Raw genomic sequence first — 516216 nt, 5'->3', positions numbered from 1 at the left:
TCAGCCCCAATCCCCTTCTCTCTTTTGTTTTTCCCTCTTCCTTTCTGCTTTCCCCAAGAATAGCAAAGGCCATGGGACAACCAGACTAGAGCTGTCAGGTGGAACCCAGTATGAAAACAGCCCCCAAAGACATGGAATCTATCTTTAAAGTCAGAAGGCCAAAGAGAGGAGTCAGGTGTCCCACCAAAACATAACCAACCTTTCAGCATCGGCATTAAAATAAGAGATCACATCATTTTCAAATGCCAAATCCATCATTTTACTCACCTCCCCTTCCACCACAGATTCTGAAATAGTGGAGATTTGGCATGAAACCCAAAGTCATAGCCCTAATTTAAGATCACCTTCTAAGGTGGCTGACGGCTACATGAGCTGTAACACCAGACCAGCCTAGGTTTGAATCCCAGCTCTTCCTACTGACAAGCTCTGTTACCTTGGGAAAGTTACTTCCCCACTCTGAGTCTCAGAGGTGAAATGAAGGTTCTAAATCACAGGATTATCAGTGCATTATGAGGTAGCAAAAGTACCAGCCTGTGTTCACTGCTACCTGGGTGCAGCTTGCCAGGTGATTCCAGAATTCCAGAATAACTTGGGGAAGAGGGCCAGGGAGGTCAGCCTGGGTCTTCTAAGAAATGGACACGCCTCTTACTGTCACCTTGATAGTCTGGGAAGCTTAGGCCACGAAAAAAAAGTAGGAGAAAGTTATAAATCTGAGGAAAGTGTCTAATGGAAAGCAAATCTTCCCCTTAAAAGAAAGGGGGCTGGAGAGAATATGACATTCCCAAAACCCCAGCTGAGAAACTCAGAAAGCCCAAGTCAAGAGGCCCCGGCCCTGGGCCTGGAACTCCCAGCCACACCCCTGCCCTCTGAACCAGTAGAGGAATTTGCTAAAGCACCAATCTAAACAAACCAAAGATTTCCACTTGAAGTCCGGCTTTCTAACAGCAGGGCGAGCCAGAAGAAGACGTGATTGTTGGCGTGTAACTGTGTGATCTTCACGTCTCATTCAACCCCCAAACTTCAAGGCTATGCTGTCCTCTTTCCTGACACCCATTCTTAGATCCCAACAGCCCACGGATGCAAACATAATAAAAGTAAAAATTGAATCAAGGTGTTTGTGTTTTCTCCCCCAAGCAGAAGCAAGCGCTCTGCAAACACAGACAGCCTTGTTTCGGCGCAGATGTCAGGAATGTCGAGCCTGTAAATCTGCCCAGGCGGTTCTGTTCTTGAATCATTAAGAACAACCGAGTGGGTGGAATGAGAACATGAAATTGCTGTGTGCACTCATGTTTTGTTTATGGAGCAATCGTCTCTAGACGTGTTTTCTTTTTTTATGGAGAATCTTTTCTATGTTAGCCTTTGAATACCCCACGTTCCTTCCTCTCCCCAGCTCTCCCACACCCACTAAAAAGAAACATTGAGAGCATTACAAAAATCTCCGCAAATTTAAAGAATAGGTTAAATAAAGCGTCTCTCTAAACCGATTTCATTTACTCAGTCAAAATAAATGATTTATGAATAACACATGTAACAACTGAATTTGAACATTGCGTATTATTTACCAAGCTCATAACAACTGCTCCCAAATCATAAAAATCACTTTCCCTTCTCCATCATTGTACAAGGAGGATCTTGTTAGCCCAGTGAATTGCAAGTCCTGTGATGCTAATTATCAGCAGGGTTTAATTGGTGATTTATGCACCTACCACAGGATTCTTCACTTAACTTCACTGTGCCTCAGTTTATCTATAAAATGGGCATTATATCTAATTTGTGGAGCTTGCATGCCTAGAACATAGTAAGCACTCGTTATTAAACTATAGCAGTTACTGTTGTTACTGTGCAGACAGGATGGAGTAGGCTTTCGCCAGATCCTAGGAATCTTTTTCACTGAGGCACCCCTCCGCCAACGTTGGCACAGAGCAGACACACAACAAAGGGTGCCTCTCAGACTTAGCATGGTGATAACCCCAGTCAGTGCCCCAGTCTTCCTGGACCCCCAGCAGTTTCTGTCCCTCTCTACACTGTCCTGCCCGGCGGCTCCCCCCTACTCCCCCACCCTCGAAGGGGTGTGTGCGTTTGTTAAACTCTGGTGCTGTGTTTACCGTCAGGATGGGTCTCACTTTATTGTTTCTTCTCTTGTTGTTTTTGGCTTCTCGGCATTGTCCTTCCTGGTGCCCGCCCCCAGCCACGTTCTCAGTGGCACATCGCTATGATGTTCCCTTGTTTTGGGCAGCAGGCTTGCTGCTAGAGGCAGAGAATGATGGCATCAGGTGCTTTAAAGGAGGGAGAGGGGGCTTCCCTGGTGGCGCAGTGGTTAAGAATCCGCCTGCCAATGCAGGGGTACACGGGTTCGAGCCCTGGTCCGGGAAGATCCCACATGCTGCGGAGCAACTAAGCCCGTGTGGCACAACTACTGAGCCTGTGCTCTAGAGCCTGAGCGCCACAACTACTGAGCCCACGTGCCACAACTATTGAAGCCTGCGCGCCTAGAGCCCGTGCTCCACAACAAGAGAAGCCACCACAATGAGAAGCCCGCGCACCGCAACCAAGAGTACCCCTGCTCTGCAACCAAGAGTAGCCCCCGCTCGCCGCAACTAGAGAAAGCCCCCACACAGCAACAAAGACCCAACGCAGCCAAAAATAAAAAATAAATTAAATAAAATAAATTTTAAAAATAAATAAATAAATAAAGGAGGGAGAGATTGCATTACATTTTCCCTTAGGAAAACGATCTTGGGTTTTAAAAAATGTTCCAGGGAACGGATCTGATAACTTAGTTCGGTAATAATTTCTCCTCTGCTGGCTCTAAGTGCAAGGATTCTTTCAGAAACAACAGAGCATTACTGCTTTTTAATAGGCTAATGGCACTGACTTTTCAGAGGGCTTTCATCTAGAGGAGGGCTTTTCAGACTATCCACAACACAAACAGGTACAGGGAAGCCTCGCCAGCCTGGAAATGGATAAAGGCAGGACAGCAAGGCCAGGGCCAGTCCTGGAGAGAACCCAAGGAGCCCTCTGGGGTGCCATGGGCTCTCCAAATCCCTCTCTCCCTGAGGCTCCACAGAGGTACTTTGCCTTATGAGCTGAAAGCCTGTCCAGCCAACGTTCAGTCCCAGGACAACATCTTAGCCACAGGGATGCTAACCGGGCCAGCAGGCCTACTTCCTTCAAGCTCTGGAAATGCTGGAGGCTGTCCGTCCCCAGCCAAACCCACTCCAGAAGCTGATCAAATTAGAGAACTGAGAGCAGCGGCCACAGACTTTTCCAAGAGAGCTGTAATGCTGTCAGTCAACCAGCACTTAATTTCTGGTGGGTTGTAAAAGTGTCATTTATCTTGCTAGCTTCAAGGTGAACAGCCCAGTAGGATTCTAAGTTAAATGATGCAAAAACAGCTACTCTCGGTGATGATTTTGTGCTTCAGAATTAAAAACAAAGCAGAAAACTACGAATGTACTTTTATAGTGATTGCAAATATTGTAGTGAAGAAATCACTTTCTGTTAAATTCCTTTGGTGAAGCCACGTGTAACCTGCGTTGACCGCCACTGGAGGCCCACAGCCACGTAGCAGCACCTCATGGGCACAAGTGGAGTTCTGCCCTTATGGCCTCAGGCCAAGTTTTCACCACTATGACATTGTCCAAACAATTAGGGGATGGGCCCCAGGGAAAATGGGTGGAGCCAGGCTGATTAGGATCTTGGGGGGCTCCGGGGCAGCTGGAGGCGGGACAGCAACAGTGGCCCTGACACAGTGAAGCGGTTGGCTGAGGGATGTCCGGATGCTGGTCTGAGGCCACTGGACATTTATGTCCTTTCCTGGGCTTGCAGACCTAGGATTTAGAAAATCATGGAGAAGTTTTCTTTTCTGAGAAGGGCCAAGCGAAAAAGAATTTCGTGTAGCCATGAAGCCAGAGCACTGGGGTGGTGGGGTCTGCATTTGTGGTGGGGTTTGGGGAGGAGGAGATTTAGGGGACGAAAAGACAAAGTGTTTCATTGACTCGTTATTTAAATTACTTATAGGATACAAAAATGCTATTCAATAAATATTACCCCGGGCTTCCCTGGTGGCACAGTGGTTGAGAGTCCACCCGCCGATGCAGGGAACATGGGTTCGTGCCCCGATCTGGGAAGATCCCACATGCCGTGGAGCGGCTGGGCCCGTGAGCCATGGCCGCTAAGCCTGCGCGTCCGGAGCCTGTGCTCCGCAACGCGAGAGGCCACAACAGTAAGAGGTCCGCGTACCGCAAAAAAAACACAAAAAACCAAAAACAACCTCCCCGTTTGTTCAAGTCCTGAAAGAAGGAAATCCAACTCATTTGCTAATAAATTCAGGCCACAGGAGTAAAAAATAATTTCAACTTGTACTGAAAGTGTGCTTTAATGCCTGTCTAAATGTTGAACCATAATAGCTTCTCTTTTTCACAGTTTCGGTGGGAAAAGTACCATTATATGCTTCTGGAAAATAGAAGTATCGTTCTCAGCATGTGCCCACCATTAATATCTCCGTCTTCCAGCCCCGTAGAGCTTTGTCTCTGCAGGCTTCTAACGTCATGTTATGATTTTTACAGTCAGAAGCACAAACAAGTTCTATTGCTAATGAGAGGTCAGGTTTCCCACCCTGATTTAGACAACCGCTCCATCCAAGAATTCACTGCCTTTCAACATTTCTGCTTGTGAAGTGACAACTTATTCCTCTCAGAAACATTTCACACGTACTGATTGTTGCTCAGCAGCCAGCTCACATCAGCGGCTCTGAGCGCTGCCCCTGGGCCTGGGCAAATCCCGAGAGAGGAAGTGGCCTCTTCCCACAGACAGCGGGCACCAGGGAAGGGGCAGGACACCTGCTGCCTACCCACAGCTCAAGCCCCCACTGGTCCTTACGGTGCCAGCCCTGAGCCCAGGCCTCCCCCTTTTCAAGGGACAAAGGTCAAGCATGAGTGAGGTGGAAAAAAACGGCATCTCAAGCAAGGCACAGGCTGGGAAGCTTGTGGGGGCGGGGAGGGTATTGGTTTGAGGCTCTTTGGGTTAAAAACAAACAACTGAAAGAACCAGTCAGACAGCAGCTTGGAGCCACGTGTCTGAGCCAGACAATAAGCTTTTAAAATTCCATAAAGTGCAAGCACCGCACAAGAACACTCTGATGTCAGAGCTCTGCCCTGGTCTTGTGAAAAGCACCAGGGCCCCTAAGTGGCAGGCGGGCCCCTCAGCGGCGGGGAAGAGTGGGGGATGATCCAGCCAGCTCTCGGGTGGGAAGAGCACAGACACGCCAGCCCAGGAGATGCAGGCCTGGAGAGGCAGCTCGGCCAGGCTTGCTTAATTGATACAGGCTCCTAATGAGCAGGAAAAACACCATTTGGGGCCATTTGCTGTGAAATGGACTGGGATGTATGAGAAATCGGACTTGTAAGGGCAGAAAACACACACGTCGGCAGAAAATAATGTGTTGGAAAAGTTTTAAATTGAAGACATGCCGTTCTGAGTGTGCAGAGGTGTTAATGCTTATGTAATCAATCATTTCATATTTGAAGATTGAGATTTTTTTCCCCTTTTAATTAATTAGCCAGGAGACTCATTATAGTACATTTTTCATGTCAAATAAGCAGTGGGTTCTAAGAGAAGGGGAGGGGGGCACCGCAGGGGAAAAACAGTGGCAGCAGTAGTGATACAGTGTACTGTGAAAAGTTCAGGGAACCACCGTCATCTCCGCCCGAAAATTCTGGGAACCCAGGACTGCTCCAAATGCATGGGATTTATCCAAGTCCCATGAATGCAAGACTCCACTGGTGCTCACTTTTTCATAACCTGCATTTAGTCCCTTACCAAGAGTTATGGCCTATTTGGATGATGGATTTGTCTTTTACTGGAAAGAGGGTGTACCATGAAGGCTAACAATCGGGCTCTGCAGCCAACCACCCAGGGTTCCAGTTCTGACTGTACCTTCTTAGCTGGAGACTTTGCACAAGTCACTTAGACCTCGTGCCTCAGTTTCCTGCTCTGTGCAATGAAGATGATAGTCGTACCTACCTCAGGGTTGTTGAGAGAAGAAAATAAAAGAGTACATATAAACTGCTGACTTAGGTACCTGGCACATACTGACGACTGAAAAGTGGCAGGTTTTATTACTAGAACAGTTGCGCTTCTTTGTGGAACAGACCACCCTTGACTTCCCCTTTACAAAGCTCTGCGTGTGGCAGGGGGGTGGGAGGAGGGGGAGGATAAACTATACACAACATAAATGTTAACGTTTTAACCATTTTTAAGTGTACAGTTATGTAGCATTAAGGACATTCACATTTTTGGACAACATCACCACCATCCATCTCTGGAACTTTTTCATCTTCCCCAGTTGAAACTCTGTACTCATTAAACGATAATTTCCCATTCCCCTTGGCAACCACCTTTCTACTTTCTGCGACCACGAATTTGACTACTCTGGGTACCTCATAGGAGAGGAATTGTACAATATTTGTCCTTTGTGACAGGCTTATTTCACTTAGAACAACGTCTTCAAGGCTCATCCATGTTGTAGCATGTGTCAAAATGTCCTTCCTTTTTAAGGCTGAATAATATTCCATTGTACATACATATCACATTTAGTTTCTCCATTCACCCATCAATGGATACTCCTGTCTTTTACTTATTGTGCATAATGTTGCTGTGAACAAGGTGTACAACTATTTCTTCAAAACCCAGCTTCCTAGGGCTTCCCTGGTGGCGCAGTGGTTAAGAATCCGCAAGCCAGTGCAGGGGACGCGGGTTCGAGCCCTGGTCCGGGAATATCCCACATGCCGCGGAGCAACTAAGCCCATGTGCCACAACTACTGAGCCTGCGCTCTAGAGCCCGCACGTCACAACTACTGAAGCCGCATGCCTAGAGCCCGTGCTCCGCAACAAGAGAAGCCACCGCAATGAGAAGCCTGCGCACCACAAGAAAGAGTAGCCCCTGCTCGCCTCAACTAGAGAAAAGCCTGCACACAGCAACGAAGACCCAATACAGCCAAAAATAAATAAAACAAATAAAAATTTAAAAACAAAAAAACCCGGCTTCCAGTTCTTCTGAGTATATACCCAGAAGTGGAATTGCTGGATCATATGGCAATTCCATTTAATTTCTTGAGGCATTGTCATATTGTTTTCCACAGTGACTGCACCATTTTACAATCCCACCAGCAATGTACAGGGTTGCAATTACTCCACATACTCACCAACACCTGTTTTCTGGGGGTTTTTTTGTTTTTTTTTTAATAGCCATCCTAATGAGTATGAAGTGGTATCCCACTGTGGTTTTGATATGCATTTCCTAATGACTCGTGATATTGAGCACCTTTTCATGTTCCACAGAGCTTTCTGACAGCAAATATAAAGGGGAGAGCATAGCAGAAACTCCTTGGGTTCTGGGCATAAGAACTGCTAAGAGTGAGGGAATACAAGCTTCCTGTCTATCAGGATGATAGGTAGATAGGTAGATAGGTAGATACATAGGTAGATAGATAGATGAATATGGAGAGAGATTCCATTTAGTATAAACATAGAAACAAAAGTCTTGCCTGGTTTGTGTCAAAATCTAACTCACAGGGTTTAGCTCTGGGACAGTGGGAGGATCTTTTCTATTTCTATTTTACTTTATATGTTCCATGAGAAGGGAGGATGGAGGGGGTGTGAAATCACAAGTGTTCTACTTTTGTGTTTTTCTGTATTTTTCAATATTTCTATAATGTGTTGCTTTTGTAACAAGAAAAAATTTTTTTCACATTTTTTTCTTTTGTTTGGCTCTGCCACGTGGAATTCAGGAACCTAGTTCCCCGACCAGGGATCAAACTCCTGCCTCCTGCAGTGGAAGCACAGAGTCCTAACCACTGGACCACCAGGGAAGTCCCCAGATATTCTTTATTAACCTGATGTATTAGTTTCCTATTGCTGCGGTAGAAAATTACCACAACTTTAGTGGCTTAAAACAATACAAGATTGGGCTTCCCTGGTGGCGCAGTGGTTGAGAGTCCACCTGCCGATGCAGGGGACACGGGTTCGTGCCCTGGTCCGGGAAGATCCCACATGCCGCGGAGCAGCTGGGCCCGTGAGCCGTGGCCGCTGAGCCTGCGCGTCCAGAGCCTGTGCTCCGCAGCGGGAGAGGCCACAGCAGTGAGAGGCCCGCACACTGCAAAAAAAAAACCAAACAAACAAATTTACTCTCTTATAATTCTGGAGGACAGAAGTCCAAAATCAGTTTCACTGGACTAAAGACAATGTGTTGGCAGGACTGGTTCCTTTTCCAGATTCTCGAGGATGCCTTCATTCCTGGGTTCATGGCCCCTTCCTTTGTCTTCAAAGCTAGCAGTGAGGCATCTTTAAATCCCTCTCTGACTCTGACATTTCTGTCTCCCTCTTACAAGGACCCTTGTGATTATATGGGACCCACTTGGACAATCCAGGATAAATCTCCCCATCTCAAGAGCTATAATTTAATTGCATCTGCAGTCTCTTTTACCATACGAAGTAACACATCCACAGGTTCTGGGCATTAGGATGTGGACATCTTTGGGGAACCCTTATTCGACCTACTACACCTGCCTGACACCCACCACACATTACATTGTTTCTATTGCAAAAGACATTCTGAGTTCCTAACTCCAACACTTCTTTCTTCACCCATCTGTATGAGAGCACTTGGCATTCGATATCGTGGCTATTTCACAAAGGTCTGTCTCCCTACTCCCCTGCTTTGAGGATAGAGACAAGAGCTATTCATCTCAAGTCTGCCCTGTGCTTGACACAGTAATGATTAACACCCGTGCTTGAGCAAATGCTGATTGAATACATATTGAATTGTAAATTAAGGTGTCCCTCTAACGATGTGTTTATATTATGGAAATAAACAAGGAAAGGTGGGTTAGGTGAGAATGTGACTCGGTGGGAAGAGAAATGGCCTCTGGACCAGAATTCTGAGCAGCAAAAGGAGCAGAGCGGAGAGGCTTGGGTAGGAGAGAAAAGAGTGAGGTGAAAGGGCAGGAGTGCCCCCAACCATGGCCCCTCCCTGAGTCCTGGGTGCAGATAATATTAAGTCTAGGAGGTAGTTGTGAATACGGCGGGGTTCCCCAAGCACACCCTAAGGCAAGGATTTGGGTGCAAGAACATTATTTGGGAGACGATCCCAGGAAGCACAGAGAGGGAATGGAGTAATGAAATTGGATGGCATAAAGCCAAGTAAGAGTGCATTGATGGGCACTGCGGGCACCTGGGTCCCAACCTCCTGGGGACCCCTCAGAATTGTCCCACAGAGATGCGTCTACAGGGACATTCACTGCCCTTGCTTGGACTGTACATATGAGAGATGTGTACAGGTGACCTGAAGGGGGCCCTAAAGGGATATGGCAGGACCAATGCTGTCTGTTCAACATGGTTATTACTATGAGGTGAGATTACATGGATGTACACCTTTGACTTTATTTACTTTTGTAATTTTTTTATTGTTTTTTAAAATATTTTAATTTATCTATTTATGTATGTTGCATCGGGTCTTAGTTGCAGGCGCACGGGATCATCGTCGTCGAGGCATGAGGGATCTCTTCAGTGTGGCTTACGGGCTCTTCGTTGCAGCACTCGGGCTTCTCTCTAGTTGTGGCGCGCCGGCTCCAAGGTGCGTGGTCTCTGTTAGTTGTGGCACACAGCCTCCAGAGCGTGTGGGCTCTGTAGTTTGCAGTATGTGGGCTCTCTAGTTGCACACGAGCTCAGCAGTTGTGGAGCATGGGCTTAGCTGCCCCACGGCATGTGGGATCTTAGTTCCCCGGGCAGGGATCGAACCTGCATCCGCTGCATTAGAAGGAGGATTCTTTACCACTGGACCACCAGGGAAGTCCCTGTAATATTTTTAAATTTTACAAAATTTTATTAAAAAGAGGAATATTGGGACTTCCCTGGTGGTGAAATGGTTGCAGTCCGCCTGCCAATGCAGGGGACACAGGTTTGAGCCCTGGTCCGGGAAGATCCCACATGCTGCGGAGCAACTAAGCCCGTGCACCACAACTACTGAGCCTGTGTGCCTAGAGCCCGTGCTATGAAACAAGACAAGCCACAGCAATGAGAAGCCCGCGCACCGCAACGAAGAGTAGCCCCTGCTCGCCGCAACTAGAGAAAGCCCGCGTGCAGCAATGAAGACCCAACACAGCCAAAAATAAATAAATTAATTATTTTTTTTAAAAAAAGAGGAATATTTCCACACCAGTCAAAATGGCCGTCATTAAAAAGTCTACAAATATCAAATGCTGAAGAGGATGTGGAGAAAAGGGAGCCTCCTACACTGTCGGTGGGAACGTAAGTTGGTGCAGCCACTGTGGAAAACAGTATGGAGGTCCCTCAGAAAACTAAAAATAGAATTACCATATGATCCAGCAATCCCACTCCTGGGCATATATCCAGACAAAACTATAATTCAAAAAGATACCTGTACCCCAAAATAATGCAACATGGATGCAAGAGAGATTATCACAGTAAGTGAAGTAAGTCAGAAAGAGAAAGACAAATACTGTATGATATCGTTTATATGTGGAATCTAAAATATGACACAAATGAACTTATCTACAAAACAGAAACAGAATCACGGACATAGAGAACAGACTGGTGGTTGCCAAGGGGGAGGGGTTGGGGGAGGGTTTGAGTGGGAAGTTGGGGTTAGCAGATGTAAGCTTTTATGTATAGAATGGATAAACAACAAGGTCCTACTGTATAGCACAGAGAACTATATTCAATATCCTATAATAGGGACTTCCCTGGTGGCGCAGTGGTTAAGAATCCATCTGCCAATGCAGGAGGCACGGGTTCGAGCCCTGGTCCAGGAAGATCCCACATGCCGTGGAGCAACTAAGCCCGTGTGCCACAACTACTGAGCCTGTGCTCTACAGCCCGTGAGCCACAGCTACTGAGGCCCGCGGGCCTAGAGCCCATGCTCCGCAACAAGAGAAGCCACCGCAGTGAGAAGCCCATGCACCACAACGAAGAGTAGCTCCCGCTCGCCACCAACTAGAGAAAGCCTGCGCACAGCAATGAAGACCCAATGCAGCCAAATATAAAGAAATAAATTTTTTAAAAAATGTACATATGTATAACTGAATCACTTTGCTGTACAGCAGTAATTAACACATTATAGATCAACTGTACTTCAAAAAAAAACATTAAATATTTTTTTAACAAATTAAATTTAAAAAGAGGAATATTTCCATTTTGTAAAAAATATAGATAATTAAAGGAAATATGTATTCTCCACCCCTCAAGATCCTACTCTACAGTTGGGTCCTTCGAGAAGGATCAGTTTTCAGCTTCTAAAAAGCTGCCACCTTGATTTTCCTAAGAAAGCTGCCACCTTGATTTTCCTAGTCTGATATATATGTACAGAAAACATCCCTCTGGCATTTCTGACTTTAACTAAAATTCTCTCTCACCCCCCTTGTTTGCCACGATCTTTATACAGTTATCATTTTCCCATCACAGTTCCTCAGAGTCCATCTCTCATCATTAATAGGCTCTTCTCAACATAAAATAAATATGGGACTTCCCTGGTGACGCAGTGGTTAAGAATCCGCCTGCCAATGCAGGGGACACGGGTTCGAGCCCTGGTCCGGGAAGATCCCACATGCCGCCTAGCAGCTAAGCCCGTGCACAACTACTGAGCCTGCGCTCTAGAGCCTGCAGCCACAACTACTGAGGCCTGCATGCCTAGAGCCCGTGCTCCGCAACAAAGAGTAGCTCCCACTCGCTGCAACTAGAGAAAGCCCGCCCCCCACCCCCGGCCACGTAGCAACAAAGACCCAAAGCAGCCAAAAATAAATTAAAAAAAAAAAAGAAAAGAAATATCAGTAATTACAAATTCATCTAGTTCATTCTGTTAGGATAAACTTTTTTCTTTTATTTTCTTGCTAAAATGAATTTTGTTTTTATCTGACTGTTTTCAGACAATACCCCACCCTGGGACCTGTCTACATGAATATCTACATTCAACTCCTTGATTCTGGAGTGTTGGGCTATGAAGAAGAAGACCATATAGCTAGCTGTTATAAGTGATAGGACCTTCTGAGTATGAAGAACTCGAGTGAACTGCCAGGCTCTGTGGGTGCCCTTGGGGTTCACGGTGACAACATAGCAGGTCCCTACCAGCAGTCCCTGTGGTCACTCCCAGGTGCAGATCATAATAACAGCTCCCCCAGGGGACACCTGGGTTTGGGTGGATAAGGGTCAAACCGGAAGCATCACAGCCTAAAGGCACTGGAGTCACTTCTCCTGTCTAGTTTCTTTCTTTCTTTTTTTTTTTTCCGGCGGTGCTGCACAGCTTGCAGGATCTTAATTCCCCGACCAGGGATCGAACCCGTGCCCTCTGCAGTGGAAGCGTGGAGTCTTAACCACTGGACCGCCAGGGAAGTCCTCCTGTCTAGTTTCTTGAAGAGAAAGAGAAAGAATACGAAAAACTTTTTTTCACTTATTCACCCCACAAATTCTTTTTTTTTTTTCTTTCTTTTTTTGCGGTACGCTGGCCTCTCACTGTTGTGGCCTCTCCCGTTGCGAAGCACAGGCTCTGGACGCGCAGGCTCAGTGGCCATGGCTCACGGGCCCAGCAGCTCCACGGCATGTGGGGTCCTCCCAGACAGGGGCACGAACCCGTGTCCCCTGCATCGGCAGGCGGACTCTGAACCACTGCGCCACCAGGGAAGCCCCACCCCACAAATTCTTGTAGGGTATCTCCTATGGTCCAGGCACTGTGCTAAGTACTCAGTCAAAGGTTAAATGGGAATTACTTTTCCCAAGAGGAATAAAATGTGTGATGCCTGGGATGCTATCTGGTCAATTCTGAAATGGAACAGATAAGGGTGGAGAGAAAACAGAAAGGGGAGAGGGAGCAAATAATCCCTACCCAAGAGAAGCACTGGAGTCATAGCAAATTGTCCACTGCTGGCAGCTGGTGACTGACCAAGTTTACAAAGACAGGGTATCACATCCTATCTAAAACCTTAAAGAACATAGTGCTTCCATAAATAAGCATCACACACACACACATTCCAGAATGCTCTACTGGCATGTCACATACAGTGGAGAAGGAGGGCTGCATTTTTGTTTACTTTGGCAAATCTAAATTTGGATCTACAGTCTCATCACAAAGCCTGCCTCACAGACCCTGGTCCCTATCAGGCCTGTGTCCCTCATACAGCAGGCCCTGGCAGCCAGGGGACCAGGCCAACCCACTAACACAGGCTAGACCCCGGGCCTGGGGTCGCCTGCCTGCGGTCCCCTGATTGCCCACTGTTCTGCCCATCCACTGTGCAATCTGTCTTGCAAAACAACTGGCATTCAGTTTTCAGGGGATGAGCACCAAGTGCAAAATATTTAGCAACCAGAAGTTAAGCTTCATCACAAAATTTGCTGCCTCCTTAGTGAATTAAATTCAATTAGCTGCCTCCTTATCTTAACTGTGCCCCCCTCTTCCCACATCCATGTAAGGGAGTTCAAGGGAGGGGGTTAGGTGGGCACTTGGTAGGAAATGCCGTAGGCAGGATATTGGTGCAAAGGAATAGTTGGCTTTTCCTCCAAATTTACTTCCACTAAGGGGCTGACTCCCCCTGCCCTCCTGGCATATACACTCCGCACTCTGAGAGTGGCAGGAGACCACCCTGCTCTGACAACTTTCTCTGCCACTGACATTATCTCCTGATTATCTTCTCAGCAGTGATGGTTGGGTACCAGTCCTCAACTTGTGCAAGATGATTATAATACCCGATCTGATTGGGAGGAAAGGAAATTCTGCTGTTCTGTGAGTTTCTTGGGGCTGTTACTATTTTTCCAAAGGAGCCTAAGTAATATACACAATAATCAGATGGGAAAAAACACACACATTAACTTCAAACGACCCTTACTCAGAAAACAATAACACACATTTTTTAGCCAGATGAATATGTTTATATAACAGGGTGACTTGTCCAGAGCAGAGATTCCAAGAGCCAGAGCCATTAAGTTAATGGCCTGAAACAGAGCCCAAGAGACCCGTGTTTGTTCCATGACACACGCCCTGGGTGGTGGGATGCACTGCAGTCTTCAAAAAAGGATTTTTTTTTTTTTTAAGAACAAATGACTTTTTCCAATAGCCTTGAGCTATGCAGCTGCAGTCTGTGGTAAGCTTTGCAAGGGGAAGAGGCCAGTGTGGCCTGAATATCAAGAGATGGCATTTAAAGGTCAACTTCAATGGGTCTGTCATTGCCCTGTATCTGTCCTTAGAGAAGGAAGGCTGGGAATCATACCCCACATCCTTTTCCCAACCTCTAGCCCTGTCTCTGGTCTCTGTTCACCTCTTGGTGACCTAAGACAGTTTCTGTGACCTAAGCTCATTTCTTTTCTCCAGCGTAGAGCCAATTGTTTAGATAAACAAACAGGGCCTGCCACCTGAGCCTGAGCTAACTCCCTGGGTTGCAGAAGCCGGTTAAGCTTGTGGTACAAGGGAAACCAGTAAAGGGCCGGGAATGGACTGTGCTTCCACAGCAATGGAAACACCAGCCAAAGTGTTCACAGGCCTGACACCTTGGGGTGAGGCCCGTACACGGAGTTCCACACAGGTCAATAAGCCACCCTCCTAGGCTTTTCCTCCTCGGGGACTCTGTGGAGAAGAGCGAAGGCCTGAGAATTTGGTACAAGGTACACCGCAGTACTTCTTAGTTCTTAAACATATGGACAACAACTCTGAGACTTCCAGACCAGAGCAGCCATGTGGGTTTACTGAAACTGGGAGTTGGGGTTGGATCTCCAGTTCTGGTTTGACTCTGAACCTACTGTGCAGTTATCCGAACACCACCTAGTTCGTTGGGGCCATTTTCTTTCATTTTGCCTAAATAAAGTTATTAGAGCAACCTCCCAAGCCATCAGCTTACTGGTCATTAAACCCTAGAATTGCTCAGGTGAAAGGGACGGTCTAAATTAAAAACCAGCATTAATGATTCTATTACTGGCTTTATGAGAGGAAATGTTGGAAGAGTATGTCACAGTGCTCAAGCTTCCCTTCCCCTCTCCTGCCCATCTGTCTCCCCCAAGCTCTGCAGGGCACCAGCCTTGCGGGTTTCTTGAGTGCGGTCATTAGCAAGGCTGCCACTGCCGCTCCAGGAAGCTGGGACACGTGGACCATAAGCAGGGCTGCCAGTGTCATTTATAACTTCAGGCCTGGGCTATTTCTTGTAAATAATTGGAGAAACAAATGCCTCTCTCGCGCTAGTCTTTCCTCAGTCCCTCCTCAAATCAATTCAACAAAGATTTGCTGGCCAGTTACTAAGCTTCAAACGGAGGAGGAGAGAAAACTGCAATCCCGCTGAAGAAATATTTATCATTACCGAGGATATTCAAGGCACTGAGGTAGGCCCTGAGGATGTCGAAATGAAAGCCACAAGTGCCACCCACCTTTGAGATGCTGACAGAAGACGCAGTCCTTACCCTTAAGGAACGTATGGCCCCAGAGACAAGTGGTTAGGTGCCTGTCAGCCCGCTGGGACACAAGGCTGAACACCGGGCCGTGGCCAAGGGCTTCGAGGCGGCAGAGGGGCCCTTCCCAAGGCAGGGACGCGGGTAAGCTTCCGGGAGGCTGAGGCATCTGAGCGGGACTGAGAAAGAGGCACAGGATTTCAGCAGGGGAAAGAAGGTGACCCGGGAACGGGATGCAGAAAGTCCCGGTGGCAGCAAAGCGCCGAAGGGCTTCAAGGAAAGCCGCTGGAGCGTGCAGAGGAGCAGGGAGAGATGTGCTGCCGCTGTGGCCACCGGGGGTAGCGCTGGCGGTGGGGGGGATCTTGGAGGCCGCGCTGGAGATTCTGAACCTGACTTGAACATGTTGGGAGCCATGGGGAGTTTCCGAGGGGAGGGCCTCCGTCCCATATTCTTGCTTCCTCTGACTTGAGTCCCCTCACCACCACCACCCCACTCCATTCCCGTTTAGGGCCCTCTCACCTTGCAGGCATGAGCGTAGAGTAGGGAAGGGGCCAGGGCCCAGCCTCCCCCTCTCTCCTCACCTGTGGGACCGTGTAGGGAGGCAGGGGCTGGGATTCAAACACAGGGGTCCGTTCCAACTCTGATCACACTGCCCAGCTGCGTGACATCAGGCCGGTCCCCCTCTGGTATAAATTTCCTCTTCTGGAGTAGAGAGTGTTGAGCAAGATGACTCTGAGGTTTGTCCCACTCTGAGCGCTCCAACCTGATGGCCCATTTGGGAACACGGATGGGTCTGGGCTCCAGCTTAGCCTCTTCTGGTCCCCCAGTGGGAAGGAAGGTCAAGGGGAGAAGACCAGAACTGTTCCTCTCATAACCCCTAACACACCTGTGGGCCAAGACACACCAGTCTGCACATCTATGGTCAGCTTTACCAGCCAGTAGCTGGTAGTGGTAGCAGCAGGAACCAATAAACCCAAAACCACAAGCAGTAACAACCACTGTTTACTGGGCTTCTGCAACGTGTGCTGGGCACGTCACATACATTATGTCTATTTAATTAAACCTTACAGCAATTTTCGTGCTAGGTATATTGCAGATGAGAAAACTCAGGCCAAGAGAGGTGAAGTAAGGCTGCCGAGAGTCACAGACCCCAGACGTGGTGGGCAGACTTCTCCACCCCGTCCCATACACTGGGCCCAGATTCAATCTTCCTAAGCGCGGTTTTGCTTTTGTTCCTGTCTCATTCATGAACTTCTTTCCAGAGCCTACTCACTCTTCAGAAAATAAAATCCAGATTTCTTGGCATGGCACCTCATGACCTAGTATATGTTTCCAGTCTTATTTCTACTCCCCAAACCCTGAACTGTCATTCTGAGACTATGCCCTGTGTGTTCTTGGCCTTTGCTCACCTTGCTCCTCCAAATAAAATATCCCTGTGCCTATCTGTGCCTGTCAGAACCCCACCTGTCTGTAGGTATCACCTCAGTGTCCTCTCCCCAGAAGCTTCAGCCTCTCCACCTAGCCCTGTGCTTGTCCTTTTTCCAGATCCTCACTCAAAGCACCCTGAGCCTTTTGAGCCAGACAACTCTTTGTTATATGGAATTCTTCCCAAGATGTTCAGCATCTCTGGACCTGCCTCCATCATGACTTCTAGTGATTATAATAATTAAAGTAATTACTCTCAGCTGAAACCATAAAACTCCAGAAGAAACATAGGCAATAAGCTCCTTGACATCAGTCTTGGTGATGATTTTTTGGATTTGACCAAAAAAAGCAAAAGTAAATGAGACTACATCAAGCTAAAAAGTTTGTACACAGCAAAGGAAACCATCAACAAATGAAGAGGCAACTTACCTAATGGGAAAAAAATATTTGCAAATCATATAGCTGGTAAGGGGTTAATATCCAAAATACATAAAGAACTCATGCAATTCAATAGCAAAACAAACAATCCAATTTAAAAATGGGGCAGAAGATCTGAATAGACATATATACAGAGAAGACATGCAGATGGCCAACAGATACATGAAAAGGTGCTCAACATCACTAATCAATGGGGAAATGCAAATCAAAACCACAATGAGATATCACCTCACACCTGTTTGAATGGCTATTATCAAAAAGACAGGAAATAACAAGTGTTCACGAGGATGAGGAGAAAAGGGAACCCTCATGCACTGCTGGTGGGAATATAAATTAGTGCAGACACTGTGGAACACAGTATGAAAAAATAAAAAATACAACTACCATATGATCCAACAATCCCACTTCTGGGTATTTATCAGAAGAAAATGAAAACACTAACTCGAAAAGATATATATATATACACCCATGTTCACAGTAGCATTATTTATAATAGCCAAAATATGGAAACAACCTAAGTGTCCATCAATGGATAAATGGATAAAGAAACTGTGAGATATACACAATGGAATAGTATTCAGCCATAAAAAAGAATGAAATCTTGCCATTTGCAACAACATGGATGAACCTTGAGGATATTATGTGAAGTGAAATAAGTCAGAGAAAGACAAATACCATATGATCCCACTTCTATGTGGAATCTAAAAACAAACAAAAAACTCCACAAGCTCGTAGATACAGAGATTGGTGGCTATCAGAGATGGGGGTAGGGGAGGCACGGTGAGTAAGGGGATTGGCAAAATGGATGAAGGGGATCAAAAGGTACAAACAATGAACAGCATGGTGACTATAGTTAATAACACGGTACTGCATACTTTTTTTTTTTTTTTTTGGTACTGCATACTTGAAAGTTGCTATGAGAGTAAAATCTTAAAAGTTCTCATCGCAAAAAAAAAATTTTTGTGACTACATAATGTGACTGATACTATTAACTAGATTTATTATGGTAATCACTTTACAATATATACAAATATCGAATCATTATGTTGTACACCTGAAACAAATATATGTCAATTATACCTCAATTTTTAAAAATGTCATTAAGAAAACAATAGGGCTTCCCTGGTGGCGCAGTGGTTGAGAGTCCGCCTGCCGATGCAGCAGACACGGGTTCGTGCCCCTGTCCGGGAAGATCCCACATGCCGCGGAGCGGCTGGGCCCATGAGCCATGGCCGCTGAGCCTGCGCGTCCGGAGCCTGTGCTACGCAACGGGAGAGGCCACAGCAGTGAGAGGCCCGCGTACCGCCAAAAAAAAAAGTTTAAAAAAATTAAAAAATAAAATGATCCCCCTCACATTTCCAACCACCTTCTGGGATTGAAAACACTACTGCCTTGGATAACAATGATGTGTGTAGATGTCTATCTCCCCAGTGGGCTGCACGTACCTTGAGAGCAGGTATTATTTTTGAGTGCAGCTTTTTTTCCTATAAGCCTAGCCTAGCACAATGCCTTGCACATTTCAAGCACTGATATGTCTGCTGAATGCACATATAGTAAGATGCTCTTTTAATTTTCCTACTTAATAAGTAAACTCATTTTTTAAGTTCCATAGTCAAAGAGAGCAATAGCAATCCCCATGCCAAAATAATCTCTTCCTGGTTCTTCCATTTAGTCATCAAATTTTTTACTTAACTTTAAGAAATCTAGCAGAGTGCCAATGTCTGCAACTGCTCTCACTAATGCAAAAACTGCAAAATCCCTAAGAGGATTTAAAGATGGTTACCCAAGCTCATACTTGCCAGTGCAGAACAAATACATAAATAGATAGATATTGAGCTAGATCCCAACACTGACAGGTCCTGGCTTTTCCTTCTCTAGCAGAGCCATTTTCAGTAAGTGCCGCCTTCCTTCTGGGGCCCAGGGTCCAGGCTTCACCTTGCAGCCAGGTGGATGCACAGGGTAAATCAAGGTTGGCTGTTCGAGACTCTAGCAAAGCCTGCACAGCCTTTGAGGTTCTGGAAAACACACGACCCAGAAATAGCTCGTGGTTGGCATGGAAGTGGGAGAACCTAACATCTTTCTATTTCCAATATGAAATGTATGAGGACCAGAATTTGCCTAGGGATTTGGGGGTTGGGGGGGACTCTGGAGGACTGAGCCAGCTCTCTGAATCCTACTCATGAGATGGCCCAGGGCTGCTGCGAAAGAAAGAGCTAGACGGGCAGTAACTGATAGCAGAGACAGGCAATGGTCTTGGATTCAAGAGGCCCTGCTCCTGGTCCTAGTTCCATTATCACTAGGCAGGTGACCTTGGGCAAGTCATGCAACCTTCCCAAACCTCACTCATGAGAAGCAATATTACCGGCTTTGTTTACTGCTTACTGCTATGGCAGTCAACTAAGTTAATATCTATTGACGTGAATTTTTAAAAATATTTATTTATTTATTTTTGGCTGCGTTGTGTCTTCATTGCTGCGTGCGGGCTTTCTCTAGTTGCGGCGAGCGGGGGCTGCTCTTCATTGTGGTGCACGGGCTTCTCATTGCGGTGGCTTCTCTTGTTGTGGAGCATGGGCTTTAGGCGTGTGGGCTTCAGTACTTGTGGTACATGGGCTCAGTAGTCGTGGCTCGCAGGCTCTAGAGCGCAGGCTCAGTAGTTGTGGTGCACGGGCTTAGTTGCTCCACGGCAATGTGGGATCTTCCCAGACCAGGGCTCGAATCCGTGTCCCCTGCATTGGCAGATGGATTCTTAACCACTGTGCCACCAGGGAAGTCCTACTGATGGACATTTTAAACTATAAGTCACTGTACAGACTGAACTATGAATTACTGGCTATGGCAGGGATGAAGGGCTCCATCCCCTCCCTGAGGACCTGGGGCATAAGGAGCCTGACAACAGGTTGACTCCATGAAGGAAATGATCTCTGCGTGATTTTACTATCCCCTCTCAAGAACTATTCCTGAAGGACACCTAGGGAGTTGTGCTTCTTTCTGTCAATAGTAACGTGAAACCCTAAGCATAAAATTTTCACATTTATTGTTCTTCAAGTAATAAAGCAATTTATATTCACTACAGAAAAGCAAGAGAGCAAAAATAACAAAATTTAGAATACCCACCATCTTAGTCAGCTCAGGCTGCCATAACAAAATACCATAGACTGGGTGGCTTAAACAACAGACATTTATTTTCTCACAGGTCTGGAGGCTGGAAGTCTGAGGTCAGGGTGCCAGCATGGTTGGTTCTGGTGAGAACCCTCTTCTAGGTGTGAGCTCACATGGCCTTTCCTCGATGCATGTGCACGGGGAGAGAGAGATTTCCCTCTTCTTGTAAGACCACCAATCTGACAAAATTAGTACCTCACGCATATGACTTCATTTAACTTTAATTACCTCCTAAAAGCCCATCCCCGAGTACATTCGCTTTAGGAGTTAGGGCTTCAACATATGAATTGAGGGGGACACAATTCAGCCAATAGCACCCACAATCTCACTCACCTAGAAAAAGCCACTCTTTATACTTTGGTATATCTTTTCCCATTCTTCGAAGCACATAGATTTTTAAAAATGAGAACATACCACGCAGATTACTTTTTCCACTCAACAATATATAGTGACAGTCTTTCCACATCATCAAGTTTACTTCTCCAACATTACTTTTAGTAATTGCATAAATTCTTCAGTGTGGCTACATCATTGTTCATAGCGTCCCTAATTTTGGCCTTGGAGTTTGTAGCCAACTTTCCCAATTACAGTGAGTACTGGGGTGAACATCCTTGACTATTAGGACAAATTCCTGGGAGTGAAACTATAGGTCAGTGGGCATGGACACCTCTAAAACCTTTGATGAGTAATGTCAAAACATTTGTACCCATTTATGCTCCCACTAGTAGCACATGAAAATGTGGCTTCACTTTTTTTAAAACTTTTTATTTTGGAATAAATTTGTACCTACAGAAAACTTGCAAGGATAGTCCAGAGTACAGAGAGTGGTCTGTATGCTCTTCACCCAGGTTCTCCTAATGTTCACATATTACTCACCTGTGGTGCATTTGTCAAAACTAGGAAATTAACACTGGTACATTACTATTAACTAAACTGTAGACTTTATTCGCATTTCACTAGTTTTTCAACTAAAGTCCTCTTATGATGCCAAGATTCAATCCAGGGCACCACACTCTGTTTTGTGTGGCATCATTATTTTTTTAATTGTTTCCACATTTTAAAAATATTTATTTATTTATTTTTTGGCTGCATTGGGTCTTCATTGCTGCATGCAGGCTTTCTCTAGTGGTGGCGAGCGGGGGCTACTCTTCGTTTCGGTGCACGGGCTTCTCATGGCAGTGGCTTCTCTTGTTGCAGAGCATGGGCTCTAGGCACGCAGGCTTCAGTAGTTGCAGCATGTGGGCTCGGTAGTTGCACCACGCATGCTCAGTAGTTGTGGCTTGCGGGCTCTAGAGCGCAGGCTCAGTTTGTGGCGCATGGGCTTAGTTGCTCTGTGGCATGTGGGATCTTCCCAGACTAGGGATCAAACCAGTGTCCCCTGCATTGGCAGGTGGATTCTTAACCACTGCGCCACCAGGGAAGTCCCGGCATCGTTTTTTAAATCTTACTCTTTATCAGCCGCAGAAAAGTCCCGTGGTGTTTTGGGGGCATGCTGTCTCTAATGTTAACTAGTGGTTATTGTTCATTGCTTCGTGGTATGACTTGTTCCAGCTTATGCTTGTTCCATCAGCTAAGTTACTATGGTACAAGGCAGTGAGGGTGGATTTCTTCCCCAAACTTTGTAAACAGACAAAGGGGAGGCTCCTTATGTGGGCAAGGACATGTGTGCCTTCCCGAGGGGTCTCTCATGTCAGTGCTGTGCAGGAAACCTAAACAACTGCACCACAATTGGATTTTACTCTATATTTGGAAAATTTGTCCCTTCATTACAAATTTGATGCTAGCTTATTTAGTTCATTCTTTTGTTCATCTCCTGTAATCATTAAATTACAGAGCCATATTTCCAAAGCTCTGGGGTGGGGGGTGGGGGAATGGATTAGGAATAAAATCTTTTAAGCTCCTGTAGAAAAGCTCTGGATTCGATTATGAATGGTGGGTGCAGAGCCCGGGGAATGATCTATTCTGAGCCGTCCTAGGTGAATGATTGGCTTCATTTTCCATGGCTCTACGATATTCTGTCTTTAATGCAAAACAAGGATGGTACCCTTAACATCCTGTCCTTGGATGTATCCCTGATTTCTCCACAACCCTGTCCCCAGGGATTAAAGTGAATGAAGGAAGAAGAAATCATGAAATACATGAATGATCACGAGGGAGAAAAGAAAAGCTGAGAAGAAAAGGCTGCTCCGCTGTTTATCAGGCTTCTCTGAATAAGACCATTTTGATCTGTGAAGCAGCTCTGTGCCTTTCTCAGAACTGTCTATTTGAGAGTCTTTGTTCTCTCCTTAGAAAGGCTGTTTCTCTGAGGTGACTCGGAAACTTAACAAATATCTAGTGAGCTATTACAGCAATCCTCGGCCCAGCATTCATAGCCTGAATTTTCTTCCCAGCTCCAAATATGTCTGAAGCCATGATTGATTCACTCATATTTTCATTTTCTCTCATTTTCTCTGAGAGTCCAATTTGGACTCTTCAGCAAGATTCCTTGGGGACACCCATTTGTTTCTCCAGGCAGGCCAGCTTTGGCTTCTGATTTCCTCCAGGCCATCACCATCCCCCTCCCTCAGAGGGAAAGTGCTGTGGCCCGAGCTCGGGGTTCTTCTGGGGAATCTTCTAGAAGGACTCTTCTGGTGAGAGCTTCTATGACTAGTTTCCTCCCAGGGCAGCTCTGCCAGAATGTGGCTCTGCAGGTCAGATTTGCTTTCCAAATGCAGGGCCCATTTGCCTCGTATTTTGTGTCTTTATTAAGAATGAGGGGGAAAATCAGAGCAGAAGAGCATGTATAAGATCCTTCAGCCTCCTTATGGAGCCCCCCAAGGAGCCTGCCCTCCTCTACTCTCCTCACTTCTGTGACCAGGAGACAAGCCCCTGAGAGCTGCCTGACAACCCAGGGCAAACCGGCACCTGGCTTAGCCCCCTTGCAACTAATTAGCATGAGCTCAAACTCTGCCCCAAGCACCTGCTAGCTTGCAAAGGGTGTCCTTGAAGTTGGCCTATTTACAATCAGCTTCGACTAGAACTTATGCACCTGGGTATTGGAAGTATGAGAGAGAGAAAGCAGCACAGGAACAGCCTAAATTTCTCACTACAGCTTCCTGAGAAAGCTGCCCATTCATCCAAGGAGTGATGTCTACCAAACACTGATCTCTCTCTTTAATGCTTTACATCTCTTGTTTTTGATTAATTCAATCAATAAAGATGGTTTATGGTGTCAAGCTCTTATTAGTATCTTAAAATTTGGCCCCTAATTTTACTTACCAGGGATATAGCAGAATCTGTGGTGGTCACTATATTTATAACAAATAGAACATCTGAAATTGGCTAAAGAAATCTTCCATCAATTCGATTCAAATAAAGTCAAGATGTACCAAAGCCCATGCCTGGGAAGCAGTCCTGAGGAAATGAAGCTAAATGTTGGAAATGCGTTTTAGGCGTGAATACAAGCATCTTTCTCTGCCACCTTCCTCTAATATATTTGGGGAAATCTGTTCTCGGTCCCCCTGCAGCCCACATGCCCCTGCCCTTCCAGGTCACCTGGTTCCTTCCTACAGTCTCTACTTCTCCTTGGGCCTTTGCTTGCACCACTACTGGTCACAAACTAAAACTTCGGGATCTCTTTTCTTCACATTAGTGTCAGGGGACAGGTGACCTGGGGGTACTGGGGGTGGGTGGGCCTTGCGTCTTGTAAATCACTCACCAAAATTCACTGAGAATATATGACTGTGGTGGGTGGCAGATTCTGGGTGGCATTGCACAATTGTATCAATGAGGATTGGGTTTGGCCACAGTTACACAGTATAACATAGTGCTTACAAGCCCAGACTGCCTAGTGTACTAGTCTTTACTAGCTGTGACTATAGGCAAGTCAATCTCTCTGTTCCTCATTGCTCATCTGTAAAACAGAGATAATTATAGTACGTACCTCATAGGGTTGGCAGTGTAAAGATTAGATTAGCATGTAAGCCAAGCATTTAGAACACTACTTGTCATGTGATAAGTGGTTATTACAATAAAACAGGGGGGGGGAAACCCAAAGAACTGTATTTCTCTTTTACATTAAAAAAAAAAAGTCCAGAGGTAAGCAGTCCGGAGCTGGTACTGCTGGCAGCTTCATGGTACTATTAGACCTATACTCCTGTCTTTCTGTTCCCTCCTCAATGTTACACCGTGACACAAGATAACTGCTGGAGCTCCAGCCACTGCATCCAAATCACAGTCTGGAAGAAAGACAAAAGGCAGATGGGCAAAAAGAGATTTATCCAGCTGAATGAGCTCTCCTTTAATCATCCCTCTTGGGATTCCAACCTAACAGTTCAGTTTACATTTATTGGCCTGAACTTAGTCACACTTTATTTATTTATTTATTTATTTTTGGCTGCGTTGGGTCTGTGTTGCTGTGCACGGGCTTCCTCTAGTTGCAGCGAGCAGGGGCTACTCTTCGTTGTGGTGTGTGGGCTTCTCACTGCAGTGGTTTCTCTTGTTGCGGAGCACAGGCTCTAGGTGCATGGGCTTCAGTAGTTGTGGCTCACAGGCTCTAGAGCGCAGGCTCAGTAGTTGTGGCGCACAGGCTTAGTTGCTCCGCAGCATGTGGGATCTTCCCGGACCAGGGCTCAAACCTGTGACCCCTGCATTGGCAGGTGGATTCTTAACCACTGTGCCACCAGGGAAGCCCTCACACTTCTGATTATATCTTATTAGCCAGAACTGTGTCACATGACCATGAGTTGCTGTAAGGGAAACTTGGAAATGTGCTCTTTATTCCAGGTGATAACATGCCCAGCTAAGAACCATGAAAAAGATAGGGAAGAATAAACGTAGAGAGAGAAAACAGTCTCTGCCACAACATCACAGCATAGCACACAACCTAAAATTGGATATTAGGCATGTCTTTCAAAGCTCCTCAGCGAGCCCCCCCCACAGGAGAGTTTTCAGCTACCTTTCTTTCCTTGTGCGCTGGCTTACCTGCATCATTTTAGCTCCTGTCTGTCTCCCTAGACCTCTGTCACATCTGCACCCTTCTCACACCTTCCACTTTCTCCCTAGTCTCAGACACTTCCTTCCCTCCAGAAATTCAAAATTCTCCTCAGTGTGATGCTGGGCAATTTGGCTTCCCCATGGCACTGCCCTCATCTATATCTGAATACCTGGACACATGTCTTTCTCAACCAACATGTTCATCAGACCAATCGAAGCGTTTTTCTAAATGAAAGAGGGGATAAAGCTGGTGGGTAAATACATGTATTTCTCCTGCTCCCTCCTCACACTCCTCTAAAGCATCAGTAAAGGAATTTGTAAAGGATACACCAGGGAAGCCCGAGAATCTATTTTTAAGAAGGCATGTCCGACTGTGCTATATATTAGAAAACCTTGCATTTCTATGGCCCTTTTAGAGTCTACAGTTCACTCATGCATTTCCCGTCATTTAATTCTCACAACTCTAACAGGCAGACACTGTCTTTAAAATCAAGGCGAGAAGGCTTCCCTGGTGGTGCAGTGGTTAAGAATCCACCTGCCAATACAGGGGACACGGGTTCAAGCCCTGGTCCGGGAAGATCTCACATGCCGCAGAGCAACTAAGCCCGTGCGCCACAACTACTGAGCCTGCGCTCTACAGCCTACGAGCCACAACTACTGAAGCCCGTGCACCTAGAGCCCGTGCTCCGCAACGAGAGAAGCCACCGCAATGAGAAGCCCGTGCACCTCAACGAAGTGTAGCCCCCACTCGCCACAACTAGAGAAAGCCCGGCAGCAGCAACGAAGACCCAATGCAGCCAAAAATTAAATAAATGAATAAATAAATTTTAAAAAAATCAAGGCAAGTTAATAACACTTTGGAGTTGGACCCTGAGATCAGTGGTCTTTGCCTTACTGCCTCCAGCATTCACATGGTCTTTGTTGCGCTCAGCCCGAGCCTTCTCCTCTGGCTAGAGGTGAGAAAACAGCCCCCCAGGAAATGCCTGGGGAACAGAGATTTGGCTCCACCACCTGTGACTAACCTAAGTTCTACAATGGGTTTTTGAGACACACATTATGGAAGACTCAGAATGGCTTTGATAACTATCATAACCTTCCAAATTAAATTAAAAATCTTCCAACATAAGCCAATCCTTTAGAGACAAAGAACACAGAAAAGGAATCCGCAAAATGTAGCAGCTGCTTCCAAAGGAAACCCCATTACAATTTAAAGCAGTGGGTATTTTTGACACATGTAATCTAATTATTAATTCTGAAATGGTCATGAAACAATACAATTTGCGACAGTAGGTATATCCCTTCTGCTCTGTAAATGAGGGGAATCACAAGATGACACCAAGCTGTGGACACGTGCACAAAGGTGAGAGATGGAGTGGGGAAAGGTTTCCATGTGCCCTGGGGACAGGAGAGGGGACTTGTTCTAGGGACTCAGGGCCAACAGGACAGACCCCCTGGAGTCCTGCTTACACTAGGACCTGGACTAGATCCACAGCTCCGAGGATAACGCTGGCAAATAATGTATAATCTTGCTAATAAGTGTCTCCCTCTCTCTTATTTTTTCACACATGTTCTAATTGGTTATTTTTCATGCAAAGAAATGTTATTGCTTTCTTTATGTTGACCTTGAAGTCAGCCACCTCGCAAATACCCTTATTAGTTCTGCTACTGGTTTCTTGGTTCTCTGGTAATATTGTGTGACTAGGACCACTAGCACAGTGCTGTATACTGGTAATAAGCACAGGCGTCCTTGTCATGTTCCTGACTTTAGTGGAACTGCTTCTACAGTTTAACCACTGAGAATGACATTTGCTGTGAGCTTTTGGTTTATCAAGCTAAGAAGGCCCTTATGATGCCTTGTTTGCCAAGAAATGTAATGAATGGGTGTTGAATCTTGTTAAATGCCTTTTCTGAATCTACTTAAATCATATGGTGTTTCTCTGTAAGGAAGACATTGAGCATATGGTCCAGGAAGCTTAAAAGTACAAAGCTAAAGATAAGCAATGGGACAAGGTATCTTCCAAGAATTTGCTTGAATCCTGTGTATTCAACGTGAAAGCAACTATTATTGGGACTTCCCTGGCGGTCCAGTGGTTAAGACTCCACGCTTCCACTGCAGGGGGCATGGGTTCAATCCCTGGTCGGAGAACTAAGATGCTGCATACCACGCAGTGCAGCCAAGAAATAAAGAAAATAAATAAACAAAACAAAACAGCAACAACTAAACACATGAAAGCAACTGCTGAAGATGAAAAACTTCAAGGCAAGATCAATGATGAGGATAAACAGAAGTGCCTTGACAAGTGTAATGAAATCATCAACTGGCTTGATAAGAACCAGACTGCTGAGAAGGAAGAATGTGAACATCAGCAGAAAGAGCTGGAGAAAGTCTGCAAACCCCATCATTACTAAGCTGTACGGAGTGCAGGAGGCGTGCCAGGAGGAATGCCTGGGGGCTTCCCTGGTGGTGGAGTTGCTCCATCTGGTGGTGTCTTCCCTGGGTCCATCATAGAAGAGGTTGATGAAGGCAACCTGAGCATAGATTGAGCATTGTTCCACACAAAGCATCGAAGGACCTAAATCTGTAGCAAATTCCACGGTAGCCTTAAAGTTGAGCTGCTATAGTAAATAACTGGGCATTCTTCATTTGTGACAACATGGATGGACCCTGAGGGCATTATACTAAGTGAAATAAGTCAGACAAAGACAAGTACTGGATGATCCAATACTTATGCGTGGAATCTTTTTTTAAAAAAAAACAACTCATAGAAAAAGAGATTAGATTTGTGGTTATCAGACCAGAGGCAGGGGATAGGGGGAGGAGGCATTAGACAAAAGTGGTCAAAAGGTACAAACTTCCAGTTAGATAAATAAGTACTAGGGATGCAATGTACAGCATGATTATGGTTACCACTGCCATAAGCTTTCCTATATAGGAAAGCAATGAAGAGAGTAAATCCCAAGGGCTCTCATTACAAGGAGAAAAATTGTTTTCTTTATTTTCCTCATTTCTTTTCATGGTGTGTATATGAGATAGATATTAACTAAACTTATTGTGATACTCATTACACAATTATATAAATCGAACCTTAATGCTGTACACCTGAAACACATACAGTGGTGCACGTCAATTGTAGCTCAGTAAAACTAGAAAAAAAAGAATAGGGCATTCTTGATATGTGAATATTGAATACGAGCACAGGGAAAGGAAGTAGCATTGCACTTTACGAGCACTGTATTGTAAGTGGAAAATGCAATGTCTTAAATACAACTGTATTTAAAATTGCCACCAAGAAAAAGATCTGTTAATGTAATATAATGAATTAATATATTTTCTAATAAACCCTGTATGGTCATGATGAATTTTTTAATACAATACTGGATTTAATGTGCTAATTTAATTAGAATTTTTGCATTTATGTTCTTGAGATTGGACTTTAGTTTCCTTTTCTTGTCCTTTCCTTATCAAGTGTTGGTACTAAGGTTATATACAATATTCACAAAGTGAATTGAGTAACTTTCCCTATTTTTCTTGTCTCCAAAACAATTTGCATGATATATAAGGGTTATCTTTTCTTGGAAAACCGGCCCATAAAAATGTTGAGGCCTAGGAGCCTTTGTATGAGGTGTGAGGGGAGCCGGCAGTTTTGATTACCTATTCAGTTTTATTGTTATTGTCTATACAGGTTTTCATATTTGTGGGTTCATTTTAGTAATCTGTATTTTCTGGGAAGTTATCCATTCACCTAAGTTTTCACATTTCTTGGCACAGAATCGTTGATAGTATTCTTTCCATCGGTCGTGTCTGAGTGCAGGGAAGGGGAACCACGGATTCAACACAACAAACCAGCTGCTTACGAAATTGCTGAAAGGGCTGGAGGAGTGAGCTCTGGGTGGGGCCCCCAGAAATGACTCCCAGGAGAGTCTAGAACTGACCCTCCAGAGGAACTGCCAACTATGCCGACATCAGGAAGGTGGGGAGCCAGAGGCTGCCATGGCAACAGGTGAATTCAGGTACACACAGCAATGGCTGCAACCCAGAATCAGGAAGCCACGACTGACTCCAGCTTCCGCCAGGGTGGCTACACCTACTGACACCTTCAAAGCTGGATCCCGGACTCCGAGTCTCCACACCCTTGTCTGGCAGCCAAAGAAGTGAGTCAAAGGGATCATGGCCACTGCTTCTCTTCTGCCAACCAAATCTCACACAAGGGCAGCTACTGGCCAAATCTAATTCTCATCTAGAAAGCTCGTTGAAATATTGTTTTCAGCTTTGCAGCCTCTGTAGTCAGGAAGACACACTCGAAGCAGGTGGAAATAACTACCAACTGCCAATCAACTCTATCTAATCCATCTCGTGATTTTTGAAAAGTCTCTACTTTATGTGCAGTTATGTGCACTCTGTTAGCCGAAGGTCGTTTATCCCTGCCTCCTCTCTCTCTCTTTTCTCAGTTGGTTTGCTAGATATCTGCCTATTTTGTCTTTTTAAAAAATCCTGCTTTTGGTTTTATTGATCCTCTTTTGTTTGTTTTGTTCCATCAATTCGTGCTTTCATCTTTATCCTTCTGTCCCTTCTGCATTCATTGGGTTTAGTCTCTAGCCTTTTTGTTCTCTAGCCTTAAGTTGAACCCTAAATAATATGTTTTCAATCTTCCTTTTTTCCTACTAAATGCACTGCTTTATCTGCATCCCTCAGTGTTTGAGATTTTGTGTATTTTATAGGGTTTGTTGTCAGTGTTTTCCCTGAATTTCTCATTTGTCTTTTGACTGATTTGCTTACTATTGGGGCTTCTTTCTTTTCTTCCCCCCACTCCTTTTTTTTCCTACTCAGAACTTTGTGGTCAAAGCTGGAAAGACTTTCTTCATTTCAGTTATGAAGGAATTCTCCTATGTTTCCTTCTACTTTTATGGTTTTATGTTGTACATTTATCTTTAATCGTTAACTATTTAGAATTTTTCTGGTGTACACTTTGTGGGTAGGGATTCAACTTTTTTCTATATGGTAATCTTTTCTCCCATTGATTTGGGATAGTCCTTTAACATATATAAACACTTTCTTACACATTTTAATCCTCTAAAACTTTTTATTCAGTTTCATTGCTTTGTCTTTATTCATTCATCAATACTCTGTTTTCATTTTTGAGAGTTTGTGTGTTTTCAGATCTGGAAGGGCTATTTCCCATTCACTGACCTACTTTTTCAGTTTTCCACACTGTTCTTATTTCCATATGAATCACAGCATCACCATTTCCAGTTGTAAATAAGAGCATTTTTATTGCTCCTGCATCACTTTTATAAATTAAGTGCGATGTTGAGCCTTCTGATCCAAGAACATGGAATGTTTTTCATTCATTCAGGTCTCCTATGGTGTCCTTCAGCGGTATTTTAAAGTTTTCTTCATAAGGATCTTATACATTTCTTATTAGGTGGATTCTTAGGTATTTGTGCTTGATACAGTTAATTGGCACTTGACATTCATTCCCACTTAACTCTCTGTTCCCCTCTCAATTGCTGGGACTGAAAGGCAAAAATAAAAGGAACAGCAAAACAAACACATTTCCCAGACTGTGACAGCTGGAGTTCTGGATATAACTAGCTTTGACAAATCACAGGTGTACATACAAGAGCAGGAAGGTGGAGGCCCTGTGGTGGCTGGATGCGAGGCTGGACTGACACGAGTGTTTCCAGTCCCTGGACTTGATATTTCCGTATCTCATCACCACCTGTAAGGACATGAGTAAATTGTGGTGGCAGAAGCAGCAACAGCTTCCTGACCTCTGAATTACAGCTATGACGATTTGACTTTGAAATCGTTAATCCCTTGACAGCCCTCAACTTCATATATCTTTTCAAATTTTATCTAATAAACACTCATATAGCACATACCATCTGCCAGAAGCTGGTATACGCAAATTTTTAAAATTATATCTGTGATTACTTACACTACTTCCAGCCCTGGCAATGATTTTGGAAGCTCCTAATTCCTTGTATTCCTTTGTGCTTTGAAATATTTGGGAGTGGTTTTGGTTTCCTGAATGGAACCCTGATTCAGTATTTTATCTTTTGTGTGACTATTGAATAATAAGGTCTTCTTCTGGCATTATATCTTCTGTTTGTGTTTGTAAACACAAAGATCTATCAATTCTTTAGATAGCTACATTTATATCTCCCATTATGATTGTAAATTTGGCGAATTCTATTAGGTTTGCTTTAAATATTTTAATGTTCTTTTGTAAGGTGTAAAATATATGGTTCTTATAATTTCTTGGTAGATTGTTTCTTTCAATAGCATAAAATAACCTTTGCGCACTTTAATTCCTTTGGTCTGATATTATTATTATATTTGTTACATATAATATTATATTGTTATATGCCAACTTTCTTTAGCCTACTAATTGAGGGGTTTTGCCTTCTTTTTTTTTTTTTTGAAGAAAGCAAAACATTCATATCGTTCAAAATTTAATAGGTTATCCAGTGATGTCTTCCATCCATGGAAGCTACCAGCTACCCAGTTCTCTCCCTCAGTGGAATCTGGACTGTCTTTTTCCATTCCTTTATTTTTAACCTTTCCATACCAAGTTTTTTAGAAGTATTTCTTATAAACAGTATGTAGCTGGATTTTTCAAAATCCAAAAAAAGAATCTCTGCTTTTAATAGAGGAATTTAACCTTATCATATTAATTATGATTACTGATATATTTGGGTGTATATTTGCCATCTTGTTTTTATTCTATTTACTATACTTTTTGTTTTTCTCTCTCTCTCCTGCTGTCTATTGAACTGATAAAATTTTTATTCCACTTTTCTTCTTCTAGTGATTAAGAAGCTATATTCCATTTCTATTCTTCCAGTGAAGAATTGCTTGCCTTTAAACACACACACACAAACCTGTTGCTATAATAATAATTATTCCATTCAAAGTTCACCAACATGGTTTACCAATTTCTTTTTTTTTCTCCTTTACTTCTGGGATCATGCCCTTTCTTTTTCTGATTCATTTTTATTCCTGCTGAAGCATAGTTTTTAGCTGTCCTTCCAGTGAGGGTCTGTGAATTCTTCTAGTCTTGGTAGTAAGTTCTCTCAGCCTTTTCATGTCTTAAAAGATCTCTATTTTACACACACTATTGATAGGTTAGCTGAGTATAGAATTCTACATCCAAATTATTTTCCCTCAGTACTTTGAAGGTGTTATTTCATTGTCTTTCAGCAACTATTTGTGCTAAGAAGAAGCATACTGTTATTCTGATTGTCATTCCTTTCCAGATAATCTGTTCTTTCCCTCTGGTAGCTTTTAAGATGACTCTTTACTCCTAATATTTTGTAGTTTAACTGCAATGTTCTAAGTGTAGTTTGTTTACTTTTTTTTTCTTTTGTTTTGTTTTTCTTTATATTTTAGTAATCTGTCTCAGCATTCAGTAAGTGTTTTCAATCTGATAACTTGAGTCCTTCTTAAATCTTGAAAAATTCTCACCTGTTTTGTCTTCAAATATTGCCTCTTTGTCATTCTATCTAGTCTCTCCTTCTGGAACTTAAAGAGGTTTTCTCAGTTCCATTTTCCATTTTACTAATTCTCCTTTGAATGTGTCCAGTCTAGTAGTTTTTCATTTTGATGGCTATATTTTTTACATACACCTGTTCTTGTCTCATTGCCTCTAGATCTTATTCCACTGAATTATCCCTCTGTTATATCTAAGCATTTTAAAATATACTTATTTTAAAATCTTTTGAATTGGCCTATTATTTCTATTTCCTGATAGAAATTCTCCCATTTCTTGGAATTGTTGATTCTCTTCCATAGGGTTGGGCCACAAGTGCTTTGTAATTTATGTTTGAGAGCTTATCTTGGGAATTTTATCCTGCTGTGCCCCTTCCTGTCAACTGGTTTCTCTGGTGCTATGATCTAGCCTAAGCAGGTACAGAGATCCGAGCTAGACCTCGCATTAGGGCTCAGGGCTTTTGCCCCATTTGGATAGTGTGATTCCAGACCCTTCACCAGCTCAGTGAGGTCTCACATGTACAGATGCCTTCCGTTCCTCCCATGGCCACAGACAAATGTCATATTTCTAGTTACAAACCTAAGGTAATTGTATTATTGCTCCCAAATATTCACTGCCCCTCCCTATAGGAGGATTATATTTTCTCACCCCAATAATGTCAGGCTGGGTCAAGTGACTAGCTTTGTCAGTAAAAATGTGGATTAAAATGAAGTGTGACTGGGCTTCCCTGGTGACGCAGTGGTTGAGAGTCCGCCTGCCGATGCAGGGGACACAGGTTCGTGCCCCGGTCCGGGAAGATCCCACATGCTGCAGAGTGGCTGGGCCCATGAGCCATGGCCACTGAGCCTGCACGTCTGGAGCCTGTGCTCCTCAACAGGAGAGGCCACAGCAGTGAGAGAGAGGCCCGCGTACCGCAAAAAAAAAAAAATGAAGTGTGACACTTCTGAGTAGACCCTCTAAGGGTCTGAGTGCTTCCACCATCTTCTCTTTGTCCTCTGACTCAAGAATAGCCACATCCCAGGCAGGGACCATGCCTTCATCCTGGATCCTGAAATGAAGAGGTTATGGCATAGAATCGTAGCCAACCTGTGAAAAGCATGCAACATGAGCAAAAAACAAGCCTTTGTAGTGGTAAGAAATTAAGATTTGGGGGGTGTTGGTTATCACTGCATAACTTAGTCCAAGGTGACGGATACAGACTTCAAGTTGTCAAGTATAACCACATTTTAAAAATATGTTGTATCACATTTTAAATAACTTCTAAGTGTTTAGAGTAGATGCAAAAATTACATAGTCACTGTGCTTTTCTTTTTTATCACAGTAAAATACACATAAAATTTACCATTTGAACCATTTTTTAAGTGTACAATTCAGTGGCATTAAGTACATTCAAAATGTTGTACAGTCATCACCACTATTTATTTCCAGAACTTTTTTCATCATTCCAAACAAAAACATATCCATACCCATTAAACAATAATTCCCCATTCTTCCACCCCCAGCTCCTGGTAACCTCTGCTCTATTTTCTGTCTCTATGAATTTGTGTATTCCAGGTACCTCACATAAGTGGAACCATACAATACGTGTCCTTTTGCATCTGGCTTACTTCAATTAGTATAATGTTTTCAAGGTTCATCTATGTTGTAGCATATACCAGAATTTCATTCCTTTTTAAGCCTCAGTAATATTCCATTTGTGTGCGTCTCTCTGTGTGTATATACCCCACATTTTGTTTATCCATTTATCTGCTGATGGACATTTGAGTTGTGTCCATCTTTATGGCTATTGTCACTGTGTTTTTTGATCTAGTAGCAGCCAAAAACATGCTATAATAGAAAAAAGCTTGAAATATTACACCAAAACCACTATCACATGGTGCCTGTTGGGTTCAATATGGAATAGAGAAAACCTTTACTCTTCATTTTTTATATTCCAAAATTATTTAGTTACAATAATTTTTATGCAATTTAAAAAACTAATAAGGGTTTTTAAAAATAAATAGTTCCTTTTGATCAGAAGGGGGATTAACAAGAAACCTAACGAATCACTGCAAATGTGTTTTTAAAAATTATTAGTACAAGCTTAGGGTGGTTCCACTAGTCGGTCAGCCGCAGAACATCCATAAATGAAGAAGAGCATTGATTAAAAATTAAAATCACACTGCTGGAAACCGTATATCACTAAATGAGACTCTTGCACATAATACTATCACTTTTTTCCTCGTTTTCTTCTGGATCAGATTTTATGGCTCACAATGATTATTAGTAATAACAGTCCCTTTCGAACAAAGCTGAAGATTATAGTACCACACTCCCAGAGTCTAAATGTGATTAAGAATATACTCAGTTCCAGCTGCATCATTTGTAGTAAAATGCCACCCGTGTGGAACCGCCCTTTGTGTTTTAACTGAAAATGCTACTGTGGTTTCCGCTGTTCAAACTGTGTTAACATTGCTCCTGACAGGCCCACAGGACATTCTCATGTGCTGTAATTTCCCAGGTGATTAGAATAAAGTTCAAATGGTGCTTCCTGATATCTTGGAAAAGGTTAGGGCTCAGGGAAATGGAAACTTTGAATCAAAGGTTTGCTGAATCAGAGTTGGAAAGCCTGGGCTTAGTGCCCAACTACTTCCATCTTCTACTCCATGCAACTTACACTTTCAGCCCTTTGACTAGCAGGAAGATCTCCCATTTAGTTCACGTGCTGGGCTTGTTGGATGCAGCTGCAATAGAATAAATAACTACTCACAACTAACCAACGATGGCACTGAAAAGACCAGACAGCAATCATGTGCTTCGGGGCTAAATCCCAGAAGTGATTTCAAAGCCAGCTCAACTCCTAAGAGCTCAGGCTGCTGGTCAGTAGTAACTGGAGATCCCCTCACTACCATGGGGCAATCTATATAAAATGAGGATTTAGTCTGAGAAGACCTAGGATTAAATTTCAGCTGAGCCACCTAGAGCTCCGAGTTGCTGAATCCAATGACTGCTTTTCAGTTCTCCACTCACCTGATTGTTGGGAGTCATTTAACATCCCTACCTCCCTGCTGTGCCCCTCAACGTCCTTTCTTCCTCTTGCCCCATCTGTCAGTCTTCAGGAGCAGAATCCAGGTTACTTCCTGTATTCCCATCAAAAGCTACTCACTCTTGCCCTGCGCCTCTCGTCTTTGCTACTGGGTCCTCTCTCATCACCTCCTCCCTGCCTGGATGATAAGCACAATAGTTTCCTAATTGGTCCTACTGTTCCCAGTCTCTCTCCACCCTTGACTTACCTGAAAGAGCGATCCTCCTTTTTTTTCCCCCCCCCACCGCTGCACTTGTGGGATTTTAGTTCCCCTGTCCAGGGACTAAACCCGGGTGCTCAGCAGTGAGAGCTCAGAGTCCTAACCACTGGACCACCAGGGAATTCCCAGCGATCCTCCTTAAGGACAAACCTTGCCATGCCATTCCCCTGACTTACATCCTTCAATGGCTCTGTGCCTGTAGGGTAAAGCTCACCTCCTTGGCTGGCACATAAAGCCTTTCCTAACCTGGCCTCTACCCACCCAACTGCACCCCTCACACACTTCTTTGTGCGCTAGCTGACCGAGTGAAATGGCCAGAACAAGCCACGTTCTCTTGCTTTGGTGCGTTCTAAACCCTCTAAGTGTTGCAAATCCTTAAGGGCCTGTCTTCCTGAACTGAATTTAAGAATCACTCCTCCAGGAAACCTTCCTAGACTCCTGAGCTGAATGAGGTGACCATCCTCCAGGATCCACAGCAGCCATTTCATAACCTTGATCCTATCCCCAGACCTCTTTAATGTTTTATTACTGGTCACTTTCCCCACTGGGAGCTCCTCAAGGCTGGGGCACGTCTTCTACATGTGCGTCTAGAGTACAGCGCAGAGAGAAACGAGGCAAAAAGAAGAAAATAAAGCCAAGAAATGACAATAATTTGTTACACTGATAGGGAACCATGTGCTTATGTCTTCTCTTCCAGTTTCCTATGTGTTCTAGTATGTGGATTATACTATTTTTATACATTTTTAAAAAATCAGGTCATTTTTAAGATGTGTCCAATCTCTCCTACAGAGCTCCAATAAGAGAACTTGCTGCCTAAGTAAAGTTTGTCTTTCCTCAGATCCCTCTGGCTCAAGACCTCAAGCTCCACAAATTCTTCAGAACTGAGCAAAGCAGAAACACTTACTTCAACATTTTCAGCAAACAGAAGGACCACCCACACACACATAAATTCCTTGGCCTTGAAAAGGTTAAATTGCTCTAATAGCAGAGTGCCAAAACCCATTTTTGGCCAAAAATTCATCACACCCTCACTGTATTCACAGCCTAACACAAATGAAGAGGTACATTCACAGACCCTGCCTAAGATGTAAAGAGGATGGAGATGATGGAACTTCTGAGTGATATATCCACCAACTTGTCAACTTGAGACATCAATGAAAGATAGGGAAGAAAAAAAAAAACTCTGAAAATTCTTCTGAAACATTGTCTTCTCAGACAGATATCTAAACTTTCAACCATACACACTGGCTTGTAATTCTTTTAAATTTGTGAGGAATAAGCCAACCATATAATGTTCAGTCTGACATTTGCTATTATTTTCCCTTAGAAGAAAACAAAAACCTGATTAGTTCCAAAAATAAAACATAAAGGCTCAGTTGAGAAGCAAACCCTGTGGCTTAGAAATCATCACTCTGATTAACACCACATAAGTGTTACCTGATGAATGGATTCTTATCTCAGATGCAATTATCAACAAATTTTTCGTGATTCCCCACTGTTTTTATAGTTTATGCCCAGCTCTTGAAGCAATAGCTTTAATAGCAGTAAAGCAAAAGAAACCTCACCTCAGCACTCAGGCTGACTAGACTGTTTCCCCTCTCAGTCAACAGAGACCATGGAATGATGTGTTCAAACCAGGCTCAAGAGCTGTCCAGGAAGGTACCTATTTCTCTACCCTCAGAAGTCCTTGCATCTGGCTCCCGGAGGGGTGAACTTCACAATTAAGCCCATTGCTAGAGCCTGCTGAGAAAATCAGGACAAGCAGGGCCTCCGCCCTCAGGAAGTCCTGGCCTGAGTCTTGGCTGGCCTCCATCCTGGGGATGACTCCACCAAGCTGTTGGCGATACCAGAGCAAAGTGCTTCTGCCAGTGGGGCTAGAGCATCACCCAAGTCAAAGGGGCCACTGGAGTACAAGAAGGTCAAATCTGGACTCCCTTTTCTCCTGGAAGTTGTGGGTGTGGGGTGTGGGCAGGGATCACACAGAGGAGAGAGACATGGGGTAAGAGGGGAGTTGGAGAGGGTCATGTGGCCTTTTCACTAGGAAAACTGAAAGGGTCTGGCAGGCATCTGTATCCCTGGGAACATACTCTAAACAAGTATGGCATTTAGAAGGTTCAATGTCCAAGACTTTTTATTCAACTCAACACATATTACGTGCCTACAGGTACCCATCATCATCGACTGGAAACTTACCTCACATAATTACTTATGTTCTTACCACAGAGAAGAGTAGTTAAAAGGGAGAAAGAGAGAATGTGAAAGCAGGTCAGAAGAAGATCAAATGATTGATTCAAAGCCTCACGACCATGAGAGGCACCATCACAGCCAGGAGACACCTTTTGTGCTTCATCCACTATTGGTCTATTGCAAAGTGAAGTTTAGGTTCAAAACAAAAGGAAATAAGTCTACCAAGAATGAATTACACTAATCGGTGAAGTCAACACACCAGGCAGGAACATGTATTTAGTATCAGCTGTAGGTGGTTCTCAAAGTCAAAATTTATTAACTATTCAAATGGTCAAGCTGTACAGATTTTTTTCAGATGTACATACAACATATGTATATCATAACAAAGTTATTTTTAAATAAAATATTTCCTTAGGGACTAAAGGAACCACTAATTAATTAAATATTTGACGCACGTTTATAGGTACTATTAAAGATTTGACATAAATGTGTAAGTCACATAGCCGAATCAGAAAAGCTATGACCCATATGATTGCATAATTTACTAATCCCATATTAAAGTAGAAAACAAAATTATGCCACATAAATTGAGCTGATTTTAAGAATCTTTTTATTAGAAGATAAAAGTGATGTCCATTTAAGCCATCATTCCTAAAAGAGCTTCCAAACAATAAAATTATTATTACCTTAAATCCCAAACTATGATACAATCTTTACTATCCAAATTACCCTCTCTATTGGCTGATAGTACATCTGATCCCTCTATGATAAAGGCAATGGCCATTAACGATGACAATTAGCAGTAGTCATGTATACACAGCAGAAGTATAGACCATACGGTACAACTGACATACGCATTTTTGAATCACTACTCCTACTGAGAATAGGGTCAATGAAAATAATGATTAAAACCAACGGGCATTTTATCTGTTCAGTCATTTGCTATCTTTAGGAGTAAACGCCACACAACACTCATATTATTTTTTCCATAAAATCTTTACATGTCCAAGATGCTTTTTAATCCAGGTTCAGATTATTAACAATGAAAAGATATCCATCTTCTTTCCTACCTCCATGGACTTAATCAGGCCTGCATTCACCAGGCGCACAGAAATATTAGTAACTGGAAAGATGATTTGACTGTAGACTGTTTGCAAAACAGGAGTGCTCTATTTTAAGGCAAGTATCTTTATCACATACATACATAACAATTTATTCATTGGTGAACTTTATCATATGACAGTACAAAATTCAACAGAAAAACTGAGGTATAACTTTACTTAACATAAATACAATTGTCAGAAAGTGTAAGGACATTCTCAGAGTGCCTAACATATTTCACCAAAAACTAAATAGAGAACTCTTCTCAAAGTTCTTATATGGCCAGAAATACCCAAGATTCTGAATTCTAGAAAAAATACTAGAAATTAAATACTCTAAAATCTTTGCAATAAGGCTCTCCACATAAGGCTACCTTTGATATAAGGCTACTTCAAACTTGGTCTGAAAATAGCAAAAATGTGCACCAAAATTCAAGCTATTCTTAACTAAAGAGAGAGGACTTGGTTTCATGAGGGATAGTGAGGTGATGAGTTTACTGAGCAAAATTAAATTTAGGAAAAAGCAAATTTTTAAAATACATCAAATAAAAAGTTTTCCTATCATTTTTTTAACATAAAGCTAAACTATTATGATATAAAAATGACTGAATGTGGGCTTCCCTGGTGGCGCAGTGGTTGAGAATCTGCCTGCTAATGCAGGGGACACGGGTTCGAGCCCTGGTCTGGGAAGATCCCACATGCCGTGGAGCAACTAGGCCCGTGAGCCACAACTACTGAGCCGGCGCGTATGGAGCCTGTGCTCCACAACAAGAGAGGCTGCGATAGTGAGAGGCCCGCGCACCGCAATGAAGATTGGCCCCCCACTTGCCGCAACTAGAGAAAGCCCTCGCACAGAAACGAAGACCCAGCACAGCCAAAAATAAATAAATAAATAAATAAGCAAGTTAAAAAAAAAAAAAAAAGACTGAATGCGTAAGGTACTTTTTAGGGTAAAACAGACACCCCTTTACATAATAATTTAAATGGAATATAATCCATAACTTGGTATATATAATATATTTTTAAAAATCTACATTCTATGACCTTTACAAAAGTAGATCTATTCTTTACTTTCAAGTTAGAAACAGTGTAACCGTTTATCTTTGGATATTTCCAGTCAATGGCTGTATAAAATGAGAGATAATACAAATCTGTCATAGGCCATTCGGTGCATTAACATGTAAGCCATCAGTTTGGGGCCCTAAAAGAGAAAAAATGATTAATACTACATAAAGTGGAAAAAATATACCCCAGATTTCTGCTCTAGTCCAAAAACTTAGTCTTACAGTCCAAAAACTTAAAGTATTTTTAATTATTGAATAGTTTGATGCAATGACATTCAGTGAAAAATCTGATTACTAACTGTATTCACATTAAAATGTTTTCCTTAAAATGCAAATTGACAGTATTCGTTATGCTTAAATACAAAGGTAAACTAATGACAAGGTAAATTTTTTTTTTAAGTTTGACAATTACAGCATTCATTTCCTCTGTCAAAGTCCCAGTGATATTAACAAGAAAAAATATTCTAATTATTTTCACCAAATACTTTAATCAAATACTCTAGAAAAATATTGTTCTAAAGGAAGTTCAGCAGGAATTGCTTATTACATTTCCAAATTAGATCAACATAAGAAAAACAAAATGGGGTTCAAAAAAATTAGACCATGTAACTGAATAAATAATAACAATAATGACAAATAATATCCCAAATTTGGAAAATTTAAGAGCAAAACATTTTGGTAGCCTCATCCTCGATGGCATATGAACAAAAGGAATTTAAGATTGTGGATGGAAAAATGGAAGTTTCCATCAAAAGAGGAATACACAGAGTAACCAGAAAGATTCACAACCACTAAATTCCACTTCCACAGTGATGTCAGGCATCACCTGGTTGTGGAGCCTCCTGTCAATTCCTACAGGAACAGGCACAAAGCACCCTCAAGTTTTCGATTCTTTGCAAAACTGTCCTGACATTGGTTAACAGCAGAGGGTGGGAGGAAAGGAGTGGTAAGTGTAAATACCAAGTTAAGCGCTCCTTTGTTTGAAGGGATCTAGAAAACTGCTTATTTAGTAATTAACCCAACATACCACTGACTTCAAACACTTGCACCTCTAGAGACAGCCACAAACCAGCCACTGCTTCTTTTTTTTTTTTTCAGTCCCACCCCCAACTCAGCCCACTGCTCCCTGCTCTCCTAACACCTCAACCAGCCACTGCTTCTGTCCACAGGACCATTCACTCCTGTACCTGTGGCTAATCACAACCACACCTGGAGCTCTGGCTGAGCTTTCTCCTTTGAGTACACCAGACAAGACCAATCACTAAGTGCCTGCTACTGCCTGCTCATCACATCCAATCAGCAAAACCATAAACGTGGTGGCCCAGGGTGTGGTTCTGTGCAGCGGCTCTGCGGACCATATCATGGTTCTTCCTATAGCTGCCCTGCCCACAGCAACGTCTCCACCTCAAAAAGACTGCTTTCCCCAAGCTTGGAAGACCACTCTCCAACCTGTGTGATGGTAAGGCTAAGCTAATACTACTCTGGAATTTGAACAGGGAAAAAAGAATAGATTCAACCAGTGGAAATCAACAAGCAGAGAAGATACTGGAAGAGATGCAGAGATGCCACACTGCTGAGAGTGATGCCAACCCTGAGAGGCAGGAGGAGAGACATCAGAACTGCCAGACTTGGTCAGGCAGCTGTTGCTGCATCTTTACGATCAATACCTACTACCTTGGTGCCCTGCAAGCGTGCTTCCCTGTATATACTGCTAGTCATACTTTTTTTTTTCTCTTAGCAAACTTTGTTTCTTGGGATGACCAACTAGGGTCAGAGATTTATTTTCAGAATACTTAATAAAAGTACTAAGCAAAAATAAAAGAATTATGAAATATTAGTACATTATTTCTTAAGAAAAAGTTGTCATAATTTACATTGCTCTATAAATTTTAGGAATTGTGGCTATTATTCAAGCATTCGATGACTAGTAATTGGAAATCCTATTATTTCTAAGAACAGTTGTTAAGAATAGTACTGAATACATTTGTAGGAAAGTACACCTCTTTGAAACCTTTTTTTCCCAAACATCTTTAGGAAACATGTAACATTACAGATGTAGCATGCCCCAAATCTAGGACCATAACCCCACTAGGTTTGATATTTGCATTTCCATTGAAGATTATTAATATTCACCCAGCACATTCTTGAGATTTATTAAAAATGTAGCCATTAACCAAAGGCCCTTGGGGTATATGTACAAAATTAGAGAACTGTAGTATTCAGTCAAATACTACATTAGCAATATTACTCATGAAAAAAAATGCCAGTGGAGCTCTGTCCATTAAAAGATAGTCAGACTTAGGCTTCCCTGGTGGCGCAGTGGTTGAGAGTCCGCCTGCCGATGCAGGGGACACGGGTTCGTGCCCCTGTCCGGGAAGATCCCACATGCCGCGGAGCGGCTGGGCCCATGAGCTATGGCCGCTGAGCCTGCGCGTCCGGAGCCTGTGCTCCACAATGGAAGAGGCCACAATAAGTGAGAGGACCGCGTACAGAAAAAAAAAGAAAAAAAAAATTATTTCCTGACACAGATAGTACAAGAACTCAACTCACAAGAAAATCTGCCCATCTCTTCATTAAAACGCATTTTTAGAATCCAACACCCTTTCATGATAAAAACACTCAACAAACTAGGTATACAAGTTCCTCAACCTGATCGCAGGCATCTACGAAAAACCCACAGCTAACATTATACTTAATAGCGGAAGACTAGAAGTTTTCCCTCTAAGATCAGGAATAAGAAAAGGATGTCCATTCTCACAACTCTTATTTGACATTGTACTAGAAGTTCTAGCCAAGGTAATTAGGCAAGAGACGAAAGAAAAGGAAGTAAGAAGTAAAACTATCTCTCTTTGCAGATGACATTATCTTATATATAGAAAACAATTTTAAAAATCCTCAAAAATCGATTAGAACTAACAAACAAGTTCGGCAAGGTTATAGGATACAAGATCAATATACAAAAATCAGTTGCATTTCTATACACTAGCAATGAACACTCTGAAAAAGAAATTAAGAACACAATTCCACTTATAATAGCATCAAAAAGAATAAACACTTAAGAGTAAATTAAATCAAAGAAGCACAAGACTTGTACACTGAAAGCTATAAAACATTGGAAGAAATTAAAGAAGACTTAAATAAATGGAAAGACATCCTGTGTCCATGGATTGGAAGACTTAGTATTGTCAAGATGGAAAAACTCCTCTAATTGATCTACAGATTCAATGCAATCCCTATCAAAATTCCAACTGCCTTTTTTGCAGAAATGGACAAGCTGATTCTAAAATTCATATGGAAATGCAAGAAACCCAGATAGCCAAAACAGTCTTGTAAAAGAAGAGGAACTCATATTTCCTGATCTCTAAACTTACTCTAAAGCTACAGTCTTCTATGTGGTTTTGGCATAAGAGTACACATGTAGATCAATGGAAAAGAACTGAGAATCCAGATAAACCCACAAATCTATCGTCATCCAGTTTTTGACAAGTATGCCAATACCACTCAATGGTGGAAAGAATGGTCTTTTTCACAAATGATACAGGGACCACTGTATATCCACCTCCAAAAGAATGAAGTTGGACCCCTACCTCACACCATATATAAAAAATTAACTCAAAATGGATCAGAGACCTGAAAGTAAGAGCTAATACAATAAAAATTTTAGAAGGAAACAGAAGAGTAAATCTTCATTACCTTGAGTTCTTTAAGATACAATACTGAAAGCACAAAAGACAAGAGAAAAAATAAATTGGACTACATCAAAAGTTAAAACTTGTATGCTGCAAATGATATCATTAAGAAAATTAAAAGACAACCCCTTCATCTGAGAGAAAATATTTGCAAATCATATATCTGATAAAGTTCAGTATCCAGAATATATAAAGAACTCTTAAAATTCAACAATTAAAAAAATCCATTTTTTAAAAATGGTCAAAGGATTTGAATAGACCTTTCTCCCTAGAGGGTACATAAATAATCAATAAGCACATGAAAAGATGCTCAACATCATTAGTCATTAGGAAAATGCAAATCAAAATCACAGTGAGATATTAACTCACACCGACCAGGATGCTACTATTTAAAAAAAAAAAAAAAGACAAGGAATAATTGTTGGGGAGGATGTGAAGAGATTGGAACCTTTATATATTGCCAGTGGGAATGCTAAATGGTTCACCTGCTTTGAAAAATAGTATGACAGTTCCTCAAAAAGTTAAACATGGTGTTACCATATGACCAGGCATTTCATTCCTAGGTATATATCCAAGAAAATGAAAAACCTATGTTCACACAAAAACTTGTACATGAATGTTCATAACAGCATTGTTCACAAGTCAAAAAGTAAAAATAACACATATGTCCATCAAAAGAGAAATAGATAAACAAAATATGGTACATCCATACAATAGAATATTATTCAGCAATAAAAAGAATGAAGTATTGATCCATGCTACAATACAGATGAATCTTGAAAAATTATGCTAAGTGAAAGAAGATGGACACAAGGGCCACATGTTTCCATTTACACAAAATGTCCAGAATAGGCAAATCCCTAGAGACAGAAAGGAGATTAATGGTTGTCAGGAGATGGGTAAGGGAGGAATGAGGAGTTACTGCAAATGAGTATGGGGTACATGAAAATGTTCTAGAATTAGAACATTTAGTGGTGATGGTTACATAGCCCTTTGAGTATACTAAAACCCACAGATTTATATACTTTAAAATGATACATTTCATGGTATGTGAATTATATCTCAATTTGTAGAAAATACATAAATATACTGTTAAGACCACCTCATATTTATTTAGTTCCACTTTTTAACTCCCCTAACTAGCCTTCCAAAATCACCTAAAGCTTATCAACAAAACCACAATGCTTACAATTGATCCATCAATTTAGTCAAATATCCAGTTACTACTTCTCACTCCCCTCCCTAGCCACTCACTTGAATCTTGGCATGGTGAAGACATGTTTAACCTCACTTGCGTGGTTTTAAACAGAATAAGATGTGAATTACTAAACTGAGAAAGGGAAAGGCAGAAAAGATTTAGAAGAGGCAATAAAAAGAAGGTATCCACCCTTTCATCCCCAGCTACCCCTTAGAAAACTTTTGAGGGGATCAGGAAATCACATCCAAAAGCTAATAAAAATTAGCTGATAACAATTCTCATTAAGTTAAATGTTCTAATTCCTCAAATCTTATTTCACACATAGCAGCTTTTCCATAATTTGATATGAGTCTGATCCCCATGCAAGTATGTTCTTCACAAGAGACCTCATTCTTACATACATGAAAAGTAAAATCTAAAAAACATATAGTTCAGGGGACAATAACACAACAGAAGGATGACTCACAGGTTAAAAGGATTCCCTAACCGAATTCCTATACACATCCATTATTGTGTATATGAAATATGAAATTTACAAAAAATTTTTTCATACTAATGTTTGGAAACCTATTTATTACAAAAAGGGGATGCACCTAATTATTTCTTGCATGCTACAATGCTCCTATCTCTGCCATGCACTGCAGCACAGAAAAGTGCATAAATAAAAACTGTATTTAAGAAAGACACAAACATACATATGCTCGATTACTTTCCGACCTTTTTACACTGAGTGACTGGAAGAGCTAATTAAAGGTGATTTCCCTTATGTAAGCCAAAGCTCTCAAGAAGGGGACGATGACCCATTATTCTAATTTTAAAACTATACTATACTTATATAATTTGTATTATTATTTTTTTAAAAAAACCTTCCAATGGTAAAGATTATCGAATGAATAAAAATACAGGTAAGAAAAAAAGACAAAAAAAAACAGGTAAGAAGTTAGGCAGTTTATCTCAAAACAAAAAAAATCTAAACTTTCCACTTCTGTTCAATGAACAAAAATAAACAGCCTTTCACATGGACCTGAAAGCTAAACCTTATATTGATTTCATAATTTTGCATTTTACTTCCAAATGTTTCACATGAAAGAGTGGCTATGGCTAAAAAAATGAGGAAAAAAAGATATACACAGCTGTGGCCACACACACAATTCTCTTGTATCAGAGTCGAGGATTTAAACTCAAATACTGCTCTCCACTAAGGAAGTAAAATTCTCCTGCCCTCTGCACTGTAGAGAAGGAAAGCATGCAATTCCATTGGAGCTCCAAGATCAAGTTTGTAACATACAGTTAAAAAGCAATATGTTAAGTTGAATAAATCCCTGTATTTTATTTTATTTTTTAAAATATGGAACTCTTCGGGGCTTCCCAGGTGGCGCAGTGGTTGAGAGTCCGCCTGCCGATTCAGGGGACACGGGTTCGTGCCCCGGTCCGGGAAGATCCCACATGCCACGGAGCGGCTGGGCCCGTGAGCCATGGCCGCTGAGCCTGCGCGTTCGGAGCCTGTGCTCCGCAACGGGAGAGGCCACAACAGTGAGAGGCCCGCATACCGCGAAAAAAATAAATAAAATATGGAGCTCTTCATGAATTTGCGTGTCATCCTCGCACAGTGGCCATGCTAATCTCTGTATTGCTCCAATTTTAGTATATGTGCTGCTGAAGCGAGCAAAAATCCCTGTATTTTAATACAGCAAAACACCTGTCATTACTAACACTTCTTTTCTCTAACGGAAAAAAAAAAAACATTTTATAACATTAAACACTACAAGTGGCCTCCACTCTGTCATGGGCAGAATTATATAATTATTTCAAAACAATTAAAGTAATTGAAGTCTAGGAGGGGAAAACCTACCAAGTACAAAGTCATGGTAAATTTTAGTTTTAGTTTCAATACAACATTGCATAAATTAAGTAAAAGCACTACTCCAGACATAAATGATATAGCATTACTTAGTCCTGGTAGGTGAACTCCAAATAATATATACTCCCTCTGGCTTTCATCCACTAAGTGTATATTGGTATAGTGTTGATAGTTTAAAATATAAATCAAAGGATGCTCATCAAAGCTACATAAAATTAATTTGTTCAAATTATAGCATAAATGCAGATTATCCAATTCAATTCCGTAACAAATAATAAACTCACAATTGAGCTACACCAACAGTCAAAAGTTTAAGTGCTTATTGGGAATGTCTGGGAGAATTGGAAAAATCTGAAAGTTTAGGCATAAGTGTGGAATTGCTAAAAGAAAAATAAAAGTTAATGACAGAATGGGACAATATAATCGTGCTTGTGGATGACATTTCACAAGTCTATGGAAAGCTCAACAGCGCGGGGCAGCAAATTATTAGTTTACTTTTCAGGGACAGAACTGATATGCCCAGTCCTCCAAGTACAGATGGGTCTGAAAAGGCAGGAAGCAAAACATCATATGAAAGCATGCTGAACAGAGAAGTGTATGAAACCTTCCCAGACCAAAATGGAATTTTTCCAGAACATTCCATTAAAGCTTCAACCCATGTTACTTCCTCTTCAGTTATGACATTTCTCAGCCTGGCCCTTCTAAATAATGCAATGATAAACTATGAAATAACTGCACTTATTTGCATGTATGTGAATGAGTGACAACTGTGAAGTTTTGCAATTTAAAAACTCTATTGAAGGGCTTCCCTGGTGGCGCAGTGGTTAAGAATCCACCTGCCAATGCAGGGAACACGGGTTCAAGCCCTGGTCCGGGAAGATCCCACATGCTGCAGAGCAACTAAGCCCGTGCGCCACAACTACTGAGCCTGCGTTCTAGGGCCTGTGAGCCACAACTACTGGGTCCATGTGCCACGACTACTGAAGCCCACGTGCCTAGAGCCCGTGCTCCACAACAAGAGAAGCCACTGCAATGAGAAGCCCGCACACCACAACAAAGAGTAGTCCCCGCTCGCCGCAACTAAAGAAAGCCTATGCACAGCAACAAAGACCCAATGCAGCCAAAAATAAAATAAATAAATTTAAAAAAACAACTCTATTGAAAATCTGAGTTCCCTATACACTGGTCCCAAGTCCTCCTTCCTGACATCTAGAGCATCTAAAAGCAACATCTGATTTATTTTATTTTATTTTTTTGCGGTACGCGAGCCTCTCACTGTTGTGGCCTCTCCCGTTGCGGAGCACAGGCTACGGACGCGCAGGCTCAGCATCCATGGCTCACGGACCTAGTCACTCCGCGGCAATGTGGGATCTTCCCAGACCGGGGCACGAACCCGTGTCCCCTGCATCGGCAGGCGGACTCTCAACCACTGCGCCACCAGTGAAGCCCCTGATTTTTATATGACCTATAAAGAGGGGCCCCAAAGTCCCAAAGAAAATATTTTTAAGAGAAATCCTTCGTGCCTTCTGAAGTTACCAAAAAAAAAAAAAAAAAAAGTATGTCCAAAGAGTACTGAATCAAAAGTCTGAAAACCAGGTTTCTGAGGTGTGCTCTGACACTAGGGTGACCAAGTGTCCAGTTCACCTGAGACTAAGCTATGCGTTAAATTTGGCGTTATATATGCTTAATAGCAAAACAGAGCTAGGAGTCTTCAGTTTTTTATTTTTCATTTCTATACTAAAGAGGAAAAATAAGCTGCTTCTAGAAAATATCAAGCCAACAGAGAAAATTCTTCCAATACCAACATCCAACTTAATCCCATCTCTCCTCCTCCCAGATCATTGGAGACCTAGGACATCTGGACAAAAGTTTAAAAACAGGAAATATTATTTTGACTTACTGCCACCATGAAAGAATACATTTCCACATTTTTAAGAAAGTAAGAACTTAGAAACGTGTGCTTACAAGTAACTACAAAACCCAGGAGAAAAGCAAATGCAACTGTAGCAACCAGCAATAACAAAAGAGTCATAAAGAGCCTGTGCTCTGCAACAAGAGAAGCGCACTGCTATGAAGAGTAGTCCCTGCTCACTGCAACTAGAGAAAGCCTGCACGCAGCAACGAAGACCCAATGCAGCCAAAAATAAATAAATTAAATAAATAAATAAAAGATAAAGAAGACCTTGAATTGTTAGAGTATATTTACTTTCAAATATGTTTCCTAATTTTGGACCTTTAATTCTGAAAAATCCCACTTAAAAGGATACAGAACAAGTCATATATTATAAGATCAAGTCACATAAGCTCACGTGCAGTACAATGAGAACAAACATTCGGGATTCCTCTTTCCTCCTTGGGCATTCTAATTTAAGATACCTGACTTACTGAGACTAATATAGGTCCTAATGAAAGCATTTCTGCCATGAAGACTGAGTTATGAGAAATTTCTGAAAGTACAACTATGAAAGAAGTGTTACTCAATTATTATTTTTTAAGGCAGTAACTCAGGGAAAGCTATAAGAAAATGCCTCTGTTCCTAAAAAACTACAACATCCATGATATATATTTTTTTCACTCATGAATGAACTATTCTATCAGGTCTCGTCATCATCCTTACTACACGGGTGGCTGAACTGACATTAGCATTTATCTAACATGCTCCTTTATGAGAACTGGTCTTATGAAAACTTTGGCATCACCAACAAGAGATTTCTTACTAGTTACTTAAGGGCAGCCTCAAAGTCTGCTTGTGTATTTACATGTGTGACTCTACACATACCCATACAGGTATACAGTTCTCCTTGTCTCTTCAAAAAGCAGTTTCTCTTCCCAAATCAGTCAACAGTTTGTGCCCAAGTCTATGTCTATCACATATGCTGTGGGGACATGAAGGTGTGTGTGAGAGAGAGGATCCCAGCCCTCAAGATAGTTATACTTTACCTGCGGAGACAAGACATATATTCTCATGAAGAGTTCTCAGTGCCAGAAAAATTGCTGGCTGTCTTATTCTTGTTAGTAATGTGGGGGTGCTATCACCTGCCTATTATTTGCATAAATCACAAAGCCTTAATCAAAATAGGTTAAGAAAAAATAAATCCATGCTATTTATTTCAAATATATTAAAATTATACAATAAATAACAGAGCTTATTTTGAGTATGTAATAAGTAACATACCAGTGTGCAATAGTAGGCAAGATGGGGCGAGAGTCGTAATGGCCAAAATATCACTTAAATTCAGGAAAGGAAATTAGGGAAAAGGAATGGTTTCGCTATTATTACCTCAGCAGTGACAACAGCAAAGAGTGTGGTTTCTCAAGGCTTTTCTTAAAACCCAGAGGTGTGTTAAGAATAAGCTGCTGGGCTAGGTTCCTAGAGATCTAGGTTTTAGCCCCAACTCCTTCACGATCATATCCTCTCTTGCCCTGGTTTTCTACCCATACTGCTTGAGGCTGCAACTAGATGATGGCTAATATTCCTTTAATGAACATGTCTGGTAACCCTTTCTTTGATAAATATATCCAGGTCCCCTTTCCAACTCCTCTGCTCCCCCTCCCACCCCCACTAAATTACAGTGTGTAACATTAAATTATTCACGAATCTATGACTTTAATTTTTTGTGTTTCTATACTGACGGCTTTACGGCAACTGGTTAACAAAGCAAAATCCTAATTCAGATTGCTAAAATTCAGCAGCAAACAATCATCAATTTTACATTATCTAGTCCTAATAACCTAGCCAGATTAGTATGGCATATTATTCAACATTGTTACAAGAAGTTTTGGCATAGCTATAATTGACAGTGAGGAAGATCAGCTCAAATAATTATGTATTCATTGTTTTTAGCTGACTTAAAATTGGCTTGGCTACACAGCAACCAAGAGCAAGGAAATAATTTCTTTTCTTATGATAATCTAGTGACAACATCTAAGTATGACTTTGGTATAAAACGGCTACATAAATATCCTTTCATCTTAAGTCTTATTAAAGCCATGGTGTTTGGCAAAAAAAAATTAAGAGCAGAAGAAGATAAGTATGGGTTGTAATATCAAACTATTTCCATTATCATTTTAATGTTGGAAATCTTGTTTGGACATCCAAATCTTAGGATAATTATCACCTAGTAACAGCAATGAATTCAAATAAAATGAACTCCAATAAAATGCTAAACAATACAAATACTCTTTTTAGTCATATCAGGACAGAGAAAAAAGAAATCCAAAATGGAAAAGGAAGAACACACTCAATCTTCCATATGAAGCTGTATGATAAGGTGAATAATAGAAGCAAACATAAATCAGATAATTGAGAAATATGCTGGAGAAGTTTTTCAAATACTATTCTTGCTTGTATCTACTAGCTCCACTATACAGTTTAAAATGTGGCCAAATTTTTAAAGTAGTTGTTAAACACTTCCTGCATCTGACATATGTTTCCAGGGTACTTCTGACATTGATATGAGAGATTATAAAACATTTAGAAATGAAAATGTTACTCTCCAACAAAAAACACTATAACTTCCAAGCTTCCTCTGCATTCACAAGACGGAAAAACATTTGGAAAATAGTAGCTTTCGGTTTTAAAATGTTCAAATAATATACTTTACAACAAACACAAAACGTGTAATTGTTCAAGGCAAGGAAGAGACAAGTCTAAATAAAACAGGATCCTAAAATTTACTCTAGGAGTCATTCCTTTTCCTGTGCAGTCTCAATCATATTTACTCCATAATAAGTAAACTGCTTTACCCCTTCAGCTGGGAAGGACAGTTTTAACTCTACCAAGGTGATGACAGTACCACTGCAGTGCTCACCCAACGAGAAATGCATGAATATGAAGTAGCGTCAACTCGATCAAATGAAGTGTATGCAAGATTTGATTTGCAATGCGTTAATTTAGGAACTCAGCGGAGAGGCTCCTACTATATCTAGCTGATCTAAACTTGAGCTCATGATAACACTGCACGAAGCTATGGTAGATAAAAGTGATAGGTAATGCCAATAAAACGATTCCACTGACAACACAAACTCCTCCAAGAATTCTTCCCGGCATTGTGATAGGATACATATCTCCATAGCCAACTGTAGTCATAGAGATAATCACCCACCAGCAGGCAGCAGGGATGCTGGCGAAGTCCTTGTTGGATGTTTCCAGGTCCAACCCATGTTCAAGAAGCTGAGAAAGTGCACTAAAGATTGCCATGGCAACACAAATGAAGACAAGCAACATAACCATCTCTCGGTAACATCGTTTGAGAGTCAAACCAAGTGTCTGAAGACCAATGAAGTGACGGGCAAGCTTAATCACCCAAAAAATCCTCATCATTCTAAGCACCCTCAAGGTGACTCCAGCCCTCTGGAGTTGAGAGTTCTCGCCCGTAAATACTGTCATTAACACGGAGATGTAATACGGCGTGATTGCCAGTAAATCAATGATGTTCAGGGGTCTCTTGACAAACTCACACTTGTTTTTGGAGACGATGAACCTCACAATGCATTCTGCAGTGAACCAACCTATGCAGATAGCTTCAATTATCCTGTCAAGAGAACAAAAGAAGAATTGATCATTTTATTTTTAAGCATTTTAATAGCTCTTAGATTTCTTCAGATAGTACTACACTGACATACACGTTTAGTTACCTTTCCAGAAAACATAAAAGAACAGACGGCATTACCAACATCATCAGACCCACCAGGATGCAACAGAACAACAAATACATCAACAAATGAAAACTGAACTTGATGAAGTTCTTATTTATATATGGCATGTAATAGCACTGAAAAAAACATTTGTTTGCTTGTTGTCACTAATACTTAAAAAAAAAATCTATCTCTTACTTGGTGGCTTGAAATTAACTTATACTCAGCTCGCCACACTATGAAATGTTATTCCATGAGGACAGTGGTTCTCTACTGTGATGTAAGTTATTAGGTAGGTCAGAAGGACTTGGTTCCTACAGACAGTGGACACACCCAAGTTTTCAATGATTTACTTCTTGGTAAATAGGAGTGAACTCAAGATCATCTCCGAAAATGTTACTGTATTTTTTTTCCCTACAGGCTTGTGTGGGAGACACTGAATCTGAGCCTGCCTTTTGGGCTTTGCAGGAATGCCAGTGCCCTCACCAGGAGAGCACCAGGTCATGACCACCCTCATCACAAGCGTTACAGTGGAAAAAAGGCTGAGGAATCCTGCAGTGGAGCCAAACAATCACTAAGACCCAACAAGTTTGTTTGTTTGTTTTCCATAGCTATTTTGATTCAACATGTATCTTTAAAATATAGGGCCATGGACTTCCCTGGTGGCGCAGTGGTTAAGAATCCGCCTGTCAATGCAGGGGACACAGGTTTGAGCCCTGCTCCGGGAAGATCCCACATGCCGTGGAGCAACTAAGCCCGTGAGCCCCAACTACTGAGCCCGCGTGCCACAACTACTGAAGCCCGAGAGCCTAGAGCCCGTGCTCCACAACAAGAGATGCCACCGCAATGTGAAGCCCACACACCGCAGCGAAGAGTAGCCCCCGCTCGCCGCAACTAGAGAAAGCCCGTGCGCAGCAACGAAGACCCAACGCAGCCATAAATAAATAAATAAATAAATAAATAAATAAAATATAGGGCCACATTTAATCTAGAGCAGTATTTACCAACCCTTCCATGTCACTGCACACGTTGAAAAGAATATTACCTACATAGCCTACTGGCGTCAAGGGGTAGCATTCCTGAAGTGGAAGCCACCAGCCTCGCCCCACACTCCCCAAAGCTGAGGAATTAAACCTCAGCACAGTGGTTAGGAAGCCCTGACCCAGAGTGAGAGGTAATGCTAAGGTAATTTTTAATTAAATTACACTTTTTTATGTGTAAATATTTTTATTTCAGTTGTTTCATGCAGTAGCTTTAGAAAAGAAAATGCGCTACAGTACATGTCCGTACAGTACAGTACAAACATGACTAATAAAATGCTTTAAACATGGCATTTAAAAAATTATAATTAAATTACATTTTTAAATTCAAATTTAAAGTTACAGTCCTTATACCATCATTCATTTTTCTCCACATAATTCTGTCTTACTATTGACCTAGACCCAAACATGAGAAGTACGATGGAGAGAGAAGAAAATGTAGCAGGTGGGGTGGTAAGGTCTGTGGGGCAACATTTTGAAAAGAAGTACCCAAAGTGCATGGCACAGAACACAGATTGCACTGGATGCTTCTCAGGGAAATGAATAAATAAAATTAACCATGTTCCCCTACTATGGAGGTTCCTAGGGCCATAGAGATTAATTTGTTTATGTCTTGAATAGGTCGTACATTCACATGGTTTAAATTTCAAAGGTAAAAAAAAAAGAGTACAGAAAGAAAATTCTCACTCTCACCCTATTCCCCAGTCACTTGGTTCCCCAGTATTCACTCCAGTCCCAATTCCTCACTGGTCAGAAGGGCAAGAACCACTGACCAACAAGAAAGTGGTAACTTGAGTATATTAACTCCCTGTGGCTGCTGTAAAAAATTACCACAGGGCTTCCCTGGTGGCGCAGTGGTTGAGAGTCCGCCTGCCGATGCAGGGGACACGGGTTCGTGCCCCCATCCGGGAGGATCCCACATGCCGCGGAGCGGCTGGGCCCGTGAGCCATGGCCGCTGAGCCTGCGCGTCCGGAGCCTGTGCTCCGCAACGGGAGAGGCCACAACAGTGAGAGGCCCGTGTACCGCAAAAACAAACAAACAAAACAACAACAACAACAAAATTACCACAAACTTCGTGGCTTAAGACAACAGAAATTTATTTTTTTCACATACCCAGAGGTCAGAAGTGCAAAATCATTATCACTGGGCCAAAATCAAGTGTTAGTAGGGCCCACTCCCTTCGGAGGCTCTAGGGGAGAATCCATTCCTTGCCTCTTCCAGCTCCTGGTTGGCATTCCTTGGCTTGAGGCCACATCACTCCTATCTCTGCCTCTGTGCTCACCATGTCAAATCTCCCTCTGCTTCCACCTTGTAAGGATACACATGATAGCATGCAGAGCCCCTGCGATAATCCAGGACAATCCCCCATCTCAAGATTCTTAATTTAATCATATCTGCAACATCCCGTTTGATATATAAGGTAATATCCACTGGTTCCCAAGGATTAGGACCTGATATCTTTTGTGGGGAGGGAGGGATTATTCTTCAGCCTACACACAAACTAAGCAAGAAGATACAGCCCACAGTGAAAGTAATCCAACCTACCGCCCAGTGAGGAAGGTCAGCAGATGAGGTCACAGCTGCCCCTATTTCTTTCTCTATTGTATTACCTGCCGTTCTGCACAGAGACCCCATTACTCTGTGGTTGGCAGCAGCTTCTCTATCCCCACCAGGCTATCAGTAAAAGCTGCTGCCATAATGACCTCTATGAACCTGGAGGCTTAGAAAACTGGGAGGGTAATGAAACTTGGTAGATCTAGAAGATAGGAGGCTGCATTTTTTCAATATTCAGTTTTAATAAACATATTAAAGGCATCCCTTCTCCCTGGTAATGCTCATCAAATACTCCATATGTTCCCCCATATTTCTAGCCCCTTGCAGTTAGGCAATGTCACATGACCAGTTCTGATCTATGAGCTGTGGGCAAAATGACTACAGTTCTGGGCAGAGGCATGGAAGAGTAGGTGTGAATTCTCTTCCCTGCCACGGCAACCTGAAAGGCATGTGTCCTAAGTGGCTCCAAGATGGTGGGGTCCCTACCAGCTCAAGTCACTGAGTATATGTTCAAAGAAAGACAGACATTCCCCATCCTGACTCTGATTGGACATGGGACATGGTATGTGAGCAACCAATAAATCCTTGCTTGTTGTGTTAAGCCACCAGAATTTCTAAGTTGGTTGCTATCCTAAGTAATAAACTGGTATATTCAGTAAGTAATAAGATACACACTCAAAAAGGATTGCAAGAGCACAAAGCAGTCACAGCAATAGTGTTCTCTGATCGGCTGTGGTTTTTATCAGTTCTCGAGCTAAAGTACTGTCTCTTCTCAGACATGAGCAAGAGCACTAGACCTGATGCCGGGAGCCCTGCTGCTCTTCTCACTCTGATCTTCTAAGGGCTCTCCCAGCAATAAAGTCCTAAGATCCTATTAAATTAAGAAGAGTAGGGGCTTCCCTGGTGGTGCAGTGATTGAGAATCCGCCTGCCAATGCAGGGGACACGGGTTCGAGCCCTGGTCCGGGAAGATCCCACATGCCGTGGAGCAACAAAGCCCGTGCGCCACAACTACTGAGCCCACGCCACGACTACTGAAGCCCGTGCGCCTAGAGCCTGTGCTCCGCAACAAGAGAAGCCACCACAGTGAGAAGCCCGTGCACCGCAACGAAGAGTAGCCCCCGCTCTCCGCAACTAGAGAAAGCCTGCGCGCAGCAACGAAGGCCCAACACAGCCAAAAGATTTTTTAAATAAATTTATTTATTTATTTCTGGCTGCGCTTCAGTAGTCGTGGGGCGGGCTCAGTAGTTGTGGCTCGCGGGCTCTAGAGCGCAGGCTCAGTAGCTGTGGTGCACGGGCTTAGCTGCTCCGCGGCATGTGGGATCTTCCCGGACCAGAGATCAAACCCGTGTCCCCTGCATTGGCAGGCGGATTCTCAACCACTGAGCCACCAGGGAAGCCCAAGAAGAGTAAAAATTTTAATTGTGCCAAAAACACCAGAACATTTTCAGCTAATTACTTCCACCAGCAGCCAAATTGTTCAGATTAAAAAGGAGGAAATCCAAATGACACTAAATAATCTCTCAGTAAGGGAATTTCAAAGAGGTAAACCCATCTGTAATGAGGCCAACGGGGCTCCTCCTGCCCACCCCCAAAGTCAGACACAATTTATCCAGAATTCCACGCTAAGGAGATGAATAAGTGAGAAACCCCAGGCATCCCTCTTTCACCCAGGATTATGCCAAGGCATTCTCCAACAACAAACACCACTAAGCCTGCCAAAACTCCCCATGTTTCCAAATGGCACTCTTGCCAGTGCCACCTCCAGCAACTGCTGGAAAATTTAAGCGCTGTGTTTTACTGAGCACTACAGCAAATGACTGGGCACTCCGAGGGCTACTTCTATAAAAAACAAACTGAAAAAAAGAACGGAAGAAGATACTGAGGATACCAGAATCCTTTGAAGCCCATTCTGATTTCTTTTGAGGCCCAAACATATAGAAGCTCATGAATTCACAGCTAAATATATATATATACATATATATATATATATATATATATATAGAGAGAGAGAGAGAGAGAGAGAGAGAGAGAGAGAGAGAGGCCTTTCAGTTGAGCACTGTGCTAAGCACTTTGTAGACATCATCTCATTTAACCCTTTTCAAGAACTTTACGGAGTGTGTCCTTCCCCTAATATCCCCATTTTACAGATGACAAAACTGAGGCTGAAAAGTTAAAACATCTCTTCTAAGATCACACAACTAAGAAACTGCAGTGGCATAGCTAATGAAACCCAGATCTATTGGGCTTTGAAGCACTAAGGAACATCTGAAAATGCTAATGATTTTTATGACAATGTTCATTGTTAATATTAAATTATATACGTCAATCTCTTGGTCTCCATGGTTGATGTATTAGAGCAGCATTTTTCACACTGCTGGTTCTTAGCCCATTAATGGATCCAAATTGATGGAGGGTTTTTTTTGGGAATTAAATAGAAATATTAGTGTGCATCAAAGTATAGTTTCATAAAACTTTTGTTTCAGTTACATATAGTTGTGTACTAAGTTACGATGTAAAATGTATTCCCTTCCGTAGGCACTGGAGGAGCTCAAAAATTGCTGGCAATCATCAGTCATTCTAATTCCCCTAACTGATCCGTCAGGACAGAAGGCACTTCTGGCAATGACTCAGAGGTTTACAAACAGGCTCCACAGGAGAACAAATGCTTTTAGTGCTAACCATCCCCTCCTGCCTGCAAAAAAGACTAGGACAGGACATAAAAAGCCATTAACTATGTTGTATGAGGTGAAGATCAGTCTCCCTCTGGGTGCTAACCACTCATCTTTTTCACTCAACATTTTATTGTGAAAAATTTCACACATGGAACAAATTAATTAATATTTTAAATATACTTGCTTATCACCTATTCACCCCTATATCCATCTATTAACCTTTCTTTCTTGGATGCATTTTAAAATAAATCCAGATATCGGTGCACTTCCATCTAAAAAATTCAGAGTGCATATTATTAACCAGAGTTCAATATTTGTTTCATTTTTTTCTTTTGATTTGAACTTTACATGCAATGGAATGCACAAACCTTATGTGCACACTCACTGAGGTTTGACAAATGTGTAACCTCTATAACTGACACTCCTATCAAGATATAAAGCATTCACATCACCTGAGAGTTCCCTGCCTTATTCATCTTTGTATCTCCTGCCCTTACTTCCCATCAGACATACAAGTGCTCAACAGCTTTTTGTCCAGTACAACGTAGTGACTTTGACAGAACTTGAAGGACTGGAATGGCTCTTCTGGGAGCTTTAAGGGATAACTGAAGCCTGTCATCAAAAAATGGTGCTGAGGGGACTTCCTTGGTGGCACAGTGGTTAAGAATCTGCCTGCCAATGCAGGGGACACGGGTTCGATCCCTGGTCCGGGAAGATCCCACATGCCGTGGAGCAACTAAGCCCGTACGCCACAACTACTGAGCCTGCGCTCTAGAGCCCGCGAGCCACAGCTACTGAAGCCCGTGCGCCTAGAGCCCGTGCTCTGCAACAAAAGAAGCCACCCAATGAGAAGCCCGCGCACCACACGAAGAGTAGCCCCCACTCGCTGCAACTACAGAAAGGCCCGTGCGCAGCAACAAAGACCCAACGCAGCCAAAAAAAAAAAAAAATCTGCCCACACGCCGTGGAGCAACTAAGCCCGTGTGCCACAACTACTGAGCCTGCTCTCTAGTGACCGCAAGTCACAACTGCTGAGCCCACGTGCCATGGCCCGTGCTCCGCAACAAGAGAAGCCACCACAATGGGAAGCCTGCGCACCGTGGCGAGGGGTGGTCCCCGGCTCACCACAACTAGAAAAAGCCCAGGCGCAGCAACCAAGGCCCAGTGCAGCCAAAAATAAATAAATAAAAATAAATTTGTTTTTCAAACAATCGTGCTGAATTGAGTTGGACCCTTACCTTACACCAAGTACAAAAGTTAACTCAACATGGATTAACTGCCTAAATGTAAGACCTAAAACAAGTTTTTTAAAAATTCCTAGAAGAAAACATAGGGGAAAAGCTTCATGACATTGGACTTGGCCACGATTTCTTGGCTATGACACCAAAAGAACAAACAACAAAAACAAAAATAGACAAATAGGACTACATCGAACTTAAAAGTTTTTGTGCCTCAAAAGACACAATCAACAGAGTGAAAAGGCAAGCTACAGAATAGGGGAAAATATTTGCAAATCATATATCTGATAAGGGATTAATATCCAGAATACATATCGAACCCCTACAACTCAACAACAAAAAAATCAAATAACCCAATTTTAAAATGAGCAAAGGACTTGCACAGACACTTCTCAAAGATGGTATACAAATGGCCGGCAAGCATTTGAAAAGATGCTCAACATCACTAATCATCTGAGAAATGCAATCAAAACCAATCCGAAGGTATCACCTCACACACATCAGGACACCTACTATTAGAAAAAAAACCAGAAAACAAGTATTGATGAGGACGTGGTGAAATTAAAATCTCTGTGTACTGTTGGTAGGATTGTAAAATAGTGCAGCAGCTGTGGAAAACAGTACGGAGGTTCCTCAAAAAATTAAAAACAGGGCTTCCCTGGTGGCTCAGTGGTTGAGAGTCCGCCTGCCAATGCAGGGGAGGCAGGTTTGTGCCCCGGCCCGGGAAGATGCCACATGCCGCGGAGCGGCTGGGCCCGTGAGCCATGGCCGCTGAGCCTGCGCGTCCGGAGCCTGTGCTCCGCAACGGGAGAGGCTGCAACAGTGAGAGGCCCGCGTATCGCAAAAAAAAAAAAAATTAAAAACAGAGCTTCCATATCATCCAGCAATCCCACTTCTGGTTATATATCCAAAAGAACTAAAAGCAGGGTGTTAAAGAGATATTTACACACCTGTGTTCATAGCAACACTATTCACAACAGCCAACAGGTGGAAGCAACCCAAATGTCCATTAATGAATGACTCCATAAATAGAATGTGTCACAGTCTTACAATGGAATATTATTCAGCTTTACAAAGGAAGAAAATCCTGCCCCATGCTAATAAATGGATGAACCTTCAGGATGTTATACTAAGTGAAAGATACCCAGTCACACACACACACAAAGACAAAGACTGTATGATTCTACCTATAGGAGTTATCTAAAGTAGTCAAAATTCAGAGAAACAGAAAATAGAATGGTGGTTACCAGGGACTGAGGGAAGAGGAAAAAGACAAGTTGTTGTTTAACGGGTATTTCCCCTAATATCTCCATATTACAGATTACAAAACTGAAGTTAAAAAGTCAAACATCTTTTCCAAGATCACACAACTAAGAAATTGCAGTGGCACAGGTAATAAAACACGGATCTACTGGGCTTTGAAGCACTAAGGAACATCTGAAAATGCTAATGATTTTTATGACAATGTTCATTGTTACTATTAAATATGTCAATCTCTTAGTCTCCATGGTTTACGTGTTAGAGTAGCATTTTTCATACTGCTGGTTCTTAACACAGTTTCAGATTTGCAAGATGGTAAATTTTATGTCATGTATTTTTTACCCAAAACAAAAATACGTACATGAAACTGTCCAACGAAGGGGAGAAGATAGGAGGCTCCTGAAGCAAGGAGCCCTTCTCCACTTGTAACTTGCTGTGAAACCATGGATAAGCTATTTAATCTCTCTTCCTGAATCTTCCTCAATGGTTAAATGATGAGAATAACAGTAAGACCTATCTCTCAGATTGTCTTAAGAATTAAATGAATTAATATGAAATAATAGTAAGTGCTCAATAAATCGTGTCTATAATTATCATTATTACAAACCATCTCTGGGCTTGTAGTCTTCCCTTCACACTCAAAAGGAGATCATGTCAGTGTTTTCCTGAGTGCAAAGAGAAGTCAAGAATGAAAGCTCCATCCTTTCATTCTCTCTTCTCCCAAGAATTCTGCCTATATTCTCACACACTGCTGGCTGTAGCATAAACTAGTACAACCACTTAAAAGAGCAATTGGCAGAACCTATCAAGCTTTATACCGCACATGAAACCCAGCCACCTACTCTAGGAATTTATCCTACAAACACACTTGCATATTTACATAAGAATATGTACAATGAGATCCACTGTTTGTAATACCCAAGGATAAAAAAATATATAAACATCTATCCAGAGGAGATTGATTACATAAATGTATTTCCTAAAGTTATTAGGTTGAACCATATGAAATTGACATTGGAAATTTTATGACTCTACCTTATGCCATGTAGCCACGAAAAAGAGTTAAGGTGCATTCCTGAGCTTTGATGTGAAACAGTCTTCAAAATCTACAGGTGCAGACCAGTACATATATTATGCTCTAATTGTGTGTGTGCGTGTGTGTCTGCGTATATCGGAAGGATACTTAAGAAACTGTTAATATCAGTTACTGCCTCTAGGGAGGGAGCCTGACCGCAGGATGGAAACTCACGTTCTATTTTATTACCTTTTGTGCTGTTAAATGATTTACCATGTGCACATATTATTTTTCCAATTAAGAAAAATTTTAAAGAAAAAGTGAAAAGCATGCCCAACTAGAAGATCAATCACCATGATGAAGTTGTCAGTGGCTTGAATCAACCAGCCCAGCCCCAGGAGTAGCACAAAAAGAAAAGTTGCACCCTTCCTACCCCAAGCTTTCAGGCTTGAACGTATGAGGCATTTCTAGCAGGCCTATGCAGTGTGATGATACATGGTGTAATAAAAGTCTCCAACAAACTACATCACTGTCCACCAAATTCTCTACAGTCTCTTTCATGTCCTTATAAAAGCTTTCTCCACAAGTTCAATGGGGGAAAAAGGCAGGAATCAAACAAGCAAAAAAAAAACTTGATTTTTTTCTTATGTATTTTAATTACCTTACAGAAAGAAAAAATCCATACCACTCATATATTTTTATCTTGTACTCTAGATCAGTAATGAAAATAAACAAAAGCATACCTTAGGTACTTACTCAAGTACCAAGCATTTTTCTGTAAATGTATACATATTAATTCATTTAACTCTCACAACTGAATGCATAGTACACAGAGAACAGGGATCCTCACTGGGCTGCCAAGTGAGATGTGCAGTGGAGAGAGGCGTGATTGTAGGATTTATGGCTGGAAGCCTTATGGCAACACTGAAGCCTTATGGCAAAGCTGACAGATTTTCAAAGTCAAGTTATAGCTTTAAAGGCAAAGGGAACCCCTTAAAGATTTGGCAACAGGTGGATTCATTTGTTGAATAAGCATTTCTTAAGAGGTTACCATGTGTTGGGCATATTGCCAGGCCTGTGAGCTGGGAAGAGGCCAAGTGTACTGTGGGAATATACAGCGGGCAGCTGTTTACGGGCTGACTGGAGGGTGCGGACAATCAGGAGGCTGTGACACAGGCAAGAGAAATGGAGGGCCCAAACTGGCAGATGACGGGAATGAAATGAAACAAAATAATGAAATGAAATGAAATGGGGGATAGGTGGCAGAAGACTTCAGCAAGACCCTGCCACGGGCTGGCTGTGAAGGGCAAGAAGAGCTGCAGCTGCAAGGATATGAGCAGACGGCCCAAGACCGAGCAGACCTTCAACACCATCCTGGACCTTGGAGAGATGTGTGGGTCGGAGGGAACCAGGCAGATGCCTCGAGGCAAGCGAAGAAAAGAAAACCACCCAGCAAAATCTTATTACAAGAGATGGCCAGGCTTCCCTGGTGGTGCAGTGGTTGGGAGTCCGCCTGCCGATGCAGGGGACATGGGTTCGTGCCCCGGTCCGGGAGGATCCCACATGCCGCGGAGCGGCTGGGCCCGTGAGCCATGGCCGCTGAGCCTGCGCGTCCGGAGCCTGTGCTCCGCAACGGGAGAGGCCACAACACTGAGGGGCCCGCATACCGCAAAAACAAAAACAAACAAAAACAAACAAACAAAAAAGAGATGGCCGCTCTGAACCAGTCTCTTGATTTTCCTAACAAATGAAAAGACAGAAATCATCTCTCCAGAGCCAAATTATGAAAAGAATTTCATCAACACCATGCTTCAGTGTTTGTGTTCATTACCCTGTAATCGAGAACTTGGCTCTGGGCTGCCTCTGAAGAAACCATCCACATTTCTGTGTGTATCTCTACCAGATGCTCTCAAAGTCGGGGACACCAGGGCAGCTTTTCTTCACCAGATGCTGAGGAATGAGTTTTCAGTAAACCACCATGTTCTAGGTGAACCTACACATAACAAGTGGAGAGACCCAAAAATCTGCGGTTCTGGTTCTCACTACTAAAAAACTTCCCAGAGATGAGAGCAACAGAAACCCAGACCCATCAACACCTGCCCATCCAGGCCACCAGTGTTCTCCACTCCAGGTGGGCGCCCTTCATCCTGCAGGTACAATAATCTCCCCCAGCACCTTCACCTCCACTCCAAAGAGACACTAATCCATCTAAATACTGATGCAAGAAGATCAACTCACTGCAAGAATTGATCTGTTCCCAATCCATATACAACTACCCGATGGGTTCTACTCCTTCTTTTTTAAATTTCATTGGCAATGCATTAGTAAAAGAATTTTTTAAAAAAGAAATGATATCTAGAGACCATCCTCCTCAGACATGATCATCTTATAAAAACTGATACCAATTCTTTTCTTTTTTTTTTTCTACTTTCTCTTTTTTTTTTTTTGCGGTACGCGGGCCTCTCACTGTTGTGGCCTCTCCCGTTGCAGAGCACATGCTCTGGACGCGCAGGCTCAGCGGCCATGTCTCACGGGCCCAGCCACTCCACAGCATGTGGGATTTTCCCGGACCGGGGCACAAACCCATGTCCCCTGCATCGGCAGGCGGACTCTCAACCACTGTGCCACCAGGGAAGCCCTGACATTCCTTTTTTAAATATTTTTTTCCATTATGGTTTATCACAGGATATTGAATATAATTCCCTGTGCTATATAGTAGGACCTTGTTGTTTATCCATCCTATATAAAATAGCTTACATCTGCTAATCCCAAGTCCTTTCCTCCCCCAATTCTTTTCTTTTTTAAAAAAATTATTTATTTATTTATTCATTTATTATTATTTTTGGGGGCTGTGTTGGGTCTTCGTTGTTGCATGCAGGCTTTCTCTAGTTGCAGCAAGCAGGGACTACTCTTCATTGCAGTGCGCGGGCTTCTCATTGCAGTGGCTTCTCTTGTTGCAGAGCACGGGCTCTAGGCACGTGGGCTTCAGTAGTTGTGGCACGTGGGCTCAGTAGTTGTGGCTCACGGGCTCTAGAGCACAGGCTCAGTAGTTGTGGCACACAGGTTTAGTTGCTCCGCAGCATGTGGGATCTTCCCGGACCAGGGCTCGAACCCGTGTCCCCTGCATTGGCAGGTGGATTCTTAACTACTGCACCACCAGGAAAGTCCCTAAAAACGGTTTTAAAAATGCAAAAACAATGCTATGTTTTATGTGTAAATACATATGTATGTACAAGCATATATTAAAAGTGTTTTTGATTCGCCCCTTTGCTTAGACCCGCTAGGCGTCCCTGCCTGGTGAGGAGGCTGAAGCCATGGAAGCCCCCGCATACTACACCTTGGAATAGCTGTCTTGGAGGAGGGCACATCCAGAGCCCCACATGCCACTGGGCCTGAACTGAGAACAAGCCTGGGCCTGGGCTCTGGATAACTTCCCTGCGCTGAGCCGCCCCTCCTGCCAAAGCCCCCAGTTCTGCAGGAACATGCACTACTGTGCATGTGGGCTGCCACGTCACGCCTGCACCGGACATGCAGACGGTCCCCAGGTGGAGAGTGGCCAAAAACACTGGTGAGACCCGCACGTCCAGGAGCCAGTGGCTAATCCAGGATGGGGCGACAGTCAAGAAGAGGCCAAAGACAAACACCGCAGGGCACAATAGGGCCTGAATAGCCAGGAGATGCCAGCAGCAGCGGAGGCCAAAAAACACGTGGCCAGATCACCTCCAAGTGCCCAGGCCGCTTCCCAACCCACACCCCGAAGCTGCGGAAACCCTGTAGAGGCTTGAAGCCCTGTGGAACTCGGCAACGAGAAGAATCGTGGCCTTCTGCCTGGCCTACATCGCCCCTTCAACACATGCCCTGGCCTGGGGCCTGGGTCATCCCAGTGGAGGGCTCGTTATGCCTGTCTGGACTCCTCCCCTGGGCCCCACCTTGCTCTGGGATGAGCCTGGAAGACTGTGGGGCAGAACATTCTGTATGTCCCTCCTTTCCTGGATTACTGACAGGTTTCTCTATTAGAAATCTCTCTTCAGGGAATCCATACTATCTTAAGGAACTTTTTTGTAGCTGTACTCAGAATTGACATGTTTACGTTAATTCCAATTATGAGCAATGATTAAAACGCGCTTCCCGTAAAAAAAAAGTGTGGGCTTCCCTGGTGGTGCAGTGGTTAAGAATCCACCTGTCAATGCAGGGGACACGGGTTCAAGCCCTGGCCCAGGAAGATCCCACATGCCACGGAGCAACTAGCCCTGTGTGCTACAACTACTGAGCCTGCGCTCTATATCCCGCGAGCCACAACTACTGAGCCCGCGTGCCACAACTGCTGAAGCCCGTGCCCCTATAGCCCATGCTCTGCAACAAGGGAAGCCACTGCAATGAGAAGCCCGCACACCGCAATGAAGAGTAGCCCCCGCTCGCTGCAACTAGAGAAAGCTCCCATGCAGCAATGAAGACCCAAAGCAGCCAAAAAATAAATTAATTTTTTAAAAAGTGTGTTTTTGTTTGTTTGTTTGTTTTGGCTGCGCTCTGTGCATGCAGGATCTTAGTTCCCCGATCAGAGATCAAACCCACACCCCTTGCATTGCGGGCACAGAGTCTTAAGCGCTGGACTGCCAGGGAAGTCCCTAAAAGTGTTTTTAAATGCATAAAATAATAACACCAAAGTCAGGAAAGTGGCTATATCTGTGGAAAAGGAAGTGATTTCAATGGGGAAAAGGCACCTAGTAGACTTCAACTGTACTTTTTATGTTTTATTTCTTAAGATGGGTAGTAGGTATACAGGCGCTCGATGTACTATAATCTATACTTTTTTACATGCCTGAAAGACTTTATGATGGTTTTATGCATAACTTCCTCTTCTGCCTTCGTAAGACATGTATTTCCTTTATTTCACAGATTGATTTGTTCTGCTTTTTAAGTTTCTGGTAATTGTATTCAAAGAAAACAAATTTTGATTGGCATAAAGAAATCACATTTTTTAAAAATGCTTAAATTTGGCTTTATTTTCAATAGTCTCGTAAGTTAAAAATGATTCTTTACAGCATTTGCTGTAGAAATGTTAAAGCACCAACATCCACCATTTAAATAAATTATACAGATTAAATGAGAAATAGGGACAATTTGTTTTAAAAGCCCATTGTATAAGGTACTGTTTTTTTTGTTTGTTTATAAATTTATTTATTTATTTTGAGTTGCGTTGGGTCTTCGTTCCTGCGCGCAGGCTTTCTCTAGTTGCAGCGAGCGGGGGCTACTCTTTCGTTGTGGTGCGCAGGCTTCTCATTGCGGTGGCTTCTCTTGTTGAGGATCATGGGGCTCTAGGCATGTGGGCTTCAGTAGTTGTGGCATGCGGGCTTCAGTAGTTATGGCTCACGGGCTTAGTTGCTCCGCAGCATGTGGGATCTTCCCGGACCGGGGATCAAACCCATGTCCCCTGCGATGGCAGGCGGATTCTTAACCACTGCACCACCAGGGAAGTCCCCAGCTATTTTTCCACTTTGGAATTTATCCAACATATGCACTTATACCAATTTGCAAAGAAACATGGAAAAGACTGTGTTCTACACTCCTGTTTGCATTTTTGAAAAACTACAGTCGAGCTAACCATTCCACAGCAGAGTAGAGCAGGGACCTGGGAATCAAATGCCAGGTCACGACTTAACCACTATGTGAGTCTGACATGCTACTTAATCTATCTAAATCTCAGTCATAAAATGGGGATAACAATGGTGCTACCTTGTAGGATTATTATGAGGCTTAGATGATAAAATAATTGTAAAACTTTAACAAGTGACTAGCACATTATAAGTATTCAATAAATACTATTACAGCCATTACTATAATTGATAGGACAGACACTTGTAAATGAACTGTGGCCCATCTATACAATGGAATAATACACAAATTTTAAAAAGAAAGAGGAAGATTTATATTAACTGATGTGGAAAGAGTTCCTAGATGTTAAGTGAAAAAAGCAAATTGCTAAACAAGATTATAGAATGATCCCAGTTATAAATTTAAAAGAGACCTGTAAGGGGGCTTCCCTGGTGGTGCAGTGGTTGAGAGTCTGCCTGCCGATGCAGGGGACATGGGTTTGTGCCCCGGTCTGGGAAGATCCCACATGCAGCGGAGCGGCTGGGCCCGTGAGCCATGGCCGCTGGGCCTGCGCTACGCAACGGGAGAGGCCACGGCAGTGAGAGGCCCGCGTACGGCAAAAAAAAAAAAAAAAAAAGAATCCACCTGTCAATGCAGAAGACATGGGTTCAAGCCCTGGCCCGGGAAGATCCCACATGCCGCAGAGCAACTAAGCCCATGTGACACAACTACTGAGCCTACACTCTAGAGCCCGTGTGCCACAACTACTGAAGCCCATGTGCCTAGAGCCCGTGGTCCACAACAAGAGAAGCCACTACAATGAGAAGCCTGCACACTGCAACAAAGAGTAGCCCCCGCTTGCTGCAACCAAAGAAAGCCCATGCGCAGCAACAAAGACCCAACGCAGCCAAAAAATAAATAAATTTATTAAAAAAATTAAAAGACACCTGTAGTGACTTCCCTGGTGATGCATGGATAAGACTCCATGCTCCCAATGCAGGGGGCCCAGGTTTGATCCCTGGTCAGGGAACTAGATCCCACATGCATGCTGCAACTAAGAGTTTGCATGCCACAACTAAGGAGCCCACCTGCTGCAACAAAGACCCGGTGCAGTTAAATAAATAAATAAATATATAAATAAATAAGAGACATCTGTATAATATGCATATATAATTATGTGGATAGTGGATATACACATATATACACTCATATATATGTAGTGTGTATATTTGTATATATGCAAAGAAAATTTCTGGAAGAATACTCAGAAACTGGGTAATAGGATGCAGAAGAGGCATGTTTACTCTTTACTCTGTAACACTTAGAACCGTACTTTTTTCCAATGAGCAAAGTTTTCATTTGAAAAAAAAAAAAGAATAATGTTTAAAATAACTTGCTTACCAAAAGGGAGAAAAAAAAGCACTTTGATTAAAGAAAAGGTATTAACAAAAGGAAGTTTCCACTGAATTCTAAAATTGGCAGCAGATAGAAAAACCCTGTACACATATTAAAAGAAACAGTCCACTGTGAAAGAAAAGACTTTAACTGAGGTTCTGGGTTATGTTCAATCCTATCAGAGATCTATTAATTACTGGTTTCTGAAAATATCCACCTTATCTGCAAAGTAAAAGCACTGAGACTTTCAGTTTCAAATATTGCTTTTTATTTTTAAAGTACTTTAAAAAACCTATTGAATTTATATAATATTGACCTAAAAGGCAATAGAAATAATACAGTTGAGTTTTAAATTTCTATCACCTGCTGTTTCATTTTTATTTCATTTTTTAAACTTGGGCTTAAAATAACACCTAAAGAAATTTAAATATCTTTACATCTCAAAGTCTCACAACACAAAGCAACTTTTAGAAATAATTTCTAAAGAACAGATTAAAATTACAGCAAGGCTTTGCATGCTAAAGAGATTTAAAACTCAAAAGAGAACACTGCTGGGCTTCCCTGGTGGTGCAGTGGTTAAGAATCTACCTGCCAATGCAGGGGACATGGGTTCAAGTCCTGGTCCGGGAAGATCCTACATGCCGCGGAGCAACTAAGGCCGTGCGCCACAACTACTGAGCCTGCGGTCTAGAGCCTGTGAGCCACAACAATTGAGCCCACCCGCTGCAACTACTGAAGCCCACACACCTAGCCCATGCTCCACAACAAGAGAAGCCCACTGCAGTGAGATGCCCATGCACCACAACGAAGAGTAGCCCCTGCTCGCCGCAACTAGAGAAAGCCCGCGTGCCGCAAGACCCAACACAGCCAAAAATAAAATTAATTAACTAATTAATTTTTAAAAGTTTAAAAAAAAAGAACACTGCTGCTGAGAAAACTGAGGGACCAAAAAGTAAAAGGCACAACTTATTTATATCTGGTCCATGTTTTATTTTTATTTATTTATTTATTTATTATTTTTTTAAACCCAAGCCCCCTGCATTGGGAGCACAGGGGCTTTTTTTTTTTTTTTTTTTTAATTTTTATTTTTGGCTGCATTGGGTCTTCGTTTCTGTGCGCAGGCATTCTCTAGTTGCAGTGAGCAGGGGCTTCTCATGGCAGTGGCTTCTCTTGTTGTGGAGCACGGGCTCTAGGCATGCGGGCTTCAGTAGTTGTGGCACTTGGGCTCAGTAGCTGTGGCTCGCAGGCTCTAGAGTGCAGGCTTAGTAGTTGTGGCACACGTGCTTAGTTGCTCTGCGGCATGTGGGATCTTCCCAGACCAGGGCTCGAACCCGTGTCCCCTGCATTGGCAGGCGGATGCTTAACCACTGTGCCTCGAGGGAAGTCCCTGTAGTTTTCTTTGAATGGGGTCCTAAATTAGAGAAGAAAATATTTGCAACTCATGTCATTAACAAAGAGCTAATTTCTTAATTCTTTCTAAAAATCGCCAACTAAGAAAGTCATCGCCAAAATTTACACAGATCACTGAAAAGTAAAATAAGTGAGTCCTAAATATATGTAAAGATGCACATTTTTACTCAAGGCAAAAATAAATTAAAACTACTAGACACCATTTTTCACCTTCCAGCATGATAAAAAATCAAAAGTATAGGTATGTTATAAGTCATACTTCTAGTTATTACTTTAAAATATGTATCTCAGAAATAACTAAAAAAAAAAAATCAAAAGTGTAATAACGCTTTGTAGAGTATGAAAAAACATGGTCTCTCACACACTGCTGGTGGGAGTATAAATTGATACAACTTTTTGCAGAGCAATTTGGAATTATCTATGAAAATGACAAGTACAAAATATGGAGTAGATAACCAGCAAGGACCTACTGTAGCATTAGGAACTATATTCAATATCTTGTAATAACTATAAAGGAAAAGAATCTAAAAAAGAATACATATATATGTTACTGAATCACTTTGCTGTATACCTGAAACTAACACAACATTGTAAATCAATTATATTTCAATAAAAATTTTAAAAATTATATATATAATTTTTTAAAAGGCAAGTACAAATGTCCTTTGACCCAATGACTTACTTTCAGGCATTTATCCTATGGATATACTTTCATGAAAGCAAAATTATGTACGTGTACAAGGATATTCACTACAGCATTCCCTACAGACAAGAAACAATGTTAAGTGTCCAGAAATTATAGGACGTTCATACAATGGAACGTCATGCAGCTGCATAAAAGAACTGAGCAGTTCTTGGGATTTTCTGTTGTTTTTTGGCTGCGCAGAGTGGTTTACGGGGTCTTAGTTCCCGGATCTTAGCTCCCCACCAGGGATTGAACCCACCCTGGCAGTGAAAGGGTCAGGTCTTAACCACTGGACCGCCAGGGAAGTCCCCAAACCATATATTCTTATCTTTATTCCTTTTGCACAGTAAGTACTTGATAAATAATGACTCCCTGACTTAACAGACTTTTTTCTCATTCTAGCACAGGACCCCATTCTCCTCAACTAAGAGTTCCACCACCTGAATGCCTCAGCCTTAACCCACAGAGCTCTTCAATCTATGCAAGAGAAGATACATTCCTGGAAGGTTATATTTTGAAATGTAAGATAAACAATAGATATTTATTGTGCCTGAATAATAGTTTTTTCTAAAAGATGCTATCATAATAAATAGTACAATGTAAGAGAATTTAGATGCCTTCTAGGGCTTTTCATCTCATATAGTTTGGTGGCTAAGACATGGTTATAAAAAAAAATAACCACCATGCTAGGAAGGATATTACAGCTGCCAAATGAGTCACACAAGTAAGCAGTCTCTCAAGAAACTCAGGAGGAAATATCACATCTACTAGGGTAGTCAGGAAACGCTTCAAAAGGGAAACAGAATCAGAGTTGGGCTTGATGGATGATCTAATTTCAATAGGCAAGGGACTGACTGCACAGTAAGGGACATCCAGGTGGTTCAGGAACAAGTGAACAGGCTGGTCTGGACAAATGGAGCCTGCAGGTGGCAGGGAGTGCTCCTAGCTCCTGGAAATCCACTTACTCAGTCCCTGAGCCTGTATCCTTCCAATGCCCTGGATTTATTTTGATTCTTCCTACTATCTCCCAGAGTTGTCATTTCATCTCCATTCTCACCAACCTCAAAGCAATCCAAGCTCTCATTCCCTCCCTCTGCAAAAATCTCCAAATTAATCCTCCTATTTCCAGTCTCCACTATCTCCAATTTATGGTGTACAACTCATGACATTTGTTACTTTATACTCATGATCCACTCACCCCAAACCTGCCAACAGCTAACCACTGCCTGCAAAATAAAATTATTCTCCCTCTCATTCCAGGCCTTCTAACATTGCCCTGTCTCCATCTCTCACTCCATCACTGGACTCACACTCCCTAAACGTAATATACAAATGTCATGCCTAGGCCCTAGATGTTCCTATTACCCGGAAAATCTCCGTATTTTGTTCCCAGGTGGGGTACACATGGTTGTACAGGTTTCAAACACTGTAGTTTACATAAATGATACCACCTGCCAGTGTTGGGCAGTGCACAACCTCTGCAACCTTCCAAAGACAGCTTGTTTCCATCCTCTCCCACCTTGAGACCTTCCCAGAACAACTCAACCCAATTGTTGATCAACTGTGCCTCTGATTCCTACATCAGTTGCCAGCTTGACACGGTTTCCTCACCCAAAAATGTTACAATATTTGGAATACCGAGAGTACCTTGAACACAGCGGATACTCAAAAGACGCTTGCAAATTACAGTGGGTAAGTCAACAAAGGCAGATTGTGGTTAACGGGCAAAAAGCCTTGGGGAGGGACTTCCCTGGTGGCCCAGTGGTTAAGAATCTGCCTGCCAATGCAGGGGACACGGGTTCGAGCCCTGGTCCACATGCCACGGAGCAACTAAGCCTGGGCGCCACAACTGCTGAGCCTGTGCTCTACAGTCCGCAAGCCACAACTACTGAGCCCACAAGCCACAACTACTGAAGCCTGCATGCCTAGAGCCCGTGCTCCGCAACAACAGAAGCCACCGCAATGAGAAGCCCGCACACCACAAAAAAAGAGTAAACCCCGCTGGCCGCAGCTAGAGAAAGCCTGAGTGCAGCAATGTAGACCCAATGCAGCCAAAAATAAATAAATTAAATAAATAAAAAAATTTTTAAAAGCCTTGGGGAATTCCCTGGCGTCCAGTGGTTAGGACTCCACACTCTCAATGCCAAGGGCCAGTATTCGATCCCTGGTCGGGGAACTAAAAATCCTATAAGCCACGCAGCGCGGCTAAACAAAACAAGACAAAACAAAACAAACCAAAGAGCCTTGAAGGCCAAGAGAGAAGTCCCGACTTCATTTGGGAGATGATCAGAATATGATCAGAAAGATGTTTTAGGAAGACTAATTTCAGCAACCACAAGCAAACAGGGTTTGAGACACTATTCTCAAAGTACCACCTTAGTTGTCTGTTGGAGGGGGCCTGTGGGAGGCTCCCTCTGTAATGTGCAGCCTCCTCAAGTCATTCAGTCATCCCTCAGTTTATCTGTTTGGGATTACAGATAATGGTTTTCATATACCTACACTCAGAGTGAAGCTTAAAACTGGGCCATTAAGCCAAGAAAAACATGTCTCTGCCTGAAATATCTGCGTATCTAGGAAACAGTTCTGACGTGAATAATTATATACATACATAAAATACATATACACAAATTAAACATTTATCTTCTTCCTTCACTTCTTTTGCAGTCTTCCTCTTTTCCATCTGTCTCTTCCCTTTTTGGTTTCTTTCTCTCTTTCCCCCTAAAATTATTATTCATGTCTCTCATTTCTTTCATAAGTACATAAATTAATTTCATTGTACTGATGGAGTACCAAATAAGTAATTCTTATCTGTAAATTGAAAACTCAGAAACTAATACATTAAACAAAATGAGTTTTCTAATTAATTTCCTTTCAAAGCATGTGTCTTAGATTTCATGTCAAGATAGCATATCAGTAATGGACTCCATGGTCCCAGATAGTTTATTTACTTCCTAAATTTAAATAAAAATCTTTACTCTCCAAAGGAAGAATATTATGTGGAAGTAATCCACTCCAGTATCAACGCACATAGCACCAGTGGAACCATGCACATGTCTATCAGGAAAAGATTACCAGGCAAGCAACCAAATTTTTAAAATGCATGGAGAGTGAATCTTAAAAGAGGATCCAAGGTAAAACACATGATACAATTTTGTGTTTGTGCCCAAAGAGGCTGTCTCCCTTGAAAGCCCAACTTTACTGTTTATTCCTCCCACCAAATATGCAAAATAAACTCACTAGTACTAAAAACAGAAGTATGCTATCACTATTGAAAGGTAAGCACTATCAAAAGAAAGATCAAAATATTTTCCTTTCATCCTACTAAAGTGAAAAGAAAAACCATTAAATACTGGATACTGTTTCTGAACTTAGGGGCAGTTTCCCATGGTTTTTTCCCTCCCCAGCCTGAAGATCTTCCGGAAGTTACAGTGTGAATCTTTGGTAACAAACGGTGGACAGGTGCTTTGCTAACTCCATACTTGGTAGGAAAAGAAGAGGAAAAGGGCACGGACAACCATTATTTAGAGTCTATCGCTAAATTAGTCTCCTTTATAAAAATTCCATTACAACTAATGTTATGCAGAGTATATAGAGTGTGTGGGCAGTGTACAGCAGACCACACCATGATAACAAGACTTCATCTTTTCAAACACCATCAGAAATTGGCAAATAATTCAAACTGCTCTTAGCCCAAGGTTAAATTGTTGAATACTAACGATAAAAGTTTAGAGAAATCTAATTAACCGGTTGCTAATTTGCTCAAAAGTAAACTACAAACATGGGAGGCTTGTTCATCTCTATCTGCGTCTCCCCAAGGCTGGCGATTCGCCCTCAGGAGGGGCGTCTAGTGGGCGTACCAGAGCCGGCTAGAGCTGGGGAAAGCGGGGTGGGGTGAGGGGTAGTGAGGACCAACCCACCCCTTGGCTCGCCGCGCCTGTGGCCGCGCTCGGCCCAGAACCCGGCCTGGCTTGGCCTCCCGGAGGCAAACAGGACGGAGACTGGACCGACGGACGGGACGGACAGACTCGACAGGACGGACAGGACGGGCAAAGAAGCAGTGCGTCCTACCCGGAGGGCTCCCTCCCAGGGCCGGCGGAGTACCTGCTCCGGTCATCCAGGCTGCGGTTGTCGGCCGCCGCGGCGCGCCAGTCGGGCAGTGTGCTGGCGCACAGCACCACCATGGACACGATCACGAACACCACCGACACGCTGGCCAGGATCTGCGCGGCCAGGGACGACGTGGGCTCCTCGAAGGTCCGCCGCATGCGCTCCAGCCAGCGCCGGGAGGGGGCCACCTCGGCACCGCCGGGTCGCGCCTCGTCGCGGCCCAGCGCGCCCGGCTCTTCGGCCGTGTAGAAGGTGTAGGTGTCGGACATGCGGTCGTCGAGGCGGCGCTGGCAGCAGTACTCGAGGTGCGCGCCCTCCAGGCCCCAGTAGATCATCTCATTGTAGAAGGAGAGCTCGCACATCCGCGGCGCGAAGCGCAGCTTGCCGTGGCCGCGCACGTATAGCAGAATGAAGCCGAAGGCCTCCGAGTGCCGGTCAAAGAAGTACTCGTTGCGCTCGCGGTCGTAGTCGTCGCACACCTCGAGCACGTCGCGCTCCGAGCGACAGCCGTGCAGCCGGCTCACGCGGCGCAGCGGGAAGTCCTTCAGTAGCTCCCGGGACAGCGAGTACCGGGCGCCGCCCACGTTCAGCACCACCGAGGCCGCCCCGCTGCGCCTGTAGGTCATGGCTGGCAGCCCAGAGGCCCCGAAGCCCGACGGCGCCGCCGCCGCCCCCCCGGCCGCCGCGCGGGGCCTGCCTGCCGTTGGCCGACCGGGGAGCGCGCCGTCGGGCCCCGCAGGCTGTCCCGCCGGCTCTCCCTCCGTGCTCCGCTGCTGCCCTTCCCTGGCCCGGGAGCCCCTCGGCTCTAGCCTCTTTGGCAGTCCGGCGTGGCTGCTAGCGACGCTCCCTCAGCACGGCAGTACCTGTAGGTGGCCGGGGAGTCCCCTCTGGCGCCAGCGCTGCGCCCCACGGGCCGAGAACGAAGCTGCCAGCGCCGCCGCCCCTCGCGTCTGAGGGATGCCCCCTCCGAGGCCGGGGTGCCCTTTCAAGGCGGCGGCGCTTTCCCCCCTGGGGGGCGTGCGTGCCGAGAGGAGGCGCTGGCGCTGGATGTCTCCGGGTCCCTGGCGCTCCCTCCGGCCGCGGCTCCAGCTAGCGCCCCGCCACCGTCCAGAGGCAAGAGGTAAAGTGAGCGGGCTCGGAGGCGGCGAAGAGCCGGCTCCGAGAGGCGGGGGCGGGGCCTCCTCGCGGTTCCCCCTCCTTGCCTCCTGGCTCCGCTCTGCTCACCTCCCTCCACGCGCCGCCCTCCTCTTCCCATCCGCGCCCTCACCTCGCTCGGGCTGGGATTCCCCGGCGCCCCTCCCTGGACCTCGGGCTCCCCGCCTCGTGACGCCGTCCTCCCCCTCCGCTCCCGCCCCCAGTGGCCAGGAGGGGTCTGCGGAGCAGGGATGCGCCGAGCCTGGAGCCCCGGGTGGAAGGGGTAGCAAAGCCCCGCGGCCGGGGTCTCGGCGCCGGCGTCCCGCCCCGGACCATCGGGATGACTTGGGGAGTCTCCAAGGGCCCTTTTAACGGCCCCCAAAGGGAGGCGACAGGAAGGTAAGGAGGAGTGAGGACTGGGGTGCGGGATATGAGGGGCGGGGACAGACGGCGTTGGGAGAGCTTTTTTCAGAAGCTATTCGGAGCCCAGCTCGGTTTCTGAGACCGCCCCAAAGGATTTCTCAGACAAGGCACCCCAGCAATTCTTTTCTTGCCGACTTTGTTCTTCCTCTCCCGGCGCGGAGACTTACGTACCGCGTGCTCCGAAGGCGGCCACACATCCCAGCACCCAGTCTCGGTGCCGCCTTCCCGCCTGCCCTGTCTCGGAGGGGAGCGGCTCCAGCCCCCGCTTTCTGGGGCGCGGGTCCTAAAAGAGCGCCGAAGTGTAGCGCCGCTGGACCCTCTCGTGACGCTTCCTGCGGAGTGGTGTGAAAGTCTGGGGAGAATTGCCTTGCCACTGGCAAGAACAGAATTTCGCATTGCCTTCGTCTGCCTCCTCCTTTTCATAATGTCTTGATTTCCCCCATGCACCTCCAAGTCGGCTGCAGCACCGGCCCTCGGAGCTTGAAGAGCCCTTTAAGGCTCTGCAGAGCGAATTGCCCTGGGCACTGCTCGATGCTCTGGGAGTGGGCTCCATTTGGCAGGGATTATTTTAAATTGCTCCCAGCAATTCACACGGCACCCGATACAGGCAGCCCTGCCCGCGCAGTACCCGCCAGAGGCGAAACAGGTGAGTTGTAAGGCAAGCTATGTTAAATGTAAAACAAGTACTGGAATAAAAAATAAGAGTGGGGTGGGATGGAGTGGATGCGGTCTTCTGACCTCAGAGTAAACCCAGCTGGTTACTTGAGAGAGGTTTTACTTTGCCCTTCACTTTTCATAATTTCGTAGGATTGTCCCCTGCCCACTAGAGGTCACCATCAAGAGTCGCTTTGCTCTGATTCTAATGTGGATTCCTAGCGAAAAAGCATACACCTAAAAATTGAAGTGCTGTCTCCTCACAAAGTAAAATCACTCTGGGTGATTTTTTTGTGTGCTTTTTTCCTTTTAACTGAAGTAAAGTTGATTTACAGTGTTCCAAGTTACAGCAAAGTGATTCAGTTATATATAGATATAGATAGATGATATGTCTATAATTTTTTCAGATTATTTTCCATTAAAGGTTTTTTCAAGATATTGAATATATTTCCTTGTTGGGTGATTTCTTAAAGAATGAAAATCTCTATAAGTTGTTTTTCCCTAGACTTGGATATTATCCCTAGACTTGGATAATTTATCTTAAATGCACTTAATGTGATTAAAAACTCAAAAACGGAAGTTGTTTACTTGCTAAATATCTACTAACTCAGGAAAACATTCTGAATGAAATGTTTCAAGACAGAATCAAAGAAGGTGATGGTCATAAACTGGCAGAGAGAAGGAGGAGAGCCTGCCGAGTAGCAAAATCTCGGGTGTGGAGGACTAAAGTCTGTAAAAAAGCTAATGCATTTGCTTGGCTGAAAGGATGGGGATCTCCACTGTAGAATTTAGATTTCATCCTACAAGCTAATGGGATCCCTGAAGGTTTTAATAATAGAACCAACTTTATCTCAGGAAGAGCCATTTGCCCTCAGGAGAAGGCCACTTCTGCAACCAAGGAATGGGAACCCCACCCCTAAATCTTTGTAGATGAAGAAGGGTTATTCCTGAGAAACACAGAGACCAAGAACTCAGCAGGGCTTGGAAATGGATTTGTTATAGGATATGAGGATGGAGAAAAGTTTGCAGTTGCTAGCAGAGTGAAGAGCCTGGCTTCTAGAAGCGTCACAGGCAGCAGAACACAGAACAACTATTTTGTTAATTATTCATTTCAACGCTACTATATTTATTTCCTATGTTCTCTATCTAAAATCCCTTTAAAATCTGTTGATTGAACCAGCTGAAGAAATATCATATTTTAAATTAAATTTGAGCTTAGAAAACAAACCCTCTTGTACCGTTGGTGGGAATGTAAATTGATACAGCCACTATGGAGGACAGTATGGAGGTTCCTCAAAAAACTAAAGATAGAACTACCATAGACCCAGCCATCCCACTACTGGGCATATACCCTGAGAAAACCATAATTCAAAAAGACTCATGTACCACAATGTTCATTGCGGCTCTATTTACAATAGCCAGGACATGGAAGCAACCTAAATGTCCATCGACAGATGAATGGATAAAGAAGATGTGGCTCATATATACAATGGAATATTACTCAGCCATAAAAAGAAACGAAATTGAGTTATTTGTAGTGAGGTGGATGGACCTAGAGTCTGTCATACAGAGTGAAGTAAGTCAGAAAGAGAAAAACAAATACCGTATGCTAACACATATACATGGAATCTGAGAAAAAAAAAAAGGTTCTGATGAACCTAGGGGCAGGACAGGAATAAAGACTCAGACATAGAGAATGGACTTGAGGACACGGGAAGGGGGAAGGGTAAGCTGGAACGAAGTGAGAGAGTGGCATGGACATATATACACTACCAAATGTAAAATAGATAGCTAGTGGGAAGCAGCCGCATAGCACAGGGAGATCTGCTCGGTGCTTTGTGTCCACCTAGAGGGATGGAATAGGGAGTGTGGGAGGGAGATGCAAGAGGGAGGATATATGGGAATTTATGTATATGTATAGCTGATTCACTTTGTTATACAGAAGAAACTAACACACCATTGTAAAGCAATTATACTCCAATAAAGATGTTAAAAAAAAAAAAGAAAGCAAATTAATTTGATGACAATACAGTTTGTTCTCCTAGGTATATTTTCATAAAATATCTTAGATAGGTTTAAATCATTTCATTTGTTTCAAGAGTAATATTCTTATTTGATTTTAATATCATCAACCACTACTGCAACAATACCCAAGTCTTTTTTTTTTTTAATATATTTATTTATTTATTTTTGGCTGTGTTGAGTCTTCGTTGCTGCGTGCGGGCTCTTTCTAGTTGTGGTGCGCGGGCTTTTTCTAGTTGTGGCGCGCGGGCTTTTTCTAGTTGTGGCGCACGGGCTTTTTCTAGTTGTGGCGCTCAAGCTTCTCATTGTGGTGGCTTCTCCTGTTGTGGAGCACGGGCTCTAGGTGCGCGGGCTTCAGTAGTTGTGGCACGTGGGCTTCAGTAGCTGTGGCTTGCAGGCTCTAGAGGACAGGCTCAGTAGCTGTGGTGCACGGGCTTAGTTGCTCCATGGCAGGTGGGATCTTCCGGGACCAGGGCTCGAACCCGTGTCCCCTGCATTGGTAGGCAGATTCTTAACTACTACGCCACCAGGGAAGTCCCCTCAAGTCATTTTTTTTAAACAAAGAAAAAAATAAGATGCAGAGATGATTGGCTTGTCTCAATATAATCTGGTTTAAAAAGCATTCTTAAAAACAATTTTCTTCCTTTGAACTTTGAAAAAAATATTTATGTTGAGAATTATTACATTTAATTTCTTTTCTGGATTCTGGATGATATTTAGGGTCTTCAAATATAAATCTTTAAACTGCATTATATTTTAAAGACATCAGGCAGAATTTTAGAGTTTGAAAGAGATTTTCTTGTCTCAATTTATAAGCCCATTATTTGGGGAGGACTAACACGGCTTCAGAGATGTGGCTGTAACTTGCCCGAGGTTCCCCAACCAGCAGCATCACTGTAGAGACAAGGCTAGAACCAGATTTTCTAGTTCCAAACCCTAGTCACTCTGTCTCCAGGGCCTGCATTGCTGCCACAACCTCCTATCTGATCTCTGCACTCCAGTTTTTTCCTCTGTGAATCCTGTATTATGCCACTGGACAGCTCTTCCTTTTCTTCAGTTTCATCAAGTCGTTCCCCAGTTCAAGAACCTAAAGTGGCTAAGGATCTACAATTACAAATTGTCCTTACAATAAAGTCCACAATGGTTCTAAGGGCTGTCTCTAGGTTCAAATCCTGGCTGTACAACTTATTTGCTAAGTGACTTGGAACAAACAAGTTCCTTAACCTCTTTGGGCCTCCATTTTCTCATCCCTAGAATAGAGATAACATGTTTCCATCAAAGGGGTGATGTGAGGATTGAATGAGATGATGCAAGGGTGGTAGATGGCTCAATCATGACACTGGAAAAAATCTCACTTCATGTGTGCCTCCACCAGCCCAAGCAGGTCATGCTCATTCTCACTTCTGGGTTGTAAATAAATACAAATCAGACAAGTGAATTGATTTATCTAAAAATGTGACCAATCACAAAAAGTAACCTGAAACATCAAAAATTCAGTGAAAACTTGTGACCCATATACTGCTGAATCTGGATTGAACATGGATTCCTCCATCACTTTGCACTGCACGATTGGATGTGTTCAGGGTCCTTCAGCAACTCTAAACACTTTCTTTGTTTGTTTGTTAATTATTTTTTTATTTTTGGCTGCTTTGGGTCTTCGTTGCTGTGCTTGGGCTTTCTCTAGTTGTGGTGAGCGGGGGCTACTCTTCCTTGCGGTGCACAGGCTTCTCATTGCAGTGGCTTCTCTTGTTGTGGAGCACAGGCTCTAGGTGCGTAGGCTTCAGTAGTCATGGCACGTGGGCTCAGTAGTTGTGGCGCACGGGCTTAGTTGCTCCGCAGCATGTGAGATCTTCCCGGATCAGGGCTCAAACCTGTGTCCCCTGCCTTGGCAGGCGGAGTCTTAACCACTGCGCCACCAGGGAAGCCCCCTAAATCCTTTTATACAAGGTTGAACAAAGAGAGGCAACTGTAGAAAAGTAAAATATATGGGGAGGCTAAAGGAAGATAAGAATTATTTTAACAAAGTCTGTTTATACAGAATTTTCTCAGCTTCACCTTCTGTCCTTGATGATAAGAATGGTACTTTCCTCATGGTACAGGGAAGACATCTTTCAAATTGGGGTTTTATCTCCTGCTTTTAGAAAGAAAAGGGGGAGGTCAGAGCACCCTTTTTGTACCTGATGTTTTTTAAGTGCTCAAAATAATTCTTATGCCAAAGTGACGTATTTTAGGGTGGGATATTCTTCTACCCTTCATCATTAACAGCAAAATACAGTTTTGGTGCCATTGCAGAAAGACCCCTCTCCTTTACCTTCACCCAACTCTCACCCCCATCCTGCTGCTATATTGCATTATGATGTGACCACCCTTCTGCCCACCATCACTCCAGGTCTCGTGCTTCTCACAGTGACCAAGAGCCCTTTCTGTGTGGCACCACATGCTCAGCTTTCCACAAAAAGGCTCTTACCATTACCCTCATTTTCCAGATGGGGAAATGAGGCTTCAGAATGTTAGACTTGCTCAAGAACCCACAGCTCCTAGTAAGTACCAGACCCAGTACTGAAACCCGAAGTCTCTGCAGGCTCTCCTGCTTTGCATGCTGGCTCACCACCAACTCTCCTCTCTACCCAGCATCAAACACCCCTGGGAAGGGAGGAACAAGTCAGGCGATACCAGAGGAAGCAATCTGACAAATCTTGAACGTGGGTCATTCTGCAAGACAACTAATCTTCAATAGGTCGCTTTCATATCCTGAAATATTTAAGGAGGAGATGATATAATGTCTGCTATCTGCTTCAGAATAACCAAGGGAAGGGGCAAGTGGACTGGAAGTATAGATGAAATAGATTGGCCCTGAGTTGATAATTGTTGAGGCTGGGTGATAGGGTTCATTATATTAGTCTCTCCTCTTTTGTATTTATTTGAAATTGTCCATAATAAAAAAGTTTAAAAAATTATTTTAAACCTTGAACTTCATTTGTTTTTAATCTTTTGTTTCTTCATTAGAATGTAACTTCTTTTTTAGAAAAATGTATTTATTTATTTGGTTGGTTGTGCCGGGTCTTGGTTGCAGGCAGGCTCCTTAGTTGTGGCATGCGTGTGGGACCTAGTTCCTTTACCGGCGATCGAACCCGGGCCCCCTGCATTCGGAGCTCGAGTCTTATCCACTGCACCACCAGTGAAGTCCCTAAGCTTATCTTTGAATGTTGACAATTATTCCTTCAGACTGGACCTGAATGCACTATTTCATGGTATCTGTCATGATGACTCCCTTCAATTTCTCCAGAGTGTAAAAAAGCTCAGTACATTTGACCATGTCTATTAAAAATTTTAAATGTGGACTTCCCTGGTGGCGCAGTGGTTAAGAACCCACCTGCCAATGCAGGCGACCCAGGTTCAAGCCCCAGTCCAGGAAGATCCCACATGCAGCGGAACAACTAAGCCCCTGCGCCACAACTACTGAGCCTGCACTCTAGAGCCCAAGAGCCACAACTACTGAGTCCTCGTGCCACAACTACCAAAGCCCGCACGCCTAGAGCCTGTGCTCCGCAGCAAGAGAAGCCACCGCAATGAGAAGCTCGTGCACCGCAACGAAGAGTAGCCCCCGCCTGCCGCAACTAGAGAAAGCCTGCGCACAGCAACAGAGACCCAATGCAGCCAAAAATAAAATAAATAAATTTAAAATAAATAAATGTTCTCTGAGAGCTGAACTGGCAGTATCAGTGGGTGCATATACTGAGGCAGGAATTGACCAACTTGAGAAATCCAGACTCTTTCTGAAAAACCACTTCAATTTTGTTAACTGGTTGGCATCCTGGCAGAGATCTTGGCGCTGCTTTCCCCCTGTACTACAGTGTATGCCAGCTTCCTGTGGAAGCCCTACTCATTTAGCTGACCCCAACCCTGGGTCAGTGGGTGCCCCTATATTCCTTACCCAGCAGGTGCTTTAGTTAGAAAAGTTCTAAGAATCAGCTCCAGTCATGTCTGTGTTCCACCATCCACCCATTCCTGTCCCTGGAGGAAGGAGAGAGTGTGGAAGCAGAGCAGGGGCTGCAAGGAAAGAAGAACTGTCTGCCATTGAATTAAACACTTTAAATGGGCTAATTGTGAATTCTATCTCAATAAAATTGTTTCCAAAAAAACAAACTGCCCAGAAGGGACTGGATGTGGATCTAGCAGTTCTGTGTGTCTTGGCTCACAAACTATAGGAAACAAGGAAAGAAATTGAAAAGGCTGTTGCCCTGGTGGTAGAAGGACATCTCAGAGACGCAACTGCTTGATTGGGTGCTCAAGGTTAACGAAGTGAAGCTTTCCAGCAAAGCAGGTCTTGAGCCCAGATGGGAAGGAAGTGGGAGAGCCAAGTAAGAGAGAGAGGAATTCCCGGACTCTGCCCCTTATCACATCACAGGGCATATTCAAACAGCCTGAGAGAGGGTTCTACTCACAAGAAAAATCAAAGACATTTTCAGAATGAATGGAAAGTTCCCTGCTGTGTTCTATCCATTCTGCAAAGAGGAGAGCTGCCTTTATCAACATTAATGAACCAAAATTAACTGGTTTAGGAGTCAGCTTTGAAAAACACCTGCTGTTTTTATCCTTATGTCCCTGTAACAATCTATTTCCCTGCCCCACAATCCAGCCCTCCTCCCCCTCTATGCTCAGCACTATTATTTCTGCCTCAGAGGAAGGATTGGGGCTGGGGTTGACTGAAGTGAAGCATATGATATTCCTGGAAATGATCTTCTCATTGTAGATGCAACCAAAATAGCATTGGTACCACACTTAATAATCGATCTACTCTTCAACAGCAACTGCATTTTTCTCCAAGGTACACGATTTAAAATACAGACTTTTTCTCCAGTTCTTAACTGGAGATAAAATAATTTAATTCTGGCGTGTGTGATCCCATTACCCTACTATGGCAAAACCCCCAGGCATTTGCCTCAGTTTTCCCTGAGATACATGTTCTCACAGGGTAGCAAAAAAAAAAATATATATATATATATATATATATATATATATATATATATAAGCTCTTAGTGGAAAGCTAAGAGGTATAGCAATCTGGAAGACTTGCAGTTTTAAGAAGGTTTGGAGCCAAAGCAATTAGATTGGTATAAGCCTGTCTCAGGCCTGGGTCAGAGAACAGAGCCTATGGCTCAGCAAAAAATGCTGAAGTAAGTATTGGCTTTAACTCCATGTGCCCGTGTGGATGTGCAACCTCAGATCCTGTCCCCATAGGACCTTCCTCTGCTTGCAAGGAACCTTGCCCTCTGCTTAAGATTTGCTAGTACCTTAGGTCTTCCAGGTAGGATTTTTCCTTTTCATAGGAAAGTAATCACAAATAAAAATCTCTGTATCAAGACACTGAGAAGCTTTTTATATCCTTTCACTAGCTTCTATTGTGATGGATGAAATTACAAGAACAATGGCAGCAGAGCAAATGTCCACGTAAATCTATAAAGAAAGAAGAAAATAGGTTTACCAGGTTTCCTTTGATGATAAGGCATTCTTTTTTTTTTTTTTTTTGTGGTACACGGGCCTCTTACTGTTGTGCCCTCTCCTGTTGCGGAGCACAGGCTCAGCGGCCATGGCTCACGGGCCCAGCCGCTCCGCAGCATGTGGGATCTTCCCGGACCAGGGCACGAACCCGTGTACCCTGCATCGGTAGGCGGACTCTCAACCACTGCGCCACCAGTGAAGCCCGACAAGGCATTCTTTTCTCTAGATACAGTGCACCTTTAACTTTGACAATGTCAATGACTGAACTAGTGGTCTATCTCAATAGTGACAGGTACTATGGAAAGCGAGAAATTGTGAATACAACTTCCACTGAATCAATATTAGTCAAGACTTTCAATTTATAGCTCATTGTGATTTCACCCTAGTAACCAGCTCAAGCGTGATATTTATATTCTATATAGATTAAACATTACTGAGATGAGACATCCCCTTACTTATAGAACCCTTAAGAAAACTAGTTTTAATGGTGCCACGCAAGCAGTCAATTGTCTCAGACGGTGAAAATGTGAGGTATGCAAGTAATCTTGCCTCTTAATTTGATTCCGTCACCATGAGATCTCCCAGAAGAATGTTCACTCTGCCCTCACTTCTCACCTGCTAAGTAATCAACTAGGCACATAGGAGAGGCTAGCGTTTTCAGCTACCCCTTCAGTGGACACTCCATTTTATCTCTGTCTTAGCAAGCACCTTGTTAGATGTTTAAAGTATTTTTTTGATGTTAAACTGCAGTGATTTATATTGCAAAAACCAACTGGGATTGGAGGGATTCTAAGGGATAAAATGAGAACTACTTGGAATACCTGGTCCCTATTCACAATTTGACTGAGAAAGGATTTGTAGTCATCGAACTTGAGTAGGTCAATCTTCTTGGTTTAACAAATATCATTAGAACTGAGCATTTCAGAAGCTAAAGAAAGAACCTTCCTGAGAGAGCCACTAGAAGGCATGGGAAGGAAAGAGCAGTGGCAGCACCCCGGAAAAGGGATGGACTCCAAGTTAAGAAGTCAGTGGCCTCCAGAGGCCACCTGAACAGTGGTGACAATACACCTAAAGCTAGCCAGAGGGACTTCCCTGGTGGTCCAGTGGGTGGGTCTCAGCACTCCCAGTGCAGGGGGCCCAGGTTCTATCGCTGGTCAGGGAACTGGATCCTGCATGCATGCTGCAGCTAAGAGTTCGCATGCCACAATTAAGAAGCCTTCATGCTGCAATGAAGATCCTGCATGCCGCAACTAAGACACGGCACAGCCAAAATAAATAAATAAAAATAAAATAAAGGGACTTCCCTGGTGGCGTAATGGTTAAGAATCCACCTGCCAATGCAGGGGACACGGGTTCGATCCCTGGTTAGGGAAGATCCCACGTGCTGTGGAGCAACTAAGCCTGAGGGCCACAAGAGCCACAACTACTGAGCCCGCATGCCACAACTACTGAAGCCCGCACGCCTAGAGCCCATGCTCTGCACCAAGAGAAGCCAACACAATGAGAAGCCCGTGCAATGCAACGAAGAGTAGCCCCCACTCGCCACAACAAGAGCAGAAAGCCTGTGCCCAGCAACAAAGACCAAACACAGCCAAAAAATAAATAAAAAACAAAACAAGGGGCTTCCCTGGTGGCGCAGTGGTTGGGAGTCCGCCTGCCGATGCAGGGGACACGGGTTTGTGCCCCGGTCCGGGAAGATCCCACATGCCGTGGAGCGGCTAGGCCCGTGAGCCATGGCCGCTGAGTCTGCACGTCCGGAGCCTGTGCTCCACAACGGGAGAGGCCACAACAGTGAGAGGCCCGCGTACCGCAAAAAATAATAATAATAAAAAAATAAAATAAAATAAATAATATTTTAAAATAAGTAAATAAATAAAGCTAGCCAGAGACTCAGCAATAAGGAAGAGTATAACCAGGCTTATCAGGACCTTCAGAAGTATTCTTTGGATAGCGACCACAGGATAGAGAAAAGGGTAGAACTTCCAGGGCAGAGAAAGAGGGCCACCAGGAGGGATATTTGGAAAATTAGACCCAGCTGATCTGAAGCCCAGACGATGACTGCTGGATTCAGGGAGCTGGGAATTAAGAGAACCGGAGAGGACCAGGTACCCAGGCTGTTCCGTGGGGCAAATGGGGACCCATGCCCAGGAAGTCCCTGGAAGGATCTCAGACTCCCATCAGACCCAGCAACACTGGTCCCCTTCCTCCACCTCAGGCTGAGAGGCAGAAGTGAGAGCTTGGAGAATCCCAGGTCTGCAATAATGTCAATTGGGCAAATCATGGTTACCTTAGGATAAGAAAATTGTATTCCGCAATTACAAAGAGTGCTGCTAAAATTTCCTTGCACATGTCTCTGAGGAAATTTTTATAGGTTATGTTCCTAGAAGTATTATTGGGTCATAGGACATGAACATATTTAATGGAACATAGTAATTTGGGGAGCATTAGCACCATCATGATACTGGATCAATTGATGGGTGTAATTTAACTATCGATTTATTCATTTTTATGTCCTTTAATAATTTATAATTTTTTAAATAAAAGAGTTGCACATTTCCATTGTGCTTTTAAAAGAATTGTATTCTGTTAGCTCTCTATTTCTATGCTATTTGTAAACAATCTATACTTTTACATTTTCATTTGTGTGTGTGTGTGTGTGTGTGTGTGTGTGTGTGTATTTTGAAAAGCTCTATGTAAAAGCTCAGTCTGTGTAAAACTGAAGGGAGAGGGATTTTTGGCCTTGCTTCGGTTTCAGGGTGGCAGCAGCAAAGATAAATTATTAAAAGCACCATAAATACTGCTCCCCTTTCCTTCATTCCAGGCTTTTTATTAAGCACAGAAAATGGACATATCTTTGTGAAACTCAAGCCTTTTCTAGTTCAGGGTCCCAACCCAACCCAGTGCTCTAGGTGTCCAAATGACTCCCTCCCTCCTTCCCCAACAAAGGTTTTATAGAATTCTAATTTTTACAGGTTTACAAACTCAAGGCAAATGTTAAAGTTTTATTTTACAAAATGGCAATACCTTTACATTCGGAAGGAAGAAAATGGCTTCAGGATCTTATGTCCAGACTTGAAACAGTAAATGTGATTGAAGAATTTAGTGGTGACAACCCACGGATATCAGTCTAGCCAAAGCCCATTTAAGCAGCTTTAAAATGTAGACAGATGGGAATTCCCTGGCGGTCCAGTGGTTAGGACTTGGCGCTTTCACTGCTAGGGCCCAGGTTCGATCCCTGGTCGGGGAACTAAGATCCCGAAAGCCATGCAGCGCAGCCAAAAATTTAAAAATAAATAAAATAAAATAAATGTAGAGAGAAAGCAAATGAGAGAATGGGTAGCAAAGTATACAAAGAAATTAGAAGCCAAAATGGAAACAAAAGTAGGCTTATGCAAACGTGTAGCACACTTTACCTTAAGTCCGGGAATAGTAAAGGATGAAAATACAGTTGAGCCCACCCAGTGCCCAGATCTTAGTTTCTAATACCATTCTCAAATATAAGCAACCGGGAATCCTTGGAGAAATGGCTGATTCTACTACTGGGGCAGGAAATATACACAGTAAACTGCCAGAAAGTATGGAAATACTATTATAAAAAACAAAAGCGAAAACAAACAAAAAGTATCACAATATGGTGGTGTGTCAAAGCAACAGAGAAGTCAACTGAAAGAGCTTCCAATGGCCAGAGCTAGAACAATTTGAGTAAAAAAATAAAGTAGTATGGGATTATAACCCAGAGTATGAAATAAATATCCATAAGGCCATACTAATATAAATAAATGATTGATTAAATAGGGAGAAAAAACAAACCTCCGATGCAGAATAATCCTGAATAACTTGTGTAGATGCTCTACCCTGAAAGGAGGTGGAGGATAACTCCTCATTCCTTAAGTGTAGGTTGCTCATAGTGATGTCTTTCCAAAGAGTAAGGTGGAAAAAAAGAGTAACTTCAGGAGGAAGAAACTGGCAAACAAGTTCAGCTGGTGATCAAGGTCAACATCACCAATGATACAAGGTGATGAGAATAGCACTTCACCTTTGTGGTCTTTCTCTCCAAAACCCACAACCTCAGTCTAATCATGAGAAAAACATCAGACAAATCTCAACAGAGGGACATTCTAAAAATAGTTGACTAGTATTCCTCAAAACTACAAGGTCACCAACAACAAGGAAAGTCTGGGAAACTGTCACAGCCAAAGGAGCTTAAGGAGGCATGACAACTAAATGTAATGTGGTATCCTGGATGGGATCCAGGGCCAGAAAAAAGAACATTAGGTTATAAAACTAAGGAAATCTGAATAAACTATGGACTTATGGTCAATGATAATGTATCGTATTGGTGCATTAATTGTAACAAGTGTACCATCCTAATGTAAGTTGTTAATTATAGGAGAAACTGTGGGATATATGGAAACTTTCTGTGCTACTTTCTCAATTTTTCTGTAAATCTAAAACTGTTCTAAAAATAAAGTTTATTCTTTTAAAAAGTGCAGTGGGGGAAAAAAAAAATGCAGTGGAGGGCTTCCCTGGTGGCGCAGTGGTTAAGAATCCACCTGCCAATACAGGGGACACGGGTTTGAGCCCTGGTCCAGGAAGATTCCACATGCTGTGGACCACAACTACTGATCCTACGATCTAGAGCCTGCAAGCCACAACTACTGAAGCCTGCACGCCTAGAGCTCGTGCTCCGCAACAAGAGAAGCCACCGCAATGAGAAACCCACACACCGCAATGAAGAATAGCCCTTCCCGCTACAACTAGAGAAAGCCCGCGTACAGCAATGAAGACCCAACATAGCCAACGATAAATAAAATAAATTTTTTTTTTTTAAAAATGCAGTGGAATTCAAGAAAAATGTAGACACAAATCAGGGTAGTAGCAGGTTCATGACAGGCCTCAAAGGGGGAAGGTAAGTGTGTTAGAGACACTTTTAGTAGTAGTTACCCAAGGATCTGACTTTTCCTCAGTTTACCTTGCTGGCCACTGCTCTTGCCTCTGCCCCCATATCTAACTGTGTTTCCAACACTACACGTGCAGGCTCTTTCTAGATCTTCCATCCTTTTTCAGTTTCCCAGAGAACATCACCTGGATGTTCCGTAGGCACTACAAAATCAGCTTGTCTCAGAACAAATCAGTGACCCTCATTATTTCCTGGCTTGTGTAACTGTACCACCACCCACCTGCATCTGTTCTGCCCAGACTCATGCCTCAAGATTCTGCCCCATAAGCATAAGAGAACATCTGTGTGTTATGAGCAGGCTTCCCAAAACTGGTTTCTCAGTGCCCCATTGAATCATTTGTACTTTTTCCTATCTCAGGCCACTTCTATTATTGGCTCTCCCTCATTCTTTGGTTCCTTTTTGCCTGGCCTCTCCACCCAGAAATCTCAGCTCCTAGCTTTGACCTCCAGTCCTTGACTTCGATTTATATCTCATTCCTCTGTCCTGGCATCTCCTAGAACTGACAGACCAGTGACAAACCCTTTATTGACATCACATCTCTGGGACTGGCTGTGGTAGGCTTCCTGGAAGATGATTCCCAATGATTTTTTGGGGTAATCCTCTCCCCTTCAGTGTAGACTGGGCATAGCTTCTATGCACTTCTAACAAATAAAATACAGCAAAAATGATGGGATGTCATTCCCAAGATTAGGTTACAAAAAGACTAGGTTACAAAAAGACTGTGGCTTCTATCTTCTGAGGGAAGTCAGCTGTCATGTTCTGAGTTGTTCTACAGAGAAGCCTACATGACAAGAGACTGATGTCTCTAGCCAACAGTCATAGAGGACGCGAGGTCTGTCAACAGCCATGGGAGTGAGCTGGAAGGTAGACCCTACCCCTTGTAGGGCCTTGTAATGACTGCAGCCCCAGTCAACAAATACACTGCAGCCTTGTGAGAGATTCTGGACCATAGGCAGCCAGCTAAGCTATGCCCATATTCCTGACCCCAGAAACTGAGATAACTGGGAATTCCCCAGCAGTCCAGCAGTCAGGACTCGACAAGTCCCTGGTTGGGGTTTATCAGACCCTCAAGGTGCCTCCCAGAGTCTCCTGGGAAAGCTGTAAGGTGTAAAAGTGGCAAGCTGGGGCTCCGCCAAGATCACCACCACCCATTGTGTTTGCCGAACTCATCCACAGTCTCAAAACCACCTCCGAGGCTCAGCTACTTTGAGTGACTTGTCCTACCCTGGCTGCTGCAGCTCCCCTGCTGGGCATCAGCACTTTACAAACTGAAGCTTGTAAGGCTTCCTGAACCAGGATATGGTCAGGCATTTGGATAATAATTCATTTGACAGTTTTCCTTTCTCTGGAAACAGGTTCAATACATGGGTGGCACCCAGGGGTCATTTCTGTGTCTCTCCTCCCTGCTCCAGGCTGGGGCTTGCTGATAGGGTTTGACAGATGGTCCAGCCTAGAGCAGTCACGTTCTCCTGCCTGTAAATCTGGAGCATTCAATGAATCAATATCAAGCCTGAGGGCTTGGGGAGCAGAATCCAGAGTATTGCCCTAGAGAAAGTGTCCATGACCTCTAGCTGCCAAGGTCCCTGTAGCTATGCTAGTTCCTATTCTTTCCGAGACTTGAGTACTTAGCTCCTATATTTCAGTTCTAGAGAAGCTTTGCACTAAACTCCCAATAATATTTTCTTGTAACCAAAAGAACCTTAACACGAACTTCAACAAATATTTATTGGACACCCTTTATGTACAGTTACTGTGCTAGATTCTGGGAATTTGGGGATACCAAGATGAGTTTTTAATTAGTCTTTACCCTAAAGGGGTTCACAGTTCAAGCTATATTCTTTGAACTTGGCCTCAAAATGCTAAATGTAAAAAAAAAAAAAAAAGAAAAAAAAAGAAAGGAAGGAAGAAAGAAAAGGAAGAAAGAAAGAAAAAGGGAATTCCCTGGCAGTCCAGTGGTTAGGACTCTGTGCTTTCACAGCCAAGGGCATGGGTCAATCCCTGGTCAGGGAACCCACAAGCCACTCAGTATGGCCAAAAAAGAAAAAAAAAAATGTGGGCTGATACAGGGTCTTTTCCTCCCTCCCTGCTGCTGGAATCTGGACAAGGCAAAGACCCTGCTTCAACCAGGGAGATAAGGTAAGCCAGAGGAGACGGAGGAGCCACAGGGGAAATAACCTGGCCCCTAAATGACCTCAAGAAGCAGAGTTACCTTAAAAAAAAAAAAAAAAAAGGCAGTTACCTGCTGACCTAAACACTCATCTCTGAGGTTATATAAGAGGGAAATCACCTTCTTTGATCTTTAAGCCACGGAATTGGGGGATTCTCTTTCGAGTTGTCATTTAGAAACCCCCTCTCCCACAGCTAATACAATCACCTCTCCATTAACAGAGACACTGTGTTATCATGGCCTGAGGTGGCCATCCTAAGGTACTTCCTCAGCCAGGGCATGCTGACTAGCAAAGATGATCATGGTTCTAGATTGGAAATACTTGAAGGCATCAAAGATACAGAACGGTTCCTGGGTTTTGCAGACTATACCTCTGGTCTGATTCCTCTTTTTCCGACAACTTCCCTTTGATTGGTCTCCGGAAAAAAAAAAAAAAAAAAAAAAGCTTTCTTTTCACCTGGAATGGTTGCAACCATCATTTTGGGAAGTTTAAGACCCTCTTCACCCTGTTTCTGTCTGCACATACCCTCATCCACGATTTATACTAAAGATGGATGCATCCAGTCTTGAGGTGGTGCTACATTCTCTCAGAATCTGCAAGCACTAAGGCCCTAAAACCTTGTATTTTGGCACTGGTGGAAGAGAAAAAAAAAATTTTTTCTGGTTATTATTAAAAAAAAAAAAAAGAGACACCTTCAGTAAGGCCACCTTCCAGGTCTGAAGGCCAACTTTCAACCTGAAGGCCGCAATAGTCTAGGACATGCAATTGAATTACCAAAACCTGAACCCTCTTGGGTCACTTGAGGGTGAGGGATGGCAGGTGCATGGAGTCCTATTCCTTCTGCATTTCAATTTCAACCTCTCCTTTGCCACAGAGAAAGAGCTGCCATGTCAGTCCATGCTTTCCCAGGTAGCCTGAGTGCCCAGGACTCCAAATGCCACCTGAAGAAGTCCACTGCCAGATAACCCCACCCAGACCTAGAAATCATTGCTCAGAGCCAACACCAATCTGATAACCAGGAGCTCCATCATCCAGACACAGCCCCAAAGAAAAGCAGGTACAGGGGTGGCTGCCAACTCCCATAGCTGGTTGTTTGACTTCTGGGTGAGGCCAGGATCCATGGTTCTGCCTGTGTCCCACTATTCTCTGGAGGCCTCCAGGGTCCTGCCAAGATGACTAATGCATACCTTGGAATGTCTCTTGGCCCTGCCAATACTCAGTGTGCTCTGCCATGTGAATCCAGAGAAATGACAGGCACCCTGAGGACAGCCATATTCACCCTCATCTCTGGTCACCCTGGAAGACGGCCTGTGCTAGAATTTGTTCCCAAACCCCCATTATGCCTGGACGATGATTTGTTCATTTTGTTCGTTCTTCTATTTAACATTTATTCAGAAATTCCTATGTACTAGGCACTGTTCTATTGTCTGAAAATAGAACAAAAAGAAGTCACTGAACAAAAGAACAAAATGAAGTTACTGTAGCTTGGGAGTTTACATTCTGGTGGAGAAAGGAAATGATACATTAAAAAGTAAGTATAGGGGCTTCCCTAGTGGAGCAGTGGTTGAGAGTCCGCCTGCCGATGCAGGGGACGTGGGTTCGTGCCCCGGTCCGGGAGGATCCCACACGCCGCGGAGCGGCTGGGCCCGTGAGCCATGGCCGCTGAGCCTGCGCGTCCAGAGCCTGTGCTCCGCAACGGGAGAGGCCACAGCAGTGAGAGGCCCGCGTACCGCAAAAAAAAAATAAATAAAAGTTAAGTATAGGGAATTACCTGGCGGTCCAGTGGTTAGGACTCCAGCAATTCACTTCCGGGGCCCAGGTTCAGTCACTGGTTGGGGAACTAAGATCCCATAAGCCATGCCGTGCAGCCCAAAAAAAAAAAAAAAGTAAACATACAAAATACCTGCCAGTACTCCTCACAACTGTGAAGTAAAACTTAATAATTTTCTTACCGTAAGCATACATTATGTTAGACGCTGCTGAGTGCTGCGAAGAAAAAGCAGGGGCACAGTGGTAGGTGCTCTTTTGGTTAGGGTGGTCCAGGAAGGCCTCTGCATTCAGCAGAAACCTCAGTGAAGGAAAGGAGTAAGGTGTGAGGATTTCTGGAGAAGAGGGAAGGAGTGCAAAGGCCTTGAGGCAGCAACATGCTTAGTGTGTTGGAGGTATACAGAGACCTGCTTCACTATGTCTCCTGTTGGTCATTCCATCTGTCCCTCCTTTCCTTCCTCCCTCCCTTCCTCTCTTCTCTTTCTCCCTCCCTTTCTTCCTTCCTTACCTTCTTTACTGAAAACGTGTCTTAATGTTCAGAGTGGAAGGAGCGCCGCTTGATGTGGTCCTGAGACCACACTCATGTACAGCTATGAACCCTTTAAGGCATGAGTCCTTTTGACCTCCAAGGTGTTGTAGGTCGACAGAGACAATACAGGCTTGAAGAGCCCAGAGAAGGTACGTTAACTCAAGGTTCAACCTTCTCACGTATTTCAAACAATTTTTCTTTTTTATAAAAAAGTGCTGTTTTTTGGGACTTGCCTGGCATTCCAGTTATTAAGACTCCGTGCTTCCACTGCAGGGGGCACATGTTCGATCCCTGGTCAGGGAACTAAGATTCCACATGCCGCACAGTGCAGCCAAAAAAAAAAAAGTGCCTTTTTTCTTTTAAGGCAAATTTTAAAAATATTTATTTATTTGTTTGTTTATTTATTTATTTTGGCTACACAGGTCTTAGTTGCAGCACGAGGGATCTTCCTTGCGGCCTGGGGACTCTTAGTTGTGGCATGCATGCGGGATCTAGTACCCCAACCAGGGACTGATCCTTGGCCACCTACACTGGGAGCGTGGAGTTTTATCCACTGCACCACCAGGGAAGTCCCAAAGTGCTGTTTCTTGATAAATAAAATGTCAGTATTCTCTTGTGGAGTCCCAAGACTTCCTCTCCTCTGCTTGTTAGGGTCACATTCTCAGCAGGAGTTTGTAATACCCAGCTACTATCACTACATGTTAAAGATCCATCCTTCCATGAGATAGCATGGGCTTTCTCTATGGTCCATGACTCTCTAGACAGCACATATCTTTACAGCCAGCCAAAGAAATTACCTATTTCTCTTGTGAAAAGAGCTTAGTATGAGGAGATAGACCTGGTCATTTGAATCCTGGCTTTCCCTATGATTAGCTGTGTGATATTAGGAAAATCACCTACCCTCTCTGAGCATCAGTTTTTTCATCTATCTTAACCATTTTCTTTTTTAAAAAAATTATTATTTATTTTATTTTTGGCTGCATTTGGTCTTCATTGCTGTGTGCGGGCTTTCTCTGGTTGTGGTGAGCAGGGGCTACTCTTTGTTGCGGCGTGTAGGATTCTCATTGTGGTGGCTTCTCTTGTGGCAGAGCACAGGCTTTAGGTGTGCAGTCTTCAGTAGTTGTGGCACGCAGGCTCAGTAGTTGTGGCTCACGGGCTCTAGAGTGCAGGCTCAGTAGCTGTGGTGCACGGGCATAGTTGCTCTGTGGCATGTGAGATCTTCCCGGACCAGGGCTCAAACCCGTGTCCCCTGCATTGGCAGGTGGATTCTTAACCACCGTGCCACCAGGGAAGCCCTCTCAGCCGTTTTCGATCGTTTTGTTTTGCTTTTTTAAGTAGTGAAGCCATTTAAAAAATGAAGAGTATGTAAAACTTTAATGTTTAAATAGATAATAGAGGCCCCGGTCAGGTTGACGCGAAGCTTGGAGAGCACGGAGTTCTACACACTAGGCATCCCCTTTTCTCCCCCTGTGTCTTTTTCCAGGCAGCCCCCAGAGATCTCTGCAAATGGGAACTTCACAGGGCACTGTTTGAAAATTACTGCTCTTGTGTTTTGTTGTTTGTATTTTTCTTTTTTTGGCCGCGCCACATGGCTTGTGGGATCTTTGTTCCCCGACCAGGGATTAAAACCCCAGGCCTTGGCAGTGAAAGCACAGACCCCTAACCACTGGACCCCAGGTATTCCCTGAAGATTACTGCTCTACCCACAGAAATTACAACTTCATCAGCCCCTGGTCTTGAGCTCTTATGTTCCAGGGCCTCACCTGTCTTTAGGGACCAAGGGCCATATGACAACCACCTGCCCATGGGCAACTGATATGCAAAAGAGAGAAAGCCCTTTTGCCTTCACCTTGCCTGGATCCCAGTTTTCATTTCCAATCTGAGGACTTGTCAGTTTTCCAAGTGATTGACATGAAGAATAAGCTCACTCATCGGATGATTTTTACCTCCCACTCTTTCTGTTTCCTTTTCAAGATCTTAACCCTTGGCATTTATGTAGCAGTAGTGTGAGACTGCCCAATGTGAAGGATCAGCTGAGTATTTGAGAAGCACCTAAGGAACTTCACCCCTCTGAACTTCCCTTTCAAACAACTGGGCTTGTCCAGGCTAGGAGAAGAATGGAGATAGGCTGGTCCATGACTATATGGACTAGGGGGCAAAGAAGATCTAAAAGGTTTAAGGGCACTCCAAACAATACATCAATCCAAAGGAGTCAGGCAGACAGACAATAACCTCACAATGAGATTACAACCAGAGACAAAAAGATGGAACTGGCTGGTTTGGAAGGAGAGAAGAGGCAGAGTCTAGACTTGCTCCGTTCAGTATGGTACTGCCGAGCACTTAAAATGTGGCTAGCCCAAATTGAGATGCACTGTAAGTGTAAAAGATACACTGGATTTCAAAGACTTGGAACAAAAAAGGGAATGTAAAATATCTCATTAATAATCTTTATAGTGATTACATTTGATCCAATACAATTATAATAATTCTGTTTGTATTGATTACATTGCTTATATTGAAAATGGTAATATTTTGTATATACAGGATAAGTAAACTATAGTATTAAAATTAATTTTACCTATCTCTTTTTACTTTTATTAATGTGGCTACTAGAAAATTTTTAAATGCATATGTGGCTCACATTATTGGGTAGTGGTAGTCTAGACTCTGGGTCCTGGAGAGATCTCCTGAGGTGGGGAAACAAAGAAGCAGGAACCTTTTTATAGGAAATCTGAAGTCTTGCCCTCAATAAGGAGACAAATTTTAAGAGAAACACCTGGAGACTTCCCTGGTGATCCAGTGGTTAAGAATCCACCTTCCAGGGGCTTCCCTGGTGGCACAGTGGTTAAGAATCCACCTGCCAACTCAGGGGACATAGGTTCGAGCCCTGCGCCAGGAAAGTCCCACATGCTGCAGAGCAACTAAGCCCGTGTGCCACAACTACTGAGCCCACATGCCACAACTACTGAGCCCGCATGCCACAACTACTGAGCCCACGAACCATAACTACTGAAGCCCACGCGCCTAGAGCCTGTGCTCCGCAACAAGAGAAGCCACCACAATGAGAAGCCCACACACCGCCACGAAGAGTAGGCCCCGCTCGCCACAACTAGAGAAAGCCCACGCACAGCAACAAAGACCCAACGCAGCCAAAAATTAATTAATTAATTAAAAAAAAAAAAAGAGTCTGCCTTCCTAATGCAGGAGACGCGGGCTCAGTCCCTGGTCGGGGAACAGATCCCACATGCTGCGGGGCAACTAAGCCCACGCGCTGCAACGAAAGATCCCGTGTGCCACAACTAAGACCCCACGCAGCCATAAATAAATAAATAAATAAAAATATTTTAGAGAAAGAGCAACATCTCTCTCAGTCTTCTTCCTGTCAGGAGCTCAGATGGAGTCTATCTATTCAGTTTGCTTGATGGAAGATTCTAGGAAATTTGGGAGGATTCTGAAGGTGGGGAGCAGATTCCCATGGGGCAGTACTTCTTTACCCACATCAGCCTAGAACTGGACCCATCACTGACTCCAGTACATTCCAGTGCCCACCCTAGGTTACTTGATGGAGGATTAGGTTCAGTTGCATATAACACACAAAGCTCAAAATAACAGCAGCATAAACAAGACAGAACATTATATCTCTCTCTCTCTTTTTTTTTTTTCTGCTGTGTGGCGAGGCTAATGGGATCTTAGTTCCCCAACCAGGGGCTGAGCCCAGGCCCTTGGCAGTGAAAGTACAGAGTCCCAACCACTGGACCGTCAGGGAATTCCCAGAACTTTATCTCTTAAGGAAAAAAATTTGAGACAAACCTTAATCTTGTTTATGCACTATTTTTTTTTTGACTTTGTCTATTATGTGCAACTGGAAGTGTTGCATGGACTTCTTACAGCCATCTTGGACCATGAGACAATGAGCTAATGAAGGTGAACAGCAAGCTAGAAGGAACCCAGGCCCTGGATGGTAGTGGAGCTATCATTGGTTTATTGTCTCGTGGTTAAAGATGGTATTAGAAATCCACGTTTGAAGCAGGAGAAAGGTGAAAAAGGAGGGAATAAGACATTTTCCTCCCTTTTAAGGAGACTCCCCGGAAGTACCGTACAACACTTGTACTTGCATGTCTTTGGCCAGAACTTGGTCACATGGTACACCTAGCTTCAGGAGAGGATGAGAAATACCTTTTTTTTTTTAATTGGAATATAGTTGATTTACAATGTTGCATTAGTTTCAGGTGTACAGCAAAGTGAATCAGTTATATGTATACATATATCAACTCTTTTTTTAGATTCTTTTCCCACGTAGGCCATTACAGAGTATTGAGTAGAGTTCCCTGTGCTATACAGTAGGTCCTTATTAGTTATCTATTTTATATATAGTGGTGTGAATATGTCAGTCCCAATCTCCCGATTTATCTCTCCTCCTGGAAATACCTTTAGATAGGTGAATTGCTGCCTTGAATAAAATCAGAGTTCTGCAACTAAGAAGGAAGAGAAAATAAATGTTGGCATAAGCAATACATTTGTACCTTTTGGGTACATGTTGATGATCTGCATCCCTCTGAAAGGACCCACAGAGTGGTCCTGCAGCTTTCAGCATGAGCATGTAGACAAAAGATAAACCATAGGAGCATTGACCCTCCAAAGATCTCCCCCTGGGCCTCATACAATAGAGAGGGCATAGAGTAAATCATGTCTGTGCACAGGGGCAGGTTGTAGACCATCTCTATAGCACTTCTGCCTCAGAGGCAATTAGATGATTAGGAATTTATAGTGGTCCCTCATGGCTCAGGCTTGACCAGAGCACAGGTGTCCCAACCAGAGGCTTTATTGGCTCATGTAACCAAACTGTGAGAAGGGCAGGGGCAGCTGGCCTCAGAGACAACTGGAATCAGATACTCAAATGCCACTTTCTCTCTGCATTGTCTGCATCTTTGCTTCCTGCTGAGAAATGGCTTCTTCTCCTCAACTGGAAATTTGTCTGTCATATAAGCCTCAGAGCCTCACATCTACCACTCTCCTCCCTTTCTCTGGCTGGAATTAAAAAAAAAATAGAAAACACCAGGGGAGGGCTCTGGTGTGCATCACGTGCCATATTCAGTCATCAAGGGTTGAGTCTGGTGAAGGAGGAGAAGGGGTCCAACTGTGGATGGACAAAACAATATTACAGCCAATATTAGGTGTTAGCTTTGTAGAAATCTTTGCTAAAATGACAGGTAAAAATGATATAGGTAGAAAAAGTCTTTTCCCTTTGTTGTGAGTTTTTTTCCGCAATTTGATGTTTGCCTTTTAGTTTTAGTCATTTAATAAACACTGCAAAGCACTCATTTTGCACAAGACTCCTGTGTCCTTCGGTACCCTTTCTTTGGTCACAGTAACAGTTGATTAGGTTACAGTTTTCACTAAATCCATTTCAATCCTAAGGATATACTTCAGCCTCTTGATAGGATTTAGGTATTTCCGAAGTCTTCTCAGTAATATCTATTCTAGCCACTTCTCCCACTGAGGCCCCTACCCAGGACCTGTCAATTAATGACGGCTCCTTGCTTGTAAATAACAAAACCCTGTTCAGATCAACTTAGGCAAAAAGGAAGACAGAACTCATAAGTTATAAAAACTGGGCTTAGGAGGGATTGAAATCTGGAAATGGGGGAACTGTGAGGTGCCAAGGCAGCCATTTTTTTCAGTTTTCCTGTGTGTGCTCCCTTTTTTCTTTTTTTTTCTTTCTTTCTCTCTTTCTCGCTCTCTCTTTCTTTCTTTCTTCTTTTCTTCCCTTCTTCCTTTCTACACTGATGACCCCTGCCTTATTCTGCTTTCCCTGCAGATGAACTTTCTCTGTGCTCATGGGGAGAATAGTTGCCCCCACCCCATTATTCCAAAATGTGTATGTACTCCTCGATCAAGTACACCTACTCCCAAGTACCTGTCCCATCCAGAGGTTCTTGAGTAACTGGCCCACTTGAGTCAGTGTTCTTCTCCCTACGTCAGTCATCTATGGTCAGGGGAACAGAGTCCCAAATGATAAACGTGGCCCAGCTCTGTGTGGCGGCTGGGAACGTGAGTGGCTTCTCAGAGAATGCAGGTCTTGGGCTTACATTGTTAGAATCTTCCTGAGAACTTCCTGTTACAGATCCCCAAGTGTGAAGAGAGTAGCACTGAATACCAAGGACCGCTCCCTCCATTTCTTGCCTAACTATCTGGCAACAGCCTGTGTTTGACGACCAACTGATATCTGACGTTGAATGCTTTAAGTCTCACAGAGATTAGAGGCCTCTAGCACTCCAGGTCCCAGTGATGACAGCAACAGAAAACAGCTTGGTCATGAGACCATCAAGATTTTTAGGGCTTCCCTGGTGGCGCAGAGGTTGAGAGTCCGCCTGCCAATGCAAGGGACACGAGTTCGTGTCCCGGTCCGGGAGGATCCCACGTGCCGCGGAGCGGCTTGGCCCGTGAGCCATGGCCGCTGAGCCTGCGCGTCCGGAGCCTGTGCTCCGCAACAGGAGAGGCCACAGCAGTGATGAGGCCCGCGTACCGCAGAAAAAAAAGAAAAAATTGGGAGGGGGGAACTCGTGCATGGGGAGGAGTGTCAAGGAGGAATCTACCTTCCTATATGTAAGATAAGAATACAGTATTATTCCTCACTCATTCGATAAAATATGTCAGGCTTCTAGTGTTGTGGCTGGTGCTTGGCAGATTTTCGAGAGGGTTTAAAGTTGATAAACCGTTTTCCAGAGACTGCATCATACGATCCTCAGAAGTGGTGAATACAAGGGCAGAGGGCTTTCAGATATAAAAATGGAGGCCCAGAGGTTCCAGCTCCCCCAAATCAGTGGTGGGTGGGGTTGAGATCCCAGACCAGGCCTTCTGCCTGAGACCTCTACACCTTTGGAAGTACTTCCAGCTGAAAATTCTGGTTTTTGAAATTCTTTTAAGCAGGGAATCTTGAACTTGCCTTCTCAGAAAGATTCCAAGATATAAAAGAAGGGCTCAGTACAATGCTGATCACCATGATAATAGTACTAGTGATTGACTGTTTTGGAAATTCATTCTGTAGCTAACCTGGTTGGGGGAAGGGAGGGAGAGAAGGAGGGTCTTAGAGTCTTAATAAAAAACCCTTTAACTTCAGCTAATAGCAATGATAATAGAGGCACCTGGTGACTGCTCTGGGCACTTAAATGTAAATGAAATGGGAGGGCAACTTGGTGGTCTCCATTGTTATATGCTAACGAAGTGGCTTCACTCAAAGGCCACAGGGAGGTTAGTGGAGGGTGTGGCCTGGTCCCACTTTGGGTCAGAAGTCTGTGGCGGTCCTGGGCCCAGAATTAGAATGTGTTCCTCTGTCCTACTCAGCTCTGTGACTCGGAACAAGAGCCTGCACTTTCCTGGACCTCTGTGGGGGTTTTTTTGTTGTTGTTGTTTTTTTAAGTAAAATGTATATAATCAACTCTAGGGGTGGCTGACGCCTACAGTCCAGCCTGGCAACCAGATTGTTGATCATGTTTTTTTCCTAGTCAAACCAGAAAGACTTGAAAACAATTATTTGTAGTTTCTTACATGGGCTGTACTGTACTTAGAAGTTTTTCCTGCTTTCATTCCTTATGCGTATTGCAAGTCTTCCCCAAGCATCCATGTGCATGGACTCTGTGGTACCTGATGGTACCCTGCTGTCAAAGGCTCACGTTTGGATGGGAGGTAGGCTGTGTGGAAAGACAGGAGGCAGAATGTAATCAGGGTGGGACATGGTAGACAAAGAAATATACAATACGGCAGAATGGGGCACGTGTCACATGGATCCCACAGCAAGAGTTGTACAAAAGTGGGAGCAAAGTGCTATGGGAGCCAGTGGGGTTGGTCTGGGAGGCTTCACAGTGTTGTGTTCTGTCAACTGAGAGGCTGTGTCCTGGGCTTCAGGCCTCAGTTTTGTCTGCCAAATAAAACATAATTTTCAACTTTTGGGTTGTGCATTTTTTTCAGTCAACAGTTTTATGAGCTGTAGAGACGCCCCCAACACCCCCCCCGCAACACTTCTCAGTGATGACTACAGTCAATGGAGGACTTTTTAAAAAAATACAGATTCTTGGGACTTCCCTGGTGGCACAGTGGTTAAGACTTCATGCTCCCAATGCAGGGGGCCTGGGTTCGATCCCTGGCTGGGGAACTAGATCCCACATGCCTGCCGCAACTAAGATCTGGTGCAACCAAATAAATAAATTAATTAAAAAAAAAATACAGATTCTCTGGCTCCTCCCCCAGAGAATCAGAATTTTTAGTTCTAGGGTGGGCTCTGCAAGTCTACGGAAAAACAACAACACAACACCACCCTCACACAGGTCAGAATGGTCATCATTAAAAAAAATCTACAGGGGGACTTCCCTGGTGGCACAGTGGTTAAGAATCCGCCTGCCAATGCAGGAGACACAGGTTCGAGCCCTGGTCCGGGAAGATCCCACATTGCCACAGAGCAACTAAGCCCGTGCACCACAACTACTGAGCCTGCGCTCTAAAGCCCTGGAGCCACAACTACTGAAGCCCGCGCGCCTAGAGCCTGTGCTCCGCAACAAGAGAAGCTGCCGCAACAGGAAGCCCGCGCACCTGCAACAAAGAGTAGCCCCCGCTCGCCACAACTAGAGAAAGCCCGAGCACAGTAACGAAGACCCAACACAACCAAAATTAATTTAAAAAAAAAAAAATCTACAGGAAATTCCCTGGTGGTCCAGTGGTTAAGACTCCATGCTCCCAATGCAGGGAGCATGGGTTTGATCCCTGGTCAGGGAACTAAGATCCTGCGTGCCACTTGGCACAGCTAAAAAAAAAAAAAAAAAAAATTACAGATAACAAATACTGGAGAGGGTGTCAAGAAAAGGGAATCCTCCTACATTGTTGGTGAGAATGTAAATTGGCGCGGCCACTATGGAAAACAGTATGGAGGTTCCTCAAAAAACTAAAAAGTGAGTTGCCGTATGATCCAGCAATCCTACTCCTGGGACATGTATCCAGACAAAACGCTACTTCAAAAAGATACACGCACCCCTATGTTCATAGCAGCACTATTCACCATAGCCAAGACATGGAAACAACCTGAATGTTCATCAACAGTTGAATGGACAATAGAATACTACTCAGCCATAAAAAAGAATGAAAGAATGCCATTTAAAGCAACATGGATGGACCTAGAGATCATCATACTAAGTGAAGTAAGTCAGACAGAGAAATTGATATGAGATCACTTATATGTGGAATCTAAAATATGAAACAAATGAACTTATCTACGAAATGGAAACAAACTCACAGACATAGAGAACAGACTTGTGGTTGCCAAGAGGGAGGAAGGTCGGGGAGGGATGGTTTAGGAATTTGGGATTAGCAGATGCAAGCTATTATATACGGAATAAATAAACAACAAGGTCCTACTGTAGAGCACAGGGAACTATGTTAAATATCCTGTGATAAACCATAATGGAAAAGAATATGAAAAAGAATGTATATATATATATTTATATATATATAACTGACTTTGCTCTACAGCAGAAATTAACACAACATTATAAATCAATTATACTTCAATAAAATAAATTTAAAAACAACAACAACAAGAAAACAAACTGCCTTGTGCTTCTGATGATCAGCCATTGGAGCCCATTGGTACAGTGGGGGGACAGGCCCAAATAACCATGGGGGGGTTATAATGGAGGGGTCCTATGGGGGTGTTAGTGCTCTAGGGAGAAGCTTACATTTAAGCTAAGAGGTTCGCCCAGCAGAGCAGAAGGAAGGAAGGCCGGGTCATGGAAACACAGGTGCAGAAGTTGAAGCCAAGGCAAGCCTCTGCCCTGCTCAAGCAGCTGAGGGTGGCTCCAAGGTGGTGGAGTACACGGGAAGAAGGGTGGGACGCAAGACTGAGAAAGGGGAGTTGGGACCAGATTGTAAAGGGGTAGCCTTGAATATTGTGCTAAGGAGTCTGGGCTTGATCGTAGAGAGACTGGAGAACCAGAGAAGGTTACTTTTATGCACACCCAGACCTTGATAGAATGGTGCAAGTTCTTATAGCTGTTGTAGGGATTCAGTTATTCTTTCCTTCTCTCTCATGGGTAAATCAATGAATAATTCAGAATGCAAGTGAATCTAAGTCAATCAGCAAGTTTAGAGCAGACTATGAAGAAGCCTGTCTTAAAACCACCTCTCACTTGGACTACTGAAAAAGCTTTTTGTAACTGGCCTCCTTGCTTCAGTCTGGCTCTTCTCAGATTGGTCCTCTTTAATGCTTCTGCGAGGTAATTTTAAAATGCTTGTCACATCCTTGCTTAAAACCCTTCGGTAGTTCCCTGTGGTCTCTACATAATAATAAAGTTTCACCTTAGCCTGGTGTACACAGGCACTCATGATCTGGCATCTTCTTAGTTATAGTAGTTTCTTTTTGTTTGTTTGTTTTTGGTTTATGTAAACTAAGTTAATTTAAGAAAAAAAAGGAAAATTGATTTGGTGCAAGGAATAGGGGTGCAGGCTGGACACCCAAGAGAACTGACTAATCAACTTGGCTTCAGGAAGTTCTACTGTATAATTTTCTATGTCTTTAGTTTTTAAAATTTTTTTGTTAAATAAAAAAAATGTATTTCAGGACTTCCCTGGCCGTCCAGTGGTTAAGAACCTGTGCTTGCAATGCAGGGAGCACGGGTTCAATCCCGCATGCCCCGCAGCCAATAAATACATAAATAAATAAATAAATAAATAAAATTTTAAATGTATTTGATGAAAATGTAATGCATTCTCATCGTAAAAAACTTTGAACAGTATGGAAGTACACAGAAGAAAATCGAGTTATTTTCACACGCCTCCCACAACCTGTCCCCAGAGGTAACTACTGTTGGTTGCAGATCTTTCTAGCCAATCTTCTATACATTTATTTGCCTATGTATTTACACTACAAATATATAAATTTTGTTTTTTCCTAAATGCAATTGTACCATATGTATTTCAATCCAGCTTGCTTTTTTTCACTTAATATTATATATTTCTTACTATTTTTTTTGGTGGGGGGAGTGGGTATTTTCCTAAATTTCTTAGACATTTAAATTATCTTGGAAATGTCCAACCTTGTCTCTGTGAACAAATAAATTTTAAAATCTGTGTTTCTATACTTGATTCAGGAAAGGGGATCAGGGCCCCTCTACCTGAAGGTGCAAACTCATCCATCTTTAGTGCCCAGAGAGAGATGGAAGAGGGAACACAGGGCCATATCCTTGGGACTAGTGTAAATGTCCGTCACTCCTCAGCCAGCATTTCTTCTCAAGTTACTTAATATTTACATTTTTAAAAATTGTTATAATTTGCCTTCTGTTATCTCTTCAGTTAATTTTCCAAAGGCCTGGGCAAACTCTGTCCACATACTTCTCAAATTTGAATGATTCCTGGTTCCTAAACATCTCCACGTTCCTATCGTCGGAAGTCTCACCAGGCCTGAATAACCACCTCTCTCCAGTTCTTAAACCTAAATAATCACTTCTCATAGGAGCCCCAAAACCTTCATTTGTTTCTCCCTCGCAAAAATTCTCCAGGGCATAGGTGACCTCATCCTCCAGGACTCCTGAGACCTCAGACAGCTGGGATTTTTTGAAGTGGGAGCCAACACATAGGAAGGGTTTTCAGGCAATAATACCATTTCTCCTCATATATGGGTCATTTTCACCTTTCCAAATTTTCTTAGATAGTTTGTGCTGCTATAACTGAATACCATAGACTGGAATCTTATAAACAACTGAAATTTGTTCCTCACAGTTCTGGAGACTGGAAGTCTGAGATCATGGTGCCAGTAGGAACCGGTTCTGGTGAGGGCCCTCTTCTGGGTTGCAGACTTGTAGCCTCACATAGCAGGAAGAGGGCTAGAGAGCTCTCTGGGGTCTCTCTCTTTCATAATCCCATTCATGAAGGCTCCACTCTGTGACCTAATTATCTCCCAAAGAGCCCCACCTCCTAACACCTTTACATTGTGGGTTAGGATTTCAACATATGAATTTTGCGGGGACAAAAATATTCAGTCCATAATACCAAGATAAAAGAAAATGGAACTCACACGATGAGCTCTAATTTACCCCTTGTCTTTTCAAATACTTCTCTGTTGAATTTAAAGATAAGTCTTACAGGGAGCATGGCTGCCTGTGCTCTATTGTCAGCTCTGCAGGCCCAGAAATTTTATGTATTTATACTAACCTAACTCACATGTTAGTTACAAAAACTCAAATGCCAGTTTAATGGGAATTCCCTGGCTGTCCAGTGGTTAGGACTCTGTATGTCCACTGCAGGGGGCATGGGTTCGATCCCTGGTCGGGGAGCTAAGATCCCACAAGCCCCAAAATGTGGCCAAAAAATAAATAAATAAAAATAAAATGCCAATTTATTAAATTTTAGCCACTGCTATCCTTCTTACTTAATACAAATATAACAGTGTTAGCTCCCCATGGCCTCTAGGCCCTACAGCATTAGGTCAAACTCCTTAGCCTGGCATTTAAGGCCTTTACAATCTGGCTTTGAACCAAGTTTCTAGTTGGTTCTCATATGTCATGCATGTACTTCCTATATGCTCTTCCCTCTGTCTGGAATGTCCTTTTTGACTCTTTACCATGCAAAGTTTTTATTTTAATTGATGGTCCAGATCAAATAACACCTTCTCTCAAAGACTTCTCTGACCAGCCCTGCCCCTGCAGCAGGCCATATTAATTGCTACCAATTCTGAGCAATTATTTCTTTTACTTTATTAGATTGTAACTCATCATATACGAATTGCCTGCCTCTTCCATCAGACAGTGAACTCCTTGAGGATCAGAAATCTATTTTCATCTATCAAGGTAACCCAGAGTATAGCACATCGACTAAACACACAATCTCAATAAATTTTGAACTTCTGCATTTGTACTTCCTGCAATTACTTCCTTTTCTTGCCTAAGTTCTTATAAAAGTTAATTTTGAAAATGTCAGCCGTCTCAGCTATCTTTAGAGGAAAGGAGGGTAAGGGTGTTTGTTCATGCAGGGACTGAGAAAAAGCACGTCCCTGGGAACCAGGAATGGTGACTGCTGTAGAAATACAAGTGAGGGAAACCACCGGGAGGAAAAAGCACAGCGGGAGAAGCCAGGCCAAATGACAACTGTTTCTTTCCACCAGGAAATCACCTTTTGAGATCTTTCTTTCCTCATATCTGGAGATTTCTGGATATTGTAAATAGAGGGCCCTGTTCCCCCTGTGTCTTCTCTGTGTAGGGTTTCCTCTGTGTTTGTGTGCAGCGGGTGGAGGACGGCTTCCTAATTGGGACCTGTCTCAGGTGGAATAAGAAGAATCAAGACAAGAGGGTTGGTCCATGTTTGCCCAACTTCCCATCATCCTCCTTCCAGCTAATCAAAAGGTAAGCGCGATCCTGTGGGCAGATGCTGTAGCACAGATCTCTCCAGACCAGACCGGGAAGAACAGATATCGCAAGACAGGAATGGCGCAAAAGGGTCCAGAGGCATGAATCCAGCCAGAGTTTGTTCTGGTGTCTCCTAATTTCATTCCCACATTGGCTCTGGAACAATTCCTCTGGTCCTCCAACTCCCCTTTCCCTCTCGACTCCGAAGTCCCCTGCAAACCCTTTAGATCTGCCCTGGAGAGGGAACTGGGATCTGACAGCGGAGGAAAGCCATAAACCAGGGGCGCCCAACCTTCCCCTATGATCTGCATGGTGTTTATCAAGTCCTCACCCTTGAAGTCATTTGTGGTGCTCTCTGCTTTACTGAAGAAAAATGGATTTTGCCTCAATTCCTGATTCCTGTTTAAATATTTAGTTTAATCAGCACAGGCCCAAGTGCCTTTTCCATTTCCCCTGGTGCCTGGGAGCCACGCTGACACCAGCATCATAAAAAATGCATCAGATCCCAGCAACATGCCACTGGCTGGGAGTCGCTCCATCCCTCAAGTCTCAGGGCCTGGCCTCTGCTGCAGCTGCTTCAGGAGAAGCTGGGCTACCATGCAGAAGTCAGTGGAGCTTTGAAAGCTTCACCTCAAATCTTCTCCTGGAGGCAGTGATTGTGACAGGCAAGCAGCCCCCACTCCAGCCCAGATGTGAGGGGCCTTGTGGAGGCGCGAGGGGGTGTGTGTTGGTGGGGAGAGTGGAAGAGGTGGGAACACCAAGGCCACAGAGTCTTCAGACTCTGCCTTTGAAGTTGCTCTGACCTGGGTCCAACATAGGTTCTGTGTGAGTGTGGAGCAGAGAACGGGGACACCTGATGTGAGGAAGCAGCCAGGTTCAAGGGCACAGGAAGGAGACTCTGTGAAATGCTGGAGCCTTCTCTCTTCCCTCGGCTTCCAGAATTCTGGCTCCTAACGTGGGCTCCACCCTCTATTCCATGAACACAGTCTAAATTTCACCCACTAAACCAGAAGCCTGTCGGGGATGGAGGGGAGTCAGGACTTCCAGAGGATGGACACTTGGTCTCCTCTTACAGAAAACAACCAATGATAGGATTTGGCTGGATGGGTCCTGGGCATCCTTTGCCAAAACCTCAAAAAGCTTATACTGCCTGTAGGTGCCCTTTCTTTGGAGCCAGGTCCTCAGCGCTCTGATCTGGGCAATTGAACGGGAAACATCGCATCAGTTGCCACTAATAATATGGTCCTGTCCTGGCTTTGTAAAAGAAGCTCCTTGGGGCAACTCTGTACTACTCATGTTTTTTCCTCCAAAACTTCACAGAGATAAATGGAAACATAAATAACGATTTATTCATCCGGGAGTTCAAAGTTTTGCTTTGAGCCCTCCAACATTTTCTATCCTTTTTGAAATTAAGATGCAGATAACTTCCCTCAGTCTCTTTTATTTTATTTTTTTAATTAATTAATTTATTTATTTTATTTATGTTTGGCTGTGTTAGGTCTTTGTTGCTGTGTGTGGGCTTTCTGTAGTTGTGGCAAGTGGGGGCTACTCTTCGTTGCAGTGCACAGGCTTCTCATTGCGATGGCTTCTCTTGTTGGGGAGCACGGGCTCTAGGTGCACGGGCTTCCGTAGTTGTGGCACACGGGCTCAGTAGTTGTGGCACACGGGCTCAGTAGTTGTGGCACACGGGCTTAGCTGCTCCGCAGCATGTGGGATCTTCCCAGAGCAGGGATTGAACCCGTGTCCCCTGCATTGGCAGGTGGACTCTTAACCACTGCGCCACCAGGGAAGTCCCTCAGTCTCTTTTAGAAAGGGCAACAGCTACAAACCTATGGATAAAGATAAAAGGAGCTGATGAAAGGAGCAAATTCTAGTCTCCATCCCTCAGTCAGGGGGGTTCATGAGCCCCCCTCTGTGCTTTTGGAGTCATCTACACCGTAGGACGTCTAAGGCCAGAACCCTACCAATTTTTTTCTAGCTGCCTAGGATTTCGACAGTCAGAAACCACCAAAAGAAAAGATGGCAGGGGAGTCGGTCTCTGAAGACCACCATCTTGCCAAATCCAGTGGTTGATTGGTTGCTCTGGTTTATCACAGTTGGGCTCCTCCCTTTGTCACATGGCCCCTGGAACCTGTACTCGTCAGGCTTTTTTCCTAGTTCCTTAATTGCTCCCTCAGTCCCCCTTTGCGGCTCTCCTCTCCTGATCACTACTTGAATAGTTCTCAATCTTGGCTGCCCATTAAAATCACCTGAGGAGGGACTTCCCTGGTGGTGCAGTGGTTAAGAATCAGCCTGCCAATGCAGGGAACACGGGTTCGAGCCCTGGGCCGGGAAGATCCCACATGCCACAGAGCAACTAAGCCCATGCACCACAACTACTGAAGCCCGGCGCCTAGAGCCCGTGCTCCGCAACAGGAGAAGCCCACGCACCGCAATGAAGAGTAGCCCCTGCTTGCTGCAACTAGAGAAAGCCTGTGTGCAGCAATGAAGACCCAACGCAGCCAAAACTAAAAAATTAATTTTAAAAAATTAATTTATTTAAAAAAATCACCTGAGGATTTTTTTCTCTTAACTGAAGATCATGGTCAACTCCAAGCTAATTAAATCAGGATCTCTGGGGGTGGGGCCTGGGTATTATAATAGCAGTTTCCTTGGTGCAGCCAAGGTGCAGAACTGACCTCTGCCCTCAATGCTGGCTTGCCCCAGGGTTCAGGCTTCTATGCTCTTTGCCATCTATACTCTCTCCCACGTGATCTGACCAGTCGCCAGCTTCACAGAGTTTCTACATAGTGGTGACTCCCAGACTGCATTTTTAGCCTGGGCCTCTCTGCTGAGCTCCAGAGCCCAGACCCAGTTGTCTATTCGAAACAGATATCTACAAGCACTTGAAAGTACTAATGTTCATGGATTTTGCCCTCTCGTCTCCTACATCCAACCCTTCAGCCAGGGCTATTGGCTCTATCTTAAAAATATATCTTTATTAGCCATGACGGCTATCATTCTATTCCAAGCCTTTGTCACCTCTCTCTCAAAGTATGTTAGCCTCCTAACAAGCCTCTGTGTTTCCATTCCCCTCAGTCCATCCTCTGTACAGCAGCCCAAGTGACGTTTGGTGTCTTTGGGGTTTATTTTTTTGTGTGAACTTTTCAGGAGGCTTTATTTCAGGTCATGATATTATATGCAGCATCACTTATAACCAAGGCACTTTATTTAACATGAAAAAATGCAGTAAGTGGCTCATATTCATGGAATTCACTGGTCTTACCATGTTCCCCATGACCAAGATGTAGTTCTTGGTCTGAACTTTGTTCAGAACTTGGTTCTTGGGCTTCCCTGGTGGCGCAGTGGTTGAGGGTCCGCCTGCCGACGCAGGGGACACGGGTTCGTGCCCCAGTCCGGGAAGATCCCACGTGCTGCGGAGCGGCTGGACCCGTGAGCCATGGCCCATGAGCCTGCGCGTCCTGAGCCTGTGCTCCGCGGCTGGAGAGGCCACAACAGTGAGAGGCCCGCATACTGCAAAAAAAAAAAAAAAAGAACTTGGTTCTTGTAGCTGAAAGAAAGGTGAATGGCCTAGGAAAAACTCAGTGACAATATTGGGTGTAAGGGGAACTAACTATGGCCTACATGACAAGATGTTGTCCAGTATGATTTGGTATAGGATTTTAAAATGTAGCCAGTGTATGTTGCCATTACGTACAGGTCTCAGTACCACAGTTTGAGCTGGAAGGGGTCTCTCTCACTATTATGCCAAATGAAACACAGGAGGAGTTTTGGTTTTCCATCACATAAACTTTGGATTGGTAAGTTTTGAATTCCTAGTGCCCAGGGAGGTTTGATGCCTCCAGAGAACACAGTCATGCTTTTTTGTTATTTTGGCCAAGGGAGCTTAGTTCCCTGACCAGGGATCAACCCAAGCCCCCTGCAGTGGAAGCGCAGAGTCTTAACCGCTGGACTATCATGGAAGTCCCCAGTCATGCTTTTTTTGGTTTTTTTGCGGTACGCGGGCCTCTCACTGTTGTGGCCTCTCCCGTTGCGGAGCACAGGCTCCGGATGCGCAGGCTCAGCAGCCATGGCTCACGGGCCTAGTCTCTTTGCAGCATGTGGGATCTTCCCGGACCGGGGCACGAACCCGTGTCCCCTGCATCAGCATGCAGGCTCTGAGCCACTGCGCCACCAGGGAAGCCCTCCAGTCATGCTTTATTGAATTGGAAGTCAAGACTAGCCCCTTTCTACTTTGTGTTCTTCATATTCCAGTTGATCTTTTTAAAACATAAATCAGATCCCTGTTACTCCTGTGTTAAAAACCTTTCCATTATACTTAGAACAAAATTCAAACACTTTACTGTGGCCTCCTAGGCCCTACATGATTGGACCCTGCTCACTTCCCTGATCTCATCTCCTACCTCCACTGGCCTTCCTAGGTCACGATCAGGTCAGGCTGAGTCTTGATTTGGGGAATTGGCACTTGCTGTTCCTTTGTCCTGGCATGTTGCTCCCCACATGTCCCAGTAGTTCACTTCATCCCATCATTAGGTCTCTTTTGAGTTCTTATGTCCAAGAGGCCTTCCCTGACCACCATCATAACTTTTTGTTTCTTTATCCAGATTTACTTTCTGTAGGACATTTATCATTGTACACTAGCATATCTATGGATTGGTTTCTCTGTCTTCTCCACTAGAATATAAGCTCCAGGGAGACAGGTGCTTTGTCTATTTTTTTTTTTTTTTTTTTGCTTTGTCTATCTTGTTCACAATGCCTTTAACAGTACTCATTATCTACTTGTTGAATGAAAAGGGCACTTTTGTAGACGAGACTTATATTCTTGGTAGCCTCCACCCTACTCCCCACCATAGAAGCATTGATTGGGATCTGAGGAGCCGGAGTGCTTCCTGACAAAGAAACACAATTAAGGGGTTAAAAGGTGCATTACCTTATTGGTAATCTGCTGTTGCTCATGGGAATGTGTGATAGCTCACAGGTGTGCTGGGGAAGAAAAAAATTGGGGGATGCTTACACTGGCACTTAGCTGAGGGGCATCACATCTGGGTGTTCCTTTCTCTTAGCACTACTAAGCCAACCATGTCAGCCAGAAGGAGAGACAAACCAAGATGAGATAAATTGAGCTCTGTCTAAAGGATCTGAGCAGGACTTAAGTGGAGTGGTGCTGGGCCCTCTTCTCTCTATGTATCTCTCTTTTATTCAGCTTAGTCTCTGTATGTCCCTTAGTCTCTGTATATAGTGCTCAGTGTCTTCTGGCTGAATCTATGTTTACTTAAAATCAAGGGGTGGTTACCGTCTGTATGAGTTTCCTAGGGCTGCCGCAACAAATTACCACAACTTGGGTGGCTTCAAACAACAGATATTTACTCCCTCATGGTTCTGAAGGCCAGAAGCCAGAAACGAAGGTGTCAGAAAACTTAGTTCTTTCTGGGGGCTTTGACGGAGAATCTGTTCCACGCCTCTTCTCCAATATCTGTTGGTTGCTGGCAGTCTTTGGCATTGCCTTGGCTTATAGTTCAGAACACCAGTCTTTGCCTCTACCTTCACATGCCTTCTCCTCTTCACTCTGTGTCCTCTCTTCTTCTGTTTCACACAGGGACACTTGTCGTTGGATATAGGGACAACCCTAATTCAGGATGATCTTACCTCCAGATCATTAATTTCATCTGCAAATACCTTTTTTCTAAATAAGGTCACATTTGCAGATTCCAGGTGGACATATATTTTGGGGGACCACCATTCAACCCACTATACCATCTTAGAGGCAAGAGGGTTAAGTTAGGAAATAGGCAGATTTGCTTTATTAGGCTGTGTCCCTTCCCTTCTCTTCCTGTTCTTTTCATCCCCCACTCCCACCCTCCTACCCCAGCTGCCTTCTTCATCCTGGGAGCAGAACTCTCTCCAGCTGAGAATTTTGCCTGTGGGAGGTCAGCCCTGGGCATTCCCCCTTGTCTTCACCATCTGTCTTGGTCAGTGACTTGCGTGGCTCTTTGCCCGTGCCCTGCCTGTTTGCACATTTGGACCTGGACTCTGATCTCCTGGACCTAGACCGGCTAAACCTGTTTTCTCCGAAGCTGAAGGACTCAGGGAACCTGCTTCTTCCCCTGGGGGCAGGGTTTGGTTTATTCCTCAGACAAGACAGACCTGGTTCTCAGCTGGTGGTGACACAGAAGAGGGTATTTCTGGCCCAGATCTCTCAAACTCCAGGTCTGTTCATCCACCTCATTCTTTTTTTTTTTTTTTTTTTTTGCAGTACGCGGGCCTCTCACTGTTGTGGTCTCTCCCGTTGCGGAGCACAGGCTCCAGATGCGCAGGCTCAGCGGCCATGGCTCACGGGCCCAGCCGCGGCATGTGGGATCCTCCCGGACCAGGGCACGAACCCGCGTCCCCTGCATCGGCAGGCGGACTCTCAACCACTGCGCCACCAGGGAAGCCCGGCACCTCTTTTTTGTTGGCTGTGCCGCACGGCATGTGGGTTCTTAGTTCCCGGACCAGGGATCAAACCCGTGCCCCCTGCATTGGAAGCACATTGGAAGTGTGGAGTCTTAACCACTGAACCGCCAGGGAAGTCGCTCAAAGTGCACCTTGCGCACAGCTTGTCTAAAACTGAACCTGTCAACCATCCCTCTTCCCCACAACTTGCCTCCCCTACTGTACTTTCTACTCACTGAATCACATCTCTCTCCACCCACTTGCTGATAACCACATGTTACCCTTTTACTCCAAACCTCCCCAAAGGCACCAGATTCTGTAGCTCCCACCCCCTAAGTCTCTCTCAAACCCATCTACATCTCGCATATCCCACTGCCTCTACTCTAGGTTATCATCCCTTTGCACCAACCTGCCGACTGATCTCACAGCCTCGACTCGACTCTCCAGCCTCTCCAATCCACTTTCTTTGCTGCTATCTGAGTCATTCCTACAAACACTCCCTGTTGTATCCCTTCAACACTTCCCATTGCCTTTTAGGATTCTATTTCCTGACCCCACACCCTGTGCTGTCATCATCGCCAATTCAAATCCACAGCACTCCAGCACTTTATAGATTAAGAAAAATAAGAGCACTTAGGTCAATTAGGTTACCCTTCCAGGGGCTCATCCCTGTCTACGTTGTGATTTCCAGTCCCTTTTCCAGTATCTGGAGGCAATGTTGTCACTAGAGAAGGAACCTCCTTGTGGATGCAACCAAATGGCTGAGCTAACTCCTCTTTGAGGGCATGAGAGAACCATGGAATCCTAAAACACACACTTCCAAAAATTAAGATCTGGGACTGGTCTTGGGTTTCATGTTTTTAGCACAGGGGATCAATGGAAGGAGAAGCTCCATGGCTAAAGAAGCTAGGAAACTCCAACTCTGGTTTCCTTTCCCTTAGGGGCTCCATTGCTTTGATTCTTGCTTTCTTCTGGAATACAGTCATCTGCTTGTAAAACCCAGGACCACCTTGGAATAGCTGAGAGAGACTGGCCTTTTTCCAAAAGAATTTTTACTAAATAACACATAAGTTAATGAAAGAAAAGGGAAAGAGAGAGAGAGAGAAATCAAAGAAAACACAAAGGACAAGATATGGTACTTATCTAAAGACTGGCATCTGGTTTCAGATTAATTACATTCTAGACCCCCAGGCTGCTTTCTTGAGTTCAATATCAGAAAGTTCCCAGACTCTGGCCAGCCCTTATTTTTTTTGCATGTATAAAAATTCCATCCTGATGTTGAGACAAAAACCAACCCTCTGTCTTATCTATAGCTTTCTTGCAGCATCCACTTTTTTTCAGCTAAGCTGTGGGATGCTGGGGACTGCACAGGGAAGATTCTGGGCCTTTTGGCAATCCCTTATCGTGGTTCTTTAATCACAACGGCCATGCCAGGAAATTTTACCCTTGCGGAGGCTGGATTTTCCCTGGGGTTTCTGGCATGATCTGAGAGACCCCTCTTTCTTAGTAATGAGGATGGCTGGAATAGAGAGAAGTGACATGTAAGTATGAAGCTTAACATGTGCCCAACACATTGTATATTTCACTTTTTAGCACAAGCATTCGCCATAGGTGTCAATCACTAGTCATGATTTGTAGAACTTGAGGACCTGAGGGGTTAAGCAACTTGCTCAAGGTGTTAAAGCTGAACAGTCAAACTAGGAGTGAAGTTTGGGTTGATTGATGACAAGTTTGTGATCTGAGCCATGCAGCCTGAGGAGGTAGAAGTGCCTTTGCTTTCTTTGAAGGCACAGGCTTTTCCACCCTTCTTTGTATGTTTTTTTTTTCCAATCTAGAGACATTTGCTGAACTCTCTTATGTGCATACCTCTTTGATATTAGGAGGTATAAAAGTTTCCTAGACAAAGTCCCTGCATTCAACTCTGCACCTGGCTCTCTATGTTGAGCCCATCATTCACGGGCACTTATTCTTTCAGATATTGAGCACCTATTATGTAGAAGACACTGGCCCAGGATCTGGAGATGAAAGAGGTTAAACACACAGAATCTGGGCTTCCCTGGTTGCACAGTGGTTAAGAACCCACCTGCCAGTGCAGGGGACCCAGGTTCGAGCCCTGGTCTGGGAAGGTCCCACATGCCGTGGAGCAACTAAGCCCATGTGCCACAACTACTGAGCCTGTGCTCTAGAGCCCGTGAGCCACAACTACTGAGCCTGCATGCCACAACTACTGAAGCCCACACGCCTAGATCCCGTGCTCTGCAACGAGAGAAGCCACCAAAACAAGAAGCCCGTGCGCCATAACGAAGAGTAGCCCCTGCTCGCCTCCACTAGAGAAAGACCACGCACAGCAATGAAGACCCAATGCAGCTAAAAATAAATAAATAAACAAATTTATTAAAAAAAATAAAAGAATCCGCCTGCCAATGCAAGGGACACGGGTTTGAGCCCTGGTCTGGGAAGATCTCACATACCGCAGAGCAACTAAGCCCATGCGCCACAACTACTGAACCTGCGCTCTAGAGCCTGTGAGTCACAACTACTGAGCCTGTGCTATAGAGCCCGTGGTCTGCAACAGGAGAAGCCACCGCAATGAGAGTCCTGCGCACCACAACGAAGAGGAGCCCCTGCTCGCCGCAACTAGAGAAAGCCCACACACAACAACAAAGACCCAACGCAGCCCAAAATAAATAAATTAAAAAAAAAAAAAAAAAAAACTACACAGAATCTAGAGGAAGGAAGAGCCTGGGTTCTGCCACCATCATTACCTCCTACTACTCACCCCCTTCCCCCCAAACTCTGAGCCCTTTCATGGAGGGCGTGGGGTTGGGGCTCCTGGATAAGGCTGTTCCTAAGGGGAGGAGGTAGGTACGGATGGAGGGAGTTTTCTTGGCACTTTTTGCCCATTTATCGTGGTTAGTACCTGGTAAGGTGCACAAAATTGTGGAAATGAGACAAGGAACTAACAGAAACAGAAATATTTTGAAGGGGAGAAATTGCTCATTTATTCAAAAATAATGGGAAAACCCCTTAGTAGAGCTTGTGATCTATTATTCCTTTGCAGTTTATGGTTTCCAGGTGGCCTTTTCACTTGGAGAAATTCTTCCTGGTTAAGAGATTTCTAGGCCAAAGGAAAGGGCTGAATTATCCCAATACTGCTGCCAGTTTATGGTTTGACTCCAGCTAAATTATTCAACCTATTTAGGTGTCAGCTCAGAAACGGAGAGGGTGATGTCAGATACGTCACAATATGTTTTCCGTGGGATCTCCAGTAAAAGGGTTATGAGAAATAACAGTTATGCAGTGTGCATAACAAAACACTTCTGCTTTTTTCTCTAGGTCAAAAGAGCTGATGCAGGATCACAATTTGACTCATGGCATAAAACCTTTGGGAATCTGAAACTTTCTTGAGTTAAAAAAAAGCAACAGACACCTGTACTTGCACAGTGCTCTGTGCTGAATGGTTTACAAAGCATTTTAAGATATCACAACTGATCCTTACCCCATCTGTGAAGTGGAATTAGTGTGCCCCCATTTTATACTTAAAGAAACTTGGGTCACACAATCAAGGTAATTCAGGCAAAGGTACTTTATTTTTTATTTTATTTTTTACTTTCCCTCAGCTATCTAGAAAATTATTTTTTTCACCTCAGTAATTTGTGATAATGGACCGTCACAAATGCCATCACCAGACAAACAAAACACAATCTTCTTTTCTGGGGACACTTCCCATCCCTGCACAGACCCCAAAGCCAGAGTCAACAACACACAGCTGTAAAGCACCAGAAACTCCAAACAACCTAGGACAGTAAGGGATCATCTTCATGTGTATTTTACAACAACGTCTGGGAGTAGCTTGGAATGGATTGGCTTCTCTAAAGAAAGTTGTTTGTGCTCATTTTGGGGGAGAGCCAGCTCAGATTCAACTCTACTTGGTTCTTTGTTTCTGTGAGGGTATGAAGGCTGAGAAAACAGGGGTTGTCTAGAGAATTCGCATGGGAAAATAATAACTTTAAAAGCTTTAGGTACATAACCAGTTAACAGTCCATCAACAGTAAGCTGATTGGCACGATCTCTTTTTTGAGGGGCTGTGGTGATGATGAACTGTAGGGCCCTGTTCCCGGAAGGGCAAAGGAAGCCCCCCTCCTCTAATGGTCTCTTCTCCCAGCCGGGCTGCACTGCAAGCCTGTCTAGAGGCAAGGCCTCCAGGTGTGGGGAAATAGGTTTTATTCAGCCCGGTTTTGGGGTGAACGCGGATAGACCTGACAACGTAGTTACGGTAGACTTGGAAGGGAAGGGGCCTGTTTTTCTAGCCTTGTCCCCAGATAAGTCTCTGCCCGGAGAAGCTGCAGGCACCTGGGGTCCTCCTGGCTCCAGGGCCTGCCATCTCCAGGCCTGCCGCATTAACATCACCACGAGGAAGGCGCCCTGCTGCGAGCACTTATTTGCATCCAAGTGTTTGCACCGAGTCAGGGGCTCACGTGCTCGAGGTCACACAGACTGGGTCTCTCCAGGGACAGAAGCGGGGAGGAAGCCCTGTCTCGGGGTGGGCAGGTGCCGGGGTACGCTGGTACGCCCTCCACTTCCAGTTAGGTCCCCCACGCCGCCCCCCCTCCCCAATTCCCTGCTGGCCCCAAGCGCTCCGGCCTCCCGGGGGGCCGGGAACTCGGCCTCGCTAGCCCGGCGCTGGGGGCGGGCACCTGCTCCCACCCCTCGGCGTCCCCTCCCCTTCACTTCCCCCTCCCCTTCACTTCCCCCTCCCCTTCACTTCCCTCCCCTTCACTTCCCCCTCCCCTTCACTTCCCCCTCCCCTTGTTCCCTCACTCCCCTCCCCCCCGCGGCTAGGCGCGGCGGCGGCGGCGGCGGCGGCGGCGGCGGCCGGGGCTGAGGCGGCGGCGGCGGCAGTGGCGGCGGCAGTGGCGGCGGCAGCGGGCGGGGCTCGGCTCGGGCTCCGCGGGCGGGCGGGCGGACATGGCGGCCAACATGTACCGGGTCGGAGGTAGGAAGGCTCGGCCCGACCCGGCCCGTCTGGGAGCGGGCTCCGGGAGTGGGGGGTAGGGGCGAGTTCACCCTAACCGCTGGGAGCCACGGGCGCCCGGGCTGAGGGCGCATGGGGCTGGGGGCCTGCGGAGGGGGCCGGGGCTGCCCCCCCTCCCCCACCGTGGCCCACAAGGGGCCGGGGCCCATCCACACCCCCACATCCCAACCAGGGTTTTAGACCAGGCCTGTACTTGGGGGTATGAATTATCAGACGCCACCCCACCTCAACCCGTGAAACCCCCATGGGGGTCAGGGGCCGTCGAGCCCCCTACGAGGGTGGTCTTTCCTCGCGTGGCTTCTAGGCGTTGGGGGTTTGGAGAGAGTGGAGGGACATCTCTCCTCTACTGCTCCCCTTCATTGGGGGTGTGGGTGGGGGCGATGGGGGTCTAGCCAGGGGCACAGCTGGATAGGCCTGTTTGCGGGGACAGGGCCCTGCACCTCTCCTTCGTCCCTCTCCCTTACGTTTCTTGTCCAGCGCCCCCCAGGAATGGGGCTTAGAGGGGCCGGGGCATCGCAGCCTGGGGTGGGGAGTGGAGCTCTGCCTGGACGTTTGCTCTGCTGTCTGCCTCCTTCCCAGCCTTCTGCAGAAGAGAGAAATAAGGTCAAACAAACTTTCTCCCTACTCAAGACGCCCTCCTCCCTCTTTTCCTGGTAAAATAATAATTCAGATAAGTGACGTGTTTGTGTGTAAGACTGGCTCTTCTCTGCTCATTAGCCGAGCTCCTTTGATGGATGGTGGTGGGAATGGCCTGGCTAAATGAGGCCACTTTGCAGAAGGGAGACGGGAAAGAGCCACTAAGATAGACAATAACACTGCAGCCCAGCCTCTCAAATAAACACACAGTGGGAAGTTTCCAGTGAGCCTATTAGATGAGAGGAAAAACCACACTTGAAAATTTATATCCTTTTTGTTGAAAGGCTGCAGCAATTGCTTTATAACGAGACCCAAAATGGATCTGGATTAAATATGGTATTAAAAAGGCTGGTTATCACCTCCACAGAGCTCTGCCTCTCAAAAAGTGACCCCTCTCCTTTTTCGCCCCCTCATCTTCCTAGATAGAGCTGTGAAAAAGTTTGTCAATGTGCTTCTGCTCTGCTCACCTGATTTTTTTTTAAGTTGGTGATTGAAATGTACTTTGGGCTGCTAAGCCTTTCAAGATGCTCTGAATTTGTCTTAGGTCAATAGTTTTATGTGAGAAGTCTACTCCAGGGCAAATTGGATTGGAGTGAAAAGATGTGGAAGCAGTTATCGTATGAAAGACACATGTTTAGTCAGCTCTGACTACTCAATGATAAGAGGTGTCTTTTTGTTTATTATTAAAGAAATGACACATGTGGGACAGAAGTCTAGGAGAACTTGAATAAAACATTAATTGAAATGAAAATGCCAGGAAAATAAGGGTCTGTGAATGGTAAGCACATAAGAAAGAGAATATATTGAGGCTGCATTACTCAGTTTGCTTTTACCAGGAAATGAATCACGGGCATGCTTCATTTTGAATGTGAATTACCTAATATAAAAAAAGTCATAAATTGACAAATGTGAACTTTATGTTGAAAAGATTAAGCTCTTTACTTCCTTTAATTACAGATTATGTCTACTTTGAGAATTCCTCTAGCAATCCGTACCTCATCAGAAGGATAGAAGAACTCAACAAGGTATACACTGAGTGTTCTTGATTCTAATATTAAGAAATATTTGTTGCCCATTGATGGGTAATTGGGTAAAGGGCATAAGAGGTGATTTTACTTAAAGTTCCAGACTCTTTGAAAGTAGAGATTTCAGATTAGAGAATTATGCAGGATTCTGAATATTCTTTTGCTTTTTATAATTACCTCTGATACTAAATGTTGATATTGAATATGTAACATCTGTAAGATTTCTTCAAATTGCTTTGAGCTTCTCAGAGCAGGTCACTCCTGTAACTCAGTCCCTGTTTATATTTGAAGTCATAATTTGTGTTTCTCCCTTTTTAGTTATTTTTTAATTAAATTAAAATTTTAATTTAATTTTTAAAAATTAATTTTAAATTAATTTTTTCCTCTTTCAGCTTGAGAAGCAGGAAGTTAGGGAATATGATATTTAAGGGAATTTGTAAAATTCTAGACTAGGCTAACTAATAAGAATACAGTTTTGGCATAATTATAAAGTGACTTTTTGTACCTTAGGCCCAAGTAAATAAAACTTTTACATCAAGGTTTGTCCCTAATCGCAGGTGTCCAGGACATCAGAAGCATTATGAGTGTTGGCAGTAGCTGAGCTTTTACAGTGGAGGCACTCAAACAATCATAAATGACATGGACCATAGATTTCTGATGGTTGAGGGTTAATTGTGTAGCTGGTGAGAATTCACATTGTTAAAATTTTGGGGGCTGTCTAGCTAATACCTTTCCTCCAAAATACCATCTGGAGACTCTGGTCCCGTTTTGAGTCCCAGGAAACCAGATTGGCCAAGGGCATGCCTGGCTTATGAGCGTTGAGGTCTTGGTTCACTTTTGGGGATACCCTGGGGACCTTGCATTTAAAAAATTTCCATAGTATTTGAGACCACCACCAAATGAAGAAAATGGCCTCAGGATTAGGTCAGTCTGTTGAGATGTCTTCCTGGTGTGCTTCTCTTTTATATTATTGATGTAAGGTATAAGAATTTAGGCAATTCCAGGGAATTCCCTGGTGGTCCAGTGGTTAGGACTCGGTGCTTTCACTGCTGGGGCCCAGGTTCCATCCCTAGTTGGGGAAGTAAGATCCTGCAAGCCACGCTCGGCATGGCCAAATAAATAAATAAATAAATAAAAGGCTTAAAAAAAGAATTTAGGCATTCCACACTGTTCACTGCATCAGCTTACTTGGAAACTTAACTAGGATTCGAGGAGAAATATTGCCCTATGAGACCTGTATTCTCTGGCTGCTCCCTGCTTTGTTCATTCGGCTCTAAGTGCAGTAAGCTCTTTCTTGCCTGTTTCTCTCTCTCACTTTTTTTTTTGGCTGCGCCACCTGTCTTGCAGGATCTTAGTTCCCTGACCAGGGATTGAACCCAGGGCCACGGCAGTGAAGCACCAAGTCCTAACCACTGGACCCTCTTGGCTGTTTCTCATATGCACCCACCTTAGGACTGTCTGGTTGTTCCCAGCCCCCCATACCTTGCTGTTTTCCCCCACATCATTTATCACCTTCAGATATACTTAATGAATGTGTTTACAGGCATACCTCAGATATTGTGGGTTCAGTTCAGACCACTGCAATGAAGCAGCTATTGCAGTAAAACGAGTCACATGAATTTTTTAGTTTCCCAGTGCATATAAAAGTTGTGTTTATACCATACTGTAGTCTATTAAGTGTACATTATGTCTAAAAAAAGATGTACATGCCTAATTTAAAAATACTTCACTGCTAAAAATTGCTAGCTATCATCTGAGCCTTCAGTGAGCCTTCATAAAATAATATTAAAGATCACTGATCATAGGTTGCCATAACAAATATCATAATAATGAAAAAGTTTGAAATACCGCAAGATTTACCAAAATGTGACAGACACGAAGTAAGCAAATGCTATTGGAAAAATGGCGTAGACTTGCTCCACCGAGTGTTGCCATAAACCATTGATTTGTAAAAAAAAACACAATATCTGAGAAGTGCAGTGAACCGAAGCGCAATAAAATGAGTTGTGCCTATATTTTCATTGCCTGTTTTCCCAAACTAGAATGTAAGCTCTATGTGTGTAGTGATCTTTTCTGTTCACTAATGCATCCGAAGTGCCTTAGAGTAGTGGCTGGCACATAGTTAAGTAAACATTTTTTGAATTAATGAATTTCTCAGATGTCTGATGTTAATACTTGTACATGGCTTTACTGTTTACAAAGTACTTTGATTCATTCATTTTACAAATATTTCTGGGGACCTACTGCTTTTAGATACGCACTTTTAGGAACTGAAAGATGAACAAGATAGGTCTAGTAGTGGAGATGGACATCAGCTAAATAATTCCACAGGCAGAAGGAAAATTGCATCTGTGCTAAATTTACAAACATCAGAGCATGGTGCTCTGGAAGCATATAATCTGGAGATTCACGTTTGTCACCTCTTTTGAGCCTCCCAGTACCTTAAACCTTTAAGGTAGATGGATCATGGATTGTTGTGAAGCACACTGTGGTTAAGTAACTTAAATGCCTGGGTTACACATCTAGCTGGAACCTGGATCATTTCACACTTCTTTATCATTATATTACTCTTCACTTCAAAGGTCCCTCCCCTCCCCCACATTCTCACCTTCTCCCTGCGCCTCTGCTTTCTCAAAGAGTGGTTAATATACGAGCAGTCCTTAGGGGACTGAGGGTGACTGAACTGTGAGAGATCAGAGTCTCTGTAATTTCAGAGTGGCAGTCTGGATGGAGTATTGATAAAAAGGAACTGCAATAGGCTAATTAATTACTAAATATTTACACAGGACCTTTATTTCTGAAGGGATGTGAGAGATCTCATTTTAAGTAAGTAATTAAATATTTCTCGAGCACTTGTTATGTAGCAGGCACTATGCTAGGCTCAGCTACAACAGTGACCAATATGGACATGGTCTCTGCCCACACAGGGTCTCCGTTCTCATGAGGGAGACACATGAAAAGATGAGTTAACAGGTGTAAAGAAAATAGCGATAAATGGTGTTAACTTCTAGAAAGGAAATAAGCAAGAGCCTTGACCCTTGACATAGAGAATAACAGAGGTTGCTTCCTTTGGATAGGGAGTGAAGGACTTTAAGGACATTGAAGTTGAGGCCTAAAGGATGAGAAGGAGGTAGCCTCAGGAAGAGGGGCCACAGGAGTTCCAGAAAGGCCTTGAGCGGGTCAGAGGTCAAGTTGGCTAAGTGGGGAAATTTTTTTTTTTTTTTTTGTGGTACGCGGGCCTCTCACTGTTGTGGCCTCTCCCGTTGCGGAGCACAGGCTCCGGACGCGCAGGCCCAGCGGCCATGGCTCACAGGCCCAGCCGCTCCGCGGCCTGTGGGATCTTTCCGGACCGGGGCACAAACCCGTGTCCCCTGCATCGGCAGGCAGACTCTCAACCACTGCGCCACCAGGGAAGCCCGGGAAATTTAACATGATTAGAAAATCCAAATAATGAATTTAAGAACACTTGATATATTATTATTTTTTAAAATTAATTAATTTATTTTTGGCTGCATTGGGTCTTTGCTGCTGCACGCAGGCTTACTCTAGTGGTGAACGAGGGGCTACCCTTTGCTGCGGTGCGTGGGCTTCTCATTGCGGTGGCCTCTCCTGTGTGGAGCATGGGCTCTAGGCACGCGGGCTTCAGTAGTTGGGGCACATGGGCTCAGTAGTTGCGGCTCGCCGGTTCTAGAGCGTAGGCTCAGTAGTTGTGGCACATGGGCTTAGCTGCTCCACAGCATGTGGGATCTTTTAGTGCAGCGAGTGGGCTCTGGTGCGCATGGGTTCAGTAGTTGCAGTGAGCGGGCTCTCTAGTTGTGCTGCACAGGCTTAGTAATGCGGCACGCAGGCTCTAGAGTGTGCAGGGTTAGTTGCCCTGTGGCATGTGGGATCTTAGTTCCCTGACTGGGGATCGAACCCACATCCCCTGCATTGGAAGGCAGATTCTTAACCATTGGACCACTAGGGAAGTCCTGAAATAGACTTTTGTCTCAATTTTTCTTCCCCAGACTTTTAGGTGCAAAACTGAATATATTGGTTGATAAACACAGTTCGACATTGTTTTATCTCTTTTTTTTTTTTTTTTTTTGAGGGACTGGTTCTTTATTTCAAAAAGACATTTATCAATGTTCAGTATCAAAACAGTTACACTATTGTTTTTTCTTTCCCCAATTGGCCCCCAAGGAGACCACACCAAAGGGGAGTACATTTTAAGCCAATTAAGCTGTAGGATGCACACCTAACTGACCTCACTGAACCCTCACCAAAAAGGGGAGATTGGGTAGGGAAAGAAACTTTGAAAGATCAGCACACTGCCAGCCTAGACTGTAGAGGGCTGTCACAGCCAGGTGGGGTGACCAGTGTGCCCCAGCCCCAAAGAAGCGAAGTTTCAAAATAATATAAAATTTAAAAACAATTTTGTGTATAAGCTATTCAAGATTTCTCCAGGACTAACTGCTACAACACACAATGAGATGGCAGTTTTAGAGACAGCAGCTTCAGACCCAGAAAAGGGTGATGAGATGAGTTTCATATGGCTAAATCAGTGGTAGAACATAATTTTCTTTCCTTTCTTTCAAGGAGGCGGGAGAGCAAATAAGTGGTCACCTCAAAATAAGGGGCACATGATCCATTCTGTGAGTGATTGGGAATGGGGTAGAGCTGGGACAAGGATTTGGTCTCAGAGGCCTCACCATCTTAATCTCATCTGGTCACTTCTGATGGAAAAAAAAAAGTTGCCCAAAGATACCGTAAAGCTGAAAACCTGAACAGCGCTTTTTTTTTTTTTTTGGCTAACTCCTTCTGGAATCACCTTTCTGGTTTGGCAGGTACTTTTTACAGAGCAATAAGGCTTCCCAAAATGGAGTCCTTCTCTGGGCTGTTTAGCTCTCAGGAAGGCAGGCCCATACCTTTTCCCCTCCTCTACGAAGAGGGCAGTATGCATTAAGCTGAAAAGTTACCTTCCAAAAGTGAGAAAGGGATTAGACTGCTGCTTCAGAACTATGGAATTATCTGGAATGTTTTACAAATGGCTGCTACAGCAACAAAAAAGGTAATTACAAAATGTGTACATCACAGCATGCTTTTAAAGACACTTAACATTGTGCTCACATTCCCTTAAACGTTGTTCCCAAAGATGCTCAGCCTCTAGCCCAGATGGAATCTCTGGAGAGAGGCAGAGACAGTTTGGCGAAAAGGACACAGGGGTGGGGGTGGGAGACATGGCGAAAGGAGAAAGCAGCCTTCCAGTTAAAGGTCAGCCGTCAGCTTAAAGGTCAGCTTCTGGCCTCAGCGGAGTCGGGGTCAGAGGGAGGGGCAGCGCAGGGCGGGACTGGGGCGCTCTGCATCTCATCCAGGTCAAGCAGAGTCTGGTCCAGCATCCTTTGTGTACAGAGGTGCTCCTCTTTGGTGCATTTCAGTTCATCTTCCAAATCATCAGTTGTCTTTTCCAGCTTGGCTGCCCATCTCTCAGCAAACTCAGCACGGGTCTCTGCCTCCTTGAGTTTATCAGTAAGAATCTTTCTCTCTTCCTCATACCTGTCTTCTTTTTGAGAGTACTTTTCTTCAGCAGCACTCAGACACTTCAGCTTCTGGTCCATCAGTCTGACCTGCTCATCCATCTCTCGGCAGCGGGACTCTGCCAGCTCAGCTCGCTCCTCTGCCTTCCAAGTCTCCCTCAATAATCACCAACCTAAGAGCCACCTCTTCGTACTTCCCACCTGCCTCTTCTGCAGTGTGCTTAGCTTCTTCGAGTTGGATTTCCTGGAGCTCCATTTTTTCTTCCTCTTTTAAGGATTGGTTTTCAGTAACCTTCAGACCTCTCTCGCTGTCATCAGCAGCTCTCTCAGCTTCCTCTGGCTTTTGCAGGGCAGTGGCCAGGTGCTCTTGGGCACTGTCCAGCTGCTTTTCAATCAGCTGGATCCTGCGGTTCAAGGAGGCTGTGTCAGCTTGAGCCTGTTCCCGGGCCGCCTTTCTCCCTCCATTTCCGCGGGAGGTGCTCGGCCCTCTCCTCCGCGTCACTGGCCTGCAGCTGCGGAACCTGGGTCTCAGCGCTTCACCGCCTCCGTGGTGGTGACCCCGGCCGTGGTGCCTACCCGGCCCCTGCTCGCCTTCGGGTTCCTGCCCCCTGTGCCCGGAGCTGCAGCCGCTTCTCACCGACATTGTTTATCTTACACACCCTCTTTTCCTCTCCTCTAAACTGTACTCAGATACAGTGATGATGATCTTTTGGAGGAAGAATATAAAGTTAAAATAGAAAACAACTTCACGGTAAATTTTATTTAGTCACTATCTAGCTTGGGTGTTGCTCTTCTAAAGATTTAGTCTGCACACATGTTGGAAGAAGGCTTTGTGCACATAATAATGAGGATACAGTCTCAGGAAGTTTTGGGAGTTATGCTTATGGATAAATTGAATGTTATTTGCTATTGATTGTTTTTTTGGTGTGTTATGTTGTATAATTTATATGTTTCTTCATATTCTGTATGTTTTATTAGCCATCCAATTTGCTCTGAGATTCATTTTAATGTTTTGGGTCTTTTTTTGGTTGGGAGAAGGGAGCCACTAACTTCTTTGAGCATCTAGTCTTGTCCCCCACCCCAATCTATATTTGCACATACAAGATTTTGCATATAATTTCAGGAGATCCCTTCAAAGCCCTTTTATAGAACCCAAGTTAAGACCCCTCCTGACGTTTAGGATCTGTTGGGAAGAAGGACAGAAATTGGGAAAAGGAAGTTCTTTTCCATCTGTTCTTTAGTTCGAGCAGACCACAGACTTTCCAAAATGGAAAGCGTTTGGTTTTTTGTTTTTTAATAATGTACTTTCTAAGTCTGGGATAGAAATGGGCGTGAGTATGAGGTTGACTAAAAGCCCCTTATTGCTGAAGGATGTTTTACTAAACGTGTTTGACAGAATAGAGATTTAAGAGGCTGCAACCTAAATGGAGAAAAGAACACAGGAAAGAAATTGCTGTTCGTTGTAGGTTCTTCTTTATACCTGTCTCCACTTTTCCCACCTGTGGGTTTTGTTCAGGTCCTTCTTTTTTCTTAAGACTACTCAGCCCTCCAGGCTTCACCTGTTGGACTCCTTTCCTTCTTTCCTAGCTAGTTAGGGACCTTCTGCCCCCTTTCCTCCTCCTTGAAGCTTTTTCTGTTCTTCCCTCAACAGGTGGTACTTCCTGCCTCCATGAGTGAGAAGTGAAGTCTGGAGGGGAAAAGAAAGGAGTAAAGACAATAGTGCTGGGAATTTTTCAGGAATGTTTTACTCTTATGCTTCAGTTGTGGGGAACCGGTGAAGGTTTCTGGGTGAGGGACATGATTACAGCTGGGCTTTGGAAGGTTGGAGACGAGATGACATGTGGACAGGCATCTTTGCTGGAGCAGAGGCTCGGTGAGGGCAGACACCATGCATCCGTGGTGCTTAGCTTGTGCAGGGGCACATAGGAAGCGCACACAAGAAATTTGGTGACTTTATATATACAAAATATTTAACTTAGGTCTTCAGAGCTATACTTCTTAAATTATTTGTGGTGGAGGATTTTTAAGAATTTTCAGTATCTTAGACTGCTTTTGTAAAATTTATAAATGAGTAGAAAAATGAAATTTAAAGTAGGCTTATAAAAATGCAAGCCCCATTTTTCATTATTAGATTCAATAGATATAAAATTAACTCTCAAATACTGTAATTCATTTAATTTCTGTACTCATTTCATTACATAGTAACAGCTGTGGACTGGGCCTTGGACCACAATTTTAGTAGCTCAACTTTAGAGGAATGTTCGAAGGGAGGGTGTGTGTGTGTGTACAGTAGAGAAGAAGAGGAATACTGTACACTGCCTAATAGCCAAGTGTGTGCGTGGTTCAGAAGAGAATATTTATTTTGAACTATGCCCCTCCACCCCAAGCAGGTTCAAATAAGAATTTAATTAGCTTTACAGAGTATCCCTATTGGAGGAACTCACCAGTAAGGTAGGAAAAAAACACGTATGCCTTAAAACTCTTGCTTTGGGTTTTTAACATGCTTTTATTTATTTTTTTTAAATGTTTATTTATTTATTTTCTTATTAGTCGTCCATTAACATGCTTTTGTCTCAAGAAGACAAAAATGATAAAGCACTGATAATTGAAGTCATTGATAGATTTTATTTACATATGAATATTGGACTGTTCATTTAGCAGATTGCTGGATCATTACTTCTGGAGGATGTATTTGATCACAATATTGTGAAATATAGAAGCACTTTGGTTAGGATGTAATATGATTTCAGTTTTAAGGGGCAATATTTCTACAAGACTATTTCTCACTTTAAAATACTGCCGTTGAACTTCATAAAACTGACAACTTTACTGCAGCACATATACTTATTTCTTTTTCTCTGAGTGTATCTGTAAGCCCAGAGGAATTTTGAAAATATGTTCTCAAATTTGTTTGAAATTGGAAATGACAATAGCATTTTATTGTAATCTGTGTGTTTTTACAATGAACTCTGTAGTGAACAATTGACCTTGAAATCTCTCAGAATTCATAAAGAATAGGAGGGTAGGAGCCTGGGCCCCAGCTGCAGTAAATTACAGCCTAACTGAATATTGATTGTATTCTAGACTGTAGTCAAAAAGAAATAAGAGCTTCAGTGTTCATAACTCAAGGTTTTTAATACTTTCATATGTGAAGGTAAAGTAAGTACTACTAAGAATGTTGACCGTTACGGATTCATGGACTCCCTTGGGCTGAGAATGCATTTCCAAGTTATCTGGTCCACCTCACATGTTGACTGCCCTGCACCTGCAGAGCTTCACCATCAGTCGAACGTGAGGGTGTTTAGGATGGGGCTGGGTGATTTTGCACTTAGCCTGTGCCTCAGGAAGAGGGTTTGGAGGACTATGTTTAACTGTCTTTTAAGTTATGTTGTGGCTTTTTAAATTTTGGGGATTAGTTTCTTAAGGTTAATCAGAGTTAAGTATGGTTTTAGTCATTAAAGCTCTCTGATCACTTTAGTTTAATTTTTAATTGATGCCAATGAGTTATTTTATGTTTGACATTTGTTTCACTTGGAACTTTTACAAATGTTACTCGTCCTGATTTGAATTTTTAAGCTCTCTGATTATCCTGCAGTTGTGGTTGGCACAGTAAATGACAGTGATCTTACAATTATGCTGTCTCTAGTTTTGTTTTATAAACTACTTGAATCTAATATTCAGTATAGATGACTTTTATTTTTCTTATTTCTTAGACTGCAACTGGCAACGTGGAAGCAAAAGTAGTGTGCTTTTATAGACGACGAGATATTTCCAACACGCTTATAATGCTTGCAGACAAGCATGCTAGTAAGTTAATTGTCTTTTTCTTGGAAAATTAAAATGTGTTTTGAGTCTTTTGTTTTCCATGATATGAGGAAAAGTACTTTATGTTACCTGTAGCTTTTTGGTTTCCCATTTGTCTTCCTCTTAGTTTAGATGGGAGTAGGTTTTTGGGTGGTTCTTGGTTTTAGTGTATATTTTTTAGGATGCAACATATGTTTATTAGTTAGTCGAAATGTTGAAATAGAAGTCTTTGCACATAGGCTTTAGTGGACAATTGGAGCAGTGTTTTGCCATCTCCAATTTTCCATGGCGGTTTGAAGGTTTGAATATGAGGAAATTTATACTTCACTGGTATTTTGGAGGACTTCTTTTTCCCTCCTCTCTAAAACAACTGGGTTGTATTTACAGTTTTTAAAATTCTGAGTATTTATTATATATTTATAGTATTAGGTATGTGTGGAAAAAAAAGTTTGCTAAAGAAAGAAGTGCAATGTGATAGATATGGGAAAAAATTCCTGCAGATAGCAACTCTGAGCATTTCTTTGTAGTTTAATCTTCATTGTGTGCTCCCTCCGCAGTCAACAGCTTTGACATATTTTAGCCCCTTTGATTTTTTTTTAAACAATCAATAAAAAAGTGATCTAAATTTTAAGAAAGAAGTATAAGTACTTTATTTTGAAAGCCATTTTTGTCCTACAAAATATGTAATGAGACTAGGACCATATGTAAATGTATTTTTCAGTTTAATACCGTAGTGTCTCAAACTCTGGTCTTGGGGTTCCTGAAGCTTTTGAAATGTTTTGGTAATGGGGGAAGGGAGGCTGTTGGCGCACAGGTTTGTTCTGTGTCTGCCTGAGAATGATTTCCCTACTGGATGTCTGTCTCATAAGTTAAATTCCTACTACATTTTCTGCTGTAGTTCATAGAGTTTTTCAGTTTCTTTCCATGTTTGTAGAGAAAGTGTTAATTATGATATGGGTTATTCTGTAGTATTTACAAATTATATATTCACAGATTCAGGGTAATCATATTTGCTCCTCATGTATGAGACCAAAGTATTGCTTTTTAAAATGACATACTAATCAGTTATTTTAGCTATACCTGAAATCTAGAAATTCAGTGTGTTATTAAAGTATCTGTGCAAAATTATTTGGATTTTATTCACCATTGACAACATAAACTTAAAGATAAAATGTCTCATTTATATTCATGTACTTTTGGATTTAATTTAGCTTCTAACGTAGCTTCTAAAGTTGTTGCAAAGGTAGTGAGGTGTAAAGATGGTTGGGCATCTGTTGACTGTTCATGGAGGGTCTCAGCATGGCTGCCTTTTTTGGTGCTGTCTGTTTTAGGCTTGTAAATGTAGAAAATCAGGCTTTTTAGAATTGATGAGGCTCTTAGTATTGACTCAGAGAAATGAAATTTTAAGAAACTTAAGAACCAATGAAATTATATAATGGCAGTCATGCAGTTTAAAGAAAGACCTGGGTTCAGATTCTGGTTGGTGACTTGTTGCTTGCCTTAGGAAAATGTCTTAACTTCTCACTCATCTGCATTTTCCTCATTTGTAAAATGAGGTTGAAAAAAATCACCTCTTTTTTAAAGTAAATATTTATTATTTATTCATTTATTCATATTGGCTGCACTGGGTCTTAGTTGTGGCACGTGGGATCTTCGTTGCGGCATGCGGTATCTTTTTTAGTTGCGACATGCAGGATGTGTGGACTTCTTAGTTGCAGCATGCGGGCTTCTTAGTTGCAGCATGCATGCAGGATCTAGTTTCCCGACCAGGGATCAAACCCGGGCTCCCTGCATTGGGAGCGTGGAGTCTTACCCCTGGACCACCAGGGAAGTCCCCATTTTGAATCATATGTATTTTACCACAGTTAAAAAAAATTAAGGGTGGGAATTCCCTGGTGGTCCAGTGGTTAGGACTCTGTGCGTTCACTACCAAGGACACAGGTTCGATCCCTGGTCAGGGAACTAAGAACCCACAGGCCACGAAGCGTGGCCAAAAATTTTTTTTTAAAAAAAAATCTAAAATTGTATACTTTAAGGAAAAAAATTAAAAACAAAATTAAGGGAAAAATTATGCCAGCATTGATGTGAAGCTTAAATGACCTAAGGAATGGCTTATAATGGGTGCTTAACAAATGTCAGTTGGTTTTTCTCTCTCTGTGATTTGTAGATCACCTCTTTGGGTGGATTACTTCTATCTGCATTTACCTGTTTTCTTCCATTATTTATTGATTTTACTCTCAAAGGTAACTATATGTCCATATACAGTAGAGTTAGAGGTATCAACTGTATTTCTGTTTTTGTGTTGACTAAAACTTCACATGAGGCAAATAAAATTGCCTGAATGGTTCATGCTTTATAAAGAGGTTTTAAGGGGGATTAATGGAGTGTCATATATTAGAAACATTTCAAAACTAGAGTCCTGGATATGGGTGCCTCTTTTTTTTTTTTAATAAATTAATTTTATCTTTTTATTTTTGGCTGCGTTGAGTCTTCGTTGCTGTGTGTGGGCTTTCTCTAGTTGCAGTGAGCGGGGGCTACTCTTCGTTGCGGAGCGTGGGCTTCTCATTGAGGTGGCTTCTCTTGTTGAGAAGCATGGGCTCTATGTGTGTGGGCTTCAGTAGTTGTGGCACACAGCCTCAGTAGTTGTGGCTCACGGGCTCAGTATTTGTGTCTCTTGGGCTCTAGAGCACAGGCTCAGTAGTTGTGGCGCATGGGCTTAGTTGCTCCGCGGCATGTGGGGTATTTCGGACCAGGGCTCGAACCCGTGTCCCCTGCATTGGCAGGCGGATTCTCAACCACTGTGCCACCAGGGATGTCCCTCATTGTGGACTTCTTTAAAACTTTTTATTGCAGAAAATTTCAAACAGAAAAGTACAGAGAATAGTATAATACACCTGATGTTTCCATTATTCTACTTCAACAGTTATTACTACATGACCAATTATTTCATCTAGACCCCTACTTGTCCCATTATTTTGAAGCTCATCAGAGAAATCTTACTTTTTCATTTGTAAATATTTCAGAATGTATTTCTGAAAGATATGGCCTCATTCAAACTTACAGGAAATGCCAAGAATATACAAGGAACTCCGGTATGCCCTTTACCCAGATTCAACAATTAACATTTTGTCATTTTTTATATATATAATATATATATTCTTTATTATATATATATTTTTCCTGAACCATTGGAGAGTAACTTGGAGACTTTAGAGTGTTTTTCCTAAATGTACGAAAATTCTCTTACATAACCACAGTGTAGTAAACATCTCAGGAACCCTAATATTTACACAAAGCTATTGTCTCATTCGCAATCCTTATTCAAATTTTGTGTCTCAGCAGTGTTCTGCATAGCTATGTATTTTTTCCTTAGTCTAGGATAAAATCCAGAATCACACGTTGTATTTTACTTTAATTAATTAATTAATTTATTTTTGGCTGCGTTGGGTCTTCATTGCTGCACGTGGGCGTTCTCTATTTGTGGCCAGCAGAGGCTCCTCTTTGTTGCAGTGCGCGGGCTTCTCGTTGTGGTGGCTTCTTTTGTCACGGAGCATGGGCTCTAGGCATGCAGGTTTTAGTAGTCGCAGCACGTGGGCTCAGTAGTTGTGGCTCGCGAGCTCTAGAGCTCGGGCTCAGTAGTTGTGGTGCATGGGCTTAGCTGCTCATGGCACGTGGGATCTTCCCGGTCCAGGGCTCGAACCCATGTCCCCTGTATTGGCAGGTGGATTCTTAACCACTACGCCACAAGGAAAGTCCCCACACATTGTATTTTATTGTCATGTATCCTTGATATGGAACCAGCTCAGTCTTTGTGTTTGTTTTTTTTTTTTGGTCACGCCATGCGGCATGTGGGATTAGTTCCCCGACCAGGGATCAAACCCGTGCCCCCTGCAGTGGAAGAGTGGAGTCTTAACCACTGGACTGCCAGGAAAGTCCCTTTGTGGTTTTTTTTTGTTTTTCTTTTTCACCCCCTCGGCCTCTGCTGTGGCCTCTCCCGCTGTGGAGCACAGGCTCTGGATGCACAGGCCCAGCGGCCATGGCTCACGGGCCCAGCCGCTCCGGCATGTGGGATCTTCCCGGACTGGGGCACGAACCCACATCGCCTGCATTGGCAGGTGGACTCTCAACCACTGTGCTACCAGGGAAGCCCCCCTTTGTGTTTTTTGACCTTAACGTTTTTGAAGAAAACAGGCCATTTATTTTGTTGAATGTGGCTCAGTTTGTGTTTGTGTAATGTTTCCTCATAATTAGATTCAGGTTATGTATTTTTTGTAGGGCTGCCATAGAGGTGATGGTGTGTCCTTCAAAATCCGTTAGGACAAACCCATGTAATTGGGTTTGTCTTAATAATGGTGATGTTAGGTTTGATGACTTGGTAAAGGTGGTGTTCCTTTGTATCCAGTAAGTTATTTTGGGGGAGGTACCTGGCAACTATGCAAACATCTTGTTTTTGGTCAAACATTAATGCATTTGTTTTAGCATCCATTGATCATTTAGGATTCTGTGTAAACATTACTGTCCTTGAATATCTAGTTAGTTTTCACATTTTTTCTTTTAGAATATTTTTTCTTTCTTTTTTTTTTTTTTTGTGGTACGCGGGCCTCTCACTGTTGTGGCCTCTCCCATTGCGGAGCACAGGCTCCGGACGCGCAGGCTCAGCGGCCATGGTTCACGGGCCCAGCCGCTCCGTGGCATGTGGGATCTTCCCGGACCGGGACACGAACCCGTGTCCCCTGCATCGGCAGGCAGACTCTCAACCACTGTGCCACCAGGGAAACCCTATTTTTTCTTTTTTTATAGTTTGTTTAAATTGGGATCCAAATAAGTTGAGTATGATTGGTTGGTAAGACTCTTAAGTCTTTTTTTCTTGTCCATTTAAATAATTGATATGTAATTCACATAGCATAAAAATCCATGCTTTTAAATTGCACAATTTAGTGGTTTTCAGGATACTCACAAAGTTGTAAAACCGTCACCACTACTAATTTCAGATTATTTTCATCACCCCAAAAAGAGGCCAGTTACTCCCTATTCTCCCCTATTGCTATCAGGCAACCACTGATCTACTTTCTTTCTCTGTAGAGTTGCCTTTTCTGGACATTTCATATAAATGGAATCATACAGTATGTGTTTTTTGTGTCTGGCTTTTTTTTTTTTTTTTTTTTTGCGGTACACAGATCTCTCACCGCTGCGGCCCCTCCTGCTGCGGAGCACAGGCTCCGGACGCGCAGGCTCAGCAGCCATGGCTCACGGGCCCAGCCGCTCCACGGCATGTGGGATCTTTCGGGACCTGGGCGCGAACCCGTGTCCCCTGCACTGGCAGGCGGACTCTCAGCCACTGCGCCACCAGGGAAGCCCTATGTCTGGCTGCTTTTTACTTAGCCTAATGTTTTCAAGTTTATTCCATGTCATGGCATGAATTCTTTCATTCCTTTTTTTTTAATAGCTCTTTATTGGAGTATAATTGCTTCACAATACTGTGTTAGTTTCTGTTGCACAACAAAGCAAATCAGCCATATGCATACACATGTCCCCATATCCCCTCTCTCTTGCGTCTCCCTCCCACCCTCCCTATCCCACCCCCTCTAGGTGGACACAAAGCACTGAGCTGATCTCCCTGTGCTATGTGGCTGCTTCCCACTAGCTATCTATTTTACATTTGGTAGTGTCCTCATGCCACTCTCACTTCATCCCAGCTTCTCCTTCCCCCTCCCCGTGTCCTCAAGTCCATTCTCTACATCTGCGTCTTTTTGTTTTTTTTTTTCATCTGCGTCTTTATTTGTGTCCTGCCCCTAGGTTCTTCAGAACCACTTTTTTTAGATTCCATATATATGTGTTAGGATATGGTATTTGTTTTTCTTTTTCTGACTTACTTCACTCTTTATGACAGACTGTAGGTCCATCCACCTCACTACAAATAACTCAATTTTGTTTCTTTTTATGGCTGAGTAATATTCCATTGTATGTATGTGCCACATCTTCTTTATCCATTCATCTTTTGATGGACATTTAGGTTGGTTCCATGTCCTGGCTATTGTAAATACTGCTGCAGTGAACATTGTGGTACATATCTCTTTTTGAATTATGGTTTTCTCAGGGTATATGCCCAGTAGTGAAATTGCTGGATCATATGGTAGTTCTATTTTTAGTTTTTAAAGGAACCTCCATGCTGTTTTCCATAGTGGTGGTATCAATTTACATTCCCACCAACAGTGCAGGAGGGTTCCCTTTTCACCACACCCTGTCCAGCATTTATTGTTTCTGGCTTTTTTGATAATGGCCATTTTGATCGGCATGAGGTGATAACCTCATTTTAGTTTTGATTTGCATTTCTCTAATAATTAGTGAGGTTGAGCATCTTTTAAACAAGACCCATATATATGCCATCTACAAAAGATCCACTTCAGACCTAGGAACACATACAGACTGAAAGTGAAGGGATGCAAAAAGATATTCCATGCAAATGGAAATCAAAAGAAAGCTGGAGTAGTAATACTCGTATCAGATAAAGTAGACTTTAAAATAGTGTTACAAGAGATAAGGAGGGACACTACATAATGATCAAAGGATCAGTCTGAGAAGATATAACAATTATAAATGTTTATGCACCCAACATAGGAGCACCTCAGTACATAAGGCAGATGCTAACTAACAGCCATGAAAGGAGAAATGGACAATAACACAATAATAGTGGGGGACTTTAACACCCCACTTACACCAATGGACAGATCATTCAAACAGAAAATAAATAAGGAAACACAAGCTGTAAATGACACAATAGACCAGATAAATCTAATTGATATTTATAGAACATTGCAACCCAAAGTGGTAGACTACACTTTCTTCTCAAGTGCATGTGGAATATTCTCCAGGATAGATCACATGTTGGGTCACAAATCAAGTCTCAGAAAATTTAAGAAAATTGAAATCGAATCAAGCATGTTTTCTGACCACAACGCTATGAGATTGGAAATCAGTTACAGAAAGAAAACTGTCAAAAACACAAATACGTGGAGGCTAAACAGTGCGTTACTTAATAACCAAGAGATCACTTCATTCCTTTTTATAGCTAAATACCACATTGGGTGGATGTACTACATTTGTTTATCTTTTCATCAGTTGATGGACATTTGGATTGTTTCCACTTTCTGGTTATTATGAATAATGGTGTTATGAACATTCCTGTACAAGTTTTTGTGTGGACATCCTTCAGTCTTTTAATCTTTTTTTTTTTTTTTTTTTGCGGTACGCGGGCCTCTTACTGCCGCGGCCTCCCCCGTTGCGGAGCACAAGGTTCCGGACGTGCAGGCTCAGCGGCCATGGCTCACGGGCCCAGCCGCTCCGCAGCATGTGGGATCTTCCCGGACCGGGGCACGAACCCGTGTCCCCTGCATCGGCAGGCGGACTCTCAGCCACTACGCCACCAGGAAAGCCCAGTCTTTTAATCTTTGGATACATATTATTTCATATTCTCTCTCTCAGTATTTTGTTGAAGATAGCAGGTGGTTAATCCTGTTGAGTTTCTTTTGGCTTGGAGTTTGTTCATTGCATCTCTCTTGTGTCCTTTACCATGCTTCTCTGTAGATGGATAGTTAGATACAGATTCTAGAGGATCGAATCTAGGTTTATTTTTCTGGGGTGTGGGTACAAGATCACTTCATGGGTAGCATTGTGTACTTCTGTCATGAGGTCTGTAATGTATCATTGCCTGTTTTCTCTGTATTTATTTATATTATTATTAAAAAATTTTTTTTAAATTTAGTTTGTTTATTTTTGGCTGCGTTGGGTCTTTGTTGCTGCGCGTGGGCTTTCTCTAATTGCGGCGAGCGGGGGCTACTCTTTGTTGCGGTGCGCAGGCTTCTCATTGTGGTGGCTTCTCTTGTTGCCGTGCATGGTCTCTAGGCACGCGGGCTCAGTAGTTGTGGCTCAGAGGCTCTAGTGTACAGGCTCGGTAGTTCTGGCACATGGGGTTAGTTGCTCCGTAGCACGTGGGATCTTCCTGGACCAGGGCTTGAATCCGTGTCCCCTGCACTGGCAGGTGGATTCTTAGCCACTGCACCACCAGGGAAGCCCAGTGTTAAGTTCTTTAACGATGGTTTTGATCATCTTTACAGCTTTCGTGTATCTTGTTCATTATATATATAGAGTTGCTCCACAAGTGTTTGTAGCTTTAAATTTACCAAGGGAACAAATTTGAAGAACAGCCAGGCTACCAGTTGTTTTGTTTTAGCATCTTGGTTGGCTGAAAAGAGTCTGTGGTGTTTATCTATCTATCTGTCTGTCTGTCTGTCTGTCTGTCTGTCTGTCTATCTGTGGTGTTTTAAAACATGGTCCTCAACTCCTTTGACATTCCTTCCATTGATAGATGAAGTCCATGTCTTCTCCCCTTGGATCTGGGTGGGGTTGTGACCAGAACAGTATTGTGGAAGTAATGCTGTCTGACTCTTCAAGGCTAGGTCAGAAAAGGCCATGAAGCTTCTACCTGGTTTTCTTGGAATGTTTGCTCTCAGGATAGTTCTCCTTGGAACTTAGCCACTATACTGTGAGAAAACCAGGCTACATGGTGAGGCCCTTTGTAGGTGCTAAGGTTGATGGTCTGTCCTATCTGAGCCCAGGTGCCAGACATATGCCTGAAGGAGCCACCAGCTGATCCAGGCTCAGCCATTTGAGTTCCTCTTGAGGCCCCAGTTATTGTGAAGCAAAGACAAGAGTTCTGTGCTGTGCCCTGTCTGAATTCCTCACCCACTGAATCAGCAAAGTAGAATGTTTGTTTTGTGCCAGTAAGTTTTGGGATGATTTGTAACTCAACAGTAGACGATATAACTGGAATAGGATCATAATAGGTTTTTCTGTAATGGGATATTTTCAGTGACAGTTTAAAATCAATATTTAAGCTTATGACTGCCGACTAAAAGTATTTAATGAACTATTAGTTTTCTTTAAGTAAACTTCATTTTCTTTTGACAGACTGATTAAATGAAGAGATTTTTGCCCCAATGCCTTACTCCTTATAAATGTTTTTTGGTCACTTTGAGCACAAGTCAGGAAAAATGCCCTCTTCATTATTCTGAAGTGAAATTTATTGATAGTATAACTTATACGTATAATGTAAAAACAAAATTAAAACTCAGTATTATGTTCTGACTGCAATATAAAAGAAAAAATTTATAATATATATAATAGGATCATATATACTGTATTTCAATATGTATAAATGCTGAGGTATGACAATAGTGGAAGCTGTAACGAAATTGTGGAATGTTTGCATATATGCATAGAATCACTGGCAATGCAGCGGTTATAAATTAGACTGATAGTTTGTACTAGGAACTGTAATATTTCCTGAGATTTTTTTCAAAATGGTACTATTGGTAAGTCTTGAGCAAAACAAAATACAGTCTTTTCTCTTTTTATATGATGGCTACATTGCTGGAAAAGTCAGTTATATTAAAACCATACCCCAAATGTTTTGTGCTCTCATACATAGAATGGAATTAGTTCTAGTCTCAGGTAACAGAATCATGTTTTTCACTTACATAAATGTCCAGAGGGACATTTCAAAGTCATATGAATCACGGGCTGTCCTCTGCTGTCTACCTATATATCTATGGGATATCTAACATCCTTGTCTTCCATCTATGAAATGTTAATACTGCTCCCATTGTGGTAGTACTGCCACCACCTCACCCTTCCCAAAGGAGTCCTTGGGGTGTAGACTAGTACCCATTTAAGAACCAGGGCACTAAATGCAGTATAATAAAACAAAAACTATGTCTGTATTGTTGACTAACACATTTGCTCACATTCACTGTAACTTTGGGAACATGGAAGTTACTCGGTATGTACAAATTAAACAAAAAAAAAGCTCTTAATAGTTTACCTAATTCCTCCAAATTAGAGATTAAAGTTGCAAGTAATAAAAAAGTTAAAAGTTAAAGTTACTTATATTCAGCTAGGATTGATACGGGCTTTTTAAAAAAATTAATTAATTAATTTAGTCTGTTTTTGGCTGCGTTGGGTTTTCGTTGCTGCATGCAGGCTTTCTCTAGTTGTGGCAAGCGGGTACCACTCCTCATTGCAGTGCGTGGGCTTCTCATTGCAGTGGCTTCTCTTGTGGAGCACCGGCTCTAGGTGCACGGGCTTCAGTAGTTGTGGCGCATGGGCTTCAGTAGTTGTGGCGCACAGGCTTAGTTGCTCCGCGGCATGTGGGATCTGCCTGCCAATGCAGGGGACACGGGCTCAGTAGTTGTGTCTCGTGGGCTCTAGAGCGCAGGCTTAGTAGCTGTGGCGCACGGGCCTAGTTGCTCCGCGGCATATGGGATCTTCCCGGACCAGGGATCCAACCGATGTCACCTGCATTGTCAGGCGGATTGTTAACCACTGCGCCACCAGGGAAGTCCCTCCCTTATACATTTGAAAGTTGACATCTAAAATTTTTCATCAAAAATTTAAATAGTTGTGGGCTTCCCTGTAGAGAACAAATGTATGGACACCAAGGGGGAAAATGGCAGGGGGTGGGGATGGTGGTGTGATGAATTGGGCGATTGGGATTGACGTGTATACACTGATGTGTTTAAAATTGATGACTAATAAGAACCTACTGTATAAAAAAGTAAATAAAATAAAATTCAAAAATTAAAAATAAATAAATGGCTATGGAATTCCTTGGCCATCCAGTGGTTAGGACTCCGCGTTTCCACTACTGGGGGCCGGGGTTCATCCCTGGTCAGGGAACTAAGATCCAGAAAGCTGCTTGGTGCAGTACAGCCAGAAAAAAAAAAAGAAATACTGTAACAATTTGCCCACCATCACAGGTTAAAAAAAAAAAAAAAAGCATGAACAAGCTCCTGTTGAACAGTTTGAAATTTTACGTGATCCTTTTCTCTCCTTGAGCGCTTTTCCATTTTGCTTTCTCTGCAGTATTCTAGCCTAAATGTATTTTATGCTTGAAAAGTTTTGTTTATCATCATATTACTCTGCAACAAAAAGTAAACATAAATTAAAATTTTAAAACACTTTGTATTTCTTGACTTTATAAGGCTCAGTCTTAATTTCTTTTGGATTTATTATAATTATAGTACAATTACTGTAAAAAGTTTGATAATTACTAAACATAACAATACATTTTTACTGGAAATCATCTCTTAACGAGATGGGTGGGGATTCTTCTCACCTTATTTAGTTAACAAATTCTTGCATTAATGTAACTCTTTGCTAGAATGAGAGGGTTTGGTATTGATTCTGCTCCTGATGTTTGTGTTTATAGGTGTAGTTTCTGACAAAATTTTTTCATGTAAGTAGATGAGAATGGTGACGTTTTCCTCATTTATTCGTTTATCAAATATATTTTGAGCTCCTCCTGTGTTATGGAGACTCCTCTAAGTTCTGGTGATAAGCACTGAACAAGCAGAAGTCCCTGCCCTCAGAGTTTACAAGTGTCTCTTTGTTCTTCTGAGTTGTATGTGAAAAATCATATAGCAGTTTTTCATCAAAAGTGATTTTTAATGATTTAGCAGCTGACAATTCAATTATGTCCTACTTCAGTCTTGTTGAAAACAGAGAATTTGAAACCACCAGAGTTGGAAGAGGTTTGTTACCCAGTCATTAGTCATTCATGATCTCATTTTTTGAGAAGCAGAATAAAAAGGCTTTACCAAGACCTAACAAATGACTGTTAATTTTACTTCCTACTCTTTGACCTACGTAGATTGTAGCACTTAGGGGTCTACCAGATGAACGAATAGTTGGAGATTTTGTGTATATATAAATACATAATATCCTATACACGTATGTAATCTCCAACTGGTTTGTATAAATATATAAAGAGATTTATTTATTGCAAAACGAATAAATTATTGTGGGTCTGGCCAGGTGGGATTTCTTCTTCCTCAGGGAAATCTCAGGTTTTTTTTGTTTTTTTTTTTGCGATACGCTGGGCCTCTCACTGTTGTGGCCTCTCCCGCTGCGGAGCACAGGCTCCGGACGCGCAGGCTCAGCGGCCACGGCTCACGGGCCCAGCCGCTCCGCGGGATGTGGGATCTTCCCGGACCGGGGCACGAACCCGTGTCCCCTGCATCGGCAGGCGGACTCTCAACCACTGCGCCACCAGGGAACCCCAAGGAAATCTCAGTTTTGCTCCCGAGATCTTTCATTTGATTGTATGAGACCCACCCAGATTATTGAGGATAATCTCCTTTATTCAGAGTCAGCTGATGGTAATCCCATCTACAAAATACTTTCACAGCAGCACCTAGTTAATATTTGAATAACTAGGGACTATAGCCTAGCCAGTTTGACACATAAAACTAACCATCATAGGGACCTTATTTAAACCAGTATACTCAGAAAGGTTTGGGAAAGTTGAAATAATGTTCATTTAAATATACCTTTGCGGAACTTCCCTGGTGGCGCAGTGGGTAAGAATCCGCTTGCCAATGGAGGGGACAGGGGTTCGAGCCCTGGTCTGGGAAGATCCCACATGCCGCGGAGCAGCTAAACCTGTGCACCACAACTACTGAGCCTGTGCTCTAGAGCCCGCGAGCCACAGCTACTGAAGCCCACACACCTAGAGCCCATGCTCTGCAACAGGAGAAGCCACCACAACGAGAACCCCGCACACCACAGCGAAGACCCAACACAGCCAAAAATATAAAAATAAACCTTTGCATTTTAAATTTAAGTCTGATAAAATGTTTGGATTTTATACCATTTGTGTACTTATATATTTAAATATATATGACATGTAAATTGATATATAAAGTATAATATGAACTGTATTTAAATATATGTACATCAGATTGTTGGAACTGTGGATTTCATTTATTCAATGGAAAATGACTAACAGTAAAACTTTAATGACAAAGCCAGTCCTCATTGACAAAAACCAGGCAGCTAAATCATACTTTCTGTCAGTCTTTTTCCAATTTTAATAAATGAGTACTGTGCATCCCCAAGGCAACCATCTCCTTCTGAATTCTAAGATAGATTCCTGGATAATGCTCAGAGCCTTGCTGTGATGAACTAAGGCCATCAGCATTTTTTGCAGACTCTGTTTTTTTTTATCTTGGGACTGTTCAGGAGTGTTTTTTTTTTTTAATAAATTTATTTTATTTTTGACTGCGTTGGGTCTTCGTTGCTGCACGTGGGCTTTCTCTAGTTGTGGTGAGCAGGGGCTACTCTTCACTGCAGTGCACGGGCTTCTCATTGCAGTGGCTTCTCATTGCGGAGCATGGGCTCTAGGCGCACGAGCTTCAGTAGTTGTGGCTCACAGGCTCAGTAGTTGTGGCGCACGGGCTTAATTGCTCCGCAGCATGTGGGATATTCCCGGACCAGGGCTTGAACCCGTGTTCCCTGCATTGGCAGGCGGATTCTTAACCACTGCGCCACCAGGGAAGCCCAGGAGTGGTGTATTTTTTTATTACCATCCAGGGGTTGTAAAAAGTGAAGTCTTTAAGTATAAATTGTTCATATATCTGTCAGTTGATCAACAGGTAGATATGTGATGCCATAGTCTCAAATATTTCTGAATTCATAACATGCTAACATTGGCCAAAATACCCCAATTCTATTACCACACTTTGCTGTGACTAAAGTATGTGTAAGACACAAAACCGTATTCTGCGAATTTCTGATATCTTTATCGTGTCCCTGTTTTGTCACCAGTGGTCTCCTTGTTTGGTGCTCTGCTGGTTTTTACTCCCTTGGGCTGTGCTGTACTTTAAGATTTAGAGTGGTGGAGAGGTAAGAGAAGAGCGGTGGAGATGAGAAAAGAAGGATCCTGTGCTAGTTCTCAGGCTAGTACATGTGGAATTTGATCTAAAAGTTGATTTCCTTAAACCTGTGTTTCTGTGTATCCCTTACAATGTCTTGTGTACCCTTAGAAGTGTTCAGGCTCACCTTTTGAAGACTTCTGTTAACACTATACCACTTTTCCTGGGCCTTGCTTTTTTCTTATCTCGGAGATCCTTCCATATCTGTATGTACTTTAATGGCTGCATTGTATTCCACAGTTTGATGTTTTTACTATAATTTAACCAGTCTGTACTGGTGGAGGATTGCGTTTTTTATCTTTTGCTGTCAAATAGTTCTGCAGAGTACATTATCATTTAGCACATGTTATGAGCACAGCATCTATATTTAGGATAGATTCCTAGAATTGCAGTTGTGGGATCAAAAGATTATGCATTGTAATCTTTTTTTTATTATTTTATTATTATTATTATTATTATCTTTCGGTACGCGGGCCTCTCACTGTTGTGGCCTCTCGCATTGCGGAGCACTGGCTCCGGATGCGCAGCCTCAGCAGCCATGGCTCGCTGGCTCAGCCACTCCGCGGCATGTGGGATCTTCCCGGACCGGGGCACGAACCTGTGTCCCCTGCATCGGCAGGCGGACTGTCAACCACTGCGCTACCAGGGAAGCCCTGTAATCTTGATAGATATTGCCAAATTGCCTGCCTCAGCCAGGGTGTCAGTTTAGACCTGTCAGCAACAAATAAGTGTCTATTCCCTCCCACCCGTACCAATATAGTTTACTATCAGGCCTTTGATCTTTACTTAACCTAATAGGTAAAAAATGATACCTTGGTATAGTTTTATTTTACATTTCTTATGAAAATGTGGCTTTCTTATAAAAGCCACTTTTGTTTCCTTTTCTGTGAACTGTTTATATCATTTGCCTTTTTTATATTGAGTAACTTCTGCTAAATTAATGTGTAGTGGAAAAAATCTTCAGTTAACTCAATAAATACGGTTTTGTTTGTTTGTTTTTTTGGAATCCAAGCTCTCTTTATTTTTGAACTACATTTATGTTTTGCTTTGCCCTTATCTAAATTTTTTTCACAAAGTGTCTGTGGGTGGTGAGCTTTCTAAATCTTACCGTCATACTTAATGCTAGTTTGTCTCTTTATAGAATTCTAGGTTCAAAATAGTTTCCTCTCAGAACTTTGAAACAATTAACTCCATTGTCTTCTGGAATCCAGTGTTGTTGATAACAACTCTGATGTCAATATAATTCTTATTCTTGATGTCAGTATAATTCTTATTCTTGTAATTCTTCTTATTCTTAACATGTTTTTCCCTCTGGAAAAACACAGCTTTAGAATTGGCCTTCTGAAATCTTGCCAGAATATGCCAGAATATTGTCTGCATGTTGCACTTACTTCAGTAAACCATTCTGTGTGTTTTTGGTGAATGTGTTGGAGTGAGGGAGGACCTGTAATTTGTTTTCAGCTCAGGGATGTTTTCTTCTAGGATTTCTATTTCTTCGTTGTCCTTCTATTGTCTCTCTTTCTGGAATTCCTAGTAACAAAAGTTGTGACTTCTGTTAACTGATCTCATTCTTTTCATTTCTTAGGCCTTTGTAGCTTACTGGAAGAATTCTTTTTTTTTTTTCTTTTTTGGAAGAATTCTTTGATTTAGTACTCCAGCTCACTTATTTGATCAACAGCTGTATCTATTCTGAATTTATTCAGCTCAGTTGTTGAAACTGTAATACTTCTAAGAGTAATACTAAAGAGAGAAGGGGAAACACAAACAACAACAGAAAGTTACCCTGGTATTTGAAGAACCTTTTTTTGTGCTTTGACCACAAATTTTATTAGCAGGGATAAGGCTAAACATCTTTGATTTCTAGATATCTGTTGTGTATTCTTCTGAACTTTGACATTATGAGAACATAGCCCATAGATCTGTTGTATCTTAGTCTATAAAGTATTTAGGTGCCTAGACCTCAGCCTTTCTCTCTCTCTCTATTTTATTTTTAACATTTTATTTATTTTATTTTCTGGCTGCACTGCACAGCATGTGGGATCTTAGTTCACCATCCAGGGAGCAAACCCACGCCCTTTGCAGTAGAAGCGTGGAGTTTTAACCACTAGACTGCCAGGGAAGTCCCAACACTTTCCTTTTTTTGAATCCAGGTCCAAATGTGGCTAATCTGAGACACTGAGCCCTAACTCTGCCCCTGGAGAAACTTCTCAGTCTTTTCCAGGCAGCTACTACCAGTTGATTGGAGTTGGCACGAAGATCTATTTTCTGTCACTGCATTAAACGTAATAAACATTGGGCTTCCCTGGTGGTGAAGTGGTTGGGAGTCCACCTGCCGATGCAGGGAACACGGGTTCGTGCCCCAGTCCAGGAAGATCCCACATGCCGTGGTGCGGCTGGGCCCGTGAGCCATGGCCGCTGAGCCTGCGCGTCCGGAGCCTGTGCTCCGCAACGGGAGAGGCCACAACAGTGAGAGGCCTGCGTACCGCAAAAAAAAAAAAAAAAAAAAGTAATAAACATTCATTTATAAGGACATTTTTCTCTTGCTATTTTATAATGTTTTTATTTTTGTGAATGACATTTTACAGTTAGTAGTTATGGCAAGTTTATGTCTCATTAACCTGATTATTATCAACTGTAAATATTACAGAGGTTTATTATTTGGCAAGTTAATTATGTTTTATGATACACATTTTCTTATTGATCTGTTACTTTGAATGTTAATGATTGCTATTATCTTTTTAAACAAAGCAAGTACTATATTACTACTTTAAAATTGATGTCACATTGCTTTTTGATTATTAAATGAGGCATTCCAATAATTAGATATTCTTAAGCTTCTCTAAAGGCTTTGTGTTAGCTTTACTTAATTTGTGGGATGGAACGATATAGACTTCATGTTTTATATTTTCATATGACTGGTTGAATGAATATCATTTTTGTAGTCAGAGTAGCTTATCTAAAATTTTCCACAGGTTATCATTAAAAAAATCTTTCCACTGAAGTATAGTATAGATATTGAATTCTGTAGCTTCCTACTACTACCTCTGTTTCTGCTAGTGCTTTTACCTTTACATATTGTCTTTATTTAGAACAGCCCAAAGTATGTTTTCATTAGCATTTCAGACTCTAGAATTTTAAATCTGGAAGGACCCTATACATAATCTGTTTAAACTCTCTGTTTTATAGCTGAGTTCTTTTTTTTTTTTTTGCTGTACGCGGACCTCTCACTGTTGTGGCCTCTCCCGTTGGGGAGCACAGCCTCTGGACACGCAGGCTCAGTGGCCATGGCTCACGGGCCCAGCCACTCTGTGGCATGTGGGATCTTCCCGGACCGGGGCACAAACCCGTGTCCCCTGCATCGGCAGGGGGACTCTCAACCACTGCGCCACCAGGGAAGCCCTATAGCTGAGTTCTTGACCCAAGGTTACCTAGCTGGACTAATGATCTATCCTCTGATTCCTGTTTTTCTACACTTTCTTTTATTTATCTCTAAAATTTATTTTGGAGGAGATAAATATGACTGTACTTCATTTTATGTTTGTCCAATTTGGCCTTGTGAAAAAAGGAGTTTTGGAGTCGGACCTGGATATTAATGCTGGTTCTATCATTTAGTAGCCTTGGGCACATTAGTTAACCTTGCTGAGCCTTAGTTTCTTCATCTTTACAAGGGGCTTAATAATACTTTCTACCTATTACCCTCCCTGTCTTGAGAGTTGTTGTAGGAATTAAATGAATAAAGTGTCTGGCAGATCATGAGGTGTACAGAAAATGGTAGCTTTTTGAATCAGTGTCACTGAAAGAAACAGAAACCAATCTGGATTTGGTCTATTACTGGGAATTAAGTGCTTCCCAAATGGTGGAATGGTTGAAGGAACATATCCTAGGCTGGGCCTCTGGAAGACTCCCATAACAGTATAAAGACCTGACCCACGTGGGAAGGTGGTCCCTCTGGAGCCAAGCTAGCAAGCACCATGCTTTTTTGGTTGCCCCTCACAGCCAGGAAGTTGGAAAATAGTCAGCTGAAGCCTCAGTCCAGGTTTTTAGAGGTCATATCAAGAAGCTGCTGATGCCTGCCGCATTCTTGACACCTAGGAACTTGGAGAATGGACATTGCTGCATAAAAGCCTCCCTTTCAACTTTGCTAATGGCTAATAGTCTCAGGAAGATGGCCCCTGTCTCATAGCCTCCCAGTCCATTGCATGCCAGTTCCCATGCACAACTCGGGGTGCTTGGGAATCTGGGAGCTAATTTTAAGCTTTCTGATCTCTGCAAAGGGAAGGAAGGAGGTTGAGAAAATCCAAATATTTACTGTAGTGGTATTAAGCTGGATAGTAGTGATGGTGGTGGATAAGGATTATTATTGCTGTGTTCAGTATACCTCATTCAGAATTATATATCAAGTGGGTGATATTCTAGAACTAGAACTGGAAATTCCAAATCCGTTATTTTCAGTGGGCTATACTCCCTCTAATATCTTATTCTTTATTCGTTAAGTAAATAATTTACTGAGCATCTCAGTATGAGCAGATGGCTGTTCTGGATGCTCTGAATGTTTACAATGACCAGACACTGTCCCTGCTCTCAGAAAGGCTTAGTCCTGTAGGTTACAGATGTAGGCTGTTTTACTGAAGCATAGCAAATGCTGTGGTAGAGGTGACATAGCCAGGAAGGACTCCTGACCCCTAGCAGGGGGGGCTTCTAAAGTGACACCAGATCTTTTTAGGAAGTGATCATTCGCAAATTAAAGTACCCCAATTGCCTATACATTTTATAAAAGAGTAAAGAGAACTGTTTTCATAACAAGTTTTGGTAAGAACAGGACAGTATAGATGGGAGATTCTTCTTGTAAAGAGATGGAGAGGATACTTAAGAGGAGAACATCTTCTTGGATCTGGCCAGTTTTGTTGTGGAGCTGAGGTAGGAGGCATCTTTGATGGCCCCCTCCATCACCTGTTTATCATCTTCACCTGGAGGGCTTCCAGGGGCCATATTCCTTCCCTGGAGATTCAAGCAGGCACCCATAGCATAACTCACACTCTAGGCCTACACTCCAGATGTTCAGATGTTCTCTAACCCTTTCCCCTATTATCTTCAGTTTCTTTGTCCAAGATGTGAGAAGGGGCTCCTTACATTTATTCTATGTGTTTACTGCACGTATAGGATAAAAAGTAATAAACAAAAATTTAAGGCACTGAAAAGGGCCTTATTTGTTCATTTTCCATTTTTCTTAGCATTAATAAATGTACATTTTTTTACAATGTTTTGTTTGATTTTAATTTTGTGCAGTCTTTTAAATTTTTTTAAAATTTATTTTGCTGAAGTATAGTTGATTTACAGTGTTGTGTTAGTTTCTGGTGTACAGCAAAATGATTGTTATACATATATATGTTATATTCTTTTTCACATTCTTTTCCATTATGGTTTATTACAGGATGTTGAATGTAGTTCTAATTTTGTGCAGTCTTTAAGCTTAATTAAGATATCTTTGCTCTGTTGGTTGTAAATCAGTATTATTTTATCTGGCCTTTTGTTCACAGACTTTGCTTTTCAGTAAATGTGATAATAACCTATATTGTATACCAAAAGAGATTTTAACACTTTCAACCCATCAATACTTTATCTTTGAGAAGGAAGGAAAACTAACATTTTTCTTAAAAATTGTTTATTTATTTATTTATTTACTTATTTATGGCTGCGTTGGGTCTTGGTTGCTGTGCACGGGCTTTCTCTGGTTGCGGTGAGCGGGGGCCACTCTTCGCTTCAGTGCGTGGGCCTCTCACTGCGGTGGCTTCTCCTGTTGTGGAGCACAGGCTCTAGGTGCATGGGCTTCACTAGTTGTGGCACGTGGGCTCAGTAGTTGTGGTGCACAGGCTTAGTTGCTCCATGGCATGTGGGACCTTCCTGAACCAGGGATCGAACCCGTGTCCTCTGCATTGGCAGGTGGATTCTCAACCACTGCGCCACCAGGGAAGCCCCCAATTTTTTAATACATTTTTAAAAATTAATTAATTAATTAATTTGGCTGTGTTGGGCCTTAGTTGCTGCTCGTGGTATATTCGTTGCAACATGGGATCTTTCGTTACAGTGCATGGGCTCTTCATTGTGGCACGCAGGTTTCTCTAGTTGCAGCGTGCGGGCTTCTCTGTAGTGTGGCACGTGGGCTCCAGAGCACACGGGCTCAGTAGTTGCAGTGCGCAGGCTCTCTAGGTGTGGCATGCGGGCTCAGCAGTTGTGACATGTGGGCTCTCTAGTTATGGCAGGCAGGCTTGGTTGCTCCATGGCACGTGGGATCTTAGTTCCCTGACCAGGGATCGAACCCACATCCCCTGCACTGGACCACAAGGGAAGTCCTGAAAACTAACAATTTTGAACTCTGTGTTTCAGATGGTACACTAGACACATATTCATTTTGTTCTTTTAATCGTCACTACTAGAATTTGTTAATTTAGGTTGTTATTAGCTCTATTTCTACAGTGGCCCAAAGAGAAGTCAGTAACTTACCAAAAGTCATAGCAACATTTAGTGGAATTAGAATATGAGCTCTTCCACTGCCGGTGACGGCCTGCGCTATGCTGAGTACTCGCCGTCCCCGACCAAGTGGTTGGACGCTGACATTGACCAGGGACTGGCAAGGAGTTCTATAGCTGTGGGGCTGGGTATTGCAGCTCTTGGATTTGTAGGTTGCTACACTTTTCAAATCTGGGAACCTCTAGGAGAAGTAATCACAGAAACTGCAAAGAAGATTTCAACTCCTATAATTAAACTCAGGGTCAAAAGAACTGCAAGTGGACACCTTCAAGATGGCAGCGGAGTAAGACGTGGAGATCACCTTCCTCCTCACAAATACATCAAAAATACATCTACATGTGGAACAACTCCTACAGAATACCTACTGAAGGCAGAAGACCTCAGACTTCCCAAAAGGGAAGAAACTCTCCACATACCTGGCCATGTGGCTCACAGGATCTTGGTGCTCTGGCTGGGTGTCAGGCCTGAGCCTCTGAGGTGGGAGAGCCGAGTTCAGGACAGTGGTCCACCAGAGACCTCCCAGCTCCACGTAATACCAGTCAGCGAGAGGTCTCCCAGAGATCTCTGTCTCAATGCTAAGACCCAGCTCCACTCAATGACCAGCAAGCTCCAGTGCCGGACACCCCGTGCCAAACAACTAGCAAGATAGGAACACAACCCCACCCGTTAGCAGAGAGGCTGCCTAAAATCATAATAAGTTCACAGACACCCCAAAACACACCACCGGACGCGGTCCTGCCCACTAGAAAGACAAGATCCAGCCTCATCCACCAGAACACAGGCACCAGTCTCCTCCACCAGGAAGCCTACACAACCCACTGTACCAACCTTACCCACTGGGGGCAGACACCAAAAACAATGGGATCTATGAACCTGCAGCCTGCGAAAAGGAAGACCCCAAACACAGTAAATTAAGCAAAATCAGAAGACAGAGAAATACACAGCAGATGAAGGAGCAAGGTAAAAATCCACCAGACCAAACAAATGCAGAGGAAATAGGTAGTCTACCCGAAAAGGAATTCAGAATAATGATAGTAAAGGTGATCCAAAATCTTGGAAATAGAATGGAGAAAATACAAGAAACGTCTAACAAGGACCTAGAAGAACTAAAGAGCAAACAATGATGAACAACACAATAAATGAAATAAAAATTCTGTAGAAGGAACCAATAGCAGAATAGCTGAGGCAGAAGAACGGATAAGTGACCTGGAAGATAAAATAGTGGAAATAAGTACCGCAGAGCAGAAAAAAGAAAAAAGAATGAACAGAATTGAGGACAGTCTCAGAGACTTCTGGGACAATATTAAACGCACCAGCATTTGAATTATGTGGGTCCCAGAAGAAGAAGAGGAAAAGAAAGGGACTGAGAAAATATTTGAAGAGATTATAGTTGAAAACTTCCCTAATATGGGAAAGGAAATAGTTAATCAAGTCCAGGAAGCACAGTGTCCCAGGCAGGATAAATCCAAGGAGAAACGTGCCAAGACACATATTAATCAAACTATCAAAAATTAAATACAAAGAAAAAATATTAAAAGCAGCAAGGGAAGAGCAACAAATAACATACAAGGGAACCCCCATAAGGTTAGGGAATCCCCATAAGGTTAACAGCTGATCTTTCAGTAGAAACTCTGCAAGCTAGAAGGGAGTGGCAGGACATATTAAGGTGATGAAAGGGAAAAACCTACAACCAAGATTACTCTACCCAGCAAGGATCTCATTCAGATTTGACAGAGAAATTAAAACCTTTACAGACTCAGCTCAATAACAAAAAAACAAACAACCCAATCCAAAAATGGGCAGAAGATCTAAATAGACATTTCTCCAAAGAAGATATACAGACTGCCAACAAACACATGAAAGAATGCTCAACATCATTAATCATTAGGGAAATGCAAATCAAAACTACAATGAGATATCATCTCACACCAGTCAGAATGGTCATCATCAAAAAATCTAGAAACAATAAATGCTGGAGAGGGTGTGGAGAAAAGGGCAGACTGTTGCACTGCTGGTGGGAATGTGAATTGGTACAGCCACTATGGAGAACAGTATGGAGGTTCCTTAAAAAACTACAAATAGAACTACCATATGACCCAGCAATCCCACTACTGGGCATATACCCTGAGAAAACCATAATTCAAAAAGAATCATGTACCAAAATATTCACTGCAGCTCTATTTACAATAGCCTGGAGATGGAAACAACCTAAGTGCCCATCACCGGATGAACGGATAAAGAAGATGTGGCACATATATACAATGGAATATTACTCAGCCATAAAAAGAAATGAAATTGAGCTATTTGTAATGAGGTGGATAGACCTAGAGTCTGTCATACAGAGCGAAGTAAGTCAGAAAGAGAGAGACAAATACCGTATGCTAACACATATATATGGAATTTAAGAAGAAATAAATGTCATAAAGAACCTAGGGGTAAGACAGTAATAAAGACACAGACCTGCTGGAGAATGGACTTGAGGATATGGGGAGGGGAAAGGGTGAGCTGTGACAAAGCGAGAGAGAGGCATGGACATATATACACTACAAAACGTAAGGTAGATAGCTAGTGAGAAGCAGCCGCATAGCACAGGGATATCAGCTCGGTGCTTTGTGACCGCCTGGAGGGGTGGGATAGGGAGGGTGGGAGGGAGGAAGATGCAAGAGGGAAGAGATTTGGGAACATATGTATATGTATAACTGATTCACTTTGTTATAAAGCAGAAACTAACACACCATTATAAAGCATTATACCCCAATAAAGATGTTAAAAAAAATAAAATGAAAACAAACAAAAAAAACCTTTACAGACAAGCAAAAGCTAAGAGAATTCAGCACCACCAAACCAGCTGTACAACAAATGCTAAAGGAACTTCTCTAGGCAGGAAACACAGAGAAGAAAAAGACCTACAATAACAAACCCAAAACAATTAAGAAATGGGAATAGAAACATACATATTGATAATTACCTTAAATGTAAATGGATTAAATGCTCCAACCAAAAGACATAGACTGGTTGAATGGATACAAAAACAAGACCCATCTATGTGCTGTCTACAGGAGACCCACTTCAGACCTACGGATGCATACAGACTGGAAGTGAGGGGATGGAAAAAGATATTCCGTGTAAATGGAAATCAAAAGAAAGCTGGAGTAGCAATTCTCATATCAGACAAAATAGACTTTAAAATAAAGACTATTAGAAGAGACACAGAAGGACACTACATAATGATCAAGGGATCAATCCAAGAAGAAGATATAACAATTGTAAATATTTATGCACCCAACATAGGAGCACCCCAATACATAAGGCAAATACTAACAGCCATAAAAGGGGAAATTGACAGTAACACCATCATAATAGGGGACTTTATAAGTTTATTTATTTTTTATTTTTATTTTTGGCTGTGTTGGGTCTTTGTAGCTGTGCCTGGGCTTTCTCTGGTTGCGGCGAGCGGGGGCTACTCTTTGTTGCGGTGCGCAGGCTTCTCATTGCAGTGGCTTCTCTTGTTGAGGAGCATGGACTCTAGGCACGCAGGCTTCAGTAGTTGTGGCATGCGGGCTTAGTAGTTGTGGCACATGAGCTCTAGAGTGCAGGCTCAGTAGTTGTGGCGCATGGGCTTAGTTGTTCCGCGGTATGTGGGATCTTCCTGTACCAGGGCTTGAACCCGTGTCCCCTGCTTTGGCAGGCAGATTCTTAACCACTGTGTCACCAGGGAAGTCCCAAATTCATCTTTCTTAACATAGTTTTTTTCCCCATGATCTCTTGCTTTGTCTTGTGTTTTTTTTCCCCTCATGGACCCAGTGTATAATACTTACAGTAGTCTTTATTTTAAATTTATTTATTTTAAAAATTTATTTATTTATTTATATTATTTTTAGCTGCATTGGGTCTTCGTTGCTGCATGCAGGCTTTCTCTAGTTGCGGCGAGCGGAGGCTACTCCTCGTTGCGGTGTGCGGGCTTCTCTTGCGGTGGCTTCTCTTGTCGCAGAGCACGGGCTCTAGGCGTGCGGGCTTCAGTAGTTGTGCCTCACGGGCTCCAGAGCGCCGGCTCAGTAGTTGTGGCGCACGGGCGCAGTTGCTCCGTGGCATGTGGGATCTTCCCGGACCAGGGCTTGAACCTGTGTCCACGGCATTGGTTGGCGGCTTCTTAATCACTGCGCCACCAGGGAAGTCCCGGCAGATGGATTCTTAACCGCTGGGCCACCAGGGAAGTCCTACAATAGTCTTTAAAGCTGCATGAATATTTTCACATTGTGGAGATTTGTGAGTCTTTGTGTGGCAAGGCTGTAAAAATAGCTGGTTAGCCCAACTTGCTTTATATTTAAGAGTATCGGTTAATTCATGAGGGTGAAACTGCAACTCCTGAGAGGAATTAATTTCAACCTGGTAGAAAATTATTGAAGGTTATGTGTTAGAAAGACATCTCTTGTGATAATAAATAAAAGATTTTATTTCCTGTTTTTTTTAATAATTGTTTTTGCCTTTAAGGTGTAATATGGTTGACTCCTTTGTTGCGTTTTCATAGTTCAAGGAGCAAATCCATTTTTTCTTTTGTTGAGGTTGTTTTCAGATTACTCAGTCCTCTACAGTTAAAGAAACAGTTTCCATATTCTTCCCTATTTGAAAAGACTTTTTAAAAACTTGCTCAGTGCTGTATATCTTTTTTTTTTGTATATCTTTTCATATAAATTACTATAAACAGGACAGCAAAGGATGACAGAATTAAATGAAATTGTTAGAAATTATGAAGCTCATTAGTGTAAGGCTCTCAGGAGTGAAGATACTGCAGAAAATGTGTGTAAGAAATGTTGTTGTAATCCTGTATTCTGTGATTCATTCTTATTTCTGTTTTGTCTATGCTAGACTATAAATTTTCTGACCCTTGGTTTCCTGAGTGTTCCAAGCTTTGAAAAATATGATATCCTGTAGTATGAGGTGGCCCATGTTTCTTATATTGGTAATTCATATATCACATAATTCACAACTTTAAATCGCATGTACCATTGTAGAATTATTTTAGATTATTTAGTAGTTTACAGGAAAAAATTAGAAAAATGCTTCAGTTACTGTGTAGCAAATACATTTTCATGAATTTATCTGTCTTTTCTTAGTGGAATGATTAGATCAGAGTGCATGTACAGTTTTTAAGATTTTTAATAAGTGTTCCTAAAGAGTCTTCCAGAAAGTATGAATCATTTTACTTTCATACTTTGCTGTCATTTAGTCTTCTATATTTTCTTGTAGAAGTTTTTTTTTTTTTTTTGTGGTACGCGCGCCTCTCACTGCTGTGGCCTCTCCCATTGCGGAGCACAGGCTCCGGACACGCAGGCCCAGCAGCCATGGCTCACGGGCCCAGCCACTCCGCGGCATGTGGGATTCTCCCACACTGGGGCACGAACCTGTGTCCCCTGCATCAGCAGGCGGACTCTCAACCACTGTGCCACCAGGGAAGCCTTTAGTTACTTTTTGTGTTATGGTACAAGGTGTCCATGCTAAGTTCCTTTGGGGGGTGCATGCATATTCAGTTGCTCCAGCACTGTTTGTTGAAAAGACTATCCTTTCTCCATTGCATTGCTTTTGTGCCTTTGTCAAATCAATTGGTCATATATGTGTGGCTCTGTTCTGGCCTTTCTGTTCTGTTCCATTGATCCACCTGTTACTCTTTTCACCATCAACACACTTTGGATTATTTTAGCTTTCTAATACTTCTTGAAATCAAGTAATGTTAGCCCTCCAACTTTGATTTCTCTTTGTTAGAGTTGTTTTGGCTATTCTAGATCTTACGCATTTTTATATAAATTTTAGAATCAGCTTGTCAGTTTTTACAAAAAGTCTGCTTGGATTTTGATTGGGATCGCATTAAATCCATTGATCAATTTGGGGCAGAATTGACATCTTCACAATACTGAGTCTTCTAATCCTTGAACACATAGATCACTGGTTTCTTCCTTTTTATTGTTGAGTAGTATCCCTTTGTGTGGATGTATCACAATTTGTCTACTCATCTGTTGATGGATATTTCAGTTGTTTGCAGTTTTGGGCTATTACAGACAAAGTTGCTTTGAACAGTTGGTGCAGGTCTTTGTACAGACATACATTTCTTCTTGGTTTGTACTGGCGTGGCCTTATCATATGGTCTGGATATTTTTAGCCTTTTAGGAAACTGCAACTGTTTGCAAAAGTGATTGTACCATTTTACATTCTAATCTGCAGTGTAGGGGAGTTCTGGTTTCCTCACATCATTGCCAGCACTTCATAAGGTAAGTCTTTTTAATTTTAGGCCTCCTAATAGGTATGTAGCCGTCATTGTAAATTTTACCTTCTTGTGTCCTGGGTATTTTTATGCTCCTGTAAATCTTCTTGACCCTTGTTCTGTGATGCACTTAAGTTACTTGGAAACAGTTCGGTCCTTTTGGTTGTTGCGTTTATGAATTAATGTACATTGGTTAAGTGGATACAGAGCAGTCAGTGCTCAGTCTAGGGCTTTAATTGTTCCCAATTACTTAGGCAAGGCCTTTCTGTGTACTCTACCCAATACACCGTGAATTATCAGTGTTACCAGTGTGGCTGTTTGCAAACAAACACTGTTCGTGGCCCCGTGTGAGCACTGTGCACTGTTCTCGCTGATTCTTTCCCTGTTTTATGGCAGTTTCCTCACATGCATTCACTGATGGGTGCTGTGCTCGAGGATCACCGTCTGTGATCTCCAGGTTTTCTCACTCTGGTACTCTGGTACTCTATCTTTTGAACTCTAGTTGCCTTGGTCTCCCTGGTCTCTCACCTTCGTCTCCTCACCTCTGGGAGTCTGCCAGGCTCTGCCTCAGTTTCCCCTCCTTCACTGTTGCCTGGAAACTCTGCCACGGCAATAAGTAAGGGCCAGTGTTAGGGCTCGCCTTGTTTGTTTTCTGTCTCTCAGGGGTCACTGTTCTTCATTGCCTGATGTGCCCGTGGCCTGATGCTTCATGTATTTTTTTCTGCTTTTAAACTTATTTATTAAGTTTTGATTTTGGGGGGTAAATTTGTAAAAACCAAAATTTGTAAATTTTGGTGGTTTCATACGGGTGGGTAGATCTGATCCCTATTACATTGTCTAGAAGGAGAAATCATAATCCTTTTAAAAAATATCTAAAAATCAAGGTATAAAATACAGTGTAATAGGTAAAGTGTGCAGGTCAAGAGATTTTCACAGACGTATACATTTCTATTACTACCACTCAGATTAAGATAGAAAAACTTTCTAATACCTCAGCAGATTCCTTTGTGCCCATTAGTACCCTCTTCCTTCCCCCTTCCCCAGATAACCACTGCTCTGATGTCTACTACCACCCCGTTAGTTTTGCCTGGTTTCTGACTTCATCGCAGTGGAGTACCTATAGTATTTACCCTTTTGCCTGACTTTTTTCACTCAGCACCGTGTCTGTGGGATTCATCTATGTTATTGCTTGTCAGCACCGTGTCTGTGGGATCCGTCTATGTTATTGCTTGTATCACTTGTTCTTTTTTCTGGCCCAGCAGTATTTATTCTCCTGTTGATGGACATTCAAATGGTTTCCAGTTTGGGCTCCTGTGAATAAAATTGCTGAGAACATTCTTTTGGTATACTTAAGCTCTCATTCCTCTTGGATAAATACCAAGGATTGGGAATTGTTGGTTTATGGGGTGGATATAAATATACTTTAGTAGAATATTGCAAACAGGTTTCCACAGTGGTTGACCAATTTTCACTTCCTCTGTCAATTTATGTGAATTCTAGTCGGGCTGTATTCTTTTTTTTTTAAAAAATATTTATTTTATTTGTTTATTCGGCTGCATTGGGTCCTAGTTGCAGCACGCAGGATCTTTTGTTGTGGCGCATGGGCTTAGTTGCCCTGCGGCATGTGGGATCCTAGTTTCCCGGCCAGGGCTCGAACCCAGTTCCCCTGCGTTGGAAGGTGGATTCTCAACAACTGGACCACCAGGGAAGTCCCGGGCTATATTCTTTTCTTTAAAATAAATTTATTTGTTTACTTTGGCGGCTTTGGGTCTTCGTTGCTGTGCGTGGGCTTTCTCTAGTTGTGGCGAGCGGGGGCCGCTCTTCTTTTTTGCCCTGGGAATGGGGTGTAGTTGTGGGGGAAGTAGGTAAAACATGGCAGGTCAGATCATTAGAAGATTTATAAACCATGAGACTCTTTATTAATCAAAGCAAGAGAAATGAGTTGCATTGTGGGAAGATGCTGGCTGCTGTGTCTGAAATGAATGGGAGAAGGGTGGTGGTCTTGTGGTGCCGGAAAATTTGGTTGCTTGTAAATCGTTTTGTTTCTTAAGTTTTGAAATTGACAGCAAACGGAAAAATGCATGGTGGCATGTTAAGGCTGCATAAAATTCCAGATGGACTTTGAATATATTATAAGATTGGGCAGCCTTTGCCAGATGCAGTGTTCTTTGAATAAATAAATGTAAAGCAGAAATAGCTTAAATTTCTGATGGGATCCTAACTTGCTATATAACAACTTATGAGTCATTGTATCTCACAATGTGAAGATAAAATTTCTGTGACAGGTTTCTTAAACCCAATAGAGTAAAAAAAACCTTGCTTTAGCCAGTTCTTGTTTTTCTTTTCAAATTAGACTTCGAGTTAATATTTCTTTTGCATAAGTCAGTTTTTCCTGAATATCTTTCAGGGTGTCTGTGGTGAAAATTTTCTTGATAATACTAAGCTGTTATTTAATTGTCTTTCTGATTCTCTCAGGAGTGTATAGCAGAGTTTTTCCAGGCTTTATGACATGTGATGACTTCATCACTCATGATAATGCATTGTGTGCTTGTGATTTCCAGTATTTTCAAAATTTATTTGTTTTAATTTCTAACACAATATTGGTAGATGTGTTACCAACCAAAACAAAACTTCTTTGAAACCCCTGATAGAATTGAAGAATATAAGGGGTCCTGAGACTAAAAAGCTTGAGAATCGCTGGCATAGGTGTTCTGCCAGAAAAATGTTTTAAAATTAGTGCTTTATAATAATGATTCTTAACTGAGGCTTAACTGGTGTGACTGTACCCTAGAAGTTTTAAATCAGGATTTCCAGGGGTCGGGTCTGGATATCTGTTTTTGGTTGTTTACAAAAAGTGAAAGCAATTTTTAATTTGCTTTAATTTTAACATGATTTGCTTTCTTAATTAGGAACCATTGTCTTAGGAGATAAGAATTGTTTTCCAAATGTCAAAGAAAATTATATGAATTCATTAAAAAATTGTAATAGCAAATTTTAAAATTCAGCACTGTGTTAGGCACTGTGCTAAGCAAATTATGTGCATTATCTTAATTCTCACAATAACCTTATAAGGGAGAAATTATGTCCACGTTTTACAGATGATGAAACTGAGGATTCCAGAGAGTAAATAATTTTGCCCCCAACTAGGAACGGATGGAACTAGACTTTGATTTCAAGTGTGACTCTAAAGCCTGGTATCCCATCCACCTTGTGTTAGATCTGGGAAGAATTGTGGAAAGCACTGGGATGAGATGGGACAGAGCCCTTGAGCAGTAGCCTTTTGATGGTTGCTCTTTGCGGTGTTTCGTGTCATAACTCTGTGAGTCTGTCCTCGCAGCAGCTGATCTGAGTGTTACTGATAATTTTTACCTGGTCTGCTGTGAACATTTCTTGAGGTTCCGTCTCTTCTACCCCATGAGAAAATCAGCATTGATATAAAGATAAATGACCCATCTTTGTTCTCAAGGGACTCTGTGAATCAGATGACTGTTGCACAAAGCATACGGTGACAAGTAAGTACCTTAAGCTTATGTGGGTGCTGCTTTATAGCAAAGAGGAGGGGACTCCTCCACCTGGAGGTTGGTGAAAGTCTCATGGGTTAGGTACCAGAACCTCAGAGACTCCTTTCAACTTTACATGTGATCTTCTTACTTCTATTAACTTTTCATCCACTCCAGTATTCTCCCTGTTTATCTCATGCATTTCTTTATAGAAGCAGTCAGCTCTTGGCGCTTACCTGTTTTTGATCTCCCAGGATGGGCCACTTTACTATTTTGTTCCCTTCCTTTTTTAATCTTCAAACCCAAAATTTAGTTGTATAGTTATAATTATGTATATTTATTTGTATATATTTAGGAAATTAACGTTATACAGAATGCCAGTTGAAATTAATATTTTGGCAAGATGATACAAAGATATGGAGAGAAGGAAGACATAGGTAAATAAATGATTATCGGGACTTCCCTGGTGGTGCAGTGGTTAAGAATCCGCCTGCCAATGCAGGGGACAGGGGTTTGAGCCCTGGTCCGGGAAGATCCCACATGCCGCAGAGCAACTGAGCCCACGTGCCACAACTACTGAGCCTGCGCTGTAGAGCCTGTGAGCCACAACTACTGAGCCCACGTGCCACAACTACTGAAGCCTGTGCGCCTAGAGCCCGTGCTCCACAACAAGGGAAGCCACTGCAATGAGAAGCCCGTGCACTGCAATGAAAGAGTAGCACCTGCTAGCCGCAACTAGAGAAAGCCCACGCACAGCAATGAAGTCCCAACGCAGCCAAAAAATAAATAAATAAATAAAAATTAAAACATAAAAATGATCAACTGTGGTGGTTGTCTCATTAAGGAAAAAAACAGTTTAACATGGATTAAAGTTTCGTTACAGTTTTCCTTCTCTTGAGTCCTATTCACTTTTTATTTGAGGTATTTTTAGGAAGCAGAAAAGAGAGAATAATGTGCTAATTATGAACGAACCAGCCAACTTTGTCCTCCCTTATTGTGACATACATATTTGCTTCAGATTCTTTTAGTGCTGTGTGCATCCCTTCCCAACTCCATTGCTTTCCTGGTTTCCCCATAGGTGAATTGCTATCTCAACTTCAGTGTGTGGTTTTTTTTTTTTTCCATTCGTGTATTTATAGTTTTGTTACATATGTATGTATTTAGAGCATTGTTTTTGCATCTTAAAAAATGGTGTTTTACATACGTGTCCTTCTACAGATTGCTTTCTCGCTCAATATCAAGCTTTTGCGATCTGTCCATATTGATATGTGGTTTCACTCATTAGCTTTTAGCTATTGAGTAGAATCCCATTCCATGACTATGCTGAAATTTATCCATTGTTCTTTTGACTTTTCGCATTTCATTTGCCCCCCCCCCGCCCTTTTTAAGGTTTAGCTTGTTCTCTTTTTGATATAATTTACATGCCATATATAACTTACCACTTTAAAAGGTGTACAATTCAGTGGTTTTTAGTATATTCATAAATTTATGCAACTATAACTATTATTTGATTCCAGGACATTTTTATCACTCCAAAAAGAAACCCCGTACCCATTAGCCGTCCCTGTATTTCCCTCCACTAATCCTCTGGCAACCACCAAGCTACTTCCTGTCTCTGTGGATTTGTCTATTCTGTATTTTTCATATAAATGGCATCCTATAATATGTGACCTTTTGTGTCTTTCACTTTTGTAATATTTCATTTATTATGGGGTTGGCCAGAAAGTTCCTTTGTTCGAACTAATACAGCCTAATACAATGTCTCAAGGTTCATCCACGTTGTAGCATGAATCCGCACTTCATTCCTCTTTATGGCTAAATGATAAATATCCCATTGTATGGATATACTACATTTATTTATCCATTTATCAAACATTTGGGTTGCTTCCACTTTTTGGCAGTTATGAATAATGCTGTATAAACATTCATGTACAGGTTTTGTATTGACACGTTTTCTGTTCTCCTGGGTATACACCTAGGAATGGAATTGCTTGGTTGCATGGCAACTCTGTTCAGCAATTTGAGGAACTGTTGAACTGTTTTACAATGCAGCTGCACCGTCTGACACTTCTATTGATAATGTACAAAGATTACAATTTCTCCACATTTTTGCTTGTTATCTTTTTGATTATAGTCATTCTGGTCAATGTGAAATATCTCATAGTAGTTTTTAAATAATTTTAAAATTTTAAGAAAAATTTATTTCATTTTTATTTTTGGCTGCATTGGGTCTTTACTGCTGCGCGTGGGCTTTCTCTAGTTGCAGTGAGCAGGGGCTACTCTTCGTTGCAGCGCGCGGGCTTCTCATTGCGGTGGCTTCTCTTCTCGCGGAGAATGGGTTCTAGGCACGTGGGCTTCAGTAGTTGGGGCACATGGGCTCTAGAGCACAGGCTCAGTAGTCGTGGCTCACGGGCTGTGGTGCACGGGACTTGTTACTCCGCAGCATGTGGGATCTTCCCTCACCAGGGCTCAAACCACTGCACCACCAGGGAAGTCCTCTCATGGTAATTTTGATTTGCATTTCCCTAGTAACTAATGATGTTGAACATCTTTTCATGTACTAATTGGCTCTTTGTATACCTTTTGGAGAAATGTATTCAGATCCTTTGCCAATTATTTAATTGGGTTGTCTTGGGTTGTCTTCTTTTTTTTTTGTGAATGTTTTTTTAAAAATTTATTTATTTTAATTTATTTTGTTTCTGGCTGCGTTGGGTCTTTGTTGCTGTGTGCGGGCTTTCTCTAGTTTTGGCGAGCAGGGGCTACTCTTCCTTGTGGTGCACGGGCTTCTCACTGTGGTGGCTTCTCTTGTTGCGGAGCACAGGCTCTAGGTGCACAGGCTTCAGTAGTTGCACCACGTGGGCTCAGTAGTTGTGGCTCACGGGCTCTAGAGCGCAGGCTCAGTAGTTGTGGCGCATGGGCTTAGTTGTTCCACGGCATGTGGGATCTTCCCAGACCAGGGCTCGAACCCATGTCCCCTGCATTGGCAGGTGAATTCTTAACCACTGCGCCACCAGGGAAGCCCTGGGTTGTCTTTTTATTGTTATAAGAGTTCTTTATATATTCTGGATACTAGAACCTTACGAGTTACATGATTTGCAAACATTTTCTCCCATTCTATGGGTTGTCTCTTTGCTTTCTTGAGAGTACTTTTTAAGCACAAAAATTTTAATACTAATTCTAATTTACCTGTTTTTTCTTTGGTTGCTTGTGATTTATTTAGGGTGCCATAGTGAAGAAACTATTGCCTAGTCTAAGGTCATGAAGATTTACACTTGTGTTTTATTCTAAGTGTTTTATAAAAGTTTTAGGTCTTACATTTAGGTCTTTGATCCATTTTGAATTAATTTTTGTATGTGGTGTGAGGGCCCAGCTTTATTCATTGTATGTGGATGTCCAGTTGTTCTCAGCACCATTTGTAGAAAAGACTGTTCATTCCCCCAGTGAATTGTCTTGGCATCCTTATCCAAAATCATTTAACATAAATGTATGGGCTTATTTCTGGACTCCAGTTATATTCTAATTAATCTATGCCTATTCTTATGCCGGTACCGCCGTCTTAATTGTTGTAGCTTTGAAGAATGCTTTGAAATCTGGAAGTGTGAGTACTCTTTTTTTTTTTTTCTTTTTAGTGTGAGTACTCTTAAATTTGTTCTTTTTCAAATTATTTTGGCTATTCTGGGTTGCTTACATGTCCATATGAATTTTAGGATAGTTTGCTAATTTTTGTGAAAAAGACAGTTGGAATTTTGGTAGGGGTTGCATTGAATCTGTTAATCAACTTAGGCAGTACTGCCATCTTAACAATGTTAAATCTTCCAATCTGTGAACATAGTTTTCCCATTTACTTAAGTCTTCTTTAATTTCTTTTTTTAAAATTTTATTTTATTTTATTTATTTATTTAATTAATAGTAATCTTTTATTTATTTAATTATTTATATATTTATTTTTGGCTGTGTTGGGTCTTCGTTTCTGTGCGAGGGCTTTCTCTAGTTGCGGCAAGCAACTCTTCATCGCGGTGCGCGGGCCTCTTCACTATCGTGGCCTCTCTTGCGGAGCACAGGCTCCAGATGCGCAGGCTCAGTAGTTGTGGCTCACAGGCCTAGTTGCTCCGCAGCATGTGGGATCTTCCCAGAACAGGGCTCGAACCCGTGTCCTCTGCATTAGCAGGCAGATTCTCAACCACTGTGCCACCAGGGAAGCCCTTTTAATTTTATTTTATTAAAAAAATTATTTTTATTTTTATTTTTGGTGGTGTTGGGTCTTCGTTGCTGCACGTGGGCTGTCTCTTGTTGCGGCGAGGGGGCTACTCATTGTGGTGGCTTCTCTTGTTGCGGAGCACAGGCTCTAGGTGTGCGGGCTTCAGTAGTTGTGGCACGCTGGCTCAGTAGTTGTGGCGTGCGGGCTCTAGAGCGCAGGCTCAGTAGTTGTGGCGCACGGGCTTAGCTGCTCTGCGGCATGTAGGATCTTCCCCGACCAGGGCTTGAACCTCTGTCCCCTACATTGGCAGGCAGATTCTTAACCACTGTGCCACCAGGGAAGCCCCGTTATTTTTGATGATAGTTCTATTCTTTTAAATTTTTCATTGTCTAAATGCCAATTCTTGCCATTGCGGTTGTTTAATGTTTTTAGGATGTTAATGGCATGGGAATCATTTCTTGTTCAGAAGCCCGTAGAAATTTATACAAATATGTAAATGAAATTAACTTGTACATTTGAAAAACTGAGTTTCAGATGCTGTTGTGGTGATTTCTGTGTTTGGTTAGATTGAACTTGAGAGATTTTATTCCTTTTCACCCAGTATCAAGAGATTGTACAAGAAAATAAGATTTGCTGTTGTTACCATTATTTTTAGAGCTTGTTGCTGTTTTAGCTCTATAGGGTACACGTTAGAATTCAGTTAGCTGTGTTTTATGGAACAACAATTTATCAAATCCTAATTAGGTAAAGAGTATAATTTTGTATGTGATATTTGCTGGTGCTAATAGTGCCAATGCAGCAGTAACTTCATTGATTTCCACTGGTGAGATGTTATTAGACTTGCAAGTAAATGGCTCTTTTATTGCTTCATTTCTCTTTGAGTAGTTCATTATAAAGAACAATCAAAGAATTTTAAATCACATTATTCTGTTTTGGAGCTAGATGCATGTTTTTCTAAAATCAGTTTCTAATTTTTACAGGTCCATTTTCAATTCAGAGTTTTAAAAGTTTGAAGGTAGAAAAGATTTGATACTTAGCCTATTAATTGCCCTCATACAACTCAGAAGAACTACAACTAGGGGGTCACATATGACAAAATCTCTCGTGGTCCTGGGTCCGTACGTAAGAAATTTATAAGAGAGAATTGTGAGGAACAGAAATGTGTTGCTGTGTGCGTGTGTGTGTGTGTTTTGTCACTGTCCAGAAATGAAGGCTCTGAGGCCTAACCTTGGGCTTTACTTCTTGTGTGAGAATCCAGTCACCCCCTCCCTGACTCTGAGTTCTCAGTACTCCTGCTATTCCCATAGCTACACAGTCTCTTCTGGTCCGGTCCAGGTAAGGCTGCAGAGGATCTGTGAGCCTCTACAGGTATTATATTTTTTAAAATTTTATATCTAAAATTATTTGGAATTATATCTGTAAATGACATCTAGTAATTTTTTTCTTTAAAAAGAATATTAAATACAGCATTAAAAAAAAAATCTCAGGCAAAGCTTTGTCTTGCCTTTCCATCCTTTTCTTCCAACTCTGTTTCCCAGAGCCAAACACTTTGAATAATTTCTTCATAGTAGCAACTTTTTTGCTCACTGATTGCCTCCAGCACCTTGATTAGTGCCTGTTTTTGGTGCCTAATACAGTTGACCCTTGAGTAATGCAGGAGTTAGGGACACCAACCCCCTGCACAGTTGAAAATCTTCATAAAACTTTTGACTCCCCCAAACTTAACTGATAGCCTACTGTTGACTGGAAGCCTTCTACGTAACATAAACAGTTGATTAACACATATTTTGTATGTCATACAGAATATATACTGTATTCTTAAAGTAAGCCAGAGAAAAGAAAATGTTAGGAAAATCACAAGGAAGAGAAAATATACTTACAGTACTATGCTGTATTTATTGATACCATAAATCTAACTATAAGATGAATCGTCTGTCAGTACCTACATCAGTATTGTCTTACACAATACAAAACACTGTAGATGTTACGTGTGTTACTAACACTAGACATTAAAAAGGAAAAAAAAATGTGAAAAGAAGTTCATATTTATTTACAGGTATAGTGATCCATGCTATAGTGATCTTCATTGATAATGAAGAATCAGCAGTATGATTCTTTTTTTTTTTTAAATAAATAAATAAATTTATTTATTTATTTTTGGCTCTGTTGGGTCTTTGTTGTTGCACGTGGGCGTTCTCTAGTTTCGGCGAGTGGGGGCTATCTCTGTTGTGGTGCGCCGGCTTCTCATTGGAGTGGCTTCTCTTGTTGTGGAGCATGGGCTCTGGCGCGCAGGCTTCAGTAGTTGTGGCACGTGGGCTCGGTAGTTGTGGCTCTCAGGCTCTAGAGCGCAGGCTCAGTAGTTGTGGCGCACGGGCTTAGTTGCTCCGCAGCATGTGGGATCTTCCCAGACCAGGGCTCGAACCTGTGTCCTCTCCATTGGCAGGCGGATTCTTAACCACTGCGCCACCAAGGAAGCCCAGCAATATGATTCTTTATGGTAGCCTAGTGTAATTGATATGATTGCTTCACAGTAGCCTAGCCTATACGATAATGAATGAACCATTTAAAAAGTTTTATGGCATAGAGTATTACAGTTATATTCATAATACACTATTGGAAACATTGATACAATTTTTTTTAAAAACCCACCTACCTGTGATAAGATGCTGATAAGCAGTTTTTCCAGTTACTAGAGAGAGAGGCAATTTAATATAATGAATGGTAATGTAATTCTTTGAAAGGAAAATTATAAAACAGTAAGAAAACTAACACAGTAGTTTTTATTAAATATCATTCACCTTATGCCTATATAAGGATAGACTACTATCCACATGTTTTATGAATTCATGACATACCTTTTTTTTAAATAAACATTTAAGTGAAAAATCGCTTTTTAAAAAATTTATTTTATTTATTTATTTTTGGCTGCGTTGGGTCTTCGTTGCTGTGCGTGGGCTTTCTCTAGTTGTGGCAAGCAGGGGCTACGCTTCCTTGCGGTGTGCGGGCTTCTCATTGTGGAGGCTTCTCTTGTTGCGGAGCATGGGTTCTAGGCGTGTGGGCTTCAGCAGTTGTGGCTCGTGGGCTCTAGAGCACAGGCTCAGTAGTTGTGGTGCACAGGCTTAGTTGCTCCGCGGCATGTGGGATCTTCCCGGACCAGAGATTGAACCCATGTCCCCTGCATTGGCAGGCAGATTCTTAACCACTGTGCCACCAGGGAAGTCCCAACATACCTTTTTCTTAATTTTTTTGATATTTCTAAGCTACGTGGTTCATCTGTGAATTCTTTTCCTTTCTTTTTTTTTTTTTGCGGCAGGGGGCCGTGTAGCACGTGGGATCTCAGTTCCCTGACCAGAGTTCGAACTTGCGCCCCCTCCATTGGAAGCACGGAGTCTTAACTACTGGACTGGCAGGGAAGTCCTCATCTGTGAAGTTTTTCAAATTGTTGAAAACCTCTAAAAAAATTTCCAATGTACTGTATTTATTGAAAAAATTCACATATAAGTGGACCCGTGCAGTTCAAACTCACATTGTTCAAGGGCGAACTGTAAATCTTGGTTGAATGAATGCAAAAAGTTTGTCCTTATTCTCTTTTAAGACTTGATAGTTTACTATGCAATTCTAGGTTGAATGTCATTTTTCCTCTTGGATGGCATTGTTGTGCTGTCTTAGCACAGAGTGTTGCTGTTCATCTGTGATTCCACTCAGATTCTGGTTTCTTTGCTTGTGCCTACACTTCTTTCCTGTAAATGGTTGCAGTCTTCTCATGCTGTCACTTAAAAAAAAAAGTTAAGTATGACACGAATTCAATCAGGACACTCAGTCTCACTGGACACTTAGTAAGGGGAGATTTTCTTGAATCATCTCTTTGATAGGTCTTCCCTCATCCCCCCCCCACCAAAACAAACAAACAAAGAGGTAAAAGAATCTGTTTTCTCTGTTGTTTCTTTATGGAACTTTTGTTAGCGGGATGTTGGACCTCATGCATTCTTCTTTACTATTTTAATCTTTTGGTTTTCAGTTATCTCTTTGTTTTAATTTCTAGGAGATTTCATTAACATTATCCTCTAATCCTTCTATTAGTTTTTTATTTGTGTTATCAAATTTGAAATGTGTTATACTATTTGTTTCTGATTGTACTCTTTTTAACTGGAGTATTCTGGGATTAAGTAATTGTATTATAGATAGACTTTCAACCCGTTTCTCCTGCTTTTTTGCTCTCACCCTACTTTCTTTCTCATAATACTTGGTAGCTTCAAGGGATAAGTCAGTACTCGCCCTGTGCCCACCTTCTCCGTGGCATCCCTCTCTACGCACATAGATTTTCACTTCCTTCTCTTGACTAAGTGTGTACCTTTCCTTTTTTTTAAATCTATTTTCCATCTTTTTTTGTTGTTGTTGAAAATCTTTCTTCCATTGTTGCTTTTTTTTTTTTTTTTTTTTTTTTGCGGTACACGGGCCTCTCACTGTTGTGGCCTCTCCCGTTGTGGAGCACAGGCTCCGGACACGCAGACTCAGCAGCCATGGCTGACGGGCCCAGCCGCTCTGCGGCATGTGGGATCCTCCCAGACTGGGGCACGAACCCGTGTCCCCTGCATCGGCAGGTGGACTTTCAACCACTGCGCCACCAGGGAAGCCCTGTTGCTTCATTTTTTATTGTCATTGAAATGGTAATACATTTTCATTGATATTTTGGTGTAGTTTCATGGGGGAAGAGGAGATAGATGCATATGTTCCATCTGCCATCTTAAAATTGGAGTTCTTCCTTTGAGGCCTGGGTAACTTAATTTTATGGTTGTAATTCAAATGACAAGTGAAATGTGTAAATTTAAAATCAGTTCGTTTGAAAAAAATATTGAATGAAAGAAAGGCTGATTAAGTCTATCTTAATAACCAAATAGGTAATGTACGTTGTAATAATGCATTTTTTGAATTTTATTTGTGTAGAAGAAATTGAGGAAGAATCTGAAACAACAGTTGAGGCTGACTTGACGGATAAACAGAAACATCAGTTGAAACATAGGGAGCTCTTTTTGTCTCGCCAATACGAATCTCTGCCTGCAACACATATCAGGTAAGAACTTTTTAGAAGTTGATCTGAAGTACTCAGTAATATTGTGACAATTGGGAAAAACAAACAAACAAACTAAAACAACCTTTTTGAAGCATTTTCCAAACTCTCCCCAACAATCTTGCTCAAATTAGTTCACTAAAGGCTTCATTATGTAATCTTATCTTGGAAATTTATAGTGTATATTAGCATTTTAAAGCCCTGCAAATGTTCTGTAGTAAAGTAACCATGTTAGCTTTGTTTTAGTCCAGACTTTTCCAGTTTATTTAAGTATGTATTAGCATCTTGCAGAACAGTGTCCAGCAGATACCATTTTGGGAAATGCTGGTCTTCTCCAGATTCCCAGAAAAGAATATAGTCATTGGAGTCCAAGAACTAGAACCTGGTTCTAGATCTGGTTCCCGGCACTTGTCTCTTGACCTTGTAGGATACAAGGCTTTTGATTTATTTATTTATTTTTGAGGTCCTCTGGGATGAAAACTTTATATTCTTTATTACTTACTCACTCACTTGTATCTGATCTGTGTAATGATGGGATGTAAAAGTGAAATCCAGTCCCTGGTTTGTAGTTTTGGGAGAATGTTGGTGGTCTTTTTGATCCGGTAGCGGTAAGATTTAAGCATAGATACAATTGAGCTCTTTCTGAGTGCTGTCTGTAATAGGTGCATTTTGGAGGTATAACAAAATGTTTGAACTCAAAAACTTCAGATGGAGTTGGCATTTACTCAGCCTTCGAGAGATTGGGGGGCATGTTTCAGGTAAAGGGAACAGGTAAGCATGGGTGTGTGCAGGGAACAGCCTGTGTCCAGGATGCAGTGTTTTTGTCCCCTAACGTTAAAGGAATTCCTTCAACTGTTGTTCACAATCTTTACTTCTTTTATTCAACTCCTCACTAGTTATTATTGTCTTAAAAACTGTTTATATATGGAAATAAAATGTATTAACTGTTTATTTAAAAAAAAATTGGCCCCTCTTCTTTAGCCGTGAATGTTGGTATTGTATCTAAGTCTGTCTTTTTTGGGCTCAGACATGTTTGGAGACTTCCTGAAGCTCCAGTTTGGTCTTTGTAACACAAACACACATGCCCCAACTCCCCGGACCTTTGTGTATTCTTATACTTCTCTTTTCAGAAATGGACACAGAGATCTTCTGAGACAGGAAGTGTATCACAAAGATACCAGAATCACCTTTCTCCAAATCTTTTCAGAGATAACTTGATCCTCCTCAGTAGTTAACATCATATCATTGCTTTATTTAGGTTTTTTTGGGGACACTGTGTTTATTTTTGTTTCAGAATTGCCTTTAGTAGTATAAAATTGAAAGTAAATGTCCATTAGTAGGGAATTGGTTAAATGAATTATGATACAGCAACTACAACAGAATATTAGATTTCTGTTGTTATAGAAGAATTCTATTGTATGTTGATAACTAGAAAATAATCAAATTCAAGAAAGTATGTAAAAATGGGGACACTGTGTTTAGATTGGCTAGAGTTAGTATGTTCTGTGTGACTTACGTCCTGTGTTAGAAAAGATAATCAGGCCAGATAATGTGGGAATAGTATTTAACCTAAAAATAAGGGTATTTCAAGAAATAAGAAAATTGTTTTAAAGATATAGGTAACTAATAAATGCTGAAGAGCCATATGCATTTATCATTTAATTGGAAGAAGCTAGAATATAAAGATTCATTTTAAGCTCAAGAAGTTATGTGGCCAGTCATAAGACTCTTGCCAGAACAAGAATCTGACAAATGGTTTTAAAAATGTATCCAAAACACGCAAGTATATTTTTAATTTACCCTCCTGATAGCTTGGAATCTGTTTATAAGTAATGTTGGTTTCCTTTAACAGATTGCTTGGAATGGAAAAACTAGTGAAGTATTTTTCATGTTTCATAAGGACTGAGAGAGTATATTGAAATGTAATTATCAAGACACCCCTTTGTTGAACATAGAAATTACATAGAATATACGATCATTCAGTCATGTTGCACACATTTCCTGAGTATATTCTCAATTAGGGAGCTTGCTAACTGCTTGATAAATAAGACAAGGTTCCCCAGCTTGTAAACTTCAGGAGTTTACCTGGTGGCAATTATTTTGAATTATGAGGAAGAGATATAGACATTTGAAGCATTTGTTTTTTTTAATTTTTTTGTTCTCCAAGCTGAGAGGGAGTAGTGTGGAGGCATATTTTCTCATTTATGGCTCTCATTTTCAAACAGCTGAATGGATTTAGGGGCAGTCTCCAGCCAAAGCACAAAGCTGTGCTAACCAGCCCTCATGCTGATGTAGAACAAGTGCACATTAGGGTGATCTTGACATTTTGCTAACGTTGAAGTCATGCCCTATTTATCTGTGCTTTAACAGGAGAAAATTACTGAAGTCCCATTGTTCTTTGGCAGCAAAGAGGGGTAATTTGATGAATACTGGCTTTTTGTTCTTAGGGGCATTATTAAGTGCCCAGAATTTCCTTGGTGCTGTATGGAACAGAGGAGAAAACCTGACTGAGGCATTCCTGAGGTCCTTTGTAGTTTGTGAGCTATAATACTAACTGGGTGCTACAAGCTTCCCAAAGTGGCAGGGAGGCAACTCTTCCTTCCTTCTGATTTCATTGGAAGAGAATGAATAGGACCAGGACTTTTCTGGGTAGAGTTAGTGATTCAGCTCTTGTTGAGGATTTGTTTGTATCTATCTTGTTAGGATAGATAGGATTTGAACATGAGAATTCCTTTGGAACACTTTGTGGGGTGAAGGGGAGAGACAGCATGCTTCTTGCACAGTGCCTTAGGTCATTAATAATAGATTATATGCTGCGTGGGCTATAAAGCACTATAAAATTTATTGTTATGCCAGGTGCTAGACCTGTCACTTTGTGTGTGTGTGTGTTTGTGTGTGTAGAATACTGTGTTCAGTTATATAGAGCCCATGTTTATTGAACTTGGCTTTTAAAAATTCTAACATTTATTGAACCTTCGTGATAGGTGTTATTTCAGTTGCTTTACATGTATTTTATTTGATCTTCCCAATGACTTTATAATGTAGGTCCTCTTATCCTCATTTTACAGATGAGGAAACTGAAACAAAAAGGTTAAGTTTTCAGTCTCACGGCTTTTAAATGACAGATTCAGATCTTGAACTCAGATCACGTGGCGGCAAATATACAAATATTATGATATATCAAGCTTTCACATGGAGGGCTAAGCAGAGTCAACATCAAGCTTTCACATGGAGGGCTAAGCAGAGGATAGGAAATCTTTTGTGTACATATTTTTTGTCACCAAACGAAATGAATTTATAAAGCATATATAGCAACCATGAGAAAGGGAGAAACGGAAAAGTTTCTAGCCAACAAGAGGTATTTGGGGGATGGAATACTGAAGTTCTTGTCTTAACACTCAGTGTTGATGAGGGTGGGGAAATAGATAACTCTTCTATATTTGAATGTTAATATAATCAGAGAAATCAAACTTTAATGTGTGAATATCCTTTGACCCAGCAATTCCACTTTTTTGATTTTATCTAACAGAGGTTCTCATGCAAGTGTGTAGAAATATATATACTGATATGTTTATTGCAGAATTGTTTTGTTTTATTTTTTTAGTTAAAGATTTTTTGCAAATAAATGAGGTCATTTTCATTCATAGATAGGAGTCAGCATCACAAATGTAAGTAGGAACTTGGTATTTGATAGATTTCAGGATTGCACTACTCTCAGAAAATGCAAGCAACTTTCATATTTATTCTTTTCTATATTTCTACTTTTCTCTGAAATGAAAGCACATTAGATATATAATGGAAAAAGTATTATTTAAAAGTTTGTCTTAGAGGAAAACATAGGCAGGACACTCTATGACATAAATTACAGGAAGATCCTTTTTGACCCACCTCCTAGAGAAATGGAAATAAAAACAAAAATAAACAAATGGGACCTAATGACACTGCAAAGCTTTTGCACAGCAAAGGAAACCATAAACAAGACCAAAAGACAACCCTCAGAATGGGAGAAAATATTTGCAAATGAAGCAACTGACAAAGGATTAATCTCCAAAATTTATAAGCAGCTCATGCAGCTTAATAACAAAAAAACAAACAAACCAATCCAAAAATGGGCAGAAGGCCTAAATAGACATTTCTCTAAAGAAGATATACGGACTGCCAACAAACACATGAAAAAATGCTCAACATCACTAATCATTAGAGAAATGCAAGTCAAAACTACAATGAGATATCATCTCACACCAGTCAGAATGGCCATCATCAAAAAATCTAGAAACAATAAATGCTGGAGAGGGTGTGGAGAAAAGGGAACCCTCTTACACTGTTGGTGGGAATGTAAATTGATACAGCCACTGTGGAGAACAGTATGGAGGGTCCTTAAAAAACTACAAATCAAACTACCATATGACCCAGCAATCCCACTACTGGGCATATACCCTGAGAAAACCATAATTCAAGAAGAGTCATGTACCACAATGTTCACTGCAGCTCTATTTACAATAGCCCGGAGGTGGAAACAACCTAAGTGTCCATCATCGGATGAATGGATAAAGAAGATGTGGCACATACATACAATGGAATATTACTCAGCCATAAAAAGAAATGAAATTGAACTATTTGTCATGAGGTGGATAGACCTAGAGTCTGTCATACAGAGTGAAGTAAGTCAGAAAGAGGGAGCCAAATACCGTATGCCAACACATATATATGGAATTTAAGAAAAAAAAATGTCATGAAGAGCCTAGGGGTAAGACAGGAATAAAGACACAGACCTGCTAGAGAATGGACTTGAGGATATGGGGAGGGGGAAGGGTAAGCTGTGACAAAGTGAGAGAGTGGCATGGATATATATACACTACCAAATGTAAAATAGATAGCTAGTGGGAAGCAGCCACATAGCACAGGGAGATCAGCTCGGTGCTTTGTGACCACCTAGAGGGGTGGGATAGGGAGGGTGGGAGGGAGGGAGACTCAAGAGGGAAGAGATATGGGAACATATGTATATATATAACATTCATTTTGTTGTAAGCAGAAACTAGCACACCATTGTGGAGCAATTATACTCCAATAGAGATGTTAGAGAAAAAAAAAAAGTTTGTACATTTGGACATTAGAGAGGGGAAATGCCGTTTTGCATCCATTTTAATCCCCTGCCTTTCATGACAACCTGGCTGCTTTTGATGAAGACAGAATAGATGGGAATCTACTAAAAACTAAACTCATCTTTATTCTCCCTTCCCCAGTAGTAGTAAAGTACAATAGAAACATTAGCTACTGTTATCGTTTGATAGCAGACCTGTTTCTAATTTAGGGGTACCTTTTCCAAATGTTTTTGTTGCAAAATGCTGTTTCCTTCAAGAATTATTCTGTCGGTTTATATTCCCACCACAGTATATTATGAATATGCCCATTTTGCTGTTTCCTCAACATCACTGCATATTAAAATTTAAAAGTAAACTTTTATTGTTTATTTTATGATAATGGAAGAATTATAATTTATTGTTGAAATGGGAAAAACACACAAAAAAGACACACACACCCCTGTAATCCCTCCACCCAGCAGCACTGACATTTTGGTGTATCTTCAGTGCATTTTCATTCCTAATCTTATGTGTATTCTTTGGATTTGGGCCGCACATTGTTGGAGTTTACTCAATGGCAGAGGAGCTACATTCCTTGTGTGCAGCTTCCTGTCGTTAACCAGTGCTTATTCTTCAGTGCTGCTATTGTCATCTTTGCTCTTTCTAGGTTGGTTGGTTGGTTTGTTTTTAAATATGTGAGAAATTCGGTAGGAAAATGAATGATGGAACAGCAGGAGGAGGGGAGGAGGACAGTTAAATAAAGGCTGGAAAAATTCCATTCTTGAGACATTAATAGACATGCCTGATAGGTTTGATATATATGAAGGAGCAGAATGAATCTAGAGTAAGAATACTTTGGGGAACTCCCTGGCAGTCCAGTGGTTAGGACTCGATGCTTTCACTGTAGGGGGATGGGGGGGATGGGGGGGAGGGGGATGGGACAGGACTTAAGATCCCGTAAGCTGCGAAAAACAAACAAACAAAAAACCAAAAAAATAATATTTTGTTACTCAGAAAGAGTGCTCATTCAAAAACCAATCCAAGTGTCACGATCTTATAATGGGCAGAGATTTCTTAATTAAGATCATGAAGATATTCTTCTATGTTTTCTTGAAGTTTTACTGTTCCACCTTTTATATTTAGGTCTGTTTTATGCATATGGTGTGAAGAGAGGTCAGTTAGAAAATTAAGTTTAAAAAGATACTATTTATAGTATCATCAAACAATATCAAACACCTAGGAATAAATCTAAAGAAAGACGTCTAGGGCTTCACTGGTGGCACAGTGGTTAAGAATCCGCCTGCCAACGCAGGGGACACGGGTTCCAGCCTTGGTCCGGGAAGATCTCATATGCCGCGGAGCAACTAAGCCTGTGTGCCACAACTACTGAGCCTGCGTCCCACAACGACTGAAGCCCACATGCCTAGAGCCCGTGCTCCGCAACAAGGAAGCCACCTCAGTGAGAAGCTTGCATGCTGCAACGAAGCCCCAACGCAGCCAAAAATAAGATAAAAATAAATTAAAAAAAATAAAAGATGTCTAAAAAAAGGGAAAGATGTGTAAAAACTCCACACAGAAATTACAGAGTATTGCTAAAGGAATTAAAGATTAAGTAAATAAATGACAGTAAGTCTGTTTTTCCCAAATTGATCCAAAGATTCAATGTAATTCCAAAGAAAAGCTTAGCAGGGTTGTGTGTGTATGTGTGTGTGTGTCTGTGTCTGTGTATGTGTGTATAAATTGAGAAGCTGAGTCCAAAATCTCTGGGAATCGAAAGGACCAAGAACATTTCAAATCATGGTTCGTGTACTTCTGGATGTCCCCGTAGGCCCATTCAAGAGGGCCTTTTTGAGATCAAAACTATTCTCATAACAACAGTAAGATGTTATTTGCCTTTTCTCCATGTTGATTTTGCAAAAGCAAAATCATGTGCAAAAGCAATGGTGGGTAAACTGCTGGCACCAAGTCAGCAGGAATCACGTCAGTGTCACCAAACTGTGCTATATTCGTCACTGTACCGTATGCATTTGCAATTAAGAAAAGAAAAAAAAAAGATAAGTTCCACTTAAGAATGTTCTTGGCAAAACAGTACCATTTATTAATTTTAATAAGTCTCAAATGCCTTTTTTTAAAAATTGAAAAATTCACACAACATGTTAACCACTGTACAGTATACAGGGTACAATTCAGTATAAAAGATTCAGTACACTGACAACGTTGTGCAACCATCACCTCTCCCTTATTTCAAGAGATTATACATCTTCATTTTCCAATGTATGTAGGTCAGATCATTATGCTGTACCCCTTAAACTTACATGGTGCTGTATGTCAATTATACCTCAATAAAACGGGAAGAAAAAAAGAGATTCCACATCTTTTTAATGTTGCATGTGCTGAAATGGGAAGTATGCATAAATCGTTTCTGCTGCATATGGAAGTGGGATGATCATTTTGAGAAAAAACTCATGGGCTTGTTTGAAATATGAGCTAAACTAGCTACCTTTTTCATGGAACACCATTTTTGCCTGAAATAACCACTGAGACATGAACTGTGGTTATTTTTTTTTAATTTATTAATTAATTAATTTATTTTTTTGCGGTACGCGGGCCTCTCACTGTTGTGGCCTCTCCCATTGCGAAGCACGGGTTCCGGACGTGCAGGCTCAGCGACCACGGCCCACGGGCCCAGCCACTCCGCGTCATGTGGGATCTTCCCGGACCAGGGCACGAACCCGCGTCCCCTGCATCGGCAGGCGGACTCTCAACCACTGCGCCACCAGGGAAGCCCGAACTGTGGTTATTGAGACATGAGTATTTGACGGATGTTCTTTGAAAATGAAGTAAACTAGTTACTTATGTGAAAACCTAGTTGTTTGTTAAGCCAGACATTGAAGAGATTTGCAAAAATGTAAAATAACGCCACTGTTCTCATTAATTTGGGGGGGGGAATATAGTAATTATTAATAACAAATATTTGCTAATATGTTTATTTTTATTTTAAATTAATGCCAAATTTTTAGTTTTAATTTCTATCATGGTAAATATTGATAGATGTAACCCATAAAGGCAAAAGTTCATTGAGGTTCTCAATAATTTTTAGGAACTTAAAAGAGATCTTGAGGGGGCTTCCCTGGTGGTGCAGTGGCTACGAGTCCACCTGGCAGTGCAGGGGACACGGGTTCGAGCCCTAGTCCGGGAGGATTCCACGTGCCACGGAGTAGCTAAACCTGTGCTCCACAGCTGCTGAGCCTGCACTCTGGAGCCCGTGAGCCACAGCCGCTGAGCCCGCATGCCACCACTAGTGAAGCCCGAGCACCCTAGAGCCTGTACTGTGCAACAAGGGAGGCCACTGCAGTGAGAGGCCCGCGCACCACAATGAAGGGTAGCCCCCGCTCACTGCAACTAGAGAAAGCCCGTGCCCAGCAGCAAAGACCCAACGCAGCCTAAATAAATAAAAAAAAGATTAAAAAAAAAGAGATCTTGAGACCAAAAAGTTTGAGAACCATTGATAAAGTCAGTCTTGAAGAACAAAAATGTTAGAGGTTTATATCATTCGATATTAAGACACTTGTATAGCTACAGTAATTAATGTAGGGTAGTACAGGTAAGTGGATTGTGAAATAAACCAGTGGAACAGAATAGAAAAGCCAGAACAGACCCGCATATATAGTACAACTTGATATTTGATGAAGGCGCCTTTGCAGTGTTGTGGAGAAAGGGTGGTCTTTTCAGTATATGGTGCCAAATCAGTTGGGGCCCTAGGGGAAAATAAATGAAGGCTTCCCTTTGTCTCTCCCTATCTCTCTCTCCCCTCCTCCCCGCCGCTATTTTTTTGTTGATGAATTGAGGATTTTGTTTCTCACCGTTTGGATTTTGCTGATTGTATCCCCCTGTGTTCAACCACGTTCCCTTCTCCCTCATATTTCTCGTGAATTGGTAATAGAGGACGTGGTTTCCTTCATTCCTCCTGCCCTGCCTTGGGGAAGAGTGAAGTACAAGAGACAAAAACTTCTTCGTAGGTGGTGTTGTACATTAGGAGGTATGTAATCTCTCATTTCTGGATGTTACTGGCATTTATTTGATGCTTATTGCCTGGAGTTCCATTAATCACAGTTGTTATAGAGTGGTGATATTCTAATTATACTGTTCTTCATATACTAGTTGGAAGGCTTCTGTGTTTTTTGGTTATGACTCTTAATTTTAGTTTTATGTTTTAGTGTATAACAACTTACAGCAGAGGCTATCAACTTTATCAGACTCAACCTCTCTTTTACATATTTTTTAATACTTCCTATGCTATTCTGGAATGAAATTCATAGATAATTTATTACTACACATGTGATACATAGTTTGGCTTGGAATTTAATTTTGGGTTGAAGATGACTAACCCCATTGTCCTCAAACATCTATTGTCATTGAAAGTAGTTTTATATCACATAGATTCTCCATACTCTGCATATTACCTGTTTTTTCCCAGCTTTTAAATCTTAGAATTCTCTTATCCATTGTATCCTGAAATTTCAGGGATGCCTCAATGGTGAGGATATTTGGTAGATCATTTTATTCTATTTTATTTATTTATTTTTAAAGCTTAAAGGTTAAAAAAAAATTTATTCCTCCCTCCCTTCTTTCCTCCCTCCCTCCCCCCTCCCTTCTCCCCTCCCTTCCTGAAGGCTTCTTAGTTGTGGCATGCTTGCAGGATCTAGTTCCCAGACTGGGGATCAAACTGGGGGGGGGGGGGGCGGGCCTGCATTGGGAGCACGGAGTCTTACCCACTAGACCACCAGGGAAGTCTGTGTTGAGGCCTTTTAAAAATCTTCAGAGAAAACCAATTTTTACAGATTTATGTTTATTGATAAATAAGTAGTAATGCTAAGTTTTAAGTATACAAGTAATAAAATAGAACTCCACTGTGGATTAGCAGTCTCTCTCCAGTTTGGCTACTAACGTTAAAGAAACTTACTTGGAATATTTAAAACAAAATTCAAACAAAGGCAGTTTTCTTCCTGTACATTTCATTGTGTCAGTATTTTTATTTTAAGATGTTAGATTTTTGCAATTTTCTTGGTATCTGTAAACAAAATTTAAGTTAGCCAGAAGAGTGCTATTGAGACTATAAGTAGTGCTACTTAAGAGATGAATGTAACATAAGATAGTTATTTTCTTAGTATGCTTAGGCTCTTAGGATTGCTAAGGAAGAGGAGGACTAGAGGAAGAACATAGAAACAGGAAAAATCATATCACAATTTAACATTTTAAAGTCTACATGTTTAGCACACCTTTTCTTGAATGTTGTGTTTATACTATATAATCTTTCCTTTGAAGTGATCAACCCTGTGGGTTGAAGTGTTTTCTTCTCCAACTAAAGTCATAATGCAGAAATGCATTGGGCTGGGGCTTCCCTGGTGGCGCAGTGGTTGAGAATCTGTCTGTCAGTGCAGCGGACACGGGTTCGAGCCCTGGTCTGGGAGGATCCCACATGCCGCGGAGCAGCTGGGCCCCGCGAGCCACAACTACTGAGCCTGCGCGTCTGGAGCCTGTGCTCCGCAACAAGAGAGGCCGCGATAGTGAGAGGCCCGCGCACCGCGATGAAGAGTGGCCCCCGCTTGCCACAACTAGAGAAGGCCCTCGCACAGAAACGAAGATCCAACACAGACATAAATAAATAAATAAATTTAAAGACTAAAAAAAAAAAGAAAGAAATGCATTGGGCTGTATCACAGGATAGCCTACATATTGTCCCGAGTACTGGTGTTCCACATGGTTGTAGAAAGAAATGCTTCTGAGATTTTCCTAGTAATCAAAACAATTTGTCATCCTGTCTTGGAGAAGAGGAGCTTCCTAATCCTAGCACCTTCTTTTGAACATTCTGCTTTCTCCTAGTTATAAAAGGGAAAAGTGGCACCAAGAGAGGATTTTTTTTCCCCCTTGAATTCCTCTTTGATAGTTTCTTTCATGTTTGTTACCAGATCTCCAGGATCATGGGTTAATAACTTGTTGCTTTGCTTTCTTCCACATGCCACAGACGGAAGGGGATTTCCAAAGCACTGCTTCTCATGCTTCTTCACAAAATCCATTGAGCTATCACATTAAGCTCAAACTTCTCTTCTTGGCTTTTCATTCCTGTCTTACCTACTCACGCAACTTCTCTGACATTGACCTTGGCATTTATACTACTCTGATACTGCTACTGTTCATTTCTAAAAATTTTAGAAATCTCTCTTCACTTTCTCTTGTCCATTCCCTTTCCTTTGTATTTCCAGTATATCACAATTTTATTTAACTTAATAATCTGTATTTTATGAACGCATAAATATTCCTCACATAATTCATTGTTGTACAATCTCATGTTTTCCTTGGAGTTAATAATTGTTTTGCCTTTTCCTTTTGATTAGTCTTCTAAAATGTAAAAAATTTTAGTCCTTGCTTACTGAAAATGTTTTTCACACTTGACTGATGTTTGTTTAGGCATATATTTCTGGTTTGGAAATAATTTCCCTCAGAATTTTGAATCTTTTCATTTCACCTATCTTACATTGCTGCTGTTGAGAAATGTAATCTTATGAAAGCATTTTGGATCTTTGAACTTCATTAATTTTAAAAAAATTTGTTCATTGTATTCCGTGGATTAAATGCTGTATAAAACTGTTTGCTGAATTTCCAGTCACAGAACCAGGCATGGTTCTTTATGTGAAAAAATGCTCAGAATTCAGTTTGTGGCTAATATAAGACTCATAAGACCAATAACACAAATGCCCCTGTTTTTGCGGGGGGGGTCTTAAAAAAATAAGCATTTTATTTTGGGATACTTTTAGATTTACAAACAAAGCTGCAAGGATGGTACAGAGAGTTCCCGTGTACTCTTCACTCAGTTTCCCCTAATGTTGATGATTTATAGAATCATTACATCTTTATCAAAGCCAAGAAATTGACATAGATGTATTACTATTGACTAAGCTCCAGACTTTATTCAGATAGTACCATTCTTTTTCTGATGTCCTTTTTTTGTTTCACGATTTACTCTGACATTTCATTTAGGTATCATGTCTCCATAGTTTCCTCTGGTGTGTATCCCAGTCTTTCCTTGTTTTTCATGACCTTGAAAGTTTTGAAGAATAATATATATATATTATATATATTTTTAATAATAATTTTATTGAGATATTGTGATGGTTAATTTCATGTGTCAACTTGACTGGGGCTATGTGAGGCCCAGATATCTGGTTAAGCATTCTGGGTGTGTCCGTGAGGGTGTTTCCGGAAGAGATTATTAGAATCAGTAGACTGAGTAAAGCAGATTCCCCCCCGTGTGGGGGACCCTCTTCTAATCTGTTGAAGATCTGAAAAGAGCAAAAAGGTAGAGGAAGGGAGACTTCTCTCTCTGTGTGACTGACTAAGCTGGGACCTCGGTCTCCTGCCCTCGGACTGGGATTTACAGCATCAGCACTCCTGGTTCTCAGGCCTTTGGACTTGGACCAGAACTGCACATTTTGTTTACCCATTCATCAGCTGATGGAAATTTGGGTTGTTTCCACTTCTTGGCTGTTATGAATAATGCTGCTGTGAACATCCGTGCACAGGTTTTTCTGTGGATGTATGTTTTCTTTTCTGGCATGACGCTTAGGAGTGGAATTGCCGGGTCAGAGGGCAACTCTGTTTAACATTTTGAGGAACGGCCAAACTGATTTCAGAAGTGACTGCACAGTTTTATATCCTCACCAGCAAAGTATTAGGGTTCCAGTTTCTCCACATCCACGTCAACACTGGTTGTTGTCTGTGTTTTTCACTGTAGGCATCCTTGTGGTTTTCTGTGAAGTGTATCTCACTGTGGTTTTGAGTTTGCGTTTTCCTAATGGCTGAGAATGTTGAGCGTCTTCCCCCCGCCACACTGGCAAATAGTTTGTTTTTGCATATGTTAAAAACTGAAATACGGTTGACATACAACATTATGTTAGTTTCAGGTGTACTGAATAGCTATTTGACATTTGCATACATTATGAGATGATCCCAGCAAGTCTAGCAATCACCTGTCCCCATACAAAGTCACAGTTAGGGTCGTTGATTGAGGTTCAGGGTAAAACAATTGGCTTATCTATATTCAGAAGTTGATAATAGCTCCTTTAGTTTGCTGTTAGCTTAAAATTTATCATGCTTTTTCCTGGGAGCCAAGATTTGTTCAGCATAAAGGAAGCCAACACTTTAAATCTCTTTTTAAACTACTTTTATCAACAACTCTTGGCGTGGTGGTACATGTGTTAATTACATATTCATATTTACTTCATAAAATAATTCTGACTGAACCTCTTACTTTGTTAGCTGTTAATATATGTACATGAAAATTTAAGTGTCACATTTTCATTTTTAATGGGGGAAAAGGTACAATACTACATTAAAGAAAAATTAAGAACTAAAATTACCTATTATCCTTTCCTCTTTGCATAAAATCTGCATCTCCAAAAATAACTTATATTTTAGATTGGTTGGGATATCTATCCTTCTATTGGTTTTGTAATCACGTTGTGCCTCTAAAACAGTATAATCAGTGTTTCCTTATCTCCTGATATAAATATGAAAATAATGGTTTAGTTACTAAATTCTTTTGTCATTTCAGACAGTATGGAGGCAACTTTATGCTATATTTTTTTGTTTGTGTGTTTTTTGGTTTTTTTTTTGTGGTACGCGGGCCTCTCACTGTTGTGGCCTCTCCCGTTGTGGAGCACAGGCTCCAGACGTGCAGGCTCAGTGGCCATGACTCGTGGGCCCAGCCGCTCCGCGGCATGTGGGATCTTCCCAGACCTGGGGCACAAACCTGTGTCCCCTGCATCGGCAGGCGGACTCTCAACCACTGCGCCACCAAGGAAGCCCTATGCTATATTCTTTTAATGAATTTTCAGTGTCTGTTATCCTATAAAATTCAAGTGATATCTATTAGAATAACATTTACAGCATCTGCTCCTCTCCATTAAAAAAAAAAACAAACCTGACTTTAGAGAACTTAAAAAAATATTTTTTCTAGGTGATTAAGTATTAAATGTTAGAAATACTGCTTTGTCAGCAGTTATTGAGGCAAGAGAAGCAAATGAAACTATTTTTGGAAATCCCGTTTGTTGCTTAAGCACTCTTGCATGTATGAGCATGTATTCACAGGTCATAAGAGGTTCTTCTATGGCAGCTGTAGATGCGGTAACAGCAACAGAGCCATTTCCCTGCTTGTAATTCTGTCCTTTGTAAGAGCTTGTCATGTAATTGTTGACTTTACATATGCATTGAAGTAATAATGTTAATTTTTCTGCTTCAGTAATATGCATGAATAAAATATATTAGAAAAGCAGAAAACCTTTATAGCTCCTGGTAAACAAATTAGAGATTTGACAGGATAATATGGAAATACCACATGCTCACAGAGAAATCTTATTTTTTTAAAAAATAAATTTATTTATTTATTTTTGGCTGCATTGGGTCTTCTTTGCTGCAAGCGGGCTTTCTCTAGTTGCGGTGAGCGGGGGCTACTCTTCGTTGTGGTGCAGGATCTTCTCATTGTGGTGGCTTCTCTTGTTGCGGAACGCGGACTCTAGGCGCGCGGGCTCAGTAGTTGTGGCTCGCAGGCTCTAGAGCGCAGGCTCAGTAGTTGTGGTGCACGGGCTTAGCTGCTCTGCAGCCTGTGGGATCTTCCTGGACCAAGGCTCGAACCCATGTCCCCTGCATTGGCAGGTGGATTCTTAACCACGGCGCCACCAGGGAAGTCCCTGAGAGAAATCTTTTGAAGCGATAACAACCTAAGATGATTAACAGAGAAAGGTGTTTTGATGAGAGGAAATCTTTTTTTAGATTTAAGGAATATACAGTTGCAAAATGTTTAGTAAACTATAATTTTTTTTTTTTAGTAAACTATAATTTTTTACTTATGTGTTAATATTTTACTTTTGCAAAAGTTTTGCTTTTGGAAATTTTTTCCTTTGAATTGTATTTCACTCTGATAATCTAACAACAAGCTTCCTATTTAATGTATATTTGATGCATTTGGTTTTGCAGGCTATTTCATGGGGAGCAAGTAGTGACTTTTGTTTAGAAAATCAAGTGATATTATGACATTTAAAAAATATTTTGTGAGCCCTGACCAATATCTGTAACTTGAATAGTCTATCAAAATTCTCCTGTCAAATTTGTAGCTATATTGAAGTTTTCAAGCTGGGAGGATAATTTTAAAAGTGGTAATAAATACAACTACCTGAATAACCCTGATTTTTCTCAGGTCTAGATAAGCCTTTTTTACCTCTTTTTAAAAAAATTTATTCATTTATTCATACATACATACATACATCTTTATTGGAGTATACTTGCTTTACAGTGTTGTGTTAGTTTCTGCTTTATAACAAAGTGAATCAGTTATACATATACATATATCCCCATAGCTCCTCCCTCTTGTGTGTCCCTCCCACCCTCCCTATCCCACCCCTCTAGGTGGTCACAAAGCACCGAGCTGATCTCCCTGTGCTATGCGGCTGCTTCCCACTCGCTATCTACCTTACGTTTGGTAGCGTATATATGTCCATGCCTCTCTCTCGCTTTGTCACAGCTCACCCTTCCCCCTCCCTATATCCTCAAGTCCGTTCTCCAGTAGGTCTGTGTCTTTATTCCTGTCTTACCCTAGGTTCTTCATGACATTTTTTTTTCTTAAATTCCATATATATGTGTTAGCATACGGTATTTGTCTTTCTCTTTCTGACTTACTTCACTCTGTATGACTCTCTAGGTCCATCCACCTCATTACAAATAGCTCAATTTCGTTTCTTTTTATGGCTGATAATATTCCATTGTATATAGGTGCCACATCTTTATCCATTCATCTGTCGATGGACACTTAGGTTGCTTCCATGTCCTGTAAGCCTTTTTTAAAATAGACATTTCTTTTCCAAGCACACACCCAGCTATTATCAAAGGTAAATGCCATGAGACTTCAAGGTCCATGAATCTTATTTGCCCCTTGCTCTACAGGAGTTTCTTGTATTTAAATTTTAACTAGTCTTTAGAACAGTTTCAATAAAGGTAAGTTACTTAATCCTGATGTGAATGTATATTATTTTAGGTTCTCATATGCAGTGGCTACTTTAAAAATTTGAAGGTTATTTCAGGCACTGGTTTGCATGGTGTTGTCTTTGAAAATCCCTTGTATAAAATTACCTCATATTAACTCTTTACAGATTCAGAAACTAGCTCTTAGTCTGAATATTGCATTGTACTCTTCTTTTTTTTCTTGAAAAATTAGGAAATACCTATAAAGTGTTTTATGTTACAAGGATTTACTGCCTAACATTGTTCCTTCCCCAGATTAGCCTCTCAGTAAATGCCTACAAACACAGCCTTATTTTTTAGGTTACACAAAACCAAGATGGTAGAGAGTCCAAGTATATATAGATTTTCCTAAAAGCCATCTAGTTTCTTAATACCACCTTTACATTTTGAATATTCCTAACTTTGTATATATCATCACTGTGAGGGTGAGGTGGCCTTTATTTATTCACTTTTCTCCTCTTTCAACAGGGGGAAATGCAGTGTTGCCCTTCTGAATGAGACAGAGTCTGTATTGTCATATCTTGATAAAGAGGTAATTCACAATTATACTTGTTTTTGGTTTTCCCTCTATTTCATAAGAAGCCCATACTTTTGTATTATTTCTTCTTCTAACAAATTATTGCACAGTGATAGCAGTATTATGGTAAAAGTATAATGACTGGACTGCATTCAGTTAATTTTATTTTTCTGGTTAACTGAGATAAAAGTTGGCAAAAACTCCCATGTCTGTCTGTCTCTTTTGCTTGGTAATGAAAAGCTTGTAAAGTATAGCACGTGATTTAGTTGGTAGTGGAAGAACTGTTTTTGGCTTTATGAAATAAATGACTTCAGTATACTTGGTCCTCCTCCCTTTTTTTCTTTTTAAATAAATAGCATTTCTTTTAGACTGTTTGCAGATGAGATTTTACCATTGGTGGTCTGCTTTCTTCCCTGGAATCCTAATAAACTTTGTCAACTAAAAATATTTTTTTTCTGTAAACTTCAAGAAACATTTTAAACATTTTTAACAGGTTGAATTAGAGCAAGCACTTCATTGAAGGGAGGAAATTCTAGTAAGCAAGGCTATTCCATATTTTGTAGTTTTATGTGACTTTTATCATTTGTGTTGTGGGGAAAATATTTTACTATTGATAATATTTCAGTATTTAAGCTTTATAATTACATAGTGTTTGTTTTCCCAAAATCTTTATTACACATAGGTTTTTGTTTTTACAGAATTAAAGGGACATTTTTTCTTTTTTTTTGTTTGTTTGCGGTATGCGGGCCTCTCACTGTTGTGGCCTCTCCCATTGCGGAGCACAGGCTCCAGATGCGCAGGCTCAGCGGCCATGGCTCACGGACCCAGCCGCTCCGCGGCACGTGGGATCTTCCCAGACCGGGGCACGAACCCGTGTCCCCTGCATCGGCAGGTGGACTCTCAACCACTGCACCACCAGGGAAGCCCTACTCTGTAGTTTTATGGTTTCATTATTGTGACATTGGATTTATTGCTTTATAAAAAGTAGAAGGAATTATGTTTACCTAGGTATTTTCTGTCTTTTTTTTTTTTCCAGGATACTTTTTTCTACTCATTGGTCTATGATCCCTCAGTGAAAACACTGTTAGCTGACAAAGGTGAAATCAGAGTGGGACCTAGATATCAAGCAGACATTCCAGAAATGCTCTTAGAAGGTATGTTTTCCTTTGGGTTGCAAATCCTATGAAAACAAATGTACCTTGAAACTCAAATATGTTCCTCATATGGAAGAAACAACTTTCAGGCTAAAGTTTAAAAGTAACGGGCTCTTCCAACTTCAGAAATACAACAAACGGCAATGAAAAATAATTTAATCGATCAGTTATTCATTTTTTATTTCACACTTTCATGAGTTTTCTGCCTGTGTTTTTCTTTTAAATACAACTTTAAGAATGTTAGTGTTGTTGAACTTGTGCTTCAGTGTGACACGCTCACGCCTTGAGATCCTGAGTGCCTTAATGTCATCTATCTATGGTAGCCTTGCAATCTAGTGAACATTTACATTTTGGTGGGGATTTTGGCTGGTCTGCGTAGTTTCTATACCAGAGAGATTCAGAGCTTTGCATTTTAAACACAGATCTTCCTAGCAAGACTTTTCTTTCTTCTGCCATAATTATATACTTAAAACCTTTATTTTCTGATTTCAAAAGTAAAACATTCTTACCATTAAAAAATAAAACACAAAGAAACGTGTAATATAGAAAATGAACACCACCCCCTTTCCTTCTTTCCAAACCCATATTTAATTACTAATATTGCTCAGGGTATTTTTTTTTTTGGTACAGGCTCTGGCTCGTAACCCATTCAGGTGTGGTCTTTGTGGGATGGCAAGTTGCATGTTGCTCTGCAGTTGCTTCTTTCAGTTAATAGTGTATCTTTAGCATCTTTCCTGATGAGCAGAGTGGCTTTATTCTTTTCAGTGACTGTAGAGTTCTTAAGTCTGCATGGATGTGCCACAATTTATTTCCCTTATCAGTACCCTATTGACAGACTTTTAGGTGTTTACATTTTTTGATATTACAAATGATGCTTCTAGAAAAGCTTTACATATACTTATGCTGTGTAAATATTTTTCAAGCATAGCTCCCTGGAAGATATTGAAAATGGTTCTTTGCCCTTCAAAAAGGCTGTTAATTTTCATATGAGTGAACCACATGCTTCCACCAATAGATTATTAAAGAAACCCCCTTGCCCATTTTGTGATGTTATTGTCTTGGCTTTTCATTTTTTTTTGTTGTTACTGTTTTTTTTTTTTCCTTTAATTTTTAAAAGTTACTTATGCTTTCCGTTACTGCTCTTCTGTAAATTTCTTGTGTATTTTCTATTTGGTTATTTATATGTATTGGCAAGAGTATTTTGCATATTAAAGGTAAACAAATATAAAAGTATTTGCCCTTTGCCTGCCTCCTCACTTAAAAAATGTTAATGACTTTAAATTTGTTTTATTTATTTTTGTTATACAGAAATTGAGAATTTTTGTCATACAGAAGTTTAGAATTTATCCCTTAAGGTTTATATAATTAGCATTCTTTACCTTGCCTTACCTATAGGAAGTATATGCAGAAAAGTTAAATCAACGCAGGATAGAGTTGTGTTGTCATTGTCAGTGGTGGGTAGGTGAGGTGGCTGTGAATAATAACAGGTTGCAGACTTCTGCATTTTCATGAATTCAGTACAAGGAAAGGTCAGTCAGTAATGACTAAGCTTTGAGAACAGAATGCCACGTCTGCACTCATCTGTGTTTAGAAGTTTTTTTTGAAGAAATTGTAAGTAGTGACTCGGTTTATTGTAGGCTGAGAGATTGCGTTTATTAGCATTCTGTTCTGTACAAACCATCTTTTCTTCCAGAAATAATTTTGGCTGTTTTATAGTCCTTAATGTTTGATCTTAGACTTTTATCACTACGTGTAAGTGTTCACTAAATATTTATTGTTTTATTTTTAAAAACACTTGATTTTTAAGTTTTACAAATAGTGCTGCATTGTATCCTTTATATAATGCATAATTTTGTACTCTGTATATAACTGGAAAATATGTTCCCAGAAATGAAATTGCTAAGTCATAAGGCATGTGTTTCTGAAATTTTATGCAAAATGGTAATTGTCTTCCAAGTAATTATTTACAGGTATTTTTTTTCCTTGTTTTAATTAAGGTATAATTTATATGTAGTACATTTCACCCTCTTTTGTGACAGTTCTTTGAGTTTGGGGCAAATGTATACACTCTTGGTGAGATAGTTCAGCAAGTCCATCTATGCACAGGCCAAAAGCCAGGAGTGACCCTGGTGCTCATGTGTGCTTGTCGCCTGACCTGAGTTCTACATCCCCTAAGCAGCCCTTTGTTACTCCTCCCTGAACTTTGATCTCTCCCCTTGTCAAACTGTGCAGACTGTGTCGTTCATGTAATCTTGTGTGCTATTTTTATTATTTGACTTTTAAAATTTTGGACTGCCTGAGCTGTTGATGGTGTGGTCCTCTCTTTTTCATAAGAAAAAAATTTATATATATTTTTTATTGAAGTATAGTTGATTTACAATGTTGTGCTTTTTAATTTATATATATATTTTATTGAAGTATTTTAATTTATTTTTTAATTTATTTATTTTTATTTTGGGTGCGCCGTGGCTTGCACGATCTCAGTTCCCTGACCAGGGATTGAACCTGGGCCATGGCAGTGAAAGCTCCAAATCCTAACCACTAGACCCCCGGAGAACTCCCTAATTTTTTTTTTTTTATGTTTGGTTCTTTCTTGAGCACTGACATAAGCCTAGGTGTATAGAAAGCCTAGAAAATTTTGTATATTGCTCATGTAAAGATAAATGCTGAACCAAGTAATAAAGTTGGGATATTTCAAGTAACGGGGGGCATAAAAATCAGATCATGGAACCTCATGAGTTCCCACTTATCTGCAAAACTTTTACGTATGATATTGCCCCTGAAAAGCATAAAGCTGGTTAGAGTTAGTAATTTGGAAAGCATATCTACCTAGCTTAGAATTTAAAAAATTATTTTAGGAAACGAAATCATATATAAAATGCAATAATTTATTCTACAGTACTTCTCAATAAGGATTTGAATTCTTGAGGGTAAGAACCTTGAGGTTCTTCTTCCAGGTAAAAGGAAAGATTCTTAACAGCTTGTGGCATTTGGGCAGTTACACCAGTTGTGACTAAATATTCATTAATATAATAGATCTTATAATTCATTAACAAGTACTAATTGCCTTTAACATTGTGTTTCTCTTAGTAGTCTTCCGGGTGGGTGGTTTACAAACTTTATTTAGGCAATAGAACCCTTTCTTATTACGCAGTATGACCTTAAATAAGAAAGTCAGGTTGTTGTGGGTGAAGTGGAAGAGAAGGCCCTGTTGAGTCTCTTGAGGTACCTTACTGAACCTTAGGATTCAGAGAATCAACTTGAAGGCCACTGTGCCGATTAGAATCCTGTCTCTTTGTTGCACAGTCAAAACCCCCAGTCCTTGCAGTTAGAAGCGCTTATGATGAAGTCCCTTTGTAACATAGTACAACGAAGGGACTCTACTGTTTTCCCTTTGCCTTTTCCCATTTTTTAAATCTTAAAATTTATTTTATTGCAAACAGTATGAATTGTGGTAGAAAATGTAATTATATTGGAAACAAAAAGTAGTAGTCCCTCAGATCATCCCTTCGAACCCACTATTAACCACTGTTATTAATTTAACATGTTCTCCCAGACTGTTTGTTATATAAATATGTATAGAGATCCATGAAATTATGTTCTGTAGTACTCCATTGTGTGATAGGTCCAAGTTTATTTTATCTATTTATGTGTTTAATGGTGGGGCAAGTTTCCCCTCAGTTGTTCTTTAAAATTTCTTGGTTGTGGCAGGGTTCTCATGTCGATGAGTTTTTTTTTTCTTACAGTCAAAGTTTATCATCAATTTGCCAATGTCTTCCTTTCCAGATTTCGTTAGGATTCTGATTGAAATTGTATTAATATTAAGATTACTTTGGGAGGTGATTGATTATTTTATAATATTAGGTCTGCTTCTGAGGTTTCTGTTCTATTCCCCTGGTCTGTCTGTCTGTTCATGCTCTAGTAACCCATGTTTTAATTATAGAGGCTTTGTAGTATGTGTTAATATCTGGTGAGCCTAGTTCCCCTCTTATTTTTCCAAGCTTGACTAACACCAGAAAAAAAAAATCTTCCTTCCTGTTTTTATTGGGGATGCAGTTAATTTTTAAGTTAATTTAGACAGACATATTGATGATTTTGAAACATCCTATCCAGACACAAGGGATTCTTTCTCTTTGTTCAAGGCTACTTTTGGGTCTTGTGGAAGTTTTTTGTTTGTTTGTTTTGTTTTAATACAGATTTTATATATTTCTTGTTAAGTTTATTTTATTTAATTATTTTTTTTCTGGCTGCTTTGGGTCTTAGTTGCTGTGTGCAGGCTTTCTTTAGTTTCGATGAGCAAGGACTACTCTTTGTTGTGCGTGGGCTTCTCATTGTGGTGGCTTCCCGTTGCAGAGCACAGGCTCTAGGTGCACGGGCTTCAGTAGTTGCAGCACGTGGGCTCAGTAGTTGTGGCACGCGGGCTCTAGAACGCAGGCTCAGTAGTTGTGCTACATGGGCTTAGTTGCTCCGCGGCATATGGGATCCTCCCAGGATCGTACCCGTGTCCCCTGCACTGGCGGGCGGATTCTTAACCACTGCACCACCAGGGAAGTCCCAAGTTTATAACTTGTTAGCTTTATTTATACGTGTTCATCTTTAGCAATGCAAAACATTGTATTTTTCAACATAAAGTCACTTTGGGCTCTTATTTCAACTTAAAGCATTTAGCGTATCCAAAACGTTTTTTTCACTTGTAATCAGGAAACCAACTAGATGCAAGATTTAAAGAACCCCCTTCTTCTAATTAGTATATTTTCTGGGAAGAAGGAGTAGGGTGGCAGATAGGTACTCCAGCAGTTAAACCACACTTGAAAAACACAGACACTGCCATCATAGAAACTTTCATACACAGCCAGTACCTGTTTGCAGGGGAATTAAATCATGGAAAACATCATATTCAAGAACAGACATTTAGGACTTGATGCAGTCTGTGCTTACTAACCCTTTTGATACTCTTGAGTGGGTACGTTTAGACCAGTACCCACTCCAATTTGCATTGGCATGGGATGTAGAACTTGAATTAATATCCTGAGTAGGTGGAAGCATCAGCTCCATGCCAGAATATATTACAGGCTTGCTTTCTTTGTGAATGTGTCCTGATGAATTTAAGACATTGTTGTGGCATTTGTCTTGCTGGTGAATATTTCTTTTTTGTGGCTTTAGAATTTTAAAATTCATTTATGGCTACCCACCATCTAGCAAACTCTTGAGGTCTGGAAAGATCAGTATGTAGCTTGCAAGTGAAGGTGAAGGTTTGTTTTTTAGATTTTAAATCTTTATTGAGTTTGAATAACTACCTAGAGAATTTTCCATAGAAAAAAGATGTCATATGTAGTAAGTTTTGAATTATTATTTAGCTGTATTGTAAAATTGGAATTTTAAGAAATTATTTACATATTAAACTTTGTAACTGTTAAAAGTATTATAACATTAAATTATTAAACAAGGGGGCTTCCCTGGTGGCGCAGTGGTTGAGAGTCCGCCTGCTGATGCAGGGGACACGGGTTCGTGCCCCGGTCCGGGAGGATCCCACGTGCCGTGGAGCGGCTGGGCCCGTGAGCCATGGCTGTTGGGCCTGCGCGTCCGGAGCCTGTGCTCCACAACGGGAGAGGCCACAGCAGTGAGAGGCCCGCGTACCACACACACACACAAAAAAAATTATTAAACAAAAATGACTTTGGATTCACAGTTTTGAGTAAAATCTGGCTGTACTGTGTTTTAGCTGAGTTACCTTGGGAAAATTATTTAACCTCTCCAAGTTCCCATTTCTTCCTCTTTAAAAAGTGAGTCATAATGTATGTGCATACATCATAGTGTTGTGATGATCAAAAGAAGTAATTCTTGTAAAGCATTTTTTATTTTTTAAAATTTATTTTATTTTTATTTATTTTTGGCTATGTTGGATCTTCGTTGCTACACGCGGGCTTTCTCTAGTTGTGGCGAGCGGGGCCTGCTCTTCATTGCAGTGCGCATGCTTCTCATTGCAGTGGCTTCTCTTGTTGTGGAGCACAGGCTCTAGGCACGCGGCAGGCTTCAGTAGTTATGGCACGCAGGCTCAGTAGTTGTGGCTCGCGGGCTCTAGAGTGGAGGCTCAGTAGTTGTGGCTCGCGGGCTCTAGAGTGGAGGCTCAGTAGTTGTGGCGCACGGGCTTAGTTGCTTCGTGCCATGTGGGATCTTCCCAGACCAGGGATCAAACCTGTGTCCCCTGCATTGGTAGGGGGATTCTTAACCACTGTGCCACCAGGGAAGTCCTTGTAAAGCATTTAGCACAGCACCTGCTGCTCAGTGTTCGCTATTACAGTTGCTTCTCCCGGGCCACCAACTGTCTACTGCTCCTAATTAAATAACTCCTGTCTGTATTTGGGAATTTAGGGTGTGTCTCTCTTTGAAAGTTAAAGAATTAAATTAGAATAGTCTCTTATGCTAAAATACATGCCTTTTAAACTTGAATTTGCTCATATACAGTCAATAGAAAAATGTCAGTATAGTGTGGAAATTGTCAGTTCATCTGAGGCTTTTCTAAGCAGTTATTCTCACAGATGAAGAGCGTTTAAGAAAAAAAAAACAGTATATGGCGCATCTTAGAGTTACAGATAAAGGAATGAAAAATATCTTCCCCAGTGTTTATAAAAACCTATACCCTAGATTTTATTTTTTATTTTGTTGAAACTGTACACAATGACCTACATCTCGGTGGAGGAAGCATAAGTCCAGGGTTTAAGAAGATAAAGGATTGACTGACCTTTGTGCTTGGTGCAAATGTCAGTGGAGATTTAACTGTTGGTATTTTTGTTATGATTGTTACTTTTTTTTTTTTAAGTGCTCTGGTTCTTAGGTTTTAAAATTTTTGTCCTGTTTTTCCGTAGACACTATTATTTTCAAGTGTGTAATTTTGCAGAATGTGTTTTCCGCAATGTGGTAGATGTTAATTAACTTAAAAACACCAGACCATAACAAGTAAGTGTAAGCAGATATCGGCTGCAACCATGTGAGCGCAGTAGTTCGTAACCCAGGGCAGTTTTGTCTTCCATGGGACATTAGACAATGTCTGTAGACATTTTTGGTTGCCACACCTGGGGGGAGGGGGAGATGCTACTGGCTTCTAGTGGGTGGAGATCAGGACTGCTGCTGAGCATAGTACAATGCACAGGACAGCCCCCATGACAAGGAGTTGTTGGCCCAAAGTGTCAACAGTGCACACTGTGTACAGAGGAACCCTACTGTAAAGGGTTTTGGGGACATAGTAAGCACTGAATAAATGTTAGTTAATATTTACATAGTTATAGTAATATTTAAATTTTCAAATATGAATTATATTACCTGGTCTATTTCTGTGGTTTTGATTCTGTTTATTTTTGTGCCAGTACCACATTGTTTGACTACTGTTGCTATATATTATAATCCCACCCAGTTTGGAGGATCCTCTTATATTACTCTTTTAATAATGGTAATATTCTTTGATTTGTAGAGATTAATATTTGAGTTATTTTGTGGGCTTTCAGAACTAAATTTTGTTAAATTTAACTTCAAGTACTTGTACAAAAATGACAGCCTTAAGATTTTAAAATCTTCTTTATTTAAGTCATGTTATGTTCTCTGAAAGTTTTGTAATTTCTTTATATAAACATACTTCCAATTTTGTTTCTTAGTATTTTATATTTTTGTTGCCATAATATATGTGATTTTTTTTTTTACATTTTTGTTTTCATTCTCTTTGGAATGCCATTGGGTTTTATATATTCATTTTTTATTGTGCCTTTCTTGTAATTTATTTTTAAAATCTATTTTTATTGAGATATAATTGCCATATAACACTGTGTATGTTTAATTTGTTGATTTGATTACATTTAGGTATTGCAGGTTGGTTACCACCATAGCATTAGCTATCTATCGTGTCATAATTATCACTTCTTTATTGTGGTGGAAACAAAGATCTGGTCTCTTATCAACTTTGAAGTTTATAATAACAGTATTGTCTGTAATCACTGTGCTGTGCATTAGATCTCCAGAACTTACTTACCTAGCGGTTGGAACAACCCTTAAACAACCTCTCCCCATCCCCCTCCACCCTACCCCCTTTCCAGCCCCTGGTAACCACCATTCTGCTCTGTTTTAATGAGTTTGGCTTTTTAAGATTCCACATAAAGTGATATCATACAGTATTTGTTTCTAGTAACCTATTATCCTTTGATGCATCACTTAAAACATTGCCCAGAACTTTCAGAACATTAATAAAAATGGTGATAAATGGCAGCCTTCTGTGTTTCTGAATTAAATATAATATACTCTGATGGTTGTTACAGAGAAAATGAATTATATTTAGAACAAAGAATATTTCTAGTTGTCCAGCAAAGGGTCTATAGGATGACAGATCCATCCAGCCCTAGTTCTTCAGTCTTTGAACAATGGTCTGTGCTCTTTGAGGGTATACAGAAGAAGTACTTTGCCATTATTTTCTAGAAATCTTAAAATATAGCTGAAGGATTAGGGCTAACACATATAAAATCATTGTTGAATCTACATTTCTTCAAAATTATGAAGAGGAACGTATGAAGCAAAAAATTGGATGCTATATATAATCGTGTAAGTAGTTGGTAAATACATTTGGTAGGAATTCACAGAGAGAGCGAGCTTCATGGGCTGGTGTGGGACTAGAGCAGATTGTAATTGCCTAGATTATCATAAATGGAGGAGGAAAGTGAGATTATTGCAGTGACTGGAATGAACATGACCAGAGCCTAGAATTCTTCTTGGTTCAGTCTCTGGCTCATACATTTCCCAAGACCATTCTACAGAGTGCTGACAGCTTAGTTGAGGCTTTCATTATACAGATTCCAAAGCTTCTTAAAAGTTTTTCCCTTGTGAAAAAGTGATTAAATTGATATAAATGTAATTATATGATATGATGAATCCAAAATGGGGAATTCCCTAGAGTGACTGCTTGAATAGAACATTCTATATTCTTTTTATGTTCTTGTTATTTTTGTTCTCATCCCATGGTATTGTATGTTTTAGTTGTTAGTAGAAATGCATTCAGGAGTGTTTTATTATTGTTTATAGCAAATTTATTTAGCATTCTTACACTGAATTATCTTTCCTCTGTATGCTGCAGAATGTATGGATAGGATTGAAGTTTATCAATTTAACTGACTTAAATTTGAAAAGTAAATATCCGTTTTACCCTTACATTCTAGAATATATAATAGAAGGGGCTTAATACTGAATAGCATCATCATTTCATCTTGTATTATTTAAAAATGCAGATAATTATTATTATATTTCTTTTCTATTTTACTATTTATCCTACTTAACATGTATTTCTTGGAGATACTGGGGAGTATAATTGTGTCATTTTCCTTTCAAAAGTTTCATGCAGTTTACAAACGTTTGGGTTTGTAAATGGTTTTTAAAAATGAACCAAATGAATCTTTTTTTTTTAACATCTTTATTGGAATATAATTGCTTTACAATAGTGTGTTAGTTTCTGCTGTATAACAAAGTGAATCAGCTATACATATACATATATCCCCATATCTCCTCCCTCTTGCGTCTCCCTCCCACCCTCCCTATCCCACCCCTCTAGGTGGTCACATGCATTGTAAGCAAAAGCAATGAAAAACGAAATCCTTTTAAACACTTGATATGTCTTTGGACTAGCACTCACTCTGGTCTGCTTGTGCTTCTTTATGTTGGGGATGGCAATTGACTTTTTCGTTACCTACCTGTCTTTGAACAAGGAGCAGGATGGGCAGGCCCCCTACCTGACAGCAGTGGCTGACTTAGGAGACTGCAGTTGGGCTGGCTGATTCTGCCCTCCTGCTTTCTCCTTTTGAGCCTCAATACCTGCTTGCTCCCATTCTAGGAGGGAACACATTAATAAGCTTATAGCCTGGATTCATCAGTCACCAAGGGATGTTCAGCCTCCTAGTATGTCAATCAGTGCAAGACTCTCTGCCTGATATTATAGATGCAGTGATCAAAACCAAAACATAGCCCAAACCAATTCCTAGCCTGATAGGAAATTCATAGCTGTAGATTGGAATCCAATCAACTCCCAAGTCTGTTTTCCATTACCATCTTTTATCCTAACATTGAGTCTTGCCTGATGGTTATATCTCCTCTTGAGACGTTCCTAAAACAAAACATCCTGTATTATCCTCAGTCTTTTCCTCAACCTCTTGATTGTTTCCTTCTTTCTGTTAATGCCAACACTATCTATGTAGTTCTCAAGACTGGAAACCTACCCATTATACCAGTCTGTCACTGTCATTTCTAAATATTCTCTCTTAGCTCTTTATTGTCACTGTCAATACCATATCTCCCTGTCTATATCACGTATCTCTGTAGAGAAAATTATTCCATTGCTAAGTGTTGGATGTGAAATTTGTTTCTGGTTTTGTCACTCTACTACTAAAAAGGCAAGGGCTTATTACCTCCAAATAAAAATCTATTCAGAAAATCTGTGCAGAATCTTCAGTAATATTTTCATAACCCACTTCTTTTAGCTATCTATTCTCATTCCCCTTGATGTACTCCTGACAAAATTAGCTACTTTTCTACCACATCTTAAAGCCCCATGACTTTGTTCACATTCTCATTTCTTTTTTTTAAAATTTTAATCAATTCTTTTATTATTTACAACAGTCTTTTGATAATTTCTGCCAAATTTGTTGTGATATATTCTTTTTTTTAACATCTTTATTGGAGTATAATTGCTTTACAATGGTGTGTTAGTTTCTGCTTTATAACAAAGTGAATCAGTTATACATATAAATATGTCCCCATATATCTTCCCTCTTGCGTCTCCCTCCCTCCCACCCTCCTTATCCCACCCCTCTAGGTGGTCACAAAAAAATATGGAACGCTTCACGAGTTTGCGTGTTGTCATCCTTGCGCAGGGGCCATGCTAATCCTCTCTGTATCATTCCAATTTTAGTATATGTGCTGCCAAAGCGAGCACCATTCTCATTTCTTTAAGCTCTCTCCCCCTGCCAGTGCATTCATACCCTTCAGTTCTTAGCAGGAGTGCATGACATCCTTCCCTAACTAGCCTGAAATGATTTCTCTAATCTTCAGGATCTTATGGTCATATCTATACGTCTCTGTGACATCTGTTTCTTTTCATGTGTATCATAGTTATTTATGAGTAAGTTTTATCATAACTTGAGCATCTTTCTTTTCTGTCTCTATATCCCTTAGTGAGGCTTGGGGCCTCACGCATACAAATACCCAGGAAAGACATGTTAATGACTAAGTGAAGACATCATATGGTCGGTTTGGCTGTGTTATCATCAGCGTTCACTTTACAGAGTGTTCTACATCTGCTGTCTGCTGTCTGATAGAATGTATGCAAACCATGTACATTTACCTTATACTTTTAATGCTTTGGTGACCTCAGTCATCAATCATATGTGACAATGTATGTGCCTTGTGAGTAACTGGACTCCATTTTCTTTGTTCTTGGACAGGAGAATCAGATGAGAGGGAACAGTCAAAATTGGAAGTGAAAGTTTGGGACCCAAATAGCCCACTTACAGATCGACAGATTGACCAATTTTTAGTTGTAGCACGGTGAGTATGGCACTGTGGAGTCAAGAGATGTCTTTTCTTTTTATAAAAGAATTTATAGAAATTTTATGAATTTTCCTTTTTTTGTGTTCTATTTTTCATTGGTTGTATTTTTCTTTTTCTAACTGTGTAAGAAAGTCGAATATATATCACACCTCTTCCTAAATAATATGGTTTATTATCATTAGTTTCTGTTTTAAAAATGAAAATAGATTTATTTTTACTGATTAAGAAAATAAATGCTCCTTGTAAAAATGTAAGCACTACAGAAAAGTATAAAGTAGAAACTCAACACCTGAAATCCCATATCTTTAATTAAAGCAGTGATCTCCTTTAAGCTAGTCAGGGATTATTCAGGTGTCAGTAATAATGTGCTCCTCTAATTGCACCCACGTGTGAGTAATGTCTGTTGGCTAGGTGTAAGTCTGTCCTTTGAGAGTTCTAAGCCTGGCTCCCTAGCTGCCTTGCCCACCCCCTCACCCCCCCCAACCCCTTTTCTTGAGAAAATGAGTGGACAGAAGTTTATTTTTATTTTTTGAATTCTAAAAGTAAATGATGTTCATGGGGGAATTGCTGCAAAGCAGAAAGCAAGTGAGATTATCATAGCATTGTAATAGCAGAAAAATTGGAAAAAACCTAAAAGTACATCAGCAAGCAGTTGATGAATGAATTGAGGTATATTTAGTAATGGAGTATTACTTTACAATGAAAATGAATGAATTAGGGCTATATGTAGCAAAGAGATAAACCTCAAAAACAGTGTTGAGTAAGAATACATACAGTATGGTCACTGATAAAAAAATTTTACAATGTGCAAACAATTGTCTTATTTCATTAATGGGCATATGTATGCATATGCATATTATACATATATGTATGAGTTCTGGGAATGTGTATTGATAAAATTTATTTCCTTAAAAAAATGAACCAAGAGACTTCCTGGGTCCAGTGGTAAAGAATGCGCCTTCCCATGCAAGGGACGTGGGTTTGATCCTGCTCGGGGAACTGAGATCCCACATGCCACGGGGCAGCTAAGCCCGAACGCCCCACAACTAATGAGCCCACGCGCCTCAACTAGAGAGCCTGCGTGCCGCAAACTACAGAGCCTGTGTGCCCTGGAGCCATGTGCCACAGCTAGAGAGAAGTCCGTGCACCGCAACAAATAGCCTGTGAGCCGCAACAAAACATCCCTTGTGCCGCAACTAAGATCTGATGCAGCCAAAAAAAAAAAGAAAAAAACAAATGTGGCAAAATGTGATTCAATATTTTTATAGATTATACTCCATTTAAAGTTATTACAAAATAATGGCTATATTGCCCTGTGCTGTACAATATATACTTGTTGCTTCAAACATGGCAAAATATTAGAATGAGGTAGATTTGGACATGATTACAAGCATCTTCATTATATTCTCTAATTTTTTGTCGAATGTTTTTTATAATACAAAGGACAAAAGGGTCTTGGCCCATCCTTAGCACTGTTCATAGTGCCAGTCACCATGGAAGTCATACATCGTATCGGTGGGTAGGCATTTAGACTACAGAGCCCACACGCCTAGCCACTAACTGATTAGATGAAGAGACTTGATATATATACATTGTTGGGGAGGAGCCAGTCAGTGGAATAGAGGAGACTGAAGATTTGGGAGTGGAAATGAATCATTGGTGGAACTGCTGCCCTAGAGACTCCAGACAGGTTATCTGGATTTTGTATTATTTAGTAGATTTTGCAGTTTCAGATTTGATTTTCATTGTTTTTTTTCCTTTTCCTGATTACGACGGGCCATGTTTTCTTTTTTCTTGAAGCCAGCATGAGAGGCACCAAGGAGAAGCACCTAGTATCTTTTTCAATTTTTGTTTTTTTAAAAAAAATCTAAATACAAATTAAACCCAGTTAAGCACCACTGCACATCCCACCAGAATGGTTAAAATTTAAAAGACTGGGCTTCCCTGGTGGCACAGTGGTTACGAATCCGCCTGCCAGTGCAGGGGACACAGGTTCGAGCCCTGGTCCGGGAAGATCCCACATGCCTCTGAGCAACTAAGCCCCATGTGCCACAGCTGCTGAGCCTGTGCTCTAGAGCCTGTGAGCCACAGCTACTGAGCCCGCATGCCACAACTACTGAAGCCCACGCGCCTAGATCCCATGCTCTGCAACAAGAGAAGCGACCGCGGTGAGAAGCCCACGTGCAGCCACGAAGACCCAACGCAGCCAAAAATAAAATAAATAATAAAAATAAATACATTAAAAAAAAATTTTAAAGGCTGACAGTGCCAAGCACTGGTGAAGATGTGGGACAACCAGCACTCTCATATTCTGCTGGTTGTAGTGCAAGTTGGTACAGCTGCTTTAGAAAACTGTTTGCTGTCATCTAACACACATATCCCTTAAGTTTCACTCCTAAATATATACGCAGCAGAAATGCATACACCTGTGTGCCAAGAAGATACATATACAGATGGCAGTAATGGCACTATCCATAGTTGCCCCAGCTCGGAAACACATGTCCATCAACAATAGGGTGGGGGTGGGGCATCGTGCAAAGTAATGCTCACAGCAAGGAGATGAACGAACTCAGCTTATTCACAGCAGGCAGCACGGGTGAATCCACAGACATAGTTTTGAATAAAAGAAACTGGATATGAAAAGTGTGCATAGCATGCGATTCTGTTTTAAGTTTTCAATTGAGCAAAACTAATCTTTGATGTTAGAATCTGGGATGCTGGTTCCTTTCCACTAGGAAGTAGTGATTGGGAAGGAACCCGAGGAGTCTTCTGGGTGCTGTCATGATCTGTGTCTTGACCTGGATGCTGGTGGCATGGATGCATTGACTTTGTGGTAACTGAATAGCTGTACAATGTGTGCTTTTTGCATGTGTTTTTATATTTTAATTAAAACCTTAAAAAAAAATCTCTTCCTCAGCTAACATGTTTAAAACCCAGACAACAAGCGGGAAGCCTTACCTTCATTTCACGCTTTATTTCTTTTTTTTTTAATTAATTAATTAATTTTATTTTATTTTTGGCTGCGTTGGGTCTTCGTTGCTGCACACGGACTTGCTCTAGTTGCGGCGAGTGGGGGCTACTGTTCGTTGCGGTGCGCGGGCTTCTCATCACGATGGCTCCTCTTGTTGCGGAGCACAGGCTCTAGGCACGCGGGCTTCAGTAGTTGTGGCACGTGGGCTCAGTAGCTGTGGCTCACGGGCTCTAGAGTGCAGGCTTGGTAGTTGTGGCTCATGGACTTAGTTGCTCCACGGCATGTGGGATCTTCCCAGACCAGGGCTCGAACCCGTGTCCCCTGCATCGGCAGGTGGATTCTTAACCACTGCGCCACCAGCGGAGGCCACACTTTATTTCTTGAAGTTAGGGTTCTCTGTGTATGGAAAGGCCTTCTAAATCATTAAATGAAAATCAGTGTTGTGGTAATTGTTTTTTGGGTTTTTTTTTTTTGGAAATCTGTTATATATTGAGTCCTTGAAAGAAGAGGTTGCTGCAGTTGATGATATCTCATTTCAAGGAAAAAATGTTACTGGGATTTCACCGTTTGGGCTAAAAAAGTGGTCAGAACTTGCTTTGCAATAATAGTGAAATTCTGCATCAAATTTATTTCTCATTTTTTAAGCACATTTGGAAACCAACTTCTTTATTCCATGGCATTTCGTTATAGATCTTTCCCTTCTTTATGCCACACAAGCCTCTTTTTCTTAACTGTTTTTAAAAATATATTTTGGCTGCAGTGGTGTTAGTTGTGGCATGTGGACTTCTTAGTTGCGGCATGTGAACTCTTAGTTGCGGCATGTATGCAGGATCTAGTTCCCCGACCAGGGATCGAACCCAGGCCCCCTGCATTGGGAGCATGGAGTCTTACCCACTGGACTGCCAGGGAAGTCCCTCTTTTTCTTAATTTAACTGTAATGACACATATGTGTAGTGAATTGGCTTGTCAATTCTTAAATCGTAAAGAAAGTACTTTTTGTCTGATATTTGATTCTTAAACATCAAAGAACTTGCTTGACTTTTACAACTGTTCATTTGCTACCCAAATGTGTTTTTTGTAAAGATAAAAAAACAACAGTGCCTTAATCTTTCCTCTTTGTTTGTGTGGTTTATCCAGTGCTGTCGGGACATTCGCTCGAGCCCTTGATTGCAGCAGTTCTGTAAGGCAGCCTAGTTTGCATATGAGTGCAGCTGCAGCTTCTCGAGACATCACCCTGGTAAGATGCTTTTTGAAATTTGGGGGTTATTATTTCTTCTGCTACTTGTTTAATTTAAAAGCCAATATAGCAATGTTGTAGACGTGAGAACTTCCTGGCTCTAAGCTCTGCTGACTGTTAGGTTGATTTGGCTTGGCTGGTTGATTAACTGCAGTGTCTCATTCCTAAGTCACCCCTTGTGTTTGTGAGCTGGGACAAGTAAAAATGACTATCACAGAGTAGGTACAAAATGATAAAAAAATATTTTGGGGAAAACAATTCAATATTCTGATTCATCTGTTTTCACTTTGGTGCTTTTTTGGTATATTCCATCTACACCAAACTACATAAATAGTTGTAGCTCACACATAGTGCTCTACAATTTTTTTAAGTGAAAGTAGCCATCTCTTGAAACCATTGCTATAGGAGTTATTCTGTTGTCATGCCATTAGTCAGTATTAAATATTTAAAGTTTTTTTTTTTTGTCTGTTCATTAGAAAGAGGTTCTGTTTTCTTAAATTATTTCATTATATTATGCTTGCTATCTTTAAGGCTATTTCCTTTCTTCCCTTGGTGATCAAATGAGGCTTCCCACGTTCAACTTAATTATACCACTGATGCCTGCTGTGGCTGGGCATCGGGCTTGGCACTTGCTTCCTTCTCTGTGCCCTCCAGCAAAGCAGACATGCATGTTTTTGCCTGTTGAAGTTCCTTAACTGTATTGATTGCCACTCCCTCTGAGATAGGCATGGTAGGATGCTCATTTTACAAATGAGGAAACTGATGTATGGCAAGGTTAAGTTGTTTGATATTCATAAAACGTAATAAAAGTTAGCATTTTGTTTTCTGATGGAATGGAATACAGTGATAGGTTTCATTACTTTCTCATTATATTCCAATTTGAAATGTTTTCCACAAAATATTTATCATGACAGTGTAAAAACTTGTACTAGAATGCACAACAAATTTGTTTCTTATAATTCTTTCTTGTATTTTTGTACAGTTATAGATGATGATGAAAGCATTAATAGTCTATAGCCTTTAAGGAACCCTTTTCTCTATCCTTTCTCAAAGACTAGAATGTTGTTTATAGAAACAAGTTGTGTTCTCTCCGTTGGTACATTAATATTTTATGAAAGTTTAGGGGTTTCAAAATAGGTTTGTATTTTGGTTGTTTAGCACTTTTAGAGTGTTTTTTTTTGAAGATGCAAGAGTACACGTGTCACTTTGTAACAACCTTAAATCCTGTCAACAGATACTTATGTGAACCAGAACTACATGGAATCTAATCACTACCTGTTTAAAAATTTTTTTCCCAATTCTAAAATTAGTGTATTCTTATTATGAAAAATTTAAAAAGTAAAATACAGCAGCAGCCTAAAAAAAAAGGTTTGTCCTCATTACCCAGAGTAGAATATTCTTACCATTTTATGTTTCCTTTCAGCCACTTTTTGTGCATTGCAAACAATATACTAGCAGATTACAGAATAGTACGGAAGATAATATAATGTAATAGTATGCAGTGCCACCTAAAGCAGATGTTAACATTTTAGTTCTTTGGATTAAACAGATTTCCAACCACTATATATCAGCGGCCACGGCTCACGGGCCCAGCTGCTCCGTGGCATGTGGGATATTCCCGGACCGGGGCACAAACCCATGTCCCCTGCATCGGCAGGCGGACTCTCAACCACTGCGCCACCAGGGAAGCCCCCAACCACTATATTAATGATGAAATCCCTAATATTCTCTCCCTAATCCTATTCCCCATCCTCCATCTGTACCCCTGGCCCTGATCATCCCTGCCTCCTGACAAGAAGCAGCCACTATATCAAATCTGCTGTGTATCTCGTCTGTGTTTTTCTAGTTTTACTATGTATTGATATTTCCAAAAACAACATGAACATTGTTTCACATGTGTTTAAATCTACTTTGTAACATTTTGCTATTTGCTTATTAGTGAGACGTAGCCATGTTAATAAATATGTACCTCTTTCACTCATTTTTAACTCCTTGGTAGTATTTGTAGTATTCTTTCACAAAATACGACACCACATTATTCTCTTACCAATGAACATCTGGAGTGCTTTAAAAACATTTTCCTTTGCTATTACCCATAATGCTGGAGTGGAAATTCTAACACATGTCCTTTCTGAGCATGTGTGCGAGCTTTCTAGGCTGTAACTAGAATTGGAATAATTATTCGTAGCGATTCGTAGGGTGGTGTTCATTTTCAGTTTGACCACGTGTTGCCAAATTATTCTGTTATATACCATACTAGAAATTTATAATCCCACAAGCAGTTAATGACTTTTTCTTTCTGCATCTGTTTTCTTACATTGTCTTCAACACTTGGACACTTGGTATGTTCAGACTAAAATTTTTCACTAACCTGATGCCGCCTCATTTTAATTTGTATTTCCCTGATTACTTAATGAGGCTAAGCATATTTTCATATTGGCTCTTTAGATTTTTTCATCTTTGTATTTTAGATTCTTGTATCCTTTGTCCATTCTTCACTTACATTATTATTCTATTTTTGTCTAATAGTTTTAAAGTTGTATTCATATTTCAGACTGTAAATATATCTGGACTTTATTTTTAAGAATGGAGTGAGGTAGGGGTCTAATTTTGTTTTTCTCCATATGGAGAATTAATTACTCCAGCCCCTTTTATTGAATTTGTTGTTTCCTCATGCTTTTGTGATGCGCCTTCTGTCTTATTTCATGGTCCTAGATATGCTTAGGATTCTTAATCTATTCTCTTCTGTTTCATTGATCTGTTTGTCCCTGTGAAAGCACCACAGTATAATAAATTCCGATAGCTGGTAAGACAAGTTCCACGTCACTTTATTTTTAATATATAGTTGAAGTTATTTAAAATAGAGTTTTATATTTTGTCTCCCCTCTACCCCATGTTTTTCCTAACAGTATAACATAAACACTCTTTCATACAAGAATCTGCAAAGTTTTTTTCTAATGTTGCATGATCTTCCCTTGTATATACTGTTACTTATGTAGCCAGTGTCTTGTGACTTAACACTGTTCTTAAGAGATAATGCTTCCCAGATTATAAAGGGGAGTGCTATCTCTGTTGTAGTCCAGCAAATTCCCTCTACACTGAGGAGGTAGAGTGCAAAGCCTGTTCCTGAGATGGGATAGAGCTCTTGTGACAATTGGGGCTGGGATTTGCCTGAAGATGGGTCTGACAGGTGAAGAGCAGGTGTGTTTGCTCTAGTTCACAGCTGCAGCGACTCTCTGCTTCCCACTGCTGGTGACTGCTGGGACGGCGGATGAATTTCTTTTGGAAGAGGGCAGAGTCTTCAAGAAGCAGTGTTTGTTTTTGTTAGTGAAGGCCATTATAAAAGAAACTTTTTTTTTTTTTTTTTCCCGGTATGCGGGTCTCTCACTGTTGTGGCCTGCCCCGTTGCGGAGCACAGGCTCCGGACACGCAGGCTCAGTGGCCATGGCTCACGGGCCCAGCCGCTCCCTGACATGTGGGATCTTCCCGGACTGGGGCACGAACCCGTGTCCCCTGCATCGAAAGGCGGACTCTCAACCACTGCGCCACCAGGGAAGCCCTGAAAGAAACATTTTAAAGGGCATACAACCTTTATACCTTGATTGGTTTAAATATCATTTTGTGTGTGTTGTTTGTAATACTTGCCTATTATGCTCCTTCTAGTACTTTCACACCCTCCAGTGTTTCTGTCTCTTCTGTTTTAGTTCCTTTAATACTTAGCAATTTGGAGTCATTTTTTAATTACATTATCTTAAATTATTTACTATATTATAAATTTTTTAAAGCAAAAATATACTCAGGTTTAGGAAATATTGTTTTGTCTTGTTTGTACACCTGGTTTCAGAGATAGGATTTGGATCTTAACTCCTGCTGAGGAGTTCTCGCCACTAGATTACCTCTTCTGTTTTATTCTTGTTAAAATGGCTTGGGTTTAAATATCATTGTTGTCTGTCTTGGATCAGGCAGCACTGAAAATTTGTTTTTTTAATTTATTTTTGTTTTTTTAATATTTATTTACTTTGGTTGTGCCGGGTCTTAGTTGAGGCATGCGGGATCTTTAGTTGTGGCATGCAGACTTCTTAGTTGCAGCATGTCACATGAGAACTCTTAGTTGCGGCATACATGTGGGATCTAGTTCCCCAACCAGGGATTGAACCCGGTCCCCCTGCATTGGGAGCACAGAGTCTTACCCACCAGACCACCAGGGAAGTCCCTTATTCTTTTTTTTAATTTAATTTAATTTATTTTTTTATACAGCAGGTTCTTTTTAGTCAGCCATTTTATACACATCAGTGTATACATGTCAATCCCAATCGCCCAATTCATCACACTGCCACCCCCACCCACCCGCCGCTTTCCCCCCTTGGTGTCCACACGTTTGTTCTCTACATTTGTGTCTCTATTTCTGCCTTGCAAACCACTTCATCTGCACCATTTTTCTAGATTCCACATATATGTGTTAATATACGGTATTTGTTTTTCTCTTTCTGACGTACTTCACTCTGTATGACAGTCTCTAGATCCATCCACGTCTCTACAAATGACCCAGTTTCGTCCCTTTTTATGGCTGAGTAATATTCCATTGTATATATGTAGCACATCTTCTTTATCCATTTGTCTGTCAATGGGCCTTTAGGTTGCTTCCATGACCCGGCTATTCTAAATAGTGCTGGAATGAACATTGGGGTGCAGGTGTCTTTTTGAATTATGGTTTTCTCTGGGTATATGCCCAGTAGTGGGATTGCTGGATCATATGGTAATTCCATTTTTAGTTTTTTAAGGAACCTCCATACTGTTCTCCATAGCGGCTGTATCAATTTACATTCCCACCAACAGTGCAAGAGGGTTCCCTTTTCTCCACACCCTCTCCAGCATTTGTTGTTTGTAGATTTTCTGATGATGCCCATTCTAACTGGTGTGAGGTGATACCTCATTGTAGTTTTGATTTGCATTTCTCTAATAATTAGTGATGTTGAGCAGCTTTTCATGTGCTTCTTGGCCATCCGTATGTCTTCTTTGGAGAAATGTCTATTTAGGTCTTCTGCCCATTTATGGATTGGGTTGTTTGTTTTCTTAATATTGAGCTGCATGAGCTGTTTATATATTTTGGAGATTAATCCTTTGTCCGTTGATTTGTTGGCAGATATTTTCTCCTGTTCTGAGGGTTGTCTTTTCATCTTGTTTATGGTTTCCTTTGCTGTGCAGAAGCTTTGAAGTTTCATTAGGTCCCATTTGTTTATTTTTGTTTTTATTTCCATTACTCTAGGAGGTGGATCAAATAAGATCTTGCTGTGATCTGTGTCAAAGAGTGTTCTTCCTATGTTTTCCTCTAAGAGTTTTATAGTGTCTGGTCTTACATTTAGGTCCCTAATCCATTTAGAGTTTATTTTTGTGTATGGTGTTAGGGAGTGTTCTAATTTCGTTTATATGTAACTGTCCAGTTTTCCCAGCACCACTTATTGAAGAGACTGTCTTTCCTCCATTGTATATCCTTGCCTCCTTTGTTATAGATTAGTTGACCATAGGTGCGTGTGTTTATCTCTGGGCTTTGTATCTTGTTCCATTGATCTATGTTTCTGTTTTTGTGCCACTACCATATTGTCTTAATTACTGTAGCTTTGTAGTATAGTCTGAAGTCAGGGAGTCTGATTCCTCCAGCTCTGTTTTTTTCCCTCAAAATTGCTTTGGCTATTCGGGGTCTTTTGTGTCTCCATACAAATTTTAAGATTTTTTTGTTCTAGTTCTGTAAAAAATGCCATTGGAAATTTGATAGGGATTGCATTGAATCTGTAGATTGCTTTGGGTAGTATAGTCATTTTCACAATATTGATTCTTCCAATCCAAGAATGTGGTATATCTCTCCATCTATTGGTATCATCTTTACTTTCTTTCACCAGTGTCTTATAGTTTTCTGCATTACAGGTCTTTTGTCTCCCTAGGTAGGTTTATTCCTAGGTATTTTATTCTTTTTGTTGCAGTGGTAAATGGGAGTGTTGCCTTAATTTCTCTTTCAGATTTTTCATCATTAGTGTATAGGAATGCAAGAGATGTCTGTGCATTAATTTTGTATCCTGCTACTTTACCAAATTCATTGATAGGCTCTAGTAGTGTTTTGGTGGCATCTTTAGGATTCTCTATGTATAGTATCATGTCATCTGCAAACAGTGACAGTTTTACTTCTTCTTTTCCAACTTGTATTCCTTTTATTTCTTTTTCTTCTGTGACTGCCATGGCTAGGACTCCCAAAACTATGTTGAATGATAGTGGTGAGAGTGGACATCCTTGTCTTGTTCCTGATCTTAGAGGAAATGCTTTCAGTTTTTCACCATTGAGAATGATGCTTGCTGTGGGTTTGTTGTATATGGCCTTTATTATGTTGAGGTTGGTTCCCTCTATGCCCACTCTCTGGAGAGTTTTTATCATAAATGGGTGTTAAATTTTGTCATAAGCTTTTTCTGCATCTATTAAGATGATCATATGGTTTTTATTCTCCAGTTTGTTATTATGGTTTATCGCATTGATTGATTTGTGTATATTGAAGAATCCTTGCGTCCCTGGGATAAATCCCACTTGATCATGGTGTATGATCCTTTTAATGTGTTGTTGGATTCTGTTTGCTAATATTTTGTTGAGGATTTTTGCATCTATATTCATCAGTGATATTGGTCTGTAATTTTCTTTTTTTGTAGTATCTTTGTGTGGTTTTGGTATCAGGATGATGGTGGCCTCATAGAATGAGTTCCTTCCTCCGCAATTTTTTGGAAGTGTTTGAGAAGGATGGGTGTTAGCTCTTCTCTCAATGTTTGATAGAATTCACCTGTGAAGCCATCTGGTCCTGGACTTTTGTTTGTTGGAAGATTTTTAATCACAGTTTCAATTTCATTACTTGTGATTGGTCTGGTCATATTTTCTATTTCTTCCTGGTTCAGTCTTGGAAGGTTATACCTTTCTAGGAATTTGTCCATTTCTTCCAGGTTGTCCATTTTATTGGCATAGAGTTGCTTGTAGTAGCCTCTTAGGATTTCTGTGGTGTCTGTTGTACCTTCTCCTTTTTCATTCCTAATTTTATTGATTTGAGTCCTCTCCCTCTTTTTCTTGACGAGTCTGGCTAATGGTTTTTCAATTTTGTTTATCTTCTCAAAGAACCAGCTTTTAGTTTTATTGATCTTTGCTATTGTTTTCTTTGTTTCTATTTCATTTATTTCTGCTCTGATCTTTATGATTTCTTTCCTTCTACTAACTTTGGGTTTTGTTTGTTCTTCTTTCTCTAGTTCCTTTAGGTGTAAGGTTAGATTGTTTATTTGAGATTTTTCTTGTTTCTTGAGGTAGGCTTGTATAGCTATAAACTTCCTTCTTAGAACTGCTTTTGCTGCATCCCATAGGTTTTGGATCATCATGGTTTCCTTGTCATTTGTCTCCAGGTAGTTTTTGATTTCCTCAGTGATCTCTTGGTTATTTAATAACGTATTGTTTAGCCCTCACGTGTTTGTGTTTTTTACGTTTTTTTCCCTGTAATTCATTTCTAATCTCATAGTGTTGTGGTCAGAAAAGATGCTTGATATGATTTCAATTTTCTTAAATTTACTGTGGCTTGATTTGTGACCCAAGATGTGATCTATCCTGAAGGATGTTCCATGTGCACTTGAGAAGAAAGTGTAATCTGCTGTTTTTGGATGGAATGTCCTATAAATATCAATTAAATCTATCTGGTCTGTTGTGTCATTTAAAGCTTGTGTTTCCTTATTAATTTTCTGTTTGGATGATGTGTCTATTGGTGTAAGTGAGGTGTTAAAGTCCCCAACTATTATTGTGTTACTGTCGATTTCCTCTTTTATAGCTGTTAGCAGTTGCCTTATTTATTGAGGTGCTCCTATGTTGGGTGCATGTATAGTTATAAATGTTATATCTTCTTCTTGGATTGATCCATTGATCATTATGTAGTGTCCTTCCTTGTCTCTTGTAACATTCTTTATTTTAAAGTCTATTTTATCTGATATGAGTATTGCTACTCCTGCTTTCTTTTGATTTCCATTTGCATGGAATATCTTTTTCCATCCCCTCACTTTCAGTCTGTATGTGTCCCTAGGTCTGAAGTGGGTCTCTTGTAGGCAGCATATAGATGGGTCTTGTTTTTGTATCCATTTAGCAAGCCTGTGTCTTTTGGTCGGAGTATTTAATCCATTCATGTTTAAGGTAATTCTTGATATGTATGTTCCTATGACCATTTTCTTAATTGTTTTGGGTTTGTTTTTGTAGGTCCCTTTCTTCTCTGCGTTTCCCACTTAGAGAAGTTCCTTTTGCATTTGTTGTAGGGCTGGTTTGGTGGTGCTGAATTCTCTTAGCTTTTGCTTGTCTTTAAAGCTTTTGATTTCTTCATCGAATCTGAATGAGATCCTTGCCGGGTAGAGTAATCCTGGTTGTAGGTTCTTCCCTTTCATCACTTTAAGTATATCATGCCACTCCCTTCTGGCTTGTAGAGTTTCTGCTGAGAAATCAGTTGTTAACCTTATGGGAGTTCCCTTGTATGTTATTTGTCATTTTTCCCTTGCTGCTTTCAATAATTTGTCTTTGTCTTTGTCTTTAATTTTTGCAAGTTTGATTACTATGTGTCTCAGCATGTTTCTCCTTGGGTTTATCCTGTATGGGACTCTCTGCACTTCCTGGACCTGGGTGGCTATTTCCTTTCCCACGTTAGGGAAGTTTTCAACTATAATCTCTTTAAATATTTTCTCTGGTCCTCTCTCTCTCTTCTCCTTCTGGGACCCCTATAATGCGAATGTTGTTGCGTTTAATGTTGTCCCAGAGGTCTCTTAGGCTGTCTTCATTTCTTTTCATTCTTTTTTCTTTAACCCGTTCCACAGCAATGAATTCCACCATTCTGTCTTCCATGTCACTTACCCGCCTTCTGCCTCAGTTATTCTGCTATTGATTCCTTCTAGTGTAGTTTTCATTTCAGTTATTGTATTTGTCTCTGTTTGTTTGTTCTTTAATTCTTCTAGGTCTTTGTTAAACATTTCTTGCATCTTCTCGATCTTTGCCTCCATTCTTTTTCCGAGGTCCTGGATCATCTTGACTATCATTATTCTGAATTCTTTTTCTGGGAGGTTGCCTATCTCCACTTCATTTAGTTGTTCTTCTGAGGTTTTATCTTTTTCCTTCATCTGGTACATAGCCCTCTGCCTTTTCATCTTGTCTATCTTTCTGTGAATGTGGTTTTTGTTCCAAAGGCTGCAGGATTGTAGTTCTTCTTGCTTCTGCTGTCTGTCCTCTGGTGGATGAGGCTATCTAAGAGGCTTGTGCAAGTTTCCTGATGGGAGGGACTGGTGGTGGGTAGAGCTGACTGTTGCTTTGGTGGGCAGAGCTCAGTAGTACTTTAATCCACTTCTCTGCTGATGGGTGGGGCTGCGTTCCCTCCCTGTTGCTTGTTTGGCCTGAGGCAACCCAACACTGAGCCTACCTGGGCTCTTTTATGGGGCTAATGGCGGACTCTGGGAGGGCTCACACTAAGGAGTACTTCCCAGAACTTCTGCAGCCAGTGTCCTTGTCCCCACGGTGAGCCACAGCCACCCCCTGCCTCTGCAGGTGACCCTCCAGCACTAGCAGGTAAGTCTGGTTCAGTCTCCTATGGGGCCACTGCTCCTTCACCTGGCTCCCGATGCACACACTACTTTGTGTGTGCCCTCCAAGTGTGGAGTCTCTGTTTCCCCCAGTCCCGTCAGAGTCCTGCAGTTGAATCCCATTAGGCTTCAAAGTCTGATTCTCTAGGAATTCCTCCTCCCGTTGCCAGACCCCCAGGTTGGGAAGCCTGACGTGGGGCTCAGAACCTTCACTCCAGTGGGTGGACTTCTGTGGTATAAGTGTTCTCCAGTCTGTGAGTCACCCACCCAGCGGTTATGGGATTTTATTTTACTGTGTTGCGCCCCTCCTACCATCTCACTGTGGCTTCTCCTTTGTCTGTGGATGTGGGGTATCTTTTTTGTTGAGTTCCAGTATCTTCCTGTTGATGATTGTCCAGCAGCTAGTTGTGATTCTGGTGTTCTCACAAGAGGGAGTTAGAGCTCATCCTTCTACTCTGCTATCTTGGTTCCTAATCTCCTTATTGTTTTTTAAAAATTCATTTTATTTTATTTTATTTTGACCACGCCGCACGGCATGCAGGATCTTAGTTCCCTGACCAGGGATTGAACCCACACCCCCTGCAGTGGAAGTGTGGATTTTTAACCACTGGACTGCCGGGGAAGTCCACAAGATTTCTTCTTTTGTCTGCAAAATTCATGTGTCTTTTTAAAAATATTATTTATTTGTTTGCACCAGCTCTTAGTTGTGGCAGATGGGCTCCTCAGTTGTGGTATGTGAACTCTTAGTTGCAGCATGCATGTGGGATCTAGTTCCCTTACCAGGGATTGAATCCAGGCCCCCTGCATTGGGAGTGTGGAATCTTATCCACTGTGCCACCAGGGGAGTCACCATTTATGGGTCTTGGTTTCCTGCTCTAACTATTCTAGGTTCAACTTCACTTGGACTCTTTCTGTATGTTATTGTGTTGAGATTATATTATTTTCAGTTGCATAAAATTGACATCTTTTAGAAGTCAAAAGCAGGAAGAAGTCATTGTCTCTTGTTATTTCAGATGCCATGACCTACACCTTTAATCCTGTTTGCCTGGTGATATCATGCCTTCTACTTTGATGTTAAAATATAAGATATTGAGGCATTTCTGTAAAAATGAATGGGAGTGGTTAAAAATTAGTAATATGTTGATGCGTTTTGCAGATTGTTTTCCAAGAACATATGAAAGGCTGCTAAGTTGTTTTGTGCCATTAAATGAAAATGGATTCATTGTTTAGTTGAATTTGAAGAATTGGGCTCTTATTTTTCTCTCAGTGTTCACATGCCTGCACAGGTCAGGTTAGTACCTTTCTCTATCAGGTGACCAGACCATGGATCTGGAGACCATGGAGAGGGCAGGGTTGTGGAACTGCTGGGTCCTGGGTAGCTTGTACAGGTGATTTTCCCTGTGTCTTGTCCTGTGAGGACTGCAGTCGACTTTCAGCATTCCTATCTGACATATCTGTTTATCCAAGACAATATATGCTACTTATCAAATCACCAGTAATACTTTGGGAGCAGGTAATTAAGCTGCCTGCAGGATTGTTGGATATAACTTCCTCATTTTCAGGTAGCTGGGCTGTGAATTTCAAACACGGCTAGTCTAAGACATATAATGAGATTTATAATTGTTAAAACATTAAAGCCACAGAGGCTTCATAGATTTCACCTTTGTTTCAGTAAAATGGGAAGTATACTTAGTGCAATTTGCAAAGAAAAAGAAATTAGTGTTCAGTAATCCTTACATTCACTCCCCTGTCCCCCTGCATTATGGATACAAAATTACTTAGGACAGAGTAAACCCTGAAGTAGTTACTTAAGTAGTAGTTCTTGGACTTTCTAGCCTGTTACTTCCTGTTCATGGCTGGAAGGACCAAGTATCATGTGCACTGTTAGGGAGCTATTGCTGGAACAAAGCCTCTCTCTCAGAGAATAGGTAATTGCAGAGATACTGGATTTCTCTTTTGTCTGGACTCTGAGGACTAAAGCAGGTTGGAGGGTACGATTCTAGATAAAAGCTTTTTGAGTTTTTGGGGGCCTTAGAAATCTTCTGGGATAGACTATATTAGAGATAATTGTTAAGTAACTTATATAAGACTAGAAACTTAGGTTTCCTCATGCTAAATTCTGGTTCTAAGAAAGGTCAGGCTATGTTGATTTAGTAGGGAGGAAATTGCATGCTGGAACATTTCTAATTCTATATTATATCTGGTCTTTTAAAAATGCAATTCTGATTTTGCTGTCCCCTACCTTATATCCTCTTAGTGGCTTTCAGTTGCACTTAGGGCAAAAACCCAGATCCTTAAAACAGTCCCCAGGCCTTGGCAGTCACCATTCTACTTTACATCTCTCTGAATTTGACTACTCTAGGTACCTCATAGAAGTGGAACCATAAAATATTTGCCCCTTTGTGGCTTGCTTATTTCACTCAGCACAACATCTTCAAAGGCCGTCCATGTTGTAGCATATGTCGGCATTTCCTTTCTTTTTAAGGCTGAATAATAATCCATTGTATGTGTATATTACATTTTGTTTATCCATTCGTCTGTCAGTAGAAACTTGGGTTGCTTCTACCTTTTGGCTATTGTGAATAATGCTGCTATGGACCTTGGTGTACCAATGGATTTACTTTTATGATTCTGTTTTTCCCCTTAGAGCTATGGCTTTTGATCCATATAGCCTTATGCAAGTTACTTAACCTTCCTGTGTCTGAGTTTCCCCATCTGCAGTGGAAATAAAATCTATTTGCCCTGAGGTTATGGACTGACAAGAAGAGGGTATGCAGACATACCCCTATAAGTTGCTGATACATGTATCCAAGCATATAGAACTTGATGGAACTGCATTGGCTCCCCAGAGCATGCCTTGGGCCTGGGCCCCTGCGTTCTCTGGAGCAGCGTAGAGCTCCCTGTGCCATTGGCTGTCCAGGTTGGGTGGCAGACAACTGATTTATTGCTATGTCACAAGTCTTTTTGAGCTTCCATCAATATTCTAGAAGAAATTACATTCAGCAGTTTATGCACCTTCATTGAAGGCAATGTTTACAAACACTGGGCTCTTCTGGCTCTTGAGGCCCTGTCCTCACTAGGAGAGAAAGTAGGTGGTGCCTCAGTGTCCTCCTCCAGCCTCTGGAAAAGTCTGTCTCTGGCTTACCTTTTGATGTCAACTTGAGGATTAAACAAGATAATACTTGTAGATCATTTGGAACAGTATCTGGCACAATGTAAGAGCTCAATAAATATTAGTTGTTATTGTTGAGCCGATAACAATGATGCATTCCCCTCCCCCCCATCTTTGTTGAGTCTCATTTACTTTCTTCTGATTTTATAGCATTATCGATTGCCTGAAAGTGGTTTTTTCATGCCATATTTATTATCATTGTAGTAGGTTATCAAGTTTGAATATGGTCATTAGGCTATAATTAACCATACATATTAATATAATTGTTACAAGGAAATCACTATACAGTTTAAAATCTTCTGCTTAAAACAAGCTATACTTTTTACAATAAAAATTTTCCCATCAAGAAGAACTTAGAAAAGATAATTAACTTATTTTTCTGATAAGAGAAAGTTGATTTAACCAACAATAGTTTTATTCTTCAGATACTCTTTGTAAAAATGCCAGCTGTTGACCACGCACTTCACAATCTCTTTGTGATTCCTGTTCAAATCACACACTTCATTTAGGGCTTTGAGGAATTTAGAACAGTTTGGAAATCATAGTTATTACATCGTTTATATAAATTGTACTTAGCAGAATATATGAATCTTTTGATTAACATTTTAGGCATCAACTTATATTAAAAAATCTAGTCTTCAAAATGAATGTAAAATTGATTAAATGAGAATTCACATAATTTTTAAAACTCAGTTTGCTGGGCTTCCCTGGTGGCGCAGTGGTTGAGAGTCCGCCTGCCGATGCAGGGAGCACAGGTTTGTGCCCCGATCCGGGAAGATCCCACATGCTGCGGAGCAGCTGGGCCCGTGAGCCATGGCCACTGAGCCTGCGCGTCCGGAGCCTGTGCTCCGCAACGGGAGAGGCCACAGCAGTGAGAGACCCGCGTACTGCAAAACAAACAAACAAACAAACAAAAACCACAGTTTGCTAAAACTTATGAGTACTATCCATGTTTCCAAGACTGTAAAATTAGAATTTAAACTAATGGACTACCACTGCAGTAAAAAATATGAAACGTGAAATTTTCCTTCCTTCTAAATACATCATTAAGGCAATAATATTCTACATTAGGCACATTTCCTTTTTGTCTGATGATGTATTGCAGATAAGAATTTTAAAATGATATTAAATGGGCTTAGAGACACTGCAGACTGTCTTAGGGGGAATTGTTTGCTTGTGTTAAGGTCTGTTTATCCATCTCTTCCTTTTAAATTTAAGCTTAAATTTGTTTTTGTTTTATTTTTTGTTTTGGGTGTATGTTGCCTTTTACTTTACTTTTCTCCCATGCATTTGACAACTAATATAAGAAACATTAGAAAGTCACCATAGAATTGAACTATGGACAAATACAATGAAAATTGTTTTAACTTCTTTGTCTAGGGTGAAGAGATTTGGATTTTACAAGTGTGAGTTAATGAAGGCTTATTGTTATAATTTCTTAAAACTTGTTATTTTTGTATTTTGAGATAATACAAAAATAGTACTAAGACTTCCTGTATTCCCTTCACCCAGATTCCCCAAATGTTTACATCTACCACGTTTCCTTTATCATTCTTTCTCTGTATACATATTATTATTATTTCTGAACAGTTTGAGAGTAAGTTACAGAATGGATGTCCCTTTATTGCCAAGTATTATTTGAGGAGGTATTTCCTAAAAGAACAAGGATATTTTCTCACTGAACCACAATACAATTTGCAGATTCAGGAAATGAACATTGTTATAGTACTATAACAATAGGACTATAACGATTTAATATCACTAACAATTTATAGCACTGTAAATCTGGCTTTAGTCAGATTCGTAGTTGTCTCAGTAACATCCTTTAGAATAAGAGAAAAAAATTTTTTTTTCTCATCCAGGATCTACTTGAGAATCACTTACTGCATTTACTTGTCATATCTCTTTAATTTCCTTCAATCCTGAACGGTTCTTCATTCTTTCTCTCTTTTGTGGCCATTCTTTCTCTCTTTTGTGGCATTTTGAAGAGCACAGGCCATTTATTTTGTACCATGTCCCTCCATTTGGGTTGTGGTTATAATTTGATTAATAATTAGAGTAAGTTTTTATTCTATTAAAGTCCCTTTTGGTCAGTTACATCAGGAGATTTTCCATTTTTCCTTAGGTTTTCCAATTTTTCATAGGTGTTTTTTTTTTTTTGGCCACATGGTGCAGCTTGTGGGATCTTAGTTCCCTGACCAGGGATTGAACCTGGGCTCCAGCAGTGAAAGCGCAGAGTCCTGACCACTGGACCACCAGGGAATTCCCCGATAGTATTTCTTAATTAGGAAATTTTTTGATGCCTGTAGTTATAAATAGCTTTTTATTCCTGTTACTGTTTATGTGTCATTTCCCATTTTTTTCCTTGATAGTTTTGCCAGAAATTTCTCTTTTATTGTCTAAAAGAATGAAATTTTAGTTTAGTTGATCTTCTTTATTGTATGTCTGTTTTCTGTTTAATTTATTTTTGCTCTTTATTATTTTCTTCCTTCTACTTTTCTTTGGCTTTACCCTGATATTAACTATACCAGCTTTACAAGACCAATTTTTAGCCCATTAATTTCATTTATCTACTTTTCTGTTATTAGTAATTAAGATTATAAATGTCCCTCTGTATCTCATATTTTTATATGTAGTGTTTTCTTTATCACTTGGTTCTAAGTATTTCCTAATTTACTTTATAATTTTGCATTTGATTGAGAGTTAATTTCCAAGGAAATGTGGTTCTGTCTAAATAAATAAATCTATCTTAATTGCTTTGGGGGTTGTGATCAGAGAGCACGTATGATACCAATTATTTTAACATATCGTGATTTCCTTTAGGGCCTGGAATATAATCCTCCTGAGGACTGTGCTCCCTAGGTCTTGCCCACTTTCACCTCAGCCTAGTCACAGCTAACTTTCTGTTTGGTCTGTTCTCTCTTGTAGCAGTTTAGAAAATACCTCAAAGTTAAAGCTCGGGTCCATGTGGAAGCTCATCTCTCATACTTCCTCTTCCTGAACTATCTTAGCCTCTCCTTCTTGCCTGCATTGCTTGTTCTCCAGTGTCTCCACATAGCTGTATTTCATATTTGCCTGGTTTGTGTCTGGAATCAGAGCTGGGGGGGAAGAACCCACAGTTATGCCCAGGGTAGGTTTGGAAGTGACATTAGGGCCATGGGGCTACTATGGCCTGCTGCCCCTGGAGCTTTCTCGTGATAATAATCAAAAGGTATGAGTACACATAAGAACATAGCTCTTGGGTGTCTTATAGATTGATTTTAGTGAATGACAACCAAGTCTTAAGAAATCTGATTATGAGTGAGGGATTTTGCTTTGAGTACTGTGCATTGAAGCAAAAATTGACTGGATGGCATACTTCTCATATATAAAAATTTTTGCCTTGATCGTGGTTTGAGATTTACTCATGAGAGTTTATATTTCTACTTGGAAAAAACCATATGCTCATTAATTTTAAAATAGATTTGATGGTCTGAATGCTATAATTTGTGCTGGAGTTATACATGTAAAATTTTTGTAAAACTCTTAACTGAGCAAATCAATAGTATTGAATATATATGGGTATCAGTTAGACATTGCCAAAATAATGTCACATGTTACAGATTGGGTTCCTGGGGAACAGATTCTGAGATGAGATTTGCATGCTGGAAGTTTATTAGGGAGTACTGTTGGGATCAACACCTGTGGAAGAGAAGGGACGGAGGCAGGATTGAACAGAGGGAGAAGGTAGGCTCTGATACAGTGTGAATGAAGGCCTCACCCTTTACACTCCTGCATCATTGGATGCTGGCTGCCCCAGGAAGAGGGCATGACCTTGGGCAATGAACCTTTCTTAATTTGAGTTCATTCCAAAGAGGAGCAGCGCTGTAGGCTGTTTGCTCACAGCACTTCTAAGCATTGGGTGAATAAGCTCTTAATTCTCAAAAGGGAAAATGCAGTCTCTATTACAATGCCCAGAATTTCATTGGCTTATAAACAACAAACATTAGTTTCTCATGCACCCCTGTACAGATCGTCTAGGATTCTGCTGAACTGAACTGTGCTGATTCGGGTGAGAAGCTGCCGGTTAGTTCCACATCTGGTGCATGTATCTCTCATCCTCTGTTGACAAAAGTCAGTAGCACAAGTCCAAATGCAGAGGCTCATGTCAAGGCTCTGTTATGTCACACATCTTAAGAGCCAGTTGGCCACACAAGTCACATGGCCAGGCCCAACCTCAGCAGAGTGGAAGAATATGCTCCCTTGGAGGTCCAGGAGAGGGAGTGAATTTTTGCCAAACAATAGTCCAGTTTACCAAAGTGTGATTCTGCTTAATGAACAAAAGATAAGAATTCCACTGCCAAGATTTCATTGTCACTCTTTCTCCTAAAATACTTCTGTTTGTCATCTCCATCTGTTTTGAATGAGATGAAATGTGACAACACCTTCACCACTATTTGGCAGAGAGAACAGCTTGTGCTGAGTTCTTATGATTTTCAAAATTTAGATTTGAATGGATTTATGTGTATCTATATCTCTATTGAAAAGATGATATCTTTGCAAAGTATTTATCTGGAGGGAGGATTTTCAGTTTCAAGTTCTTTATCTTATTTTAAATTGAGGTATACATATAATAAAGTGTATTAAGTACACTTAGGTGCACAGCTTATAAATTTTTACATATGTCTACATCCATATAACCACCACCCAGATGTAGATGATGAACAGGGTTCCCTCATGCTTCTTCCCAGTCAATGATCCCCTCTTCTGAGGTAATCATTATTCTGACTTCTCTCATCATAAATTAATTGTTATTTTTCTCAAAATTCATAAAAATGGAATCAGCCAGTATGTTCTCTTATATGTCTAGCTCTTTGAGTTTTTATCTTAACTGATAAACTGTAAGTTGTTGGTTACATTGTCAAACTCCTACGTCTTTTCTTAGCTTATTTCTGTGAGTCTTCACTGGATGTTGTCTCTTTTGTTTTAGAAACTATATTTTGTGTTTTACTTATTAGCTTTTTGTGGTTGGATTAGACTGTACAAAAGTTCGTTCAGAAGAAGCTTCTGTGTATGTCAGAAAGACAGAGTTAATATGGACTGCTAGCAAATAACGTGATCCTCTGGTTTCCTTTGTAAACCTGGCCATTGATTTTTAACAGGATTATTCCTTAGGCATTCCACAGTACCTGTGTCTCATGGGATGTTTATTTTCTACACATACTGATCATTCCTGCACTTTCCCCTGGGCTGTGGTCTAAATGTGTGGGCTATGGAGGTTTCATAGCTGTGGTCAGCCTTAGTCCGACTCACTCTTTCCATTTGATCTGTGACACAATGCAGGAGCTAGTTTTCAAAAGCAAATGCTTACTTCAGTGTTGAGTAACACAAACACACTCTGTAAAGAACAGAACCTTTAAAAACAACCTGATCACTTGGGATTTTGGTTACAGTCACTTACAGAGGCTAGGATATTACTTTGGTACTTATTAGATAATAAGTACCAAAGCCTTATCAGATAGTAGCCCATCGTCATTTTAAAAAGTGCCTATAAGGAAGGCATTTGCATTCATCTAACATGAACAAAAGACTGAAAATCCATTCATGCTTTGAGTGGTTGGTATAATAACAGCTGAGAAAGCTCATTTAATTCTGTGACTTTTGGTTTCAGAGCACCTGTTCAATATAAAAATTACTTGTATCTCCTGAGGAATCTCAGCAGCAGTTAATTTGTATAATTATTGATTTTGAATACTTTTGTTTTTTTAGTTATCCACTGTAAATTTAGGAGTTTTAAAAATAGTTGTTTATGGAAATATATTATTATTTGAAGGGACCCCTCAATGCTGTTGATCTGTTCATTTTTATAGATCAGTTATCTAGAAACAATTGTTTTTTAGTTTCAGGGATGGTGTTAAGAGTGTATAACTGTAACATACAGTTAAAACTGCTGAATCTGTCAAGTGAGAGGTTAGCTCCAGAAGTGGAATTTAGTTGATTCTGAAGTTTGCAGAGCATAAGGGAAGAATCAAGATCAATTCTAATATTTTTGTAACCCCTGCTGCAGAAGGGTGAGAAGAAATTCACTTGAAAGTTGAAGTTATTATTCCATGACTGTGACACATATAGCAAAAGACTACACATGGTCAGTATGGTCTTAGCTGTGATTATAACCAGGAAATTGATAATGAAATCCTTACTTGCTTTTGTTTTGTGGAATCCAATGATTTATTTTAGGGGAGATGTCAGCCCTTGTTAAAGCAGTTAGTTACTGTTCCTAATCATGTCCTAAATTCTGCCTTTAGCTCTGTCAACAAATTCATATTCAGCATCTTTATGTATCACAGTATAAATACATACTTTTAATGTGTATTTTAGCTAATGATTTTTTTCTCTTTAATAGATGTTAGTTGATATTGGAGCTTATTTTATGCTTTTGTACCAGTGGGGAACTGTCCACTGTCCCCTACCAGATATTTTGGGATCACTTATAAGCTAAATTTTTAAGAAACATAGATGTGACTCTATCCTCATTTATGAAATTTTTAATAATTATCAGAAGATACTTTGTGTAAAAGGTGTAAAACTTGGCTTTCACACGTTAGAAAGTTTAAACAGAACTAGTTCTCACTTGGCAAGGATTTGATCACCAACCAAATCTGTACCACACCTATATGCTTATCCAGACACAACTGACTGTCCTGTCCATCAGTCTTCCTGCTACACATACAGATACGCATGCATATTATGAATAGATCTTTTTAAAATAAGCTAGACCCAAGGTACTTCTGAAAAAAGCCACTTATATTATTCTAATCTATCTTTCCTCCTTTCAAATCACTCACCCTTGAAATATATATGAAATCCACACTGGCCCAGGTAGCTGTTCCAAGCAAGCCTGGTCATCTATTCTTGGTCTTACAGAGTTTCAACCAAGTTACTGTTTTTACATGGATATATAATCTTGTTTGTTTTGTTTTGTTTAACATGGATGTGTAATTTTGTCTTCACCATTCTCAGTTTCATTGTTTTTTCTCCATCTCTTGTTCTTAGTATATCATTCTCTTGCTCCAACCTGAGAATATTTTTTCTCACTCTGATACATCCTCTTTCTACATACTTTTCCCTTGTCAAGGAAGGCTGTGCCAACCTTATACAATAGCTGAAGTGACTCTGGCACTTTTAACCAAAAGGATGATGGAACTTTCTGGGTTCGCATTTTAATTGCTGGAGGTCCTAGATCTTCATAGTTAGGTTGCTGTAACAAACAAATGCATTTAAAAAAAAATACAGGGCTTCCCTGGTGGCGCAGTGGTTGAGAATCTGCCTGCTAATGCAGGGGACACGGGTTCGAGTCCTGGTCACATGCCGCAGAGCAACTAGGCCCGTGAACCACAACTACTGAGCCTGCGCGTCTGGAGCCTGTGCTCCGCGACAAGAGAGGCCGTGATAGTGAGAGGCTCGCGCACCGCGATGAAGAGTGGCCCCCGCTTGCCACAACTAGAGAAAGCCCTCGCACAGAAACGAAGACCCAACACAGCAAAAATAAATTAATTAATTAATAAACTCCTACCCCCAACATCTTCTAAAAAAAAAAGAAAAACCTTAAAAGGTACAAATCAACATGTTCTTAAAAGCAATACGTGGTGTTTTAAATAACTGCATAAATCCATTGTTTAAATTTTTTTCTTAATTGTGTTACTAAAAAAGTAAATACTAAGTATATTGTTGCTAATTAAGTGCATCATGCATTTTAATATTTCTGTTCTTAAATAATCTAGCAAGTTTGCATTTCTGGCTGATCTTTTCTCTCCATTTTCTTTGTTTATTTTTTAGTTTCATGCTATGGATACGTTGTATAGGCACAGCTATGATTTGAGCAGTGCAATTAGTGTCTTAGTACCACTTGGGGGACCTGTTTTATGCAGAGATGAAATGGAAGAATGGTCGGCCTCTGAAGCTAGTTTATTTGAAGAGGCACTGGAAAAATATGGCAAAGACTTCAACGACATACGTCAAGACTTTGTAAGTAGAAAATTGTGAATTAAATAAAAGTTGGGGTGAGAATATTTTATCTGTTTTAAAAATTTGGCAAATCTTAAACTATTCATCTAGCAAGCCTCTGACGTAGTAATTTTCATCTGCTCAATGTAGAATGCAGGCCAGTGTTGTGGAGGGAGAAATTGACATTTGTCTTGAGAAGTAATTGTAAGACCCAGGGTCAGGAATCCCTGAGTTCTTGCTATAAACCTTGGCAATATGAATTAATCTTCTTCACCTCTCTCTGAGTTCCAAGTTAAAAATATGCACAGCTTTTCTAACCATTTGCACTAAATATTTCTGATCTCTGCTTTTTAAGCTTGTTGCTGTCTTTTAGAACTTCGGTATTTTTCTAGTTATCTTACCAATCATTGAGCTGGAATTTGATACAGACCTCTATTATAGAAACGACCTGTATCAAGCAGAGCAGAAGAATTTGCTCTATGGGTTTTTGATCTTTACTCTTCTTGATGATATGCAGGATCTTACTTGCATTTTAAATACTAGGTAATCTTGTCTACTGTTATGTACTTCCTTTGTCTTTATGGAATTGCTGTATTTAATTAACCTTTGAAATGGGGAAATTTCTATTTGAGAAGTTCATAAATAGCTTTCTATAACAGCCATTCTTTTTTTTCAAAAATATTTATTTATTCATTTATTTATTTGGCTGCCTCAGGTCTTAATTGTGGTGCATAGGATCTTAGTTGCGGCGTGTGAGATCTTAGTTGCGCCACGCAGGCTCTCTCTTGCGGTGCACAGGCTTCTCTCTAGTGGCGCACGGGCTTAATAGTTGCAGTGCATGGGCTCTAGAGCATGCGGGCTCAGTGGTTCTGGCACATGGGCTCTCTAGTTGTGGCAAGCGGGCTCTAGAGCACATGGCTTAGTTGTCCCATGGCATGCAGGATCTTAGTTCCGCGACCTGGGATCAAACCAGCATCCCCTGCATTGCAAGGCCGATTCTTAACCACTGGACTACCAGGGAAGTCCCAGCAGCCATTCTTTTTTAAAAATTATGAAAATAGACTCATTATAGCCTATGAAGTATTTAATGTGAGCAAGGATCCTGCCTTTTATGTTGTTGCATCTTTTTAAAATTATTTCTGAAGGAAAATTTTACTTATCTATATGAGTTGATATACTAAATCCTAAACATGATAATTAAAGCTGTTAGTGTCACTGGCATTTGTTTTGGCAAAACTTTACTGACACCCAGATTGTTATATGTCATGGTTTCAATTTACAGGGTGTGCAGCTGGGAATTTAAAATGCATTGGTGGCATTTAGCTTCAGGTGGTCAGAATAACACAGCAGTGCAATGCTACTAATATAATATAGCTACACCACTAAATAGAAACCGCAAAAACAAAGCCCCCTAAAGAACAAAGGCTGCAGGCCTGATAAAAGAGTAGAAGATGAGAAATACTAAAGTGAAACTAGTTTTCCTTGCACTGAGTGTGACATGCTCATTTTATGTCCTGATCATCATTCTGAACTCAGTTCAATTCAACAAATGTTTATTAAGCACCTGCAACATACCAGGCCCTTAAGTGTGCACTAGACATGCATCAGAAATGTAATGTGGTCCGTCCTTTAGGGAATGATTCATAGTGAAAATCAAGAGATTGAAAGATAAGCCCTCAAATAAAATATAATGTAATTACTTCTGTCAGTAAGAACGAGTGTTATGGAAGTAGTGGGAAGGGAACTATTAGTTGTGCCAGTCAACTCAGGAGTGTCTTCACGGAGTTAACTGGCATTTCATCTGGACCTCTGATGGTAACGGGAGAGAACAGCAGATTGACGGGTATACACTGAGCTGTGAAACTTTTAGACAGCCTTCCTGGGCACTTAATACAGGACTAGGAAATAACTCTGAACAGTAGCTTGGTGCAATATACTTGGACATAGAGAGGCTGGCATTCATAGAAGGTAAAATAACGGTGTGAAAACGAGTATAACAGCAATAATGCTGTTAAATGGCTTTTTGTTACCTTCATGATCTAACAAAATTCTTGTAAATTTGTGACATGATAAAGTTTTTCTGAAGGTGGTTAGAACGCTTGTTGATGAGCCAGTCCACATTAGGCTTGTTGTATTTTGGAGCTTGGTGTTGGCCGCCAGTGTCAAAAAGCTTAGATAGACCATCAGGAGGCTGACACTTCAGAGGGTTTGTGTTTTGTGTAGTTTTGGGTGTTTGTTAGTTTTTTTAGATCCTTAGGCTTTGTTTTGTTTGTTTGTTTATTTTTATTGAAATATAGTTGATTTACAGTGTTAATTTCTGCTGTACAACGAAGTGATTCAGTCATACATACATATATACATATATATATATACATACATTTTTAAAAATATTATTTTCCATTATGGTTTATCACAGAATATTGAATATGGTTCCCTGTACTATACAGTAGGACCTTGTTTATCCATTCTATATATAATAGTTTGCATTTGTTAACCCCATTTTGGTGTTTTTAACTTATTATCTCTCCCTTCCACCACCCTATACTTGTAAAGTAATGTATAAACCTGAAGGCCATATTTGACAAGCCTACAGCTAACATCATCCTCATCGGTGAAAAGCAGGTACATGAAAAGGTGTTCAAGGGACTTCCCTGGTGGTCCAGTGTTAAGACTCCTTGCTTCCAGTGCAGGGGGTGTGGGTTTGATCCCTGGTCAGGGAACTAAGGTCCTGTATGCTGTGTGATGTGGTCAAAACAAACAAACAAGAAAGGTGTTCAACATCACTAATCATCAGGGAAAACCACCATGAGATATTGCCTCATACCTCTTAGGATGGCTATTATTTTTTTAAAAATGAGAGATAATAGACGTTGGTGAGGATGCGGAGAAGCATTGTCATTAATTCTTCTTTAAATGTTTGGTGAAGTCATCTTGTCCTGGGCTTTTCTTTGTTGGAAGGTTTTTGATTACTGATTCAGTCTTCTGTTCACATTTTCTATTTCTTCATGATTCAGTCTGGATAGGTTTTATATTTCTAGGAATTTATCCATTTTTTCTAGATTATCCAGTTTGTTGGCATGTAATTGTTCATAGCAGTCTCTTAGGATCCTTTTATATTTCTGCGATACCATTTGTAATGTCTCTTCTTTCACTTCTGATTTTATTTATTTCAGTCTTCTCTCTTTTTTCTTAGTATAGCCAGTGGTTTGTCAATTTTGTTTATCTTTTCAAAAAACCGGCTCTTAGTCTATAGATCTTTTCTGTTGTTTTCCTTGTTTCTACTTCATTTATTTCTGCTGTGATCTTCTTTTTCTGCCAATTGGAATCACTCTCTTTTCAGTCTTTGTTTATCCTTTCCTCCTCTGACTGGATAATGTCTAATGACCTGTCTTTGAGTTCACAGATTTTTCTGCTTGATCAAGTCTGCTGTTGATGATCTGCATTGTATTTTTCATTTAATTCATTGTATTCTTCAGCTTTAGAATTTGTTCGGGTTTTCTAAAATGATTTCTCTCTGTTGAACTTCTTGTTTTGTTTGTATATTGTTTTCCTAATTTCATTGAGTTTTCTATCTGCATTTTCTTGTAGCTCACTCAACTTTGTTAAAACAATTATTCTGAATTCTTTGTCTGGGAAATCCTAGATCTCTATTTCTGTGGTACCAGTTCCTGGAAAATTACTGTGTTCCTTTGCGGGTGTCATGTTTCTTTAATTTTTCATGTTTCTCATAACCTCATGTTAATCTCTGTGCATTTGACTGAGCAGACATTACAGACTGGTCTTAGTGGGGAAAGACCTTCACCTGCAGGTGGGTGCAAGGGTACCAGGCAAGTGGGGCGCATTGGTTCTAGCTCCTGGGAAGGCCCATTGGCATAGTGCGTATTCAGCTCTATCAGCTGAGGTCAGTGTCAGTAAAGATTGCAACGGCCAAGGGTGCAGGTGTCTGCTGCAACAGAGAGGGCTGCTGGGGTCTTCAATGGCAAAGGCTGCTGGGGACCTCCTGATCTCTTTCTCCCACAGCATATGTCATCGGCGAGGGGATGTCTCTTGGCTCTGGGTCTGGCTTGGAGTGCCCTCATGGTGGCAGTGGTGCCTGAGGTGTGGGCATGCTTGGGTCAGCCCCTGAGCCGGGAGTGGAGTGTGTGTGCTCACAGAGTGACTGAAGCATATGATCTGGTGCCTGTGAAGTGAGTGCATGTCGAGCAGCCAGGGCTCTGGGGTCTGGGGTGTGCACATCTTCTGGAAGGAGCACAGCAGCGTCTCCTTCTCTAGGAGGCCAGCAGCAGCAGTGGCTCTTGATTACCTCGGCGGCAGGAGCTGCTGGTTTCTTCTGCACAGGGGCCTGCTGGGGTCCACTCCAACAAGCATTACAGAGTCCTCTACTGTACGAGCTGTAGGGATTCCTCAGCAGCTGTCTTGGGTGCTGCTGAGGTCCTCATTGACCAGGGCTGCCAGGCTTCTCTGCAGAGCAGGCCACTGGTGACTGCAGTGGTATCCAGTGTGTGGCTTATACTGATAGCCTCCACCCTTCGTTGTTCTTAGCAGTTTCCAGATGTCTCAGCTAAAGTCCATCTCCTCAGTGATCCTCTCTGTGCACTCTCTGTGCAGTTTTTCTCCATTCTTTGCTGCACTGTGTTGCTGTAGGTTCTTCTTTGACTCTTGCATCTTCCCGGGGCAATTTTCATTTGTTGATAGCTATCTAATTATCATTTTTTGTGGGGTTACAAAGGCTGGTATGTCCTCCTCTTGCTGGCGTATCTCTTCCTGTCCATTTTGTCTTGTTTGTTGTCATAAAGTTGTTCATAATCTCATTATACTTTTAAGTTCTGTGGGATGGATTTGTAGTGATATCCCCTCAGATATTCCTGATACTGGTAATTTAGCTTTTCTTTTTTCCTCATTAGTCTGCCTAAGGGTTTATCAATTTTATTGACCTTTGCAAAGAACCAGTTTTTTAAAAAATAACTAATTAATTAATTTTTGGCTGCATTGGGTCTTCGTTGCTACGCGTGGGCTTTCTCTAGTTGTGGTGAGCGGGGGCTTCTCTTGTTGCGGAGCGCAGGCTCTAGGCGCGTGGGCTTCAGTAGTTGTTGCACACATGCTCAGTAGTTGTGGCACACAGGCCTAGTTGCTCCACGGCATGTGGGATCTTCCCGGACCAGGGATCAAACCCGTGTCCCCTGCGTTGGCAAGCGGATTCTTAACCACTGCGCCACCAGGGAAATCCCAAGACAGTTTTTGGTTTGATTGATTTTTCTGTTTTCTGTTCCATTGATTTCTGCTTGTATATTTATTATTTCTTTCCTTCAGCTTTCTCTGAGCTTCTGTGCTTTTATCTTTTCCTAGTATTTTTTTAAGATTGGAGCTTAGATCATTAATTTGAAACTTTGCTTCTCATGTAACCATTTATTGTTAATACTCTTTTGGCTGACAATGAATTCAGCTTTTGACTGAGAATGACTTCTGCCTTGTCCGAAAAACTTTACTGTCCCCTTTGAAGAGAGATTTCATTTTTATAGAATTCATTAAAAATTTTTTTCCTCTTTGAGTATTCTAAAGATGTCTCTCTATCTGGCTTACGTAGTTTCTGATACGAAGTTTCTATGTATGTAAATGTTTCTTTTTCTTTGTGCTCAAGATTTTCTCTTTACTTTTGTTTTACTACTACAGTATGAACCTGTAGTAGTAAACCAAAAGCCCTGGCAGGCTTTTCTTTATAATTATTCTACTTGTAGTTCACTGAGTTTCCTAGAGCTGAGATTTGTTGTTTATGTGTTAGTTTGTATAATTGGTATTGATCTGTCTTCTAGTGCACTAACTCTTTTCTTGGTTATGTCCAGTATACCGATAAACTTGTTAAAGAAATTCTTCAAATATGATATATTTTCCTAACAGTCATATTTTATTTTTATGCTTTTTATCTCTATATAAATTTCCCATCTATTCATGTGCATTGTCTGCCTTTTCAACTAGATCCTTTAGTATATTAATATAGTCTCTGGTTGGCCAGGTTTGGATCTCATTGTTGTTCTGGTTACCTTCAGTGTACCACTGTACTGGAAGGCTTAATATTTCATGTACGACCTTTATATCTTTGAGCCTGACAGGGCCCCCAAAGCTTAACTGAATCTCCCCATTTTTGCCGGAGATGCAAAATCCTTTCCTGCCTGGCTAATTCACCTACACCCCACCCAGCCTTGAACCTGATGGGTTTTCCTTCCCTTGCCAGCAGGCAGAATTATTCTCACAAGCCAATCACATCCTCCTGTGGGAACCTTCTTCCGGAACCAGGGCATACCGCACCCTCTTGTTACGCAAAGCCACACTTGCACAGCCCCTACTGGGCTCACTATTCCCAAGTGCAACCCCTGTGTGGCCCTACATGGTGTGTAGTGTCCTCTTCCCCCAGACCGTGAGTATAAGTGACTAATAAACTGCTGTCAGTCTCATCTAGTTTGTCTCCAGTGTCATGTGTCGTATGTCCGAGCACCTTCCACTGTCTTGAGGGGCGGGTCCCTCCCTCGCTGGTGGGATGAATAGGAGGTGAACTGAACATCCACAGACTTCATCATCTTACCTATGCTTAATGTAGGGCCTGAAAAGCAGAAGGGTCTTTTTCTTGTGTTCCTGTCCCATCCTTAGCAGGCCTTGCACTGCAGAGCCTGTCTCCACATTTTGCCCTTCCCCCTGTGGTAGTATGGTGTTGCAAGTCCACGGTGAGGGCGCAGGGAGTTTCTTCGTTGTCCTGTTCCTGCCCAGACTTTGGTAGGCTTTGTGTGCCTGAGTCTCAGCGGTGGAGCTCCCACAGCAATTCTGTTCTTCCCCCAGCTCCCTTGTGGCAACCGGTCTCTGCTTTGTGTAGCCTTTTATTAGCAGGGCTTTTTGGATGTGAGCAAATTTCCTGTCCCCCTCCACTGGCCACCGCACTTTGCCTGAGACTTGGGGGTGGGATGGTTTCTAGTCCGTCTCCAGTGGCAGACACTTTCGCTTTGTAAGAGAGAAGGATCTAAGAGAAGGATCTGGGAAGCGGTTTTCTGGCCTGGTCCCCAGTGGCAGCAGATCACCATTGTGCACACCCACACCACCACCAATGGGCAGGTTTCTTGCCCTGTCCCAATTCTTTCTGCTGAACATCTGATGGAGGAAAGGGGGTGTGTCGATTCCCTCTGTGCACTGCTTTATTTAGCTTCATCTTCTTACCAAGGTTGATAAGTTGTGTGTTCATTTTCATTCCTTGATTTTTCCTTATGGTTTCCTTTTTGATCCTTGGATTATTTAGAAGTAAGTTCCACATATTTGTAGGGTTTTTTCCCCATATATTTTTTGGTTATGAATTCTGGTTTAATTCTGTTGTGTTCAGAAAACATACTTTATTAAATACACACACACATAAATTTTACATTTTGAAGACTTGATTGATTCTACTGTAGTATATGGTTTGGTTTGGTGAATGCACCATGTGCTCTTGAAAAGAACAGATATTTTGCTGTTAGGTATAATATTCTATAAATGCTACTTGGGTCAAGTTTATTGATAATGTTGTTCAAGTCTTCTGGAGCCTTACTGATTTTCTGCCCACTTGTTGTGTTACTTGTTGAGAGAGCAGTATTAAAAGTCTCTAGCTTATAATTGTAGGTTTTTCTATTTTTCTTTTCAATTGTATTACGTTTTTGCTTTAAATATATTGAACCTCTGTTGGTGGACACATACATATTTAGGATTGTTATATTCTTGTGACGATTCGACCTTTTTATCTTCACATCATGCTTCTTTATCCATGGGTAATATTCCTTGTGACAAAGTCTAATTTTTCTCCTATTAATATAACCACTCCAGATTTATTGTTTACGTGATATATTTTGTTTCCGTCATTTTACTTTTATTTATTTCCAAAGTGGGCTTTTTGTAAACAGAATACAGTTGAGTGTTTTTCCACCCCCAGCCAATCTAACAATCTCTGCCTTTTACTTAGAGTGTTTAGACCACTTGCCTTTAATATAATTAGTAATAATATAATTATCAGTTTAAATCCATCATTTTACCCTGAGTTTTCCATTTGTCCCATTGTCCTTTATTCCTCCCCCCCCCCCACACTTTATTTTTTAATTTATTTATTTTATTTTTCTGGCTGCGTTGGGTCTTCGTTGCTGCACAGGGGCTACTCTTCGTTGCGGTGCACGGGCTTCTCATTGCGGTGGCTTCTCTTGTTGCGGAGCACGGGCTCTAGGTGCACGGGCTTCAGTAGTTGTGGCACACGGGCTCAGTAGTTGTGGCTTGCAGGCTCTAGAGCGCAGGCTCAGTCGTTGTGGCACACGGGCTTAGTTGCTCCGCGGCATGTGGGATCTTCCTGGACCAGGGCTCAAACTTGTGTCCCCTGCCTTGGCAGGTGGATTCTTAACCACTGCGTCGCCAGGGAAGCCCTTCTTCCCCCTTTCTTTTTTTTTTTTTTATTTATTTTTTTTATTTGTGGTACGCGGGCCTCTCACTGCTGTGGCCTCTCCCGCCGCGGAGCACAGGCTCCGGACGCGCAGGCTCAGCAGCCATGGCTCACGGGCCCAGCCGCTCCGCAGCATGTGGGATCTTCCCGGACCGGGGCATGAACCCGTGTCACCTGCATCGGCAGGCGGACTCTCAACCACTGCGCCACCAGGGAAGCCCTTCCCCCCCTTTCTTAATTTTTTATGATGCCCATTTCATCTCTCCTGGTGGCTTACTAACTAAACTTTTGTTTAGTGGTTTACAATATATATCTTTAATGTACCACAGTTTACCTTCAATCAAATTCTGCTTAGATCACATAGATGATAAGAACCATGAGACAGTACACTTCTAGTTCTTCCTTCCCATTCTGTGCTTTTGTCGTCATACATTTTATTTCTGTACATGTTCTAAGTCCCGCAGTGCATTATTACTGTTTCTTGCTTTAGGCAATCAGTGATCTTTTAAAAAGATTAATCCCCCCCCATGTTTATTTACTTATTTATTGTTACTTATTTTTTTAAAATTTACCATTTCTGCCCCTCTTCATTTCTTCGTGTACATTCAAATTTCTACCACCACCTATGGATTTCTCAGGTCTCCTCCACTGGCTCAGTTCTTTCTGATGAACACCTGATAGAGATCTCTGGCAAATGTGTTTGGATTCCCCTTGTGTCTAGAGCTTCCACAGATGCTAAACAGTTGTCCTAGCCCACTGTTGACCTTTAATAATCTGGTAATTTTTTTGTTGTTCATCACCTGTTTCTTTTATGCTCTGCCAAAGTAAAAATATTTAGAGTCCTGTCTCTCCTTGGAGTGACTTGGGAGTTTAGTTCAGCTGATTGTCTTGTAATCTTAGCTCTCTGATGGACTAAAGAGTTGGTGTGGTTTTATAAATTATCTGTTTCTTTCCTCATCTTTAGAGTGGGGATGACATTCTCTTGTGGATTTCTACGTCCTAAACAGGACCTGAAATATGCAGAGGAACCTGAAAAATTCAAAGTGCAAAATAGCAAAGTCCTTCCCTCTTCATACAGTGGAGCGAGTCCTTTGCCATAGAAACTCCTTTAGCAAAGGGTATTTCCTGGCTGTTGTATCATTTAGACTTCAGTTGCAGATGACAAAATATTGGAGCTGTTTTACACAGACTGGGATTTAACTTTAGAAATTAGATGCTTAAAATCATTGATAGGGTTGGAGAAGTAGGCTCAAGCTGGACCTCAGAATAGTCCCACAGAAATGGTTCCACAAGTGAGCTCTTAACCTCTGCCCCATATGGAAATTGAGAAGCTGCTGGGTCAACTTCTGGGCCAGGATCACACTACTTTAGCCGTGATCTTGAGATCAGGAAACCTCTAGCAGCGTCATTGGCTCTAGAACAATTTTGTGCCTCCTAATTCTGCTGCAGCAAAATGGATCCCTTGTGCACCATCCACTCTATGCCTGCTTAATTCACTTCTGAATTTGTCTTACACACATACATCTGACTGGCAGAGATAAATCCAAGGGGGTCTTGGAAGTATAACGTTTGGATTTCTAGCCTTTGTAGCATAAGCAAGTGAACTAGAGGGAAGTTGGAAAGGATACTGAGCAAGTCATAATTAGAGACGACAGAATCCATTTGAGTGAGCTATTATGAGGAGACAGAAATTTATTAAAGGCTGTCAGAAGGCTAACAGACGTTAGCCAGGGATCCACGTTTCGATGCTTCACAGACAGGACTTGTGAAGCCAAGAGCAGTATCTAACCCCACAGTGGCAGTGCTCTAGCAGGAGCCCCACTACAACATCTGCTACCTCTACTCAGCAATCTTGCATGATTCTGTTCTACCTTGACTCTGTCAGTAAGTGCCACGTATCTAGGGTCTATTCTTAGAGCACTTCACTTTCTACCAATTTTTGTATTAGAGTACTTTTGATTATAAGTGAGAGAAACTCAACCTCATCTAGTTTAGAATAAAGGATAGATACTTTGGTTATATTAGTCCAGGTTCTTAGTTGGTAAGTACAGATTTCACTATAATTTAAACTGAAAGGCATATAGGATATTAGGTTCTCATAAAATCTCTGGGAAGACTAGAGAACCAGGTTTGGATGCTGCACTTCCAGAAACAGTGGAAAGACCCATGCCCTCTGCTGCTTGGAATCCATGATGTCAAACATGGATGGCAGAAAAGTCCACACACATGCCCCAGAAGAACGTGGTATCCCAGCCATTGTTCTTGCCGAACTATCCAGTCTCCCTGCATGCAGCCTTATTCTGACGTTGCTAACTCCTATATCTAAATGTCATTCACATTTGTCAGCTTGGCTAAACCTGGCCTGTATGTCTGCATCCTTGTTCAAGAGTATCTGGGGAAAATGTATTTAGAGCTTCAAGGAAGGTAAGCTGGAAGTAGGTTGGAAATGGGTGTACAGTTTCTGCCACCACCCACTTCTTTGACTACTTAACATCCATCGTTGCCGTCTCTACATGCTTCCTTTCCAGACATCAACTTTAAAACAATAGTAATTATCCCTGAATCATTAGAAAATATGGTACTATTTCCTTAAATGGGGAGGCTTAAATTTAACGTCACAGCATCCATCTCTGGTTGCTGTTTATTCCTCTTCTGGTTTTAGCCACAACCCTGTCTTTATAGCTTGTAACTTCTGCATTAAATTATAAAGGTAAAAACACCACCACCAACAGACCTTATATAAAAAATAGAAAGGGAATTGGGTGCAGAAGGAAAATAATTACACTGAGCAAGGAAGAAAACACAGATAGCTTCGTTAGTCTTCCGCTCTCCCTTTGTGAAGCTCTTCCTGATGCCTTCATTGTCATTCAGGATAGAGCAGCACCCACCCACCCACCCACCCACACACACACACACACACACACTGTTCTCCCCTCCGTATCTTAGATGACCAGAGTTCTTAGTCTGGTGGGGTGACCCAAACCTTCATTCTTGCAGGTTGTGGGCCCTGGGTTACAAAAAGTGTTTTGTGGGAGTAAGTCATTCATAAGTCTGTGTGTGCTATTGCTAGTCAATAGCACAGAAAAGGCAAATCATATCTAGAATAATTGTCCATTCAATGAAAACAGGTAACTACTATTCCAGGATGCTGAGAGTCTAATCTAACTGACATGTTACCAGGACTGGTGCCATGTTGGAGGCCCAGTGTACTCTGTTCCTTGCAGATTAGACACTTGGAGTAATCAGATCAGAATGGGTGAGAGGACATCCCTGTGGTGGCATCCACAGGTGTGTCCGTTTTGTTTACGTGTCCTTTGAGCAGTCATTGGGTGGCTAGGGAAGGAGGCTGGCTTATAGCCATAGGGATCATCTTATACAGCAGACGAGTGAAAAGCCTCCTTTGCAGAGGAGCCTTTGTGAACACGGGGGCTCAGATACCCTCACAGCCAGGCCCACCCTCAGACGTCCGACCCACAAACCTCTTTTATAAGCATCATTGTTACCAGTCCTCTAATCTCATTCCTTTCAAGTCCCTGATCATTGTGACAAGCAAATAACCATTGTCCACGGATGGGTACGGATTAGTACCTCTGGCCCTCTCTCTTGCAACTCAACGTAGAAAACCAGACGTCCACTCTAATGTTCTGCCCTCCAAAAGGATCTCCCTTCGTCACTGGGCGCCACAGTCACTCCTGCCTGGGGCTGAAATGCTGCAGCAGTATAATTCCAGTCGGTGCCCATACATCATGCGGAGCCATCTGCCACATTCGGATTTTTTCCTCTTCAGTTGACGTGCTGGAACTCCCATGCAAGCTGAGTGAGGGTTGAGGGAGAAATGATACTACGTCAGGAGCAGACACGCTGAGATGTGACCTGCACTCCTCCTTGATGAGAGTGTGCTGGCGCTGAGCACAGCTGTTCAGGACTCTGTGGCTTAGATAAAATCTGGCTCGTGAGGAAGCTCAGGTTACAGGGTCACTTGGTTTTCTTTTCTCAGGCTTCCAGGTAAATTGCATGCCCGGGCCTACTTCCCAGAAGAAGAATAATTAAGGGGATAAGAGGTTTTGGCTTGCTTAAAACCCTGGGAGACTATACCTCAGCTGTCCTGTGAGGTGTTGCCGTAGTTGGCTCCTTAACACCATCCCTCAGACACTTTCAGCTCCATTAGATTGCTTGTTAAATGGGAGAAAATTATGTTTGCTTTAACTGCAATCCAAATGCCAGCTGTGCCGATCTGTTCCTGTAAGGAGACCACATTTGTTGAAGTTGCCACCCAGTTAAGTTTTAAAATAACGTCCTTTTTCTAAACTCCATTTATTTTTCTCTTCAGACCAAACAGGTGAGTTAAATGTGAAGATGACAGGAATTGCATGGTTGTTGTACATGTGGGTCATAAACAGACCCCTAGCTGCACTGGGGTCTGGGAAGAACTATTTTAACTCTAAACCCAGTGGTGCATTAGGGCAAGCTGGGAGTCAGAGGGTGCTGAGTCACCTATCAGTAAAATCTGCCACAACAGCTAAAACTCGAATGTTATCAGTCATTTTGTTTGATCTGCCCTGATTTGCATCTTGGAAGACTAACAGATCTCCCTTTACAGAGGGACATATTAAATATATTCTTCCATTGTGGGTCTCATAAGTAAAGGCTCATTTGGCCATTTTGAATAATTATGGAACATAGCAGACAAGCTTCCTATTTTTCTAATATGTACCACACTTGGCAATGTTCTTTTTCAGAGATTTAGGTTTTCATTTTATTTACAACAAAATAGATCAGAATAGAGCAGTTTTGGAAAGGATGAGAAATATTATACCAGAGACCAATGACCCCCCAGTTGTAGGTGGCATCTTTGGAAGTTGGAGAACTCAGTCCAGATTCGTTAAAATATCATTTCTAAAAATTGTACTTCCACCCCACCTATAGCCCGAGAAAAACTGAGTAAGTCATGAAATATTTTCAGTCGTAAGGTTTATAATTTTTAACAGAATGGGAGTTGAGAAATGGAATGTGCATCTCTAGCTGAATAGAACTTGTTTGGGGACCCTTTTGCTCAGAATTAATTTCAGTTTTTCAAACATTTCTTCTAGAATGCATCTTCCATGTGGATTATTACCTCCTTATTTTTAAGAAGTGCTTTTAAAGGAAAAGAGTTTCTACGGTAGCTTGTTTTCATTATCATGTTAAATTTTTTTTCAGCTCCCTTGGAAATCATTGACTAGCATCATTGAATATTATTACATGTGGAAAACTACTGACAGATATGTGCAGCAGGTAATTTTTTTCATATTGCTACCAATACAATTGCATTAAAATGAACTTTCTATTTATACATTAGTATTTCTTAGCAATATGCTTAGTGTTAAATTTGTTTTGTTTGCTTTATCTTTTCTAGACCATTTTAAAGTACATGATTTCATATCTTTAACATATTATTTTAAGATTTTAGTCTCGATATTTTCTTTACTTCAGATTCCATTATGATAAATACTTTGGACAGACAGCAGGGAAAGATACCAATAGAGAGGTATTGTTTTCCTTGTAGGTGCCTGGTGCTTCATCTCTTTGTGAGTATAGTTGACAGGAATGACTTAAAATGTGTGAAAGATCTTCTGAACCCTCCTAGACATTTTTGTGGTTATACCCCCTAAGTCTTTGACCTTAACTGTAGTAGTTAGTCTTTACTAGTTTGATACTTCGTACATAAGCACACAACTTTTGTTCCCAAAATTACCTCTAAAAGCAGGGAATCACTTATTTTGTAAATTCTCCCCAAATGTCCCAAATTGAGGTAATTCTCTCAGTTACCTGTTTTGAGTAATACTACTTTTGGGGGAAAGGTACATTTTCCTCAAGTGACCTCAGTCAGTATATTATATTCTTCTAGTTAACATGTCAGAACTGGTAAAGGGGCAAGTATATTTAACACAGACATTATTTTTCATAAGTATATGATCACCCAGTGGCAAGTGTTAGATGCTATAAAAATACAATTTAAAGATCACTTTAAAAATTACCATAGTGAGTTGTTGAGGTTGTGAATAGTGAATAAATACCCATGGCTTGTTGAAAAATTCCCAGCATCACATCATATATAATTCAGAAAGTGCTCATTTCAAACTAGCCTCCAAATCCAGGCAAGATGGTTCTTTTAGGACATTAGTCTGCCATCTTCTCACCTGTTGGCTTTCCTAATAAAGTTGTTCCCCCACCCCCACCCCCCCACCCCCCCAAATACTTACTTCAAACAACTTAGATAGCATGAAGACCATGTGCTCTGGAAAACCTGTTACTCAAAGTGAAAAGAGTCCCTAAAGATAGATGGTGGCGATGATGGCATCAAGGATGGTTGAAAGTATTTGGATAAAAATTATTTCCAAAAATTTGGACTCCTTCTTTAAAAGTTTTAAGTTGTCTCCTTAAATGTTTTTGTTTCCTTCTCATTGAGCAAATGGAGGGTTGTCTTATATTCTGATTTGTCTTCATTTTGAGTATCTACCATACATTATTTTCCTTCCCTATTTGCACTTATTATTGTGTTGATCACTCTCTGGATGTGATTTTATAATCTTTTCCCCATTCCTTTCCCTGCATTTGGCTCCTAATTGGTTCCTAAAAATCTGACATGAGTTCAGCCAAGCTTTAAAGTTTACTGCATGTCTCCCAACATTTGAGGGTACATGCTTATTTAATTGGACTTAGATTAGTTACTGTCTCCTTCTCTTTCATGGACTTTGGAAACTAATCATCTCTGAATAATTTTCTAAAAGCAAAGGTTATGTATTTTTTTTTCCCTCTGAGAAAGGCAAGAAAGAAATAAATAGAAACTGTGAAAAGTAAAAATGGTTACTTATAAGTCCTGTTTATCTACTCATGGAGGAATAGGAAACAGTTGTTCATTGCTTTATTTTTAAAATTTGTGTCTAAAATGTTTTTAATACTTGTAGTTCTGTACCTCAGAATCTAGTGATTTTTTTCTTACAAACCATTGCAGTTTACGTGCATGACAGAAAAGCTCATCTTAAAAAGGCAATTTTTGAAGTATACTTTAATGTTTTATTTTCTTGTGAATTTTTTAAGGCAGATGAAGTGGTAATAATTATTCGACATCGTGTGTAAAATATTTTATCTATCTTTTGAATTAGAAACGTCTAAAAGCAGCAGAAGCTGAGAGTAAGCTGAAACAAGTGTATATCCCAACTTAGTAAGTAATGGAAATCTATTAAAATATTTGCCATGGTATTAATTCTCTTCAAAACAAAATATGTACATTTTGGTCAGTTTCTGCCAAATTTGAATTTCTTTATGTATCTTATTTTCTTCCACTACAAAGCACTGTTTGCTTTCCATTTTAGTGCCACTTAAATGACCTTTTTTAGAAAGAAAAATGGCTGGTGGGGGAAACCCCAAGTCAGCTAACAAAAGGACCAGAGGAAACATGCCATGGAAGCTTCAGGGAGGATTTCCCTGGTGGTCCAGTGGTTAACACTCCACGCTTCCACTGCTCGGGGGTGCATGTTCGATCCCTAGTCAGGAATTAAGATCCCACATGCTACACAGCGTGGCAAAAAAAAAAAAAAAAATTTAAATTAATAAAAAGCTTCAGGGAAAGCGTTAGAAAACTAACCTATGAAAATATTATTTGAAGCAAATGTGTTTCAGAAAGCTAGCAACTTTTGAAACTTCTGTATTGTTTAATGTATTTTGTTTGGGTAATGTGTGTTGCCCTTTTGAGGTATGTCGTTTATTTGGTTGAGAATTTTACATTGTTTGCTTGGGGAAAGGGTTAGGGGATGTAATTAGAACCAAACTTTGTAAATTATTGGATAAATAATGAATAGGTTTCAGTTGTTTCAGATGCCTAGCATTCTATCATTATTGTCCTGTTGGTTTAGAAATCATTGTCATATCAAAATGAATGCCAATTTTCTTTTCATTTGCTACATTTTAAATGAATTATCTTTTTTTGAGATCATGAGTTTGACAGTTCATTTGTTCAGGAAAATTTATTGAGCACCATGTATACAGTGCTATCCTACGTTCTTTGGGGATTAAAATGAAATTTACTGCAGCGTTCTGTGTACTGATTCAAGCTTTTTCACTCTTTGAGCTCAGTACAGTTGTTTTATACCTCGCCTTTTGTTTACTGAATTTTGATATATTTTTATGTACAGGAGGCCTCATAGACACTGAATTGTTATATTTCTTATTAATCTTTTATCTCAAGATAGATAACATGTAATTTACAGGGTCCATAATTTTTATTCAGAGCTGTAATGTCCTTCCTGCAGAGTGGTTTCTAATATTTTAGAAAATTATATGTTTTATTTGACTAAGCTATAAAAGAACAACTCCCCAAAGAAAACACTGCTGTGATTCATGTGTCTTAGATTTTCAAAAACAAGCATACCAGCTTTCTTATACTTTGCAGTGCTGTCACATCAAAGGAAAAGTACATTAAGCCAGTTTTCAGCAAATAACCCAGATAATTGTTGCTCTTCTGTTTTGCATTGACTTTGGAGCCTTGATCTAAGCCTTGATCTAAGTCAAAGACTAAGTCAAAGACCAGTATGTGGGCCAAATCTGACCTGCCACCGGTTTCTGTAAATAAAGTGTTATGGAATACAGCCATGTTCATTCATTTATGTATTGTCTCTGTCTGCTTTTGTGCTACAATGGCAGCGCTCAATGGTTGCGACAGAAATTATAATACCCACAAAGCTTAAAACATTTACTCTGCCAATCCCTGATCCAAGTGAATGACTTTTGAAGATCAAGATAGAGTTTCTAATCATACTTTTAAAAAATGTTATATAAATCATGTATATAAATAGAATATATGAATTCTATTTATTATGAATTTATTATTCATAATAAATTCTGTTATGAATCTGTACTGTTGAGTTGGATAAGAATCTGAGTTCTTTGAAGAATTTCCCAATTAACTCTGAAATATTATTTTAAAACAAATAATAGATTAAGTTCTTGGGGGGAGGGGATGCCATGCTACATGGCTTGTGGGATCTTAGTTCCCTGACCAGGGATCAAATCCAGGTCCATGGCAGTGAAAGCACAAAGTCCTAACCACTGGACCACCAGCGGGAATCCCCAAGAATTATTTTATACTGTCATTCTTTTGAGACTGGCAGTCTCCTATATATATGCAAAGCACTCTGTTCACTGCTAGAGGTAGATCAGTTAAGAAGACACGTTGTCTTCTGGAGCCTACATTCTATTGTGGGGGAGACAGATGCCAAACAGCTAGTCACCCAGTGTGTTGAGTACTCTGATGATGGAGAAGAGCTGGTGTGACAGTTTGTTCTGGGGACCACACTCAGTTGATGCTGTCAGGAAAGATTCCTTGTGGAGGTGAGTTTGAGCGAACTGTAGAGGAGGGATCATTCAGGTGATGGAGGCTTTCCAGGCCAATGGGATTGTGAGATGGGAAGGGGCAGAACAGAGTTACGGAGGTGAGAGAAAGGCAGTGTGGCTGGTGTGAAGAGAGTGGTGAGCCATGGGAGGCCAATACGGTAGGCAAGGGCCAGGAGTTAGCCATCTGATAAACAGTGGAGTTGGGTTGTAAACAAGTAGGTATCATGGTTAAATTTCTACGTACTTTAAGATTACTGGCTACATTTTGGAAAGTGGTATGGGGAAACAGGGGAGTGGATGTAAGAACGCCAATTATGAAAGTTCTTGGAGAAGAAAGATGATAGTAGCTTGACCTAGAGCTGTGGCCTGGAAATGGTATGCTACTTAGAGGTGATTGACTTGTATGGAGAGAGAGAGGGGAGATGTCAAGCTGAGTCCCAGGTTTCTGGCTAGCTCAATTAACTAGGTGGATTGCTGTGCTGTTCACCATGATGAGAAACTGCGGCAGAGAACCAGGTTGGGTCATTTTGAGTTTGTTTTCTCCAAAAAGAGGTGTTGAATATGCTGTCAGATATATTGGTCTTAAACTCAGGAGAAAGTTCTGGGCTAGAGGTCCATAGTTGAGCTTCATCAGCATACAATATTGTGCTTGAAACGATGGATGAGATTTCTTAGAGTAAATAAGAAAAAAGAGCCTTGGACCAAACTTGAGGAAATCTGTTCAATATATCAGATAGAGTATGATAGCTGAAAAAGGATAGCCAGGTGAGTGCATTATCACACAACCTGAGAGAGGAGTGTCTTTCAAGGAGGGAAAGAGGTTAACGGTGTCAAATGCTAATGAAAAATAGCCAGGGAATTTAGCAACATGGAGGTCGATGGTAATGTTTAATAGAGTGCTAAGGGCTGCAGACAGTGAAGATTAGCAGCTCTCAGGAAAACTGGCTGGAAAAGGCAGTCGAGAGAGCTCTTGGCATTGAGGGGTGAGTGTGGATAGAGTAATGGGGGAGTTTTTTAAATATGGAGAAATGGAGAAATCTGTTTCCATGGTAATGAGGAGGGTCCAGGAAAGAGAATCAAGTGTACAAAGTTCTCAAGAGGGCAGGAGGGCTGCAATCTGGAGCATAGATGAGGGGAGGAAAGGTTTGGGCATTAGATAAAGGAAGGGCAGTTTCATATAATGCAGCTTTAAAAACTTAAAAAAAAAATGTTTGTCTTTATTCAAATGGTCAACATTGACATTAACCATTTGTCCCCTGAGAAGGAACCTGTAGGTACTTGGTTTTGCAAAACATGTTTTAATTGGTTCACCTGTCTATATTCCATCTTTGCACACTCATTTTCCTTTTGTGATTATTAGAATTAAGGTCAGTGGTTTATTCCGTCAAATAACATTCTAGATTCAGTTGAACAACTAAAGTTGTGTTTACTCTCATTCTTTTCTCAGGCCGCTCAACTGTAAATTTGTATTAGGTCTCTTAACACATATATTTTGCCCTGTGTAAAATGTCAGAAATGTTCCTATTTAGAGAAAGCCTTCTGACATTATCAGCCATTTGACTTCAAGGGGCTACCACTTCTTTCTATGTATAGTAGATTTTAAAAATCAGAAATATTTTTACATACCCTTGGAAATCTTAGTCATTCTGAATCACCACTTTTAACTTTGTACTTTTCCAACTGAAAACTCTAAGAGGAGAAATACGTTCTGTCTGGTTTAAAATGTGTCTTTGAAACCAATTTGTCTTCAAAATACATGGCTGGAACAGATTTGAGGTGTAAATAATAGCCCTGTTTATAGAATAGGGCCCTCAGTGCACACAGAGGTTAAATGATTTCTTCTGGGGTGGTGATGGGGCGTCAGCTAAGAATTATAGTAACAGTGCCAGAAAGAAATCTTATTTTTTTAAAAAATTTATTTATTTTTATCATTTTTGGCTGCGTTGGGTCTTTGTTGCTACACGCGGGCTTTCTGTAGTTGCGGCGAGTGGGGGCTAATCTTCGTTGTGGTGCATGGGCTTCTCATTGCGTTGGCTTCTCTTGTTGCGAAGCACGGGCTCTAGGCGTGCGGGCTTCAGTAGTTGTGGCACACGGGCTCAGTAGTTGTGGCACGCGGGCTCAATAGTTGTGGCTCGCGAGCTCTAGAGCGCAGGCTCGGTAGTTGTGGCTCACGGGCTTAGCTGCTCCGCGGCATGTGGAATCTTCCCGGACCAGGGATCAAACCCGTGTCCCCTGCATTGGCAGGTGGATTCTTAACCACTGCACCACCAGGGAAGCCCAGAAAGAAATCTTAATTTGTCATCAGGCCAAGTTTACATATTAGGCTTTCACTGGTAAATGTAAGTGTGGGAATGAGAAACAGCAAAAAGGAAACTCACGAGCCTACTCCGTGCTGAAACTCCAGGTGTCTTAATAGTTGTGAACTCTCATTACTTCACAAGCCACAGGAAGATAGAGTATGGTCTGCATTTAGTCATTCAGCATTCATTACTAACAAATAATTTGCTAATTTACTTTGCTTATTTTTTGCCCAGCAAATAGACATGAAAGCTCCTCTGGAATGCAAGCTCCTTGATGTTGGCACTTTTTTTTTACTGGGCACTGAATAAATATATGTTAAATGAATTATGAGTGTATTGAGGACATACTATGTACACCTGTACAGTATTCTTAGGCATGGCTGATAAGCAGGGGAGTTAGGCTACCCCAGATGGGAAAAAGTGAGCCATGTTTGCTCAGTAAATACCAAGACAATCTGAGTTACATGTTTGTGAGGAATTACGGCCTCTGGAAATCTGATAGATATAACTTTTTCCTCTTAAAAAGAAATGCCTCAAATACATTTATTGGTTTTTCTAATTTCAGGTGCTACTTAATCTTCGTCATAAATATTCAAACATGATAGAAATCACGGGTGGTCACAATCTCCTGAAATGCTAACTTTTACCTCTCAAGATATGCCTTGCTGATATCCACAGTGTCTCTGTTGGGCATGTGGCTTTCGTGTAGTTCCCTTGAGAGCCGATGCGTGGAGTCAGCAGCTGTCACACCAGCAGCAGGAATGGGACAGTGGTTTTCTCTAAACACAGCACACTACCCTTGGCTCAATTATTTAATCCAAAAATTATATTCTCAGGAGAATTTATGATAGGTGATAAAGTTTAATAAGTTGTATCTTTCAAATTTATCAGAGGGTGTCCTAAGGAAATTGTGTTTGGGCGGAGAACAGATACGGTGTATTTATTTTGTGAGTGTCAGGCTTAAGAGATTTTTTTTTTTTTTCGGTACGCGGGCCTCTCACTGCTGTGGCCTCTCCCGTTGCGGAGCACAGGCTCCAGACGCGCAGGCTCAGCGGCCATGGCTCACGGGCCCAGCCGCTCCGCGGCATGTGGGATCTTCCCGAAACCCGGTCACGAACCCGTGTCCCCTGCATCGGCAGGCGGACTCTCAAACACTGCGCCACCAGGGAAGCCCAAGAGATTGGTTTTTACATGACGTTGGTTTGTAAAGATAAGTGGTTTGGGTTCATTTTAACACCTTACTTTTACCAGTTTATTTCTTCTTCACCAAACATTCAAATGTTTATTTATGTGTAGTTAAGGTAAATCAATAATGAAATGTAGAGCCTTTTACCTTGTTATGCAAGTCATTTTTATCACTTCACTTTATATTTCATTGAAAGCAGCAAACCAAATCCCAACCAAATATCCACCAGTAATGGCAAACCTGGTGCTGTGAATGGAGCCGTGGGATCCGCATTCCAGCCGCAGAACCCTCTCCTAGGGCGAGCCTGTGAGAGCTGCTATGGTAAGTTTTCTCCAGTAGGGCTTCCCCAGCTCCTCTGATGCCTGTTGTGGGTGAAGGGCAGGAAATTGTGCTGGCACTGCCGGGCAGGAGGTGCGAGAGGTCAGCACTGCGCAGAGGGCAGAATAATGTAGCCTCAGAGTGGACAGGTGCCCATCCTTACCTTCCACCTGGACACTGAGTTTAGGTATTGGGTTTCCTTTGATTTGCTTCTGTGGTGTCCTGGGTTTGTTGAGCAGTGTGTGCTAAGCTGTGTGCTAAGCTCAGTAGTTGTGGCGCATGGGGCTTAGTTGCTCTGCGGCATGTGGGATCTTCCCGGACCAGGGCTCGAATCTGTGTCCCCTGCATTGGCAGGTGGATTCTTAACCACTGTGCCGCCAGGGAAGCCTGAAAATTAGATTCTTTTGGTCAAAATTTTGCATGGATTGCATAACTGTTTTTGAGTTGGCAGTTAGATTTTGAACTTCATTTATATTTAAATGAAAAGAAGAAGAATCCTGCAGACAGGTGTTAGTGGCTTAATGTGTCTTATTTTTGCCTTACAAACCCCTTTCATGTTATATGCAGTCTCACATATCCCTTTAAATAATTATTTCACCATTTTTATGTGTGCATGACAAATAAGCAATTTTAATTTTAGGTCCATGTATTAAATAATCTATTGTAAAGTGTATCTTAGTATAATATACATAGAAGTTTTATCTTTATAGAAAGATAGAATTTGGTGTTTTCTGTTTGTCACTTTCATTGAATTTGAGTTAATTATATAAAGAGAAAGGCATTTGTTGACATACTAAAATGACATGTCATGATTAATTTGGGTGAAAATAAATATTTAAATATGAGTGAAATTTTATGTTCAGAATCCTAAATAGGCCCATGCCTAATGTTTAGGATTCTTAAAATTTGTGTTTTAAAAAAAAATCAACTTATTTTACTATTTGTTTTTAAATTACAAGAGGAAAGGTTTTTAGGCTGCTATTTGCAAGGAGTCCTCCCAAAATAATACATGATGGGTTCACAGTATCATTTTCAACAAACTAAGAGAGAGTTTGACTGTAATGATCGCTGTATCTTCTCTTTTTGACATTGGTTTATGAAGTGTTAGTTGACACCCTGATGTGCTGTTTGAACGTTTTGACCTGATAAAGGTAACTTACAGATCAAGGGAAGGATATTCCTAGGCAAACTTACAGAATCATAATTTTATGTACCTTATTAACTTAGCGTTCATCATCAGTGTTTTCTTTCTTAAACTTCAGATCCATTGTGGGAATACTTTAAATGTTATATGGCAGTACTTTAAACTTCAGAGCAAAACAACACAGGTGTGTAGTGTTTAGCTCAGGAATGAATCAATCGAGCTCTCAGGTCTTAAGCATGCCGTGATCTTGGCTATGCATGCTCAGTTGACAGGGACTTACAGTCTGGAAAAGGATTTGTTTTTAAAGAGAGAAAGAGTAAAATAATTATTTTATCTATTGATTAAAATAAAGGAATGGAAAACAGATACCTGTTTCTGTCAGACTTCTACCTTTATCTGAGGGGTCCCTCTAAGCACTTTAAACCCTGAGGTAGTTTCTGAACCACAGGTTTGAAAACCTGGATTTAGTTTAATAATACCTTTCTGATAACTTATTTCCAGAAATTTACACAATATTTTTAATATTTAATATTGTACAAAATGTTTTTAATGAACCAACAAAAACTCCTTCAGCAGCACAATGTATAGTATAGGGCACTTCACCTAATGGCCCCTCTTAGTAAGGGCCACAGGCACTTGATAACTATAGAAATAAATGGTTTAATGAATTCTCACTTGAAAAATACATACATGTATTAGACTTTCCTGTTTGTCGGGTAAACTGGAAGAAGAAAAATAACATTGTAAACTAAAGATGGCTTTGGAATATTTTTGAAATATTTGACCATGTGTGTATTGATATTACAAGTTATGTCACATTCTTTGTTTTTTCTTGTTTTTCCTCCGTCTTTAGCTACACAGTCTCATCAGTGGTATTCTTGGGGCCCACCTAATATGCAGTGTAGGTTATGTGCAACCTGTTGGCTCTATTGGAAAAAATACGGAGGCCTAAAAATGCCCACCCAGTCGGAAGAGGAGAAGTTACCTCCCAGCCCAGCTACAGAGGTACACAAGCAATAGTCTTCTTAGTGTTGAGAAATGTAGTGTTTTTCAGCGCCTGGATCATTCCTTGGAAACAGAAGTACAGTATAGGATAAGTTAAAAACAAACAAAGCTATTATAGCTAAATGTAGTACTGAAACGTTGAGGGGTGGGTATGGAGATAGGGGCAGGGACAAATCCAGTTTTTTCAGGTATTCAAAGTATCCGGCCTTGAGAGATTACTCAGAAGAAGAACAATGTGTGTGGGAGGTGTTAGCATGAGTAGAGAGCTTACAAATTAACTACTGGTTTTAATGGCTTTTTGGCAAACAGTTTGCAACCTTTCGGTACTGTTGAAAATGTGTTTTATTGCATAAAGTAATAAATACAAACTGAGCATTCTTTCTGTCCCTGGGCTATCGTAGGAGGGACAAGAAGGCATGGGCTCAATCTTGAGGTGAACAACAGTTAAAATTTGATTTTGGTAAAATTCTCATAGATGGCAGATATCAGGCACCTATGTCTACCAGAGGGAGGTTGTTCTTTTTGAGAGCTAGCAAGATTTAAGGACCCCCTTCGATATTTTTTTTTTTTAAAATAGTCTCTCCTCTGGCAATTTTTTACTGTTGTGAATGTGATTTTGGATTGTTAAGGTCAATTTAGGAGAAAAAATATATAGGATCACAGACACCCTTACTTCCACCCAGTTTCCTTCTCTACTCCCCACCTCCTACTCCAAAGTACATACTTTTAAATTCTCTCCCCCGTAATAAGTTATAGATTCTTCAGTGAAAGACTTAAAAACTGCGCTTTTCTTTGAACAGGATGCAAGGAGTTTTTTTTTTATGCTTCCCTAAAAATATATTCTTTTTTTTTTGTTTTACATCTTTATTGGAGTATAATTGCCTTGCAATCATGTGTTAGTTTCTGCTTTATAACAAAGTGAATCAGTTATACATATGTTCCCATATCTCTTCCCTCTTGCGTCTCCCTCCCTCCCACCCTCCCTATCCCACCCCTCTAGGTGGTCACAAAGCACCGAGCTGATCTCCCTGTGCTATGCGGCTGCTTCCCACTAGCTATCTACCTTACGTGTGGTAGTGTGTATATGTCCATGCCTCTCTCTCGCTTTGTCACAGCTTACCCTTCCCCCTCCCCATATCCTCAAGTCCATTCTCTAGTAGGTCTGTGTCTTTATTCTTGTCTTACCCCTAGGTTCTTCATGACATTTTTTTCCCTTAAATTCCATATATATGTGTTAGCATACGGTATTTGTCTTTCTCTTTCTGACTTACTTCACTCTGTATGACAGACTCTAGGTCTATCCACCTCATCACAAATAGCTCAATTTCGTTTCTTTTTATGGCTGAGTAATATTCCATTGTATATATGTGCCACATCTTCTTTATCCATTCATCCGATGATGGACACTTAGGTTGTTTCCATCTCCGGGAGGAGTATTATATTTTGACAAGTTCCGTTCTTTACATGTTTGTTGGTGTCTGATTTTATAGGACCCTCGAGTTCGAAGTCACATGTCTCGCCAGGCCATGCAGGGGATGCCGGTCCGAAACACTGGGAGCCCAAAGTCTGCAGTGAAGACCCGTCAAGCTTTCTTCCTTCACACTACATATTTCACAAAATTTGCTCGTCAGGTCTGCAAAAATACCCTCCGGCTGCGGCAGGCAGCAAGACGGCCGTTTGTTCCTATTAATTATGCTGCCATTAGGGCAGAATGTAAGATGCTTTTAAATTCTTAACCTTACATGTTGTGCTTCTGACCATTTCCTCTCTTTCCCTCTCTCTCTCTTTTTGTTTTTGTTTTTGTTTGCAATAAACATAAGTTCTTGTGTACAGCCTTTTATTTGGTTTATTTTTTTTTAACATTGTTTTGTCTGCTGCCATTTGTATAATGCCAACCTGAAAACATTGAAACTTCTGCAGTCTTTATGAGAAAGCAGTGCTCAGCAAAAGATTGGTGGGAGGTGATCCTATCCAGTGGGGTTTTGTGATGGAATTACCTGAAAGCCCTTATCGAAGAGGGATTTTTACCTATAAGGTAGAATAAAATTTGCCAATTTACACTAATGAGAAATTGTATGTCTTTGTAAACTTCTCAATTTCCCACAAACCTTTTACAATTATCATACAATATTCTGGAAATTCACAGTGTTTCATAACAAATTAGAAGATTTAGCAAATTATAAATGAATTTTAAAGTTTTTTGGGTGAATTTTCTGGAAAACACATTTAATTTTTACAAGCTAGTGTCTGAATTTGTGGTTGAGCATTCTTTCTATTTGTCCAGTTTGGTTTCCATTTCATAATCATATACCATATACATTGCTACATAACATTTACATGACTTTATTACTCATTATCAACACATTCAGTCTTGCTTATGTTTTTTTGTTGTTGTTAGAACAAAGGTCATATGTACCGATGAATTGCAGGTTGTTCTGTTATTACCATGTACCCCTAAATGTGTCCATAATTTGTGTGTGAACTCTGATTCTAAGTCTTGCTACTTTTAGTTACATTCCTGTTTAGCATGTTAGAGCCATGAAACTTTTTTTCCCTATGGGATGAGAAAACTTGCTGTCTGGCTTAACAGGTAGGAAATCTTAAAGACATTCGGTAGATAACTCTATCTGTGAGATAAGAAATTTCTTATTATGAGATGTTCCATTTTGATTTAAAGAGGGTATCTGTAAAAGGAGTGATGATTGAAAAGTGTTTTTTGTTCCTAAAGATAATTTTCAACAGAACAGTTGAAAAGCTTTAAAACTTACAGGTAAAAGCTTTATAAGAAGAAGAAAAGTGCTTTGTAAAGTGAGTAGAAATTGGAAGTAATCTCTGCGTCCCATGGAGGGGAAACTTAGCTACATGAAACTCATGTATATGTGAGAACTTAGGCATGTATATTGAGGTTTTGTGCTAGCATTTCTGAGTTCATGGATTTATGTTATCACTTTCTTACCATTTTAAGGAACTAGAAAATATTTATATCCATGAATATACGGCTTAGCTGATTTAAAACATATACGTTTATATATAATTTATTAAATATAAAAAATAAAAAACACATGAGAAAGAAAGTGAATGAAATTCTTCCATTAAAATTGGCCAGGCTCCAGGATCATCTTTGTTGCTATGAGCGGAAAAGAAACTATCACCAACTAAATTGGCTTCTGAGGAAGCTTCTGTTTCTCATTAAGCTTCTGTTAATTTCTCAGTTAATTTGCACATTGTCTTTATTTTGGTGATTCTTCAATGAAGTATGTTTTTGTGTCACCTTATTTTAATTTTTCTCAGTTAAAAGGCCATGCTACTATAAAAGGGTCGAGATTAAATTACCTGTATTTTATTTCTACAAACATATCTATAATAATAATGGTAATAAAAGAACAGACTCCTTTGTTGTGATGAGAGTCAAGGAGCGTATTTTATTTTGTATTTAGCTTCATTGGTCAAGTTACACATAGAATCAGATTCTCAGAATAATTTTACCTCGAAATTTAAAACTATAAAGTTTCAGCAGCCACCTACTCAGTCCCAGTCCCCCCACCCAGCAAGCAGCTAATGAACTCTTTTCCTAGCATCTAATTGCTTCTTGCATTATCTTCTCCCTTCTTATATTTGTACCTTGTCACAACCTCTTTAGCAGATTCCTTGATCTTGGCTTGTTAGCAAGATTAGGTGTTAATAACCCGATGTCTGTATGCAACCATGTTTATGGTCCAGGGGGAGGTTAAAGCTGTATTTGTTTTTTGGTTTTTTTGGTAAGCTTTCCTTGGTTTCTCAAAGGCAGTGGTGACCCTGTCCCTCCCCCAAAAAGTTAACAATCTCCGTGATGGTGAATGACTTTCAGATCAGGTGAAAGTTTGTAATTCTAAAGATATTGATGGATCAAGAGCTCCAATTAATGCATTTAGAATAATTCTTTATAATATTGGAAAAGGAAACTAGTTTTGCCTGTGAACTTGAGAATCTTCCTCTTATAAGAAGTATAGAAGTTGACCCCTTCCATAGCTCCTGGCCTTGGCAGCAACACCACAGCCAGTATCACAGCCAGAGTTGATGGGGTATCAGACTACGGAAGAGTGAAGAAGTGGGGAGCTGAGGAGATAAATTCTCAGTTACATGGGGGAGAGCATAATCATAACTTTCAGATCTCAACTTACAAGTTAATCCTTGTTTAGAGGAAGTTTTTTTTTTTTTTTTAATTTGTTACAGCAGTGCTCTCTGTCCTTTATTTTCACTAAGAAACCGGTGTTAAGGAATACAGTATAGTGAGCAGGGGAGTCTTTGTTTGCATATCCATAAAGCATCGCAGGAAAATGTAAGAAGTAATATCTTTGGGAAGGGAAACTGGGAGGCTGAGGGAAAAGGGTGGGAAGGAGACGTACCACTATTCATCCTTCTAAACTTTTCGATTTTGAGTCATAGGAATATATTTCCTATTAAAAATTTTTTTAAAACTTGAAATAACTATACACTATGACCAACATGTGTTTTATAGATATAGATATAGATGTAAAAAATGACTGTTAAAACCAAATCCCAAATACCTATTTATTTGAATGATATACCTTTGTATGTAAATATGTAAGTCCATGCTAAAAATTGCTAACATCAGTACAGTGCCTGGGCCAGTTCTACCATGTAGGTAGTGCTTAATAAAAATGGATTGCTAGACCAAAACCCAAAATGTTGCATAAAGAAAAGTACGATGTCCTTGACAAGATTTGCAGACCAACTGCATGGTTGTAACAGCATCAAGTTTCAGACAGCCTGCCCCTGCTTCCCCTTGACACCCCTCCCCTCATTAAAAAAAGCCATAATATAATGATGATGGTTTTCCTCCTTTGTTACTATCATGAGACTTTACCACTGAGTTACTGGATGACTGATTTGTCAAAGATCTGTAAAATCACCCAACACCTGATGAGCACAGGGCTTCTATTTGAGACTCAAGATCCAGAGACTAAGGTTAAGTAGAAGTAGTATATTAGCAGCATTTCAGAGATGAAGCAAAAGTCCCCAGAGAAATGGATCCAAATGACTTACCTGCCCCCCTCTGTAGCTTGCATGGATAATTAAGTATTTTCTGGTTTGATAACACACGAGACTTGAATGACAGCACCATTCCCCAGTATGAATGTTTTCAAGGGATACGTGGAGCCCTTTTTTTCTGTTTGAAGATGCTAAATCAACTTCAGAAGTATTATCCCAAGGGCCCATATTCAGAAGAAGAAACTTGTTATATATTTTATGAGATTTCTAGAGGTTTCTCAGTGAAAGTTACTGTTAATAATTGTATAAAGTTTTGTGAAATTTTAAGTTCTAACATTAGGAGAACGGTTTTGGCTTGTTTATTTTGGTAGTTTATTATTTTAATAAAAATTTGTCTTTGGATACTTAAAATTTTTTTAAAGTACGAAAGTAGTTACAAATCTTAACGCCATTCCCATTCCTACCTCTTTTAGAGGTAACCATTGTCATCAGTGTCTGAAGTATCCAGAGACATCCTGTGTATCTCTAAGAAACTAAGTAGTTGTATTTTTTGTTTTTGTACAGACGTTAATGTCTGCATTGTTCTGCACCTTGCCTTTTTTACTTAACGTATCTTGGAGGCCATACCAGTACATTGAGAACTACATCCTCTTTTTTGTGTGTGGGGGGGTGATTTTCTTTCTTTTTTCTTTAAAGTGTACTTATTTATTTTTGGCCACGTGGCATGCAGGATCTTAGTTCCCCAAACAGGGACTGAACCTGTGCTCCCTGCATTGGAAGTGCAGTCTTAACGACTGGACTGCCAGGGAAGTCCCACCTCCTTTTTTTATCAGCTGCATAATAGTCTGTCTTGTACTTGAGCCAGTACTTCTCCTATTTAAAAAAAAATTAGGTTGTTTCCAATCCCTTTCTATTACAAGTAGTGTTGCAACAAATACACAGATATCATTTAAGACTGATGTATGGGGCTTCCCTGGTGGCGCAGTGGTTGAGAGTCCGCCTGCCGACGCAGGGGACAACGGTTCGTGCCCCGGTCCGGGAAGATATCACATGCCGCGGAGCGGCTGGGCCCGTGAGCCATGGCCGCTGAGCCTGCGTGTCCGGAGCCTGTGCTCTGCAACAGGAGAGGCCACAACAGTGAGAGGCCCGCGTACCGCCAAAAAAAAAAAATGATGTGTGAAATGAGCATGTAGCTGCTTACAGGTTAAATCCCTAAGAGTAAAACATCTGTGTCAAGCAACTTCCATTCTGAATTTTGATAGTTACTGCCCAGTTGCCCTCAGAAAAACTATGATTTACACCCCCACCACAGTGTCTAGAGAGTGCCTGTTTCTCTAGAACCTTGCCAGCAGTGTTATCCATCTCTGAAACCCTTAACTAGTTGACAGGTGACATGTAAGTTATATTAGCTTGCATTTCTCATTTTGAATGAGGTAGAAAATTTTGCATATATTTGACAACCATTTGTATTTCCTTTTTTGTCAACTGTTTTTGCCCCTGGCCTGTTTTCTATTAAAAGTCTTATTGACTCATGGGAACTTTTTATGTTTTAAGGAAGTTAGCTCTTGATCTGTAATGCAAATATTTCCCCCATTTTGTCTTTGATTTTGTTGAGGTATTTGCCAAGCAGATTTTTCTAAGTAGCTGAATTTATCTTTTTTTAAAAAAATTTTTAATGGCACATGCGTTTTATGTCTTGTTTAGAAATGCCTTTATAATTCCTATAAGAAAATTCTATGGATGGTTTTACTTTGATAGCAGTTTTGAAGACCCATGTGAGATATTTTTGTGAATTTTAATTCGGTATATACTTTCTGCAAATTTTCTGTTTTAGTTTCCCCTCTAATATTTCCAAAACATTTTAGAAAGATAGCCATGAGTTGCAAAAAAAAGGTAACTTTTTCCAGGTTTACCTCAGAGAGGTATAGCTCATCCTCTAGGAGGCCAGGGAAATATGCCTTGTGCTCAGTCAAGCCATTTGAGTGAGGTGAAAATGCTCTCCCTCTGGCCAGATTTTAATTCCTTCTGGTTTCTTCGGGCATTTCTCAGGTTGCTTTCTTTACCTGTGTGCTTTTAATGGGTACTAATTAATTATCTCTTTAAATATAGTTAGGTGAATAATTTGAGAGCAAGGTACCACTGGCCTGGTCTTGAGTACAGACCAGGATTCTTTTTAACCAACTCAAATGTGGACCTGATCATCTATGTTTATGATCATTTCCTCCGGACAGAAACTATTTTTTTCTATTTATATTCGGCATAATCACTGAATGGATGCAATTTTTATGTTAAACAGTCATGCGGTAGTCTTAGCACCCACCTTTCATCCTAATTTATTCACAGTTGAGACTGATAGTTCTTGCCACCAAGTACTTCCTATAAAATATAATGAAGATTGATGAAATATGGATCCTTCTAAAAAGCTTTGATCTCCCACTCAGGTGCTCTGTAGATTCTCACTTGGAACATTACATAATTAATCCTACTCATTTAGTGAGAAATTAAAAGCAGATTAATAGAAAGTGAAATGTCTATGGGTATTGTGTTGGTGACTCCTTTGATGGGTACGTTGATTATTGTCAAGGTGACAGTCATGTGGGAGTTCATCACTTGAAGTCACATTGGCAGTTTTCCTTTGGGCCTTATAGACTGGAATAAAGAGCAAAGTTAATCTTACTACTAGTAATACAGTAATGGTTTTTGTCCAAAACATTGAGCAAATACTAAGATGATTCATTCAAGCTTTATTTTATTAATAGAAAATAAATTTCTTCTCTTGTCCTCTTCCTAAGCAGAACTTGAATTTTTGGTGAATTAGTAATATTAGGAAGGAATTATTACTGTTAGCACACAGTGATTTGACAGGTGTTTGATCCTTGCAGGGTTTGGGCTGCTTTTTAATGTTTGTTTAGATTACTCCTCCAAAATATGCTTATTATATTTCTGACTGTATCTTCACTATTATTCAATAACAGGTGAAAAGCTTCATAGCTTAGTAATTTTTTTTTGCTCAAAGGAAATCAGCTGAGTTGGAGGAAAAGAAACTGGACCATTTATAGTTGTCAAGTGGTTGCATAGTAATTAGCCAGTGCTTGGGATATATATTCAGATTCCAGGCTGTCTGTAGTTTGTGCTTTGTCTATTTCAATATTTTTAAATGCTGCTTTCCCACCTTTTCCTGTTTAATAGTTACTGGAAAAGAGTTTCCTTGTTGAGAGGGCTAGAGCTAATGAAAAAGTTAATTTTTAATTTTAAATCATTTGAAGTTCCAGATTGAATTATACATTTTAATGCTAATAGTGCAGAGAATCCCTGTGGATGTCAAAGAAAATTTCCTGTATGTAGGCCTAGAAATGTGGTCTCAGCCACAGAAAATCTATAGGACATTTTTGTCAAAAATGTGAAGGTGGGAAAAGGCATAAACATAGCAGAATCATATCTGCTAAAGCTACTCTGTTAAGCTTTATGACAGTATCTGCAAATTTAAAAAACATTTCAATACACATTGTTTTTGTTGCTTCAGACTCCACTGCTTAACTCTTTGGTATGAGAGGCAGCCATGTTTCACATCTACTCTTCCATCTAATGAGAGCTTAAAAATTAAAACACAGAGAGTGTTTGTGTTGTGTGCTTTATTTTTCTCTGAACTGTTTTATGGTAGGGTATGAGGAATGTGATGTGACCTCTATGAACTAACATCCATCACAGTACTTTACTATTCTGACTATTGGATGAAATACCTGTCTGCATACAGGTAACCTTTTAAATCTCAGCACTAATGACATCACAGTAGGATATGAAGGATAGAAAACTAGTGATAAAACCAAATGACCCATTTTTACTTTTGGGAAGCTCTAATCTAATGGAATTGAATTTAATCGCGATAGATGAAGACTCCTCCATAGAGACCCACTCCATCTAGGTCAGGGATGGTCAAGTGTGTTGCCTTTGTCATTTTTGTCTTCCATGCCAGATTTATCCTCCATTAGGACTGATAACACCTCATACTTTATGGAAGCTTTTCTACTATAATGTAGAAATGCCATGGCTATTTTACAGATGAGCATGCACAGAAAGAAAGCATGTGCATGTAAGATGTGTGTTAGCTACATTCATAAGGGACTTTAAAGTGAGTATTCTCCAGGTAAAATCCCATTCAGCAATTTGAACCAGAACTGAAAACGGTTTTCTTAAGCCCCAAAGGAAATTATGGAGGAATCTGGCAGATTTTTTGCACTGTTTTCCACTTGCACATTTTATTTCTGCGGTGTATGTAGCATAGGCAGAGAAATCAGCCTCATTGGTTGTCTCCGTGTTTCTCTTTCTCCCCAGATGCAGACAGACATGCGGACCTATCTGGAAGTCCACTGAAAAGCAAAAGCACTAGGAAACCTTTGGCATGTATCATTGGGTATTTAGGTGGGTATTTCCTAACGGAAGAAAAACTCAACGATTTCTGTATCTTATAATCGGCTATTCAAAATTGACATACCTAAATTAAATGCAAGCCTTTCAAGTAGCTGCAATTGGATACCTTCATATGTATAGTCAATTTATTTTATTTCAGAAACTTTTATTTTTATTACCAAAACACAAAACATACAGAGTTATAGATAGGTTTACTTTTTCCGAAAATATCATTGAATAAAAATGTATATTTATGGATATAAATACAGATTAAGCAAAAAGAGGAAAATAATCACTAAATTATTAGAGGATGAATTTTTTTTTTAACTGAAGTATAATTGACTTACAATGTTATATTAGTTTCAGGATCACCACATAGTGATCTGCCATTTATACACATTACAGGATGATCACCGTGATAATTCTAATTACCATCTGTCACCATTCTAGGTTATTATAAAATTAACGATGAATATTCTTAATATTTTTATTTAGATCCTTCCACTATTTCAAACCCAGCTCACCCCTCCCCTTAAATAGAGAAAGATTGGTTTATTTACTTTTTAAAAAAAAAAAACAGATAAAACTGGCCTTTAACCCACCTTTAAACAATATTTATAGTTTTAATGTGCCAATTAAGGTTACTTGAAAGGAAAGCATTAGTATTGCTTTCTGGTTTTTATCATGTTATTTAACTTGGAAGTCGCCAAAGATGATGGTTCCATTTACATTTTGAAATATAATTAGGAATAGTATAAAATTACTAGGCAATAACCTTTTTTTTTGGAAAGTTTTAAGATAAATAATTTACAAAATAATGACTGCTAAAATGGTTCCTACTATACCTAGAAGCTATAATGGCATGTTTTTATGCTTCTAATATTCTTGCTTTTTCATCTTCTCAGTAAAAGTGAAGTATGTTCTCAGAGTTGCATTGAACCTTATTACTTATATTTGTGAAAGATTTATATTTGTGAAGTGTTCAGACTTAAGACATCCAGTCTTTTAAAAATCAAAGTGTAGCCTTAAAGTTGGTATATTATCTGGTCCTCATCAGAGCATCCTAGGATTCGGAAGTGCATAGCTCCTTCTTTGATGTTATTTTGCCACCTTTTTTCCTGTTTTATTCCTCAGGGCCTAAAGAGTTGCTTTGATAGCCCCCCAAAATATCACATGGTTATCACAGGCACGACCTAGCTCATGGTGATCAAATCCTTGAAGTTTGCTACCTGTGTTCCCTTGCAGGGCCTAATCCTAGAAGCCCCTCCCACCTTGCAAGGGAAAGTTTATGATCATAAAAAATAGAATATAATTGCATATTAGTCAGCATTTCCATAGGTAATTATGTGTTCCTGCTATGGGCAAATTGGTTTCTGTCTCTACCAGATAAGCCCAAAGCAGTGCTGTCCTTACTAACTGAACCACTTCCCTATATAACATATTTCTGAGTATTTACTATGTACAAGACACTTCACTAAGTGATTTGGGGAACACCAAGATGAATACAACCTTGCCCTCAAAAATCTTCAACTAGCAGGGAAGGCACACAGGTAAGAACAATTGAGCAAAGGATTAGATCCTATAAAAGAATTACAGGTAATAAGCATTGGGCACTTGGAGGAAGGGATAGTTATTTCTGATGGGAGTTAGGGCAACTTATGTGAAGAAAGTAATAGTTGATCTCAAGCTTGAAAAATAGGTAGTATTTGAATAGATAGAATGTTTTTCCCCTTATGAGGGCCAAGAGAACTAGATGAACAAAGGCGCTTGAAAATCGGATCAAGGAAGGCAGGTTTTCTGGTCCTGATGGAGCATAGCGTATGGAGGTTGTGATGAAATATGAGGTTGGCAAACCTTCAATACCATGTCGAAAAAAAAATCAGCACTGTATTTTGGTTAGTACCTGATCCATTCCTAAATTTCAGCAAGTGTAGGATTCTGACCAGACCAATACTCCTAACAGCCCTTCCTAAATTTCAGTAAATAAGGCTGATATCCTGGCCCTCACCTGGGAAGACAGGGTGGCTTGTGCATGATTGGCATGTTGGGTAGTGACTCAGAATCAGTGAGCAGGCTTAGCTTTAGAGAAGAGGTTGCCTGGTAGACTGAGGTCCTTAAATCCAATTGCTACAGTGTTGCAGTTTCTGTCCATCTACTGACAACTACATACTTCACATAAACACATGTACCACATGCACATTACAGTTTTGTCATATATCCTCTGTCAAAGTTTTCTTCTGCTGCTTTTTTTTTGTGTGTTTTTTTTGGCCATGCCACGCGGGACCTTAGTTCCCTGACCAGGGATCAAACCCACAGCCCAGCAGTGGAAGTGCAGAGTCTGAAATCACTGGACCACCAGCGAAGTCCCATCGTCTGCTACTTCTTAACTCTAGTATTTGGAGTTTGGTGTCAGATTTCATCTATATCAAATTGTTTTTCGCTGGGAGTGATTGACCCTGGTCCTGTGTCCTAGTTGCAGAGCCAGAGGAGGAATCCTGTTTTTTCAGAAAGCTCTCACACACCAGATGTGCTACATGCTATCTATGTTCCTGGTTTGATGGAGCACAAGGGTAGTTTTCTTTAAGGCTACCTCTCCAGATAGCCTTTGAATTTCTAATTCCTTGAAGAGTCAGATGCCTTATTCCCCTCATAAATCTCATGTTTAAGTGACCTTCTGAAGTGGCTTTTTTCTTTTTTTTTTTTTCTTGTACTCACAACATGAAGCTCAGAGCTTCAGCTAGCAGGGGCAGAACCAGCTCCCTTTTGATAAATAAAGCCATGGTAACAGCACTTGAAGTTGATTCATTATGCAAGTACTTGGGAAAATAAGCTGGTTCATAAGGAACTGGCTCTTAGCTCATTAAGAAATAAGAATAAGATGTGTGCCTATTAGCCGATGTAAGTGCACACAGATTTTTAATACCATGTTCTGAGTTGAGAAACCTCTCTTCCCCCTGTCAGAGATCCATCCTTCGAAGAAACCTAATGTAATTCGATCTACACCAAGCCTACAAACCCCAGCTACCAAGCGGATGCTAACCACCCCGAATCACACGTCTCTGAGCATTTTGGGGAAAAGAAACTACAGTCATCACAATGGCCTGGATGGTATGTAAGCCCAGGAATTCTGGGGGCTGATCCCGTAGGCCGGGCTTCTCTGCCCTTGCCTGCTCCCGAGTGTTGTCTGCCACATCCAGGAATGTGTAACAAACAGGTTCTTCTACGCCCTGATTGAACTGTGTGGGAAGGGGGATATGAGGGAAGGCTGCCATGGGCCACAGGGAAGACATGTTGCCAAGTGACATTTCTCCATCTCCTCAGAAGGGACCTTTTGGTTCACATTTCCTGTTAGGAGGCTTGTTTGAAAATGAAGTCTGTATTTAGCAGTTGCCTCTTCTGGGCGATAATGCTCTTGCTGTGATGCATACTCACTGCTCATTTATGTTTTCTTGAGCAGAAGGGATTATTTCGCCTTATGTCTCAGACAGCAGTGCTGTCTGGGGGTTCTTCAGTGTTCTGTGGATCATTTTAAATTTGGCATTTGTCCCTGACTTCTTTCACCTTATAAATGTTCTTAATTGCTCAAGAGTACTACAAGTCATGAAAAGAATTGCATGGTTGATGTCTTAAATGCAGAGATGATAATTTGTTTGAAATGGAAAAACTGAGAGATATCACCTCTTATGCAAAGTGCTTCTCTTGGGCTTGGCCATATAATGGCTCTTGAGGTGGAACTGAATTATCTTCCTATTCAGACTATAAACACAAGTGTAACAAATCATCCAGGCAGTATATATTGTTGATTTCAATATTCAATATTGAATTTCAATATTCAATATTGATTTCAACTCCTGGAGTTTGAAGATGTCTTGATTGTTTAAATGTTGGCATTTATTTATGAATAAAACTGTCTCCAGGCTTTTCATGCCTTGTGGGACTCTGAATTCCTTCATTGACAGTAAATTATTTATAACGAGGCCCTAGAGCAAGGATGTGGAATAGACCTTCTAGTAATAATTTCCCATGGTTATTTTCCTTCAGTATGACTTTTGATAGTTATGGTGATGTCAAAATGAATAAAAAATTGAGGGTGAAGAGTTTAGTTTGCATTTATAGGATATCAATGTGTTGTAGATTTAATTCTCCTCTCTAGGTCTTATTTTTCTTAATCACTTTCATTTATTCAACCAACGTTTATTGAGCACCCACCAAGTTCCAGGCACTGTGCTTTCAAGAATTTAGCTACACAGTAGTTTTGCAGAAATACTTCCTTGCTAATGAGAACATCGGCCATCCTTGCCTCAATATGCCTGATGTCTAGTCAGAAGAAGTCCAAGGAAGGATTGTGTCAAACTGTGGAGATTGGATTTCTTTCCAGCTTTTCCTTGCCCACAGCGTGGGACCTTTAGGTTCAGACTTAAATGGAATAAAGAATCTTTCTTTTCCATCTTATCACCTCCCTGGACTGTCTAGGTATATAGTCCTACTGCAGAAAGTAAGTTCTGGTTTATTTGATATTTATATATTCTTTATGGTAAAAAGACTCTCGCTGTGACTGATGCTGGAACAGCAGCTTTCTACTATCTTTCTCCACTCACACCCCATGGTCATGGTCATTCTGGGCCCCAGTCCTACTCCTGCATTGCAGCTCCTTTTGTTCTTTCCTTGTATCACAGGAACCTGTCTCTTTGGAATTTCTAAAAAATGCCATTATGTAGTGTTTCCTCTCTAGGGCTGTTTGTCCCATTTCCTTCTGAATGAATACTTTTGCGAGGTCATTGCTTCTCTGCTCTGAACAGGAGGAATGGACAGGGCACACAACGAATCCCTGGTGTTATGTTGACTGAATCCTTCAGCCTTGTTGAGGAACAGACACTTGTCTCATTTTCTGAAGAGACCTAGATGTTACACTTTTTTCAAAACCCATTTGTCCTTGCTCCCCTGTCATGGTACAGAGAGGAAGGCTGATGACATGTGCCTTACCTGCATTATCTCATCTGATTCCGTTGACAGAAGGTTTCAGGTCAGGGGACTTAACTGTTTTGCATAACATGGTATCTCTACTGCCTGGCACAGTGCCTGGAACTTGGGGGGTGCTCAGTAAATGTTAGTTGAATAAATGAAAGTGATTAAGAAAAATGAGACCCAGAGAGGTGAATTAACTCTTCCAGAGTTACCAAGTACTCCATAAATGGGTTGGGGTTCCCATCCAGGTGTGACTGATTTCAGAGTCTGCTCTTTTTTTTTTTTTTTTTTAATTTATTCATTTTTGACTGTGTTGGGTCTTCATTTCTGTGCAAGGGCTTTCTCTAGTTGCAGCGAGCAGGGGCCACTCTTCATCGCGGTGCGCGGGCCTCTCACTGTCGCGGCCTCTCTTGTTGCGGAGCACAAGCTCCAGACACGCAGGCTCAGTACTTGTGGCTCACAGGCCTAGTTGCTCCGTGGCATGTGGGATCTTCCCAGACCAGGGCTCGAACCCGTGCCCCCTGCATTGGCAGGCAGATTCTCAACCACTGCGCCACCAGGGAAGCCCCAGAGTCTGCTCTTTTAACCACTGTTGTAAATGAAGTTGAGGCTCTCAAACGTGCTGTATCAGTCAGCAAGGTAGAAACTACGTAAGTTATTTTAACAGCTCTTGTAATATCAGAAATCAGTATGACAGATATTGAAGGACAGAATAGGTAAATGGGGAGCATGGGCTGGGGGACAGGAAACAGCCACCATCACTAGAGCTGCGAGAGCAAAAGGGACAAGTTGGGGTTATCACAGCTAGAAGCCCAAGGAGCTGGAACTCAGACCCTTGAGGAAAGGGCGCTGCTCTGTCGGTGCTGGCATCACTCAGAAAGTGTGATGCGGCTGCTTCTGGGGGTGTGAAGACAAGCTGGGGACCGACACACACTGCTGCTGCTCCTCGGGGTGATGCTGGCAGGAGCAGGAAGGAGCAAGCCTCTTGCCTTGTAGGTGCCCTCGGGCACCCCCTGCTGGTGCAACAGGGATCTGGCTGGCAGACCTGAAATGGATTTACGGAGTCCCAACCCCACCCAGAATTGCAAAGCTGAGTTTAAGTGGATGGACGTGGAGCTGAGAGGCAAAAGTGGAACAGAAACACATATTTTAGAAAATGTCCCCATTTGTGTATTCCCTGTGGACCTTTTCCTTGGGATAATTCATCTGTTTCTTGTTTCCTCAGGATATAAGATCCTGACTAACGTGAGTTTCCAAGGTGAACTCAAAGTACTAGAAAAAAATGTTAGGCTAATAGTGAGTTTTCATGGGAGAGTTAATACCATTATACACTGGAATTGATAGGTACAAACTCATGGAAGAGCTTTGCCCTGTGTGATCCAATAATAAAACCGGTAGCACTGCTGTCATTATCAGCATGTCAGACAGGTGAGCACACCAAACAGGATGTTGGTGGGCAGAGCTCATCTAACTGGAAGCAAAGCCTGATTGTACTGGAATATCCAGGTCTCTCAGCTTTAGGGCTTCCTGTCCCCTTAGCAGCTTGCCCCCTTTGCTCAGCCTCCACCCTCAGTTGGAGGTTCTTCATAATGGGAAGAGAGTCTCTGGATTTCTGCTGGTAGAAAGGATTTTACCTGACATTTAAAAAAAAAAAAAAAAAAAAAAGATGGACAGCTCCTTCTTATCTTCTGAAAGTCACTGTCTTTCACCTGGCCCTGGCCCTGGTCCTTTAAAGGCCCTGGTATGACTGGGGGCTGGAAGTCAGCACTCTGTGTCCTCTTAACCTGTGGCACCCAGCCACACACAGGCCTCTGTGAATGGAGCTTAAATTCCAAGGGTAAAAAACAAAACGTGCATACATAAGAAGCCTCATTTTTTGGAGTCAATGTAGACTTACCCAGATCCGTATCAGTCCCCCTACTTTCAGCCTTTCCTGTCAGGCTGTAGGTCCAGTGGTGTGCCACATGCTTTCCAAATCCTGTCTCCTTTTCTGACTTACAGATGCTTTGATGACATTCCTAATGCCAGCCAGCCAAGTATCTACCACATTTGGCTGACTTTGGCTAACACCAGGTGGCTGTGAAGAGAGAAGGCCCTGAGATCAGTGGGGATAGAAGAGGCATTACTTTCCATGTCTGAGAGTCCAAAAGGGAGGGCAGCAGGGGAGATGGAATTTGTCTGTGCCATGGAAAAAAGCACATCTGACTGTTCAGAGTCAGAAGGGATTAATTGCTGGCTTCTCTGATTATTTCCTATGTGGCTTTGGGTAAATCACTTGGTTTCCTTAACCTTTTTTTTTTTTCCCCTCTTCTGTAAAGTACAGATTTCATTTGCCTTAACGGTGTTGTTATAATGATTAAAAATTTTCACCTACTTTACACCACTTGATCTTCCAAACACTTTGTGAGGTAGGTGTTATAACCTGCATTTTAATAATGAAAAAATCTGAAGCTCAAAGAGATGAAGGGATTTGCCCAAAGTCACACTGCTAGCAAGTAGCAGAGATGAGATATAAACTCCAAGTCTAAGGTTGTTTCCACTGGGTAAATAAGCATCCCTGATCTGTGTGTTGAGTACAGCATGTACCTGGGAGGTGTTTCTGTGTATCGGAGATGGGTTTGTGTCTGCAAATATGGAGAGGAGTGTAGAGCAATTTTTCTTTGCTCAGACTGGGAAGTGTAAGCCTTTATTGTCTAATCAGAGACGTCACCTCCATCTCCTGCCTCTGTGAAGCTCCTCTGACCATATCGTACCCCCTCCTTTTTCTGGAACTTAGGGGATAGGAGCTATATTAGTGTCAGAGAGAGGGGAGAAAAAAGAAATAGAGAAAAGCCACAATCACTTAAAGGTGAGATGTGTTTCAATTAAATTATATGATATTCCCAGCATTGACTCTGACACATAGTAGGTGTTCATTAAGTGTTAAGATTCCATCCCCTCCTTTAAAGAAGAACTATTGTTAATGTTCTATTTTGAAAATTGTTACAATATCAACCAAAGTTTTTTTAGTCATATGTGAATTGTATATAAATAAAATGTCAATACTTTCCTTATAATTACATTGATTTCTTGCCTAAAGGTATGATTCTCAAAAAAATGACTCTTGGATTTGCTTGAAGGTAAATCGGTATGTTCCAATGTATATTTGCACATAAAAGCGGACAGTATCTATAAAGAAAAATTGCCCTTAAGTTATTTAGAAGAATATTAAAGACAAAATTAGGTTTATAAAGAGGGCTCATTCAGCTTCCTGTAGGTTCCTGTGATTAGAGACCCTATGGCAAAGGGGATGGAACACCATCCACCTGAGGCAGCGAAATCTTTTTCAGAGTGAAGCCTGGGTCAGAAAAGACTCCAGAGATGAGAGGGGCAGAGGGGCTGTACAGGCATCTCTCACCCTGTCCTGACCCCCTAAGGAGATGCCTGGGATCCCCTCCCCACCCGCTGTCAAGATGCTTGAGTTTTGGTCAATCAGCAGATCTTCCATTGCACTGCACAGGGACGAGGGGACTTCCTGCTATGTCTCCATCTTTATCAAATGGGGACCCTTGAGAATAGCTTCTGCTGTGTAGTGATAACAGACCAAGGGAGCATCAGCTGGGGGTGCTCTTAACCTTTCTCTGAGATGGCATGGCTTTCGTTCCAAGGGTACTGCTGAAGCAGGACTCAGTGTGTCAGGAAAACCAAAGGAACAGGCTCAGAAGAGAGGTGAGTTTTCAGTGGGACAGAGTCAGGTCATCTGAGCGAGGAAGTTGATGAATTGTACAATAAACTTCTTTTTAATCTGCTCTCCTCTGGCTTATTTCCCCTGCGGTATGTGAGTGTACTGCAGGTCGTTATTTTTCTTATTCGTTTTCTGCATTGAGTAACATCATTTCTCAATGTCTTTATACCATGAAGAGGGTATCTAATGTGGATGCCTCTAAGTATAATATTATGATCTGGTGTGTGAAGACTGTCCTTTTGATGACTTGTTTCTGAAATCAGTGATTCAGCAGCTCCAATTGTTTGTTTCCCACCCTGGGAAATGGGTGGTGGTGAGGGCCATTGTACCAGTGAGAGAGCTCTGGGAATGCATCTGCTGTCTTCACAAATCCCAATAAAAATAGACTGCCAGGAGCGGCTGACGGTGCTTCTCGGCATGCTTCGGCCCAGGCTGCCTTCTGTCAAAATTTTTATGTCATTTCAGAAGACTAAACCATTTTTTATGGAAGAACATTGAGTGCCCCTGGACTCACCACTGGTCTCCTGTCCCAAGGTATAATGTTATAACCTGATTAAATATATCAAAGTACCTTGGAGTTTTGTTTTTTTTAATAAATTTATTTATTGATTTTTTTTTTTTTTTTTTTTGGCTGTGTTGGGTCTTTGTTGCTGCACGCGGGCTTTCTCTAGTTGCGGTGAGCGGGGGCTCCTCTTCGTTGCGGTGCGTGGGCTTCTTATTGCGGTGGCTTCTCTTGTTGTGGAGCACGGGCTCTAGGCACGCGGGCTTCAGTAGTTGTGGCACACAGGCTTAGTTGCTCCGCGGCATGTGGGAGCTTCCCGGACCAGGGCTCGAACCTGTGTCCCCTGCATTGGCAGGCAGATGCTTAACCACTGCGCCACCAGGGAAAGCCCCTTTCAAGTTTTTTTCAGTTTTTATAATGGATCATTATGGCCCAGAGTTTGTTGAATGTGAAGCAATTATAGAAGCTTATCTAATGTATCTGGAGAGTTTAAGGACTGCTGAAGCGTCTTCTGAGGGCAGCGGATGTTCTCTCACACTATGAAGCCATAGGAGCGGGGGTTGTGGAGGAAGACAGGCCCAAGTACCTTAGGTGTGAATAATCAACACCTTGGTGTTTTGACACATTCTGGAAGGATGCCAGATTGGCCACCCCTGGGACCATTGCTGGGTTTACTAATAAATATCACAGTTTCTTCCAGAGAATAGTCTTGTCCTGACCCCTGAGGAAAATGCTAGTGTGTGAGCCTGTAAGAGGTCTAGGTTTGAGACCCTCTCAGCAATAGGGAGGTCTTAGAAGAGTGACTGAAGTCCGTGGTAGTTATGCAAGGGCCGTCAACTGTGAGAGCCAGCCCTGGCCTCCTCAATAAGTGTCTCTGTTTACCTGCAAGGGTCATTACAGGAAACCTTTTTAACCAACCTATCCCTGTGTATTCCCATTCTCAGTGACGTAGAAGGTGAACCTCTGAGAAAGAAAGTGAACCTCTGACTTGATAGCTGGGTCCCAATTTTGGCAGGAAGGGTAGATGCTTGGGGAAGGAAAGGGAAGACAGCAGAGGGAGGGAATTGGGTCCCTGAGAAACAGTTCTTCCTCAGCAGAGGTTTGACTCATTCATCCAAAGAGCAGGCACAAATGTCTGAGAAAGCTATTGGGACATCAGTATTAGATCTTGGTGCCCCAGGGAAATAAAGACCAACTCCAGAAACCAATTGATTTAGGCATCTCCCTACACAGTCTCTTTATTTTTTATTTATTTTATTTTTAAAATACATTTATTTATTTATTTTCAGCTGCGTTGTGTCTTTGTTGCTGCGCATGGGCTTTCTCTAGTTGTGGTGAGCGGGGGCTACTCTTCCGTGCGGTGAGGGGGCTTCTCATTGTGGTGGCTTCTCTCATTGCAGAGCATAGGCTGTAGGCACGCGGGCTTCAGTAGTTGTGGTTCGCAGTCTCTAGAGCGCAGACTCAGTAGTTGTGGCACACGGGCTTATTAGTTGCTCTGTGGCATGTGGGATCTTCCCCAGCCAGGGCTTGAACCTGTGTCCCCTGCATTGGCAGGCGGATTCTTTTTTTTTTTTTGGCTGCGTTGGGTCTTCGTTGCTGCGCTCAGACTTTTCTAGTCACAGCGAGCAGGGGCTAGTACTCTTCTTTGCGGTGTGCAGGCTTCTCATCGCGGTGGCTTCTCTTGTTGCAGAGCATGGGCTCTCGGGCGCACGGGCTCAGTAGTTGTGGCTCGCGGGCTCCAGAGCACAGACTCAGTAGTTCTGGCGCACAGGCTTAGTTGCTCTGCAGCATGTGGGACCTTCCCGGACCAGGGCTTGAACCCGTGTTCCCTGCATTGGCTGACAGATTCTTAACCACTGCGCCAGCAGGGAAGTCCCTGCAGGTGGATTCTTAATCATTGCGCCACCAGGGAAGTCCCAAAACCTGGACATTTTATGATTCTGCATCACTGAAGGTAATCTGAGGTATTGGATGACAGCAGTGACTTAAATCTGCTGGGGACTTTTTCTTCCAGTGCTCTTCAGATCATCTGGGATGAAGACTTTGCGAGCTTTCTTAATCACGGGCTGTGGCTTCAGTTCGTCCTCAGAGAACTTGGGTTTGCGAGGGTCAAACATTTCCTGCCCGGGGATGCTGGAGAGGGCAAGGTCGGCCGGGTCTGGCTCATAGCCCACCGGGACCTGGATAGTGTCAGGGTCAATGGGGCTCGGAGTATTGCGGTTGGCTGGCAACAGCTGGTCTGGTCTGACGGGGCTTTGCATGCAGTTTGGGGATGGGATGCCAGAGTGAATGGGTGAAGAGGTCCGACTGCTGAGGTCCATGACGGAGGGGGCAGCTGAGGAAGCCGGCTGCGGCCCGGGAGGGTGAGGGCTGTGGTCATGCTGAGACGGGCTGGGGGGAATGCCATTTTCCGACAAAAACTCCTCCAGGTCCATGTATTCCACCCGGAAAGTATCTCCGTCATAGGGGAGGGTTTTGTCCCATAAGGTGGGTCCCAAGAATGCTGACTGGGGGACCGTCGGGCTCTTACTCTCATCATCCAGCTTCTTTTCCTTTATCTTTACTAAATGCGTCTTCGTGATGAAGGGGGAGCTTCAGCGGGTTCTCCAGCAAGGACCCGAGCACGCCGTAGGGAGGTGGGATAAAGGTGGGATTCAGTGGGAGTGGTCGGGACATTTTCTCCATCGCTATGCACTCAATTTTTTTTTTTCTTAAAAAAAACCCCACCCCAGCCTCCCCCCAGAATGTTGCTGAGCTTCTTCCTCCGTCCTTTGCCAAAAGTTCTCGCTTTCAAGGCGGTGGAGACAAGGGAGGAAAAAAAAATTACCTATGTCTTTATAAATACATCTGCATAAAAATATAAATATATCTGCATAAAAAAAAACTTTCAGGTTCCCAGTGCAGTCCCCAGGGAGCGCGCCAAGTGCCCGTGGGCTCCTCCACGACGTGCAGGATGCTCTAACTTGCCTCGAACCCCTCGTCTTGTAAAATGTTCAAAATTGCGGAAAGAAAAAAGACGCAGACGGCTGCAGAGGGCGGAAGGCACCGCACCAACCAGCCGCATCGGGCCCTCCCCCCTCCCCCTCCCCCTCCCCTCCCCTCCCCCTCCCCTCCCCCTCCCCCTCCCCTCCCCCTCCCCCTCCCCTCCCCCTCCCCTCCCCCTCCCTTCCCCTCCCCCTCCCCCTCCCCCTCCCCTCCCCTCCCCCTCCCCCTCCCCCACCCCTCTCCCTCCCACCCCACCTCCTCTCTGCGCCGGGGGCGCTGCTCCCCCGGCCCCGCCGCCCCCAGTCTCTTTAGATCCCAGTAAAGAAGTGAGAAGTCTTCCGAATCTGCAGAGCCCCAGGGGCAATGAAAATGGAAGGATTTGTCACAGCCTAGTTGATCTGGAGACTCCCACTGGGTTTATTTTAAGCTTCCCAACCTTGCTCATTATTTTCCTTCAGTGTTTCCTGTTTTCCCTTCCAGATGACTGAGCACTCTTTAAGCTCAGAAAACATGAGTTATAATTTATGCGTGTTCCTCCCTCAACCAAATATTTATTTTTATCAGCGACTATTTACATATCCATGAATATGAAAAGTAATTAATGTAAAACTGAAGAGCAAGCTTGAAGGCAGCTTTGTTATTAGGTGGAGCTTCCTAAGAAGATATCTGAGAAGACCCTTTCCGTGATGGTCTGATTGCAGCGGCACTGAGCGCCTACAGGAGCCCCTCTGGGGCAGTCAGTGAGCTAGGCCAAGAGCCAGTCCTGCGGAAATAGGGCTGATTACGTTTAAGGCATCTGGGACCAGACAGCAGAAAAAAGGAGCAAAATGTTGGGCCTCCTGCATTGCTCTTCTGTTTTTGTTCTTGTTTCTCTCCAGTTTTCTTTCCCTGCAGCTTTTTTCTCTACTTTCTGGAGAGTATTACTTTACTCAACTTTATATTCAAACCAGATTTGTCTAATTTCTCCCTTTAAGTCTGCCAATTTTTACTTCATGTAATTTTGAAATTCTGTTATTTAGTATGTAGTTAGAATTTTTCTGTCTTTTTGACCTTTTTATCACTATGAAATGATCCTTTTTATTTCTGTTAAATTCATCTATTTTGTCTGATATTAATATGAACACACCAGTTTTCTTTTTCTCCTGTTTCTAGTCTTTTTTTTTAAAGGTTTAAAAATAGCCTTTTATTTTTCACATACACAGACACACACAGACATACACACACGTACATGTATGTATGCATGCATTTTTTTTATGGAGAGAAAAGTTTACATTTTATTTTAGAACTGAGTCTGAAAATACATAATTACTAGAATTCCCTTTTTATGCTGCTTCTCATATATAATTTGGAAAACAATAAGATTTTTTTTAAAGTTTTATTGGATTATAGTTGATTTACAGTATTGTGTTAGTTTCAGGTGTACAGCAAAGTAAATCTGTTATACATATATATATATATATCCATTCTTTTTAGATTCTTTTCCCATATAGGCCATTACAGAGTATTGAGTAAAGTTCCCTGTGCTATACGGCAGGTTCTTACAAGTTATCTGTTTTATATATAGTATTGTGTATATGTCAGTCCCAATCTGTTTTTAGTTTTTGTTTTTTGTTTTTTTTTTTCGGTACACGGGCCTCTCACTGTTGTGGCCTCTCCCACTGCGGAGCACAGGCTCTGGACGCGCAGGCTCAGCAGCCATGGCTCACGGGCCCAGCCGCTCCATGGCATGTGGGATCTTCCCGGACCGGAGCACGAACCCATGGGACTCTCAACCACTGCGCCACCAGGGAAGCCCTGTCTTTAGTTTTATAAATGAATTTTTCTATTTTTATTAAACTCAAAATAAAATGATTCTTATCACATCTCTAAAGCCAGCACATGTTGTTCCAGCACAGATTTTTAAAACCCTATAAAGCTATTTTTTAATAGTATACTGTTTGTGTTTTGTGGAGACTGTATCTTTCCTTACTTCTTTGAGGATATTAATGATAGTGATTTTCATTTCTTGAGTTTTCTTCTCCATGAATAATCTATGTCTTCCAATTTGTGTTCTTTTTGTTTGTTTTGGTCTCTAATATTTGTGTTAGAGGTTTCTTCCTGATGACCTTTGGTTGTGTAATAATGTTTAAGAGTAGGAGACTAAAATAAGATGAAAGCTCTGTGCTTGAGCCTATAGTGCACTTCACAGTATGGTGATCAGGCCGAGCTGTTTGTTGGGTGGCCCAAATGCCAATATCTTCAGGTCTTTTTCTACAGACTGGTCAAGTTTCCCAGAGAAGATTCTTCCCATCTATCTGAGTCCATTCAGGCTGCTGTAACAAAATACTACAGTTGGGTGGCTTATAAACAACAGGAATTTGTCACAGTTCTAGAGGCAGGGAAGTCTAAGATCAGGGTGCCAGCATGGTTGGGTTCTGGCGAAGGCCCTGTTCCAGGTTGCAGACTGCCATCTTCTTGCTGTGTCATCACATGATGAAAGGAGCTAGGGAACATGTGGGGTCTCTTTTATAAGAGCATTAATCCCATTCATGAGGGTTATACCCTCATGACCTAAGCACTTCCCAAAGGCTCTGCCTTCTCATACCATCATATTGGGCATTAGGGTTTCAACATAGGCATTTTGTGGGACACAGACATTCAGACCACAGCGCAGTCTCTTTTCCAGAGAATAAAGTTTTGGCTGTCTGCTTTCTGGGAACTCAAGGGGAAGAAGGCTGGCAGCCTCACCATTCAGTAGGCATATGTTCACTTGATCTCTCAGTTTGGGGATTGGTAGCTCTGCCCTCAGCTGCGCTTGGTGCCTTGTGTCCCTTAGGCCTGAGACCCTCTGTTTGGTCCTCTTTAGAGAATAAACATCCAGACTTATGGGAGGTGGGCAGTTGCCTAGGGGTATGGAGTCAGGAGAGCTTCTCAAACAGCCTTCAACTAACCCTTACTGCAGTCTCCCTCCCCCCACTTCCAGAGGTATCTGGTGTCAGTTCCTTTGTATAAACTGGGTTCTCAGGTTTTCACACTGCCAGCTTCAGCCTTGGAATTCTTGAGTACATAGTCTGTTGTCACTTGTTTATCTGCTTTCTGGGCTCCAAAATCCTGATAATGGTTTCTCCTCTGGGTTTTAGAAGGAAGGGAAATTAACTCAGACGCCAGTAGCTGGAAACCTTAAAAAAGGTTGTTGCCATTGCATCCGTTAGTTAGAGTGCAGAATCTCCAAGTCCATGGACTTTATGTACTTCTGAATAGTCAAACCAAAAGGGAGAATTTTGTAAAAAAAAAAAAAAAAAGTGCTTATGAATCAGGGTTCGTATAGACCAAAGTAGCATATGTAGATTGATACATTTGAGAATTTATAAGCATAAAGGGAAATGATTTGGGCTACATCATCTGGGAAGGAGACCTGAGAATGGGTATAGATCTTTTCCTGGGGCCCTCTGCCATGCTGGGGGCCTATGTATCTGGGACCCTGCACGTGGCTCTGGTTCCTTGCTTCAAGGAAGCACAGTGGGGCTGAGGAAGCTTTGAGCAGGGAGACGTGAAGCGGTACAAAGGCAGGTGGTAAGCACTGGGGTTCTTCAGCCCAGAATGCAAAGAGGTGACATATTTCAACTTAAAACCATGGCCAGTGTGGAGAAGGCAGGTGTGATGCCAGATCCTGAGCTGCTGGGAGGAGAGGGTTGCTTTTGAACCTGGAGCAGGTAGGTTTAGCACAGATAGAAGAAAGCATAATTTACCATGGCAGGTCAGAAACTTGGAAAGCTATTTACAAGCGACTCTTCTGGCAGATGGCTTAATTCCATAGGGGGTGGACAAAAAGAGAGAGGCTTCTGAGAGATACTGGAGATACTGACACACACATAACCCTTAATTTAGACACTGAAGAGGGCAGTATGCTCTTACTGGGTTGGATGGAGAATGGGGCGGCTTGGAGTAGTAGGAAAAACTTTACCTGAATTAAGAAGATCTGCGTTCAAATCCTGACTCCTCAACTTACTTGCCCTGTGACCTCGAGCAATTTCCTAACCTTTCTGACTCTCACAAGGTTCTGGTGAAAGTTAAATAAGGCAGTTCCGTAACCTATCAATAAAGCAAGTTAGCCCAGTCCTGAACTGAATTGTCTGGGTTTTAATTTAACACGTATGTGCTGAGCCCTATCAAATACCAGGCTGTGTGCATATATCTCCCCTATTCTAGAAAGGCTCATGAAGTGAAGGCGCAGCTCTGCTCTATCCTGCAGACCTTCCTCAGGATGGCGGGAGGCTGTGAAGGTGAGCGTCCCTGTGTCCTAACCCTGTGTCCTCTCCTGGTTGCAGAGCGTGTGATGAGAGAGAGTATCTGAGCCCTGCCTTGGCCCGAGCAGCTGATCCCATCTCAGCAGACACCCCCCACTTCCCTCCTAGCCACTTTCCTGATAACCGAGCAGAAGTTTTCACAACATACTGTGTAACACCTGATGGTGACGTAGTTTGCCAGCACTTCTCCTTTTCATTTACTTGTTTCTCTTGAGAGTGTCTGGATGCCCAGCTCTGGGACAGGAGAGTTGAAGGTTTGGGGGCAAGTGGAGGGGGTGGGAACGACAGACACTGTGACACTGTGGGTGTTTGAGTTCACTCCCCTTCTGCAGAAAAATATGTCCCTAGCCTCCGAGTGCCCACATCATATGATTAGTTGTGGTTACCTCAGATCAGGGTGTGCCTCCTGCAGGCCAGGTGTGTTCCCCATCTCTCAGCGTCCAGTCAGAGAGGTTCCGTGATGTTGCTCTGATACACATGTCAGCACTTGCCTGGTGTGTTGCAGCGCCTTGCCACTAACCACTACGCCTGCCCATCCAAATCCCAGCTTTAAAGGTACTTCAGTGTCATTCACATATCTTCTTGGCCTCAATTAAACTTTCCTTATGTCCACCCCTAAACGACATTGCGAGCTTTCATTTGAGTCAATGCTCGACCTCCTTTCCTTGAAGGTTGTGATGGTGGTGGTGGGAGGCCTGATCCGCCCTTCCTCTCACCTTGCCTCCGCCGTCGGAACCTGTTTAACTTCGACCCTGTTTCTTTCCTTTTCCAGAATTCACATGCTGCGTGTCAGACTGAGCTATCCCTGTGTAATCCTATAATCCAAGACTTGCTACTCTGTTCTGCTGACGTTTACGGCCGTGCCACGAGGCAGCCCCCTCCCCAGAGCATTTCAGTGGGAGACCTCCACGCGCCCCATGGAGACTCGATGGGGCAGGGGAAGAGACTGCAGGAGTGTACGTCCCCAAGGCTGTGTCTCCTCGTGTGAATCAGTGTCACCTTGCTTTCCTCTCAGAGACCTCGCTGCCCCAGGGGGACCTGCCTGGGGAATCGAGGGGCTCGGGGAGCCACTCCACGTCCCCGCTTCTCCGGCGCTCCGCACCCTAGGCACTGCGGCTCCTGGGGCAGTGGGGCTGCTGCGGGCTCAGAGCCGCTGCTGCCCTGCATGTGCCAGCTCAGCTCTGTCATCAGCTGTGTGGATGTGTACACGAGGGACACGGCATCTTTCTGAATGGATTTTTCTTAAGAAATGTGCCAGTGTTTATGCAGTTCATGATATTTCCCCACATCCTTGCTGTCACTGTCACTCAGCTTTGACCTCAATAGGCTTCATTCCCCATTTTTTTAATGGGGAAATTTTGTCCTTCACCCCATGCGTCCTGTATTTGACCCCCTCCCCCCCACCACCAAGGTACAGAATTACCTACGGTTCTGACAAAACATAAGAAAGTCGTTTTTGGGAAGCCTGTGCACTCTTTATGTCCTCTGTACTTTGTCTTTGGAGAGCGGTTAGCATTCTGTTCGGTTCCATGCAGCTCCAGCAAGAGCAGGTGTTAACCTGAGCTGAGTGTGGGTATCACTGTGACCAACCATCGTGTCCTGCCCTGTTCCTTCACAGCCAAAGCAGCTGACGAGCAGCTGCAGCCAGGTCGGCCCTTCTGTGAGTCTCATTCACCCAGGTTGATTTTAAGCAGGTGGAGTCTGTGTGGCCTAGAAGGGTGAGGTGAGAGAAATGTGTCTGTGGGTGAGTCTGCGTGTATGACACCATGAGCCCCCCCGAGCCTTCCCACCCAAACATATCTGTGAGCCCCTGTGCCTAGGCCCCGGGAGACCCGCCTGTGACCTGGTTTCTACTGTCTGCGCTCGGCACTGGCCCTGCTGGCATCGCAGGCAGAGTGCTCTGCGGCTCTGTGTACACAGCCACGGGGACAGGAATAACTTAGTGCCCCATTGGCTCCCTGAGCAGGTGTGAGTCTGGCCACTCCCCTGCCTCTGTTTGCAGGTTCCGGCTGCAGGGCACAGAGTCCCAGCAGCGTGAAAGACAGCTGGAGTTTGACCTCTCAGGCATCCCTGGAGTCCTCAGCTGGGAGACAGCTGGGTGGCTGGTAGTAGGTGCCCCACACGGCCAGGTGGTTGCAGGACAGAGTGGCTCCAATTGCGTTGGACACCCCACCGCCACCCAAGCAGAGTGCGGTATCTCTAAAATGACGATGACCCTCTAGATGCCTAGATCCTCAGAGCGTGGGTTCAGCTCAGCAGAGAGGATGTGATGTGTGATGGCTGAGGGCGACTCTCAGAGCTTGAGCTGCCTTTTCCTTTTCCAGCCTTGCAGTCATCATGGCTCCTCTTTCCAGGAGGGGTCGGTTCTCATCTTAGGCTTTGGCGGGGTGACCCTGGGGACATTCTCACCACTGCCAACTCCTGGAGCTGTTCCGGCTCTTGGCTTGGGGCCCCATGGGTGGGCCTGTGTCAGAAGTGCTCAGTGAGCCGGGCAGGGTGGCAGGCATTGCCCTCGGGGTCCCACAGAGAAGCTCTTTCTGAAAAGACCCAGGGACAGAAGGCAACCAGCTCTCGCATCACCTGTCATGTGCCACGTTCTCCTCTAAAGAAAGAGACACGACAAAGCTGTGTCCCTGTGCCCTGCCCTGGATTTGTTGTGCACATGGACAATAGAAGGTGGAATGGCTCCCTCACCCTTCCCCTTTCCTCTCCTGACCCACATGAAATGGTGACTCGTGGTTAAAGGAGCAATTAGCCGCCCGTGACTCTGCTGTCAGCTTGTTGAGGGGAGGCCCTCCTTCCCCAGGCCAGGAGATTTGGAGACCGGGGCCAGGCCGGGTCTGAAGGAAGAAGAGGGAGGCCTAGCCCGGTTCCAGTTCATGTTTAGCTGTGGGACAAGTGCAGCTCATTTTGAGCCACATGAAGTTCTTCCTTCACCGTGTAGTAAAAGCCCCTGGTTCTGCAGCCCCGCCCTCCTTCAGGGAGGATGCTGAAGGTCTCACACTCTCACTGCACCTCTGAAAAGTCCCCCAGCATTGAGCCTCCAGGGAATGGGCGAGGGACACCAAGGAGCCTCTAGTATCTGCCTTTGCCACCTGAGCAGTTGGCATGGAGAGGGTTTCCCAGCCACCCCCTTTCTTGGGGCCACAGTGTCACCATTGTAGGCGTCGGTGGCATGTCACCACTGTGAGCAGTGAGCTTGTGGGGTGACATGCAGAACCTGTCTGCACAGCTCCCAGCAGACGTGCACAGTGGTGCTGTGCTGAGCCTGGTCTGTGCTCCCTAGGACAGGGATGCAGAAGCCCGCAAGCCATCTTCCCTCTCCCCCCCGTCATCGCCCGCCCCCCTGCATCCCCAAGGTGGTGCAAGGGAGGGGGACATAGCGGTTTTTAGCTTTGCCTCTCACAACTGTGCCTAGTTCCCAGCCTGGTTTCTATCAGCCTCCAGCCAGGAAAACAGAATCATCTATGTATTTAAAACAGGGGTTTGGGGACTTCCCTGGTGGCACAGTGGTTAAGAATCCGCCCGCCAGTGCAGGGGACACGGGTTGGAGCCCTGGTCCGGGAAGATCCCACGTGCCGCGGAGCAACCAAGCCGGTGGGCCACAACTACTGAAGCCCGCGTGCCTAGAGCCTGTGCTCCGCAACAAGAGAAGCCACCGCAATGAGAAGCCCGCGCACCACAACGAAGAGTAGCCCCCACTCACCGCAACTAGAGAAAGCCGGCAGGCAGCAGTAAAGACCCAACACAGCCAAAAATAAATAAAATAAATTAAAAAAAAGAAAAAACCAGAGGGGTTTTAATCCAGGGAATCATTTAATACAGAAACAAGAAGAGCTGAGATGCCAGACAGGGGAGTGAGGGGCAACGCGGAGATGGGGAACCACAGCTGGTAGGACAGAGGGGAGAGGCCATGTTACTGGATCTCGGGAGTCACAGCCACTGGTGGGGGCCTGGGACCACAGAGGGCCAATGTGGTGGGAGCTGGAGCCATGAAGAGGCATGGTCCGTGCCAGAAACAGGTCCCTGCCTGGTCCCCCCAGGCAGAGAGGGAGCAGAAATAGCCTGGCTTCTCACTTCCTCGTGCTCTCCAGATTTCTGCAGCTGCCTCTTGTTAGCTAAACCCAGCTGGAAGCCAGCTGACCTGGGAGCTGGGGACAGGCAACCTGTGGTCAGCCCCCCACCACTCAGAGCAGAGCAGGGGAGGGTGGGGGCACAGGTCAGCCGGCAAACAGGCCCAGGACGTGCATGGCCTTGGTCCTCTCTGTGTCATGTCCAAGCCTGGTGTTTATGTCCCATGCTGTCCTAAGACCCTGGTGAGGGTAGATGTGTCTTGTAGCTTCTCTTCCGCTCTTGCCTAGGCAGGAAAGTGCTTTGGGAAGGCAGGGGGGACTTTATTCTTAACACTTGTCCCAGTTTTCCATTGGGGAGGTTTAGCCATTTAGCAGCCCCACCTCACCATTCCCCTCAGGAAAGCTGCATCCCAGTTTTCTGCCTACCCCTCCCCATTCCTCTTCCCCTAATCTCTGATTTTCCCTGCCAGAGAACACCAGCCCAGACCATGCAGCAGTGGTCATGAGTATTTACCCAGGATAATTCACTCAGAGCGTGATATTAACAGTGTGGACCGTCTGTCTGTAAGTAGATGCCATCTACTAATCCATTTGTATCCTGTTTCCAATAAATTTCTGGAAATTCTATCTGGTTTTATGCTGCCCTTTGCTGGGACAGTGGCTCAGCTCTAAGGCTGGGTGCGGGGGCAGGCCCCCAGCCCTCAACATCAGTTGCCCACCCCCGCCCCCGTGTGGCTCTGAGGCCAGGCAGGTTAATCTGATGTCCCCGCAGCCGCTCAGAGGCCTTTCCCCAGGGTCCGCACTTTATTCTGCTGTCTCATAAAGCACATCCTGAGGACATGGAGGTTTCATGTGGTCAGGCTGCCCCAGCAGGTGGCTTTTGACCGTGTCCCCAAGGCCTGGAGGTATGAGAAGCAACAGGCAGACCTCGCCCCGTCTCTCACTCTTGAGCTGCTGTGCCTAGAGCCAAGTGGAGGACGTGTGCCAGGCCGCTCCTGTGGTGAGCTGAGGGAGCGTGCTGTGCTCCCACCTGGGGCTTTGACAGTAAGGCTCCCATGCCAGTGAGGTGGACGCAGGAGCTGCATGTCACACAGATGAAGCCCAGCGCCCTCTTCTGCGTCTCACCCTCCTCAGCTCTGAAAGTCAGAAACGAACGTGTCTGAGTTGACTTAAAAGGTATCAGGAGGCTGATCTAAATGCCCAGCGTTCTTCACTGTTTCCCAGGCCCTGAAACTCGCTTGGTAGAAATTATTCTCTGTTGAGTATTTTGTTGTTTCCAGCCTTTTTGACTGCAGTGTGGACTGTGTCTCAGTCGCTGTGCTAGGGCCATCATAGGCGCCCTTGGGACCCCTCCAGCCTTTGTTTGTGAGGTATGCCTGTTTGCAACCCTTGTTTGCTGGGATTTGTGAGAGGTGTTTTTAAAAAGATACACCAAGTTTCTTTCAAGAGCTTTACTAGAGAAGCAAGACATACACACACGAGTTTACTGGACAATACAAAAGGTTGTAGGTAAGGCAAGGCTGTGCTGGTACTTGTAGGAGTCCCAGGACAGAGGGCTCAGCAAGGCTGGACTAGTGGTCAGGGAAGGTTTTGTGGACGCAGAGGGACCCTCAAGGCAGAACACAGCAGCTCCCTCCGTGAAATCCCTAACGTCGTGGTTCTTGGTGTCTTTTTATTAAGACTTTTGGGTCTTCCCTGGTGGTCCAGTAGTAAAGAATCCACCTTACAATGCAGGGGACGCAGATTCAATCCCTGGTCAGGGAACTAAGATCCCACATGCCACGGGGCGACTAAGCCCGCGTGCCACAACTACGGAGCTCGCGTGCCGCAAACTACAGAGCCCACGTGCCCTGGAGCCTGCACGCCACAACTAGAGAGAAGCCCGTGTGCTGCAATGAAAGATCATGCATGCCTCAACGAATATCCCACGTGCTGCAACGCAGACCCGACTCAGGCAAAAATAAAATAAATAAATAAATAAATATATATATAAATCTTAAAAAAAAAAAAAAAAGACTTTTTATCCTGACCCAAATATCTCCCTCTTTCTGGAAGCTCACCTATAGAGTGTCACATGCACTATCTCTCAAGGTGTACCAGCCTTAAGATCCATCTTCAGGACTGGGTTTTTATGGTCAAACTTTTTTTAAAAAATATTTTCTTTATTATTTTGGCTGCTTGGGTCTTCGTTGTGGCATGCGGGTTTCTCTCTAGTTGTGGCACGTGGGCTCTCTCGTTGGGGCAGCTGAGCTCAGTAGTTGTGGTGCACAGGCTTCGTTGCCCTGCGGCATGTGGGATCTTAGTTCCCTGACCAGGGATCGAACCCACGTCCCCTGCACTGGAAGGCAGATTCTTTACCACTGGACAGCCAGGGAAGTCCTTGGTCCAACTTCTTAAGAGGTTTCTTCCTGATAAGTTTTATCTTCCATTTGTTCTGATCTTGCGCCTGGACTACAGGGAGTTGCTGGAGGAAACCATCCAACCTGCAGGCACTGTTGCTACCGTAGAGCTGTGAGCACCCACCTCACCAGGCCTCTTGGGCTGCTCACTGAGCAGCTCACTTACATGTTCTTCAGGAGCTTGTTTTCTTATTTCCAGAACCAGCTGTTCCAATCCTTTGTTACTCCTGAAGCTCTCACCTCCTGAGAGCCAAGCCTTCCAAGGATCCCTTCACCTTTCTTCCCCTTGTGCCCCTCGGCCTCTAGAGGACCCTCCTGGTACCCACATGTTGGATCCGTTCCTCTCCCCACCCTCCTTAGGAGCTTGCAGTAGAGTGTCCTGACTCAGGCCAGACTGCCACTTACTACTGGATGACCTTGGGCAAGATATTCAACCTCTCTGTGCCTCAGTTTTTTTCATTTGTAAGATGGGAATCATAGTATCTACCTTACAGGACTAAATAAGTTAATGTGTGTAAAGCGCTTAGCATGGGGCCTGGGACAGAGTGTTTATGATTGCTCTGTCATCATTCTCTCCCCTCTCTCCTCATCTTCACCCTCTCTCCCTTCTCCTCATACTGTTACACTTCTCCGTCCAGTCAACATCACAGAACCGTCAAACCACCACCACATCTGTCTTCTACTCAGCTTCATCTGAAGCTAGCCTTATCTCCCTTTACTAGCAAATCGGTTGAAAGAGGGAAGAGTTGTCCCCATTCCTTCAAATCTCATTAATTCCTCCACCCATTATAGTGGGTTATATGGCTTCCCTTCTGCCCCCACCCCAGCCTCTCACTGAGATTGCCATCACAAGGTCACCAGAGACCTCCTAAATGCCAAATCCAGCACGACTTTTGGTCATCCTCTTTGAGCTTTCTTGAGCGCTTGACACAGTCGTCCCCATGTTACTTTTCTTTGTACTCTTCATTACATTGACCCCTTTATTCTCTACCTAGAGCAATGCTAAGTAAAATTCAGATATTACAGCCATTTTCCCAGATTTTTTACAGGGATAAATTTCAGATACAGTAGTAGTCACCTGCATACCCCCTTTCCGTGTCCCTCCATTTCAGAAGTAAGCACTTTCCTTTTGGTGTTTCTCATCCCAATGCATGATTTTATACAATTAATACAAATGTATGAATCCACAACCAATACAGAACATGTTTTGCATATAATTAAATTTTATACAAACAATCTATTACTTCTTGAAAAGCTGGGGTTTTTTTTAATTTTTAAAATTTATTTATTTATTTTTGGCTGCGTTGGGTCTTTGTTGCTGTGCGCGGGTTTTCACAGGTTGCGTCCAGCGGGGGCTACTCTTTGCTGCGGTGCGCGGGCTTCTCATTGTGGTGGCTTCTCTTGTTGCGGAACACGGGCTCCAGGCACGCGGGCTTCAGTAGTTGCAGCACGTGGGCTCAGTAGTTGTGGCTCGCAGGCTCTAGAGCGCAGGCTCAGTCGTTGTGGCACACGGGCTTAGTTGCTCCGTGGCATGTGGGATCTTCCCGGACCAGGGCTCGAACCCATGTCTCCTGCATTGGCAGGCAGATTCTTAACCACTTCGCCACCAGGGAAGTCCCCGAAAAGCTGTTTTTAATAGCACAGACCATGCAGTGTTAACCCAGGGTGTCGGTCCAGGATGCTTGACCAGTGTCAGACACATACTTTGGTTCTCACATCAGCTGTCTTCAGCATGCAATTAGGACTTTTGAGAATGCTTTATTCTTGCATGGGGCACTTTGCAGTCTGTCTAGGTGGTTTTTTTTTTTTTTTTTTTTTTTGCAGTACACGGGCCTCTCACTGTTGTGGCCTCTCCCGTTGCGGAGCACAGGCTCCAGACGCGCAGGCTCAGCGGCCATGGCTCACGGGCCCAGCCGCCCCGCGGCGTGTGGGATCTTCCCAGACCGGGGCACGAACCCGTGTCCCCTGCATCGGCAGGCAGACTCTCAACCACTGCGCCGCCAGGGAGGCCCCTGTCTGGGTGTTTTATGTTCGGCTTTCACCCTCATAAAAGACGGGTCTTTTTAATTTTCTTTTTTTTTTTTTACTTCCATGCTCTTTTTTATTATTGCATTCCTGGTTTTCTTCCTACTTAAAGGTTTCTTCTGGGCACTTCACTGGGTCTTCTTTTGTGTGTCCCTTACTTGTGGGGATTTTTTAAAGGATGGTTCTTGGTCCTCTTCATTCTCCCGCAGGTGACCCCATCCATCCCCATAAGGTCAGCTCTCATCAGTAAGAGGGAGATTCTGAAATCCAGTCTCCAGCCCTAAGTGTGGTGCTGCACGTGTTTACCTGCACGTCCTCCAAGCCCCTCCAACTTGTCTTAACTCTGTATCTTTTCCTATGAACCTGCTCTACCACCTGTTTCTTTAATGCGTCAGTGTCCACCCATCATCCACAAAGTTGCCTCTCTCCTTGACGTGGGCTGTGCCTCTCTTTCTGTACCTTTGCAGACTGCCACTGCCCTTGCTTGGAATACAGACCGTTTCCTACTCAGGTCCTACTCAGGTCACCTCCCACACCCCTCACCATTCTGTCCACACTGTTCCCAGAGTAACTGATCACAGTGCAAGACAGATCATCCTCGGCTTCTTAAAAACCTCACACACACTCCCTTTCCTGCCTTATTGGGTTGTCTGCAGGACCCTCCCAGGCTCCTGAGATTGCAGGGCCCAGCCTGTCTTTCCTGCCTGTCTCCTACCTCTGTCCCTAGGCCTCCTCCTCCCTTGCCTCCGTGATCTCCTCACCCTTCCCTGCACACCGAGTCTTCTCACAGCTCTGTGCCCTTGTTCATGCCCTTCCCTATGCCAGGGATGCCGTTCCCTTTGCTACATTCCTCATCCTCCAAGACTCGGCTCACATGCATTGCCCCCTGTCACCCCCCCTCCAACCCCTGTGCTCTTGTGCTGTCATCGGTGCGTTACTACCTCGCAATCCCACTGGCTTGGGTTGCATTTGATCCGTTTGCAGGTCTGTCTCTCCCAGGCTTGGCCTGACGGGGCTCAAGGTCAGAGACCTATCGTCTGACTTTGTGGCTTAGGGTCTGGGTCGTGGTGTGTGCCCAGCAAATGCTGGATGATTGGTGGCTTCAGGCCTGTCAGCCCAGCCATGCCTGCCTAGCCCCTGCACACGAGTCCCTGGGTTAAAGTCATGGAAGCCGTTTTTTCACCCCTCAAGGGGACAGCGGGTCACATTAGGAAGGGGAGAGAGGTGCTGCCCAACACGTTCACCGAACAGTGCAGCCCGTCCCAGGGACCAAAATGCTATGCAGAAGCCAAATGCAGGGAATAGGGTCTCTGCTCAGCCTTGAACCGCTTCCCACTCACCTTGTACCACCACAGCCAGTACCCTCCCACCAGTAGAAAACGCTGCACTTCAACAGTTTGCCCTCTCCCCTCCCCTCCCCCCATCCTCTCTCACCCCTTGTCCCCTCCCCCCTCCCCGTAATAACTACCTTCGTCCCTCAGTGCTCTGGCATATCAGTTATTTCCATCTCTAACCCCTGGAGTTGAGCAAGGGCCAGGGTTACTGTTCCCATTTCACACATGGAGAACAAGTCCTGGGAGGGGTACAGTGGGTTGGGACCAAGGTTAGGACCAGGGGGTCCTTCCATGCAAGGAGAGTGTGGAGGCAGCCTGAAGCCCCACTTCTCTCCCATGAGGGGACACCCAGACCCCCTTTAGAGAGTGCCTTGTCAGTGGGGAGAGCTGAGGGGCAAGAAGGATCCCGGGGAGGTTTAGGAGTGTGGGCCCAAAGCCTGTGACCAGCCTCTACCTGGGACTTCTCGAGGGGGAGAGACAGCAGTGCACATAGGCCACGGGGACCATCTGGTCATTTCCCTGACATCAGGTCAGGAGAGTGAGCCCGGCTCCTGAGAGGGCAGGGGGTGGCGGTGTTGAGGGGAAGGGCCCAGGGAAGGGAGGACCAAGGAAATGGCACGTGGAGCCCCATTTGCCCCTAGAGCTGCTCGGAAGCCAGGCAGGTACAAACGTGGGGAGAGATGGTATCAGAGGGAAGGTGCCTGGTGTTCATTCAGCACACACGTTTAGTGCCCCTTGAAGGGGGTGCTCCACGAGAAAGGGCTCAACCCCCCGCCTCCAGGATCGCTTGGACCTCTCATAAGAATGTCTGACTTAGAAGTGACAAATCTCAGGTCGGGCTGGCGCAGGCTTGGCCCGTTCCCCTCTGTGGCAGCAGGGGGTGGCGAGGCGGGGAGGTCCTAGGAGTGGCTCTACCAGCAAGAAAAAGGCGGCAGCAGAGTGGAGGGCTGGAGCAGGGGGCCATGTGGGGCAGAGACACCCGGGGAGCCCCCTTGGAGGAGCCTGGGCGGCACACCCATTTCCATCACTTGGTTTGGGTTCTCAGTACTTCTGTGGGTTTCTGACAGCGGTTGGTGAGTTTTCAGAAAAGGGAAGATGGCTGGAGACACACCAGGTTTTAATACCCATCCATCCTGTCCCCCAGGCCACCTCCCTCTGCCTGACACGTTCTGTCTCCCACCTCAGCATCCACACGGCATCCACCTGCTTCCCTCCCGGGATGTGGGTGACCCTCCTGGGCCTTGGCCACCACTCCTGAGGACTTTTAACAGAGGGAGGGCATCCCTGTCCACAATGTCAGAGGGTTGGACTAAGAGGATTAAAACAGTTGGGGGGAGGGGCTTTGGCCCCCATCGTCAGACCCTGTATCTGAGGCCTAGAGGCCTGTGGCTGGGGTGATGAGTAGGGAACCAGTCCCAGGCCCTTCTGTACCCCGCAGCAGGGAGGACGTATGTCTACTGGGGGCAGATGTTCATTCTCCTGAGGTGGCTAGGGCTGGGGACACGTGGCGTTCAGGAGGTGCATATTTGGGGCTTTAGTGGCTTCTGTGTTGCCCTTCGGAAGCCTTGAAGGCCACACACCCCCAATGACTTCGGCTGTGCACAACAGGGCCAACCACTCTCCCTGCCAAAGAAACCCCTGATTCATGCCCAGTGCACGCCTTGTGCCTGGGGACCCCAGGTCAACAGATGTATTAGCCCAGGTGGTCTCAGACACTGACACAGGCGTATTGAACAGAACAGAAGGGGGAGAGATGGGCAAGATGGCTTTGGGCCTGGGGGAGGGCGGTGAGCTTGCTCTGGTGACCTGGAGACCCCTGACCCCATCCAGCATCCTGTCCTGGTTGGGTAGCAGCCACCACAGGTTCCAGGGCCAGAGAAGGGTACTTGGGGCTGAGGAAAGCCAGGGGAGGGGGTCCAAGCCGAGCCAGGAGCCTGAACTGGATGGAGGTGGTAACTTCCCAGGCTGAAGATCCTCACGTGGTCCCGCAGGAGAGTAAGTCAGGGGCCTCCCAGGGATCCAGGTGGGCAGCCCATCCCGTGAGCCTGAGGACCTCTCCCAGGGAAGCGTTCTGACTTCAAGGGCACACCAGGGCTCCAGGATCAATGTGGAAGCTTCTGTTCTTGCTTCTGTCCCCAGAGTGTCCCTTCATCTTGGGGAACTCGCTTTGAACCCTCCTGATGCCAGAGCCAGATGGACCCAAAGGTAACTTACTGGTTTTCCTTAGAACAGCTGAGGCAGCCTTGCATTTTCAAAAGGAAGTTTGTTAGTATTGAAAAAGACAAACTGGAGATGACAGAAAATGCAGCTGTCTAATTTCTAAAGCAAGACTTCTGCTCTCACAGTCCTCCAGCTCTAGCCCGGGCCAGGGCAGCTGTGTGGCCCTCTGCCTGAGCTGGAGTCCCGGAGCCCCTGCCTGTCTCCACCTGCCATCATGCTCTGTGCTTTGGGGACATCATCTGGGACACACGACTCCAAGCCAAGACCCTTTTCTCCCCCTGCCACCCACCTGGCTCCTGCAGATGTCCCTTGTCCGGTTGGTTGAGGGACCCTGTGCTGGCAACAGTCCAGGGAGTGACCCTGTCCCTCCAGCCCAGAGGCTGGCAGTCTTCCCTCCTGTGGTACCGCAGCAGGGCCCCCGTCCTGGGAGGGCCTTCCTGGTCAGCCCTCCTCCGAGATCTCCTGCGACACCTCTGCCTACAGCCTCTCTGCGGCCACCACCTTCCCAGAGGGCACCCGGCGCCAGGCAGAGGGCTGGTAGGTGCTCTCGTCTCTGGCGGAGGCCTGCCAGCCCTGGGTGAGGCCCAGCAGGGCCCGGCCCTGGCAGAGGAAGTTGGGGTTGGAAAAGCAGTAGAGCATGGGGTCCAGGGCACTGTTGAGGTAGGTGAAGGCCAGGGAGCCATGGAAGAGCTGCGAGCAGATGTCCAGGGTGCAGCAGGCGTGCAGGCGGAAGGCCACGATGGAAGCTTTGCCGAAGATGACACTGCGCAAGAAGCAGACCGCGTAGATGGCCACAACCGCGGCCAGCATGCGCACGGCCCTCCGCGGGCCCGCCTGCACGTCTGGGCCTCGGCGCTGGCTGGTGAGCATGATGTTCATGATGGCAAAGAGGATGAGCGCCAGCGGCAGGAAGAATTCCAGCGCGAACAGGGCCTGGTGCCGGGGGAGTGAGGCCGAGGGGCTCGTGCCCAGCTGGTAACTGAGGCAGGAGTGGCTGGAATCGGTGGTCGGGATCAGGTGCCCGTTGAGGAGCAGGATTCCCCCCAGAGTCACCCGGCCCCCCGGGCAGCTGCCCACACGGAGGCCCTGCTCAGCACGTGCTGAGGCCGCACCACCTTCAGGTAGCGGTCGAGTGAGACGGCCGCGAGGGAGACCGTGCTCGCTGAGCGGTTGGTGGCGATCATGAAGAGGTTGACTTTGCAGGCAGTGGCCCCGAAGCGCCAGGTCTCGTGGAGGAAGTAGTAGTCCACGCGAAGAGGCCAGTTGATGATCAGGAGAAAGTCGGCCACCACCAGGCTGACCAGGAACACAGTGTTGGATGTCCAGGGCCGCGTGTGGAAGCAGCAGAGGAAGAAGGCCAGGCTGTTCCCCACCAGGCCCAGGACAAATTCCACGCTCAGGACTGGCGCCAGGAAGGCAGGGAGCCGGGGCCTCTCCAGGTGACCCCAAGGCAGTGGTGAAGGCAGAGGGCGAGGAGGAGGGAGGGAGTGAGGAGGGAGAGAGGGAAGGAAGGGGAGAGGGAGAGCTCAGGTTATGAAATTCCATGGGCTGCTTGCGCTGTGGGTCTGAGAGATGTTTCTACGGTCATCCTACCCCCGCACGAGAGTGTTCAAGGATTAGTGCTTGCTATCAGCCGGCCACCGCGATGACTCAGTATCCTGGGGTTTTCCTCAGCATCCTCGCAGCCACTGAGAAACACTGTGTTCCTATTTGCAGGCAAAGGGGAACCCTGCAGCCTGCCCTCCCTCCCTCCCCGCCTCCCCTGGATACCTCCCCGGGTACCGGGTGGCCTGCGCGTGAGGTCTCTAAGTTCCGCCTCCGTTGGAATCTGCATTGCCCCTGGCGGAGGAGGCTGCAGGGCTCATCAGGGTGAGTGGAGGCCCAGAGAAACCCTGAAGTGGGAGGAAGGCCCAGCTGGGGTGAGGTTGGGGAGAGTGTTCACAGCCCTGAGTGGTCAGACATTGGCCTGCCTGAAGGCAGGAGCTTGTCCTGGCAACTCAGAGCCCTCCGGTTCATGCAGACCACCCTGGACCCCTCCCACCCCATCACAGACGCAGACTGGGTGGCTGCCTCCCTGCCCACACCAGCTCTGGCAGCAGGGACTGTGGAGCCAACAAGACATCGTCCTGGGAGAGGGAGGCGGGAGTCCAGTCAACACCCTGACCGTCGTGCTCACAGCCTGGTGAGAACAGCCTGCTGTACGTCCGCCAGCCTGCTGTCGTTATTCCCAGATTCCTGAAGCTTCCAAAGTCTGTGATGGTCCCAAGTCCACATCCGTGATGAAGTACATCCCACAGGCAGAGGGCTCCCCTGCCAAGTTTCTGCTGCCATGGCCTGGGGACATGGGGGCCTCTCCCACAAACAGAACAATCTTGAGAGTCCTCGAGGTTCCCTGACACTGTCCACCCCACTTAGCCGGCCATCACCCAGTACTCCCTGCGGAGAGGGGAGTGGGAAGCTGTGGCTGGCTTCAGATAAGGTACGAGTCCTGCTCCCCTCTGCGTGGTATTCTCATGAGCCCATGGCACCAGGCCTGCGGGCAGAGATGAGGGCCCGGGGCTCCTGGTAACCTGGGACAGCACCAAGAGAGGCTGTGGTTCCAGGCTCCAGGATCTGACACGCCCCACCCCCTTGCCTCCATGCCAAACGGCTGTGGTCAGCAGGGCGCTGCGTGCTGCCAACTCTGAGTCTCTGGGTTTCAGACGCAGTGGCCGTTGGCCCCTCTCCCACAGATCCTCCAGGCCTTTCTGCTGCCCTGGGCTCCCACTGGCCAAGGCTGAGGGCAGATAGGCCATAACCACGGGGTGCAGGGTGGTGGGACCACCAGACTGAGCTTTGAATACAGACAAGCCTGGGCTGGAAACAGAGCTGCCTGCTTTCCAAATCTCTCTGAGCCTCATCTGTAAAATGGGGTGCTACCACCTTCTTGGAGAGCTGTAAGGATTAAATGAGGTCATGTATGTGAAAACGTCTAGCAAATTCCCTGGCACAGAGTCGGTGTTCAGAAAAACGGGAGATCTAATTTTCGTGATTTTCTGTCTTGGATTAGGCCCACCCTTGGCACTAGGGGGCCCTTCTCGTGGCCACGTGCACCCTGCCCAGGGGGCCTCCCTGGGACATTCGTGTGTTCTGTCCTCAGCTCCTGTACAGAGAAACACATCACTGCAGCCCGAGCACACGCCCAGCCTCTGCCCTCACTGCCCTGAACCGGTGGAAGCTTAGGGGGAGGCTGGTGGTGTTTCTTCATTGCTTGTAGGAGAGGAAATCCTCTACAGCAGTAGGTGGGTGAAGGTCCCGACATCCCTCAGGGCTGGAAGTCCTTTCAGCAAAGTCAGGGTCTCCTTTGCCGTTGTCAGTGGAGGGGATTGAAGCAATGAGCCGGCAGGCTGGGGCGGGGGAGGCAGGGTTCAGACCCAGGTTTTCTGGAGGAAGCGCTGACTCTACCCAGGGACCTGTTTCATCCAGATCCAGCTTCAGTTCCCCCCACGTGCGACCCCTCACCAACTTCTCATTGAAGCCCCATGAAACCGAGCCCGGATCTCCCTCTGCAGGTTGCATGATTCGTCTCTACCCACTGCTGCGTCCGGGGCTCCCAGCACTCCTGGACCCCACGGGGGCCTGTACATAGCAGGGGGGAGAAGGGGGAGGAGGCCAGACAGCCCTCCCCCCTGCTGCCAAGCTCCTGAACAGCTTTACGCCCCTCTGAAGGCTCATCACAATGTTTGTGTATTAACTGTGGTTAACTCCAGCTGGGGGGATTTTGTGTTTTTAGTATTTCTACGTTTTCTACAATGAGCACAAGTCACTTCAGTTACTGGGGAGAGAAACCTCAACAGATGCTATATTTTAAAGTTACGTAAAAAGAGTAAGTGAGAAAGAGAAAGAGGCAGAGGGACGTCAGCTGTGCCGCAGGACAGGCATAGGAGCTCGCATGGAGGGGCCACACACACAGCATGAGGGCTTCTTTACAAGCAGGGGGACCCGATCACAGACCCTCCACAAGGTCCACGGTCACCCAGTGCTCCAGATCTCCCTCCCCCCTGCACACGCACACAGTCATGGGAGCACCAGGTGTCTGGCAAAGATCACAGGCTGTGTGTGTGCAGACCCGTAGGTGCCCGTCTGTCAGGAAGCCTTTACTAAGGACCTTCTTGGCAGCAGGCAAGTGCTGCGCTGAGCCTGTGGACAGAGGGATGGAGAGGACCCTGGCCTCGGAGCAGTCCGCCCGCCAGAGCCCTGCAGGGCAGTGGGCTGAAGGCTGTTAGGGGTGAAGGGGAGCTACGGCCCCCAGGAACCTGGCAATCCTGGAGAGGACAGGAGGAGGATGGATGACAGTGATGTCCAGGACCCGGCCCAGGAGACACTGAGTCACTCGGCAGCAGTGCACGTAGAAGCGGTGGGGCTGAGAGAGTTACTTGGCAGGGGTGGCGCTCGGGGGCACCCTGTGGCAGCTCTGGGCCCGCAGCATGAGGATCAGTCACCCCAGGGGCTTCTTGCGGGCAGGGTCCTGAGTCACAGACAGGGCCGTGGAGCCTTGCCCTCGTTCCCAGCTATACCTGTGGCGACGCAGGTGGGCGGGGCTCAGACAAGGCTGGGATCCCAGGGAAAGATGGGCAGTCCCACAGTTGGGGGTAAATCCTCCCTGGGTACTCACGCGGTCCCAGCTGGCACCAGGAGGCTGTCATCGGGGGTCAGGCTCAGGCGCCGTCCTTCCATCGTCACCACCGAGGAGCCCTCCTAGGAAAGAGGAATAGGAGAAACAAATGGAGGCTGTCAAGCCGCGGCACCTGTCCGAGCATCCCTGAGTCAGCCTTGGCAAGGAGGCCCGGGAGCCGGTCCGGGCTGTGGGCACCCCAGGAGCAGCCTGGTCCTCACAGGCAGGCAGGAGGCTGTGCCCCCCCCGCCCCCCCCCCCCCGGGCCCACTTGCCAACTGCCACAGCCACACGTCCACGTCCTGTCTCGGGCCTTCGCTGCTGCCTTGTCCACAGACCATCACCTGCGGGGAAGTGACACGGAGCTTTCCGGCACATCCTGCCCCACGTGGGAGATGGCCTTGAACCTGGCCCCGAGACACCAGGCCTGCGTGGGGCAGGGATGGGGCCCGCAACACAGCCTCATTTCCAGGTGCGGAGCAGAGAGCTGGCCTTGGAGAGGAAGGCTGCCCAGGCCACAGGGCCCCCTGGCCACCTGCTGTTGGGGATCACACGTGCCTGCCCTCCACATGCACCTACATTTCTGGCCCCTCGGATGCACGACACAACTACTGCTGACCCATGTGGAGGCACGCCTACCAGGGGCACACGAGGCATGTGTGTGTGCATGGCACAGTGCAGATGCACGTAGCACACATGCATGAACTCCCCAGAGGATGCCCACCTCCCTTCCTCGTGAGAGGTTAGGAGTCTGGCCTAAGGAGGAGGAGGAGGGAGGCGGGAGGGGATGAATGAGAGCGAGAGGGAGGCCGAGCAGCTCTGACCTGCATCAGCCGGAACCCACAGCTGCTGTGCAGGCCACGCTCCCAGCGGCCCAGAGTGGGACTCAGTAGATGTTGGCTGGAGTGAACTGAAGCAGGGAGAAGGAGGGGTGTGAAAGAATGGGGTGGGGGGGCGCGTGGTAGGGCGCGCCAGCTCTCACAGCCCTGTGTAAGCTCAGGGCCCGGCTGGCTGGGCCTTTTAGGGCAGGTTTGCATCCAGTGATCATCCCCTCCACGGGGGTATCTAATTCAAACTCCAAGGGATGTACCAGTGGCAAACGGTAAAGCACAAGTGAACGTGAGCCTCCTGGCAGGTCTCCTCGTTGCCACACTTGCCCTCCTGATCCAGTCCTCACTCAGGCTACAGTGATCTTTCTGAAACACCACTGTAGCCTGGTCAACCCCCTGCTCCCCGCTTCAGCACTTGGGTGAAGCTCTCTTGTTTCCAGGATTCGTCCTTGCACCTTGCCCAGCCCAGGAGAGCTGCTAGCATGTGGGCACTGCCTGCTACTTTGGCCATCTACCAATTGTATCTGCTGCCCCCACTCCCCTGTCCTGGTTCCCCAACATCAGCTGTTTGCAATGTCAGCCTGTTTCAAGCCTCCATGCCTTTGCTCAGGCTTCTCCTTCACCTGGAATGGGCTCTCCATCTCCCTTTCTTCCTTTTGCAAACTCCTACAATAGCTTTAAAACTCAGCCTATATATCACTTCCTCCAGGAAGTCGTCCCTGACTTCCCTCACAGCTTGGTTCTTCCTTTATCCTCCTATGGCTTCCTGTAGCTTCTCTACCAAAGAATGTATCACATGATCGTGGCAATTGTTGATTAACTTCTCCATTTACTAGACCATACACTCTCTGAGACAGTGACTCTATCTTATTTTCCTACTAAAGCCTGAAACATAATAGGCACTCAATAAATGTTGAATGGAAGGAGGCAAGCCTTGTTTGGGTCTCTCTCTGTGCAACTCTCCACCCAACCCTCACCCCCAAATATCTCTTTCCCTTCTGGCTGCCAAGGCTATGATTGGCCAAAGGCCCAGGAAATCCTGGCAGGGAGATGACCCCAGACCTCCAGGAATCTCTCAGTGGATGCGGCAACCCCCTACTCCGAAGGCAAAGAAAGATTGCTGGGGACCACATAACCTCCATGGGCTTCCACTCACAGCAAAGCCATCATTCTCAGAGTCAGGGAGGAAACAAGAAGACCTATGCTTGTGTCCACAACCTCCAAGACTGGCATGTGTGTGTGTGTGTGTGTGTGTGTGTGTGTGTGTGTCCATGTGTAATTAGTTCCCATCTCCCGGGGCTGCTGGGCAGATGCCCTGTGTGGCCCAGGGCTGTGTTACCTGGGTCTCATAGGTGTCTCCAAACAGGCTGAGGGGTATGCCAGCATGCAGCTCCTTGCGGTGGCCAGCCAGCCAGACCTCCAGCGACATGGGCTCCATGACGGACCGTGTGCTCAGGGGGAATGGCGGTTCCTTGAGCAGCTGGTCTGCACCCACAGCACAGCTGTGGTCAGCGTCCTCTGGCCCCGCCGGCCCCGCCCCAGAGGGCCCAGTTCCCAGGGGTCCCAGCTCCCAATCGCTGGAATGGGCTCTGGCTCCAGCTCAAGGACCAAGCAGCCATGGGGGGGTACTATTTGGTGCCATCTTCTTGTGCCTTGGGTACAGGGCAGAGTACTCAAAAGGAGACTCCCTGGTTACCCAGAGCCAAGACCCACCCTCCTCCGGAAAAGGAGGGAGGGAGGGAGGGGGAAGGGGAGAAAGATGGTTCCTAGTCGCCTTACCAGGGTTGGGTTTTCCTGTTCCGTGCTGCTCAGAGCTAAGGAACCTGCAGGCACAAAGGGGGAAGAGTAGTGGCTAGTGAGACACGCACACGCGCGCGCTCACACACCACACACACACTCATACACTCCGGGGTGCAGGAGCCCACACACACTCATGGTGCCCTCACACAATTTGTTGTATATCCACCATCCTTTCCCTCCCCTCCCCAGGGGGCTTTCCACCCTGGGGAGGGGCAGACTTTCTCCCTAAATCCTGGACTTGATGGCTCCAGGCTGGCAGGTACTGCCGAGGAGCACTGCTGGGCTGGGTCTGCTCTCCCCAGCCAGAGCATGGGGCCTCAGAAGAGCGAGGGGCAGGGGCTGGGCTGGGGGGCTCACTCCTGGATGATGGGGGCCAACTGTGTGCCGAGATCCTCGCAGTAGAACCACTTCTCAAACAGGACGTCAGTGGTGTCGCCTACGTAGTACCTGCCAGAACAAAAAGTGGGCACCCAGCTCCCCACCTGGACGTCCTCAGGGCAGCCTCCCTCGGGCCTGGCTCTGCTTGTGATTGGCCGGGCCCAGGCCGGCCCTACAGAGCTGACGGCCTGCTTCATCCTGTTAGCGCAACCTAGTGGCCGATGCACGCTCACCCACACTCGGCTCTCCCAGGAGCCCCCGTGTGGCCCCAACGTGGGTGGGCTATTACCGACCCCGTTCCCATAGCTCTTACTGGTTCCCCAAACTTGACCATTTACAAAGTAGATAGAACTCCGAGGTTCGGGGAGAAGCTGGGTAACTTGGCAGGGATTACACAGCCTCTAAGTGGCAGAAGCAGGGCAGACTGGAGACAGTCTTAGCAACACAGCATCAGTGACAAATGCTTTTCCAAGGGGGAGCTAAGGCTGAGCCTGATCCGGGCCCTAGCGTGCTGGCAACTCTAGGTCAGAGCACACGGAACCCTAAGGAACCAACGTGCTGAAGACGTCCCCCAGATGAGGGGTCCTTCTTCCGGGGCCATGGATGGCTCTGAGAACTGGAGCGAAGCGCTGGGCCTCTTCTCTGGAGGAAGGTCCCTACGCCTGTACACATAGCCTCTAGTAGACTCCCTGAGGCCCACCCAGGCCCGCAGCCCGGCCTGGCGTGCAGCTCCACTGGCCTGAGGAGCGCGGGGCAGACCAGGGCTGGGCCTCAGGGCCCTGTGTATGCAGCACATCTACTGACTGAATGCCTAATCCCCGAGCTTAGCTCCCAGTGCCGGGCCAGCTCTGCTCTTCAGCTCCTCCTGAAAAAGAGAAGTGGTCCTGCTTATGGGCGATGGTTTGTAGACACACAGTGCATCCACCCTGCCTGACACCCTACGTTCTATCCTGGGATGGAGCTGGCCACTGGAAAGCCTCATAACTGGACCTCGATGCCCTCCAGGAACTGCCTTCAGAGTGGCATTTTAATGTTGAGCCCCTGGCTTTTATTAAAGGTCAAAAGCAGCCAGATGAAATCTGTTATTGAATTTGCTGTAAAAGTGTTACTGAAGACGCCGTCCTCTCCATCACTGAAGACTCCCCATATAAAGCCCCATGTCAACAATCTATTTGCGAATTTAAGGCCAGGCAGCTATTTCTACAACAGGCTATTCTGCAGTAGATTAGCAGTAGATTAGATTAGCAGTCATTAACATGGTGTTTTTGCAAAGCATTTAATAGCATGAGAGATATGTAAAAAAAAAAACAAAACTCAAACCCGTGCTTGCAATAAGACTGCAATGTTGTAAGGTGTAGATATGCATAGAAAAAAGATGAGATGGACGTCTAAGTGCTTTGTTAGCTTTGATTGGCGGGATGACTTTTTTCTGCTTGTTTTCTCTTTATTTTGTTTTATTGAGATATCATTCACATGCTATCAAATTTACCTTTTACCTGACAAGTCATTTTAATTTTGTTCATTTTGCTTTCTTGTACTTTTCCAGATTTCAAGATTGATCATGTATGACTTTGGTAATTAGAAAAAAAGGGAAGAATTTTTAAAATGTCCATTATAACACAAGATGTGGACATTTTTTAAATGTCCATTATAACAAAGTTTTCTGATTTCAGTTACTTGCTGGGAAATTATAATTTTCTTAGTTAAAAAATAGCTTAGCTTTTGGAAAAATCTGGGTCCCCCTGAACCACAGGCTGAGTCCTCCTTTCAGAGGATAATAATCGGGTGACTGAATGGAACAAGATGGGAACTCTGTTCTAGAAATCTGCTATAGAAACAGAGCACCCATCTCTGCACCCATATTCGTCCCCTCCTTGGTGTTTACTCACACCCCCATCTAGGCTGTCCCGGCCCTAACTTCATATTTCTCTATAATGCCAGCTCGGCCACTTTCTAGCAAACTCAACTTCCCTGGGCCCAGTTTCTTCATCTGTAAAGTACATAACGGTACCCACCGGATAGGACCATTGTGAGGGTTAAAGGAATAAATACACATAAAAAGGTGGCCAGCACATAGTAAGTGTTATTCAAATGTCAGTGCTGGGTGTGGAATGAGCTGGGGTAGAGAAACAAGAAGAGGGGCGCACTGGCAGAGACTCAGCTCTGGGGTGGGAGGCTGGGAGAAGCAGCACTGTTCCAGGCTGCCCTGGGCCAGGTGGGTTTGACTTTGGCATCCATCCCCCTGCCCTTCCCCAGCAGACCTCAGTGCAGAAAGCACAGGTTCTGGGTCTTCCCTGGCGGTCCAGTGGTTAAGACTCCACGCTTCCACTGCAGGGAGCGTGGGTTCAATCCCTGGTCGGGGAACTAAGATCCCACATGTTCTGGGCCCAGCCAGAAGGTGTCAGGCTGATGGGCTCCCAGGCGGTCCAGAGAACACCCCGTCTCCCCAGCATCACCAGACCCACCCTACCACCTACCCCAATCCCTCCCCATCAGCCAGCAAATGCAGGATCTCCATTGCCACCAACCCTCTCGGTGGCTGAGTGGCTTTCTTGGGTCTATCTAGGATCCTGCTGCTTCCCTCCCATCTCTGCGCCAGACACCCAGACCAGGCCCATTTACCTGAGTGCATCTAGCTCCGTTTTCAGCCTCCTCCGCTCAATCACCAGCCCCACAGTGTTGGCAAACCTCTGTGGAGAGTGGGGGACCCCAGCGGGCAGGAGGAAGATCTGCAGGGGTGGGGACAAGGTGCCAGCCCCCCACGGAGGCCTCAGTGCTGCAGCGTCCCAGGCCTCCCCAGCTGACCACAGTCCAGCCCAGCCCCCTCTCTTCCAAGCCTCCACCCGGGAACTAGAGGAGATGTCAGGCTGTGCTGAGATGGACAGCCTTGAGGAGGAAGTGCCTGAGGACGGGGCCGAGGCAGGCTGGGCAGGTAGGAGGGCAGGAAGAGGCTGGGAGCACAAGACCACCACAAAAGCCAGGAGAGTGGACATGCTGGGGTCCTGTTCTGGGGCCCAGCCTTACCTCTCCCTGCCGAATGACCACATCCCGGTGTCTCCCTTGCTCCAGGACTTGGAGAAGCATGTCGCCTTCCAGCTGGTAAAACACCTGTGGCAAAGGACAGCTGACAGGCTTGGACCCTCCCCAGTCCCTCTTCCAGGTCTTTGGCCTGAGTTCTGACCACGAAACCTGAGGAACTTCCTGAAGGCCTCAGGGTTCATGAGCACCTTAGTCGCTCTCGCGTGAGGCCCCAGCCTCCCCTGACACAGGCCACAGATAAAAGGGCTGGGGACACATGAGGATCATACCTTGACATTAAAGTGATGACCAAAGTACCCAGGACGTAACAGTTGGTGTCTGGCTTGAGGGCAGGAGGCTGGCTGAGATGCTTAGCAGACAATTCAGGGACCCATCAGCCAGGTAAGGAGAACTACCCATTTGCTGCATCCTAGGGGCTGGGCAAGCACTTTCCTAATCGGACAGGCTGTGTTTTATTGAGCTGCGCTTTATTGCGCTTCCCAGATACTGCGTTTTTTTTTTTAATTGAAGGTTTGTGGCAACCCTGCATTGAGCAAATCTATTGGTGCCATTTTCCCAACAGTACTATTTCTAAGTTAAGGTATGTATACTGTTTTTTTAGACATAATGCTATTGCACACTTAATAGACTACAGTACAGTGTAAACATAACTTTTACATGTAGTGGGAAACCAAAAAATTCATGTGACTCACTTTATTGCAATATTTGCTCTCTTTCAGTGGTCTGGAACCGAACCTGCCATATCTCTTAGGTATGCCTGTACATTATCAGAAATCTTTGTGACAACCTCCAAAAATATTATTAGCCCCATTCTGCAGAAAAGAAAAAAGGGAAACTGAGGCTCAGAGAGTGAAGCAACTTGCCTAAGGTCACACAGTTAGTCCTGGAGCAGCAGTTTGGACCTGAGTCTGAGTGTAGCTCTGGAGCCAGTGCTAGCTCCTCTGGCCACAGTGATGCCCTGGAATGGGGCTATGCTGGTCCAAATCCCTCTGGAGGTCGACTGGACACATAAATGGCCATGTAAATGGTGGACTTGATGCTGGAAGCTGGGATGAGTTGGGGGCTCTGGGGATGGAAGCACTCGCCCCCTGCTGTCTCCCTGGGGCGGGGAGCGGGTGCCACAGGGCTCCTACCGCATTTTCTTATTCCATCCTAAGTCCCTAATTAATGTGTTTACTGAGATTACCCATGGCACTGGGAGGAGGAGGAGGAAGACACATTTTCTCTTTACCAGTCACACATTGCACGGGTGTTAAGAGCCCCAGCCAATAGCTGAAGGGGTGTTATTAATAATAATTATTACTATCGTGTAAGGAGTTAGAGGAGGTAGAGGTTCTTGTCCCAGAGTCTACTAAAAGAAATCAAGTGAGCTCAGGGAAACTAGAGAAATGTGGCTTTACAGTCTGACATGAGGACAAGCTGACACAACCCCTCTGAAGGGCAATGTGGCAAAGGGCAGGAAGAGCCTTCACAGCTCACACCCCTGTAAGGGTTTCTAGGGATGCAGGACCTTCCACGCTGAAACCGTCAAAGTCCAGGGAAAACCAGGACAGTTGGCCACCTTACAGCTTGTCCTAGTCATTCCATCTCTAGGAAAGTGGCTGCAGTGAATCAGAAATGCACCTGGCTCGGAACTTCCCTGGCGGTCCAGTGGTTAAGACTTTGCCTTCCAATGCAGGGAGTGCGGGGGTTCGATCCCTGGTCAGGGAGCTAAGATCCCACATGCCTTGCGGCCAAAAAACCAAAACATAAAAACAGAAGCAATATTGTAACAAATTCAATAAAGACTTTAAAAAAAATGGTCCACATAAAAAAAAAATCTTAAGAAATGCACGTGCCTCATGGCCGACGTACATGGCTGTTTTATCACAGCACATGGTAATTAAAGGCATAGCATCCAGTGTCACCTGGCCCTCAGCTCGGCCAGGTCACCGTGTACTTTTGGCCAATTCAGTTAGCCTTTCTGTGCCTCGTTTCCTCATTTATAAAATGACAGTATCTACTCAGAATGTTGCTGTGAAGTGTGCCCAGGATGCTGTACACAAAGGTACCCAGCACATAGTTATTAATATTAGCTATTACTAGCTATTAATATTAGTGATGGAAGGGATAGCAAAAATAATGCTAATAATAGCAGTAGGGGAAATGGCACTATTTTATGATAGAGACAAAATAGAGAACATTATGCAGCCATTAAAAGCGATGTCTCTGAATAACTGTTAATAAAATGGGAAAATACTAAAGTTATCATATGAAAGCAAGATTCAGAGCTACACCCAGCAGGTTTCTAATTATGTAGCCATACATGTATAATCCAGGCAGTGTTCACCATGGCATCCCTGAGTGGTGGGATTATGAATGAGGTATACATTTACGTTTGTCTTTCCTATATTCTGCACGTTTTCTACAATAAACAGTATTTACTTTTATTATTAAAAATAATTCATGCAAGTTATTTAAAACAAATAAGAAAAAACTTATCAGGCTCTTCTAGGGAGCAATTCTGCAAACTCCCCCCAAACCCTCCTCAGCTGGGAGGAAGCCCCTATGTGTTTGTAGATGTGGGAGGTGTCCTTCCATGGTTATGGGGAGAGGAGGAAAGGCCTACAGAATTCTAGGGAGGGGGCCATACCCCTTAGGCCCCACAAATATCAGGGAAAGCTGGAGTGGGCGGCAGGGCTGGAGCGATGGTCTGGGCCAAAGTCAAGCCCTTTCTGGGCAGGCTACAAGGTGTTAGTGGCCATTAAACAACTTAGAAAGAAATCTTAGAAAGTGGAATTTTAGAGGCCTGTCCTGTGATGAGGGACAGGCCTAGCCTGGAGCAGAGGTGCAGATCCTGAACAGCAGAAAATCCTGAACAGCCACGGGCAATCCAAAAGGAATGATGCTCTGTTTGGAAGTAAAGGATGTTTGGGGCCTGTGGCTAACTAGAAGATGAACTGTACTGGCTGTTGAATCGAATCTGGCCTCCGCAGCCTGGAAAGGCCTTACAGGCAGGCGAGGGCAGAGAGGGGCTGAGGGTGCAGAGAACCCATGTGTATTAAGCACCTAAACCCTGTGCCAGGCTCTGTGCACATACCCTACCCACACTGCAGCCTTCCACCAGCCAGGGGCCGGTGTGCCCCGTGAGCTGCGAGGAAACAGTCTCAGAGAGGTGATGTGATGGGCCCTGCCAAATCACATGGTCGGTAAGAGGCAGACTCCAGTTCCAGCTGACTCCCAGCCCAGGCTCCCTCGCACCTGTGCGCCCCAAGGGAAGGAGTCAGGTAACTGGAGTGTGTGTGGTGGGTAGAGCCCGGGCACCTGAAAGGCTGTTGCAGAGGCCTCAGTTCAGCCAGGAGGAGAATTTGGCTCAGTGACTCCCTTCCCTCACCAGGGAGGAGCCTGGCCCCTGGACTCTCCTCAGATTCAAGGACAGGCAGGGACAGAGAGGATGTTGACCCTCAGCCCTGTGGCTGCCAGGGCCTCCCCCACCGCAGGTAGGACCAAGCCATCACAGATTGAGGGGAATTCCCAAATTCCTCCCAACCACCTGAGGGTCCCTCCAGAGTGGGGACACCTGCTCAAGCCAGCCCTCCTCACCCGCCAGCGACCCAGCTGAGTCAGGGTTTGGTGTGGGCCCCTAAGTGGATACCCATCCACTTGGGGAGACCTTGAGGTGGGGCTGGGACAGAGGTGGTAGGGGGCAAGAAGGGGAGGAAGGAGGGGGGGAGACGGGAGAGGCGGGCACTGAGACCTGGGCTCACAGGGTGGAAGCCTCTGGAAGACAAGATGGGGGTCCTGAGGCTGACTGAGGCAGGCAGGAAAGACCCTGTGACCGGCCTCATCTCCCCCACTGGGGCCACTCCCAATCCAATCCCATCTTCTCTCTGTAGTTTTGATTTTCCTGCTGACGTTTTCCAGAGGAAAACGGCCTCCAGTGAGGTGTGTTGTGAGAAGTGGGTGGCGGGAGAGGGGCGGGGCCTAGGACGGGAAGAGGCGAGGGGTTGGCTGGCCCAGGGTCCTCCCCGCTCTGCCCTCACCCACGCCTTAGGTGCTCGGCAAATGCTTGTTAAGCGAGTGATTCTCCTATGTCCCCTCCAGTCCCCGGCTGCGGCTGAGACACCAGTGGTGGGGGGTGGAGGCTGGTGACCAAGCTGAATCCCGGACCTTGAACCCCAGCATCAGGCCCCCCATACTGAACCTTTGCCACCAGAGATTCTGATAGCTGGGAACCCATCTGTGTCTCTCAAGGGGGCCCATCTTTTTTCTTTGAGTTTACTTTTGTTTGTTTACTTAGGGGTTGATAGCACAGAAATACAGTTCAAAATTCAAGGTACAGAAGGGTATTTAGTACAAATTCCCCCTCCCACCTGCCCACCCCTCCATCAAATCGCTCTTAGCACCTGATGTGTCTTGTGCCCTCTAGATAAGGAGGGGGCCTCACTTTGGAGGCCAATCTTGCATTATTCAGGTTTGGGGGCGAGGGGGCCAGGGCATCCTCCCCCGGAGCATGGACGGCCTCTGTGTCTGGGGGCTGATGCCCAACAGCTGGAGCCTCTCACACCCGCAGAGGCTGGACTCTTTCCCGGGAGTTGTCAAGGGTGTCACTGGATGCCCACAACTTCGAGGCAGCAGTTTTACCCTGTGGTTTCAGTTGTGCCCCCTTCACCCATCAGTCATCTGACCACCCGCCTCTCTCATCCACAGGCTCTGGCCCTGGCAGGGGAAGTGTCCCCTCCCCCCGGGCTGGGTCGGTGCGGGGTTGGGGGGGAGGGGGGCAGTCTGCGGCCTACCTCCTCACCCTCCTCGATGTGGTAGTCCTTCCTGGTGTTGGGACCCCCGACGAACATGATTTTGAGCTGCTTCTGGTGCCTGCAGTGGATGAGAGGGGAGAGGTCCTGAACCAGCTCGTGGTTGTACAACCAGAAACTAACACAACCTTGTAAAGCGATTATACTCCAATAAAGATATGAAAAAAAAATCCCACCTCATGGGGCTACTGGAGAATTAAATGAGAGGATGTGAAAACACTTGGCAGTCTCGGGCTTGTCAAGGTGTTAGTGATTGGAGCTGTGTGGTTTGAGGAGCCGCCCTGCTGGAGATGTTAAGCGAACCCAGCAAACTCAGGACTGTGAACCCGGAGCTGGGGCGCACACGAGGCAGGGCCACCCAGGCGAATGAGGGGGAAGGAGGTGAAGGGTCCACAGGGGAGGGCCTCAGAGGTCTGCCGGAGGAAGACGGTCAGCCCTGTTGGGTGCTGGGGCAGAGGTGGCCAGGGAGGGCCTGGTGGGGGTCTGTGAGCGCCCAGCTGCAAAGTGGGGCCTGGGAAGAGCACCAAGTGGAGATCCTCCCGCAGAAGTTGACCCTCTGACTTCGCCCTCTGCCTGCAGCTTCCTGAACGGAGTGTGCGTGTACGACTGGGCTGTCCCCAGGCCTCCGTTCTACAATTGATTCTGGGGTATCCTCCCCACCCCCCAATTTCAGTGGGGTTTGGAGCGCTGTTTCTCAGCCCTGGGGGACAGGGCTGCCGTCTGGCATCGGCATCTCTTTAGTCTCCGTCACCCAGCCATCCTCAGACGTCAAGGCAGCACGCAGTCACCAGAAAGAGGAACAGACGAAGGTGGTGAAACCCGGAATAGCCCGTCCTCACCCTTCCCTCAACATCACGAGAATGGCATCCCCCTTTCTGCAAGCTTCTGGGTTGACGAACTCCGAGCTGGAGGTTGAGGGGTGCAGATGGAGGAGAAGGGGGTGAGGACAGAGGGCAGGAGGGTGGGGGCGTGCGTGGGACTCACAGGAGCTGGTTGCAGACCGGGGGCAGGAAGGAGGCGCGGTTCTCCTGCACCCAAGCCTTCACTCTCACGGGGCTCTCCATGGTCCCCCAGGAGCCGCGCTCCAGAGCCGTGTGTTCCGCGCCGTCGGAGGGGCGCGCCTCTGCCCGACCGCCTATTGGCCGCCTGGTTAATCAGCATCCCGAGGGTCAAAGGGCGGGGCAACCATCCGTGACGCGCTGTGGCCCCTCTCGGACTTTGGTCTGGAGCCCCCGCGCGCTCCGCGCCGCCTGGCCCAGCCTCGCAGCGCAGTCTGGGCGCCCCGCCCACCCGCGCCGGAGTAGGGCGCCCGATCCGGGCGTAAGTCACAGGATCGAGAAACTTCCTGATCCCTTGTCCCCAGACTTTCCGCCTGGGCCCCAGAGAAACCCCAAAGAAATCCTATAAGGGGGAGAAGGCGGGTTTGTAAACCAGAGCGCCTGAATACAGGCGTGCTGGCACTGGGTTGGGGCCTCAGTTTCCTCATCTGAAAACTGGGAATGTCTACACAGCCATCTCGGGGTTGCATAGCGGCCACCATAGGCCCCGATTGATGTTAGTCCCCTATCCTTTCACGAGGACAGAGGTCGGGCCAGGGTCCGCAGATTTCTTGGGGGCTGCTTTCTCGGCTCTACCTGTGCCTGGGTCGGGAGAGGACAGGAGGAGCAGCGGGGGGCGCAATGCTGGGAGCCCCGGACGCAAGACAGGTACTCGCTGCGCCGGGCTGGGGGGCGCCGTCCACTCACCTACGTTCGCAGGTGGCGGGCAGAGCACCGACAAGGTGCCTGGCACTGTTCTCAGCTCCTTTCGTGTCTTGGGGGCATATTCAAGTCACACCACAATTTATGAGGAGTTTTACAGATGAAGAACCGGGCACTCGGACCTCAGGAATCTGGGATCCGGGGTGCGGAGGGCGGACAAACCTAATGGGCTAACGATTCCAGCCTGGGGTGAGAGGCGCTAACCCGGGACCCTCGGGGCGCAGGGAGACCCGATGCTTGCCTGTGTGGGTGCGGAGGAGGGGGAAGGACGATTGGACACCTGCTTTCTTCCCGACTCAGAATTCTTAGGAAGATTGCGCCTGTGTGTTAGAGGAGGGAGGTGAGGGTGGGGGAGAAGGAACATAGCTCAGACACCAGCATCCAGACTGTAGAGCTTAAGAAACTCGAAACTCCTCCGACTCCTGTCCCCCATCCCATCTTGGCCACTCCCTGCTGTCTGGGGTGGGCGGGTTTTCTCAGCACCCTCAGACACAGGGGCTCCTTGTGCAAATCAAAACCCAGTCAGACGAATTACTTTTATTAAGTAAAAACTGTATTTGAAGATAATACTTGCAGTTTGAATTAAAGATATTTTTTCATAGAAAAAAATCTGGAAGTGCCAAAATTTTGGCAAGTCATCTTTGAGTTATGATTTCTTCATATTTCTGCTTATCTGTATTTTCTAAATTTTCTGTAATAAATATATATTTTTCTGAAAAAATAAATTTTTTAGCTTGGAAAACAAAAACAAAAACAAAAAAACCCCAGTCTGATAGCAAACAAGACTCCTGCCCTCCCCTGCTGGGATCCTCCTGTTTCCTCTCCACGTACCCCTCCCCTCCCCCCTCTTCTCCCTCCTTTTTCTTTTTAGTTATTTATTTAGTTTTTTTTTTTTTTTTTCTGAGCATTTCTTTCTAGAATCTTGTTTGGCACCAAAATAACTCAAACCATATTCTTTGTCTTTCTCATCTACAAGTAATCAGAGGAGATGATTGGATGTTTGTTAAATGGATGGATGGGTGGGTGGGTGGATAAAGGCATGAATGAATTCCCACTACAAGGAAAAAAAAAACCTCCATGATTTCAGCCCAATAGATGTTCTGATATGTAGTTCAAAGAAAAGAATGACAGTTACCCTGCATTTTACTTTTTATTTTTTTAAACTTTTTATTTTATATTGGAGTATAGTTGATTAACAATGTTGTGTTAGTTTCAGGTGTACAGCAAAGCGATTCAGCTACACATATACATGTATCTCTTCTTTTTTAAATTCTTTTCCCGTTTAGGTTGTTGCATAATATTGAGCAGAGTTCCCTGTGCTATACAGTAGGTCCTTGTTGGTTATCCATTTTATTTTCATTTTTTTAAATTAATTTTTATTGGAGTATAGTTGCTTTACAATGTTGTGTTAGTTTCTGCTGTATAGCAAAGTGAATCAGTTATACATATACATATACCCACTCTTTTTTAGATTTCCTTCCCATTTAGGTCACCACAGATCATTGAGTAGGGTTCCCTGTGCTAAACAATAGGTTCTCATTAGTTATCTGTTTTATACGTAATAGTGTGTATATGTCAATCCCAATCTCCCAATTTGTCCCACCCCTCCACCTTCCCCCCTTGATAACCATAAGTTTGTTCTCTACATCTGTGACTCTATTTCTCCTTTGCCAATAAGTTCATCTGTACCACTTTTCTAGATTCCACAAATGCAATATTATACGATCTTTGTTTTTCTCTTTCTGACTTATTTCACTCTGTATGACAATCTCTAGGTCCATCCACGTCTCTGCAAATGGCACTACTTTGTTCCTTTTTATGGCTAATATTCCATTGTATACATCTACCACATTTTCTTTATCCGTTCCTCTGTCGATGGACATTTAGGTTGCTTCCATGACCTGGCTATTGTAAATAGTGCTGCAATGAACATCAGGTGCATGCATCTTTTCGAATTATGGTTTTCTCCAGATATTTGCCTAGGTGTGGGATTACTGGGGCATATGGTAGCTCTATTTTTAGTTTTTTAAGGAACCTCCCTACTGTTCTCCACAGTGGCTGTACCAATTTACATTCCCACCAACAGTGTAGGAAGGTTCCCTTTTCTCCACACCCTCTCCAGTGTTTATAGATTTTTTTTTTTTTTGCGGTACGCGGGCCTCTCCCGTTGCGGAGCACAGGCTCCGGACGCACAGGCTCAGCGGCCATGGCTCACGGGCCCAGCCGCTCCGCGGCATGTGGGATCCTCCTGGACCGGGGCACGAACCCGTGTCCCCCGCATTGGCAGGCGGACTCTCAACCACTGCGCCACCAGGGAAGCCCAGCCCTGTAGATTTTTTGATGATGGCCATTCTGACCAGTGTGAGGTGGTACCTCATTGCAGTTTTGATTTGTATTTCTCTAATAATTAGAGATGTTGAGCATCTTTTCATGTGTTTGTTGGCCATCTGTATGTCTTCTTTGGAGAAATGTCTATTTAGATCTTCCCCCCACTTTTTGATTGGGTTATTTGGTTATCCATTTTAAATATAGCAGTGTGTACATGTCAATCCCAAACTCCCTAACTATCCCTGCCCCCCACCCTTCCACCCTGCTAACCGTCTCCAAAATTTACAAACAGCTCATGCAGCTTAAGATCATCAAAACAAACAACCCAATCCAAAAATGGGCAGAAGACCTAAATAGACATTTCTCCAAAGAAGACATACAGATGGCCAAGAGACATATGAAAAGATGCTGGGCACCATCTGACTCCAGTGTTCAGAAAGTCAACAATTCGAATTCTCTCTGGGTGTGCTGGCATTGTTTACTCACAGCCACCCGGACTCCTTCCAGTTATTGACCCATGGGTTCCTTCTAGTTTCTGGCTCTTACCAGCTCACAGCAGCCAGCTCTCCTCTCTGCACACAGGAGCTCATGTGCAACGTGGGGCAAGAAGCAGTCGCTGCCCGAGGACCAAAGCTCATCAGAGCCTGTCCTGGTCGCTGGTGCCTGGCTCTGCTCTCCCCTGGATGGTGGTTGCCTGCCCAGGTCACTAAAGCCACTAGATACTTCCAGGCTTCGCTGAGTCTGGCTGCTAACAGTCTGATCTCTTCAATCTGTCAACGGACAGAACTAGTTTCTCCAGCCGATCCCTATCCCAGCTCACCTTGGTCTGTCTCTGTCTGTCTCTCTGTCCCGCTTTCCCTCCCTTTCATATAATTAAGCAAATGTTTAAGAACAAACATGAACAAAACGGCTAGGTCATGAACCGTACTGGTTATTTGGAAATCTGGGTTCTGGCCCTGCTATCTCTTTATCTTGTATTATTGACAAGTCTGTTTTAAATTTTCTAGACATATGGTTGGTTTGAGGGGGTTTTTTTGTTTTGATTTTTGTTCAGCTGTCATTTTGTTTTGTTTATTGTTTCTAATTTTATTGCATTGTGGTGAGTGAAGATGGTCTGTGTATTATTTTTGGGTGGGGATGTGTTAAGATTTCCTTTGCAGCTTAGTCTATGGTCAATTTTTGTGAATGTGTATTCTCTGCTTAGAATGTAGTTCTAAAGGTTTCTGTTAGCCTAACCTGCTGTGTTACATAAATCATCTCTTTTCTAGTTTATCAAGTTGCTCATGGGTGCAAATGACAGAGGCCCCAGTTAAACAATGGCTTAACCAAGAGAAAGTTAAAGACTTATATAACTGGATATGCAGAGGAAGAATGAGCTTGTGAACTACTGGTGTCATAATAGACCCTGGTTCTTTCTGTTCCTCAGATCTGCTAACTGCAGCATCAGCTTCATCCCAAGGCTGATTCCCTGAGGGGTCAAGAGATGGAAACTATCCATAGTTTTTCTTTTAGATGAGGGGTTCTCAACCTTGGCACCACTGACATTTTGGGTGGATAATTTTTGTAGGGGGCTGTCCTTTGCATTGTAGGATGTTTAGCACATTCATGGCTTCTCCCCACTAGATGCCAGTATCTCTCCCCGAGTTGGGACAACCAAAAATGTCTCCAGACATTGCCAAATGTCCCTGGGGGGGCAAAATTGCCCCCAAGTGAGAACCAGGTGTGTTTACTGGCAATACAAGTTTCACATGCCCCAACCTGAACCAATTACTGGAGTGAAGGGAGAGATATTCTGATTGATTTATTCAAATTAAGATTTGTGCTTGAAACTGGAGGCAGAGTTGGCTTCCCCCAAAGCCTGTGGCCATGCGAGTGGGGTGGGATATTCACATAAAACTCTGGCTCATGACTGGGAGGTGGGAAATGATGCTTGGAAGGTAGTGAAGCATGTCTACTACACCTGACTTTTGACTAAGTTTTCTTTGACCCATTCCCCCCTCTACCTTCTAGTCCTATGTGTCTAGTGGTTATTATTTATTTATTTATTTATTTTGCGGTACGCGGGCCTCTCACTGTTGTGGCCTCTCCTGTTGCAGAGCACAGGCTCCGGACGCGCAGGCTCAGCGGCCATGGCTCACGGGCCCAGCTGCTCCGCGGCATGTGGGATCTTCCCGGACCGGGGCACGAACCCGTGTTCCCTGCATTGGCAGGCGGACTCTCAACCACTGCGCCACCAGGGAAGCCATATATATATATATATATATATATATATATATATATTAAAATTTATTTTTAATTTTATTTATTTTTGCCTGTGCTGGGTCTTCGTTGCTGTGCATGGGCTTTCTCTAGCTGTGGTGAGCAAGGGCTACTCTTCATTGCGATGCGCGGGCTTCTCATTGTGGTGGCTTCTCTTGTTGTGGAGCATGGGCTGTAGGTGCACAGGCTTCAGTAGTTGCAGCACACGGGCTCAGTAGTTGCGGCACAAGGGCCCCAGAGCGCGCGGGCTCAATAGTTGCTGTTCGCAGGCTCTAGAGAGCAGGCTCAGTAGTTGTGGTGCACGGGCTTAGTTGCTCTGCGGCATGTGGGATCTCCCCTGACCAGGGATTGAACCCATGTCCCCTGCATTGGCAGGTGCATTCTTAACCACTGCACCACCAGGAAAGTCCTAGTGGTTATTTTTTAAGTACATGCATGTCTGTAAACTTGTAATTTCTAATGTGTACTGTTAATAAGCATCTGTATCGACCCCTAGAACAAGTCAAGGACAAAAGAATCTGGGCAAGATTTAACTTCCTGCTGGAACTCCCTACTGGCAACTTCTATGTTGATATTGTTTAGATTATTATTTAAAAGTTTTATACAGGCAAGAGTTAGATGTTTTTATATGTTTTTCTAATGTATTAACCAATTATTAAGCTACTGTCTCTCAGCTCCAAACTCACTTTCTATACTCTGCATCATAATGCAGGGGTTGGGATTCTGCAAACTCCATTTATGCTTTGCCAGCTGGTTCTGTTACCCCTGCAAAGTGGAGGTAATAGAGGGAGACTGCAGGGATGGAGGAAGGAGAGGGGACTTGCTCTTTCCTGATTGCTTCCTGTCTCCTGGCTGCCTGTGGCTCCTGGGCTCATCACCTTGGCTTCTTCCCTTGGCAGTTTCTAAATCCAATTTGCAATTTTTCCAGTTCTCGCAGAATCAGCTTTAAAGTGACCCCATCAGAGTTACCAGTTCCAGAAGCTGGCATGCCCTGTCAGAGGTCTGAGTTTCAATTCTGCAGAAGTCGTCCTCCACTTTCCAAGGTTTAGTAATTCACCTTCTTCTTTGGTTCCCTCAGCCCTAGCGGGTATAACTGCTTCTTGCAGTTGCTACTTCTGTGCTACTGCAGATTTTTTTTTGACTTTTCAGTTACTAGTTAACAACTTTAAACCTAGTTAACAGTTCTCTGTATTACATTCTCTTTGTTAAACAACTGGCATGATTTCTGTCTCCTGACTAATATACTTTTATAAGCTTAATTCTCTGTATTAAAAGATTTCTTTATGGTTGTGATTTGCAACTCAGGGAAGGTTAGGTTCTAAAATCGGGGCATCAAATAATAAAACGGATTGACCCTCCAATATACTACTTCTCTAATGTGATCACAGTTGTCTGTTGGCCCTGGGATGGAGCCAGTAACTGCAGCTAAGACCCCACTGGACAGGGCAGGGCAGGGCCGCTGAGGAGAATGCCCTGCAACTGCATGCTGGTCACTGTCAGCTTTTCAGGGCTCTCTGCAAATAGAGCGGGAAGTTTATGTCTCCCTGTCACCTCACAGGTGGAAAGTCCTCAGGGAGACATTCACAGGCCAGCTCTGCTATGAGCTTTCAGTTTGGCTTATATGTCTGCTACATTTCCATTTTTTTCTGGCTCCAGGGCCAGTGAGCTCTTCCCCCTCCCTTCCCTCCCTCCTTCCTCCCGTGGAGATAATATTCTTTAGCTTGCTGGTCTTCTTTTCCCTCTTTGCCAGGGGCCATGAACGCTACTTCCCTTCCAATCACTCTTGTTAGACACTTCCACTGCCCTCTTACCGCACCCCCCAACATCCTGTGGCATCCCCCTCATTCTTCCTAGCATGGATCTCACATGCCGTGGACAGGAGTGGACATATGTGGGCTCTTATGAGTCCAGGGCTGTGTGGACGGTGGCTAAGCTTGGCATTTCTTGTAGCCCAGGTGTCATGGCGGAATTCATACCTGCTACCTACAGATGAGGAAACTGAGAAATATCAGCCACTCCTACAACTTAATTTAAAAAATGATCAAAACCCAAAAAACAAAAAAGACAAAAACAAAACAACAAAATGATGGGTGAAAGATCTGAACAAACATTTCACAAAGATTCACAAATAGCCAACAAGCACGTCAAAAAATGCTCAACACCGTTAGTCATCAGGGATATATAAATTAAACCTACAATGAGATACTATTATACACCCAGTAGAATGCCTAAAATTAAAAAGACTGCGAACACCAAGTGTTGACAAGGATGCAGAGCATTTGGAATGATCAGCATTGCTGGTGGGAGTATAAAATGGCAAAACTACTTTGGAAATAAGGGTCTGGCACTTTCTTACAAAACTAAACATAGAACTTCATCAAAATTAAAAACTTTTGTGCATCAAAGGACACTGTCAAGAGACTGAAAAGGCAACCCACGAAATGGGTCAAATATTTGTAAATAATATATCTAGTAAGGGATTAGTATTCAGAATATACAAAGAACTCATAAAATTCAACAACATAAAAACAAGCAACTTAATTAAAATTGGGCAAAAGATTTTGAATAGACATTTACCCAAAGAGGATACACGAACGGTCAATAAGCACATGAAAAGATGCTCAACATCACTAATTATTAAGAAAATGAAGATAAAAACCACAATGAGATAGTACTTCACACCTGTTAGGATGACTATTACTAAAAAGAACCCCAAACAAACAGAAAATAAGTGTTGGTAAAGATGTGGACAAATTGGAATCCTTGTGCATTACTGGTGGGAGTGTAAAACAGTGCAGCTGTTGTGAAACGCAGTATGATGGTTCCTCAAAAAATTAAACAGAATCACCATATGATGTGGCAATCCACTTTTGGGTATATATCCAAGAGAAGTGAAAGCAGGACCTTGAACAGATATTTGTGCACCCATCTTCATAGCAGCATAATTCACAATGGCCAAAAGACGGAAGCAACCTAAGTGTCTATTGACTGATGAATGGATAAAAAAATGTGGTGTATACATACAATAGAAGAGGAATGAAATTTTGACACATGCTGCAACATGGATAAACCTTGAAAACATTATGCTACCTGAAATAAGCCAGACACAAAAGGATAAATGCTGGGTGATTCCACTTATATGAGGTACCTAGAATAGTCAAACTTGTAGAGACAGAAAGTAGAATGAAGGTTACCAGGGGCTGAGGGAAGGGGGATGGAGAGTTTATTGGTTAATTGGTACTGATTTTCGGTTTGGGATGATGAAAAAGTTCTGGAGATGGATAGTGGTAACAGTTGCACAGCAATATAAATGTACTTAATGCCACTGAATTGTACACTGTTTCTTTGGCTGCACTACCCAGCAGTCCCACTCCTGTATTTACCGAAAAGAAATGAAAACAAAAGGACTTGTACAAGAGTGCTCCTAGCAGCTTTGTTTATAATAGCTCCAAACAGGAAATAACCCAAGATGTCCATTAATAGGAGAACGGCTAAGCAACTGCGGTGCATACATGTAAAGAAAAATTATTGAAGCCACTCAGTCAGTTGTTGGCTAAACAGAGATAGGAACAAAGGTTGTTTTACTCCAGTTCCTTATCTTTCTTCAACCGCACAGGGTGAGTTTTCCTACTCACTCCAAAATTTTGACCTAAGGACAGCCCTGAATGTTACTGCAACTCCAGAGTTCCATAGGTGCCTCTGCTAAGACTCTTCCTTCCTCCTCTCAAAGGGAGGACCCCATCATTATCTGTGCTTAGTCTCTAAGACCTGTCATCCTGTACCCCATCTTCTCAGCTGGAGGGCTTTGGGCATTTATTTGGGTGCCCCAGCATACCTGGATCCCAGTTTTCATCTCTCTAGGGGTCGTAGTTCTATCTGGTCTTTCCCATATTTCAAGTTAGAACACTTTGGCCACCATCATGTGGGGTCTCTGTGAGCCCTGATTAGTGCCTCTCTTGAGGGTGACCCCTCATGGGTCTCTTTCTCCAAGGCAAACTGAGTACTGTACTCTGGAGAGTGTTGAGGGCATGGACTCCTGAGTCTTACAATCTGTATTTGAAAACTGGCCCTACCACTTACTTAGGTAACCCCCCTGTGCCTCAGTTTCCTCATCTGTAAAAGAAAATACTACTACTACTTACTTCATAGGGTTGGCATGAGGATTAAATTAGTTAATAAGGTGTAAAGTTCTTAGAACAGTGCCGGGCACATGGTAAGCGCTGTGTAAGTGAGTTATTTTTTACCCACCTACCCCCATGTTCTCCATATTCTTTGAAAGATTTTGTTCTCATATGACAAGTGAAAGAAATAATTAGGATCCAGCCAGGATCCAGTCAGGAGGCGGAAACCACACCAGTACTTTGAACAGGGAAAAATCAACATGAAGAACTGTTAACAACCAGTTAACGGGGACTACCTACTAAGAGGGGTCAACGGGACTCTAAGGGACACAGGAATAACGGATAAAGGGAGCAGCCACTACCTCCAGAGATGACACAGAAAACCCACGGAAGGATAAGCTTGGAAAGGGCCCTCGCTCCCTGCCACAGCTGAGGCTCAGAACTCACGGGTGGGGGCGTGGTGGGAGAAGTTTGCTGAGGAGCTGCAGGCTGGGGCTGGCGAGCAGGAAACGGTGATGGCCGAGTCTGACCGGAAGCCGCCCGCCGGCAGCTGTGCAGTAGAAGCCGGAAGAAAAGCCCTGGCAAGAGGGAGAGAAGGCCCTTCAGTGTTCTGCGGACGCCTACCCCTGACGCGGCGCGAGCGTGGTGCTGGCTGGCACGATCGCAGGGCAGGGCAGAGACGGTGTAGTTGGAGCTGAAGAAGCACCAAGTTCACAACAGGCGCACACCCCCTCAACGTCCTCATAATTAAACGACGTTTAACTGGGAGTGGTTCCTGTTTATGTTTCAGGTACTGATAGCGGTACGAAGGGGGCTGTGGTTAGGGCAGTCCCGTGCTCCCGGCGGTCCGCTGTAGTCACTAGTCATGCCCGTTGAGCCCGTATTATTACAGCCACCCACCCCTACGCCCCTCGCTCTCAGAAATGTCCCTGTTGGGAGGATGAAGTGTGTGGTCACGTGGACGATAGTATTCCCACGGATAGTGGCCAGAGACACAATAAATACACACAAACAAACCTGCCTGAAGACAGCCCAGGTGTGGAGAGGCCACAAGATTCAGGGAGAAGACAAGGGCACTGAGGTGAGCGCGGCAGCCTGATTCCCCCTTGAAGCGCTGGCCGGTTTGGAGGTGGCAGAAACTAAGAGGCTGAAAAGCCGAACCAAAAGCAATAGTTCTCAAGGGTAATATGTGATTTTAAAAATGTACATCTGAGTCTGTCTAAAAGAGCTCTTTTAATAAGCATAAAGTAAGTCTGACATGCAAGCACAGTGTCATTGTTAAAATGGCAGCATCTTTCTTATCGCTACGTAAAGTAATGGCACATTTTACAGGTTATGGCAACTTAGGTTTGATGAAAGACAGTCTATTTGTTCCTACGGTATACTTGTTCCCACGTACAGTGTCTCTATAGGAGAGATTCCTAGAAGTGGAACTGCTGGGTCAAAGGTCATATATTTGATAGATTCTACTAAACTGACTTAAAAACAAACAAACAAACAAAAACCCTGAACAGTGTCCATTTCCTCACACTCTCCTCAACACTGAACGTTACCAATCTTTAAGACTTTTTCTCCTCTGACAGGCTCTCACCATGTCCTCATTTCAGCTTCAGTCCAGAGTGAAGGGAATCTGTGATTCCCAAAGTATCATCATGTTCCACTCCTATGTGTAATTGGTTCAAATCTGCATCATACTTTCCTAGAGTTTGGGCCTTAAGACCTACGCATCTGTCTCCTCCTAAGGGAAAATAAAGGGTCATTTCTCCACGTGGTGCTGGTGAGGATCATGGACTATTAGGATAGGAAGGGATCTTAGACACTGCCAAATCCTAGGAGTTCTGAAAGACATTCAAGACGGTCTTCACTGTTACAGGTGGCAGAGTATCTTTTCAATTTCTACTTAGAAAAGTAATAATTAAAATAATTATTCAGACAACCTCTTGCCCCATCAACATGCAATCACTTGGGGAGCGTCTCAGTGCCTGTTGACAAGCACCTGCAGTGGTCCCTGCATACAAAAAGTGTGCATATGACTCAGCTGAAGAGGTGGGTTGTAGGTGACTTGTGACTCCTCTACAGCAACTTTTAAAAGTCATATACTGCTTCATATATAACCATAATGGAACGCTGGCTAAACACATAAAAAGTTTGCTGAAATAAAGTAAAAGAAGACCATATACTGAAAATTCTACAAATTTGGTTCAAGATGATATTCATTTACTAAATGTGCAAATTGCATTCTGCTAATAAAAATATCTTGTATGTCAGAAACAAAAGCCCAAAAGAGAAAATATACTGATCATTATATCCAATTTGGTCTTTCGTTATTAGGGATGAAGACCAACCATACCCGCTTCATGTTATTTGCAGAATGGTGCTTACATATAGCAGCCAGAACCCTTCTGTTTTAGCTCATCATTTAGACACAAAACCATGAAAGGAATAAAAATAAACCAGTTTTTAAAGTGCAAAAAGCACAAATTCTAAACATTCGCTTAGGAAAGCAGTTTGTGTCTATTTTTGATGCTACAATGAGTCATTAAATTTCATACATTTTAATATACATTTGTCCTAAGACCAATATGATATATGTTCTTTTAAAAGTTATTGTTAACAAAGCGTGCTTTTCCCTTACATAATTAAAGTAAATTAAACATTTTGCATTACATGGTAAATGGAAGAAGGTGGAGACTAGTCTTATTACAGTATGGGTATTACTCAAGATTATTTTAACATTATACATATATCTAAAATAGGTTTTATTTTAAAAATCACTTCTTTATTACACATCACACAAATTATTAAATGCTTAAATAATTGCAAGTTGTTATCAAGAGTATACATGGTAAAAGGCATTCTCCAGTTAAGCTAGGAAGCTCTTATCTGGTCTAGATCCCTCAGTTTATAAATGGGGAAACCGAGGCCCAGAAAGGGTAAGAGATTTACTTAAGGTCACAGAGCCAGGGAGGGCCTCAGACTCGCTCTTAGTTCTTTGCTCTTCAGGGTGAGTGTGTATGAGGTTAAGTGATTTGAAGGTCTCAGTATACTTGTTCTTGCTGAAAAATCTCTCTGGTGGCAGAGATTCTGACACTGCCCCCTCTAGGTTCAACATTGCCCTCACTCCTCCCTTAGAGCTCCAATTTCCTTGGGGACTAAGCTATTTTAGTTCCCAAAGGCTGTATCAGGTGCTGCCTTCCCTTCCCATGCAACCAGGGTCAGTCAGTATCTGCTGAACCAATACTGTTAAGGAGTAAGTCCATGAAAGCGGAGAGTGGGAAGGGAAGCTGGACCACCAGGGGCCTTTTTTTTTTTTTTTTTTTTTTCAGGGGCCATTTTTGCTGCTTATAGTTCACCAGGCAGATTCTACCTGAGGGATTCAGGAGGGAGAAAGAGCAGACTCGGCAGATGCTACTGGATTTGAGAAGACGCTGTGTATGAGTCTCCAACTTACTTTCTTGTCTTTCAGGAAATTAACCCCTTTCAATTTAGGGGGAAAAATTATTCCCACCTGGGGGCAAATCATGCATTTACTTTTAGAACTTGTTCCATCTTTTGGGAGGGACTTATTTCAAAGGCTCTGCTGCCCTTGATTTACCAAGGACTTGCCAAAGCATGCTCCGAGGAGCCCTAATCCTGGCGTGTTGTAAACAGCTCTGCATCCCACCATCTGCCTAGTACCTGATGGGATCTTGCAAGGGTGTTGACCATCCCCCTTCTGAGCTCTTGCTCTGGATGTGTGTCTCTCACAGTTTACAAACCACCAAGAGAGGCTCGCCTATCTCCTTTCTCTGGGTGCACAACCCAGTCTGTACAAAGCAATGAGCTTCCTGGAAACACCACCTTCAGGAGGCCTCTGCCTTAAACAGAACCTGTGCTTGTCTCATCATCTCCCTGATCTCTCGAATCTCTTCTGCTCCAGTTTCAAGGCTCTTCTACAATCGTACTCTCGACCTCATCACCCGAACACAACCTGTTAATGTGGGTTAGTCACCATCAAGGTGACTATGCATGATCTTTATTCTGCCCCCGTCACTTGCTCATGCTGGTTCCGAAATCTATCGACATGGTGCTCTGTTGTTTGCTCTTCTGGCTCTCCCAGGAAAGCAGAGGTCACCGGAACAGGGTGACCAACATGCCAACAGAGGCCCAGGAGACAATCGACTGATGCAACGCCAGAGGAAGAGGGGGAGGGGGGAGGGGGGCATTTTGTGGAGGAGGCTGCAGCTACCCTCCCAGAGGGATGCAGGTTCCTAGCAGTTATCAGTCAAGGGCGGTAGGCACAGTGCCTAGAGCCCCCCAAATGTTTACATTTTAATTTTTTTTTGAAATCAGAAATAAAGATAATAATGAATGTAACAATAAATCCAGCCTGGATTATATTTGTGGTTTGTAGTAGCAAAATATAATTTAAAAAAATTTTTGTTGTTTTGATGGACAAAGGGGCCACGAAGACAAAAGTGTGTAAGGCACAGGACAGTCAGAATTCGGCCCTGGGTACGGTTTACACTTTCTGGTTTTAAAAAAAGGAAATGGATATCCAGATATTTGTAGGGGACCTCTTGTTTTTAAATATTGGGAACTCGCTTTAAAATTAAACAAAACATACACGTCGTGACCCAACAAAGCACGTGGAGCTTAGCTTGCACCCTCTTGAAGGCCTGGGCTATCACCGTGTCCCCAGAATGCCCGTGGTTGGACACGATCCGAGCACCCCGCTCAGGATGTAAGAAGGGGCAGCAGAAAGCCTTCGGGGCAGGACAAGGGTCTGACGGTTAAATCTCTGCCCGGTCCGGTCTTGGAAGCTCGGTCGCCACTCCGGCCCAGGCGCTCCCTGGCTGCCCCACCGGCAGGCGCGGGCTTTGCTCATTCACGGGTTTTCCCGCTCCTGCCGACTTCCAGGGCGGCGCGAGGGGTAGCGGGGTGGGCTCCTCCAGCTCACCGGTGACGCGGGGGCGCGGGTCAGAGGCGACAGTCCAGGGCATCTCCCCGCTCGGCCCCACCCCTCGCAACAAGGCCCGCCCGCCGACCGCAGCCCGGTTCCCGGACTAGGCCTGCTTCTCGCGGGGCCTGCTCCTGGGAGGCGAAACTCCACACTGAGGGCGCGGAGGCGGTTTCAGACCGCAGCGCCCGGGCTCCTCCTCCCGCGCTACCCAGGGAGGCGGGCTGTGCTCTTTTCAAGGTCCCGCCAAAGGGCCCCGCCCTCCCGGAGGGAGACCTAGCAGCCTTCCCTCCTACACTAGGCCGGGGACCGCCGGACCGGAAGCTGCGGGGTCTCGGGGCCCCGGTTCGTTCTCGCCTAGCCGCAAGCCGCGGGTGCGCATGCTCCGCGAAGGCCCGCACAGGGCCCGGGTGAACCCTGATAGAGCCATCGCGAGGCGGGGGTAAGCGTAGCTCCAGTGGCGCAATCGGTTAGCGCGCGGTACTTATACAGCAGTACATGCAGAGCAATGCCGAGGTTGTGAGTTCGAGCCTCACCTGGAGCATGACCCTTTTGGATACCCGTCCCCCACTTTTACCACCTTGCTCAGGGGAACGAGTCAGTCTCTCTTTAGTCTCCTCAGTTCCTGTCTCTCACTGCTCTGCTTGCACGTCCTGCTTCGCTGCAGGCAGGAAGCCGCTCTCCTTGGCGCCTCACTCGCTTTCCAAGCTACTTGTTGCCCCCGCGCAGTGCACCGTCCAGCCGCCCGAACCCGTACGTTTACCTGCTGCTCCCTCTTCCTAGGCATTTCCTTTAACGGCACAGTCCCGGGTCCCGGTACAGGGGATGAGGACGGGAAGTCCCGGGGCGCTGCACCGGTGATGGGACCCTACCTGGGCCTCGTCATCGAAAATTCCAGGCGCCCTCTCTACGGGGCGTGCCCGAGTTCCCGGGCCAGTTCCCTGCTGCTGCCCCTCACCCAGGGCCGGGAGCGGCGTGGTGAGCGCTGGCTGTCGGGGCCCGAGCGGGGCGACCGCTCCCGCGAGCTGGGGCCCGAGGCCCAGCGCGGGGCCTCAAGTGAAGCCAGTCGCTCTCCTCCTTTTTAACTATGGGTTGGCCAAAAAGTTCGTTCGGGTTCTTCCGTAACATCGTTACCGAAACCCCGAACGAACTTTTTGGCCAACTCAATGCTGATAATTGGTCGTTGCCGCCTTCCCCCGATCTGCAGAACCCCTAGACCGCGGGCCCTTCTCCCTTACCCAGGCCTCCAGGCCTCCCTGGGCGGATTTGCAGTTTGGGAAAAGTGCCTGGGCGTTTCCCTCCCCCTATCTGTGCCCCTGCTCCCCGGTGTCAGTCAGGAGTGGTGGAATTCGCTGGCAGACGTTTTCTAGGGATATCCTTTCCTGCCTGCTGCACATCCCAGGTTCAGAAGCCCCCCCGGGGAGCAGGAAATATGCCAGCTGGGTTTTGAAATCTTCCAGCACTCGAACATTCTGAGGCAGGGGGGCCGCTTTGTCAGGGGGTGGACGGATGCCCCACATCCTCAGGAGGTGGGGCGAAGTAGGGAGCAAGCTTAGTTGGGATGAGAGGCCTCCCGGACGTGTTCTCCCGAAAGAGTGGTTTCAGCTGTTTTTATGGGCGTGCTAGGAGTTAACTCCTGGGATGGAAATACTACCAGGAGCGGTGAGAAGCAAGACCTAGAAAGCTCGGAGGTAGTGGGTGGAAGGTGAGCTCTTGTCTGTCTCCTCGGCTGCTAATCCCAGCCCCAGAGTCCGAAAGGGGAGCCCCATGCCTCCTGAAATGTGAGAAAATCCTTCCACCTCACCCAACCTGGCTGCCAGTTCCTCGCTGAACCGGATCTTTTCGCTCAGCAGATGGTTGAGTGCTCCCCTTTAGAAATCTAGCCAGCCTGGAAGCAAACATCTATCCCCAGCCCCCACCAAAAAAAAGTTTGCTTAATTTTTTTTAAAAAACAGGTTTATCGAGATATAATTCATATACCCTACAATTCACCCATTTAAAATGTACAATTCAACGAATTTTAGTACATTCACAGATATGTGCAACCATCACCACAGTCAATTTTAGAACATTTTCATCAACTCAATAGAAAATCCTGTATCCTTCAGCTATCACCTCACCCTACCCCTAAATAACCACTAATCTACTTTCTGTATCTACATTTACCTATTCTGGGCTTTCATATGAATGGAATCATGTAATATGTGGTCTTTTGTGACTGGCTTCTTTCAGTTATCCTAATGTTTTCAAGATTCATCCACATCCTACCTTGTATTGGTGCTTCATTTCTTTTTTATGGCTGAATTATATTCCATTATATGGATTCTTCCCAATTTTGAACAATGGAGAAAAGGTTGGCATTTTAAAAACATTTGCTGAAAACTGCTTTTTAAAAGGGAATTAATTTTAAAATGTACAAAGCATAAAAACAGTCACCCTTGCCAAGTGTATGTTTTTAACCTTGAGAGGTTATCACTGCAAGAACTGGTAAGATATTTCCAAGAGCTCAGCCAAGAGCTGAGCACGGAGCAGTTTCCTCACGTGGACAGAAATGCATGAATGAAAGATCATTCTGCCCAGCTCCCTATCCATGTTGGAGTCCCTTCTGCAAAACCCTAGCTCCTATTTGAAAAGTTCTAGCATCAAAATGTCATTTCTTCACAAGATGATGCATTCCACTTTCTGTCAACTCTCATGGTTAGAACATTCTTCCTCTTAAATATTGTTTCTGTCCCTATAGGTTATTGCTGGAATGGTGGTGGTTTGGGGAACTCTTTTTTGGTGAGACGGTCAAGTGGGAAGGTAAGAAGCTAAATTATCAATAGTTGTCCTTGCTCTATTTAATCTGGAAATCACCAGATAGATTATTAGTGGATTATAAGCAAACAAATAGACCACTGGCAGATTTGTAGATCAATGTCTTAATGTGAGGTTGATAGGATTTTTAAAGGTTGTGATGGGTGATAAAGATCAAATCAGAAAATTATGGGAACATGCTATAAAAACCATAAAGTACTCCATATACAGGTGTAAGGAGGTGGCATTCCTGTCACCACAAAACTAGTGGATTAGGCCTATATGCAATGTATGGTGGCTTTAAGGAGGAAGACGGGTAAATATGAGGTGGATGAACCCAGAAGGTAGGTTGAAGTTATAGCTGAACAGCTGTAGACGTCTAGCAGGAGACAAGCCTGACCTACCTACCCGTTGAAATCCATTGAACTCTATTGAACTATGCACACAGGTTGACATTAGCTTTGTAGATGGCTTTGGATGGGCTTATTAAAACTGTGTGTGATACAAAGCTGGAAGGGAGTGCAAATTCAGTAGAATTTCGAGGAAGAGTGGAGCCAATCCAGGGACAAATGTTTCTGACAAATGACAAGATGCAATTTGATGGGGATAACTGTAAGCCTGTGTTCAGTTCTGAGTTCAGTGTGGGGCGTGCCTGGCTTGACAGCTGTTTGCATATAAAGGATCTGGGCATTTCGGATATGCACAACCTCAGTTGTCCTGGCCGTGTGACTCAACTGTTAAGAATGTCAGCCAATTATTAATGCATTACTATATAATGCATTACATGGTGTGGTGTCAGAGATCACAAAACAACAGTCTGTGGAACAAATCTAGCCTCCAGACAGGTTTTGTTTGGCTTTCTAGCACTGACTTGCAAGTGTTTAAATTTTTAAAAATCATTTGCCTGCATATTGGGAGGTTTTACTGAAATGCCTAGATTTCAAGTTTCTAATGAAAAATTAGAAGACTTGGCCATCTCGGGCCCTTATTCCCACATGGCAACATTGGCTGCCCCCTTTGGATGGGCAGGTGATCTTTCGTTTGCCGTGGTCCTACCACTCTCCATTAATCCTCGCAGAGGTGGGTACCAGCTGCTTGCTTTGCTGTTTTCTTAACCCCTGACTCATTTCTCTCATTTGTGACCTACGTTGACTGTGTGGATCAAGGTAGGGAATACTCATGTTGAAGTCAGCCTGAGGGCTGTGATCTGGGTGAACACAGCCCATTTAAAATTCAACAAAACAAAACTCCAGTTCTTTGTTATGGAAAATTTCAAACATACCCAAAATAGAGAAAATAGTATATTTAACCACCCTGTATCCATCCATTACTACTTTCAAGAATTGTCAACGTTATTTCATCTATCTCGTTCCCACAACATTCTCCCCTACCCTAGCACTGTCACCAGAATATTTTAAAGGAAACCCCAGCTATGGTTTAATTTAACTTGTAAATACCTCAGTATGTATACCCAACAGGTAACCACTTTTAAAAAGAGCATAACCATAGTACCATTAGCACACCTAACAAGAGTAATAATAGAAACTCTTCATCATCTAACACCTCGTCTGTGTTCAAATGTCCACGCTTACCTCTGAAAGATATTTTTATGGTTGGTTGGTTTGAATTGAGATCCAAACAAGGTCCATGCATTACATTCGATCAATATATCTTTCAAATTTCTTACCAATTACCCACTCCCTTTTTTGATATTTATTGATCTATAGAATCTCCCACAGAATTTGGCTAATTCCATCCTCAAGGAATCCTTTCACAAGCTCTTCAGTCCCCCCTGACAATTAGATCTAGAAGCTTGGTAATATTAAGATGCAATTTTTTCTTTTTGCAAAAATAGATTGTAGGTGGTACTATATACTATTGTATCACAAGAGAGAAAGTACATAATGTCTGGTTGTTCCACTTTTACTGATGTTAATTTTCCTGGTGATTTCAGATGTGGTCAGCCTGGTCCATCCATTACAAAATGCCACATCAGCCTCTAACCTAATGGTTTTAGCATCTGTTGATGCTCCTTGTCTAGATTTATTATTGTATTAAGGATTACTCAACAAGGGTTTTCTAATTCAATTATTCCTTCTGTATTTATAACTGTCATTCTTAAAAACCCCCTTTTTCCATCGACTGTTTGGTTTTCCTAAAGCACAATTCACATAGAAAAGACCAGGTAATATTCCTGGACTCTTTTCCTTTTTCTGCTAGTCTTTAGAATAATGAATTGATGCTCTAACAACTCCCAAAGGTGACCAATTAGTTTTTTTTAATTTTACAGCTTTTTTTTTTAAAGTATTTGACATACAATGAACTGCCTGAATGATGCTGAGTAGCTTTTCTAGTGCTTATTAGATATTCAGATATCTTCTTTGGTGAATTGTCCATTCAAATCTTTTGTCTGTCTTTTATGGGGTTGTTTGTCTTTTCATTATTGAGTTATAAGAGTTTTTGTCTATTCTAGATATAATTCCTATGTTGGAGATATGTTTTGTAAATAATTTCTCCCAGTTTGTGGTTTGAATTTTCATTTTCTTAATGGTGTCTGTTGAAAAGCAAACTTTTAAATTTGATAAAGTTCAATTTATACAATTTTTTTCCATTATGGATGATACTTTTGGTGTTATATCTAAGAAATTTTTGCCTAACCCAATGTCACCAAGATTTTATTCTGTGTTTTAGCTCTTACATTTAGGAGTTAACTTTTGTATATGATGTGAGTTAGAGGTCTAAATTTTTCTTTTTTTGTATATGGGTATCCAATTCTGGCACCATCTTTTGAAAAGCCTATCCTTTCCCGATTGAATTGCCGTGACACATTGTCAAAAATGAATTGACCTTAGCTGTGTGGGTCTTTTGCTGGACTCTCATTCTATTCTGTTGAGCTATATGTCAGTGTGGTGTTATGTGTGGATTACTATAATCATATAATTTGTAAGGATCATGATTCAATTATCTGATTATAGTAATCCACACATAACGCTATATATATATAAATAAACTTTAGGGTCAGTTTGCCAATTTCTATGAAAATATCCTGGGATTTTTACAAGAATTCTGTTGAAGGTATTGATCCATTTGAGGAGAATTGCCTCTTTAACGATATTGACTCTTCTGATTCTATAAGCAAGTTATACATGTCTCCACTTATTTAGGGCTTTAATTTCTTTAAGCAATGTTTTGTTGTTTTCAGTATTGAAATGTATTATTTCTTCCTTAAATATTTGGCAGGATTCACTGGTGAAGCACTGTGGACCTGCAGTTTTTTTTGTAGGAAGTTTTCTCTTTAAAACCCTACAAATTGAATTTTTTAAATAGATTTGGGGACTATGCAAGTTACCTATTTATTCTTGAGTGAGCTTTGGTAGTTTGTGTCTTTCAAGAAATTTGTGTATTTCATTAAAGTTATTGAATTTATTAGCATAAAGTTATTCATAATATTCCCTTCTTGTCTTTAGGATCTGTAGTGCTTTCCCCTCTAATTTCTGATATTGGTAATTTATGGTTCCCTCCCCACCCCGATCAGTCTCAGAAGATGTTTTCCACTTTTATATATCTTTTCAAATATCTAGTTTTGGGTTTCATTGGTTTTTCTTTATTGTCTTCCTGCTTTTCATCTGATTCTGATGCACTGGAAGAGAATGTATACTGTGCTGTTGCTGGACAGTGTGCTCTGTCAATGTCAATTATATCAAGTTGGTTTATAGGGCTCTTCAAGCCTTCTATACCGTTGATTTTTCTGCCTGCTTGTTCTGTCTGTCACTGAGAGAAGGGCATGAAAATAACCGATTGCAATGATAGGTTTTTCTATCTTTTAGTTCTATCTTTTCCTCCTTCATGTTGCTGGAAGCTCTGTTATTGGCTGTATACATGTTTAGGACTGTTATGTTCTCTTTTTTTTTAAAAAAATTATTTTTATTGGGCTTCCCTGGTGGCGAAGTGGTTGAGAGTCCGCCTGCCGATGCAGGGGACACAGGTTCGTGTCCCGGTCCGGGAAGATCCCACATGCCGCAGAGCGGCTGGGCCTGTGAGCCATGGCCACTGAGCCTGCGCATCTGGAGCCTGTGCTCCGCAACGGGAGAGGCCACAACAGTGAGAGGCCCGCATACTGAAAAAAAAAAATTTTATTTATTTATTTATTTATTTTTGGCTGTGTTGGGTCTTCGTTGCTGCGGGTGGGCTTTCTCTAGTTGCGGTGAGCAGGGGCCACTCTTTGTCACGGTGCATGGGCTTCTCACTGCAGTAGCTTCTCTTGTTGCAGAGCACGGGCTCTAGGCATGCGGGCTTCGGTAGTTGTGGCACGTGGGCTCATTAGTTGTGGCTGGTGGCTTCTAGAGAGCAGGCTCAGTAGTTGTGGCACATGGGCTTAGTTGCTCCGCGGCATGTGGGATCTTCCCAGTCCAGGGCTTGAACCCGTGTCCCCTGCATTGGCACACAGATTCTTAACCACTGCGCCACCAGGGAAGCCCCTTAACTGTTACATTCTTTTAAATACTCTGGTTAATGAGTTGATTCCTTCTCTTTAAAACTTTCATTACACCCTTCCCTCCATACCTAGTCTTTTCATTCATTTGCTCTTAGCCTTCTTTCCCTTTTTTCTTCTAAATTTATTTTTATCTTCTCCTACCTATTTTTTTCTTCTTTTTAACATAAACTGTAAAACTGAATTCTCTTTAAGTGTTTCTATGCTCCTTGCTGTCTGGTGGGCCCCTTGGGAGCAGAGGCAGGCAGCTGGGGTGGAGTTCATGCTGGGGGCGAGCCTGGTGGGGTGAGGATCGTTCCCCTCTTCTGTTGGTTTCCTGCCTTTCCCCACAGAGTCCTTGACAACCCCTGACCTTAATGATCCAGATGCCCCTCTTACTTCCCATAACACTAAGCCATCCATGATGACTACAGTTGAAACTCCAAGGAATATGGATCCCAGAGAAGAGCGGGCTGAAGACGGTTATATGACTTGCTTTCAGATATTCATGAAAGGAGTAGATATATTCAGTCTTGACCTAGAGGGAAGAACATGAACTTAGAATTACAGCCCACGGCGACTTCCCTGGTGGTCCAGTGGTTAAGACTCCATGCTCCCTATGCAGGGGGCCTGGGTTCCATCCCTGGTCAGGGAACTAGATCCTGCATGCCGCAACGAAGACCTGGGGCAGCCAAATTAATAAATAAGTAAATATTAAAAAACAAACCAAAAAACCCCCCAAAAAACTATAGCCCATGGGCGATGATGACAAGGAAGCAAATTTACTTTTAAAATGATTAGCAATGTTGAGAAATGGGATGGGTTGCCTGGTGAAGGAGCGTGTTTCCCAACTTTAAAAGTGATTAAACTGAAGCTGTAATGTAGTAGAAGAGAATCTTGCATTGGTTGAGGGGTTGGTGAGGCTTCTAAGATCTCTTTTAATGCTACGATTCTTAGTTCTGTTTTCAGAAAAGAGACATTGTACCGTAGGTTTTGTTATTATCTTCCCAGCTCCTATTTCCCCTTTCAGAGACGGGCATGTGACTCAAAACCTACCAGAGTCCTTCCATGGGATGTTTCTATCTTGAGCTATCTGGGAGGAGACTTTTTTTCTTTCTGTTTAGAAACATAAAGAATATAAATCCAGAGCTTCCTGCAGCTCCCAGATATCTTTCTAGTTGAGCTATTTGGCCTGGGAGAACAAAGGCTACATTTAATGCGAAGCAGGGAGATAAAGAGGTCGGCAAGTGTTTGAGTCTGATTCTAAACGACTAGCTTCATCAGTTCTCTTTCTGTGGTTTGAATGTTCAAGCTAAAAAAGTGCCCCTTTGGGGCTTCCCTGGTGGCGCAGTGGTTAAGAATCCGCCTGCCAATGCAGGGGACGCGGGTTCAAGCCAGGTTCAAGCCCTGGTACAGGAAGATCCCACACGCTGTGCAGCAACTAAGCTCGTTCGCCACAACTACTGAGCCTGTGCTCTAGAGCCCACGAGCCACAACTACTGAAGCCTGTGTGCCTAGAGACTGTGCTCCGCAACAAGAGAAACCACTGCAATGAGAAGCCGGTGCACTGCAACAAAGAGTAGCCCCTGCTTGCTGCAACTCCTGCGCACAGCAACGAAGACCCAATGCAGCCAAAAATAAAATAAATAAATTTATATATTAAAAAAAGTGCCCCTTTGCATTTGGCCAGTTAAGGGTTTCTCACTTGTAACCAAAAGGGGTCTCGACTTGTGCAACTGTTATTGTACAAAATATCATTTTACATCGATGACTGATTTTTCAAATTTCTTAATAAGTATTCCTTTAAGAAGGAAAAGGCAGTATCCAATCATTTAAACAGGTCTGGGGATAAAGTTAATAGATACTTCTCCATGCCTTTGTACAAAGCCCAGCCCTCTCCATCAGTACACTTGCCATCTCCACTTGAGTGACTCATCCAAAGCACAACACTTGATTTTTTTCCCCCTCCCAAACCTGCTTCTCCCCTTGTCTTTCCCATCCCACAAATGGTCCTTTCGTCCATTCACCTGGATTCTAAGTGAAAAGCTTAGGTGGCAGCTTTTATGGTCCCCTTTTGCTCCCCCCTAGATCTAATCCATCAAGTCCCGAGTCTCCCTCCAGTATGTATCCTGGACCCTGTCCTTCTTTCCATCCACAGTTTCTGTCATCTCCTGCTTGGACTCTGCAGGAGCCTCTGAACTGACTCCCTGTCTCCACTTCTCATCCCTCTCTTGTCTCTTCTTCACACAGAAGCCCAAATGGGCCTTTAATAACACAAATCAGATCCTGTCATTTCCTTGCGTAAAACCACTGACAGCTTTCCATTGCATACAGAATAAAATGCACAGGCCTGCAGTGGTGTCTGCACCAGCCCCTGCCCGCCTCTCCAACCTCAGCTCCTGTCACTCTACCCCTGCTTACTATGCTCCAGCCGCCCTAGTCTTTCTATTCCTTGTTTCTGCCTCAGGCCCTTTGTAACAGCCATTCCTTCTCCTGGAACATCTTTGCCCAAATCTTAGGGGGCTGGCTCCTTAATTTTCAGGGCTCAGTCAGATATCACCTCCTCAGGGGTGCCTTTGGCTATAGTATAGTAGTATTTAGTACTATCAAAAATTACTGGTTAGATAGCCTCATCCACCAGAGGGCAGACAGCAGAAGCAAGAAGAACTACAATCCTGCAGCCTGTGGAACAAAAACCACATTCACAGAAAGATAGACAAGATGAAAAGGCAGAAGGCTATGTACCAGATGAAGGAAAAAGATAAAACCCCAGAAGAACAACTAAATGAAGTGGATATAGGCAACCTTCCAGAAAAAGAATTCAGAATAATGATAGTCAAGATGATCCAGGACCTCGGAAAAAGAATGGAGGCAAAGATCGAGAAGATGCAAGAAATGTTTAACAAAGGCCTAGAAGAATTAAAGAACAAACAAACAGAGATGAACAATACAATAACTGAAATGAAAAATACACTAGAAGGAATCAATAGCACAATAACTGGGGCAGAAGAACGGATAAGTGACCTGGAAGACAGAATGGTGGAATTCACTGCCGCAGAACAGAATAAAGAAGAAAATATGAAAAGAAATGAAGACAGCCTAAGAGACCTCTGGGACAACATTAAATGCAGCAACATTCGCATTATAGGGGTCCCAGAAGGAGAAGAGAGAGAGAAAGGACCCGAGAAAATATTTCAAGAGATTATAGTCGAAAACTTCCCTAACATGGGAAAGAAAATAGCCACTCAAGTCCAGGAAGCACAGAGAGTCCCATACAGGATAAACCCAAGGAGAAACACACTGAGACACATAGTAATCAAACTTGCAAAAATTAAAGACAAAGAAAAATTATTGAAAGCAGCAAGAGAAAAACGACAAAGAACATACAAGGGAACTCCCATAAGGTTAACAGCTGATTTCTCAGCAGAAACTCTACAAGCCAGAAGGGAGTGGCATGATATACTTAAAGTGATGAAAGGGAAGAACCTACAACCAAGGTTTACTCTACCCGGCAAGGATCTCATTTAGGTTCGATGGAGAAATCAAAAGCTTTACAGACAAGCAAAAGCTAAGAGAATTCAGCACCACCAAACTGGCTCTACAACAAATGCAAAAGGAACTTCTCTAAGTGGGAAACACAAGAGAAGAAAAGGACTAACAAAAACAAACCCAAAACAATTAAGAAAATGGTCATAGGAATATACATATTGATAATTACCTTAAAGGTGAATGGATTAAATGCTCCAACCAAAAGACACAGGCTTGCTGAACGGATACAAAAACAAGACCCGTCTATGTGCTGTCTACAAGAGACCCAATTCAGACCTAGGGACACATACAGATTGAAAGTGAGGGAATGGAAAAAGATATTTCATGCAAATGGAAATCAAAAGAAAGTGGGAGTAGCAATACTCGTATCAGTTAAAATAGACTTTAAAATAAAGAATGTTAGGGCTTCCCTGGTGGTGCAGGGGTTGAGAGTACACCTGCCGATGCAGGGGACACGGGTTCGTGCCCCGGTCTGGGAAGATCCCACATGCCACGGAGCGGCTGGGCTCGTGAGCCATGTCCGCTGAGCCTGCGCATCCAGAGCCTGTGCTCCACAATGGGAGAGGCCACAACAGTGAGAGGCCCACGTACTGCAAAAAAAATAAAAATAAAAAATGTTACAAGAGACAAGGAAGGACACTACATAATGATCAAGGGATCAATCCAAGAAGAATATACAACAATTATAAATATATATGGACCCGACATAGGAGCACCTCAATACATAAGGCAACTGCTAACAGCATAAAAGAGGACATTGACAGTAACACAATAATAGCGGGGGACTTTAACACCTCACTTACACCAATGGACAGATCATCCAAAATGAAAATAAATAAGGACACAGAAGCTTTAAATGACACAATAGACCAGATAGACTTAATTGATATTTATAGGACATTCCATCCAAAAACAGCAGATTACACTTTCTTCTCAAGTGCACACGGAACATCCTCCAGGATAGATCACATCTTGGGTCACAAATCAAGCCACAGTAAATTTAAGAAAATTGAAATCATATCAAGCATCTTTTCTGACCACAACACTCTGAGATTAGAAATCAATTACATGGAAAAAAAAACGTAAAAAACACAAACACATGGAGGCTAAACAATACGTTACTAAATAACCAGAGATCACTGAAGAAATCAAAGAGGAAATCAAAAAATACCTAGAGATAAATGACAGTGAAAACACGACGATCCAAAACCTATGGGATGCAGCAAAAGCAGTTCTAAGAGGGAAGTTTATAGCTATACAAGCCTACCTCAAGAAACAAGGAAAATCTCAAACAAACAATCTAACCTTACACCTAAAGGACTAGAGAAAGAAGGACAAACAAAACCCGAAGTTGGCAGAAGGAAAGAAATCATAAAGATCAGAGCAGAAATAAATGAAATAGAAACAAAGAAAACAATAGCAAAGATCAATGAAACTAAAAGCTGGTTCTTTGAGAAGATAAACAAAATTGAAAAACCATTAGCCAGACTCGTCAAGAAAAAGAGGGAGAGGACTCAAATCAATAAAATTAGAAATGAAAAAGGAGAAGTTACAACAGACACTGCAGAAATACAAAGCATCCTAAGAGACTACTGCAAGCAACTCTATGCCAATAAAATGGACAACCTGGAAGAAATGGACAAATTCCTAGAAAGGTATAACCTTCTAAGACTGAACCAGGAAGAAATAGAAAATATGAACAGACCAATCACAAGTAATGAAATTGAAGTTGTGATTAAAAATCTTCCAACAAACAAAAGTCCAGGATCAGATGGCTTCACAGGTGAATTCTATCAAAAATTTAGAGAAGAGATAACACCCATCCTTCTCAAACTCTTCCAAAAAATTGCGGAGGAAGGAACACTCCCAAACTCATTCTATGAGGCCACCATCACCCTGATACCAAAACCACACAAAGATACTACAAAAAGAGAAAATTACAGACCAATATCACTGATGAATATAGATGCAAAAATCCTCAACAAAATACTAGCAAACAGAATCCAACAGCACATTAAAAGGATCATACACCATGATCAAGTGGGATTTATTGCAGGGATGCAAGAATTCTTCAATATATGTAAATCAATCAATGTGATAAACCATATTAACAAATTGAAGAATAAAAACCATATAATCATCTCAATAGATGCAGAAAAAGTTTATGACAAAATTTAATACCCATTTATGATAAAAACCCTCCAGAAGGTGGGCATAGAGGGAACCCACCTCAACATAATAAAGGCCATATACGACAAGCCCACAGCAAACTTCATTCTCAATGGTGAAAAACTGAAACCATTTCCTCTAAGATCAGGAACAAGACAAGGATGTCCACTCTCACCACTATTATTCGATATAGTTTTGGAAGTTCTAGGCACGGCAATCAGAGAAGAAAAAGAAATAAAAGTAATACAAATTGGAAAAGAAGAAGTAAAACTGTCACTGTTTGCAGATGACATGATACTCTACATAGAGAATCTTAAAGATGCCACCAGAAAACTACTAGAGCTAATCAATGAGTTTGGTAAAGTTGCAGGATACAAAATTAATGCACAGAAATCTCTTGCAATCCTATACACTAATGATGAAAAATCTGAAAGAGAAATTAAGGAAACACTCCCATTTACCATTGCAACAAGAAGAATAAAATACCTAGGAATAAACCTACCTAGGGAGACAAAAGACCTGTATGCAGAAAACTATAAGACACTGATGAAAGAAATTAAAGATGATACCAACAGATGGAGAAATATACCATGTTCTTGGATTGGAAGAATCAATATTGTGAAAATGACTATACTACCCAAAGCAATCTACAGATTCAATGCAATCTCTATCAGATTACCAGTGGCATTTTTTATGGAACTAGAACAAAAAATCTTAAAATTTGTATGGAGACACAAAAGACCCCGAATAGCCACAGCAGTCTTGAGGGAAAAAAACAGAGCTGGAGGAATCAGACTCCCTGACTTCAGACACTTACTACAAAGCTACAGTAATCAAGACAATATGGTAGTGGCACAAAACCAGAAACATAGATCAATGGAACAAGATAGAAAGCCCAGAGATAAACCCACGCACCTATGGTCAACTAATCTATGACAAAGGAGGCAAGGATATACAATGGAGAAAAGACAGTCTCTTCAATACGTGGTGCTGGGAAAACTGAACAGCTACATGTAAAAGAATGAAATTAGAACACTCCCTAAAACCATACACAAAAATAAACTCAAAATGGATTAGAGACCTAAATGTAAGACCAGACACTATAAAACTCTTAGAGGAAAACATAGGAAGAACACTCTTTGACATAAATCACAGCAAGATTTTTTTTTTTTTTAGCAAGATCTTTTTTGATCCACCTCCTAGAGTAATGGAAATAAAAACAAAAATAAACAAATGGGACCTAATGAAACTTCAAAGCTTTTGCACAGCAAAGGAAACCATCAACAAGATGAAAAGACAACCCACAGAATGGGAGAAAATATTTGCAAATGAATCAACGGACAAAGGATTAATCTCCAAAATATATAAACAGCTTATGCAGCTCAATATTAAAAAACAAATAACCCAATCCAAAGATGGGCAGAAGACCTAAATAGACATTTCTCCAAAGAAGACATACAGATGGCCGAGAAGCACATGAAAAGCTGCTCAACATCACTAATTATTAGAGAAATGCAAATCAACACTACAATGAGGTATCACCTCACACCAGTTAGGATGGGCATCATCAGAAAATCTACAAACAACAAACCCTGGAGAGGCTGTGGAGAAAGGGGAACCCTCTTGCACTGTTGGTGGGCATGGAAATTGATACAGCCACTATGGAGAGCAGTATGGAGGTTCCTTAAAAAACTAAAAATAGAATTACCATATGATCCAGCAATCCCACTACTGGGCATATACCCAGAGAAAACTATAATTCAAAAAGACACATGCACCCCAATGTTCATTGCACTATTTACAATAGCCAGGACATGGAAACAACCTAAATGTCCATCGACAGATGAATGGATAAAGAAGATGTGGTACATATATACAATGGAATATTACTCAGCCATAAAAAGGAACGAAACTGGGTCATTTGTAGAGACCTGGATGGATCTAGAGACTGTCATACAGAGTGAAGTAAGTCAGAAAGAGAAAAACAAATATCGTATATTAACGCATATACGTGGAACCTAGAAAAATGGTACAGATGAACCGGTTTGCAGGGCAGAAATTGAGACACAGATGTAGAGAACAAACATATGGACACCAAGCGGGGAAAGCGGCAGGGGGTGGGGATGGTGGTGGGATGAACTGGGCGATTGGGATTGACATGTATACACTGATGTGTATAAAACTGATGACTAATAAGGACCTGCTGTATAAAAAAATAAATTAAATTAAATTAAAAAATTTTTTTAAATTACTGTGTTATGTAAGTGGCAGTTGCTTATCTCCCACCATTAGAATATTAGTTCCTCCTGTGCTGAGCTAATAGGCACTCAACAAATAATGAATGAATGAGTGCAAGATAATAGAGGAGCAACACATGGGTGCAAACGCTAAAGCTGAATGGAGAACGTGGGCCTCGTTGCTGCTGGTTTACTTCGCAGATTCAGGTCTGGAGCCTGGTTTTTACAAAGTTCTCTGCAGTCTTTCCAAGGTGTGTGCCGTGCCTCAGGTGGCTTCCCATCTAGTTGAAGAGTAGTGTTCCCCCCAGAAGCTGAAGAGAAAGCACAGAGAGTAGGGACAGTGACTTGGTGTTTATAAGAATAACCTGGGGAATGTTACAACGCAGATTCCTGGGCTACAGCCTGCAATTCTGTGAAGCCCTAGAACCAGACTGTGTGGAAAGATAAGGACTAGGTGACCAATGCATCCAAGCTGGCCTGGGACACCCCAGTTTTAGCACCAAAGGTCTCTTACTTCCTGAAAATCCCTCATTCCCTGGCAAATGAGGTGGGTTGGTCACCCTCAACTGAAGGTGTTCAGAGAGGCAAATAGCAGTTGGTGGAGTAGCTTGGAATGGCTTTTTGGAGGAGCTGAGATAGAAACATTTCCCATCCTAGACTTTGGATGTTGGCTATCCCTTCGGCCCTGCCTTTGGGTAAGTCTAGGTTTCCCAGGCACCGAGCCCAGACAGAAGGGAAAGGAAACCATTATTTCTTGAACACTTGCAATGAGCCAGTGGCTGCTGTAGGACCTTTATTACCTAATCTATTCCTCAGCAGCCTTTTTATTGCTCCCATTTTAGAGGCAGGGCACTGAGGCTCATGAGGTTATGTAATTGCCTGAGCTCAGACATACACCAACCAGAGGAGATGGGAGTGATCCACTCCACCTGACACAGAAGCCCAGGCCCTTTCTGTGTGTTTTGCCATGTGTATGGGGCTGTGTGTGTCAGAGATGTGGCTGGGACCTCAGCTTGACGGTCATCCATCAGCCCTCAGGATGGGGCTCTCCTGGGATCTAGGGAAGACCCCCAGTGACTAGACAGTGAAATAGTTAAGGAAGAGGCATCCAGGAGGTGTCGTCTGCCTTTGGGCAGGCTCCGGCCTAGCTGCACAGATGGCCCTGTACACCAGGTGGCGCTGTGGCTCTGCCGTAGGGGGCTCCCCCTAGGAGTGGAGCCCAAGCAGGGCAGCCGCAAGACCAGCCACAGGACCAGCCGCAGGTCCAGCCACTGAGCCTTGTTTTATCTGCAGCCTGCAGGACAACCTAGGGCCTGTCCAGAGCTTTCTGCCTTTCCCAGACTCTAGCAGGCCAAGAAGAGAGAGGGGAGAGAGGGACAGGAGGCCTGGAGAGGAGGAGGCTTGGGCCAATGCAGAGTCTTGGCAGTGAGGGTGACGGTTGAGTGCCGCTGTCAGGAGGAGGGGCAGGGACTTCTGTCCCGGGACTAATGGGACTCTGGCACAAATCATCTCCCAGTGTGCAGGAAACACATAGGGAAAAGTGGACTTGCTCCCTCATGGTGGGTGCAGGTTTGGGGCTTGGACAGAGAAGAGGTGCTTTTCCTATCCTACAGACTGTTTTGTCCAGTGAAGGTCTGGGCTTGTGGGGAGGGATGGCCCCCAGTCATCTGCCTGTCAACCCCGTGCTGTAGCCAGGGCACAGAAAAGGTCCCCATTCGCTCCCTGGCTGTGCCTGCCATTTGGGAAAATGACTCCTAGGATGCTGGCCCTTGGGAGCCGGATCTCTTATCACCTGTTTCCTATATAAGGACTCATCCAGGGCTCTACCCCAGGGCTCAGGCCTTTTCGAGATTGTCATCAAAAAACAACATCACCGCGACAAACTTTTAACTCTTTTTTTAATATATATATAAATTTATTTATTTATTGGCCGAGTTGGGTCTTTGTTGCTGCACGCGGGGTTTCTCCAGTTGTGGCGAGCGGGGGCTACTCTTTGTTGCGGTGTGCGGGCTTCTCATTTTAGTGGCTTCTCTTGTTGCGGAGCACGGGCTCTAGGCTTGTAGGCTTCAGTAGTTGTGGCTTGTGGGCTCTAGAGCGCAGGCTCAGTAGTCGTGGCGCATGGGCTTAGTTGCTCCGCGGCATGTGGGATCTTCCCGGACCAGGGCTTGAACCCATGTCCCCTGCATTGGCAGGCGGATTCTCAACCACTGCACCACCAGGGAAGCACCCAATTTTTAAAAATAAATTTATTTATTTTAGGCTGCGTTGGGTCCTCATTGCTGCATGCAGGCTCTCTAGTTGTGGCGAGTGGGAGCTACTCTTCGTTGCAGTGCGTGGGCTTCTTATTGGAGTGGCTTCTCTTGCTGCGGAGCTCAGGTTCTAGGCTTGTAGGCTTCAGTAGTTGTGGCTCGCGGGCTCTAGAGCACAGGCTCAGTATCTGTGACTCGCGGGCTCTAGAGCTCAGGCTCAGTAGTTGTGGCGCACGGGCTTAGTTGCTCCGTGGCATGTGGGATCTTCCCGGACCAGGGATCGAACCCATGTTCCCTGCACTGGCAGGCCGATTCTTAGCCACTGCGCCACCAGGGAAGCCCCTTAACTCTTCCTTAACGCCCACACCAGTGCCAGAAAGCCGTGATCTGCTATGTATCAGCTGCTTAGCAGTGGGCTTGGCCTGCAGGGTTGATTTCAGAACCTAAAATAATGTCCGAGCTCGATGGCTGCAGCTTTCCTCCTGCTCCTTAATGCTTCCCCGAGTGGGCGGCGGCCTGTCAGGCCCTCCTCAGCCCCTCAGCACACGTGAGTCAAGCAAAGCCCATCTGAGAGCGGGTTGTGAGGGTGGGGAAAGAGAGGGAGGGAGGGTGCAGGGGGGCTTTGGGAAAGAGGGGTGCTTGGAAGCGGGACAGGGGAGCAGAAAGCAGAGGATGGGGCTGCTAGAGACAAACTTAGTCACTTTCACAGTTCTACCTTTTCCTGCTGTCTGGGCTGAGGGCTGGGGCAGAAGTGCCCTTAGGAATTTTTTTTTTTTTGGCCATGCTGCACAGCTTGTGGGATTTTAGTTCCCTGACCAGGGATTGAACCCAGGCCCTGGCAGTGAAAGCAAAGAGTCCTAACCACTGGACCGCCAGGGAATTCCCAGGAATTTTTTTTAATATTAAATTTTCATTCATCAACTGTTCACATAGACTCAAAGTATTTTGTCTGATTTATCTTTAAAATGCCATCTGTTTCTTTTTTAGTCAGTAGGTAATACACTCAAAGTTTCAAAATTCAAAGAGTTCAAAGTAAGTAAACTTTTCCTTTAATATATAAAAGCACAACCTAATGTTCCCAACAAAACCCAGCAAGGACACCAAAAGACGCAGGTGGAAGAAACATGTTAAGGGTATAGAAAACTTCCTCTGAGGCCTTTTATTTTGAGTTGTTTTTGATGTACAGAAGTTCCAACGTTTTAAGCCATGTCTTTCCCTGTACGAGCTCTTCTTTGCCTGGAAAGTCATTGCCTATCCTGAGATCAGTTCAATAGTCTTTTTCTTCAACTGTGTTTTCATGGCTTCATAATTTGCCCCCTAAGCCACCTCAGAGAAGTTTCTATTAGTGCTGTGGTTTTGAGATGGAAGGCTGGTGTGGCTACCTGAGGGTGGTGCCTTTGAAGGCCATTGGGGCTCAGACTCCAGCCCTGGCTCTGAACCGTACACCCTCTCCCCACTTGGCAGTTATTCACAGCAGGACAAGGCTGAGAGGGGCTAGCGTCCTTCTTGCTGGAAAAGAGGGCCTGGGGAAACTGACTCTGCCGTGGGGACCTGGGACGTGTTAGGGCGAACTCTGTTCAACGTCTGGGTGCCTTTGTCAGCTGGTCTGAGGTGCAAGTGTCCCAGGGCCTAGGGAGGCCAAGTGTGGGCGATTCTGGTGGACAGCCTGTGACTTGGGGAGTCCTGCCCACCAGCCACAGGGCAGAGCTGGGATCCAGATCCTAGAGAATGGGGAACCAGGGAGGCCATAAGACTGAGAACTCTGAACAGGACCATGCAGGTGGGATGGGCCCTCTGAGATATGGAGGAGCCCAATTAATCAGAACAGGCGTTGGTCCCAGCAGCCAGCCTGCTCTGTGGCACTTCAGAAGATGGTACCAGAGCAGCTGAAATGATCTGTGTGCTAATGTGTGTATGAATCCTTAGAAAACGTATCACTGTGGACATATATCAGGCCCTGAGCTACTACAGGGTTGTTATTACTGCCTGGTGCCTTAGTCCCAGCAGGAGGATGTAGATGCTCCCCTTCCCTCACACTATCTCTCTGGATGTTGGGGGTGACCCTATCAACCTTGTTCCTAAGGGGGCCCCTCTCGTTTCCCAGGACACCCTAGTCTGACCACTGAGTTGGGGACTCAGTTCTTGGCCAGGAGGCTTGAGATTAAATGTTGCCTTCAAGCCATCCTCAGTCACGTGATGTCAGAGAACATTCTGCTCTTTCTTGAGTATCAGTTTACTCATCCATAAAATGGGATGAATGATATTGCTCCAACCAGCAAACCCGATGACCAAATGGAGGAATAGGTGAGACACTGTTCTGGAAAAAGGAAAACGAATCATTCGAGGGCAGGATTCTGAGGTGGTCCACCCTGGGCCAGTGGAACATGGTTCCCCAGCTGGGCTGTCTCTCCCCAGGACTCCAGTAGGTGGCAGCATCGCCATCTGCGTGGGCTGCTCTCCACCCCCGCCCCTCCTCCCAGACACCTTGGACCTCACTCAATTCACACCCCACATTCCCACCTCCCAGGGGAAGGAGGAGGGATCGGAAAGGCCTCTGAGACAGCGGCCAGGGCTAGGAGCCCAAATGCCTGGAAGGGAAGGGCCTGGAAAGAGAATTAAAACCTTGTTCTTTCCCTCAAAAAAGCACAGATAGGGCAGAGGGAAGGGACCCGTTGTGTGTGAGCCCAAGAAGGTTGATGTGAGCGCTTGGGCGGGAGGGATGCCTCTGCCAGGACCTGTCCCACACCACCTGGAGGAGGCCAGGACTTGTCCTCTGCCAGGATCGTTGTCTTTAGTTGGACAGGCCAGCTGGAACTTCAGTGGGGGCAGGGCAGGGTCGTCTATTTTTGTGTGTGCAGTAGGGTTGAAAATTTCACTCACACTTCATCTGTGCAAAATAAAAAGTAATTTCTTTATTATGTAACTAATCTGGCCTTTCCCCAAAGCCCTATCTGATGAGTAGCGAGGAAAACAATGAAATGTTCAACTTGATTTAAACGCCAGGGGACCCAACAGTTTAGCCTGTCCTGTTAAGTGATGTTTGTTTCTCTTAGAGAAGAGTGTTCAGTTTTCAGATTGCCTTCCTAAGCTCCTCCCACGAAGATGAGGTCGAGGTGTGTGGATGGGCAAGGGCAGTTTATGTGACATCTGGTAGGAGCGAGGTGTTGGGATCCTGTGGTGTGGCGTCCTCTGGTTTCCCGGCAAGGTCCCTTCTGCCTGCTGGCCAGGGATTGTACTTGAAGCTGAGTTTGTAACTCGTGGTCTGGTCCCTCCTGGTCTGGCCAGAGCCCCTGTGGTGCCCCTGTGGTGCCCCCAGCTGCCCAGCCCACTGGATTCTCCTGGCTAAACTCCCACAGGGCCTCCCACTGACCCAGCAGTGCCCCCTCCCTTCCTGCGGCATCTCCTTGTTGTGCAGCCATGACCCTGGCCACACTGCGGGCTCACAGCTTGGTAGCCAGGTGTGTGGGAACTGCAGTTGGCCTGTGAAGCTGAACTCCCGAGGCTCCTCTGCCTTACCCGGAGCCCTGGCGTCAGAGGCAGAGGCCAAGTGGGTTCAGAGCAGCCTGGGAGACTGGGACAGGGGCCTCACCAGGGTTCCCTTTCTGGAGCAAAGCAGATGGGACTTCCTCTTCTTGCCTGGACATCCATTACATAAAATGTCATGATCACACCCAAGGAGAGACATGAAGGCATCCAGAAAATATGCTCTGAAGAGAATAGCCTGGTTTAGAAGACTTTTGACCTACCGCATAATCATATTTTGCATGTCAGATGCCAAACATTACAGCATTTTTCTTTTGTGCTTTCTATGTCAAACCTCCATCCTAGTCTCTCCCCAGGCAGAGATGGATGCCTCGGGCCAAGGAAGATGAAGGTCATGTATTCATAAAGGCAAGAAAGGAAAGCACATTCATAAATTTTCAAATATCCTTTTATGCTTGAAATGTTACCAGCATTGGATAATGGAACCAAAGGAAACATAACAGCTAAAATGTGAAGGCTTTCTCCCCAAGGATAATTCACTATCTTGGTCGTGTTAGACTCTGCCCTTTCGGGCAGGATACACAGTGAGTCAGAAGTAGATGCCACTCAGCATAAAAACGGTACACACTGTGAAAAGATGGCGCAGCCAAGCGGGAATCCTTCCTGAGCTCCCTGGGGCCAAGGCAAGACCAAGGCAGGCGTAGGATGAAAGGAAGGCTGTGATTGGTGGGCTTCTCTCCAGGCTCCTGTTTGCCCTTTCCTATTGGAAGAAAGAAGATGCAGGTGATTCAAGCTAACTCAGAGCCTGGGAAAGGGGGTGGGTGGTGGGTGTAGTTTACTGCCCCCAACTCAGTGCTGTGGGCAGGCAGGCCACGGTACAAGTCTTCATCTCTCACACAGCTCACTCAGGAAGGCGGTCTCATCGGGCAGGGCTGACAGGCCACACTCACAGGTACTCACTGGCATGTGTCTGGAAACGTGCTCAGCCGTTCACATTCACATGTGTTTCCACGTGACTACCTGTAGGACTCTTGGGGGTAGTGCCTGACATAGTGAGCACGAAATAAATGCCAGCCGTTATCGTCACTGATGCACAGAAAGGTCTCAGACACCTAAGCAAATATAGAGAGACACAGATGTGTACATATTCATACTCAAAGACATACAGACACCCTTAAACCTTTATGTAGAAACAGTTGAATCTATATTTGTCGATGTGGATATACCGTCACGCATGGTAATTATAACCTACTGGAGATTTCCTACACAGTAGGCATTGTTCTAACGCTATACAAGAGGATTACAACAACTTCATGAAGTAGGTATTGTTATTTATCCCAATTAACAGATGGGTGGATTGAGTTACATAGAGGTGACAGCTCAAGGTCACAAAGCTAATAATGGGTAAACTTGGGATTCAAGCCCAGTCAGTCTGGCCTCAGAGGCTACATAGGAAGCCACCAGCTATTCTGTTGTTTTTCTCACAGACACCCCAGGCCCATCACAGACTTTCCTACAGATGTGAAGAAACCTCCTACATACAGGTAGACGCACTTCCACAAGACACGTCACGAGGCATGGAATCCCCACCACACGCGTGCTGAACCTTGCAGAACTGTCTAGCTTTCTGACTAACTGGCCTAACGTGATAGTATTTATTCTCCTGAGTGGACTTTCATATGGCTCCAATCTTGCCACCTGCTGTAGTGAATGTTGGGTTCACAACTCCCACTCTTTTGGGGGCTCAGCATGGTTTTGGGGAGGAGGCCAGACTTGCCTTCATCTCCAGGAGCTAAATCAAGTTTTGGCCTTGCCTGAGATTTTAGGACCCCTGGCCTCTTCCCACCCCCTTGTCCTTTGTGAGTGCAGGATACTGCCCCTGGGTGATGGTCTCAATTTCTCTGTGTTTGCCCGAGACTGGCTTTTGTTCCTCATCTCCATCCCCAGGGCCAGGTGTCCCCCAGTTGGACCAGGCTTTGAGGTGGGCCCAACCGGGAAGTCCCTTGGGCATCCTGGGACCTGGGGGAGAGGTCTCTGCACAAAGGGGAGGGCAAGGCTGCTCAACCAAGCCCAAGGGGCCACCTCAGTGGCCTTCCACAGCCCCTGGCTGAGTGGACACTGCTCCCAACGTGGGCTTTGACCCAGGGCTAGGCTTGGGCGGGTAGTGAGGCTCCATGTCCCAGAATGTTAGAGTGAACTGGGGGCTTTGAAATTATCTAGTCCAGCCACTTCATTTTATAAGCTAGAAAACTCGAGTCTCTGAGATGGGAGGGGATGTGCCTGAGGTCACCCCGTGAATCTTCAACCTCAAGTCTTAACTCTGACTCTAATTTCAGCATGTCACAGGATGAGCCTCCGTGGGGGGGAGACTAAAGCTCCCTAAGTGCACAAGTTATGGAAATTCAGGACGAACCAGAGATGCAGGCATCCTTGCTCTGGGTGACTGACTACAATTTTAATCCAGACCCAAGGACCCCTTTCTGAAAAAACTTTGGCAGTTGCGTGGCTGTGACTTGGAAGACACCTCTGCTCCCGGTCAGGGCCCCAGCTCTGAGCCACATGATGACTTCTGGCCTGAAAGATCTGAACACCCCTCCTTAATGAATCTGCATTTAACTGAGAAACAACCCTCATGCAAATCTGCGTTTACCCCATTTTTCTCCTGGACTGTTCTCTCTATTGGCAAATGTTAACATAGGCACTTCCTGTGAGCCAGGCTCTGTTCTTGGCACTTTACCTATTGCTCATTTAATCCTCCCAGCAGCTATCATCGTCTTCATCTTCATCATTATCATCATCCCCATTTTATCCATTAGGAGACTGTGGTACAAAGGGATTTAGCAATTTGCCCGAGGCCCCCAGGTTAGAAAGGGGCAGAGTGAGGGCCCAATCCCAGGCAGTGCCCCTTCCACACCAGAGCCGTGAGCCTGGACCTCCAGTAGAATGGTCAGCCATCACCGCCAGCTGCTCCCCTAGACAGTTCTGAGAGTCTCACTCCCAGTGACCCCCTGGTCCAGCAAGAAGAAAGCTCAGGCAGCCAGAGAGCTGCACACGAGCCCCAGACATTGTGCCATCTTAAGATCCAGATCATCGACCTGCATAGCCTTGCAGAACGGAGACCTACACGTGAGCCTGGTTACGCACACGTCCCAGCTTCCCTGGCCTTCGAGAAGCTGTGGCTGATGAAACTTAAAAGCTTTTGCACAGCAAAGGAAACAATAAACAAGATGAAAAGACAACCCTCAGAATGGGAGAAGATATTTGCAAATGAAGCAACTGACAAAGGATTAATCTCCAAAATATACAAGCAGCTTGTGCAGCTCAATATCAAAAAAACAAACGACCCAATCCAAAAATGGGCAGAAGACCTAAATAGACATTTCTCCAAAGAAGATATACAGATTGCCAGCAAACACATGAAAGGATGCTCAACATCACTAATCATTAGAGAAATGCAAATCAAAACTACAATGAGGTATCACCTCACACTGGTCAGAACGGCCATCATCAAAAAATCTACAGACAATAAATGCTGGAGAGGGTGTGGAGAAAAGGGAACCCTCTTGCACTGTTGGTGGGAATGTAAATCGATACAGCCACTATGGAGAACAGTATGGAGGTTCCTTAAAAAACTAAAAATAGAACCACCATATGACCCAGCAATCCCACTACTGGGCATATACCCTGAGAAAACCATAATTCAAAAAGAGTCATGGGGCTTCCCTGGTGGCACAGTGGTTGAGAGTCCGCCTGCTGATGCAGGGGACGCAGGTTCGTGCCCCGGTCCAGGAGGATCCCACGTGCTGCGGAGTGGCTTGGCCCGTGAGCCATAGCTGCTGAGCCTGCGCGTCCGGAGCCTGTACTCTGCAATGGGAGAGGCCACAACAGTGAGAGGCCCACGGTACAGAGTCATGTACCACAGTGTTCATTGCAGCACTATTTACAATAGCCAGGACACAGAAACAACCTAAGTGTCCATCGACAGATGAATGGTTAAAGAAGATGTGGCACATATATACAATGGAATATTACCCAGCCATAAAAAGAAATGAAATTGATTTATTTATAGTGAGGTGGATGGACCTAGAGTCTGTCATACAGAGTAAAGTAAGTCAGAAAGAGATAAATACCGTATGCTAACACATATATTTGGAATCTAAAAAAAAGAAAAAGAAAAAGTTCTGAAGAACCTAGGGGCAGGACAGGAATAAAGATGCAGACATAGAGAATGGACTTGAGGACATGGGAAGGGGGAAGGGTAAGCTGGGACAAAGTGAGAGAGTGGCATGGACATATATACACTACCAGATGTAAAGTAGATAGCTAGTGGGAAGCAGCCGCATAGCACAGGGAGATCAGCTCGGTGCTTTGTGTCCACCTAGAGGGGTGGGATAGGGAGGGTGGGAGGAAGACGCAAGAAGGAGGAGATATGGGGATATATGTATATGTGTAGCTGATTCACTTTGTTATACAGCAGAAACTAACACACCATTGTAAAGCAATTATACTGCAATAAAGATGTTAAATTAAAAAAAAAAGCCCTCATAAAGATTAAAAAAAAAAAAGGAAAAAAGCTGCGGCTGTTACCATCTCAATCCAAGCTCCCCATCCCCCTTTCTCTTCTCCCCCACTCTACACTTTTGACTAAATAGGGACAAATCCTTTTCACCTAAATTTTGCAAAGAAAAGATTAGGGTTTTTCAGAACTTATACTTGGAAGAAAACTATTAGGGAAAAGAAGCACATTTGAAACTGTAGAAATAGGTCAGTGTGGAAGACATAGATCTCAGTTACTCATCAGTAGGAGACTCTGACTCTGTTTGACTACAGACTCCTCTGAGTGGAACACTAGGCCCTGGGCCCAGACCTGGGGGCCTCAGAAGGATGCCATGCTCTTCAGTGCAAGTCAGGTTTTAGGATGACTCTGGGGATGTTCCCACACCTGGTCCCAGGCCAGGCCATGCCATTTGGGTATGGCCAGTGGAGCAGTGGTGGGGCAAGCGGGCTTCTCAACATCCCAGCCCACCTCAATGCTCCTCTCTGGTCTTTGCTGGTGTGTTGGCTCAGGTGTCCCTTCCAGCCCTGAAAGTGCCCAGCATCTCTTCTGGCCCACACCTTGGTTAGGCACCTATTTCATTGGTTCTAGTGATATCCACTCCTGGGGAAAGGTAAAATGGAGGCCCACAGACCATATGTCTAAATATTTCAAAGTTCTAAGTCCAACTAACAAACTGTTAATTAAAATCTGTTCTATCCTTCAACCTTGGGAAGTTTATCTTCAAAATGATAAAACTGGAAAGACACGTAAAGTTATGATTTTTATACGACTGGAAGTTTGCAAAATATTGAAGACCACTGAATTGAATTATTTTTGAGCACATCAGGGGTTCTGTTGATGGACCAGTGATGTTTGAATGAATAATAAAGACATTTATAACAACATTTATGATTCATAAATTAGTATATATTTATTCTTTAAAATTTATTTTCTGGCCTTAATTTCAGCAAAATTAGTAATCATGCTTCTTTTTTTTTTTTTTTGCGGTACACGGGCCTCTCACTGTTGTGGCCTCTCCCGTTGCGGAGCACAGGCTCCGGACGCGCAGGCTTAGCGGCCATGGCTCACGGGCCCAGCCGCTCTGCGGCATGTGGGATCTTCCCGGACCGGGGCACGAACCCGTATCCCCTGCATCGGCAGGCGGACTCTCAACCACTGCGCCACCAGGGAAGCCCAGTAATCATGCTTTTATAATAGAGAACTCATAATTTGTGTTCTAGTGACAGTAATGACCTAAAGGATTAAATATAAAATGTGCTTGTATTCAGAGTGGTTTCAGTTACCTATTGCTGTGTAACAAAACACTCCAAAGCTTGGTGGTTTAAAACAATCACTATTTTATTATCTTTCATGGTTCTCTGGGTTGCTTGGGCTTAGCTGAACATCTCTTCTGCTGCTTTGCTTGGGAATTCTCACGTGCTTGTGCCTGGGTGGTGGGTGGGGCTAGAGTCATCAAGAGGCTCAACTGGGATGCTGGGATAGCTGGTCCTTTCCTTCTTTCCATATAATCTCTGTGCCTCTCTCTCTCCATGTGGTTTCTCCAGTAGGGTAGCTGGACTTCCCAGATGGCAACTCAGGACTCCCAGAAGGGAGTATTTCAAAAAAGAGGCAGAGGAAACTGTCAGTCCCCTTAAAGTCCACATCCAAAACTTGTGCCATGTATATCCAGTGCATTTCATGTGTTAGCATGAGTCACAGGTCAGGCCAGATTCAGTGAGGGGGGGACCACACAGGGCATACATTTCAGGAGGTCTTGTTCATTGGGGCCTTCTTTGGAGACTTAGGTACCTGAGTGCTGTTAAGTAGTGATGTAACAAAAAGCCTTAAGCCTGTGGTTTACTTTGGGACAGTTGGAGAGCAGAAGCTGAAGAGTGTTTCTAACGGCTCAAAACAGTGGGGAAACTTATTGGAGGCTGGAGAAGAGGGGACCTGAGATAGTCACTCAGGATTATGTGAGAATGGGCAAAATAGAAAGGGTGCCTAATGACCTTGTGATCTGGCTGAGGTGATTTCCAAGCAGAATGTTGAAAGTGCTCATTGGCTTCTTCCAGCTGACTCTGATAAAACAGGAAAAGGTAGAGATGAACTAAAGAAGCTTTGGAGCAGAATATAGGAAATCTAAGGAGCCAGGTCTATTGTCCCAGCCAGCAAAAGGCTGGAAAAGTAAGAAATGGTCTCAGGGCAAAGAGAACATCCAGGGTGCTGCCAGAAAAATGTGATTTCATGCAGAGTCATGAATGTGGCTGTTAAGACCCTTTAGAAATATTTAAGGGTGTGTCTTTAGATCCCTTGGATAGACAAAAGGGCTTCTAAGAAGGCCAAAGGTGTACCTCTTGGGTCTTCTCCGCTGGAGAGCAGGACTAAGAATCCCACAGTAACCTCACAGGTGGCTTAAGGTAGGAAGGGCCTTTTTGGAGATAATTGAGGGTGTGCCTTTTGTCTAAAGGAGTAGGTTATAATTTGATACGTAAGAAACCCACAGATCTTTAAAAGAATTTTTTCAGCTTGGATTGAAAGGGACAGAGACAGTTCCAAATGAAGAGACCTTTTTTATGGGCAGGAAGCAGGCCGAGAAGTGCATTTGGTTGCAGACACTGACCATTTCTTCTGGAAGAGGAAGGATAATTCAGAGTGTGGAGCCGAGAGCCACAGACAACCACCCCCAGAGAGCAGGACCAGACCCTAATAAAGGAACTGGCTTGATTGCAGAATTGCTCTGTGCAACTTTCTCATCCTTTCTGAATGAGAGTGTCCATTGCAGTTGACCTGTGCTGACCTCCTTGTTGTGTGTTGAGTTTGGGGAGGAAGACAACGTGTCTCTTCTGCTCACAGATCCTCAAATCAAGAGGAAGCATCCCTAAGCACCCATACCCGAGGGCCCTCCTCTGCAGCGGACTTGAAGTAGATGTTGAGGCCCTGGGTCTGGAGTCTAAGCCTGATGAGTCTCGTTCATGGATGAGACTTTGGGGGTCTCGGACAGTGAGCGTCTTTTGTAAGTGTGAGGGGTGTGATTCATTAGAGCCCAGAGGGCAGACTGTGGTGGTCTCGAGAGCTAACTCCCAGTGAGCCATATCTCCGGTATGCATGACCTTGTGTAGTCCTCTGTCTTGAATCTGGGCTGTCCCTGTGACTCACTGTTAGCCAGTAGAAAGCAGCGACGGTGGTGCTGCGTGATTTCTGCGGACAGGTCACAGGAAGCCTTTTGGCTTCTCTGCCTGGGTCTCTTAGGATGCTCATTCTGGGATAAGCCAGCCATCTTGTAAGAAGTCTGATTCCTCTGAGACTGCCACACTCTGAGGAGGCCAAGCTCGCCATGTGGACCGGTCACAGTAGAAAGCAGTAGAGTCAGCCAGACTCCACTGGTTCCAGCCACCCCAGCTGAGCACTGGATGTGAGAGTAAAGATGCTACCATCAGTCCAGCTGAACCTGCATTTGACTTTAGACCTTGTCACCAGCTACAACCACACAAGAGATGCCCACCCCGCTCCAAGTGACCACTGAGCCAGCGAATCCACAGAACTGTGAGAGAGAAAAGTAATTTATTTTAAGCTACTAAGTTTTAGGACTTGCTATATAGCAATAGATAACTGAAACTGTAAAAAAAAATTCCTGATATTTTAATTTAAAAATGTAAATTAAATTGTGAGATCAATGGTTCAAATTCCTTTCTGCATAAGTTTTAAACTTTTTTTAATATTCAAATTTATCTATTAACATTAAAAGGCAAATATAACTAATAGTATAGCTATTACATTTTATCTAATACATGCAAAAATTTTAATGAAATATTTAAAGCTGAATTTTAATTTAAGTTTTGAAAATTTAGTTAAATCTTAGTAAATAGTTTTATAAAAATAAAATCATTCACAGTTCTAGGGTTGTTCCCTGTCTGTCTAGTTGCCAACGTGAAGAGTATCGCACTGCATGTTACATCTTGCCCTGCATATGTACAACTGTAGGAGAAATATGAATTATTTATACTGGAAAATGTTCCTCAGCTGCCCGTGCAATTGTAACAACTGCTGTGCTAATTTATGAGTACCTCTGGAACCACAAAGAGAAGCAAGAAAATGCTTGTTTGCCGCTATTGAGACACGCTACTTCTACTGCATTCTAGCTATCTGAGAGGAAGGATTCGATAAATCAGTCTGTCTTTTCTCTTACCTAAGTGCTTCTACCATTCAGTCCTCCCTACACTCCGGAGCAGGGTCCGTCTCTGATGTCAGTAGTAGCACGACCCACACATTGTTATAGCAATTAGACACAGTCTCCTTTTGATTCAAGGACTTAACACGAATGATATGGAGAAGCATTTTCCTGGGTCCCGAACGGTGTTACCCAGGAGAGTGGATGTCCAGGGTTAGAGATCACCTGTGCTAGTGCTGGGTGCTGGATCCCAAGGGCAGAGGCATCCGTGTGTTCTTTAATTGTGTGTGTGCGTACATGTGTGATTGCTGCTTCCGACCATCCGGTACAGGTCCGGCAGAGGTGTGCCTCTCTCCTGAACTTCTGAGGAACCCTGACCCTTGGAAGACTCATTCTCACTCTGGCTTAGTTCCTCCGTTTGAAACATACTTCGTAGTCATTAGCCTGGTGTATCCATTGAGACATTGTTAGCTGTAGGTGACAAAAGACCAATTCAAACAGGCTTAAGCAGGAAGAGAACACATTAGCTCTCACAACTGGGGAGTCCAAGGGCAGAGATACAGTGCTCACACTTTGTTTTTAGGGGTGGGGTTTGGAAAGCCATGTGAGTGACAGACGGCTCACCTCCCAGAGTTAGGGAGCGGGCAAGTGTGCTTAGTTGCCCCCAGGAAGGGAGGCAGCCAGAACCCAGCATGCCCTCCACGCCTGCTTGTAACTGTTTGCCAGATTCAGTTTCTTGGTCTGTTGTGCTGGGCACCTGGACCAGGTTTCTCAAGCAGCCCAGGTAGTAGGCACTACCTTCCTAAAGCTGGTGGCTGCCTGAAGCAGATTCTTCACCCACTCCTGTTTCAAAGCTCTCGATCCCTGGCCAAGCCCCTGGGGCAGGTGTGACAGTCACCAGCAGGTCAGAAATGACTGAGCCCAGTGAAGGCAGAAGGCTTTCTAGGTGTGGGTTACCATTTCCTCTGGCCTGTTTCAACACTCGGGGATCCTCCAAGGATGGCTCCCCCAGAATCATACCACTGTACTTGTGCACAGTAGAATTGTCTGTACGGTAAACAGCGAAGACACCATTTCTGCCAGGCAACTAGGGGGTCATTCCCCTCCCCCAGAGCTCCAACGACAGGCCGTCTGTGGACGGAGACCCTTGTGGACGGCCTCTCGTAACATTTCGCTTCACACGGCTGCTCCTCCACATGGACTCCCCCAGAAGCCTGGCAGGTAGGACCGATTACCCTTCCCAAGGCCCCGCAGGTCCCTCCCCAGTTCTTCCCTCCCTCGATTCACTTTCCACTGACCCTCCCAGCTGAATGTAGCCATTGCTCCTTCCTCCCCTCTCCCCCATCAGCCCAAAGTCCCCAGTGTTTCCTGACACACACTCCCAAGGTTCCTCAGAGCAGGCTGAAAACCCTGGGAGGAAAGAAAGGAGGGGCAGGAATGACACGTCTTCCAGGCTGCCTGCCCAAGCTCCGTTAGGCCCACTGCCCACCGGCAGTGCATCTGTGGATGCGTGGAGGCCACACCTTCGGCCAAGACGTGCCTGACCGCCTGCTCTGGTCTGCGCAATGCTTCCTCCCACCCTTCTTCTCTGACTCCCTCTCCCTTTCTCCTTTTTCCTCCTTAGATCTTGCCATAGCCCCCCCCCCCCTCCTCTCCTGCTCTCTCTTCCTCTTCCCCACCCAAATGAGGTTGGTTAAACAAACCTTAGTACGTCCAGACTACGAACATCGTAAGTCAAATCGTGTTTTTAAGAATGTTCGTTGACATGAACCTACCCGTGAATATCCTGCAGAGGGAAGAGGGGCTCACAAGGCATTACGGGCAGTATGAGCTCAGTTTTCTAAATGCCCCTCCCCACACCCAAAGACAATGCAAATCACACAACACAGTCATATATATAGCACCCTAGTGTTTGCTTCCTTTCTACTCTACCCATTGGGGTCTAGGCACTGTCCCTGGGTCAAGGCCCTTTGAAGACCCCAGGAATGGCAGATCCGGCCAGAGACAGGCGTGCATTTCAAAGGCTGGTCCATACCTCCTCCCCCTTGCCCCACTATGGTGTTTGTCACTTCCTCCCCTTGGGAGCATCTGGAGGCCCTGGCCAAGGGGAGAGATGAAGGCAGAATTGTTGGATCAAAGTCCAAACACATAATAAAGGCATCTCCCTGCCCCACCTAAGGACATGATAATGTGCATTTACCCACACAAAAACACTGAGCAGTGGGCTGGTGCGCCATAAACCTTCTCTTATTACAAAGCTGGAATCTTTTCCATCTGTGTTTAAGCTGCAGCCTAAGAAATAATGTTTATAAAAATAAGATTGGAAGCAAAAATATTGAATGCAATAAATTATGACTACACTGTGTTCTCTCCTGAGGGATGTCCTGGCCAAAGAGCCTTCAATATTTCTATCTGGGTCTGTGCTTTGTCTCTTCTTATAAAGCATTCCATTTGTTGATGGCAAGAAAAGGCCTAGAAGGCCGAGGTTGACTCAGTAGAGCTATGGTCCTTGGCCGTCTGTACCTGCCTGGTGTCTTAATTTCTCTTCCGAAGGAACAACAGCTCTGCTTGTTCTGGAACTGCAAAATGAAAGCCCAAAGGGAGGCTGCCCAGGGGAAGATTTGTTGGCTAGTTCCGTCACCCCTACCGTCTCCCTCCTTCCAGCCCCGCCATCACATCCCCACCACCGTCATGACCATGAATCCAGACACCATCATGATCACCCTTCATGGATGCAACACACCTACCATTTCCCAGGCATTGGCTAGGGTTTGGGAGGGAGGGAAACCTGGGAAATTAATATGACACAGATCTGAGATTTAAAAATCTCCAGGGAGATGGGCCAGATGTACAAATAACTCAGAACAAGAAGGAAAGTCAACAGCAAGGTACCGAAAAGTTCTCCCAGAGTTCAAAGGAGGGAGAGATGAAGCAGCTTTTGAGTTGAGTCTGGAAGGATGGGTTGGATCTAGACCCCCAGAACTGGAAGGAAAAGGCCTTCTTGGAAGAGGGATTGATGTAAGGGAAAGTGCAAAATTGTAATGCGTGGATGAAGAGGAGAGGAATGGATTCAGTTGGGCTGGACCCCAAGGTGTCTGAGGGGCAGTGAGGGAAATCAGGTTGAAGGGTGGAGTGGGAGTAGATCAAGAAATGTGATGGATAAAGGAAAAGTCCACTCAGTCCAAGGATTTGGGCGTTTTATATGGTGGGAAGTGGACGATCAATGGAAAGTTATTGAGCTGTCGGAGGGTGGAGCTGATTTTGAAGCTAATCATTGTGATGTGATCTTGGGGCCAGTGAGCATTCTCTGCTTTCTCTTTCCTGAAAAGATCCCAACTCTTCTCCCCTCTTGGCTGATTCAAAAATTTAACAAAAATGTTGAGTGTTAGCCATTTGCTTTAAATCCTACCACTTCATACTTTATCCCTTAAGCATTTGTGACAGAGAGGAGGGAGAGGGGTAAGAATGAAACACACAGCCATTGACTATTACTCATACCTCTGGGCAAATAAGTATATCAGATGCTTTCTAGAGAGTGGATTTTGCTTGTGGCAGGTATGGCATATGAGGGTACCACAGGAGAAGCAGAGGAGACAGCCTCCTGTCAGCTCACACGGCCTGCTTTGCCTTTCTTATGGGATCAGCTCCATGTGGCTCTGAGGTGTTCGACTCAAGAGTAGAGAACCCCAGGGCCCAAGGCAAGGGCATCCCCAAGAGCCAATGGGAGGAAGCCCTGATGGTTGGACAAGGCTGGTGCCAACTTGTGCAGACTCTGCCCTTGGAGCAAGGGTGGTGCTGCCCTCATTCCACTTTCTCCATGATTCCAACGGGAACCACTGGAGTTGCATCCGGGAGTCATTTCCAAGGCATTTTCTTTTTAAACTCCTTACTTGGCTTTATTTAATAACGCAGTCTCCAGTGCAATAACATCCCCTATTCTGTCCTGTTCTTCTATGTAGATAGAAGAAAGCAGACCTCTTGTCGTATTGTGGCTGGGCCTCGACCCTCATTTTCTGGCAGACGTTTAGGATGGAGCTGGGATCCCTCCCTCCGACTTGGGACTGTTGGAGAAAAGGCGCCTGTGACCCTTCCCCCATCTTCCAGCCTGGTTTTCCTCTGAGGACAGGGGGAGAGGGCTCTTCCAGGCCGAGCTGGCAGCCAGGTCAGCGTTTGTGGTAGGCGGTGTTTATGTGAATGCACAAATGTTTATGCAAGATTGCCAACCGGTTATTTATGAGTCTCAGCTCTTCCCCAATAAAAGCTGTTCCCTCAATGTTCTGACAGGCCCCGCATCTGTAACTAATGTGTCACTCACTCAGCTAATGCAGTTCACTTGTGTTTATTTTTGCACAAAAGCAATTTATCCAGCCGCTCTGGGAAAAAAAAAAAAATAAGGCCGTGTCAGGAGCCTTCTTTGGAACAGAGTGTTTTTCCTCAAAAGATATTCCAAATGGCTCACAGGGCAGGGCAGGCTTCTGGTGTGTGTGCCTGACCGTGTCTGTGGGTCTGTCCTGAGTGTGAGGGAGTGTGTGGGCCCGTGCTTTGTCTCCGAGTATATGGATGTGTGTCTTTGCGCCTCTGTCTGTCTGGGACTGAGTGGCTTTGAGTGTTTACCCCTGAATCTAAGAGTTCTGCCGGGGTGTGTTTGGGTTTAAAAGGTATTGGGTGGGGGTGGGGTTGGATGTAACTTTGCATTCCCTCCGGTAGAGACAAATCAAAGTTGGGAAAGTAAGTTGTTGGCAGTTAAAACGCCTGGAGGAGGAGTTTGGAGGAAGGAGGGGAGGGGGAACCAAGGTTAAAAGGAAGGATGATTGGCTTCAGGGCAAAAGGAACATTAACACTGTCCAGCCAAGGACTATAACTATAAAACTGCAGAGGAAGGCCTAGGCATCCCTTCCCTGTGGTTGCTAATTTTATCATTCCCACTCTGTTTTTCTTCAGTATTGACAGTAAACCTTCAGAGTGAAAAGGATGCTCTGTGGGCTTGTTTGGGGGGCGCTGTAAGAAAGGAGGGAGCCCGCCGCACAAGCAGATTCCTGGGAAAAGGAACCAAACAGTGACGGGAGGCTGTGAGGGGCATGTCCCCACCAGGGTGGGGGTCAGGAGTCAGGCTGAGTGCTTGGGGTCTGCCAGAAGGGAAAAGAGGTGCTGACTTGGACTGGGGAAGGGCCTGGTGGACTCTGTGGTCCTCAATCTCATCCCATAGTTGGTCACTCTGACCCTGGCCAGTCAATGAACCAGTCTGCGTTGGGCAGGAGAGTCCAGAAGTCTCCATGTAGACCCCTCCCACTGCTGGGAAACCATCCATGGATGCCCGTGGCCAACTGGCATGGAGGAGGTGGCCCTGATGGCAGATGTCTTTTATGTCACCCCTAAATGACCCAGCAGGAGTAATGGCATATTAATTAGGACAGTGGTTCCCAAACCACGTGCTCAAGGAACCCTCACACTCATTACTCGAAACAGATGTCTTCTTACAGCTCAGACCAAATCTTGGCTGCTTTGTCCCAATCTGCAGGAAAATATTGGAGTTCTTCCCTCTTGAGTTTTCCGCCAGTAAGATTTCATTAAATCTCTGGTGCCTGTCGAATGATACATCAGTCGATATTTATATAAACACAGAGAAACGTACAATTGTGCTTTGCCTGAAAGCTTGTTTTTATGGACTTGGGCTTTCCAATGGTGATTTTTTCTGGCATCCATAACCTGACTGTGAATTGGGGTGGTCAGGGGAAGCCGTCCATTTGTCTCATGGTTTCTCTGGCCAGGTGACATTCATGGTCATCCCTTTGTCTCCCTGTGACCTGAGCAAATTCGACTTCGGGGCCTGCTCTTCCCCTCGGCAGGGGTGTATTCAAGGCGAGGAGCAGAAGGATGTCCATCAACTCAGTACTCTGGTTTCCAGTAACAATTCAACTTGGACAGACTTGAGGGTAGGACAGTGGAGAGGCATTTGAAAAGTTGGGATTTGCCCTTTTGATCTGAAGGTCTCCGTGGAATGCCCTGTCCTCAGAGTAGGCCTCCCCGCCCCTTCCTCGTGCCCTGGGAGCGTGTGTTTCCTTGGCCCCTACTCTCAGTGTCCCTCCTTTCCTCCTGCTTCTGCTTTCGTCCCTCCTTCCAGTCACTCTGGGATTTTTTTTTTTTTTTTTTGCGGTACGCGGGCCTCTCACTGTTGTGGCCTCTCCCATTGCGGAGCGCAGGCTCCGGACGCGCAGGCTCAGCGGCCATGGCTCGCGGGCCCAGCCGCTCCGCAGCATGTGGGATCTTCCCGGACCGGGGCACGAACCCACGTCCCCTGCATCGGCAGGTGGACTCTCAACCACTGCGCCACCAGGGAAGCCCCGCCCTGGGATTTTAAACTCCTTCTTGCAGTTGAATTCGTTCCTAGGCCGGTGGCCGTACCTCGGTGGTAAGTGAGCCTCCCAGCCACCTCTGTCTTGGGAATCTCTGGAGCAGGCTCAGGCCTTGCATGGGTCTTAAGTCCCAGCCCTTCCTTCCTTCTCCTGTGGGCCTGTGACTAGGGAGAAGTGGGGAGCTTTGAGTCTCGGGGTGGGGGGCAGAAGGAGCGAGGGGTGTACTCTGGAAAGAGGCTTACTTTAGAATCTAAGAAGAAAAGCACCAGCTCACAGCCCTCACCAGGTTCAACCATCCATCACCTTTCTGGCTCTAACCAGCACAGCTGTCTGACAGTCGGGCTCACCAGCCTCTCCTCCCTGCTTGACTGTAGGCTGTGTGGCAAAGCTGTCCTTTCTCGCTGTGGCCTTTGGGGTTGCCCCCGACCCAGGCTCTCTTCCCTAACTGGTGTGCTCACCTCCCACCTTGGCCGCTGCAGGCCAGGGAAAGGGCCATCCCGCTGGACATATGCATCACAAAGCCATATTTTCCCATCAGCAAAATTGTTCTCAGGTCCTAAACTGAGGATCTACAAGCCCCACTGCCCGCAGGGACCCAGGAGGTAATATAAGGAGAGGAGGGGAGGGCCCCAGGGTTGGGGCAGTGGGGAGGGGTGGCCCTGAGGCTCCCTGGAGCACATGCTCTGTCCACAGGGGTGACCCCTTCACAGCAGGAAAGGGTTACAATTTTTGGAATGCCAGCCCAGTGAAGCCAGTTCTTCTATTTTCACATCTGGACTTTTATGTGGACTCTCCTAATGTTACATGTTGGCAACCAAGTCCAGCTTAAAACATGGTGTGGGCCAAGCAAAACACGTCTGCTGGCCAGTCATGGCTCGGCTGCCCCTCTGCTGGTGTGAAATGCCGGGGAGCTTGTGTTGTGGTTGTTTGGGGATGTACATGGCGACGTGCAGGCCTTCGGCCCTCAGCTAACTGGGGAATCCCTCCATCAGGTGCCGTGAGGGCTCACGCTCTTTGCTAAAAGCTGGACACAGCCAGTTACCTGAGAGCTGGATGTTTAGCCTACACTGTCCTGGGGTAGCATAGGTTTGCTTGGTCTCCAGGGAGGGATGCAGACCCCTGTTTTTTTGCTGAGCGTTGTCCCGTGGAAGGCCCCTCTGGGGAGCCTGGGCAGGGAGGGCGGGCAGTGGCCATCCTGGGTCAGGATGCCTTATCCATGCAGGTGACAGACAGATGTCAAGGACGGCTTCCAGGGTTCTGGTTTGTGCAATGGGGGGATGTGGTACCTCCTCCGGAGAGGGGGAATACTGGAGAATCAATGGGTTTGGGGGCAACAGCCGGACATCTCTAGGTTTTGCCCCATTTTCCAGGTTGTAAGGAAGGCGGAGGGCAGCTTTTGGCCTGAGATGGGGCATTGCGATTGTGGCCTCTGCTTCACCCCCTGTGTAGCCTCCAGGGGGAGGGGGAAGCAGGACCCAGAGCCCCAGTCTTGTCCCAAGAAGCTGTTCTTGAGCTCAGCCTGAGTCCCCAGGGACAGCCCGGCAGTCACACCAAACTTGGGAGGGAATCTCATGTTGGTTTCACGGTCACTGAGGCTTCTGGGATCACCTAGTGACAGGGAAAGAGCTTGGGTCCCAGCTCTGCACTTTATTAGCTTGTGACCTGGGCCAGTGATGTCACCTCCTGGGAGTCAGTCCCTTGTCTGTCGATGGGTCTGCCTCGTTGGTCTGTAGCCTCCATCCAGCCTCCAAGTTCTCTGACAATGCTGCCAGCTGCTGCCGTAGCTCCATTTGACGCGTCTTTCAGAGCACGGATGGGACTGTTGCTTCACCCCTGACTCCCGGGTGTCCAGCAAGGCACAAGGCACATCGTAGGTGCTTAGCACGTCTTTGTTGAATAAATTAGCAAAACCAGCTCCCTGGCAGCAGGGAGCAGGCCACAAGCAGAAAATGAGGCAGGCAGGAGAGCCCTGGGGCAAGGGAACACTTTTGCTGCGGCTTCATCCTGGGAGCGAGGGCGCCTGCAGGCTGAGGGCTGCTGGAGCCTGGAGGCTGGAGCCCGTCTCCCAGCCCGGCATCTTCTACAGCCCGGCCCTGCCCCACCCTTCCCCAGAACTGCCCCACAGTGACCACTTTTCCAAGTCCTTTCACTGTCTCTGAATGTTTAAGGTTTTAAGATGCAGCCCTTTGGCGACATCACAGCGAGCAGCTGGGCCCCGGGCTGGGCCAGGCTGGCACGTTGGAGGGAGAGCCTTTAGCTAGGACACACTCAGTCACCAGTTCTCTGCTGCAGGCAGGAAGGAGCAGGCCCACGCCTGGTCTCCGAGCTCTTGGAGGAGCACGACGGAGAGACGGCAGTACCCCGGACCCTCTGGGTAGCTTTGGGCTTTGCGGCTGCAGCTGTGGCCCCGGCCTGGGTTCTGGACCTGAACAGCTACAGGGGCCCCCGCTTTTCCTACGAGGCCTGTGTGGACAGACGGGAAGGCCTAGGGCTGTGAGGGTTGGGCCGTCTGGGAGAATCAGCTTACAGGGCGACATTGGGGCTCTGGGACCTCAGGCAGGCGTCCTGGGGTGCACTTCCTCACGCCGGCCTTGAACACACTGGGGGCCTCAAGGAGCTCACTGTCACCCCCACTGAGTGCCCACACCCCGCTTCGGGGCAGCCAGGGGTCTCTTCTGAGTACCTCACCAGCCCCTCCCGCCCTCATCCCAGAGGAGGAGTGAATCGAGGGACCCAGGCTGAGCTGCGAGGGTGAGTCATCGGGAAAGCTCCTTGGGTCTTTGGATCTGGGGGATAGTGGATGTGAAACTGGACATTTTTCTTTCATCCTCCACCCTCTTCAGGCCTCACTCTCCTGAAAATACCAGAATGAATAGGGATATAATGCACGCTCATGTAGCCACAAACCAGTTTCCGAAATACAATTACAAATCCAGTCGAAGGCCTCCATGAGCACCACCCGAACACGGCTCCCTTCCACTGCATTCCCCTCCTCCCCAAGAAGTAATTACCATCCAGTATTTGGCATCACAAATTTCTTTAACTTTTTACTACATATGCCTGTTTTCTTGAAGTATTTACAGAATTGTTTTGCATGCTTTGAAACTCTGTATAAATAATATCATTCTAATATGTATTCTTGTGCAGTCAGTTTTTGCCTCTCAATATGTTTAGGGATTCCAGCACGCGGACATGTGTGACTCTGGCTCGCTTATTTTCTACGCTATGTAGAGTTCCACTGCATGACTACATCATTTCTCCAAGGAAGCCTCCTCCCAGCCCGCTGAGGGGTGGCTCTGCTCCCTGGGGATGCTGCCTTGTGCAGGGAGCTCCAGCTCTGTGGATGCCCCCCACCTCCATCTCCCCCACCCCACGTTAGGGTGCCAGAGCCCTTCTTCCCCTCCCAGAACTGTTGCTTCACGGAGGAGGAATTTGAGTGGATTTCAGGCAACCTTGTGTTTGCCATAAATCAATGTTTAAAGTGAAACCCTAGCCCAATGGGGCTGCAATTGCAACCAGCTGAGTGCAGCCAGGCAGGCTGTTTCGAACCTGGATGGAAGGAGCTGTGTGCTCCACATGGACAGGGTCTTTGACCGGGACGTGCTGGCAAGCCCTTCTCCAGTGCATGGGGAGACACCGGAGCAGCCACAGCCCCCGGCAGAGCCGCTGTGGTGACCCTGGCTCGAGGCCCACACTCCTCTCTGTGCTGACCACTCTTGCTTTGTCCAGTGGCATCCAGGGTGGGTTTGGCCATGTGGATGTGAGGATGGAGGTTGTTGTATCAGCTTTGGGGGAGGGGGAGTGAGGTTCTGGGATCTGCTCGGGGGCAGCCTGTCCTGATGGACTTACATTTTAGACCCTTGAGAAGGACAGAGGCAGCAAGTCCCCACACTAGTTCAGACCCCGACCCCCAACACCCGCTGCACCCAGAGCTCCCAAAGCCACACGATGACTTCCGTGCTTCTACGTAATTCTGCCTTCGTGGAACCTTTCCTCCATAAAAGAGTATTATAAATTATATTTTATGATTGTCTTGCTGTAAAGACTACGGTAGGCACAATCATAGCTCTCAAAGATGTCTGTGTCCTACTCCCTGGAACCTGTGAATATGTCACCTTACATTGCAGAGGTGCTTAAGTTAAGGATCTTGAGATGGGGGATCATTCCGGACTACCTGGGGGGGCCTAATGTGATTATAGGGTCTTCATAAGTGGAAGAGGGTGCAGGAAATTCAGAGTCACAGTGGGTACATGTGAGGACTCAGCCCACCTTTGCTGGCTTGGAAGATGGAGGAAGAAGCCTTGGAATCAAGCAATGGTGGCAGCCTCTAGAAGCTGGAGGAGGCAATGAAACAGGCTCTCCCGAGACTCTCCAGAAGGAGCACATTCTTGCCAACACCTTGATTTTAGCGCCGTGAAATGCATTTTGGACTTCTGACCTCCAGACCTGTAAAATAATAAATCTATGTGGCTTTAAGTCACTAAGTGTATAGTGACTTGTTACAGGAGAAATAGAAAAAGAGGAGGAGAGAGGCAGCAAGCCTCCATGCTTGTCCAGACCCCAGCACTCAACACCCGCCGCACACAGAACTCCTTTGCTCTTGTGGGGTTCTTCCTCCATAAAAAAATATTTAAAATTATACTTTATTCTAAACAACTAATATTCAGACTGTGCTGGTATAAAGGTGAATACAATCGAGGCTGGATTCATTATTATATATTCATTATTATTATATATTTTTTAAATTCCTGATTTTAAAAGAAATGAAAACATTTCGGGGGGGGCCCCTAAAAGAATCATGGGCCCTGGGCCTGCCAAGGGAGAAGTCTACCCTGATGGCTGCTGTGGAGCCTCCAACACCCTCCCTCTATGGAGACTGCGGCCCTTCTCTTCTCCAGGACACTTTCCCTGCATGGCTGGAGGGGAGGTGGACGTGGCTTCCCTAAGCCCCAACCTCCCCAGGCCTCTTCTCCCATCATGGGGGCTTGGGTGCCACGTGAACAGAGGGCTTTGTGCGTGGCCCGCCTCATGGGGGCAGGGGGCAGCCTGAGTTCTCTACACAGGGCCATGGGGCAGATCCTCCTCAGTGCCTTTGTTTGGTGTTGGGTGGGTGGCATTTCCAGATCACCCTGTACTGGAATTGTTAAAGGACTGTAGCCTATGGTGGGGAATCCACCCTAGGGCTTGTCCAAGGTGAAGGTGGGATCTTCTGTGTACAGGTCAACGGTGTGTTAGTCTGCATTATCAGGGCCATTGGATGGTTCCCCAGCCCAAGGGGTTTATTTTGAGGGAAGCCCTGATTCTATCTTGGGGATGAGGCAGTGGGTTGGTTACAGTAACTAAGGAAGGGGGTGTATTAGCTCAGGTTGCCGTGACAAAATACCACTGACCGGGTGGCTTAAACAACAGAAATGTATTTTTTCATGGCTCTGGAGGCTAGAAGTCCAAGAGCAAGGTGTCAACAGGTTATGTTTCCTTTGAGGCCTCTCTCCTTGTCTCGCAGGTGGCCATCCCTCTTGTGGCCTCTCCCCACGGCCTTTACTCTGTGCAGGCACCCCTGGTGTCCCTCTGTGTGTCCAGATCTCCTCTTATATGACACCAGTCAGATTGGATTAGGGCTCACCCTAAGAACCTCATTTTCACTTAATCACCTCTTTTTTTTTTAATTTAAAAAGTTTTGGCTGCGTTGGGTCTTCGTTGCTGCGTGCGGGCTTTCTCTAGTTGCGGCGAGCGGGGGCTACTCTTCGTTGGGGTGCGCGGGCTTCTCATTGCGGTGGCTTCTCTTGTTGCAGAGCACAGGCTCTAGGCGTGTGGGCTTCAGTAGTTGTGGCACTTGGGCTCAGTAGTTGTGCCTCGCAGGCCCTAGAGCGCAGGCTCAGTAGTTGTGGCACATGGGCTTGGTTGCTCTGTGGCATGTGGGATCTTCCCAGACCAGGGCTCGAACCTGTGTCCCCTGCATTGGCAGGCGGATTCTTAACCACTGCGCCACCGGGGAAGCCCAGTTAGCCATATTGACTGAGTCTGAGCCAGGTCATGTGATTGTCACACTTTCATGGAATAAGTAGAAGGATGGGGGGAGCAGGTCATAAGACTCCAGCAACCTTTTAGACTGGACTGGTCATGTGGCTATGGCTTCTCTTGGTCTTGTAATGACCATATTCCTTCTAACATTGATAGAATCTACTTTCAAAGCCTCTCCAATCTATAGAGGGAAATATGAGGTGTGGTCTTGAATTATCCCTGTTCTGACCATCCAGGAACTTTCTGGGAGCCTGGTGGCCAAAGCTGGCATGACCACATGATCCTCCTCACTGCCCCAGGGGCTTCTGGAGCCCACCCACCTCTGCTAGAAAGCTCTATCTCGTTGCACATCTCATTGCCTTGAGCACAGGGCATCTGGTCCCCGATATCCCCATTCAGGGGCTGGCCTTTGCAGGGGAGGTTGGGAGAAGAGAAGGAAGAGGGAAAGGAGTCAGGGAAGCCTAGAGTCATAGAGGCGCCAGTGGGGGCCAGGGCGGCTGGCTGGGGGCTGAGGGAAGGGGACCTGCAGCCCTCGGGTGAGCTCTGTGAGCTAGGAGCACAACGGCGTCCTCACGGCTTGCCTGTCCTCCTCTCTGCCCGGTTCCCCTGTGAGAGACCCTTGGGGGCTTCTGAGAACTAGGCTTGTGGTGGGGAGAGTAGAGGGGGTGAAGCTTCTCAGACACCTCAGATTCTACCAGAGAAGTGCATGAATCGTTTAGGGTCCATATCTCAGAGACAGAGAGACCACCACTCCCCTGCATTCTCTCCAGGTTGTTTTCAACTCCTAAGTCTTGGCTCCCCAAATGCCAAAGGTCTGACTCAATCAAACTGCGGTTCAAACCAGTGCTTGCGCTGCACTCTCTCCCCTAGCCCACCACGCTCCATCCTACAGCCACCCTGGAAGGTGGATACTATCATCCTCATTTCACAAATGTGCAAACACAGACTGAGGTCAGGTGGGTGCCCCAAGTCCCACGTCCAGTTATCGGCAGAGCGACATTGGGACCCAGGCCCGTGTGACTCCCCAGTTGAGAGTGCAGCTGTTTGCTTGGCTCTGCACCATCAGAGCCTGTACTACACGTGTCACTGCTGCCCTGCAGCTACTTGCCTGGTGCCCTGGCCCCTGGCTGGCCCTGCTGGGCTGTGGGATTGAGGATGAGCACTTCCCCCAACTTCTCCTCTGCTTCTTCCCCCTCCCGCGTTCTCAGTTCCAAGACTGGCAGGCAGACAGCACCCAAGTGCTGAGCAGACCTTTCCGAGGGGACAGCGAGGCCCTTCCCATGTTGCTGTCCAATGGGCAGACTTGGGCCGCTGCAGCCACCGTGTTCCAGAAGCCCAGAGATGTGTGGCATCTGGCCTGTCCACTCCTTCTCCCCCTCCCCGTAGTGTCCCTACACTGGGCCACAGGCGGGGGCAGGATGATTGGAACGCTTTTATTTTGTCTCTGCTAAAAAGTGTGCTATCTCCTGGGGCTGAGGCCGTTTGAAGATGAGCTGTGAAAAATGGTCTGGCCATGCTTCAAATCAGGTCTTGGCCCTTCCTGACCTGCTCTAGGGAGAAGAGGGATGGGCTTTTTGCCAGAGATTCGGCCCCATCAGAGGTAGCTGGACCACCCAGCCCACCAGCAGCAGGGTGTGTGGTGTGCGTGTGTGTGTGTGTATGTGTGTGTGTGCTTGTGTGTGTGTGTGTCTGTGCAGGTCTGCATTTACTTGTGTGTTTGTGTGCGCACGTCTCTCTGTGCTTACACATGTACTCCTGTCTGTGCATATGTGTACATACGTGCATGTTTGTGTGTGGGGGTATATGGTGATATGTATGCCTGTGTCTGAGACCATGTGCTTGCTCACCTGTGTGTTTGTGTGTGCATCTGTGTGTGCCTGCACACGTGTGTGCTCTGGCCACGTGTGACCTGGCCGATGGTCAGGTCACGTGGTAGGTGGGGATGGAGGCTGTGAGAGCAGAGCAGAGTGGAGGCAGTGGGTGCTCGGGGTGACGAAGCCTGGGGATGAGTGGGGTCAAAGGTGGCAGAACTAACTCTACTTCACGTTTTGTGACTCTTGGACGCTCTTCAGGTCTTGTTGCTGTGTTTGGATTCCCCTGACCGGAGAACACTGTCAGCCTGTCCTCCCCAGCTGTCCTTGGGAAGGTCCAGGGGTGATGGGGGCAGGAGTCCACTCTCTTCTGTGGTCTGGCTGAGCAGACACAGGCTTCCCTTCTGGAGACGAAGATGAGTTCAGTCTTCAACAGGCAGAGTCATGAGCTGGTGTGAATTTTTTTCCAAGCTGGGAAAAGTGAACCTCTCTGGCAGGCATGGTGATGGGATCCCTGTGCACGCAGGACCCTGAGGCTCCTATACTCCTGGGCCCTGGCCTACCACGTGGGCTCCTAGGTCAGGGTCCCCTGGACTCATGGCCTGCCCAGCCTCTGGTGCCCACCCCTTCTGTAAAGGGGTCTCTAGAGCCAGGTGTTCTTTCCTGGAGGCGTCCTGGTGGCCCTGGGGGAGATGGAGGTGGCCTGGTGTTTGACAGGAGCACTTAGTGTCTTATTAGGCCCAGCCCAGCCCGAGTTATGCAGGCAGGCCTGAGCAGGCTCAGGTCCTGCGCTGCTTTCTGCTTCGCTCCCTCCCTGTCCCCTTGCTCAGCCTCATGTCTGTCCCTTTACCCCTCTGCCTCTCCCTTCCCAGGAAGCTGGAGTGTGCAGCCCTCGTCTGTAGCTCGCTTTTTCAGGTTCTAGCTGCTTTGGGGGCTCTTTTCCTTCATGGGTGTTGCTGCACAGACCGCTCAAGCCTGTGCAAAACTCATCATCTGGCTGGTTGCAGAGTCTCCTTAAATCTCCTCTGAGCTGCGTGTTCTGTCATCCTCCTGGCACCTTTGAGGAGTACCTTTCTGTTTGCGATGGTCTCATCTCGACATACAGTCAGCGCAGTGCTGGGCTCCCCTGTGTTGGAGCCTGAGGCAAAAGGAAAATTCAGTAATATGGATCCTGTCTTTATTGAAAAATCTGGTATTTCATTCATCCATCGTGGATATTTTGCATTAGTTTTGGTTTTTAAAAGCATTGCATTAAAATATGCTTTGTCTTGCCTACTTGCCTACTGACTTTTTTGGTGTCCCTAGGCTGGAAGTTGACTGGAACTCTTCCTTTCTAGGAGTGGCTTGTAGAGGCCGGAGCATGTGGGTGTGTGTGAGGGGGTGGGGGAAGGAGGGAGAGAAAACGACTGACAGATTTCAGAGCTTCTGCTAATGTTTCCATGGAGCTGAGGGGCAGGGCCTCGGGGAAGGGGCCCAGCCCAGGGTTCCACCAAGCGGGAGGGGGGGTCTTTGCAGTGGAAAGAGAAGCAGGGAGCAGGGTTGGAATGGAGGGGGAAAAAAAAAAAGTCTGTGAAATGAAGTGAAAAGAATTCATTTCTATGGAGGTGGGCTTGAGGGGATGAGACTAGAAAATGTAAAGGCTGGGAGGCCTTTACAGAGCTACAGGGGGTCGTGAAGCCCTCCACCACCCCGACCTTCAGTGGGGTTCGCTCCATATGCACTGGCCTTGTGTGAGTGAGTTTTTGCTGGGGGAGTAAAGGAAAGGGATGGATCCCGGGCTTCAGCCTGTCCGTGTGGAAGTGGGGCTGAGAACGTTGGCAGGGATGCTATCTGCCTGCTGAACTTTTCAGTGGAAGCCAGTGCCGAGAGGCAGAACTGTATTGGGCAGGTATGAGTGACAGGATTTGGGCCGGTTCTCCTGGAATCTCCAAGGGCAGGCATCTTGGCATGTGTGTCTATGTCTTGTCAGTTTGAGGATTGCCAGGCCCCTGGCTTGCTGCCCACTTTGAGACCTTTGAACGTTTTTTTCCTCATTAGCTTCTTCTCCAGAGGGTCGACGGGGGTGAGCAGGGGAGCCCCAGGCTCTGGTGAGGGGCCAGGGCAGCTGGCCTGAGGCCTCGGATGGGCCTCTGTGCTCTGGAGCAGCCTTTCCTGCCTCCTCGGGATCAGGGTGTACTGGACCCAGCCTGCATCCTCAGCTCATAACCCTACTCGGGCAGCGCGCGCGTGCACGCGCACACACACACACACACACACACTCCTAGGGTGCTAGCGCCAGGGTATGTGTGTGTGTGAAGAGCATCAAGGCCACCTGACCCCTGCAGTCAACTCCCCTTGTCTTGCGCTGTCACTCCGTCCTCCATCTTGGAAGGGGTGGAGTCTCTTCTCGGAGAGGGTCTGGGGAATTGGGAGCCGCATGGCTCCCAGCATACCAGCTAAATCGAGGGCGCCTGTACTGATCCTGCAAAGGCTGAAGGTGGGTTAATAATGGAGAATTGTGGGGCCTGACTCCTGTTACCTCCGGCTGGGGTCTGTGGCTACATTTACCTAAGAAAGCAACCCTGCCCCTTACCCTGAAGTCTGTACCCTCTCCCTCCACGTGGGAGCTCCTACCCGGCTCAACAGAGTGGAGGGAGGACCCCCTTTCTCCCTCTACCCTGTAACCACCCTGCTTGTTGGGATTCAGCCCCAAGGGCTTGCCTCCTACAGGATGCAAGTTTAGGCACATGCTCCCTCTCTGGTCCACAAACTTCCCATCTTTTGTTTATTCTGGTGTTTCCCTGGTCATAAAACTCATTTATACTAATTGTTGGAAACATGGAAAATTGAGAAAGCATAAAGTGGAACATCGTAGTGGCTTCAACCCGGCTCTTGGAGAGCCACACCATTGTCCATTCGGAATGCCCACCACGTTTGAGTTCCTGTCGGCTGTGGGTGCCCTATACTTGTCACAGCACCTTCCTGTTCTTGTCACATTCGATCTTCTGGCACAGCCTTATGAAGGGCCATCAGCAGTCCCCGTTTTCTCCTTTTCGTAGCTGGGAAGTTGAAGCAGAAAAGTAAGACTTGTCCCAATGTGTACCCTGCCTCGTCCCACCCAGGCCTCCTGAGCATGCTGTCCCACCAGCTTCTCAAACCTGCTCATAAGCCTGAGCTGGGGGCTGTGAGCCCCTCTGCACAGTGGACACCCTTTCCAGCCCCCTGCCTGCACACAGTCTTCCCTGTGGGGCTGGCTTTGAGCCTCACCCACCTGCCTGCGGGATGATGCATCACAAGCTTAGTGAGGTTCGGGAGGAGGGGGTGGGGAGGCAGAGGGAGGGGGCAGATTTCAACGGCATGCCTCTTGGAAACCGCATCAAATGGTGCAGCTAGGAATTAATAAATAAATTTGGGAGACAAGTCAATTACCCTCCCTCTGTGCCCCTGTCCCTGGGGGCAAACAGCGGTCTGTGGTTCCCAGCCTGAGCACGCCTTTGCAGGGGCAGGCCCAGCCAGCGCTGCAGCTGGCTTCTGTCAGATTAACTGGGCGAGATGTGACAGGCCTCTGTCCTCTGGGGAAATGGCTCCCTTCCTGGGAGGTGGTGAGGACATTCCCAGGTTACTCTGTTCTTGCCCTCTCCCTGCGCCCCTCCCTGTCTCACTGCCTCATGGGTGTCCACCTCCACCCCCCCAAACAGAGTCTCCTGCTCAGTTAGTTACAGGCCCCAAGGTCCACTGTGGTCACTGATCACCATGATGCCTTCAGAAGATGCCTGTGAAATGCATTTACTGAGGGAGGGCCACCTTGTTAGTCTCTTCCAGATACATTAGCATCATGGTTATTATTTTAAAAATCAGACTAACTGCTTGTTGCCATAGAAAACATTTATTTACTTGGCAAATATTTTTAAATGCTGCTTTGTGGCAGAGTTTTTGCTAGTTTTTGCTAGTTGTAGAGATACAGAGAAAAGAGACACGCCCTCACCCTCTAGGAGCTGACAGTTCTGTGGGGAAGTCAAACACAGACAATGACTGTGCAGGAAACTTTGGGAGGAAAAGTGGGGGGCACCTAGCCCAGGGCTTGGGGGGCTTCTCAGTAGGTGATGCCCATCCAGGCTGCATCCTGAGGGGTGAGTTGTCATTGAGACTGGGAGATGTGGAAATGCTGTTCCAGATAGAGGGAACAGCATTTGCAAAGTCTCAGGCAGGGGAGGCCCTTGAGCTGGATCACAGGATGTGAGTGGAGCAGGGGCAGGAGGAGAGGCAGAGGCTGGCTTGTGTGCAGCCTTGAGATATATATATATATATATATATATATATATATATATATATATATATATACAGGGTTGCATGAGGGGGGGTGGTATATAAACATTTTTCCTTAAGTCTTTTTAACGTGATTAGATTATGGATTCTTATCAACTTTCTGTGTGTGTTGGGTGAGTAGGGTGTTTTTTCTGTTTAGAAACAACAACACAACTCCTTAGAACCCAGCAGACTACAAAGGGAAAGCAGTGGTCTTCAAAATATAAGAGCAGCATCATGGAAAAATGAGCTCCCCCTCTGACATTTGTTGCCACTGAATTTTCTATGGTTGCATTAAGTAGGCATGTTCTTTAGATCAATGATTCTCAAATTTCAGTATGCATATGGTGTTTGGGATCTGTCCTGGAGATTCTGAGTTAGTGGGGTCCAGCAATGTGCATTTTTAAGAAACTTCCATGGTAAATCATATTTGGTCAATAGAACATGCTTTGAAAAGCACACTCCTAGGACCTGAATTAACTATTTCGTCATCTTGGGGAATTTGCTTGCAATTCAGGAGGCTGCCACCAGATGGCAGTGGTGCTTTGTGATGGATCTAAGCAGAGAGGTTCTCCACCACCACCCCCCCCCACCCCGCTCCATGTTTGCTGGAGACACAGTTCTTTATTGCAAGAATGTATAGAAAATAATTATAAAGTTATTGGTAATGAAATTTCAGAGCTTAAATTTACCCTTCAAACATTAAAGCTGAACTTTGCAACACGGTGGCCACTGGACATGTGTGGCTTTTGAGCACCTGAAATGTGCTTAGTCTAAACTGAGATGTGCTGAAAGTATAATAAACACACTGAATTTCAAAGATTAAAAAAAAAAACAGGTAAAATATCTAGTTAATAATTTTATCATGATTTCATATTGAAATTATAATATTTGGGATTAAAATTTTATTATTAAAATTAATTCCATCGTTTCTTTTTACTTTTTTTTTTTTTGGCCCTGCCTTGCAGCATGCAGGATCTTAGTTCCCCAACCAGGGATTGAACCCGTGCTCCCTGCAGTGGAAGCATAGAGTCTTAACCACTGGACAACCAGGGAAGTCCCCATTGCTTTTTACTTTAAAAAAAATACTAGAAAGTGTAAAATTACATATGTGGCACACATTCTATTTCTATTGGACAACAGTGTATGAGAAATCACCTAAATTAATTTCTTCATTTTGAAAGGGAGGGAATTAAGGCCAAAAGTTGGAGGAAAGAGCGCCAGACTTGAAGTCAAAAGACCTCCACTTAAGTTCTAGACTAAATACTCACTGCATGCTCTTGGGCAAGTCGTGTACCTTCACTTAGCCTCCGTTCCATCCTCTGTAAAGAAGGCATAATTACAGCAACCCTACTCACTTAAAAGAGTTATGTAAAAGACCTATGAGATAATGAGGCCGAAGTAGCTTGTGTAAACTCTGAAGCATCACAAAGAGATCAAATTACTATTGTTGTGGTTACTGATAACAACTAAAACCCTGGTCCTATAGTCTCACAGTCCTTGAAAGCACTCCTGGCACGAAGGTCAATGGGTTGGGGCACTTCCCGACTCTTAGGAGTTTACAACTGAGTTAAGGAGTTACTACATACACTTAGGAAATGTAAAATGACGAAAGAAGAGTGAGTGATTCAAGTAAGTAATGGGAAATGCCACAAGGTGTATATAGTTAATAGTGAGTCATTTCTTTTTCTTTTCAAAAATTTGCATTTATTGAGCTGGGACAATAGGATTGAAAGGTTGGAGTGGGGGAAGGGACAGTACCAAAAAAGAATAACATTTAGTCTCTGTTTGCAAAGAGGTTTATCATCTAATGGGGCAGAAAGGAGACACAAATGATATGCCAGCCTCAGGAGCTGTCAATGGAACATTGGTATTAGGAATGAGTGACAGGGGCTGCCAGTTCCTGACCAACTCTCCCCTTTCCTCTTCTTCCTTACTATATAGCATCTGGACTCTTTGGGGAGTTGGCAATTAGCCCAGCAAAAATACTACATTTTTCAGCGTCATTTGAAGCTAGGGGTAGCCATGTATGCAGTGCTGAACAATGAGATAGAAGCAGAAGTTGGATTGGGCTTCCATGAAAGCTCCTTTAAAGGTGGGGGACATTCAGTCAGTGTGCACACAAGAGCCCTTGACCCTCCCTCTTGCCTGGAGGGTGGGTGTGATGGTAGTGACTCCAGCAACTATTTTGTAATCATTATTGTAAAAGTCATACCCTACTGTAGCAGAGGAGAAAGCTGGAATGAGCCTGGGACCTGGACAACATCGTGGGGATGCTAGACTGTCCTGAATTTCCAACCTTTGATCTTCTCATTATGTGAGAGAAAAATGAGCCCTATTTTGTTTAAGCCACTGTTATTTGGGTTTTCTGTTCTATGCAGCCAACCCAATTCCTGAATGACACCGAGCATATTAGTGTACATGTCAAGTCTCTTGAGTTCCTTGTGTCTGTGGCAAGGAGACTCTAGGGGATTTTATTGGGGTCTGGGGCCGGAGAGTCACATGAGATGGATAGGGCCACTCTTAAGTGCTAACCCAGCAGGCTGGCTGGTGGTGAAGTGTCTATGCAGTGGACACTTCCTCAGAAGAATGTAGATAGTGATAGCTCTAAGAACCCCAAAGAAGGAGAAAACAGGAATACCACAAGAAGTAACATTTAAGAGAAGCGGATATTTAGGTACTGACCTTACTTCTTATCTCCTCCGCAAGTGGGTCTAGGTGATGTAAGGGGGAAACGTAATTGGCAAAATATATTGAGTTTTTACTGATTTCTTAAAAAAAATTTTTGTTTTTTGGTTAAAACACATAGTACAAAAACTGATTTCTTTTAAGTATCACCCTTTCAGTCATATTTTCTTGCATCTTTCACTTCAGAAGATGAGCCATCAGACATTGCCACAGGGAAGGGGTGGGAGAAACGGTCATCTTGGGGGCTCAAACTGACTTTCTTGACGTCATTATTGAAACAATGGGGTGGAAATCCGGGCTTTGTGGAAATAGAGGGATGGCTAACAGATCCTTCTTTAGCATATTCAGGTCAGGCTTGGTGGGTTAGATAACAGAGTTTACCTCTCCCCAGGTGGGGAAGGCTCAGGTGAGGACAAAGAGGAAGTGGAGGGCCCCTCCTTCCAAGCCCAGGGATTATGGAGGAATCTTTGTAAGAGTGTGGCAGGGGGTGAGAAGTGTGTGCTCTGCTTTCTTCTACCCTGGCCCTATTCAGGTCTGGTTTAGGGGATGCTGAGGGTAGAGGGGCATTACTCTGCCTCATGGGGTGTTAAAGGAGGTCTTCCCGCTGCACCAAGCTGTGGGTGGCCACATCAGAGTAAATGTGGAGGCACAGTGTGGTTAGGCAGAGGTAGGGCTTTCTCCAGCTGCCTTTGTGTCTGTGCTGTGTGCATAGGCTCTGGAAGTGTCCATGCGAGCCCAAAGGAGCCTGGAAATTAGCTGAGAGTGTGACTGGGGAGCTTACCAGAGGGTCTGTGGCAACAAGAGTAAAGTGCCCTATAGCTGAGGGTCACAGGGCAGACCACCTGTGCTGGGCATCAGATGAGAGCCACAGTTGGACCTTAGGGGATCATGGGTGAGGTGAGGACCCTACCCGAGACAAAGAAAGCAGAGTGAGATTCTCTGGCCATGGAATTCAGGCAAGTGGACCAGAGATACTACTTTGGAGGATTTGGAGGAAGACAAGGCTTGTATCAGTCAGCTATGGCTAGGTAAGGCCTCAGTAACAAACAGCCTGCATCTCCACGTCTTAAAACATAGCATTTTATTTTGCATTCATATTACTTGTTAATGGCTGCAGTTGGCTGGGCTCTGCCCCACATGTCTTCTTAGTCTGGGACCCCAATGTGGGACATGCCCTTCTCAGGGCAGGGGAAAAGAGTAAGAGGCTGGTGGAAACCAACACTGGTTTCTTAACACATCTGCTTGGACACGGCACATGTCATCTGCACTCATGTGCCACTGGCCAAGGCAAGTCACACGGTGGCCATATCAGTGGGGTGGGAAAGGATGGTCCTCCCATAGAAGTCACTGCAAGTCCCATGGCCACGAGCAGGGATGTATCACCCTGTTTCAGGAAGGGAGAGAGAGGAGTTGAAGGTAAGAGTAGAATCCACCACAGGACTAGGCTGCTTTTCCATCAACACAAATTCACATCAGTAGTCCCCTCGCCTCGCCCTGAGTCCCCAGACATCTTGAAGAGAGTGGTGTGAGCTGAAAGACTGAGGGTTTCCTGCAGAGGCTGAAAGGACAGCTTGGGTCACTGACCCAGGCTCCGTTTGCAGGGCTGGATGAGCTGTGGGGTGAAGTGCTTGTGAAGACCACATCCCCAGGGGGAAAAGCTGTGTGTTGTAGGTTGACCTTGGTGTAAGCCACTCTGTCTTCCTGCTCCAGCACTGAAGCAGACCCGGGGCCCTGTGTCCCTTTGGCCTCACCATCCCCGGCCCTGTCCCAGTGAGCGCACACAGACACTCATGGATGTCTCTGCAGGAGGTGTTTTCCCCAAGCTGATAGCATCAACCTGTTCTTTACCTCAAACCTGTTTTTAAAAGGTCTTTCCTGTTTTTTTTTTCTTCCCTTAATTACAGAATATTTTTATAACATACTTTGAACAGAATAAACAGAACCTAGCAAAACAGTTATTAAAGAGCTATAAAGTGGTTTCCTCACGCTTGCCTTCTTTCTTTCTTTCTCTTTCAGATGGGTGGGGCTCGGTGGGGTCTCAGTGGATGATCCTGGGTGAAGGAGCTGTGAATTAGTGAGGTGCCATCTGACAAGGTGCCCGCATCCACCCTACATGTAAAGGAGCTGGAGCACCCCCTCCCCCAACCCTTCGGGCACATTCCTGCTCGGCCACGTTTTGTTCATTTATAGGCTGCAGAACACTCCGTTCTGGGGTGCTGGGGCCACCAGGCTGGGCTGATTTTACAACAGGTGCAGGTTGTCACACCCAGTGGACGTGCAGGGAGTGGGAAGGCCTCTTCCCCATCACTTCATCGCACCCCGCTTTCAAGATGCCTGAAATCCCACCATTAGAACCCCACCCCTTTTGGCTGAACATCGATGTCGGGAAGGTCCCACATTAAGCTGAGAAGACCTCGGTATAATGAGTCCCTTGTGATCACTAGAGCCAGGGCTGCAGGAAGGCACTGGGGACTTTGGGAAGCGAGGAGAGGTTCCTGGAGGTGGGACGGGGGCACAGAAAGGGGTGGGGGGAGTGACCCAGGTGGGAGTCCAGCCCTGCCCTCTGCTGCTTCTGTCTCTAGCAGGCCTGGGCCACCCCTACAGTTGCAGCAGAAAACGGTGCAGCCCAGATTGGGCACAGGGATGAGTCCGTCTGGCTTGTGTCCCCGGGCAGGTGGAGGACAGGAATGGGAGCACCTGGGGGAATAAGCTGAGTCTCCTTGCTCCCAGCTGGGCTCCTGTGGAAGGGTGGGTCTGAGGGGTCACACACTGCCCTGCCCCCATAGGGTGTCTCTGTTGGAGGCTGGGTGGTCAGGGAGGAGGGCCCTGGTCCCAGGAACACTTCCTGCCCTGGCTGAGGCCTGGGCATCTCTGCGCAGGGTATGTGAGTGGGGTGGGGATTTGAGGAGGAGGTGAGATCTTTCCTATTCTCAGCCCGCCCCTTTCTCAGAACCCACAGTGTGCAGAACTGAAAAAAAGCCCCCCAGGCCTGGAGACACCATTGTGACCATCTCCCATGTGGTTTTTACCAAGGTAGGCACTGGACACCATCTGCTGTAGCTTTCCCCCGAGCCCTGGATGGCTGATAAACTCAGCTACTCCGCGAAACTCGTGACTGGTAATGGTGAGCAGTGTGTGCCTTCCCAGGCGGATCTGCCCTTTAATAAGAGGAGAGACTCACTGGAAGCTGGATTGCCCATTAAGGGAGGAGAGGGAGATAATTTGAGGCTGGGAGACTTTCTGCTCTTTCCTATCACGAAGGTTATACTCATCAGCCCCATATTGGTAGAATATGCTAGAATTTGCAAAGCCATTTCACATAGGTACGTTATGTAATCCTCCCATCACTTGATAGAGGTGGGCAAGGAGAGGACTGTTAGCACCACTTGCAGATGAAGGAACTGGGACCCAGGGGGCTCAGGGTTGTGTCCAAGGCTGCACAGCCAGATGGCGGCAGGGCTGGAGCAGGGAATTGATTCTTTTCTCTCTAAGTGAGGTCTTTTCCGGGATGCTGGCCTTCAGGGCCTGGGCACAGGGGTGTGGAAGGGACAAAGACCAGAGAGGCACACTCAGGTGGTGGATGAGGCAGGAGCTTTGCAAGCAGAGGACCTGCTTTTGGATTCGAACTTCATCTATTTCTCAGAAGTTAGTTACCACCCCAGAGCCTTGATTTCCTCACTAGTCAAGTGGGGATAACAACTCCTTTCCACTCTCACCTACCAGGGTTACTGCGAGTGCCCCAAAGGAGATAAAGTGATTGAAGCATAGTTGCAAACTGCAACAGGCTGCCCACATGCTTGATTCCAGGAAGCCAGGGCTGGACTCTTTGCACTGTTCCCACCCTTCCTTTGGGGGAGGTAGAAGGCTCAGAAATAGCCTTCACTTCTGTCCTCCCTGCTTCCCCTGGGATCGGGGCTGAGTGTTTTCTTCTTGGAAAAACAAAAAATCAAAGCAGTTGCAGAAAAACCCACGGTTCGTTTCTGCTTCCCCTCGGCTGCCCTTCTGCTCTTTGGGGCCAAGAGGAGAGGATGTTGCCAGAGGCCAGGGTTTGGCTGGGGGCCTTTCAGAGTCCTCACTGCCCTGCAAGGGCCGCCAGGAGAGGTCTGGATGGCATCTGTCATGCGTTTAGAAGTCAACACTGGTAGTACTCTGAGGTGTGGGACCCTGATCTTCCTCGGGACACAGGGCAGGGAGAAGAGTCCAGCTTTTCCAGGCCAGGCTATCATGGCCTGAGAGCACCGGAACTGCCTGGACAAGCCAGAGAAACGTAGCCTCTCCTCTAAACCAGAAATAATTATTCATTTCAACTGACACCTTTCTGGCCATTTGCAAGATGGAGATCAGGATCCTTTGAGTCTCTTTTTTCCCCTTTAATGATCAGCAGAAGAGTTTTCAGGGTGTGTTTATCTTTTTCTGGAAACAAGGCAAGACCAGTTAAAGAGAAGAAACAAAACCTATGGCCCACATGTTGTGTGGCATAGCCCGGGGACCCCAGATGGGAGCGGGCTGGGTCCTGGCCCTCTGCCCTGAGCTGGTGGCTGCTGACATGGCTTCCCACTCCAGACCTAGGGTCTTCATCTGAGATGGTTAGGCAGGCCCACCTGTGTCTCCTAAACCATGTCTGGAGGAAAGGGGGTCTTTACGCACAACTTAGTAACGGCAGCAGAAGGGACTTGTTGAGAAAACCTAACCTATAGTACAGATAAACTATATATGTTTTCCTAAACAGTTAGGCACTGCAATCTCAGACAATACAAGAGTATGTGTCTGATGTTAATTTCCAATTCCTCCCCAATGAGGGATTGAGGAAGGAATGTTCCAGTCCCTGTTCTAGCCCAGGTTTCAGACAGTATCTTTCTTCTGGTCCTCCTCTTGTTCCAAACCATTTTCAGTCTCATGTGGTTCCATACCAGCTGCTCCCTTTCTTCTTAGGGTCTGCAGCCTAGGAACTCTTAGTTTCTCTAATTTCCCAAGGTTAGACTTAGAATACATTGTTTAGTAGGCATGGTTTCATAGCTCTATTTCTTTGCTGTTTGCTAGAGCACAGGCTTGTCTGGAGACTGGAAATAGTGGGTGGGACTCTCAGCCAGTGTACATTCTGCTAAAGAAGCTGGCTGTGCTAAGAGCCTTTTATCTGTCACTGCTGTGGTTGGTGTCGTTCTACTGGCAGCCTTGGGATTTGACACGGCAGGAAAGGCACAGCTTCTGAATATTGTATCAAAGAGTTTTCCTCTCCTTTACAATGAAAACATTCTCTAAACTAATTATTATATGGCTAGTCACTATTAGCTATCTGTATACATACCCACACGTGTTACTGCAACATACTCACCCAAAGGCCAGGCATGAGGTGAAATTAGAGGCTACAGGCTTCTCTCCTAATGTGTGTTATAAGGGCTGGGTAGGGGGTTACCAGGGAGGATCCACGAAGTCTGATCGTGTAGTTAGGGGTTTTTTTTTTTTTTTACATTATTTTTGATACATCTTTTTATTTTATTTTAGTTAAAAAATTGTTTAAGATATTTATTTATTTTTGGATGCATTGGATCTTTGTTGCTGCACACAGACTTTCTGTAGTTGCGGTGAGCAGGGGCTACTCTTGATTGTGGTGTGTGGGCTTCTCATTGCGGTGGCTTCTCTTGTTGCAGAGCACGGGCTCTAGGCTTGCGGGCTTAAGTAGTTGTGGCGCACAGGCTCAGTAGTTGTGGCGCACGGGCTTAGTTGCTCCGGGGCATGTGGGATCTTCCCAGACCAGGGATCAAACCCATGTCCCCTGCATTGGCAGACGGATTCTTAGCCACTGCACCACGAGGGAAGTCCTGGGGGTTTTGTTTGAGGGCTAAAAATCACTGCCCTCATGGGACTGAATTTCTAGTGTTGTGATGTGACTTCATTCATTGTCTGTGGGGTTTAGGTGTCAAGGTCCTCACTCAACACTGTGGTTGGTTTAAAATGGCTCAGGTAGCATCTTCCCTCCCCTACTCTCTCCTTTTTTTCCATCCTCTTCTACACAACCCTGGAGTTATTATCCTGCTCTTCAGTGATCAGACCCAAGACCCTCCTTGGGGAAGACCCAAGTTCTGGGGGCCACCATCCTAGGGCCTCCAGGTATGTGGTGACTATCTCTTAGGGCTTCCCTTGGCCTGTATGAAGGATCTGAGGTCACAGAAGCACCCCTTCCTACCCAACCCCCAGATTTCTTCTCACCCCTTCCAGGGACATTGACTGTATGCTGAAGAGCAAACAACAAAGATACAATCTTAAAAGCAGGCAGAGAGAAAAGACACAGAAGACTGACAATTGACTTCTCAAGTGAAACAATGGAAGCCAAAAGCTATACTGTAATACCTTCAAAGCCCTGAAAGAGAATAACTACCAAGTGGAAGTCTATGGAAGCACAGAGATCCTTCCAAAATATAGAGGAAGTAAATATACTTTTAGAAGAACAACACTTGCTAAATCTCATCACCAGCTGACCCACACCAAAGGAAATACTAAAGGGTGTTCTTTAGGCAGATGGAAAATAAACTCAAATGTAATCTGGGAGATGCAGGAAGGAAGGAAGAACAATAGAAAAGGTAAATACATGTGTGAATGTAAATGAATATTGACTATAGTTACAACAATGATGATATCTTGTGGGGTTTTAAATGTATGGTGAATTAAAATATCTGAAATAACATATGATGATAGCATCTGTTGGAGGATGGTGGTAGAGTTAAAGCACTCTGAGGTCCTTGCATTGTCCAAGAAGTGGTAGGCATACTTATTTGTAGCAGACTTTGATTAGTCAAAGACAGATGTTGCAACCATATCACATTAAAAAAAAAATAGCAAAAATAGCAAAGTGTATTACTCTCAAAAGAGTGAGTCAAATGGCACTATAAAAACATTGAATCAATTCAAAAGGAGGCAAGAAAGGGTCACAACAGGCAGGATGAGTATAAAGCAAATAAGATGGTAGATTAAAGCCCAATATAACAGTAATTAAAATAAACATAGAAGGATTAAATACTCCACTTAAAATGTGTAATTGTCAGAGCAAATGACAAAACAAAACAAAATATATCCTGCTTACAAGAGATAGGTTTTAAATATAAGTATACAGAAAGATTGAAAGAAAAAAATGATAAAATACACTGTACAAAGAGAGTTGGGGTAGCTGTAGTTATATCAAATGAAATAGATTTTAAGACAAAAAATCACTGCTAGAGTTAGTCATACTTCACAATAATACAAGGTTCAATTAACCAGAAAGCTAAAACAATTGTAAAGTTGTATGAATCTAATAATATTACCTCAAAGTAAACAAAGCAAAAATGACAGAACTAAGAGGAGAAATAGAAAATCCACAGTCATATATGTGGGAGACTTTGTATACCTCCTTCAGTGAGAGGTGTATAATCAAGCAGAAAAAGTACCCAGTAAGGATATAGATTTGAACAAGATGATTAACAAACTTGAATTAATTGATATATGTAGAACATAGTTTCCAACAACTTCAAATATACATTTTTTGCAAGTGCAGATGGAATATTTACAAAAATTGACCCTATGTGAGGCCATAAAGCACATCTCAACAAGCTTCAAACGACTGAAATGAATATACTCACTGACTACACTGGAATTAAGCTTAAAAACCAGCAACAGAAAAGACAATTAGAAAATCCTCAAATGTTTGGAAATTAAACAATATTTTTTTTTATATAACTGATGGTTAAAGAAGAAAACACAATAGAAATTAGAAAGAACTTTGAACTGAATGCTGATAAAAAGACTACAATGCAAAACATGAAGGATGTAGTTAAAGCCAGACTTCGAAGATGTATAGCCTCAAATGCTTATAGTAGAAAAGTAAGGCTGAAAATCAATTATTTATTTATTTATTTATTATAAATTTATTTATTATAAATTTATTTTTGGCTGCGTTGGGTCTTTGTTGCTGTGCACGGCTTTCTCTAGTTGCCGCGAGCGAGGACTACTCTTCGTTGGGGTGCATGGGCTTCTCATTGCGGCGGCTTCTCTTGTTGTGGAGCACAGGCTCTAGGCGCGCGGGCTTCAGTGGTTGTGGCGCACGGGCTCTAGAGCGCAGGCTCAGCAGTTGTGGCGCACAGACTTAGTTGCTCTACGGCATGTGGGATCTTCCCGGACCAAGGCTCGAACCCGTGTCTCCTGCCTTGGCAGGCGGATTCTTAACCACTGCACCACCAGGGAAGCCCCTAAAGATCAATGATTTAAATATCCAGCTCAAGAAGTTAGAAAAATAAACTACACCCAAAGCAAACTAAATCCAAAGAAAGTAGGATGATAGAAATAATGAAGATGTGAGCATAAATTAATGAAATTTAAAACAAGCAAACAATAGAAAGAATCCACAAAGTTGATCTTATGAAAAGACCAGTAAAATTAATAAGGCTTTGCTCAAATTAATCAGGGAGAGAGAGAGAGAAACTAATGTCAACAATGAGAAAGGAGACTTTAATACAGATCCTACAGATTCTACAGTAAGAGACTTTGATGGACTTTGGTCATCAGGGGCTCCTGTCCTGATTGGCTGGCTCTGGGTAAATCAGGGGATGGCCACCCAACACTGGCTCCCAGTGCCTCTGCCCTCTGCCCCTTCCCTGACCTGCTTTTAGGGGCAGTGACTGCTCGGCCGTTCACTGCTCTCATAGGACCCCTGGGCTCTCCCCCTGTGAGAGGGAGGGAACCTCAACTTCAGGAAAGGCAGGAAGCAAGCTTAAAAAAGCACATTCCTTGGCAGGTTAAAAAACATTTTTTTTTTTAAGTGTAAAGACTTAACCTTTGCTAGGAAATGTTTGCGGTATTTTCTTTAAATGAAAAGAGACCATTGTGAATCGAACTTTGGAAAATACACAACATCCTGGTGCTGTTCTCCAGGGCGGTCTTAGGCAGCCCTTGTCAGGCGGGCTCTGCCTTTCCTCCAGATGGTCTCTCTATGCACAGTTGAAGGGGCTGGACCAGGGGACCGGTCCCTGGAAAGGTCACAAGAATGCTGAGCCCCTCCCCAGCAGGGGACCCCAGGCAGAAGGGACTTCTTGTTTCCTGCAGCAGCCTCCATTCAGGATCAGCTCCATAATTTGTGGGCCCAGTGCAAAATGAAAATAGCCTGGTTCCAAAACTAATAAGAATTTCGAGATGGCGACAGCAGAGCATTAAACCCAACATGGGGCCCTTCTGGGCACGGGCCCTTGTAAGTGAGGGAACCTGTATGAGCACCCAAGTCCCAGGCCAGGCCACCACTGATTCTGACAGATAATTTCACACTCATTCTGCAGGCTAACTTGAGTTTTTGAAACTTCTCTCTTGGGTGATACCTCCGGGGTTAGACAGAGACCCCAGATGATATGGGGTGGTGGGGGGACTCAGGGCTTCCTTTTGGGGTCCCATCCCCATCCCTGGCTCCCACATACCACAGCTGGCAACAATTTCCCAACCTGGCTTTTCGCTCAGATTTTTTTCCCTTCACATTTCATAGACCATACTCCTTGGTCGTGAAAACATTCTGGGTTTAATCTGCACTTGCTTGTAAGGCGGGGATCTGGGGTAGTCAGGGAACGCAGAACAGCTGCATGGAGTGCTGGACTCCTTGACGCTCCTTGAGTTGTTTACAAGCCTCTTTAGAGGGCCTACTGTAAATAGGACAGTACAAACACATGCCGATTTTGCAGCAAATTAAAACCATCCGAGGGCTTCCCTGGTGGCGCAGTGGTTGAGAGTCCACCTGCCGATGCAGGGGACACGGGTTCGTGTCCCGGTCCAGGAAGATCCCACATGCCGCGGAGCGGCTGGGCCCGTGAGCCATGGCCGCTGAGCCTGCGCGTCCGGAGCCTGTGCTCCACAATGGGAGAGGCCACAACAGTGAGAGGCCCGCGTACCGCAAAAAAAAAAAAAAAAATTCGCTGCTTTCCCTGAATCCTAACACATAGAGGTTTGTGTTTTTGCAGGAGTTACTGCCTTGCGTGCTACTTCCAGACTCGTGTAGCTCTCTGCTAAGCTGGGCCAAAGCATGTGTGCCCTTCAGGGCCTGGGAAGCCCACCATGTCCTAGAGCCTTGTTCCTAGGGTCAGCTTGACCTCCCAAGCCCAGACCCTCTCCAGAGCTGTGCTGTCCGAGACAGCGGCCACCAGCCACTTGCGGCTCTTGACCGCTTGAGATGTAGCTACACTGAGCTGAGATGTGTTCTTCATGGTGAATACAAACTGGACTTTGAAGGCTTAGCACAGAAGAGTGCAAGAGATCTCATTCATAATTTTCCACGTTGATTACATATTGAAATGACAATATTCTATAGTGGATAAAATAATTTATTAAAGTTAATTTCATGTTTATAATGTAGCAATTAGAAAGTTTTAAATGATACACATGGCTTGCACCTGTGGCTTGTGTCTTATTTCTATTGGCTAGCACTGCTCTAAGGCCCTTCTTGTTGTATTTCCATGTCCAAGCCTATGTAGATTTTACACACATACACACACACACACCTTAGCAACTGGCAGAACCTTGGAAGGACAACCAGGCGCAGTGAGCTTGTGTGACTTGACCCCAAACTCCATCTTCTCTAGGAAGACTCCATAGAATGTCCCAGGGCCACCTCACATTACCAACCCAGGGGGCTTAGTTTGGCCTTTGGTGATGTCAGAGTGTGGGCTCCAGAGTCTAGATGACTTGGATTCTAGGCCTGGCTCTACCACGTATGAGCTACGTACCCTAGAATGAGTGACTTACCACTTCATGCCTTGGTTTTCTCATCTGTAAAATGAGAATTGTGACACCCTAGTGCAGAATCAGGATGGTGATCTAGGTGTCTACCTACCTCACAGGGTTGTTGTGAATATTGATTAGGTCGAGGCACAGAAAGCCCTTAGCACAGAGGCATTCGCCGTACTGTGAGCCTGCTGTAGACATCATGGGCCTGATCTGGCCTCTGGACTTTCATAGCAGCCTCTCAGGAAGGAAGGGGCCAGAGTGAGGGCACCAAGTAAGTGTAGGAGCTGTGACCCTGGGGAGGGTCCAAGGTGAGTGGAGAGACCTTGTACTAGCCAGGACACAATGCCAGAGGTTGGAATCCAGAGAGGGTCCAGTCAGGATGCCAAATTGGAGGGCCTGGGATAGGTGGGACTTGAGAGAGGCCGGCTTGATGACGCAGAGCCAGATGAGTGAGAAATGGACAGTACTGCTCTCAGTTTTTGAACTCAAAGCATTCCCCCCAGCTGGAGCCGGACCAACGGGTAAGACTGAGGGGGTGGGCTCAGATCATGTTCTAAGTTCTAAATGGGGTCTAGGGAGGCAGATCTGGGGTGTCAAGCTCATTTTTTTCTTTGCAATCTTGCTCCTCTAAGGCAACTGAATTAGGATAATGTTTGTTGATGAAACGAATAAATCCCAAAATGTCAATAGCTGAGCACAACAGACTTTAATTCTCGATCATAACCATTCAAGGTGGATGTTCCTGGCCAGCAGGGGGCCTTCTGTGTGGTAATCCAGGGATCCAGGCTCCTTGCATCAATGCTCCGCCCTCCCTCAGGGCCTCGGGGTTCTCTGCATCCTGCAGGCAGACAGGGAAGTAATAGAGAAGGCAACTCTCTTAACCACCTTGGCCAGGATGCGATAGCTCACATTCCTGCCATGAGAACCAGTCTTACGGTCTTCCCAGGTGCAAGAGTGGCCGGGAGATGACGACTCTGCACGGCGCAAGGGAGAGCACTGGTTTACGGTGGCCGTCTCTCCCTGCTCCCACTCTCTAGGGAGAGCTGACCCAGCAACCTGGCCTCCTTTCTCCCTACCAGGCCCCGCCCTTCCCCAAGCCACCTGCTGGTCACCATGACCAGCCCAGGTTCTGAGGGGGCTGCTGAAGAGGAACAGAGGAAACACACGTGGACACTCACTAGGGAACAACACAGGCAGATGCACTCCATGCTCACACCGTGGCCTCGCACTTCAGGCAGCCTCCTTCTCAGAGCCCCTCAAACCACACCAGGCTCTGGCCTTTAGAGACACAGAGCGCCGTGAGCCGGGCCTGCAGTGTGGGTCTGAGGAGGGTGTGGGCAGATAGCTTCCTGGGGCTCCTCCTGTCCAGGCCAAAGGCAGCCAGGAGGGATCTCAGAGGGATCCCCTGGGATTTTCTGGGCTGCTCTCCCTGGGTACCCTGGTGACTGTGCTGGTAAAATCCCAAGTCCCCGCTGGTCAAGACTGGATCAAGGGGGAGCGGTGTGGGTGGGATGGAGGGCAGGAATGACTTATCATCTGACCCAGGCCTTGTGCCTCCAACCAGGGCTTCTTACACACCTGCTGGCTCCCGAGGACGACATGAAGGATAACAGGGCTGGCTGGGCTTCAAGCTGCTCATGATCTATGTGTAGGATGACCAGATGTCACTACTTTTGTCTGATGCAGAGTATGTGTCAGGCCCCTCAAAGAGGGGTAAACGGTGAAGGCCAGAGGGGATCACATGAACGAGTCAGTCCTTCCCTTTGGGGCAACCAGGGAAGGCTTCCTGGAGGCTGAGGCCTGGAGGCTGAGACTTGAAGGATAGGTAGGGAGGAAGCCCTCTGGGATTCCCAACAGTATTCCCATGTGTGTGGTGTGGTGGTGCTTTGTCATTTCCAAAGCCAGCTAGGCAGGCAAGGCAGACAGGGAGGCAGGGTCAATCGCTTCCATTTGATAGGGGAAGAAGGTGAGGATCAGAGTAGCCGAGCTCCTGGCCCAAGGCTGCACAGAGGTTTGTGAGTGAGAACGCAGATGGCCTAGCAGCTCTGGGCTCTTTGTGTCGATATAAGCTTGATGAGCATGTTTCTTCCTCAAGGCTGGTCAGGGCTGGGTCCCCAGGTGGGGCTGGGAAACTCTCATCTGGGGGCAGGTCCTCCCTGCAGGCTTCTTGGGGCTGGGTGCTCAGCCTCCCCTACAGAACATGTGTTTCCTGTTTTCCTTCCCCCTCTGGCTCAGGACGAAGAACAGGGTTTTCCTGAGCGGAAGAGCCTCAAAGACCTGGCCCACTCCCAGCTAGTTCTGGCCAGTCTGCCTGCTCATGGCTCTTGTTACTCAGGATGATGAACCCCCTCACCTAACCATCGAAGGATCTTTGTGGCCATTATTTCCCCTCACTTTCCCCAAACTCCTGAAACCTGGAATTCGAACCCATGGCCTTGACTCCCAATTTGGTGTTCTTTGAAGACGCTTTGCTGATCAGCCAAGCTCCTTGGCAAAACCTGGGGCTTTGTGCTGCCCTGAAGCCTAGGAGCCAGGGCTATGGGGCAGGTCTCTGGGCCCCAGGGCCTGCGTGAGGCAAGTCAGGACTTTGGCCAGCCCTTCAGCCCTGGAAGGTTCTGAGCCTGTCACCCCCATGGTTTCCCACTTGTCCTGGGTGGAGGCTGGGGCCAGTGGGTGACATTACCCCCTTCTCCAGCCTGTATCTTGTGAGATTGGCATGATCTTGGGCTCAGTACATAACTCTTCTCTGAACCACGGAGTCAGCATCTTGTCCACTGTCTGGTCCCTGCTCCTTGGATGGAAGAGATACATGGGCTAAAAGAAGAGGAAGGGCAGGAGAGCATACCAGGTCTGCAGAGACTCGGACCCCGGTGCTGGCATGGGCATTAAAGAAGAAAGGCTGGATTTCACAGGAGCAAGAATAGAATGGTGGTTGCCATTCTGTTGGGGGAGGGGAAAATGGGGTGATGAAGGTCAAGAGTACAAACTTTCAGTTGTAAGAAGAGTAAGTTCTGAGGATCTAACGTACAGCCTGGTGACTCTAGTTAATAGTACGGCATTAGAGACTTGAACGTTGCAGAGTAGATCTTAAGCTCTCTCACCACACACACAAAAAGTTAACTATGTTAACTGTGAAATGATGGATGTGTTAATTATCTTGATCTTAATAATCATTCCACAATGTATACGTATATCAAATCATCACACTGTGTACTTCAAATATATACGATCATGTGTCCATTATTCCTCAGTGAAGTTAAAAGAAAAAAAAGGAAGGTGGCAGCCAGTGCCCCCTACACACTGTGACTCCCACCCTGTGAGTGGAGAATAGGAAGGAAGGCCCTTCTGCATTTCCTCGCCTGCCCCATCCCACCCCCCACAAGGAGGCCCTGAGGGGACCCCAGTCCTGGGCTTCCTGACAGCCCAGGAAGCCTGTCTGATGAGGCGCTGGGTATGAAAACATTGTGGGGAGGGGCGGCAAAGGTGTATCTGGGTACAGACGTCTGTGGGGCGCTCCTGTGTGAGCTGGGTGCTGGGCATGTGAGGGCGGGGTTCAGGCCCTGCCTTGGCCTACAGCCCATGGACAGGCCTGGGGCCTGGGGCCTGGGGGGAGACAACTGCTTCTGATGACCCGGCCTTGGGCTTTGAAGTCCTCCTTCCTTCTGGAGGCTCCAGGCACGAGCAGCCCAGGTTTATTAGGTACAGGTTTATCTGGGGCTAATTCAACTTGTTAAGATAATTGTGCCCGCCTCAGTAATTACCCTTCTCCTCACCTCTTTCATCTCCAAGGGCTGCTCCCCCTTTGCAGAGCCTTACTGGGCCCCTCATTTGTTGGGTCCTTCCAAGGCCTCGGGAGGGGCCCTGGCGATGCTTTCACATGGTCTCATATTTTTGTAAAAACTTGCAAAAGTGTGTTATTTCGACCACAGTCATTGAAGGCTGCTGTTTCTTTTCCTCCTGACTTTCCCTCTGTCACATTTTCCTTCCTGTCAGGTGGTGTTGGAATAGCTGTGGGCATTTTTGGGATCCAGCTTAGGGAAACTTGAGTTGGGGATGCGTTTAGTGTGGGCGAATGGGCGGGTGTTTATGTGGGATGCAGTATATGTATATAGTGTTTCATGAATGTGGCTCTTGGTCACTTCTGTGTCTCGTTACAGTTATTGGGGGAGGAATGGTTTCCAGGAATTCAACTACTTCCCGTGGTGTTGACTCACCTGGTGTGATGCAGTGAGAACGTGTCCTATGGCTCTCAGGACAGGAAGCTGTGGGAAGTGGTAGGGAAATAAGATTTGAAATGTACAGAGCCAGAGGCTAGTCTGTGGAAAGTTCTTTTAATCTTACAGCTCATATATGAAACTTGTTAAGGATTTACCCAACTGACAACAGTCCTAAAAATTCACATGACATTGGTTGAGAAGCTGAAATAAACGTTCCTAAATCCTGAATAACAAAGTGCATAGTTCGATCAACTATATTAGGAGGAAAGACCATTCTATACTCTGTATAGAAAGTGCCAAATCATGAAATCACTGCCGTATGATGAGGCAAAGAGAACATATAGCCCAAAATGTGGAGGATGTGTCGCTGAGCGAATTTATTAAAATATTATTTTTCTGTTTTTTGTGTATTTGGCAGCTTTTAAAAAAATGAGTGAGTGATGGGACTCCTAGAAAAGAATGAGAAGCATTTTAAAGAAATAAATTTTCACTTTTACCCTACTTTTGTATTTTGTTTTTGGTTTCTTAAAGACGGCTCTCTAAGTTGTATAAGTTTCAGGCCCCACAAAACTTAGATCCATTTTGGTGCTGCTGACATTTGTCTGTGGGTATGGTGTGAGGGAGAGCCCCTGTCTCCCCCTGGCCCTGAGGATGCCCTGAGTCAGGAAGCAGGGCTGGGGAGGGGCCTAGTGGACTCGGCCACTGTCCACATCTTTCTTGTGGCCCAGGAGGACCTGCTGGAACGGCTGGACTCTTTTGCAAGGCTTCTCAGGCTGTCAGAACTTCCTGAAGGTAGGAGGTGAGTGAGTTGGTACCCTAAAGGCCCTTAGATCTCTCTCCATGTGTGTCTGCAGGCAGTGCAGAGGACCACAGGGAGTGGAAGACATTCTTACACCATTGTTATCAAGTATTTCTGTTGAATGATTATTTGTTTAATGTTCATCTCCCTGAGTAGACTGTAAGCTCCGTGAGGACAGGAACCTTGTTTGTCTCTCTCACCACTGTAATCCCAGAACCTAGCACAGCAGCTGGTATAGAGTGGGGCTTAACAAACTTTTATCAGAAGAATGAGTTGAGGGCTTCCCTGGTGGCGCAGTGGTTGGGAGTCCGCCGGCCGACACAGGGGACAGGGGTTCGTGCCCCGGTCCGGGAGGATCCCACATGGCGCAGAGCGGCTGGGCCCGTGAGCCATGGCCGCTGGGCCTGCGCGTCTGGAGCCTGTGCTCCGCAACGGGAGAGGCCACAACAGTGAGAGGCCCGCGTACCGCAAAAAAAAAAAAAAAAAAAAAAGAATGAGTTGAATAAATAAATAAATGCACAAGGGCAGATGGAGGGAGCCAGGCAGGGCTGCCAAGCCCTTCTCTCATCTCTAAGTCAGGAGCTCCGGGAGGTCCTTTGCAGACTTGTGGATGGTGTGTGTATGTATGTGTGTGTGTGTGTCCATGGATACGCCTTCTTAGGGCCATCTGTGCCATCGAGGAGCTGGAAGGCTGCAGGGGGCGGGGCAAGGAGCAAGGAGTGATTGAGGTGATGACAATGGTAGAGGAAGGAGGAGAGGATCAGGTGATGAGGATGATGAGAGAACTAGCAATTCTCATAAAATCTGCACCCAAACCCTGGAAATCAGGAAGGGCTGTGAGGCCTGGAAGAAGATGGCACCAGCCGTCTGGCTGGAGTGAATGAGACAGGACATGCCTGCTCATCAAGGTTCAGGGATGGAAAGGTTCTAGATAGAGGTCTAAAGACCCCCGAAAATGTTGGGCTACTGTCCACTGGGGCATTTTGGCCATTAACCCCTTCGTCATGCTAATGTGTGTGAGTGTGTGTAGGGGGTGTGAGGGAGGGGGAGTGGCTCTGAGCCCTTGCATCCACTTGGTTCCAGGACACCTGCTTTTGCTGGTTTTCTACATTCAGGTCCCTCAATAAAGGATCCTGACAGTAGAAAAGGTTTGGAAACGATCTATTTGGAACAAGCCATTGCAAAGCCAGGTTTTTGTGTTTTTTAAAAATTTATTTATTTAATTTATTTATTTTTGGCTGCATTGGGTCTTCGTTGCTGTGCACGGGACAAAGCCAGTTTTTATTAGTCTCTCTGTGTGGGTTTTTAATGTATCACACACCAATTGTTTTTTAGTGTAATACTATTAGTTCATATTTTTTAAAAAAATCTAAAATCAGAGTAATTTGTCTTGAAACCACCCAGAGAGTTCTATGCTACATTAAAATTCCAAATAGAACAAAGGGACACTCATTTAGAAAGCATTTTTGTTTTTACATTTCCATAATTCTCAAGAGGAGAAAGAAAACGCTAATCAACACAGCAAAGCTTCTTCTGAAGCTCTAGCTCTACTTCAAAGAGCACAAGAGCATTGAAAGGAATACAGCCGATGGTGTGGGAGTCTCCTTCTATACCTGATGAGAGTAAAGGAGGCTTTCGTTTAAAAAAATGAAAGTGAATGCTTACTATCAATAAAAAGGCCTCAGTCTCTGCCCATTTCTGCCAGAAAGAAACAAAGAGCTATTAACAAATTAAAAATTAATTAAACAAGAGATAGATTTGTTTTCCCATTATGATGATATCAAAAGAAGAATTTGGTGTTAGTTATAACTCTCTCCTCACTGTTCCCCTGAATGGTGTAGAATCAGAAAGAGCATTCACAACAATGGGGAAAATTTGCACACAGATGTGCTTGACTTAACAATGACACAATTTTTTTTTCAGGATTGTATTAAAAAGATCAAATAATATTTAATTTTCATAGTTAATTACATTTCTTGTTTATCCTTTGAATAATAATAATTAGTTGAATAATTATTTGTTTTAAAATGTTTGTGTCCATTTCTGAATTAATATTAAGTTTAATGTTTATATGTCTATAAATGAATGTTTTACTTAACGTTTTATCTGTTTATTAATTTTGAAATTAAAATAAATTTAATGTTTAGTTTGACTGATTTAGAAATTTATTAATAATTCTGAACACTTAAAATACATGTATTAAGTAATTCTGTATTTTGGTTTTATTAAAAAACTAAGTATAGCCCATACTGCAACCACCATGTGGAAAAATAACCTTGTCCTGACACAAAGGACAAAGCGCAGAGAAGTTAAGGGGACTTACCCGAAGGTCACGTGGCTATTTAGTGAATGGCAGAGGATGGCATATAAATCCAGCTCTTCCTATGCTAAGCCTAGAGCATGCACCCCCGCCCCGTGCCGCCAGGCCCTCTGACCCAGGAACACCAGTGTGGTTCCTCCTCATCTGTGTTCCCAGTCACGTCCCTGTTGAAACCCCAATCCTAAGGCAGGACTGAGTCCCGTTACTCTTAGAGACGATGAAACCACAAGACCCAAAACCAACTCTCTTGCCTGTCAGCTCCCATCCACATGCGTGGATACTGGGGACCCAAGAAGAGAGAGAAATGGGAGTCAAGAGTCAGTAAGTCAGAGAGGCAGGGTCTGACCTCTAGGAGAGGGCCAGATGCAGAACCAGGTGGTTTCTGTTGTCTGCCTGCACATCCTGGTGCTGTGCTGTGGTGTCACACACGTCTGTTTTGTGCTGAGTCGGTGCTGAGTCGGGTGATGCACTGCAGGGAGTGGGGGCCGTTGCTCGCTGCCCAGTCCCTGGTGTATCACATGTGTCATGTGAAGGCCCAGCTTAGAGCACTTTCCCAGAGAGACCCCGGGGCTGGTCCTGGTGACCCAGATCTATCCCGTAGCTTCACTCCAGGTCTGACTTGCTCACAAACATCACCCTCAACTCCCAATTCGCAAGCCGAGGGCCCCATTCCCGGGCAGGCCCAGCTGCAGGCCACTCTGCTAATTAACGACTGCTGATTGGCCCAAGAGGTGCACTCATTATGCCCAGTAGAGATCAAAGCCAGGCCCAATAATCTGCTAAACGAGATGTCAGATTAGGGCATTCTTCTGGGCTATTAGAAAGATTTTTCTCCCTGGGTAAAGGCCTGTCAGGGCATATGACCCTGTCACCCACCATGAGCTGAGCCAGAGGGGGGATCTGCAGCCTTTCTGCTCCTCTCACTTTGAATGTGGCCATTTAATGGGACAGCCCCACCCCAGGGGCCTGCATGATCCCCAGGGAGGTCCCAAAATGGGAGGAGAGTCATGTTTGGGCAGAGTCACCTCTGCCTCTTTATTCTTGGGGTTTCTGAGGGTCAGGGGGAACTGTGGACCTCCCTGGATCCCTGCGCTTTCAGCTGTACTATGGGCATACTGCCTCAGTTTACCTCCTAGGGCTGGGGGTCAAGTTTAGTGTTGATACCAGTCCCTCTTCTCAGGAACAAGCCCCAGACTGACACTTATTTCAAACTGAAACCCCTAGCGCAACTTTCTCACTCTAGGTTTGAGAATGGAGCCCCAGTTTTTAGTATTAGTGCTAATAGCTATTTTAAAAATATATATATTTATTTATTTGGCTGTGCTGGGTCTTAGTTGAGGCACATGGGATCTTCATTGCCGAGTGTGGGATCTTTAGTTGTGGCATGCGGGATCTAGTTCCCTGACCAGGAATCGAACCCGGGCCCCCTGCAATGGGAGCACAGAGTCTTGACCTGTGGACCACCAGGGAAGTTCCAGTGCTAATATCTATTAATGGCTACCATTGATCAAATGCAGAGAGTATCGTGCACTGTGCTGGCTAAATTCTGATTTTATTTATAATGTCTGAAAACACTACAAGTTAGGTATTATTAACATCCTCTATGAAACATGAGGAGAGCAAGGCTCAGTAAATTGTCCAGGTTACTCAGCTGAGCAGCAGCTCCAGTGGTGGGTCCTGATTGGCTGAAGTCAATCAGCAAGTTGATTGGGTTAGAGAAAGGCACATGACCTAATTTTGGCCAATGAGAGAGCACTAATCACTAGAATAAGGGAGGTCCTAGGAAAGGAAATCTTTCTCCCTGGATGGTGTGGGGTATGGATGGGAGGTCTGGGACTGCTGAAGCTATTTTTCTCTCACCAGAGAAGAATCTGGAGCTGTTGGAGGGTGGGTAGCATGGGACCATGTGGGGCCAGCGTGGTGGGTCTTTGGAATCGTAGTTTGAGCCATTGAATTGAACTAAGCTAAATGAGTGAATACATTGTCTTTATTGTTTAGACCAGTTTGAGTCGGGCTTCCCGAGACTTGCAAGTAAAAGTCTGGTGTATGGCCCCTGTCCCGGAGGAACCAGACCTGCCCTGTGGGTCTGGGCCCCAAGAGTCAGCTCAGGGGTGAGCCCACCTGGGAAGCCAGAAGGCTATTGGAAGCAGGCTTGGCAGTCTGCCACATACTGTGGTTACCGCTTGTCCTGCCGGCCACTGTCCCAGCTGCCACCTCAACCCAACTTGGCTACCGCTTGACCTGTCACCCCTACTTTGCCTGATCACTGTCTCCCACCATGCTCCATCCTGCCCAGCCTAGTTGGGATGCCCAGATTCAGCCCAGGCCTGGATGAGCCTTCTGTGTTGGTTAGGATTAGGTTTGATTGCAAGAAACAGACATTCAAAGTGACAATGGCTGAAACAAGGTAGAAAGCTATTTTAACAGAAAGTACGTAACATTCTCAAGATGGGTGTTCATGGTTGGTGTGGCAGCTTGGCTCCACCAGTGTTCATTTGTACCTTCACTCTTTTTACATTGATCGGCTTTGCCAGAGATTTGTCTACTTTAGCAGTCTTTTCAGAGAACCAGGTTTTTGGTTTTATTGTTACTTGCTATGTCCATTTTCTATTTCATTAATCTCTGTTCTCATCCTTATTATTTCTTTCCTTCTTCATTATTTGGGTTTACTTTGTTGTTTCCCTCCTCCCTAACTTGAGCTGGACAATTAACTCTAAGTCGTAGCCTTTACTTTTCTTACATAAGCCATAAGTGAAAATGCGGATTTTCTCTCTAACATCCCTGTAGATGCATCAAGAAATTTAGAAATGTCGTTATGTTAATTATTGTTAGGTTCTAAAGATTTTCTCATTTCCATTATAATTTCTTCTTTAACACTTGAGTTATTTAGGAATGTGTTTATCAATTTACAAAATAATGTCTTAAAAGTAATTTCTTGCTGTCAATTTCTAATTTCTAGTTTGTGCATAATACACGGTCAGTGTTTATAAGTATTCCAAGAAAAAAAAGAATAATATAATGACTGAGTGAAGTGTTCTATATTTGCCCATTACGTTAAGATTGTTAATTTAAATCATTACTAATAGTATCTCTTTGCTCTCTCAGTTATAGAGAGATCTGCTGCGATTGTAGAAACGTTGGTTCCTTTTTTGTAATTCTGTCAAACTTTATATATTTTGAAGTCATGTTGTTAGGTGTCTACACATTAAAAAATCTTATATCTTTCCTGGTGAATTTCCTTTCATTATTACGTATTGATCCTCTTTATTCCTAATTATGCCTTTTGCCTTAAAATCTATTTTATCTGATATTGATATTACTATACCAGCTTTCTTCCAGTGATTATTTTTTGTTATATTTTAACTTCATCCCTTTACTTCACACTTTCTGGGTCCATATATTTTAGTGTGTCTCTTGTAAATAGCGTATAGCTAGATTAAAAACATCCAATTTAACAATCTGGCTAGGTTGGCTCACGTACATTTATTGTGACTTCTGTTGTATTTGTTTATCTGGGAATGTCTTAATTTCTCCTTCATTTCTGAAGGATAGTCCTGCTGGATAGAAAATTCTTGATTGACAGTTTCTTGTATATGATGAGTTTTGTTTGTTTGTTTCTTCACTTGCTGTGTTCAAGATTCTCTTCTTATCTTTCGACAGTTTGGCTATGATGTGTCTAGGCGTAGATGATGTAACATGGCAAGTCTGGAAATCAGATTCTCCTTTCCTTGAAGGGTTTGTTGTTTGCTGTTGCTATCGGCTTGCTTAGTGACTTTGCTGGACTAATTCCCTAAAAGCCGTATTTCCTGTATTTGCAGCCATTGAAGTCTCTGCTGGGTCAGCCTAGTGACTAATGATTGATCAGAGATATCCTTAAATGCTTTGAACAAAATTTTCTAATTTTTCCATATTGATACATGAAGCTCTAGAACATTTACTTCAACCTCTGTATAGTTTTCCACTGTATGAATATACCTCCATTTATTCATCCTTTTATCTATTAGTGGACATTTAGGTCATTTCTAGTTTTTTGACATTACATAGAAAGTGGTATTGAATATCTTTGTGTGTGTCTCCTCTAGCCCACGTGTGAGAGTTTTCTACCATATATACCTGGATGTGTAATTGCTGGGTGATGGAATGCGTATCCTCAACTGTAGGAGATATTGCCAAACTGTTCTTCAAATAATTGTGCTCTAATGATACTCATTTATGTGTCCGTTATCAGTTTAGTTTTTTTTAAATAAAAACTTAGCTTTAAAGCTGACCTCAGAAGTTTTCTCCTTCATAGGGCCTCTTGTGGTTCTTCTGCCCCGCTGTGGAATGCTGTTTATTTCTGTCCTGTTGCATCTCCTTCACTTTGCCTTGTGCCACTGTTATTACGGATGTCCCTTCTCAACTACAAGATTCAATTTTCCTGGAGGACATGGACCATGGCTTGTTCATCAGAGCATCCCCCCAAAAAGAATCAGATACAGAGTAGTCACTGAGTTGAATGATTCACGATTTCAATAGCCTTTTCTGGATCTGGTCCAGGTCTGGTCCCATAGGGGAACCTTCAGCTTTCCCTCTTTTTCCTCTTGATATTTCAACTCAGCTAAGTTCATCTTGTATTACTAAGCACCCAAGTCTGGAGATACTCCTTTTGAGATGGGTTAGGGCTGGGATCAAGGTTGTCTCAGTGTGGAAATTTTGGCTAAACTCCTCTTCCTGCTGTGAAATGCAAGCTTCCTCATGAGCTGCCAACTCAGGCAAACATCTTTGATTTTCGGGAGGTGGTCATCTGAGGTTTGGAATAATTTGGATGTTGCTGGGAAGAGGTTAACCTTTGCTTAGCCAGCCTTTCTTCATGGAAGTACAAAAAGACAACGATGTTAGGAGAGACAGTCACACAAGACATTTAAAGTCACATCATTCACATATAGACAACTGCTTTGCTGGCTACAACTCATTCTTAGCTGGTCCTTGAAGCAGTCACACCTGGTTCCCATTACTGTATCTACATAAAAGCAGTAAAGCTGCCTTTCTTCAAAAGTACTGTGAAGCACGATAATTCACTCTGACCTGCCCCTAGGTTGTCCAGATGAGCTTGTCTGACAGTTTCATGTGATCACAGTTATCCACAGCCCCTCATGAAGGCACATTCAGTCCAGACAGAAGCAAATAATTGGCCTGCCGGTTTAAAATGCCAACAGGATTCAGCACATACCTCTTTGGGCAAAGCTATCCGCTCTGCAACTTGGTTGGCAGTCTTGTCTCGCGCACCATTTCCTTGTATGCAGGCACATTCACCTTATACAGACGGAACTCCTGCAGTTGCCTGGGCCCCTGGGTGGAAGTCCCAACCCCTCGATTGGTAGAAGAGGGCTGGGAAAAAGCTGGGAATTGGTGGCTTTGGGTGAAGTATGCAGCTCTCATAAAGGGAGAGGCTATTCTTCCCCTTCTAATGGAGAGGGAAAGGGAGTCCTTTCTCTTCCTTAAAGCCAAAAAAGGGGGACACCAAGAGGCCCATTACTTTTTTTTTAATTGAAGTACAGTTGATTTACAATGTTGTGTTAATTTCTGCTGTACAGCAAAGTGATTCAGCTATACATATATATACATTCTTTTTCATATTCTTTTCCATTATGGTTTATCACAGGATATTGAATATAGTTCCCTGTGCTACACAGTAGGACCTTGTTGTTTTTTCATTCTATATATAATAGTTTGCATTTTCTAATCCCAAACTCCCAGTCCATCCCTCACCCACCTGCCTTGGCAACCACAAGTCTGTTCTCTATGCAAGAGATCCTTTCTTAAAGGACCCATTATTTATGTCTCCTGGATGGTTCAAAATGGTTCAAAAATCATTTGCCCACATTTAAATCTCTTTGCAGAAAGTTAAAAAAAAAATCTTTTGGAGGTGCTTGCAAAAGTCTTTTTATATTTTGAAGGGGCCCACAAAATGGGAGAAGGGAGTTTCTGGTCCGCCCCTGTGCGACGCGAGCAGGAGAGAGGGCTGGCTGGCAGAGTGGAGATGGAGCAGCGGCTCTCCCGCTATTTGGCAAAGCCAGGGTTCCCGAGTTTCCTGTGGGTTTAGTGGATGCCGGATAAGGATAAGGCAGCTGGTCTTGAGTTCTTTACTGTTACCCCCTCCTGTCTTCCCCTTTCTCCCTTCCTCCTATCTCCTCCCCACCAACCCCCCCCCCCGCCCCCTCCTTCCCCCGCAGCAGGCTGCCTGCTGAGTGAGAAGTACCAGCAGCAAATGGCCCTTTGCTTCTTGCATCCCATGGGAGAGCCAGCCCGTTGGATGCCTGCCACACTGGAGGGTCATTTGGCTTAACTAAATAATTAGCAGAGGCAACCAACCTGGAGAGGACTTCAGCCTGAATGAGTTAGAAGATGTGTGCCCTTTTCCACCTCCTTCTCTTTGTCCCAAACGCTGGATGACCTGGACCTAGGAGGAGGTGGGGGAAAGTGTGTGAAGATCAGATCAGATCCCTTCTCCATTGCAGCTAACTGGGGCTACAGCTCTGGCCTCTCCTGGGAAAGGGAGGAGGAGAAGAAACAAACCAATAAGCAGAAATGCGTCTTGATGAACAGAACCAGATTGTCCTGGAAACTCAAGGAGACTAAAATGTATGGGTTGGACCAAGTTATAGTTGGGTTGGACCGAGTTATAGTTAAGGGAGCCTTTAACCAATGAGAAAAGGAATTTGTCATAGTATAGATAGGGGAGGATAGAAGACATAAAGCCATTTTTGTGTTTACTTCCCACTAAGTTGAGACTCTTCAATAAACCAGTTATATTTGTGAATTTTTGAAGGATCAACATACAGTTCTATAGATTCACAAGCCCTAGACTTGATAATGGAGCTACAAAACATGAGAGCACAATGATGCATCAAGAACCGCTGAAGGGGGCTTCCCTGGTGGCATAGTGGTTAAGAATCCTCCTGCCAATGCAGGGGACACGGGTTCGAGCCCTGGTCCGGGAAGATCCCACATGCCGTGGAGCAACTGAGCCCATGTGCCACAACTACTGAGCCTGCGCTCTAGAGCCCACAAGCCACAACTACTGAAGCCTGTGCACCTAGAGCCCGTGCTCCGCAACAAGAGAAGCCACCGCAATGAGAAGCCCGCGCACCGCAGCAAGGGGTGGCACCTCGTTCGCCGCAACTGGAGAAAGCCCGCGCACAGCAATGAAGACCCAACACAGCCAAAAATAAATAAATCAAATAAATAAAATTTAAAAAAAAAGAACAGCTGAAGGTTAAGCTTTAAAGATAAATAAAACCGTCAAAAAGAGACCTAATTGTGGGAAAATGATTTTTGAACCAGGAAACATGAGTACAATGAAATAGCTCACAGTGGGAACGCAAGCAGAATTGTCATCATTCTAGAAAAGCACTGAAGAGATGCTGCAGGTGGCCATGGTGGGCTGTGTGCTAGCCGAAGTCGTACCGGAGCAGAAACTGAAAGTGAACGAAGCAAGGTGCTGCAGGTGGCCATGGTGGGCTGTGTGCTAGCCGAAGTCATACCGGAGCAGAAACTAAAAGTGAACAAAGCAAGTGGTGAGCGCACAGAGGAGAGCACCACACAAAAGGAAGCAAAGATGCTGTGAGAGGAGGCTGGTCTCTGCCATGCCTCAGTCCCAATCCCCTTTCCTTTCCTCCTCTCTTCTTACAAATGAGATGCTTCCACCTCTGTGATTCATGGGGGCCAGCCTCAGTGGTGTTGGTTCAAGAGAACAGAGTTCAGAAGCCAAACATGATGTCACTAGAACTTCAGTTCTGTCCTTGGACTTCTCAGTCACGGAAGCGGGTACTTCTGAGCCCACACACCTCTCCACCTCTGTGCCTCCTCAGGACACAGCTTTCTCCTCTCCCCATAATTCCACCTCAAAGCCACCCAGTGCCTCTCGGACCTTTCTCTCCTTTCCCCTTTTCTTCCAATTTCTGCTTTTCAAAGGCCCAGGGAACCACCTTCCCCGGCAGGGATGACTTCAAGGGTGGGAAGGAGAGGCAAGGAGGTGGGTCGGCCGGAGTCCCTTTAGCAGGAGAGGGGAAGAGGGAGGCTGGGAACAGTCACTGGTTAATGATTTTAACCCGTCAAACAGTAAGTATGTAGAGTCTTTGCGGCCAGATGAACCTGACAAGGACACTGTGTGACTCAGTGAGCTAGTTAACCTCTCTGAGCTGCAGACTCTTTAGATTTAACTGGGCATGATGATTCCTGCCTCATGGGGTTGGCTGTGAGAGTTGAATGGATGACCCATGAGAAACACAGGGTCCCCTTGAGCCCAGTGGCTGAGCATATCTCTCTGTGGCCCCTGGGGATATGGGAGTGCAGCCACCTAGAGCCTAGGGGACATGTGTTCCTCAGAGCCCCCCAGGATGAGGGGCTTCCCCTCAGCCCCTGAATCCAGCTTCTCGGGGCCAGAGCCCCCCTCTCAGCTGCTCTGGGCTTTCTCTGACTCCCTGCTTCTTCCTCAAGACCTGGCCCAGCTGTCTGGGTGCTTCCCCTGATTTCCTCTGATGCTGGAGGGGGCTGCCTTTTCATCTAACTGCCTGGTTGGTTTGGTTTGATAACTCCTTGACTGTGCGCCTCTGGTGCCCCAGGCCTTGCTGCGGGAGCCTCTGGCATTAGCTTTAGAGGTGTGGATCTGTGGGGCTGGCTGGGAAACGTTCCTTCATGGACATCCAGGCAGAAGGGCTTCCCTACTTGGCCTGGTGCCCCAAATCTCCAAGCAAACACCTTCTCTGAGCCCCAGATCCCTGCCCCTGCTCTGTTCCCTTTGCTGCTCTGACTGGGTCAGTTCCCCTGGGTCCTCTCAGATGGCTGGGCCCTTCCTGCCTGCCCAGGACGGGGGCCCTGAGGCCAGCAGTCCCTCCTCCCCTGGCACAGCCCTGGGACTGCCTGGAAATGTGGCTTTAGGGATCAAAGGTGGAAATCTGAGGGAAGGAAGGAAGTGGGGGAGGGAGGGAGGAAGGGAGGAAATAAGTCAGTCACTGCTCCATCACAGGGCTGTGATGTGATGCTCCTAGGATTCTATCTGTAAAGGGCGAGCCCTGTGCCCCACACAAATGTGTCAGGCGGCTATTGACCTGACGCGTCATCTTATTAATTTATGAGAGTCAGATGGAGGAACCACACGTGGCTTCTCTCGGCTCAGTTTGTCTCAGGGTCAGCACAGCCAGCCCTTGAGATAAGCAGTCGACTCTGCTCCCCCAGGATGTTCTGACTCGGGCACAGGTTCATCTTCTCACTGTTGGTGCACAAAGAGGGCTAGTGTCAACAGGGTGGGGATGCCCAAGGAGTGGGGAGTGAGAAGCTGTTTAACCCACTTAGCGAATCTGCTGCTTAGAAACACAAACAAATAATGTGTGCTAATTACGAAAGACCACAAGGTTTGCCTGTTTTCAACACCTGTCAGTCATCTCATTCCAATCTTCCCACAGCCTGTGAGATGGGGCACGTTTTTCCTGGATTTACAGATGTACTGCTGAGGTGACTGAGAGCCAGAGAGGTTCAGGGTTGTGCAAGTTTGCACGGCTGAGGGTCACCACCTCCCGGGCAGGCTGCCCTTCCCATCACGTTGTGGGCTACTTCCGGGCAGCCCTCAGCCAGCGAGGAAGCTGGTGGTAACTCAGCATGTCACTCTCTCCCATTGGCGGAAGGGTGACCACTCTCAGTACCCACAGGCGGAGGGACCCACCCCAGGTCTTAGGAGGCTCCTTGTGCTGGCCCTGGACAGGCCCCTCAGGCCTGGGAGTCATTCAGCCAGTGAACTGGGGGTGTGCATGGGGCAGGAGCAATGGCCTCGGAGTGGGACAGCCCTGGGGTTCCAAACCCAGGCACTTACAAGCCATGACTTCAGGAGGGTCACCTTCTGTGCGCGGGCCTCATCTCCTTCAACAATAAGTGGGAAGCCAGGGAGCGGGGGTGCATCATAATCCCAATTTCTTATACTTGCTGTGAGTTTCTTATATTTGCCCCATAAATGTTCTTTTAACTCTGTGGCCACAGAGACTCCTCAAGGCCACCCAGGAAGGGGCTGTGCAGGGTAAGGAAGGCCTTACGGCTGATGGCAGGTGAGAGAAATGCTGAGGGTAGTGTGGGCTGGTAAGGGAGTGATTCAGCATCTTCCCCAGCCAGAGGCCCCTTGCACGAATCCATAGGCCTTTGCAGTTTTCCGAGCGCTTTGCACACTTAACCTAGGAGAGTTGGTACCCCATTTTACAGTTGGTGAAGCTGAGGCTTAGGGGAGGAAGGAATGCTAGTGAGTTCCTACTCCACCCCCAGCTTACACTGGGCACTCTGGCACCTTTTGTCACTCTTATAGAGACCCTCCCTATGGGGTCAGTATTATTATGCCCATTTACTGTTGAGGAGACCCAAGGCTCAGAAGGAGTCATTTGCCCATGATCACACAGCTACCAGATGATGGAACTAAGGTTGATGCCTAGGGGGCTCTGATTACAAAGTCTATGCTTCATTCACCACGAGGACAGGACAGGTACTCTGCTCAAAGCCAGCTTTCTGGACATTGACTCCAGTGCTCTTTCCTTGGCCCACGTTCCCCTTGTCCTGCTCAGAGACTTCAGAGGACACTAAGTTGGGATCTGATGGCTGTGCTTTTGCCTTCTCAGGTGCACCCCGTTTCCAGTGGGCTCCCACTTGGTGCTGGCTTGGCTTCCTGGAAAGAGAGTGAAAAGTCAGAGCCTAAGAGCTGCCACTGAACTCCACAGCCTTCACCTTGCCTCTTCCTGTTTGGAAGACCCAGGTCCAGTTAGCGCCGTCCTGCTTCCCAACTAGGAGCCCGTCCACTGAGTAAGTGCTGTTGGGCAGGGCACTGCCCATTATCACACCGTTGCTTACGCTGGTGCAGAACAGGCTCCCGACCGGTCCAGCCTCCTGGGGAGGCCAGGTGTCCCTCTGGGCCTGGGAACCCATTCCTCTGGGGCTGAGGTGTTGCTTCCCTTGATGGTAATATGGTTCAGGGCTCTTATTTCTGTGGCTCAGGAAGCGAGGGAGTGTGAAAGGGTTAACTTAATTTTGGCCGTTATTCCTTTTTGGCAACTGCAAGTGAGCTTAATAGGATCTCAGCTTTCCTGTTGCCTCACCAATGAAACAGAAACCAGACCACAAGGGGGTCTGGAGATGGTTAAACGGTGATGCCTCGGGTGATGCCTCCCGGTGGGCTGAGGGGCCTCCTTAGAGATATCATTAGGAAGTGACGCTAGAAATGCCATGCAGGGCTCCCCTGTCACCCGGGTAGGGGAAGGGGCAGGGAACTGGGGGCTCCCCGGAAGGCCCGGCTCCAGGCAGAGGGGAAAGAGGGCAGGTGTAGTGTCCGCAGATGTGGGCTGGGATACTGGCTCCACCACCTTTACAAAATCTGGGAGTCGCAGCCTGCTGGGGTTCTTACCACTCAGGATTCAGTGCATAAAAAGCACTCAGCTTGCCACAGAGCATGCCCAGCTCAATAACTGTCAGCCCTACCCAACTTCTGGTGTTTCTCTCTCTTCTGCTCCTCCACTCTCGGGCCTTTTCTATTCCTCTTCTCTCTTCCTGAGGCGCTCTTCCTTCTGTTCATTTCTTGGCCAGCTCTTACTTCAGATCTCAGTCTGAATGTCACTTCCTCCAGGAAGCCCTCTGAAACCAGGCTGGCAGACCTGAACTTCCCCTTCCGGTCTTGTCCCTAGCCCTCCCCGTCTCCATCACAGTTTCCCCGTGGGGCAGGTGTTGACTGTGGCTCCCTCACCCTGGGGCCTTGGCAGCAGGGCCTGCAAGGGTCTGCACCATTCACAGCCTTGAGAGGGAAAGAGGAACGGGTGGGCGGGGGGTGGTGGTGGCGAGGGACAGGTCACCGGTGCTCTGACCCACCGAGGCGCCCTCTGGGAACCAGGAGCAAGGGGATTTAGCCAATCCCGAGGTCGGGACTCTTCTGCCAGGATCGCTTTTCTCTCCGCTGTGGTTTTCATTATTTTTCATTCCCAGACTATTTTGGAAGCTGGCTGCCATGGGAACTGAGTCTTTGGAAAGCCCCGGCCTCTTTTCCCCCTCCTGCTTCCAGCCCTCCTTCCATCTCCATTCCCTCTTAATTGGTTTTTAGTTCCCTGGCTTTCAGGCTGGTCTGTTTATTTTGATTGCTGCTCGACAGAGCAAATCTTTAATGAGCCGGCTTGTGGGGAGCGCCCTCAGCAGCCGTCTGCCTCCAGGGAGTGGGGGAAGTGCCCAGGAGGAGGTGGCAGGCACAGGGTGGCAGTCTGTGGTTGGGGCCCAGTCTTCCTTCAGGTATAGTCTGAAGTAAGGAAACAGAGCTTGCCCTCCCCAAGCTGTCTGCAGCCTCAGCCTGGAAGGTCCCACAGCTCTTTTAAACAACCCTTCACAGGGCTCCCCCCCATCCTCCCAGTGACCCTGAGGGGAGTGGGGCTCAGAGAGCCTGAGAGACCCAATCACCCAGCCAGCAAGCCTGTGCCTCCATGATCTGGGGCCTTGCTGTCATGCCTATGTCTTTTTTCCTTGTACCCTCAATTTCCCAGGAGCGTCACTCACCCTTAAGCCAAATTGGCAGCCTATGGTTCCAGCTAGGCTCTTCCAGACCCTGGCTTTGCGAGCCAAGGCCTCCTTGTTTTATGCCTCGGCTTCCCCACCTCTGTGGCTCTAGTTTAGAGCCATCTGCGCCATACCCTACTCATAAGGCAGCTTCTTAGACTGGATGAGATTATGTGTGCCTGCAAACTGGAAAAGGTTGTATGAATGTGTGTCACTATGATGAGTGTACAACACAATCCATAGAGTTTTCCTAGCTGCAGCCAGGCTAGAAGAAGCCCCCAGGCCCTTTGACTGGACCCATCTTCAGGGTGACCTCAGGGGATGTGGGTAGTTTCCCCTTTCTTATTGACCCCATTCTGCTAGAGCCATTAATCATAGAAGCAGAGACCCATGGGGTGTTGGAGTGAGAAGCTGCCTTAGAGATCAAGCCCAGTGGCTTTCAAACTGGTGTTAAGGGCTCCACGGTTCTGTGACTGGGACTTTGAGGACAGTAGGAGCGGGGCTAGCCTTCTTCCCATTCCTAACTTCATTCCAAGGGCCTCTGCTTTTATCTGCTCTGTATCATGGGGTCATGTGGTATTTCTTTAGAGAAGAGGGCTCCCTTTCTGTACTGGTCATGGTTGGCTCTCCAGAATACGTTCAGACCAGATGGCAATCCCATCTTTCCTTTTCTGTGATTGGTTGGAAAGGGGCATTTCTGGCCAGTGAGTGGTAAAAGGAAGTCTGATAGGGCCTTTTGGGAAAAACTTCTTGCTCCTAAAAATCAAACACAAGAAAGATGGATTCACTTCATTCTTGGCTAGGGGTGTGCCTTGGTTGTGCTGCCTGGTACTGTGGTAGCCATCCTGTGCCCCTGAAGAAAGCCAGATCAGGGACAAAGCTAATCCATGGAGAACTGCAGAGTGCCTGACGACATTGGTGGGCAGCTGACCATACCAGCCCCGGAGTGGTCCTGTCTCTGGACTTTATCAGATGATAACTTTCTTCATTGTTTAAGCCTGTTTGAATATACTATATTTTTGTTTTTGATTTTTTTGCTGTTCATTTTTTGCTTGCTTTTATTATTTACAGTTAAATGCAAACTAATTGATGCATACTTTGAAAACTTTGACCTAGCTCAGTCCCCACATTTCCAAGATAGGGTGACTGAGGCCCAAGGGAATTGGAAGTGACTGGGTCAAGGTCATGTCCTGATTAGTAGCAGAGGTGGTCCGGCATCCCAGGACTTCTGACTGCTGGTCTAGGACTCTTGCCTTGGATTCACAGCTGGAGATCTCCTGGGGCTGTCCCAGTTGGCATTGCCTTCTGGTCTCTGGAAGATCCAGGCAAGCTAGGGAGGCCCTGCAAGGCTGCGAGAGTTGGGACCAAGGGGGCAGTATAGACTGAGGGCCTCTTCAGCTGTTCTCGTGGGCAGCTTCTGAAAAGCACATGGTAGATGGATAATCCATTCCTGTGCCAGGCTGTGAGATCATGAAAAGAGGGAGAAAGTGAGGCATTGAGGGTAGCCATGTATATCAGTTAGGAATTACATTTGGCTGCTTAAGAGAAACCTTAAACAAGTTAAACAGTTATTTTTCTTACATAATAGGAAGGCTAGAGATAGGCAGTCCAGGTTGGTACAGCTGTTCAAGAAAGTCATTAAGAATCAAGACTCCTGCTATCTTCCTGCTCTGCCATCCTTGACTGGTAGCTTTTATCCTCATGGTCACAAATGACTGCACCACTTCCAGGCTTCACAACTGAGTTCCAGGCTGGAAGAAGTGGGTAAGGAAAAAATTTGTGCTGGCTGGATCAATGTCTTTTTATCAAGAAAACAGAACCTTTCCAGAAGCCCCACTATAAAATTCTTTGTATGCCTCATTGGCCAGAAATATGGACATCTTCAGCTAGATTTGGAGGAGGTGAATATTTTTAACAGGGAATTTTGCTGCCCCAGACAAACTCAAGATTTTGTTAGAAAGGAGAGAGAGCGAAGTGGATATTGAGAGGCAACCAGCAGTCTTCCACAGCAGGATGTGCTCAGTCTTAGCAGAGCAACTGAGCCAGGAATCAAACCCAGAGGGTGTGAGCCCCTCTCTGAAAGCTCTGAAGCTGCTCAGGCCTCAGTTTGCTGCTTCCAGGGTCTCCTCCTTCTTAATCATCTCCATCACAGATGTCAAAGTAATCTTCCCACAGCACTGGGTCTGTCACATTACTTCCTGGCCTGAAATGCCCCTTTGCCCATAGGATGCAGTCCAAATTCTTCGGCTTAGTATTTAAGGTCTTCTGATCAGGTTGCAAACCACGTCTCTAGGCCAGTTTGATTCCTATCCCCATCCTCAGCTTGTTTTTTTTCCCCATTTGGGCATTGCCCCTTAACTTGTTCTTGTGGGTCATCTCCTATCCTTTTCTGCCTGATGGAATCCTACCACCTTTAGGGTCACCTCATCCCCAAAGCAGACGCAGCTGCTCTGGACCTTCCCTATGGTTCCTTCAGGCATGATAACTTCTGTTACTCAGATCAAACATTTGTCCTCTTCCAACCACCCCAGAATGTAAGCTCCCTGAGGGGTGAAAATGGACCCCATGTTTATAGAACCAAGTCTTACACGTAGAAGATGCTCAACAAATATTCACTTTGCTGCAAAACAATTCATCTTGAGCAACATCAAGCCAGGGACTGTGGGAGTGTCCTTGGATTATTGATGGATTTCAAAACACAGAGGTGGGAATATGCTGACAGTTATGCTCACAGTGATTTAGAAAGTTGGGAAGTCTGTGTTCATTTGAACTGCTGTGGCCATTGGATAGGCAGGGAACCTATCTGTCTTGTCTACCACTGTGTCCCCAGCACACAGTAGGGTACCTGGCACTCGTAGGCATTGTACAAATACTTATTGAAAGTGGCATAAGAAGGCACTTCTGAACAACTCACAGTTGGATGCAATAGGCCTGGTTCCTCATCCTCCTCTGGGACTTGGCCTGCAGCCTGGAAAAAGCTCTCTCACCTCTCAGTTCTAGTGGAGGGAGCTGAGCCTCTCAGGCCACCCAGGGCCTCTGTCTCCCTCCAGTTGTCCAGAGCCAGAGTTCCAGGTTGCCACAACAGTGTGCCAACCAAGAACACAAGTGCCCTCCCATGCTGCATTTCGAAGGGTCACATGCTCTTGATCTAGCAACCTGAGAGGCTAGGAAGTCACACAACTGGGGTGCTCAGCTGTAGTGGGAAGCAAAGAAGTGGGAAGGAATGATTTTGGGGTAGACAACGAACAGCATGTGCTACTGTTCTGTTTGAAGATAAGGGAATAGGGGCTTGGAGAGAGGGAGGGACTTGCCCAATGCCCCATATAGGTAAGTAGCAGAGCTGGGGTCTATCTGGCTCTAAAAGCCCCGTTACTTCCAGTCTGTCACCTTCATGGTGCAAAGACCAAAGTGTGCACTGCAGAGTGTGCACACTTTGCACACTGGGGTGGGCAGGGTATTCAGAACCTGGGAACCTCCATCCCAGGGACCAATGAACATGGCATTTCAGACACAGGCCCTTTGGATTTGTAACTCCTTCCCCTTGAAAATGGACTTTACTGGGTGAAGATGGATGGAGTGGGATGGAAAGAAGAGGCTATATACCTTTATTTTTTTGTTTGTTTGTTTTTTGTCTGGCTGTGCCGCGTGGCCTGTGGATCTTAGTTCCGCGACCAGGGATTGAACCCGCGCCCCCTGCCGTGGAAGCGCAGAGTCTTAACCACTGGGCCGTCGGGGAAGTCGCCTTCATCTGTTTTAAGCTCTCAGTTTTATGTATAATATGCATTCAGAATAGGGTCCAAATTATGAGTAGAGCTCAATGAATCTTCATAAAGGGAACACACTTGTGTTCAGCACCCAAATCAAAAAACAGAACATTACTGAAGCCCTTTTCTTCGTCCCCTTCCAGTCTTTATATCCCCCTGCCAAGGGTAACCATTATGCTGATCAAAACGGTTTGGGTATTTCCTATAAATGAAATCATATGGTATATATTCTCGTGTGTAAAACTTTGTTCAATATTATGTTTGATATTCATCCATGTTGTTATGTGAGTTGTGGTTCATTCACCCTCACTGCTGTATAGTATTCCATTTTGTGAATATAGTATATTTATCCATTTTACTACTGATGGATATTTTGAGTAACCCCTAGTTTTTAGCTATTAGCAATAGCACTCTTTTGAGCCTTTTGAACATGTACCCAATTCTGTTGGATCTATATCTGGGAAGGTATATGTTTAGTTTTAGCAGACACTGCTAAACAGTTTCTAAAGAAGTTATACCCATTTACATTCCCGCCATTATACGAGTTCCAGTTGCTCCATACTCGTGTCAATACTTGCTATTATCAGTGCTTTTCATTTGAACTGTTCTGTCTGGTGGGAGTTTGATTGTATCTCATTTTGGTTTGGTTTTCATTTGCATTTCCTGCTTGACTAATGAGGTTGAGCGCGCTTTAAGTGATCGTTGTTTTGCATGGCTTTATCTTTGAACTTTGAGTGAGGAGGGAGAGAAATGGGAAGAGGCCTTCTGAGTCTGAAGGTGTGTGACTGCTGGGTATGGGGACTTTGAGAGGTGCATCTCCACTACTTGAAGACCAAGTAGAAGGGGAATCTGGGAATGAGGGCTTCAGTGTTCATGGGGTCACACCCACGGGAGAGGCAGTGAGACACCGATGCAGAGAAAGAGCTAGCCTTGGCTTGGGCACCTACTAACTGCTACATTTTGGGCAAGTGCTACAGTTTCCACCTCTGTCAAATGGAAAGAAGAATAATGCCAACCTGACAGTGTTGTTGTGAGCTTTAAATGAGATGGAATGTGGACAGTGTCTGGCACAGGGCACACAGAGGTAAACCATCTACATTGTCTAGCTCAAGAAGTGACAGCCATTATCACTATAGAATGACTGGCAGTAAGAACCAGAAGTTCATATCAGTTGTGCAGTAGCAACATCAGAAGACCTGGTGACTAGTACAAGACTTCCTTTTTTTGCTTAGAACCTTGCCTTTTATACACGGACCCTCGCCTTAAGAAATTAACCAGTCTAAGCATGTGTCCTATTCTGATATCCTGCTCTAGGAGCTTCTGAGCCCCACAAGGAGGAGTAAAATTAAATGCATTCATTTCTCCAAACAAGATGTCATTTAAGAATTGTCAGTGTAGTGTTCTCCCGTGCTGTACTAAATCAATAAAAGTCAGTTTTCCTTCTATCAGAACAACTTTCTCTAACTGAACAAGGGCTTTCTCCAATTTAGACATTATTCATCTGATCTCACCTTTGTCTTGTTCTGTTTAGTCATAAACTTTCTTTGTCTCTAAGGGGAAAAAATGGCCATAGCATAGTCAGCAGTTGAGTACCAATAAGTCGATGGCCAAAACCAGCCCCAAGGACCAACCAGTTTAAGGTCTTGCTTGGTTGGTGACCTTCAGAGGATGAACTTCAGCTTGGCTCTCCATCTGAAAATGTTTGCCTCCATCCTGAGTTTGTGTCCCAGAGGGTAGATGTGGGAGACAAAATTTCCAAACACCTCTTTTGCTGAGGGAGTGCAGCTGGAGATAGCTACCCTCTGGTTGGGAGCCCGAGACAGGAGGTGCAGAAGCAACTCATTAGGCCAACTGTCATTAACTTACGTGGGGTCATCTCAATCTAAGTCTGCTTCTCCAGTAGGCTAGAGGGAGGCCCACTCTTTGTAGGAGTCTCATTGTAACCCAAATTCTTGTGCATATTTTACAATATGGCAGAACCCCTCCAGGAATAGTGTGGAATTACAGTGGCCAGGTTGGGGAACTTACAATATGACCCAAATGGCCCATCATAATAGTGCCTTAGACCAGGAATCAAGAAACTTTTTCTGTAAAGGGCCAGGGAGTTATCTGTGCCATTGTCAACATTTTGTGTTACACCTGGATAAATATTACTGACTAGGTATAACAATCTATTTTGAAACTGAAGGAGATGGCCACCTTTCTCTCTAAGGTAAACCCAAATGGACTCTAGGACATGATTTTTAACCTGGGATTCCACAAAGCCTAAACATCACCCTTTTCATTTCCATGTCCATGGTGGTTGCCGAGTGTAGAGTCTCCGGAGTCTTGACTGTGGGTGAACAAGTATAATCACATCATACGATCCAACAACTCATCACCTGATGAACGGAACAGGGAGGCCAGATTTGTCCAACTCCAAACTGTTGTTTCTGAGATGATAATGTCACCTAGCATCCTGACAGTGATGTAGGGGATGCTTTTGTGGCTGACCCTTTGGTTTGACCAGAGAATGGCCATAAAGGGGAGGGTCTGGAGGATAAGAACCAGTACCCCTCTCCCATCAATTATGCAGTTATCACCACAGCATGTCTGGATTTCTGTAACACTTTGTTCTTCACTCATCACCTCACCTCACTTGAACCGGCCTTTGCCTTAAGAAAATAATCAGTCCAAATACCGGTTCCACTTCTGATATCCACCTTCTACTAGAAAAATGAAAACCATGGCCTCACTTCTCCTAATGAGACATCGTTTCAGGATTCTCTCTGCAACATTCTACCTGGGTGCAGTGGGTCAATAAATCTGTTTGCTTGTATCATCACAGGTTACATCTGGGGGAGGAGGCTTTTCATAGGAATTACTTTGGATCTGTTTTAATATGTTACACATTTACCAATATCTGGTCTAGAATCCTCTGAAAAAAATTCATCTTAGGTGTTCTAGTGACAAAAACTTTTGCATTTGGGGGGAAAAGAGTTATTTGAATTCTGGAAGAGACACAGCATGCATGCCTTAATGAATTAGTTAATTCCCTTGTTTATTCAACGACTGTTTTGTGAAGCTGTTATGTACAGGAGCCTGTGCTAGGTGACAGCAGTTCAGCAGTGAGCAAGGTAGATGTGGTGTTGCCCTCGGGTAGCTCACAGAGGTGTTTCTTGAAAGCATGAGCAGTATTTTGTCTCCCTCACTAGTTCAGTCAGCTCTGCCCCATCCATAGCCCGTGGCTGGAGGGATGCCCTGAGGATTATCCAGGGCAAAATAGTTTGCTTGTTATACAGCTGCTGCAGTAAGTTTGCATGCTCAGAATTCCCTTGATATCATAGAATTCAAGAGTTGGAAGGGAACTTGGACATAGTTATCCAATCTTTTATTATGTAAATTATGTTTATTTTATAAATTAGTAAACTGAGACCCAGAGATATTGAGAAACTTGCCCAGGATCACAGAGCAAGTGTGTTGCGTGTGTGTGTGTGTGTGTGTGTGTGTGTGTGTACAAAAGAGGGGCATAAAAGTCATATATTCTAAGTAAGGTGAGTCAGAATCAAGGTCATTAAAAATGGGCTTTCTGGGAATTTCCTAGCGGTCCAGTGCTTAGGACTTGGCGCTTCCACTGCCGCGGGCCCGGGTTCAGTCCCTGATCGGGGAACTAAGATCCCACATGCTGCGTGGCCAAAAAAATGTTTTTTAAAAGGGGCTTTCTGAGAGACCGCCAATTGGTTATGAACTCCAAGACTTTATTTTTTTTAAGTAAAAGATTGTTCAGTTTGAATATTGAAGCATCAGTGTTTCCTCTGTTTTTGGAACATTAGGATTTTTAAAACTTGGATTAAAAATATCACATAAATTATTCAAAATCATCCTCCACTCTTTACATAAAGCTCACATTCCTGTTGTTGTTTTGTCAACAGAAGTAGCACCTTATAGCCCAAAAGTGATATCTGGGAGGTAAGGGTGAGATGGGGGAAGTGAGACCCTTGAGAGGCATCAGGCCTCTTTCCCTGAGCAGAGGCAGTTCTGAGACAGAAGGGGTCACTCAGAGATAGAGACCCCTCTGCCTACCTCTTCTGTGTGGAGTTAGGCTCGATCCTTCCAGACTTGCTGACCCCTGAGAGACCCTCCAAATCCAGATAATCCTGTAAGAATCAAGCCACCAGCCCATCACCAGCAGCTCTGTCAGAGCCTGAAATGTCCTGGGCTGGGATGAAGGGAAGTTGGGCCCCTGAGACTGTCCCCTTCCTCGCCAGTAGAGATGGTCTTTTAGGTCTGGTGAGAGGTCTGGCAGAGTTACCCCAGGCCAGGGAGTCAGGAGGGTCTCATTTCTTTCCCAAATTGCAATTATTGAAGGAAGAGGGACTTCATTTCGAACCAGCCTGGACCAAAATTTGCTTTGTTCTTTGGGGATCTATTCTTCGCAGAGGCGCTCCAAAGGGATGGCTGAAAATGGCACAAGGGTAACACAAAGGGAGTGGAACCATATGAGGGAGGATAAACCCCAGAGAATCCGAAGCTGGTTCCCAGACAGGGGAGGCGACTAGAGGGGAGATCAGCAGAGACAAACTTAATCCCTGTCCTCAGAGAGACCTGCTCATTGGGTTTTAGCAAAAGCCTCTGTGCTTTTTCTCTGTTCCTGGAGAATTTAGACAAAATATCCTTGAGCCCCATGAGGCAGGGGAGCATGAGGCCCTCCCCAAGCTGGACTGGGGCCTTCATGGGTCTGATGAAGTCTGCGTCTGGAGGGACTGAGTGGGGCTGACAATTGGGAACAGAGCCTGTTGGGGAATGGAGGCTTCAGAGCGTCCTCAGAACTGGGAAGAACTATCTAATCCAATCCCTGCAATTGTCAGGGATGAACACGGAGGAACAGGAGAGGCAAGTCGTGCCCATGTCACACAGGACCTGTCGCGTTTCAAATGCAGAACTCCTGACTCCCAATGGAACCCTCTTCCCAGATCCTCAGCCTGAGCGCCAGTTTAGGGTTTATGGTTCGTTCCTTCGTTAGTTCGTTCGTTCGGTTGTTCATTCATTCATTCATTCGTGTGTTTCTTGAATAGCAGCTTTGTGCCTTGCCTTGGGTAAGATCTGTGGAAAAGTCAGAGGAAACTTACCATGTTATCTTTGCACCTCAGGAACTTAAACTCTAAGCACACACGCACACACAAGCATGCACACCCACACACGTGCCCACAGAAACACACACATGCAAACACGTGTGTACAAGAACATGCATGCACATGCAAACACACACACAGTTAAGCTGTGATGGAGAGCGGTACATAGTCTCTTCCATAATGATCTCATGGACACAAAGTGTTATAGGAGATCAAAGCACGAGGAATGGAGTGTGCTGGGGTGGGGGCTACTGTAAATCTCAAAGAGCACATCTTCGCCTGTACCTCAGAGATGGTCTATTTTATGTGTCTGCCCAGCTCCCCAGGCCCTGGCTTGCACAATGCCAGAATTCTTGGGATGGAATTGAATTGATTTGAATTGAAATGGAACTTAGCTAACTGTAGAGATAAGTAATGACCCGGGTAGTGAGTGAATCAAAAAAGGTGAGTGGGGGAAAAAAGGCATCAAAAAGGTGAGAAAGACACACCAGTTAGAATGGGCATCATCAGAAAATCTACAAACAACAAATGCTGGAGAGGGTGTGGAGAAAAGGGAACCCTCTTGCACTGTTGTTGGGAATGTAAATTGATACAGCCACTATGGAGAACAGTATGGAGGTTCCTTAAAAAGCTAAAAATAGAACTACCATATGACCCAGCAATCCCACTACTGGGCATATACCCCGAGAAAACCGTAATTCAAAAAGACACATGCACCCCAATGTTCATTGCAGCACTATTTACAATATCCAGGACATGGAAGCAACCCAAATGCCCACCGACAGACAAATGGATAAGGAAGATGTGGTACATATATACAATGGAATATTACTCAGCCATAAAAAGGAACGATATTGGGTCATTTGTAGAGACGTGGATGGATCTACAGACTGTCATACAGAGTGAAGTACGTCAGAAAGAGAAAAACAAATATCGTATATTAACGCATATATGTGGAACCTAGAAAAATGGTACAGACGAACCGGTTTGCAGGGCAGAAATAGAGACACAGATGTAGAGAACAGACGTATGGACACCCAGGGGGGAAAGTGGTGGGGTGGGGTGATGAATTGGGAGATTGGGATTGACATATGTACACTAATATGTATAAAATAGATAACTAACAAGAACCTGCTGTATAAAAAAAAAAAAATTCAAAAAAAAAACAGGTGAGAAAGAGAAGGGCATTCTGGGTTGAAGGAATAGCTAAGGTATAGTAATAATATTAGCCATCATTTATTCACCACCAGCTATGCATCAGACACTAAGTTATTTAAGTTTATATACATGATCTCATTTAATCCCCATGGTAATCATATGTGGTGGTGCCATTATTATCCCCAAATTATAGTTGGGAAAACAGGCACAGAAAGAATAAGTAACTTTTCCAATTAGTAAATAGCAGAACTGGAATTCAAACGCAGGCCTTCTGGTTTTAGTGCCTTCTTGGATCTGTGCTGTGTGAGAGAGCTTCTCTGTGTTCAAATGGGACAGCATTGTTTGAATAAAAATGAGCGTTCTTCTCAAGAGTACAGGAGGGGAGACCTGTGGAAGTATAAATTGGTGTAATCTTTCGGAAAAACGATGTGACAACATGTGTGGAAAGAGCATTAAGGGCGTGCGTACTCTTTGACCCAGTATTTTCACTTCTAGAAACGTATCCAAAGGAAATAATCAGAAATGTGCAGTGAGGTGTACAACTGGAAATGACCTAAATGTTCTTCAATAGGGATTGGTTAAATAAATTGTAGCATAGTTCTACAGCAAAATATTATGCAGGCTTTAAAAATCCTATTTGCTCCTCTTGGTTTGTGTCTTAATGGTGCTTTGAGGAAATATGAGTGAGGTCTGTGAAAAGAAAGGGGGGTGAGCCCCTCTGTCAGGATAGCAAGAAGCTGTAGCTGGAACCCCTGGCTAGTTCTGGGGGAGGCAGGGAGTCCAGGCAGAGGTGAGACCTGCAGCGGGGGCATGAGACTCGGCTCCAAGTAATCACAACCCAGGGGAGGGGCTGCGACCAGCCAGCAGCCAGCCTGGGCCCTGGCACTGGCTCCAGTCTCTGGGTTTAAAGAGTTTTAAAAGCTTATTAAAAAGGTTCCTTAGACATCAAATGGCTCTTAAAAATCAATATTTTGATGATTTAAGTGCAAGAGAATCAGAAACATATGGATCAAATTGCCCTCAAATTATACACACTTTAAAAAAAAAAATGTGTTGGTCTTTAGCAAGCCCCGGATATTTGAAAAACAGATAGAGGCATTTTCCTCATCTCCAGACAGAGCTCAGCCAGGTCAGCTTGAAGAGTCCAAAGAGGAGGTAAGTGGGAGTGGGGCGGGGCTCAGAGGGAGACACAAGGAAATTCCTCCAGCTGGAGCCTTGCCATGGAGGCAGGGCTGCAGGGGTCAACTGTGTTATGCCTATGTGTATGCGTGTGTGTATGCGTGTGTGTGCACATAAGCATGTATGAGTGAACATGGGTACACATTCTCCTCTGGGTCTGCCATGACCCTCCTGAGCCAGCCTCGTCCCTCTATGTCCTGGACATATATATGTATTTATGTGTCCAGTACTGTACCCAACCTAAGGTTTGAGGAGTAAGTCCCTTTGGCTCATCCTTCTAGGGTCCTTCCTCTCTCCCCAGGCAGCCCGAGCCCTCCTGCTGTGGATGTGGTGCTGCCGGTCTCTGGAAACTTCAAGCTGGGACAGAAACAGGTATCACCTGGCCCAGAGGTGATCAAATGTTTCTCAGCTGTGAACTCATTCCGCACATGAAATCTTAGGGGTGAAGCCCAGTCCGCAACTGATAAGACCAGAGTTGCTCTAGCCCTGATTCTTTCCTATAGAATGCTTGGGCTCTGAGAGCAGAGTTTGAAAACCACAGATCTTATCCCAAATCCTCATTTTACAGAGAAGGAAGCTGAGGCCCAAAGCAGGAAGACCCACGGCACACCAGCAGAGCCAGAGGAAAAGCTCTCACACACATCACTTTAGCTTATCTCAATCGAAAGCAATAAATATTTACTGCCCCCTCCCCTTTCTCCTGGCCCAGCCCAAAGTCCTGCTTGGGGTGGTGGGTGGCAGAGCCCACGCGACCTTGATGCCAGCCTCATGGTGATGAAGAGGTTTTTTTTTGTTTTTGTTTTTGTTTTGCGGTACGTGGGCCTCTCACTGTTGTGGCCTCTCCCGCTGTGGAGCACAGGATCCTGACGTGCAGGCTCAGCGGCCATGGCTCACGGGCCCAGCCGCTCCGCGGCATGTGGGATCTTCCCGGACCGGGACACAAACCCGTGTCCCCTGCATCGGCAGGCGGACTCTCAACCACTGCGCCACCAGGGAAGCCCAACGAAGAGGTTTTGAAGATGACTCTCCTGTGCTTAATTCCACCGCTGGGAGGGGGCAGTTGAGTTGGGAGTGGGGAGCTCCCACTTTTGAAATCTGTTGCTAGAGCCGTAAGAAGGGGGAGACAGGGCTTCCCTGGTGGCGCAGTGGTTGAGAATCTGCCTGCTAATGCAGGGGACACAGGTTCGAGCCCTGGTCTGGCAGGATCCCACATGCCGCGGAGCAACTAGGCCCGTGAGCCACAACTACTGAGCCTGCGCGTCTGGAGCCTGTGCTCCGCAACAAGAGAGGCCGCGATAGTGAGAGGCCCGCGCACCGCGATGAAGAGTGGCCCCCGCTTGCCACAACTAGAGAAAGCCCTCGCACAGAAACGAAGACCCAACACAGCAAAAATAAATAAATAAATTACTAAACTCCTACCTCCAACATCTAAAAAAAAAAAAAGAAGGGGGAGACAGGCCACACCTAGTGGCCTGGGCTGAGGACAGAGTGGCTCCAGAGGAAGCAGGGTGGGGGCCAGCTGGTTTCTCATCTCCAGCTCCTCCAGACTGTGTGGTTTAGGCCCTTTCAGGCACCCCCACCCAGCTGTCCAAGGCAGGATCTTGGGTGGAAGACCAGTGCCTTGAAAGGGATGGTGGTGACTCAGCAGGCCCCTAGGGGCATCTCTGGAGCACCCACCTCCCTGGCTAAACCCATTACTGGCCTGGGAGTTGGCCCTCCCCACCGGACGCCCTGAGCCTCCATTTCTCTTGCCCCAAGGGATGCGCTGGATCCCAGGCCTTGTGACACCTCCGAAGGACAAGGGGCTCATTCTCTGTTCTGGCCCCAAGCATGGCTTGGGAAGCACTGGCCTTTGTCAGGGGTGGGAGGCAGGGGGCTCACCAGACGATTCAGCCGCCCTAGTTGTCTCCTCGCCTCTCCACCCTGACCAGCGCCGCCCGGGAGGCTTGTTAATTACTGCAATGATTTCCACCTCGATGGGCAGGCCTCACTGGCCAGAATCGAGGCTTGGGGCACTTCCCCCCACCATATACACACATAGGCTGAGGAGCAGGGAGGGGAAGGAATATCAGAAAGAGAAATGAGGGAGAGATGGATGGGGATGGGCAAGGGTACCAAAGAAGATGGGCCATCTGCTGGCCTCTGAGGTTGGCTGCGCACAGGCTTGTGGGACAGGGTGGACCACTAGCAGCCGGCCACTGGCAACAGCGGCATCATTAGGAGAGCCAAGGGAGGTAGGCTGGCCATGTCAGCTGCCATGTGGGTCCTTCACAGCCCTGTCCTCAGGGCCTTCTTCCGGGAGTGCCTGGCTGAAGAGGGGGAGACCAGGTAAAAGGTGGGATTGCAGTGGGGTCTGGGAGGAGAGAGGGAGTGGGGAGCCAGCTGGGGTCCTAGGCCTCGCCTGGCCTCTCTGGAGTGACTCAGGGAGAGAAGCTGAGGGCTGGTGAAAGATCCCTGAGGACCACGGCCCCCTTGGCTGGGACAAGCTAGGGTGCAGCCTGTAGAATGCGAAGAAGTAAAATCCTCTCTTCGACACCACAGAAAGGACAAGGAGTGGAAAACGATGCTCAGCTCAAGGTTCCTGTTTCCTGACACGTACTTCTCCCTGTCACCTCTGTGCCCGGCCCATGGAGACTCCACGTGGAGAGAAACAAGAGACCAGAGATCCAGCTCCCTGGCTTGGACCCAGCAGGCCTTGGGCTAACAGCCCCCCGAGGAAGGGCTGCCCCCCGTAGCATCTGGCCACTGCATCTGAGTGGGCTGGGGTCTGTCCCCCCAACAAAGGCAGGTCATTCGAAGCATCTGCCTCCCAGGAGCCTCGGCCAGGCCCGGCTGGGGAGACCCCTACAGTTCTGGAACATGGCCCCTTATGCTACCTCTGCGCCCTTGCTCCCCCATCCAAGGCCCTCCACCCATCCTAGTCCCGCCCCTCGGGCTTGGTGCAAGTTCCTTTCCTCCCTCCTGTCTTTGCCACATGCTGTCTCTCACACATAGGATGGGGTAGGAGGACATGAAGTGGATCTCAGAGGATGCTAGGATTTGATTTGGCCGAGAGGGAGGGGCAGCTCCACCTTTAGCCCTCCTCTGTCACTCAGCTCAATCTTCCTGCCTGGTCCTCTCCTTGGGCAACACCCAGGTCTGGGTTTAGACAATTCCAGAGCTCCAGGCCAGCACCTTCCCCTCCAGACCCACATCCCTAACAGCCCCCAGATACATGGCTAAGGCTGATACATCATCCTCTCCCCCTGGATTCCTGCCTGCCCATCTGCACTCAGCTGAGCAGACCATGTCAGTTCATCGCAAGGCTCTCCCACTCCCTCCTAAATGCCTCTCACATCTGCCCTTTCACCTCTAACCCTGCAGCCCCAAGTCCCAGCCATCAGTGCTTGCCTAGGTGACAGCCACAGACTCCCAACTTGTCCACTCTTACTTCCCACCAGGGTTTTTGCAAATTTCTGGTAGTTTGAGCTTTCTAAAATGCAAAGCTGCCTATGTCTTTTCCCTTTCCCTTTTAAAAGCCCTGGTGGGCTCTCCACTGCCTACCCAATAAAGCCCTGGCTCCTTGGGTCCGCCTGAGGAGCCAGGGCTTGCCCCCCAGTGACCTTGCCCCCCGTGACCTGGTCCATCCCTCCTCCAGCCCCTTCTCCGGCATCTCCCCTCCCTGAACTTTCTGATGCAGGCCCAGTGAACTCCTGGTGTGACCTAGGCCCACGTAGGTGCTCTCTTCCCTCTGTGCCTTGGCACATGCTGTTCCCTGTCCCTGGCACGCCCATGCTGGTCAGCCCCTCTCTCAGCCCACGCCCGACCTCCTTGTCCCTGACATCCCCAGCAGAGCTGTGGCCCCCAGATCATCTCACTCTCCACAGGGTCTGAGCATAGTTCACCAGTATGGTTCTTTGAGTGTCTTTTTGGAAAGCCTGGGTGCAGCTTGAGGGCAGGCACCACATGTGAGACCCCAGCTCAGCACCTGGTCAGTGCCTGTGGAGCAGAGACATGAATGAGCTTGTCCAGGTGGAACCCATGGGCCAGTGCCCCCCGCCCTCCCTCTGGGCGAGGTCCCATCAGGACCCCTACATGCCAGGTATCTGGGCCTAACAGAAGCAACATGCAGCCCAGCTGTGGAATCTGATTTTATTTTTTTAAGTTTGGGCTGTTTTAGATCCAGCCCAGGGCTGGAATGGAGAGGCCCCAAGCTTCCTTCTCACTTTGTCATTCTGGAGGGAGTTCGATGGAGGAGAGCGGCATAAATCTACAGGGAGGCCTGGAAGTTGACCTGGTTCCACCTACCCAAGCTATGTAGCCGCTCATTTCTTTATTCCTTCCACAAACATTTATTGAGCACCTACTGTATGCTCGGCACTATCCCAGGAGCTTGGATATAGGTGGTGAACAAAATGGACGCAAGCCCTTCCCTCCAGGTGAGAGTCTGGCCAGGAAGACAGACCTCAGATAAACACATACAAAATCAGCACGTTCCCAAGGGGAAGGGGACAAGAGGCAATACGGAGCAGACTTCTTCGGACGGGTGGTCAGACAGGCCTTCTCAGAGGGACAGTGTTTAAGCTAAGACCTCAAAGATGCCACTCAGAGAGCCGAGGAGGGAGAGAGATCCCAGGGAGCGGGGGTGGGGGAGGCAGCCTGTGCTGTGGCTTGAGCGAGGTGCTTGATCCCTCTTCATGACTCCGTTTCCCCGTTTATGGTGGGGAAGCTGTGTCCTCACAGGGCTCTGGTTAAGGACATGGGGAGAAAGGACATGTCCAGTCAGGCTCAGCGGCCATTTGAATCTGTTCCCATGTTTATGGCAAGACAGCTGCCCCCTCCTGTTCTTGCACAGGGAGGTGCCACCATCTTCATGCTCCTTAAAAAGTAAACCACCCTGGGAGGATCTCCTCTCAGCCTTATCAGCTGTGCAGTTCTCAGTCTGAATTCGATCATCAGAATCTATCTGGAGACCAGATTTCACAGATGAGAGAGCTGGGATCTGAGATAGAAACGGGTAGAAGAGACCGCTGTGGGGAAAATGGGAGAGCAGGTCTTCCCGACAGGAAGCCCTCGAGGATAACCCCAGTACCTGGCACGGTGTCTGGAACAGAACAGGGGCTCCAGATAGGTTTGCTGAGTGAAGCAACAGACATTCCCCACAACAGTACCCACAGAATGGAGACTTGCGGGCGATGAGAGTTCTCTGGGGTCCCCACTCCCTACCCTTTCCCCTTTCTTGCTTCAGTTCTTCTTTCCAATCTTTCCCCACTTTTCTTGCAAGCTTTCAGTGGTACTAATGTTCCCACTTTCCCAGTGGACATTTGGCTGGGCCAGTGGGATCGTGTGTGTGTGTGTGTGTGTGAGCACATGGTCACGCGGGCTATGAGGGGGCTGGAGACAAAGGCCCCAGAGTGAGATTCAGGGCACAGCTGAACTGCCCTGAACTTTCCTTTTTGTTTTCAAGGAAATGCATAATCCAAGAACCACCCACGGCCCTGGCGGCCCTGCTAAGCAGGGCTGGAATGTGCGGCCTTTCCCGTTAGTAATTGTTTTTTCTGGTTAGCCTGTAACCCTTCCCCTGCCATTCCCTGTCGCTGGGGACAGGCCCTCCCTTTGGGGCGTCAGCAGATCTGGGGCGGACACCTAGGCTGCCCTCTTCAAGATTTCCCCAAACTCTCCCGCCCCCGCCCCACCCCCCTCCCCGGGATGCGGCCAGTGGGGTTGAGGATCTGCCTGCCCAGTGATTCCTCTGCTCTCACAAGAGGTGCTGGGGGCTGCCAAGGACTCAGGGACCTCGGAAGGCAGCCGGGTCCTGCCCGGGGCCTGCCAGCCTTTGTTACAGTGTCTGTGTGTCCGACTGTTGCCGTGTCTGTGATTGTGAGTGGGTGTCAGTATGAGCCTGTGCAGAAATGTGAGTTTGTGTGGGTGGCTGTGATCTGGGACACCAAGGGCCCACTTGTGGCCTCAGAGTGTGTGTGTGTGTGTGTGTGTGTGTGTGTGTGTGTGTGTGTGTCCTGGGAGGGAAAAGAGGCTTGCTCCGGAGCTGACTCAGCACTTCTCTTTCCCTCCCACCCAGCTGAGGGGGCTGAGCCTTTCCCCAGAGAGGAGGCAACACCCCGGGTCCCCGTGTTTCTTTCTTTGGAGGCCCCACCTCCACCAAAAGGAGGGGGCAGGCATGGCACCCTGGGCCCCGTCCCAGTTAGATCCTTGTCTTTAATCCTTAGGGACTCAAGAGGTCAGAGGCTTGTGCTATTTCCTGACCCTCTCTGCCAAGCCCTGTATTTTCTGGTCCTGGAAGAACCATCTGGAGCCCTCTGGCTGCATTTCCTGAGGTGGCTGTCACTCAAGGCCGGCTTCTGCTCAGATGCAGGCAGCCTCTGGGGAGTAAGAAGGGGCACTGGGGTGTCCCTTGCTGCGCCTTAACACCACCTCTCTCCACGTTGACACAGCTGCCTCATCCTCAGATAGGCCTGACGTTCAGCTTTCAGTTCTTAGGGTGAGCACTGCCGCCCTGGATAGGGAGTCGGCGCCGGTGTGGGCCGGGCTGCTCCATCTCCAGGGGTGTCTGCACCTCCAGACCTCAGGAGCTCAGGATGACGGAGGGGCTAGAAGTCGGGGGTGGGGGGAGGGCTGGGATCTCAGGTAGCAGCCTTGGGGCAGAGGCCTGCCTGTGCCCTGAGCAGCTGGCAGGGGATGCAGTGCCAAGGCCCGGTCCAGTGTGACCGCTGAACATTTGGTGCGAATCAAAGGCTTTTTCCAGCCAGGAGAGGAATGCTGCCGAGCGGGGTTTGGGAACGGCCCGGCAGGGCAAACACTGCCCTAATTGAGGCCCTTCTAGACTTTTAATTATAAGCAGTGTTTTCCCAAGCTTCCTAAATTGACCGTGGAGACCCGCTGGTGTTATTGCCCCTGCCAGGGACAGGAAAAAAAAATTGTTGTTAAAGCTTTTTCAGCAAGGTTTATTTTAGCCATGTTTTGAGGCGGAAGAGCTCACACAAGTGGAAGCCAGAGCCATTTTTCTCAGGAGGCCTCCTACAGACACAGAGGGACCAACGCCCACAGGGGTGATCAGAGACTCAGCTAGAACACGCAAACACACAGACAGACACCTGGAGAGAAAGACACAGGTACAGACAGACGCCGTCACGGACGCGGCTTCAGATGCTGTAAACACAAGGCTGGAAATCCGATCCAAGCACCCGGAGCGTTTTAGAAAGGAAAACACTGTTCCTGACTCCGCCCGACCCACACCTCCACCTCCATCTCCTCCCACCCTGCAGGCTGACCCGGTCTGGGCCTGCTTTGGAGCCCCTGTCCCCTTTGCAAGGCCTGTTTACAAAGGCAGACTGCAAACCCCCAGCTGGGTGTTCCTTATGCCAGAGAAGCCCTTTGTCCTGCTCTTGTCCCAGTCCCCAGGGGATGTGACTGTCTGGGAAGGAAGGCCATGCCCTTGTCTGTGGAAAAGAGGTTAGGATACAACGTCAGCACCACAGCTGAATCCTTGGGGCACCTTCCAAGAGAAACATCCAGGTTCTGGAGGCAGCCTGTCCCGGTGATAGATGCAGAAAATGGAGGTGCCGCTGGACACCTGAGTGCCTAGCTCTGCTTGTGTACAAGCATCACCTGGATCCCAGGACTCCCTTCAGGCAACAAAATCTGGATCCCCGTGGCTAGGGCCTGGGAGTCTGCATTTTATACCACTGCTCACCCCTCGTATCCTGAACACCGGAAGTGCTCAGTACGTGTTGAATGGCTGATGCTGGGCTCTGGGGGCCTCTGACAGCTCTGAAGGACAGAGTCGTTTCCCCACACACACGGGTGGTCTGAGAGGGAAGCCCTCAAGGAAACTCCCATCCACTTCTCCTCTTTCCCTTCCCATCATGCTCCACGCCTGTGGGTCTGGACTCCCAGCCAGACTCTAGAATCCCTTCCCAGTGTTCAGCTATGAGCCCGGGAACAGTGCACGATAGAAATGGGCAGGAGGAGGGCTCCTGAGCGGGAGGGACAGAGGCCACAGACAACTGTCCCCAATCTGCCATTTTGCCAAGGGTCCCCTTGGGCCTGGGCAGTGCCCAGACACAGGGCAGGAGGCCAGAGGCCAGGAGCAGAGAGAGGCCCTTTAGTCAGGGCTTGGGCAGGGTGAGCCTCGGTGGCCGTTATAGGCCGTTGCTATCGTCCCTTATCTGGGCTCCTGGCTCTTACATCACGTCCCCAGCCACCCCTGGGGTCAGGGGGGCCCCTGCCGCTCCCTCCCCAAACAGACCGTTACTGGGTTTCCGTTGTTTGGGGAGGGGGTGAGGAGCTGTCTGCTTAATTAATCATTTTAGGCCACCCTGGGAAACTCATTAAGCCACATCTCAGGGCTCTTAGAGGAATGCTGCTCTCAAAGTTGGAACTTTCTGGTCTGCCCCGTTGGGGTCCATTTTCCCTTCCACTCATGTACACACACGTGCGTGAGAGTGTGCCTGTGTGTGTGGGGAGGGGAGAGAGCGAGCCAGTGTGCCCTCGTATCCACGACTGTGTGTGTGTTTGCGTTTCCTAGATTCTGCAAGGAACTTCCCCTGATTCTTCGTAATTACCAGCCTAGAAGAAATTCAAGATGCTTAGAGCAAAGGTCAAACTCCACCTGTTTTCCCTGCACTTCATTTTCCGGCAGTTCCCACAATAGTACAGATAAGTAAAAGATTAAGGCAATCTTTTCTAATTAAAGTAATTAAAAAACGGTGATGATTGCACCTTTCATCCAAAAGGGAAAATATTTACTCATCCAAACTGCAGGACCTTAAAAGCATTCAGGAGGTCTACTTTGACAAACAGATCCTCTTCCCCTCCCCCAGTCCATTCTCTCTCCTCCAGGACACATACACAAAGGCAGGTTTATTTAGCAGGAGGCGGCTTGACAGGGGCACCCTGAAAGCTGGGCAGGAGAATGGGAGCCTGAGGCAGGTTTGGAGCAAGTGGACACTGCAGCCCAGTCTCTGCCAGGCCCTGCAGGGATTTCTGGGGCTGTAGGGATTTTGATTTGACCAGTCGATGTTTCCTTCTCCTTCCCCCAGGGGCACCCACCTGAGGGTCCCTTGCCTCCCTCTGACAGCTTCACTCTCTTTTGGCCTCTTCTCTCTGAACTGGCTGGCATGGAGGGCCCAAAATGGAAGACTGGTTATAGCCTGTCCACCTGCCCATCGTCCCATCCTTTTAGCCAACACACGTATTAAGTTGCCTGTGTGCTCGACATCAGCGCCAACGGGGCTCTGTGTGTGTGTGTGTGTGTGTGTGTGGCACGGCCCCTGCCCTCAAGAAGCGCAGTCTAGTAACCTTTTAGGCAAACTGCCCTTGGCTTCCCCAGGAGAAATCAAACACTTTGAGTTTGTTTTTTGTGTGTTTTTTTTTGCGGTACGCGGGCCTCTCACTGTTGTGGCCTCTCCCGTTGCGGAGCACAGGCTCCGGACGCACAGGCTCAGCGGCCATGGCTCACGGGCCCAGCCGCTCCGCGGCATGTGGGATCTTCCCGGACCGGGGCACGAACCCGTGTCCGCTGCATCAGCAGGTGGACTCTCAACCACTGCGCCACCAGGGAAGCCCCATTTTTAGTTTTTGAGGCAGTGTAATCACCCAGTTTCCTGGTGAGTGAGGTTTGAGGTCCCAAACTGCAACTTTTCCCTACTTAAGGAGTTATGCCTGTGACGGGTGGCAGTGGGGACAGAGGTGCCCTCACAACCCAGGGCCAGGACTCTAGGTGCTAGAGTCTGGGGGGGACTGGGGGGTGTGAAGGGGCAGAGGTGTTGGCCGCCCAGTCCCATGACCTGGGCGTGACCCAGTCTCTGCCCTATATGCCCCTCCTCGTCTCCACTGCCAGGAGACGGGACATGCTTTGGAGCCGGTGCAGCTAGAGTTCAAAGCAGCCTTGGTGGTATAATCCCACTTACAGGCTGTCCCCCAATCCTTAGAATATGACATGAAGACAAATTCTGGGAGTTCCTCTGGAACATCAGGGCCCAGCTGTCCCCTGAGAAGGGCCTGGTGGCCTCTGCCCCTCCAAGCGGGGCTGGATAGTGTCCTCAGCATGGCCCATAGCCCTCAGCTGTCTTCCCTGCAGAGGCACGGCCTCAAAGAGCCAGCATGGGCAGATCCGTTTCTGCAGGGAGCCTGCTGCCCAGGAGGGCTGGGCGAGGAAGGGGACGGCATCTGTGCGTGCGTGCACATGTGTGCGCTGTGTGTCCAACCTGTTTGTGGATAGTCTTATTTTGTACCCAGAATGTCTCACCAGAGACTGGGTCCAAGCCTACAGGGTTCCCCCTGTCCCACAAGCTCACTCAGTGTCAACCATCTTTGGACTCTGGCCTCTGGCAAAGCCACCTGAAAATCTCCCTCTTTTCCGCCTGGAATGACAGCTTTCATTTTACCACTTCTGTGCCTGGTCAACCTCAGCGGCTCCCCAGCTCCTGGGGAAACAGATTTACCAGCACACCTAAAGCAGAGGGTCCCAGTGGCCTACCTCGCATCACAAGGGGCTTGAGTCAGGCCTGACCCCAACTGGACTCTTCTTGCTGGTCTCAAAGATCAGGGGAGCCTGTGAAAGCTGTGGGCTCTCAAGAGCACATGTGTGTCCACCACACAAAGATACAAATAGTTGCAGGGATCCTGGGTGCCCCAGAGCTCAGGTTGGGAACTTTTGTCCCTCCCACAGGCCCAGCTGCTGGGTTTGTCTCCAGGCTACCCGCACCCTGTCCTCCTTTCAACCTGCAGTGCCAGACCCCGGGCCCAGAGCCTGAGCTGGGCAGGTGGCTCCCAGGCTCAGGCTGCCTCAATCAGACTCACGGGGTGACTTGTGTTTGACCAACCTACACATTTGGTGATTAAGTTGCTGGGTGGAAACAGCCCCTGGGGAACTGGAATCCTTGTTGCAAAAATAAATTTTCCCTCTAGACCTAGTTTTTCTAATCTTGCTTTCTCTGCATTCTTTTTTTTTTTTTGTCTTTTTTTTGTCTTCTGTCTTTCTAGTATCCCAACCCATTTTATCTTCTTCCTTTCCTCCCACTGAGACCCAAACAAGCCTCCTGGTAAATAAACTCTCAGGCCACACTCTTAAAGGGACAGTGCATGCTTATTGCCAGCTGCTTGCTCATTCCTGCTCAGTCTGTGAGAGACCCAGGTGTGATGGTCTGGGGGTGTCGAGCGATCACTATGGGACACTCACAGGAAGAAGCTGACTTTAAGCGGTTTACCAAAAAAGTGTCCTAGGAGATGCCTCTCCTTTCCCACACCTCGCTGGAGGACACAGACCAGGAGGAAATAGTTCGGGGTTTCGCAGTAGCAGAGGTCTCCCTGATCCCTGCCTTGAGGTACTAGTGAGGTATGACCATGAGGCTACTATTTTCTTTTGTCTGTATGATCTGAAAAGGATTCCTTCCTTTTCAAGTGTGATTTTTAAAAAATGTATATTTTCGTCTCAAACCTCCCGCCCAACCACCACCAAGCGAACACATCTCTGAAGTGATCACATCAGTTGAAGGGAAAATACGATCAGGGGGACAAATCTCATTTGCACACAACCTGCCTGGAACTTGGCTACTTTGTGACTTGAGGAGGCTGTGGTCTTAAATTGTATCGTTTGTGTATTGTTGGTTTGGTGTGACGGACTCACTGTGGGGCAGGGGTGAGGGTATGTGCGTGTACGTGTGCTTGTGTGTGCACGAGTCTGCACGGGTGCTGGATGGCTGCCTTGAGGGTCTCTGCCCTGAACAGGGGTCCCCTCAGCACGGGGGATGTGGACAAGCTGAGGACACTTGTCATTTCCCACCTGAGTTGTCTGGACTGGAAAGAGGGCAGTTTTTTTTTTTTTTGTTTGTTTGTTTTTTGCGGTACGCGGGCCTCTCACTGTTGTGGCCTCTCCCGTTGCGGAGCACAGGCTCCGGACGCACAGGCTCAGCGGCCATGGCTCACGGGCGCAGCCGCTCCGCGGCATGTGAGATCTTCCTGGACCGGGCCACGAACCTGTGTCCTCTGCATCGGCAGGCGGACTCTCAACCACTGCGCCACCAGGGAAGCCCATGAGGGCAGTTGTTGGAGGAAGGTGCTGTGCTGTTTCCATCCCCCAAGTGGCCCTGGGCCAGGGAGGAAGGTGTCTGCTCCAGGACCAGTGCAGCAGGCTTGGAGGGACTGAGAGTCTGCGTTTGTAACAGCTTCCTGGCCAAGCTGAGCTGTTAGTCCCAGCCCACGTCTGAGTAGCAGGCCCAGAGAGGCGGCAGTGGTCCTGCAGGGCTCCCCACGCCTTTCCCCTGCACTGAGGGCTGGCCTCCACCCGGCACTGGCACTGCCATCAAGGCCCAGCTACTGACACTCCTACACCATAGGCCTCTGTGGAACAAACAAAGCTTAACTAAGGTGGCTTTTCCCCTTTAAGAGAATCCATTCCTCGGCAGGACAGTTACCCCCAGGGCTCTCCCACTCCCACTGGGAAGCCAGGCAGAAAAATTGCCTGATGGGCAGGATTACGTGATTAGTCAACTTTCCCAAAACAGGCCCAGAGCCTCTGGGTCCAAAATGAGTTTTGGTCTGAGCCTTGGCCTGTGATTAGTGACAGATGTGTCAGTCGGGCCCACCCTCCTCCCTCTCCCAGCCTTGCCTCTTCCTTGAGTGCTTGTAACTCACTGTGTTACCTTAATCACAGGCCCCAGAAATTTGGGGGAAATGTGTTTCAGTGGAAATGGGCCCTATGGTTCAGTGGCCCAGGGCCCAAGGAGGAAGATATTACTGACTGGACCAAGGGTCTGGCTTTGCCAACCTCTCTGCATCCTCACCAGAGAGCAGCCCCATCACCTGCCCCACGCCACCAATCGCCCCCAACCCGAATTCTTCCTGTACTAGAGAGGCCGAGGGGGCCTATTAGGCCATGATAGTCTGTAGCCTGTCCAGCTCCTGTCTCGGATTCCTGTCCCTGCTCACTGTGCCCTCTGTTTCTGGGCCCAGCTCCCAGGGTTCCCCTATAGTCCAGCCTGGGCCCCGGCCCTCCTGGGTCTGCCCTTCAATCTCAATCAGCCTGTGAGCTGGCCTGCACCAGTCCCAGAGCTGGTGTCCCTGTGGACAGATCTAGGGCTTGGATCTAAGCCAGGAAGGGATGCCTCTTAATACCCTTCATGGGCCTAGAGGCCTTGTTTGCATTTAGAAGTTCCTTGCAGAGAAAGCATACACACACAGCTGGTGTCTCTATAGCGGGGTGCTCTCCTTGGAGTTTTTTTCTGAGTGAAGGCTGGTGGCAAGGAAATAAAATTTGTTTCTCACCATAATGCCTGTGATCCCCAGAGCTAGCACAGCCCTCCTTTTAGCTCTTGGCCTCCTCCAACTCTCCTGATGGAGCTGACTTGGTAGTCTGTCTGGAAATGAGATTCTGCTGCCCTGTGACAGCCACAGGGGCTGAACTTGGTTCCTCTGGGCTATTATATCTCAGGCCACACCCAGAATCCAGAGTCCTGAGCCCAGGCCAGTTGCCAGAGCACAGCAGGACCAAGGTCTGAGTTCAGGCAGAGCCCAGAGCTCTGGTGATGCCAGCTTCAGACTAGGCTGGAGCTGGGGACAAGGCTGAGTTCTCAGTCTCTCTCAAGAGAAGGGCTGGTCCTTCTTTCAAGGGTATAACATAACCTGGGAGGTAAATAGTTCTTCTGGGTAAAAAAAACAGCTCATTAGATATTAGAGCTGGACAGAAATGTATAGATCTCCCAACTTTAGCTGGCATCAGAGTCACCTAGAAGGCTTGTTAAAACACAGATTTCTGGAGACTTCCCTGGTGGCGCAGTGGTTGGGAGTCTGCCTGCCGATGCAGGGAACACGGGTTTGAGCCCTGGTCCGGGAGGATCCCACATGCCGCGGGGCAGCTGGGCCCGTGTACCACGGCTGCTGAGCCTGTGCTCTGGAGCCTGCGAGCCACAACTACTGAGCCCGCATGCCTCAACTGCTGGGGCCCGCGCACCTGGAGTGCATGCTCCGCAACAAGAGAAGCCGCCGCAGTGAGAGGCCTGCGCACTGCAACGGAGAGTAGCCCCGGCTCACCGCAGCTAGAGAAAGCCACGTGCGGCAACGAAGACCCAACGCAGCCAAAAATAAATAAATGAATAAATTTTAAAAAACAAAACAAAAAACACCCACACAGGTTTCTGGGCCCTGCCTGAGAGGTTCTGATTCAGCAGGGGTGAGGTCTGAGGATCTGTATTTCTAACAAGTTCTCAAGTGATGATTGTGCTGAAGGGGACACACTTTGAGCACCATGGTACTAGCCCTCCTCTCCCATTTTATGGATGTAGAAACCAAGACCTGGTGGGACAAAGCATCTTGAGCAAGGTCAGCAGGGGGTGATGGTGCAGCTGGGAGGGCAGGATTCTCACCTCCCTGTCAGCGGACGTTCTACTGCCCAGCCCTGCCTCATGTCCTTACGCGCAGGGTCACACAGCTGGTAGCCAGCCCTCCCTGCTGGCGACCACGGCCCACTGGGCACTGTTTAGTGCTGGCGGTGACTTAGAAAATGGGTTTGTGCCCGTAGCACCCAGTTGGTGCTGGAAATGGAAGTGGCATGTTTTGGCACGTCCTGGCCTCCAGGCTGAAAACTGTTTATTTGGACAGTTAGGAACACGACTTCAGCAGAACCGCAAAATCAGACGGAAACCTTTATCTTGGGTGGCACGCTCTTGGTTTCCGCTCCTGCCCTTGCAGGCTTGCAGAGGGGGGCCACATTGGACAGGGTGCATCTGGGTGATTCCAGGGGCTCTGGCCTCCGCTCTGGAGAGATCAGTCAAGGGTGTCAGGAGCAAGCCTTCCTGGTCGCCCTTTGTGCTGATTTTGGGATGGCAATGGGGGTGTTAGGAGGGGACCCGAGCTCTTTAATCAGGGATGCTAGGGCCTCTGGGGTCGCTTGAAGTGAGGTTGGGGTTTTTTCTGCAACTGGCTGTGGGACTCAGTGTCTGCTGGGCCATCTTCCGCCACCCCAGAGATCATTGTCTCCACTTATCTCCTCGTCCCCCTCCAGCCAAGAAAGCTCACGTCACCCATCCCCACTCGGGGACGCCAGGGGACCCTTGGTGCTGGCAGCATTCGGCCCCCCTTTAGTCCCCGCCCCTCTGGGCGTTCCTGGGCCTCTACCATGGTGAGGGGCTCATGGGTAGGTAAGTCAGGTGCCTGCTTATAACCCTCCTTGAAGTTTAAGCTTCTCCCCAAACAAAACCCAAACCTCAGCCTCCCCCCGTGGCTCTGAGAGGAGCCGGCCCACCTCAGCCATAGCGGGTCACGGTTGGCCACTTTGTTGAGACACAGTCTCATAACTGGGTGCTTGGGGGCTCTGTGCAGGGTGGTCATGACAGCCTCCCTCCCCAAGCCGCCCTCCCTCATTCACTGCCCGCTACGGCAGCAGTGCAGGCCTGCCTTGCTCTCAAACCCTCCAGGGCCCTACCTGGAGCCCACCGTGTCCCTGCAGACACTGATAGGACTTGCCTCTAGAACCTCAGCTTTTAAAATCCTACATCTTATTCTGTTTCTAAATGATTCACGTTTGTCAATCTCATCTCTAGCTGCACATTGTAAAACCTTCTTGGGGCAGGAACTGGGTTTCCTGCCCATCACAAGCCCTGGTCACCACCCCCTTTTGCTCGCACGACCCACCTGGGGTCTGGGTTGGGGCTGATGAGTGATTTTGGCCTTCACCACGGTGGCTAAGGACCCTTGTCCCAGGGTGTCTGTGTGAGGGCTGGCAGGTGAGGGCACTGGAACACATCTAACCTTTCTTTATCTGCTTCATCAGCCATCTTGGGATGAAGCCCCCCACACACACTGGGGATGGGTGCAAGGGCGGAGGGCTGGGAGGCAAGAGGGTGATGTCTCCCTTTGGGAAGCGCCTTTCCGCACTCCACCCGGTGTGGATTCCAGCGAAGCGGGTGGAGGGCAGGCATCTCGCTGGAAACAGTCGAATCCCCAATTTGTTTCTTCATCCTGGCTCCAATCCCAATTTTCAAAAAAAAGAGAACAGCAAAGAAAAGAAGCCCACCTGGGGCTGAGCCAAGGGTGGGGGAAGTCAGCAGTCCAGGGAGGTGAACGTCAGGCAAGAGCGTGAAGAATTCTGCGTTGTTTTGAAACTGGTCACTTGCTTCCATATTCGTATAGAATGGTAAAGACAACATGGCCGGAGAAATGGAATTTTAATGAGAGAGGAGAGAAGAAACAGCAAAACACAATGTAAACCTGGGGAGGATACTTTGGGCTGCCCGTTAGCCTGCAAGGCCAGCGGCTTAAGGAGTTGAGGGTGCCCCTCCCGTCCTGACCCGGTCCCTCCAAAGCCTGCTGGCCCCGCCCGCCTGCCTCTGCCTCCACCTGGGCAGCCTGGAGGTTTGGACTGTGAACAGGTGCTTTCCCCTGGGCTGGGCCCTCACTACACCCCATTTCCTGGAAGGGAGGCCTGCCTGAGAATGGAGGTTGTGGCTCAGAGGTAAGCGGGGGAGGGACGGGGGAATGAGGGCACTTTCTTCCTCTGGGAAGGAGACGGACGTAAGCAGTGGTGAGCTGGCTCAGTGGTCCCTGTGCTGGGATCCCACCCTCAGGAGCCCCCGTCCCCTCGTCATGCTCTGGGGAGACAGGCCTGGCTCTGATGGCTGTCCGGCCTCCTTTAGACGCAGTGCTGCCCCCCGCAGAGCCCGGCCCACACGCTAATATTCCGGGCAGGCTTGACTCCTTACCAGAGGTGTAAACAGGCCTGGGTGTGGGGACCAGAATGAGGCACTTTCATGGGCAAGTTGGAATTCGTTTGTGACCAGTAAATTGCCCCAGTCCCTGAGGCCATTTTCCATCATAAATCTGAACAACCGGACTCTGCAGAGCCCCAGTTCTGGAGCCATTTCCAGGACAACAGGAAGGCTTGCGGGAGCTCTAACAGGGCTGGGCCTGCAGGAAGCTGAAGCCTGGCCCCCAGGGGAGGCCATAGCTCTGGGCCACCTCCCGCCCTCCTACCCCCACCCTGCCTGGCGCCGAGGGTCCTGCCTTCCTCCTTGAGAGCCTGTTCTGGGCGTCGAGGGCACACGCTTTCCTGACTATCCTCAGACCACTGAGCCGGCTGCTTCTTAGCTCCTCTGCCTCATTCTGCTGCCTCTCGCCAGGTTCTAGTCAAGCGTCTCCGTCCTGGGGTATCGTCTGTGCCTACAGCTTCAGGAATCGCGCTCTGTGGATGACCTCAGAGCTGTGTCTCCAGTCCTGACTTCTTTTTTAAAAATTAATTAATAAATAAACTAATTAATTAATTTATTTATTGGCTGCGTCGGGTCTTCGTTGCTGCGCGCGGGCTTTCTCTAGTTGCGGCGAGCAGGGGCTACTCTTTGTTGTGGTGCACGGGCTTCTCATTGCAGTGGCTTCTCTTGTTGCGGAGCATGGGCTCTAGGCGTGCAGGCTTCCGTAGTTGTGGCGTGCGGGCTCAGTAGTTGTGGCTCACAGGCTTAGTTGCTCCGCGGCATGTGGGATCTTCCCAGACCAGGGCTCGAACCCGTGTTCCCTGCATTGGCAGGTAGATCCTTAACCACTGCTCCCTCAGGGAAGCCCTCCAGTCCTGACTTCTCTTCCATGTCTGCCTGTAAGATTCTCCACAAGGGTGCCCCACAGGCACCTCAAACTCGTGCTGTCTAACCCAAATTCATCCTCTCCTTGTCCCCCACCCCACCCCACCAGTGGGCCCAGAACCTCTCTGGAATTGCCTTTGGCACCTCCCTCTCCCTAGTCTCCCAGGTGGCCCCAAATCCTGCTTCTAGACCCCAGAGGTCACGTCTCCATCGTCCCCTCTCCATCCCTCTCAAAATCCCATGGACTGGATCATTTTTTGCAAGAGCCTCCTGAAAGTCTTCCAGTCATGTAGCTCCTGGGCAATCATCTCCAAGCCGGGTCCAGAGCGTGTTACTTCCCAATGTCAACACTCTTGATGGCTCCCCAGTACCTCTAGAATACCCTCAAAACTCTTTAGCATAGATTCACAGTCCCCACCTTGAATCAACTCCCAACCCCTCTTCCTCCCCTGGTTGCCCACTCTTGCTTATTAGAACCCATGTGTTGCAACTCTTCCAGATTTCCTGAGTCAGCCTTGCTCTTACTGACTCCGTGATGTGGCTCCCACGTGCCTTCTGCTTGGCATGGACAGTCCTGCCTCTGCCGATCACAGTCCTACCCTTTGTTTAAGACCCAGCCTAGGCACCAAACACCCAAACCCAAAAGGTAGAACAAGGAAGCTAGAGCCAGGCTGACCGGGTACAAGACCCAGTTCTACTACTTTTATTGTTTGAGCTTTTGGTTACTTAACCCTTCTGTGCCTTGGTTTACTCATCTGTAAAATGAGGATAATAATAATAGTAACACCTGCCTCACTGGGTATTTGAAGAGTAAGTGAGACTGTGTAACGTGGAACAGTGTCTGGCACGTGGTCAGCACTTTATGAGTCAGCGATAATAACCCAGATTATGAAGCCTCCTCTCATCCCCCAGGGCCAAATCTCCATACTTCCATAGCATTTTTGTTGACACTGCTGGTAGCACTCACCACACTTGCCTGGTTATGGAGTTAGAATTCTTTGATGATAATTGGGAAATTGTCAGAAATCCACTGGAACAAACAAGGAGATTTTTATCACAAGAATATAGCACCCAACGGCAGGAATGCTGTGGCACCTCAGGGGGCCCTGGCATTGGCAGCTGGAAATATTGCTTGGGCAACATTCTCTCTGAGAACATCCACTTAAGTGTTTTCTTTATAGACTGTAGCCTTGAAGAGTTGGCTGAAATCTTCTGCCCACTGCCCTGGTAGGGCACATGCCACTGTCCAATACAGCAAAATAGAATCTCTCTCTTGGTCCCAGTTCAGGAGCTCTGACCAGCCTCTCTTGGATAAGGGCAGGGAAGGTGTCATGTGATACAGGATTATTGCTGGGGGTGCCCCACTGTGGGAGAGGGGATGAATTTATGGGGATCCGTACCACACACTGCAGTGGGTCCCTGTCTTCCTTAGTAAAAGAACTCCCAGTTTTTGCTGGCCTGAATGACGACTACATTTCCCTGCCTTCCTTGTGATTGGATACAGCCATATGACTAAGGTCTGGCCAAAATGTCATTAAAGGGCAGGGAATGCCCTTCTTAGCTTCTTAGTAGCTGGACTCTGGAGCCAGACTGAGTTGAAATCCTAGCCCTGCCATCTAGGGGCCTGACCTTGGGCAAGTTACTTAAACCCTTTTGTGCCACAGTTTTCTTAGTAGCAAAACAGGAGTAAAAATAATATTGCTATAATAGGGCTGGGGTGAGGATTCCACGAATTGAAATTTGAAGCGTGATTAGAATGGTTCCTAGCACATAGTATGTGCTCTGCAAGTGTGGCTCTGGTGAGGAAGATGGTGATGAGGATGAAGAAGGGGATGAGCAGGCTGGAGCTTGAATGACATGTCGGACGATAGGGTAGAGCCGTATGTTGAGGGTGGCCTGGACCCTAACATTTGTTGAGCCACAAACACCAGCCCAGACTGCTTGCCTCCTGACTTTAATTATAGCAAAGAAAAATAAATTTTCACCTCGGTTAAGCCACCATCATTTGGGGTTTTCAGTTACTTGCAGCCTAACCCAATCCTAAATGATATGGGACCTTGTAAGTTCAGCATACAGCCCTGTTCACTGTGTCATGTTGTGTTGCCTTGAGACCATGTCTTATTGTGCCTACTTAGGTTGTACGTTCCTTCAAGACAGGGGAGCTCTCCACACTACCTTTGTGTCTTTATACTCTTTATAAAATCCTGCTCATCGCAGGTATTCAGTAAGTAAGAAGTGAGTAAATGGAAGAATGATGCTAAAAATTGTTGTCCTGGTTGGGTAGACTCTGTCTTTGTTTGAAAGACCCAAAGGATTCTTTGTATTGGTTGGTTGCAGAAAATCTGTGAGAATGTTAAGAGCAACATTTATCCAGCATAATGTCTGCTGTTCCACATACTTCGAGTGCATTATATATTTTAACCTTCGTGGCAGCCCTGTGAAATAAGTACTTTTATCAGCCCCATGCTGCAAATGAGGAAACTTGGCTTCAGAGAGATGGAGGTCAAGGTCTTAGATCCAGCCAGGAGAGCCAGGACTCAGACTCTGGCAGCCTGACTCCAGAGCCCAGGAACTTAACAATTTTGCTGCGAAACTTTCTCAGGACTTTTGTCCTATGAGCTGTTTGGAAAGGAGATTGAGATCACACAGAAGCTGTTCAGGCCAACAAGAACACATCGCTTCGGAGAGACCTTGCTTCTCTTTACACTTCGAGATTCGGTTGGAGGGCTGAACTTCATAGAGACTGAAGGGAGAAAGTCGGAGTTTTCTTGAGTCAATGAGGTGGAGATCCACACCGACCCTGCCCCCTGGACCAACCCAATCTCTCTCCCCTCCGTACTGCCATAGCGTTTTTGTGGACATGACTAGCCGCTGGTCCAACTGGCTAATTGGTGGCACAACAGTGGCAGCGTTCGTCTTTATTCCGTTCCTATCAGCCTGTTATTTGATTGTCACCATCTTATGTCCTGTTAGGGATTTCACATGTTATCTCAGCAAGGAAAGCTTCATTTTGAAAGATGAAAATAAAGAATGAAAAACTTGGTCGTCCCTCCCCACCTTCTGCCCCCAAATGAAAATTTCATGGTGAGAGTTTAGTCAACAGAGATTTGGGGGCTGGAAAACGTCCTGCTGCCTCTCAAATCACTGTTGTCAACTTTTTCTCCTGTCCCTTCCCTTCCTCTTCCTCCTTCTCTTCCTCTTTTTTTATTTTTATTTTTTAAACCATTTTGCATCCCCTTTTCTTCTTCCCACCCCCAGAGCCTGCATGTCCTTCAAGGCCCACTTCCAGTCCCCTTGTCCAGGAGGCCTCCTCTACCTATTCCCAGGCACAGTTGCCCATCCCCGTCACCCTGGCCATCCCTGTCACCGGCCATCCTGGCTCAGGGTTCTGTGGCACCTGCAGTCTGGGCTGCATGCTTTAGTGCCCCTTCCTATACTGGGCCAGTCCTCCAAAGGTTGCTTACAAAGTCTTCGATTTTGTTAAACTGTTTGCTCTCAGAGCACCAAGGCCACATGGAACTGCCCTGGATGCTGTTGCAAGAATTTCTACTTTAGGAAGTCACATTTTTTTTTTTTTTTTTTTTTTTTTTGCCATGCTGCATGGCATGCGGGATCTTAGGCCCCACCACCCACCCTGACCAGGGATTGAACCTGTGCCCCCTGCAGTGAAAGCCTGGATTCTTGACCACTTGACCATCAGGGAAGTCCCTGGAAAGTCGCTTTAAAGTGACCTCTTAAGGCTCTTTCTGCGCTGAGATTTAAAGTTTTTCTCCTTTTCCTCTCATTTCCCCCGTGGTGCCTGCTTCAGTGTTGGGGAACAGATAGGTGCTTAGGAAGGGTTTATTGAGCTCCTAAGGCTTCCTCTTTCTGGAACCAAGAGTGAAGGTCCCTTGAGGCAATGGTGGGAAAGTTCTCCTGTTTTCAAAGATCTCCCAACAAGGAGGCCTGTCCAAGGGTTTGGGGATCAGCGCTTTTTTGAGGCCACCGTGCTACCTGATCTTGGTTGTGCTGCAATGGACGCTCTGGCGCCCCCTCTTGTCTGGCTGGCCTTGCCGCTCCTCTGGGTCCAGTCTCTGGGCCTATCTTCTGGCCTGGGCTGGAAACCACAGCGGCCCTTCCTGAAATGACTCAACATCCAACTTGGACTCAGCTCCAGCTCCTCCCCCAGCTCCAGGCGGCCAGTCCCTCAGGACCAGGCCAGGACCACAGAGGTCCCAGCTTTTCTCAGAAAGATCTTGCTGATCAGGGACAGCCATGCCAGAAATTCTGCAAAATGCAAATGCAAGCACTTTCAAGCCGTGGGCTTCGTGTTTCTGTCCCCACGGCCTCATTCCACCAAACTCCATGTTTCCTAGATGGAGTAAGTTCATCTCAGACTGGAGCATGTGTTTCCCCTCTGACTCGCCCCAGGAACCTGCTCGGCATGGGGCTGCTTGGGTTGGGACCTGGGTAGAGCATCCTGCCCTGCTGGAGCTTGGACCCTGACCCCAGCACCCCTGAAAAACCTGGTCCCTCAGGGAACCCACTCTAGACAAAGCCGAGGAGGTGTTTGGATCTGGGTTTGAGTTTGCACTGTGACCTGGTGTTCAATGACCCTTTTGGTGCCCTAGGTGATGGTACCCATGTTCGTAGCACACAGCTCAGGACCTTCCTACCTGCCTCTCTCCCTCCCCAGCACTCTAGCCACAGGGTGGAATGAATGGAGGGGTGACTGAAGACACAGGTGGAAACAATGACCCTTCCTTCACATTTGCTTGAGACCCCAAGGCCTTTGCATCTTGCCATACCTGAGTTATTCCTCCCTTAGCATGTTGAATCCACTGCCTGGAATGGCCTCAGCGCCCTTGCCTGGTCCACATCCTCCCTGTACTTTAGGGTGTGGCTCAGTCCTGCCGTCACCACCTCCCTTCCCTGCCCAGCAGTCCTCGGAGACCTCTTTTTCTCCTTTGAGCTCTTAACTCTTGACATCTGCGTCTCTCTCGTGAGACATTAATCCACATTCAACATTGTGACATTGTTCATTGTCTCATGCATCTATGCAGTGTTTTGTGTGTTTATTTTCCATCCACTTTCCACACATTTTAAACCAGCTCTTCCCAATAGAAATATAATGTGAGCTACATACGTAATTTAAGAATTTCAGTGCTTTTTTGTACATTAACAAAGTACAAAGAAACAGGCAAAATTAGTATTTTATTTAACTCAGTATATCAAAAATACGTGGAACCAATATACAAATTATTAATGAGGTATTTTACATTTTGGGGTACAAAGTCTTCAAAATCTGGAATGTATTTTACACTTATAGCATATGTCAGTTTGGCTGCTAAATTTTCATAGAAAACTCTTGATTTGCATTTAGATCTAATCATGACCTCTCCTTTTCTTACAAATATGACAGATATTGGACCAGAGCTTCTCCTTAGTGTTTCCAAGATGGAACCATACAATCAAGGGGATTCTGGGAATTGTAGTTCCCGGCCTTTCTCAGTGCCACAGAGGAGACCTAAGGTGGGGTGGTAGTGATGCTGAGCTGACTACAGATGATCTGCCTATTATTCCATTAGCTCCTAGGAGTAAGTAGGAGGACTTGCCAGATGGGAGGGGCAGCAGAAGCAGAGCACAGACAGGGAGAGAAGGCAGTAGGTAGAGCAAGGACCCTGAATAAACCAAGAGGAGAGGAGTCTCTGGTGGTGGTAGGGGAAGCAGAGGAGGAGGAGAATGGTGGGGCCCCTAAATTATTCTGGGCATCCAGATGCCTCAGTGTCATGAGGTGGCCAGGACTATATCTCAATAACACCCATGGGGGGGAGGGGGGAGGGTGCTCACTGTTGTCCCTCCCCCTGACTCTAGATGCTAAGGTTTGCTGGGACAAGGTGGCTGCTCCCAAGGTCTCAGATACTCTCTGAACTTAAAGGCCATAGGAGGGACTTCCCTAGTTGTGCAGTGGTTAAGAATCCGCCTGCCAATGAAGGGGACACAGGTTTGAGCCCTGGTCTGGGAAGATCCCGCATGCCGCGGAGCAACAAAGCCCGTGCGCCACAACTACTGAGCCTGTGCTCTTGAGCTCGCGAGCCACAACTACTGAGCATGCGTGCCACAACTACTGAAGCCCGCGCGCCTAGAGCCCATGCTCTGCAACAAGAGAAGCCCCCACAATGAGAGGCCCGCACACTGTGACGAGGAGTAGCCCCCGCTCGCCACAACTAGAGAAAGCCCGCGTGCAGCAACAAAGACCCAGCGCAGCCAAATAAATAAATAGGTGAATAAATAAATAAATAAAAATTAAAAAAACTATTACAAAAAAAGCCATAGGAGTCCTACCTCCTCCAGGAAGACTTCCCAGTCCACTCTCCCTTCAGCCTGAGCCCCCTGCTTCGACACTTGCTCACACACGCACTGTCATGGCTTGCTTGCTGTTCTGCGTGTGCTGTGTCCCCCATGCAGCCCTTTGGCATCAGAGGCCCAAGCTGTCTCAAATCCCACACGCTCCTGGAAGGTGCTCCATATATCTGGGCTGGACTGAGCTGTGGCAGAAGCCAGAAGGAAAGGTCCATGGATATCAGCAGAGTCACCTAGGCTGCTCCGTGCCGATGGGCAAGGCTATGGAAGGAGGGGCAGAAGTCCATCTAGAGCCACTTCCCTTCATCCCCCAAGGCAGCCAACCCAAATGAGGGAACTGGAGGAGCAAACCTTGCTGAAGGAAATCAGAGATCAACTGGACTGAATCCTCAGGCTGTTGAAAGGAGTAATGCAAACAAAACATGGTGTGTGTGTGTGTGTGTGTGTGTGTGTGTGTGTGTGTGTCGGGGTCAGGGGGGAGCAGAGAGTGGGCTCCTGGTTGCCATGGCACTAAGGGCACTGGGCCACACCCACCAAGGCTGGGCCAAAGTCTGGGTGAGGTTCTGAGAGGGAAACTGGGTTAAAGAGCCAAGTCCTCCCCTGGAGAGGAGAGGCCCTCCACAGCACTGAGACAGTTGCCTGGTAATGAGGAGACCCCCAGTCGATGTCCAGCTGAGGACGCCAGCTTCTGACCGGGGAATGAGCCACTTACCTCTCTTTCTAGATGTTAACTCTAGAGATCGGAGCCACCCATGACCCTCTCTGTGCCTTCTGAAGGACTTTCGGGCTGGGCTACCTGTATGCGCTAGGGCTCATCTAGTCCATCGCCATCATCTTACAAATGAGGAAACCAAAGTGAATTCAAGGTCAGGTTTGAGGTAGGGCCTAGTGTCCTGGCTTCTCCCAGTGGCTTTTTCTTCTTGCTTTGGTCCTTCTTACTGGTCTCACCTCATGTATTCTCTCATCCTCTCTCAGGACTGGAGTCTTGTTTTCTGAGCTTTCATCTTCTGAAGAGCTAGCGCTGCCCATATTTTAGCAATGTCAGAGCAAGCATTGAGTGCCTGGTGCATCTGAGGACCTTATGAATGGTTAGTGAGGTCACATCTAGTGAGCAGGAGGGAAGCACTCATGGGACAGAAAATCAGACCGTATGGGCCTGTTGAGCCATCCAAACACCCAAAGTCAGACCGTGGTGTTTGAAGCAATGAAGTAGGGTTGATTTGACAAGTCTTGTCCCTGGATTCTGTCCCCCACCCCCCAACCACCCAGACTATGTGCTTGCAATTCAAGTGTCTGGCACCAGATGGCAGTGTTGCTCTGTTATGAATTTTAGACAACCCTCTCTTCTGAGAAAAGTTTTAAATTTCATTCATTCATTCATTCAGCACATATTTACTAAGTACGTACAATATGCCAAGCACTTTCTAGGTGCTTGGGATACAGCAGTGAACTAAACACAGAAATTTGTGCCCTCTTGGAGCTTATATTCTCGTGCAGGGGGATGGTGAACGAATGAGAAAAACACTTGGTATATCAGGTGATAATAGGTGCTATGGAGAAACATAAAGCAGAGAAGGTGGAAAAGAAGGACTTGGATGGGGGGATGTAGTGAAATTAAAGGGGAGGTCAGAGTTATAAGATCTTAGAAACTCTGCTGGGAAAGGCTATGGAGGCTTTAGGCAGGGGGTAAATCATAGAAGCAAAAAATGCTTGCATAGGGTTTTAAAGGGGGTTATATTTGACAGATGGGGAGACTGAGGCTCAGAGAGGGAGAATGACCTGCCCAGGGTGAAAAATCTGGAGGGCACAGGCTGGCAGCCTTCAGTTCCAGGCCCAGCTCACCCTTCCCTCCTGCCCCACCTCCTCCCAAACCCCACCTTGGTCCTGTGAGGGGCCCTCTCTCAATTTGGCAGAGACTATGAACTCACCAGATGCTGTGTACTTTTCTTCCTGAGCACATTTTCCAGCCTCTTTTGCAATTAGTATGTGCAGTTACCAAGTTCTGGCCAATGGATATCCGGCCAGAGTGATGTCTACTAATTCCAGGCCTAACCCCTAAAAACTTCCTGTATGTACTTCTGTGCACTCCCCTTTTCCCCATCTGTGCAACTAGAACTCTAGAGGACTCTAGAGCCCTGGAGGATGAGGAAGGCAATAAAACAAGGGTCCCTAGATGACTGCATGAAGAGCACCTCAACACCCTGCTTTGGACTGTGATGTGAGTGAGCCTGTGTGTTAAATCATTGAGATTTGGAGGTTGTTACAGCAGCTAATTCACCCTAATTGATACACTCACCATGACTGAAACTAACTGAATACATGTCCCACCAGCTTCAGCTCCCAACACTACGTGTAGGGGATGCCTGCTGTTTCTGTCTGCCTGTGCAGCGCCATTCTCTCTTTTCTTGGCCATAGCTCCCATTTTTATTAGAGGAGCCACCCCTCTTCTTGGTGAAGCTATTTCTTATGGGGCCTCTTCACCACCACCCAGAGGCGGGCATGTGATCCAGTGGCCATTGGCGTACACCATCCTCTTGGCCAAGTGATTGGTTCAGGGGTAGATACATAATGCAATCAGTCTCACTTAAGATTCAGGCTTTGGATGCTGGAAAGAGAGTCTCTCCTCCACTGAGATCCTAAGTGTTGAGGAGGTACTGACCGATGAGAGCCTGAGGCTGCTGGAGCCATTGCCCAAGGACACAAGAAGAAGCTGTTGGCAGAATGAAGCCAACACATCGAGGAAAGTAGGCCAAAGGGCCAGAGAGAAGATCCAACTCTGCATCATTCCAATCTTTGCAAAAGCCAGGCCTGCCTTCAGTTTTCCCAGTTGCAAGAGCCAATGACCTTTTTTATAAAATTGATTCAGTTTGAATTTCTGTCACCTAGCACTGAGAGAGTTCTGATTAATAAGTAATTATTGAGCCAATATGTATTGAGACCTACAGCTCATGTTGTGAGCCAGAGACTGAGGTAAATGGTGAGCAAATTAGACACGAGGTGCTAGGACCTCCTGTCCCTATACACAGATACATTTGGCAGGTGGGCCTGATGCCAGTGTAAAGTAGGAGAACAACCTGTCGAGAAATGGGGTCTCATTTTTCTACTTTTTAGGTTGCTGGCTTATCAGGATAGAAGAGGGAGTGTGTGCCTTTTCCTTTACACTTCTGGAAAGCCCAGCTTTTGAGTTCTTGAGGTTTGAGCTTTCCTTATCAGCGTGAGGGAAATAACAGTCTTTGGTCTGTGTTTCCGGCCAAATGGAGAAGTTGCCAGGCTGGGGTGGGCTGCCCTGTGATTTGGAGGGCCTGTGCCCATCAGGTGGTTAAACGGGGAATCTGTCGGTAGGGCCAGGAGAGGGGCATGGCTTTTGGGGATTGTGGGCCTTCTTGGACTGAAGAAGAGAAGAGTTGGAGGTTCTGTGGGGTGTGAACACCAGAGATCGGCCCCCAAGAATTGCTGGATGGGAGAGGGGCTGTTCCGTGCCTACGAGAACTGGACCCCAGGTGCTGAGGCTCAGGGACCTTGAGAAAGGCCTCCAGGCCAAGTCTGCCTCAGAATCAAGGTACCTCCTCTGCAGGGACCATGTGGGCGACAGCAGGGACAACCATGGATTGACGATTAAGCCCCCCGCCATCAATCTTCATGGGCCAGGCATAGCCTGGGGTCCTTCGATAACTTATCTATCATCATGACAAATGCAGGTTTTAGCAAGATGTAACCTATTTGGGGAAATTTTAAAATGCAACGTTTCTTGCACCGTAAATTTTGTGGTGTGATTAACGTCTATATTTAATGACAAATTGTTACACATTATGAAGGGAAATTACTGGGCTCCATGAATCCGTTTAACTGAATTTCATCAATTCCCTGGGAGTAAATGATATTTTTTACTGAATGAGGGAGTTGCTTTAGGAAACCTCCTTAGGTGCAGTTTAGTCTCACGGTTAAATGGAGTTCGGGGACTCTCACAGTTCTTGGAACTTATTTTCTATCAAGACAAATTATAAGAATCGCTTATTATGTGCAAGAGCTTCGGGCCCTCTTGATCCTCACCGCTCAGTATCTCGGAGGTAGAGAAACTCTCTCTGGCATCCATAAAGAAATCTTAAGCAAAACCCTGATTGGTATCACTGGGATGTGTCCATCCCCGAACCAATCAATTTGTCAAGAGGACTGTGCACTTGGAATAGCCAGCCTAGATGATCTTATTCAATCCTCACAGCAACCTTCTAAGGTAAATATCATTATCTCCATTTTACAGATGAGCAAACTGATGTGGAAACAGGTTAATTTACTTGTCCAAAGTCATGGAGGACATTATTATTGCTCACCAGCACCTAGTTCCCCTCTCCTTCCCGGAACATGGGAGGATGGTGCTTCCCAGTCCTCTTGAAGTTAAATGAGGTCGTGTGACTTTCATGTGAATGGACCTGATATGGGTCACTTCCCAGTGGCAGCACTGAATCGCTTGTGCTCGACCCCCAATTTTCTCCCCTCTCCACAGTGGGCGAAGAAGGCCGTGTCAATCTGGAGGGGCACCACAGGGTCTTCACATGGAGGGCAGCTGCACAGAGCCACCTAGACATGTAGCAAGGCTTTGTGTCAGTGAGCAGACCTTTCTTGTTTTAAGCCACTGAGATTTGGGGGTTATTTGTTCCTGCAGCATAACTTAGCCTATCCTGATTGATGTAAACATCGCTCAGCTAATAAGCAGCAGAACTAGAATTTGAACCAAAACGTGTCAGGCCCCAAAGCCTGTGTTCATAGCTATTCCTCTAAATTTCCACCATTCTTTGGGAGGTATTTTTGCAAAATTTGCAGTTCTCCTAACTCTAGTGTTCTGTGTAATCTCTGTGAGTTTTGATCTCCAAGGGATGCAGCTTTCTCCCTCAGCTTTCATACACTTCCTGCGTAACCATGTTTCTCCTCGTTCTCATCAATTGAAATTTGGCAAAAAACAAGGGACTTGCCTTCAGAAGCAGCCAGCACACCTAACATGGGTATGAGTGGCTCTTCTCTCCCGCTTTCCTCCAACCAGTCTCTGCCCCTCACTGTGATCCCCAACTGGGAGCCCGATTCCTGCTGGAGACTCTTTGGGGGAAGATCCAGTTGGGACCCCAGGGTTATTGCCAGTGTCGTGCCAGGGAAGGAAAAGCCTAGAGACCAGGCAGGTTGTTGCTGCGCCATCCGCTGGGGAGGAATGGAAGGTAAGACAGCCTCGGGAGTGACAGGGAATCCAAGAGTCTCTGAGATGCTAAGAAGTTGGGGAACTGAAACCTGAACAGGGAAGCCCAGAGGCGCCCCCAGCAGTGGTTTGATGTCATTGGTCTGCAGCGCAGGCTTGAATGTATACATTATACATTACACATTTCCCAGATGATTACCACGCAATGGACAGGTTCTTGCCACCCTGGGCTGGGCACACAGAGAGGCCAATACAGACTTGTTGATTGTCTGTGACAAGACTCAGACCTCCCTTCTTCTCCTGGAATCATCGATACAATTGGCCCTGCGACTGCTTAGCTGGAGTTGAGCCTGTTCGCTCACTGTTGTTTCAGAGGAAGAAGAATAGCCCCCCTAGGGGGGACGATGCCCCTACAGCCCCAGGGGTGACAAGTTGGGCGGCAGAGCTGGGGTCTGGGAGGTTGTGAGCCCTCCTAACAACAGGGAGGACATTCATGGCCATCGTGTCTGATCTCCAGCTACCCTCTAAACACCACGCTAATTGACCACCCAAAGGCCATTCTCAACTTCTTCCCGCCCCCCCCTCCCCTGCCCTCTTCCAACCTTAGAGGCTGAAAAAGTGACACTTTCCCAGCCTCTTTTGGGCATGAAATGGTCACATAACCCAGTTCTGGCTAACAAGACATAAGAAAATTTTGCCGGGAGTTGTGGGGAATGGCAATGGAAAAGCTTCTGAGAAAGATTTTTCATCCTTTATCAAATAAGAAAAGCACATGAAGAGAGCTCTTTCCACTTTGACCATCACCCTACATCCTGACTTTGGAGGAAGTCTTAAGATGTGATATCTGGAGCTGTGGCAGCCGTCTTGCAACTGTAAGGGAGAATATAGAGAGAATCTGGACCCTGACCCAGAGCCCTGGCATCTTGAAGTTGCAAAGCCAGCTTGATAACTAGACTCTCTAGACTTCTTAGTAAGCAACTCTCTTATGGTTGAAGTCCCTGTTAGTCAGTTTCTATTACTTGCAGAAAAACACACAGGCTCTGTTATAGACATTACCCTTAGAGTACAGATGAGACCTGGAGAGGTTAAGGACTTGCCTGAGGTGTCCTGATGTGAAAGGACATGTCCTCTCAGGGGGTAGACCTGGGGCAGGGGTGGGGCCTCTGGAACACCAGGAGAGGAGTAGGGAGCCACTGAAAGTTTCTGAGCACGAGGGAAGGGGTAGTTGGGGGAGGGACAGGGAAGGTTTGGGGGGACTTTGACCAGAAAGCACACATGCAAACTCTCAGGTGGAACAACAAAGGGCAGCCGCCTTCCAGCAGGGACTTCCTTATGGCTGTCTCCAGAGAGCCTGCAGGAAGGAAGGAAAGGCAGTGGCTGGGATTCAACATAGACTAAAAGGACCTAAATTTAGATCAGATATCCAGGGAGAGGCTAGGAAATCCACTTGGCGATTCTCTCTCTCTCTCTCTCTCTCTCTCTCTCTGCAACGCTTTGGCCTACAGAGCACATCCAGCTACACTTTCTTATATGACCCTCCAGCAGTCCTTCATGGTCGGCAGGGCTGAGCACTGTCGTTTACAGATGAGGCCACAGCAGCACAAAACCACATGGTGGGGGAAGGCCAGAACCCTGGTCTCAGCCATCTTTCTGGGAGTGGAAAACAAGTAGCCCAGATTTGTAGCATTTGCTGATTTCCATGGTGTAAATGCTCCGTGGCTGATTTTGCCAACACTTAAACAACTTTCTTGCAGAATTACTGGCATTTAACAATCGGCTCTTGGAGCCCATAGGAGCCTGCTCCAGCACACCCCTGCTTTAGACACTGCCCACCACGGCCCCCCGCCCCCGGCCCCCCATCCTGACTTAGTTCAGGCCCACAGGCCCCTCCTGCCTTCTGCTGGCAGGTCTGTCCCTCTCCCACCCCGACCCTGGTTGTGGGCTTTCAGCTCGTGGACCCCCACCTTGACGCTGCCATGTGTGTTCCTACCCTCATCTCTGGTTCGCCACCTCTGCTTTCCCTTAATCCTGACCCCAGATTCCTGCCCCTGGCCTCTCCTGGTAACGGGCTGGATGGCTTGTTGTAGGACCCATTCCCTCCTACCTTGGCCACAGCTTCTCCGTGTCCCTGGCAGCCTGCCTGGATGGGCCCCGGGGCCTCGTATGGGACATAACATTCCACCCCATGATGTGGGACTGGGGTGTCTGGATAGTTGCAGATGAAGAGGCCCAGGGATCTCACTCTGAATTTCTTTCATTTTCCAAATGTCACACTCTTCCCTCGCAGTGCTCTGAGACCCCCTCAAAGCCTGGATTCCCTCCTGTCTTCCTGAGGGCAACCCTCTCCCATGCCCTCATTCGCTGACTCTCTCTCCCTCACTGAGTGAAGGAACACGTCTCAACTTGACCCACAGCCCCTCTGGCTCTCCGGGACCTCTGTCCTTTCCAACCCTCCCCTTCGGATCCACCCATCTGGTGTCCGCGTCTGCTGTCCTGTGTCCAAAACCTACTCTTCCATGCTCCCTCCCTGCCTTTATTAAGGTCTTATCACTGTTTCATGAACCAGATCCTAACCATCATTACTGAGGTTTCTATCAAACCTGCCACCTCCCAACCCACCCCTGAAGTCCCACTGCACTTCCAGCTGAGCTCTTCAGCACGTTTGAGCATCACTTCCTCCAGGAAGCCTTCCCCGATCTCCCCCCTCTCTCTGCATCCTGAGTGAACCTTGATTGTAACTCTTCTCTCATTGTGATATAGCCATTTATTTGGGGGTCTCTCCCATTAGGCCATAGTTTTTTTGGAAGACAAACTATGTCACTCTGCCTTGAAGCCTAACACAGTGCCTGGCACGAGGTAGGTACTTCATAAACATGGTTTACTTTGATGACGCCTGGGGTTAATGGTCATTTCTCTTGCAGCACGCTAAAAGCACTTCCTGTTGGAGTGCCCCTCAGCTCCTCCACTAGAGTGGAAGTCTCTTGAGGTCAAGAACCTGTCCTGTTCCTCAGGGCCCTTCCCAGTATGTAGCTTCAGGCAGCTTCCTGATGCTGGGGCACCATAGCTACTTGGAGGAGGGTGGGCAGAATCAGGTGTGTGTCCCATATGTCTTCAGGTGCAACTGACTGTTGACTGAGGCATCTCAAGAAGCAGTTAAGTTTAAGATAGTTTTTAGTTACATGCTTGCAAGTCCTCACCCTGATTACGAAGACCCTTGGAGGGGCAGGGGGCTGTGAGTTCTGCATGGAAGCTGGTGGCAGGAGCAAAGGCAGGAGGGCTGGGAGCCAAGCAAGCCGGTTCCTGAATGGCCCATCCAGTCCCGGAGAGGCCAGAGGAATCTTTGAATGTGTCTGAGGGGCTGGGGACCGCTGATGAGGGCGGGGCAAGCCCTCCCCTCCACCCCTTGGCCAGCCTCCTTGTTAGGGAGCATGGACTCTGGCTCCCAGCTGGAACCCCACGAGGAGAAATGTTCTTTTGGTTTTCCTGTTGGAATCCCACGAGCAGGAATGTTCTCGTGGTTTTCCTGTTGGAATCCCATGAAAAGTGCTTTCATTCTCTCATCCTTGTGCTCCTGAAGTTTCAGGGGCATGGGGTCCGGAGGGATTCCCAAGCCCAGCCCCTCCCAGGCTTTGCCTGTGGGCTCTGGGTATCTAACTAGTGTGGAAACCTCCTGGAGGAGGGACTCTTTGGCCACAGATGCTGCTGCTGCTGCAATTTCTGAGCTAAGCTCTGGTAATTTCTGTTCTGCTGCTATAAACGGGGTCCCCTGGAAGGTGGGCAGCCCTAGTCTGGGGTGATGAGGTAGGATGTGGTGGTGCTGAGATGGAGCCACACTGCCTGGGTCTGGATCCGAGCTACTCAGTGGCTGGCTGTAAACATACCTGAAAGTCTCTGAGCCTCAGTTTCCTCATCTGAATGGTAACCGGTCTATGGCATAGAATGGTCGTGAGGGTGTGATAAATGAGATGACTCCCCCCTTCTCGTTTCACCGAGCCCAGGACCAGGCAACACAAGCCACACCCTTGGTGAGGTCCAGCCACTCTGTGCTGTTGCTGGGCAGAGTCTCTCTTTTTCCTTGGCAGTGTCTCCTCCATCTCACGACTCCATTCCCAGGACCCCTTCCTACTCCCAACAGCTCTGGCCAGCTGTCAAGGGTCACGTGCAGGTGCCCATGAGCCCTACCCCCGTCCCCACCCACCTGCAGCCACCTCCCCTGGAATTTTTTGGCAGGACGAGGGGCCTCCTTTGGACCACAGATGTTTGAGGAAAGAGGCCAAGGGCTGAGGCCAGAGCAAAACGTGTCCAGCTGGCGTGTCAGCTTTACCGAGGCTCAGCTCCTGGGACAATGGCTCGGTGATTCTCCCACTGGGGGCCTCCCATCCCTGCACTCCCCCTCAGCAACACCAGCCCAGCCTCTTTCTCAGGGCACTTGTGTGTTCACTTTCTGTCTGAATTGCTACAAAACCCTAGTTGGGCGGGTGAGGCATAAATCACCATCCTCGTTTAGGGAAGAAACTGAAGCTCAGACAGAGTAATACCAGCAGGTCACGCTTTTGTTAGCTCAAAACATTTTGCAATAGGTAATTCACTCACATGGCTGATGGATCAGAACTGTATGAAGGTGTGTACAGTCAAAAGCCTTGCTCCCACCCCATCCCCTTTCACCTTCCCAACACAAGGTAACCCCATTTGCTAGTTTCTTAGGTATCCTTCCAGAATATCCTTCTGTAAATCCAAGCAAATAGGGCATGTGGTCTGATTTCCCCACTCCCTGCCCAGACGGTAGCATCCCACACACCATGCTTTCCACTCAACATCCATCTTGGCAATCTCTCCCTGTCAGTTCCTAGAAGGTGTCTCTGTTCCTTTACCATCACTGACCACCTGCATTGAGTATTTGCTGCTGCTAGATGCTGTGCTGAAGGATCCATGTGGATATCATCACATCAACCTAAATGCCTGGGGCACTCTCATCGCCCCCATTTACAGATGAGAAAATTGAGGTGTGGAGAGTTAACCTAGTCCAGGGGACCTGCCATCTGGTTCCAGACACAGCGCTCTCATCCGCCGTGCAGCCTCAAGGTTCTGGAAGAACCCACCTCTTGATTTTACCCACCTCCCAGTGAGTGGTTTGAATGCAAACACCCAGCTGTGCTGAAATCCACAGTCTTTAGGCTGCCAACTAACACACACCCAATTGCTCTATTTCCCCACCCACGAAAGGAATGGGTCAGAATGTTATGTAAGTGGTTAGACATGTGCCATTGTCTCACCGAACCCCCAACATGTAAAAATTATTATTCCCATTTTCTGGAGGAGGAAAATAAAGCTCTGAGAGGGTGAGCGGCTTTTTTTAAAGGGATTATGACTCAGGACTCAGGTCTCCACACTTCCTCCTGGCAGCCCGCACCGTCTGACTCCCCTTCGTCTACTTGCCTCCTGGGACAGGGCAGTGTTGCTGCTGGGGTCCCTCTCTGGAAGGGAGGTGGGGGCTGCACCTGTGTCCCCAAGGGGCAGCTGTGGAGGCAGAGCAGGCTCTGGGTCAGCTTAGGTGGGTGGTGGGGAGGTGCTTCTTGAAGGTTATAAAGAGGGATGAAGATCTGTCCCCTCCCCAGAACTGGGCTTCCTGGGACAGAAGGACCAGACTCCTTATAGTGACGCCAGGACAGCTAAAGTGGCTGCTGGGAGCCCTTTTTCCACAAAGAATTGGCTTCTCTGGTCAGCCAGGATGATGGACTCTGCTTGGTTTCTTGACCTTCCCAAATGCACTGGGGGGCTGGGGGTAGGCCCTGAGTCACCTGCTGGCCTATCTGGCTCTTGTTCTGCTCCTCTGGGCGCTCAACTCTCCAAACTGTCCCGCCAAAGGGAAGACCTCCCCAGGATGGAGAGGCTCAGGGCTTGGTGGGAGGCTGACCTGCACTCCCAGCCTGGAGAGCCGCGGAACCAGGGACGTGTAGCCATCAGCAGGGGGGCCCTGCTCCCCACACCCTCAGGCCCTTTGTAGTGTCCGTGTTAGGGTCAGCACCCGGGCTGCCACAGGTGGGTCAGGGTGGACTCAGGGCCCATCCAGCTTTGGGACATATGGTTCTGCTAACTCTGCAGTGCCTTCCTCTGGCCCCTTCTCGCCGGACTCCTCTGCCTCTCCCTCCCGCCTGCCCTCCTCTCTCCTCCCCAGCATTCTCAGCCCTGCCTGTCTCCCGGGAATCCCAGCAATAACAGCCACCATTTATTGACCGCATGCCACATGCATTAAAGCTGCCATTTATCAGGCCCTCACTGTGTGCCAGGCATGTGTGAAGCATTTACACACATGCGCACGCACATGTGTGCTAAGTCAATTAATACTCAAAACGCCCAAGGGAGGAAGGTAGTGTTATCATTTTTTTTGCATATGAGAGAACTGAGAAGTGAAGAGACCCATTCAAGGTCATGCAGCCAGTGCGCAGAGGGAAGGTCTGAGTGAACGTGGGCTGAGTGGGCATCCCAGGTGCGGGGAAGGAGCCGGGAAAGAAGCTTCTTGAGGGTCAGTAGGTCTGGTGCCCAGGCAGCAGCTGGAGACTCCTCGCCCTCACTACGCCTCTAGGCCATGGGCCATGGGCCCAGTGGAGAAAGGAAATAGTCCACTGTGCGTGTCCCTCTATTCTAGTGCTCGTGAGTGGTCACCCTTCCATCTGTCCTGAGTTGTCAGCTGGGGGTGGGTATCAACAAAGAAAACCCTCCTCTCTCTTCCTCACTTTGTCTTTCCATCTCTCTGCATCTTGACGCTTCTGTTTCTGTGTCTCACTCAAATCTCTTTCTTTCTCTCCATCCATCCATCTTTCTCTATCTCTTTGTCCTGGCAGGGGGTAGGGGGAGGCCTCTGGAGCCCAGGTGGGGTTGTGCCCTCACAGCCAAAACCTTTAGAAGACTCAAGAACAGAGAGGCTCTTGTTATTGCAGTTGGATTCTTTTGGCCCAGAGTCCAAGGTCTGCCTCAGCTTAGTAGACACACCTGGGGGCACCCTCGGCCCCCAGACACATCCACCACACAAAGCTTCCACCCATGGTTATGAGGAACTGGATGGCTATTGGGATGCCATTTCCTGTGTGTGACCTCTCACCCTTTTCCCTTTAGGGCTCCCCAGAGCAGGTGGTTGCTTATCCTCCCTATCAAATGGGCCCTCCCCGGGCAGAACTGTGCCTCCCTCACAGGTGGAGGACCCTACCCCTCTCTGATCCTACGTCTCTCTCACTGCGTTGCTCCTTCCTCATTCACTGGCTCTCCTGCAGGAGGTCTGGGCCTTTAATTCCATTTCCTCGGCCCTGGATCTATGCCTGCTGCTGACCAGCGCATAGCAGCAGGGGGCTGCTTTCCCAGGTACACCTGAGAGAGCCCTTCCCCTAGGGCAGGAGGGCAAGCCAGGGAAGAGGTCACTCTTGGAAAGTTGCATTTTTGGCTTTTCTGAAAGTTGCGAAAATGTGGCTTTGAGCAAGTTAAAAAAGAAATCAATGCCATCTCCCACAAATGATACCATTTCTCAGGCTCATGGAGCCGCAGTTGGTAGACAAATAGGACATTAAAAATAGCTTTGTGTTTCCCAATCTTACAGCCTCTGGGGGCTGCAGGGAGAGGCCTTGGCCCAGCCGGGTTTTCTGGCCCATTGTCTGCCTGCCCCCGGGTTAGGAGTGGGCGTGGGTGCTGTTTCTAGGCACAGTAATTCCCGGTCAGAGAAGGGAGGAGAGGGAATTCTTGGCGAGGATGAGCCAGATAACACACACTTGAATGGAGTAGCTGTTTGGTGTTTACTTTTCCTTTCCCAGGCCAAGAAATAGAGCACACTCCATTTTGAACTTTGGTTTCCACCAACTTTTTTTCTTCTTCTCCTCTGCTTTTTCTTTTTTTCAGAAGTGTGCAGGGGGAGACTGAGATACAAGGTCTTATTTCCATCTGGGCTGTGGCCCAACAGCCTTGACCAAAAAGTTACTTAAGTCATATTTCCATCATCTTCAGATGACTGTGTATTTATTTCTCACCAAAGTCAAATCCCAAATGGACTACAGATATTTGCACGAGTCAAAACTGCTTCCTCCTGGCAGGGTTGGGATGGGGCTTTGATCCTTCTGAGAAAACAGAAATGTTGCCCTCAGCCCGGCAACAGTGATGCCTTTGGGATTTCGCAGAACTACCGGAGAGCTAGGCCTTGAGGGGGTGGGATGGGGATCTTGGGATCCAGAGGGACCATATCCTGGAGATGGGTGTGGGAGCTTTGAGAAGCAAAGCCGCATGAGTGATGGGGGCAGAAATCAAAGCAGGTGGGGTCACTGAGCAGGTGACTGGCCCAGAATAACCCTCTGGAGGATGGCAGCCACCACAGGAGCGCTGTGAGCACGACTCTGTACGGAGAGAAGGGCGAACTGTGGAAAATTACTCAGGGAGAAACCGCCACTCCTGGACACAGAGACCTGCTGTTAGGCCAGTGTCCAGTGGCCCCCATCTCTTTCTTTGCTCCCTCACCCCGCCAGGGCGCTGAGCCTGGCACTGGGAAACAGCCCCTGGCCCGAGCCGGGCAGGTTCAGCCCTGGGTCAGGAAGGGCAGCCGGGTTACCGCTGAGACAGGGCTCTTCTCTGCCACCAGGGGGCGCCCTCATCTCCAGGGTGGAAAGCCTCTGGGTGCCCCCTGTCCGCCTCCCCAGATGGCTCCCAGGAGGAGAGGGTTTGAGTGAGGATGGTGGGGGGCTCTCCAAGCTGAGGGGGATCCACTTAAGGGCTGAGCGGACGAACATAAGGAACCAGAGAAACAAAGAAAATGGGAAAAGACAGAATGTCGCAAGCTTGTGTTCTGACCTCTTCTTCCCTCTGCCTTTTCCTGTTTCTCATTTTCATTGATGTCCAGTGTGTATTTACATTGTTCCCTCTGTTTCTTGGCTTTCGTCTTCCTCTTTTTTGGCTTCAGGTCCCTTGCAACAGTGCTGATTTCTGTAAAGTGAGTCCTAGGTTGCTGCTGATAAAATCAGTGTGATGCATGATAAAAATCACAGATGTGTCCCCATGGTCATGGGAGTTGAGAACTGAAGGCTCTGCAGAGGAACAGAACCTTCGCTTACCGACAAAGGAGGCAGAAAACTGCCAGTTTGTACCACTTCCAGAACTTTCCCAGCTTCCTCAGGGCTGTCCTTTCTGCTGCCCTTTTCCCAGCCCCATGCAATTCCTCTTAGCCTGGGCCCTCTTGGCATCCCAGGCTGCAGGGCCTGCGCGGGACTCTGTGCCCCGGGGTCTGACTTTCTGGGTGGGGCCCCCCTTGGTAAATCCGGCATCAAGTGCAGGGAGCTGGGTCTCTGGTGCGGTTTCTCCCCTGGCTCCTCTCCATCCGGGTCAGTCAGCAGGCCCGTTCCCCAGCCCAGGCCCGCCCTCTCTCTCCCACATCTTGGCTCTGCGCTCTGTTTTGCTTTAAGACTTTCTTTCAAACAGAGCCCAGAGTTGGCCACCAGTGACTCTGGCCTGGCCCACCTCGAAGCCTGACCCTGACTCACAGTCCTGGGTCCCGACAGGACGTGGTTCACACCGGTTTAAAAAACTCTGGACAGCAAAGTCACAGACCATCTGCACCCTCTTCTTCCGCTCCAGCCGTTATTTATGTGTGCGGCTTTGTACTCGTTGCTAAATGCGGCCTGTGTGAAGGCTGTTAATTAACCCTTTGAGAAATGAGCTTCCCATCAGGCAAGGGACAGGAATCAGGAACATGTTTGTAATCAGGTTGTTACATGCCAATGATTTACCCTGCTTCAGATTAGCGGCTTAATGAAGCAGAGGAAGGGGTAGAGGAGATGCCCTCCAAAGTGGTTTCAATAAAGCCCATCTTGTGCACACAGATTGTCAGAAGGGCCGGAAATTCTAAATCAGCGGTGCTCCTGGGCCTTGGTGAGGAGACAGGAGGTATGTTGGGAGGCAGTGGGGGGTGGCAGTCTGCCAAAGCTCGCCTGTGTGATCAGGATGAGTTGTGCGGTCACTTCATCTCCTTGGCCATCTGTAAAATGGGACCATGCCTTGCCCCGCCTTCCTCACGGGTCAGCTGTGGCGAGAGGACGGAGGAGAGACAAAGTAGGAGGTGGGACTTTCATTCCCACTTGGGAGGGAGGGTCTGGGGAGAGGATGTTCAAAAATTTTCTGGAGGGACCTCTATTCCCTCACCTGCAAATGAGGGTCATTGTAGAATCTTCACGGCTGGCTATATGATTGTAGTTCCCCCAATGCTGAAGACAGTCCTGAAATGAGAGGCCAGCTTTCAGGTGTCCCTGAGCCTTGGTTTCCCGACTCAGGATCCATGGTTCCCCACCCTCCCCAGATGCTTGGAAGGTGGCTCTGGGAAGGGCAGGCGGGAAGTCCCACCTTGTCCCGGCTGCGCGTGGGCCTCAGGGACTGAGTGGGCCACCAAGGCCTGCTGATGTTTTTAACGGCGACTCTTTACATTCTGTGTAAGGCATGCCTAAAAAGCACCATTGAGAGCAAGGGCCCAGACGCCTGCACTCAGCCAAGCTTCCTGTCAAAGCCGAATGCGCCCAGAAAACAACAAAATGTATTCACAGCTCTCAGCCTTACCCGCTTCCCAGGCTTATTTCATTTGAAAATATTCAGAGCCGGAGAGAGAGGAGGAAAAAGAAACAGAGTCCAGCCTGATTCCTCAGTGACCCTGCGTCTGCTCGGGGGTTGTGTAACCTCTCGGAGCTGCACATTTGCCAACTTATAAGGACGTTGTGAGGAGTAGATGAGATAATGCATAGGAAGAGCAACTTCAGCAGGGGAGGCACAAAGCCCTCCCCCTCCCCCTCCCTCCCCTTTCGAGGACCCCCTCCATTCTCTGCTGAGGTCTCCACATCACCCCTCCGTTGCATCCATTTATAGCTAAAAAAGGGACCCAGGTTAAACCAATCCAATATCTTTCAGTGATTTACCCAGACATCCAAACGAGAATGAACTCTCAGGTGAACCGAACCCAAATACCTGTATTTCAGCGTGACTCATAAACAAAGTAAAAGTGTATGTGTTTCGAGTTTTCATTTAGTTAGCTGTGCTTTAGCAAGCTTCCAGGTGATTCCGAGGCAGGCTAAAGTTTGAGACCACTGTTCTAGAGTGTGTAAGTGCTCCCAAGCCTAGAGGTGAGGCAGGAGGGAGCGATGACATTTCTCACTTGCAAATGGCTCCGGGGGACCTTTGCTAGGAAGGACACCTACTTTGGCCACCTCCTTCTTCTCTGGGGCCTCTGGTCACTCAGGAAGGGCCCAGAAACCCACTCTCCACTCTAGGAGAGTTTGGAGAGTTTCTGTGCCCCTTGGAGGTTGACTTCTGACTCTCCATTATGGCATGTCCATCTCCTCGCTCTTGAGGTCCAGAGACGACTGAGAGCATTTCTCAAGTGTATCCCACCCATAGCCCTCTGCCCACCCACCCCCAGGGTCAGTAAAGCTACCAGGATTCCCTGCATCTTGGTTTTCCCAACTGGCAGACACATCTCAATAGAACTTCCTGTGTTGATGAAAATGTTCCATGTCTGTGCTGTCCAACATGGCAGCCACAAGCCACATGTCACTGTTGAGCACTTGCAATGTGGCTAGAGTGGCTGAGGAACCGAAATTTAAATTTGCTTTCATTTAAGTTAAGTTCAGATAGCCACTTGTGGCTCATGGTGACTTCTGCACTGCCTAGTGATGTTCCAGAATCTCCCTCAATGCCTTTGTCTCTGAGGTCTACCTTCCCTGCCCCCTTGACATCTGCTCCAGTCCTATGGAATCCTGTCCGATTGCATGGAGGGGAAACTGAGGCCTGAGAGAGAGGGCACTCTGGGATGCATAGGAAGCTGAGGGGACTGAGACCCACCAACTACCCCTACTCCGCCTTCAAGCCCAGGCCTCGGGCCAGCGGCCCCATCAGACCCTGGCCTCTGGCCGAGGTGTGGGAAGTCGAGTGTGATGAAACCCAAGCCCCCTTGGCTGGTGCCCAGCTGTGGTTTCACACTTGAGCCGCGGAGTCGGGCGGAGGCGGGTGGAGAGGACTGTCAGAGGATGGGAATTCGGGTGGCCTGGCCAACAGGCCCTGTGAACAGGAGCTGTCCCCAAGGGGGTTTCCAGGCCGAGCAGGCTGCCAGATTCTGTGGGTGCCTCCTGGCGGCTGAGGGCTCTGTGTGACCCAGGCCCTCCAGTTGCCCTGCCGTGGGGAGCAGCAGAGAAAGGACAGTGAAAGTGGTGACTGTGTGTGGTGAGTGTGTGTGTGCGCGCGTGCGTGCGCGCGTGCGTGCGTGTGTAGGGGGTGTGCGCCAGCTTCTCTAGGGAGGAAACCAGCCAGCTCGCCCCGCCTTCACTGCCATCATCCCGTGCTCCATAATTTGCAGGGCCCGATATAAAATAGAGACGCAAGGCCCCTTGTTCAAAAATTATTAAAGATTGCAAGAAGGTGACATCAGAGCATTAAACCAAGTGCAGGGCCTTCTGAGCACGTAGTCCTGAGTGACCGACAGGTTGCAAACTCATGAAGCTGGCCCTGCCCCCAGTGCCTGAGACAGACAGGAGAAGGTCTCAGAAGAACAGAGTACCTATCTTCCGGGCCAGCCTGAGGGCAAAAGCTGGCCCGTTCCTCTGTCCTCAGCCCCGCGGGGCTCCTGGGGGCAGACAGGAGTTTTGAGTTTCTTCCAGGACATCCCCCCCAGGTCTTCTCTTAGGTGGTCTGATGCCTTCACACTGGGAAGGGGGAGGCTTGAGACACCATCTCAGCACCTGCCCTGATCCCTGCCAAGAGCTGCCAGCGGGGGACCAGGGAGGCAAGATGCAGCACGAGGTCGTAAAAGCAATGCACGTTCAGTGAGTGCTTACTTCACGCCAGGTGCCTGGTTAAGTATCTTGCCAGTATTACCTCATTTGATCTTCCTAACACGCCAAGAGAGAGGTACTCTTGTCTGCCCCTTTTATGGATGGGAAAACTGAGCCCAGAAGGAGAGACTTTCTGTGGTGAGGGAAATGTTCTTTATCTTGATTGTGTGGTTTGTGACATGCATGTAGACGTTCGTCAAAATTCATCAAGCTGTACACTTAATCTGCATGTTTACTGTGTGTAAATTATCCCTCAATAAAGTTGATTTATTAAAAAACATACTTTGAAAACTGAGACTTTGAGAACTTGCCCAAGGTCGCATTCCTAGTAAGTGACAGAACTAGGATTTTTAACTTAGGCTAAAGAGGAGTACCAAGCTGGTGCGAAGATCCCCCCGGTCCTGGGGTCAGAAAGATGAGGTTCCAGACCTACCGACTTCTTGTTCTTGAGCGAATTACAGAGCCTCTCGGAGCCTCATCTACAAAATGGGCCTCCCAAGGGGGTGGCTTAGGGTGCTGTCAGGGACCTGTTCACAGGGTGAGAACCCCACAATGTCCCCAGAAGCTGTACTCAGTGCTCTTGTTCGTGCCTGTGCACTGGGGGCAAAGCTGAGGCTCTCATGCGCCACCCTCCTCTGCTTCTACCAGACCCTCTGTGGCTTTCGGCTCAGGTGCTGCCCGGTGACTGGGAAGCAGGGGCATGGTGGGGCATGGCCCATGCAGCGCGAAGGTGGCACGGTGACACCAGGGCTCTCCAGGGCGGCATGGGAGGAGGGGACCTCCCTTTGTGAAGTCACTGACAAGCTCCCACAGAAGGAATTGATTTGGGATTTAGAATGTGGAGGATGGGAGGTGTCTGGAGGGCGCTTGTTAAGGTCCTCCTGGTCTTTGTTGGAAGGAGGATGGAGTTTGCTCTAGATTTTATTAGAAAAAAATATCAACTTAAGAACATCTTAAAAGTTAAGAGTCTCCACTGAAAGTCTCGAAATAGAATGTGTTACTTCCAGCTCTGGCCTCACTCCATCTCTTCCATTCTGCTGGGTTGGACTCTATTTATTTATTTACTGGTAGGCACCCCCCCACAAGGAGCTGAAGTTGTATTTATCACTTTGGTCTCCCAACCCCTGCCCAGGGCCTGACGCATCCTAGGTGCTTAATAAATGCTGTTAGACCAAGAACTGAGAACTGGGGTTAGCCTGCCACCACGAGGACTTAGGCCCAAACTCTACCAAACTACCAAGGGGGTCGGTCTCCCAATCCATTGCTCAGGTAGTGAAGTGACTCTGGACCCCACCAGCTTCCTGACATGGGCCAACTCTGGTGGTTCTGTTTCCAGGCCAATTCCTTCTCAGTTCTGTTTTTGGGGAAATTCTGCTGTTTTTATCCCTAAAGAGCCACCTTGGTCCCCAAGTCCTAATAATACGTCCATCAGTAGAGTAACACATGTGTTACTCATGAGAAAGCTGAGGCTCAGAGAGGTTACGGACTCTCCCAAGGACACACAGCGAGGTCTTGACAGAGCCACCCCAAGCACTCTGGCCTCCTGACCCCCTGTCCAGCGCCATGATACACCCATTGCCTCTAATGCTGTCAGCCCCCACCCCCCACCCCAGTAATGGAACCCAGCTGAGTGGGGTTGGCTGCTGAGAGGCTCCAGGCTTGGCTTGGGCCAGCGACTCATGGAAATTGGGCCATTTTCTTTGGGCGGAAATGAGAAGCAGATGTGGCTCGGGAGCTGGGGTGCAGGCTTATGCCGTGTCAGGGGGCTCAGGTTACACGAAGGAACACGTGACTGTGGTTACAAAAACAGCCTGAAACCCCCAAGCCCCACATCGTTGGGGGTCCACCCCAGGCCTGGGGAGCCAAGCCTCATCCCCACACTTTACCTCCTGGGTAGCCCCTGAGATCCTGGAGGGAGCGTGAGACAGGAGGGGCTGAGGGAGACTGGGGCCTTGGCTGCCATGCCTTCTCACCCTCACTCTGTAAGGGGGTGGCGGGGTGTAGTTACTGCCCCTCAGCTCAGGGCTGAGCCCCAGCAGCAAGTCCCTGTCCTCTGGAGGACACCCAGGAAGGCCAAGGCACCCTGTACAGAGGCCACAGCAGGCTCCCCCCAGGGCTGGCTTGAGGCTCGGCCCAGGCCCCAGACGTCTTTTACAGCCTGAAACACCTGGTGTTTCACCGCTTTGCTCCAATCCTTTGTGTTAAGGGATTGTCCCTGGTTGCAACGCATAACCTTTCTGGGAAAGCATCCGGTCTTAGGCAGTATTCAGGCAACCTTACCTGAGTGGAGATTAACTTATCACCTCCTTCTAAATAAACGGCCAGTGGGGCCTGGACCCAAGGGGAAAGAGCAGAGGCAAGGCTCTGGAGGAAGAGGCTGGAGATCCTGGCACAGGAGGGGCCCAGGAACAACTTGGCAATGGCATGGTTTGTGTGGCGGGGTCTCTGCTCAGGCCTCTGCTCTTCTCCCTCAGCCAAAGGGGCAGGACCCCATTCATTTAATCATTCATTCATTCAATAAATAAATGGTTCTTGTATACCCACTGTGGCCAGGGCAGTGGGCTAAGCCCTGAGAATCCAAAGGTGACTGAGCATGGATTTCATCTCTAGGGCTTCACTGACTGCTGAGGGAGCCCACCAATAAATAGCTTTGACTGACTGATTGATTATTGAGTGTATACCATGTGTCAGCAGTATTCTAGGCTCATAGCATCTATGGAACGGGAGAGAGACTATAAAAATAAAAAATAGGCCTTCCCTGGTGACACAGTGGATGAGAGTCCGCCTGCCGATGCAGGGGACGCAGGTTCGTGCCCCGGTCCGGGAAGATCCCACATGCCGCGGAGCGGCTGGGCCCGTGAGCCATGGCCGCTGAGCCTGCGCATCCGGAGCCTGTGCTCCGCAGTGGGAGAGGCCACAGCGGTGAGAGGCCCGTGCACCGCAAAATTAAATAAATAAATAAATAAATAAGTTAAATAATATGTTTAGAAGGTGAAAAGTACTATAAGAAAAGAGAACGGAGCAGGTGAGGGGGGTCAGGAGGCACAGGCTGGTTGCGGTATTCACAGGGCTGGGAGGGTGCACTTTCCTGAGAAGGTGAGACTGGAACAAAGACTTGAAGCTGATAGGGGAGATGAGAATGGGCTTCTGGCGGGTGTGCAAAGGCCCCGGGGGCAGGAGGTGGCCTCGGGAGTTCAGGAGCAGCAAGGAAGCCAGTGCGTCTGGGGTGGAGAGGGAACGGTGAGCAGGGTTGGAGGTCCAGAGGTAAGGAGGGCCTGGCCAGGAGGATCTCAGAGGCCACTGTAGGGTTCCAGCGTTTATGGTGAGTGAGATGGGAGGTGCTGGAGGGTTTTAAGCCGGGAGATGTGTGTTGACTGGCTTTTTCAGAGGACCGCTTGGGCTGCTGTGTCTGCAGTAGCCTGGAAGGGGTTAGGGCAAGGGCAGGGGGACCAGTCAGGAGACACCTACAACAGTCCAGGTGGGAGGCGACGGTGCTGTGGCCAGGCTGCACGGTGGAGGATGGGAGAGGCACCCCGGGAGAAACCTGAATAAGGTTCCACGGTAACGGGAGAAGGGAGTGATTAAGTCTGACGAAGGACGCTTTCCCAGGGGATGTGACTCAAGCAGGATCTTGAAAAATGAGCGGTTCAGCAGTCACTCAAGAGAGTGGGCATTCCAGCACCAGGTGTGACAGGGGCCAAATCAAGAGACAGCCAGGTCTGTTTGGGGACCCGTGAAGTAGCTCGTCAACATCAGAGCAGCAGGGCCGGGGGAGGCCGGATTGGGAAGGAGCTTGCCACTCTGCCAAGGTTGTTATCCTGTAGACACTGGGGAGTTTGGGAAGAATTGTAAGCTTGAGGGCTTAAGACCTAATTTCCCGTTAAGAAAAGTCCTGTGGTCACCATGAAGGGCTGGGAGGGAGGTGGCGAGAGGAGACCCAGATGGGGAGCAGAAAATGAGGACTGATCCAGTGCAGTGGGGGAGGGAGGGAGGGAGGGATGAGAACTGTTTACGGAGAAGAGAGGACCAGATGCGTGTGGGTTTGGGAAGAGAGGAGCAGGTACTTCTGAGGAAGAGGATGAGTCAGTTTGGGACAGGCTGAATTTCAGAAGCCGCTGGGAGATCAGCTAGCAAAGTCTCAGCGCAGCCAATGGAGGGATTTGGAGCTCAGCGGAGGGGATGCGTCCAGAAGCCTCAAGGGACAGGAGGCATTTAAGCTGTGGAAGTCCACCAGCTAGAGGGCCCCTCCAGATTTTTATCTTTAGGAAGATCTGAACAGAGGTATCGTTGCCTCCCTCCCAAGGCCTTTGAGAGATGGGGAGAGCAAAACATTGAGAATGAAAAGGAAGGATCCAGGAGTGGGTCTCCTCGGGTACCACTGAGAAATCCCTGAACTGGTCCCACTTCACCCCAGGGTGTCTGTGGTGGGCGTCTAGATAGACAAGGGTCTTGGTGTTCGTGTCTATGGATCTCTGCATGCAGATATGTAAAATGATGTGTTTTTATCTCCCCGTGATTACTGTTTTCCTGTAGCCCTTCTCGGTGAGGCTTATTGCCCACTGAACTGGAGGGAGGATTCAAAATAAGGCTTCAAGCAGGGGTGAAGCAGACATGATGCAGAGAAGCTGCTTCTGCTGGCAGTGGGACCAGAAAGGGGGATCCAAGGAAGAGGGGGCATGAGAAACAAAAGGGCAGCACCATCCTTCAACCTCAGAGGCTGGTGCGGGAGAAACCCCAGTCACCTCTGAGGGAAAATCTCGCTGCAAGGGATGGGTGGGGCTTGACTCAGACTGCAGCGGGGAGGAAATTTTAATGACACTCCCCTTTGCAAAGCAGAGATTCAAATGGTGCCAAAGGAATATGGTGCCAACCAGGAGGTGGTTTGAAATGGCTGAGGAAAGGGGTCTGGGAAGTGGCTTCTTGGAACGCTGCTTGTTCCGGTGTGGTTGGGAAGAATGCGGCCAGGTGGTCCTAGGTCCCGGCGGCCACAGAGGCAAGATCTGTACCACCAGCCACATGTGGGGACCACACACTTCAGCATCACCCCTCCTCACCCCAACCAGCGAGCCCCGGGGACCAGGCGGGACCAGCCCTGTCCCACCTGTGTGTGTTTGTAAGAACGCAGAGGACTCCACTCAGAACTTCCACCTCCTCTTCCCACTACCATGAGGTCCATAAACGTCTCTTTGCACCAGGAAATTATCTTGGCTAGGAGATGAGGGAGGGGTGAGAAAACCTTGGAAAACTGAGCAATTTTACTCAAAGGAGACTGAGTTAAACATACAGAAACGGAGGTACGTCTAAGGGGCGGTCTAAAGGTTTCTTTTTGTTTGTTTTCTTTTCTTTTTTCTTTTTTTCCCCTCTTGTCAATAGTAGGAATCATCAGATCAAGATGAGAAGAGTACAAGAAAAATTAAGAATGATTCTGGTTTGACCCATCTGGGTAGGAGTGTGTGATTTTCAGCCCTGCCACAATCATGTCTGTACGAGTTTGCTGGGGCAACAGTGTACTTTTTTTTTTAAGATTATTTCTTGATTGATTGATTGATTTTTGGCCACCTTGGGTCTTAGTTGCGGCACGCGGGCTCCTCGCTGAGGCATGCGGGCTTCTCTCTAGTTGTGGCATGCGGGTTTTCTGTCTCTAGTTGTGGCGCGAGGGTTCCAGAGCACATGGGCTCTGCAGTTTGCAGCACGCGGGCTCTAGCTGAGGCGCGCGAGCTCAGTAGTTGTGGCATGTGAGCTTATTTGCCCCACAGCATGTGGGATCTTAGTTCCCCAACCAGGGATTGAACCTCCAGGGAAGTCCCCTGTACTTTTAATTCTATCCGTCAGACCTTTCCTTGAGGAGCTGAGAATCATAAAATCATCAAATCTGTATTAATTATCTATTTCTGCATAATAAATTATTCCAAAATTTAGCTGAAATAAACATGTATTATCACACATGCTTCCGGGTCTCTGATGAGGTTACAATCAAGATGTGGTCATCTAAAGGCTCAACTGGGGCTGGAGGGTCTGATCCTAAGACCCACCTGCCAAGCTGATGCTGGCTATTGGCAGGGAGTCTCAGTTCCTCAACTCCTGGATCTCTTTCTAGGGCTGCTTGGGTGTCCTCATGACATGATGACTTGCTTCCTCCAGAATAAGTCATGGGAACAAGCAATGTCTTTCATGACAACTTTGCCCCAGAAGTCGCACTTTCCCAAATGGTCCCTGCTCTCAAAAATGTTATGGTATTGCAGGCTAGATGAAATGTCCCTACCTCAAAATGTGACGTCTGAGGTCCAAGAGAAGTGATATGGGCTCTCTGAGGACAGCATGAGCTGACCAGTCAGGCAGCAGGAGGCTTCCCGGGAATGGGCAGAAAAACCCTGCCCCCTTGTCCTGCCCCAAGTGGCTCTTCCTCGTGGAAGGAGGCCTGGTACCTGCAGACCGGTCAGATGGGGAAACCTGCAGCGGCCTGGCTGAGTGAGAGGACTGATTCGTGCTCACTGGACAACCAAGGGTGTGTAGAAGGGGGCACTCTGAGACTGGAGAGAGGCTGCCAGGGGGCTTCTGGGCGCGAGGCAGGGTAGGGCCCCAGAGGGACTTAAAAGTGAGACAAGGAACGGGGTGGTCAGGTGAGAGACAGGGCTTAGCGGGTGGAGGAGGGCAGAAAACCCAGAGGGCCACATGGTCCTCTGTTAGTCAGCATGCCATCTTCCTGGCTGTCACCCCTGGCCACAGATGCATTCGTTCATTCGTTCATTCATTCATTCCTGCATGCCTGTTTGCTACAAAGTCCAGGTCCCTGTTCTTGGTGAGGTCAGAGCTGGAGGGTTGTTTATGTACGAGGAGCATACCTTCTTAGGGAGGGTCGGGGGGCTGTCAGGAAAGGCTTCTCACTGGAGGTGAGGTCTGAGCTGCTTCTTGAAGGGGAGGAGGATTAAGCCAAGCAAGGCAGGGTGTTCTAGGCTGGGAAACCAGCACATTCACAGGCCCAGGTGTGGCAGAGCACGAGGCATCCCTGGCACTGCCTCAGCGGGACGGCTGGGAGAGTGTCGAGAGATGAACCCGGAGGGACCAGAAGAGATGTGGCCCTGCCCGCCAGACGGGATGGTTTGGAGTTCTTCCAGAAGACAACAGGGAGATTATGCAGGAATTTAAGCAGAGGCATGAAGGGATCTGCTCGGAAACTTGGAAAGAGTGTCTGGGCAGCGGGAACGAGGATCTGGAGAGGGAGAGTCCAGGAGGAGAGGGCACTAACCCGGGCTATGCCTGCGGGGGAAGAAGCAGGGGTGGAAAGGAGAGAAGGAGCCCAAGAGGCCTTTAGAAGGCTGGGCAGCATCCACTCCTGCCTAGAGGCTGAGTGGCAGCCCGGACCAGAGACTGAGCCGTCTCAGCTCATCTCAGAGAAACTGTCTAATTCAGGTCGAGCACAAACCCAGCCCTCTTCTTTTTAGAAGGTCTCATGGTCCCAACAGCCTGGCCTCACATGGACTCAGCCAAACCCCTACCCCAGCCTGCTGTCCTCCTGCTGGGGGATGCTCAGTCTTGTAGAAGCCGGCCTTTAGCTGGAAGGTGGTGAGGACCTGTGAGTTGGGAAGTGCTGGGGTGGAGAGGCAGCTCGGGGGCTGTGGCCACAGGTCAGCCTGAAGAAAGGAGGCACTGGGCTGGGGTCAGTGAGTCAGGAGAGGTCCAGCCAAAGACCAGAGACACGGGCAGGGTTCCAGCCCCATCCAAGTGGGCCTGAGTAGCGGTGTGGGCACCTGGAAAGTGAGGAGAAAGAAAGACTCTGGGCACCCAGAGCACTGGCCACCTGAGAGGTGCCTGGGGGTGATGGGAGATGGCCCCATACTGAAGGCTATTTCCTATGGCCCAGAACCAAAGCTGTGATCCCTGAGATGGGAGTTACTGCCACCCCAAATTCTCAAACCCTTTAAAGGAGTAAGCCGTGCTGTTCTCTCCTCACAGCAGATGGCGCCATCGTGCTGGGATTGGTGACCGAGGGGCCTGAGGGATCCCGCCCGGAAACCCTGCCTGGGAGTGGGAGGGGCCGGGAGCCCGCGCTGGGAGCTGCTGGAGGGGGTGGAAGGGGGCACCCCAGTCCTGCCTCCCTCCCGGAGGATCTGCTGCTCCCTGGGCCCCTCACCTCGTGCCTGGCCGCTCCATTCACTCCTCCCCATTGGCTGGGCCTCACGGCCAGCCTCTTGCTGCCTCTCTCCTCCGTCCCTGCTTCCCTCGCTGTCCCCCACCCTCCGTTTCTGCCTTCAGCTGGGGTCAGCGTCCGGGAGCTGGTTCACTTGGAGGCACCATCAGAGAATAAGGGAACTCCAGGCCCAGCCAGGGGGGATGCGTTTGCCAGTGGGAATGTCCCTGGGGGGTCTTCCCTGAGCAGCACCCAAGGGCTTGCGCACATCTTATGTCCTCAGGAGGTGCTCAGTGCTCCTCACTAGGGGAGGGGGTAACCAGGATGGTGGCAGGAGCGGCAGGGTAGAGAGGGCGTTCGCTCTGAGTGAACGAATGACAAAATAAATTACAGCAGCTTTCAGTATGGCGGGGAAACTTCCACTGATGGCAATGCCTTGTATCTCCCAGTCTCTAGGTCTTTAGTCAAGAAGGAAAACCTGAAGAGCCCTTTCTCTCCCCACTTCTTCCTTTCCTGTGCTTGGGGTGGGGCAGCCCACTCGAGGCAAAGAGCGGGTGTCAGCTGGTGCTGGCGGTACACGGAGTTGGGGGTGGGCCCAGGAAGGCAATGGGATGGCGAAGCAAGGATGCCCGGGGCAGAAGGACCAAGGGGAGACCTCCAGGGAAACTTCCAAAGGAACCTCAAAGTTCCTAGCACGGGGTCTTAGGGGCATGAGGGCTCCTGGGGAAAAGAGCAGGGGTAAGAGGCGTGTGTGTTGGCTGATCTCCGCCTGGGATACACAGTGCCCCGCCTGCCACTCCCCTGATCCGGGATTCCTTAAGGAGAGCTGCCGTGTTTTTTAGCCTTTAAGTTGGTGCCGTTGGTTTGATAAGAACGAGGCCATCTATGAGACAATAGGGCAGAATATGTTACAGAAGGGCTGCCTGGTAGCAAGAAGTGCCCACTCCCTGGCACCCATACCACCTGTCCCCAAGCTGCCATCCATTTCCTTACCTCAGCTGGAGGTGGGTGGGGTGCTGCATTGTATTTCAGCCTTAAATAAGCAGCCAGTTGTCACACTCAGCCTTCCTAAGGATGGGCTGCCCTCTCTCTAATAGCTCTGGCTCACCTTGAACTTTTAGGTGGTCAGTGTATCGTAGGCAATGGTGAGTCTGTGGGTTAGATGTGAACTCTTGTTTCAACGTGCACCTGGGCAGGGGCAGGCGGGTCGGTGCTGAGTGGCTGGGAGGGAGGAAGTGTGAACAGAGGGGGAGAGATGAGAGGATATCAGAGAAAGTGGGGCGAAGACAACCAGGCAAGAAAAGGGTGTCACTGTCAACTGCTCTGTCGCTGCTCAGGAAAGGATGCCGGTGGCACCCCAGCAGTGGGCGTGGGGCTGCCTCAGGGAGGAAGGGGCCAGGAGCGGTGGGCCTGCACTCAGGACGAGATCGATGGGCAGTCATAAGGGTCAGCCAGGAGTGTCCTCGTCTGTTCCCAATCCAGGGAGCATGCAGGCTGGGCTGGAAGTGAGGGAGGAAGGGGATGATGATAAAGAGTCCTCAGATGTCTTGGGCAGCCAGCTGGAGGGAGGTCTGGGCTGGCAAGGCTGACTCTGGGACTCTGCTGTATATCTGGAATTTTCTGACCGAGGTAAAAGTTGTCCTCCGAGTTGCTGTTCTGCAAGAAAGTAGCTTCTTGCTTGATTTATGGCTGAGGGTGACATTGCTGATAAACCTACTAATGGTGCTCGTTGCCCATGGTGGGGAGAGGGGGCAGTCACGGCTCCCAGCCCCGAAGGAGCTTACGGTGCACCTGGGGAAACAGCCCGGGCACGATGAGGTAAGAGCTTCACTGTAGGAGGAGCCAGGGGGATGGGATCAGGGTGGGCAAGGAGGACTTCTTGAGAGAGGAAGGAGATTCAGATGGAGAAAGAGGAAGGGTTTCCAAGATTATGGAACAGTGCAAGCAAAGGCATCAGGAAGGAGTGGAAGTTTGGGGGGATGGGGAGAGGTGGTAGGGGACACTAAGGAAGGACTTGGCACACAGAAGACACTCAACAGATTTCCTAAGGAAGGAAGGGGGGGCGAGGGGAAGGCGGGAGAGAGGGGAGGGCAGAGAGCTGCTCTCAGAGGCAGGTCACCACCCCATTAGCCCTGGGGCTGACAGCTGCAGAAGCACGCCCCTTGGGGAGCCGCATGGCAGGCCCTCGTTTCCCCAGCTCCCATCCCGGGCTTGCTCGAAAATATGTAGCTGAGGCTTAAAAACAGGCTTGTGGCCAAACCCCACCCCATCGTCTTCTTCTTCCAGGGCCTGTCTCTAGCCAATTCCTTGCAGAGTGGCAGCCACTCCAGCGCCCTGCTGGAGAGGCAGGGGTGTTGCCACCATGGGGTGACTGACCGGCCAGTAACCCCCCACCAAGATGGCAGCTTAGGGAGACAGCAGGGCCTTTGTCTGGTCCTGACCCTGCTGGGAGGCCTGCCGGCCTGAGTTTGCTCAGTGTTAATAATTGACCAGGTACCCAGGGACAGGGCCCCCTCCGGCCAGCTGGATGGAGGGCACTCAGGGCTGGGGCCTTGGCCTCCCACAGTATCAGGTGAGACTCACCTGGGGCCGGGGGAGGAGAGAATCCTGGCCTTAGGTGAGGCTCAAAGAAGCCCGATGCCTCCCCCACTGCTCCCCAAGCCCAGAATCATGTGAGGTGCAGAGAGGGCCCAGCCCACAGTGGCTGGAAGCCTCGTAGTTGTGACCCTCCAGAAGGACAGGGCAGGGCAGGGGCAACACCTTTACCCCAAGAAGAAAGGAGATGGAGGATGGAGAGGATACCCTGGAAGGCAGGTGTGAGGTCCCCTGAGGAGGACAGAGCTGGACTCTTAGACCCAGTGGCCCCATCCCAAACAGCACATGGCCACAGACCCCTTCCTCAGGCCCCCTGATGGAAAATGCCAGCCAGAGAGAATGTTTGGGTTGACTCCTTCTGGGCCAGAGGGAAGAGGGTTAAGGACCACCAGCCCTGGTCAGACCACCTGTGGTCTCTGGCCCTGGGTGAGTCAGGCACTGTTCACCCCAAAGCCACGTCGGGGAGGCCTCAGCCGGGAGCATGGACGAAGGTACCTTGTGATGTGCATCTCAAGCCACAGGAGGGAGAGGAGGAGAGCAGAGAGAGAACGAGAAGGGGAGGGCGATGCTATTGATAGCAGCTCCAGCTCCTAGGGCTTCTTTATAAGAGTTAAGTGATCTCGGCCAATCATCCTAAAGAGCCCTTTGAGCCGGTTGCTGTGACTACCCCCATCTGACAGTTGAGGAAACTGGGGCACAAGCCGGTCATCTGTCCAAGCCCCAGAGTTGGGAAACAGCAGAGCAGAGGCAGTCTGGCTCCAGCCCTGTGACCTGTACCACTCCCTTATCTCCTAGGGTCAGGGCAGGGGCAGGGCTGCGGGAAGTGGAACGGGCCCCCCCGAGTAGCAGACAGTGGAGAATAATTGAGGAGGGTGCTGCCTGGGGATGCCTTTGAGGTGGAAGGGGGTGGGATCCAGCTTGTTCAGCTACTGCAGCCCGATCACCCAGTATTCTCCTTAGGGAAGGAGACCAGGTGGGCTGGCCCCTGGGTGTCAGGCAAGTGTGTCTCAGGCCTTGAGAGGGAGGGGCGGCGAGCCTCACCCCCCCTCCTCAACCCCACCTCTCCCTTTCCCCTTTGGCTTCACCTGTGAGAAGTCAATATTGATGTTTTATGACCCAAGATAAACACACATTTTTTTCTCCCATACAGGGGTTATCTGGTCTGGAGGGTTAATCAATGACCACTGTGGGTGGGGGGAGCCTCTGAGAAGAAAGCAGCTATTCAGCTCAGTCCCCTGCCCCAGCCTCTCCCCTTCCCTCCTCCTCCCACCTGCGGCCTCCACCTCCCCCAGCCAGTGGGGACTGACCTGGCCCTGCCAGTGAGCGGGGACGGGGCATTAGGGAGTGCGAGGCTGGAGTCCGAACGGGTGTGTTTGGGGGACTTAGTGGGATGCGGCAAGGAGAGCATCCTTGAGGCAGTTTGCCCTGTGGTTTTCACCACAATGACCGTTTCATTCAGTTGGCGGGACAGGTGGACCCACACGAGGCTGCTGTGGGCCCAGCCTGGCTAGGTGTCTGGGAGAAAGAGGGAGCACCGTCCCCTGGGAGCCGCACACAGAGGAGATGAGACTCATGTCACAGAGCACTCGAGTTGAACCAAGATGATGCTGGACGCTTCCCAGGCAGGGGCGTTGGCACCCAGTGTGTGGGCCAGCCCTGCCTCTCAGCCGCTCTGTGGCCTTGGACGGTGGCTTAACACCTCTGGGCCTCAGGGGCCTCACCTCTCCTCGCAGGGGGGTTTCAAGGGTCGAATGAGATCTTGTACTTAGAGTGGGGAGGAAAAGTGACTAAAGTTCACACGGATTGTAGCCTCCTCTGCCTTCTATGGGAAGGGCATGATTCATCTCTGGGTTAATGGTCCTTTTACTTAAACAGTGATCGGCCTTTAGAGTTTAGAAAACAGAGTGCCTGTGAGCGCAGCCTGGAGGGGTGAGGCTGAGCTGAAGCAAGTGGGCAGAACTGTTATGCTGTGAGGACCGTTCCTGGGAGCGCTCAAGGGACCCAGGAATAGGGGAGAATAGAGTGATGTTGGGAGTCTGGAGAGAAGGCTTGAAAAATACCTTGTGGGGCAGAGGAGAGGCCAACAGAGGAATACTGCCAAGCGGAAGCTCCTCGGGTAGGGAATGACCAACACATTTTGAGAATGTAGAATGTGACCTTGAATTTGAAGTCGTTTCCACCTGATGCTAAAATCACTGTCCATTATTCCTAAATGTGATTAAATACCCATGAGCCTTGGGCTCTGGTACATTGTGCAGGGATGAAGGAGGAGACTGGCATCAGCTTAGCAAGAGGCAGTTCTCAAGCGGGATGCCAGGCGCAGGGTTGAGGGCCACGATGAAGAGTAGCATCCCGGGGCTTCCCTGGTGGCGCAGTGGCTGAGAGTCCACCTGCCGATGCGGGGGACACGGGTTCGTGCCCCGGTCCGGGAAGATCCCACGTGCCGCGGAGCGGCTGGGCCCGTGAGCCATGGCCGCTGAGCCTGCGCGTCCGGAGCCTGTGCTCCGCAATGGGAGAGGCCACAACAGTGAGAGGCCCACGTACCGAAAGAGTAGCATCCCGGCTGCATCAGGAGAAACCAGCCACCCACCTCAGAAAGCCCTCAGGAATACAGGGCGTGAGAGGTGACTCCACAAGGCTGGAGAACTTGAAGACACACAGACCAGGGGCACCTGGTTACATCAGTGAAGATGCCGTTTAAACACGATCATGCCACAGATGGCTGCTGTCATGGGATCGGGTTATGGTCTGGGAAATTTGAGGTTGAACACATGTAGTCACTGACCCCCTGCTGGGCACTTGGCTGTGCCTACAGGTGATGATGGTGAGACAGGTGTCTTGCCCTCCAAGAGTTCTCTTAAGAGACGACAGGCTGTGACCGACATGACTAATTGTCCCCTACGTCACTGCCTCCCCTTCTTTCTCGTTGTGATGGAACCCCCATGTTTTCAGCTGGGCACATCAGCCCAGAGTAAAGACTGCCTTTCACGGTCTCCCTTGCAACTCAGTGTAGCCACATGGCCAAAGGGAGGTGAACAGGAGTGGTGTGTACAACTTCTGAATTGCATACTCCCCAGCCCCTTTCCCCCTTCCTGTTCACTGGAATTGAAAACTGGGGGTGACCATGTTGGATCCTGTAGGCGGGGACACCCTCCTGGGACGGGAAAGCAAAAGGGCAAAAGAAGCCCAGAGTGTCACAGAGTAAAACCATCAGACCAGCTTTGATTTTCTCACGAGAGAGAAATAAACTTCCATCTTGTCGAAGCTGCTGTCATGTTTGGTCTCCCAGTTATAGCTGCCAAAATCTTTTCCGTATTTGATTTCGACTACTTGGTAGTAGAGGACTGTCATAAAAAATACTCACTTATGTGGTACTGGCTTCACAGTCAGGTAGGGCAGACACAGATAGGCAGACGGGGAAGTTGGGGACCCTTGTTATGCTCTGGCAGAAGATTTAGTAAACTGTCATCTTGATCAGTACCTTGACAGGAAGACCACATGCTCTCTGAGCCTGTAGAGAACTTGAGAACGGGGGAGGTCCTGAATACTTGCTGCGTTGGGCAGATTCCTAGAAAAGAGAGATGAACTCGGGTTAGACCTAGCCAGTTTTCAAGCAGAGACGGAAGGGAATACAGTTCTGCTAAGGACACCTATGCCTGCTGCCTGCAACCTAAATTGACTCAGAGTCTGGAATTTTGGAGCCTCGAAGAGTTGGCAATGCCAACTGCTTCTGCACCCCAGATGGAAGGAGTGACCAAAGTTGGCTCTGAACAGACAGCCTTAGTAGGAGTTAAGACTATGGCCCTGAGCCTTCCTCAAGCTTTCCCAGGTGAGAATTCTCTGCCAGACTGTGGGAGCCAGCCCAGCAGCCAAGATCAGATTAAGGGTGTTCCCTTTCCACCCTGGCCTATTGTCTCAGATGGCCTGAAGATAGCAGCCATGAAGCTGAGAGAGGGGCCTGGGCAGAGCACGGAAGACAGTAAAAATACAGCCTGACAAACTCTGTCAGGACAAGACCTTTGGCTGAGTTACCTGCACATAGAACTGACTCAGCAAATAGGCCAGGAGCCCGAGGGAGGCATATTCTTTGATGCCCACTTCAGATATGGTTCAGATATGGAGGTCAGTGACCTAGTAAGAGTCTCCCAGAGGACAAAGCCAAGAGCCAAGGAGGACAGTGGACAAGGGAGTTACTTCTAGAAAACAGAAGGACAGGAGTCTTTATAACGTCTAACTAGCATGATTTGGTAATTGCTGTGGACTGGGACCATCTGTGTAGTTCCCATTTTTTTATTTTCCGAGTAAGAATTGTTTTTAAAATGTGATATGTGGTTCTTGTTCCATCATTGTCTGTTGGAGGAGGGTGGGATGCAGATGTGTCTTTTTTTATATATATAAATTTATTTATTTATTCATTTATTTAATTTTTGGCCGCATTGGGTCTTTGCTGCTGCACGCGGGCTTTCTCTAGTTGCTGAGAGCGGGGGCTACTCTTCGTTGCGGTGCACGGGCTTCTCATCGTGGTGGCTTTCCTGGTTGCGGAGCAGGGGCTCTAGCCCCACAGGCTTCAGTAGTTGTGGCACGTGGGCTCAGTGGTTGTGGCTCACGGGCTTAGTTGCTCCGTGGCATGTGGGATCTTCCCGGACCAGGGCTCCAACCCATGTCCCCTGCATCGGCAGGCAGATTCTTAACCACTACACCACCAGGGAAGTTCCAGATGTGTCTTTTAAGCGTGTTGCTCTCCAGACCACAGGTAACCACATCCAGATCTGATTGAGGTGTTGGGTGCAAGATGACCTGGTGTTTGAGGTTGTTTGTCTTGGAAGACAATGTTAGTGTTTTATGTGTGAAGAGAAGAGTGATCACAGATAGTAAGGTGGCCAAAGGGGTGAACTGTGGCAGAGACTGCTAATTTGCCCCAAGATCCATTTTTCCCTTGTCTCTCTAATAATATAACACCTGAAGTAGAGTGAAGCAAGTGGCCACCCAGGATAAAACTGCATTTCCCTGATACTTTGAAGTTTTATGTGGCCATAAATCTAAGTTCTGGCCAGTGGGATGTGAATAAAGTGATGGTACAAGTTCTGGATGATATCATAGAAAGGCAGGAGACACTCTCTCCATCCCCTTTCCCTGTCTTGATGGCTGGAAGGCAGACATGTTGGAGAGTCATGTTGGTCCACGCATACGATTGCAAACCCTAAGGATGGTGGAGCAACAAGATAGAAGGAGCCTGGATCCCAACATTGCAGAGCTGAGGCAGCATGCCAGTTGGGACTTTTTTTTTTTTTTTTTTTTTGCGGTATGTGGGCCTCCCACTGCTGTGGCCTCTCCCGCCGCGGAGCACAGGCTCCGACGCACAGGCCCAGCGGCCATGGCCCACGGGCCCAGCCGCTCCGCAGCACATGGGATCCTCCCGGACCAGGGCACAAACCCGCGCCCCCCACATCGGCAGGCGGACTCCCAACCACTGCGCCACCAGGGGAGCCCCAGTTGAGACTTTTAAATGAGACAGAAATAAACTTGCTCAAATCACTGGTATTTGGAGGTTTTATTTGTTTTTGTTGTAGCGTCTGAGCCTCTAACCTAAGTAATACAGCATCTCAATTACTGCAATACCGTGGAGTAAGAGCTCTAGTACACATATATGCAAGGTGCTATGGGAGTGAAGTGAAAAGAGTGATTAATTCTGTTTTGGGGAAATCTGGGAAGACTCCCAGGAGGGGATGATATTTAAAATGCATCTTGAAGGGTGAGAGATTTTTCCAGATGCACAAGTGAGGCGAAAGGGAAGGACATACCTGGACGTTGGACAGTATGAGCAAAGGCTCAAAGTGGTGAAAGCACCTGTCAAACGGCTCAAGATGCATAAAGGGAGAGGCCGTTCTGGGAGATGGGACTGGTGACTTAGATGGAGTCAGTTGGGAAGGACCTTGAATGTCATGCTATGAAGTTTAGACTTTATTATTTGGAAACACGGAGGGGTTTAACAGGGAAGTAACATGATCTAATTTTTTTTTTTTTAAATAGGCCTGCAACTGTGTTTAAGATGGATTTGAGAAAAGAGAGCCTGGGGGCAGAGGAAAGGCACTATGTAAACGTAATGCAAGTCAATTTTGACTTTCCCACAGAAACAATGTTATAAAAGAGGATTATGCTCCTGGCCATGGGTCTGACATACAGATTTTTATAGAACTGACCACAAAACCAAACTCAAGGAACTATAATGGTATACCCATAATCTCTACATTACAAAGTTTCTAAACAGTATATGAATAATTAAATAGGGCCACACAGTAACTAACCACAAAAAGATATGTATAATATAATATAATGACTTTAGTCTCTTATTTCTACCCTTTAAGGAATTTATTGTTACAAAAGTAATCTGTTTATTTTTAATAGCTTTATTGAACTATAATTGGCCTATAGTGAACTGCACATATTTAAAGTATACAATGTGATAAGTTTTGACATATTTATACACCCTTGAAACCATCAGCACAGCCAAGAAAATGAACATTTCCATCACCCTAAAAGTTTCCTCTTATGTAATTCTTCTCCCACCCCTTCCCCATCTACCAATTCCCAGGCAATCACTGATCTGCTTTTTTTTTTTAATATTCTAGAATTTTATATAAATGGAATCATATCATATGTACTCTTTTTAGTCTGACTTCTTTCTCTCAGCATAATTATTTTTGAGATGCATCCATGTTGCAGCACATATAAATAGTTAATTCCTTGTTAATATTGAGTAATATTCCATTGTACAGATATACCACAGTTTATGTATCCAGTCACCTGTTGATGGACCTTTGGTTGTTTCCAGTATTTGGTTAGTACAAATAAAGCTACTATGTGCATTCACGAATAAGTCTTTGAGAAACATATGCTTTCATTTCTCCGGGTGAATACCTAGGAGTGGAATGGCTGGATCACGATAGGTATATATTTAACTTTTTAAGAAACTGTCAACAAGTTTTCCAAAGTGGTTGGTGGTTGTACCATTTTACATTTTCACCAGCTATGTATGCAGGTTCCAGTTCCTCCATGCACTTGCCAAAACTTGATAGGGTCAGTCTCTTTATTTTAGCCTTTCCAGTAGGTTTTTGGTGGTATCTCAAATCTTTTATCTGTTATTGATTAGATTATTTTCTTACTATTACGTTTTGAGAGTTCTTTATATATTCTGGATACAAGTCCTTTATCAGATATATGATTTGCAAATAGTTTCTCCAAGTCTGTGGTTCCTGTTTGCGTTCTCTTAATAGTGTCTGTTAAGAGCAGACATTTTTAATTCGGATAAAGTCCAATTGATCAATTTACTCTTTTATGGATCATACTTTTGGTGCTATATCTAAGAAATTTTTGCCTACTCCATGGTTGCAAAGGTTTTCTTCTAGATGTTTTACTTACAGTTAAGTCTATAGTGCATTTTGAGTTATATTTTGTATATGGTGCAGAGTATAGATAGAGACCTTTTTGCTTATGGGTGTGTAATTGTTCCAGCAGTATTTGTTGAAAACACCATCTTTTTTGGACTGCATTGCCTTTGTGCCTTTGTTGAAAATCACTTGTCATGTAAGTATAGGATAATACCTATAGGTCAATTTCACCTCAATAAAGCTGTTTTTTTAAAAAAGTATAGGGTCTATTTCTGGTCCCTTGATTCTGTTCCATTGATGTCTATTTTTATGCCAATATCAAACTGTCTTGATTTATTGTAACCTTTTAATAACTTTTGAAATCAGGTAGTGTTTTCCAACTTTGCTCTTCAAAAGTTGTTTTGATGATTCTCGGTCCCTGGCACTTCCGTATGAATGTTAGAGTCAATTTTCAAACCTCTGTTTACTTTTATATACAAAAAACACAGAGAAAAAAGTAAAAATCACAATAATCTTACCACTTAGAGACTATCCCTGATAATATTTTGGTTGTATACTTCTTTTTTTTTAAGTCCTTGTTTGATTTAACTTTGGCCGCACGGCTTGCGGGATCTCTGTTCCCCGACCAGGAGCTGAACCCGGGTCAGGACAGTGAAAGCACCAAGTCCTAATCACTGGACCACCAGGAAATTCCCTTTGGTTATAGATTTTTTTCTATGCTTTAAAATATTTGCTTTATTAAATGTTTATGTAGCATTATATGCTAAGCACTGTTTTTTTTTAACATTAGGTTTATCGAAATATATGTATGGTGAAATTCACTTTACAAGTGTATGGTTTGATGAGTGTTGACAAATATAGAGAGACATGTAACCACCATCACAGTCAAGACGTAGAATATTTTCATCACCCAAAAGGTTCCCTCAAGCCCTTTTACAGTCACTCCCCTCTTCCAACCCCAAGGAATCACTGGCCTGATTTCTGTCCCTATACTTTTGCCTTTTTTCTAGAATATCACGTATTTGGAATCACAGTATGTAATCTTCTGTGTCTGTCTTCTTTCACTTCGCGTATTGCTTTTGAGTTTCATGCATGTTGTATATATGAGTAATTTGTTCCTTTTATTGCTAAGTAGTATTCCATTGTATGGACATACCAGTTTGTTTATCCATTCACCAGTTGATGGACATTTGGGTTGTATCCAGTTTAGGGCAATTGTGAATAAAGCTGCTATAAACATTTGCATACAGGTATTTGTGTGCACATGTGTTTACATTTCTCTTGAGTAAATACCTAGAAGTAGGATTGCCGAATCATTTGCTAAGTGAATGTTTAACTTTATACATTTTGAATCTTGATATTCATAATGGCCACAGCTGTAAGAGATACGTCACCAAATGATAGACATGCATCATTCGCTGGGCCCATTAAATCACGGCATTTGTATTTCACTCCCATCCATCCATTCTGCAATTTAATTTGACATTTAGCTAGTAAATTTCCACCTTTCCTGGTTATTCTTGCAAAATAATTGGAAGGTTTTGTGTTTTTATATTTTTAGCCAACCAATTCAACATTCTCTTAAACTCTCTGGAAAATTGTCCAAGCTTATTTCTTTAATTGTGTAGTGTAGATAGAATTTTTAATAGGTGACATATTTACTTAGTTTTCAGGAATAACATCACCTTATGATGGAAACATTTCCAAATAACCAGTTTCAAAATGCTCTCTCCTTAGCCTATATCTTAGTTGAAAAGATGTGCCTCTCTCACTCACTGCTGAAATGTTCCCTCCAGGTTGATAAGAAGGACATTTCCTGTCTGAAATATTGGCTAGGGTCACACACTGCCAATGAACACTTGTCATAGAAAAGGTCAGAGAGTCTAGAATATACTCGTCTTTCTGTAAGAGAAAAACGCACAAATGGTCCTTAGATTTGATTCCCAGAAGACCTGCAGGTTCAGAAAGAGTTTCCTGTTATACCCTTCTCTTTTACAAAGTATGAAAATATACTTCCGTTTAAGGCATCGCTTTTATTTTATTTTATCTTTATTGAAGTATAGCTGATTTACAAGTGCCTATCTCTGCTGTACAGCAAAGTGACTCAGTTATACACACACATATAATATATATTCTTTTCCATTATGGTTTATCATAGGATAAGGCATCGCTTTTATAAAACCAACCGCACTGGTGGCACACTGGAGCACTTAGGAACAAATGAAGCCTTGTGCTGACAGGGAGCCAAAGTAGGAAGGCGCCCCCTAAATACCCCACACAGAGGAGCTGGCCCTCACCTCTAGGATTCCCAGAGAACCTTCTGGGACTCAGGATAATCTGAAACTGGGACTGAGGGAGGGCACCGTGTCAACCCATTTATTAAATATTTGGTAAGTCTTAAATTTCTAGATTAAAAAAAAACCCGACTCAATATTTTTATGCCTCACTCCAAGGATCATATTGCAGTTTTCACTTTGGAGACCACGATATAGGGAGGGACTTTTGGGGCATCAGCTGAGAGACGCCTGCCTGCAGGTTGGACCCTGAAAGCTGGAGGGCCCCCTTTGGGGGAGTAATAGCTTTTCCTTTTAACCAGAAGGAAAACCCAGACTCCCAAGTCCCTCAGTCCCTGGTACTATGTCCTGAAGTGGGCAGGGGACCGCCACTCCTCTGCCACCTACTCCTCTGGCTGCCTCTCGGAGGGGTCCTTTGATCCTGGAGGGTGGGGAGAGGGCCCCCGGGGGGCAGGGAAGGGGCTGCCAGTGCTGCGGGCATTTTCTCTGGGAGGTTCCTGGGTGCACCCTCAACAGGCAGGGCCTCCATCAATTGCTGGTTGAGGGGATGGTTGAGGCGGCAGCTGTGGGTGTTGGTAGGGAGCAAAGCCCTAAAGTGGGACCTTATCACCCTAAACCTGGAGTCATCTGGGAGGCAGGCCCTGGTAAGAGGTCTTCACCCCACTGCTTCCAGCTTTACAGAGCCTTGTGCTTAGAACCTCCTCTGTAAATATTTGTTGGACTTAGTTGAATGGAGTTGAAATCTCATTTCCTGATTCCAGCCAGGTTGGAAGGGAAGGCTGGGTGGGCCGGGCTCTGAGTTGTGGGGGGTGGAGTGGGAAGGAAGCAAAGCCAAATTGGGCAGCTCAGCCCTTAGGGGAACATCCTGAACCCCGAAGAGCTTCAGCCATTCTCATCCTTCCAGCCGCTACTTGGCTGAGGGTCCGCATCCCAGATGAGGGCCCCTGATGGTCCAGCATGCAGGGAAGTAGGTGGAGGGAGAGGCTGGGAAGGGCCAAGTGAAGGGAACAGCCAAACCCAGAGCCCCAGGGGATGTGTGTGCAGAACACAAGTTTCAGTGGAACAGAGTCTTGGTCCCCATCTTCTAGGACTTCTCTCCCAAGGAAGCTTCTCAGCCAGTTCTGCCCTCCTTGGCCTGGTGCTTGGAAAAGGCTCCCTATTCTGGCAACGGGAGAAGACCTCGGCACGTGTCCCCCCACGTGCTCAGAAGCATTACCTGTCCTCAGCGCACGCACACAGAGCCGCGTCTGTGCCTACTTGCAGACTCACGCGGCCAGCCCAAGGCACACATGTGTCCCACAGGCAGACACACAAGCACATGCACTTGCCTGCCCTCCGTCAGACCTTCCGGTGTGAACACACGTATACACACTCCTAGAGGCAGCCAGCACCCCCCAGACACGGGTCGTCCCTCAGGCACAGACGGCCAGCCCACAGGTCCCACTCGGAGGGACGTGAAGCAGATGGGGTCCCCCAGGCTACGTGCTCCTCCAAGGCTGGTGTCCACCAGAGTCAGAGCCGCATTAGAGCAGCTGGTGTGACACAGGCTCCCACTGTGGTGCCAGGCCCAGGGGACAAAGGGGGCCTATTTCCTCCCTCTCCCCGCAATCCTCCACCCTGGGGCCTGGGAGCCCAGCCGCCTGTTGCAGAGGGTTAGGGAGACTCCCCAAGAGGCCAGGTTCTGCATGAGGGGCTCGTGGAAAACTCCAGGCTGGGCGGGGGTGGGGGGATGTAACTCCTGCCTCAGGAACCCCAGAGGGACGGGGGACCCCCTCCACTCTTTGGGTGGGGAGAGGAGAATCAGGGTTTGCACTTGTCCTGCTCGAGATGGGCACAGACCCCTACAATGTCTGGGAGGAGAGTTTCAGCTGCTCGTGGAATCAGGACATGGCCACTCTGTAAGGGTGTGGAGGCTGCAGCCTGCTGGTCACTTGACCCCCTCAAAAGCCTCCATGACCACAGCCATGGCCATCATCACGCCCTCCATTTCTGCTTTGACATCTTCACTACTTTTTTCTGGCACTTAACCCCCCACTCGCCCCCCTGCAATGTGTTCGTTCTGTCGCATCCCTCCATCACTGGTGATGGATTTCTTACTAGGTATGGGTGCTGCTCTGAGCACAGGCGTGCTGGGCTCCTTTCATTTCACTCTGTGACAGATTTGCACCAGGGCTATGTTCCAGGCAAACTGATGCTTCTTGCTTTCTTCCAAAGACAAGACCTTTTCCTTTCTCTGTGCTTTTTGCTCATTCACATAGTAAGGAGTACAATAAACACTTATTGAGCATAGGGTTACCAGACACAATAATGCAGTATTTTTATTCATTCTTAGTAGTATTTGTTATTAGTAGTATTCATTGTTTATCCAAAATTCAAATCTAACTGGACATTCTGAATTTTTATTTGCTAAATGTGGGGACCTAACTGAGCACCTACTGTGATCTGTGCTTGGGAGATACAGTGACGACAGAGCCAGTGTCTGCCCTCAGGAAGCTTCCAGTGTAGTGGGCGAGACTGACAAGTAAATACAGCCCTACCACAAGGAGGACTGGGGCTCTTATAGGGGAATTTCAGAGTGCCATGGGTGCCCGGGGAAGGGAAAGCCACTCTGGTCTTGGGAGGTCAGAGAAGGCTTCTGGGAGGAAGGATACTTGAGTTAAGACTTGTCTTAGTCCGTTCAGGCTGCTGTAACAGAATACCATAGACTGGGTGACTTATAAACAACAGAAATGTATTTCTCACAGTTTTGGAGGTGGTAAGTCCAAGGTCAATGCACCATCAGATTCAGTGTCTGGTGAGAGCCTGCTTCCTAGTTCACAGATGACCATCTTTTTGCTGTGTCTTCACATGGTGGGAAGGGTGAGGGAGCCCTCTGGGGTCTCTTTTATAAGGGCATTAATCCCATTCATGAGCGTTCCACCCTTATGACTTAATCACCTCCAAAGTCCCCACCTCCTAATAATATCCTGTCAGGGTTAGGATTTTGACATGTGAACTTTGGGGGCACACAAAAATTCAGTCCACAATGAGTCGTAAAAACAGCGGGGGTGGGGAGCCACAGTGAGCACTGGGACGGGAGAGACGGGCTGCAATTCTGTGCATTGGCACAGGGAGCCCCACATTTAAATGGCTCTCTACCGGCTGGAGGGCGGGGGTGGTCAACTGGGACAGGACTGAAGGCATTTGAAGGAGCCACAGCCAAGGCTAGCATGCAAGACAGGGCAGGTAGAGACAAAGGAAACTCCAACTGTATGGGTAGCCTATGCTTTCTATAAAAGGCTGAGGCAAAGAAGGACCCAGAATCAATTACAGATTGAATGCTTGGCATTCAGAAGGGGAAATGGCATTCAGAAGGGGAAATTCAGAAGGGGAAATTCCTTGACCTTGTGTCAGGAACCACCATGATATCCTCCCTTCCACTGTATGACTCCCCAGCTGGGACTTAAGTAGCCAACCCATGGCTGGATGTGAGGGAGGGGACTATGGCCAGACACAGACCTGAATGTACATGCATGTGAGCATGTACGGCTGGGTGGAGTGGCCGGGTGCCCGAGTGCATGACATCTCTTATTGTCTCATTGGTTTGGGCTTTTGCAAGACTAGGGCAGCAAAGGATGTAAAGAGCATGAACATCACCTTTAGAAACACCCGAGTTCGAATCCTGACTCTACCACTTACTAGCTGGTTAATCTCCACTGAGTTAACATAACCTCTCTGAGCCTAAGTTCCCCTCTTTGCAAAATGGGGAAAATTCCACCTAGCCTTACCTTAAAACAAACAAACCCAACAAGTTAATGGGACTAATGCTAATTTTGCAGGATTGTTGGGAGGATTAAATGAGATGATGTAAATAAAATAACAGGCACATAATTGGCTGTGTAAAGGTTTATTTTTCTTTCCCTGCAAGCACCACACCTGCTATTCACACAGCAGTCATCACATGAAAACTAAGAGCAACAACATTTATATAATGTGGACCAACCAGTTAAGTCTTTTTTTTTTTTGGCCACACAGCGCGGCATGCCGGATCTTAGTTCCCTGACCAGGGATTGAACCCATTGCCCCCTGCAGTGGAAAAGCGGAATCTTAACCACTGGACCGCCAGGGAAGTCCCAAGACTTTCTAAGGTATTCATAATTAAGAGATGGAACATCATACTCTTTTAATATCCCAGTGAGATTTTCTGTATTTATAACCTTTCTTAAACTAAGAATCATAAAGACTTGTTACTCACCGATGGTTAAGATCTAAAGAAAAACTAATATCTGGGTACAGTCAGGTATTTCCATCATTAAGTTTCTACTGTTCTCAAATGAATGCAAAAACTGTTTTCCTTATTCCAATGTAAGAATTTCTCTGGAAAGTGTCCTCAGTACTCCCAGGGAGTAATGGGCCATCTGTAGCTCTTCCTGGGCTGTCAGCGTTAATTGCCCCAAGAGGAGGACTAAATGTGTGATCTGTTCTGCTAATCCCAGGGAAAACTTTATTTTCTAGCACACTACTTTCTCTTGCCTCTTGCAGACTAAAGGAGATCTCTGTGATGGATTAAATGTTTGTGAGCCCCCCTCTCTGCAAATTCATATACTGAAGCCCTCACCACCCATTGTGACTCTGTATTTGTAAATGGGGCCCCTAAGGAAGTAATTAGGGTTAAACGAGGTCATGAGGGTGGTGCCCGAATCCAATAGGACTGATGTCCTTATAAGAAGAGGAAGAGACACGAGAGATTTCTCTCGCTCTGCACCTGCACAGAGGAAAAGCCATGTGAAGACACAGAGAGAAGGCAGCCGTCTACAAGCCATGAGAGTCCTCACCAGGAAGCAAATCAGCTGGCACCTTAACCTTGAACTTCCAGCCTCCAGAACTAAATAAATGTCTGCTGTTGAAGACACCCAGTCTGCAGTACTTTGTTATGGCAGCCCGAGTGGACAAATAAGGCTCTCTGTTCCTCCCATGCCGCGTCTGCCCGTGGCAGCTTGGTCTCAGACTGCTGCTAGTGCATGACACACATGCACAGGACATGCTTTCCCCCCTCCCAACCCTGGCCCCTTTCTAATAGCAGGTTTCCCCAGCAACCAACTTTCCAGGCAGTCCATTCCCTTTCCTCTTAATCAAGTCCATTCTCCATTGAATGGGCTTCTTTACTCACTGCCTTGAGGGAAGCAGATTCTTTTTTGTTTTTTATTCTTTTAAATTTAATTTTATTTATTTTTTTGTACAGCTGGTTCTTATTAGTTATCTATTTTATACTTATTAGTGTGTATATGTCAATCCCCATCTCCCAATTCATCCCACCACCACCCGCCCCCCCCCGGCCACTTTCCCCCCTTGGGGTCCATACTTTTGTCCTCTACATCTGTGTCTCTATTTCAAGGGCAGCAGATTCTACAGACTGACATTTTCTAGGGACTTTTTACCTTTTTTTTTTTTTTTTTGCGGTACGTGGGCCTCTCCCTGTTGTGGCTTCTCCCGTTGCGGAGCACAGGCTCCGGACGCGCAGGCATGGCTCACGGGCCCAGTCGCTCCGCGGCATGTGGGATCTTCCCGGACCAGGGCACGAACCCGTGTCCCCTGCATCGGCAGGTGGACTCCCAACCACTGCGCCACCAGGGAAACCCTTTTTCATCTTTTTTTCCAAATCTATATTTCAAAGCATACCCAAAGGGCACAGCAGAATTTTTAAATGGTGATCCCCATGAGTGACCGTCTTTGGTGTGCTCCCTCTGGGGTCTCTGGGGATGGGATGGGGGAGGGGACAATGGTATGTGAATGGTCCCACCCTTACCACCTCCCACCCCCAGGTGGGCTGGGCTCCTTTGGGCCGCCATTCCTTTGCTCCCGCTCTTCCTGTCCTCAGAGCTGCCTTCCCCACTCCTGCCAGCTAACCCAGTCCTAGCCCACCACCCTGACTTGGCTCCACCCCACCTTTCCCATGTCTTACCTCCCTTTTTTGACTGTCGGCCCCCTGCACGTGGTGGCTGCGTCTCTCTCACCCTTGTGAACCTGACTGACCAAAGGCTTATCGTGATTTACCACCATGCTCCGTGCTTACCTGGGTTCTCTTTCCATTCTCAATGTTAATTCCCTTGGGTAGTTTCTCTTGTCCCCATTTTACAGAAGAAGAAACTGGCTCATTGAGACAAGGTTCCTTGCCTAGAAGCAGGCAGCCGGGGTAGGAGCTCTGCTCCCTCATCCCCCAGCCCAGGCCCAGCCCTCAGTGCCTTTGCTGACCTGCCATCTCCGAGACCCCCTTCTCTCTGTCTGAGTCCCGACCTGCTCTCCTAGGTGCTGGTCTTCAGGACTCTTTATTTTCCAGTACAATCCACTAGAACGCCAGCCCCGGGAACCCCCAGCATTTATAAACAGAGCCTGCAAGTGGTGGACCCTTGATTATATTGGGTGAAGAAAAGAGCCCTGTTTTCCTAACTAGACTTCAAGTTGTAAGCGGCAGAATGCACCTGCTTGGCTTCTGTCCCCGGCACAGGGCCGGGCACACTGGGGGGGCTCCTCCCCCACCCACTGGACACTCCTCACCGTCCCACCCCTGCCTCCAGCTGCTCGTTATAAAAACCCCAGACTAGCACCCATGGTCTTCACCCCTGCTGCCGGAACTCACTTTTGCCATGATTGTTAATATGCCTTTTTCCTTTTTCTCTCTGAATCAACATTAGCTTTGCTAGCTCCCTTCCCTCCGCCTGATAAGGATGGGGTAACGGCATCTGTATGAACTTGGGGTGTGCTTTTGTTGCCTTGTCAGAACAGCAGCTCCTATCTGGCCGGTGATGGGCTGGGAGCCAGCCCCCAACAATGGAGGCCTTGTGAGCCGGCCTTGGGGGGTGGTGCTGGGAGCCTGCAGTTCAGCACACACACAACCCTTCCGGGTGCCACCTTCCTATCTCCGGCCACAGAGCCCTTGCCAATGTTGGAACTGTAACCCAACCCCTGTAATTGCATGTCCCGATAGAGCATTGCTGGGCTTGGGCCACCGCTCAACAGTGAGTTAGGGTGCTGGGGATAGTCACCATAGACTGTGGGTGCTCCTGATTGAGGGAGCCTCTGGCTGGGTGTCCCCCACTCTCCTCCCGGGGGTCTTGGGCTGACTGAGAAAACCACAGCACAAGGCAGGCGGTCTCAGCTTCCCACACCTTGGAATCAGTGTGTTGGGAGACCCACCACACACACCCTGACCCATTCAAAAAGAATGGTTTCTCTTTCCTCTGCAAACCTCCCACCCCCAGCCTACCTCCTGCTGATCCTAGCTGCCCCTTCCTCTGGAATTCTCCACCCCTCTCATTCTGCTTGCCCTTCTTTTTTTTTTTTTTTTTAACATCTTCATTGGAGGATAATTGCTTTACAATGGTGTGTTAGTTTCTGCTGTATAACAAAGTGAATCAGCTATGCATATACATATATCCCCATATCTCCTCCCTCTTGCGTCTCCCTCCCACCCTCCCTATCCCAAAATAGATAGCTAGTGGGAAGCTGCATAGCACAGGGAGATCAGCTCCATGCTTTGCGCCCTTCATATCTTTGGCTTTCTCCTGCCTTTTTTCTTAGGCTCTCCTCCTCCTTAGGCCCAGCCTCTCTTCCCATCTTCCTCCTTCTCCCTGGGTCTTCTCCCATAGAGGGAGCTCAGATGGCAGCTCTGCGGTCCCCAACCCACCCCAGGATTCTGACCTCTTTGGAAAATCTAAGGTGCCTTGGGGGAAGCAGTTGGCTCCAAGACCGCCTCCCACTCGTACCAAGAACATCATCCTGCCTTCACCGAGCCCCCAGGGCTGTGTGCTCCAAACAGTGCCTGGGATGAGGTGGACTATGGGATTGGCAATATCCCTGCCCTCCCAGAACTTCCATTTTGGGGGAGGAAATGGGTACTGAACAAGTCTTCAGGTGCCAAGTGCTATGATGAGTGACAGTGAATTCTAATCTGGGACTTCTCCAGTGGAAAATAAGAATTGGATACTTTGCACTGGTGCCCATTTGTTCCAGGTACACCCCTAGTCATCATGTTATATTCAGTCTCATGTGCAGGTTTCAGGAGGATGCCTCTGGTTGCCATGTAACAACCAGCAACAAGACAGTGAGCATGCAGAGACAGGGGAACCCATCAGAATAGCACAGGATGAGGTGATGGAGGCTGCGCGACATACTGGCGATGGAGAAAATGGACGATGGGACTGATTGAAGAGCATCTGAGTGGTAGAATCTCTAAGTGAACGTTGGGATGTGGGGTGAAGAGGGAAGGACGTATAAAGATGGCTCCCAGTTATCTTGCTTAAGCAGCTGGGTAGATGGAGGCGCCATTTACCACATGGGAAGAGTGGAGACAGCACATATTTGGGGCTGGGAGGGGAACCAAGAGTTCAGCTGTAGACATGTTAAGTTTGAGATGCTCAGGCTATAACAGCATCAGCATCCCTTCCCTCCTTTTTAGCAATAGAAGCCCACTCCCTATCCCCCCGCCCCAGCCAGTGTTTCTGGTTGGGCTATCACATATACGGTCTCACTTCCCCAAGCACGCCAAAGGGCATGACTCAGGCTGGCCAGTCAGAGCGCTCACCCCCCTGGACACAAAGGTTTGTCCTTGGGTGAGCACACATGGGGGACATTGAAGGAGAGAGGATTGCACTCTTCTCTGAGTTTGTGAGCTGTAAGAAAATGTAGGGCTGGCACTGTCAGTGGCATCATTCAGTCAGAAAATGAAACCAGCACAGAGGAAAGACAGATCAGGAAATGGAGAGAGACAGCTCTGGTAACATCATTTGAACCTCTGGGTCCATCCATGCCTGAAGGTAGATCCTCTCTTTGATCCAACACATGACCTCATAAAATATTTTTTCCCCGTAAGAGCTAGTTTGAATACTTTTGCAGGTGACTGAAAGAGATAATCCAATAAGTCTAACACAGCATCCAAGAGATGTCAGGTGGGGCTTCTGGAGCAAAGACAGATGCAGAAATGGAGGAAGCCAGGTTCTGAGGAGGGACAGACAAATGAGACAATGGCTAGAGAAGGACACGGAATCAAGGGACACATGGCAGAGGCTCCCGAATGACTTCACTTTTGCTTTCTTTCTCGAGTTTTTACCTTCCAGGTAGGTGCAACCATGTGGCTAAATCTGGTTAAAGGGATGTGAGTGGAAGTACTGTGTGGGCTTTTCCATTTCCCACTGGATGGGCAAACCTGGTGGTGAGAACCTTGGGAGCTCTCGTGGACTCTGTAGCCTTGGACACCAGTGGACACTGCCTGATGTCTCATCTAAAACCGAGGCCCTCCTTCCCCCAACTGCCAGGAGCACTGTCCACTCACAGCTCAGCTGAATCTTTCCCCAGAAACTGCTTTGCTCAAAGTTATGCTTCCTCCCTGGGGGTATCAAAAGGGGGCCCGTATCCAATGACTTGCGGGGTAACAAACCTAGTTCCTTGATTCAGTTGAGACAACTATGAAGGCCACCCCAGCACCAGAGCTCCTCTGGGATTGGCTGAGTCCTCTGTTGTGACTGCATCACAGCTCAGCTCTGCCCTTTGCCCAGTGTTACCTCCATCACTCCCCCTGCCATCAGGGTTCACTCCCCAGTAGAACACCTGGCTGCAAATCTGTCTCAGAGTCTGTTTCCTGAGTAATCCAACCTCTGACAGAAGCTGTCTTAGACTGTGTGCTGGAAGCAACATGTTGAAAGTAGTGAAGTAAAAAGATACAAGAAACCTGAGTCCTCCAAAACCACTAAACCCCCGTATCAGCCCTGAACCATCAAGGTACATGAGAGAAAAACAAACCAAAAAAAAAAAAAAAAAACCCTTCTACTTTGTGTAAGCCAGTGTCGTTTGAGGCCTTTGTTACAGTAGTCTAAACTATACTCTGATTAACATAGAATTTGATATCCAGAAGTGGAATGTTGGATGTGGCAAAATTTTAAACATGAGGCGTTTTGCGGTGAGCAGATATGTCAGGATGGAAAGCTGGTGGCCCATGCAATGCAAAACAGTTGGTAACACTATCTCCTCTGATATCTTGGAAGACAGCTCACATGCCTACTGAGCCTCCAGTTCTAGAGGAAGTGGTTAGAAAAGGTGCAAGTGTTGGTAGGTAGTCTTTTCCCCACATTTATAGCAAGGTCCTGGAAGAGAGAAAAACTCAGAAGAGAGACAGCAGTTTGCAAGCATAGATGAAAATAAACAGAGCTCTGTTCATGGAGATTCTTCCTGCCTGTGGCCAGTAAGGTAAGCTGACTAAGAATCCAGTATTTGGAAAGGTGCTGAGAATGTCAACTGCTTTTGCACCCCAAACTGAGGAAGTGACGTGAAGGAGCCCTGAAGAGGCAGCTTTCCCAGGAGACAAGACTGTGGCCCAAGCCTTTCCCAGTTAGCTCCAGTTAAGAACACCCTGCCCGACCATGGGAGTCAGTTCAACAGCCCAGAGCAGATTCAGGGTGCTGCCTTTCCACCCAGGCCTACTAGGTTAGGTAACCTCATAAACTATTATAAAGTTAAGACAGGATAGGATGGGCAGAGTATAGAGGCTGGGAAATAAATGTGCATAAAAATGTCTTCAGGTTTAAGAACTATGTCTGCTCCAGCTTTTTTGGCTGGGTTACTTGCTTATGGAACAGATTAGAAACAAATAGACTGTAGTCATACTAATTTTTTAAAAATAGCTTTAGGGACTTCCCTGGTGGCGCAGTGGTTAAAAATCCGCCTGCCAACGCAGGGGACACAGGTTTGAGCCCTGGTCCAGGAAGATCCCACGTGCCACGGAGCAACTAAGCCCATGCGCCTCAACTACTGAGCCTGCGCTCTAGGGCCTGCGAGCCACAACTACTGAGCCCGTGTGCCACAACTACTGAAACCTGTGTGCCTAGAGCCCGTGCTCCACAACAAGAGAAGCCACCGCAATAAGAAGCCCCCGCACCGCAACCAAGAGTAGCCCCTGCTCACAGTAACTAGAGAAAGCCCGCACGCAGCAACGAAGACCCAATGCAGCCAAAAATAAAATAAATAAATTTAAAAAAATAGTTTGGGCCTTCCCTGGTGGCACAGTGGTTGAGAGTCCACCTGCCGATGCAAGGGACACGGGTTCGTGCCCCGGTCCAGGAAGATCCCACATGCCGCGGAGCGGCTGGGCCCGTGAGCCATGGCCGCTGAGCCTGCGCGTCCGGAGCCTGTGCTCCGCAACGGGAGAGGCAACAACAGTGAGAGGCCCGGGTACCACACACACACACAAAAAAGTCAATGTTTAATCCAAGATCATGAAGTTTTATAGTTTTCTTTCTTCCATTTAGGTCTATAATCAACTTTGAGTTAATTTTTATATGTGGTGTGAAGTAGGGATCTGATTACATTCTTTTGAATAGGGACATCTAGTTGTCCCAGGACCATTCTTGAAAAAGACTATTTTTTCACCATGTGTCAAAGTCTCCATGTCCAGAGTCTCAATTCTGTTTCATTGACTTATGTGTCTATTCTTATGCCAGTACCATGCTGTGTTGATTAATATAGTTTTGCAGTAAGTTTTGAAATAGGGTAGTGTGAGTCTTCCAACTTTGTTCTTCTTTTTCAAGACTGTCTTGGCTATGCTGGGCCCCTTGCAATTTTATATGAATCTTAGATACATTTTCAATTTCTGCAAAAAAGGCAGCTGGAATTTTAATAGGGATTTCATTGAGTCTGTAGGTCATTTGGGGGAATATTACCATCTTAACAATATTGTGTTCTAATCCATGGACACAGGATGACTTTCCATTTATTTAGTTTCTCTTCAATTTATTTTAATGATGTCTTATAGTTTTCAATGTACAAGCCTTGTTCGATTTATTCCTATTTAATTCTTTTCTATATGATGGTACATTGAATTATGTTTTGTATTTCACTTTTTAATGTTATGCTAAGTTTTTGAGGGAAAGTCATTGGCAAAAGTCTACAAGGCTGGCCAGTACAACTCTAGAATTGCTCAACTCCTAAAGCAAGCTGTGAGCTCCCAAACCTGCACCGGCAGGAAACAGGCTGTGAACACTGCACCCTCACCACCCAGAAGGGTACATTCTCCAATGCCCTTTTCAGATGTGGCCCTGGAGGACAACAGGTAGACAAAGAAGTACTGCCCCGAAAGCAGAGCCAAGAGCCACAGAGAATGTTTTCAGGTATTCAATACCAAAGAACATTCTCCTCTCTGAGATAGGGAACCCTTGGAATTCCTGCCCAGTGGGATCTGTTAATTGCTCTGTTCCCGCTATGTGTTTTCTATTTTTCCCCCTCCAAATGGCAGATTAATTGGCGTTATCCTGCTCCGCCTTGTAGAGTGTATGTGTATGTGTTGCTGGTTGGTAAAGGGGAGCAAATAGATTACTTGGTTTTTAGTTTGTATGTCACCAGACCAACATCTGAACTTCATATAAAGATCTGACAATTGTCAGGAAGGCCCGGGCTCTGAGCTGGTTGCAGCCATGGATGAAACCTTGTGGGTTTGGGCTTGGGAAGGGGATTAGCATGTTACACGTGTGAGAAGAGAGCGTGCATTTATTTGGGCGGTCAAAGGTGCAGAGGGTGATAGAGGTCGTCAGCTTTCCCTCAATAGCCATTCTCCTCTTCTTCAATAGTGATGGAATCTTTAAGTGGACACATTGCTGCCCAACGAAAGACCATATTTCTTAAGTTCCTTTGCCACTAGGTGTGTTTTTTGACCGAGTCTGAGGGCAATACCTTGTGATTGGACATGTATGCAACTTCCAGGCCGTGTCCCTCAAAGGAAGTAGCCTTATTTCCTCCTTCCTCTTTTCCCCTTTCCTTCTGACTGGGAGGTTGAAGTGCTGGCAAGGGCTGGGGCATCCATCTTGGAGAGAAGCTGCAAGTTAAGGATGGCAGGGCAACAGATAGAAGAAGTTACCATATCACCCCTACACTGCCTTCCTAAGGTTTTCATGTGAGAGTCAACTTCTACCTTTGAGACAGTCTTTGGGGATTTCTCTGTTACAGCAGCCTAACGTTATCCTAACTAATACAGAAAGTTTATCTGTTTTTTCCTTTTTATTTCCGGCCGCGCCGCATGACTTGCGGGATCTCAGTTCCCCGACCAGGGTTTGAACCCGGGCCACAGCAGTGAAAGCGCCGGATCCTAACCACTGGACCATCAGGGAATTCCCAGTTTATTTGTTTTTAAGATGGGAGAGACTAGAGCATGTTGTGTGCTCGTGGAAATAACCCATTAAGGAGGGAGAGATTGATGAGGAAAGAGAGGGGGGAGATAGCCAAAGGAAAAAAGCCCTTGAGAAGATGAGAAGCAATGGGATTCAGGGAACAAGAGATGGAATTTTTCTTTCACTGAAGAAACTGGGACGCTTCTTCCATTGTAATGAGGCAGACACGGGGATATCTGTGAATTTAGTGGTGGGAAGGTGAGGGAGGTTCAATATAATTGCAAGAGAGTAAAGCCATGATAACCCATGGAATCTTGATTTCATTGGACTCCTCCACACATCCTTTGTTCCCTGACGCACTCATTGTTGATCCACTTGTGCTATATATATTTTTTTTAATAAATTAATTATTTATTTTTGACTGTGTTGGATCTTCGTTTCTGTGCTAGGGTTTTCTCTAGTTGCAGCGAGCGGGGGCCACTCTTCATCGCGGTGCGCGGGCCTCTCACTATTGCGGCCTCTCTTGTCGCGGAGCACAGGCTCCAGACGCGCAGGCTCAGTAGTTGTGGCTCACGGGCCTAGTTGCTGTGGGATCTTCCCAGACTAGGGCTCGAACCTGTGTCCCCTGCATTGGCAGGCAGATTCTCAACCACTGCGCCACCAGGGAAGCCCTCGTGCTATATTTTTAATTCGTTATTTGTAATGATTAAATAGGCTCCTGCAGAACCACCACCCAAACCAAAGCCTTGACAATGACCCACATCTTTCCATACGATTCCTCCTCGCCATCCCAGCCCCCTACCTCCCCCGACCCACAGTAGCTATCATCCTGAAGTCTGTGTACCACATTCCCTTGATATCCTTTTTATATAGTTTTATTGCATCTACATATATTTCCAAAAATTATGTATTTTATATTAATTGTTTTTAACCTCATTAAAAGGGTATTGCTCTCCATGCAATCTTTGGGGACTTACCTTTTTTACTTAATTTTATATGGCTAAGATTTATTCACATTGTTTTACTTTGCTGTGGCTCATTTATTTAACCTGCTTTGTGATAGTCCATTGTGTGAACATCCCACAGTTTATTCATCCACAAACCATGGACTCTAAGCTGGGAGAGGAGAGAAGTGAAGGCAGGAGGGGGCTGATGGATAGAGACAAAGTGAAGGAATCAGTGGACTGGAGAGTTCTATGAGGCCAGAGAGCTGTGGCAGGGCCACCTGGGCCAGGAAGCAGAAAGGCTTGGAGGCAATGGATGGATGGATGGATAGTGGAAGGTGAAAAGTTCTGATTTCAGAAGTAAGGCTTTGGGTGGCCATAAGGTCTTCAGGGCTAAATGTGGCAATGGATAGCTAAGGCGGGAATTATTGGAGATGTAGGCGATGGAAGCAAGAGGTCAGAGTGTGGATATAGGTCATTCTATTTGTCTAGGATAGTGGCAGGAGGGGGTATGGGAGAAGATGAGGACGCTGGAACGTGGGTCTTCAGTGGGGGAGGGAGCAAGCCTGGGAGGCTGGGAGATGACAGGGCCGAGGAGGGAGGATGGCATAGCTGGAAGCAGCAGTGTCAATGGTTCAGGGCTTTACAAGAGGATGGGAGTAATGGGCTGGAAATGACCCTGAGGAATAATACGGACAACTCCATCTTTTCACCCTGAGGTGCAGAGAATGTGAGACTAAACATCCTCCACCTGAGAGGGCTGCTGGGAGGTGGTAGCTCAGGGCTAGGAGGAGAAGGACGCATTCCAAGAAGAGGCTGAAGATCTAGGAGAGAGCGCTGCCTGTGGTGCAGGAGCTCCAGGGCGCATCGTATGAGAGCAGAGGGAGGGCAGCTCACAGGGGAGGGCAGGCAGGCATATCAGGGCTCAGCCGAGGCAGGCGAGGAAGCCGTGCTGTGGTGGGAGGGGAGGCCAGATTGGCTCTCTCTCACCAGCTAGGAGCGCTGCGTGCTGTGGCACATGCGTGGAAGGGTCATCACTCAGCCTCCTGCTTCCATGCCATTGTGTCATCAGCCCTGTTTGTCTCTCAGGGTTGATGTACCTCATGGGAAGGGGAGCCAGGAAGTCAGTACTCTTCCCTTAGATCCAGTGCTGGGGTCAGGGGAAACCAGTGCAGAGAACTGTCTTGGTTAGAGAGGTGGGGCTGGAGGTCTTGCCTCCATCTCTAAGGAGATCCAGGGATGCAGCCTGGACACCTGATGTCACCTTCCTGTTGGTTCAGGTTGACCCTGGGCTAGTCCAACTTGCCCTATGAGAGGTCTTCAGACCCCAGTCTGAGGGTAGAGACACCATCCTGGCTTTTAGGGAGGCCCCTCTGAGGGAGGATATTCAGAGGGAAAGAAGAAGAGGTGAAGCCAGCCACTTGGGAGCCAAGGACGGCTCTAAGAAAGACGCGGGCCTGCCCACCATTGTTCTTCAACACAATCAGTACAGAAAGAAAGGAAGAGCCCAGCCCAGCCCAGCCTGTTTCTGAGGCAAGCTTTCCTTCTGGATTTCCCACCTAGGATTAACTCAATTATCCTTCTTAAACCATGAAAGCTTGGAATGAGGGTCTGGGATCATTAGACTCAAAGTCCCTGGATTATTTTCTGTGCCTCGTCTCCTACACTGACCTCAGATATGACCTAGCCACTGCCTCTCCCCCATCCCAGAAACCCAGCCCCTACCTCGCTGGTGCTTTCTCTTCCCTCCCTCAGGACCATGGGCCTCAAAGATCTGAGTAGAAGCCCGAGGTCGGAGCACTCCCAGGTGGCAGCAGAAGAGGGAGGAATCAGCAGTTTCTCCTGAGTCCCCCACTTCTCGGCTCTCAGTAACTCTGTGCCCCAAGTTTCCTGCCTCAGAGGCAGATGGGCCATCTGTGTGCTGCCGTTACCCTAAAGAGAGCGGCACAGCGAGTATCCCGGGGACAGGGCCTGGGCTTTATACTTCTCCATGGCTCCAGCGCTCAGAAGTCCCGGTCTGATGAGGGAGCATGGCCTCCACTCTATAGGAGCCCCGGGCTGACACAAAGTCTGGTCTAACCCACATACAAAACACTTTGGAACATGCCCAGTGAGATGGAGTCAGGGTGTAGGGAGAAATGAAGATAACTTCTCAGGTTAGAGAGAACAGGTCTGCCTCTGTGGTGTGTCTGATCACACTCCCAGCAGACGGTAGGTTGGTTACTAGGAGGACTTTTCTGGATTTGGATGGAGGTATACATACGTGGTCAGAGAACAAATTCTGTCCTGGATACAAGAGATGGCATTTTCAGCCCACAGCAGTGGGTGCCAAGAGAAGGTCCAAGATGCATTACTTAGGATATAGCCTTGGCTGATGTAACAGAGACCCAAAATAAGAGTGGCTTAAACAAGAGACATGTCTGTGTAACAGTCCAGGCATAAACAGTTTGGGGCCACAATGGTATCAGGGACTCAGACTTCTTCTAACTGACTTGTTACTCTGCCGTCTCTGTGGTCTTGTTCTCACCCATAGGATCCAAAGTGGCTCACCATCACATAGGCTTCCAGACCGCACAAAGTGGGGGAAAGAGGGCCAAGAGCATGCTTCCCATCTGGAAGTTTCACACTTGGCTTTGCTCACGTCCCATTGTCCAGAACTCTTAGCAGCTTGATCATCCTTAGCTGCAAGGGAACCTGGGAAATGTAGTTTTTATTCCAGGCAGCCATGTATCCCAGTAAGCACCTTTTGTTCTGTTAGAGAAAAGGGGAAATTGTTATTAGGGGAACAACTAGCAGTTCTGCCTCAAGAGACCCCAAGTACACAGCAAGGAGGTTATTGTATTGTATGTGTCTGTTCAGTACCTCATTCCCACAGGGTTGGGCAAGTGACTCAGTCTGGGAGAACCACAGCAATGCATCCCTCTGGCCACAGCAATTGGTCCAGAACTGAGCACATGACTCAAGGCGAGCCAATCAGAGTTCTTCCTCAGGACTTTTCCCTAACCAAGTAGCAGATGGTATAATTTCCTTTCTGGTCATAAACCCTGAACTGACCGTGGTCGTTTTCCCTGCCAAGGCAGGGTAAAGCCTGTCTGCAGAAGATAGGATGACACCAGCCTCTGAGAGATGCAGAGAGAAGGGAGTTCCAGCAGGGTGAACTCCATTCATGTCCTGAATGAACTAGTTAGTCAATGCCCTCTTTTCACCAAGTTGATTCAAGCTGAGTTTTGGCCATTTGCAACCCAGAGTTCTGACTTACACAGTACTGAAAGTGATGTTTTCTCTGGGGTACTTGGGGGTGTGCGGGAAGGGACACAGATGAGATTGAAAACCTGGATGAAAATAAAGTGGGCTCCAGCCAAGGTGCATCTTTCTCCTGCACATTTGCCCTGAGGCATCTTAAAGTTCTCACACAGCATCTTACTGTAGAGGACGTTCAGTTTCTTTGCATTTTTCCAGTCAGTCCTGTTTCCTGCAAGGCAGCTCTCCTCACAGGCCTGCTGTAGCCGGCCCAGCTGTGAGGAGGGGGCCTGCGGAGGAGCCACCCTCACAAAGGGCTCATCCTCAGCTTTTCTGGGGCTGTTATCAGCCAAACCTAAACTCTGAATCACCTGCATCCGTGGGCAGCCCTGTAGGTGGCTTGATTTCCCCCTGGGCTTCCCTGTGTCAGGACCTGTGAGTGGAGGCGGACTTTCAATAAAGGTTCATGGTCTTCTGCCCGCTCACGCTATCAAGGTTCTGTCCAAGACCTTCCTGAGCCCCATCTTCCTCGTCTCTTCACTCACCACCCGTCCTGGGCCCCCATCCCTCTGGGCACCATCCATCCCCATGCCACCTAGTATACCAGCATAAAACCCTCAGGGGAGATGGGATGAGAGCTGGAGAAGGAAGGGAATGTGCATGAGCGTTCTCTCTCCAACTCAGTCAGAAGGAGGATGGAATCTGAGAATGTCCTGTGCTTCCAAACCTGTGACTCTCCCGGTCCCCTGGGACCTCCCGAGTCCCCTCTACCTGCCATGACTGCAACCAAGCTGTCCTGGGCCTGTGGTGTCACCTGGTGGTCAGCCTTGGAACAGTCCAGCTTCCACCTCCTTTTGTTTCTTTTGAGATTGGAAAGATGGGGTCACATATGTACCATAATTTCCCTTTTCTTTCTGTTTTTGTTCTTTGTTTTCTACCACAATCAGTTCAGTTCAGCTCATTCTTCCTCAGGCTTTTTTTATTTTTTTAGCTTGTGGGATCTTAGTTCCAAGACCAGGGATTGAACCCATGCCCTCAGCAGTGAGAGCGTGGAATCCTAACCACTGGACTGCCAGGGAATTCCCCTCAGGGCATCTTTAAAACCCAAATTACACACCCTTGAATCCACTTCCTTCATCTCCTTTCTAACAACCCGACCCCAGTTACCTCATGAGTTCCTTTCCCCAGTTTATTCTTTCCACCCAAACAATCCTGGCTGACTGCATGTCAGGATAGAGCCAGGACTGCCCCGTGTCAAAAAAAGGCAGACTGAACGCCAGAAAGATTCATCAGAATGTTGAAGAACAAAAGCTTTCAGCCTCTAAAGCCTTTGAAAACACCTCAAAGTTTCCTTCAGAATGTCCCACCCATCGCCACATACTCCTGTTAAGAAACCTGCTTTCCCTCAAGCACCAGCTTTTAAGAAAAAATAAATAATTTTCTACACCCACATTGTTATTTTCCATTTCTACCTATAGGTCTTGAAACAGTAGGGTTTTTCTTTTTTCCCCTGTGTGGGTGTGTGGCAGCCTAGCTTTGTGATGCTTTAAATGAGCATTTATGGCTCAACCTGGAAAACTGAGCCCCATTCATAACGCTGAGTCCTCGATTTTCTCTTGGCTCGTTGCTGGAACCCCAGTCCACTTCCCAGAAACCAACTTTTGAAATGTTACTCACTGGCAAGCGGGGACTGCCTGATGGTAGACATTTAAGATAAGGAGATACTTTCCTCCGGGACAAGATAGCAGCTGCCTTTTGTTGTTTTAAACAGGATAATGTATAAGAGCTATCTGACTTCCCAAGAAATGGAAATCTTGACGCCTGCTAGAAGCCTTGAGGCTTGCAGGATGGGCTGGGCCAGTAGGCTAAGGTTGGGGGGAAAGGGTGTGGTGAAGATCTAAGTGATGCTGTAGACCCAAGGACCAGGCAGAGAGGATTCGAGAAGGGCTAGGCTGAGTGGAGGGGGCTGCAGAGAAGTCTTCGGGCCAAGCACTGGAGAGACAGACCCGACTAACATTTATTAAGCACCTTCCACGTGTCAGGAAGGGCCCAATGGGGAAGCATGTGGGTCCCCCAAGCAGGCTGATCATTTTATGTCCCATCAAACTGTATTCCTTTACTATCAGTTCAGCTTTAGTATAGTGGAACTGATCTCTGCTTGGAGAAAGGGGGGAGTGGGCAGAGGAGGGGACCCCTGGATCTCCTCTGAGCAGTTCAGCTCTGACGCTGAACTTGCATGCTGCAATTAGATACACAAAAACTCTCTAGAGACCTTGCCCCGCCCTCCTTACGGAACAGCTTAGAGACCAACGATCGTTATTCTGGCCTCTTCTTTTGGGGTCCCCCCACCACCCCACTGCAAGTAGCTTATTAAAGCAGAATGTCCAACTGACCCTTAAAAGAGTTCCAGACGTGGTTTTCTCATCTCCTTATATGTCCGGTGATGACTGAGTACCTCGTAAAGACGGCACCCTAGCCAGCGACATGGCTGGCTCACCCCTTAGACCATCTCTGGTCCTGGGCACTGAGAATGTTCTTACTCTGCCACCTGAGTAACACGATCTCCATTCTGCCCGGTGAACCGGAGGCTGAGGTCAGTTAGGTTAGCTGCCCAAGAGGCCCACAGCTGGTGAGTAAGTCCCACCTCTGGGCTGAGATCTGAATTCAGGTTCATCCATCTTATTCCAAAGCCCAGATCTTCTCCACTTCCTCCCTGTCCCCCAGGAGAAAATGGAAAGAAAAAGCTGTTGAAAGCGGGAGGGTGGTTTCTGTGAAGAAGTACAGGAGGTGGAGGTTTGAACAGGCAGCTGTAACAAGCGGAGTCAGAGACCCTGTGGGTGGCAAGGGGGCTGGGTGCCCAGCAGTGCCACTGCAAGATGGCCTAGGTGGGGTGAGGGGAGAAGGGTGGAGTCAGCTTGGGCTCCTGGAGTGTGGGAGGGTAAAGCCGCCTTGTCCTGGAGAGAGGGGTGTGTGATGCCGCCAGGCCAGGGCCCCTTCCTCTGCACGCAGCCATACTAGCAGCGCCCACTGAAAGGGCACGGTGGGTCTGGAGTCTGGCAAAAAGAGGCTGGGGTCCAAGAGGAATCTTTGCGAGAGAAATCTCTCCTTCAGTGCTAGATTGGAGGCTGCAGAAAGTCATTTGCACCACGTCGGGGCAGGATGCCGAGGGCCCAGGGGCTGGCTCTGGTTGGTTCCCTTTCTCTCCTCATGCCCCTTCCCTCCAAACCCCCAGTCCAGGCCAGCTCAGCGCCAGGGCCAAGGAGCGCCTGACAGCCTGTTCCTGGCCTCCCCAGCAGAGGGCTCCAGAGCAGAGCTCAGGAGGGTGGGTTGGGGAGGGAATCTCCACCTCCCTCCCTGCAGGGAGGTGTGGGAAGCACTGGACAGTCCTCTCTGCTCACAGGTGTCCAGGTGTCCATCTGCACAGGTGCTCTTCACTCGTGCATGGGTGTGCCTGTATGTGTGTGCACCCCTGTGGGTGTGTGCAAGTATGTACGGTATGTGTGTATGTGGGCGTGTCGATGTCTGCCCTGCTGAGGCAAAACTGCCTGTTTTTAAGTGTGTTGGGTGGTGTCTGTGCACACGTGTTTGCCCATTTTCTCTTTGCACACGCCAGCGCCGCTTGTGTCCCTGTGTATGTTTGTGTGCATGTGGGTGCCTGTGTGACTCGTGCATAGGTGTCTATGCTTGGCCTTGTAAGGAGAGGGGAGAGAAATAAGTGACAGGGGGTGCTGTGGAATCTCAACATTCTTGGGGGCAGGGATGCGGGGTCCTCTGACCCTCTGTACTGTCCCACGTCCACACACACTGACGCTGCCGGACCACCTCCTGCCCTGGCTCAACACAGCCCCTGGGTTTGTTAGGACCCTGTTTACAGCAGGTGTAGCTGACGTCTAGTTCCCAGGAAGCAAGTACTTCCAGAGGTGTGTGTGTGTGTGTGTGTGTGTGTGTGTGTTCTGGTTCCCTCTTTTGCACCTTGAAAATGTTGTTCTCCTTGTTGGCAGTGGGGAGCAGAGCCCCAGAGAATGGGGGGAAGGTAGAGGGCTGGAGCAAACGGCAGGCGCGTGGCTGTCTCATCCACGGGGTGAAGGAAGGCAGTGGCTGAGGGGGAAGGTCTTGGCCCAGGAGTCTGGGGTCCTGGATGGGGCCCAGCTCTGCTACCAGCTGGAGGCCCTGGCTGGCGAGAAGCAGCCCCTCCCGGCCTCCTCGTGGTGATCTGTGCTTGTGCTCAGCCAGGGCCGTTGGGGGAGGACAGGTGGGATGCTCCCCTCTCCCTGTGTCATGTTGAAAAGAAACTTGTCGAAGGGAATGGGGCAGAGAGCATGACAGCCACCACACGATGGGAGGGTGTATTCGTTTCCTATCGCTGCTGTAACAGATCATCACAAACTTAGTGGTTTAAAACACACAAATTTATTTTACATTACTGGAGGTCAGAAGTCCAAAATCGACCTCACCAGGCTAAAGTCAAAGTACCGGCAAGGCTGTGTTCTTTCTGGAGGCTGTAGGGGAAACTCCATCTCCTTGCCTTTTCCAGATTCTAGAAGCCGCCTGCATTCCTTGCCCTGTGGCCCCTTCCTCCATCATGCTGTCGCATCGCCTTTCCATTACTTTGACCTTCTTGCCTCCCTCTTAGGAGGAAGCCTTGTGATTACATTGGACCTTCCCAGACACTCCAGGACAATTTCCTCATCTCAAGCCCCTTAACGTGATCACATCAGCCAAGTCCTTTGCCTGTGAGGTAACATATTCATAGGTTCTGGGAATTAGGATGTGGTGCATTATTCTAGCTGCTAACTAGGGCAATCATAGATAAGCTGCCAAAAGGGGGTGACATTTTGTTTTCAATTAATTTTTATTGGAGTGTAGTTGCTTTACAATGTTGTGTTAGTTTCCACTGCTCAGCAAAGCGATTCAGCTACATGGATACATATTTCCCCTCTTTTTTGGATTTCCTTCCCATTTAGGTGAAAAGGGGGGTGACATTTTTTCTGGGGGGGAGTGACATTCTTAATCCTCTCGTGGTTTCACTGAAGCATCGAGGGGGACCCTCACTCCTGCCGAGGAGCCATCTGGTCCTGACGTCTCGTCTGGGGGACTGAGCCCCAGGAACCAGGGTACGCTGGCTGGGTTAAGGGCCTTTCCATTCTGCCTGCCCTCTCAGCAGCCCCTGGCCAGGCACCAGCTATGACCTCAGTGCAGACTGGCCCCTTGGTTCCCTGAGCGCTGCCCCCCGCCCCCTCCACAGCCTGCTCCAGATCCAGTATCTGGCCTCGTCCACGTCCCCAGAGCACTCCTCACAACTTGGTTCCTTCTCTGTCATGGCCCCCACTACCTGCCCCAGAGGCACTCTGGGCTCCAGCCTGCCGGCTCAGGCCCAGCCAACACCCAGCCCTCTCCACACGTGTGAAAGCCGCATGCATGGGCTCTCTCCAGCTCTCCAGAGAAAAGTCCAACTGCAAGACCCGGAGTTGAAGAAGGGGGACGCGCACAATTGTACAGGCCAGTGCTGGGGGTGTCCGATGGGATGATGGGCCTCCGGATGCTTTATAAGGCCAAACTCCCCAGCACAGTCAGCACCACATCTGGAATTAAGCTGGAAATTCCAATTGCTCTCTGTTGCTAAAAAGAAATGTGTCAAATTTTCCCAGAGATTTTGTGGAAATGGGAAGCCCTGCGGGGATGGGGGTAGGGGTGGAACGCTCACTCCACGGGACCCCAGAGCCTTGGGGAAATCCAGATGTCACAATGTGTCCACAGTCCTTGGCTGATGGCTCCCCCAGCCTCCCTCAGCTGTGCTCCCTGCCCCGTGAAAATTAAAGACGCCTGGAGCGGGAGGGGTGTTTTGCTTCTCCCTAGGACCCACAAGTCCGTCCAGGTATGTGCGTGTGAAAAACTGTGACTTTTTTGATAGGGAGAGTAATTTTTTCCTGGAGAGAAAAATATTGACGTGGCTTTGGTGGATCGTCTACCCAGAAATTCCCAATGCGTGAAGGTGTGCTCTTCCCTTCGCTCTGACACACAGGCACGTGCACACACCTCCCACAGGCCCGTATCTCACCAACTGTGTTGTCTGGGCCCCTTCAGGGCCTCACCTGCACTTCGAGCCCAACCCCAAGCAGTGTGGGACAGAGATTCCATAGAGCTGGGCCTGAGGGTCCAGAGGAAGCTTGACTACTTGCTAGTTCTCTATCTCTAGGCTAGTGGATGAGTTTCTTGTTGCCGCTGGAACGAATCACCACAAGCCGAGTGACTGAAAACAATGCAGATTTATTCTCTTACAGTCTAAGTCAGAAGTCCACAATCAGCCTCACTGGTGTTGATGCCACAGTTTGGTCATGTGCTGCCCCACCTCCCAAGGTGGTGCCCAGGGTTCACACTATCCTTTCCATGGCAGAGATGCTAAGAGAAAGATGTGGGTCTGAGTTCCAGCTCTGCCTCTTCTGAGCCATGTGACCTTTTTGAGCTCCCATGTCCTCGTCAGCAAAATGGAGGTAATCATTGGCCATACCTTTGTTTTGATGACTAAATAAGATAATGTCCTATTTAACTGAAGTTTGCAATTCTCTGGCACATAGATATGCCTCTGAACGGTGACTCTAAATATTTTCTCTCAACCGGGACCCCACCATTCCCTCTTCACGCTCTCATTCTAGGGGCTCAAACTTCTGGAACCAGGAAAGCAGTCTGATAAAACCGAATCACACTGATTCCAGCCTCAGCTCTCCTCAAAGAGATTCTCATTCATTAGGTCTGGGATGGGTTCCCGAACTCGCTATTTTTATTAATCTTTATTTTTTAATAAACATCCTGGGTGATCCTGACGTTTATCTAGATTGGGGAGCTACTGGAATAAGTGACGATGGGGTTTTATTTTAATAAAGGCCAACTTGTGCCCTCAAAAATGGGGGTTTAGCTGCGAGGTACCTTCCCACGGCCCCTGGAACGGCAACAAGGAGGACCCTCTCACGCCCCATGGGGAGGGTGGCATTCCTCCAGGGCAGCTCTGTAGGAAGGGGTGGGGACCGCGCCAGCTGTGTCCCCTCCTGCAGCTGTTTCAGTGCCATGGCCCCGTGGAAACCACTGTGAAATTCATTCTCCGCATCTTCCAAAGCTGGGCCAGGTGGCGACTGGCTGGAGTGGCTGATCCCACCAGACGAGAGGCTCTGCGGCCCAAGGAAATATACCCACCCACCTCCACTCAGCACAGGGCTCCCCCAAATCCTATGCTCCTGGGCCATCAAGTGCTTTTTGTCCCAAATCAATTCATGCCCTCTCACGGGAAAACTTTACTCAGGAAGCACCCAGCTCTTGCATTTCTGCAGGTTCACTCAGGACTGCATGGCTCTGGAAATCGGTTGTGGCTAGATTCTACCTCAACCCGGGGACGCCTGAGGCCTGGGACAGAGCTAGCTGCTCTGGGAAAATGCAAAGAAAGCTGCACATTCCCCTCATCCCTGAGAATGGCAGCGGGTGGGAGCTTTCCCTGCAGCAGGGAACTCAGCCTTTTTATTAGCTGCACAGAGGTGCAGAAGCAGGGGTTTGGCTGAGGAAGAGGGAAAGGCCCAGAATGGGAGCACTGTCTTCTGCCAAGGACACAGGACTGTTGACGTGGGAGAGATGGGCGCAGCCTCTGGATCAAGTCCACGGTGAGGAGGAAATGGTTTTCACTGAAAAACAAAGTTGAAAAACAATTTACTGAAGGGAAGAGAAAGAGGAAAGGGGTGGGAGGGGGGAAACCACCTCAAACTGTCTGATCATCAAAATCACCTAGCTGGTTTAAAAATACAGCTTCCAAAACCCGTTCCAAGTCAATAAAATATTATTCTTGGTAGCTCTGGGTTTCTTTTCCTTGTGGTTTAAAAATGTAGATCCCTTGTCACTTATATCTCACTAGAGCTGGGGAAAAAATTAAGCTACATATAAAATCAGTTGGAGAATGAAAACCAGTTGCACAATGAGAAAAAATTTTCAGAAGGTATTGAGTGGACGTGGAAGTTGAGGAACGTGAATTAAATCATCACCTTTCTAAGCTGGACGTCAATATCTGAACTTGAAAAATTAATAGCATAATCAGCTTTTTTTTTAATTAAGGAGAACCTGCCGTTGGAAATAAAATGAGAACCAATCTTTTCAAAATGCAGATTTCAGCTCATGGAGCTTGGAAGACCCCTGGGTGGGTGGGGATCCTGAGTGAGGGGAAGCAGTTGATTCCTCATGGGTTATGTTTCCAATTTTCCCATTAGGCTTCGGGAAGGAGGGAGAGAAGGAGACACAACAGGATGGGGAAAAAAAAAATCCTACAAGCCACTTCCCTCCAACCAGGCTGGGTCTTCGTCTGGATGACTCTGTCCCATCCCTCCTTCCTTTCTCACGCGTTTTCCAGTGAATTGTCTCCACTCACCTTCTCCATTCCCTCCTCTTCCCTTCCACCATCAGCCCCTGCCACCTGAATAGTGGAAGGCTGAATAATGCCTCCTGCTGCAAAATGTCCATGTCCCAAACCCTGGAATCTGTCCATGTCACCTTATGTAGGACTTTGCCTGTGTGATTAAATGAAGGATCTTGAGATGGGGAGATTATCTTGGGTTATTTGGGTTGGTCTAATGTAATCGCAAGGATCCTTTAAGAGGGAGGCAGGAGATCAAAGAGTAGAAGACGATGGGGATGACAGAAGCAGAGATTAGAGTGATGCCCTTTGAAGATGGAGGAAGGGGCCACAAGCCAAGGAACAGAGGCGGCCACGAGAGGCTGAAGAGGCGAGGAGATGGGTTCTCTCCTGGAGCCTACGTAAGGAACCAGCACTCTGGCACCTTGACTTTAGCCCAGTGAGACTGATTTTGGATCTTGGACCGCTAGAACTGGAAGAGAATGAAGTTGTACTATTTAAGTCACTCAGCTTGTGATGATTTGTTACACAGCAATAAGAAAGTCGTACACCTCCTGAACTCTGCTCTGTCCACCCCACCAATGAGTCCTCACCGAGGTCTCCAGGGACCAAACTCTTGCCAACCCTTGAGCCCTTCTCAGCACTTCTCTCTCTTGCTCTTGGCAATGTCTGACATTTTCCACATTGCTTTTTTTTTTTTTTTTTTGTGGTACATGGGCCTCTCACTGCTGTGGCCTCTCCCATTGCGGAGCACAGGCTCCAGACGCACAGGCTCAGAGGCCATGGCTCACGGGCCCAGCCGCTCCGTGGCATGTGGAATCTTCCCGGACTGGGGCACGAGCCCACGTCCTCTGCATCGGCAGGCGGACTCTCAACCACTGTGCCACCAGGGAAGCCCTCATCCAGGTTTTTTGGGGTATAATTGACAAGTAAAAACTGCATATATTTAAGGTGTACGACATGACGTTTTGATATACATATACACTGAAATGATTACCACAACCAAGCTAGTTTACAATCTGTTACTTCACATATTACCTTTTTTTCCTTTGTGGAAACAATTAAGAGCTATGCTTTAGCAAATTTCAAGTATATAATATATTAGCTATAGTCTAGTGCTATACATTGGATCTCCAGAATTTATTCATACTGCGTATCTGAAACTTTGAACCCTTTGATCAACATCTCCCCATTTCTAACACCTCCCAGCCCCTGGTAACCACCATTCTACTCTCTGGTTCCGTGAGCTGGACTTTTTAAACTTCCACATGTAAGTGAGATCATGCAGTATTTGTCTTTCTGGGTCTGGCTGATTTCACTTAGCATAATTTCCACCAGGTTCATCCATGTTGTCCCAAATGACAGGATTTCCTTGCCATATACTTGTTGACTGTGCCCATCTGTTGTCTCCAAGGGACTGTGAGACCCTTAGAAGCAGAGTTATGGCCTGATCAACCGTGGACACTCAGCACCCAGCACAGCGGGATGGCTGGAGCTCTAGAACACTCTCCCTCCCCACAGCCTTGGTATCAACACCTGACCAGGAGGTAGAACACTACCCCAACCCCTCTGCCATTCTCTTGTCTTCTGCCCCAGAGCAGGCTGCCACAGCAAGATCCCCTACCCTCAAAGGTTCATGACAACCGCTGTCAAGTGTCCTGTATGGTACCTGAGGCCCAGGGGAAGCTCACAAATAGTGCCCTCTCTCCTCTGATGGGGATGCTGCTAGCTCTGTGACGTCATTCCCTATATTCTCCACTCGTCATTCCATTCCAACCGTACTGGCTTCCTGACTTCTACTCAAGCATGCCAGTCTTGCTCCTGCCTCAGGACCTTTGCACTTGCTATTCCCTTTGCATCAGTGGTCTTCCTCCAGATACCCACAGGACATGCTCCTTCCCTTCCTTCAGGCCTTTGCTCAAATATCAACCTAGAGAGGCCTTCCTGGATTACCCTATCTGTAAGTTACCCACCTCTCCATATCACTTCCCATCCACTTTACCCTGCTTTGTTTTCTTCACAGCTCTGAACACCACTGGCCATGTTTTGGGGTTTGTTACCTGGTTCCCTCACTAGAATGCTGTTTCTTGAGGGCAGGAGCCCTGCCTCTTTGGGTCACCCCTCTTTCCTCAGTGATTGGCCCGTAGTAGGTGCCAAGTAACTCTTTGTGGAAAATGACAGGCATGAGCCCATGCTCCTCACAGGATTTCTACCTCGGGTTGTACCAGGTCACTTTCCCATGGGACGCACCCCTCTGTGCTTTGGCAACGCTGGGTGGTGGAGAGAGAACTAGAGTAGTGTCTTGGAGTCTCAGGTCCTGTACCATCTTTCACACCTTGCCGGCCTCAGGCAGCCCTCTTTACCCCTCTGAGCCTTGGATGCCCCGTGTGAAGAAGAAGAGCGTGGTCCCTGCCCTGTATCCTCCCCGGAAGGCCACAAGGATGGGCTGGAAGGAAATCCTCCATAGAGGAGCTTCCGAGAGGGCTTGGTGCCCCACACCAGGAGCTGGGAGCCCCAGCGGGACCTGAACAAGTTGTGCACTGACCACCAAGCCCAGCACAGCAACTGCCCCTCCTGACCTCCCTCTGCTTGGCTGGCCACAGCTCCCCCTGGACTCTGGGGCATTTCTGAGAAGTTGAGGGGGGCAACTGTGTGGTGGCAGGAAGGGCCAGGCCCAGCCTGGGAGCATTAGGGGCTGCTGGCTTCAGCCTCCAGCCAGTCTCCAAAAGGCAGTCACATAGGGTGGGTGGAGGGGGTGCACCCGAACCCCTAGAACTTTCTCTGGGTCTCAGAATGTGCAGCAAATGTGGTAAAGCATTGCTCTGGGGTTCCCTCTTACTTTTGTTCTCATTTATACAATTTGATGAGTATGCATTGATGGGAGACACCAAAAACTTTGCAAGCGTTCACATCCTTTGATGTGGTGATTCTATTTCTAGGAATTTATCCTAAAGAAATAACCAGAGATGTATGCAAAGGTGTGTGTATAGGATGTTGGTTAAATTATTATTTATGATCACAACCAATTTGGGAATTGCTTAAATGTCTGATAATAGGAGATTGGTTTAATAATTAGTGTGCTATACAATGGGATATTACAAAGCCATTTAAAATTACATTTTTAAAGACTATTTTAATGACCCATGAAAATTCTTATGATGTAATTTATATGGGAAAAAATCAGAATTTTATATATGTGTGTGTGAAGAATTTTATATCCATTTATAAAATCATGATTTTGTGTGTGTGTGTTTGTACATAAACACACACCTACACACATTATCTCGATTTTATTTAAAAGTGTATGTGTGTGTAAATATGCCAATAATGCTTATCTCCATTTAGTGTAATGATTATAGGGTATCTTTATTTTACTCTTTACATTTTTCTAAATTTTACAGTATTTTTTATGATGAACCTATATTCATATCACAATTTTTAAATGCTATTGGTTTTCTTGTTTGTTTGTTTGTTTTTGGCTGTGTTGGGTCTTCGTTGCTGCGCATGGGCTTTTCTCTAATTGTGGTGAGCGGGGGCTGCCCTTCATTGCAGTGCGTGGGCTTCTCATTGCAGTGGCTGCTCCTGTTGCAGAGCGCGGGCTTTAGGAGTGCAGGCTTCAGTAGTTGTGGCGCGTGGGCTCAGTAGTTGTGGCTCGTGGGCTCAGTAGTTGTGGCTCGCAAGCTCAGTAGTTGAAGCACATGGGCTTAGTTGCTCTGCAGCATGTGGGATCTTCCCAGACCAGGGATCAAACCCGTGTCCCCTGCATTGGCAGGCGGATTCTTAACCACTGTGCCACCAGGGAAGTCCCTATTAGTTTTTTGGCCACATTTTTTTTTATGGAAGTGTAGTTGATTTACAATGCTTTGCCAATCTCTGCTGTACAACAAAGTAACTCAGTTATACACATATACACATTCTTTTTTTAATATTCTTTGCCTTTATGGTTTATCACAGGATATTGAACATAGTCCCCTGTGCTACACAGTAGGACCTTGTTGTTTATCCATTCTAAATGTAATAGTTTGCATCTACCAACCCTAAACTCCCAGTCCATCTCGCTCCCTCCCTCCTCCCCCTTGGCAACCACAAGTCTGATCTCTATGTCTGTGAGTTTATTTCTGTTTTGTAGATATGTTCATTTGTGCCATATTTTAGATTCCACATATAAGTGATATCATATGGTATCTGTCTTTCTCTTTCTGGCTTACTTCACTTAGTTTGATAATCTCTAGTTGCATCCATGTTGCTGCAAATGGCATTATTTCGTTCTTTTTTATGGCTGAGTAATATTCCATTGTATCCATGTACCACATCTTCTTTATCCATTCCTCTGTTGATGGACATTTTGGTTGTTTCCATGTCTTTGCTACCGTGAATAGTGCTGCTATGAACATAGGGGTGCGTGTATCTTTTTTAATTATAATTTCGTCCAAGTACATGCCCAGGAGTTGTATTGCTAGTTCATATGGTAATTCTATTTTTAGTTTTCTGAGGAACCTCCATACTGTTTTCCGCAGTGGCTGAACCAACTTACATTCCAACTAACAGTGTAGGTGGGTTCCCTTTTCTCCACACCCTCTCCAGCTAAATGCTATTAGCTTTTTTGATGGAGAAAAATAATTCACTGATTACCTATCACAGCTTCACTGGGGCAGAATGTGGATGGAGTGGTGTTAACAAAGGCTTGGGGATATCAAGCATGCATTTATCCTTCGGGTCTGGAAGTTTCTTGAGTCCCAAGAGTCTTTTGATGCTTGTAAGGTGTATGTCCTCTGCAATGAGTGCCATGGTTTAGTGGTGCCCTGCAATATTTTTATCAGGAGGCTGGACTGAAGTCTAGTGCCCTCTCCCAATATATCATGATGGGTCCCTCCTGAGAAGGGAGGTCATTCTCAAGAGCCAGTACCTGAGGAAGAATGGGTTTTTCAAAGTGGAAAGTGAACCTGGGAAGAAGATGCTAAAGATTACGATGAGACAGAGGACTGGGTGTGCAGCCTGTCCCCTCATGGATCTTCACAGAGGATGGGCAGGACCTGGGTGCCTCTGGAGGGAGCCTGAACCCTCACTGAAGGAAGCCTGGTTAGTTTTATAGTTCTTCTGGGTGCTGTGTTTCTGTTCCTATTGTCTCCCTGTAGGGCTTATTAACTCTACCCAGTATAATCATCACAGGTTTCTTAGATGTGTTCTGCTTAAAGAAGCCAAAGACTGGGTTTCTAGCTATGCTTGGTTCCGAGAATGGAAAGGACAGTGGCAACCTGAAGGGCAAGCGGGGAGAGGCAGTGGGAATGAAGAAAGTGACCCGAAAGGGAGAGTGAGCAGAGGCGGATAGAGTTAGGGCTGTTTGATCCAGCCGGCCCTCCTGCCTGGAAATTCTCCTTCCTGAGCCAAATCTTAGAAGTTCTGGTTTGTAAAATAATAACACTGATAATAATTTTTAAATCATTTTCGTACTCTGTGTATAAATAACTGCATGGCAATTCTAGAAAAAGATACAAATTCAGATAACTAAAATCAAAAGCAAAACAAGGGATAAAGAAGAAATCTAAAATTACTCCTTATCTTACAACCTGTCAGTGTTTTGGTGTATAGCCTTCCAACATTCTTAATGAATTGACCAATTTTCTAAATCAGGTTACTTTCTATATTTATCAGCTTTTTATTTTGCTGCTTACTATGCTTTAGGCTTATTTCTACGTTCTTCTACAGCATCATCTTTTAAAAGCTGCATTGTGTTTTATGTTCTGGATGGTTCATAACTTATTAAACAATCCCCTCTTACTGGATATTTAGGTTGTTTTCAATTTTTCAGGCTTATAAATAACAATAAAGAGCAACCCTATAGCTAAGTCTTTACACATACGTGTATGCCCCTAGAACAAGTCTCAGGAATCAACTCCCTCGATTAAAGGGTGCTAGGTTTTGTCTCCATCCCTGAGCAGGCCCCAGGGAGGGCTGGGCGTTTCTGGAGGTCTTGGCACTGAGCCTTGCGCCAAGCTCCAGGGCCCACCCAGCCCCCAAGTCTGCATGATCCATGTGGTCCAAAATATCCTCCTCCCTTCTCCCAAACTCACCCCCAGGCTGTGGGCTCACCTGAGAGAATGAAGTACACCTCCCAGCCAGACATGGGGCCGTTTGTCTTATGCTCTGGGATCCTGATGAGGTAAAACCTGGGCAGAGCACGTGTCTTTATTTAATGTATTTCTGGGTGGGCAAGCCCCTGCCCTTGGAGATCGCCTTTCTCCAGATCGGGGTTAAGAGTTTACGGGGAGGGGCTTCCCTGGTGGCGCAGTGGTTGAGAGTCCGCCTGCCGATGCAGGGGACACGGGTTCGTGCCCTGGTCCGGGAAGATCCCACATGCCGCGGAGCGGCTGGGCCCGTGAGCCATGGCCGCTGAGCCTGCGCATCCAGAGCCTGTGCTCCGCAGCGGGAGGGGGCACAGCAGTGAAAGGCCCGCGTACCGCAAAAAAAAAGAAAAAAAAAAAAGAGTTTACGGGGAGGAGCAGCAGGTCATGGCAGCCAGCTCATCCCATGAAGGCCAGAGGGGGTCCCACTTCCCCCTGTCCCAGGCCGACCCTAGCCCCAGTTCCAGCCTCCCAAATCCTCGCTCCCAACCTGGGGCACAGGAAACATCAAGAGCCATTCATATAGCTGAGCTGGCAACAAGGATTCCGCTCTTCAGAGAAGGAGCTGGGTTCCGAGCGATGTGCCTCAGTCTCTCGTGCCGTGAGAAGCAGAGTCTCCCTGACCCCTATTCCGGGCGCTGGATGCCACTGCGAGGCCTCGCTGGCATTGGCTTCTGGAGAACTGCTCAGGTCTCCGGTTTGTCTGAGCCCGTACGGCGATCCCCTCTCTGGGGCTTTATCCTTGTTTTAGGCTCAAACTCTGCCAGTTCCCCCTTGAGACCCCTCAAAGATCCAGGGTTCTCTTGTGCTCAGACAACCAGGACACCCCTCCTAATGCCACCTGCCACCTGTCCTGAAGGTCACAGCTTTGACTCTCTGAGTTTGGTGTGTCTCCATGTAGTATGGGGGGCATGCGGCTCCCAACCCCCATCAGATCACCAGGGGAACTCTGTAAATACGCAGGGTTCAAGGCCTCTCCCCCAGAGACACAGACCTTGCAGGTCTGGAGAGGTGCCCTGGAACCCGTATCTTCACAAAATGTGGTCCTCCCGGCTCTTTGCACAGAACTGGCTTCCTGACCCTCATCTCAGCAGATATGGGGGGACAGGGAATTTGGCCCCCAGGTCGAGCAGGCCCAAGGCAGGGGAAGCAATGACAAACAGATGGGCTACAAGTCTGCTTCCTCGGGTAACCTAAGTTCAGGAGCTTTGGCAGCCAAAAGGGCTTCTGCTGGCTGGGGGACTTGGCCACGGGCAACCTGAGAGCCAGACAAAGCCATCCTCACAGCCTCTCTGGCCGTGAGTCCCCAGGCGCTTGCTTGCCCCGGATGCACAGGCACGCCTCTGTCAGCCGGGCCTGCAGGGGTTTGTGGCCAGGAGAATTATAGCAGCCATCCTCAGCTCCTGTGGACACCTCCTCCAGAAGGCTCTGGAAACAGCACACTGGGTTTGAGGAGAAAGGGCCTCTGTGAGCCAGAGGTGGGTCTCTGCAGACAGAGGCCCCCACACCTCCCTTCCTGTTCTAATACCACCCCCTGCCTGGGCACCGGGTCTCCTGTGTCAGCCCAGGGGACTCAGGGAGGCCAAGCCCCTTCAGGCTGCTGCCCCTCCCCAGCCCCGAGGCAGGAAGGTGAGCCTCCTTCTTTCTCTACCAGGGCCCCTTGGGAGCCCCTAGGGCTGCGGTGGGTGGTGTGATGGGCCAGAGGTCCCTGCGGGCAGTGGGGACCCCACAGATGGCCTGCTTGGTTCCAGCCATTCCTGATTTCTGGATTTTTGACAATTAAAGAAATTTATTAAATGTTCAACAAAACTCATTCTCTATTTGAGTTCATGGCAACTCCATGCCTTCAGTTGCTCGGGCCAAAACCTTGGAATTGCCCTTGAATCTTTGCTCTTAGACTCCATGTTCAGTCCATCAAGAATCCTGTCAGCTGGATTCCAACATATTCCAGACCCCAGCCACCTCTCACCATTTCTGTTCTGGCATTTCTTGCCCAGATAATTTCAACACCCTTCTACGTGGTACGCCTGCTCCACAGAGCAGCCAGGGAACAAAGCTGGGTGGTGATGGGGGCTCTGCCACTGACCCCCATGTGTGTTCAGGACCCTCCTGTCCAGATTTGATTGCATCTCGGCTGGTCTTACCAAGAAAAACAGTTCATTAGTCATGGACAAATGAGATTCCTTTTATATCTTTACAAAATATCACAATGCCCCAAATTCTTCTTCAGATCTTACGTCCTAATTCAGGGTTTATGAAATCTACCATCCTCACAGGGACTCCTCTCCGGTTTGAGGACTTTGAGCCATGAGCCAAAGCAGGAAACTCAGCAATCCAGGGGCCTCTCCGAGATGCTGAGACAGGGCTGTGGAGCCCCAAGACTGCAGTGCCCTGCTTGGAATCTGCTGTGGGATGATTCTGCAACCGATGTGATGATGCAACAGCTGTGCATGAATGACATGAGAAAGCTGGGCCCCTTGGCCCTAAGGGATGCTTCCACCACACTGTCAGCAGGAGGGAGCTCCTCCTAGGAGCTTAAATCAGGACTCATCTTTCTGTGGGACCCAAGCCTCCATGTTGGGTGATGTGGGCAGAAACGGGTTTTTCCTGGGAAGCTGGGGGGCGTGGGTGTGTACCTGTGTGTGATGACACACCCTGCCCTGCATCCCCTGCAGCTCCTCCAATCTGGAGTTGACAGTGACCAGGCTCAGCCTCTCCCCACTGGCCTTCCTACCCCCAGCCCCCCCGCTCTTCAAGGCCGAGCCCTGCAACGGGCCTCAGAGGGCAGCTCTCCCAGGCTTGCTTTTGCTTAGCCTTGTTTTCCAAGCCACTGCCATTGGACTGGACTCTCCCTGGCTGTAGCTGAGTACCCCATATCAGGGCTCGGAGGAGCCCGGCCATCTTGCCCAAGTAAGGACTTGAGGCTCAGAGAGAAGGAGGCCCCCGAGCCCGCGTGGCCCAGCAGGTCCACGGTAGAAGGGGGATCAGAAACCAGAACCGCGTTTCAGCACAAGCCAGGCCTGCTGGGAAAGGGGTCGGGCAAGGAAGGAAGGAAGAATGGGCAGCTCTCAGGCTGGGGTGCCGGAACCTCACGGTGCTGGAGCTCTCCTCACCTCCAACTTAGCCCTGAGGCCTGCTCAGGCCCGCTCCCTGCCAGCCGTGCCCCCTCTGTCTTCATGAGCCCCCAGGGCCTGCCAGAGGCTTCCTGTTTCTGCTGCCTTGCGTCCATCCCCCTGCAGTTCCCTCCCTCTCTTGGCCGTGGCCTCTCTAGTCTCCAGACAGGAGAACAAGCGCTGGAGGGGAGAGGAGGGTCTGTGCTGGACTCGGCCAGCCTCACTTCCAGCCGGTCTGGCTGCTCTCCCCTTGACAGACTTCCTAGAAGGCACCACCCCGACCCTCCCCACCTCCACCCCGGCCCTGACTCAGCCCATAAATTACCTGGGGATGGTCGCTGACTCAGCCAGGAAGCCCGGAGCGCCCTCCTCTCCATCCCCAGGCCTCAACCTCACAGCTGGCTCTCATTCCAGAATGCTTGGTCTCCTCCCCTCAGGAAATTCCTGGAAAATATCAGGCTTCTTCGAGGGGAGATCTCCTGACCACAGCCGCAGCAGGGAAGGGAGCCGCTGCAGCCTCATCCATCATCCTGTGGCCCCGGCCCTCCTCCCCCAGATCCCCCAGCTTGTTTGTTTATGTGGGGCTGAGTGTGGAGGTGTCGGTCTCCATAAAGTGACAGGCACCTGGCTGTGGAGGGACCACAGAGGCAGGGAGGAGAGGCCAGCGTGGAGTGGGGCACTCTGGGCAGGCTGCTGGGAGGTGGGACCAGTCCCGGGCCGGGAAGGATGGTGAAACTGAGAAGTGGAGAGATGGGAAGGGAGCTCCAGGCCCAGGGAATGGCCTGAGCAAAGGCACGGAGGTGGGAAGCAGCCCAGTCTCTACATGGAATAGGGAGGGGGCTGGAGAGCAAGCAGGCTAAAGGGGTCGCTGAGCAGGGGAGCCTGTGCTACACAGCTCCTGAAGCCCGCGTGCCTAGAGCCCATGCTCTGCAACAAGAGAAACCACCGCAATGAGAAGCCCGTGCACCGCAACAAAGAGTAGCCTCCACGGGCTGCAACTAGAGAAAGCTCGCGCGCAGCAATGAAGACCCAACACAGCCAAAAATAAATAAATAAATAAATAAGTTTATAAAAAACAAACCAAAAAAAACTTTTTTTTTTGTTACTTCCCCTCAGACAATAACAACTTTTTTTTTTTTTTTTGTCTGCATTGGGTCTTCATTGCTGCGCGCGGGCTTTCTCTAGTTGGGGAGACAGGGGGCTACTCCTCGTTGTGGCACGTGGGCTTCTCATTGCGGTGGCCTCTCTTGTTGCAGAGCATGGGCTCTAGGCGCACGGGCTTCAGTAGTTGTGACTCACGGGCTCTAGAGCGCAGGCTCAGTAGCTGTGGCGCACGGGCTTAGTTGCTCCGCAGCGTGTGGGATCTTCCTGGACCAGGGCTCGAAAACGTGTCCACTGCATTGGCAGGCAGATTCTTAACCCCTGCTCCACCAGGGAAGCCCCAATAACAACTTTTTAAAGTACAAAACTTCCTGCCCAGTTTCTCCCCACAGGAAGGATGGCTGGCTGATGTGGCTGTAGCCATAGTAACAGAGTCACCGAGGAGAGAAACAAAGTAAGCTAGGGGACCCAAGGGGTGTATCAATGGGGAAGATTTTCCAGACCCCGGGGGTGGGACACCAAGCCAGGGAGCTGTGGGAAGGGGGGCTGCTGATTTTCTAGTATTTATTTACCTTTCCTGGGAATACAAGTCCTAGGGCATGGCAGGGAGTCAGGAAGATGTGGGGTTAAAGACAGAGAGAAAGACGGGACAGAGCCAGCCAGGGGAACCAGAAAAATGAGGGAAAGACAGGGAGAGGCAGAGTGACCCAGAGAGGAAATTCCTTGAAAGCAAGGACTGGGTCTCACTCAGTTCGCGTGTCCTTAGCCATGAAGCCAGGGAAGCTGCTTAACAAACCGTACCCCCCCAAAGCCCCCCCAGCCCCGGAAGACATTCTTCATCCAGCCTGGACTAAATGCTTCTGCCGTGCGCATGTCTGTCAAAGCCCTAAAACATTATATTAACATTCTCGAGCTGCCTGTTGGACCACCCCTCTCTACTCTGGACCCCCAGCCTTGTTCACGGTTGCATCTCAGCACCTGGGGTAGAGGCAGCCACTCCCCCCCTCAGTGTCTGTTCAAGGTATGAAGGAAAGAGAGAAAGACTGTGGGTAGGAGACCTTGCAGACCCACTATGGGGTTTGGCCTCTTGGGAGAGGCTCCAGAGCACCTGCCTCTCTTTTCCGGCCTTGCTGCAAGGGCCTGTCCTGTTCTCGGAGCCTGAGTTGGGGGAGGGCAGCCAGGGAGGGGTTGGGCTCAGCTAGCCCTCCCCTGCCTCTGCAGAGGCACCGACAGGCTGGAGAGGGTTACCTCTGTGGGCCCCAGCCCCCGAGAGGTGCTGGGTTCTGCTGGCGGGGTTGGCCTGGTCAGGGCAGGAAGCAAGGGCATCCTGCCTCATTGTCACTGGCCCAGCCGCATTTCCAGAAATTCTTTCCTCCAGTTAGAAGAGGAAAGAGAAGCCGGGATAGCCTCTCGGGCTGCCGGGAAACGGATGCGCAAGTGGGAACCAGGGTTCCCAGAGCTCTCACGGGCCAGGCTGGAGCACTGAGGCCTCTTGCCTGGGCCAAAGAGCCGTTTCAGCCCTGAGACAGAGACTGGGCCCCAGCCAGAGGTGTCAGAAGACCTGACCAATGGAACCTCAGCTCTCCATGTGCATGCCTGCTGGGCTGTGTTTGTGGCTGCAGAACAGAGGCAGGAAAAAAAGAAAGCCTGGAAATCACTGGGCTTCCCACAGGCCTTTTTAGATTCTGGGATTGGGGGAAATCAAAGCTTATATTCGATCCAGAGTACTTTTTGCCTCCCCTCCCATTTCAGTGTCTAGCCCTATACTAGATCTTAATGGGGAGACAAAGGAAAAATTATTATTATTGTTGTTCTTATTCTCCAGCATAGCATTTCCCTAGTGTGTTCTGCTTATAGGAGTAATCCTTGATAAAGCAGGTAGGTTTATAGCACTCGGCACATCAGCTACCCTCTCAAAGACTCCTACTGCACGATGTGAATACTGAAGTCTCAAAAAAATCCTGAAGAGATCCAATTAACTTTGGTTAATTCAGTGTTTCTCCAGCTTATTTGACCATGGAACACGTTTTTTCATGAAACACCATGAAGCAGGGTTCCCAGAAGTACATTCTGGGGAAAGCTCCATTAAAGCTTCTGATGGGGTTGGTTTTCTAACTTTGTTCCAGCCAAGGTGCCCCAAGGGTGATCTAAGGCAAAAGGGGGAAATGAGCCAGCTGGACTCTGGGTCTCCATCCCAACCCAATTCAACCGGCAGGTCCTGTATTCTGCTTGAATTGATTTTCCAACAATACACTTTTATCTGATGAATGGGCTCTGCTGCTAAAAATAAGTTCGAAATCTGTTTTATGGTTCTTCATGAATATATGAAGAAAGAGAAAGAAATAGGCAAAATTGGTCCGGGGGAGAGGGGAGGGAATCTAGAAATAAAAATAGTCAGTGAAATTTAAAAAGCAATGGATTAAACAGAACTGGAACAGGGTGTCTAGTGTATAACCTCAGAGTGCCCTGACCAGGTATTTCTAATTCCATTTTAGAAGTGGAGAAAATGGGACATGAGGCATTGAGCTACCTGCCCAGCACTCTAACCAGATCTCTGACCAGGTATCTTGTCATCCTTCCCCAGTACCAGGGGCAGGGAGAAGGGCTCTTACCCTCAGGAAGCTCCCAGTTTCACAAAGGAGGCAAAATTTGCTCACCAAAGAATGGCGAATGGAAGCAGTCTAAAGTCCAGGGCACAAGCCAAGGTCCTGTGGTTAGGGCTGAGGTGGTCAGAAGAGAGAGATTTTAGGAGCAAGGGGATCCAGAAGCTTTCTCTTTGAGGTCTGGAATTGCACCATGATGGCCCAGAACCTGGCATGATTCTGCTACGCGAAAACTTACGTGTCTTCAATTCTAGAGATTTCTTAGCCATTGTCTCTCTGAAGATTGCCTCTCGTTCTTTCCAACCTCTCTTTCTGAAATTCTGCGTGACATAGGTTGGACCGTCTCATTCTATTCTTCACACCTCTCACTCTTCCCTATTTTCCACTTATTTACTTCTTTGTGCTGTATTTTGGGTGAATTCTCAGATCTCCTTTTCTAGCTCTGTTTCTCCCACCGAGTTTGAAATTTCAATGATTATTCTTTTTATTTTGGAAGTTCTACAGTCTGGCTTTTGAAACTCAAAATCCAAGAATTCTAGCCTATTCTCTGAGCCAACAAACGCTGGAGTGGTCAAGCTCCCGCTTCCCACCTAGCATCCTGGGACTGACGCTTCCAGCCCCCAGCAGCCTCCCTAGGTCCCCTCCAGTTATCCCAGGGGCTATGCGAGCACTCACATTCTCTATGCGTACCTCAAACTAGCTACAGGAAGTGGGCGAAGCTAGGCAGTGCAGGAAAATATTGGGGGAAAAGACTGGCTAATATTTTTAAAAATATTATCTCACCATATATCCCATCCTATGTGGTAGATACTACTATTGCCATAATTACAATGATCATTATTGGTCTACCACCTTTCCACCTAACCTTGGGAATGTTTCCCTATTCCTCGCTAAACCTTGGTTTCCTCACCTGAGGCTGAGCTAATAGCTGCATTTGACACCTGATTCCTTTCTTCATCAGTCCCTGATAATTCCCCATAATCTTTCTCCCTCTCCTTTTCCTGGTCCAGTGAAGGGTCTAGGCTGGCAGAGGCCTGGGTCCTGATAACAGTGGAACAATGACAGCAGAAGTCCCTGAGCGAGGGCGTGGGAACCAGCCGAGGTTATGGGGAGAGGGACAGGAAAAGGGGAGCGGAAAGCCAACAGCTGGACAGGCAGACACGTCCGCCCCAGCCTTGCCCTGGAAGCTCTGCTTGGCGGTGGGTGGAAACCAGGCTGTTTCTCTTGGATGGTCCTTCCTGGGCTATTCATTCATTCAACGGCTATTTACTGGACACCTACTAAGTGGCAGGCGCCGTGCCAGGAACAACTTTGCCCCTCGGGACTGTCCCTTCGACTTGGCAAAAATATTCACAACTGTGGCTTCTGGGCTCACATCACAGTCCTGAGTAGCAGGAAGGGCTCCGATGGACAAGGCTTTTTGACAAATCAGAGGCCCAAGAAGGTGCCACGAGTTCTGCAAGTGTGCACAACACAGCAGCCTTCACTCCACCTTCTGCCCCCTGGCCTGGGAGAATGAAATCCTCCGGACATCTTGCCTGAGGGCAGCTAAAAGAGATTGATTTACCACATTTTGTGGCCTCCTCTACGCTGGGGGGAACAATTCTTACTGTGAACACTTGTGCTGGGAGCTCCAGCTGTCTGGCAACCTTCTTCCCTACCACGTGGTCACTTTTTAAAAACATGTGCCCCAAATCCATCATGGAAATTGCTCGACTTTCCAGTAGAAAGCCATCGGGAACCTTTTCCGCCTTTGCCAAAGTGAGGAAAATTTCTGAAAAGTTTGATGAGCAATTTTTCTTGGAAACGCCAAGCTGCAAGATTTTTAATCAGCCTTCACGAGCTAGCAGCTGGGTTTCCACTGGATCCAGTCTCTTTCTGCTTGCCTGAACTTCACAGGGTATGGAAAGCAGACCCCAGAAATTCCTGATTTCTTCTTGGAAGAGCAAGCCCCGTAAAAGACTCAGGGCCTTTTTGTTCTCAAGCTCTGTTGATACTTCACGTCATCACCAGGCCCTGCTCGAGGCCAGTGAGTCACAGGGCAAGGACGCCATGGATCTACCCAGAACGAACACGTTGTGGGTCACGCAAACATATGTGATGCACACATGTCCTGCACACTCACCACACCTACTTATTCTGATGTCCACTATATACAACAGGCACGCTTCACACACCCCGCACACCACTGACACAGAACACAAACTATGCTCTACAGTCACAACTGCCGTACAGGACACACCGAATACACACACACACGCTCATGCCACACCTCCACTACACGAATATGCCTCGTGCGTTAACATGTATTATATACATACAACATATTCACAAACATACACAACATTCCCAAACACACACAGATACACATGCATTTCCCAAACACATCCTATTTTCTGATTAAAGCTCTCAAGATTTTAGTTTCCGTTTAAACCCAATTATATGACTCATCAACTTCCTTTGGCCTGTCCTTTTCTTTCTTGACAATTTTTATGGATTTTTTTCTGTTTCAGCAAAAAACAAACAAAGCAACAACAACAACAAAATTTTCCTTCTTATTAGCTATAAATAAATGCAGCTGGGCATACATTTTTCAAAATGCCAGGAAAACAAATAGACCAAGAACTCAGATGTGGGAGCGTTCACCCTCCCTTTTCTTCTGCGTGAAACTGTGCCTATGCCTTTGTTTAGACAAGGCTAAGTGGTGAAGGCTTGGAGACACCTGCGTTCCATCTAGGTGTTTGGCCCTGGGGAATACACAGAAGATTTGTCACAAGGACTGGGAGAACCTCTCTTCATAGAAGGTTGGTCCACCCCCTGCCCCTCTGCCCACCGTTAGAACGTAGGGCGTTATGAAGACCAGAGGAAGAAGGCATGTGTACCACCCCCCTCTCAGGAGGCCACAGCAGACATCACTAATAGATCACAGCATCTGTCCCTCCCAGCCTGGACCTGACATCACAATCCTCCACCCAGCCTTATCAGTTAGTCAGGGCTGGCAGGTGACATGGGAACTATTTGAGATCCCACAGAGCCCAGCGCCCTGGGTTTAGGGGTGAGGAAACTGAGGCCCAAAGAGGCAGAGTGCCTTGTGTGAGGTCACACAGCACCATTCAATCTGCTCAGCTCTGCGCTCCACAGATGTGGCTGGTGCGGGGCAGGGACCTTGCTGAGGGCTGAAGGAGAGGGGCCAGAGGGAGGTGAGGCCAGGCTGGGTCTCCTTAGACACACTGAGCCCCTGTTTCCCTGCTCTAAGCCCTGCCCACCCCTCACTGGGACAAGCTGAGGGTCCCTGCTCTTGGACACAGTGCCCCTGGCCCTCCATCCCTGGGCCTCTGACCTTTAAGATCAAGGCAGGGAGTAGGGAGCCTTTCAGGGTTCATGGAGGTCACCCCCCTGCAGTGCTCTTCCCTCTTCCCCGAAGCCTTTCCGACCCCACCAGTTCTCACCAAGTGTTTCTCCCCAGAATTGCCGCCCCTCACAAGGAGAAGTTTGTCCATACACTGGTACCTATTGGCCTCTTAGCACCAAGTTTGGTCCCTCTGCTAAGCCGGAAGTGCCCCTTCTGAGTGCCACAGCTTTGCCACTGCGGTGCCTCTGCCCTTTCCACCTTCCCCAGCTTCCCACCCACCCTTTAACACCCATCACAGATGTCACCCTGCCTTCCCCAAAGCACATACGGGCCTCCCTCAAAATCACCAAAACTGTGTTTCTGGGCTTTTCTCACAACCCTGATCAGGTTGCCTGCTGTTGTCACGAGAGTGAATGAGTGGTGTCTGGGTTGCATCCCCTCGATGCAGTGACTTTGGACTTGCAGTAACTACAGTACTCCTCTCCGAGGGGCAATCCCCTCCCTCCAGAGACAACGGCCAGGCACCTCAGGACTAGTGTGGGAACTTCTACTTGTCCTCACTGAAAGCTCCCTGGCCAGGCCCCCGCTCCTGGCACATTGCAGGTGCTGGGACATATCTGCTGATGCATACGTTACGGGGCCCTGCCCTCCAGGGGTTCCTGGCCAACCGCACTCCACTGGACTCCTCCAGGCTGGACACAGGAGGGCTCCTGTGGACTGGTTGCCTGGCCTCCAGGCACTTTCTTTCGGGGCAGTCAGTCCCTCTGGGCAACAGCTGCATCAGGAAGCACTAACGGGGGACACTGGAGGGGCAGCTTCTCCTCCTGGGCGGCCCTGTCACAGGGCCAGCTGGACACGGTGCCCCACCTGTGCTGCTATTCCAGCCTGGGGTGGGCCTTGCGGCTGCCAGGGACATTCTTTCCCTGGGGGCAGGATACAGCTGCTTCGAGAGTGGCAGGGTGAGAGTGTGAGCCTCAGCATTTGAGTCACATCACACCCAGACAGTCAGATGTTGACAGAGGTAGATGTGCCATCACACGTGCTCATCACACACCCACACAGATACCCTCACCCAGTTACAAACCACACAGGGCACAGACATCTCCCCCAGGAGTTTGGGCAAAACCAACACTGAGAGAGGCTAAAATGGTTTCTGATGATGAAGGAAGAAAACAGAGCAACCAAAGACAGAAGAGGAAAAACTCTGCCTCTACCAGTGGGAAAATCCTCAGATCCTATTGCTTCCAGCCCAGCTCAAACCAGGACTTTGAGGACTGTCTTTATCGTCTCTGTACCCCAGAGCCCAAAGCCTGGAGCTCAGACTAGTTAGCCTCACCAGCAGCCCCATGAAGTACATGGTGGAAAAATGTTGGATTGGGACCCAGGAGGTCTGGGTCTCCAGGCTCAGCCAGGACCAGCTGGGCGACCTCGGATCAGTCCCTTGACTTCTCAGCTTCCTGGTCTCTGTGCAAAGGGCAGCTCTGATGTCTTTTCAGCTTGGAAATTTTGAAAAAGGGGGAGGGGGCAGGGTGAGACGAGGGGGCAGTGCGGGGTGAGAACTTAGAAAGGGAAACCCTCTGTCAAGTCTGGGAATATGGAGCACATCCTAGGTTGCCCCTAGAAATCTTCTTAGAGAAAGGAGAGACCAGGCCCTCCCTCCACTGGGTTAAGAGGCCACATCCTATGGCAAGCCTTCTTCACCTCCACGCTCACAAGCCCATCCCGGGTGAGCCCCCCTTCAGCGCCCTCAGCAGGCACGCCTCCGTCTGAGAACCAGACTCTGTGACAATGATGCGGTGAGATAATACGGGAAAGGGCTTAGGTGTGCACCTGGTACAGTAACGCTGGCATCCTCGTGGGTGATTCCTTATACCGATTAGTGAACGGCTCTCTTGTATTTCCAGGGACTTGTCTGTCCCATCCAGGGCTATTTCCTGAGGTGAGGACAGCAGCTGTTTTGTCCACTGCTCTACCCTAAATGCCGCAGTGCTGGGCACACAGTAGGTAGTAGACTGAACTTCCTGTTGGGGGCTGGCCTGGAGACGTGCTTTGGGGGAGGGGTCCTGAGGGAGGCTTCCAGGCTGCTGGGTCTCTTCCTTTGCAAGCCCCTTCTGTGCATGGCTTCTTACCTGGGGTGCCCCCTTCTCACCACTCCCTGTTGCGTTCCTTGTGGACAAGTCAGGGATGGTGGGACCACTGCAGATCACCCCTCTCCTAGACCAGTCTTCCCATGAGCAGGTCAGGGATGGTGGGACCACTCCAGGCCCCCTCTCCTGGACCAGTCTCCCTGGGGCCCTGACTGTGGTTCAGGCTCGTGCTTAGGTTCCAGAGACCCTTCTGGTATGCTTGGCCCTATAGGGGCCTCGACCTCAGTGAATTACTTGATGGGCACTGTCCTCTCTGTCAGGACCCAGCCACATCTGGATGAGACTCGGCTACACAGGTGGAATCATTGCAGAGCCAGGACCAGTGTGGAGGCAGCAGAGTGGTAAGGGTGGCCACCATTCCCACACCAGAGGGGAGAGATGAGCTCCCACCCTCAGGGAGGGTCCAGTTGGCTCCATGTTTCTACCCTGGGGGACTCGATGCTGTAGTGCGGGAAATGATAACAGGATAACGATGATCCAGGAGCAGCTTGTGAACATCTGTTTGCTGTTGCTTTGTTTTCTGAGTATTTCCTCTATCCAGGCTCTCCCTATACTACTTATTTTACAAACATGATCTCCTGTATCATCAGAACAACTCTGTGTTAGAGACACTGTCTTCCTCAGTGTTTTAAAGACCAACTCACCAAGGCTCATAAAGTTTAAACCCCATGCCTGAGGCCACACAGTAAGTGATGTACTTGGGACATGAAGCCAGGACCACCTGACATGAGAGTCTGTTCTATGCCTCCTCCACCCCGGTGACGACAATCCTACTTTAGAGGTGTCGGGATTCTTTGGCAATTTATTAACATGTCTTCAATCGTTTGCTCCCTTGATCCTGCCAGCCACCCAGCATGGTGTGCATTATTATCCCCATTTTACAGGTGATGAAACTGAGACTCAGAGAGGACAAGTGATCATCCCAAGGTCA

General features: G+C 45.6%; 4 protein-coding genes, 2 long non-coding RNA genes, 3 other non-coding genes and 2 pseudogenes across 17 annotated transcripts; 3 read left to right on the top strand and 8 right to left on the bottom strand.

The window, feature by feature from the left end:
- Positions 1 to 40374: 40374 nt before the first annotated feature.
- On the bottom strand, positions 40375 to 76203 carry KCNG3 (potassium voltage-gated channel modifier subfamily G member 3). 2 transcript variants are annotated; one of them, XM_022573969.2, is made up of 2 exons: positions 74880 to 76203; positions 40375 to 52844 (listed from the first exon to the last, which is right to left on the bottom strand). In XM_022573969.2, exons 1-2 carry the CDS (start codon positions 75542 to 75544, stop codon positions 52199 to 52201), a joined length of 1311 nt encoding a protein of 436 aa, XP_022429677.1. In that variant the 5' UTR covers positions 75545 to 76203; the 3' UTR covers positions 40375 to 52198. The 2 variants fall into 2 exon arrangements, with proteins under 2 accessions (XP_022429677.1, XP_022429678.1); XM_022573970.2 differs by having other exon boundaries at positions 74913 to 76201.
- On the bottom strand, positions 47015 to 47118 carry LOC115803453 (U6 spliceosomal RNA). The gene has a single exon (XR_004024204.1). It is a non-coding gene; the product is annotated as a U6 spliceosomal RNA (small nuclear RNA).
- MTA3 (metastasis associated 1 family member 3) lies at positions 76175 to 274918 on the top strand. Of its 7 annotated transcripts, XR_002644571.2 has the most exons (18): positions 118778 to 118891; positions 120524 to 120591; positions 129821 to 129914; positions 169107 to 169233; positions 185853 to 185916; positions 186938 to 187055; positions 198524 to 198626; positions 202738 to 202837; positions 223442 to 223630; positions 237246 to 237320; positions 239192 to 239250; positions 245101 to 245225; positions 247220 to 247371; positions 248862 to 249084; positions 256696 to 256782; positions 259732 to 259878; positions 273135 to 273208; positions 274005 to 274918. XR_002644571.2 is itself a non-coding variant. In XM_089923236.1 (17 exons), the coding sequence occupies exons 3-17, from the start codon at positions 129893 to 129895 to the stop codon at positions 263790 to 263792; spliced, it is 1647 nt and encodes a 548-aa protein (XP_089779362.1). In that variant the 5' UTR covers positions 76175 to 76451; positions 120524 to 120591; positions 129821 to 129892; the 3' UTR covers positions 263793 to 265415. The 7 variants fall into 7 exon arrangements, 6 of the variants coding, with proteins under 6 accessions (XP_089779362.1, XP_022429674.1, XP_022429673.1 ...); XM_089923236.1 differs by lacking the exons at positions 118778 to 118891; positions 273135 to 273208; positions 274005 to 274918 and adding exons at positions 76175 to 76451; positions 263737 to 265415; XM_022573966.2 differs by lacking the exon at positions 273135 to 273208 and having other exon boundaries at positions 274005 to 274916.
- On the bottom strand, positions 108787 to 118652 carry LOC149747766 (uncharacterized). The gene is made up of 2 exons (XR_016395459.1): positions 114305 to 118652; positions 108787 to 109292 (listed from the first exon to the last, which is right to left on the bottom strand). It is a non-coding gene; the product is annotated as an uncharacterized LOC149747766 (long non-coding RNA).
- Positions 125850 to 127997, bottom strand: LOC111174717 (uncharacterized; annotated as a pseudogene).
- LOC115803449 (U6 spliceosomal RNA) lies at positions 197906 to 198015 on the bottom strand. Its single transcript, XR_004024201.1, has one exon. It is a non-coding gene; the product is annotated as a U6 spliceosomal RNA (small nuclear RNA).
- Positions 267663 to 269002, bottom strand: LOC111174832 (transcription factor HLF pseudogene; annotated as a pseudogene).
- An 8267-nt stretch (positions 274919 to 283185) lies between the features above and the next one.
- OXER1 (oxoeicosanoid receptor 1) lies at positions 283186 to 288986 on the bottom strand. Its single transcript, XM_022573961.3, is given in 3 exon segments — positions 283186 to 286326; positions 286329 to 286702; positions 286704 to 288986. Coding segments are annotated over 3 exon segments (1065 nt in total). The 5' UTR covers positions 286829 to 288986; the 3' UTR covers positions 283186 to 285760.
- A 108-nt stretch (positions 288987 to 289094) lies between these two features.
- On the bottom strand, positions 289095 to 302017 carry HAAO (3-hydroxyanthranilate 3,4-dioxygenase). Of its 2 annotated transcripts, XM_089923237.1 has the most exons (12): positions 301761 to 302017; positions 300759 to 300837; positions 300320 to 300328; positions 299806 to 299946; positions 295969 to 296052; positions 295567 to 295673; positions 292924 to 293013; positions 292546 to 292589; positions 292106 to 292251; positions 290212 to 290280; positions 289938 to 290020; positions 289095 to 289839 (listed from the first exon to the last, which is right to left on the bottom strand). In XM_089923237.1, exons 1-12 carry the CDS (start codon positions 301838 to 301840, stop codon positions 289761 to 289763), a joined length of 1011 nt encoding a protein of 336 aa, XP_089779363.1. In that variant the 5' UTR covers positions 301841 to 302017; the 3' UTR covers positions 289095 to 289760. The 2 variants fall into 2 exon arrangements, with proteins under 2 accessions (XP_089779363.1, XP_022429671.1); XM_022573963.3 differs by lacking the exons at positions 299806 to 299946; positions 300320 to 300328 and having other exon boundaries at positions 301761 to 302012.
- A 14315-nt stretch (positions 302018 to 316332) lies between these two features.
- On the top strand, positions 316333 to 491773 carry LOC111174828 (uncharacterized). The gene is made up of 5 exons (XR_016395458.1): positions 316333 to 316625; positions 318924 to 318985; positions 395701 to 395881; positions 475165 to 475277; positions 475672 to 491773. It is a non-coding gene; the product is annotated as an uncharacterized LOC111174828 (long non-coding RNA).
- Positions 316635 to 316727, top strand: TRNAI-UAU (transfer RNA isoleucine (anticodon UAU)). Its single transcript is given in 2 exon segments — positions 316635 to 316672; positions 316692 to 316727. It is a non-coding gene; the product is annotated as a tRNA-Ile (tRNA).
- Positions 491774 to 516216: the final 24443 nt, after the last annotated feature.

The sequence above is a fragment of the Delphinapterus leucas genome, chromosome 13 (genome assembly GCF_059928025.1).
Source record: "Delphinapterus leucas isolate spDelLeu-1000000601 "Yukka" chromosome 13, BTC_Dleu_Yukka2, whole genome shotgun sequence".
Lineage (NCBI taxonomy): Eukaryota > Metazoa > Chordata > Mammalia > Artiodactyla > Monodontidae > Delphinapterus > Delphinapterus leucas.
The sequence above is the reverse complement of the archived record's forward strand: the minus strand, read 5'-3'. Positions and strand labels throughout refer to the sequence as shown.

What these genes read in the sequence shown, in the direction of transcription:
- KCNG3 (XM_022573969.2), bottom strand. Translation starts at nt 75,544, where the DNA reads ATGACCTACAGGCGCAGCGGGGCGGCCTCGGTGGTGCTGAACGTGGGC. An exon ending in CCTGGGAGGGAGCCCTCCGG is followed by an intron (nt 52,845 to 74,879) that starts GTAGGACGCACT and finishes TTCTCTTGACAG; the next exon opens with GATAATTGAAGCTATCTGCA.
- MTA3 (XM_022573964.3), top strand. Translation starts at nt 118,864, where the DNA reads ATGGCGGCCAACATGTACCGGGTCGGAG. An exon ending in TGTCATATCTTGATAAAGAG is followed by an intron (nt 185,917 to 186,937) that starts GTAATTCACAAT and finishes TTTTTTTTCCAG; the next exon opens with GATACTTTTTTCTACTCATT. An exon ending in ACGACATACGTCAAGACTTT is followed by an intron (nt 223,631 to 237,245) that starts GTAAGTAGAAAA and finishes ATTTTTTTTCAG; the next exon opens with CTCCCTTGGAAATCATTGAC.
- HAAO (XM_089923237.1), bottom strand. Translation starts at nt 301,840, where the DNA reads ATGGAGAGCCCCGTGAGAGTGAAGGCTTGGGTGCAGGAGAACCGCGCC. An exon ending in ACGGAGCTAGATGCACTCAG is followed by an intron (nt 293,014 to 295,566) that starts GTAAATGGGCCT and finishes TTGTTCTGGCAG; the next exon opens with GTACTACGTAGGCGACACCA. An exon ending in GAGACACCTATGAGACCCAG is followed by an intron (nt 290,281 to 292,105) that starts GTAACACAGCCC and finishes ACTTCCCCGCAG; the next exon opens with GTGATGGTCTGTGGACAAGG.